The sequence below is a fragment of the Parasteatoda tepidariorum genome, chromosome 12, assembly GCF_982258835.1.
Source record: "Parasteatoda tepidariorum strain Cologne lab strain chromosome 12, Ptep-v5.0, whole genome shotgun sequence".
NCBI lineage: Eukaryota > Metazoa > Arthropoda > Arachnida > Araneae > Theridiidae > Parasteatoda > Parasteatoda tepidariorum.
In genome coordinates this window covers 25,311,955-25,888,670 of record NC_141766.1, presented here as the reverse complement: position 1 = coordinate 25,888,670, position 576,716 = coordinate 25,311,955, and the positions used below count along the sequence as shown (strand labels likewise).

Here is a 576,716-nt window from a genome sequence, read left to right as displayed (position 1 = left end):
TTAAACGAACATCCTAAGAAATTGTAAAGGGATTAGTATTTTAAAGAATTGTGTCAGAAATTGTATTTCTAGTCATTACAAGTAAAATTTTTTTACAGTTGCTTTCATTTATTTAATCAAGATGGGAAAATGACAAACAAAACACTCAATTTTTCTACGCTTATTCATGGTTAAAAGATGCATTCATAATTAAAAATGTGTCTAGATTTCGTCTTTTAAATTTTTTAAATAAAAAATATATCTTTCAATGTTATTTTGAAAAAGCACAATGTATAAATCCTAAAAGTCTAAGCAATAGATTAAGCTTGAGTTTCCAAATGAAGATCTAGTTAAAGACGTACATCGGATTACACGCTATAAATATTTATATGAATTCAAAAACGTTTTGCGTATAAAAAAAATTAAAAAAAATAACTCATTTAAACTTAGATATTTATAAAAAAATTGCGTTTTTACTAACAAATAATGATTAATAAATTCTTAAATAACTTATGTTTAAATTTCAACTGATCGTGCAATATTTTTTGGAATAGTCAACAGGACATTTTTAAGTTATCATAGAATTGACACTTGTCATATAACTAAATAACTTTATTTTGATTTATATTCTCGCATATTAGTTCTGTCAGAACTTTAATATAAATTAAATATTTCAAAGTAAAAAAGAAATTATGGATAGAAGTAACAGATAAACATATTGTCAGAGAAAAAATTTTTTTTTATCGATTCTCTTATAATGCCTGCATAGAGTATTTGAATTATTCATATTTATCTAAGCATTTGACACTTCTCGTATTTATATTTAATACTTGGAAGGAAAACGTCGAAATTTATTTTTATTATTACGATGCTTAAAGATTTAAATTTAAAAGTCAAAGTGCAAAATTTTTTATGTTAGTTGAAATATAAATATGACTAAACAAATATAAATAAAGTTATTAACTCGTCATTTGCGCTCTAGAGAGTGCATAGCTATGCTTTTAAATTTTATAAAATATTAGAACCACTCAATTTTATTTGCTCTTTTCGTATACTGAGCTTAATTATTCTTGACTTCATTAGTTTGACTAGACTTTTTACGGTATTGCACAAAAAAAGAATACTACATTGCGAAAAAAACTGTTTTATTTACAGAAAAAACTGTCAGCGTGTGGGCCAGCACAAAACGGTTTATTTCACAAAAAATACTGTTATTTAAAAATGGACATCTGTTTTTTTAAGCATATTAGTACTGTTTTTTGAACAAACTCTTTTATTTTAACAAAGAGGAACTATAAAATTATTATGCCAGCATCGTTGTCGCTGCGCGAAAGGAGTAGTCTTTGCCTGCTCACGCAATCACAATCCGAATCGGGGGCACCTCTTTGGGGGGTGAAGAGCTCTGTCCCCTGAGCAATGACAGTAGTTGTATATGGTTACGAAAAAAAGTCTTTAACTGTTTTTCTCTAAAAAGTCGATATTAAAATCATATTTAAGTGTAAAAACGTTTAAAACTATATTGGCTCATTATTATAATATGTCTGGTAATTTAACTTACCGAAAAATTACATCTAAAAATACATAATAATCAGGTAGAGTATCAATTCAACTATGAAAACGAATCTCAATTTTGTTTATACGATGCAGGGGTGAAAGCGAGACGGAAAAGAGGATAGGCTGGTAGTAAAACCATTTCAGTTATAGCTAGTTTTGGGGAGGAGTTTACTTATTCTTTTTTTAAATTTTTCAACGTTATCTACTTTATCTTGGAAAAGAAGCAGTTTTATATATATACCAGAATTATAAAAGAAATCTTGATAGTTACAGATATTTCATTTTTTTCGAAAAAAATGCTGGAATGAAATGTTTTAAATACCAGGTTTTTCTCTTTTCCGTCTTGCTATATAAGGACTTTCACCCATGATACGATGTTCAAAACCATTACATAAGTTTTGAAAATAAAGAGCAAGTGCAGAAAATATTTTCAAAATAATTTGAAAAAAAAAATAAAGTTATCTTGCTTTAATCAAAACTGCGTGACGAAAATTAGAATATAAATTGACAGTCTTAATGCGATGATCATTTGGGCAAAAAACAGAGAAATATAAAGAGAAAGTTTGAAAAAAAATTGGGATTTTTCAGCAGTGTGTGGTTTACCATTAAAGACAGAAGTAATCAGTATTTATCTTTAAAATGCATACCTGCCAACTTTTACGCAATTGGCGTAAAATTTTATTCTTATATTTAAAGTGGTAGTAAATCTATACTATTTTTCTCCTTTATAAACTTAATTTTTAAATGATTTTAATCACCACTATTCCTAAGAAAATTAAACATATATATTAATATGTGTTACTATCATGATTGTCAGCTTACGCTTTTTCAAATACAACGTATTTTTTTGCTTAAAATTGAAATTTTAATTCCATTTTAATACCACTGGGAAAAACCATAATGGAAGGGATTAAGAGTTGGCAGGTATGAAAATGTGTTTTTATTAATAATATATCTTTCCGTAGAATTCGCAGTATTTTTTTTTTTTTACAGTGTATTATTAGAAAAGGACTAAAAGCACTCAGTCGTACTTTGAATTGGGTATATTATTCGAAGGGCAACTAGATAGTTAAATTTGGCGACGCAAAACGTAATTAACCAAGCCACGCAGTTCTGGTTTTCAATGCAGTCACCGCAGCAGTCAATGCCCTTATTGCAGCGTGTAATAAATTTTTCAATTCAATGTTATACTCTTTTTGCCACAAAAGCATTGGTCCACAATAACACATCTTGTTCAAGGTTTTCATTGTATGTCAAGACTTTATCCATTCAAACTTGTCTTCTGTATGAAGCATAAGAGAAAATAATTTAGTGCCAAGTCAGGACTCCTTAATTTTGATTTAAATTTTTGCTCTGCTCTTAACTCAATAAGACAAGTGATGGCATCCCACCAATTTTAGCCAAATGAGTTATGTTGGTCTGAAAACTTAGAATTGCTGAACTTGTCGTTTCTTATTATTCGACTCATAAATTGTCTTATATTTTTTAATTGAAAAATTTAATCTCAGATATAAGATATTGGAATAGTTTTTTGATTTATAAGGTTTTTAATAAATCAAATTTTATTCAAAGTATAATTTAATGAAAACTGCAGGCAGCAAAAATTTCCATTTTTTAATGACAATAAAAAAATAGTTTGAAAAAAGTATTACAGAAATTGAAAAGTAATGGTAAAAACGACTTTAGGTTTACTGTATTTAAATATCAAACTAGCTACTAAGAAATATTCCATCTCATACATCATATTTAAAGAATTAACATCGATAATGATATTTATTCAAAGTATAATTCTCAGTGGAAATATTCTCGTTTTGTAATATCAGTGAAAAAATAGTTTAAAAAAAATATCACAGAACGTAAAAAGAAATGGGAAAAATGACTTCAGGTGAACTTTATTTCAGCATAAGACTATTTACTGAATTTTTTAATGCCAAAAAATATTCAATCACACTCATATTAATGAGAAAACATTCATTTTTATTTATTCAAACTATACTTTAATCAGAACTGCATTATTCATTGAAAAATTTCCTGTTTTTAACTACACGAAAAAATTATAAAAAAAAATATAACAGAAATTGAAAAGTAATAGAATAAAACGACTTTAGGTTAACTGTATTTCAGCATCAAACTAACTACTAAATGTGTTGACCCTTGAAGAATTTGTTGAAGCATCACATGCACCATAATAGAAATAATAGAAAACATCTATCGTATCATTCAAAATATAATACAATCAGTACTGCAGACATTCCAGTAAATATTTCCTTTTCTAAAGACGTTGAGAAAATTGTTAAAAATTGTTAGATTATAGAAATGGAAAAGTAATGGAAAAAATGACTATATGTTAACTTTATTTCAGCATAAAACTATCTAATAGGAGCTTGAGACGTATTCCATCACATGCATCATATTTAAAAGAAACATGCATCGTATTAATAAATAAAAGTATGATTTCATCAGAGCTGCAGACATCCATAGTGAAAATTCCTGTTTCAAATGACAATTATGAAATAGTTTTGGAAGAACTATTATAGAAATTGAAAAGTAATAGAAAAAAGACTTTAGGTTAACTTGATTTTAACATATAACGAGTTACTAAATTCTTTGATGCTTGAGAAACATTTCACCATATTCATCCTATTAATAAAAAACTCTTATCATATTAATTATTCAAAATATAATTTAATCAGAACTGCAGATGTTCTCAGTAAAATTTAGTGTTTTTTAATGACAATAAAAGATTGTTGAAAATAGCATTGGAAAAATTAAAAAGTAATGTGAAAAAATGACTTTAGGTTAACTTTATTTCAGCATAAATCTAGCAACTAAAGTTGTTGAAGCTTGGAAAATATTTCATCACATGCATCATAAATAATAGAAAACATTCTTCATCATTAATGCATCACAATAATCAGAAACATCCATCACATTAATTATTCAAAGTATAATTTAATCAGAACTACAGATAATCATAGAAAAAAATTCTCATCTTTTAATAACAATGAAAAAAGAATAGTTAATTTAAATTATCTCAGAAATTGAAAAGTAATGCAATAAAAGACATTAACTTTTTTTCAGTATTATACCGTCTACCATGTTTTTTAATGCTTGAGAAATATTCCATGACATGTATCATATTAAAAGGAAACATCCGTTTATCAATTATTCAAAGTACAATTTATTCAGAACTACAGATATTCATAGCAAAATGTCTTGTTCTTAATAACATGAAAAAATAGGTTACAAAATGTAACAGAAATTGAAAAGTAATGGGGAAAATTGACTTCAGGTTAAATTTATTTGAACATCAGGCTACTAAATTTGTTGACATTTGAGAAGTTTGTTGACGCCTTAGATGTATAATAATAATAGAAAACATCTATTTTATCAATCATTCAAAATATAATTTAATCAGAAGAACAGACATTCATAGTGAAAATTCCAGCGTTGAATAACAATAAAAAATGGTTTAAAAAAGTATTTCCGAACTTAAAAAAAAATTAGAAAAGATGACTTAAGCTTAACTTTACTTCAGTATGAAATTATCTACTATATTTGTTAACGCATGAGAAATATTCCATCACATGTATCATCTTAATTGAAAACATCTATAATATTAATTTAAAACATTTATCATATTAATTGAAAACATCTATAATATTAATTTAAAACATTTATCATATTAATTGAAAACATCTATAATATTAATTTAAAACATTTATCATATTTATTGTAAACATCTATAATATTAATTTAAAACATTTATCACATTAATTGAAAACATCTATAATATTAATTTAAAACATTTATCATATTAATTGAAAACATCTATAATATTAATTTAAAACATTTATCATATTAATTGAAAACATCTGTAATACCATTTTAAAACATTTATTATATTAATTTAAAAAAACTATAATATTAATTGTTGAAAGTATAATTTAATTGGAATTGCAGACATTCATATTAAAATTTCTGCTTTAAATGGCAGTGAAAAAAAAGTTTTAAAAAATGTATTACAGAAGTTGAAAGGTAATGAAAAAAAAGCGACTATAAGTCAAATTAATTTCAACATATAACTATCTAAAAAATTTGTTGACTCTTGAGAAAAATGTCCATCTCGTGCGTCATATTAATTTAAACATACATTATATTAATTATTCAAAGTATAAATTAATAAGAATTGCAGTCATTCATTGTAAAAATACCTGTTTTTTATGACAACGAAAAATTTAAGAAAAGTTCTTCACAAATTGAAAAGTACCAGAAAATTTATTTTTATTAACCTCATTAGAACATCAAACTATCTCTTAAGTTTCTTAACAATTGAGAAATATTTCATATCAGGCATACTATTAACAGAAAATAGGAGCAAAATTCTAAAATATGGAGGGAAAAAAAAGAAATGGACAAAACGAAAACATTCAATCAATGTACACTGAAAACAAAAGCTTGAATTCCACGAAAATTCAAATCGGTCTAGTTTTTTTGCAAATTAAAAGGCAAAAATAACAAACATAGCTCCATTGCTGTTTAGTTTCCTAATCTTTATAGCTTTTACTAATCCGTTAATCTCATTAAATACCGTTGTTAGCATCCAACCAATTTGATTATATTTTAGTTATTGAGTTTATTAACTAAATTGACTTAAAGTTAAGTTCTTAATAGATTAAAATAATTTCTCAAAATTCAATTTTTTCTTGAAATTAATCTTTCTATATACTGTTATCTATTTATCGGTCGAAAAATATTTAAAAAATTCATGATAATCAATGTCTGTCTTTTGAATAGCCTAAGAAATGGAAGAAACTGCCGGACTCTGACTGTTCAGTCAGAAGAAATGTTACTAGATCAATAGTTGAATTATTACTCATTTATTTGATCTAATTAGTAACATAACATGTTATAACATATATTATATTTAATATTTAACACGTTGAGCTCCGCGTCAGCCATCGCTGGCTGACACTTGACTTTCCATATAGGCCGCGCCAACCACCGGTGGCTGACACTGAAATTACATTTAGGCCACATCAACCACCTGTGGCTGACACTGAAATTACATTTAGGCTGCGTCAACCACCGGTGGCTGACACTGAAATTACATTTAGGCTGCATCTGCCACCGCTTTTTGACACTGACCTTTCACATAGGCCGCGAAAAACAGCTGGCTGACAGCTTATAGCATGATATGGAACTATAAAATTTACACTCTTTCATGGAATTGCAGAAAATTAATTCAAAATTTACTTAATTATTGTGATTCTTGGTTTAATAAATTTAATTTAGTAGATTTTTATCCACCACTATTTTTAAGCAATTCGTAGTCATATATAATTCACCACTTTTTTCAGTTATGCCATGCTAAACCTTTTACAAACTTGCAAAATCTGTCTATATTTGCAAATTTAGTTTGTAGTTATTTACCGTGCTGCCAGACGAGCAAGCCATGTAAAATTAGCGTGGCGTTCAACGTGTTGTAAAATAAAAAGAGTAAAAATAATAATAAAATTAGTTTATAGAAAAATACGGAACTGAAGTAATTTAATGAAGAAATTCAACAACAAAGCAATAATTTAGATAAAATATCTTAAAAATTATGTTGCTTTCCTTTATTTATACGTTTTATTATAACAAGAAACTCAAATATTGTTACTTCACTGTCACTCATAGTGTGTTTTGAATAGTTTGCAGTTCTATGTGTATGGTATAGCAATGATATGCAAGCATGTATATACTGGTTGTATTGATAGTGATTGACACGTAAACATTTCCAAAACTAGACTTCAAAGACCATATCTGATTAATCAAATGGTGCTTGCAAGCTTCCTTGACATTATGCACCATATATTTATGTTAAACTGATATTAATGCGAGCATAGGTGAAACATGTTTCATTGATAAGGAAATTTAATGGGTTGAATTTGAATTATTAAGCACATAATTTTCATTCGGCAACCCATTATTGAATAATGTTCCTTTATACAAAATGTAAAGGGAGCGGTGTTTTATTTTTTACACGAATTAAAATAAATTGGTTCTACTCTCAAAAATTAGTAATTTCGATGATTGAAATTTCTAATGCCATATTATTTAGCAAAGACTTTTATGATATAATGATAATTATAAAATGAAAACTCTGGTAATAAACATCAAAATTAGCAGTATTTTATAATTTATTTCACAATTTTTCTGATTGTTATGGTAATATTTTATAATGCATTCTGGTTTTGAATATTCGTATGACACACACATTAAATGAAAATATAAAATTTTGAAAAAAATTCAACAGAAAAAAAAATCTTCATGTCATCTTTAAGCTTCATGGGACAAAAATACTAAGATTTTGAACGTACCACTTATTTTACTATTTATTTGGCATTTTTAAGAGTTTGATGGGGAAGATGGTCATTTACGTATTAGAATAATAGATCTTTTCCGTTCTGTTTATCTTGCTATGTACAGTCTCTGCTAAATTATTAGACACCCTATAAGATTGCATGTAAAATCTTATTTATCAGGTGATAGTACAGCTTTATTGTTTTTATGTGACACAAACTGGTTTGCACTTGCTTACGTTAATGTATCAATTGGTTAAATTAGACGATAAATAATATGAGTTTGACGATAGGATAAATTAGACAATATATTATATAAATGTAGAATATTTAATATATCAGGTATTACAATACAGTAAATCAATACAGTTGTATAGTATTACCTGATAATTATTATTTTAAATAGAATCTTATAATGCGTCCAATAATATGGCCAGTAACTATAGTATGGTTAAATTAAAAGAGTGATAGTGGCAATGCGCTGAGAAACCAAGATTTAGAAACTACACCTGAAATGATACCTTGGAGCATGACATTAAAATCCTTTCTACGGTAGAATTTACTTTTCAATTTTGAACTTTTGTACTAAATTTATTGGAATAAGAAATATAATTTTAAGCAGAATTTCTGATACACCGTTACAATATGAGCGGAAAATTTACAAAATGAATGGTTTAAATACATGTATTTTGGGTTGAATCAGAATTATGTTAATTTTTTACCAAGAAGAGTTATATTTCTTTTTATTGCATTAATTGCACTGTAAAAAGTTCTGGATCAAAGAACGGTAAAAATTTCTGTCATTCAGAGGGCCAGTATTTTTACCGTAACGTTATAGGAAAGAAATTATCTAATATACCGTAATTTTTACAGTAATATTTGCGGTAAAATCACTGAAATTAAGTAAATATTACTATAATTAAGAAAATATTACTGTAAAAATTATGTACAGTAATATATTTGCAGTAATATTTGTGGTAAAATCACTGTATTGAAGTAAATATTAGTGTAAAAATTATGGTATAAATTTTCATAGTAAACAGGGATCTTACGGTAAAATTGATTGATGGTGAACTTAGGGTGTGAGTACTTTTTACCGTTATTTGATCTGCAATTTTTACAGTGTACCCAGGGACCATTTTTTTCAGACTCCAAATTATAATACAAATTTAAATGCGAGTAAGAAAATGTCTGTTTTTTTGTAATTAGAATTTCAGAAAAAGTCTCAAGTAATTTGTTTATAATTTCACTCAAGGCTAAGAAAAATATCAAACACAATAGAATATTAATGAATGACTTTTTTTTCGTTAAAAATACGTTTTCTTTCAAATTATGTTCTTCCAATAGTGCTTTTATTGCAATAATTTTTAATATTGTCCAAACTTGATCAGAAATGAAACTCAATTTAGCACCTTATTGAGATTGTAATATGGTTGCTATATAGTATTGCTCAACGTCAATCAAATTTTCCTGAAAAAAAAATCATTCATAACGCCAATATACTAAAATATTCAGGATCAAATTACCGGCATTTTGAGAGCATCATTCGTGAAATCCATTTTTACCGTAAAATATTATAACTTACTTTGTACAGTAGAGTTTACAGTAATTATTGCTGTAAAAATTCCGGTATATGAGATTTCTTGATTCGTCACATATTTCTGTAAAAATGGATTTAACTTTAAGACAACGGGCATTCCGAGAACCGATTCTTTATACATAATTTCATGAAAACTTCTTTTTTATATTGTAGACTGTTTTGCTTAAAATGAAATAAAAATTTAAAAAAATAAAAAAAATTGCTTAGGTAAAAACTTTCAGCAAATTCTATTTGTAGCATATATTTAACAGAGAGAAAAAAAAATAACGAGTAAAATATTTTAGAAATATTTTGTACATTTCGAAACGCCAATTTAAAATTTTGCTGTTTAAATTCATTCTAACTGAATTCTCAAAAAACTACCTTCTTTTACATTTCATAGAATTAAATCTTGTCTAAATTCTAATAGAATAATTGCTCATCTCATCAAGAATTAAAAACGATAATTGAATTACAAAAAAAGATGAAATAAATGTTTTGAGCAAGTGTGAAGTTTTAATTTAAAAAAGCTACAAGGGATGTTTTTCCAACGCTTGCATAGTAAATAAATAGTTAACTTTCCGATAGTTAGGAAAAAAATTAATTATCGCCGCTGTGAAATAAGGTAGAAAATAAATCATTTCATACAAGATTGCATTTAAAAACGAAAAAAAATGCGTGAAACTACCATCACACGGTATTTATTAATGTACTAGATAAAAGTGCAAGAAATATTTTATTTTTGCTTTTTTTAAATAACATTTTCTTATCGCCTCGCAAAAATGGTGACAACTTAGGAAGAATTTATTCAAGATAATTAGCATTTTAATTGAGTTTTTCGTGAAAGTAATTTTTAGTGCAGAAGTTTAAAGTTGTTTTGGATTAAAGAAACTGGGTTTTTTAAAAAAGAAAATGTTTCTATGCTTACAAAAAAGTAATTTGTGTCTTTATTATTTGGAATAATTACCGTACACTTTTAAATTTGATCATTTTGATAACTAAATGAATCAATGCATTTATAAGATTAAAATTCTGAGAAATTATTATTGTCTTAGATTATTCAAGCAAACAATATCTAATCAATTCTTCTTAGTATGAATAATAAAAATTTCTTTTGATTGTAAGAAGTAAAGAAAATAGTATATTTTTGTAAGCAAAGAAATAATTTCTATTGATTGGGTCTGAGTAATTTAAAACAAAAGGCTTGTTTTTTTGTTTGTTTTTTTCTTGTTTTGTTTACAAATTAAGTTTTAGAATGCTATTGTATTTCAAAGATTTGTTTATTTTTCATGACAGCTTAACCATATGCTTATAATGAAAGGAATTTCCTAAAATTGAGGGAAAATATATGAAAATAGTTTTGAAACAAGTATAGTTGAATTTAAAAAACCTAATGTACTATTTTTTGAGAAGAGTAACATACTCAAAACAGCATATACTCATTTTTAGGCTTTGTTCACTCTCGTTCGAAAACAAATTACTCAAAATGAGTACAGGTGTCATTTTAGTCACTATGTTTTTTGCCAAAAATGAGTTTATGCTATTTTGAGAATGTCACTGTTCTCAAATGTACATTTGCTCGATTTTAACGCTTTTCTACAGTGTGATGATGGTGTTTAAAATGCTTTTTTAATTTTTTAGAAACCTTATATTTCACTTCGCATCTCTTAAAGAGACTTTAATAGATGTAATTGAAAATTATTAGTAACTCAAAAAGGAGTTTATGCTGCTTTCAGCGTCTCATTTTACTCAATATTGTGTACATGAGATTTATCAAATTTAACTATTAATTTCGAAGCTATCTTGAAACTAAAACAGTAACAATAAAAAATTATTAGCTGTGAGATAAATTATTTTTTAACTGCGTACTATTGCCTGATATTCTGTACTATTGCCTGATATTCGCGACAATTAAATAATAATATACGAGAATAAATGAAAACTAAATACATTTAATTCACAACGTAGTAATATAGTATTTCAGAAACAGAGCCAACTTCAAACGTTATATATCATTAGTTGCCAGGGAAATTTATTTCATGCTTATGTTAACCTTGAAAATAATAATCTCAAAATAAGTGTAACTACGAGCTGAGAGAGCTTATCAGTAAATTTCATTATCGACTGAACGGGGGTTCGAATCCCAGAGTAGACATTACAATATTTCTTCAATCCCTGAAAAGTTTTCTGTGTCTTGCTTTCCCGAATTGGTGATACTGAATCGTTGTAATACGAAACTCTCATTCATAGATCCAGAGCGACAACGAGATAAACAAATTGAGTCATATTTCACGCTTCATTTGACCAGACACAACTCAACTACGATCTGACAAGCTCAAGCAAGAAGAAGAAGAAACTCAAATGTCCATATTCTAACTCCAATGTCTGACTGAGCTTCAATTTTTATGATTTTGAATTCTTGTTTATCGGAAATGGCTAAAAAATAGTATAATTTTGCATTTACGATTACTTAGACATGCCAGTTATAAACGGTTTCAAAACCGTAAAGTTAAAAAATTGCTTTTAAACTTTAACTTTACTGTTAAATGGATAGACACACTGCTGATGATTATTTTACCGCAATCTTAGAATCGATATTTTAACAGTATATAAGACGTTTGTTTATGCAGAAATTTTTTTATAATTATTTACTATTTCTATATTATTTATTTCACAATTATTATCAAATTTTGTTATACACATTCAAAGATAGATAAATATCAATAACAAATTGGCTTCTGCGTCTTACTCCTAAAAAGGCAAATTTCATTTCCTGTTTGTGATAAAGTTTAATAAGCGCTTATACTACCAAATAATATACAGATTTATAACTGTATGCAAAATGATTTTAATTAATAATACCTAATGATTAACATTTTGCTTATTATTAAGCATTTCAAATTGTTTAACTACTATGCAAAAGATATTACGCTTCACTCTATTTCTTGAAATAAATATATGTGCATGCGTAAAATCCTGACTTCAAACCTCAAAGGAGTTAATGGTTCATTGCTTCCAGGTAACATATTTTGACACCTTCTGGTTGTTTAACTACACCAACCTAAATTACGATCGTAATACATTCCAAAAGGGAATGTTATTTACGCCACAACCTCTTTTAGTATAGCTTTAGTACATATGCTTTCTGGTGACACCGATAATGCGTCTTAGATATATTGAATCAGAATTGGAAATGGTGTGATACTGTATTAACAGTTGTTAAAAAGTGATACATACTTAGGAAACCCTATATATCATTTTTAAAAGATAATAAAATATATAAATTTTATACAATTTTGTCTATTTTCCTTTTATTTAAGCATAAATTTATCGATTTCATACCAATTTAAAATAAATTTGTATTAGTATTTACATTTTGCAAGCATTATAACGTTATTTATATATATATATATATATATATATATATATATATATATATATATATATATATATATATATATATATATATATATATATATATATATATATATATATATATATATATATATATATATAATATATATATATATATATATATATATATATATATATATATATATATATATATATATAAATATATATATATATATATATATTTATAAAATGCCTTCAGAGGCTAGATAATTCTAGAGGCTTTGGCTAATTCAAAAAATAGGCATCTTATTAATTAATATTAAGGTGCCATATCATTGTTGCTGACGTATTATGCCTGTTTCGGCAGAAGGGTGCGATTGTTATTGTTTTCCGTGGGAAAACTTAACGGCACAATCTTTGGCCCAGAATTTGACTTCTGCCACACCCATACGACACACCCGTTTATAGGGCGGACCCATGCATCCATTCATTCCTTCATCAACAGATCGTAATTTTGACCAGAATCAGAGAACGATCGATCTCCAAACCAATACCCAAAGAGGTATTGATTTGGTATGAGAACATGGAGGAATTTGCGACTGGACAGAGTTAACTTGCATCAGTCACCATTTACTACACGAGGAGTCTTCGGCCGGTGGGGTTCGAACCCATGAACTCTCGAACATGGGCCCAGAGCCCTTCCGACCAGACTATCCCGGCCCTTGATGTTATATAATTAATAATATAATATATGATTACAAATTATAATTATATAGATATATATTAATATATATAATTATATTTAAATTTAACAGATTACATTAGATTTTGCCATGGATGACAATAATTTTTTTCATTGTAGGAATCTTGGGATTAGGCAAATATTTATTTATCGAAGAAAATATGAAAAAGCCACGCATTTTCGACTGTTTCTGCTATTTAACCAGGGATTCTGAAAGCGAATTGGTTGCAAGAATATCCTTTAACTTGATGAAACGTTATTCACGTGGGAAAACTTAAGAGATTTTGATATGTTCCAAAGCATGACACCCTTCAGACGATAGGAAATTTTTAGGATTTTCTTAATGAGTATTTGTCTAAGAATTATTACCCACTAAATTCAGAAAATAATCTTTTAATTGACATTTTGACTTTTTATGGCTGTCTGTAAAAAATCGACTTCTAATTCTTAAAATTGATAAGATAAATATATTTTAATCTTATGATTTAATATAGAAAAACTCGTATCAAACATTATGTAGGTATATATATAGAGTATATATATATATATATATATATATATATATATATATATATATATATATATATATATATATATATATATATATATATATATATATATATATATATATATATATATATATATCTATATATATATATATATATATATATATGTATATATATATATATATATATATATATATATATATATATAATATATATATATATATATATATATATATATATATATATATATATATATATATATAGAGAGAGAGAGAGAGAGAGAGAGAGTATATATATATATATATATATATATATATATATATATATATATATATATATATATATATATATATATATATATATATATATATATATATATATATATATATACTCTATATACAAAAGACAACACTCATGATTTCGGTATTTTTAATTACGATCTAACGTTTTACGTTAGAAATAAATTTCATGGATGTTGTAGACGTGGTGTCAGTACTTTTTACCGTAATTTGAATTGGAGCTTTTTACACAGCTGTATACTTTCGAATAAAAAGAGTTTTTGTTTGCCAAGAGCCCCATCTTTCGTAAAATTAGTTTGCGTTAAGCCTTCTTGAAAATTGTAAAACAATTTGGAAAAAAATATGTTTCTCTGATTTACTTAAACATTTTTTACCATTCTAGTTTTAGAATATACAGGTATATTAAAGCATTAATTTTATTATTTTTTGGTGAGAATATCTATTAATATCTTAAAATTCTTAAACATATATAAATATACGTAAATAATTAATATATTCAATACAATGTCTGCTTATGTATTTGCACGGAAGAAAATTTGAATTCAAATAAAAAGAGTATAAAGTAAAAAATTAATATTGATTTGTTTAAAGCGTTTCAAAAGAGAATCGCCTGAAAATAATTATACATTATTAGCATACATTGTATACTCATACATACATAGTTAACAGTGTGTATATTGTGAATATGCATTGTATACTGATGTATGCATTGTGAATATTGTGTACATTGTGAACTTACATTTTATACTGTTTTCAGTAAGCACACATTGTATACTGGAAACATTTCATACGTTTTAAAAGCATTTTTTGTGTCTAAATCTTAAAAGAAATAATTTTTTTAATGATTTTTTAATGAAGGTTGAAGAACTAGTTCTAAATAATTTAATTTTTAGATATCCTTGAAGCTGTAAAAAAGAAGCTTACGATCTTAAAATTTTAATTCACAAAACTATGAGTATTAAAATGTGTAAATCTTGAGAAAGGTCTTGAAATTTTTCTTACTTTTTTTAACTTTAAAAAATATGCCTTTTTTAAGTTTCATATAAAGCAAATATGTGTTCTTCACGAATATTTAAGGTAGATTAACCTATTGATGTTAAAATAGCATGTGTGCTAATATTTTGTATATTAATGTATAACATTGGAATATTAACTGGATGTGATGTTAAAAAATACTAATACTACCAAAATTTAAAGCTATGTGACATTTAAAATGTGTGGGTTTCATAATTTTAATTTTGAAAATAATTTATTCTTTTAAATAGTTAAAAAAAACATCTAAAGAAATTCCACTCGTTTATGTAAGTTGTGAAAAAAATTTTTTTGTCAGATTTTAAAATAAAAATAGGTATTTTAGTAAAATTTATAATTAATGTTGCTAATGATGCTATTCCAACGAGAACAATATCTGGAAATAATTTAACAGTTATTTATTTTAAAAATTGAGCTAATAACCTTAAAGCTCAGGTTTTATTCTAAGAAATGTTCCAGTAATAAAACGGGAGCAATATTAGGATTCATTTTAAAGACTTATTTTTTTAATGATGCTTAACTTAAAAAAATATTAAGTTTCTTAAAAAATATTTCGTTTCTCAAAAAATATTAGGTTTATTAAAAAAAAAAATTTATAAAAGGGCTAAGAAACAGATTGTTAATATTTAATCAAGGAAGATAAAATTTCACGTTTTATTTATAACTCTTATCTCTATCGTTAAATATATAAAATTCCAACTTATACTATCTTTATAAATAAGTAAATATTTTTCTCAAATATGACAAATTTTATATTATTTTGCAGGAAAGGATCATGTGTATCACAAAATAAAAGACTCTAAAATTTTTCATTTGAATCAATAGTATATCATAGTCAGCATGCAAATTTGGAATTTAATGAAAATATAAATTATTCATCTTCTTGGAAAAGTAACTTCTAGGAATCCGGCTAGTTACTCTTTTCAACTAGCAAGTATAACCACATCTCTCATTTAAGAGATTCATAAAAAAATTTCTAAATTGTGTACTACGCTTCACACATTGAAGGAAATGGATACTCAAATTTCCCGAAGCTTTCCACTTTTTTGACGAAATCGTTTCCTGGTATATGCTCCGAGAGAACATTTCCTCGCAGTGACGAAGTAACTATCGTCCCTTCTTCGAGGAAACGAATTTCGTCAATTGTAAATAAATATTTCGTCGTTCTTCTTTTCCGGAACAAAAAGTCCTTCATAGTACCTTATGCATTTAACTTTTCTAATAATCACCTTAACATTGGTAATGTACAGCTGGGTCAATGTCACCTTAATTCGCTAATTTACCTTAATTCGCTAACCACTTCATCAAAGACAAATTGAAAATAAAAATAAATTATGCCCATGCCCGAAGCGGGATAATAACAGGGTTATTCTATGCACGAGGTCATCTCCTTGACCATCATACAATACTATCGGCTAGATTTGGCCTTTATTTTCGATCGTCAAGACTTCGTCCTAGTTTGATCATTCTACTTAACAATGACCTACATTGCACCACGGCGAGATTCTGAATTTAAGAAGAGTTTTTGTCATAGATTTGAGAGCTCCCGTTTCGTCACAAATCCCGGATTTTATGACGAAATAATTCCCAAAAATAACGAAATATAGCTCAAAGATTGCTAAAACATCAAAAATTAGAGATTTATTTTTGAGAGTGTATTCGGCTCTTGAAAGTTTTGAACATCTTACTCTCACTTTTTTCAGATCAGTTAATACGTTTTGTAAATTCGAAATTTCTAAAAGTATCTTTTATAAAAAAAAACAATTTGCTTTGCATTTTAATATTAGTTATATTAAAATCAAGAATTTTTAGTTACTCCCTTAATATTATTTCGATTACAAATTTTTATTTATAAGAAAATTCTGCAATAGTATCCTTTGTATCTAATTTTAATCGAAACTGTCAGAATTAGAAAACTGAACAAAGCATAAAATCAAATAGAAAAGAGAAAAATCGGAAAGAGGGAATGTAGAAACAAACTGCCTTACATGACGAATCGCTGATTTTAAATGACGAATTGTTTCGGGAAAAACAAGATAATAACTTCTCTAAAGAAATTTTCAATTCTAAGATCACAAAATAAATATTATGTTGTATGTCTTGTGTATCTGAAATTTTCAATTGAAAAATCAGTCATTTAATGCGGTGAGAGAGCTGAAAATATTAGCTTATTATTGACTCATATCAAATTATATATTCCCCAAGAAAAAGAATAATTTTGTACCCCTCCTTCAGTTTTTTTTTATTCTACGTATCATAAATATTCTATTACAGCAGAAATATGTAGTCTGAAAGTATATTTGATCTGCTCTAACTACATCAGAGTAAATTTATCTGTATGACTGAATATAATAATATTGGAATTTGATATTCTATTTCACCCAGATTACATTGATATAACCAATAATATTTGCACTCAGTGTTTTATTTCATGTTTATATCACTGAAAATATAACTTTGTTTGTACGTCAAAACATGATGATAAGCAGGTAAAATATATATATATTTATTGAATATTTCTGATAAAATTTTGTTTCATATTTTTTTTATCTAAATGTAAATGTACTGTCTAATAACCAATATTTTTGGCAGTATTAAAAGGAATGATAAAACCGAGACATAAGTGTCTGATTTATATAACCATATTGCATTTTTATTTGTTAATCTAGTACCCGCAACCAGGATGTTTTTTTAATTAAATTTTTAAAAACTAAAATATCAATGTTAAACAAATATGGAATAGCGGTATTTTTTTGTTAAGACTGGTATACAAAAAATGAGCTAAAATATAAGAAATTAACTAATTTAGAGCACATTACTGCATGTCATTTACACTTCAATATTTTAAAATATTTCGAACTATTTTATAACACCCATTTAGGAGATTTAAACGCTCCTATCAATCTTAAAAATATTGCATTCCATTCATGAATATAATTAATAAGCTAGGCCTCCGTGATGAAAGAAAATATGAATTAAGGATAAATTCTATACACAGCTCTTTATGAATTTAAGAAGGCTCTGGCATATAGAGAGTCACCCTATAAAAGAAAGAAAGCCTGTAAAAAGGTAAATCTCTAACTTGCGTTTATATGTAGCGCCTTACAAGTGCTATCAATACGAATGTTTTTTTAAATGATATATTAAAACAAAATGGTTCAAAAAAATTATATTTTTTTAGCATATCTTGTTCATTGTTAGATCAGTCTACCTAATTTTATAGCATATTTTTTTCTTTTACTTCACTTTGGTAAGTTTGTATTTCTTCTTTCATCTTAAACTCATTTAAAATGACTTTATTTTCTGTTTTTTTTTAGGCATAAACGCATTCTTTTATTCTAGTGTAGCTATTCTTTATTTTCAAATGTATTTCGTAAGGGAATATATGAATATAACCTGAATATGAACTCCCGAATATTTTCTTCAAAATCATTTATTGTATATTTCTCCAATATATATATATATATATATATATATATATATATATATATATATATATATATATATATATATATATATATATATATATATATATATATATATATATATATATATATATATATTTATATATATATATATATATATATATATATATATATATATATATATATATATATATATATATATATATATATATATATATATATATATATATATATATATATATATATATATATATATATATATATATATATATATATATATATATATATATATATATATATATATATATATATATATATATATATATATATATATATATATACAGGGTGAGCCAGTCAAACCTGCATTTTTGAAAAGGGTGGGAGAGCCGTGAGAGTGGGTGAAGCAAGTTACCGAGGTTACCATTGTGTCCCCCACAACTAAGCATTTCAATCGCCATGGAGCAGTGGTCTAAACAACAACGTTCGTTCGCTGTGAAAGCGTTTTACCAAAGTGGTAGTTATGCAGCAGCTCAGCGTCGTTTCCGGACGAATTTTCAAATTAATCGAAATAGGCCAGTGCCGTCTGTTAATTCAATCAAATTGTGGGTGAAAAACTTTGAAGCAATTGGTGAAACGAGAAGCAGAAGGGCTGGCAGTGCAAGATCAGTGCGAACTCCAGCGAATATTGACGGCGTGAGAGTTGCTGTGGAAGGAAGCCCTCGGAGATCGGCGCGTCTGCACCATCTTACTGGCGTTATTTTTAAACAGTGAATATTGCTTCTTACATGCTTTTTAATGTAGATTAAGATAGTAACAATAAAATTTTTAAATACCCATCCGTTTATTTTTTACAGTCATTTCAAAAATGCAGGTTTGACTGGCTCACCCTGTATATATATATATATATATATATATATATATATATATATATATATATATATATATATATATATATATATATATATATATATATATATATATATATATATATATATATATATATATATATATATATATATATATATATATATATATATATATATATATATATATATATATATATATATATATATATATATATATATATATATATATATATATATATATATATATATATATATATATATTTATATATATATATATATATATAAATATATGTAGATATATATATATTACATACGATTAGATCTGCAAAAAGGAATGCTTTCTAATATTGTATCAATATAGCCGAAGCAAAATATATCAATACGATATTGTGAGGAGTATTAAAAAAAAATTTAAACTAAATAGAATAGAACTCATTGAGTAATAAATACTCCGAAAAAACAAAAAATAAGATTTAATGAAAAAACAGAACAATAAATAAAATTAAATCCATAAAGCGAGTAGCGAATTAAAGTAAACTTACATGAAAGGGAAAATTTTCAATAATGATTTAAAATATTTTTGTAAAAAGATTGCCAAATTACGAAATAAGAAAACAGAAGCGCAAAGTGAGGTAAAAGCTTAATTAGAGGGATTTTGTTTTATAGTGATTTTATAATTTGTTTTATAGATATATAATTTCATAGTTTTTTCACTTTTTTTCTTTTTGTCCTTTTGGTATTTATTTATTGTATTTATTTATTATTATATATATAAATCGTGTGCAATGATTTAATTAAATAATATGCTCGCCTCTAATGCTCGCTATGGACTAAACATGCTCTTGACCATCTTCTTACTAATAAGCTCAAATGTCACTTGTTTATAAACGATGTGATATCTAATGAAATGGCAACTTTGAAAAAACATTGAAAATAGATGTATACTCTAAAGAATATGCATATAAAAACATGCAATCAACAAATACAGAAAAAAATATTTTCTTGAAGTGAAAGAAATAAAATTCTCGATTTTATCTGAAAATAACTAAAATATCATAAAAAGGAGTGAAGGGGGGGGGGAAGGTGGAAATAATTAAAATACGAAATAAATACATTTCTCATGTTTTGTTAGCGAAAGATATTAAGCAAATTAAAATTTAAAATTTGACGCTCCGTATGAGATGGAATTTAATTTTTCAATTTCTTATAGAATATTTTTATCGTCATTTTTATTTATTCAAATTTACAACTAAAATTTTTCCACAGTTTAAAAAACATTTCAATATGCATAAAAAGAAACGAAAAAATAAAAGTAGATTTGCAGAATTTTAGTCGATGTTCAATAAAATTATTTTAATTTAAGGCAGTTTTTAAATTAAAAAAATGTTTTTATTATGCAAGGTGAAACTTTTATGAAAAAAAGTATTTCACATAAGTTGTATTATTATTAAAAGTGCTTTTAAAGTATTAAAAAATATCATTATAGGACGTATTCCAATTCCAAAGCAATCTGAATTTAATATTCGACGCATGAGCATTCATCTAAAAAATATTTATTAAAAATTTTTTATGGAGTTAGTAAAGTCACTTCGCTCTAAAGTATTACTTTAACACTACTTATATTCGGAAAAAATACTATTCGAATGCTAATTAATATTTTAAAATATTCTTTTTGAAAAATATTAATTCAACTTACTTCTTTAAAGAGAAGACAATTTTTTTTTATCAAATATGATGAGATAAAAATGAAAACGCAATTGGTTTTAATTTTCTTCTGCAACTAGATATTTGATTAATTTTAAAACAAATGAGAATCGAAGGGTATAAAAAAATAGTAATAAAAATAATTATCTCTTAATAGCAAACTTTAAAACTTTTCTTACTATTTTTATTAAATTTAGAAGATTGTTCTTTATCAAGTATTATCCAATATTCTGAAAGCTTTTTTCATCGGAAAAGCAATTAACTGATTTGCGTTTACAATATGCTGTCCTCGTGATTTTTCTTAACATTCTTTTTAAAGATTTATTTTTTATAATGGAAAGCTAAACTGTAAAAATCCCGGGTAAAATAACAGTAAAAAACACCAGCACATAAAGTACCGGTACTTTTTATAATGAGATAAATTTTTACTGTGAAATTTTACGGAACAAAGAATGTGATATTCAGCAATTTTTACAGTAGTTTTATTATAAAATCACAGAATGACAGTAAATATATAATAATTATTATTAAAACCACGATCCAATATTTGACGTTAAAATCATTTTACGGATGATGCACCTAAAGTGCCGGTAAATTTTCTGTAAATTTATCCACAATTTTTTTTACGGTGGAAAACATTTTAAAAAAAATAAACATGCATTAAAAAATTAAAGTAGAAAATATACTTGTCTTAACTCAAGTTATTTTATTCAATTTGTATTTCAGTGGAACTGTTTATAATTGATCCTATCTGTACGAAGTGCTATTTATAATTGATCCTATCAGTACGAAGTGCTATTTACTTACCTAACTGATTCATATAAGGTGTTCAATTATCCTCTATCTTAAAACATTTAAAAAAATAAACATGCATTAAAAAATTCAAATAGGAAATAAACTTGTCTTAACTCAAGTTATTTTATTCAATTTGTATTTCAGTGGAACTGTTTATAATTGATTATATCTGTACGAAGTGCTATTTATAATTGATCCCATCAGTACGAAGTGCTATCTACTTACATATCTGATTCATATAAGGTGTTCAATTTTATCCTCTAGCTCAATATATAATTTTTGAATAATTTTCAATAACGTGGGAAAATGTATTCACATAAGGTAACGCAAAGTACTAAATACATTAACGAAAGACAAAAAATAATAAAAAAATCTATCATAATATGATATACACACACTGTAAGAAATCCCGGATCAAATTACGTTATAAAGTAACGACACTTTGGGAGCATCATTCATAAACTCCATTTTTACCGTTAAATATTATACCGTAATTTTTACTGAGATATTTATTTAATTAGAGTGATTCAGTGATTATACGGTAATTATTGCTTTAAAAATTGGAACATATCAGATTTTCGAGATTTACAATATTTAAAGATTCCATAACATGTTCCGGTAAAATTGAATTCTACGGAAAGAAGTACCAGCAACCTCAGTGCCGTTACTTTTTACTGTACTTTGATCCAGAATTTAATACAGTGCAGAGACAAAAAGGAACGAGGAATTAAAATTATAAAAATCTGTTTGTATTATTGCAACAAAAAACTGTAAGGAAGTGAGAGGCGATTATTAGATCAGTTTCAAGTTTCATTCAATAATTAAATTGTTTTAATTTTTACAATCCTACTTCCTCAATAATTATATTTTTAATGTATGCTCTCATAATCATCAATATGAGAATACTTATGAATATTTTTTTAAAATTTTTTTTTTTTGATAATTGTTCAAAAATATGTAAAAGATATTTTTTTCAGAAGCCTTGTATTTAAAAAGTCCATTGTCATACATTGAATGAAGTAGCTGGATCTGTTGGCGTTTCGATGCGGACTTCCCAACATTCTACAAGCAGTGTTGTAATACACGTGGTCACGAAAGACGATGTCAGAATTGTGGTCGGAAAAAGATCCTGCATGAAAGAGACCAGCGACGTGCTTCCCGACTTGCCAATCAAAATCACTTTCAAACCCGACAGGAATTGCTTCAATTAGTGAATGAAGGCCCATCCCAACCTGTTAGTGAGAGAACATTGCGACGAAAGCTGCATGCAATGAACATTTGGTGTCGAACACCTCTTAAGAGGCCATTGCTCACGCAGGCCCATAAAGCTGCGCGACTTCATTGGGCGAGAAGTCTCCGAACGTGGACTGCTGCTGACTTTTGGAATGCAAGTTGGCTTGACGAATCACGTTTTTGCCTTTATTCAAATGACGCACATCGTCGAGCACACTGAAGACCCGGTGAAGCATTTTGTCCTGCAGTGTGCAAGGTCAGGTTCAAATCGGAGGAGGGTCTGTCATGTTTTGGGGGTGTTTTTCCTATTTTGGATTAGGCTCTTTCACTGAGGTGGCCATTAGCCTGATTTAACATGGTAATTTGAACATTTTGGATGATCTTACGCAGCCTGTCAGTCAACATCTTCATGAAGAGTATGATGTCGATACTCCAATTTTTCAAGAGGACAACAAAGTCCATCAGGCTGGAGGAATATGTGACTGGTTTTATGAACACTTAGACACTTAATTACATCTCGACTGACCTGCGAAATCACCTGACTTGAACCCTATTGAAAATTTGCGATACATGAGCAACGGGTAAATCGGCGAAATCATCGTCCTCGCAATTTGGTGCATTTGCGCGATTAAATCCTCAGCGAGTGACTAAATCCTCAAATCCTTAAATTCTCAGGTGGTTATCAAATCCAGAGGCTGTATTAAACGTTATTAAATTATGTTTTTTATGATTTATCTAAGAGTGAAAATTTCTTTTGTCCGGTATGCTTATTATTTATCTCATTCATCTAATGTTTATTAGTCATCTCTCTTAGGGCAAAACTTGGGAATTTCGCTACTGAACGGTGACCATTTGTTGCATTTTTAAGTGTAGCTTCTTTTTGAAATATGTAAAAACATTTCTAAGAATTTAAAATTTTTACCGATTTAAAAAAAACTGCTGATATTTTTAATGTGAGATTTTATTAATGTGAGATTGATATTACTAATGTGAGTAAGTTAAACTCTACAAAATTTCCTTCTAAAATAAATATAATATTATTTTCAAACTATTATAACATATATTCATAAATATTCCATATTTATTAAGAAAACAATAATAATAAAACGCACATTCTATGCTTTTTCAAATAAAGAAGGGTCCATCAGATGGTGGGTAGTAGAAAAACTTTAGTAGCCATTTGATGTATTTGGTAACCCTGTGGTCGATGTTGACCGTTAATCTTACCCTATACCAAGTAGAAGAAAAAGTTGACTAACTAAAAATACTAATCGATAAACTGCAAATGCATTGAATTAAACTCGTAATGATCAGCCAAGTGACAGCTTCTGTTTCATTATAGTTTAGAATAGTAAAAGCAAATAACTTAATAAAATTTTAAAAAAAAACAGTTACTTTTCCAGGCAATGCAAAAATCTTACTAATCATTGATTTACACATTATTAAAATTTGTTTTAAAAGTTTATTTATATAAAAAAAATTTATCGCGGATAAGTATAAAAATTATTTCGGGACTTACAGAAGCATTTTTGAAATTTTAAAAATAAAATAATTTACCTATTGAAGTACACGAAAAAAGAATTGGAATCTAGTACTAGTATTTACAAAGCATGCCATATTTATTTTTTTTCTTTAATATTTTTGCTGTAAAAAATACTAATCTTCATAGTTTTATCTCAATTAAAACTTGTATAAGTAAACAATAACATTGAATTTTCCGCAATTTTACCTCAAGGTTGCTGTTTTATTTATTAAAATTATCCATTAATTCTTAAAATTGCTGAAGCTTTAGTGAAAAGAAGAAATAAGCTTAATGTATCTGTCTCAACTGAAGCAGACGTAAGTTTAAATTAAATTATTGCAAATAAATATTTCATTGACTCGAGTTAAATAGCATACATATTATTTTTAAATTACTTTACTTTAAAAGGTATAAAACAAAAATAAAGAAAAGATGATTTGTTAAGAGCAAAAGAAAATTTTATTTTTATGGCTAACTCAGAGAGATGAAATTAAACTCATTTATAAAAACCAGATTTTATGAAATATTCATCATAACAAGCATTATTTAATTTGATTTATTTCATAAATTTTAATGTCGTTTTGACAAATAGAAATTTATATCTATCAAGATAAATTGAATCCATTACTTTTGAATAAAATGATTTATTTTGGGAAAGAGTTTGTTTCGGTTTTCATCTATATCAAATGATTTCCTTAAAGAGTTCGTAAAAAATAAATGAACCTATACTATTAATTATTATAATGTTCAAATATATGTTTTATGTAGTGTAATGTTTACTGTTTTAATAGAAAAAAAAATTTCAAATTTGCATACAAAAGCAAATAAATTTTAACTTTGCTTTTAAATATTGCTTATTTTATAAAGCAAAAATAGTTTAAGAAATTAAAAGTTGCAAAGAAATATATTTGCAGCTTTTGAAATTTTAGAAATTTTCTGATAAAATTATTTTTTAAACTATCATATCTATGGGGGCCGGTACTTTTAATTATAAAATACATTTTCTGGTAAGAGTTTGCGAGAAAAAATCCCATTCACCGTAATTTTGTACAGGAATATTTTTAAAGCCATGATGGGTTAGTGGATAAGACTCTGTACCGTCATTGATAAGAAATGGGGTTCGATCCCGGTCAGCTTGAAGCCCACTCAGCTTTGGATAAATGGGTACCAGCTTGTATGGAAAGTAAAGCCAGCGCAATGCAGAACACAATGCCACAATCATACTGTTGGTCCCAAAATTATGACCTCTTAACTTCCATGACCCAACTAACCTACAGCAGGCTGTTGCACGAATGCTTTAGTTTTAATTTACTGAATGACTTTAATTAAACAAAAGTAACTGTTAAATTATGATATCAAATTTTACGGTAAAAATAGAGTTTACTGTAAACAAAGTAACTTCACTCAGAATAGCAGTATTTTTTTCCATAAATTTATCAGGAGTTTTTTTATTTTGTGCTATAATATACCACTAAAATAATTGATGGAATGATGAGCATAGCTAGAAATGTTATCACTTTTTAAAAAATATATCAAATAGTGAACCTGACTGAATGATATCTGTACATTTATGGGTGATTCTCTGGAAATATGACAATTCACTGTCTCTTGCTCCAAGATCTAATACTTTAATACTAAAAGAACTTCAAAAAAAATAATGAATAGCATCGCTGTTAGCATTTTAAAATGACTTTGTACTAGCATTGATTGTTTTGTATAGTTAAAAAATTTAATTGAACTTCAAAATGTCATTTTCCTGGTCCCCAACAATGTTTCCAATAATAACTAGCTTCAAAACGTCCCATAAATTTTTCAATATCTATTTTTTTTTATCTCAATCGGTGTAAGCATTTCTAGAAAGTACGCAGAGGGTATTTTTTACTAAAACTTCGTTTAAAATAATTTTTTCTGTCAATAATTTGTTTGTCGCCAGAAAATATGTAATTTTCCTGGCTACTTTTATTTAGTAGTTTATAACCGAAATAGATAGAACCAGCATTCAATATCTTATGTTAATAGATTGATTAGATGCCCTCCTATATGAACATGTCTTGCTGCATGAATAAAAAACCAATTTTCTGGTTCAAAATCTATTTCAAAAAATTTTTCAAGGTGAGTAGGTTTTTGTGTTGTCATTTTCCTGGCTTCTTGAAATCGTTAATAACTTAAACTACATAGATTTATCTGAGTAATTTTAAGATATCCTGTTGTTTTCCGCAGAATATAAACGTCTTAGGCCGAAATATTAATTTAAAGTTAAGTTATATGCTATAAAATGGTGAATTTATCATTATCCAGGCTGTCATTTTCCTGGCTTATGAATGCCAGAACATTGAAGTGTTACCAGAATTTTTTAACTGCTAATACTGTAAGGAGGGAAAGCAAATATTAACCAAATACCAAGTTTATGTTTGATTGTAATATGCTTGAGTGTAATCAAAGTTATTTATTCATCTAATGATTGATTATTATACACAATTTTATTCTGTACATATCAGAAACAAAAAAATTTTGATTCTTCCTACAGTGGATAAAAAGAATTAATTTAAGAAATTTATGGTCCTTCTAACATAAAGGCCTAAGTTGAGTTACTTACTATTAACTTAAAATGACTGTTTTTTAAACTTCTAAGCTAATATGTCATTTTCCTGGCTTTCAAGATTTGGTGAATTTCTATTTATTTTTTTTCTCAAGCAAATGTTAATAAACTGCACTGCTGCCAGAAAGATATTAATAAGTGTAACTAAGGAAGTATGCAACAAAAATTTAGATTATTTTGAACACTTTAAATTTGAAGAAATTTTTTGGTCCGAATTGTCATGTTTAGAAAGAATCACCCTTATGTCAAATTGTTTAAAAAGAAATTAACTCATATACTTAACAAATTTAGATATAAAAGTATTTTAATTGTCTTTAATAGATGAGAGTAGGGCATACTATGGTGAAGATAGGAAATTCCAAATTACAACTTTAAAAATTGTGACCTTGATTTTCAGCACATAATTATGGAACTAATAAATACAACAGGTTTTTTGTTACATCCCCCTTTTTCTTGTTGTCTTTTTATAAAAGTAGATTTTTTTTTTTTTCAGTTACTGTGTCAGATCAAATATAAAGAAGCACTTCACTGTCATTGTCGACATAGCAGTGATTGGAAGCTTCATTTAATAAATTTTAATCCCTCAAAGTTTCTTCCTGGAGATCAAAGTACGCTTACGACAGCAGCATATTTATGGCAAAGGCTCGAGCACTTTGTGTCCGACCTTTTTTTTACAAGTTGAAGAAGGTGACAAAAAATGCGTTAGCACAGTCCAAGATAATAATTTTATTTAAAACTCCGGATATTAGGGTTTTTTGGTGCAAAATAAAAGTATCAAATTCCATGCACGCATATTTTGTACAATATTTTTTTTCACAAGAAAATCTTATTTTTATCATTTTCAATACAGGCAAATATGGCATTTCAATGTGTGTCACAGTAATAAAGAAACTTATTTTGGGGAAACTGACACTAACCATCATACCCCTATTGCATCATGCTTATCTTCCACAAACGGTATTTTTGTATGCATAGCATCAAGAATAGCAATTTAAAAGCACACGCACCTGATTTAAGCTTCACACAACATTTAGAGTATTGAGTTAATCTCTTAACTATACCTTATCTAATATCAATTTTTTTTTCAAAATTGAGGCTCACTGGAAGTGACCATTTGCCGTCTCTAAAGATTTCTTTTTTCCTTAGTGATTAGAGCCTGTACAACTTAAATTATTTTTCTTGATCCATATGTTTCCATCTAATATGTCAAAAACAAATTATGACTTTACGTACATTCCCTCCTTTTGACATACCTATCATACCCGATTCACCCTGTAAGAATAATATTAATAGTATTTTCCCTCGATTCCTTCAGCTACTCTTTTGTATGAACATGATATACGTACTTTTTCCTCGGTAGATGAGAGACAGAAACACCATATGATTCTGCTGGACATCATGCTTCAATCTAAGACAAATTATATAAATAAATGTTTCAATATGATAAATATAAGTTGAGTCAAACAACTCTTGTGGTCAAACATCACATTTTCATCTCCATTGACGTATCTGAACATAAAAACTAAGCGCACTAAATTATTTTTGCCATAAATCTGACATTATTTGTATTTAAGTATTCATTTGCAATAAATGTTTGTACAATCTAGTTGTCAGTATCAAGTTCTTATCCTGTAAAAAATTCGGGATCGAATTACTGTAAAAAGTACCGGTAATGAGGGTGCCGGTATTTTACCGTAAAATCCATTTTTACCGGAGCATGTTGTAGAACAAAAAATCTGATTAATCGTAAATTTTACAGTAATAATTATTAAATATTACAGTAAAAATTACGGTATAATATTTTACTGTAAAAATAGATTTTTACGGATGATAAAGCGATAGTATATACCGTAATTTGATCCAAATTTTTTTAACAGTGTAGTTGTTAATATGCGTTAAGCTATTAGACTTTAAAATTATTTTTAAGTTATACAGTTGTATGAAAATTCTTTTGGAGTCTCATATAATTTAAAATTTTGGTGATTTACGATATTTTAAACTTCTTCAACTGAAGCAAAAAAAAGGTAATAGTTTCTAATTTGTTTCAGATTTATGTATATTTTTCGAAATCAGTGTACTCAAAAAATTATTAAAACGATTCACTTTGAGCATAAAAATTTTAAAATACGATTTTTAGTCTTTTATATTTCAAGTAATTAAAATTCTAGAAAAAAATGCTTTTCAAATTACGTCCCTAACTTTAAGATATTTTATAAATTTTTTTCACAATACAAAAAATTCGACCAAACTTTTTATTTGTTTCTAGTTTATTTCACAAAATTAAATATTAATATTGAAATACTGCAACTTGAAAATAAAACTATTAAAATGCATTATAACCGTTACATAAGCTAAGCATTTTTTTTCATTTTTAAATTCTTTTTCATACATCTTCAGAGTTTCAAAAAAGAAGTACATCATTTCCTCATCAAATTTATTTAAGCTTTCCAAAATCCCAAAGTCGACCAAAATGCATTCATTTCTTGAACAAAGACTTACATAACAGTATTATTCGGCTGCAAAAGCGCAATAAAGTAGTAAAAGAAATATCTACGGAGTTCCAACAGCCATCAATGCAGTATTTTATTTTCTTGTTAGAACTTGGCAAACGTTTCAAAAAGCTATCAACCGAATACGAAGCTGACTTTAAAATGATCAAAAAGTCATTTTCTTCTCCTTTAAACCATGATATATGACACTGATGCACAAGCAACAGTCCACTTTAGATTTAGAAACATCTATGCTCAGATCCTTCATCTTACAGCGAGATATTATTTTCGATTTCTCGTCCTTAACTTAAACTCTATTTCTTTTCATTCACTTTACCATTTATTTAACTGTCTTATATATCTATGAACTCTACATGTAGTTACTACATATTTTGCATATAATGCATCATATTTCAAGTAACAGCTGAGCGTTTTGTAATTCATTGAGTGAAATCTGATTCATTATTTTGCATTTCAATAGTTTTGAGTCAACGTTATTTTGCACTTTTAGCCATTTCACTTATATGTATTAAATATTCTTAAATGTATTTTACATAATACACAGTCGAAGTTTTTCTCAATGTTTCAATATTGCTTCATAATAAAAAAATAAGTTTTAAAAGCAAAGACAGTATAGGCTTTTTTTTATAAATTTATAGGTTAAAAATACATTATCAATATTTCACATTTCAATAGTTTTGAGTCAACGTTATTTTGCACTTTTAGCCATTTCACTTATATGTATTAAATATAATAATATTCTTAAATGTATTTCTCATATTAAACGGACAAAGTTTTCTTCAATGTTTCAATATTGTTTTATAATAAAAAAATTAATTTTTAAAGCAAAGGCAATATGCTTTTTTTATAATCTTATAGGTTAAAAATATATTTAATCTATAAATTTATCGAGGCATTTTCCTGATTGTACAGCAGTGATGGGATCAATTTGACCCATATTATATACACCTGAAATACAGGGTGTCTCAGTAAACTTCTAAGAGGGGTAGGGGGTATCCTGACGACTCGAAATCATATAGCAATATGGGGTCGGAAATGCTTTCCTGAAGCGGTGACGTACACAGAAGCACCATAAAGAAAGGAGACCGTAAGTGAAAAATCGCTATAATAATACATTGAAAAAATTATATGGCCTCCTCGGTCACCCGACCTATCATGTTTTGACTTCTGGTGTCAAATGAAAACACTGGTTTATGACACCCCTGTTGATAATGCTGGTTGCAAGAATCGCAGTAGCTGCCTGCGAGATATGCCTGGAGTATTGCAGAATGTTCAAATGTCCATGCGCCGGAGATGTGAGGTGTACATTGTAGCCGGGGGCAGAAACTTCGAACACTTACTTTGGCCCATGTACCATATAATTTTTTCAATGTATTATTATAGCGATTTTTCACTTACGGTCTCCTTTCTTTATGGTGCTTCTGTGTACGTCACCGCTTCAAGGAAGCATTTCCGACCCCATATTGCTATATGATTTCGAGTCGTCAGGATACCCCCTACCCCTCTTAAAAGTTCTGAAACGCTTAACTGAGACACCCTGTATAGGCATATAATGCACCATATTTCAAGTAGCATCTGACCGTTTTGTAATTTATTGACAGAATTTGGATTCACTATTTAAATTTCAATAGGTTTGAGTCAACATAATTTTATATCTTTTCACTGTAGATTCCAAAATGTATTTCGCATGTTACACTATGGAGATTTTTCACACATGCTTCAATTTTTTTCTTTTAAAAAATGCAAAACTAGAATAGCAGAAAGAAAATAGCAGCTTTTTTAGAAACTTTAAAATTTAAAATATATTTAATATTTAGGTTTATTGATATAAGCTTTTTCGTGTAAGTATAGTCTCCAAAATGCCATGATGGAGTCAAGTTGACTCCACATGATATATAATTGAAATATAGGCTTATAATGCATCATATTTTATGCAACAGCTGAGCATTTTGGAACTTATTAATCAAATTCTGATTCAATATTTAAAATTTCAATAGGTTTGAGTCTACAATAACTTATACTTTTACCCATTTCCATATATGAGTTTCACGTATTACACAATAAAGACTTTTCTCTATGTTTCAATTTTGTTTTATAAGTAAAAAAATAACTTTGTAATGCAAAGAAAATCAATATCGACTTTATAAGCTTATAGATTAAAAATATATGTAATATTCAAATTTATCAATATAGATTTTAATAAGAGGCCAAGTTTGCGATGGGATATTCATTTCATCATATTGAGATATTCATCCAAGCAGAATTCAATTCTAAGTATTCTTTCCTTATCATGTATTAATCTTATTATTGCAATTTTAAATACAGTACATTTTTTTCTTTATTTCATTAAATAGTAACTAGGATCAAATTGATCCAATAATGGATCACTCCTGCTATAATCCTGATAAATTGTTGTACGTACTATAAGTACATTTCTAATTGGAAAGTTTTATTTTAAACAAATTTCTAACAGCTATTCTCAAACAAAAACACATATTTGACTTCTCGCAACAAATAATTTACTTATATGTATAACTGCAAAGTTTGAATTAAATAAATCATCGAGTAAAAAAAATAGTAAATAAATGCGTCACCTATTTGTTCAATAATAAATATTAAATAATTATTCTGATTAAAAAAACCAATAAATTAAAACAGCTATGTCATTCTGTAATTATTACAGTAAAAATTACGATATATCAGCTTCAATTTTCCATAAAACTTTACGGTGAAAATAGATTTTAAAGTAAAAAGTACTGTCACACTATTTTTTTCAACAATAAATATTAAATAATTATTCTGATTAAAACAAACCAATAAACTAAAACAGCTATGTCATTCTTTAATTATTACAGTAAAAATTACGATATATCAGCTTCAATTTATATTTGATATATATTTGATTGCAAAGTCTTATTGATTTCAGAGGAAAATTTATAGTCACTGTAATTACATAAATATTACTGTAAAAATTATGATGTATCAGCTTCATTGTCCCAGAAAACTTCATTTTAACAATAGATTTGACGGTATAAAGTAACATCACCCAGAGCGGCCGGTAATTTTCACCGTAATTTGATACGCAATTTTTACAGTGTATATAATTACAAGGTCAGAATGAAATATTTATTTAAGATTTTTTTATTATTCCGCTTTCCGAAAATCGCTCTTCCATTTTTGTCCTCAATAAGGATTTATTAACTATTCTAAGAATTGCAATTGTGTCCACTTTATACATAACTACAAGCTCTAAATAAAATCGCATGAATGTTTTCTCCAACAATTAATTCTTACTAATTATTCTGATAGTTACAGATATTTCGCTTCTATACATAATTGCGAGCTATAAATGAAATATTTTTCATTTTGGAAAATATTAAATGCATAAGTTTCTTCAGTTATTTTTTTTCACTAATCATTCTGATAATTATAGATATGTCTCTTCTATACGTAACTGCAAGCTCGCCAAGAAATCTTTTATTATGAAAAGCATCAAACACAAATTTTCTTTCAACAATTATTTTTCACGAAACTAATCTCAGAGGTGCAACAGCCCATAGAGGGCCAAGGCCTACTGTGCCCATCTCAGTTTTCTTGACCATGGGCTCAGGGGTGCAGCAGCAGATGTTCCGGTTAGGTGGTCAGCCGAACGCGAAAACCCCAGTGTTTAGCTCCCAAGCATGCTTGGTACTCATTTATCAACCCACTGAAGGAATGAAAGGCTGAGTCAACCTTGCCCGGCCCGAGGATCGAACCCAGGACATGTGGCAAGGGAGCGCAAAGGGCTGCCACTCAGCCACCAAGCGTCATTATTTTTTTCTAAATATCAGGATTGTTATAGATTTGTCACTTCTATACATAATTGAAAGCTATAAATAAAATATTTTATTGTGATAAACACAAATTTTTTCCTATGTTATGTTTGTAAGCAGTTAATTTTTACTAATTATTCTATCAATAGCAAATATGTCACTTCTGAACATAATTTTAAGCTCTTAATAAATTCATTAATCGCGAAAAAGTTCTAATAAACCAGCACCCTATTAAACTTGTGGGATGAAATCCATTAAATTAGAAAGGCCTAAACTCATAAGATTTTTTAGCTATAAATTAAAGATTTTTTTTTATTTTGGAAAATATCAAATACATAAGTTTTTCAGCAATAGTTTTTTACTAATTATTCTCATAATTATAGATATGCGTCTTCTATGCATAATTGCATGCTCTGTATGAAATCTTTTATCATGAAAAACATGAAACACAAAATTTTTTTTCGACCATTAATTTTTACTAGTTATCAGGATTGATATAGATATATCACTTCTATTCATAATTGAAAGCAGTAAATGAAATATTTTATTGTGATAAACACAATTTTCTTCATATTCTACGCTTTTAAGCAGTCAATTTTTACTAATTATTCAGTCAATTGTAAATATGTCACTTCTGAACATAATTTTAAGCTTTTGATAAATTCATTCATCGCGAAAAAGTTCTAATAAACCAGCACCCTATTAAACTTGAGAGATGAAATCTATTAAATCAGAAAGGCCTAAACTCATAAGAATTTTTAGTTATAAATTAAATATTTTTTTTTAATTTTGGAAAATATCAAATACATAAGTTTTTTCAGTAATTTTTTTTACTAATTATTTTGATAATTATAGATACGTGTCTTCTATACATAATTGCAAACTCTCTATGAAATCTTTTATTATGAAAAACATCAAACATAAACATTTTTTTTCAACAATTAAGTTATACTAAGTATCTGGATTGTTAGAGATATATCACTTCTAATCATAATTGAAAGCTGTAAATGAAATATTTTTTTGTGATAAACACAAGTTTTTTTCCTATTCAATGTTTTTAAGCAGTTAATTTTTACTAATTATTCAGTCAATTGCAAATATGTCACATCTGAACATAATTTTAAGATCTTAATAAATTTATTCATCGTGAAAAAGTTCTAATAAACCAGCACCCTATTAAACTTGAGGGATGAAATCTATTAAATTAGAAAGGCCTAAACTCATAAGAATTTTTAATGCAATTTCAATTATACGAAGAATTTTATAATGGCTTTTACTTTTCCCACTTTAGGCATGCCCGGAGATCAGAAGCTCATCGAGGAATATTTAATCTGTAGACAGAGGTCGAACAATCTTTTGTAAATTGATCGATTATGCCCCACGACGATGGAAATTTGGTGCGTTGTCGAGACAAAGGTCTGACAGCACCTAGATAGATTGGCAAACATTCTCGCAGAAGCACTTCAAATTTTCCATCATAGAACATGATTTTTTTTAATAGAAAAAAAGTGTTTTCAAGGTACTTGTCGGACATGTCTGAACTAGTTACAAAGAACTTTTTTTTAATAATTCTGCGTCTTGTGAATTCGATTAAATCATGTTTGTACAAGTTTTTTTATTAAAAAAATATTAATTTTAAATTATGGCTTGGATAATTAAAAAATAACAATGATTCTCTTTAATTACCTATCTATATAGGTATAAAAAATAGCATTTTTAATTTAGAGCTTCGTTCCGAAAAATAGTGGTAAGAAAAGCCTATGCAAATTCTAATTTTAAACTGCCGAAATATTTAATTGATTACTTTACACTGATACAGTATCTTGAGGGTCATAATGTTAAAATAGAACGCGTAAAAATGCTTGATATTTCTTGCAGCAGAATTAAAAACTGAGTAGAATATTGCTACAACTTTTCTGATGTTAAATTTAAAGGAAAACAGCAGTAATTTTTAATTATTAGCTGTCTTTTCCATTAGAGAATTTAATTACCATAATAAACTTAGGTGTTAGAAACTAAAATCAAGTTTTTTTATGTTTTCATAGTGATGTGAAATATATTATACAAATTTTTATAATTATTAGACTTATGTTATAGTGTATACATGAATGGTAGAATCTTTGGAAGATTGATAGCAGCTTGTTGCATAACTTATGGTGCGAGAAAATCTTTCTTGAAGAAATTAGTTTTAAAAATATGCTCATTATTTATATTTAACGAAAATTTTAACTGAAATGTTCTATAAGGGTTACTATAATTTATAATAAAAAATGGCGGAATATATAAATATTTATCCATAACCCAAAATATGGATACTTTTTTTGTCTAAAATGCATAACCCTTTTTAATAATTTCATCTTTTTCACGTGTCAAATACTCAACTTACTTTCAAATTTAAATATATTTTAGGAGGAATAATTTTTATAGAAATAAGTGATTATTAGAATTGTTTAAACATTTAGATCCATTCAAAAAACTACAAGGAGCAAAAAAATTGTGGTAACGTTACCATACTGAATAGTAATAACATTCCTAGTAAAAGAAAAAAACATTATTCGGGTAATAAAATAAATATATAAGATTACATTAATTTTATGCTTTTTTTCCTTTCATATAGTAATATTTTAACAAAATTTCTGGTTTTTGAAAGTTCTGGTTCATTACCACTCATTAAGTAAAAACTACAAAACTGGAAAGTAAATTTAGCCGAATAAATGGTTTTTACGCCGTGCTACGTTATCATGATAAAATTACCAAATTTTTACTCATTTTCCAAATTTCATCACTTATAATAAAACCATATGTTTAATGTTAATTTTTTCAAAACCCATACCAAAGCACTTCTGTTAAATCTACCGAGCTTCTTGGTGTTTCCATAGAACAAGAAACACGGTAAATTTTATCATATTCCGGTAGTTATAACCATACTTTTTTTTCTCCGTGCCTTAATGTGTATCAAGGGAAAAAAGACGGTTTGCAGAAAAGAGTTTTCAAATAGTTACATGAAGAAGATTTCAAATTGTTTATTAAAATGCTTTTATTAAATTTAATTTTTTGAATGAATGTAACATTTGATGGGGGATATTACAATCAAGCTGGTTAAAACTATATGATCATTAGTTTTCTTGCACAAAAATAAATCTAACTTGCTACAGAAACTTTTACTTTATGTAAGATAAAACAGATTATGTATGCCCCTATTATTTATTCAAATAAGTTTGTTCAGATAAAAAATCTAAATAATTTGAATCGTGACTAAGAGAAATAGAACCCCGATAAATATTTCACTGAAATGAAAAAAGAAAATAACAAAAGTAATCATTTAAAACATGTTTTGAAAATGCATATTTATCTACGCCCTCTTTAAATGAATTTTCCGCTTAAAAAAACTATTCCCATAACATTTTATAATAGTTTGTAGCTATTTTATCAGTTGAATCAGTAACTGCTAGTTTTATTTTTCTTAGAACTAGTTAACCCCTTTGTTTAAAAACTTTTCCCCGATTTTATCACACGCATTTCTCAAATTTGTATTTCTGAAAAAGATTATCATTATTTCACCATAAAACTTGTTTGTTAAAACATTCGGAATTTCTTAAGAATTTGGAGCAGTTTAATACTTATGAGTTTTAAAATAAATTAAAGAAATCAATGCGATTTGAAAAAAATGAAAAAAAGATAGAAACTTCTTAAACTACCTAAATTACAAATTCCAATCATTCCGTATCGATTGCATTCAGGGAAATATTTGAAAAGAAATATTTCTTTGTTCTTTAACACATCTTTAGGTTTAAAAGTAATGAAAGTATTCAATGGAATGCATTTAAAAGAAGAAAAAAATGAAACTTGAGCTGTGACATAAAATAAATGTCACGATAAATTCGTATTTAATTTTGGAAGCTCTTTTAATTTCTTTTGCTATTAACTCGCATTTGAAATTGAAACTAATAAATCTACTTTAATTAAACGTTTTCTGAAATAAGTGAAACAAATTGTTTTGTTATTTTTTTGTTTCGCGAAGATATACAAATGAACAACACTATTCTTTTTAAAAAACATCTTTAATTATAATGGTAAATTTATCAAATGAAATGGAAACATATGTTGAGAAAAACGACACATCCTTGCAATTGACTAATATTTCATTTAGAAATTAATCCAATTTATTTCAAACAAATGTTATTAAAGGCTTTGACTTTATAAATTAAATATTTATTTAACTAATAAAATATTTTTGATTTGACATTTTAAAAATTATTGTTATTTTTACCGATCTGAAAGGACTTTAATGGATTTCTGATCACGAACCTGGTTTTCTTACCCCTGAAACTAGGCTTAGCTATTATTTTTATCATAATGTCTATAGACGCTCTCAATTTTTTTCGATTATTCCAAATCGTTTTCATCATAGAAAAAAAAACCTGTTCCTATACCATTTATATTAACCAGTTTCCAAATGTTTACACTGTTAAGCGAAGTTGGGTTTTGCTTACTAGGCGCCTTCAGCTGTCAGCTGATCCAATTCCACAGACTCACAGCTTTATGGTTCCACATTTTACGTGTGTGCACTAATTTATGCCTTGCTTCTTCAGTAACATTGCTATAAACTGTAGGCATTATCATATGAAGTGCAAATCAGGGCGGTATAAATCACCTTGTAACTCCCTAAAATCTTATTTAGACAGAATGAGCATAGAAAGAATCAAAATGAAGCAAAAACTTGCCACCTTGCACCTTCTAAAACAGCATATGAAAGCGCAAATCTGCTAGCATACATAAAATCATCGCTCCGTGGCTTGATCTAAACCCTGGTGTCTTAGCCAGTATTGCGCTGATTCCCTCTCTGAATCCCCCCTCTGAGAAAATTTGAAGAAAAAGAAAGAGGTTTTGCTTATTATTTTACCAAAAACGAAAATATCGTTTTGAAATAAAAGTGCAAAACTTAAGATATGAAAATAAATAAATAAAACAGAAGTATCCCAAAAAATAACGATACAAGTCAAAGAAACATTCTTCAGTTTATAAACTAAACCAAAACTTGAAAACCAGGCTTTCAGGGGCAACCTAGCTGGTAGCCGAATACATTCGTGATGTATTTTGCATTAATTTATGATACGTATAAAGTTCATAAATATACGGAAGTATATATATAAAAGTATATATACTTATAAATATATAAAAGTATACGGAATAAAGTTCGGCTAAAGTTTCTATGGACAACATCGCCAAGGATCAAGAAGTGAACATTCATTTTGTGGAATGATAGTGCTAGAATTCTTGTCACCTTGGGCTATCAACATGTTCTTCAAGTCAGATATTGGATTAGCAATACAAATAGCTTATAAACATTATTTATTAATAATCGCAAAAACTATTTTCCAATTTGTATGATGTGTCAGCTCAATATAAAATAAAGAGAAGTGATTAGATAAGGGTTAACATTCTTGAACACCAATAATCAATCTGATAAGAGGAACACTGAAGATCAGAAAACATGAAATGCATTTCCTCATCGCACTGTAAAGTCCTATTAACCCCCCAAAAAATTTGTCAAACCCCACTTATTTTTATTACTTTTTTATCACATATCACAAACTATTTTTTGTTGATGGGGAGCTAGAATTTAGAGTATGGTAAGCGTATACTGCGCTAACATATACTTAATAATACTTCTTACGCTATTAAATTATAATCTGGCTCCGTATTCATTAATTGCAAAATTCAACTTTATAAGCATATCGCTATTTTTAAAAGGTAAATTAAATATTACATTGATTATAAGTTAAAGACGATTTAGAAAATGAATTCAAACTGAACAGATCAAGTTTGTAGATAAAAGTCTTCAAATATGGCCCTCATTTCTAGCCCCTACATTCAATACGACAAAATACTAAAGTCTTAATATCTGCATATGAAACGCAATATTGCTACTTTCTGACAGTTTCAATCCCGAAATCCCCATCATTTGTATCCTATAATTTAAAACTGACTCACGTATACATGATATCCTAGTCAAATTATAAATCTAGCATTTAATAAAATAAAATAAATGAATAATAAAAAATAAAAAAATATACGTGAAAATAACGCTGAACCTATGTGTTGTACGATCATATACTGTTTCATTGATAATATTAAAAAGGAGGAAGAAGATAGTTTAATGAATGGTTTGGGAACTGACAATCAGTTAGATGAGTTCTCAGATTGTATGCAAAGTGGGAATAGAGTTTCAGCCATGCTTTGGACTGAGATGCTCCGAAAGATTAGCTTGAGATGGTCTCTGTTAACCCATTGTCAATTACCACTAAGAAATTAAAGGGTTCAATAATACCTACAGCACAATCAGTATTACGACGTTTTCCGATATTGATATAGCAATGTCTTTGATGTATCACTATAGTAATGCATTAATTATAGTAAAACATGATTCATATTTCATTTAGTTGAGATTTTAGCAATTAGAGATTATTACATTGATAATTGAATCATTATTGATATTTGTGGGTAAAGTTCTGACAATTGACTTAAAAATTATGTCTGTCAATTCCTCAAAAATAATGATATAAGTCTTTTAGCTTTTGCGGGAATTCTCATCTAGAATGATACAATTGTTACTTACAATAATAATGGAAAATATAGCTATAATAAATCATCCTAGGTGTCTCAAAAGAGGTGGATAGTTTAAAATAAAATCTACGAAAACAAAAAAAAGAACAAAAAAAAGCGGAAGGAAATAAAAATGTTTGGTAAAAATGTAAAAATGCAGTCTGCTTAGGAAACGAAAAAACAATTACAAGTTTTAAATTTGTTGTAAAGTTCATCAATAGATTAGGGGAGAGTGGGGTCAATTGTAGCAATTTTTACTTAACTATTTTTAACTAACAAAAAATCCAATATATTATTAGCATTAATTGACAGACGAGTAAAGTAAACTATCCTCTACTAGAAAAAAAATACCTTATTTTAAATGTTATTATATTAGTTATTAACAATGTTTGACAATCGTGCACTTGTTACAATTGTCCCCACTTACGGGGTCAATTGTAACAGTTCATAAATTCAACTAAAACATAGTTAATTATATATACATATTATCACAGTTGGGATATATTTTTTTATTGATCAAATTAGTAGTGATATTTTAGGAGTAAAAATAATAATGAGCAGAGACCTAAAGGGTTAAACTTTTAACTTTAAGGAGTTAAAAATTTTAATTAATGCTGTGAAAATGAGAAATGAAATAATGCACATGCAGCATAATTTAAATGATATAGGAAACTATCGGTGGTTCTTAAAGAGTTAAGTAATGGTTTGTAAACATAAGATTATTTATTTTCAGCTCTTACAATCGTCCCTTCACTTATTGTTACAATCGTCCCCAAGACGCCATTTCAACTTCATTTGTTAAAAACAATGCTAGTTAATCAACAAAACTAATTTTTTTATTGAAATGTTAATTAAGGTGTCCACTTACATATTCGATTAATAATTTTTATTTGTTTAAGCAAAATTAATTTGTTACAATATAATATTCCAATACCAAAAAAAGAACTTACATAGCGTGAAAATATCTTTTGTGATGTAACTCTTTCAAAAGTACATAAAAATGGTTGCCAGCAGGGTGTACATATAGATTTATTAAATACACCTTGTGCACCACCTACGAACCTAATCTAGAACCCGGTACTCGAAATTTTTGCTCTGTTACAATCGTACCCTGTTACAATTGACCCCACTCTCCCCTACACTGCAAGTAAATAATACGATAAAATTACGCTTTCAAAATTATCGATATATTTGAGCCAACGACACCATGCAGTTTAAAGACAAAGTTAGCAAATGCCTTTGTGTATATTTCTGTTTGATTGGTGTGAAATAAAGTTGAAAGCATAGGTTTACCGGTAAACCGCGCTGTTATCAAACTGTTTAACCTTTTTTTTAAAATTCGGTGAGCAAGCATTTTTTCAAAGAAGTTTAAAGCAGATGAAACATTTTAATCTTTAAATATTTTTCTATAGCTGCTTTCATAAGTCGTCATTAATTTTGTCGACATTGGGTACATACAGAGTACACACTAAACCAAAAAGCTCTATTTTTCATGCATTCTATCAATCAAATTCGTGTTTTTTTTTTTTTTTTGTCAGACTGTAGTTTATTGTCCTATTTGTATGTTTTTTTATTAATTCCCGTTAAATATATTTCGAATAAGGAAATAAAGGTAATACATAGTTATATTATATTGAGCCTTATTCCAATTCTACAGTTCTCAATCCTTCCGTGTGGTAACTAATTTGAACAAATGTGTCAGATTATATAGTCGCAGATGTTTAATATATTACATTGTTCCCCGAATTTTGAATTCATACAATGCATGTTTACTTAAGCAAATTTTGGCAATCTGCAAAACTGAAAATATTTATCAAAATACAATCATATTCTAACTGAGACATTACAATTTTGAAAATAGTATAGGAATTGTTAAAAAAAATAGCTTAAAATAATGCCATCTGAAATGTAGTCCTTGATTGTAATAGTTAACAATTAGTTTAAAGAATAAAATATTACATGAATTGAAAATGTGTTTTGATAGTAGCAATTTTCAACAATGAATAAGTCATTGGGAGCAGTTTTTATTTTTGTGTTCAGTATCATAAGATTTTTTGACGGATCTTGGATTTTAAGCATTTTTAGTCTATTTTTTGACTAAATAAACAAGTTTAAAAGCATTATACACCAAAGAGCCATTACATTATGACCACCCTCCATCTATAACAATGGGCTCTCCCAGGTTTTCATAGTTTCTCGCCCAGGAACAATGTTTTCATGGGGCACATTAGGACCCATAAACCTCATAGAACAATCCCTGACGTCTGTTAGCTACTTGAACATAGTTGTAGACCAGATTCACCCATTAATGACAACAGTTTTTCCTGCGGGGGATGGTGTTTTACCAACAGGATAATGCACCATGTCATAAGGGTCGATCGTCGAGGAACATTCCAGTGACTTTCAAGTCATATCTTGGCCCCCAAATTCACCTGACCTATAATCCAATACAGCATCTGTGGTCCTACTTGAAAACCAAATTCGTGCTGCCACGCTACCCACTCGCAGGGAATGAAACAGGGTAAGGGAATTGCAGGACCAGTTGGTGAGCGCTTGGTACCAAATACCTTAGACTACCTATCACCACCTAGTGGAATCGGCGGGTGCTAGCAGTTTTGAGGGCTGAAAGTGGTCCTACATATAATTGGCAGGGTGGTCATAATGTAATGGCTCTTCGGTGTATATGACAAGCAAAGAGTTGAGTTGATGAAGACTTTTTTAAATTCCTTTTTTAGCTTTTATTGAGAAAAAAGATTTTAAAAAAATTACTTTTCACGCATATAAACTCATGTTAAGCATATATTATTCATATGATGATTGTTAAACACTTGCAATTGTCATGCACATTAATCGAAATTTAAATATATAAAATATCAACAATATTAAAACTTTCTACATTCTGCAGTTATTATACATAAGTGTCTATATAACATTACGTACAATCTTTTATAGAAGGTTCAGAAAAGCAACAGAATACCTTCTGGAATGTATATAGATAGGTCGTAAAATCGTCTTTTATGTCTGGGTTGTTTATTACCCAGCTGCGTTAGTGGTCAGTAAAGACTTTTAAAGAAATTATTTACTACGAACCATTCACTAAAACAACTAACTTAAGGCTTTCAAGGTAAAATAGTGTTCCTAACTCCTCATTTAATTCAATTTGTGTGTATGAAGTTTCTATATTTCGAAAGCAGTATTATTCTTTTTCTTTTTTTTCCGTCTTGGTGTGTTTAAAAAATATTGAATACTTTCGTGTTTCGACCTTAAAAAAGCGCATTTCTCTGTGTATTTTGAAATTCTCTGATTGAGATTAACTTCTCAAGAAGTTAACCTTATGACTGGTTTTCCAATTACAAGTATTCCAAGTATTATTTTTAATTTTCCTCTCCATCGAGTGCTTAAAAATATTGAATACTTTCCGCCATAGAATAGCCTATTTTGCTATATATTTTAAAATTCTCTGATTGAGACTTACTTCTCATCAAGTTGATGTTATTACTGACTTTCCAATTACAAGTATCTCAAGTATTATTCTAAATTTTACTTGTTGTGAAGTGTTTCGATAATATAAGTGTGATGTGTATGAAAAATATTGAATACTCTCTACCGTATAAAACCTGTTTTGCTGTTTATTTCGAAATTCTCAGATTGAGACTTATTTCTCATCAAGTTGACGTTACGACTTGTTTTCCAATTCCAAATATTCCAAGTATTATTCTTAATTTTTTTCGTCGTGGAGTTTTTAAATAATATTGAATTCTTTCGACCATAGAAAAGCATATTTTGCTGTGTATTTCGAAATTCTTCGATTGAGACTTACTTCTCACCAAGTTAAGGTTACGACTGGTTTTCCAATTACTTAGATCAGTCTCTTAACTGTCCTGACGGACTCTAATTTGACATTTGAAGTTATGGGATATATGCCTTCATGTTCGTACATAAATTAAATGAGAATTATCTACTTTTAGCATCTCATCTGGTTAAAAACATAACAATTGCTTGATCTAAAAAACGGATATATAGTTTCATATTTTTAATACATTTTGGTGAATATAAATATTCAGTTTTTCCTATATCAATGTTAAGAAAAAAATTAGTTTCTTGTCTTTAAATTTGTGAACAAGAAGCCTGTTCTATGAATAGAACATTCAATTTTAAACGGTTAAGGGATCTAGGTGATTTTGATTTCATCAAGAAAACATCCATTTATAAATAAAACCTTCTATAAGTTTTTAAAAATATAACTTAGGATTTCAAATCTTTTACAGTGAATTAACATAAGCCCAGGTGTTATTTAAATTAAAAAAAATTTAACAATACCGAAGAACTTTTGTAATTTAAATTCATTTATAGCTCAAATTTGAAGAAAAAAAATAATATGCTGTTTGCGAGCACGATTAAAGTCATAAAAAATGTTAATGACTTAGAATAATTTAGTGGGTCGGCAATCGTGTTCTTAAAACCATACTAGTTTACCGAAATTGAAAAATTAAGGGTATAAATATGTAACACATTTTTTCATATGCCCAGAGAAGTACTTAAGGAATCATTTTATAAATTTAGAAGTGTTAAGATCATGCAATTTCTCATGCTTATCAATACAGTGTGAAGCTTTTAGAGTTTTGGGGGACTTACGATAAACTACAATCGAAAAACAGTGTTCTTAACACCCTGTACCGAAGAATGTAAAAATAAATTTTTAATTTGCAGCAATTATTTTGGTTAATCTATGTGATAACTAAAGTTTCGTAAGCCTAGCTCAATATTGTAAGAAAATATGGACATTTTTTTTAAAAACTTGTTTTTTGAAATGTTTTACTATAACTTTAAAACATTCAATAAAAATAAACACAATTTTTCGTAAAATTTAAAATTAAAAACAAAATTTTTCTTTAAAATTTGAAGAACAAAAATATGAAAAAAAAAATATTTAAAAATTCTGCAATATGTAAGTAATTGAAATAGTTATTTTATAATGCGCATGCACGGAAAAAATTTAAATTTTTTTCTCATAATTTTGTAATGAATCGTATTTGGCAACTAATGAAAAAAAACCGATTTGAATATCTTCAAAATTTAAAATTTTCAAGCAGTTTTCCAAGTAATTTTTATACTTTTTAAAATGAACTCAAAAGTGTAATGGGTTTTCTACAAATATGCTGTACCATAAGAAAAAAGTCCTCCATGAAGGCAAATATCTCCCGATACTTGGTCCAGGAGTATCCTTGTCTTCTGGATTTGGTTCAAAGTCTCAAGGCTACGGAGTTGAACAATAGCAGCCGTAAACCCGAAAATTGGGTCGGCTGTTCAGCGACGCTCATAAAAAAAAATAAAGTGTTTTTATAAATTAGTAGCGAATTAAATGGTAAGACTTGTAGAATAAAAATTATTGCACACACTATAAAAGTTTTACCACGAGATAACTACAATAAAGTTGCATTTCTTATAGAGATACCTACTTGATCCGCTTTGCAAAAAAATATTTTCTAGTGGTAACGAAATTTTAGATATTTTTAGCTGAGTAATTTTCCGCCACTTCCATATCTAAAATCATATGAATATATGTTTCATATGAAATTCAACTTTATTTCAGTTATCTCGTAGTGACATTTACAAAGTGCAGGCGTAATTATCCTTATTCTATAAGTTTCAGAATTTAATTCGCAACCAATTTATTAAAACTTTTGCGGAAAGCTGAGAAGTTTGCATCCCTGATCATATGTTATTTCGAGTTTTATATCTGAAGTGTTGGAAAAATAACTTAATGAAAAATTCTAAACAATAAATAACTGATATTTCATTTCCACTGGAATATAATTTTTTTTTGCAAAGCGGAGCAAGTTGGAATCTCTAATTATTCTCAAATCCTCCTGTCAGGACATGCGAATTTTGATTATAAAGGTAAACAGTTATTCTTCGTATTAGTTGAGCAAAATTAGTTAAGTAAATAATTTGCATTTACCATTAAGCACTTATGATAAAATATTTTATATGGATAGGAAATTGTAAAAATTGGTCGTCCATCAATTATGTCTTTCATTTTTCAAAAATCAATTATCGTACTTATCAAATCATGTTTTATCTTTATTTTTAATTTATGTCTACAATCAATATTTCTAATGTTATGTAAAAACGTCAATTTGTCATATTGAATTTTTTTCATTGTTTTATTATTTCACAAGCAAACGGCTTGATTTTTTTTATGGCTACCACAATGTTTGCCAAATCAATGTATTTTGCCTTACTGTAAGTAATTTAATGATGAGTGGGATAGGGGCCAATTCAAGTCCCTGTTGCCCGGTTTCTTTAAATAAAGAAAGAAACGTCTACAATAAGCTTACTTGGAAGGACCACGTTTCCACCATTAAAAGCAAGGTTGCTGTGGCAGCAAGTAAACTGCAAGCCTTATTCAATCAGCAGCACTTAAATCTTCCAATGAAAAAGCTTCTTTACATATCAATGATACGACCTATCATGACATACGTATCACCTGCATGGTGTAATGCCTCAAAAAATGACTTAAAAACCCTTACTGTGTTACAGAATAAAACCATACGTAGACTAACCGGTACCAGGTGGTTTATCAGAAATGATGCCAACTATAGGGGTTTAAAAATTGATAAATTTGATCAGTATTTTATTAAGCTGATCAGAAATGTCTTTGACAAGGCTTTAATTTGTGACGCCGCTGAGTTTAACTAAATTTTTGACTGCATCATCCTAGTTGAAGATGCTAATATCAGAATTTTAGCTCACTTTTTTACTTCTGATGTTATTCTCATACTTAAAAACATGCACTGAGTAAAAGCACACAGATTTTCAAAACCCTGTGAAAGAGTAACCCCCTGTGGGTCTAATCAGGACGAGATTAATCCGAGTAGTTTTTAGTGTATAGAACAACCCGACACGAGTGGTTATAACCAGGACGGTCGGGTCTCTACTTCAACAATGGTACACTTTTTTGTTAACGAAGTTTTTTATGATCCTAACGTTATTCATTATGAATATTTGTTAATTCTTTCCATTTTTCGTAAATATTTTTCCTTCGTTTAATTTTCGTTTCCCTACTTGTAAATATGTCTGGAACTTTTCTATACATTTAATTATTTGTTACTTTTTACCATGGCAAAGTGCCATTCTTTTTTCCCTACCTTAACAGGTGCCATTATTTGTTGCATTTTATGTAATCCGCCAATTGTTTTTGCTTATGTTCTCATTACAGGATGAATGGTAAAGGGGCCATTATGGGCCTCAGGAGACCAGTTAGAACAAACAGACCAGACCAGACTAGAATTGTTCGATATTCTTATCTCGTTTCTTACCGGTAGTATACTTCTAAACATGTAACCACTTTCATAATGCGAATATTGTCACGTGATTTCAGTACTGAAACATATTTTATTATTATTTTATATTAAAAACTTTGAAAAACAAACTAACTTTGATAACTTATGCTTATTTGCAAAATATTCTCCTTAAATAGTATGTTAATGTGTGTTTTATTAAACTACTGAAAAAAAAATTGTAAACTAAGTCTCAAAAATGGCGTGTACTTGCTTTCAGAGTCGAAAATTTTCATTGCTTAGAATAATAATTTATATAAATATATAATACATATTACTTCACAATTATCATTTCAAAGCTAAACTCAAACAAACTAAAATTTTGTAAATAAGTAATTCGTAAATAGAGTTATTCACGTTTGGTTTATTTATAAATTGTATTTACATGTTCCAACAAAATTTTGTTAAAAATATTGAATAAGGCTAATCAGCTAAAAGTTTCCCATGAGATTGCTTTCATTTTTTTTATTAACTCTATTCTCTCTATCTTCCGAGCAAGAATATTCTAAAATTACCCAAAATATAGCTTTTATGCGAACGTAATTATACTTTCTTTGCTCTCTTTTAATTTGTGTTTTTATTACTATTACTCAAAATATTGCCTACACACACTTATTTCCACAAAGAGATAACGTGTCACACTAATTTAAAAATGACCATCATTACAACACTAATGATATTACATTTGTAATTTCTCTAGAGATAAATTCGCTTCCTTAATGACATAAATTAAAATTAATTATAAAGGAGAAGAGAGACAATGAAAAGAAAACATAAACGTAAATTATGTGGGTATTTTTTTTTCTAAAAATCCCTGAAGGGATTAATTTCGTGATGCATACAAATCCTGCCATCTATCGGATAAAGCTTGACATTGTTTTTCGTTTCAAGTACTTAACATCAAGTAATTTTAATTAGTGTATTATTTGAATTAATTGGTTTTTTCAAGTATATTTCAAAGAAATTTGAAATTTAAGAGGAGCCTCAAAAAAATTTTGTTATCACGGAGTAATATTATTTTTTTCCCTGATGAGTAACAAAAGAATATGTTTCTTTTGGAAACAAAAATAATTTTTAATGAATTTTGCTTAGTAATAAATATAGAACTTTCATTTGAAATACATTAAATGGCATCATTCGGTTTCTTTTTCTTCTTTTGTTTCACAGAATAAGTTAACGCTTTTCCATGTGCCATGTTCCAAGCATGCGCGTTTATTTTCTTTAAAAAGTTGCCGAAATAAAATTCTCGAAACAAAATAATCTAAATAAACATGTACCAAAAAGAATATTGCTATATTTTTATTCCTTTACTCTAGTTTTGATAGGTATTTTAACATTAAAAACGTATTTTTAATTATTTATTTATTTTAACTCCAATCTACATTGGTGGGTTTTTCAAATGCATTTTATGTTTTGTTGCTAAACATTTTAGAACAGTGATCTGTTTATAGAGGGGGGAGGGGCTAAAAATATTAAATAGTCAAATGCAATAGCAAAGATGCAAACGAGGATCGACGTAAACTCTTCACAATATATAAAATGCTAGTAAAATAGAAATTAAGGTAAACGTAATTTTTTAAACCTCTTAAAACATAAATTACACAATTAATTATACAACCACAACATTTAATTGCAACAAATTATAACTTGGGAATATTAAAGAATGGTGACTCACTTTTCTCAAAATTGCTTAGAATTTTGTTTTTAAAGTTTAGTTACTAGTAGTTAATCAGTAATTTTTCAATTTTTTTTAAACGATATAAAAATAGGTTTAGTTGAAACGAATACATTAAAGCCCGTTTTTTTAAGTTTAGTTTAAAAACTGTATTAAACAATTTTCTGGTGCTTAGTCTAAGTATATCAGGACTGAAAAAATTATTTGCAGCCTCAACCTCATTGAATCAATGCATAGATCGTGATGAATGGATATTGGGTCGCAGGCACACTCAGGCACCCATATATTCTGATACAGTTATTCTTATTCATTTAAAAATGTATAATTAATACACACACTTTGTCAGTTCATTAAAGTAAAATTTAGATGTTGAAAATATATTTATTATATTTTTATTTAAAACATGAAAACATAGAAAATTGATTCAGATTGACTTAATGATATGCAAAATTATTTTGACGCTTTGAAAAAGTAGAGAAATATTTCATTTACCATATGATAGGAAAAAAAATACTGTTTTTAGCGTTAAACAGAATAGGAGACAGTGATGAGCTGACACATTGTTAACCACACAATGGTTAAAGTGTATAGCATTAATACATATGATTGATAAATTTGCAAATGGTTGTAATCAAATTCCTCTTAAATTAAATTTATAAAAAATACAATAACTAAAGAGATATTTATAAAATTGTACTACTTGAAGTTCAAAAATAAATACTACGTAAAAATAAATACTACCAGGGATGCCAACTGCTCCGCTTTCTGGAATAGTTTTAATAAAGTGGTAGCAAATTATATAGTGAAATTCGTTAGAGAAGGATAGTTACGCCCACTTTTTAATATAGTATCCAGCAGAATGATGCTGCAACGTTGTATTTCATATCATACTTATAATTTTTGATATTTAGTGGTGAAAAAATTACTTAAACTGAAAAATACTAAACTAAAAGTAACTTAAATTTCGCTACCTCTAGAAAATACTATTTTACAAAGCGGAGCAAGTTGGCATCCCTGTACTACGCAGCAGGCCTGAAAGCGAGACGGAAAAGAAAAAATACTGGTAGGAGAATTAGTTCAATATTAGATAATATTCGGGAGGAGTTAATCTATTCTCTACAATAAACAATTCACTGATATTAATTTTTTCTCGGTCAAGAAGCAGTTCAATATAAAAATTATATCCGTTAAAAAGACAATTGGTATTTATGGATCTTAACTATTGCCAAAAAAGAAGCAAAAACATGAAATTTATTTGTTATCAGTTTTTACTCTTTTCCATCTTGATATATATGGACTTTCAGCCCTGCTACGCAGTGGTGGACACAAGCTTGTCACAGGGGACTAACAATGCTAAATTTTATTAAAATAAAATAACGTTAGCTGCTTTTTATAGCATTCATTTTCAGTTTATCATTAAAAGGGACTGCGAAGAATTATTTGCTATAGATATGACTAATTTAATATGTAAGTCCTAGAGTAAGTTACGAGAGTAAGTATATATATATATATACATGGGTCGGATAAAATAATGGAAACACTTATAGAATCAATTTATAAATTTAGTAATTTTTAGATCCTGCTATTTATCTTACATATCAATGGAGTTAAAGGCATTTTGAGGCTTAAGGGATAGTCAATAAATTAAAAACAGAGAAAAAATTAACTCCCTGTGCAAAAAATTGCAGTAGTAAATTTGTAACTTAAAACTATTATTTAGGTTATTTTATTTAATAATTACGCTGAATTTCGTAAACCCAGCTTAAATATTTCTCAAGATATGTACATTTTAGTAAAAAATGAATTTTATTTGTCTTGCGTTTTTCTGCTATAATTTTGAAAATATTCAATAAAATTTAACAAAACTCTTGTAGCAAGTAAAAATTAATCACAAAAATATTGCTTTGAAATTTGCTTAAAACTCGTTAAAAACTGCGCAAGATATGAGAAATTAATCTAATTTTTTTATGCTGCACGTGTGGGGAAAGAATTTTAAAAAAAAAATCTTAATTTCGTAGTAAATCGTATTTGGCAACTAATAAAAAAAAGTCCTATTTGATTATCTCAAAAAGTTGAGAAGTTTCAAGGAATTTCCTAAGTAGCATTTTTTTTTTCGAAGCAATTTCCTACTTTTTGAAAAGAAGTTCAATATTATAAGGGTTTTTTCACTAATTTCATTTTGTACTATTAAACAAGATTTATTATTAAATTGTAATACCCTATTCATGATGATCCGCACAACAAAGTGTGATGGTATTAGGAAGCAAAACATACAAAAGACAATAAAATTTTATAAAGGAAGTCCCCAACAATGTCAGTGTCATTTTTAATAAATCTTATTTAATAGCACAAAATGAAATTTGCGGAAAACCACTTATAATTTTGGAGCTTTCTTTCAAAAAGTAAGATAACTACTTAGAAAATTGCTTGAAACTTTTTAAATTTTTAGATATTCAAATCGGATATTTTTTTAGTTGCCAAATGCGTTTCACTACAAAATTAATAAAACAACGTTCTTTTGATTTTTTCCACGCATGCACAGTATTAAAAAATAAATACTTCAATTACTCATATCATGAGCGATTTTTAATAAATTTTTCTCAAATTTTAAAGCAATAATTTTAAGATGAATTTTTAATTGATCCAAAAGTGTTCTTAAATTTTATTGAATATTTTCAAAATAGTAATATAGCAAAGATAGCAAAAAAAAGTAACACAAAAAAAAAACGTTTTTTATAAAAATGTCCCTATCTCCATAAATATTTTAGCTAGATTTACGAAATTTTGCGCAATTATTGCATGTAATATCCAGAATAATAGCTGTAGGCTCTAAATTTATTACTCATACCTGCCAACTCTTCCGGATTTTCCGGAAGATTTTATTTTCATATTTAAAGTGGTAGTAAATATATACTATTTTTTCGTTCATAAATTTAATTTTTAAATGATTTTGATCACCACTATTCATACAAAAATTAAACACATATATTAATATGCGTTACTATCATGGTTGTCAACTTAAGTTTTCTCAAATACAACGTATTTGTTTGCTTAAACTTGAAGTTTTAATTCCATTTTAATACCACTGGGAAAAATTATAATGGAAAGAATTAAAAGTTGACAGGTATGATTACTCCTTTTTTATGCGTTGCTTTTTCAAAAACATTTCTTTTCCATTTTTAAGTTAATGACGGTGCCTGAAAACTGGAAAATCTTTAAACTTCTGTGATATGTATGAGAAGTTGCATGATCTAAACACTTCTAAATTTGCATATATATATTGTTTCATTATTTATTATTTTTCACATCTTAGAATATCTTTAAACTTTGCATAATAAACGAATTTTACTTAGTTTAGCCAGTGCTTAGTACCTGTGTTTAGTTGATACCATTTTTAATTTTGCTTCAATTTTTATTGGCTCACAAAAAATAAGAATTATTAAAACCATGAATTTTTTCATTTCACTGCTACAAAATATTTTTTTTTTAAATATTACATTTTAAACAGATAAAGTTTCAATTAATGAATTTTAGGGACTTTCTTTTAGTTGCACCTCTAATGCATTGTAGTACCAATTGAAATTTTTACCTTTTTAAACTTTCAGATCAACAGAGCGAACACAACTATTTGAACGCCTGCTCTGCAGATAATATTAGGAATTTACCATGATGTTGAGGGTCAATATATAATTTATTGCTACCAGACGGTTCTAGATCAGTGGTCGGAAAACTAAATTTTCTTTATAGTTAACTATAACTACTTTATTACAAATGTAGTTAAATACAACTACTTTTTTTTATCTAGCGACTACAAACTACTTTCGAAATGTAGTCACTACTTTTAGAAGACTAACTTAACTGGGGAACTTAATTTTCACCAATATTCAAAATGATTTTAATTAAAAAATTGGCTTGGTTAAATATCAAGAGTTATTAAGAAGTTTTAATTCATGTTTATATGGAATAATTTTTTATTTTAAATCATTTTAAACGAATTTGTTCTTTTAAACTTCAAACTCTATGCTTTTCTCGACAGTGGAAATTTAATTTTATTTAATGATAGTAAATTATCAAATGTTAGTGATTTAAGTGATAGATGCTTTTTTACAAGTACAGAAAAAAAAGGACCTTGATCTAATGATCGGATCTTCACGTTCTAGGACTCAATCTTAATGGTTTGAGAGGGTGAACTCAAATATGTTAATTGACTAATGCAGACGATATTTTAAATTACGAAAGAAGACACACAAGTATATTTTATAGCTCCTGAGGTATCGAATTTTAAATAAGTCAGATATTTAAAATTCGTTTTCTCAATCACAATTCGACGGATTTCGCGCCGATTTTTTCGAGTATCACCCGTAGATCTGATTAACGCTCGGCCACTGAGACATTTTCATTGCGTGCGCTGACGGGCTCACATAGGATTTTCAATGTATATATATATATATATATATATATATATATATATATATATATATATATATATATATATATATATATATATATATATATATATATATATATATATATATATATATATATATATATATATATATATATATATATATATATATATATACATATACATATATATATATATATATATATATATATATATATATATATATATATATATATATATATATATATATATATATATATATATATATATATATATATATATATATATATATATATATATATATATATATATATATATATATATATATATATTTGCTGTTCTTGGATATTTAGGATGTCAAAAGGCAAGAATATAAAAATTTTTAATTACTTTGAGAAAAAATCACGACCTGAACTTAGAGAGGTGACAGCATCTAGTTTTTCTGTTGTACAGAAATGTGATACTTCCGTTGAAGAAAATGTTTCTAGCATGACAAAATCAGATGAATGTGAAAGTGGCCCTCAAAGTGTTACTTCCCCACCCATATGACATTGGACTTTTTTCAGAAGATATTACATTATGTTCTTTAACTTAAAAAATCAAATCAAAATTTATCTAAACAATGTTGTTTAAATAAACAGTCAAAATTGTCTAGCTGTCTAAATTAGGGAAATACTAGCGCTTTATTACCCCCCTTGAAAAAATTCTGCGTTCGCCACTGTATATATATATATATATATATAAATATATATATATATATATATATATATATTTCTTTACTTTCTTAGTGTTTTCTTGTATTTATTAATTTATATATATATATATATATATATATATATATATATATATATATATATATATATATATATATATATATATATATATATATATATATATATATACCTGTCAACTGTTACTCATTTGGCGTAAAATTTTATTTCTATTTCTAAAGTAGTAGTAAAATGTATGTTTTCTATATATTCCTTGCATTTATAATCCTCTTTTAATCACCACTATTTTTAAAAAAGTAAAGTATATATATAAATATGGAATAATGTTGTGATAGTTCGCAGAGTCCTTCTCAAAATACAACGTATTGCCTAAAACTGTGATTTACATTCCATTTTACTACCACTGGAGAAAATTATTCTCGACAGGATTAAAAGTTGACAGGTATGTTTTTGTCTTTATAATATAAGTAAGTTTTCCGAAAATGAATTTTCCATGTGGTAGTAAAACAATTACCGAAAAAAAAAATCTTACTCAAAAATATAGTTTTATTTTGACCAGGTTGAAAGTCGATATCGTACAGACTAAGGCTTCATTACTATCAGAGCTGACCTATCAAGCAATATTGGAGCAAACAAGTTTGCAAGTTAACGTCATTTTAGTATTCGTTATGTTATTACAGAGATGACAGCTGCTGCGGACAAGCCAAAATAATTAAAAAAACGGTAAATAACTACAAAGTAAATTTTGCAAATGGTTGACAATATTTGCTTGCTTTTAAAAATGCGAAGCATGTAAGAAGTACTATAAAGTGGTGAATCATATAAACCTACGCATTGTTTAGAAGTAGTGGTGGATTAAAATCTACTAAATGGAACTTATTAAACCAAGAATTACAATTAATAAACTACCACTTGAAAATATTTATTCGCTGCGCTTATGTTAGCTCTTTGCTCCAACAATAAATGATAAGTCGGCCTGTCTAATTCAGGGGCTCTAGTACAGACTATTAATTTTATATATTTGTTGTAATTATTCATGTGTAGTAGTGGTCAAACATTTAGAAATATCATTATAATTCGAAAAGTTTAATGGAATGAGTTTCTCTACCACTTTAAAGTATGCACTTAGAGTATGCAGCTATATAGGGTAAACTAAAGCCCCTGAATTCGACAGGCCGACTTATCATTTATTGTTGGAGCAAAGAGCTAACATGAGCACAGCGAATAAATATTTTCAAGTGGTAGTTTATTAATTGTAATTCTTGGTTTCATAAGTTCGATTTAGTATATTTTAATACACCACTATTTCTAAACAATGCGTAGGCTTATATAATTCACCATTTTATTGTACTTATTACATGCTTTACTTTTTTAAAAAGCAAGCAAATAGTGTCAACTATTTGCAAAATTTACTTTGTAGTTATTTACCGTTTTTTAAATTATTTTGGCGTGTCCGCAGCAGTTGGCATCTCTGTAATAACGTAACGAATACTAAAATAACGTTAACTTGCGAACTTGTTTGCTCCAATATTGCTTGATAGGTCAGCTCTGATAGTGTAGGAGCCTTAGGGTAAACCAACCAGTGAAGGAACATTTCATATAGGGTAAGCCAACCAGTGAAGGAACACTACCCAGGGAAGGAACATTTCATATATATTGATTAAAAATAAGAATTTGAAAGTTTTTCTTTAGATTGATTGGTAACAATAGCTTACTGTCAAACAATTGGGAGTCATCTAGCAATGTTTTCGATTACCTGGTCAAATAGACTTCTCAGGAAAAATTTTTGAATTTATTATTATCTCTGCAACACCTTGTTTCGTTGAAAACATTATAAGGTGGGTGTTTGTATTGATATGTTTGAAGTGGAATTAATTGCATGTAATAGTCTTATTTTTTCTCACTGTCTAAAAGAGAATTCAAAATATAGTTATTGAAGTTACGTTTTATTTTTTTTAAAGCACCATAGCATAATCAAGTACTGAGATAAGGGGGTGTTTATTCACTGGATCACCAAACGATGAAAAACCAGTGAAGGAAGAAGTGTTCCTTTACTGGTTTTTTTTCCCAATTAATGAAAATAAAATAAATTTTTGAATTTTCTTGTACTTTTAGTCACATTATACATCAAAATTCTGTTTAAAAGACAAAAAACAACCTCTAACCAGTGAAGGAACAGGCATGTTCCTTCACTGGATCACCAAACGATGAAGAACCAGCGAAGGAACAAGTGTTTTTTTACTAGTTTTTTTTTTCCCAGTAAATGAAAATAAAATAAATTTTTTAATTTTCTTGCACTTTTAGTCATATTATGCATTAAAATTCTGTTTAAAAGACAAAAAACAACTTCTAACCAGTGAAGAAACAAGCATGTTCCTTCACTGGGAATACTTCCAGTGAATGAACAGTAATGTGTGAAATATGATTTTACATGACTCTAGGATAAGTACTTCTGCTATATAGAGGACAACCGAAATTTTTTTAAAAATTGTATGAATAATTCCTGAAATAATTTCAGTTCAAAATATTAATTTAATCGCATAATTTATGTAAAAATTATAATTTATATTTGTTAACGGGCTGTGTAGTTACATCAAATGTTAGGCAACTTAATAAACTATGTTTACAAATCGAAAACTAATTAAATATAATCATAAAAATTTGAATAGAACATTTTTTTGCTGGCTTTTGCACCAGGAACTGATAATAAGTTATCATTATAGGATAGCAACGTGATTATATAATTTATAAAAACTACTTTACTATGTTAGATTTTAGAAGCAAGCTCCTCAACAAAAAACAGAGTTAAGCAGAAACGATACTCAATTTCTTCAGAAGCTTGAGAGGGAAATCCCTCAAGATATGTTGAAAACTTTTCACGCAGCATTGACTGAAGAGTCTAATATCGAAAATGTCCTAGAGCCTGTACTTTTTTCAATATGGAAGAAGTACGTATTAAAAAAAGACCACTTGGTTAAGTCAAACTTAGGAACTGAAGCTAGTATTGATAATGAATGCATCTTAGATATCGAATTTGAAATGAGTCCTCATGCTGATCCTCTCTTAGTTGAAAAAAGAAATGATTCTATAAATAAAATCAGTACTTCTAAAGATCCTCTAGATACAAGTCAACAAGAGATGGATTTTCCTCAAACTTCAAGACACCTTTCCACGTCTATTTTCGAGAAAGGCATTGTAGAAATGTTGCTGAAAAATCAGAAGAAGTTTGGAAGAACCATTGGCCAAATATTGATGATAAAAAGAAAGGTCAAATAAGAAGAAAAATTAATAAATTACCCTTTGCACTAACTTCAGAGAAATGGCAAAAATTTCAAGAGGCTGAAAGATCTAAAAAAAAGTTAAAACAAGAGAATATGGAGAAGAAAAAGAAAGAAAAAATACTTAAAAAAGAAAAAAAGCTTCAAGAAATAAGAGGAAAAAGAATAAACAAAAAGGTGATAAAATAATAATGATAATAAACAGCATCGGATGACACAATGATTCAGATTTGACTGTCAAATTATAAGAAAGAATGATTTTTTAAAATTTATTTTGTATTTAACATCACTTTAATTTCTAGTTCATGATTACAGAATAAAGTTAGCATTTTACAAGTACTTGCATGTTATAATTTCTTAAATAGGCTTGCTTTTATATATTTGTACGGCTAATGAATTCATAAGGAGCATTAAAATATAATCAAAATTAAGTGTTCCTTTACTGGGCAATTTTGTGTTCCTTCACTGGTAAGAGGTGTTCCTTCACTGTGTCTTCTTACTACTTGTTATTTGAACGTCCAAAACTTTAAAACAATATTATGTAAGTTCTCTACAATTTTTTTACATAATTTGCAATTAGTAACAAATATGTTGACACTGTCATTTAACTAAAATTACGAATTTTGAAATTAATATGATTTTTTAAGAGGCAAGCGAAGCTTAAGTGTTCCTTCACTGGTTAGTTTACCCTATACACCTTCGCATTTCCGTAAAAAGAGGATAGCACTTTCACGAAGGCAACTTTCCGGTAGACGCAATATTTCACTTCCGTCCCACTGTAGAAATTTCCGAATACGCCTAATCTTCACTTCTTAATTTACGCACAGTTAGTTTCGAGAAACCTACTGCACTTAACAGCATAAGAAATCTGAAGTGCTTCTATCATACATCGCGCAAGTACAAAGTTTCAGGGCTTTATTAGCTATTATTAATAAATTAAACTGGTAATTAAATATTTTTTTGTAATTTCAATATTTTATATGCGTCGTTCAGATGTAAAAGCCTATTGACTGCATATTTATATGCATATCTGCCAACCCTTCCGGTTTTCCCGGAAGATTTCTTTTTCGTATTTAAAGTGCTTGCAAAATTCATGTTATTTCACTAAACTTTTTAGAATTATATTAATAATTATAAATGAGTTTGACCACCACTACATATAAATAATTACAACAAATTTATAAAAAGCATGACGCCCGATGGCTGAGTGGTAGCGTTTCGCGCTGCCGTGCCACAGGTCCAGGGTTCGATCCTCGGGCCGGGCAAGGTTGACTCAGCCTTTTCCCCCTCCAGTGGGTCGATGAATAAGTAGCAAGCATGCTTGGAAACTAAACACTGGGGGTTCCGCGTTCGGCTGACCACCTAACTGGAACGTCTGCTCCTAAACCCAAGGTCAAGAATACTGAGATGGGCACAGTAGGCCTTGGCCCTCTATGGGCCATGGCTGAAAGCCTTTATATAGCAAGACGGAAAAGATGAAAAACTGGTACGCAACACATTTCATTATAGCATTTTTTCCGAGAAAAATAAAATATCTGTAACTACCAAGATTTCTTTAAGATTTTAACATATATATATAAATCTGCTTCATTGCCAAGACAATATAGTCCCGCAGTGGATTGATCGTTAAGACACGGTTCCCAGCAGATCACCGAAGTCAAGCATCACTGGCTGCTGTCAGTGTGCGGGTGGGTGACCACTTGGATCAATCTGCGTAGGGACCGAGGGTGTGCGGTATTGGTCCTCTTTAAACTGTGCTGCCGTAAAGTGCTCGACTTCGCGCGCAGGTCGTCGGGCTACCGAAGCGGGGGTGCCATCCCCTCCGCAGAGGGTCAAAATTGCGATGGCATGTCTTCGGATCATCCTCCGGGATGTTTCCCAGACCGTCGCCAATAGCCCATTGTGCAGCTCTAGTGCGACGTAAATTAACAACAATAACAATAATAACAATAGCCAAGACAATATAGGTATTGTTAAATAGTTTAAAAAAAGAATAAGTTAACTCCTCCCAAAAACTAGCAATAACTGAAATGGTTTTACTACCTGCCTTTTCTCTTTTCCGTCTCGCTTTCACCCCTGCTATGGGCTCTATGTCTTGGCCCTCTATGAGTTTAGTTTCTTATATAAAAAGCATATTAGTCCTCACGATAGCGAATTTCAACCTGGTTAAAATATCTTTTTGAGTAAAACTGTTTTTCGGTAATTGTAATACTATCACTTGGAAAATCCATTCTCGAAAAGAATGAATGTTGGCAGGTATACATACACACACACACACATATATATATTATATATTTATATATATATATATATATATATATATATATATATATATATATATATATATATATATATATATATATATATATATATATATATATATATATATATATATATATATATATATTGGACTGTGGTAATAACATACCTGCCAACTCTTCCGGATTATCCGGAAGATTTTCTTTTCATATTTAAAGTGGTAGCAGTACTCAGGTTATTCCAATTAACTTTTTGAATTATAATGATAATTATAAATGAGTTTGACCACCACTACATACAAATAATTACAATAAATATATGAAAGCATAATAATCCTTGCGCAAGCGAATTTCCACGGGATCAAAATATAAATATATTTTTGAGTCAGATTGTTTTTCGTTTATTGTTTTACAACCACTCTGAAAATCCATTCTCGGAAAAAGTGAAAGTTGGCAGGTATGTAATAAACATTTGTGAATTGGAGAATTGGATCAACGCGAGCGTACATTGTTGCTCACGAAATTAAAAATATAATAGTTTTACTACCACTTTTTTTTCCGTCTTAATTCCAGCCCTGGTAGCCCTGGTCCTACACCTTGTAAGGATGTGTCCAATCCTAGCAATTTCAGACCAATCCATCTCTTACCGACTATTTCAAAAATATTTGGAAAAAAAATCAACAGTAGAATGAAAAAATATCTTGATGTTCTACCACAGCAACAATATGGTTTTAGACTCAATCTCTCGACTACCAAACAGATCATTAATATCCTGGAGTATATTAGCAACGGAAAATTTAAAAATGAAACGATTGCCCTTATCCTACTCGATGTCGCGAAAGCGTTCGATCGAGTATGGCATAAGGGTCAAGCTCAGTAATTTGAACTTCCCAACTAATATCTTAAGACTTCTTTACTCTTACCTTATCAATAGAGAATTCAGAATTAAATTGAATAATACCTATTCTAGCTACAGCAAAATCAGTGCAGGAGTCCCTCAAGGTTCTATCTTAGGCCCACTCCTATATACCGCTGATTTTCCACTAAATAATAACAAAAACGAATTTGTTGCACTAAATGCCGATGACACGGTGATAGTGACTAAGTTAATGGACACTAATAGAGCTATCAGCCTATTACAACATAAACTCCATGAAGTGGAAATTTGGTGCGCAAAATGGAGAATCAAGCTTCATCCTGATAAGAGCAATTTAATCATTATTAATGGCAAGAAGCACAAAAATAAGATACCAACAATCGAATTATTTAACTATAAAATCACCCCAGTTAGACAAGCTAAGTATCTTGGCATTACAATTTCGAACAATCTCAACTGAAGTGCTCACATCAATGAGTCCATTAGAAAAGCACTTTTAAATAAAAATTCAAAGCTAAACCTAGCAAATAAAAGAACAATATACCTACAAGCCATCCGACCTATTCTTACCTTCGCTAGCCCCGCCCTAACCACTATCAGTGATAATTTAAAGAAAAAATTGTCATACACACATTCCTGCCAACTCTTCCGGATTTTCCGGAAGATTTTATTTTCATATTTAAAGTGGTAGTAAGTATATACAATTTTTTCTTTTATAAACTTAATTTTTAGATGATTTTGATCACCACTATTCTTACAAAAATTAAGCATATATATTACTATGCGTTACTAACATGGTTGTCAACTTAAGTTTTCTCAAATACAACGTATTTGCTTGCTTAAAATTGAAGTTTTAATTCCATTTTAATACCACTGGGAAAAATGATAATGGAAGGGGTTAAAAGTTGGCAGGTATGTACACAGAAGGAAAATTTTTAAGATACGTGACTGGTGCCCCAAGAGCTATCTGCATACCCTCCAACTGCTACGGAATTTCCGTAGTTTCAGAAATCTTCTTTTCAGACGGTAGCAAAATTAATGTCTTAATATTTAAAAAAAATTTATTTTAGCGTAACTTGTCCACTATTACTTATAAAAGTGCAGGCCATATGGCTAGATTCTTAAGTTCTGATAAAAGTTTTATGAGAGATCCATTTGCTTTAAAAATTTCCACTTTGGTTCGCTACCACTAGAAAGAATTATTTTCAAAATCCTCATAAGTTGGAGGGTATGTATCTGCAACAGACTGCTAAGGAAGGATCTAGACATACAAGAAATTAACTGCTTCATTGCCAAACTCAACTGTAAATTCTATAGCGTCGCTAGAAGCTGTACGACCTCGAACTTCTATCATTTGCTAGACATCATCTTAATAGACGACAACAATAAATATAGCTCAGTAACCGCATTCCTCATGTCAGATTGTATCATATCAAAATATTACAAATAATAATACCATTGTCTTTTTTTTTACCAGTATAAGCTTATTTTTTCATGACTTATAAGCACAGAACAAACCAGTATAAAATGAATGGGTTGGTGGTGCTTCGCGGCAAATACCGAGGTACCCTACATATCCAGCATCCTGCCTGGTCATACACTAAGAAAGACAGCAGTGTAGTGGCTGAAAGAAATGCAAATTTGATTCGGAAAAGTGGTTTTGAGCAGATAATGTTCATCCTATTACATTATTGATGCGGTTTTTGTATTAATCTGAAATGCGATTTTTTAAACTAGTATATACATTAGTGTTCCTAGTACCAGAATACATTCTTAGTTTAGACTCAAATATCACTTTTTTATAAAGTCAGTTATATGGTCATTACAATAGAATGCATGTAATTCACCACTTTATAGTACTTATGTTATGCTATACTTATTGCGTAAAACGCAAGCAAAAATAGTTAAATGTTTGCAAAATTTACTTCATAGTTATTTACCGTTTTTTTAAAATTATTTTGGCATGTCCGGAGCCTGAATATAGCCTTTTTCCATGGAACAAAAGCGCAATATATCAAATTTTTCCACCAAAAGAAAAGACAATGTTCTAAAGTGTGTTTTGTTTCATTAAGAAAAAAAATTTTTTTGGCCGTTTTCTTCAAAAAATCTGTGCGTTGAGGGGTTAATCATTGAAACGATCTCAATTGATTTGGCATTTCCCTACCACTAGGAAAACACTTTTTTGAAAAGTATAAAGTATGGCAGGTATGTAATTGTTTACTGCCAGTCAAGTAGAGTCGGTTATGTGGTATTTATCGTTGAGAAATGTCAATCAATAAAATAAATTTTTTTAGCAAAAATTTTAGCCTTTTACCCTTTTGCGCCGACGGTCACAAATACGTGACAGCATAAAACCGTATCAAAAAGGGTAAAAAGATAAAACTGGTAATCAAAGTAGTTCCTTTGCAGTTAATTTGTGAGCGGAGTTATAATTGTTTGATTTATTTCATTCTGCATTACTTTGCTCAAAATAAAACTATTAAGTTATACTTTGAATTAACATTGATTATATATATGATTAAACAAACAATAGTTAAAGTAAAAGCAAAATAGGTCTGTCAAATTAGAAACGTCTACATTTAAGTTACAGTTTTTTACTTAATTACATCCTGATTCTGATTTTGTACGAATGCTTTTCTGAATCACCCGTTCCCAAGGGGTTAAAATTTACAACAAGTGTCTTTTCATTGATTTATTTATTGCTCTCGAGAGATAATATTTTATTTTTAATAATAATATTTTTAATAATATAAAATAGTTAGATGGTAATATACATTTTGCTGAAACTCGTTCTGTTATATTGACATAAACTGTAGGGAAGAATTTCGTCTCGCGCTGGTGCGGTGAAAGTGTTGATTAGAAGATCAAAGTTGTCTTAGAAAATTAAGGAAATGGTTCCATAAGCTCAAACCAGCCAATTCTTCCGGAAAATCGGGAAGAATTTGTTTTTATATTTAATGTGGCAGCAATGTTTTTGCATTCAAGGGGGCCAAGAGGGTTTCAACTCTTGACCCCTAGGAAATCTCGCAAATTAAGCAGTGCATCGTGCATTTAAATATTATTTTTTTCTCCCCTTAATGGGTACAAATACTTGTTACACGCCATCTTGAATCTACTTGAATTGATAAATTAATTGCTAAGGTTGTATTTTTAAATTGAATGTATTAACTGATATTTTTCACTAACTAGAAAATATAGCCAAATAAATGAATACATAAAAAAATATTATAAAGCACTAGAACTCGTTGATTTTCTTTTGTGTACAAGCCATATTTAATTTCCAAAATTTAAATAAAATATGCTATTTATTAAATTTAGTGTGTTTCAAAATTTAAATGTTGCTATAAATGTAAACTTTTGTTTGAAATTGAATTTGCTCGCAAAAATTTCTGATTCTCATTTGTAGAATTATTGTTGCAAAATACAAAGGAAAACAAATATGCATGATTTAAGAAATATATTTGAATGCATATTTTTCAGGTTGTATCCCGGTCAGACAGTTCTTACTTGTGCTCTTGATTAAAAGTTATCTACTACAATTATCTTTTTCTATATTACAAACAGTCAAGTATTATGCATTAACTGTACTAGGTCTTGTACTAGGTCAGATATATTTTATTCTCCCTAAAAAGAACCATCTATAAACTGATTTTACTACTAGTTCTTTCTCCTTTCCGGGACACGAATGCCAGAATTATTCTTTCAAAATAAACTTCCAATTTGTTTAATCTATCATGACAAAAATTTAAGTGTCATTTTAACTATTCACGAATCTTTCAATTCAAATGCAATAGATGGCGACACATAACATTGATGATATTCCGTCTTGGCATAAATTTAAATTTTTGTGAAACAATTGAACACCATAGAATTGAAAACTAAAAATGAAATATTCAGTTAATTGTAAACGGGTTGTAGAAGATAAAAAGATGCAGAACACAATCATAATCCATATTGATATTCATACTGAAAACAAACTATAAATCATAACTCCTTAAGACAGTAATTTTTAAAGCTATTGCGGCAAGAGCAATAAATAAAGAAGAACCTGCTTTATAGAGGAAAAGTGAGAAATGTACAAAGTTTACGAATAAAGCGCCTTACGAAGCATAATATTTTTTTTCCCTTAAAAATACAAACGTTTCAGAAAATTAAAAGAAGAAAGTGTATTTTTTTATCGTTTTAAAAAAAAAATTTCCGAAGTGGTAGCAATATGTAAATTGAAAATTCAATTACAGATAAACATATTTCAAAAATGCTACAGGGGCCTAAAATTGTAAAAAAAAAAGTAATTAATAAATAGACAAAGTGCATTAGCTTTTTTAGCACATTTCACTCGTTTATTACTGAAAATGAGTAAACTACGTTTTATGTTAAATATGAATACTTTGCTATGCAAATCATAGTGTTTGCTGCTATTGGACAATTCAAATAGATTATACATAAACTTATTAGAGTTTCTACCACTTCTGACACTTTTAGACGCCTGTGACGTCTTTGCTTTATATAAAAAACCAGGGAAATAAACTAATAGATATATGGTTATCCCACATTTATATATATGATTGTTCCATACATCTGTAGTGGTAGTTAAAGTTAATAAGTAAAAATTTCAGTATAACTTTAACACGTTCACGCCGGGAAAAGTGAAAATACTGGTACGGGAAAAGAGAAAATACTAGTAGAAGAACTATTTCACTATTACATACCTGCCAACTCTTCCGGATTTTCCGGAAGATTTTATTTTCATATTTAAACTGGTAGCAATGCTCAGGTTATTCCAATTAACTTTTTGAATTATAATGATAATTATAAATGAGTCTGACCACCACTACATATAAATAATTACAATAAATATATGATCTCAAAGGGACCAAAATATAAATATATTTTTGAATCAGATTGATTTTCGGTTATTGTTTTACAACCACTTTGAAAATCCATTCTCGGAAGGAGTGAAAGTTGGCAGGTATGCTATTGGATAATATTCTCAACAATAACAATACACTGTAAGGAAATTTATCACGGCGAAGAAGCAATTCAATATAAAAATTGCATCCGTTAAAAACAATAGGTAGTTATAGATTTTTATTATTCCCGGAAAATAACTAAATAATGAAATTTATTGTTACCAGTTTTTACTCCGGTGCGCTGTCAAGATGAAACAATCTAGCGTGACCCACTGGTGGGTCAACCCGGCGTGAACGTGTCTAATATGTAAATGAAACTTCTGACAATTTTAGACGCCTGTAACGTCTTTGATTTACATAGAAATTCAAAAATTTTTTAACTCGTATACGTTTGGTTATCCCACTTTTATATATATGATTGTTCTATACATCTACAGTGGTAGTTAAAGTTAATAAGTAAAAATTTCAGTTTCACATTAAATATGAAAATGAAACCTTCCGATAATTCCGGAAGAATTGTCAGCTTTGCAAATGTATTTCACATGCTGATTTTATTTATTCATGTATTTTTTCTATTGCGACTTGCTGTTGTTTTTGAACAACAAAACTTCTTTTTAGAGAAAATGATGCGTTTTTGAATTATTTAAAAATGATTGAAGCAACCCTGAATGCAAAACGGAAAAAATAAAATATTGGTAATAGAATTATTTCAATAACAGATCATTATCGGGAGGAGTAAATCTATTCTTAACAATAAACAATTCACGACTATTAATTTTTTCTCGGAGAAGAAGCAGAGATGCCAACTTGCTCCGGAAAGCAAATATATATTTTAAAGTGATAGTTTATCAATTGTGATTCTTGGTTCAAAAAATTCAATTTAGTAGATTTTTATCCACCACCATTTCTAAATATTTCGTAGGCTTACATAATTCACCACTTTCAGAGATGTCAACTGCTCCGGACACACCAACATAATTTAAAAAACGGTAAATAACTACAAACTAAAATTTGCAAATATTTTAATAATTTTGCTTGCTTTTTAAGAGGCTTGACATGACATAAATATTTTAAAGTGGTGAATATATTAGACTACGAATTAGTTAGAAATAGTTGTGAATAACAATCTAATAAATTGAATTTAGTAAACAAAGCATCATAATTAATAAACTACCACTCGAAAATATTTATTCGCTGTCCGGAGCAAGTTGGCATCTCTGCACTTTATAGTACTTAAGTATCACATATTAAGTGTGTATATCATGTTTTCTTATCTAATCATGGCTATTTTCAATTTTCTTTGCAATTCATGTAAATCTTCGATCTAGTTGTATTTTCTAATCATGGCAATATTATTATGCGACCATTACCAACTTTTACACAGTTTGAGTAAAATTTTATTTTTATATTTAAAGTGGTAGTAAATAAACATTATTTTTTATTTTATAAACTTAATTTTTGAATCACTTTGATCACCACAATTCTTAAAAAAATTAGGCATATATATAAATATGTGTTACTGTCGTTGTTGTCACTTTGAGCTTTTTCAAATACAACTTTTTTTTTTGTTACTTAAATCGAAATTTTAATTCCATTTTGACACTACTGTGAAGAAGCATAACGCAAAGCTGCCAACTCTTCCGATTTTCCCGGAAGATTTTATTTCAATATTTAAAGTGGTAGCGAAATTCATGCTATTCCGCTGAAATTTTTGAATTATAATAATAATTATAAATTAGTTTGGCTACCACTACATGTAAATAATTACAACAAATATATAAAAGCATATTAGTTTTTACGATAGCGAATTTAAACCTGTTTAAAATATAAATATAATTTTGAGGAAGGTAGTTTTTCGGTAATTGTCTTACTACCACTTGGAAAATCTATTCTCGAAAAAAGTGAATGTTGACAGGTATGTTAACATACCCTCCAACTGCTACGGAATTTCCGTAGTTTCAGAAATCTTCTTTTCAGACGGTAGCAAAATTAAGGTCTTAATATTTAAAAAAATTAATTTTAGCGTAACTTGTCCACTATTACTTATAAAAGTGCAGGCCATATGGCAAGATTCTTAAGTTCTGATAAAAGTTTTATGAGAGATCCATTTGCTTTAAAAATTTCTACTTTGGTTCGCTACAACTAGAAAGAATTATTTTCAAAACCCTCATAAGTTGAAGGGCATGTGATAATGGAAGCAATTAAAAGTTCGCAGGTATGCAGTTGGCATCTTTGGAAGAAGTAATTCATAATATAAATTTTATACGTTAAAATAATTTGGTAGTTATGGATATTTTATTATTCCCGGAAAAAATCTAAGAATCAAATTTATTTTTTACCAGTTTCTACTCTTTTCCGTCTTGTTATATATATACTTTCAGCCCTGGATTTAAGGGCTACGCCACTTCTAATAAGTTTACTGATGCTCTATTACTAGAGCGGTATGTTAACAGTAGGTTTAAGGGACACGTCATTATGACGGATTTCGACTTTTGTAAGGAAAATTATAAAACCGGTTTGAATTTTTATTTTATCTCTTGAAATGACTTTTAACCATTGATCGAAGTAAATATATATTAAATGCTATTTACCTCAAAAGCGTTGAAATATTGAAATTCTCTATGTGGTATACCTATTTCTACGGATATACGTCAATTTGACGCTATCATAATTTAGACAAAAGTTTAAGTAAACAAGCAATTATCACATCAATAATAAATAGGAATGTACCGACAATACTTCGATTCGTTATCTCAAATAAAACAAGTGATAATCTCCTGTTGCCGATAAGCAATAATAGAAAAAACAAACGCAGAATGTCAATTGATGTCAGAGTGTCAGATTTTGAAGGTTTTAGTTGCTTAATTCGAGTATTGAAACATAAAATACTAGAATATTTCATAAATATATATCGCATATCTTCATTTTTTTTCTTATAGTATACATGTACATTGGCTTCTAAGTGCAGAGATGCCAACTGCTCCGGACACGCGAAAATAATTAAAGAAATGGTAAATAACATCAAAGTAAATTTTGAAATATTTGACTAATTTTGCCTGCGTTTTAAAAGGAATAGCATGGCATTAGTACTATAAAGTGCTGAATTATATAGGTCTACGAATTATTTAGAAATAGTGGTGGATAAAAATCTACTAAATTGAATTTATTAAATTAAGAATCACAATTCTTTCATAAGTCAAATTGACGTGTGTCCGTAGAGATAGGTATATAAGAAACGTCCGTAAATCTAGTGCTAATAAAGTGACAATCTCGTGCTAGTGAGGGATCGGCGAAAGTCACATTAACCCGTTTTGTCCCGAATTTATATATTGAAATGTTACAAAAAGTGGTTTTATGGAAAAAGTGGTAAAATACATTATCGAAATTAATTGGTTTTTCTACAGTTAGAGCATTCAAAATGTCTTTGATAGATCAAAAAGTACTTGCTCCTTATAATTCTTGATCTAATCAGAAATAACTAAATCATTGTGGTATCTGAGAATCTTTTAATTCACCCAGATAAGTGAAAATACTGAAAAAAATTTCCCACCACAATGAATGTCTTTGAAAAAGGGAACTGCCCTAAATATATGGAGCTGGGCGTTAACCGGTTAATACATTGCTGACCGCTCAAGAGTTAACTCGTGTTTTCGTGCCCAAGCATTTTAAAATAGTCTCGTGGTAACTATTTTAAAAGTAATAGTGTAATTTTCCTTACATTTCACGTTATACTATTTAATTCTCTTCCAATTTATTATAACTTTACGAAACCAGATATATTTGCAAAATTTGTGGTGTACCATTACACGTAGGTCTTTATTATACTTTTTATCATACGAAAAAGAAATATTAAGAGTTGAATAATAAATAAAAATTCCTAAAGTTTATTTATATTGTTTTACTTCCACATCCGCTTTCATAAGCAATATCCGGTCACATGGGAACATTTTCAGAATAGCTGCCGTATAGTTCAGAATAGCTTAAAAAGTGCTCTGTAAAAAAAGAGGTATCAACTATTTCCTACTACTCTACATGAAAAATGGTTGCAACTACCTTATACGTTTGTAGCATTCAAAATAAAGATAAACGATCAAATTTCATAAAAAGACAAACAAACGCTAGATATCTTCAAAATAATTTATAATGAATGATTTTAATGAATTTATAATATTTATCAACACTTAATCTCCTCCCTTATTTAAATTGTATTTGAAAATCAATACGACGCAAAGTTATTTATTTTCTCCAGTTTATAGATGGCAGCACTAAGCTTATTTTACTTCCCCCTTTTTTAAATTAAAAAAAAAAGGAGGAAAAAAATAGAAGAAATTGCTGTTACAATTTGAAGCTATATATGTGTAAATTAAACAATGCAAAAAATCGTCTTTCTATATCTTTTAACATAGTTTAATTAAAAAGAAGCATTTTAAAACATTTTAATAAAAATAAAACTGAAAAGAAATTATTTATATATTAATTGAAAGTAGTATTAAGGATTAATTATTATCTGCAGTTTAGAATAATAATAATCTGTGTATGTTTAAATCTGGGAAACCAATTCAGATTTTTTCAAAGCCTCGATTTCTTTTCCTTTAGAAGAATAAGTGATATAATAAATAAATTTTGACTGTAAAACTGAATCGTATGTGCTCGATAAGATGCATGCAGATTTTGAATGGAATTTTTAAATATAAATAAAATTTGAAGAATAAACTTTAGCACTTCGTTGGCGCACCTCTGACATGACTTTTTGAAATTAAAAATTTTTGAAAAAATCAATTTAATTTCTTTACCACAATATATATATGACTCTTTGAAATTAAAAATTGTCGAAAACATTAATTTAATTTCGTTACCACAATATATACATGACTCTTTGAAATTAAAAATTTTCGAAAACATTAAATTAATTTCGTTACCACAATATATATTTAATTATTAATTGTTACATAGCAAAACTACATAATTTTTTTTTAAAACGAATTAGTGCTTAAAGTCATTTAAATAATATTTCAAAGTACTCAGAGCTCGAAATGCTAAATGTTTAAAAGTACCGTACAGATGAGACAGATGTGACCCAAGAAGCACATACTATTATATGAAATCAGAAAATCTAGCGCTATTTTCATAGCTTTCGAATATTAGAAAGATACAAGAAATCGCTATTTTCTCTTAATTATGTAACGTCAGAGATGCCAACTGCTCCGGACATGCCAAAATAATTAAAAAAAATGGTAAATAACTAGAAAGTAAATTTTGCAAATATTTGACTAATTTTGCTTGCGTTTTAAAAGGAATAGCATGGCATTAGTACTATAAAGTGGTGAATTATATAAGCCTGCGAATTATTCAGAAATAGTGGTAGATTAAAATCTACTAAATTGAATTTATTAAACCAAGAATCACAACTGATGAACTTCCACTATAAAATATGTATTTGCTGTCCGGAGCAAGTTGGCATCTATGTAACGTTAGATTATATACAAACTAATATTATCTAGTGTTCACCTAATATTCTTTTACATTGGTTTCGATGACATATAATATTATTTTCTAAATTTTCTCTTATTATCTACCATTCCGTTTTATTTTTGGAATACGAAAAAGAAATAATTGGTTGTCAATAGAATAATTCAGCGATATAATTTAACTTTATTATCTGTATTGTTTTAAGGTGGTAATATATAGTAAAATTGTTTTATAAAGGCATTCAATGCATTATTTACTTTGTTGGAAATTTAGAAATATCAAATAAAATTATATTATTAAATTATACTATAATCCTTCTTTCTCTCTCTTATTCCAAATTGTATTTTGTGTCCAGCTAATTTTTTTGAATGAAGTTTTTAAGTTTAACAAAGAAATAATACTTGAGTAGCTTAACTGTGGATATTTTTTATACCAAGAGTTCTCTGATAAATTATAAGTCATAAAGCATTTTAAATGAATATTTTTCATTTTAAATGTATTCTCATTTTTTTCTCTTTTTTTTATAAATGAGCAAATTTTATCAAAATTTTAATTTAACTTGTTTGTTTATAATACATATTGTATAAAATCATTGCTCGAGTCACATTTCATTTTACTTTAAGTCATTTCTAATTTTACAACTATCATTATTCACTTAATCAAATTATGCAATGAAAGCCATACTATATAGTTGTAAAGTTATATATTTATTTGAATTGATAGGGTATTTTAGCTTTAAAGAATATTTCTTTCTTACAATCTTAAAAAAATAGCTATATGCCATTATTTATTTCCATAAAGTAAAATTGCAGCTTTGTTTAACCCTTTCGCGCCGACTGTCACAAATACGTGACAGCAAAAAACCGTATCAATCAGGGTAAGAAGATAAAACTGGTAATCAAAGTATTTCTTTAGCAGTTTATTTGTGGGCGGAGTTATAATTTTTTGATTTATTTAATTCACCATTACTTTGTTCAAAATAAAACTATTTAGTTATACTTTGAATTATCATTGATTGTATATATGATAAAACTAACAATAATTAAAATAAAAGCAAAGTAAGTCTGTAAAATTAGTAACGACTACATTTAAGTTACCGTTTTTTATTTAATTGCAACTTGATTCTGATTTTGTACGAATGCTTTTCTGAATCACCCGTCCCCAAGGGGTTAAAGATTTATTCAAGCTTAAAATAAAATTATTGTTTGAATTCTTAAAGTGTCATGGTTTGTAATAATTATGATAATAAAGGTAAATAATTAAAAATTTAACCTAATTATTTACTCCCATACCATACATTTTCATATACCTTCTTTCATTGAAAATAAATAGAGAAATACTTACAAAACGTTTTTAGTTCCTGAAACTTTTTAACAAAAAATCTGAACAAAAATTTAAAACAACCATAGACTTTTTTTCAGAAGGTGAAACCTGTCAATAATGATTTAAGGATTATAATGAAAATTGTCAATTCTTTTTTTTTATTGTAAAAATAATTTTGGCACATCATATTTTTTGAAGGATTCTAATTTTGTTTAAAACTACTATATACAGAAAACAACAATCTTTGCAAAAAAAGGGACAAAACATTTCAATAAAAAATTAAAAAATATTTGTTTAATTAAATTTGCACAAACATACAACTGCATACAAGAATGAGACGAAAAGACATGCATTTCTTACATCAACTTTTAAAAGCTTCTTTTAGTATTAATGATTGAAATTTAACTGCCATCAGTCACATTTTTAAGAACGCTGCTATCACGAAATTTATTTTTGTTTTAAACAGTTCCATAGCTTGCATTTCGCTAATATGGGATTATGAATTACAAACATAGTAAATAGGTTTTCCATAAAATACTAGGTGCTGTGTGTAAATTTTTTTAAGCAGGGCTTTGCAAATAAACAAAATTTAAGCAGAGGCTGGGGCAACGCCTCCCATACCTGAAATCGTCCACGCGGTTTCTAATAGGTAGACTCAGACCACTAATCAGACCACTATGAAAGTAAACCAGTTTACGAAAGAGCCATTCCATAGGAAATCTAGTAAAAATAAGAAAGTGGTAGCAAATATATGTCTAAATTTCATTTTTCATTTATGAGTTTCATTGATTTGTCCTTTTTACTTGTCAACCACTACAGATTCAATTCTCAAATATATATGAAAAATTTCTTTCACCTGGTTTTAAAATAGAATTTGGGTTCATGTGCCCAACTCGTTCAATTTTTATATAGTTTGCACAGACTACTTATTCATACCCTCCAACTGCTACGGAATTTCCGTAGTTTCAGAAATCTTCTTTTCCGACGGTAGCAAAATTAATGTCTTAATATTTAAAAAAAAATTAATTTTAGCGTAACTTGTCCACTATTACTTATAAAAGTGCAGGGCATATGGCTAGATTCTTAAGTTCTGATAAAAGTTTTATGAGAGATCCATTTGCTTTAAAAATTTCTACTTTGGTTCGCTACCACTAGAAATAATTATTTTCAAAATCCTCATAAGTTGGAGGGTATGCTTATTAAAAAGTGTGGAGGCTGGAGTCGACTCTATGGTATTCATGAATTTGTAAGAAAAGACAAACCATAATATGCATTTACAAAACATGTTTCCGCTAATAATATGCGGAAACTTTCAAATGAAACTTAAAAATTATTAAAATGACTTCAAATGATTCTTTTTTTTACGTTGATTTTATTTTTTTAATCATAATGTTTATGTTCATGATCGTTGCCTATAGTTAGAACATTAAGTCAATCAGAGAAATTTTTTACTCTTAATAGAATTGTTCCATTATATTATTTAATACAAAAAGTAAATAAAAAGAAAATACTTTAAACGAATAAATAAAAATTAAAGCACTAAGCACAGTGCTGCTGCTGCTAATGTATATAGTCACAAGCTTGAGTAAGTGTATAACGTCAGTATTAAAATAAAGTTGCTCCCGATATTATATCCTTACATGTTGACGTAATTATCATTTGTGCTAAAATTCAACTGTGTTTAACACAGAGGTTTACAAACCAAAGTTTGATTTACAAGGTTACCAATTTTTAGTTCGAAGGCAAAGATAAAAAAAAAATTAAATATGTTTATTTAAAAATTACTGTGTCTAGATTATTGTTATAAAGAAATTTTGTTATTGCATTAGCATTATTTTAATCATTTACTAAACTAAATGAACGCAGTTTTACATGCATATTCTGAATTACCCTCAAATCAAGTGTATAAGCATAATGTTTTTATGGATAATAATTAAGGAAATTTGTGAATATGAAGGAATATTGAATCATTAAAATTCCTCGTGCTATAATCGAATTAAACGTGGAACGATTTTTTACGAGAGTAACTGTAAACACATACAGGAAAAACGTAATTGTAAATACTGTCAAGCATTTATAAATTTTATAAAGTGGAAGTTAATAAATGATATCCTTAGTATATTTTTATGATTATTTTCAGTCGAATAGTTTTATTTTAAAATATTACAAGATTTTAATTTTTAATACCAATTTGCTTATTGAGGATATTATTAGGGAAGATTGGATTAATTAATGTAATGTAAAAATTTTAGAGAGTTATCATTTTAATGGTATTATTTTTATAAGCAAATTCATTATTTCGATGGGAAATTCTTCGATGGGATGGGATTTTGATGAGATGGTATTCTTCAATTATTTCGATGGGAAATTGTTATTCCAGTATTTTTGCTAATATTTATTTGCATTTTTACGAAAAAATTTTTTACACCATAATTTATTTATAAGGTTAAGATTTATATTTTGATTTGATTATTTTTGATTGCACTTGTTCGGATTGTGTGGTTATTGACTTGTGTGAATTTAGATGTGATTGTATTTTTCTGGATTGAATCTAATTTTTGTATAATTGTGCTATTCCAATTTTGCCTTTCATTATGGGAACTCGTGGCACAGTCAGTTTTTGGTTGAAGAACTTACTGCAAAAAGGCTCCAGCATATTAGCAGGACAGTGTGCCCCCTGAAAAATTATTATTTATGCTGACATGCTTATTTTTGAAATTTCATTTCGTTTATATAATTTCTCCCATATTTATTTAAATTAAGATTATAATTACCTTTGAAGTGTTGAAAAGTGGCCTGCGAGGCTTAAGATTTCGATGTAATTGGTAATCTAAACAACAATTGATAAAAAAGTTTTTCCAGTTAGTTCGCGAACCAAATTAGTTTTCAATAATGTTATCTTGCGTTTTCTGGTCTTTTTTTAAAAAAAAAAAAAAAAAAAAAAAAAAAAAAAAAAAAAAAACAGTTATTTTGTGGAATGTTTCAATTTATTATTTTTTTCATCAATAAATATCAATTTATTAATAATATGAGGTGCCTTTCCCAAAAAAGTGGCAACGAACCGAAAGTAATAAAATAGATGACAGTTTTAAAAGTTCAACGTTATATTAAATGCTATCTAATCTATTATATATAATTCTCTTACGCAGCTCCCAAATTTTGGCTGTATTTCCTTTCCGCTGATGGCAACAGTTTTCATTTTTAAAGAAGTACTTTGTACAACTAAATAAGATTTTTTCTCAATGCTTAAATATTTACTTTATTTTCTTCATTTATAGAGAAAACAGTCGGCAAAAAATTCTGTTAGGTTAAAAAACATTTCGCTAAAAAAATTACGAATTCTAAAAGAAATAAAAATAAACCACTTAAAAAATAAAAATGCTGTTGCCAGCTATAGAATTTTTTGAAAGTTAACTTAGCAACATAAATCAAAATGACGTAGAAGCGCAACTAGATCAAAAGTATGATACCTGAGCGCCTGACGTAACAAATCCTTCAATTCTATAAGTGTTGTATCGCCAAATGCCCAGATTAAAAATTGTGTTTTTAAAGAAATTCTATAAAAAGTTTCAAATAAAAAACTTCTATCCAGCTACTTCTACAACTGCTTCTTAAAGAACTTGGCTCATTGATTAAAAATATTGTTTTAATTTTACAGTACTAACTTTACTTCTACTTACATTATTGCTATGACCCTCTTTCATTACATTTTACAACTTCATGCTAAATTTGAGGACTTCAAGTTGTTTTGTGGTTGAATCCTGGCATTTAGAAATGTGTACATAAAAAAATAATATTTAGAGGTTAAGAGTTGCCTCAGAAATTTAATTAAATTGATGCAATTAAATTTTCGTGGAAAATTGAATTGCATTGCTGACATCAAAACTAAAAATATTGTGTTTCAACATAACAATACTACCTTAATTTTTACTTATATAATTACTATGATCCCTTTTTTACACATATATGTATATACATATGCATTTTAGAACTTCATATTAAATTTCTGTTGTGTGTCTGAATGCTGACATTTAGAACAAAATTAAGGTTTAGAATTGCTTCGGAGAAATTTGAATTGTTTACAATGAATTAAACAAAAAGTTATATTTTAACTGACAAATACTATATTATAATTTTAACTTTTTCTATGACTATACTCATTTTCTTACTCTTTTCTATGTTTTTTATACATTTTATATTTTTGTGATAAAATAAAAAAACTTATAGTTGTTCTGCTTCTGAACACTGATGAAAATACTAAATGATGAGCTTCATCAACAATCAAAATTATATGCATTTATTTTACAAATTCCATATTATTAGGGTGGCGCCCATCAGAGAATTAAAAATACAAAATTATCTTCATCGAAGCCGATGCTTTACATCCGGCGTTCAGTGGCAGACTACTATTTCATATTGTTTTACAACACATGGCTTTAGCCCTCTGGTGGGAAAGACTTTAAAACAAAACTTACAACAGTTACTTTTCTCAACAACTGAAATTTAGAATAGTGTGATTAAGCAAAATATGTGAACTGTTTGCAATTTCAAATTAATATTGAAATGTACAGGTTTAGAATTTTCTACAGTGAAAAGTTTTCGGAACATCAGTATTCAAAAAAGTATACAAAAGCTAGACGTTAAGACCGTATGCAATGAGCGAGCAATGCGAGCATTGGATTGCGAAGCAATCCGAAATGAACTGCGAAAGCAGTTCCGGGGTTGGCGAGCGCCAGCGAGTAGGGGGCAAAGCCTCCTAGTCTTATATAATATTATTAGATGATAGGCTTTTTCTAGCACGGCATCATTATGTTGCATCTATATATCTGATCTTAAATGTTATCATTTTGCAACCTGGGTACATTTGTTTCTATAATTTAAATGTAGTAGTGGGGAAAAAAATTTAATTTTAATTTATGGAAATATTAATACATAATTTTTTCACCACTAAGAAAATATATTTTTGTAAAAACGGAAGAAATTCTGTAGTTGCTATTGGGTTTGCAACCAGGTTAAATATATATATATTTTATATATATATAAATGATAGTTTTACACTTAATTAAAATAATGTATAATTTTTAATTTCATGTGTATATGTTGCTTATATTTCAATATAAGATGGGAGATTGAAATAAACAAAATTAATCCTTAGTTAGGGGCAAAAGATTTTAGTCTATGCCATTAATATAAAAATTATGTAAAATATAGTCTTATTGTTTGTGTGGAAAGCAAGAAATAACTATTAACTAAAATGGAGAAGGAAATGCGTGAACTACAGTATGTTTCTGAAAAGTGCATAGTGCTGCCATCTAGCAAAGAATTGATGCTATTTGACGATTTTATGACTCTCATTTTGTTTTAGATAATAATGTAGTGCTGCCATCTATCATCTTGGAATTTGTAATATAATTTAACATCGATACAAAAATTTTCATGAATTAAATATTTTATTGATTGTGAATACAAGTGATTTGATAAACCATAAATTGTGTGAATAATTAAATCAAGTTAAAGTCACTATTTTCTTTTTCTCCTGCCCTAAAAAAAACCTAGGCAATATAACTGATCTTGTAAAATCTTTAAAATATAACGAAATCTAGAAAAATATACCATAAATAAAATCTTTAAGAATATAAGGAAGCGTTAAAAATTTAAAAATTAATCTTTACACTTTCTATACGCAACAAATTGCCATCAAATCCCGAATTTTCACAATGCGATGATATGGAACATGCTATTATAAAAGGAGTGACAGAATATTTGTGTGTATATTAAGTATTTACCCTTTAATGGGCCCCTTATTTCTAGTAAAGGTAAATTAAAGTATTTTTGGAATTGAAATTGTTTATTAAATGGTCAATTGAACAGTAATTGATATTAAAAGAAAAAACTTATTTAGTTTATAAAAATGCCATTTTTTTGGTGGTAAATATATTTAACATGACTTATTAGGAACTTACCGCTTTTATTTTTCTTTATTTATAAAATAAATTCCTTTAACCCCTTGGGGACGGGTGATTCAGAAAAGCATTCGTACAAAATCAGAATCAAGTTGCAATTAAATAAAAAACGGTAACTTAAATGTAGTCGTTACTAATTTGACAGACTTACTTTGCTTTTACTTTAATTATTGTTAGTTTAATCATATATATAATCAATGTTAATTCAAAGTATAACTAAATAGTTTTATTTTGAACAAAGTAATGGTGAATTAAATAAATCAAAAAATTATAACTCCGCCCACAAATAAACTGCTAAAGAAATACTTTGATTACCAGTTTTATCTTCTTACCCTGATTGATACGGTTGTTTGCTGTCACGTATTTGTGACAGTCGGCGCGAAAGGGTTAATGCTACAAACTTCAAAAGGAATTATGTATTTTATAACTTTTATACGTTTTTTAAAAGTGACAATTGGTTACCAATTTTATTCAAACTCACTTTTGTAGTGGTAAGAATATTTTTTTTAGTGGTAAGTAAGTATATTTAGTGGTTAGTATACATAAAATACTGGTAGTAAGAACATGCCATTTCTTCCTTTCTTCTGCAATAGTATCTTTTCATAACCCCCACTTCTTTTTCCTAACTCCATTCCTCCATTTCTTTTCTGGCTGTACAATTAGAAGCAAAGTGAAAGTTTAGAATCAAAGTTTTTATTTGTACACAGAGTTATGAAAGCTTGCTTTTATATTTAAACCGCTATTACGGTTCAAAAATTTGTTAGTCTTATGTTACTTTATTACTTTAATGTGTAAAATTTCTGGTCAAATCTTTTGAAGCTTTCTTTTATATTAAAATATTAATTTCACTCATAGCTTTTATGATTAGGAGTGGAAGCAAATGTCCAACATAATAAGGCATTTAAAAAAATAAATAACTTAATATCGAATTACTTAATAACGAAAAACAAATTTTTCTGATGGTCAAAAAATTTATTTCATTTAATTTTCAGTTTTTTTTTTAAAACCTCAAACTATTTTTTCAAGTCGTTTGGTTATTTAAAAATGGCTTAAAACTTAATTTGAAAAATTAATATATAAATGGTCATGATATGATACTCAATTTTGGAATTATATCTCCAAATTACTCTATTTTATTTCATTTTATAACCATCGTTGATCAGACGACCTAAATTTTCAATTTACGACTATTAATATTCAACTCCATAGACTTGTAATTTTGAACTCAATCCAGAAAACAAAGAACTTCTGAATCAGATATTGGGAATATAATATAACATTGGAATCTGGATGAAATATCGCGGGCGTCCTTTTGATGGAACTAACCCAAATTTATGTTGCATGAAGAGGAAAACCACGAAACTTTCTCACTCTTAGCCAGATTACAAGGGAACTTTAACCAATAATCGATCTACCATTAAGAAAATTTTACGTTAGCTGTGGTTGGGGCGACCCAGGAGCAGAACTCGTTTCGACCAGCCACCACTGAAATTCGCAGCCCACGGCTGAAAGTCCTTATATAGCAGAACTCGTTTCGACCAGCCACCACTGAAATTCGCACCCCACGGCTGAAAGTCCTTATATAGCAAGACGGAAAAGAGTAAAAACTGGAATGAAAGACATTTCATTCTAGTATTTCTTTCGACAAAAATTAAATATCTGTAACTATCAATATTTCTTTTATAATTTGAGCATATATATATATATCTGCTAATTTTCTAGGATTAAGTAGAAATTGTTGCGTAGTTTGAAGAAAGAATAAGTAAACTCCTCCCGAAAACTAGTAATAACTTAAATGGTTTTACTACCAGCCTTTCCTCTTTTCCGTCTCGCTTTCACCCCTGTCACAACCGGGTCAAATCAACGCCTCCTATAACTGAAAGCCTCCACACAGTTTTTTATTGGTAGTCCGATCAGACCACTGTGAAAGATATCCACTTACCGAACTAACTAATCAACTTTTTTCAGAGTACCTATCCATGTATGGATATCTGCTCTTTCATCTAAATTGGATAATATGTGGTGGAAGGGAAGGGAGGTGCTGCGTTAACATTAAGTTAAATCTCAGAATGAAAGCTTACCGAACGAGTCGTTTAATACAGAATATAGTTAAAATAAGAAAGTGGTAGCAAATATATGACTTAAAATTTATTTTATTTACGAATATTATTGGTTTGCCTTATGTTGTTGTTGCTAATTCCCATCTGGTCTGACGGGGTCAGACCAGATCAATGAATCCGTTGACATTGAGAAAATCCGAAACCAGAATGGGAGAGGAATGAATATCGTTCCAGTCCAGCCCTAAACAGATCAAGATGTGCTCAGGTGATGCCTGGTTTTGTTGGCATTTAGGGCAAAGAGGAAAGATCTTTTGATTTGCAGAAAATGTGAGACTTTTCAGGTGTCCACTGGCCAGTCGGGATAGGCAGGTGTTGGTTTGCCTGTCACCAGGGAGAGATAGAGAGAGTCCTGGTCTTTTTGCCTTATACCAGTAGTGAATAGGTGGAAGCAGCCACTTTTGTTTGTTCTGGGCCTCTTGCCTTGCAAAAAGTTCAAGGTATGTAAGCTCTGAGGTGGAGGGGACTGGATGGTCTAGTCCCTTCTTTGCAAGAGTGTCAGCCAACTCGTTGCCGTGGATATCGACGTGGTTTGCCTTATTCACTTGTCAACCACTACAGATTCAGTTCTCAAATATATAAGATCAATTTCTCTCAATTACAGACCTGCCAACTTTTAATCCCTTCCATTATCATTTTTCCCAGTGGTATTAAAATGGAATTAAAACTTCAATTTTAAGCAAACAAATGCGTTGTATTTGAGAAAAATTAAGTTGACAACCATGATAGTAACGCATATTATTATATAAGCTTAATTTTTGTAAGAATAGTGGTGATCAAAATCATTTAAAAATTAAATTTATAAAAGAAAAAATAGTATGTATTTACTACCACTTTAAATATGAAAATAAAATCTCCCGCAAAATGCGGGAGAGTTGGCAGGTATGCAATTACTTTTATAAAAGGTTTTGGGTGCATGCGCAAAACTGGTTCACTTTTTAAACAGTCTGCGTGGACTACTTATAAAAGACCGTGTGGAGGCTTCTTGATGTAGGAGGTGATGGTCAAATCCGCGGGGGGCGAGCGCACTATTCCCCGAGGCACAAAGGCTCGAGGCACAAAATTTACTAGGCCTACGAATACCCTATGGTTGCCAAATTGCGTTGGTTGATCACTGGCTAAAGGAGCAGGATCGCCACAAGTGACTATTCATGCAAAAGTGGTAATAAAAGAGAGTTAAGTTAAAAACTTTTTCCAGCATATTTTGTTTCAGTTTAACTAGTGAAAGTAATTTCAAGGAATGTTTCTGCTTAAAGTATGAATGCGTTGAACTAACAGTACTAGTATCTGTAATATCAGGTAAGCATAATTAAAGTGATAATAAGTAAAATTGAAATGAGTTTCTACCACTTCTAACAATTATAGTCGCATGTGTTATACTTAAAATAGGTATGCACTTCGTCGACGCAAATATAGTATGTGGTTGTCGATTTAACCCTTTGACGGTTATGAACGAGTTCAGCTCGCAATCGAATCGTGCTTCATAATGCGCGCAAACGAGTTCCGCTCGTTAGCAAGATTTCGAAAGTAATGGTTAGTAACGAGCACTACTCGCGTAATGAAATTTCTCCTCAATGCACGCTGACGAGCTGAGCTCGTTCGCCTTTATTAATATGCATTAACTACGTTAAAAACGAATCCTACTCTCGAAACGTAGTTAGTTTTACTGCCTACAGATGGCAGTACGGGCTCCGTGAATTTCTTTTCATAATGAAGGGGGAATTAATTTTTTTACCTTCTTCTTTTAATGCGTATTTTGGCTCGTTTCTTAGGGTATTTGTAAAGTAAATAGGGTGAAAAGTGAAAGTTAGATAATTATGATGATGATTATGATTGTGATACAGAAAGCATATCAAGTTTTGAGTCTGATGTAGACTTTGTTCAGAGTATTTAGGTAATTACTGTATTTAAATGCTGCGTAAAGTTTTACATTAAATGTATTTACTTAGTCCTTTCAATTTAATATTTGTCTTATATTTATAATAAACTATTATTTATACAATTGATTATAATCATTTATAATTTACTATTAATATTAATTTAAAATTTTAAAGTACGTAAAAACTGTTATTTATGTAATACAAATACTTTAAGAAATTTTTAAAACGCGTGAGGTGAGCTATCTACAGCACCGCTTTGTAAAATACTATTTTCTAGAGGTAGCGAAATTCAAGTTATTAGTCTAGATTTTTTTTTCTTTTAAGTAATTTTTTCACCACTAAATATCAAAAATTATAAGTATCATATAATATGCAAAGCTACAATCTACTGGTTACTCAATTAAAAAAATTGGCGTAATTGTCCTTCTTCAACGAATTTTACTACATAATTTGCTACCACTTTATTATAACAATTCCAGAAAGCGGAGCAGTTGACCTCGCCTGAGAAGGGTGACATTTTCGGAAGAACGGCGGGGTAAAACAGCTGCCGCTTTCGACTACTGTTTGCTCGTAATACTGCGCGAATTAATGAAACGAAAACTGCTCATTTCCCTGACCGTCAAAGGGTTAAATTTATGAATCAAAAAAATTTTAAAAACAAATCACAGGATGAAATGAAATACTACGGACCACAAAATTTCATCGGAATAGAATACTGCGGACAAACTGCATAGTTGTTGACAGATATGTATCACTACTTAAATCCTACGGCCTATGAGAACTCAATCTAAAAACTTTTTATTGCCATTTAGCGTGTTTCTGAGTAGAACGACTCATGGAAAGGGAAAACATATTCAAAACATATTTTCCGACCCTAACATTTTCATCTAAATAAGTCTAAGAAGAACCATATTGAATTAATTTAGTGATCAGAGAAATTTCTAAACATGAGTTTCACTCCAATTAACCCGTTTTGTCCCAACTGTATATATTAAAATGATACAAAAAGTGGTTTTATGGAAAAAGTGGTATTATATATTATCGAAATTAATTGGTTTTTTCTACTGTTAGGGCATTCAAAAAGTCATTGATAGATCAAAAAGTACTTGCTCCTTATAATTCTAGATCTAATCAGAAACAACTAAATCATTGTGGTATCTGAGAATCTTTTAATTCACCCAGATAAATGAAAATGCTGAAAAAAGTTTCCCACCACAATGAATGTCTTTGAAAAAAGGAACTGTCCTATATATATGACGCTGGGAGTTAACTGGTTAACCTGTTTTGTCCCAAATTTATATATTAAAATGATACAAAAAGTGGTTTTAAGGAAAAAGTGGTATTATATATTATCGAAATTAATTGGTTTTTTTCTACTGTTAGGGCATTCAAAAAGTCATTGATAGATCACAAAGTACTTGCTCCTTGTAATTCTAGATCTAATCAAAAATAACTAAATCATTGTGGTATCTGAGAATCTTTTAATTCACCCAGATAAATGAAAATGCTGAAAAAAGTTTCCCGCCACAATGGATGTCTTAGAAAAAAGGAACTGTCCTAAATATATGACGCTTGGCGTTAACCAGCAAATATCGCCAACTTTTTAGAAGACTTAACACGGCTCAATTGCTGGGATGCTATTTCTCCGCTTTCTACAAAATTTAAAAATAAACTGGTAGTAAAATAAAGAGTAAAACTTGCAAAGGATAATTACTAACCGCGTAATTTTGAATCGTTGCAGTAATCTTACAGAAATACATAGAGTGAATCACAAGGGAGTTAAATTGTCGCATTTACAGTATTGCCGAATGATTTTCTCTGAGAAGGCATGTAAAAAAAAGATGAAAAAAAATTTCAAGCATTATAAGTTTTCTTCACAATCACTAGGGTTCTTATAAACTCCCGCTTATTACATTTCATACCTGCCAACTTTCACTGTTCCTGAGAATGGATCTTCTGAGTAGTTGTAACACAATTAGCGAAAAACAATCTGACTCAAAAATATATTTACATTTTGATCCCGTTGAAATTCACTTGCGCAAGGATTATTATGCTTTTATATATTTATTGTAATTATTTATATGTAGTGCTGGTCAAACTCATTTATCATTATAATTCAAAAAGTTAATTGGAGGATCATGAGTATAGCTACCACAGACCTGCCAACTTTTAATCCCTTCCATTATCATTTTTCCCAGTGGTATTAAAATGGAATTAAATCTTCAATTTTAAGCAAATAAATACGTTGTATTTGAAAAAAATTAAGTTGACTACCATGATAGTAACGCATATTAATATATAAGCTTAATCATTTAAAAATTAAATTTATAAAAGAAAAAATAGTATATATTTACTACCACTTTAAATATGAAAATAAAATCTCCCGCAAAATCCGGGAGAGTTGGTAGGTATGGCTACCACTTTAAATATGAAAGTAAAATCTTTCGGAAAATCCGGAAGAGTTGGCAGGTATGAGTCATTGTAATCTCCTTTACTTTAAACGTCTGGTAGCAGTTACCACCATTCCAGAAACGCCTATTTCATAGACTTCGCAACGTAGTTAAAATTTACTAAACTATAAAGAAGTATTTCTAAGAAAATAAGTGGTGATTTTAAAATTTTTCTTTTCCCAAAGGAATTTCACCGTAAAAATGCAGTCTACATAAGCAATAATATGTTCGAATTGAACTTTTTGATAAATGGGTAAATTCTTAATTCATAACACAAAAGTGGTGGGTTTCGAATATTGTGTTAATACGTTGAATGCTATGGGGTCACCAGTGACCGGCGAAGTCACGATTATTAGAAACACATAATTCGAGTAATTTTTTATTATTATTATTATTATCATTACTTAAATGATATAAAAAAATTAATGCAACATATAAGACACAAAAATAGTTTTATTTATATACACAGAGATGCCAACTTGCTCCGAGCAGCGAATAAATATTTTCAAGTGGTAATTAAGTTTAGTAGATTTTTATCCAATGCAATTTTTAAACGATTCATAAGCTTATATAATTCAACACTTTTTTTCAGATATGTGATGCTAAACATTTTATAGAACTAGATATATCTGTCTAACATTTGCAAATCTAGCCAAATAAAACTAACATGGCATTGCATACCTGCCAACTTTTAATCCCTTCCATTATGATTTTTCCCAGTGGTATTGAAATGGAATTAAAATTTCAATTTTAAGCAAAAAAATACGCTGTATTTGAAAAAGCTTAAGCTGACGACCCTGTCATTCATTCATTTATTAACAGAAAATTGGGTACCTGGGCCGCGCAGCGGCCCCTATCCCATACATCATGAATTAAAAACATTGTGTGATAACATTTTGATTTTGCAACATTATGGTATGCAATGATAAAAATAAAAAAAAAGAGAAAAATTAACATAGATATTAAAAATTGATTATTTACATTATGTGAAATTATGATTGTGATTTTTATTTACATAGTGATATAATTTGTAGCAGGATATTTCTATTGATTTATTATATTATATTATTTTTAGTGTTCTATAGAGTTCATAGTTTATATTTTTGATTTTTCACAGATGATTTGGATGAGCTGCAGAATGGCTATGGTTGATGAAGTTCAGGTTGCTTTGAGGATGTTGGTGATTTTTTCTGACGTCGATGATTTTATTCACTGCGATGATTCTGCTGATCTGGTGTAATTTTGGAAGAAAGGATGATTCTGAAGCTGTTTGGAATTCTGAAGCTGTTTGGAAAAAGTGACATCTGTTGGGGTAGAACCAGCGATCTTTGTGGTGGTAGTCGGGTGTTCTATCCGTTCGGCTATAGTTTGCTTGATTTTATTTTCGTTGATGGTGATGAAAAGATGCATCGGAAGTGTAAAAAGCTGCTATTGGTCGGAGGCGAGATTCTTTGCTGTAGTTTTCATATGAGAGGTTTTGATTAAAATTTGCTGCTTTGCATTTTTCTGCTTTTCTGTAAAAATCGGCATTTAGTTTATTGATGAATTCTGATAAGGTAGGAATTTTGAGGTCGATGTGAATATTTTTGTTTCTAATGAACCAACGGGCGCGGGTGATTTTTCTTAGAATTTTATTTTGGCACTGATTTAGTTTTTTCATTAGGTGGTTTGGTATTGTTGCCCAGGCCGGTGATGCATATGTTAAAATCGGTCTTATCATGCTGGTATATAGTAGTTTGCGGTTTAGTAAGGAGACATTTGGATTATAGATAAGTGGCTGGATACTGTTTGTTGCTGCTATTGCTTTCTGTGTGATGTGTTTAACGTGATCTGCCCAGGAGAGTTTATTATTTATTATTAGACCGAGATATGTCGCTTTTTTTACTATTGGTATTGGTGTATTGAATAATTTCGGTTTGCAGTTTTGCTGGATTTTCTTTCTTCTTTTCTGTATTATCAGGATTTGTGATTTATCTGCATTTACAGCTGTTTTCCATTTTAGGCACCAGTTTTCTATTTCTATTAGTTGTTCCTGCAGTTTGATGAGCGCTAGATTTGGGTTGCGTGATTTAATGATGATTCCTGTGTCGTCTGCGTAGTATGCTGTTATGCTATTATAATCTTCTTTATTTATTGGGAAATCATGTGTGTATAGTATGTAGAGTATCGGACCCAGTATGCTGCCCTGAGGAACTCCCGCTGTGATGTTTCTTTTTGATGATTTGAGGTTTTGCAGGCTGACTTGGAAGGTTCTATTGCTTAGGTAACATGAGAGAAGTTTTATGATTCCAGGGGGGAAGTTGAGTTGCATTAATTTAAATGTTATGCCGGTGAGACAGACCTTGTCGAAGGCTTTGGAGATATCAATCATTAGAAAAATTATGGCTTCTTTATTAATTAGTGCTCTGCCTGTAGCTGACGACCCTGGTAGTAACACATATTAATATATATGCTCAATTTTTTTACAAATAGTGGTGATCAAAATCATTTAAAAATTAAGTTTATAAAAGTAAAGAAAATATATATTTACTACCACTTTAAATATAAAAATAAAATTTTACGCCAAATGCGTAAAAGTTGGCAGGTATGGCATTGAACGTATTGAACCATTACATCCTACATCAAAAAGCCTCCACACGGTCTTTTATAAGTAGTCCGCGCAGACTGTTTAAAAAGTGAACCTGTTGTGCGCATGAACCCAAAACCTTTTATAAAAGTAATTGAGAGAAATTTATCATATATATTTGAGAATTAAATCTGTAGTGGTTGACAAGTGAATAATTCAAACCAATAATATTCATAAATAAAACAAATTTTTAGTCACATATTTGCTACCACTTTCTTATTTTAACTAAATTTTGTATTAAATGACTCGTTCGAATAGTGGATATCCTTCAGAGAAAATTGAACCGACCAACACGGAAGAAGTTATAAACCACATCAAAAAACTAAAATTAAAAACAGCTTCTGGTTGTGATAATATCAAAAACAAGATGATCAAGCTACTACCAAAACTGTATATAAAACTAATAGTTCATATCTACAATGCTTGCTTTACCTTAAACTACTTCCCTGATGCCTGGAAAAACGCAAACGTCATACTTTTCCTTAAACCCAGCAAAGATCCTACTTTACCTGAAAGTTACAGACCCATCAGTCTTTTGTGCAACTTAGGAAAGCTCATGGAAAAAATCATCTACACAAAGATCAAGCCTCACCTTACTTCCCTACCAGATGAGCAGTATGGCTTTCGGAAGCATCTTGACACAACCAAACAGCTCCTCAGAATTGTCGACTATATAGGTCGTGGACTCCATAACAAACAGAGTTCAGCACTACTGATGCTAGATATTGCAAAGGCTTTCGACCGAGTTTGGCATCAGGGTCTCATCTTCAAGCTTATACAACTGAAATTCCCAACTGGTATCATTAAAATAATACAGGCCTACTTACATAATAGAACCTTTCAAGTTAATTTTAAAAATATGAAATCAACAAACAGAAAAATAACAGCAGGAGTACCTCAAGGAAGCATCCTTGGGCCCATACTATTCATATTATTTACCTACGACTTTCCCATCGACAGACAAGACTTTAACAGCATCACAGCACTTTTCGCAGATGATACAGGAATTGTCGTGAAGTCCAAAAATCCCAACATTGCCTTACAAAAACTCCAAGAAAAGATCACAGAAATAGAAACCTGGTGCCTAGACTGGAAGTTTCAAGTAAACGGCCAAAAATCGAAACTACTAATCATTCAACATAAAAGAAAAACGATCCTCCCCAAAAATCAAGTTGTACTCTTTAACGAAACGATACCCATAGTCAAAACAGCAAAATATCTTGGTCTGGTCATAAACAGCAAATTTAATTGGAAAGATCACGTCAAAACAGTCATCAACAAAGCACAAACAGCCTGCCACAGATTACAAATCCTTCTTCAGAACCCTAAAATGGAACTCAGACTTAAACGTTTACTTTACATCTCGATGATCCGTCCCATCCTGACTTATGCATCTCCAGCTTGGTGCAACATCTCTACATCACTCCTTAAAAAACTCAAAATATGCCAGAACAAAATCCTCAGGAAAATAACAAAAGCAAGATGGTTTATCCGCAATAAAAACATACATAGCGACCTCAACATAGATTTTTTAGATCATCACATTGCAAAGCAAAACTTCAGATTTTTTGAAAAGACCATATATTGTGACACCGCAGGATTCAACGAAATTTTTACTTTCGAAAACTTAAGAGAAGACATAAACCTCAGGCCGATTGCAGCTCATTTTTGTAGTGACATAATTTTAACTAAAATACAAAATATTTGATTTCCTTTTATTCCAATTACCAGAAAGAACCACCTTAAAGATTAAATACAAGATGAATGGGAAAAAGGCCGCTAACGGCCCCAGGCGCCCAGTTATATTTCGATGATGAAGTGGATATCCTTCACAGTGGTCTGATCGGACTACCTATAAAAAACCTTGAGGAGGCTTTCAGTTAGAGCCCCTGAATTAGACAAGCCGACTTATCATTTATTGTTGGAGCAAAGAGCTAACATAAGTAATTTTCAAGTGGTAGTAATAATATTAATATTTTAATATTATTACTACCATAATATTATCAAGTGGTAGTTTATTAATCGTGATTCGTGGTTTAATAAATTAAATTTAGTACATTTTTATCCACCACTATTTCTAAACAATGCGTAGGCTTATATAATTCGCCACTTTATAGTACTTATTACATGCTTTCCATTTTTAAAAGCAAGCAAATATTGTCAACTATTTGCAAAATTTACTTTGTAGTTATTTGCCGTTTTTAAAATTATTTTGGCGTGTCCGGCGCAGTTGGCATCTCTGTAATAACATAACTAATACTAACATAACGTTAACTTGCGAATTTGTTTGCTCTAATATTGCTTGATAGGTCAGCTCTGATAGTATATGAGCCTCAGAACCAGTGATTGACAAACTTAGCCCTTTTTAAGGCCATGGTAATTATACTTACCACCACGTTTTACCACTTTTAATTTAGATTTCCATTTTTCAATTACTTCAGCTTTCTTGAAGTGAATTTGAATAAAATTGGTAACCATTTGTCAATTTTAAAGAACGCACAAAAGTTATAAAATACATAATTCCTTTTGAAGTTTGTAGCATTTAAGGAATTTATTTTATAAATAAAGAAAAATAAAAGTCAGTAAGTTCCTAATAGGTCATGTTAAATATATTTACCACCAAAAAAATGGCATTTTTATAAACGAAATGAGTTTTTTTCTTTTATATCAATTACTGTTCTTAAAACAATTTCAATTCCAAAAATACTTTAATTTGCCTTTACTAGAAATAAAGGGCCCGTTAAAGGGTTAACTCTTCCCCTCTTTGATTCCCAAACTGTAAATACTGTAAATATATTTATATTCTCATGGTATAGTGTTATTTTTTCATTGCACTTCAATTTCACCTTTTTTCATGAACTTTTTTATTACTTGTAATTTTGTTATTACTTTAAAATGGCAAAGTGCCATTTTTTTTCTCCCACGAACTCCATTTTACTAACCAAACTTTATTTTTGTCATGTATGTTTCTTAGTCTAATTTCAGGATGAATGGGAAAATGGTCGTAATGGCCTCAGAAGCCCAGTCCCACTAGAACAAAAGAACGAACGGTACAAAATTATTAACACCAGTTTCAGCTACAAATCTCAATTCAAATTCTGAAACTTAATTTCTTTTGAATTGTTTTTTTCGTTAGAGTATATCGCTAAAAATGTAACACGCGTCTAAAGATTTTTACTTGTCAACCACTAGTTTAAGCAGATATGCACTACTTTTTAATGCAAAAGCCATTTTTCGAGGGTGGGCAATAACTGGTTAACACGTTGAGCTCCGCGTCAGTCATCGGTGGCTAACACTGGACTTTCCCTTTAGGCCGCGTCAACCACCGGTGGCTGACACTGAAATTGCATTTAGGCTGCGTCAACCACCGGTGGTTGACACTGAAATTACATTTAGGCTGCGTCTACCACCGGTGGCTGGCACTGAAATTACATTTAGGCTGCGTCTGCCACCGCTTGCTGACACTGACCTTTCACATAAGCAGCGAAAAACGGCTGGCTGACTGCGTATAACATGATATAGAACTATAAAATTTACATTCTTTTACGGAATTGCAGAAAATTTATTCAAAATTTACTTAATTATTGTGATTCTTGGTTTAATAAATTCAGTTTATTGATTTTTATCCAAAACTATTTTTGAACAATTCGTAGGCATATGTAATTCACCACTGTCTTCAAATATGTCATGCTAAACCTTTTAAAAAACTAGCGAAATCTGTTCAATATTTGCAAATTTAGTTTGTAGCTATTTACCGTGTGGCCAGATGGGCAAGCCATGTAAAATTAGCACGGGATTCAACGTGGTAAAGAGATATGCACTATCTCTTTTTCGTATATGCATGTCGCAAAAATATAACACTTGTCTAAAGATTTGAGTTTGTCAACCGATGGATTAAGGAGCATGTCCTACGTGTTTTTTTTTTCTTTTCATTTATGACTTTTTAATGCGTAAACCATTTTTAGTGACTGGGCATTAATTGGTTAAACAAACTGGTTTTCCAGAATAACTCTTTTTGCTTGCTAAGTTAATGAGATCGCACTTGTAAAAATTTTTATCCACTCAATGATTTACATATCTAATATTTACTGAGATTTTACAGAAAAGCAAAACAAATTGATTTTGAAAGCAGAACATTAAAAAAAAATAGTATAAATTCAAACATTATAAAATAACGGAAGAAGAAACGGATGTACGCTTAATTGTATTTTAAGCTAAAACGAAAAAAATCCAGTTAGGGCATAATGCTAATGTTGGATCATTACATACTGCCATCAACCGAATACTTGAGGTTGATATATGCAGATTTCTAGTCATTACTAGTTTCTTACTTGGTAAATCCCCGACCTCAAGGACTTCATTATGGGAAATGCTTCTTTTTAAAGTGTTAGCAAAATGCTGATCACTTCAGAATAAGAACCACTGGATTAAATCTCAATAAGAAGCAAGAAAAGACTCTATGTCTTTGGAAAGAGGTAATCTCCATTCTGACCGCATTAGAGATGTGTTGAGCGTAGAAAATTGTTCGGCACTGAATGGTTCTTAAGTGAACTTTCACTGCATTTTAAGCTAATGAGAATAGAAAAGTAATGGGGAATTTGAAAAAAAATAATACAAGCTAAGTGCTGAGGAAGAAATTCTAATCTGTATGCCTTGTTGTGTGTATGGATCAGAGACTATGTATTGCCACATTTAAAAGAAATTAGTAGTTTATTTTTAAATAAAAAGATTAAAGTTACGAAATGTAATTTAGAGAGTATTTGGAAAGAATTTTAACCTTTAGAAAATATGGAATAAATATGACTGAAGTTCATAGATACAAGATCTAAATTTGGCAAATAGTTGTTAAAATTAAACGACATTAAATACACGAAGTTAGGATCTAAAATACCATTACATCGTTAGTGAGCTTTTTATCCTGAACACATCATGAAATGCGTGTTTAAGTAAACGGATACAGCTGGAAATGCGTGTTTGAGGAAACGAACACAACTTGAAATGCGTGTTTAAGGAAACGAACACAGCTTGAAATGCGTGTTAAAGGAAACGGACACACTTTAAATGAGCGTATAAGGAAACGGACGCATTTTGGAATGCATGTTTAAGGAAACGAACACAGCTTGAAATGCGTGTTTAACAAAATCACCACAGCTTAGAATACGTGCAAATGGGCCTAATATATAATTAATTTTTTTAGACTCATTTAGTCAATATTCTTCTATTAACCCCTTGGGGACGGGTGATTCAGAAAAGCATTCGTACAAAATCAGAATCAAGTTGTAATTAAATAAAAAACGGTAACTTAAATGTAGTCGTTGCCAATTTAACAGACTTACTTTGCTTTTACTTTAATTATTGTTTGTTTAATCATATATATAATCAATGTTTATTCAAAGTATAACTAAATAGTTTAATTTTGAACAAAGTATTGGTGAATTAAATAAATCAAGCAATTATAACTCCGCTCACAAATAAACTGCTAAAGAAATACTTTGATTACCAATTTTATCTTTTTACTCTGATTAATACGGTTTTATGATGGCACGTATTTGTGACAGTCAGCGCGAAAGGGTTAATCCACTCATAACTGGCGTCTTTTTTATAAAACGGTACTATTTTCATCCAAAAAAATTGGTAACACAAGTGTTTCGTAATTAGAATTTAGAAACATGAAATTTCTATTCACAACCATATATTCATCTTCTTTAATTTACTGAGCCTTACACCCAGGGCTAAAGAGAATAGAAGGGCTGGTTCACTCCTTTGAAGTATCTCTTGCCGCGCCGATCCTCCGACGTCACTCTAGTGACGTCACTTTGGCGCAAAGCTCGCACTTTTACTTCAAAAACGGAGCGTTTGGCCTTACTAGCTCTAACTAATATTGGATCATTTCTTTTTGCGAGATATTCTAAGACATTTGTTATTTTCTTTAATGACTTTCCTCAGTTTTTGCAGTGAATTTACAAGAATTTAAAACTATTATCGAAATGCCAGTTTGCGCGATTACAACTTGCAGAAATTCTGATATAAAAACAAAAGGAAAAAGTATAATTTTTCGCGTGTTCCCTAAAGTAAACGAGCAACTATGTAAAGAAAGGATTCCGAAATGACACAGTTAATATAAATCCGCAATACGTTTATTCTGTCGTAACGAACTTTTATAAAAATTCATTATCTAAATAGAAACCGCCTCGCTACTTCATAAAGAAAGGCAGGTGAAAAGAATTAAAAAATAGATAAAGTCAAAGAAATTTAAAATGTAAGTAAAAAGTATAAATAAAATATATAGTATATAGTTGAAATTTTCCTAATTTCATAACATATTTTTTAATGTAGTTATTCTAAATATTTATGATTTTTTTTAAAAATTATATTCTCTTCAACTTAAATATCTATATATTATATCATCATAAATTTAAATGCTTATAAACAATTGTAAAATTTCTGATGTCATTATGAACATAAATTATTATTTTGTTGCAGTAATTAGCGTTTAAGGTTGATGTTTCCTAATGATTAAGTATGAACAAATTGCTATTAACGACATATTTTAAAATCAGGGATTCTAAATTTAACTTAACTTATCGTTATAAAAGAATATGTAGATAAAAAAAAGTGTCGATATATGCCTTCATTTTTCTTAATAGTTAAAGTTAAAACTGAACTTTTTAAAATAAAGTATTTATCGTGTCATTTTCACCAACTAGCAAAACATTTTTATAAGTTTAAAATGGTATTTTTTTAATATAATAACCAAGAAAGTTTTTTTTGAACTATGTTTATGAACGGAAATAATGTGTTAATTACGTAAAGTTTGAAGGCTAATAACCAGAAAAAGTCTAACTTATTTTTACAAAGAGAAAGATGCAAAGTTATCATATCTTTGCTTGCGATCTCCGAGATCTGTAGACATAGTGACGTCATGAGGAGGGAAATCGTAGCTTCAGCTCTAAGAGCGGAGTGAACTAGCCCTTGTATTCTCTTTAGCCCTGCTTACACCTGGGCCGCGCAGTGGCATCACCTCCTACATCAGAAAGCCTCCACACGGTCTTTTATAAGTAGTCCGCGCAGACTAGTTAGAAAGTGAACCAGTTGCGCGCATGAACCCAAAACCTTTTATAAAAGTAATTAAGAGAAATTAATCTTATATATTTGAGAATTGAATCTGTAGAGGTTGACAAGTGAATGAGACAAACCAAGAATACTCAAAAATAAAACAAATGTTCAGTCATATATTTGCTACCACTTTCTTATTTTAACTAGATTTTGTATTAAATGACTCGTTCGGAAAGTGGATATCCTTCATAATGCTCCATACCTGCCTACTTTTAATCCTTTCGACGAGGATTTTTTCTAGTGGTAGTAAAATGGAATTTAAATTACAATTTTACGCAAAAAACATACGCTGTAACTTTGAGAAGTTTATGCGGCATACAACAATTGATTGATTGATTGATTGATATGAGTGGAATCTCGGTGTTAAGCGCGAAGCGCTTCTAACCGATTCATCTATACTGTTTTGGCATTTAGTCCAGAGGTCATATACAGTTCATAGTTCTAAGTTAGGATCAGATAATAAGTCCATGATGAGGTGAGGCATGAGTTGATTCAGTAGTACATCAGTTGTATGGGGAATTCCCCTGGATTAAAGTTGTGAGAAGATGCAGTACGTCTTGGTCCTTCAGCAAGTCTTTAAGTTCACTGATGAGGCTAACAAGTCTGTGGGCTGTAGAAGTAGTCGTGTCCTTGGTCGTTTTTCTCTTTCGACTGGGACGGGCCTCGCACCCAGTGAAATTTGAGGTGTGGTTTTGCATGCAGTTGCAGCATTTAGCTGGGGAGTCTCGGCTCTTTCTGCACTGGAATGAATAGTGCCCTTCGGCACATTTCATACATCTCGGGCTGGAGGAGCAGGAACGTTGGGTGTGGCCGAAACTCTGACATCGAAAACACTGCAGCGGCCGCCGGCCGCCGTGGTATTTCTCTATGCTGATCGGGATCTGCTTGATGCTCTCAATATGGTAGATCATCTCGTGATTGGCTAGCATTGGCATAACGATGAGGTACAGGGGGAGGGGCCTAAAGGCTTCACCCACTTTCTTCTTAAACTGGACTATTTTCAGGATTTCAATGTTCCGCTTCCCTAATTCAAGGGATATTTCATCTGTACTAAAATCATCAGGAAGGCCACGGATGAGGACTTTAGCATTTTCGGCATACAACAGAAGTATTATATTAATATATATGCTTAATTTTTTGAAAAATAGTGGTGGTCAAAAAGATTATAAATCAAGTTTTTAAATGCAAAGAATATATAGAAAGCATACATTTTACTACCACTTTAAATATCGAAATAAAATTTTACGCTAAACGCGTAAAAGTTGGCAGGTATGGTGGTCTGATCGGACTACCTATAAAAAACAGTGCGGAGGCTTTCAGTTATAGGAGCCGTTTGCAGTTGCCCCTATCCTATATATACTCATAATATAAATTTATAATATAGATATAATTTTTTTTACAAATAAAGCTGTGGATAACAAATATTTACTATAAGTTTTTTATGCAAAAATTATTTTTTGTCAACGGCATTAGTGAGATAAATACAGAGATGCCAACTTGCTCCGGACAGCAAATATATATTGTAAAGTGGTAGTTTATCAATTGTGATTCTTGGTTTAGTAAATTAAATTTAGTAGATTTTTATCCACCACTATTTCTAAATAATTCGTAGGCTTATATAATTCACCACTTCGCAGTGCTTTTATGCTGTACCTTTTAAAAAGCAAGCAAAAATATTCAAATATTTACAAAATTTATTTTGTTCTTTTTTACCTTTTTTATTTTAAATTATTTTGGCGCGTCAGGGATCAGTTGGCATCTGTGTATTTGACTAATTTTGTTTACTTTTTAAACAGTGTAGATTGAGTTACCTGTAATAAAGTTGTGAATTATTTAAGCCTTCGAACTGTTTAGAGGTAGTGGTGGATCAAAACCTAATAAATTGAATTTATTAAACCAAGAATCGCACATTAATAAAGTAGCACTCGAAAATATTTATTTACTCATCGGAGCAAGTTGGCATATCTGTAAATATAATATCTTGCAAATCAAGGAAAATCAACCATACATTAATACTTACTTTGAGATGCTTTATAACTAGGAAATTTAACTAATTTATAATTCGCAAAATACTTCTTTCATATTATTTTGCACAACAAATATTTTTTTTAAAAAAAAAGCGTGTACGTTCAAGATTAATTCTACTGATAAATCTGGATCGATACACTTAACTCTGAAAAGATTGAACATCGCTGTATACATAGAAAGTCTGAAGGGGCCAGTGTGGGCCCTTCAAAAATCATTTGAGTGTCAAATCTTCAAATAAAATCATAATTAATATAATTAACAATACATTAGAGATTTGATCTTCAAAATTATCTTTTATTTTATTTGACTCGGAATGAATGATGATACATGAATGATTAAATTAGCACTTAATATGGATTAAATTGTGAAGAGTCAGAAATACTCGATATTTGAAAAACAGAGCAGCAAAAATCGAGAGGAGCCAAGCAGTCCGCTTCCGTCTTTCTAGTGTTGAGTCTCAATAATCTTTGCGATGTTCAAGATCGATATCGCAATTTAACTAAATGCTAATTAAACGGAAATATTTATTTATTGCATTTAGGCAATTGCTTGTTCTTGTCTAATTGGAATGAGGAGAAAATCTAAAATTAACTTGCTTCGAAAGCTACAGATTATTTTAAATTATATTTCTTTAGTTTTGTTTCAATGTATAGGTTTGTAAAAAACGTATTAGTTTTTATATTATATTTATAAAGTACATATTCGTTTTTGCTCTTTCCTTCGTAAATTACACTTACGACAAAAAAAAAATATCTGGTCTAAATGGAAGACATCCTTAAATGAAGTGTATATCTCATCCTTTTTACTACTCCCAACGTAGGAAAGAAGTGGGGGCACGTAGCATTTATTCGAAAGACTTTTAAAAATTCCTGACTCCTTAATAATTCGAGGAATATATTATTAAATTGAAATATAACAGAAGATTGTATATAGAAATTGATTGCAAATGATCTGCTCAAAAATCCTTTATTATTTAACGCTAAAATTTCGCAATCGAGTCCATGGAAAATGTATAAAAATCGAGGACGATTTAATGTACTTGTATGGTCTCATAATTTCGTACAGCCTATAATTGTAAAATTAGTTCAAATTTTATTACAATTGTTCTTCAGAGTTTAACGGAACTTCATTAAAAATATATAAACACCGCATACGAATTGATATATATATTGCTCAGATAAATTCAGAGAATGTCTATATAATTGACTCAATTCCTATTGCGCTCAAAGCGATGCTATCTAAAATAAACTTAGCACTTAGTCAACAATGAATTATACACCTCTATGCTAAACTAGCGAATACGTTGTTAAGATAATCGAATTGGATACGTGCCTGCGATATATTAATAAATAATTTCAATTAATTAAATTAATTTCTATTTCATGAAATCGCAAATTTGACGTTTCGACACACTTAAAATTATGTTGCATCACAGTTGCTTAGAACGGACAGTTTTCAAAACTTCCCCGATAAATTAAATTAATCTGATGAGAGTATCAGAATAATAATTTCTAAGAGGAATCATTGTAATTTTTCAAATTATATTCTTAGCGGAGCTGTTTGGAAGCAACCGTAGTAAGTTGTTTCGTATATTTACTAAAAATTATTTAATAAAAATATCACTAGAAAGCATACTTTTTAAATTTGATTCCATTACCTTTAAAATTCAGTAATTAGTAGCTATTATTTCGTGAAGAACATAGGAGTAAATTACAGTTGCACGTAGTAAAATGGTTGCCACTGGCAACTATACATGCAAAATGTACTGACTTGCAAAATTCACAATTTTAATAAATAAAAGTAAAATTAGCAAATTTTTACCACATATTTTTCTCATTTTAAAATTGGAACTGCATTAATCTACGGGGGCCTACACAATTATGCTTATCCCTGCATTTTAAAATTGAAAGTAAATGTTTTTGCCCTAAATATGAATAATTAGAAATGTTAGTCATAGTGGTAATTATGGTTGAATAATTAAAATTATAATAAGCAAAATAAAAATTGAGTTTCTATCACATTTTACATTTAGTAGCCAGTGGCATTCCTGTTGTACAAATAGTGAAATAATTATTTGTCTTCGAATTTGGTAGCAAAATATTTTTTAGGAATTTTTCATACGTGTACCAGATCTACCAAGTTTAAATGCTTTTGAGGAAGTGTGATGCCACAATTGGCATTACATATTTATTTTCTATCCTTTTAAAATATCTTTCATTACTTAAGCTGTTTTTTATTAATAGAATTATATTTCAAATAAATCAAAGACTTAATCTTTTAAAACGAACACAAGTTATTTATTCTTCTCTTATAGATCAATGTAACGGATATTTTTATTTCATTACTAATGCAAACTTATTAATTCACTGTCGCCTCTAATCGAAAACAAAAATCTATTAATACCTTTTTATTCTAAATTTCTAACCGTTAAATGCTTCGGTTGCATGGTTGTAATAATTCTCATAAATTTGATGGCTACTCGTGATCGCTAAGATGTTCTTTTAAACCCAATATTGATATGCTGGTTGGCTTTGTTTTGGCTATGTTATATTTTGATAATTCGCCAATTTTGGATCTCCTACAGATACTTTCTCTGTCCGTTAGGAATGAATATATTCACTTTTAATTTCAAATTTGTGGAGACTGGGAGTGCCCTTACGGGCCTCCACAGTCTCAATTTCCAACCGTCAGAAATGATATTCTGGCTGTGTAATCTCTTTGTATGAGAATATTGGATTTGATCCCTTTAGGAGATTTCCTTTTTTTTTTGGATGATGATAGAGTGCACATTCTATATCACTAATTAAGCTTAATAAAATCTAAATTTCACTAAACAATTTGTATATTCTTTCTTGGAGACTGTTAATTGTTTAATCAATTCATTAATGGCCAAAATGAACAATCATGATGTTTTTTTTCCACTATACGAATATTGGCGGCTACTGATGGAGAACAACCTCCACCATAGGAAGTATTTCCCTAATGGTAGTAAAAGACTAATTGAAATGTAATTCGAGATATAATTTACTTTCCAAATTCATATCTGCCAACATTTATTCTTTCGAGGATGATTTCTATCAGTGGTAGTAAAACGGAAATTGAACTGCAATTTTAAGCAGAAATATACGCCATATTTTGTAAAAGATTAAGAAGACAACCACGTGAACTTGAACTGAATTCGTATACAGCGTACCTGTCCGCGACGCGGACACTTCACACTTTCATCTGTAGTTGTGCCCGTGGGCACCTGGAATAATGGCGTTGTTTGTGGATAAAGGCGGTGAATTGCAGAGGCAGTGGTCAGACAAAATCTACATTTAATCTTCGCGAAAAAAAATCTGAAGTTAAGGTGTTGGTCACTTCTGGGTCCGGGATCACCCTTTTGATCCCTTCCCTGTAGTGACCTACTTATATCTGAAGTAGCATACAGCCACTAACTAACTAATCAAGTTTTTCAGAGTACCTATCCAGGAATGGATATCTGCTCTTTCATCTAAATTGTGGAAAAGTTGATCAACTATCCACGATAGTATGCATACTGATATATATGCTTAATTTTCTTTTAAAAACAGTGGTGGTCAAAATCATTTTAAATGAAGTTTATAAAGGCAAGGAATATATAGAAAGCATAAATTTTTCTACCATTTCAAATATAGAAATAAAATTTTACGCAAAATGCGTAAAAGTTGGTAGGTATGCATTTTAAATATTAAAATTAAGTTCTGAGGACAACCGGTAGTTGTTGCCTGCTATGCATGCACGTTTACCTGCCAGCCCTTTCGGATTTTTTTGGAAAATTTTGTTTTGCAATTTTGTATTTTATTTTTTAACCGTCGTTGAACAACCTACCCAATTTTATGGATTTACGACTACTAATGTTCAACTCCGTAGCCCTGTAATTTTGAACAAAGTCCAGAAGACAAGGCAACTCCTGGATCGTGTATTGGGAGAAATTTGCCTTCGTGGAGGGTTTTTTGATGGAGCTAACCCGCATTTGTGTTACATGGAGAGGTAGACCACGAGAACCTCCCATAGTTAGTCTGACGGTAAGGGGGCTCTAACCGTCTACCACTGAGGATATTTCAAGTCAGCACTGCTGTCAATGCAAGCTAAATGCGGAATTCGTATCGACTGGGATTCGAACCCGGCTCGCCCTATTGGATGGCGAAAGCTCTATCCTCTGAGCCATCGTGGATCTGTTCTTGCAATTTATCTGATTTCCACATTTATTCATTTGAACTTTATTCTTGTTTTGAAAAAATAGATTTAAAATGATTTTAGCTACTGTTACGATTAGCCAATTGAAACACACATATTGAAGATTTACTACACATCGTTAGTTCCCTGTAACAGAAATATGAATGCCAAGTATGCTTACAATGTTAACTTGGATTTGATATTACTACCGATAGGTAGAAGTTTCTTTGAAGAAAGTAATGGTTGGCAGGTATGATATACGCAGAGCTGCCAACTCTTACGCAATTTTACGTAAAAGTTTATTTTTACATTTAAATTGATAATAAAACTTAAACTATTCATTTCTTGGAGTTTGAAATTTAAATTTAAATGTTTTCCCGCCTCTTCATATATATGGATTTATATTTATAAATTGCATAATATTTATACCATGTTATTTTTGAACTGTAAACACCCCAAATAAATGAAATACATCGGTATATAATTGTAAATCAGTTTTTATACCTCCACTTACTCTGAAATTCATTCTCGGAAAAATGCTGTTGGAATTAGAAGCTTTTAAGATATACAGTGCTCAAAATCAAAAATCGGAGAATAACTTTTGATCTAATGATCAGATTTTCATATTCTCTCACTTAATAGTTCGATTAGGTTACCTCAATGCTAATTAATTAGTATACTCTATATTTTAAGTTACAAAAGCGGACTCAAAAATTTATTTTCTCTGAATAAACATACCTCTTTTTTGAATGGATTTGGGTTTCGGGCCCCAAAAATAAGGAGAGATAGCCTCAATCTTTGAAGTATGTGACCCCTTTATGTAAGTTTCACTTTTTGCGTATTTCGCTATATCTCGAGAACTTTTTAAGCGAAATGAAAAAGTTGTTGTACTTTCTAATACCACTTATCATTACCAACAAGCTTACGAATTCTGGCAGAGGGTGCGTTTCTTGTTTTATTCACTGGCGCCATCTATGGTCAAGAATATGACTTCAGTCTCACACGTTACGGGCCGTTTATAGGGCACACCAATTTATACATCCATTTATTCATCCGAAGATCGTAATTTGGACCCGATTTAGAGAGCTATTAATCTCCTATTCAGTGCCCCCAGAGGTATTAATTTGTTATAGAAACATAGAGAACTTCGTAACTCGATATATTTACCGTGCACAAGTCGCCATTTACCACACGGAGTGTCTTCAGCCGGCAGGAGATGAACTCACGACCTTTCGGACATGAGCCCAATGCCCTTCCAACTAGGGTATTTCGGTCCTACAAAAATTCTTAAGCACAATTAAAATATTTGTTTATCCAAAAAATAATTCGAAGTACAAATAAATTTTAGTAAATGTTTATTATTTTTCATTATTTTATTTAATAACAGTCGAAAAATTTTTAAATTTTGCGGTATACATTTTTTATACCATTATAAAGTTTTTAATCCAAAAACCCAAATTTGAGCATAATCGGTTGATTACTTCCTGAGAAATTGAATATTACATATATTTCAGACACATATTTACATATACTTATTATTAATATATATTTATTATTACATATATTCACTAATATTACAGACTTGCTTAAAACACAATTTTTCAGAAACTCTTCAACCGATTTTGCTAAAATTTTGCATTTTGCCAAAATTATGCAAAAAGTTGCGTACCTTACAACTTTATTTTTTTACTATTATTAAATAAAATAAAAAAAATAATAAATATTTGCTAAAATTTATTTTTTGAATGGAATTATGTTTGGAAAAACGAATTCTATGATTGTGTTCAAAAAATTTTCGATTCAATTTAAAATTTACCGAGACATTATTAAATACGCAAAAAGTAAAATTACCATTAAGAGGTTCAAACTCTGGATAGAAATCCTGACCAAACTATGGGGGCTATTTTTTTCCAGATTGTGTCTATATCCTATATTTTTTTAGGGATCTGAAACCCGAATCAGTTGGAAAAAATATATACCTATTCAAAGAAAGTACACTTTTGTGTCTGATTTTGTAACTTAACATATATTCTGCGCTAATTAATTAGCTTATATGAGATCATCCTCTTGAGCCATTAAGAGTGAGTCCCAGAATATGATAATCCGTTCATTCGATCAAAAGTATTATAGGGTGGTATGTTTTTTTTTCTTTGATGCACTGTATATTAGTGAGTCTTATATGATCCAAATATAATTGTTTATTATCTATCAAATTATTATGATTTACGGAGCTATCTTTTACTAAAAAAAAACTTAATATCTTTTACTTATCTAAGAAGCAATTTATAATTACTTATCTAAAAACTTTTTTCAATATTTTGTAGTTTTAATTGCATTTTGTATTGTGTTTCCAGATTTCTTTTTTTTTATTTAAAAGCACCACATTATTCTTCGTGTTGTTTTAAATTTTCTTGTTAGTTTAAAGCTTAATACTTTTTACTTTAAAAAAATGTTGGCTTTTAAAAGAAAATTCTGCTGGTTTTTACATTCGCATGTTGCTTTTTCAAAATCAATACTCATATATGGTTGAGACGATCAAATGTATCCAATAAATTCAGTATTTTATTTCTAAAATATTCGTTTGAGAAATCGATAGTGTCTAAGCAAAGTTTTGAGGCTTGAAGGAAATTTACTATTTGTTGATGAAGACAGTATTGGTGGAATATTATCCTGAAGAGGATGATTAACATTAATTGAAGGATGTTGATGAATCATTGTCATGCGTTCGTTGAAATAGTTTTCGCCAAAGAATGTTAAGGACTCCACGTATTGGCTATTAAGTGATTACATTAGAAGATGATGATTAACATTAGTTGAAGGATGTTGATGAATCATTGTCATGCGTTCATTGAAATAGTCTTCGCAAAGGAAGGTTAAGGACTCCACGTATTGGCTATTAATTGATTACATTAGAAGATGATGATTAACATTAGTTGAAGGATGTTGATGAATCATTGTTATGCGTTCGTTGAAATAGTTTTCGCCATGGAAGGTTAAGGACTCCACGTATTGGCTATTAATTGATTACATTAGAAAATGATGATTAACATTAGTTGAAGGATGTTAATGAATCACTGTAGGCAATTACCATTATCCACTCATCCAATTGTTTTACTGTCCAGAGTGGGAATATATTAAACCAATAGGAACTGCTTTAATGAAGAATTTAATTCGATAAATGATAAAAGTATTGTATTTTAGAAATATGAAATCATATGGAACTCCAAAGTAAAAAAAAAGATAAATTTGTGAGTACATATAAATTAATAAATTTAGTAAAAGGACCGGAGGGTGTGGCTACAGTTCCAAGGCCCACAAGGCACCCCCGTTCATCAAGATATCAAAAATGCAAGTGTCATGCGCTCGTTGAAATAATTGTCGCCAAGGAAATTTAAGGACTTCACGTATTGGCTATTAATTGATTATATTTATTGCCAAGGGTCGATTTACGCATTCAAATGTGTTTATGGATTAGAAATCGATAGAAATAATAACAAATTTTAATGAAAACAAAACATTTGGCAATCATGTAACGGTTTTCAAATTCTATGTCAATGCTTAAAGCAGCTGATGAGGGAATCTCTAAAAATAAATTTTATTCTGCATTCAACTCAAGGTAGTGGTATAATAAAATTACAGATTATATTAATGATTTTTATTAGTCGAAAAAGTATTAAATAAGATAATAATCTGGTTTTTAAATATCAGAAGATATGCTATACATATTTCAGCATGACATACAGTTTTAGATTTTTAAATCTTTGCTACATAGAGAAAATTTGTCAGAGAGTTGATAGAAAATTTGAAAAAAAAAAAAAAAACGCATAAGCTGCTTTGAACTAGAGAAATACGGGGAAACGGACGCTACAAATGGCTTCTTTGAAACGCTGCCAAGTTTACAGAAGTTAGAGATGTATTTTTTTGATCAGTTAGCAATTTTGAAGATACTAATTCAAATTCTGACTTCAAAGGGAATTTAGTTAGACGAAATTATTTTTTGCTGTGATATTTAATTCGGGATATCTAATATCATAACTAACATAATTAGATTAGGAAATAGTGCTTGCTGATGATTTAAAATCAACTAATATTTGATCAGAAATATTTGTTTTCACTAGTTAATAACTTGTAGATAGGAAATAATTCATGTATATTTAATATTCATCAAATAATCAGTTGCTGGAAAAATTAAACTTAAACTATCATTTTTTTCTGTAAAATAAGCTGATATTCAAAAAATTATCACAAAATTTGCATGTTTTCTCCTAAAGAAAAAAACGCATTTTTTAATTAAATCTTACCCAAATATTATTTTCCATTCTACCTGTAAAGAATGAAAGCTATTAGTAACTGCAATCCTGATTTTAAATGTTCAAGAGTCAACATTAGTTTCACCTTTCCATAAATTAAAAAAAAAAATTTGATAAAAAACGCTTGTCTAAAAATATAAAAACCAATTTTAACTCCATTTGTTTAAAAAATTAAAAATTAATACGTGGGGCAAAATTTTTATTTTTGTTCGTTTACCTCAAAATAAGATGACCGAGGTTCGAATCCCAGAGGTGGTTGGTCTCAGAGAGGTATAATCATGGGTCAAAATTCCCTTGTCGTTATGTAAACTGTAGGAGAATTTCGTGGTTTTTTCTCTCCACAAGACCCAAATGCGGTTAGTTCCATTAATAAGTCTTCCAGGAAGGCTACTTTGTTGCAATGCTTGATGCAGGAGTTCACTTGTCTCCTGGGTTGGGTTTAAAATTACTAGAACATGGATTAGAATATTGATAATTGAAAACTCAGAATTGGGCCAGCAGTTCAACACCGGCTTAAAAATAAAATAAAATGTGCTTCGGAATTTGAATTTTCTATCTTTCTCATTTATTAGTAAAATATTATTTAACGATAAATTTGAATTATTATAAACGGGTGCATAAAAAACATTTTTTTTATTCGAAGATATGCATTACATGTCCATTGGGCAACAAAATTAAAATTTCCAAATTTTAAATTAATAATTGGTTTTAAATTAGAATTCATCATGTATCACAATAAAAGAGCTATGTAAATAAGTAAACATGTAATATGCATTGAACTTTTCGTGAATGAATTTATTTGTAAATACACTCTTATACACTGTAAATGTAAGTTGCAGCAATACGAATGAACTTTTCATGAATGAATTTTAATGTACTACTGTAAATACACTTTTAATGTACTACTGTAACTGCAAGTTGTAGCAATGTAAATAAATTTATATAGATGGTAAATTATATGTATGGGAAAAGGGGTAAGGAAAAACAAATTCTAATAATTAGCCGAACAAGAATATTGTTATTAATTTAAACATGTCTACATTTTTTCATTAAAAGCTTCACAGAAAGCCTATTTTAACTTGGAATGATAAGCAAGCTAATTTGGATGTAGGAGTTTTTTTTTAAAATTTTGAACTCCAAATGGGCTTCATATGTCCATGTAACTCTTACTCTATAATGCACACAACATTAAGACAGATTTTATCACAGAACACATACAACGTTTATTCACTAAAAGCATAAGTTGCTCAGATAAGAGTATGAAATATATATCGCAAATACAAATATTTGGATAGTGCTAAAATATTAGGCATAAAATGTTGATATATATAATCCTTTTTATTGCATTACTTTTGAACGCTCTATCCCGGAAACATCACGGGCATGAGGAATAGAAGGCAGAAGCTTATCCCTTGATTTTGGGGGAGAAAGGGGTTAATCTAATTTAGTGAACTAATTTCAATGTTTACAATAAGAACTTGCTATGGTCTAGAATTCTTTTATTAATAAGAATATTCAGTAAAAAAATATATTGACAGCTGAACTTTTTTGCATCTTGAATGTTTATGTGAAAGCTTTGATAAGACTTGGTTACAACTTTGTAAATTTTTTACTTCTTGCTAGTGTTAATACATCCAATTTTGAATTCATTCTATAGGATTGTAATATTTATATCAGAATGCGTTTTTATTCACGATGGTATTGAGAAAGTTTCGAAGCTCTTAGCTTCCCACACTCATTTTGGTCGATGCAAATTTTGTATGGGAAAATAAGACCCCACTTCTGAAAGCTTCAAGCTTGATCTTTCTAATTCGCCAGTTATGATCTGGAAAACCCCCTACAAAAATTTAAAGTATCTTTGAGGTTTTTTTTAGTTTTTTTTTGAGGTTTGAGGTTTTTCGAGTATCTTTGAGGTTTTTGAGGTTGAGGTTCAAGGTATCTTTGAGGTACCTTGAGGTTGTTTTGAGGTTTGAGGTTTTTTTTTAGTACCTTTGAGGTTGTTTTGAGGTGTCAAGATTGATTTGATCCTCCTAAGATCATCCTCCTAAGGGGTATAATAAAGATGTATGAAGCTGTTTTATTCACACTTGAGGTTGTTTTAAGTTTGATGGAAATCTACTTTCGAGCAAGTAGCATACGGAGGTTGTTTCTAAGGTGTACGGAATATTTTTCATTAATCTACACTACTTCACCTTATCACTTTCATTCTCTACTCTTTACTTCAAGCAAATAGTACCTGCCTACTTTTACGTAAAATTTTATTTCTATATTTAAAGTAATAGTAAAATGTATGCTTTCTATATATTCCTTGCATTTATAAACTCAATTTATGATCTTTTTGACTACCACAATTTTCTAGAAAAAATAAGTATATATATTAATATGTAATACTGTCGTGGTTGCCGAATAAGCTTTTCCAAAATACAGATATGTTTCTGACTAAAATTGTAATTTAAATTCCATTTCCTACCACTGGGGAACACCATCCTCGGAGGGATTGAAAGTTGGCAGTTATTTAATACCTATATTCCAGGTGTGAATAAATTCATCCGACTTAAACTAAAATTATTTCTGAGTTATACATGAAGTTGATTTTGTAGGGTTTAAATGAGGTTATTTTTGGTGCAAAACTTAACCACATTTTCGACCTCAGGTGTATTTTTAACATCTGTCAGCCTTAAAAACAACCTCTGAAACACGTTATTTTTTGTAAGGGATTTTCCAAACATTTGGTGCTATAAAAGTATTTTGATATTTTTGTCCTATGCCCATAATACCTGGCGACAACTAAAGAAAGTGGCTACTAAACATGAAAATGAAAAATTTCTGCTTTTCGAATCGTAGGTATACCATAGGTGGAAATGGAGTCTGAGTGTAAAGTGTTTATAAAATAGTTATTAAAGTATGAATAGAATATTTTAAAATTATTGATAAACTCGACTTTTATTAATTTTTGAAAATAAATTGCTAGGAATTGTCCAGAAATGTGGAAAACCTTTATTCATCACATAATACCGAAATTGAAGTGACAAATCGAAATTTTTATCAGATTAGGGGAAAAAACCTGATTACATATGTCCATGAATTATTTGTCAGTATGTTATCTCTTAAAAAAAATGTGAGCTATGATTTAATTATTCATGTAAACTTGCATAAAAAGTCAAGGAAAATAATGAATGTTGTCAGAAAATATCACATTTCCTCTTAAAAAGGAAACATTACTCCACCATACTTGTCTAAATCATCATCATTGATAAAGTATGAAATGAAGGATAACTATGGAAGAAAGCGCATTTCAATCTAATGCATCGCATAACCCTTGATTGATTACCCAATGGGTGATGAATTTTACCCCCGTTCAATGAATGTGAATTTTCTGACAGCTGGGATAGATTATTGTTTACACCTAAAAGAGCAGAGTTATTAATGAAGAATATTTTTCGTTGAAGGAGTGTATAACGTATCAGAGGCATTTACAAAGGATATATCTTTGTGATTGTTCAGAATTAATGTTTCTGGGAATGAATTATACTGATATATTTCTTTAATATATAGTTTGAAAATAATTACACTGGGGAGCAAAAAAATTTTTTTTTGAGGAATAAATTTTGCTTAACCGGATTATACTGAAACTACGTTTTATCAATTTGAAAATGATCACACTTATCATCAACCAACTCCGATGCATCTTTCAATGATTAAGAATAAAGACCAGATTGAGCAGTTTTAAAAAGCCATGTTTTAAAATTTGACAGAATTAAACAAAAATATTTATAATTTTTTTTGGTACATATAGATATGCAGGCTAGTGTGCACATTACAAAGAAAGGCTTACAAAGTCATTGTTAAGTTGAAGGACTAATAGCACAAGTTAGAAAAATACGCCAAGTTCAGACGGTTACAGCTCAAGTTCATAGAGTAACCCCCCTAATAGCAAATATTGAGTAAGAGCAGTTCTATAAAAAGTATATTTTAAATAATAAATGGGTAGTCCAGTGGCTCAGAGGATGGACTGTTCACCGTCTAATGAGGTGACATAGGTTCAAACTTCAGCGATGGCGGATTGATTCAAACTCTGCACCCGGCTCGCCTCGACCTCCATGCTGAAGAATGTAAAATGTCTTCAGTGGTAGCCGGATTGGTGTTTATAGACCCCTTTGCCGTCTGGTTAACCGTGGGGCGTTTTCGTGATTTTCTGCCTCCACGTAACGCGCATGCATGTTAGTTTCATCAAAAAGTCCTCTACAGATGCACGTTTTTCACAATACTTGATCAAGGAGTTCCCTTGTCTTCTTTATAGTGCTCAAAATTACAATGCTACAGAGTTGTACTTCGGTAGCCGTAAATTGAGAATTGGGCCGACTGTTCAACGCCAGTTATGAAAAAATAATTAAAAAATAATAGTTTATAAAAAAATAATATATTTACGGTCAAAGTAAATATAATGTTTTTCTTTGAAAGTTCATCTGAAATTAAAATTCACACGAAACATGAAAAATTCAAAAGAATACAGCCCTTTCACATTTCTTTTAGTAAGTAACGAAATAAATTAATTTTTTTTTATATAATTGGTATTTTTCTCATGAATTTTGCAAAAATTAAATCAAAATTGCATTGAACATATGTTAATCAAAATTATGTCGAATATTTACACCCGCCTTCATATAGTCTTTTAAAAAGAAGATTTCACGGTTGATTGATAGTGGGAATCGGATCTTAGATCATTGAAGTCAAGCATCACTGGCACTAGTCATTCAGTGGTAGCTGATCATTTTTATCCGCCTATGAAGGGACCGAGGACGCGCGGCATCTGTTCTCCTCAAACTTTCTTTCGCTGCGGAACATTCCTTAACACGTTCACGCCGGGGTGACCCACCGGTGGGTCACGCTAGATTGTATCAACGGGCGGCGCACCGGAGTAAAAACTGGTAACAAATAAATTTCATTTTTTTTTTTTTTTTTTTTTTTAGGGAATAATAAAAATCCATAACTACCAATTGTTTTTAACGGATGCAATTTTTATATTGAATTGCTTCTTCGTCGTGATAAATTTCCTTACAGTGAATTGTTATTGTTGAGAATAGATTAACTCCTCCCGAATATTATCTGATACTGAAATAGTTCTTCTACCAGTATTTTCTCTTTTCCGTCCCGCTTTCAGGCTCAGCACCCGGCGTGGACGTGTTGACTCCTTAAACTTTCCTAGGCTACGATTTTGCGTGCAGATTGTCACACTACTACCTCACTAACAGGCTATTATCTACCGTCGCTAATACCTCATTGTTCAACTCCAGGGGTGAAAGCGAGACGGAAAAGAGAAAAGGCTGGTAGTAAAACCATTTCAGAAATTGCTAATTTTTGGGAGGAGTTTACTTATTCTTTTTTTAAACTATTCAGCAATTTCGATTTTATCTTTGAAAAGAAGCAGATTTATATATATATGTTAAAATCTTAAAGAAATCTTGGTAGTTACAGAAATTTTATTTTTTTTCGAAAAAATGCTATAATAAAATGTCTTTCGTACCAGTTTGTCATCTTTTCCGTCTTGCTATATAAGGGCTTTCAGCCATGTTCAACTCTAGTGCTACGTAATTAAATTGCTACTATTACATACCCTCCAACTGCTACGGAATTTCCGTAGTTTCAGAAATCTTCTTTTCTGACGGTAGCAAAATTAATGTCTTAATATTTAAAACAAATTAACTTTAGCGTAACCTGTCCACTATTACTTACAAAAGTGCAGGCCATATGGCTAGATTCTTAAGTTCTGATAAAAGTTTTATGAGAGATCCATTTGCTTTAAAAATTTCTACTCTGGTTCGCTACCACTAGAAAGAATTATTTTCAAAATCCTCATAAGTTGGAGGGTATGCTATTAGAAAGAAGCCGTAACTCTAAAAATAAAGTTTTTTGGCTATTTCTTATTAAGTTTATCACGTTTATTTTAAAATCGTAAGTTTACTCGAAAGATTTTTGCAAAGAGTTTGTACTACTTTTAATCCTTTTGAGGGCCGTGATAAGTATACTTACCACCACGTTTTACCACTTTTAATTTCGGTTTCTATTTTTAAATAACTTCAGCTTTCTTGAAGTGAGTTTGAATAAAATTGGTAGCCATTTGTCACTTTTAAAACACGTATAAAAGTCATAAAATACATAATTCCTTTTGAAGTTTGTAGCATTTAAGAAATTTATTTTAAAAATTAAAAAAAATAAAAGTCAGTAAGTTCTTAATAGGTCATGTTAATATATTTACCACCAAAAAAATCTCATTTTTATAAATTAAATATTTTTTTTTATATCAATTACTGTTCTTAAAACAATTTCAATTCCAAAAATACTTTAATTTACCTTTACTAGAAATAAAGGGCCCATTAAAGGGTTAAGACTAGCTAATATTCCATCTTTAACTACGACAATTGCATATGTTAGAATTACTCGAGATTTTTGCTGCTCATTTTGAGAAAATCATTGATTTTAATTTTTATTTCACCTGAGTTTGATCAAATTCTCATCTGATTTGATTTCAATTGTTTTTAATTGATTGTAATTGTTAAAATATACTGATGAGGTATTAGAAATTCATTTCCAGGGATGGTCCGAAGCTATATATGTTCATTGTTCTACCACAATTTATACCTTTGAAGAAATTATAATAATAATCACCCTGTCTCCAATACCCGCTTGCCAACCTCCTGTTTCAACACTATATGGAATTAAATTTGATATTCAAAATGCTAGCAATTCATTATTATATATATATTTGTAATATACCTCGAAATATTTTGAATTGATGTTTACTATAAATATTCATCTGTTTTTTTTTTTTTACCACAAATCGTTTCTACACAAATTTAAGCGTTTAATATTTTATTTTACTTGCAACAGAAGACCCAATTCTGAATTTAGGACTTTCAATGTTAAACCTCGTAGTCTTGTACTTTTGAGCCCAACCTAGATTTCAAGAGAACTCCTGGATCAAGCATTGAGATGAATTAGCCTTTGAGGTGGACTTTTTGATGGAATTAACCTGTATTTGCGTTATATGGAGAGGGGAAACTCGAAAATCTTCCACGATTAGCCCGACGACAAGGGGACTCTAAACCATGATCTGTCTCCCACTGTAGATATCTTAGGTCAGCACTGTGGTCGGTGCGAGTTGAATTCGTATCAACCTGTCACTAATGAGATTCGAACCTTGGCCACCTTATTGGAATGCTCTATCCACGATGGCTAGAGTATATTATTTTATTTCCGCCGTTGAACAACCTACCCAATTTTGGGGTTACGGCAACTAATATCCAACTTCGTAGCCTTTTAATTTTGAACCCAATTCAGAGGAGAAGTAAACTCCTGAAACAAGTATTGGGAGAAAATTTGCATTCGTGGAGGACTGTTTAATGAAACTAACACACATTTGCGTTACATGGTGAGGAGAACCATGTAAACCTTTTATGGTTAACCAGACGGCTAGGGGTGAGGATACCACTGAAGATACTTTTAAGTCAACACTGGGGTTTGTGCGACCCGGGAGCGGGATTCGTATCGACAAGAAATCGTCACTTCATTGGAAGTCAAATGCTCTATCCCCTGAGCCACCAAGGCTCAGAGTTTATTATTATAGTGTTCTGCACATCATAACACTGAAATAGTTAATTAAATTTTCACAAAAAATTTCAAAGTTGCTGTTAATTAAAAATTATATGCCTTATTATCTAGAAGGTGAAAGCACTTACGTATAGAGAGATTTAAAAGTGCTATAGAGAGGAAAAGTCCTAGAAAGTTATTCCAAAAGATATTTTTCCTCTCCTGAGAGACTTTACTCTCGTGGGAGAGAAGAAAATACTGTAAGAGCAAAAAAAATAGCCTTCCCTCTAGACCAAAAATGTGTTTAGCAGTAAAAAAAGCTAAAGTGCTATCGTCCTAAAATGCCTCAAATAGATAAGGTCCTTTTCGGCAAAGGGAAAACTATTCACTGTGAAGGGAAAATGGTGAAGATTTTACATCTGTAAGAAGTAAATATAATCGAATTTATAAAGAAAAAGAACATCTAGTAGCGAAGATGAGAATGGAAAAAAAAACTTCTGAAAAAGCTGTTTAACGGGAGAGATATTTGTCGTGCTCTGTTACATCAAAACGGTGTTGATGTTTTGTCGGAATAGCGAATAAAGCGAAAATATTTATATTTTATTTAATGAAGTTTGAAAAGTTAATAGTAATTTTTATTTAAGTCATTGATTAGAATATATGACTTAATTTTAAAGATTTTGCTAAATGTAATTTTTTTTAAGTGCTTTTGCAATGCTGAGGTAATCTGAGGTAAACTAAGCACATTTTTAACTGTAGGGGAGAGTGGGGTCAATTGTAACAGGGTACGATTGTAACAGAGCAAAAATTTCATGTGTCGAGTTATAGATTTGGTTCCTAGGTGGCGCACAAGGTGTATTTAATAAATCTACATGTACACCCCTGCTGGCAACCATTTTTATGTACTTTTGAAAGAGTTACATCACAAAAGATATTTTTACGCTACGTAAGTACTTTTTTTGGTATTAGAATATTATATTGTAACAAAGCAATTTTGTTTAAACAAATAAAAATTATTAACCGAATATGTAAGTGAATTAACATTTATTAACATTTCAAAAAAAAAGATTAGTTTTGTTAATTAACTAACATTGTTTTTAACAAATGAAGCTGAAATGGCGTCTTGGGGACTATTGTAACAATAAGTAAAGGGACGATTGTAACAGCTGAAAATAAATAATCTTATGTTTACAAACCATTACTTAACTCTTTAAGAAGCACCAATAGTTTCCTATATCATTTATATTATGTTGCATGTGCATTATTTTATTTGTCACCTTTCACAGCATAAATTAAAATTTTTAACCCCTTAAAGTTAAAAGTTTAACCCTTTAGGTCTCTACTCATTATTATTTTTGCTCCTAAAATATCACTACTATTTTGATCAATGAAATAATATGTCACAACTATGATAATATGTATAATTAACTACGTTTTAGTTGAATTTATGAACTGTTACAATTGACCTCGTAAGTGGGGACAATTGCAACAAGTGCACGACTGTCAAAAATTGCTGATAACTAATATAATGACGTTTAAAATAAGGTATTTATTTTTTTTCTAGCAGTGGATAGTCTACTTTACTCGTCTGTCAATTAATACTTATAATATATTAGATCTTTCGTTAGTTGAAAATAGTTAAGTAAAAAATGCTACAATTGACCCCACTCTCCCCTAGTCAAGGTATGTAATATTTTATAAAATTGTCAAAATAACAATTGTTTGGAAGAATGAGGACATATATATTACAAAAAATGATCTTGTTTTTTAAACGTAATGTTTATACCATATGATGCCATGAAACTACACTGGTTATCATAAATTAAGGAAAAATCACAAAAATAGCGATAACTCTTTCAAAAGTAAGCCAAACCGTGCAAAATTTGCATATGTTGTCCACTAAGAGTAGCTGAGTAAAATTGCAATATGCAAATTAGTGGCGCTGCACTCGGCTTACGTCATCTGCCTGGAGCATAAAAGTCCAAGTTTGAGAGAAAGCACACAAATTTTACTGTGATTGCGACATTGAAAATCTGAGATAGCCAATTCGTAATAATGACCTCTAGGCATCATTTGCCTGAAGAACTACGATGGAGAGCCATCGGGAGACTAGAGGCAGGGCAGAGTCAATCAGAAGTGGCCAGATGGCTAAATGTGAGTCCATCTGTGGTTCATAGACTTTGGAGGCAATTTCAAACCACAGATTCGGCATCTAGGAGGTTCAGTCAAGGACGGCCAACTGTTACGACCAGTGCCGATGACCGATATTTGACATTAAGTGCACGCAGGAATAGAACCGCTACTCCGACACATCTTAGATCCTCTCTTGCTGCAGCCACCGGAAGGTTGGTGTCAACGTCAACTGTGCGCAGAAGGCTCCACGGTATGCGAGACGACCAGCCATTTGCGTGCCGCTCACATCACGCCATAGGAGAGACCGTTTGCAGTGGGCCCGACAACATGTCCACTGGACGTCAGATCAATGGAGGCCTGTTCTCTTTACGGATGAGTCCAGGTTTAGTCTAGAAAGTGACAGTAGACGTTATTTGATATGGAGAGAACCTGGGACCCGTTATCATCCATCAAACATCCGTGAAAGAGATGCATACGGAAGAGGCAGTGTCTGTGTTTGGGGAGGCATATCCTTAGGAGGGCGCACATACCTCCATGTCTTTCCAAGGGGAACCGTGAATGCTCAGGTTTATCGAGACAACATCCTTGATGCTTATGTGCGCCCATATGCCGGGGCAATTGGTGATTGCTTCCTGTTACAGGACGATAATGCAAGACCACACAGAGCTCGCATTGTTGATGATTATCTTCAACAGGAAACAATTACTCGCATGGAGTGGCCAGCTCGATCCCCGGACTTGAATCCTATCGAGCACGTTTGGGATGCTCTAGGGAGGCGTGTATCTGCCATCAATCCGCCCCCTCAGACCCTTGCCACGCTTGCAACTGCTTTACAAGAGCAATGGCTCTCACTTCCTATTGAACTGATAGACCGCATAATTGAAAGCATCACACATCGCTGTTTGTGCTGTATTGCTTCTAGAGGCAATCATATTCCATATTAAAGGTACTTTTTCTATTGCAAACCGATACTTCCAATTTGTTTATTTTATACATGTGCTAATTTCTATACTACTATTAATGTCTGATAATTTCTTTTTATGTTGTTTAATACCTTACTATGTGTTGTATATTGTGGGTAAGTTTCATAAAATTCCATGTGTAATTTCTTGAGTTATCGCGATTTTTGTGAATTTTCCTTAATTTATGATAACCAGTGTAATTCTAACAAGCATGAAAACATATGATTTAAATGTAAGTAAAAAGACAAATGAATAAATAAATAAATAAAAACAATTGAAAAGGAAAAATAAACAAAAAATGCGACGGCGTGAGCTGGAAAAAATGTTAGCCTACCTCAAGATCAAAATTGGTGGCATCTGCACACCATTTTTTTTTTACAGTATAGACATTTTGAAATCTATATTCACATGAACATTTATTCGAATACGGAGATGCCAACTTGCTCCGGACGGCAAATGTATGCTTTAAAATGGTAGTTTATCAATTGTAATTCGTGATTTATTCGTAGCCTTATATAATTCACCACTTTATAGTACTTTAGTCATGCTATACCTTTCAAAAAGCAAGCAAAAATAGTCAAATATTTGCAAAATTTAATTTGCAGTTATTTACCGTAGTTATTTATTTTAGTGTGTCCGGAGCAACTGGCATTTCTGCGAGTATAATTTAAAATCTTTTCTTATCTTAATAATGCGTGCAAGTAATTAATAATTCTTTAATTAAAAATAATTCCAAAGCTTTATTGACTGCTGCTATTATGATTAAATTATCTGATCCTATAGCCTTGTTACTACTATCAGCTTAGATAGCTGATGCACCATAAGAACATCTGAAATAACTAATCTGTAAAGGAAATAATACATTTCAGAGAGATTTATGCAAAAATAACTGTAAAATGCTCGAACAATTGCTCTTGAAAGTGCATTACTTATTTTAAGGATTAAAAAATTTTTAAATCTTCTGTGTCGAATAATTATAAATTCCAATCGCTCTTAGACAAATAATAATTTCATGTTATGTATAAACCCAGTTATAAACAACCATTAATTTTACCCTATAACAAATCCTTAACGATAAGCTGTTTATTCATATTTTTATTTTTCAAAAACTTTCAATATGAAAAGAAATAGAGTTAGTCTTCAAAATTCCAGTCCAAAAAAGCAAACAGTAATCCATTATAAATAAATTATCAGGAAAGTATTGCCGGGACTTATGTGGAATGGAATTTACTCCAAAAATGCAAAAGACAATTGAGTTGCAACATGTCTTCAGTTTCAAATGCTAAAAAGAAAACAGCCGCTATGCAAAACAAAACGAAATTTTTAACTTAATCCCCAAGAAATTGGATAGGGCACGCTCTTTTGTAATCCGGAGAAGAAGCATTGCTAGAAAGCTTTGTGAAATCGGATTTGTGTCGAAGTGAATCAAACTCTGTTTAGAACGCAAATATAGACCATAAAGACATAGTCGAATTGAAAGGTGGTGACTAGTTTCGCTGCCTAATAATATTTTCTCGTCTAGGTTTACAAGCCTCCGACTTAGCAAATCTTGTCAACAAGGCTCTGTAGAATATATTCTCCCATTTTGCTATCAGGTTTCGTGATAACTGCATTTTCCTTACAAATAATAATCTTTTATTATTTTTTTCGGAAAATTCGAGAATGGGTAATAAATATTTTGAATTATAAATGAATCTAGCAAGGACATTATATTTTGGAAATTGGATTTGATATGAATATTTTAAGTTAGAGAAATATTGAAATGTTTTTTGTTTTATATATTTAAACGAATTCTAAGTATTGCAGCTACAATAGTTTTTTCACTTTTTTCAAAAAAAAAAGAGTTTTCATTTTTTCTTGCTTATAGATATCAGATTATAATAATTTTTTTTTGTTGTAATGTAAATAAAGTATTTAACTGGTCTTAACCATCACCTCCTACATCAAAAAGCCTGAACGCGGGATTTTATAAAGTAGTCTGCGCAGATTATTTAAAATGCGAATCAGTTGAGCGCATGAATCCAAATTCTATTCAAAAGTACTTGAGAGAAATTTGTCATATATATATTTGAGAATTGAATGTTAAATTTAAAAAAAATTTAGACATATATTTGCTACCACTTTCTAATTTGTAAAAGTTTTTCAATTATATGGCTCTTTCATAAATTGGTTTATCTTCATAGTGGTCTGATTGGACAACCTGTAAAAAAACCGCGAGGAGGCTTTCAGTTATAGGAGGCATCGGTTATACTCACCAATTAAATTACATTTTCATAACTTAGTCAGATTTTAAATTTTAATGATTTTAAATTAACAGCATCTATAGATTCTGAATCTTTTAACAGGAAAGTTCAAAGAGATATGCATATTTTTTTTCGATTTATTTCACAATTTTCTAGTAAGGATATAATTTTAAAAATTTTGGTTAGGTTCTTTACACACAAGATTAAAAGTTGTCCGATTTGTAACATTTTTTCTATCTATATTGTTTTGATCGAATTTTAATGGTTCTAAACTATATTGACTTTATTCTAGTTACTGCTGCGAACCTAGTTGTAAAATAACTCATTTGCTACTCTCTCATTGATGGCAAAACTAAAAATGTAATAGTTACAATTACAATTGTTGTCATTGAATAGTATAAGGAGAAACTGATTTGAGTTGAAAGATACAGTCAGCTAAAGTACTGTAAAGGCTAGACCAATGGTCAACAAAAACATAATAAGCATAGTAAGCCTCTGTTTAGACTAAAAATATAGATTTTGAGGACATGGTTGAATCAAAGGGGTGGTGAGTAGTTTTGCTGCTTACAAATATTTTCTCGTCTAGATTTACAAGCCTCCGACTTAGTAAATCTTGCCAACATAGCTCTGCAGAATATATTCTCCTATTTTGTTGTCAGTTACTGAAATTTCCTTACAGATAATAAATTTATATTATTGTTATCAGACATTTTAAGAATGGATAATAAATATTTTGAATTATAAATTAATAAAACATGAACTTTATATTCTGGAAATTAGATTTGATATGAATATTTTAAGTTCGAAAAATATTGAAATGTTTTGTTTCAAGTGTTTAAAGGAATTCGTATTTATTTAGAAATATGAAAGAATACATATATTTTTTAAATTTTATTTCAAAAACAAAATAAGGGCAATATTTTTTCTAATAACAGATATTAGATTAAAATGAACTTTATTATAGCTCGGAAATAAAATTATACGATTATTATAATTATACGCTGTCAGATTTTCAGATCTAATCTAGAAAAAAATATCAAGATATAAAAAATGTAGCTCTTTTTCTTAAAACAAATCAAAAAAATAACTTTGTTTTGAACTTTTTCATTTAAAGACTGCATCTAGTAAATGAAAAGAACTCATTTTGTTTGTGCATAAAAGTTTTACTACTTATTTTCAATAAATATAATAACTGCAAAACTCCCTATCAACAAGAAATTTGTCAAATAAATTATTTACCTAACCCATTATGAACCCATTTTTAATCAAAAACATTACTTTTCAAGTCGTATCACATTTCCGATGTCAATATATTCATTTAGATTTTTTGAATTTTTAAATAAGTAAGTATTATTTTATTAACTAATTCTCAATATATTTCAAAGACAAAATGTTACTCATTTTTTTCCCGTTATAGTCGGATTTAAGGACTTGTGTATAGTGAGGTACTTAACAATTCATTCAAAAAGCCGAGCAAAAATTATTATTCTTGAAATAAATATATTTTTAAAAGAAATATTAAAATAATAATATTTTTTGTTATCAAGTTTTTTAAACAAGATCAAATGAAGCATGCTAAGCTCAAACTGAAATTCTAAAATTCACAATATTGGTTTTATTGAATTTTCGATTAAGTGAAATGTTACAGATTTTGTAAATATAATGGCTTCTGTTGGATGATTTTGGGTTTTCTATAAACATACGTTATACGTTATATGGATAGTCAATAAAAGTCTAGACTTTGCTTATTTTTCCTTTTTTCTAATGGGAATTAGCAGTACTAAATTGATATAATAGTTGGATATAATTTATTCGGCATAAATAAGATTTTCTATTATATATTATAATCACTAAAAGTGAGATGAATATGACTCTGCTAATTGATCTAGTTCGATATTTGTGGAAGCTTTTAAAATTGATTAAAAATATTTCGTTTAGAAATTTTTATTCCGAATGGTCAATATATATATATTGGGTTGTTCGGAAAGTAATTTCGTTTCTTTTGGGGAAAATTAAAGAAAGTTTCCGTATAATGAATAAATATTTTATTAAATAATATATTGGCCATTCTGATCCAGCAACTTTTGCCATCTTTCTGGTAGTAACATGAACCCATGATCATAAAATTTTTGGTCTTTGTTGGTAAAAAACTGATTCAGGTGATTTTTGACCTCTTCATTTAAAGTAAAGGGCTTACAGTGCAAAAAATTTTGCAGTGAACGGAGCAAATTATACTCTGGAATCTCCAGATCTGGAGAATATGGTGGGTGAGGCAATATATCCATTCACGCAGAAAAAGATTTTGACGAGAGACCAAACTTGTATGAGGTCTAGCATTATGTTGGTGAAGCACTATACATTTTCTGTTGATTAATTCTGGCCTTTTCTGTTGAAGTGCATCGATCAGTTTGTCCAGCCGACGACAGTAGACTTGTTGTGTTATCCGGTAAAAGCTCAACAGAAAAAACTATTCCTCTAAAATCTCACCAAACAGACAGCATCAACTTTTTTGGATGGATATTGGCTTTCGAAATGCTTTGAGCCGGTTCATTTTTTTTTGCTCCATGATCTCTTGCGCTTGACATTGTTATAGACAACCCATTTCTCGCCCCCAGTAATATTGCGCTGCAAAAATTGATCATTTTGAGGAAACGAGTCACAAACGCCAACGCGATGACACAAATTTCTCTTCGTGAGAACATGGGGAACCCACTTATCGAGCTTGAAGATTAAACCCAGGCCTTTCAAGTGGTCATAAGCAGTTGAATTCGATAGATTTAATCTCTCACCGATCTCACGTGTTGTTATTCGCCTATTTGCATCAACTAATGCCTTTATCGCGCCTTTATCAGCTTCAACCGGCCTTCCAGAACGCGGTGCATCTTCGACATAAAAATTTTTGAATCGAAATTTTGCAAACCTATTCTGGCACTGGCGTACTGTCAACACATCTTCTCCAAACACATCGGTTAATTTCTCTCTGGTATGAACAGCATTTTTACCTTTTCAATAGTAAAAAGTAAAATATGACGAAAATGCTGCTTATTGCTCTCCCTATTTAACAGGGCACCAACCAAAAAAAACTGCGTAGAATTAATTAATCTTTTTCACACACTAGCCTTGCTACATCAGCTCTCAAAACATATAATGATAATGCGGCTTTAGTGTGAACTTGGGTTCGAAATAATACAATTAAATCCTCTGTCGGAAAGACGAAATTACTTTTCGTCTTTCCCTCATTTTCTTATATTCCTCAAGAAGCACATTTTGAATCATTGCATAATTTCAGAAGTGTTTAGATCAAGCGATTTCTCACACTTATCAATAAAGTTTAAAACTTTCAGAAGCTTGAGGGGTCGACATTGAGATACGAACGGAAAATATATATTTCTTCGAATATCCTATGTCCAAAATTGCAGCAATAAATTTTTACCCAGCAACAATTATTTTGGTTATTATATGCAATGATTGCACGGAATTTTATAAGTCTAGCATAAACATTTAAGGAGAAATTGACATTTTTAGTATAAGGGATTTTTTTTTTGTATTATGTTTTTCTGCTATAACTTTAAAAATATTCAATAATATCAAGCAAAATTTTGAGAAAAAATTTAAATTATCGCAGAATTTTTGCTTCAAAATTTGAAAAAAGAAATTCATTGAGAACTGTGCAATATATAAATCATTAAAGTCGTTATTTTATACTGCGCATGAGTTTAAAAATTTAAAAAAAGAATTTTTTTTCGTATTGAACCGTATTTGGCAACTAATTAAAAGAAGACCAATTTTAAGGTTTTAAAAATTCGAAAAGTTTCAACTTTTTCGTACTTTTTAAAAGAAACTCAAAACAATAAGGGATTTTCAGCAAATATTATTTTGTATCATAAGACAAAATTAAAGAACAAAGAATAATACCTTTCAATAAGCGTTCAAACACCGAAATTTGATATATGAGGAAAGAAAACACGGGAAAGAAATGATACTTTCATGGGGAATAATTCCCAACAATGCCGTATAATTTTTTATAAACTGCTGTTTGTAGAAAATGCAACACCATGAAGGAATCATCAGAATCAAATGAAATTCGCAGCAAATGTCAATTATAGGATATTATGCAAATTAATAAAGTTTCAGAGCCATCGCGCGTGCGTGGCGCGCGCAGCGCCCTCTGAATTGATGCTGAAAGCGTATAAATAAAGTGCTATAGCGGGACGTTGAAAATAGTCTATGATTATTTGTTAGTGGCAAACGTTTAGTGAGACCTGAGTATGCCTCCACGACGGAAGAATAAGAAATTCAAGCAACTTACGGAGTTTGAACGAGGGAGGATAATCGGCCTTCGAGAAGGAGGATTTTCCTATCGCGCAATAGCAGCTCGTATGCAGCGGAACAGTTCCACAGTGATGCGAGTTTGGAAGCAGTGGACCGACGAGCACCGAACAACTCGAAAAACAGGCACTGGACGACAGAAGGTGACGTCAGAGCGCGATGATCGACACCTGCTCCGCATGGCGGTGAATGATCGCACAGCTTCCTCCAGGCAGCTGGCAGCACATTGGTCTACTGCTACAGGTGTACAATTGTCGGCTTCGTCAATTCGTCGTCGTCTGCTGCGCCGTGGATTGCGTGCAAGGGTGCCATTATACAGGATTCCCCTCACGGCGGATCATCGACGGCTGCGTCGGCAGTGGGCTCTTGAGCACAGAGACTGGCGAGCTGATTGGCACCAAGTTGTCTTTTCAGATGAATCACGCTTCAATTTGTGGACCCATGATGGCCGTGTTCGTGTTAGACGTTATGCCGGTCAACGCTGCCTTCCTGAGTGTATTATTGAACGACATAGTGGTCGAACACCCGGAGTTATGGTCTGGGGTGCGATTTCGTATCATGGACGATCCAATTTGATACGAATTGAGGGTAATCTCAATAGCAACAGATACGTCCGTGAAGTGCTACAGCCCGAAGTCGTTCCTTTCCTTCAAGGCATCCCTGGAGCTATCTTTCAGCAGGATAATGCACGCCCACATGTTGCGCGGACTGTTAGAGACTTCTGTTCAGCACAACGCATGCAACTTCTTCCTTGGCCTGCTTATTCGCCGGATATGTCGCCTATTGAGCACGTGTGGGATATGGTTGGTCGGCGTCTCACTCGTGATCCGCGTCCTGCAGTTTCCAAAGACGAACTTTGGTTGCGCATACAAGCGATATGGAATTCTCTTCCTCAAGCAGATATTCAACATCTGTTTGACTCCATGCCACGTCGTATAGCAGCACTTATTGCAGCGCGTGGTGGCTGCACCAAATACTGATTTCGGACGCTTAATTTGTTTCTTTTGTTTTGAAAATTTCATCATTTATTTGTATCAGTACAAGTCGTTTCTGCATTAAATTTCATTTGATTCTGATGATTCTTTCATGGTGTTGCATTTTCTACAAACAGCAGTTTAGATCTTGTTCAACAGTACAAAATGAAATGAGTGTTAAAATTCCTTATAATTTTCAACATGCACGTTCACGCCGGGTGTTGCGCCTGAAAGCGGGACGGAAAAGAGAAAATACTGGTAGAAGAACTATTTCAATATTAGATAATATTCGGGAGGAGTTAATCTATTCTCAACAATAACAATTCACTGTAAGGAAATTTATCACGGCGAAGAAGCAATTTAATATAAAAATTGCATCCGCTAAAAACAATTGGTAGATATGGATTCTGATTATTCCCGAAAAAAAACTAAAAAATGAAATTTATTTGATACCAGTTTATACTCCGGTGCGCCGCCCGATGAGACAATCTCGCGTGATCCACCGGTGGGTCACCCCGGTATGAACGTGCTAAACTACTCTGCTTCTAACTAAATCAGACTTTTTTTTTATCAATTTTAAATTATGATTCACTACGAAAATAAAAAAAATTAAAATTTTTCCCGCTAATGAGGTCCTATCTTGTGCAATTTTTGACAAATTTTTCTCAAGATTTTAAGCAATAAGTTTGTAATGAATTTCAAATTACTTCAAGTTTTTTTTTGTAATCTCATTGAATATTTCTAAAATTATCGCAAAAAAACGCAAGACAAAAAAAAAATGGTTTTTCTTTTTTTATACAAATGTCCTTATCTACACTGACATTTCAGATAGGTTTATAAAATTTGTGCAATTATCACATATATTAACAAATATAATTTCTACAAGTTGCAAATCTACTGCTACAATTTTTGGCATAGGGTGCTGCGAAACACTTATTTCAGTTTGTTATTTATTTTCGGTCTCCCCAACCTCTAAAAGCTTTTAACTTCATCGATAAGTATTAGAAATCGCATATCCTAACCACATCTTAATTTGCAAAGTGATTCTCTAATTCTCTTTAATATATATTTATATAAGTTCAAAATGTAGAGAAAACATGAGAAAAATTACGGAACAATTTAAAAAGAGAAAAAGAAGAAGAAATAATAAAAAATAATAAAAAATAATTAAAAAAATAACAAAAAGGTTTTTTCTTTTCTTCTTTTCGCTTTGTCCGCTTTGTACTTATTTATTTTGTTATATATATATGTATATATATATATATATATATATATATATATATATATATATATATATATATATATATATATATATATATATATATATATATATATATATATATATATATATATATATATATATATATATATATATATATATATATATATATATATATATATATATATATATATATATATATATTAATTTTAAGTCTTTAATATCTATAGATTATTGCAAATACAACTGAAGCAACTTAACAATTAAGTATTTTAATTTTGTTTCGTTATAGAATTAAAGAATGTGGTATTGAAGTTAAGCTTGATAAAACGTAAAAGTATTCCTTTTTCTTATAAAAAAGAAAAAGCTGTTAAATTTCTATAATTCATAAACAAATTTGTCTGATTATAAATATGAGTAATCCAAGAAGAGCGGAAGTTGAAGTAAAGTTTTTATTACAAAAAAATGCGTGTGAAACAAAATACTATTAAATATTAAATGCCATATATGATACAAAGCATATAGCATAGTAGACTGCATATAGCAAAGCAGGTGCAAAACAATCCGATCTGATGAGCTTAATGTTCATGTTAGCGTTAATAACCGACTTTGAAATCATTATTGAGCCTATTAAACCTCCCCTTTAAGATCCTAATTTGATCTACTTAGGATCACTACTTGAGGGCAGATGATTGTTTTCCCAGTTTAAGTGAAATACGCAGTAGACCAAACTCCCCATTTTCGATTTCAATACTAAGTTAAGTAAATGATTAGACTCACATCCAATTTTAGGCTATATAGGCCTCAAATTAGCAGTTCAACCGTTAGTCTAACATTTTATAAATTTACGTTAAGGCAAACATTTATTGGAAATGAGTTCAAATGAGTTATAGTTTTAGTCAAATTCAAACATATTATTACTGAAGACCTAAATACATTTACTATTAAAATCTTAAAGGAAATTTCATTTTTTGACTGCTGTCTAATGTCCTTCTGTGTCAAAATTTGTACTTATTTAAACTGATACTGTACCTATTTGAAATCAGTTTTTGCAATAATTAATAGAAAACAATATGATATAACAATATTATATAACAAACAAATTTATATTATTTATATATATTTATATCTATCACTCTCTCCCTCTATATATATATATATATATATATATATATATATATATATATATATATATATATATATATATATATATATATATATGTTACGGTGAAACACGAAAATCTGGAGAATGTCGACATTCACCGGTGAATGTCAATATGCTCGGTATACCCTACAATGATGTTTTTTTAAGGTTAAGTGCCTCTGCCCGTTATACATTTACCCGGTATACCCTCCACTGATGTTTTTTTAAGGCGAAGTGCCACTGCCCGGAATACATTTGCCCGGTATACCCTGAACAGATGTTTTTTTACGGTTAAGTGCCACTGCCCGGTATACATTTGCCCGGTTTACCTTACACTGATGTTTTTTTTAAGGTCAAGTGCCATTGCCCGGTATATATTTGCCCGATATTCCAAACACTGATGTTTCTTTTAATCGATCGTAAGTAAGCATTAAAATATGGAATAAATATAAATATATAGAATAAATATAAATATATCAAATGAATATAATAATATCAACGAATAAATTTATATAAAATTGGATATAACAAAAATATCGGACGTTCACCAAAGCGACTATGTGATTGTTGACATACACCGGTGAGGGTCCAAATGTACAAGAATGTAATGAAATATTCGATCTTTCACCGACGTATTTGGTGTTTGTCGACATTCACCGGTGAAAGTCAACAACCACCGATTTCGGTCATTCGCCGTAACATATATATAATATCGGTTGTAAACAACCGATAAATGATTTCCATGGTTCCGATACACGACTTCCCATGGTTTTCTCAATGTTCAGGTTATATCGCTGACTAGATGGCCGAGCGGTCAGCGTGCCTGACTGTGAAACCAGTGGCTGCGGGTTCGAATCAAATCCTGTTCAGTGCATGGATGTTTCTCTCTCTGTTGTGCGTTCTTCTGCTGTGTGATGTGGTGACACCACTCTATGAAGGGGTATCTGCGGCAGTGTGGAGTGGGTAACATTGCTCACCTCCGTGATGTAGGCTCACAGGTACCCACTGGGTAACGTTAAATGAGCAAAACTTTCAGCATCTTCCGAGGAAAGAAAGTTCAGTGCCTGCCGTTCAAAAAAGAACGAAAAATTGTTCCGTATATATTACTTTTATATATGAAATAATTTTAAAATTTTTGCTTTAATTCGTGTATGATTCCTTGTAATATGCATGTGTGCGTAATCTGCTTGTTATGTATGCTTTAATGCGAATTCCAGCAATAATTTCTCAGCTGTAACTTGAAAAAATTGGTAGTTAATACTTTCTTTAGAACCCGTATGCAACAAGTAGATCATGTGTTAAAATAATTTTTCGAAATATTCTATTCTTAATCAGTTTTAATCAGTTGAATTGTTTCACGATTTTTATTGAAAAATGTTACATTTCCTCAAAAATTTTATTCTCAATTTTTTTTCAACATAGCGGAAGGCTAACGTGTTAAACAAGACGAAAAACTGAGAAAGGAATTATTTCCTTGGGTTTGAACAGGTTTCTGCTATGGTTGATAGCAAGCTGAGAGCCTGACACCAGGGACCAAGAACTACACCAGGGAAATTGTTTCTCTGGTCTGAACTGGTTCATACCATTCAGGTAAGTGCAATTCTTGTTTAACATGCTGTTAGCCTGACATGTTAAACAAGATGCAGAACTACGTTAGGAATTCATTTCTTGCGTCCTAACTGGATTATGCAATTCAGAAAAGCAAAATTTCAAGTAACGGATAAATCTGTTCAAACTGGATGTATCCATTTCGCAAAGAAAATGAATATTTACAGATATATTAGTTTAGTTGATTCCCTCTCTATTTCGATAGGATGAAAGTTTTTTAAATTTTTTACTTATTACACCATACATCTAAACACCAAAAAAAACAAATAAAAACTAATTGTTTTAAGTTAAAATAACCATCTTCTTCCTTTTGCAAAATGATAGGGCAGCACCACAAAATATTTTATTAATTTATTGGTTAAGCAAGTTTCTTTTCAGAATGAAAAAAAAAACATCTGCCATTTCTAATATGAGGATGTGGAAATTGAAAAATAGTATTCTTTTTTTAAATTGCAAATGGATTTACGTTTAAAACTTTTCCGCAAAATATATTGTACCTAGTATAAATGTGAGTCTTATCGTAGTTTGCAATTTTCAATATTTTCGAAAATTTAATCAAAACATATATCTGTCTGTCTATCTTTGCATGGATTTTTTTATTCTTTATTTATTTTTTTGTCACGGCATCACTTGAGAAACATTATTGATTCACTTTGTTTAAAGAAATGAAATAAGAAGATCAATATTTCAAAATAAAAGACCCACAATAAATTGGAATAAGATATTAAATTGAAATCTTTAGTGTTCGCACTACTTGACTTTTGACTGAAAATGCTAAAGTGTTTTGAAGATGAGCAATTTAAGATTAAATAGAATTTTTACTGCACGCTGGGAGTTTATTTTCTAATTTCCTCTTGCTTCTGAATCTAGATTCAAAATATTTTTATTTAATCCCATAAGATTTTTTTCACCCGTAACAGAAACATTTTCGATGTTGATCTTCAGCAACCATTTTTCTCGATAACTTTCATTTTACTATTCCCAAATTATTAAGCTTAAAAAAAAACATTTAATTTAACTTTAATTTGTGCAGGTATTATTGTGCAGGTGTTAAGAAATCTCATACTTAAAAGCTTTCCTGTGTTTAGTGATAAAATAAAAACAACATAAATGAATTACGCATATAATAAGGCTTTCATTTTATCTTTGAATAAAAGAGAACATTTGTTAATTTATAATTAAAAAAATCTTTTTGCACTGTTGTTATTTGCTTTAAACATTCAGCAGCTTTTGAAATTTCTTTCAAAAGCACATACTATTCCCCATAATACCTAAAATTTCTGTTTATTTCTTTTAATGAGTTATAGATTTATATTTTTGGAATAAATATAATTATTCCAGATGCATATTTTTTAATATATGTGTTTTTTTAAGAAAAAAAAAGAAACTCTTTTAACTCCTGAATAAAAACAGGAATTATAAACAAGACTTGCAAATTAAGTAATGACTTTATTTATTATAGTGGTTCATATCCTATATACACTTAGATACCAACTGCACCGCATTTTACAAACGTATAATAAATTGGTAGCATATTAAAATTTTCGTATATTAAATCACTACCAATTTATTATAAATAATAAATAGTTAGTGAATTAAATAGTAAAACTTGTATAATAAGGATAATTATGCCAATTTTTTAAAAGAGTAACCACGATATAAATGTTTTAAAGTAGCATGTCATATGATACTTCGATATTTTGATAAGTGGTTGTGGAAAAAAACACTTGCAATGAAAAATACTAAACTAAAAATAGCTTAAATTTTGTTACCACTGGAAAATACTTAGTGGGGCAAGTTTGCCACTCTATCCTCAAACTACTTATTTTTTATTGCCTGGAGCTTAGCAACTAAGGCATCAGCCAAGTATTCTTCAGTAGCCATTTTTCTCGATAACTTACAATTTACTATTCCCAAATTATTAAGTTAAAAAAAAGACATTTAATTTAACTTTAATTTGTGCAGGTATTTACTTTTTTGCTGGCAGGTATTATTATACAGGTGTTAAGAAATCTTATACTTAAAAGCTTTCCTATGTTTAGTGATAAAATAAAAACAACATAAATGAATTACGTATATAATACGGTTTTAATTTTGTCTTTGAATAAAAGAGAAGAAGTCAGATTCTACGTATTTCTTTTATAAGAGAGTTCAAAGAGTAGAATGCAGTGTATGTGTCTAAATGTTCAAAATGAGCAGTGGTGGCTCAGTGAATAGAGTGTTTACCTCCCAATAGTGTGACCTGTGTAGGAATTCTGCACCCAGCTCGCACCGACCTTAGGCCTGTCTTAAAATATCCTCAGTGGTAGATGGATCATGGGTTAGAATTCCCTTGCCGTCAACCAACAGTGGAAGGTTTTCCTTATTTCCTTCTCCATGTAAAGCAAATGTAGGTTAGTTTCATCAAAAAGTCCTCCATTAAGGCAAATTTCTCCCAATACGTGATCCAGGAGTTCCCTTGTATTCTGCGTTGGGCTCAAAATTAAGAGGCTACGGAAATTGAACATTGGCAGTCATAAACTTTCAATTGGGCAGGCTGTTCAACGATTGTTAGAAAATATAATGTTCCCAGTACACAAGTTGTCTAAAGTTACATGAAATATAATTAGGAATCACTTTAAATGAGTGAGGTATAAGACAGTCATGCGCAGTACACAAACTATACGTTATTTAAACTGAAGTTAATGATGTTCACAGACGCGATTGTTGTTTTAAGCTGTCAGTAAACGATGGAAACTTGTTTCGCCCTCCAACGAAAAGCATCAGAAATAGTTACAATTTCCTGCCGGAAATTGACCAAAATTTGAATCAATGATACATTTTTTTAGCGGTACCAGGGGGAAAAATTCCAATTTGTAGTGATCAGAAAATTAATTCAGTATTATCGTCAGACACCGAGAGGTTGACCATAAATTCTGCCTGTTGTTATTAGGACATAATTTAAACTGTATTTTTACCTGTATCAGACGTGCAGGTGAAGTTTTAGCCAGGTCCAATTTCGATTGAAATTTCAGATTATGGATTCGATTGTCAAGCACACGAAAAGAAGCATCCCTGTTTCAATATTTATCTCCGGAACTGAAGTAATTTTGATTATTGAAATCGCTTTTTGAGAAATGCTACAAGGTTCATACGCATGAGGAAAAAAATAGTTATAATATCAATATAAATTCTTTTTGTACAATTATGTTTGTAGCTACCAGAATATTTTATTTTCTCTAAGTAAATACATATAGATCAATAAGATATAGATCCTCTTTAACACCTTGGGGAAGGGTGATTCAGAAAAGCATTCGTGCAAAATCAGAATCAAGTTGTAATTAAATAAAGACAGTAACTTCAATGTTGTCGTATTTTAAATGCGGTCAAAACGGTATTTTAAATTCAGTCGTTTCTAATTTGACAGACTTGCTTTATTTTTACTTTAATTATTGTTAGCTTAATCTTATATATAATCAATGTTAATTCACAGTATAACTAAATAGTTTTATTTTGAACAAAGTAGTGGTGAATTAAATAAATCAAACAATTATAACTCCGCCCACAAATAAACTGCTAAAGAAATACTTTGATTACCAGTTTTATCTTTTTACCCTGATTGATACGGTTTTATGCTGTCACGTGTTTGTGACAGTCGGCACGAAAGGGTTAAAGGGCCGTAAATCCTTAAACTCCCAGTTCCACTACAACGAACGAATAGAACCGCTTTGTTAGAAAGTATATTTTAGTTTAATATTTTTCATTTTAAGTTGTTTTTCCCCCATTACATATTAAATATTTTAAGTATCATAAATTCATGTTAGTGAAAATTGCAACACCATGAAGGAATCGTCGTAATTGAATGAAATTTAATACACAGTTGAATGGCAGTGGTACAAATAAATGATTAAACTTTCAAAGCAAGCAAACGATAACAAGAGATCCAAATCAGTATTTTGTGTAGCCACCAAGCGCGGCAATAAGTGCTGCTGCACGATGTGGCATGGAGTCAAGCAAACTTTGAAAGTCTGTTTGAGGAAGAGCATTCCATATTGCTTGCATGCGTACCCAAAGTTCGTCTATGGAAGCAACAGGACGAGGATCACGAGCGCGATGCCGACCAACGAAATCCAACACATTTTCAATCGGTGACATATCCGGGGAATACGCTGGCCAAGGAAGAAGCTGTACCTACCGCGATGCAAGGAAGGATTGAACAGTCCTAGCAATATGAGGGTGGGCATTGTCTTGTTGAAATACAGCGCCTGGCAAGGCTTGAAGGAAGGGAACAGCTTGGGGCTGTAGAACTTCCCTGACGTACCGGTTGCTGTTCAGATTACCCACAATTCGTATCAATTGAGATAGTCCGTGATATGCTATGTCATCGCAGACCATAACCACGGGTGTTCGTCCACTGTGGCGTTCGATAACGCACTATTAATGGGGATGATGGCGTTCGCCGGCATAGTGTCTGACACGAGTGCGGCCATCATGGTCCCACAAATTAAAGCGGGATTTGTCAGAAAACACGACACGCTGCCAATAAGCCAGCCAGTCACTATGCTGATTGGTCCGTTGTAGCCGTAGGCGGCGATGGTTTAGCGTGAGGGTGATCCTGTATAAAAGGAGTCCTTGCTCGCAGTCTACGCTGCAGCAGACGTCTAGGAATTGATGAAGCACGCAATGAAACACCTGTAGCTATTGATCACTGTGTCAGTTGTCTAGAGGGAGCCGTACGGTTCGTCAGCCCCATGCGGACCAGGTGTCTGTCATCGCCAGCTGACGTGACATTTCGGGGTCCACTCTCGGATTTTTCGAGTTGTCCGACACTCGTCCGTCCACTGCTTCCAAACACTCATCACTGTGCTGCTGTTACGCTGCACACGAGCGGCTACTATACGATAAGACAATCCAGCTTCACGAAGGCCGATGATTCTCCCCCGTTCAAACTCCGTAAACTGTTGAACTGTTACTAGAAAGTTGGCAAGAGTTCATTGAACTGAATTGAATATATTTGACTTATTAATTGAAAAATTGAGCATTATTTCACCTTAAAACATCGACATGACTTTTTTCCCACTCAATATGTTACATCTATACTAAGATTTTAGCTGACAAAATTATTTTGTTGTTTAAAAACGTTGTGCAATAACCTCTTAATAACATAAATTCATTTTTGTAAATTTCGCTACAGCTTTATTTTTTTGATCTTTTATTTTTTGGTGAATCACTGAGAAGCTGGGAGCTTCATTTTACACTAGATTCAGAGATGCCAACTTGCTCCGAACAGCAAATATTTATTTTAAAGTGGTAGTTTATGAATTGTGATCCTTGGTTTAATAAATTCAATTTAGTAGATTTTTATTCACCACTATTTCTAAATAATACGTAGGCTTATATAATTCACCACTTTATAGCATTATGTTATCCTATAACTCTTAAAAAGCTAACAAAAACAGTCTAATGTATGCAAATTTACTTCGCAGATGTTTACCGTTTCTTTTAATTATTATGGCTTGTCCGGACATCACCTCCTACATCAAGAAGCCTCCACACGGTCTTTCATAAGTAGTCCGCGCTGACTGCTTAAAAAGCAAACCAGTTGTGCGCATGAACCCAAAACCTTTTGTAAAAGTAATTGAGAGAAATGTATCTTATATATTTGAGAATTGAATCTGTAGTGGTTGACAAATGAATATGGCAAACCAATAATATTCAAAAAATAAAATAAATTTTTAGTCATATATTTGCTACCACTTTCTTATTTTAACTATATTCTGTATTAAATGACTCGTTCGGTAAGTGGATATCCTTCACAGTGGTCAGACCGGACTACCTGTAAAAGACAGTGTGGAGGCTTTCAGTTGACATCTCTGTAGATTATTTTAAATATCTGTCTGTTATGGTAGTTACATTTAATTTGAAACAAAATGTATTAATAAAAAAAAGAAAAACAAATTAATATAATATTTGGCGTCCACTTTAACAAAGGAAAAAACTATCAGTGTAAAAACAGCTTTTTTGAATCGCTGACTTAAAAATGTATAAAAACTAAGATAAAGTTGAAGAAGTTAGTAGATGAGCAGGTAGGTGACACATTCAGGAATACGTATCTGGGTTAATACGAGTGGACGCATCAATATATGTATGTTTAGTGATACAGAATTGCGTTACATGGAGAGGAAAACCACGAAAACCTTACACAACTATCCCGAAACTATTCAAATTGACTCTAACCCATGATCTGCTTACCACTGGAGATATTTTTCGTCATCACTCTGGGCAGTGTGTGCCGAATGAAGAATTCATGCCGATCAACAATCGTTGGATCACTTCATTGGGAGAGTAGTGCTCCATCCCCACTCCAAATTAGGTGTTGGTAAATAAAATAAAGAAAATAACTAATCCCTCGCTGTCTAAAAAATTTATAATAATGCGAAAACCACCATTTATCTTCTCACCCTTATTACAGCCACTCTGAAAAGGTCACTTGCCTTGTTCATCCACCCAGATTTTCCATTGTGTCACTAGATAATTCTTTTTGGGAAATTCATCTATCTGGTGTGATTAATATGTAAATAAAAATTTAGATGCCTCTTATAAAGTTCAACGATTTATATCCCCCTCAAATCCAGCTAGCTCCCTCACCGTGGCGAGGGTGTGCTACTGGGCGGAATGGGCGAAGTACGTCGGGAGCTTAGCTCCTGGTAGGGCCACCCTAGGCGTGAAGGCCATTCCATTATGCCCAGCTAATGCTAGCAGGTGAAACTATGGAGCTAAATCAGTCTTCTACCTTTGGTGCTCCAGGTCACTTTCGGCCAACAGGAGCTGTAACACTTTCCCCTGTACCATGAGTCTAGTTCAATCCAGTTCTCATACTGCATCGCCTGTCGCGCAGGTTAATCAGAGGCGCGTTCCTGGTTTAAGCAGAGGGCCAGGTTCGACAAGTATACTACAGTCTCTATCTTCTAAGGGAAAATCTCTTAAGATTATTCAATGTAATATTAACGGCCTAACTACTGTTGCCATGAGAGTGAAGCTGAACCAGATTCTGGACTTGGCTGAATCCCATGATGCGCAGATTATTGCCTTGCAGGAGACAAAGCTTCGAGAGTCTTCTCAACTGAATATCAGGGGATTTCACATCTACCGATGTGATAGGCCCAATAGAGGCGGAGGTGGTCTAGCACTGTTAATTAGAAATTTGAACTACAGCCATATAGATATCTCTTCAATGAATTCTGATCTTGAGATGCAGGGTATTCTGATTAATTGGCACAACAGAAATTTGAAAATTTTTAATCTTTACCAGCCACCGAACACAAATTGTCTGCCTGATATTTTCCTGGATCAACATCCTGTCAACTCCGTATCTTTTTGGGAGACATTAACGCTAAACAAACTCAATGGGGGTACTCAGCTAATAATAGCAGAGGAAATGATCTCCTAGAAGCAGTGGATGACAGATCCTTTTTGTTTCTTAATGATGACTCTTGTACACATTACTCATTCAGCTATAACTCTGCTGAAGCTCTCGATATCTATATTGTTAGTGCTGAGTTGTATGCATCGTGCCTATGGACTGTAAAATAGTGTGGGCAGTGATCATCTGCCAATCTTGATTCAATTTAACGACAAACTTTCAACTCCAACTGTTAGAGAGAACTTTTGGAATTTTCGTAAAGCTGACTGGAATGCTTTTACTGAGTTGACCAAACGGAAATTTTGTGATGAGAGCCTTAGTGATGACCTTGAATCTAACTGGAATTCGTTCAAAAACTCTATTATCCATGCTGCTAAACAAAGTATACCAAGGGGAAACTTCAAACGACCCAGAACCTTACACTCTTTTAATATTCCTACGATTACTGCCTTATTTGAAAAAAGGAACTCGTTGATTCGGGATCTTAAAAACTCTAAAACCTGAACTAAGAATTGACCTTAAGAAAACTAATGCTGAGATTAAACGAGCCTATGCTCACAATAAGAGGAAAACTTGGATTGATATGTGCTGTAAAATTGATGCTAGAACTCCCAGCACGAAGCTGTGGAAACTTGCCAAGGCTCTGGGTAATCAGCATCCTCAAATAGAAAAATGTAATACAATTGTGAGCCAGGTCAATCACGTTCCCCTCAACGATAAGGCTGCTGCAGACTGTTTGGGTGATTACTACACGCAAGTGAGTAAATTGTCATTCAATGAAAATGATAAACCAATTGAAACAAATGCGAGAAATAAGGTTCATAAATGTCGCAGTTCAAACTTTGGAGACTCGGTCTTTATTACTGCTTTTAGTATGCATGAACTTGACTTTGTTTTGAGTGATGTCAATCCAAGGAAATCCTCTGGTCCCGGTAATATACATGCTCATATGATTCTGCATCTTGGACTAAATGGCAAACTCAGGTTATTGGATATTATTAATCAGTCATGGAAAAGAGGTCGTATACCACTTGACTGGAAAAAGGCGATTGTCATCCCAATAAGGAAGATGGACAAAGATGCTGGATCTCCTGAGAGTTATCGTCCCGTCCCCTTGACTAGCATCCCGTTTAAAATAATGGAGAAAATGGTATTAATTAGGCTTATTTTTTTATCTCGAAGCAAACGACCTGCTCCCAAAAGAGCAGTACGGTTTTAGAAAAGGCTATAGTACGATTGACCAAATCTTATATTTTTGCCAGAGTGTAAGAGACGCTCAGAATATGCGGCCCACTAATCATACTGTGGCTACATTCTTGGATTTAACAAAGGCTTTTGACAGAATGTGGCGAAATAAGCTAATAATCAAACTTTTTGATGACTTTAAAACTAGAGGTAATGCTCTCCCCTGGATATCTGATTATTTAAGGGCCAGAACCATCAGAGTTAAATTCAGTAAGACCCTCTCAAGAAATTTTTGACTCGGCCAGGGAGTCCCCCTGGGTTCCGTCTTGGGACCTCTGCTCTTCTGCCTATTTTTTGCTGGCATCGAAAAGGTGATATCTAAGTGATGTAATGTTGGTATTTTTGCAGATGGTTTCATCCTCTGGCACTCTGACGCTGACATTAAGACTATTGAAGACAATATCAACCTCACTCTAAAAGATGTGAGTGACTTTGCTCAAAAACACAAACTGGTTTTTAACTCATCTAAATCTGTTGTTAGTTTTTATACTACAAATAGGCACATATACAATTATAAACCTACTATTTGTTTCAACGGTCAAAATTTGCCTTATGAAAAGAATGCAAAATAGTTGGGTTTTATTATGAACCAGGAGATTCTTGGCAATAAGCACATAGAACTGCTGGAATCGAGGTGTAGAAAGAGGTTAAATATCCTAAAATATATTTCTGGGCAAGAATGGGGAGCAGATGCTACAACTTTGAAATTAACTTATACTGCACTTATTAGCCCCATACTGGAATATGGGGCACCTATTTATTCCTGCGCTTCAGAGACAAACCTAAATAGATTGGAAAAAGTTCAAATTAGTGCTGCAAAAATTATTACAGGTTTGAGGCGTAGCTGTTCAGATGAAATTGTTTTGTTTGAATCTGACCTCCAGCCGTTATACATGAGGAGGAACTCCAGTCTCAAGAAATACTACAATAAGCTCATCAGTTTTGGTGACCAGAACAGAACCTCTCACTATCTCAAAAATTGGAAAAATAACCATAGACTGAAGAGAAACAGTCCCTTCTCTTTGGCTGTTTCAATTCACCTTGTAGACTTGCAATATCCCTGCCGAATTGAACCTCATTCCTTGAGGTCATGTTTTAGCCCTGTTACTGATTTTTCTGGTATCCATTTCCATACAGAGCTGTTGCACCCGGCCCATAAAAGCAAAGGCAACCCAGAATTTATGAGACAAATGGCTCTTGGAACTTTTAGCCAAATACCAACAGATGCTTTTACAACTATACACAGATGGTAGCAAGAGCGAAGAAGGTCATTCAGGTAGTGGGGTTTTTATTCAAACACCCACGTACACATTGAGTCTCAAAGTTAGAAATTCTGAATTTTGCTCGGTTTTCAGATCTGAGCTTATTGCGATTGAAAATGGCATAAGACATGTTGAGAATATTGCTGAGCCTGACTTTAAGCATATATGGATACTGACGCATAGCAAATCTTCAATCCAACACCTTAGCAACTGGATGAATGTTGGAGACAGGGCTGCGGCTTCAATTTTGGGGATGCTCCTCAGGCTCTCAGCGGACTTTGGGATACACTTCCAATGGATTCCATCACACGTTGGAATCAAAGGTAACGAGATGGCGGACTCACTGGCTAAAGATGCTTCTTTAGAACCTTTACAGCCAGATTTACCTTCCACTTTCAATGAGGTCTTTGCAGAGTGCAAAAAAATGTTTAAGGACCTCTGGAGGGTTCCTCCTCCGCTTAATTGGTATTTCAGAAAACGACCTGGAAGTGCCTTGCTTTTGGGGGACCTAGAAGCCAGCAGACTTGTTTATTTCGCTTTGCAAGTGGTCACTTGAGGTGTCTCTCATATATTCAGGGGCAAAAGACTTTTGGACTTTGCACTAAATGTAAGACTGCTCAGGCTTCGCCCGAGCATATTCTAAACTCCATCGATTTTAAGATCGACGAGGTTTTTTCAAAACCTCATCTGTTTTTAGACTTCCTGAACTGGACTTATGGAATTGGTCTAATTAGGATGGACCTCTTGGGGATTAGAAACAGCAACATAACACGATTTATATTTAAGTCTTCAATTAACATATTACCAAATATGGTTATTAACCTTGATTTAATTTTTAGGATGAGCGAATGAAGTATCTATTACAAGTGTCTCCTTAAAGACTTAATTCAAGAAATTTATCTTTGTATCTTTATTATTTATCTATTACAGCCACTTTGAAAAGGTCACTTGCCTCGTTCATCCACCCAGCTTTCCAATTGTGTCACTAGGTAGCACTTTTTGGGAAATTCATCTATCTGGTGTGATTTATATGTAAATAAAAATTTAGTTGCTCCTTATAAAATTCGACAATTTATATTTAAGTCTTCAGTTAACATATTACCAAATATGTTTATTAACCTCGATTTAATTTTTAAGATGAGCGAATGAAGTATCTATTACAAGTGTCTCCTTAAAGACTTAATTCAGGAAATTTATCTTTCATCTAAGTTTCAAAACTTATTAGAATACCTCATTTAGTTAACGCCTCTACTAAGATTCTCATTTTATCCATTAATTTCTTTAAGTACCTTTATGTATGACTCGATTTTCTTTTTCAATCTCCTAAAATATTCTTTTCGAACATTTTGTGATATCATCTTAGAGTAATAGCGCAGCCTTCTCTAATAATGCGAAGCAAATCAATACCAATAATGCGAATAATTTTCCACTCTTTGGATCATAATTCGATTGAATAAATAAATAAGAAATATGTATTGAATAACCAAACTATTTCCCCATAAAAAGAAATCGTTCAATATCTTCTTTAAATAGCTCGGAGAATTTGTCATAAATTTTGCTTTATTGGCATTCTGAGGAGATGACTTTATATCGTATGCCACACAATCTTACATCTTGGTAATTTAAGTTACAAAATATGTAATGACGGTAGGAGCTATTCAGTTTAAAGGATTTTCAAGAACTATGATTTATTTTCTGAAATGAATTTGTGTCGTTTCATAAGTGATAGTTAATAAATGATATCTAGAAGAAAAATGTGTTGATTTGACCTGTTACATAACAGAAGTAAAGGAAAACTTTCAAAATTATTTTTGATCTGTTATGAGAGTTCTGCATAAATGGTGTTTAATGTTTTTTTTACCAAAATAATTTTTTTTTTCTAAAATTAATTCATGAAAAAATTTAAATTTTTTAAGAAGAGGAGAAAAAGGGCTAAGTGGCATTTGTTCCAGATTTTTCTCTTCTTCTTTCTTTTTTCATACCTACAGCATACTCAGATTGATTGAATGTAGGGTTTAATGGCGCAAAGTCCAGAGAAGGACATGATGCGCCTACAGCATACTCAGAGTTGCCTATTTTTAATACTTTTGTCAAAATTTATTCCAGTGGTAACTATGTTTGTGCTTTAATATATTTTTTATTCATTTAAACTTTTTTTTCCCTACCACTACATATAAATGATTTAAAAGTTCATATGAAACGCCACTTTGGTTAAGAATTTTCATGGTGAGGCTTTTAAAACTCTGACTAAAGTATCAAAAATTCTGAAAGCATTGGTTTTTAAATGCTAACCACTCTATTCAGCAAAATGGTAGCTGCTGGTAGGTTTGCATGCTTAAACCGTTTGACTCTAGAAATTTAAAATTCTACGTTTAATATAGATATATACATAGTTCTAGAACCTTTCCAACTTACCCATCATTCATCAGAAAGACACAGCTCAGTTTTTGATAAGTAATCTGCTCAGACTATTGAAAAAAAGAACCAATTGTGCGCATGAACCCTAATTCTATTATACAAGTACCGGAGAGAAATTTATCATATATATTTGAGAATTGAAACTGTAGTGGTTGACAAGTAAATATGACAAACCAATCATATTCATAAATTTAACAAATTTTTAGACATATATTTGCTACCACTTCCTAATTTTTGCTAGATTTTCTACTAAAGGGCTCTTTCGTAAACTGGCTAAACTTCACAGTGGTCTGATCGGACTACTTGTAAAAAACCGTGTGGAGGCTTTCAGTTGTAGCAAGTGTTGGATAAGTGGGCATAGCATAGTATTTTCATGAAATAAGCGGACGATATCATTAGTATTATTGCGATATCACAGGTAATCTATTTTTTTACAGGGCTCCCGCTGGCCTTGTAAACTTTAAAAAGTGGTAACGAAAATTAAACAAATGTAGATAATTTACTTTCTGTGTAACCATCACTAAAAATTGTTTTCCTAAGAAAGTATAGCTGCATGAAAATTCCAGCTTCTAAACCAACTAATTAACAAAGTGGTATATTAAAATTAAGAAGATCTTCTAGTATTAACCTTAGGTTACCACTACCACTACTAAAATTTTTCAAGGACCAGGCGAACCCTGTTTCAAATTAAATGGTAATGTATCCTTTAGGTCAACGATTCAACATTCAAATCAGTTATCAAATCTTTCACTCTGAAACTGGAAAGAGATCTTCATAGTTTGTATTAGAGAAATTAAATAGCATTTTGCACTTTGCAGTTTCGATAAAAAAATTTATAGATTTTAAAAAATAAGGATTCTTATCCGTGAAAAATATATAATCAATTACTGTCTGCTCAAAAGTCAATGTTCATAAAAAAATAAATAAATAGAGCTTTGCGTATCCCATGAAATTTTACTCAGGTATTTAATCTTATTTTACGTTGCTTCTATTAGGTTATTAAAGTTACATCACGAAACTTCAGATTGTTTTTAAATTGTTAAAGAATAAAAATTTAAAATTTGTTCATTAAAATTAAAACGTTTTGTGATTTTTAAATTTCAATGAGTGGAAAAATTGATTAAAAGTCTTGTTTCACATTCTAATGAAAATCAAAACTTAGCCCATGTCCTATTTTGTACGAAAATCAAATACATCATTTTTATGTAATAAAAAATATCATTAAATGTTTAACCTTTTTTTTTTGCTTTAGAACACTTTAATTAAAATCTCTTTTAGATAATTTTACGGTTATTTTAGAATTAAATATCAAACGGAATCATTTGGACATCAAATAAAAATAAAAGAATTTCATTAAAACACTGCTGAAATTTTGTGAGCATTTTTGATATCATTTAATGTTTTGTCGCAACTAATTTAATTACATATTCATATTTTTACAAATTGACAAAGAAAACTACACAATACGTCTTATTTCTTTGCTTAGTACTTTTGGAAAAAAATATTGTTTTATATTTTTTTTTTATTTTCAAACAACTAACAACCTCATTTAATAAAGAAACGTTTTAACAATAGAAAATGAAGAGCAGTCTTTAAATTAGATAGAAGTAGTATTAAAGAAGAAAATGCAGCTCTTTCCACCAGAGAGCGCTACTTGTCTTTTCGAACTATAATGAAGGTTTCCCCTACAGCGCCAGTTTATACAAAGTTTTTTTTTTATTAACCATACTTATAATTAGAATCAAAATGAAGACAGATTTGCTTTCAGATAGTGGAGAGTTTATGTTTTCGAAAAATTTGAAAGGCTCTATATTCTCTCGTCTCCTAATTAATCTGATTTAAAAACCTATAGAAATTAAATGCACGTATAATTCATGATTTTTTGTTAAAAAATGTTGTATGAGAATTTGACAAAGTTTCTTAGCTAATCTTTTAAATAATTAGTTACTGAAAATTGACTATTATAACGAGTTAAAAATATATCAACTTGCTTTTGTTAGGATTTATTTTCTCAAAAATTTGTTAGAAAATTTATATTTATGCTCATGATTTTTATTGTTATGATTAATGTATCGATTAATGTATCTTTTACCTTGGTAATACAAATCTGAAGTTCGGTAACTTTAAAACGTTTTGCAGTTTTTCCTCGTTGATATTTAACAATATATAGGAATTGTAATAATTTAAATACATATAGAATTTTTTTTTACTTTTTTATAATTCTAAAGATGCTTACATCGTTGAATCTGTAATTGGAAATGCAATTAATTGGTAGACAACACGTTTAACCCTTTCGCGCCGACTGTCACAAATGAGTGCCAGCATAAAACCGTATCAACCAGGATAAAAAGATAAAACTGGTAATCAAAGTAATTCTTTAGCAGTTTATTTGTGGGTGGAGTTATAATTGTTTGATTATAATTGTTTGACTCACCATTACTTTGTTCACAATAAAACTATTTTATTATACTTTGAATAAACATTGATTATATATATGATTAAACTAACAATAATTAAAGTTAAAGCAAAGTAAGTCTGTCAAATTAGTAACGACTACATTTAAGTTACCGTTTTTTATTAAATTACAACTTGATTCTGATTTTGTACGAATGCTTTTCAGAATCACTCGTCCCCAAGGAGTTAACCAAAGACCCCAACAACTACTACGGATTCTCTGTAGTTTTGAATTCTTTAGTGGCTATGATCTGAAACAGAATTCTTTATAACTAACAAATATATATATTTTTTTAATTAATTCGAACTTAAGAACTTAGGCATTCGTCTATGAGATTTTATAAGTATTTGTTAAAATTACTTGTGTTTAGCTTTGGACAAAATTCATGTAATTATAATCCCATACCTGAAAACTCTTCCGGATTTTCCGGAAGATTTTATTTTCATATTTAAAGTGGTAGTAATTAGATACTATTTTTCTTTTATAATCTTAATTTTTAAATTATATTGATCACCACTATTCTTACAAAAATTAAGCACAGATATTAATATGCGTTACTATCATGGTTGTCAACTTAATTTTTCTCAAATACAACGTATTTGTTTGCTTAAAATTGAAGTTTTAATTCCATTTTAATACCACTGGGAAAAATAATAATGGATCCCTTAAAATGCAATTACATTACTCATGCCACCACTGGGAAATATTTCTTTCTGAAACTTCTGAAAATCAGCAGTAGTTGAAATTTCTGCTCTACTATAACCTGACCACCACTATTTGACTATTTGCTTCGCTAGCGTAAGAATTGTAAAAACAATTTTAGTTCATTAGATCATAGCTCAAATCTCAGTGCGCTGCTGCTAAGCGGGATTAATTGATTTGTCGGATTTTTGAGATTTATTATGGGGAAATGCATGAACTGGGAGTAGAATTGAGGGGAGAGGAGGTGTCAAGCACCAAATAGTAAAATCATGAGTGAGAAACCAGTCTGTTGAACATATGATGAATTCAATTCGAAATTAAACTTAATTGAGATTGAACTAGATTAGAATATGATGTCAAATTTTTATATAGTTAAGTTGTCTATATATGAAAACGCTTTCATGAAAAAAAGGCAGTACATATTATTTACGTGAAGTAGATATTCTTTTGTTATTTACTTTATCTTTATAAAAACAGCGTACTTCAACTTCAGATCAATTTATAAATAAATATATTATTAATATATTATGGTAGGGAAAATTATCTTGTTTATGCAAAATAAATATTAATAATAAAAAAAATTGCCAGATTATGTAGTGATTGTGAAAGAAAATCTTGATAATTATGAATATTTTACTCTTACCGAGACCAAGCTATGATAACATGATTTTTTTTACCAGTTTTTTGCTGGTTTCAGCCTTGATCAAGCTTTCTGCCCTAAATAAAATCCACTCTATGTATACTGAAAATTCATATCACACTTTTAGAAATTTCAATTCAAAATCAAAACTTGTATTGTGTAGTAACGAAGTAATATCGGCAACTATGTAATTTAATAGCACAGTAATTGAGATGCGTAGTACTGTAGCCGGCTTCATACAATCTTTCACAAACTTAAAAAATTAAAAAAACAGTTGTGAAAGTAAGAAAATAAGGTGCATTTTTATAAGATCTTATTAACCACAATGCTTAGCATGACCAACATTGACCAAGAAATAAAATTTTGCACTTGACGATAAAAATAATGTGACTTGATTAGGACTAAAGAGTTGAATCTTTATTCCAAATCCCAACTAATCCTTTGACACTTTTTTGCTGGCAAGAAGATCTCCTTAGCAAGTACAAGAAGATTAGAAGGTACAAAAAAATCTGAAAAAAAGGATAAAAAATGTGTAAAAAAATATCGTTTTCTTACACAATGGAAATCAGACTAAATTTTTATTATGGTGATAAGCAAGCAAATTTTCACTGAATGCACGCTTTTTAGCTTATATTGATTAAATTATTTTATTTGTTCTTTTTTTTTTAAAAAAAAGGGCAAATGTTTGTTTATTTCTTAATTATTTTTCGATTTGAAATATGTTCCAGGCATTAACTTAGAAATTCATATACGCATTTATTCTTCAAAAGTATGACAAGTCATGTAAGATCAGTGCTTTTCAGATTGTTCACAAAAAGCAGATCATTATTTTTTTAAAATTTTGATACCATTTAAAAACATAAACATGTTTAATCATATGTATGCAGGATAATGCACTCCTCACAAAATTAACATGTAAATAATAAATATCTTTACGAATAAACATCCTAAATGCATAAATAGAAAACAGGTCATTTTTTTAATTTTAGTTTTGTCACCAATTAAAAAATTAAAATTTTTTCATTATGACACCTTAATGTGCGGGAATTTGTGTTCATTATAAAAGTAACAGATGAACACTAAATAATTGTACTAGGCTGCCAACTATAAATTACTTTGGAAGATAATATTATTTTAATGGTTTTACCATGTTTAATATCTAGCAAAAAAAATCCAAACATGCTCTATTTTTTGTCTTATATACATAGCTTGGCTAGTGTACTCATCTCAAAATTTAAATGCTTGTACTAAATATCTGTATACATGAACTTAACATATCTATGCAAAAAAAGCAGGTCATTTTCTTTGCATTTCGATAAGAACTATAATCATTAACATGATTTTTTCATTGTTGCACATGAATATATAGGCAAATTGGCTACTTACAAAACTAACATATTGATACATACTGTACCGGGATGTCAACGTAAATTACTGTGAATTAAACATTTCCAATTTTAAATTTTTGACACCCATTAAAATTATTAACATGTAATATATATATATATATATATATATATATATATATATATATATATATATATATATATATATATATATATATATATATATATATATATATATATATATATATATATATATATATATATATATATATATATAAGCTAGTATGCTCAGTAAAAAGCTAGCATGTTAATACTAAATACCTGTAATGTATATAAAAACATTAACATGTCTTATTATAGTTACACTAAACTATGTAGGCTTGTGTACTCTTTTAAAAATTAACATATTAATACTAAATAGGTTTACATGGCTGCCCCATTAGAAATATATAGGAGGATAATATATTGGGATTCTCAAGCTCTAAAATAAACGTGAATTACATGAATTACCAATAGCGCTTAATGTAAACACTGAGAGGGATGAAACAGTATAACGATGTCAAGTTAACTTGACAGCAAACTGTAAAATTAACGTTTGTAAAATCAACAAGAAATTTAAAATTTTAAGTCTTCCTACAGTCTCATGAAACATTTGTCATCACTATTCAAAGTATTCCAGATAGTGGTCACCACCCACACCACTGAGCAGCCTACTCTCTACCTTATGTAGGAAAATTTCGTCAAGTGGTAACACATTTTGAGTTTTAATGTATTATTCTTTGTTATGTAAACTTTACTTAAAGTTATTTTCTTTATCCCTACATGTGATTCATTTAAAAGTTCGCATGAAATGCCACTTTGCCTGATAATATATTTTAGCGGAAGAATATTTTCAAATGGTAGTCTTTTAATGTATGATTCTTGGCTTGGTAAATCAGATTTATAGGTTTTTTACTCACCAATACTTCTGAATACTTCAAAGGCTTAAGTGGTACACCATTGTCAGAGATGCCAACTTGCTCCGGACAGCAAATATATATTTTAAAGTGTTAGTTTATCAATTGTGATTCTTGGTTTAATAAATTCAACTTTGTAGATTTTAATCCGCCACTATTTCTAAAAAATTCGTAGGCTCATATAATTCATCACTTTATAGTACTTATTTCATGCTGTACCTTTTAAAAGGCAGGCAAAAATAATAAAAAAATTGTAAAATTTAATTTAGTTATTTACCGTTTTTTTTTAATTATTTTGGCGTGTATTTTAATTATTGTGGAGCAGTTGGCATCTCCGCATTGTGTTATCATACCTGCCAACTTTTAATCCTTTCCATTATAATTTTTCCCCGTGGTATTAAAATGGAATTAAAACTTCAATTTTAAGCAAACAAATACGTTGTATTTGAGAAAACTTAAGTTGACAACCATGATAGTAACGCATATTAATATATGTGCTTAATTTTTGTAAGAATAGTGGTGATCAAAATCATTTAAAAATTAAATTTAAAAAAGAAAAAAATGGTATATATTTACTACCACTTTAAATATGAAAATAAAATCTTCCGGAAAATCCGGAAGAGTTGGCAGGTATGTGCTATCGTTAAGTCGTCACTTCATTTGCATTCTACAACCTCATCGAAGCACCACAAAGATCACGCTGAAGATGAATGGGGAAAATGCCGCAAGCGGCCTCAGATGCCCAGATATTTTATACAGTTTAAGTTTATGGTTAAATCGTATTGAGTCTTTTAAAAAATTAGCACATTTTAGTTGTTATCTACCGTCTTTTAAAAATGTTTTATTGAAAGTGGAACAGTTGGCATCCCTGGTAATAAAAATGTCAAGTTAAATTCTGAAATCTTTAATTTTTAATTACATACCACTCAATAAAATAATTTGCAAAAAGTGTGGTCAGCCCAGTAAACGTCCACTTCTCTATTTTTATAAATATCCAGAACCCTTTTCCAAGGTAGACTCGACCCTTAAAAATTTGATGGCGAAAACAAATTTGGATAAAAATTCACAGGAATTGCGCTTTTTCTTATACTGCTCCATCATTGAGAGACTTATGGAGGTAAATTTATAGAAGAGACACATTTTCATTAAAAAATGAAAGTAGAGGACTCCCCAAAATGCAAAAATATCTATGTTTGTCTTCTTTCTGTTATCAAATGCGACTCTTTAATGTCCAAAATTTGGATAAGAAAAAAAAGTTTTTTTTTAATTGAAATTTAGGCTTCAGTGGTACAAAATATTTTAAGTTTCATCAACTCTGAAGTTCCTCTTAGTTTTGTTTTTCTAATTTTTTAATGTGCTACTCGTACTGCTTTAGATGTAGTATTGTATTTATTTTTTGCATACACTAAGTTGAGCAATTTTTCAAAATAGTTGTTGGTATTTTTAAATAATTAAAAATCTTATAACCCTTTTTTTTTACAATTCTAAGTTTTAAAAGGAAAAGTTTGAGGGTAAATAGCTGAGACAAAAGAATCGAAAAATATATTTCAACAATTTTAAAAACATAAAAATTTTCTGCTTCATTTGATTTTCTTTTTGCATTTCTTCTTCTTTTCTATTGAATCTCTCCCTTGGTCTAATATTATACAAACCGAGCATCTCGGTAGCAGCTGGGATTTGCAGTCCAAGTTACTGATATTATATAATATGCGAGAATCGTTCTTCTGAAAAAGTATTGGAAAGTATGCGTGAATAAGATGAAATAAAAAAATCTTCTTTTTATACATGTCTTTAGATATTGGGTTAAGAAAGAAGAGTAAACTATAATGATTTGGGGTGAATTGTTTTATAAAATTTGTGGTGTATATTTTATGAATTTCTCTAGAGAAATATAAATGCTGTATAGGTTTTGGAAGGGAATATTACAAGAAATCTGTTTGAAAAATAAATATTTCGTGTTAGACTTCGCTGCCTTTTTTCAGATATTGTTCTTCAAATTTCGCAAGTTGAATATAAATTAAATATTTTCGAATTTTAATGGAAGGTTTCTTTTAAAATTTAATCTATGTGTTTTTTCTTTTAACTTATTTATATTTAGTTGCACAATATTTTTGGTCAAAGGTTACAGTTTCAATCTGGTTATATATATATATATATATATATATATATATATATATATATATATATATATATATATATATCCATTTTAAATTTAATTAAGAAAGATAATAACAAAGGATCTAGTTATTACGTCCTGATTTACTTCTATAACATTTAAAAGCAGTACGATTGCTTGTACCAAGAAAGTCAGAAAAAATATTGTAGACTTTCAAGATTAGCAACCACTTAACCCGTTTTGTCCCGAATTAATATATTGAAATGATACTAAAAGTGGTTTTATGGAAAAAGTGGTATAATATATTATCGAAATTAATTGGTTTTTCTACTGTTAAAGCTTTCAAAAAGTCCTTGATAGGTCAAAAAGCACTTGCTCCTTATAATTCCCGATCTAATCAGAAATAACTAAATCATCATGGTATCTAAGAATCTTTTAATTCACCCATATAAAGGAAAATACTGAAAAAAGTTTCCCACCTCAATAAATGTTTTCGAAAAAAGGAACTGTCCTAAATGTATGACGCTGGGCGTTAACCGGTTAAGGCTAATAACTAAATTGTTGTTCTTAACCTAAATCTGCAACTAATACAAAAGCGCTTATTTTTTCAGTGGTATAACGAGTACCGTCATACACTACTGGAAATTAAAAATTTTACTCCATGAAGGTAAACAAATAACAGTTATTATGCAATTATATTATAGTGAAAAAGAGGAAGTGTTTAAATTTACAAGAAATTAGGATGCATAGATCCTGAGAACTTAGTAATAAAGCATAATAAATAGCAGTTGTTCCCCTAGATAGGGAGTCAAACTGAAATTGTATACATTTTCTGGGACCTTAGTCTATTCATCTGAAAGGCTGTGCCACATTTTTTTATAGCGGTAACTTTTGAATGGTGGCGTCAGTCACTTAGCAACAATTTACTGTGTGTTTTAAGTTGTTCTAAGATCAGGAGAGCGTTTTGACCACGGTGACTGTCAGTCTCATTTTTTATCAAGGAATTTCCAGACTGACTGAATAACCAACGTAATCTAGTAGAAAAGTAGTAGTGTAGCACGGGTTTTAACATGTTTGAAATGTAACGGGTGGCGTTCAAAATGCAGAGATGAGGTGATTGACTCACGTATCAAATAACTTTAAATCTAAGTAATGAGACTGATGAACCCGTATGGTGATGTCAAATGCAAGTTGACTGAGCTTGATCTCCAAAATGTCACTAAACAAGAAAGTATTTCATCAGGTTTATATATATAGCCGCGAAATTTATATGAAAAGATAATGTATCATTAGTAATGTGCCCAGGTAGGTCATTGATTACTCCAATCATTGGCAATTTTGCTTTTGTTTTTGATGTCGCTTCATTAATTGATGCCTTAATTGCCACGCTGATGGCTCATTGCAACAAATGTTGTCGAGATGTTTAAACACAAAATTTTTGTCACTCTATTAATTATATTTTCATATTCAGGTTTGATATTATGGCTGCGCGACTCCTTGTGTTCATGTAGAAAATATAACTGCTTTTCCTGCTGTCTATAGTGGGAATCCACTGAAATCTTGCATGACGTTATGTATGACCGTTATGAGCCTTCGATTTCATATTCTGGGTGCGTTCATAATTAGACTTATTTATTATTTTTCTAGACTTGGCTACCACTTTAGCTTCAAAATATACTAATGGCAGAATTTCTGATTACAAAATGGTGTTTAAATAGTTTATAATATACCTTGAATATAAATATTTCTTTTCAGGAAGTAAAATTTCAATAATGAAATAATTCAGTTAAAATTGTTAATCGTTTCGAAAATAAGTTGTTGAAACACTGTCTCCAAATGATTTTAACCACACATATTTTGCATGCTACCAGCATTAGAAATAGGATACGGCTTCTATATGCGCAGCCACATGACAGCCTTATTAAAAAGCGAATGGTGCCTATTGGGCTCTCAACTCGATATTAAACTCGAAGTCATCTTTAGACTTAAAATGCAAGCGCACTGTCTATCTAATGGCAACTAGGCCAATTCTAACTTATGCCTGCCCCGCCATTAACACTCTAAGTGATCACTTAAAAAATAAACTCTCTATGGCAGAAGGGAAGATTATAAGAAGACTCGTCGGCGCCCCTAAACGCATTAGCAATAATAGTATAAAAAGGAATCTTAAAATTGATGACATCAACGTCTATATAAAACATTTAAACCAAAATTTCTACGATGAAGCAGAAACCTGTACCACCAGCAATTTTAACTCACTCCTAGATATTGAATTAATTGACGACAACACTAAATTTAGCCCAATCACTGCCTTTTTCCTTAGGGATATGACGTTGCCCTAGCACACGAAATACACTCTCGATTTTTGGTGCTAAGCACCACCTCTTCCCCCCATCTCCATTCCACCTCACTACTTCTCATCATCAAATTACTACTACAGATGAATCGGTTAATGCCGCTTCGCGGCAGCGCACCGAGATTTATATGATTTCTACCATTCTACCATTCAGCCTTATTAATACGAGAAGCTATGCTTCAGATATGCATGCGAACAAATCTAGCCTAATCAAACTGCAGGAGTAAGTTAATCGAATTAAAAAAGATCAGAATATATAAAATTACTCTCTTTGTATATCAGACTACATAGTTTGTACGCACCTACGCACCTGAAAGAAACAAAAAAGTGATATCAATTTAGTTTTGTAGAAGATGAAAATTTATTAGCATTAGCTTCCACCTAAAAATTTAGAAAAAAATAATTATCTGTCTTAGACACTAGATATACTTCTTTAAATCTAGTAAAATATTTTAGTATTCACAATTATAACTCATTTTGTCGCCGTAATATTCACGAAAAAAAAATATAATTTTTTCCGCATGCATTTACTAGAACCTTTACAAGAACAGTGATCTTCAAACTGTGGATTTCAAAACACAAGTGATACTAGGTGAGTACAAAAAGTAAGTACTGCTTTGAAAAATTTACACGAAGTATGGTTTTTCAAAATGAAATTTATTTTTATATTGAACAACAATACGGAAAAAAATTTCCTTCAAAATTTCCACCATGGTTCAAATATTTGACCTAGCACGAAACCAACTTGTCTTTGAATTATTAGAAATATGATACTATTTAACCCCTTGGGGACGGTTGATTCAGAAAAGCATTCGTACAAAATCAGAATCAAGTTGTAATTAAATAAAAAACGGTAATTTAAATTTCGCCGTTGCTGATTTGATAGACTTACTTTGCTTTTACTTTAATTATTGTTAGTTTAATCATATATATTGTTCTATACAGGAGGCGTCACTACTTCCAAAAATGAATAAAGGTAAGGTATCACTTACTTTGCTGTGTTCTGAATGATGGAAGCAGTAAGACCAACCTTACTCTTTTGTTTCCGGGCTTGGCAATATAATATATTTAACAACAAATATCTATAATGATCATCGATTTGAACTATAAAACATTTATTGGATTGATTAACAAAACATGATGATGATGTATTTACATTAATGGAATATGATAGATAATAGCTAATAAGAAGTTTTTAGTGAGATAGTTCGACAAGGCGCGTTCCTCGTTTTCTTTCCAGTACTACTACTACTACTACTGCTACTGTTCTTTTTTTGAAAAACTCTCTCGTCCTCTCCGTGTTCAGCCGCTAGGGTGCTCAAGCTGCAACATATATAATCAATGTAAATTCAAAGTATAACCAAATAGTTTTATTTTGAACAAAGTAATGGGGAATCAAATAAATCAAACAATTATAACTGCGTCCACAAATAAACTGCTAAAGAATTACTTTGATTTCCAGTTTTATCTTTTTATCCTGTTTGATACGGTTTTATGTTGGCACGTATTTGTGACAGTCGGCGAGAAAGGGTTAAGATAGCAACTGCTAAACAAACATCGCTTCTAGTTTAAGATCAAGGGATAGCCTGTATGTGAAAAGTCGTGACTGTAAGGCGGTTGGTCGAAATGCTCCAAACTGAAACATTGAGTAAGGTTTTCAGTGACACAAGTAGAAATAAGGACGTGCTTTGTCATGAAAATGTGTGCGTCCATCATTGAATTATCGTACCCACTTCTTCACCATTCCATCAAAAATGTTCACCATAACCCTTACGAAAAAAATCGAGGTATAAATGAGGTATTTTCTTAAGGTAAAAAGGAGGTTGTTATTTAAATACGTCGTTAGGTTGAAAAGGGTCCAAATGAATAGCACAAAATTAACCTTAAATATACCTCCCGAGGTATATATGTATCAACCTAGGATGTTTAATTTTGCATCTGTTGAGAGGTAGATATTTACAACTTCAAGGTATTCATTTTCAACTTTAGGTTATTACTTATCAATCTGAAGTAGATTTTTTAGCATTTGTGGAAGGATTTACTCAACAACCTATGGTGTTTCATTTAACCCTTCAGGTTATTATAAATCTACTTGAGGTGTTTTGTGTACGCCCTCAAGTAATTATTTTTCAAACTCGTGTATCAGCTCAGGTACGCTTGTTGCAAGGCTGAAAGCCCTTATATAACAAGACGGAAAAGAGTAAAAACTGGTACGAAAGACTTTTCTTTCTACCATTTTTTTCGAGAAAAATAAAATATCTGTAACTATCATGATTTATTTTTTAGTTTTATCATGCATATAAAACTGTTTCATTTCCAAGATAAAGTAGATATTGTTGAATAGTTTGAAAAAAAGAATTAGTAAACTCCTCCCAAAAATTAGCTATAATTGAAATGAATTTACACAAAGTATGGTTTTTCAAAATGAAATTTATTTTTATATTGAAACAACATTACGGAAAATATTTTCCTACAAAATTACCACCATGGTTCAAATATTTGACATAGCACGGAACAAACTTTGTGAAACTGAAACCTTTATGTAAATGTTTTACCTGAAACCTTTGAACCCCTGGCTTGTTGAAGTATTTATTTATCAAAATATGATGCGTCGTTTTACACTTTAGGTTATAAGTCTACCTCAGGTGTATTTTTCAACCGTTTAATAGCTTGATTTTTATGAACGTGAGGTGTTCTATGTTCTACTTTAGGTTATTATTTATCATCCTCAGATATAGATTTATATAGTTGTGGAGGTATTTTTTTATCTACCTAAGGTGTGCCATTTTTCACTTCTGGTTATTATAAATTAACCTCAAGTTAATTTTTGACACTTGGAAAGGTTATTTTTTATTAACGTGAGGTGTTCCATGTCTTACCTTAGGTTATCATTTCATTACCATAAGTATATATTTTTTGCATTTTTAGAAGTATTAATTTATCTACCTAAGATGCGACATTTTACACTTCAGGCTTATATAGCTCTACCTAAAGCTGTTTTTTTTTTAATATTTACGAAGGTGATAAACAGTTAGTCAGCTGAAATTCAAATTACTTTTATTTAAAACAAAAATGTCATTTTTTCACAAACTAACAGAATTATTTTAATAATCTTTTTGTTTTCCTGTGCATCTGGCATCATTATGGTACTTGTAAGTTTGATAATTAGATTTTCTTTCCTTTTTTCTTACAAATCTTTAAACTCAATAATCCTAGTCTATATTTTTAAACTTTTTGTCAGAGTTCATTAAACTAATAACTTTTTTTCTAAATCTTTGACACTGACTGTAAAAAGGACTTCCGATAGTGTCAATCACATCAGAGTTTCTTAAAAAATAATTATTTTAATAGTTTTTAATTAATGTAATCAGGAATCAACAATCGTTTAATAAATTAAAATTTTAAAGTTATGTAAAGATTTTTATGCATTTTTTTACACACAATCAAATAAAACTAATCACAAGCTGATAAGGAGCATTTGTTTCAAAGTTGTGAGCAATTTCATGAGAAGAAAATGCTTAGGATAGAAAGATTTGAAATAATACTTTTGAAAGAAATTGAGTAAAATATATCCTATATAACTTATAATACCGAGCAGAATAAAAGTAATTGTAAGTTGCTACAAACATTTGTTTAAATATAAAATCATATCCTATGGGATGAAATCCAAAAAATGCATATAACTTTCAAACAATAAATGTTTTTATTTGCAATTGATTTTTATTCAATTCTGCATTAAAATTGTAAAATAAACAATACAGACGTATTTTTGAAATATTTAGGATTTTCAAAATTCGCTATTTTCTGAAGTAGTGAACCATAAACAGCTGCATAAAAAAGCTCATAACCTTGAAACAATTCAGCATATAAACTTGAAATTGGGTTTATTTAATTCTGTAATATGTTATAACAATCTGCTTAATAAATAATTAACATGGGTAAAGTGCTAAAAAATAACTTGTAGTGAAAAATAACAGTTCTGTGATCATACATGAAAAAGTGAGCTAGTACAGTCTCTAGTTTTCAATTATCAAATATCTGGCCAACAAGTGTTATCAACGATTACATAGCTGCCAACTCTTCCGGTTTCCCCGAAGATTTTAATTTCGTATTTGAAGTGGTACTGAAACTCATGACCCATTATACTTTTTGAATTATAATAATAATTATAAATGAGTTTGACCACCACTACATAAAAATAATTACAACGAATATATAAAAGCATAATAATCTATATGAAAGTGGGTTTTTACCGAGTCCAAATATAAAAATATTTTTGAGTAAGATTGTTTTTCGGTGATTGTTTTGCTACCACTTGAAAAATCCATTCTCAGAACGAGTAAAAGTTGGCAGGTATGCGATTACATCCAGAGATGCCAACTTGCTCCGGACAGCAAATATATATTTTACAGTGGTAGTTTATCAGTTGTGATTCTTGGTTTAATAAATTCAAATTAGTAAATTTTTATCCACCACTATTTCTAAATAATTCGTAGGCTTATATAATTTACCACATTATAGCATACCTGCCAACTCTTCCGGATTTTCCGGAAGATTTTATTTTCATATTTAAAGTGGTAGTAAGTATATACAGTTTTTCCCTTTATAAACTTAATTTTTGGATGATTTTGATCACCACTATTCTTACAAAAATTAAGCACATATATTAATATGCGTTACTATCATGGTTGTCAACTTAAGTTTTCCCAAATGCAACGTATTTGTTTGCTTAAAATTGAAGTTTTAATTCCATTTTAATACCACTGGGAAAAATGATAATGGAAGGGTTTTAAAGTTGGCAGGTATGTTATAGTACTTATGTCATGCTATACCTTTTAAAAAACAAGTAAACATAGTCAAATATTGCAAAATTTGCTTTGTAGTTATTTACCGTTTTTTTAATTATTTTGGCGCTTCCGGTGCAGTTGGCATCTCTGTACATCATGGCTGAAAGCCCTTACATAGCAAGACGGAAAAGTGCAAAAAGTGGTAAGAGAGACATTCCATTATAGCATTTTTTTTTCGAGAAAAATAAAATATCTGAAACTATCAAGATTTCTTTTATAATTTTAGTCTATATATAAAACTGCCTGTATTTCAATGATAAAGTAGATATTGTTGAATAGTTTTAAAAATAATAAGTTAACTCCTCCCGAAAACTAGTTATAACTGAAATGGTTTTACTACCAGCCTTTCCTCTTTTCAATCTCGCTTTCACCCCTGGATTACATAAATTTTGTAGTTTATTATGAGAGATTACTTCTTATCTCAGATTAAGCACGTATTTCATGGATATCCATCTAATCATGACTGTGTTCATTTTTCAATGGCAATTAATGTAAATCTCCGATCAAGTTTGTACATACTTCTAATCATAGTTACTTTATTATAATGTTACCACATTGTTACATAATTCAAAATGTTTTATTCACTGTACATAATTTTCATGATGAATGGGGTAGGGGACGCTGCACGGCCTAGGCACCCAGTTTTGTTTAAATAAAGAAAAGAACGAGAGATTACTTCTTCCCTTTGGCAAGAATTCAGATATCTTTCCCAGGGAAGGGCTGAGCAGTAGCTTGCCGCTTCTTTGCCACTGGCTGAGCAGTAGTTAGCCACTTCTTTGTTGTTGCACATGTGCTATTTACAGCCTAGGTCATCTCAGCAATATCAGGGAACTACTTGTGGATGAACTCTGTATATATATATATATATATATATATATATATATATATATATATATATATATATATATATATATATATATATATATATATATATATATATATATATATATATATATATATATATATATATATATATATATATATATATATATATATATATATAATTCATAATCAATAGTTAGTAGAGCCTCCACGAGCTCCAATTACAGCGTGAACCCTCCGGGGCATACTTTCCACAAGTCCTTGTGTGACAGCTAGTGGTATTTTCTTCCACTCGTCTTGGAAAAGAAATGTAAGTTCCTTCACCGATTTTGAACCGGTAGTACACCCCTTAATTCAGCGGTCCAACTCATCCCAAAGATTCTCGATAGGGTTCAGGTCTGGGCTCTGGTCAGGCCAGTCCATTCGATTAACCCCATTGGCACCATACCAAGCCTTGGTGACCCTCGCCACATGAAAGCTGGCATTGTCGTCCTGGAAGTTACAGGGGTCCACCCCGTAAAACTGTCACAACGTAGGAAGCAAGAAATTATACATTGGCATACGAAAAGCATAAAATTAATCTTAAAATGAGTTTAATTAAAATTAGTCCATCTAAAATTATATTTCCCAAGTGAAAAATAATTAAATATAACAATATAAGTTGTAAAAATTCAACGAATTTTAGTTGTCCTCTATAGAGGACGATATTAAAATACGGGCTAAACAACGTCAAAATAAGCTTAAGTATAACTAAAATGACTTCATACATCTCAATAAATACCTGACTCTCATAAGTTGAAATGACGTGACATTTTTATGCCTCATAAATACCTCTTTTGTGACAAGTTTTCTACCTTAGAAATCACTTTCTCAGTCTGGTTGGTATGGAGTGAATTTAAAACCTCAAAATAAGTTTAGGTATAAATAAAATGACTTCATAAGTCTCTATAAATACCTCACTCCTTTTAACTAAAATAAGATAAATTTTCTTATACCTCATAAATACCTCTTTTGTTAGCATCAGAAAAGCAACATTTATACATTGAAAATCAAATCATCAGCCTTGTTGATTTGAAGTGAAATCCAAACAGCCTCAAAATGAGCTAAAGTGTGTGCAAAACAACTTCGTACACCTGAATTACAACCTTTACCAGGTAGAATTTTCTTGGTTGTTTTCTCAGCAACCCTAAATATACCTCATATATACCTCAAAACAATCTCGATACTTCAGAAATACCTCAAATCAACCTCAAATATACCTTAAATTTTAGAAAGGGAATTTTTTACAAGTTGATGATGAATTTTCACTTGTTTTACTTTCTTCGAGTTCAAAAATTTCAATACCGGAAGAATTTTACGGTTCGCGCGAAAGGCAATCGCATTAACCATTGTGAACGTTTATTAAAACACAACACAATTTAGTTGTCATTACGTCACAGAATAGACAATTTACCAGAGACAAACATGCACACATTCTCCGTACTATGACACAACCACTTCGGTGACAGTACCTATAATGAAACAGTACCTATTTTCCAGGCACACCTCGTGTTTTTGCCATTCGAAGACAGCTTGTACTTGAATTAAATGGGGTTCTAGCAAAGTTTTGAGGCAAAATTTGACGTCCAATGAACTAGAACTGCATCCTTGGCTGTATGTGTCTTTAATATATTTGTGTCTCTTTATATTTGTTGCTTTTTCATATGGCTGAGCGTTATAGATTCAAATTCAATATAATAAGTTAAAATCACATTAATATAAAGCATACTTTTTGTTACCAATGGCAAATCTATTCGTCAAATATAGTAAAAGTTTAGCAGCTTAGCCTTTTATTTCCAACGGAAATGAAATAACACTATGCCATTCGCATTCTCGACATTTAAATTTCCATCCATTGCATTTTAGAATATTTAATAATTCAACGATTCTGCTCGATGTATAACTTAGTTTAAATTCAATGTTCATTTTGAATTTATTTAAAACTTTAATTTACTAATAACTTTGTTGACAGTGACCATCAGTATATATTCCGAAACATTGCTATTCCATTGCATTACAATAATTTGTCAAAATTAACTTCGTTGCAAAGCTATGAGATAAAACTTTTAAATAATATGAAATATTTAGCAGCGGCAGTTAAGCTGCATCTGAATTTCTGAGCATTAATCGTAGCAGTAGTACATTAATAATAAGATTTATAGAGGAAGATTAATTTTAATTGCATTTGATGAGTGACGTAAACATACCGGAACTGGATACAACTTCCTGTTTTATAGGAAGATGATTTTACACCTCTTGGTGTTTTAGCACCCATTTACTCCTAGGCTAAAGGTCTTTATTAGAAAAGCACGCGCTCAACCCTATCATGAGAAGTTAAGCTGACATTTTCAAGTTGTGAAAATTTTGGCAGTTGGTCGGGGTTAATGAGCTAGTCATTTGTCAAAATATATATTCCTGACACAATGTGACTTTGGAGCTGTAGAATGTGTCAAATTGTTGAACAATGTGTTCCGTTAAAATATTCTAAAGTAAAGATAACCTAATTCGAGAGGAAGTTTTCCAGAAATACTGAAATATATGTTAATACACTGCTACAAGTGTTAGAGAGTAAATTAAATAAGCTTTTACCCTGTATATCGTATAACAGATAGTAACTTATAAAGCATACATTTTAATATTCGGGACATTTCCTGCAAAATATATTATTTCGTTGTATATGAACTTTTTGAGACAATAAACTTTTATTAAATTTATGTGTGGGAAAATAAAAATAGGATATATTCATAATATTATCAAAGTAGCTTAATTTTTACAATGAATAATTTGCAGAAATACTGAAATATATGTCAATATACTGCTACAAGTGCTAGAAAGTAAATTAAATAAGCTTTCACCCCAGTATATCGTATAACCGATAGTAACTTATAAAGCATACATTTTAATATTCGGGACATTTCGTGCAAAATTATATTACTTCGTTGCATATGAACGTTTTGAGAAAATAATCTTTTATTAAATTTATAAGTAGGAAAATAAAAATAGGAAATATTGATGATATTATAAAAGTAGCTAAATTTTTACAGCGAAAGCTTTGACTGTGACACTACTAAGTAAAAAATATTTATATTTTAATCCTTTACAATCCAGAAATGACTCTCAGACACCATTGCCAACTGTGAAGTAACTATGACTCAAAAACTTTCAATTTTTCTTTCTTGGTTATCACCTCCTGCATCAGAAAGCCTACACACAGTTTTTTATAAGTAGTCTGTTCAGACTATTTAAAGAGTGAACCAGTGGTGTGCATGAAACCAAATTCTATTTTAAAAGTAAATGAGAGAAAGTTGGCATATATATTTGAGAATTGAATCTTTGATGGTGGACAAATAGATAAGACAAACCGATTATATTCATGAATTAAAAATGTTTTTAGACGTATATTTGCTATCAATTTCTTATTTTTACTAGATATTCTAATGAATGGCTCTTTCGTAAACTAGTTTACTTTCATTGTGGTCTGATCAAACTACCTCTAAGAAGCCATGAGGAGGCTTTCAGTTATAGGAGGCGTTGGTTTGAAGCATATATATTTTTTCTAATATGCAGTCTTTAGGTTTTGTATCTGAACGATGCATATAAAATATTGAAATAAAAAAAACATCTAATTACCAGTTTAATTTATTAATAATAGCTAATAAAACTCTGAAACTTTATACTTGCGTGATTTTTGAGAGATTAAAATTCGCTTTTCTTATGCTGTTATGCGCAGTAGTTTTCTCAAAACTAACTGAGCGTAATAATAATAAGAAGTAAAGATTAGAAGTATTCGGAAATATTTACAATGTGACTGAAGTGAAATATTAGGTCTACCGGAAGGATCCGCTTGTGAAAGTGCAATCCTCTTTTTACGGAAATGCGAAAGTATAAATATAGCTGCATACTCTTCCGGTTTTCTCGAAAGATTTTATTTTCACATTTCAAGTGGTAGTGAAACTCATTCCATTAAACTTTTCGAATTATAATAATAATTCTTAAAGTTTGACCAACACTACACATGAATAATTAAAACAAATATATAAAGGCAATAGTCTTTACAATATCGACTTTCAACCTGGTCAAAATAAAAATATATTTTTTGGGTAAGATTTTTTTTTTCGGTGATTGCTTTACTAATACTTGGAAAATTCATTCTCGGAAAGCCCACATATATATATATATATATATACAGATGCCAATTATACACAGCAATAATACACAGATGCCATAATAATATAAAAAACGGTAAACTACTACAAACTAAAATTTGAAAATATTTGACTAATTTTGCTAACTTTTTAAACTGTGTAATATGACTTGACTGTTCGTTCGTTCGTTTATAGTAGAACTCAGTATCTGAGGTCTAAATGGCCCTTATCCCATTTATTAAGAAATGTCCCTAAGTGACATACATAGGAAAATTGTATTGGTGGTTCGGAAAAGAACCTGAAATGAGATAAAATAATAAAAGGCTTCAGGTAAGATGTAGCAGGCTTGATGGTGAGGCTCCTCATCCGCCGCTTTAATTTTAATCAATTTATACATTAGCACGTTGAATGCCACGCTAATTTTACACGGCTTGCACGACTGGCCACAACGGTAGACGGCTACAAACTAAATTTGCAAACATTAGACAGATTGTGCTTGGTTTTTAAAATGTTTAGCATGACATATCTTAAGAAATTGGTGACTTATGTCAGACTATGAATTGTTTGGTAATGGTGGATAAATATCTACTGAATTGAATATATTAAGTCAAGAATCACAATTAATAAACTACCACTTCAAAATTTTTTTTCGCTGTCCGGGACAAGTTGGCATCTCTGTGTATATTAATAAAACTATTTTTGTGTGTTCTATATTGCATTAATTTCTTCAAACCAATTTAGTAACGATAAAAATATAAGAAAAAATAAAAATTTACTCGAATTATGTGTTTCTAATAATCTTGGCATCACCGGGCACCGGTGACCCCCATGGTATTCAACGTGTTAATATGCTATCATTTCTTTTCTATATCACTTTTTATATTACCGCAATGGAAAAAAAAGGCTTTAGTATGTACTATTATTAGAAGATAGAGATTTTTATTTCCAGAATTCGACTGACTCGTTGCTGGCTAATCATCCTTTCAAGAATTTTTTTTTTTATTTATACTAGTGGCATTAACAAGATTTCCTTATTCCCAATTTTTTTTGGTGAAACAAATCATTTGTATTCACCATAAAATATGTCTAATACAAACTTTTATACGTATAAGGAATGGCGCGCAGATTTTTTTAAACTAAAAGTTGACGCTAATGATCATTTAGTTAAATGTAAATAAATAACTTCTTTTATAATGGGAGCGTTTTTTTACGTGTCTTCAGTGTTGAAATTCGTGCGCTAATGTGCGAAATAGGAATTTTTTAACAGTAATTTAACCCTTTAATATGCCATTTATTCTCAGTAAAGGCAAATAAAATAATTTTTGATTTTGAAATTGATAAAAGGAAGAAAAAACTTTCATTTGTCTTATTAGATAAAATTTATTTAAATTTTAGAGCCCTTTTTTATGGTTAGTACTACGGCTCATTATATGTTATAAAAATGTAAGAAACTTACTGGCTTTTCCATTTATAAAATTAATTTTATTATTACTTTAAACTGTAAAAAGAATTTTGCGTATAATAAGTTTTCATGCGTTTTTGTTTTAAAATCAAACTCACATATTGTTACCAATTTTATTCAGACGTGCTTTATCAGAGCTGAATTATTAACAAATGGAAACCAAAATTTAAAATGGTAAAATAGTTTGTCATGGACTTTTAAAATTGGGGGTAATTATTATTACCAACTCCTTAAAAAGAGTTCAGTTACATAATTTGAATAAAAAAATATTGCAATTGCTGACTTCTCTCATTTTTCTCGGAAGGTATTAAAATAGATTATAAATGTGAATTTAATTTCTATGGGTGTAATTTTTTTGCATAAATTTATTAATTTTGAGATTAATTATATAAAAGTCTTTCTACAGAAGTTTAAAACTCTCATAATTCTCCCGAAACATACAAATTTTAAATTTAAAGCATTAATACGAAATATATCGCGAGATGCGTTGATGTTTATTCAAATGACAGACATGCCAACTGCTCCGGACGAGCCATACATATTAAAAAAAAACGGTAAACAGCTACAAACTAAAATTTGAAAATAATTCTCTAATTTTGCTTATTTTTTAGACGGTATAATAAAAATAGGACGTCTACAGTAACACAAAGTGCAGAGATGCCAACTTGCTCCGGACAGCGAATAAATATCATCGAGTGGTAGTGTATTAATTGTGATTCTTTGTTTAATAAATTCAATTTATCAGATTGTTATCTACCACTGTTTCAAATAATTTGTAGGCTTATATATTCACCACTTTATCATAGTAAATCATGTTAAAACGTAAGCAAAATTATTCAAATATTTGCAAATTATAGTTTGCAGTTACTTACGGTTTATAAAATTATTCTGGCGTACCCGGAGCAGTTAGAATCTCTGAAAGTGGCGAATAATATTAGCTTTCGAATTATTTAAAAATAGTGGTGGTAAGAAACCTAATAAATTGAACTCTTTAAACCAAGAATCATACATTAATAAATTACCACTCGAAAATATTTGTCCGGAGCAAGTTGGCATCTCTGAAATGAGGTTTAGATTTTTAAATTGTTTTCTTGTAAAAGTGGTAGATTCAGAATTTTATTTTTATTATATGAAAAACTCTAAATATTTTCTAAAATTGCACAAAATTTTCCTTCTAATTTTACGCATGATGTAAATACTAAAGGAAATTTACAATGAATACATTACCGTGAATATTCCCTATATTGTTCCTCGAAAGAATGTTTTTCAAACGATAGCAGCATTTTACTTCCTTTTGAAATTATTAAACATATTTACAAAAAATTATACTCAAGATAATTGTCTTTGCTGTCTCACAGCAGAAAATTAAATGCAGTAAAGTTTGCAGTGTTTTACGTGAAGGAACCAATTACTCTAAAAAGTTTTACTTTGTGATATCATTTGTATACTGCTGCCTAGTTATGGACATACAACCATTTCTTCAGAATTGGAGCCTTTAGCTATAATTTCGCAATGATAATGAAAAATGCACTTTTTGGTGCTTTCTCAAGAAAAACGTAACATCTGTTAAACATCAGCGCCTCAAGATTTCTTTTTTTTTTTTTTTTTTTTTTTTTTTTTACAGAGTGTGAAATTTCACAATTAGGACGAACTCTGCACACGAAGTTTGTTGTTTTCTGCCTAGTTAAGTAGTTGCAGTCGTTTCCAAGGGGTATTTGAGTTTTTCTGTAATATATCTCTCAATGTCTGTGAAAAATGCAGTTCTTGGAGTCTTCTGCCTGAAAAATAATAGTTAAAATTTAGCACATTACTATTTTTTACAACAAAATATGAAAGTACACTATTAGGACAAACTGAGTGACCTAACAATTTGTTTCATTATTGTAATTTTTAGCTGATATTAATAAAGAAAATTAGCATCTTAAGATATTGTTTTTTATAGAATATAAAAGTATATAGTCGAAATTTGTTGGGTTCCAACTAAAGAAACCAATCATATTCTAAAGTTTTGCTTTGCTATATTATTTGAGTATTGCTGACTATTTAAGAAGATGCGTTCGTTATACAGGGTACTGGAGCCTTACAAAGTTATGATTTCTGATTTTTTTGTGAAAAATGCAGTTTTTGGAGTCCACTGCCGGAAAATGTTTGGTTAAAAATTAGCACCTTAAGACTGTTTTTACAGAACATGAAAGTTTACTATCAGGATAAACTCAGTGACTAAACAATTCGTTAGATTATTGTTATTTTTAGCTGATCTAACCCATAAAACTTTAAAAAAAAGTGAAATCCACAGCTTTTCATTTCGGTATATTTAAAAATACCTTTGATTATACCTTTGAAGGAGTTACCCAGTTTAAGTATCTGGGTACGTGAGTTACCAGCTAAAATGAGATAAGGGTTGAAGTTAGTAACAGACTTTTGATGGCTAATAAGTGCAACTTTGGTCTAAGGAACCAATTAAAATCGAAATTCCTCAAGATATAAATGTTTAAAGAGAGGCGCAACTCTTTAATTTATGTTGCAACGCAAATGACGTAGAGTTTGAAATACTACAATTTAGAGCCTTGGTGGCTCAGAAGATAGTGCTCGCGTCTCCCGAAGAGTTGACCCGGCTTCGAATCAGAGAGATGGCTGGTCGAAACGAACTCGGTAATCGTCTCGGCCCAACTACAGTGCTGACGTAAAATATCCTCAGTGGTAGACTGATCATGGACAAGTCTCCCTTGTTGTCAGGCTAATCGCAAAAGGTTTTTGTGGTTATCCCCTCTATTTAAAGCAAATGTTGGCTAGCTGCATCAAAAAGCCCTTCTCAAAAGCAAATTTCCGCTAATACATGATCCAGGATTTCTCTTGAATTTTCGATTGGGTTTAAAATTACAAAGCTATGGGATGGAATATCGGTAGTCGTAAACTAAAAATTGGGTCGGTTGTTCAGTGACGATAATTAAATAAAATAAAGCCTATAATGTTACAGTCTGTAAATTATCATTTATTATTTATTCATTTTTTATGAAACATTGTTATAGTCTTAAAGTCAAGTTCAGAGATAGACTAAAAACCTGGCATTCATTAAGAGGCATTTTTTAAACACAAGATTTTTTCAATCTTGCTGTTGAAATCAAACTTGAAGTAAAATATATTAACTAGTTAATCAATTTAATTAAATACAAAATTTAAAAAAAAACACTTTAAAATCAAAAATCCTCAATCATTACACATTTAAATTATTTTACGATAAAATTTCTTATTTTTTAACATTTGCTCTAACATTTGCAATACAGTATTACAAAACGTTACTCATTTAGATTTTATTCTTCCTGGCACTGACTCCAGAAAATATTTTCGTTTCCTGAATTAAACACCTTTAAATGCCGACTTAGAATGTTACTTTCCGCTCTGAAGCGCTAATGAGGAGACAGGCAATCGGGAATGGTAAGGATTTCTATCTTAGGAGTAGTAGTACTCTTGCCCCCTTCCAGAGAAACAGATTCATGGATTTAAAATAGGGAAGAAATCTTTCTGTAAGTCTAAAGTATTATGAAGGGAAAATAAGTTCTTGTTGTACGAAAGGAATCAGATACTGCTTGGTATTATCTGTCTGATGCGCTGATGGTAAACAAAATGATTCAGTGTGTGTGTGCATGGATCTGAGAAGCTTCTTATCTTAACTCGAAACTACATTAAACTTTACTGAAAGTTTTATTCGTTTTTATTTCCTTATTATATTTATATTTTTAATATAAAATTTCTTTTTTGATTTAATGTAAATAAGAGATTATACCGATCTTAGCCCATTTGTGACTAAGGATGTTAAGTAAAACTTTAGTGGTTTTTGCAAACTATTTCATAGTGTGGAACAGATTTTTATCCTAGGAGTAGAAGTACTCTTGCTCTTTTCCAGAGAAATAGATTTATGGATTTAAAATAGGGACGAAATCTTACTGTAAGTCTGAAGTATTATGAAGGGAAAATAAATTCTTGTTGTACGAAAAGAATCAGATACTGCTTGGTATTATCTGTCTGATGCGCTTATGGTAAACAAAATGATTCCATGTGCGTGTGCATGTGAGAAGCTTCTTATCTTAACTTGAAATTACATTAAATTTTACTGAAAGTATTATTCTATTTTATTTCTTTATTGTATTTATATTTTTAATATAAAATTTCTTTTTTGATTTAGTGTAAATAAGAGATTAGAACGATTTTTGCCCATTTGTGACTCGGGATGTTAAGTAGAACTTTAGCGGTTTTTGCAAACTAGTTTAGTGTGGAACAGATTTTTATCCTGGGAGTAGAAGTACTCTTACTCTTTTCCAGAGAAATAGATTTATGGATTTAAAATAGGGTAGAAATCATCCTGTAAGTCAAAATTATTGTGAAGGTATAATAAGTACTTGTATGAAAGATATTAGATACTGCTTGGTGCTATCAGTCTTATCAGCTGATGGTAAACAAAAGGATTCAGCGCGTTTGAGAAGCTTGCTGAACTGAACTTGAAACTCCATTGAGCTTTGCTGATAATATTATATTTTTTATTTCTTTATTATATTTATATTTTCTTATATAGCATTTCTTTTTTGTGGATTGTAACTAAACAATTAGAGCGATCGGGATGTTAAGCTTTACTTCTGCGGGTTTTGCCAAATTTTTTATAGCGTGGAAAAGATTTCTATACTAGTACTCTTCTCTTCTATACTAGTTTCTATACTAGTCCTTCTATTTCTATACTAGTCCCTCTTCTAAAGAAACAGATTCATGGATTTAAAACAAGAAAGAAATCTTTCAGTAAGTCCGAAGTATTATGAAGGGATAATAAGTATTTACTGTATAAAAGGAATCAGATACTTCTTAATGTAATTTGCCTTATGCTGTCATGTTAAACAAACTGGTTGGATGCTTGCTAATCTGATATTGAAACTACATTAAACTTTGCTAATGCTTTATTCATTTTTTTGTTCAGATATAAATAAAGCATTAAACTTATCTTAACCATCGCCTCCCACCTCAGAAAGCCTCCACATGGTATTTTATAAGTAATCTGCGCAGACTGTACTCATTGAGTCCTTTTTCCTTCCTTCACCATGCTTTCAAAATATACATTTTAATTGTACATTAATTTCATTTCTTTTTAGATTTATTTCCTATTTTTTATTTTGACGAATTCCATATATATAACACACATATATTTTTTAAAATTTCTTATTGCTGTTTCTATCTCTAACTATCCATTAATTCTAAAAACAAGAATCAAATTTAATAAGTTTTAAAATATTTAGTTGTATTGGTTTTTAAAACTTTTTGACCAGTTTCAGCTGAAACAAAATCTAGAGATAATATGAACCCGTACTTACTGCGTTCTTTTTCCTTCCCTTGCAATGCTTGCAAAATATACGTTTTAATCGTGCTTTATTTACATTTCTCTTTACGTAACTTTCGAGATATTTTTCATACTGACGTATTTCATGTCAAGGTAAAAAAATATATTTATATATTTCACTACATTTTCTAGGGACGATTTCTCATGCTCCAGACCAAAATCTGGAGCAAATATTTGAATGTCAGCAATGAAAATAAACAGATCTTTCTATTCATATAATAAACGACCGCCTAGTGGGTATAAATGGCGGATATTTTTGTTGTGAATCTTCATATTTGACAGCTTATTTCACGTCCTTCACAAGGTATGATGCTCCAAAAATGAGAAGCTTCATCGTATGGCATGAAAAGATGATTGATTAGACTGCGTTATACCCAAACATTGCAATCTAATCATTCAGTAAGACATGTTTTCCGGTTGTTAAGCTTGAAGCAACGGAAAGGTTTGGGCTCTTGGTTTCAGGTCGTCTGTTACATTGGATATACTTATCTAATATATTTGTTCTTTCTAAGTCCTGGAGTCACGAAAGTGTCCCATCAGTGTATTCCTCAAATTGTGTCAGATGAATTGATGCTTATACCACAAATTTTCGAAAACAAAGTTTTATAAGATATCTTCATTTTACTAGGTATAATATTACAAAAGTTTTCTCTTACGTTAGAGGTGATAGTAATTCTCTATTTAATTATTGGATCTTTGAAGAAATTAAATTAGTGTTGTTAAAAGTAAATAACATAAAATAAATATTTAATTATTGGATCTTTGGGAAAATGAAGTTAGTGTTGTTAAAAGAAAATGGCATAAAATAAATATTTAATTATTGGATCTTTGTGAAAATGAAATTAGTGCTGTTAAAAGTAAATAGCATAAAATAAATATATATTTCTTAAATCAAATTTTTAAAAATCAACCATGGCGAGGGATCAAATCACGTACCCTCGAGACTAGTAGGTATAGCAATAGTTATATTATTGCTTAGCTGGAATTATAATAGAAGAACTGATGAACTGAGAACCCCTATAAAATTTTCGACAATACTATGCGTTTTTAAAATTTCCTCTTTTTTTATTCTATTTTTTAATAATCAAATAAAAAAATATTTATAAAAATGGAGACACTCGATTTATATGAAAGTGGTTAATTTTTGAATGAAATAAATTAAAGCTATACGTAAAATTACGTATGACATTTTCTTAAAAATGATGGAACTTTTCTAAACTATTATATGTATAGTATCTTTTGAAGGATCTAAACAAATCATAAGTTTATAACAAATACGATTAACTTTATTTATCAACATGTACAATTGTCCTTTTAACATTGTTAAGTATATTAAAACATGTTTGGAAGTTCCTATTAAACTCCTACAAATTACAGTTTTAGGTATAGTTATGTATTTTCTTTTAAATGTTAGAGCTCTTCCAAAACCATTTATATGTACAATATCTTCAGAAGGATATAAATAAATAATAAGATTTTAAGAAAATACTAAAAATTTTATAAATCGCTATGTAGTACAATCCTTAAAATTAGTAAATATTTTTAGAATGTTTAGGAGTTCCTGTCAAACTCCTATAAATTACAGAATTCTATCATTACGAAGAAAAATAAAGATTAAAACACTGAGTATTTATCTTTTAATTTTTACTACTTTCTCTAAAACATTCTAAGAAGAATATTCTAAATTTTCTAAATTAATTTCATCTTGAACAATTCATATACTACTAAACACTAAAATTTTATTTTCGTGAAGAAAAATAACGACTCAGTTACTTTAAATGCTACATCAAATCTTCTAGCATTTATGTACTTGTAGCGTGCTTATAAACTTGTTATTGAGCGCAATTGTTCAATACTTTCATTCTTTTAATGGAGCATCTTTTAAATAACGCACTGAAATATTGCATCAGTTCTTTTGAAATAACAACGAAAATTAATTAAATCTATTTCTTAGGTCTGTGTTAATGAATAAAGTTAGTGGTAATGAAGTTAAATGCTAATTAAATGGCCCCTCGATAAAATATGTTCCAACAACATCTGCGAAGAGCATTAAAATCAATCTAAAATATAACGTTTTCTGCTCGAGTAAAAATCAATATTGCTTTCGGACTTTTCAAGCGTCTGATATTTTCTGTTTAACGAATAACAAAATGTATACAGCGTCTTGGAATAGGGCGAGAGATAATCATTGGAAACCAGGTGGATTATGCAGCAACATTAAACAGGCCGAAATAATTATCGATTAAAATTTCTACATTTGCTTGGGAGTAATTTAGTTTTTCTTAGATAAACTAAGCTAATTATTTTGTACCTTGTTTTAAGTATTTATTGATAAAAAATTCGTTATGGCGTGGATTATTTTTTTTAAAGTCTTAAGTGGGTAATGATGCAACATTTAGATTTTCAATGAATTTTCAGTTTTCTATTTCTATTTTTTCTCAAACTATGTTGTGTTATAACATATTAAAATTACATAGACAAATATTTTTTGCATTATAAGAAAATATTTGTTTTGTTCATTATTAAAATATGTATAAAAAATATAGATTACAATTTTATAAAATTTAAGCATTATCTGTAAAATATGCAAACTATATATCATTCAATCAAAAATTATAATTTTTTTGTAGAATAGGTTGCTCACAACAAAAATCCAGATTGCTTTTAGATTTTTTTTATATTTTATGTGCAAAGAAGAACAAAATGCTTTCATTATTTTGAAATATTGCTATTGTTATTTTTTTAATCCTGGTGGAATATGCTGAAACATTATTAAAAATTATATATTACAATTTTATAAAATTAACGCATTACCTGAAAAATATACAAACTATATATCATTCAAACAATAATCATAATTTTTTGTTGAATATGTTGCTCACAACAAAAATTCAGATTGCTTTTAGACTTTTTTTAATATTTTATGTGCAAAGAAGAGCAAAATGCTTTCATTATTTTGAAATATTGCTATTGTTATTTTTTTAATCCTGGTGGAATATGCTGAAACATTAACAGGCCTAAATAATTATAGATTAAAATTTCTACATTTGCTTAGGGGTAATTTAGTTTTTTCTTAAAGAAACTAAGCTAATTATTTTATAGCTTGTCTTAAGTACTTATTGATAAAAAATCCGTTAAGGCGAGGATTATTTTTTTATATGTCTTAAGAGATTAATGATGTAACACAAAATATTTAGAGTTTTAATGAAATTTCAGTTTAATATTTTTGATTTCTTTTTCTCAAACTGTATTGCGATACAAGATAAAATAACTGTTTTTTTTTAATGTGGAAAAAAACCATATTTGTTATTTTAATTGTTAAAGCACGTATTAAAATTATTTTATAATTCGATGAAATTTAATCACTATCTGAAAAATATACGTATTACAAATTATTTAATCTAGAATTCTAAATTTTTGTCGAATGCTTTGCTTACGGGAAAAATTAATATTGATTTCAGACTTTTCAGGCATCAGATATTTTCTGGTTAACGAATAATAAAATGTATTCAGCATCTTGGAATAGGGAGAGAGATAATCATTGGAAATCAGGTGAATTATGTAGAAAGACTGAACAGACCGAAATAATTATCAATTATAATTTCTGCATTTACTTGGGAGTAATTTACTTTTTCCTAGATAAACTAAGATAATTACTCTTTCAATTTATTGGTTATACTTAAAGCAGCCGACATATGCATAATATCTTGTACTTAATTTAAGCACAAACGAATTTTCATAAAATAAGTAAAAAATATCCTTTATAAACTAAATTATTTAGAAAAATCTCTATAAATGCTTACAACAATATCGCTAAATTCAATAAGTTTGTTGAAAAAGATATTGCAATAGGTAAATATTTATAACTTAAAGTCCAGTGAAAATTATTAATAATTATCAGCTTCTTATCACGAGAAAAATTAATATTGCTTTCGGACTTTTCAGGCATCTGATATTTTCTGGTTAACGAATAATAAAATGTATTCAGCATCTTGGAATAGGGAGAGAGATAATCATTGGAAATCAGGTGACTTATGTGGAAACACTAAACAGACCGAAATAATTATCGATTAAAATTTCTGCATTTACTTGGGAGTAATTTACTTTTTCTTAGATGAACTAAGATAATTACATTGTACCTTGTTTTTAGTATTTATTGATAAGAAATCCGTTAAAGAGGGGAATAATTTTTAATTGATGTAACATGAAACTTTTAGAGTTTTAATGAATTTTCAGCTTTTTATTTGTGTGTTGCGATGTAAAATAATCAAAATTGAATTAAAAATGCTTTTTTTACAACATGAAGTACGTATATTTGTTATGTTAATTACTGAAGTATATATGGGTCATTCTCACGAAAACTGTCATTTTTCAGTTCATAAAATCCCAAAAAAGGTAAAGTGAATAAAAAGCTCTGAACCTTTTTATATTAATAGAAATATATAATGGCAATATGAAGAAAGTATATATCCTATAAATTACACTTAATATTTAAATTAATCAAATTTTTAAATAATTAATTTATAATAATTAATAATTAATTAATTAATTTAATAAATAAACTAATTAATTTAATAAATTAATTTATTAATTTTTTAATTTATTTTTCAAAAATAACTAATAAGTAGATTAATTATTTTCACTATTTAAAAAGTGAGGGAATGACACTAATAGTGAGGGAATGATATTTTATTTTAATACATGTTTTTATCGAAGTTACATCTACCTAAAGTTTGAAAATGATAACATACTAAGTATATCTAATATATATTATAATTTAGTCTTTTATATTTAATAGTATTTACAGGTTTGGGAAATAAAATTGGCTGGCATGATTGAACAAAAAAAAATTTAATAATATACTCATCTTGAATCATTCCCTCACTTCAGCGTCATTCCCTCACTCGAATTCAGCTACGACGAATTCAATAAAATTCAAAAATAACGGTTAGGCCTAATTAATTTCTGAAGTCAATCAGATACAATTATATTCATACAAGAAAGCAATATATAATTATCCACTTTCTCGATGAAGTTGTATTTTATTTTACTCTAAAAAATGACATGAGGGAATGACAAATGTAAAAAAATTTACCTGGTTTGATTCATTCAAATTTATTCCACAGCAAAGCTTCTTTAAGTTGAAGATGGAAACATACTGCAATTTTGTTCTATGATGCCAGTTGTTAACTTCTGAAGTTTTCATTAAAATATTTTTATTCTAAGAAGATTGCAGGTGATAAGAACATTGTTGAGAGGGAATGACGCGAAACACTGGGGACAAAGTTTAAAATAGTGCTGTGTTAATATTTTTATCAGAAATTAAATTTAAAATTGATTTTCTGAATTCTATATTTCAGTATTCTGAAATAAAAAACACAAATTTGTAAAAAAAAAATTATATTTCAGAAACAATTTTTATCTTTTTTTAAATCAGCAGTGGGGACAAGTGAGGGAATGACATATTGGTATATTTTAATTACCTAAAATAAATAAAAAATAAAGAATGATAATTTTATTTTTATTCTTTTGTTAGCTTGCATTCTGAAGGACACTTTCCCCGAATTTTTTTTTCGTAAGCTGTAAAACAAACATAAAATATACTGGGGACATGAGAGTGACTGTTTTTGTAAGAATGACCCATATATTAAATTTATGTTTAAATTTTATGAAGTAAAATCATTGTCTGAAAAATATACGCACTTCTAATCATTTAATCAAGAATTATAATTTTTTGTAGTATGGGTTGATCAGTGCTCACAGTAAAAATAGATATTGCTTTCTGTCTTTTCTAAGATTTTCTTTGATTAAATTTATCGTCTTGGAATTGGGTGAGAGATAAGCATTGGGAAACAGGTGGATTATACAGAAACATTAAACAGGCCGAAATAATAATCGATTAAAATTTCTGCATTTGTTTGGGAGTTATTGAATTTTTCTTAGATAAACTAAGACAATTATTTCTCTTATATAAACCAAGATAATTATTTTTCTTAGAAAAGTTAAGATAATTATTTTTCCCTTATTTTAAGTATTTATTGATTAAAAAAAACACCGTTATGAGCTGTGTAATGATGTAACATAAAATTTTGATTCACATTGAATTTTTAGTTTTTTAATTAAAATTTTTTCTCAAGCTGTGTAATGGTACGAGATATTAAAGTCGAATAAAAAAATATCTTTTTAACGATATGAAAAAGCAGTAGTTTTTTGCATTAGTAAATAATAAATATAAATTTTTTTATGTAATGTACACACCATAAAAACAACTTAGAGTAATTCTTTTTTGTAGAAGGGAAAAAATTCTACTGATCATGAAAATCAATGTTGGTTACGGACTTTTCAAGTATCTGGTATTTTTTTGGTTAAATAATAACAAATGTATTTAGCGTCATTGTAAAGGGCAAGAAGCAGTAATTGTAAATCCAAATAGATTGAAGTGAATTATTAAAAAGGTTTCGATTAAAATTTACTCATTCTGGAACATGATTTAAATACTCATTGATAAACAAATGCATTGAAAGCCCTAATTAGTTATTTATCACGGCAGCAAGGGACTGATTATGTAACAGTAAACATACAAAGTTTCAAAGATTTCAGTTTTTTTTTTTTTTTTGTTACTTTTTTTCTTTCTTTTTTTGTATTTTTTTATTGAAATGTTCTCTGATATAAGCTATTTAAATTGCATTTTTGCACACTATTAAAGGATACATATTTGTATGTTACTCAATAGAGTGTATATAAAAGCTAAATGTTACAATTTTATGTAACTCTAATTTCACATGAAAAATTTGTGTTTTAATACACATTGATATTTTAATCTCATTACAACTTTAACCTAAAATTATATTTTCAGTTGAATATAAAGAATACTAGGGGAGAGTGGGGTCAATTGTAACAGGGTACGATTGTAACGGAGCAAAAATTTCGAGTGTCGGGTTCTAGATTTGGATCCCAGGTGGCGCACAACGTGTATTTAATAAATCTACATGTACACCCCTGCTGGCAACCATTTTCATCTACTTTTGAAAGAGACGACTTTCACAGACGATATTTTCACTCTACGTACGTACGTTTTTTGGAATTAGAATATTATATTGTAACAGAGTAATTTGTTAAAACAAATAAAAATTATTAACTGAATATGTAAGTGGACACATTAATTGACATTTCAAAAAAAAAAGGATTAGTTTTGTTAATTAACTAGCATTGTTTTTAACAAATGAAGCTGAAATGGCGTCTTGGGGACGATTGTAACAATAAGTAAAGGGACGATTGTAACAGCTGAAAATTAATAATCTTATGTTTACACGCCATTACTTAACTCTTTAAGAACCACCAATAGTTTCCTATATCATTTATATTATGTTGCATGTGCATTATTTTATTAGTCACCTTTCACAGCATAAATTAAATTTTTTAACCCCTTAAAGTTAAAAGTTTAACCCTTTAGGTCTCTGATCATTATTATTTTTACTCCTAAAATGTCACTACTATTTTGATCAATAAAAAAATATATTACAACTATTATAATATGTATAATTAACTATGTTTTAGTTGAATTTATGAACTGTTACAATTGACCCCGCAAGTGGGGACAGTTGTAACAAGTGCACGACTGTCAAAAATTGTTAATAACTAATATAATAACATTTAAAATAAGGTATTTATTTTTTTTCTAGTAGAGGATAGTAAACTTTACTCGTCTGTCAATTAATACTAATAATATATCGGATACTTTGTTAGTTAAAAATCGTTAAGTAAAAATGTTACAATTGACCCCACTCTCCCCTACAGTACAAAACACGTTAAATAATTTTAATAACAGGAAATAAAAAAAAATATTTCAACTTTATTAATGAGAAGATTTATAAATTCTTAAGAAAATGAAGAGACAAATGAAGATCAAGGGGGATATACAGTTTATATCCATGAAAGCTGATTCTAAGAGAAAAGTACGCTTCAAGGCGTACATTTCCACCCCATCTTCAATGCGTAATAACTCTCGAGGAGAACCTATTTTTTACGTCAATGATATTGTCTTAACTTCATAATCTTCAAAATATAATAGATAGCGGTCCATGTGCCATTTTCGGAAAAATCTATATCAACCGTTTTCCCCCTTGATTATTTAAATTAGTTAAATCTGAAATTTATTTTTTGATTAATAAAATTTTTTTCCAAGTTTTGATACGTTCGATTTATATCGTTTTTAAGGTATTATAGGTATCTAAGAAAATGAAGGAGACTTATAAATTTGAAGTATCAATCTCGTCTAATTATATTAATTGACAAAAAAAATGAAGTATACTTCATTCACCCTAAGATAAAATGTGACAGCCTGTGACTTTCACAAAACCTTGTTCTATCCCCTTTTAATGCTTGTTAGCGTTTCCTATGTCCACCCATTTTGTGATTGATTAGCAGCTGGATTGCCTAGTACATGACCTATGACAGAACTTTGGATAGGGTGATCAGTCAGTTTACGATAAACGAAAATTTTCACACGTGTAGACTATGCTTCTTATCAAACTGGGTGTGATTTATATCATCTATTTTAACATTGAAGAATTGAGAGTTGGAGATTTAAATAAACATTTTAGAGTTTTAAATGAATATGATAATTCGAATTACATAGTTAGTTATGAATATTACATCAATAATCATAGTATTGGTAAACATATGTTGCCAGCAATTTACTTATATATTATGTAGTAATTAATTTTTTTTTAAAAAAAATGGGACATCATGCAAAAGGGGCATTTTTCAGACTCCTCCTGTTTACCAAGATATTTATGATCTAATAAATTTCGTGCATTGAAGAAAAGTGTGATTGTGGGGGGGGGGGGGTAAAATAGCTTAAAACCCTATAAGGGAAATAAATTGAATAAAGCAAATATGTCAATTTTTCAAGAGTATAGACAATATATAATGTCTTTTGCCCATGAAAAATCTATTTCAACTGACTGCAATTGTCTCTGCATTTCGAAACTTTACATAATGCACCGATATATAATATTTACTCAAACTTTACTCTATCACAGTAACATTTTATTTTCTGCTATTTCTTATTTTGAATCACATGATGAAGAATCACATCTGGATTGCCAAATATAAACTAAGCTTGTTATGGCGACATTAAGCGTAATAGATTATTGTTGCATACGTTTATTAATCGTATTTCTTGAATGTATTATTTTTTTTTTCAGTTTGTAATTTGGCTATTGACTTTAAAGATATAGCTATAAATTTGGGTGATTTTCCATAGTGCATAAGAAAATATGTAATAATATTTTTATTGCACATTAAGTTCAGTGTGGGTGAAAAATCTTTTTTTTCTTCCTATAATCGCACCTCTATAAATTGTAGCATTATTACATTCTTACATTTATTACATCATTGCATTATAACATATTATTTTGAGGAAATTTCTAATGCTTTTAAACCTTTTCTAATGATTTTCCGATGCGGTGGTATTTTTCGAAAAAGTGGTAGATTTGTTTTTTTAACACATTGCATTTAAAAGAAAGATAAAGAAGAATCACTGTGCTTTTAATAGGATCCAAATAGAAATATTTTTATTGTTAATATGTTATGGCGCACAGAGAATCATGTTTCTGCGTTTCCCCTTTTTCACATTCATGAAAAAGTAATAAAATAAAAAGGAAATAAGGCGTAAAGGGTTAACTTTGAATTCTCAAAATATTGTTTAGAGTGGTAAGCGATTAAAAACTAAAGTTTTTGATTTTTTAGTAATTTTGCCAACATTTTTAAAGTATAGTAACGTTTCATATAATTTTTTTTTATAATTTACAAGTAGTGGCGAGAAAAAAAAAATAAACCAAATTTACTCAACAAAGATTGATGTATTAAAACCAAAAGTTAACTACCACTGTAATAAATTTTCCCTGAAAAAGTAGAATATTGAGAGCCTTGCACCTTTTGTGGATCATTCACATTTTTCTTTAAATGAAGAACTGCAAAGACTGTCATTAATGTGTCAAAAATAAATTTTAAAAATATTATATGTAACTAAAAGAATAAATTTTTTGCTCTACTGTGGTATAATTGAAAACAAAAATTTGTCACTTCGTAAAACAAACCAATTTATAGCATTAAATTAAATTACTGACAATTACCCAATCAAAGAATACTACTTTCCTCCGACAAGATTACCACAAGTCTTATTTCAGAAAAGTTTCAATTTCGTTATCACTAATAACGATAAACAACCTTCGAGATTATTGGAAAATTAAAAATCCAGAAGAATAACAAAATATTGTTAAGCTTGCAAGAAACTACCACAACCATAATCATGATTGTACCAGGGACCTTCTAATATGCTAAAACATAATTAAAGCATCGAGAGTGAATACTGTCCCTGTCTTGTTTAATCTAGATTAATTTCCCTCCATCCTATTCTTCACGCTTTAATCACCCAGCGACTGTCGAAACCTCTACTTATTCCTTTGAAGATAATTAGCTCTATATGGTGGATGCTAAATGCACAACAGAAACTCTGATTATCCCTAGAGACTTGTCACTACGTCCCTGTCTAAGGGATACATTTTCAATTAAGATCATTTTCGTTAACAATGGGTGATTACTTCTCAAGGTATGCATCTAGGTCTTGTCTTGAATTCTTTCTTGAAGAAAATATGCAGAATTCGTTATGGGTAACATGACGAATGATCAAAACTAAAGCTATTTTGTTTCATTAAAAATTGTAGCTATTTAAATGGTTTTGCTTAAAGAGTTTTCAATTAATTCCTCATCTTCTTGTTTCTAAAGAAAGTATAATGCTGCCGGAGATTGGGATGATGTTTGAAATTAAGAATTATGTGGTAATTGTTCAGAGTGATTTTGACATGGGATGTTTTAAGATCAATAATTAAATTAAGATGGATTTTTCAAATTAAGAGATTTATATATTTTGCTGATTTGTGTAACTGTATTTAAAAGCTGATTGTGTGAAGAATCTAGGTTGTTTTAATTGAAAAACAACCATTTTTACCACAATTAGAACATGCCACATGACATATTTGCATGAGTGCTGCTCTGCTAATTTAGTTTTCACACTACACCACGTGGTTCCTGCGAGCGACGGTTGCTTTCAAAATACTGATTTCTTGTTTTTCACTGTAAGCAGCGTCATCTGTTGAGGATCCTTGTAATTAAGTTTGAAATTTGTCTGGAAAGAAAACACAGGTTCCTAAACAGGATGCAGCTAATCGTCCATGTATATTACCTTCCTCTTTTTTTAATTTTTTTTCCTTCAAATTATTGGTTATACTTAAAACAGCCGATATATGCATAATATCTTGTACTTAATTTAAGCACAAACGAATTTTGATAAAATAAGTAAAAAATATCCTTTATAAGCTAAATTATTTTAAAAAAAACTCTCTAAATGCTTGCAACAATATCACAAAATTCAATAAGTTTGTTGAAAACGATATTGCAAAAGGTAAATATTTATAACTTTAAGTCCAGTGAAAATTATTAATAATATCAGCGTCTTTTTTCGCAAAATGAGAACATTGAACTGTATTTAAGCATTAAATAACTTTATAAAGAAACAAATTTTGATTTAAAATAAATTTCAGATTAGTTTTCTCTTAATATTATTCTTAATGTATAACTCTTAAAAATCTTCATTCAATTAGTTTTTCTTTACTGTTTGAAGCGTATCTTTTTAGAATCAGGAATAATAAATGAATTTTCGTTTGAAATTCTACTTTATAAAGCTTTGTGATTTGCTTTAAACTTTTAAATATTACAGGGTTTTTCATGATTTTTATTTATCTCTGCATTTGTATCTAAATAACATGCTTCTTCCCAACTAAAGGAGACAAATGTGTAGCAATGTGTATTTCTTAAGTAGCAATATAAAGTAAAAAATATTTGATCATTTTTTTCTTTAAGTTTTAGCTAAATAAATAATCTATAGAAATTAATAGAATTGTTTAGAGAAGAATTGAGGAAATACATAATATATTATGAATAAAAGAAATGATATTTCTCTTAGGATAAAATTTATTTTCTTTATTATTTAAAACACTTTTTAAAAAATATTCTCTTCTTGATAAATTTCGTTTAAAACTCTTAAGAAACGTTAATTAATCAGAATTTTTTAAACTTAATCTTGGTTTTCCTTTACCAGGCGTGATTAATGTGTTTAAGCTCCGAATTATATATTCTAAAGCTTAATGATGTGCTTAAAACTTATAATTACAACTGGGTTACTCGTATCGTTCGTATGTTTCCTATGTATCTATACCTAAATAAATCACTTTGAACAAGTTATCTCCAGAATTAAAATTTAAAAAAAATCTATGGTGAAGTATCCTCTTTTACATCATCATTACATTTATTTAAAATGTCTCAGTATTTCTCACAATCTTAAGGAGATCAATAACTTTTACTTCTTAAGACATTTAAAATATTACAGCTTGTTGATATGTATAACAATAGCAAAAAAATCAATATGTTTGATGAAAAATTCTACTTTATTAATAGCAATAAACGAAAATTTACATTTTGAAATTCAATATAATTTTATCAATATAAAATCAATATATTATGATATAAAAGTTCATCTCCTTTTCAGTAAAGAAAACAATAATTAGCTGAAGCTATAAAACATTTTCATAGTGATATATCTTGTTTAAAACTCTGAAGAAACTTCATTTAATTCTATTTTTCTTACAACACATGGCTAATACATTTGAGTTTTGAATTGAACTTAATAAAGCTTAATATTAGGCTTAAGACTTATAATTACAACTGGGCTTAAGATTTATGATCTATATTTAAATAAATCTCTATGAAAAAGTTATCTCTAAAATCATAATTTAAAAGAAATCGATGGTAAATTATCATATATTACTTCATTACTTCCTTCATTTAAAATTCTACAATATTTTCCTCAATCTTTAAGAGACAAAAAACTTTTACTTGCCAAAGGAATTTAAATGTTATAACTTGTTTATATGGATTATAATAGCATAAAACTCAATATGTTAGCTAAAATCATCGACTATATTAATAGAAATATGCAACAATTTATATTTTAAAATTCATTATAGTTTATCAATATAATATCAATAAATAATTAATTATAATATTCACTATAATTAAACATCTATCATCAATAGCTAAAATTCATTTATTTTTTGTTTAAAATAAAAATAATAAGCTTGAGCTAAGGAAAAAAAATTCGTGATGATATATCTAGTTTAAAACTCTTAAGAAACTTCATATAATTCGATTTTTTGACTGAATCTTAGTTTTTTCCTAAATGACATGATTAAGTTTTGGTTACCACTTTATAAAATCTTTATGATATTCTTCAAACTTATGATTACAAATGGGCTATTCATGTCCTTTATGTTAACCCTTTGTCTGTATCTAAATAATTCATTTTGGACAAGTTACCTACAAAATTAAATTTAAAAAAAAAAAAAAAGAAAACATCATCCGTAAATTATCTTCGTTTACTTCCTTCATTTAAAATTCTTCAGTATTTTTGTACAAATTTTAAGGGTTTGTACAATTTTTAAGAGACGAACAACTTTTACTTGCCTAAATATTTAAAATACTATGGCTTGTTCATTTCTAAAGCAATTGCATAAAGCTCAGTATATTTGCTGAAAAAGTTAGCTTTATTAATAGTAATGTTAAAAAATTTACAATTTAAATTTACAATATAATGGTCATCTGTTTTTTCTGTAAAATAAGAATAATAAGCTGAAAGGAAAGAAAAAAAAATCATAATAATATATCTTGCTCAAAACTCTTAAGAAACTTCATTTAATTACAATTTTTGACTGTTTTCTTTTACGAGACGTGATTAATGCACTTAAGTTTTGAATCCCACTTTATAAAGCTTAATGCTATGCTTAAAACTTATAATTACAACTAGGTTATTCGTACCTTTTATTTTATCCCTATATCTGTCTCTAAATAAATCATCCTGAACAAGTTATCTCCGGAATTAAAATTAAAAAAAGTCGTGGCAAATCCTCTTTTTACTTCGTTACTTCCTTTCTTTTAAATTTCCTAGTATTATCCGCAATTTTTGAGTGAGTGCTTTGAATCTAACAGCATCTGACAATGACTAATGTTGGAAACTTTTTTTATCCTAGTTATTTTTCTCGCATCCGTGCATGAAGAGAAAGAAACAGGATGGAGCCTTAGGATAAAAAAAATAGTACGTATCGATCTGTCATTATTTCTCATTTGCTTCGTTCCTTTTCTCCTTTACTAGTACTCGACAGAAATGTTAGATGGTACATAGCCACTACGTGGAGTTAATTAACCCTGTCTGGCTCGAAAAAGTGATGCCGTTAATATATTTCACAAGGCATGATTTTCTTACCCTTTTGCATGTGGTCACATACAAATATTGGTTTTTCCTGCTTTTTTTTAATCGAAAATAAGGAGTAGTTTCGTTTCGTTTTATATGTTGAGAGAAAGAACAAATTTGAAATATTAACCGAAACTTCGAGTATTTATTTCCGCTGTTATTTGATGGTTGCTTGAAATAAATCGAGCTGCAATTATTACTGCAGTTTTCGTTTGGATTTCCGTGTTCAACTTTGAGAAAGAACTTTTAAGCCTAGATTTAATGAAAATATATTTTTTTTACAAACTTTATCAGTTATATTTAAATTTGGAGTGGTGATAGTAAAAAAAAATAAAGTACGTCTAAAATGTCAGAGCTCATCAAACGTTTTTTATGCTGATACTTTCAATTTTGTTGTACAGTTGGCAAAAAAATATCACCCTGAATAACTTTCGTTTTGATGATCGGATTTTCACGTACTAAGTGTCAATCTTAATGGTTCTTGGAGGTGACTTTAAATATGCAAATTATTTAGCGCTAACTATTAATTAAGTTTCAAAATCGGACATAAAAATGTACTTTCTATGAATAAATTTTTTTTTACGTATTTGGATTCTTAACCTTCGAAATATAGGAAGTTTAGTTGGTCAACTTCAGGATCCTTTGTAATAATTTCACTTTTTTCGTTTTTAGTCATATTCTTAAAACTAATTAAGTAATTCAAAAAAAAATTGCACCCACTTATAAAACCCATTTACCCAAAGATTATTTCAAGCAAAAAGTAATTTTTAAAAATATTTTATTATTTTTTATCATTTAATTTAATTGAAGATGAAAAGAAGTTGAATTATAAGGTCTGGATTTTTTTATACCATATTAATCTACAAATTTTTATGTTTAAAAAAAATCTAAAGTTTAAACTGTTTTTATTTAGTAGAAGCTGAGAAAAATTCAAATTAAATATTTTACGAACGTATCCTGAAATTTCATCCATAGTTTTTTCGCTCATAAGCGATTGCTAATCATAGTTTTTTTTTAATTTTAAAATACGACGTTTCTTTTTAAGTCGTCTGAATATGTAATCTTAATTTCGTAAAGAAATTTGAATAAACCTTTTATTCAATGAACGTCGAGTTTTATAAAAGCATTCTTCGGATAGAATATGATTATACATCAGATTGTGCCATATTTAATGAGATTATATTTTATTGTTTAGTTAGTTTTTTTTTAATAATTGATGCAATTTCAGTAATATACATACGTATGCATAGATTTGGAATTATATATTTATCAAATTCATCAATATATATTTCATAATTAATAATACGTAGTCAACGTAGCGTCTCAAAATTTATCAACATCTTATATATCGTCTTAATCTTAAAATAAATTTTTTAATCACTTGCGCGTGTTTCGAAGAACTATTTCTCCAACTATTTAATTAAATTTTAACATTTTCAAAAATATTATTCTGTGCGCTACCACGTAGGGGAGAGTCGGGTAGCCCCGCCTACTTAAGGAATATTGCTTATATTTCTGTATAATATTGAGTAATAATTAATATTTTTTTATGTTTCTATTGTTTTATCAGAATAAACCAGAAAAGAATAGTTTAACTTAAAAAAATAGAAATTTAAAAAAACATGTTTTTCAGCTCTTTTCAAAATGTGTCGGGTAGCCTCACCCAGTTGCAAAAATTGTTTTTTGACTGTTTTTTTTCAGGTTTAAATAAAAATGACCAATGTATTGACAATAGATAAACCTCATTTATCATTTCTATCACAAAATTATTTTATTTATTACATATTTATTTACTTTTAGTGAATTCTATCATTTAATAACAATCATTTAATAACAACAATATTTGTTGTTAAAAATGCATATAGCATTCAAATTTGTATAAATAATAAATTAATAATCTTTACAACCGTACATTTATCGACGAAATAAAATTGGGCGGTAATACCTGACATTCATGTGAGCGGGGCAACCCGAAATCTAATTGTTTTGTAAATTTGTAATTATCGAACAATTTTGCACAGATAAACTTCTTTCTTTGTGCAAATTAAACTTAAGACTACATACTTTAATGCTGTATGTATAGAAAAAAAATGTTTTTAGTATTAAAATGAAGTTTAATTGAAACATTTAATCAATTTTTCTTAATTTCATGACTACTGTATTCAACATATTTTTAAAACTATTGTTTACCATGTTACCAGCTGCATAAATGCTTGAAACTTTGAAAATAATCTTTTTTCAATATAAAAATTAATGTCCGATGGCCCATTGACTTGAAAAAATTTTCTATACGTATGAAATTGACAGTGGGAGTTGGTACCCGACACTCCCCTATATTATTTATTTCATTAATATACTAATAATTTTTTTTAGTACTTTAATTTATGTTTTCATTTAAATTAAAGTTCCTTTTTAAATTATTGTCAAGTTTTGCTTAAAAGAAAACTTCTATTCTTTCTTCTAAACTTTTATTCATACTGCCAGCTAAGAATAAAATCTTGTTTAGAAATGAAAAACATTCTGTTGTTTAAAATTTTTTTATGCAAAATAGCTGCCTATTTACTAAGCATACTATATCAGAGATGCCAACTTGCTCCGGACAGCAAATATATATATTTTAAAGTGGTAGTTTATCAATTGTGTTTCTTGGTTTAATAACTTCTATTTAGTAGATTTTTATCCACCACTATTTATAAATAATTTGTAGGCTTATATAATTCACAACTTTATAGAAAAAATTCTTCACTTCAAATCATGTTCGTATTCTTGTAAGTGTTATCACAATGTCACAAAAACAAAATGTTTTATTCACTGCATGATTTTCATGATGTATGGGGTAGGCATACCCTCCAGCTGCTACGGAATTTCCGTAGTTTCAGAAATCTTCTTTTCAGACAGCAGCAAAATTAATGTCTTAATACTTAAAAAAAATTAATTTTAGCGTAACTTGTCCACTATTACTTATAAAAGTGCAGGTCATATGGCTAGATTCTTAAGTTCTGATAAAAGTTTTATGAGAGATCCATTTGCTTTAAAAATTTCTACTTTGGTTCGCTAACACTAAAAAGAATTATTTTCAAAATCCTCATAAGTTGGAGGGTATGGGGGTAGGAGCCGCTGCGCGGCCTAGGTACCCAGTTTGTTTTAAAGATAGAAAAAAAAGAAATAAGAAAACTTCAGCTGGTATACCAGTATAAAACCGTGTATTTTACAGCTACAGCTAGCAATACTTCTATTTAGAAAAGGAAGCCTTTTTCTTAAGTATACTCTGCTATTTTAACAAAAACAACCGGAATTCGAACCCAGGTGCCCTTATCGGAAAGCGAAAGCTCTGTCCCCTGAGTTACGGCAGTTCTAGAGGCTGGTTAATAAGAAAAATCTTAAACTGTCTTTATCTTATAAATCTTATGGAAATCATATTTAAGTGTAAAAATGTTTAAAAATAAAGTGGTCCAAATTATGAAAATGTTTGATTTATTAGTCGTTTCGAAAAGTTAAATCTAACAACAAGTATAATCAGGTTGGGTATCAAGCCGACAATGAAGTTGAATCACAATTCTATTAATACGGTTTTCAAAAATGTAAAACAATTGCTGAAAAGTAAAAGCAAGTATCGAATAAAATCTTAAAATTATTTAAAAAAAGATTAAGTTATCTTACGGTAAACAAAACTGCAAGGCAAAATCTAGAATTCGTATTGACAGTTTTAATCCGTTTAGAAGTAGAGCGAAAAACAGAGAAAAGTTGTTTGGTGAAAAACAGCTTTAAACCATCGGAATATACGAAAAGAGTCTGGAAAACGGTAACGTAGCACGCGGTGAAAAACAGAAAAAAAAACAATCTATTTTTTTCTAGTAAAATTTACATATTTTAAAAGAAGAATCCATTTTGGATTTAGGGATTTCAAGTCTAAAATTAGCTTTGTTCTGAAAGCTACTTTTTTTTTCTCCCAAATGATATGTTTAGTTTTGTTTCTTTTTTGTCTGAATGCGAAAGTTTATAAAAAATGTATGCATATATGTATAGATATACACTTATCTGCTCCTTTGAAAATAACACATAAGTACCATAAGTAAAAAAAATATGCTCAGTATTATCTACTAAAAATTTATAAGGAATATTTAATATAAATGAAGCATAAATTCAGTTTATAAAGACAATTTTTTTAATGATTCGCAAGCTTATTGTTGCTCATCCTACATATGCAAAATTGAAAGGAAGTGACCAGATACAGCTTTCAATAGGAAGCTTAAGGTGAGAAAAGTTACCTTTGCAGTCAAGATAACTTTGCCTACCAGGTTTCTTGAAATTTTTATTAACTGAAAGAAAAGGTGATGAAAATATACTTCATACCATAAACCAATTCTAGAAATTATTTCCTCTTGCAAGTTTAGAATTTAGTTTTCATCTTTTCCAACTATTGAGTCGTACAAACGAGTATTCATAGCAAATAAAAATTTGGAAGGCAAAATAATGATGTGGGTGGTGTATCGATAAAGTGAAAAATTTAAAAGAAATTAAAATTTATAAGTTTAATTAGCATTTGAAAATGGATGATTTAACCCGTTTTGTCCCGAATTTATATATGGAAATGATACAAAAAGTGAATTTTTGGAAAAAGTGGTTTAATATATTATCGAAATTAATTGGTTTTTCCACTGTTATGGCATTCAAAAAGACTTTGATAGATCAAAAAGTACTTGTTCCTTATAATTCTAGATCTAATCAGAAATAACTAAATCATTGTGGTATTTGAGAATCTTTTAATTCACCCAGATAAATGAAAATGCTGAAAAAAGTTTCCCACCACAATGAATGTCTTTGAAAAAAGGAACTGTCCTAAATATATGACGCTGGGCGTTAACCGGTTAATTATAAAAGAATAAAACAATTTATTTAAGATATCAAAAGGAACATTTACTTAAAATTGAACTATTTAATATTTTCAGTATATGCTGACCGGCCTGTGCAGAGGGCAGGGAACTGTCCTTGCATCAGAAAGGTTCTTGGTCCGAATTCCGGGCATGGATGTTCTTTCCCTCTCTGTCCATACAGTGGGAGCGACGTTGGCCAATCTAATATGGTCCCCCTGTAAGACAGGTCAATAAGAATCCCCCGTAGATGCCTAAATTGACGGATGTTATCACAGGCTGGCATTAGAAGAAAAAAATAATAATAATATTTTTAGTGTTCGAATTGTAAGGGATTATATTGAACGTTGGTCGCATGTCAATTAGAAAAAATCACAATCACGGAAAATAATTATTTTTAATTACGTTTGCGAAATAACTTTATTTAAATATCCTCGAAAATATTTAAATTATAAAAAAGAAGATATTTGAAAATATAAACTGAAATCGGAGAAGGGGCGGATTCTGCACTTTACATTTAAAATATTCGAATTAAAACTAACTATATTAGATTTTGCTGTTAACAAGACGATAAAGATAAGACTAAAAATTAAAAGCTACGAAAATTAATAATTTTGATTAAAATTTAAGAATTATTTAATTATCAAGACTTTATTTATAGTGGAGAAATGGACAACTATTAAAAAATACGCACTTAATATTTTAAATATTCGAATAACAAATGATTACATTAGATATTCTAGTGCTTTTTAGTGTTTAAAACGTAATTTAATCGAAAAAACTTCGCACTTGAGTGTATATATGCGTTTTTACGGCATATTGATGAATCAATAATTTTTTCGCGGCATGAATAAATTATGAATAAATGAATATTTTATTTCAACTACTTTCGCCGCTAATTTAATAATGATAGCCATTTGCAATTCTTTTCCAGCTACTTACAAATATCTCAAAATATTCTTTAAACTAGGTCGACTTTTTTCCTCATTATAGGTATGAAAAAAGTATTTTGGACTTAAGCAGAACAGGTTTTCAAACTTAGCTTACTAAAGATTAAAACATTAAACGTGGAATAATGCATCGATTTATTGATAGTTCTAGATAATTTATTTTATCTTTGCTGGCAAAATGAACTCGCTTACTGATTGCATTTAATATCAATTGATTTTTCGTTCAATAACTAAAGGCCAAAGCAGTACGCAAGCATATTTTTGGCGAACAATCAAATGCGCCGCGAGAAATATGTTATAATGAAAGAGCTAATATAAATAGTGCATTAAAAATCGCGCTGATTCTTTTATCATTTTGTTAATGAAATATCCAATACAAAGTACTAGTTTTCTACAGTACTTCATCGAAATTACTTTTATTTCTTAGGCTTCGTGTAATGCTGTTTATTAAATCTTGTATTTTATACTTAATTCTTTATGAAGCGGGGTATACAAAATATTCTTTTATTTTATGAAAATAAACTTAAGCTTGCTTCAGGGCATCTTTCTGCTTTGTTTTTAAAGCTCATTGTTTGCGAAAAAATTCGAAATTTGTTGATAGAAGGATTTAAAAAGCGAATATAATTGTTTATTTTTCATTTTCTCTTTTCTTTCACTATGTTTGTATTACTGCATTAGCTTAATTACATATGCCTAAAGGGATTTAAGCTTTTAATACAATATTTCACTCTCATTACTTTGTTTTATTAAAAGCTGTTTGTATATTCGAAAGAAATATTATCAAAATGAAAGTGATTTAATAATTTACAATATGCATAATATTTTTTTATTTCTTGGTACTAAAAATGTATGCCCAAGATTATAAAATAGTTAGCGGAAGAAAATATAAATATAAATAGTTAATGGGTGTAAAATAAAAATTTTAATAGTTAAAATACCGTTAAATAAATCTGATTTAATTAGCCTTTTAGAAAAATAAAAGTAAAATTTTATTTAAAACTTAATAAATTTTACAACTTGGTTTATTAGCTTCAATTAAATGACTAAGAATTTAAAAAAATATATATATTATGCTTTTAAAAAGTAACACTATGTATTAAGGAGTTTATTGGATTTTAATATCATTAAGTAGAAAATTTAAATAAATTTCACTACACAAAAATATTGAAATTTAAAAAATTGCTATAAATTTAGTAATTTATATTTATATGTTTACATTAGGAAATAACAAGTTTAACGACAAATTTTTATATAAAAAGAATCAAAATACACAAAATTGATTTGAATTTTGTTAAAATGTATTTAAATTCTGAATTTATTTTAATATAAAAATATTATTCACTGCTTTACTTTTCAAATTTAATATTTTGAGAATAGAATTTACTGACTGATATTATTTAGAAAATTTTTTTTTTTCTTAATAATTTAGAAGTTAAAAAGCAAGGATGCAGTGTGTGGGATTAATTAATTAAACACTTAATAAGTTTTTTTTTAAAATTTTTATCAGATATGGTAAATATATTAAATCTTAATAATTTATAGGAATTTGACTCAAAAATTTTATCTTTGTTTTTTTCCTGTATATAATTAACAAAAGTACACATATATGTACAGTTAATGTTCAAAATGGTATTTTTATTTAAATACATTCTTGAATATGTAATTTAACATTCCGTTTAAGCATGTAAGAAAATACATAAATTTTTAAAATTCTTACATCTTCCAGATGGCCAAATTGTATGAAATTATTTCCCTTATAAATTTTTATCTTTATTTCGCGGGCATAAATATGGATGTTATTTTCTTTTCTGAATCGCTTTTGTTTTTCGATTTTTTTTGGCTGCTTGAATTCATAGTAAAATCAATCAACCATGTATAAAAAAAAACTTTTTTTTTCTTACAATAAAATCTTACGGAATATCTACCCTATGGAGAATAGTTATTTTCCGTTTGAATTTTAATCAGCTCGATGCAGCTGGAATAAAAAACAAATACCTTTTTTCCATTTATATAATTTTTTATTTGAATTTTAAATATTAGGCTTTCATTTTTTTCAAATTTTAACTTAACAGTCAGATATTTAAGTAGTTAGTATATTAGTTTGAATTTAATTCCCAGAATTTTAACTGCTCCCTCTTACTTTTGTTGATTGGAGGTTTTTTTTTTACTTAAAATTAATATATTTTGAAAAAGTATATGGTATTAACAATTAAATTGTGCTTTGAATTATGCAATTCTGCCACTAATTTTTTCAGACAATAAATCCTATACTACTACACTGTTAGAACTTGCACACAAATGATTTAGTGGTAGTAAGTCCATTCGAATGACCATATATTTTACTGTTAGAAACAATTATTTACTTTTAAGGTTTTGAAAATTTATTATCCATTTACATTAGGATGGATTCAAAATTATAAAAATTAAATATGATTGGGCATCGGCCGACATTGGTGGTTGAGTTGTGTTTTGTCAAATGAACTGTGGAATGTGGCTTAATGAGTTTATCTGGTGGCGTCATCAATCATTGGAAATGAGGAATACGGAAATTTTTTGGGTTTAGCAGCTTCGTGTTAGTGCCAACACATTGCATGAACCCAAAGTTCCTATTCCGATAGTCTAGGGTCACCAACTGATGAACCGAAGAAACTAGAAACTCTTTATGTGTTTAAAGAATGAAAGAAATATTATGGTGTCAACGATTTGGTTTGTATATCCTTCAGCCGGTGATGAGATTAGCCCTCTCTGTCAAAGTTGTAAGGAAGTAAGTGGCTTCATAAGGTGGGCCCAGTTGATGCATATAAAATTTTGATTGTTTAAAGATAATGAGAGATCACTGTCAGTAAATGACTTTTTTCACAGTTAGAAGTTTAAAAAAATTTATTATTATTTGATTGCTTTGGTTACGTATGATAAATTAGCAATTTACCCTCCAAGATTTAAATCTTTGCTAAAAATTTTTTAGAAATGTACGTGCTATGCCCTAAACCATGGATTTTTTTTCGTCCAGTAAAGCTTGCAGCTAAAAGTTAACAGGGCAAACACTCAGAATGTTAAATACAATTTTATGTAACCTTTTCTGGAGAAATTTCGAACAGTAAATTTACGCAGAATCACAACAGCTTTCTCTCATTTTTGTGGTCATTTTCTTAAAGTAATAATGTTTAAAAAAATATGTTATTAACATGAATAATGCGCTCTCAATTATGCAATTTCGGCACTAACTGTTAGAGGCAATAACTGCTATACTACTACGAGCAGTTTAACTTTCAAAACTTTTCAATTCAAAGCAATAATCAAGTTTATTTAAAGAATCCCTACTGATGATTTTAACTTATACCCTTTTGCCAGGAAACACGTCTCTCTATCGATTTATCGATACTTGCCACTAATTCATTTTGTCATCCCCTTTTGAAACTCACCGCTTGACTTACATGGTGTGAGTCTCAATAGCTGGTAAAGAGCAATTGTAGATTGCATATTTGCAAGCACAAAACACTTTCTCCCAAGGGTCCACGGGCGTTGCTTTTAAATTAAGATATTCAAGAAGAATTAACTCAAGGACACTATTTTATATGCAAGACAGGAAAGCAAGATCTTGGAGATTTGGGGGTAGTAATTTCAGCATTGAATACTGAATCAGTTTAAATAAACCAGCACGATTAAAAGTAGTTGGAGCAAAAGCATTAAATGATTTGGTGCAATTAAGCTTGAAGGGGTATTTATTTAGCAGGCATGAATAAAAATTGCTTTCATTTGGTGAAAATGAAAGCATTACATAATAATTAAATATTCATAGCGACTAATTACTAGCAGATAAATATATTGTAAAATAATAACTATTTATTTTACTATGCTTCTATTCATTTAAGTTTTATTATGAATATCAAATTCACTACTTTAAGAACTTTAGAAATGTCGAAGTTTGGAGTTTCATTGAAAACGGTTTAAATTTGCACAATAATATTGGCATCTTTAAACACACGTTATACAACGCAAATTTGTAGAAACATTAATAAAGTATATAATTCTAAACTGTATCAGTACAAGTTGAACTATAGCATTGTTCAGTTTGTAAATTGAATATGTTTTCCACTGTTCAATTGAGCTAAAAGAAAAACTTTACTTTTTTCCTAGATAATTCCAGAAATACATTTTGAAAAAAAAAATATCCATAAACTCTCTATCATCTTTAGCTTGAAATTATTAACTATTTATTTAAAAAAATAAAATCTAAAATAACATTCAAGTCTTAAATAACTTTTTGTTTTTGTAGATTTTATCTTTTCATAATTTGTTTAGGGATAAAACTAAACTTATTATATCACATTTAATTTAGATATAACGAGAAATGTCACATTATAATTAATGAAATTTTCAATAAAGCTACAGCTAAGAATAAAGATTACTAACAAACGTTTTAGGCGAGAAAGGGTTCACTAAGATGAAAGTAACTTTTTTTAAATTTGAAATGATAAACCTTACCGAATCCAGTTTTTTCTATACTTATCGATCAATCAAGTTTAAAAATCAAATATGAATGTGGCAGAAATAGTTTAGGAGTATTCGGGTGGCAGATTCAGCTACAAAATCTATTCATATGCATAAGGAAAAAAACATACAATATAGAGCAATGATTGCGTTTCAAAATTTCTAAGTAACATAGCAAAAATAATATTTGTCAAAAAAATATTTTCATAGCAAAAATTAATTAAATATTAGAGCTAATACTACATCATTAAAAATATTTTCTTAGACATTGTAGATTTGGGAGGGCTATTTCTATTTATAGATCAATCAAGCGTAAAAGAGTATATGAGAAGTTAGACTTGTGAGAAAGAGGAGCGGCATAACTAGATTCGAGCAATACTACTACAAATAACAGCTTCTACAAGAAATCCTTTTCATAGACATGAAGAAAATAATAGAAGACATAGATCAATGAGTGTGCTCCAAAAATTAATAAATAGCAATAAGAGGCATTGAAAAACATAGTTTGTAAAAGCAAATATTCCATTATCCTTAATACGAAACTAATCAAACACTTGAGCCTTTTCTTGAGTCTGCTCGTTAGAATCGTGAGAAAGAGGAGCGGCATAACTAGATTCGAGCAATACTACTACAAATAACAGCATCTACAAGAAATCCTTTTCATAGACATGAAGAAAATAACAGAAGACATGTGTGTGATCTACAAATTAATAAATAGCAATAAGTGGCATTGTAAAACGTAGTTTGTAAAAACAAATATTACATTATCTTTAATATGAAACTAATAGCACTTGAGCCTTCTCTTGAACCTGCTCGTTTTACGTTGCAAATCGTTCATACAAGAAGTTAGATCTATTCGTTTATTTGAAAAGGATAAGCGGTATAAATAGATGCAATACTACGATAGATCACAAGACATCTACAGATTTCTTTTTCATAGACATGAAGAAAATACTGAGGACATAGACCAGTATGTATGCTCAAAGAATTAATAAGTAAATTTAAGTAGTATTGGAAAAATCATAATTTGAGAAAAAAAATGATTGCGAAACTGCTCAAACACTTAAACTTCTGCTTAAACTTGCTCGTTTTTCGCATAAAGTCAAAATATTAAAAAATTAAGCTATTCAACCACTTAAGCTTTTACCAAAACATTTTTTGATGCACAAAAAATATTCAATAAAGCATTCTTAAAGCATAATGGATTTCAGAAACTATATTTATTTTAAAATAAAATGGAAAGAAATAATGACACTAATGAACTAATTAAATGCCAAAAAAAATTAAAAACAAACATGTAACAATAAAAGAAGACAAATTAATCTATTTGAATTAAACTTAACTCAACTGATGCTAATCTAATCAGCAGAAACTTTAATTGTTTTTGAAAATGGCTATTAGCATCTACTTAAGCAAATTCGCTTTGCTTCTTTTATGTTTTAAGAACTAATTATATAAAACTATAAAAACATTGTGTAAATAAAATTTCATTCTTCAAAAGCCCCAGCACTAAATTACATCATTGGAAAAAGAGTTATCATATTTATCAAGCAAAATAGCCATGAAGTGTGGAAAATTCGAGAAAATAAAGTGGATGATCAGAATAAAGTAAAGAAAAGGTACACCTCGGGATAGAGTACCCTTTCTTTGTCCCTCAGATCGTCAAGCTTATCTCCGGTACGACTAGGAAGCCCCTGGCAGCAATTTCCGCCTAAATGTAATGTCTTTTTAAGTCAGTGGGAACTTATTACAAGTATAGTGTGATAGGATCGCTCCGTTCACACTTGCTCGACTAGGGCATTTTTTTCGTACCTTTTATTCGGTCATAACTCGTATTTGCTGCAGGGAACTGTTATCTTTGACTCTTTTCCTATGTTAAACATCTTTGAATCATACTCTGGCAGAATGACATAGAACTTTTCATTTATGGAAACAATTTCCTCTTCTGTAGCAGGATGGAAGGCATAAAAAGAGATTATTGCTTAGGTTCAACAGAGGGAATTTTAAAGTATCGAATGGCACTCATGCGTGATTTATGAATTTCTTAAGGCTTTTTATTAAGATTCTTACCTAGTTTATGAAAAAAAAAATTGAAGAACTAAACTATTTTAAAGAGTTTAATGTCGTAATGAAATTAATTCAAGGGCATAATGCAATTTATAGTATAAAAATATTAAGTTAGCATGGCATGGATGATTTTATGTTGACTTATCTATGGTAATCGATAATAATAGTAGTATCATTGTAATGCATATAAATAACTATGTAAGAAAGTCCTACACGATATTGGCTTATTACAGTTATTATACTAAAGCATTATCAAATATTGTTGCATTTCGAAAAAAAAATTAAGAGTATTAACGTTAGAAAGTTTGGTAATTTCTATATTGTTTGTGTGTATATTAAATAGACATAAAATAATATTGAAATATAATCATGCTAATTTAATAAAAACATATTATAAATTTAATCATCTGAATGTTATGGTATTTTAATCGATTTGATTAACGGAAATATTTGATTAAATGGAGCACTGATTTTTTTAATTATACTTATACATTAGTTTCGTAGATAACTGAGCTTCATTTTCTTTACAACTAATAATTGAAATTAATTTGAAATAGTATTGAAAGTATCAAATGGCACTCATGCATGATTTATGAATTTCTTAAGGCTTTTTATTAAGATTCTTACCTAGTTTGTAAAAAAAAATTGAAGAACTAAACTATTTTTAAGAATTTAATGTCGTAATAAAATTAATTCAAGGGCATAATGTAATGTATTGTATAAAAATATTAAGTTAGTATGACATGGATGATTTAATGTTGACTTATCTATGGTAATCGATAATAATATTAGTAACATTGTAATACATATAATTACTATGTAAGAAAACCCTACACTATATTGGTTTATTACAGTTATTGTACTAAAGCATGGTCAGATATTGTTGCAGTTCGAAAGAAAACTAAGAGTATTAACATTAGAAAGTTTGGTAATTCCTATATTGCTTGTGTGTATATTAAATAGACATAAAGTAATATTGAAATATAATCATGCTAATTTAATATAAAACATATTAAAGACTTGATCATTTGAATGCTATGGTATTTTACTCGATTTGATCAACGGAAATATTTGATAAAACGGAGCACTGATTTTTTTAATTATACTTATACATTAGTTTCTTAGATAATTGAGTTTCATTTTCTCTGCAAATAATAATTGAAATTAATTTGATGTCTTCCTTTTTATAGTCTTTTTTTGTAATAAAAATGAGGTACTTTTTACCTACTGATTTGTATTTTATACCCAAAACTACGTTAGGTTATGGGATAACTACTAAAATACATAAGGGGCCATTTTGGAAATTCCCGTCATTCGAGGTTTAAAGTTTTATCGATACGATTCTATAAGACTTACACATGAATAATTAAATAAGTACTTGAATTTAATGAAATTATTAAAATTCAGAAGCATCCAACACTTTTTTTAAGTTATATTTTGATTTACAGAGCAACAAGAAAAAGAGAGGCGCCAAATTGTCCACCTACGTCTTTCTAGTGTTAAAGCTTTAAATTATCTTTTGGAATTTTAGATAGTTTTATATTATGTATAATGTTGCTTAGAGAACTGAGAAGTTGTTGGCTCTAAATGACATTCCAAGAAAATGATTAAAATATTTTTGAAGCTTATACGCAACTATTTTTTATGGATGTTAAGTTTCTTCAGTTTCATTTTTTTTGGCAAATTTGTTTACAACTGTTGTAAATTTTTTGGCAAATAGATAATTTTTTTTTAATCACGAGCTCTCATTATCAACGTTTTGATATGTAGCTAAGAAGAAAATTTTTTATAGAAGTAGTGGATAATTTGTTGCAAAATATACTTGGAACATTCTCTTATGGCAAATACACTTAAAGAATCTCGCTTGGATTTTTCCACTGAGATAATCAAAATTTAATGATTTGGTAATTTGAATTAATGTTATGTAGATAAATTAATATAAGGATAAATTTATAAGATATAAGGATAAATTGTTGATAGTTATAAGGATAAAATATATTTTCTGTTTCAATCATGTTTTTGGGCTTTATCCTCTACTCTCTTAGCTCTAAACGCATTACTTTAAGTAAAACTTTTCAACATAAAAGTAATTTTCACAGAATACATATATTATTGATTAAAATGTAACTGTTCTGTTACTGCTTTCATTTATTTTTTTGCAAATAAATTTCACTTGTATTTAGAAAACTAGATTAAAACATTTCAGAAATTAATTTTTTATTGACAAAACATAAAATCTATAATTTTTCAAACATTGTAAATTGCATTGTATATTCTAGATTTTATTGCACAGTATTTAGATAAATATAAATTGCAAAATAATAATTTAAAATATTAGTATTTTAAAATATGCACCAAAAAAATTAAAAGGTTCCCTGCTGTTCGAAGTACATTCACCTAAAATAGATTGGAAACACAAGAATTTTTGTTAATCCATTTTATTTATAGATGTATCATAACATGAATATTTTGATTCAACATTTACAAAAAAAAACTTTTTATGTCCATTCAATGCACGATTCCATCCTCCAAATTAAAAATACCTTATTCCCAAAGCTACTACAGAATTCAATCTTTTATAAAGCGAAAAATATTTAGGATGTAGAAAGAATATATATTTGACTTTCTCCTTGATTTTCGCCGTCCAATACTTCCCCTAAGGATGGTGAACACAAAGACCTAAGGAACAGTGGAAAACTTTCTTATCGAAGAGAACCGCAGAGTCGCTCTGTTTGAACAGTTGCAGATGTGCCTCGGGAGCTAAAGCATCTCTGCCTTAGTTGTTGACACTGTCCTCTCCAAATTAAGCCTGAATACCATCAACCAGCACGAAGTCCAATGGTAAATAAATGCAATATACGTTGACGCCAATCAATGCCAGTCGCTTATTTCTTAGATGAAGATGAGCAATAAGGTTTTACAGAATAAACGTCCAAGTAATAAACTTTCCAGTTTCTCATAATTAAGGTTCTTATAAGCTTAAGGTTTACTTATAGTAGTGGATAAAATGTATATGGTAACTAAGAAAGATTATATTTCAGTGAGATTCCTATTTAGTATCTTTATGTATTATATTGGTAAATGTTTTTTTCCTGTATAAAAACAACTCATTAAAAAAAGATATTTATGAATTATTAATAGATTTTAACAATTTAGATAGAGAATATTATCTACAAATGTCATATTTCTTTTAAGAAGAAACAGATCCCTCCAGAATCTTTGTTTTTCAGAATATTTTAATTTATAAACCTTTAAAGAAACTTTTTTACTTGTTTTAATATGAATTTATTTAGAACAAAAAATTAATTTTTTTTAAAATAAAACTTAAATAATATCTATAAGCTTCTCTCGTTGCAAAGAACTACAGACCAGAAATTATTTTGAGCAAAATTGTGTTTTTTAACAGTGTTAGACTCTATCAAACAAAGCTATTCAACTTTTAAATTTCAATTTTATTTTCAGATACTTTTTCAGATTACATGGTAACTCTCCTTGCTAGTATAATTATTTTTCTAACATAATTATTTTACTAGCATAATTTAATTAATTGTATAATTAAATTACTTGTATCAAAGCACAAAATTGTTCTGAACTGTTGCGGATGTGCCTAAAAGCATCTCTGCCTTAGTTGCTGACGCTGTCCTCTCCAATTTAAGCCTGAGTACCGACAAGAAGTACGCAGTACAATGGTAAATAAATAGTATATACGTTGACTCCAATAAATGCCAAATACTTCTTTCTTAGATGAAAAAGAGCAATAGGTTTTACAGAATAAAAGTCCAAGTAATAAACTTTCCAGTTTATCATCTTTAAATTTCTTATAAGGTTTCTAACTTTCGTTTATAGTTGTGGATAAAAGGAATATGGTTGATAGAAAGAATCAATTCATTGAATCTAGTATTTTTATGCTTTATGTTTTTTTTTTGCTTCTTGTATAAAAACAACACTTTGTTATTGAAATCGTATTTATGGATTCTAAATGGATGTCAATAACTTAATTAGAGATAAATACCTGCAAATGCCAGATTTCTTCAAGAAGAAAATCATTCACGAATTATTTTTCCTCTAAATACTTTTATTTCATAAACCTAATCAAAAGCTTTTATTTTTTTAAGTGTTTGATATTTATTTATTTAGAAAAAAGTCTTTTTTAAGACGAAAACTTTATCAATGTCTGTATGTACGCTTGTGCCGTTTCAAAACACTGTAAGTAAAAAAGTATTTTTTTTTCTTTGCAAAACTGTATTTTTAAACAGTGTTAGCCGCTTGAAATTAAGATTATACAACTTTTGAACTTCAATTTTATTTTCAGATAATTTTTCATATGGCACCATTACTTTTCTTACTAGTATGAATAGTTAAGATAAAAAGGTAGATTCGATATTATTGTGTAAATGCTGCGGCGCAGATGGGATGCCGGTTGTTCTTTTATATATATATTTATATTTTCTGAAGCTTTAATTACAAGTAAAAATATATGGTATGTTTTTATTTTCTTAATTTAAAAAAAAAAATCAATTTGCAGATACTAAAATTTCTGTTAGATTGTCGGACTCATATTTGTTCTAAAATATAAAATCCGAAAGAAGTAGTTTTTTTCTTCATTTATATTAGAAAAAAATTAAAATTTAATTTTATAAATTAAAAAAAAAAACTCTGAATTACGGTTTCTCTTGAATCTAAATAACAGCTGATAACTTTCAATTTGAAAATCTATTTTGAAGTTTGCAGTGTTTCGAAAATTTTACCTTTAACGCAAAAAGAGACACCAGTTTCTAATGCTGTATTTCATAAAAAGGAAAAAAAAAACTATTAAAATGCTTAATATAATATTTTTCACTTCTTTTTGACTTAAATTAATATAATTTAATGAAAAATCTATGAAAAGGATGTTTTATTGAAATTCTGCACCTTGGTATATGCTCCGAGCCAACATCTCGTGAAATTTGATAAATTTATCTCAAGTACATTTAAAATAGAATTTGGGTTCGGGCGCACAAGTGGGTCGTTTTTTAAATAATCTGCGCAAACTACTTATAAAAAACCGTGTGGAGGCTTTCTGATGCAGGAGGTGATGGCCAAGCTCTTAACCATCATACAGAACGGTCAGATTATTACGAGTCTTTATTTCGATCGCCTAGTTTTTCTTAAACTTCCGTCATTCAGTTGAGCATTTCCCACAATGCACTACGATGAGGTAGCGAGTTGAGGAAACATTTTCTTCATATATTTGAGAGTTCGCTTTTCTTCGCAATCACGTGATTTCGTGATGAAATTATTCTAAATCGTATCCTAACGACATACAACCCAAGAATTGTTAAATCGTCAAAAGTGTTTTATATAGTGAGAATATGGATACATTTAAGTTCAGTTTCGTATTTTTTGTTTCTTCACTGGAAGAAATTCATCCATAAAAATACAAACAATGTCAAGCAGAAGTAAATCACAGCTAATATTTGAAAATAAATAAATGAAAATAATAAATAAATAAGTCAAGAATAGAGCTAATTATTAAACATTAAGACAATCTTTGATTGAAGAAATGAAGACTAAAACGAAACAGACCATCTCGTGCCGTCCGAAATTAAATCTTAGAACCAAGCGTCTCGAATTAGCATCATCTTAGTACAATAAAGTAAAGGCGACTTACGAAAGCGTTGAAAATGATAACTTTATTGCCAACCATGAGTATAATAACCTTCAGCACGCATATCAAAATAGTGGCGAATGCACATATATATATTTTTTTTTTCATTTTTTGCCATTACAAATAACACGCAATGTCGTGCAGTTCTAAGTAGGTATATAAAAGAATTCCAAAATTTCATATTAATAAAGCACTTGTTCTTTTATTAAAATACTTTCATAAAAGGCAGAGACAAATGAAATTGCTTCAATATGTTTTTTTTTCACTAATATTTTAAATAACTATGCTTTATTTGATATTAACATGTATATTATTCAGTTTAAATGAGAAGTCTAGAAGGAGAGTGGCTTTAAAATGCAGAAAATTAAATTTTTATCATTCACAAATTAGTCATAAATATTCATTATTATTACATCAATGGAGAAGTAAATGGAAACCGAAGAGAAACTTTATTAGTGACAAACCATTGTCTAACAATTGGATTCAAAATTATAAAAATTAGTCAATTTTTTTTAAATATTTAATGCATTGCAATATTTTGAAGTATTTCAAGTAACTATCCTTTATTTAACATTAACATATATATTGTTCATTGTGAATATTTCTCTTCGGTAGAGAGTGGCTTTAAAATATGCAATAACTACGTCTGAATATATTTATAAAATTAAATTTTTATCATGCGCTAAGTCATAAATATTCCTATTATTTGTTTTCCTTACTTGAATAGAGAATCAAAAGCAAACGAAAAAGAGACTTCATTAGCAAAAACCCCTTGTCTAAAAATCGGATTCAAAATAATAAAAATTACAAATTTTTTTATATTGCATCTCAAAAATTTGAAAACGATTTTATGTTACTTCACACTATTTAAATGTGTTTTCAACGTCTACTTAATCTACCATTTTATTGATTACCACTGTTTAAGCAATTTAAGAGATTAAATAATAAAATATATTGTTTTTAAATAGCGCTGTTTTATGACAATTAAGTACTGTAATACTTTAAGATCTTTACTATACTAAAGAGCTTATACCTATCAGAAATATTTCATGTTGTTTATTTACAATTTCATTTGTAAAAAGTTTAAATTCAATTCAGTTGTTTTTTTTATTAAAATACTTTTGTAAAAGGTAGTGAGAAATTAAATTGCCTTAATATGTTTTCTACTTATATTTTAAATTATTATGCTTAGTTGAACATTAAAATTTATATTATTTATTGCAAATATTTCTCCTGGGTAAGGAGTGGCTGAAAAATATACAAGAATTACAGTTATGAAAATAAATTTTTTATTATCTATTGCTTAATCATAAATATTCCTATTATTTTTTTATTCTTATATGAATGAAATTCTTATATGAATGAATATTCTTATATCAGAAATATTTCATGTTGTTTATTTACAATTTTATTTGTAAAAAGTTTAAATTCAATTCACTTGTTTTTTTTATTAAAATACTTTTGAAAAAGGTAGTGACAAATTAAATTGCCTTAATATGTTTTCTACTTATATTTTAAATTACTATGCTTAGTTGAACATTAAAATTTATATTATTTATTGTAAATATTTCTCCTGGGTAAGGAGTGGCTGAAAAATATACAAGAATTACAGTTATGAAAATAAATTTGTTATTATCTATTGCTTAATCATAAATATTCCTATTATTTTTTTATTCTTATATGAATGAAGAAGAAAATTTAAACAAAAAAGGAACTTCATTAGTGACTAACCATTCGCTAACAATTGGATAGAAAATAATAAAAATTAGTCGGTTTTTTTTAAACACTTAATGCATTTCAAAACTTTGATAGCATTTTTTATGGTACTTCAAGCTAGTGAAAAGTATTTTCAACTCCTCTTATACTTAATCGACCACTTTATTTATTTTCATTGTCTTGATCAATTTGAGAAATAAAACAGTAAAAAGTATTGTTGTTTAATGATGATGTTTTATGTCTCTTAAGGTTTGTAAGATATTTAGTATGAATAAGGATTTACAACTACTTAACACGTTTCATGTTGTTTATTTATACTTTTATTTGTAAAATGTTCAAAGAAAATTTTGTTTTGTTTACATGTTTTTTCCTCAAAACCTCAAAAATTGCTCATTTCAGAACATTACATTACAACCTTGCTTGAGCTTTTTGTTTCAATTTAGCATCAATTTGTTGCCTAGTTTTTTCGGCAAACGGATTTTTCCTTGATACACTTATTTAAAAGTCTTAAAGTAAATTTAAAAAAAAACTCATACATTTATTCATTTCGATTTGCCTTAAGAAAAACTGTACAATTTATTTCAATAGTTATTATATTTTTTTACAGCAAAGAAGATGGATTATGCAGATGTTATGGGATTATATTTCATTGAGGAAAACAAGCTCTAGTAAGATAAGCAACGTAACTGATAAAATATCCACATTCAGTCTACTTAAAAAAAAAACAATGATATTTTATTGTTACGGCAAAACTTTTGAAATTACCTATATAAGAATGAAAACAAATTATGTCATTTATAATTAATTATATCTAGTTATCTAGGTAAATATTATTTAAGAACAGGGCTCAAAAGTGTATGTTACCTGAAATATGCCCGTTACTTGTTACCGTAAAATCAATTTTCTCCGTAAATGTTTATTAAAAAAAACCTGGTATACCATAATTTTTACTCTAATACTTACAGTAAGCAAATAGAAATGAAATAAGAATTAGAGTAAAAAAATAAAGATTACTGCAAAAAATAAAGATTACTGTAAAAATTAAGGTATAAAATTTTGTGGTAAAAAGGGATTTTACACTGTAAAAATTTACAGGGAAATAAACTGTTAGCTGTAAAGCTATTTATTTCGCAGAAAGGAGCCAGTATTTAAATAATTCATTATTTTAACAACAAACTGTGTTGTTTTAACCAAAAAAAAGCATTATAAAGCATCCATGTCAGCGAGAAATTTCACTAGTTCAAGTGACGAGACGAGAGCAGAATTCGTACGGCTAGTCGGTGCTGGGATTCGATCTTGGGTATTCTCATTGAGATGCGAACACGCTATCCCTTGAGTAGACAGCTCTAGTCTAGCCACTGCCTATATCTTAAAAATATTACTTATTGAAATCAAATTTAAGCATAGGATCTTTTATAACTATAGTCATATAATTTTCCGTTCTTACAATCCTTATAAAAATGTCTGGCTGCTTTACTTACCAAAAAATTATATCTAAAGACAGATAATAATCAGGTAGAATATTTACTTGATAAGAAAGTCGAATCATAACTTTATTTCTACTGTGTTCAATAAATTTAAAATAAATGCTGAAAAGTAAAATCACTCAAAGAAAGTAACTTTAAAATTACTTGGAAAAAAGGAAAAGTTATTTTATGGCAAGCGAAAACCAGAATGTGATTTGACGGTTTAAATCTGTTTATGGTTAGGGTGAAAAACAGGGAAAAACCGTTTTGTAAACAAAACAGCTTTAAATTGTCAAATACAAGCTGGAAGTCCTTAACTATAAAAACGGGATTTTTTTTTACATTTCATGAATGTCGACCAAAAAACAGAAGAAACAATTTTTTCTAACCTTTTTATTTTGTTTTCTGTAAAATTTGCAGTTATTTTTTACAATGTGTTACCTTGTTCTCTATACAAAAATGATTTTGCGATGTAGTAGTGAGATGTAAATAAGAATATCAATTATAGACAAATACTTTTTCTATCAATTTAAACTTCAATTTTCGAAAAATATATCTATTAAAGACAAATACTTAATACTTTTTTACTAGTAAAATACAAAATTTCGATTTATGTTTTCATTAAATGTGTAAATGAATTATAACACTGTTGTTAATTTTTTGACACATTGGAAATAGGTTTATCCATTTGTTTTCATTAATTTGTACATGGAAGACTTGTATATGTGTATTTAAATAAATTAATAATTTGTATTCGGGCAAGGAGAGTAAAAAAATAAGATGCATTAAGCCTTGTTCGATGCATCTTCGATAATATTTTTTTTTAAATCAGATAAGTGTAAAAATGTAGCAGTTACGATAGCACCATTTTTTGATGTCTAATAAACAGCAAGGGCAATTTTTCCACTCTTGTCTGCATATGATTTGAACAAATGGAAAAAAATGCTGATCTATAAAATTATGTTTATTAAATATTTTGCATTCAAACTTTTTAATTAACACTGAAGTATTTCACAAATTACAATGTTTAATTAATGAGAATAAGCATTAACTTTATTGACTATTACTATTTATATAGCATTTACTATTTTTAGCACTTAATTTGATATAAAATTCATATATGTTAATATCATAAAATTTATAGGCGCGCAGAAAAAAGTTTGCAAAGAAACCGAAGAACTCAGTGCAAACTGTTATGTTATTAAGATTTCAAAAGTAAAAAAAAAAGTTAGGACAAGCTTGTTTTAATGCACTATTTTCGTTGATATTAAAAAAAACGGAAGTATAGAATTTTCATATTTCTAACTTGAATTGCATCTCATTTAAAAAACATTCTCCAAAAACTGCCATTTATTTAAATCACTCTTTTTCCAGTATGATGGAGACACTGAATAAAATCTCATTTTATATTCGAAGAAACCGTTTTTTATTTTCGCCTAGAAACTTAAGCTTATCTCGGAAAAATAGAGTATTTTTAAACATGTAGAAAAGTCCCAATGAAATAATTGCTTTTGAATGGGTGATGCGGACATTTTAAACCCACCTCTTTTAGAGTCCATTGTTCTTTTTAAAGTTCGAAGAAATAAAATTCAAATATACCTAATGACATAAAGAAAATTAAATTTAAGTCAATTTTTGTATTTTTAAGACTTATCACTGATATATTATGAGCGGTGATACTTGGTACTTTTAAGCATAACGCTGCTATAATTGTTTCGTTTCCGAAGCCCTATCAAACTTTAATATCCAAATAATGAGACTCTTTTTTTCTACTTTTTAAAATGGAGCGTTCAAGATAACTCTTTCTCCCTCTCTTTTCAGTGTATTTATCAAGGAGAAGAAAAAAAACTGAAACCAGGAAAAAAATGAAATGAACTTTCTTGTTCTGTTAAGCTAGACCACATGTATAGATATCATCTCAAGCATGGGGTTCTCAAGATCTCCTTTATTTTTACAATTTTGATAAAAAATATTTTTGATATGAAAAAATTACCGTGTTTTACATGACAGATTTTAAATTTTTCGAATTTAGTATGATATAAATAAGCATTGAGGTTTACTAACTATATACAATACCAAATAAAAAATACACTAAAATTTAACTCATTAAGATTTTTTTTATTTAGATTAAAAGATGTTTTTTAAAGACAAAATTGTTTTTTTAGCAAAAATTTAATATTATTTTAAAAAATTTCTCAGCTGCATTTCCCATATTCAAACAAGAATTAGAATTCCAACGTTTCGAAATATTTTCTGAAAATAATGCGATTTTGTTTTTAATAGCCAATTTTTTAACAGTCAGGCATATTTGATATATTTGTCATTATTAAAATTTCAAAGTTATTTTCTTATGTAAAACTTTTAGACCTGTACTGTTTTTTTTATTTTTGGAAAAGAAAATTCCCTTGAAATTGTGCAAAATTTCAATTTATTTCATTTCAATTTTAGGGTCAATTTTCAGGTCACATCAAATGTATATTCCACATATCTTTATTTTTTTTCAGATACTTCTTATTAGAAGGTATCTATTGAAATATATATCAGTGAAGTTCTTCTTTAGTACAAATTGATTTTGATGGTCAAAATATAAAAAATTAGCTTTATTTCGAAATTTTTTGCTTAACCTTCGATCTCCGAGCAGATTCATTATAAGTATGTTGTCTTAATAGTAATTGTATGAATAGTAGAATATAAAATAACCAATAACGTGGATTAATCAATTCACAAAAAAGCATGGCCACGTGAAAAAAGATGTTTATTTTCCTTGGAATTTCAGAGAATCTTCAGGTCTGATCGTCAGAAAATTTTAAATAAAAGTTTTTTTCTTTGCAGAAATGAAACAACTAAACGTTTCTAGCATTTTTACACAATTAATATACCCTGAAATTTTACTAAAATCTAAAAAACGTATAGAGCCTAATACGTATTCTACTCTGCCTGATTTGCCCGATTTTTTTCAAACGATTGGTTTTTAAGCACTATAAAATTCTTACAGATTCGGAATTTTGTGTAAAACTTCTTTGTTAAATATTAGGAACAGCTCAATTGTTTTCAAAATAAATGACTTTTTCAAATTCAAGAGCTCGAAATATCCCAGAAAAGTTTTATTTGATATCAAAACCTTCAGTTTCATTTGATGTAATTTCTTTGTAAGTGGTATCCCTGTATACGTTTTTGCACATGAGTTAGCGGTTTATGCAAAAATATGATTACGGCTAGTCAAAATGTAATTTTCAACGTGCGTGACTAGCCAGAGAATTTTATAAATTCATTATAGAATAGTGAGCATTTCACAACTTGGTGGAGTATGTTTAACATGAAAGCAACAACAACGAGCTTCATTTAAATACTAAAAGTATTTGATTTACGCAATAATCAAAAACATCTTAGGTAATTTTAAACTATTCGATATGCCAAAAAAATAAGAATAATTTTTCCCTTGAATACAGTAGAGAAAGAAAAATAAAGTGGAAAATATGAGCAACGTCTATTTCAATGAAGTTTCCAAACAAACAACCATCAAACACGAAACAAAGCGTGAGGAACTCCTTAACCCTATTCATTATAAATTTTTATCTCAAATAAGATATAAAGGAAAGTTTCAAAAGTTCTCGAAAATTTGAAGAATCAGAAATTTATCAGTGAAAAATAAGTTTTCAGCTTTTATTTGTTTATGCGAAATTTACATTTAATGATACTTCATGAGTTACTGAATAAATTATAATAATTAATGATTTAACTAATCATCTCTTTAATAAAACTTTTAGTATATTCAAGTTTTCTTTTTCTTTTGACAAAGTTAAAAGTTTACAAGTTATTTTCAATAAGCTATTTTCAGAAACAAAATGTAAGTGGATAATTGAAAGATTTGTTAAGTTTTATTAAAAGCTTATTAAAGGTAAGGAGGTTGAAACTTTGAATAAATAAAATATAGTTAATAAGTATTACTGAAATGGTTTCTTATACCTTAAATGAGATTAATAGAATTCAAAATAATATGTTGCATTTGCTGTTCTATTTACACTGTAAGAAATGGATACTTAAACATCGAGAAACTTTCTCTGTTTTTGACGAAACCATTTCCTGCTTATACGAATTTTTAGTCAAAGTAACGAAACAACTATCGTCAATTCTAAAAGGTAAAGAATTCCATCAAAATTAACGAAATGTTTCGTCACTATATTTCCATATAGATATAGATTTATTCCGGTCGAAAATGCACAATTATAAACCAATCATTACAAACATGATATCATGAAATGATGTAGACTCAATGTCAAGAACAGAAAAATGTGCACATAGAAACATATTAAGATTTTAAAAAAGTGGGCAAGGACTGGGAGACTTTTGGTCTGCAGGGAAAAGACTAAATGCGTTATTATGGACAGAGAAAATGAATCTACCGCGAGTGCAGTAAATACTGAACATGGTTATGAGAGAGTGACAAAATTTGATTAATACTGAAAAAGGAATTAAACCCAGAAATGAAGGCTGACTGGCAGCTGGGAAGAAATGTTACTTTTTGATGCATAAGTAGTTTAAATCTTTCGAGAAAATTGAAACTACAATTATCTAAAAAAATATTTCGGCCCATAGTCACATAAGCAGCAAGATTCTCAGGAAAATATATGGGCCAATCAAGGATCTAAATTTGGAGAAATAAGTAATTTAGAGTTAAGCAAACTATATAAAGAAGAATACATAGTAAATTTAATAAAACCATAAAGAATACAATAGTTCGGACATCTGGAGCGAATGAGGGAAGAGAGAGTAACAAAGAAAATCTATAAAGGAAAACTAAAAGGAAAGAGAAAGGTCGGATGCTCTAGAAAAAGATGTCTTGATGAGGAAGAAATAGAGATGAAAAGAATGAAAATCTTAAATTGGAGGATAAAGTCCAAGGACTAGAAAAAGTGGTGCTGAGTAGTAAAGGAGGACAAGGATCTTCCTGGACTGTACAGCTGAGGAGTATATAAGTATTTCCTCTCTAAAAAATACCTGAAGTATCTAACTTTTCTAATTGTCATTTTATCGTGGGCGCCATATAACTGGATCAATATCATAACACAAGAAGTCAGACAAAACAGAGAGACAAAATACATGGAGATCGAAGAGGGATTTGAATCAGGGATCTTCTAGTACAGTACAACCATATAAGCTAGTCGGCTTACTTCGTCACTTTATTTCGATCGTCCAATTTTTCATTTCAGTTTTGTAATTTTACTCAACTAATCTCCCATAATGTACTTCAACCAGGGTTTATGTAGAGGAAACATTTTCGTCATATACTTCAAAGTTCGCGTTTTGTCACAAATCCTGTGATTTCGTGACAAAATTACTCTGCAAATTAACGAAATATAGTTTAAGGGTAGCAGAATCGTCAAAAGTAAGAGTTTTATTTTTGAGAGTGTGGAGAAATTCTTATCATGTTCATTCTAAGACTGTGTGATAAATTGAAACGTTAGATAAATTAAAAGTTGATATTCTAAGATAAACCGAAAACAACTTTAAATCCTCTGGAAAATATTGGAATGAGTTAATCCTAGTAACCATAGTCCAAATGTTTATTTCAACATTTCACTATGATAAAATAATTTGATACATAAATTGGACGTGATAACAATTGATTCGAACTAGGATAATCGCAGAAAAGTTTTAAATATGAATGAATACTCTTATAATATACCTGTATATGAATCCTTAATATAGCATAAACTTATCGACTAGAGCATATATTTATAGATAAGCATATAGGGGAGAGTCGGGTAGCCCCGTTCACTTAAGTAGTAGTGCTTATATTTCTGTATAATAATGAGTAATAATCAATATTTTTGTATGTTTTTATTGTTTTATCATCTAATTAAATAATGCAAAAAGAATGAACCAAAAAAATAATAGTTTAACTTAAAAAATAGAAATTTAAAAAACATGTTTTTCAGCTCTTTTCAAAATGTGTCGGGTAGCCCCGCCCAGTTACAAAAATTATGTTTTTTGATTGTTTTTTCAGATGTAAATGAAAATGACCAATGTACCGATAATAGGTTAACCTCGTTTATCATTTTTATCACAAAATTATTTTGTTTATTACATATTTATATACTTTTAATGAATTCTATCATTTAATAACAATAATTTTTATAACAACAATATTTGTTGTTAAAAATGCATATAACATTCAAATTTGAAGCAATAAAATAATAATCTTTGCAACCGTTCATTTATCGACGAAATAAAATTGGTCGTTGATACCCGACGTTCATGTGAGCGGGGCTACCCGAAATCAAATATTTGTTTTTGTAAATTTGTAATTACTCGAACAATTTTTCACATATAGACTTCTTTCTTTGTGCAAATTAAACTTAAGACAACATACTTTAATGCTGTATGTATAGAAAAAATTATTTTTTTAGTATTCAAATGAAGTTTAATCGAAACATTCAACCAATTTTTCTTAATTTCATGACTACTGTACTCAGCATATTTTCAAAACTATTGTTTATCGTGTTAACAGCTGCATAAATACTTTAAACTTTGAAAATAATCTTTTTTTTTTAATATAACAATTAATGTCCCATGGCTCATTGACTTGAAAAAATATTCTATACATATGAAATTGACAGTGGGCGGGGGTACCCGCTGGGCGGGGCTACCCGACTCTCCCCTATTCATAAACCAAATTTCTGAAAAAGATATTAATAATTATTATTATTATTTGCAATTTGGGAAAGCTAAATATTTGTATCGCAAACCTTTCTAACGTCGTAGCTATACAAGCATTATACTTAATGACTGATTATTCGCGATAATTTGTTTGTTTAATTCTATACTTCTATAGTATATTTTGAAAATAATTCTGAAAAACAACTTTTGGAATCAAATTTATCGGACCATAAATATATTTGAGTTTACATTCATCATTTTGTATGAATTAAGTATTGAACAATAATATCGTTTCGGTGCATTTGTTATTTGTTATCAAGTTTTTTTTAAATCAAAAATGAATTAACTCCCGTTTGCAACAACCTTTCATTGTCGGATCAAAAATGAATCGAAATTGATTGAAAAAAAATGAATGGGTTTCTAAGACTAACAATCCAAACCTTCCAAAATACGGTAAAAATTAGTTCCTAGCTCTTTGTGAACACCAAAATGCTTGGTAATTTTTGCTGAAGTGAGTGCTTTAATAATGATTTTGATAAAATTAAGAATGAAATGTGGTTTGATAAGTGCAAAATTCGTTAAATTTATCAAGAAAACATAGAGCGTGTAATTTTCAGTTTCGTATTTTTTTCTAAATGTGTGGTAATAAAAATTATAATTTTGAAAACCAAAAATTTTAACACACCGTCGCCGAGCGGAAAATTACCAAATAAATGGTTCAAATTCTTAACTTTGTTTTATGAACGAGAATTATGTGTTTTTTGCCAGAAACTTCATTATAGTGCGGTAATTTTACCAGATATATTTTCTACGTGCATTAAATTACAAAATAATTTTAATCTTGAAAAACAGCGTGAATATGAATAATATCTAAGTAAATATTTACCAAAAAAAACTGTTAGAATATATATTTATTCGCTTTGATATAAATAAATAAGTTTAAAGCAAAATTTTTCAAGCATTTTATAAATTAAATCTTAAATTTTGTAAAAATTACATCATTCAACATTACTTGCTTGCCAGATATATTGAAATATAAATTTTTCTATTTAATTTTACTTTTCGAAATTTAATTTTTCCTTTTGTAAATTTAACTTTTTTGTAAAAAAATCTCCTTCACTGTGTGCGTATTTAAAAAATATTTTATCTTCTATAAGGTAAGAAAAAGCAGATTTTTCGAAAAAAATCTGAATACCAACTAAGTAAAATAAGCTATGCCCTAAAACGCCTCGCTTAACTTTACTTTTTGATTAGGGTGCACTAAAAGCAATTTTAAACTTGGTTTAACTTTCGCAAAAAGTTTTTGAATAAAAAGTGGAGGTAATTATCATAACCCATTAAAGTTTCCATTACTGTAAATTAGAATTCCTTATTTTCAAATTAGTACTAGGAAGCGCTAGACAAAAGAACAGAAGCTGTAAATTATAGTTATGAGACGGTTGTTGTTATAATTGAAAGCGCTTTTGCGTTGGCGGTAATGGCTGGTACTTTAGAAGTGATAGGTTTCCCTTGATTCTTCTGTTTCTTTTATAGCGATCATTATATTAATTGTCTTTCCATTTCTAAGCAGAAATATTACTGTTTGGATCTTGTAGCTAAATATGTTATACATATGGTTACAATCTCTTTTACCGACAAAGCAATGTAAAATGTATGCTCTTTTTTTCGTCATTAGAAAGAAATATGATTTATTTTCTTGTAAATAAAAAGAAATATTGATATAGTATGGAAATTTTATGAATATAAAATGTTGTAACATATAGTATTTTAATTTAAAATAGGAGTAGTCCAATTTTTATGTATTTCAAATTGTTTGTGTTCAATAATAACTGCTAATGAAACCTTTTCAGAATCTTTGAAAGAGTAAGGTAAAAGAATAAAATTCACATTATTATAATAGCTATTATATAAAGGAAGAATACAAGAAAAAAGAACTTTCAAATAACCACACACTATTATCAAGGTCAGAAAAGAGAAGTCAAGAATGCTTAAAATTTAGAAAGAAGCTTAAAAGCAATATCTTAGCAAAGACAACCACATTTGATAATTTCAAGTAAAACAAACAGCTTTTTGATTATTTCAAGCACTCTTTTATACTGATTAGTCACTAAGTCCTTTTATATGCTATTGATAAAAATTTTTGTGACTTGAATTTTTAAATTTTACATTAAAATGAAAACGGCGAAAAAATTCGTGTAAAATTACCGTGATGTATGGTAATGAAATTTCTGAAAAAAAAATAGTTCTGGTTGATAAAACTAAAATATAAGGCACTTAAACCATTAGTTTGGTAATTTTTCCGTTCATATGATAACCGTTTACCGAAAATGCTCTTTTTGAAATTCTAGTTCTTATTACAACACGTTTAGCATAAAGTACAAAACTGTAAAGTAAATTTTTCCAAATAAATAGTTTTATGTCATACCCTAAGGTATCATTATAAAATTACTAAATTTTAATCCATTTTCAAAATTTTATCGCATATTTTAAAACATATTTAATTTTTAATTTTACCAAAATGCTTTGGTAAAAATAACGGAGTTTTTTGGTGTTCTCGTATACCCGGAAACTTAGTAAATGTTACCATATTTAGATAGTTTTTCTAATACTTATTTTTTCAGTGTACTTAGCCAATTTTCTAAGACATGAAGATTCTAAAAATAAATATTATGGTATGGATTGGTATTATTAAATATTATAATACCATTCATAAATATTTCAGAATTACCATGTGTACACGCCTATGTTAGTTTTAACTTAAAGTCCACATGAATAACTTTTATATAGGGAATTGGGAAAATTTATCAAAAGCTCAAAATTGTACAGACAAAATTTGAAAGGAAAAGTATGGTTTATTTATGTTACTAGCAATATGTTTTATGTTGCTAGAATATAAAAGAATCCAATTGTTCATTACTTAATTAATTTCTTTATTTAATTTTTATAAATAGGTAGATTGATTGAAGCACGAATTAAAAAAAACAAAACAATATTCCTTCTCATTCTGTGGTAATGAAGGCTTAAAGCTACCGAACCCGTCTGTCAGGTCCCTTTAGCTCATGTTGTCTTCTTAACGTCAATTTTTTGCCTTTTCTTTCAAATCGTCAATTATTTTGCAACAATTGGAACCCCACTTTTATTATATACTAAAAAAATAATGATTTTATTAATTTAAAATTAATTTTGAGTTTTTCTTATGACATTCTTTGCATTTTTCATGAAAAAACTGCATTTTAATGATTTCAGCAAATGCCAGCACAAATGAACAAATGTGTTCAAATTTGTATTGCTATATGTATCCTTGGGCATAAATTTTATATTTAAGAAAAAAAGAAATTATTCGTAAAATATTATGGTGCTATGATATCTTGTTTACTACATCCTTCCACGTTTCTACGTGTACTATATAGAAATGTATGTAATAAATGTAATCGATGTTGCATATTTTCAACACTTTGAGCCAATACAGACTAAAGGAGAAAATATAAATTTGTATTCAGATTAGATAAAATTATGAAATTAATTTATATTTTTGAATTATTTTTTGTAAAAAAAAATTTTTTATTAAAGAAATGAATTGCAAAAAATGTGTTAGCTACAAGCTGCTTTTATTATTCATACTAAAAAAATAAATCATTATGTAAACTCGGTAATTTATCAATATTTATTTTATCCTTTATAAGGACTCGAGAAATAGTCTTCCTGACAACTTCATAAATTTTGTATGAGCTGATGGGTTGACATGAAATATTCTCTGTGGTAGATAGATCGTGGGTAATAATCCCCTTGACCTCGGGTTAAAAATAGGAGGTTTTCGTTGTTTTCCTCTCCATGTAATGCCAAATGCGGCTAGTTCCATCCAAAAGTCCTCCGCTAAAGACTAGTCTGACCCAAACGCTTGATCTAGAAGTTCCTTGTTCTTTCGGGTAGGGTTCAAAATTAAAGGACTACGGGGTTGAAAATTCATAGTCGCTAACTCAGAATTGCGTCTGCTATTCGATACCGGTTAAAAAACAAAATCAAGCTCAATGGGAAACTATTTTCAAACCTTTGATTTGTGCGGTCATCCGCTGTAAGCTTTGGAAAATAGTAAACAAAACTAGTAATGAAGGACTTAAGTTTCCACTTGCGTAACTATAAAGGTAAACATAGGGCCAAGAATAGAGGCTTATATTCCGTAGCTATTGTCGCGCCTCTACATTATAAGTTCATTTATTTCATCATTACTCATACAGTTTGCTTGTAGTTATAAACACAACATTTAAAAATTCTGATACTTACAAACAAAGAAGATGAAATTTGCTGCCATTTCTTTACAGAAGGTTAATTTTTGAAAATTCCTTACTCTTATTCCCTCCATAAAATGGCCTTAAAAATTAAATCAATTTTATATGATAAGCTATATGAATTTCTCTTTATATATATATATAATATATATTTAAGAAATATATTTCAATATATTTCTCTTTATATATATATATATATATATATATATATATATATATATATATATATATATATATATATATATATATATATATATATATATATATATATATATATATATATATATATATATATATATATATATATATATATATATATATATATATATAGATATAGATATAGATATATATATATATCATAAATATATAAAATCATCATTTCTCTTCATAAGTCAAGTCCAAAATTATAGTAAAAATACATTCGTCGAAAAAAGTAAACCTATTACGGATAAATTAAAATTACTCCTTCTTCATACAGTACAAATAAAAAAAGTGTCAATTTAATTGCTTAAATAAATGCAAAAACCTTAATTATTAATACTTTTACTTAAATTAAATAGTTTAATCTTTGATATCTCCTTCAAATTTTTAAGATGACATTTTCTATGCAGAGAACTTGTATACTTTACAATATCTCACGAGAGTCTTTTCCTTCAAATGTTTAAAGGAAATATGGAAAAATTAAATTATTTTTAATTATTAAAATGAGTTCAAAATCATAATTATTAACACTTTCAGTCTCTATACATGTCATTTTAATTCAATTCCATGAATAGCTAACACTTTTATTTCTCCTTTTAACTTTCAAAATTTTTTTTTCTAAACCAGAACTTTTTCCATCTCACGATATCTCTCGAGAGTGGTTGTCTTTGCCTAAAGCCTTGCTTGTTTAAAAGAAATATATGTAAATTAAATTATTAGTTTTCCTCGAAAGTGAGTGCAAAAACCATAATTTGTAGCACTTCTACTTTAGTTAATCGTCAGTTTCATTCAGTTCCTTACATAGTTTAATTTTTTATTTCTCCCTCAAGCTTTTAAAATGTCCTTTTCTGTACTAGGGACTTTTGTATGTTACAATATGTCGCGAGTGTGGCCACCTCTGTCTTAAAATATATAAATCAAATGTATACAAAGATAATTATTTTGTATCATCAAAAATGATGGCAAAAGCCGTAATTTGCAGCCATTTTATTGCAATCAAACGTCAGTTAAATTAAATTTTTCACATACTAATTTAATCTTTAACTTCGCCTTCAAGATTTAAAAATGTCCTTTTGTATACCAGGGACTTCTCCATCTTACAATATCTCACACGAGCGTCCGCCTTTGTCTTTAAATGTGTAAATTAAATATATGAAATATATATATATATATTTTGTATTATCAAAATGAGTGCAAAAATGTAAATTGTTAGTACTTTTCCTCTAAATAAATTTCTCCCAGATAGCGAAATAAGGTTTATTTTAACTCAGCAAAAACCTTTTAATGTAAACCTAAAAATGTTGTTATGTGGTTTACGTGTGAACCTTCTAACCTGAAAACGAGATCTGGGACAATCTGCTCTATTCTACTCACATACCCTAATCCAAAACCTTGGAAAACAACCTTCTTTATATAAACCGTAAATTGAGGTTGACTTAGTGTTTTCAAGAGTGAAAAAATCGTTTAGTGAAGTTAGTCTCAAGATGAAAAATAATCCTTAATCTAGGCAATTTTAAAGTTTCTTTTTGCAAAGTCTTATATGCTCAGCTAAAATCCACCTTGTATTGAAATTTTAATGAACAAATCAATTTGATCCTATCGCTAGTGTGTTGTTAGCTAAAACATCATTATGAACCAGAGTGACCATTCTATCTAAGTGACAATACTTTTTAAAAAGCTTTAAAAAATAATTTTTAATTCTTTCAGGATGAAAGGTTTGAAACTGCAATACTTTTGCTTTATTTGAGAAAAGCTTTTAAGTACAAACATTTTCGTGACCATAAAAAAAAAATTCCGACACAAGATGGCATTAAGGTAGCATGCTTTCTTTGTCAGCTTAATTCAATTGACTAAATAGCTTACGCTTTTATTTCTTCTTCAAACTCTTAAGATGTCCTTTGCTTTATGAGGGACATCTCTATTTTACAGTATCGGACGGGAGTCTCTGGTTTCAAATATTTAAAGAAAATATATCTAAATTAAATTATTATTAATCATCAAAATGAGTACAAAAACAGTACTTATTAGTACTTTTAGAATATATATATACGTCATTTTAATTAGCTTATATTTTAATATATTGCTTATGCTTCTATTTCTCCTTTAAACTTTCAAAACGTTTTTTCTTCTATACTTGGGGACTTTTCTATCTTACATATCGCACGAGAGTGTTCATCTTTGACATCAAATGTTTAGAAGAAAGATATGCAAATTAAACTACTTTTTATCACAGAAAGTTCGTGCCAAAAATCTCAATTGTTAGTTTTAGTCTAATTAAACGTCAGTTTAATTCAATTCCTTACATAGTTTAATGTTTTCCTTATTCAAGCTTTCAAAATGTCCTTTTCTGTACTAGGGACTTCTGTATATTAGAATATCTTGCGTGAGTGGCCGCCTTTGCCTTCAAATGCATAAATGAAATATATGTAAATAGAACTATTTTTTATCACCGAAAGTGAGTAAAAAAATCTTAATTGTTAGTAATTTTAGTCTAATAAACGTCAGTTTAATTCAATTCCTTACATAGCTTGCTATTTAATTCTCAACGTTTTTAAATTATCAGTAAGGTAAGCATATTATACATTACATCATACATCATTATACATTAGAAAGCAAAGAACTTTGCCTTCTAATGCTTAATAAAATATATGTTAATATAATTAATTTGTTTAATCAGAAATGAGTGCAAAAACCTTAATTGTTAGTATTTTAACTCTAAATAAACGTCAGTTTAATTCAATTAACTGCATACCTTACTCTTTCATTTCTTCTTAAGACTTTCAATTTTATTTTTTTATGCTAGGTCAATACTTACCTTCTAATGTTAAGGGACTTTTCTATCTTACAATATCTCACGAGATTGGTCGCCTTTGCCTTCAAATGTTTAAAAGAAATATACGTAAATTAAACTATTTTTTATCACCGAAAGTTAGTGCCAAAAATCTTAATTGTTTGTACTTCTAGTCTAGGTAAACGTCAGTTTAATTCAATTCCTTTCATAGTTTACTATATAATTCTCCTTCAAACTTTAAATTTATCAGCAGGGCAAACATATTATGCATTACAATACATAAAAGGCAAGGGTCTTTGCCTTCTAATGCTTAATAAAATATATGTTAATATAATTAATTTGTATAATTAGAAATGAGTGCAAAAACTTTAATTGCTAGTATTATTACTCTAAATAAATGTCAGTTTAATTCAATTGACTGCATGGCTTGCTCTTTTATTTCTCCTTCAAACTTTCAAGATGTCCTTTTCTTTACCAAGAACTTGTCTATCATGCAATATCTCACGAGAGCGGCCGTCTCTAAATATGAGGCTAATTCTAAACCCGAACCACTGCAATTCGTCCTCATGGGAAATTGATGATGAATGCGGGCGTCAGAAAAGCTTATTTTCTCGCATTGCGTGAAATGATTTCTGTATTCTCTTGTTGGAGGAACATAAAAGAGAATCAATAACTCTCTGACTACTAAAAAGATTGCATTCAGGAACTGCAAAACTAGAGACAGATGTCTTTTTTAGAACTAGATGGTAGAAATAAGGAAAAATCTGGCTTTGTTGCAGGCAGCGTGAAGGGAATTATATTTACGCAAAGCGAATTTTAATCAGATTATGAAATTCTTTGTCAGGTCTTACGCAGAGTTTATAATTGTTGGCGACTGTTTGATTTTTAGAGTTATTTTGTAAGTAATAGTAATATTTTGTGAAATATATTATATTAGATAGAAAAAAATCGTATGCTATGCAATATGTAAAGTAATTCCTATTTAAAAAAATAAGAATAAAATGCTCTCAAGTATTTTTTGACAAATATATAATAGTTTGATAAAGATAATACTAATTCATTCATGATATACTCACATTACTGTATTATTTTATTTAGTTTTAAAATTGGTGTTGAACAGCTGACCCAATTTTGTGCTTGTGACTATTAATGCTCAACTCCATAGCCTTTTTATTTTGAAATCAACCCAGAAGACAAGGGAACTAATGGATCAAGCATTGGGACGAACTAGAAATAAAGGAAGTATTTTTTGATAGAACTAGCAACCATTTTAGTTTCATGGAGATGAAAACTACTATAACATCCCTCAGATAGCCAGTCGGCAAAGGGGATTCTAGCAAAAATCTCCCAGAAGGGAGAATGCCTTAGAACTGATCAATTTAGTAGTGTGATGAAATGAACATAAACTGAACAGGGGAACAAATAAGAAAGGCAAGGGACTGATCGGAATACTAAGCTGCTCAGTGGGGGAAACACGAATGATGTAATTACGTTTGAAGTACAAAATGATAATTTTTTTTTATGATAACCCGAGCTGAGACCTTATCTCTTCTAGGAAGTATTGTTCTAACCTATGATTCGTCCTCCACTGCTGATAATTTTCGTCAGCACTGTAATTGGTGGAAAATATTCTCAAAATTAACAAAATGAAGCTCAAGCAATGCTGAATCCTCAAAAGTGATTGTTTTAGTTCTGAGAGGAGCTAACTATGATATACAAAGAGCAATGACTACGCATGTTTTTTATAAAGGAATACTTTTACTTCTTTTATAAAAGAATACTTTTACTTTTTTTATAAAGGAATCTTACTAAATACACTATAAAAAAATTTTGCTCTATAGTTGCTACTTTCTTTTATGAAGTCTACTAAATATATTTTTAAGAACAGAATTGTTGTTTTCGAGCAAAATATAATATAAAATTGACAAAATGAGAAACGTTTGAACGAATTGGAGCAAATATATTTTTAAAAAATTGCTCTGATTTTTAAAAAATGAAATTATTTTTAATGGAGCAATTCAATTTATTCTAGCATGCATGAAATTACTTGTTGTCAGTAAACAAGCAAACAAACAAAAAATTCATATATAAAACTATAACAGTGATATATAAAGAAAAAATTTGACTACATGCAGCATAAAAAATTTAGCTTCTCTAACATAAGAATGGTGGCAACTATATACCAAAATTTATTCTTAAGGATGTCCATCATTTTTAATAGTCGGAAGAATATCACACTAATTATGTAAATAAAGAAAGAAGTCTTCAAAAAAAATTTTTTTTTTGCTAACGATTATAAATATCTCATTTATCTATAATTAAAAGTTACGTTTTTGACACATATAACGATCAAATATAAAAAATACTAAATTGCTGCTTTGAAAACTTTAAAGAATTAAAAAATATTCAAAGCACGTCAAACTGTGTAAATTTTAATAACATATATAAATTATAATCATCCTTTAAAATTTTTTAAAGCAAAGCATTTTTATTCTTTCCATAATATTTATGGGTACAGTTTTAATGAATAAAATACTGAAATAGTCTAATATGTAAGAGTTTGAATAAGTAGCTTAAATGTAGCTATATTTCAAATATTTCATTACATTTTAATTTTTATATTCATTTTCTTTGTGGGTTTGATGGTTTTCCTTAAGCTTTTTCCTCGACCAAATAATTTTCTGTGATCCTTAGTGTGCATAAAATTTGTTTTATTTCAGCCGAGGATATTAAAAATATATATTAAGGATGACGGTTACGAAATTTCTTTTTTGAATTCCCAATTCCCTCTTCGCCGATTTCCATGCTTAAATAGATCTTTAAAATAAATCTGACTGACATTTTTGCTTTATTTGATGCTAAAAACTTAACGAAAATAATAATTATATAGTATAAAATGAAAATAACTTTGCTTATAGACCACTAATTAATTTTCAGTAAAATAAACTCTCGTAAAAAAGTTAATTATTTTGGTACAAAATCACAGTTAACACTGTTGCACTGTTGATTAATTACCAACCAATTTTCTCACAAAAAATTGGAGAGAAAGTCAAATAACTCGTCGCTCTTATACTATGGGGCAGGAAAATGTATGTACATTTTTTTAAGTATTACTTTTTACTGGCAATAACAAAAGGTAAACAATAAAAATATGTTTATAGTTGAAGCATGCATCTGTTAAATATAAAAAGAAAACACAACAACTTAATTAAACAATCCCCTGGATAAATTTTTAAAAAATAATAAAAAAATTATTTGATAATTTTTTTTTAATGATTCTCTTCGTCTGTCAAAATTTATGTACATTACCTGATATTGTATCAAACTAATATGTTGCTTAAAATTGTAAAAAAGGCTTAATTTATTTACAAATAAACTGATACAATTTAATATGTTAGCAATTCAAATTTATTAACTAAGGCTCTTCTCAACAATTCACAAAAAATATTTAATTCCGTATAGTACGTTAAGTCGTTAAATTCTATTGATTTCAACTTTAACTGGTATTTTATTCTGGTTAAGCATAATAGATCTCATTTTACAGTTACATTGTTAAAATACTTAATTAACATTTTTAGTAGTTTGTACCGATTATTAAAAAGGATTGCAGCATTCGAAACAATTAATATACTTCAAGCTTAGTAATTTTTATTGTTCAAATTCACTCCCATTTTTTTATTTAACAGAAATACTTTGCATTTAAATAGAAATATTTTGCATTTTTAGGCAAGTAGCTAGTATTTAATAATTTACGAATAAATTTGTAATGATATTTAATTTATAACTTATAAATAATAGGAGGTAGGAGTATTTGATAAAGCTTGATTTGATTGTCAAATCCGTTATGACTTTACCTGCCATTGGTTTGGTCTCAGGGTAATATATAGGATATTATTTGCTAATTTTTATTAAATTATTTTTTTTTCTTTTGCTTTGGAATAGACACATTTAGAAAAGTAAAATCAAATTTTCTACGTAGAACAACCTAAAAAATAAAAGTGAATAAATGAAATAAAATAAAAAAACTACACTTTAAGAAGTCCGGGATAAATTTACGGTACAAAGTACCGCCACTCAGGATGCCGGCACTTTTTACCGTAAAACGCATTTTTAATGTAAAATGGTATAGAATAGAAAAATTGATATACCGTAATTTTTACAATAATATTTTGCCGTAAAATCCCAGAAATCCCACACGCCATGTGCCGGTACTATATTCATTCGGAATTTTTACCAGTGTGCACTAATACACTAAAAAAATGTATGGTCACAATTACCGAAATATGACAAAATTTGCCGTCTTTCTGTTTTGATGGGATCCCCAAACAGTTAGGTGACTCTTAATTGAAGCACTTTGGTAATGCTAATTCAAAAATCAGCAATAAAATATGTTTTATAATTGGTAATAAAATTTGATAAATATGGATTTTATCATGATACCTTTACCTAAAAACCTTTTTTTCGGTTATATTTATTTTCAGTCTTTTTTTCATTTTTTATTAAATGTGCGGTAATACGCAATATATGATTTTGGAAACTAGACTTTTCAATTTTAACCGTTAATGTTAGATCGGAAAACTTACACGATGAATGGTTTAAAAATCGTATTTTTTTGTTAACCAGAATTATTTTTTTTTACTAAACATTACCGTACGGTAGTTTTATCAGAATTATTTTTCGCCTTGTAGGGTGAAATGACCAATATATAATTAAAGTTTTCTTAAAAATCTGTTCTTGTATCTTTATTAGTTTTAGAGAGGCATATTGTATAAATTTATTCAGTTGATATTTTAATAATTGTATTTGTAAGCAAACTTTATTTTAAAGTGTTAAATATTTTTTTATTTATTTTATAGAAAAATCTTTCATTTTGTATTTTCAGTTTTTGCAAAAGTAAACAAATTATTTTTTTTTCTACAGGTTTCTGGCAGTAATTTTTCTGTTGAGTTAAAAGGATTTAATGTTTATACACGAAATATTATTGAAAAATTTCTAACTAATCTTCAATCGGTTAATACAGTAAAAAAATTCTGCGGAACCTAACTTTTATACAAATACTTTCTCATAATTGTAAATATTTTGTAAAATTATTGTTTGTTGTTATCATTTAATTCAGAAAATTTTTTATTTTGTATTTTTAAACGCATTTTCAGTCTTTCATCCTTTTAGTGGGGGGATAATTGAGTATCAAGCATGCTTGGGAACTAAACACTGGGGGTTCTGAGTTCGGCTGACCACCTGACCGGAACATCTGCTTCTGCTCCCCAGAGTCCAAGGTCAAAAAAACTGAGATGGGCGCAGTAGGCCTTGACCCTCAGTGAGCTGTCACGCCACTGAGTTTAGTATTTTTAGACGCATTTAATATATGTACTTTAAATGCTTTCAATAATGAAAATCAAAACCCTCATGATTAAAATGCTTTTGCTTTGTGCAACTTCACTAATTTCAACTTAATAATCAACATTTTTCAAAAATCAATTTTTCAAACTTATAAAAAATAAAGCCTCATTAATTATTTGTCAAAACAAACGCAATTCGTAACTGAAAACAACAACGACAAAACAAAATTTAAGCTAAAAAAAAGCATTTTAGTTACTTAGCATGAATTTTTAACGTGAAACTTCTTAAGTTCAAAGAACATTTTTATTCTTTTTTTTACAAAAAAGGGATGGAAAAAAACAGATTCCTTAAATTCTCAAGATCAGCATGCTTATCTGTAACGAAAGGCAATCTTCTGCAGTAGACAGTAATTGAGGGTTCTCTCAGTTCCCATCAATAGACTTGTGATGCCTATTTTTGTCTGTTTCTTTCTGATGCCTGGTATTAAAGGCATTTGCAATGTATTAAAAGAGAAGGTAAGTAGAGGGTTTTTGCGTAAGTAGTTTTCTTTCATTGTAAATCAAAGTAGAAAAAGACCCCATCATTCACATCTGTCATGAACTTCTACGATTTCTGAAACTTTTATTTTGATATTTAATGCAAATTCTTTAGTTATTTACTACATTTATTTAACTTTGATGTCAAGAACAAGATTTGTATTTAATAATCAAATCGATGAATACATAATGCATTAAATTTCTCATAAGCAGAGATTTTTTAAATAATAAAAAGGAATAAAATTGCGACATATATATTTTAGTAAACATTTTTAAAATATATACTTATTAAAGCAAAGAACTGAGTGAATAAAGTACAAATAAATTACATACTACACTGTTGGAATTTTCATTCTAAAATTGTAGTAAAATAACTGGAAGCAGTCTGTCCTTACCAATTATCGGTTGAGTTCAAGTTAAAGAATATTTTGTCCTTAACAGTTTGTTTTGAAACAGTAAAACTGTGCAGTTTTTGACCATTTACAACTAGCATGGTTTCAATACCGTAAAAAAGAAATTTAACTGAACATTGGAACTTTTCGTCAGGTAATGAACATTGGAGTTAGGTTATGATTGAATTGCTACTTACATTTATTGTCGTGTTTTAAATTATATTTTAAATATTATATTTTTAAATTAATTTACTGCTCACGAATCGATTTTTTCTATCTCGTTTATAAAAATGTTAAAAATATTATGCAAATATACGTTGTGAGAATTTTCCGTATAAAATTACGGTTAAGTAACCGTTAGCAGTCTCTCTATCCAACTTACCGTAAACAGTTTGATTTCCTTATTTATTTACGGTTATTTGACTGTTTTGCTTGAATATTCTAAAATAAGAAGTAAATAAGTTGCTATTTGACCACCTTTCATGAGAAATTTCTAAAAGTGTATACTTTTAGTTCCAGTTTTCTCCATTTATGCACTATATTTTTGCATTATACACGTTGTTTTTTTTTCTTTAGTCTACATAGCACGAAGTAAACCCTATCCTATGTTGGATATACTTATTAACTAAAATCGATATAATAAGTTGAAAGTGAATGAATCCATTTGGACTGAAAATCGTTCTTTTTTTCATCATTTTAGTCTATAATTATCATTTTTAAATTTCAAAGTCAAATCAAATTTCAGTGTTAAATACGAACGCTCAAATAAATAAAAATGTCCATAATTTTAAATTATTTCAAGCGCTATCCCTTTAATATAACGTTATAAAAAATAGACTCGTTTTATTTTTAAAAATTGAAGTAAAATAAAAAAATAATGCATGTTAATTCTTATAAAGTTCAAGTGCAAAGGAGCAGTTCGTTTTAATGCACAATGTATACTACAATAGTGTTTCTATTTCTTTTTTATTGAAAGCATAATTTGAGACCACTGACCAGAATCCTTTTTTTTTCTTCCCGTGGGGTTAATTTATTTTCGTTAAGATTTTAAGGAAATTTATGTCATGGATGACCTTGTGAGTATGGGAAGAATAAACTTTTAACAAACATAATTTGAATTAGCTTTTCATTTTTATCGAAAAGTATTAGTTCTTTTCAAATGATAGTTTAAGAATAAATTGCATACAAGAGAATCCATTGGTACACCGTTTAATTGTGCACACAATGGCCAATAAATTAGAAACCTTAAATTAACATTTTATTGAACCTCTTTCTGCAAGGTAACAGTCCATATTCATGAGGGTATCGATTCCACAAGCTTCTGCACCGCATTTATATCCCGAAAATACCATGCTTCGCCAACGCAGATTTTAAGATACTATAAATTAGAGGGAAGAGTAGATTTCGGCTGGGCGAGCTTACCCAACGTGTCTCAAACATTTCCTAGTGAGTTACAACCCGGGCATTGCGATGACCAGAAAAAGGTGTAGACAGTCAGACTGACGTTCTTTGGAGTAAAATTATAATATTGCAGGATGCACTTTATTTGTCAATATACCCGTATATTGCAAGGCTTTCTGTATACCCAGGAGCAACACTTCCATACCAGAATAACAATACACACATCATGTAATAGCTTCAGACTCTTGCACGATGAGAACAAATGAAGATAAATTTATTTATTGCGGGGCTCTCACTGAGTTCAGCATCGTTCGTCAGGGCAAAATGTTGTGTAGCGTGATGTGTAACGTGTCCACATAATCCATTCTAGATCCTCAAATGCCTGGTGTCGTCTTTCCAGACACAGCTGCAAAAGAATTCTAGTATTTTGGGAAGAAATAAAAAGCTTTCTCACAGGCATGGGACTATGTATTCTCATCCTTTGCAATTCTCTGCGCATAGATCACGTCGAATTCGATTGGGACAGAACATAGTTAAAGATTTTTGATTTAATTGAAGGATGTACAGTAGAGTACCTTTTCTGCTATTCAATTCGTTGATCCGATCACGGTTTTGGTAAGTTCTTTCGAACCATCCTGACAGAATGTTCACTCTAATATTACGGTAAAACACCCGGCAGTAGTCTGTCCATCCAATTAACCGTAAAGTTCACTGCAAAGAGCATTTTTAAAGCTTTACGGTTTGGAAACCATTTACAACTATTAAGGTTAAAAAATCATACAGTTTGTGATGATGGTTTCTTAACCATTTATAAGAAGCATGGTTTCGAAACCGTAAAATAGAAATTTACTAAACATTGAAGCTAAGATGTGATTGTGTTGTATTTTATGAAATGAATAGCGGAATGGAGTTTAATTGCTTTATTTCTTGAATCATATATCTCAAGAGATGGGGAATACTAGACTTTTTTTTGTTAAGCAGCCTTATGGTGCCATCTAATTGTGAATGAGAATATTAGTCCAGGGTCACAAATTGGATGTGCAGGACATTAAAAACTCCTCATTTTTTCTAGAGAACAGAGGAAATATTGTGCTGTCAAAGCGGGGACTTGAACCCCAGTTATATCAGTCATGAAATTGACAGATTAGCCCTCTCGTCTATAATATGTACCCGTCTGTACGGAACTGAGTGGCTTCATTTGGTGGGCTTAGTGTTTGCGATAAAATTCTAGCTGCTTTACCGTATTAGGGGAGAACAGCTAATAATTTTTTTTCACAAAGTTAGCAGTTTGAATACCATTTTATTTATAACTATATGACTGCTTTGTTTAAATGTGGTAATATAACAACTAAAAAATATTATTTAAATATTTTTGCGAGAAATTTCTATCAGTGCACAGTCGCGACTTCGGGAAAATAACTATAGGTTCTGTTTCCAACTTTTGAAAAACTTTGATATAGCTGCTTTTGAGAACCAAGTCATCATAATCGTGGATTTTATAAAAGGGGACCAACAATACGTACATTATAAACTATCGGTCATTCTTCCTATGTTCTCCATTTTTCGAGGAATGCAACCAACAGACCTCATTAATACTAATATTCTGATGCAGTTTCGCCGATGTCATAAACATGTTTACTAGAAAATCTCACTGGTTTCTCATTCATTGGCTAGTGTGCGTATATCGTTTAGCTAGAAAAGCTTTTATGATATAGCTTACTTTAATATACTTAACTAACGAATATAGTTACGTGCATAAATATACCGCAGTTACTTAAACTTTTAAGTTAATTTTTCATTTATTTTTTAAACAAAAACTTTTATCTGACTGTTTTTAAACAAAAATTTTTTATGTGAGAAAAGTATTTAATGATATAGCTTACTTTAATATACATAACTAACGAATATAGTTACGTGCAGAAATATACCGCAATTATTTAAACTTCAAAGCTAATTTTTCATTTATTTTCTAAACAAAAACTTTTTATATACATTTTTGAGCAAATTTCCTTTGTGAGAAAAGTATATTTCTACCTTAATGTAAAAGGAAACAAATTTAAATACGCTTATGGATGTTGTTCAGTATGATTTCACTAAAATGATCCAATTTAAATTCTTTATTTAAATGTAACTAGTGCTATCTAAAATATCAGAAACCGAGCATTTAATTGCCTTTTTGAATAAAGATGCGACATCTTTCTACTAAAAAGCAACTAAATGTTCGTTCAAAATTCAATCATAACTTCACTTTGGCAAATATAACGGTGTTGTCAAGAGTAAGATATTTAGCTCAGCTGAAAAAATCTTTCAACGGTAAGGCATTTATCAAGATTGGCTTTTAAAATTTAGGATCTATAAACTAATTTAGTTTTAATCTAATTTCAATCTCAAACATTTCAAATCGAATGCACGGGACTAAATTCATGACAGATAAATTATAAGACAATGCATAAATAACTAGAAAATATTAAAACTATAGTAAAAGATGGATAAAAGTAGAACCCTTGGAACGCAAATGTTTCACAAATGGAACATTCGGATCTTAACTTATATTTTGACCATCCATTTTTAACTTATATTTTGATCATCCATTATATCCATTTCTGGAACATCGTAATGCAGTTCCAGTTTTTATAGTGAGATATATATGTAATATACATTATTTTTGATGGAGAGTTTAAAAAATAAGAACTAACTGTTTAAAGCTATAATTATTATTCTTTCATGTGCTTAAAAGTATATTACAGAATAAATATATTTTATAAAAAAAAAATATGACAATGACGTATGACACATGAAAAATTAAGACTGATTATTCACCCTCTAAATATATTTCCCGTAAAAATCCGTAAAAAAATTAACGGCATAAAAAATTCCCTTTGAAAAAAGCTCAAAGTTCTTATAGTATTTGATTAACGTATTTTAAATACACGATTAGCATGAAAAAATTCTAAACCCTTACGTGACCAACTATAAAAGCTTAAAACACACATCTAACTTTATAGTTCTCCTTTGATCAACAATACTGCACGAATAACTGTTTTCTCTCTTGGCCTCAATTACGCTGAGTGCATTCTTGTATCTAAAAAAGAAAGAGTTACTTTATTTTTCTATTCAGTTAACGACCAAAAGGAAACTAACTACTACTTAAGTACTACTGAAAACAGCAAAATACTGACACTTAAAATGATGATGGGTGTTTTAGCTTCTCAATGTAACACTGTTTGTCTTCAATTATAATACAGAAGTCTGTAAACCAGTTTTATTTGCTCGTAAATCAAGCTGACAATTCACTTTCTCAAAAGAATGAATTAGTAAGTGTTAACTGTCTAATTACATATCTTGATAAAATATTGCTTCTTTTATTCATTTATGGTTGATGTCTCAGGGTTGTTGATGTTTAACCAACATCAAAATATTTGATTATTCTCAGATATGATAAAGCTGGTTTTAAAATACTATTTGAACCAAGAATTGTTTTGCCATGCATAATATCTATAGGATGCTCAACTATAGTTACATTTTTTAAAATAGCTCGAATTTAATTATTTCGCATTGATCGAAATTTTAAAAATATCATCATTTTTTTAAATGGAATGACAGTTTTCCCGTGATAAAAGGTAGAAAAATTATTAAAATTTTTTAAACCTACTTCGAAATTCATATATTTTTACTATATCTTCAATTAATAAATTGGTGGGAATGAAGATTTGGTTGATACAAATTAGAAGAAATCTAAAAGAGCTGTAGCAAAAAAATATGTTTCGAAATAAAAGATGCCAATAAATGTACTAAGGCAGTTTTTATTTTATTTTTTCTGTAACGTGAATTTTACAACTATTCTTATGAATAAACTCTGTAATTCTTTTCCCTCTCCTCTTTTAACAAAATTATACATAATATTTATACAAAATATTAAATAGTGTGTACATTGCTAAAAGTAATGCTTAAATGTAAGGTATTTGTCAAAATTATGTATTGCTCATATGTGATTAAAATTATATATCTTTATACGTATATATCAATAAGTCATTCTTTATAATACGTCTGTATCACTAAAGAATAAAAAAACATGGAATTGAAAATGAGTTTAAACTGAAAAAAGAAAAGCGACACAAAAAGGAAAAACACATATCAAGCAAAAAAAAAAAAAAAATAGATTTATTTCTTTAGATATGTAGGTCAACAAAAACAGCACTTCATCAAATCTGTTTTATTTTTACAAAGAAATTAAAATCTATTAATTTTACCAATCAAAATATTCTTATTTTTTCAGCATAAGTCGGAAATAAAATGTGTTAAACCAATAACATTAAACTTAAAAGCTTTTCTCTTATCGTATAATGCATTTACATATTTTTTGTTATGAAGTTTAATATCCAGATCTGAAAGAAAAAATTAGCAGCTTTATCATTTGAATTCGTCTTTATTAAGCAAAGTTATTTAGGATAAACAACTTTATTTGAATTGTTACAATAAAAAATAATTAAATCATCAATAAATCAAAACACAATTAATAAATTATGTTGAAAAAATTAATTTTCATTAAAATGTAAGAAAATATTAGCAAATGCACTTGAATAATAATTTCTTATTGACATACCTTGAATTTCTCTGTAAAAACAAATATCATTAAATAGACATTCTTCGAAAAAGTTCACAATAAATAAATTAATTCAATCTTCCCTAATAATGTTTTCATTATTCAAATAATTATCAAGAAAAAAGACAAATAATCCTTAAATTATTGTGTGGTATGCTTGTAAATAAATTTTCAAAATCGCATGTATAAATACTATTAACTTTATTGTAATTTAAATATTTAATAACGCCTTGGCTGCTATTTATAATAAAATGCTTATCATTAGAAATAATTTTATTTGAAATGATGCTTAAATATTTAAAGAAAAAAAATCATAAACAGAATTATAACATCCAGTACTGTAAGTAACAAATCTAAATTTAACTGGTTTTTTGTGGAATTTAATTGTTGGGAGAAAATAAGGTGAATTAATGCTATTGATTTTTATATTTGTTTTCTTGGAAAAAGCTAAAATTCTCTTGTTAATTTATTTTTTAGAATTATTAATTTCGACAAAGTTATTATTGTTTTCCTATTCTTTACTCATTAAATGTCTGAAAAATGTGCAAATAAAGCAAAATTATTAGATCATTTATCAACAACACAAATAATAGAGATAAATAAATATTAAAAAAATATTTTTAAAGATTTGGACATTTATTTTGTTATTTTATTTTGATTTGGTTATTCTAACTGTAGCTTTATCTTTATTTATTTTTCTTAAATATGAATGTTTCATCATTAGTTTTCTCTCTATGTACTTTTGACTTGTGTTTTGGTATCATTAAATCTTCATTGCATTTTCCTTCAAAATTTGCAAAATTGCTTTTTTATATTTAATTTATCCATTATGAGGCCTCAGGTCACAGTCAGTTCTTAGAATTACCACTGACGACAGAAAGACTCCTATGTGAAAGCAGACAGTGTGTCCCCTGATGAAGTGCTGTTTTTGTTAACCTACACATCTTTAGAAATTCTTCTTTTCTAAATTGTTTATATAAGACAAATTTGGTTTTGGCTGCTTTCAGAGCTTTTCCATTCTGAGTAATCATTAATTTAAATATTATTTTCTTTTTTAATTTGACTTTTTCTTAATTTACTTAAATCAGTTTCATTATTTGTTTGAATATGCATATATATATATATATATATATATATATATATATATATATATATATATATATATCCGTCGATATACATACAGAACGAAAACTATTTTAACTGCCTAATATGGTTTGAAAAATCAATAAATAAAAACAAAAACTCTTTTCCACAGTAACTGTTTCTTGCAAATATTTTTTTTTATTTTCTTTTTCATTCAGTATTTTTATTATTTTTAACAGTATTATTTTCGACCTAAGAATTAAAATAGCTTAGAATTAAAAATTAAGATATATATATATATATATATATATATATATATATATATATATATATATATATATATATATATATATATATATATATATATATATATATATATATATATATATATATATATATATATATATATATATATATATATATATATATATATAGATAGATATATATATATAGATAGATATATATATATATATATATAATAAATTCTACACGGAATCAAGCTCACAATTATTTAATTAATAATAATTCTCCAAAATTATATTGTTTCTATCCTAAGATTTGAAAAAAAAATCTTTTTTCAATCTGCTTTAAAGATTTTCCTCTTTATTACAGGATTCACATGGCGCTTAAAGGATTACGCAAAACTGACAAGCACAAGTAGTAAATTTATAATCAAAATAGAAAAATAGAAATTGCTAGCAAAACAGAAAAGCTAGCCCAAGCTGTAAATTTGATATGGCTTTCACTTTCAAATAAAAAATTTACAAGAACTTGCGAGGATGTTTGTACACCTGGAATCATTTTAGTATTATACAGGTTTTAATTCAGCATAGGTTCATTCCAGAAGAATTTTTAAAATTGGGTGAAGACGATTCGACAAAACACAATGTATTAACTAATTATTTTCGGCCGAAAATGTTTTTGAATTAAATGCGTGTATTGATCAAGCGAAATACTAAAATTGACTTGAAATTAGAACCGATAAAAATTACTGTAATCACATAAACCGCTTGTCACCACTTTTAAATTTTCCTAGACTTGCAATTACCATGCAAATATTAATTTTAATTATGAAATTTCAAATTATTTTACCTAACATGTCAAATCAATAATCTATATAACTTTGCTGACATATTGGTTCTCTGGAGGGCATGCCGTTAAAAGAAAAGAAATAAATTTTTTTACATCACTGTAATTATTTAATTTATAAATGTACTCAGAAATATATGCTCATAAGAATTACGTAATGAACAAAGCTGTAGCGGTTAAAATTATTTACTGTAAAAAATTTATACTTAAATTAACGAATTCTTTCTATGTTTTTTTACAGAACTGTTTCCTAGTATTTGCTTCGAGCGAATATTTCATCAAAGTTACGAAATAACTATCGTCATTTCCTTGAGGAAATGAATTTTGTCAATAGTAAGGAATTATTTCGTCCTTTTATTAGAAAAAACGTAACACCTAATGTATCTAACTTTTCTAAATCCGCAACATATAGCTAGGTCAATGTCACTTTAATAACACTAGAGAGACATATAGAGTAGGGAGATAAATTACACCTTTGCCCAAAGCGGGATTTGAACCCAGAATCTTCCTGGTACAAAGCCAACTCCTCCATTGCCATATTGCCCGGTAAGCTTATTTAATCACTTTATTTTTGATCACCTAAACTCCATCGCAAATTCGTCATTCTAGTTAACAATCTCCCATAATGCACTTTGATGAGGTTTCGAGTTGAAGAAACATTTTCTTCATATTATTGGGAGCTCCCGTTTCATCACAAAAACACGGATTTCGTGATGAAATAATTCGAAAAATTAACGAAATATAGCTCAAGGATTTCTGTATTTCTGAGATTTCATTGACAAAATTTCGAAATTTCAATATATCAACATCCACTTCTTGAATAGCAGCGTACTCATCACGGTGAAAAACTTAAAATGGTGTTGGGACTATATTTTTATCAGAAATAACTATCAGAAATAATTGAACAGTCAAATAGCTTGGCTTTTGCTATTTGACTGTTCAATATAACGGTATGCTCCCCAGAAGGTCATATTTCGTCAATATTATTTATTAGTAATTAAATATACTAATAAGTGTTAACGAAGAAGCGTTTTTAGAAAGTTTTAAATAATTTAAAAACTACTACCGATTTGTAAAATCTCATCCCGACTAAAGTACAAGTTGACAATGACGGTTCTAAAATTGATGTTGCAAAAGATTTCTCGCTTCTTTTAAATTCGGCTACCACTTTATAAGCTTCTTAAATAGCGCAGAAACCTGTTGCAGCCCATAAATTTTGTCTAGTTTATATGATTTCCTTCTTTTTTTTTTAATTTATCAACCTAATTAAAATAGACTAAAATTTTATTTCATTGTTTTCTAAATTTTTGTCTTTTTTATGTCAATGAGTTTTCTTTCAAAATTCTTTTATATATTAATATCACCATTAACTCTACCAAACTGATTTGCTTGTAAAAATATTATGTGTTTAAGAAAATCTTTGTCGTAACTGGATTTAAAATCTGACTCAACATAGATTAATAAAACCTCGTTTAATACCTTACTTGACAGAATTTACTGTATTATAACCATTGAATTGGTAACTTTTACGTTCATATGATATCGGTTTACCGGAATTTCTGGTTTTCAAAATTATAGTTCTTATTTCTCACATAGGATAAAAATTACAAAACTGAAAATAAATTTAATTAAACTAATGTTTTCCTTGAAATGTCACAATTAACTATTCCAAACATACGTATTTGCATGTGAAAATGCATTATGTTTTACCTATTTTATAAAAATAATTATCGAAAAAATGAGGCGTAAAATAAGCAAACAAAAAAACTAATTATATACATAAGGTAGATAAAAAATATGCATACTAAGTTCAAATTTCTTACGCAGTTGTATTAAATTATACAAAATGTTTACGAGACTTAAATGCTTCCAAAATTGTTTGAAAAGAAGAAAATTTTCGAAATTCTAAAATGGGTAAGAAACTCTCATTTTTGCACCTCGATTATTTCAGAAATAATATTACATTGCCGCAAATTCTTCTATTTCCACCACCAGTAATGATTTGCCCAGGTAACAATGTTAGAACTCGAGAATACACTTAATTTAATGTAGCGTCAATTATGTATACTGCTCGTACAGAATATCGAGGAAAAAAGGAAAGTTGTTAGAATACTTTCCTTCTAGAGTATAGTTGCTCAGAGCAAAGCTTAGAGCATGTTTCCTTTCGTGTTTAAGGAACCTAGGTAATCGTTGTCTTGATTACAGTTACATTCATTAGGTACTTAAGATTTGCTTTCGAACCAAACTAGTTTTGATAAGTTTATGCCGAAAATTGTTGAGATAAAGTAAGAAATTATTAATATGTTCTACGCTTGGTTTTTGTAGTTCATTTTATTATAATTATTTTTATTAATATTTGCAGAATCGTATAAGAATAAAGTAAATGGAGAAAATAGTTCTAGTAAAACTATGATACTGTAGAGTAGAAATATTTCTAGTAAAAATAAATATAATTCTGGTTAGTAAAACCAGAATTTACAGTATTAAAACAATTCATTTGGTAATTTTCCCATTAATATGACTACGATTAAACAGAAATTCTGGTTTTCTGAATTATAGTTATTCTTACCACACATTTAGTTGTTTTTAATTCTGGTATGATAAAATCTATGGTAATACCATTTCTGGAAAGAAAAACCTTAATTCTGGTATAATAAAATCTATGGTAATACCATTTCTGGAAAGAAAAACCTTAATTCTGGTTAATAAAACCAAAAATACGCTACCATTCATTTTTAATTTTCTGTCTATATGGAAACGGTTTACAGGAAGTTCTGGTTTTTAAAATTACAGTTCTTATTATTACCCATGTAGTAAGAAATACAAAAATGAAAAGCAAGTTTAACCGAATTAATGTCGCTTATGCAATGCTCAAAGGTATCATGATAAAATTACTTCATTTTGACCACATTTACCAAATTTTATCACATATTGTAAAACTATATTTTATTGTTAATTTTACCAAAATCATTACCATAGTGCTTCGGTAAAAATTACCAAACTCTTTTACGCTCTTTATAGAGGTACACGGAAAAGTTTACGGTACGTACGGTGAAGTGCACGGTAAGCACTGCAAAGTTTACAATATTCTGGTGGTTTTGACCATACCACTTTTTCCTTGCTTATACAGGGTCATTCCTTAGATCAGAGGAAAACTGCCCCATTAATCTGTTTACCATCAAGGAGCCAGGTCACAGTAGAAAATGGGGACGACTTCCACTAAAATATCAGAAAGATTTGAAAACACAAAAGATAAGTAATTCGAAACATCGTGCAACTGAGAGAGTCGGATAAAAAAAATTAAAATAAATTTTTTTTCATAAAAAACCTTGTTGGAACAACATTGGCTTCATTTGAACTGTAGCACAAAAACAAGACGAAAGACTAAGATTTCCACAAGAAGCGATTTTTATGTAGAAAATGGACTTTTAATTAAAAACTGTTATATATATCTATGAATTTACGAAATCTACTTTATAGAGCTATGTATGGATCATCATACTGGCTAAATAGCTTCCACAGTTTTTATAGCTCATACCCTTTCTTTAGTTGAAATTTTTAATGATTTTTCAGTATAAACGTAACAGAAATTTCCTTTACACGCACTCAATTTCTAACACTAGCCCCATTCAATTTTCATTGGGAGCTTAATGAGGCTGGTATGGGCATGACACACTATTCCTATAACACCATGTGTCTACAAAAGCCTCCAAAGGTATGTGGCTGTTTTTGCTTAATAATGTAGATTAATTGAAACAATACAGAGTAAAACTTAATATAAAAAATCGGTAAGAAGCCAATATATTTTATAAAAAAAACTAGCACTTTTTGTTGAAATTCTTAAAATAAAATATTATAATAAAAATGTAAAAAAAAAATTTAAAAACCTTCTGCATATTTCAAAAGAATATTTGCAGTGTGTTTATACAACTGCACATGGAAGTGTATATTAGCGTTGCAAATCTTGTACGTTATCTCACAGCGAAAATTTGATCTAAAATTAATAGTTATTCAGGATTTCCATTTCAGCCCCATGTCTACACTTGCCTCCTTCTCTGCTACCTTCTTTCACACGGACTTCGTTTAAACAATAGTTAACATTCGGTTGGTATGGTGATTTTCATATTTTTAAGAAATATGATAAACAGTGAATAAGGTTGCACATGCTGCAATAGCTATAAAAGAAAATGGAAGTTTTCCAAAAAAATAAAGCTAATCTAATTCTTCTTCCACAAATCTTCCTGCAATCTTCTCCAGCGAATTTTTAAAACCGTTACTCCCCATTTATACATGACGTCACAAGATGAAAGAAAACCTGATTTTTTCCCTTTCAATTCTTCTAGCCTGGACAGGAAGTTTTAAATTTTTACCGGTCTTAGGAAACTTGCTATTGCTTACCATCAGTCAGCCACCGTTATTAAAAGTAAATACAGTTATTCTTAGATATTAGGCTTTAAATATTGTTAGGCTTGAATTTTACAAAAAAATGCATTTTAAATTAAAAAAAAAGCAGTTCTCTTTCATGGATAAACATTCAGCTGATGTTACTCGTACCATATAACTTTGAATCTATCAGACAGATATTTAATTAAATAAATGAGTAATACAATAAATATGAATTAATACATTAATATTTATTTAAAATTTATTAATGTATTAATTCATATTAAATCTTAAATGCATTAATGTGTTAATTCATATTAATTCATAAATGTATCATAATTAATGTATTAATTCATAAATCAATTAATACAAATTAATAAAATACTGTTTTGGGTAGGAAAATAGTAAAGGGAGATTTTTTTTCATTTCTATGACGATAAATTTTGCGTTGCGTAAGTGATTGGAACTTTTATTGCATTACATACTATTTGTCTCTATTGGGACAGAAAATGTTGATTTTTTTACACATTTTGAATATTGAAATTTTTTTTTATCCTAACCAGTAACATTAATTAAAAACCAAACCCAAAAAAGCAAATAAACGTCTGAATAATCAATAAATAAAAAAAGATAAAAATATAAGCATACTGAGTGCTCTTTGACACGTACTTAGACGCATTCTTTTAATGGTTCTAGGTCAGAAGGAAAAAACTTCAAAATGCTAATTAATTAAGAAGACACTAAATTGGAAGAAAAATTCGAAATGAGTCAGAATAAAAAACTACGAAAACAGACACAAAAACTGCTCCTCTGAATAAATATGTCTTGAAAATTTATCTCAAAACAATTATAATTAAACTATATATTTTTGAGAAATATTGACAAAAAAATCAATTTATGTTTAAAGTTGGAAAAATGTTTGATACAACAGGTTTTGTTTATATTTGCGAAACAAATACTTACTTAATTACTAAAAACATTTTACAGTAAATATCAAGGATCAATGATTTTATCAAGTAGTAAGCAAGGAGTTTCTCAATTAAAACACAATTATGTTATGCACATGTGTTTCTCCCGTAAATAATTCAGCTATAATTACCAGCAATAAATCTTATTAACCAAGTCTCAAAGTTATAATGAATGAATAATAGGTAAAAGCTGACAAGGTTGTTTACAATACTTACCAAAAAACCACGACAATTCATGTACGTGGTTAAAATAGAGAGCTTAATGAAAAATCCATAAAGAACTATATCAAGAGTGTAGTAATTAGGTTCAAATTCTAAATGTCAAACATGCTTACGACTAATATGATCTTGTTCTACACGAATCTAAATCACTCTAATCTGTTGGGAATATTCATTCCCACCTAAAATGTTCCCTACAATTTAATGGGCTTAATTGATACTTAGTTGCAATATAAAATCCCATTAAATGTTTGGGAAGATTATATGAAAGAATCTGATACAGTTATGCGTATAGTGCCATTTTCATATTAAAATTGAATCATATTGTTATTGCTAAAAATAAATGTACAGATTTATAATCTTTTGTTAATGCATCGTAATTAAATTCATCAGGATTAATCCTTAGGAATGATGTTTAGATTTCAGCAGAAAGATAAATTATAGATTTCTCAAAGTTTTAAAATGGATTTTTACTAAATTATATCTTTGTGTGCTATTTAAAAGTTTCATTATTAAGCAATTTATAAGCAAAATCTTATGTATAATGAAAGAAATATCCAATTAAACTTTATATTCTAACTAAAAACTTGTCAATTGTCTTCGTATACAAGTAACAATACTATTAAAATATATTGCATTAAAATCCAGATTTGTACGGGGAGAGAAAATTGAAAAAAATTGTATAGTTTAATTCATTTTATGTTTTTATTTTTAATCCCAAAAAGTTTTTTTTTTCGTTTAAATAAATCTTAATAAATCTTTAATAAATCTTAATTTTTTGCTTAATTTCGTTAAATAAATCTTAATTAAATCTTACTAAGACCATAATCCGACCAGAGCACAAGTACTTGCCTATCAAATTATTTTTAACCTAGACACAAAAAGCAAACGTGATAGCAATTAAGTAAATTCCATTGTACCGTAAAATATTATACCGTAATTCTTTGGGTGATATTTATTTACTTAGGGTGATTCAGTAATTTTACGGTAATTATTATTGCAAAAATTACGGTATAACAGATTTCTGGTTTCGAACATGCACCGGTAAATTAGATGCTACGGTTAAAAGTACCATAATATTGTACAGTGTAGTTACCAGAAGAACATTTCACCAGAAGAATTCTTTTTTGTTAAATGAACCAGAATTAATTTCCTTCATAACCTATACCAGCAGACCTGTTTTCTCGGAAAAATCTGTATTTTGAATCGTAATAAAATTCGCATTTGATACACATAAGCATACCTCTGTTTAAACGTTACTAATGTATTATGTAATGAAACTCAAGAATATTCAAGGTATAATATAATAAAAGTATGACAATGCTAGTAGTAGGCTCCATTAGAGAAAAAAAATATGATAAAAATTGCTACAATATGATTAGCTTACCATGTTTATGTCTTATGGGAACTCCAAAAAGCTAGATAGTTTTTACCGAAGCGCTTTGGTAGTGATTTTGATTAAATTAAGAATAAAGTTTGATTTTACACTGAGATAAATTTAGAAAATGCGGTAAAATTTGTTAATTTTGTCATGGTACTTCAGAGCATGGTATAAAAAATTTTATTCGGTTAAATGTAATTTTCAGTTGTATGTTTCACTAAATGTGTAATAATAAGAACTATGATTTTGAAAATCAGAATTTCGTGTAAACTGCTACCATATAGACAGAAATTTAAAAATGAATGGTTTAAATAGCTTATATTTTGGTTTTATTGACCAGAATTAGGGTTTCTCTTGCCGAAAATAATATTACCATAGATTTTATTTTACCAGAATTTGCTTCTCCGTGTTCATATACAAATGTATAGCCATTTAGCATTTTATATTCTAGCTTACGATATTAATTTTAGATAAAATAGGGCCATTTTTGGTTTTAACAATTGGATTATTTTTTTAAAAAAAATTATTATCAAATTAATTTCCTCAAACTAAAGTTAGTAAATACTATAATCAGTAAGTACTATAATCAGTTTATAGTTAGAAACGAATAAAAAAAAACTCTTTTTTTTTTTCAAAATCCGTTTAGAAGTTAGTAAAAATTTATTGGATAAAATGATTTAATTTTGAACAAAATTTACGTACACCTATGCATAAAATACTGAGCATAAAAAGTAGGTTTTCATTTAATTTTCAAAAGCATTATTTCTAATTGAATAGTATTTTTCATAAATATTTCTTTATTACCACTTTTTTCTCTTTATGTATAGAAAAGATTGAATAGCTAAAATAATTTTTTTCCCGTTCTTCTGACGTAATGAATACACTGATCATATTAAAAGACATATTCATAAAAATTAAAATGAAAATCATTTAATGAAATCCTCTGGCTCATCTGGTTGAAAGGAAATCATCAATCTTTAATATTATAAAGCTTATTCTCCGTTGGGAAAATTTTTCAAGCTATTAAAACATGATTAAATCATTAACTTTATACCATACGAAGAATAGCTAATCACATTACATTTACTATTAGATTTATTCACATGAGCAACTATAACAATAAAAAAATGAACGATGAGTACTTATGGCTACTCACAATGGTTCTTTAGTTCATCTGTCATAATTGCTACTTCTTTTACGCAAATTTGGCTGCTGTTTCGATTTGGCATTTAATTACGGTGAGTGAAATGTATCTTGTCAGAATTTCACTTGAATAAAACATCAATCATGGTCCAATGCTTCGTCCGGCGACACATGACGAGAGACAAACACGCAGCAAGAATAACAATTACCGGATTCGCTACGATTTAATTGCTTCCTCTTACTGGCATCCCTCCTACTTCTAGGGGAAACTGTAATAACTTAACATCATCCGCTTTTACCTAAAATTATAATATGAAAGGAAACACTGCCAAAGAATCACTGATAGCCCTTTATTTTAGACTCATTACGCAATTTAATATACACCATTTAACTTTTAAATAAATAAATAAATATTTTAAACTGAAGGTATTTTCCTTGTTTTCAATTTATCGTAGCCCCATTTCCAGTAAATGTTATTTTACACCTGAAATGTAGGTTTTTAATTAATGAAATAATTAAAAATGTAAATTCAACTTCATATGAATAATTTTTGCCGGGTAAACTGCAATTAGATATGGAAATTGATACCCAGTTAGGATTTAAAGTTATAGAAAAAAAACTATGTTTCAATATTTCTTATTATTTATGAAGCATCAGTAATTTATCAGTTTTTTATATACAGTACGCAAAATTAAAAACTGACCACCCTGACTAATGTTTCATTCTAATGTTGAGATTTTCAAGTTTTAGGACTCTGTCATAAGGGTTCAAGTGGGTGACCCTAAATATGCTAATTCATTACTGCAGACGATGTTTTAAGTTACGAAATCAAACGCAATGTGCTTTCACTGAATAAATCCATCTTTTTTTCGTCAGATCCGGATTTCTGACCCTTAAAATATGTACCCACCGTCTGGGAAATATGGTCCCTATAGTTCGGTCAAGAGAGCGGTCAATGTTTGGACCATTTGCGGAATTCATCATATTAAAGCGAATGGAAAAATGTTTGCACACAATTATAAAATCCGTTTATTCAAAGGCAATTCCAGGCAAAATATAATTTGTAGTAAATATAATTTCTTTATTATTCTATTTAATAATTGTCGAAAATATGAATTGAAGAAATGATGAAAAAAGCAGTGATGGTATAATTTTTTTAAATAATGAAGTTTTAAATAACAAAATGCAAAATTTGAGTGACTTACTAATTACACCGACAAATTATAAGAAATGTGAGAAGTTTGATTCGAATTACCTTTAAGACTAGTTTGTGACTGTTTCATTTGTGTCTATTAGATTTTGCTTAATAATTAAATCGTAAAAATATACTCTATGAAAGTTTCAATTTTATCATTTGAAATCAATATTTTAAGATTATTTTCTGATTATACGTCTTTAAAAACGATCTGCAATGCAAAAATATAATTGATTCAATACTCATTGGTTGGAATTTTTAATTACAGTGGTAAATAATAAGAAATGTGAGAAATTTGATTCTAGTAACCTTTAGAACTGTTTTGCGGATATTTCAATTGAGTTTATTAGATTTTGTTTGATAATCAAAACGTGAAAAATACATTATAAATTTATAATTTATCACTTAAAAATAATATTTTATGATTTTTTTCTGTTTAAGTATCCTTAGAAAACAATTATCCATAAGAATATAATTGATTTTACCCACATTGGTCGGAATTTTTAGTTACAGTAATAAATAATAGGAAATGTGAGATGTTTGATTCGAGTAACCTATAGGACTGTTTCATGACTACCTCATTTGTGTCTATTAGATTTTGTTTATTAATGAAAATGTAAAAAAAAATGTACGAAAATAATATTCTGCAGTATGTAAAAAAAATAAAGTACGTTTAAATTCATCTTATTTCATACAATAATTAAAACAAGCATTTAAGTTCAATTAATTGATTTCTTAAAAAAACTTTTATAAGTAAAAAAAGCATTTAAAAAAATAAGAAAAAGAGCTTTAAAATTTATAAGGAGCTTACTTTCGCTTAATCTACTTATTATTTTTATGCAAAAATCGCATTGTTGAGATGATCTAAAGCTCGGGTATGGGGGGAATTGAAAAAACTCCTCACAATTATAAATAAATTCTAGTTTATAAATAATGGAAATATTTAACTGTTATAAGTAGTTATCCTTTAATGAAACTTATGAGATTATTTATTTAACTAATTAATAATAAACTTCATTACTTAAGAATTCGTTTAAAATAATATGAAACACTTCAAACTAAGTAATATGTTAAGAAAATAATGAGCTTTATCACAAACTGAGTTGCGAATTTTGATTCAATGTTGGCATTCTACTTACCGTCTGCAATGAGTACTGATAACCAAACTAATGAGAAATTTGAACATTAATCATCAAATATTTTAAGTAATACTTAGCAAATGGAGTTAAGATTTGAGACTTGATTTATATTACGATTTTCAATTAAGTCAATCTCAGTTGAAAGAAATGAGTATTGAATTTAAACCTTCATATCATAATGAATTAGTCTAGTACCCTAATTAAGAATTATTCTGCCGAAGGAATTTAATAGTTTATTTTATTCATTTAAATATTCTCTCTCATATTTACGTGAATATTTTGTTAATAAATATGCGTTTCTATCCTGAGTGCTGAGTAACACACATAAATTCTTAAAATTTCGCAAACTTTCAGTGTAATTTAAGTTTATTAATGAATTCAATTATACTTAAGACTGTCAATAATTAAATCAATAAAGTTAACAATATATTTAATTCCATTTATGTAAGTAACATTTTAGTTATAATATCTAAAGAATTACAAAAGATTTTTCTAATAGAATATAAACTATGAATTTAATTTTTAAGTTAGCGAACAACATAAGATGCACAGAATCTCTGCAGTAAAAGCAATGATAATGGAAGATCAAATATTGGGACGTATATCATACCATAATGTATATACTTGTATATAATGAATATCATAATATAATAAGCCTGTTTTTCTACTTATTTTTAGTTGCGTATAATATATCATTTCTGAAAAGTCATTAATGTTCTGCCTTTTTAATAAATGATTTTCTTTTCTAGAAGAAGTCCAATCCTCTGGTTTTATTCCATTAGAGGGGTAGGATCGAATACACATATTATTCTACAGAAAATTTAGAAGTACTAGAATTTCAGTTCTATGAAATGAAGAAAAAAAATGAGACTAGTTTTCAGAAACTGTAATGTTTTTTTTCGTTCTACATAAAACTGGTCCTTACCGACGAAACAAATGGTAAAATACCCGTAAAAGATTGTTTTCTTTTTCATGATAAAAATTTGTATGTCCTTTTTTTTGGTGTTTGTTAAAATATGAAATTAATTTTATACATGAGAATATGTCACGGATATTTATTATTAGAAAGAGAAAGAAAGGAAAAATAAAGACAACGTATTAAAAGTAATGGAGTTTAGTACCAATTAGTTTTCAACTCTACACCTTTATGAGAAGGTACTTGATGCTTTACTCCTATTTTACCACCCTATATCCGAAAAACGCGAAATTAATAGTTAGCACAACAAATAAGACTTTGAAAATATTCTATAGATGCCTGTTTCAGCACAAATAAGAAATGCATGGGACAAAGCAGTGATATGCAGCACTTTTTATACATATGACAGTTTCGCATCAAACTGTTCCTTAGCATTGTTTCCAGGTGTACTTTTCGAAATGACAGAAATTTAATTGAATGAGGACATCATTTCATGTAGGAATACATACACCGATAACCTAATCTCTCCCTCTCCCTTGAAACTTACTGACTGTTTTGAAAAATATAACATATCATTACACTGCCCTAATCTTTTTAATCACACTAAGGGAGTGCCTTTTATATCTTAATACGTTTTTAATTAATTTTGACAAAGAACTTTAAAGCCTCAAGTCAATTGCTAATGTTTGTTCTCAATAATGCTAACTTATTAATTTATGATTTTCCAAGAAAACACTTTAATGCGCATAAAAATAGTGTTGGAGGAAAATTTATGTTCGGCAAACGATGCATAAACATGAAGAAAACACTGTCAGTTAAATTTAAGCAAAGTTTGAAGAGTTATACTATATAAATATCCTATTCATTATATGGCATTGTAGTGGTCTGTTAGTAGAATTTACGGTACGCTACGGTACACGGAGAAAGGAAATTCTGGTTTAATTACTACGTGGGAGGGATATTTTTGGTAAAAACTAATAATAATGATATTTTTGTAATTAAACCAAATATGCACGGTATTTAAACCATTTATTCGAAGATTTTTTCATTTATATGGTTCTGCTGTACCGGAAATTCTAGTTATAAGTAATGGTTCAAAATTATAGTTCTTATTAACACACATTTAGAATAAATGTTACTGAATAAATGTTTTTTAAGCCATGCTCTAAAGTATCGTAATAAAATTACCATATTTGACAAATTTTGACCCTTAACATAAAACAATATTTCATATCGTAATAATTTTAATTTCTAAAACGAAATTTCATAGTATGCAAAATGTAAGTAATGTTGTTAAAATGTAAGTTAAGTTTTACAATTTGTTATGATAGTATGTAAATTTTTTTTTAAATAATATTTCTACTTCTCTATATATTTTGTTTCACTTTTTAACGTGGATTTATAGAATTTTCGATCACATAAACTGTTAGCTTATAAATTTCCCTATACCATAAAAATCTCATTCATCACCAACAATTTCACAAAAATAAAAGATCACAAACGAACATGATTTTCAGATTGTTGATATTTTAAGAAATCATTCTTTCATTTTATATATAAAGAAGAAAAAAAACGTATAATGTAACCCAAAATATGTATCGGTCTTTTGACTTATAATTTTTTTTTATTTAAGTAACTTAGAGACATTTTAATGCTGTTCTACTTGATGGGAAAAAATTCAGAATTTAAAAAAGTCATCATCGATCAAAGGTGATTTGAATAACGGTTTTATAGTTTTTATGTCATTCCATGTATAAGGATGAGAAATGAAACGCCAATTCTTATGCAAATCATATCTGAAAAATACGAATTTTTCGCTTGAAAGCACACATTAAAATACGGCAGACCAGGAACTTACTATTTTTAAATTTATTTCTTGCACAAGGGATTAGAAAAAAATATGCTTGCTATAACATAACCGATTGAAAGTAAATTTACTTTTTAAGAGTTTTTTTTATTTATTTATTCTCTAAAAATGATAATATTAAATGCAAGAATATTGTTTTTGCATAAAAATGAAAATAAGATATTACATTTAGTTCATAAATACTATTTATTTTGAAAACTAATGCCAACTTTACACTAGAAATGCTATTTTCTCTTGCGAAGTAAAATAATAAGTATTCACTAATAGGTAAATTTTTTTGTTAGAAAACTGGTGTGAATAATTTCTCATTACAGATTACAAGCATATATTTAACTTAGAAATTTTTCTATACCACTGAAAACACTATAAATCGTTGACAATTTCACTAAAATAAAAGAATATAAACTAACATGATTTTCGGAGTGTTGATACTTTCTGAAAACAATTTTATTTTACACCTTATATATATATATATATATATATATATATATATATATATATATATATATATATATATATATATATATATATATATATATATATATATATATATATATATATATATATATATATATATATATATATATATATATATATATGTATATATATGTATATATATATATATATATATGTATATATATGTATATATATATATGTATGTATATATATATATGTATATATTTATATGTATATATATATATATATATATATATATATATTTATATATATATATATATATATATATATATATTTATATATATATATATATATATATATATATATATATATATATATATATATATATATATATATATATATATATATATATATATATATATATATATATATATTTATATATATATATATATATATATATATATTTATATATATATATATATATATATATATATATATATATATATATATATATATATATATATATTTATATATATATATATATATATATATATATATATATATATATATATATATATATATATATATATATATATTTATATATATATATTTATATATATATATATAAACATATAATGGGGAATTCAGAACATGCATTAGTCTTGTCTTCCTTTTTTTTATTTTAGTCACTTAGAGAATGTTTAATGTTGTCCTGGTTGATCGGTAAAAATTCAGAATTTAAGTCACAATCGATCATAGGAGATATGACTAACGGTTTTATAGTTTTCATGTCATTTCATATACAAGGATGAGAAATGAAACGCCAATTCTTATGCAAATCATATCTGAAAAATAAGATTTTTTCGCTAGAAAACAAACATTAAATATACGGCAAACCTTTACTATTTTTAAATTTATTTCCTGGAATGGGAATTATTAAATTTTATGCTTCATGTAACATAACCGGTTTAAAATACACTCAGTTTTTAATTTTTTTTCTAACAATATTAAAATGCAAAAGATTAAAATAAAATTTTTGATTTAAATCATAAAAACAATTTCTTTTTAAACTGCATGCCAGCTTTACACTACAAGTTCTATTTTTATTTACTAAGTAAATGAAATTATTTACAATATGTATGTTGTGAAAAGCTCAGTGTGTATAATTTTTATAAATTTTTCAAAAGACATTGCAAATATATACTTATATTAGAAATTTCTCTCATAACACAAAAATTGCTACTAATTCTTAGGAATTTCGTGCAAATAAAAGAACACAAACTAACATCATTTTTATATTTTAACACATAAATTTTTCATTTCATGAAGAAAAAAAATTAGTGGAACTCAGAACATGTACCGGTCTTTTCCCCCATTATATTTAATTTTTTTTTTACTATTAATATAATTTAATTTTTTTGACACTTAGTGACCATTTAAATCTGTTCTGCTAGAAGCGAGAAAAATCAGAATTTAAAAAAGTCCTCATCGATCATAAAAGATCTGAATGAATAATGCCTTAATAGTTTTTATGTCATTCCATGTATAAGGATGAGACATGAAACTCCAATTCTTATGCAAATCATATCTTAAAAATAAGAATTTTCCGCTTGAAAGCGCACATTAAATAAACGGCAGACCAAGAACTTACTATTTTTAAATTTATTTCTTGCACATGGGATTAGAAAAAAGATGCTCGCCATGACATAACCAGTTTAAAGTAAATTTATTAAAGTGTTTTAATTTTGTAAAGAAATGAAAATAAATACAGGAATTTTAACTTTCTGTAAAAAAAAAAAAAATAAATAAATAAAAAAAAAATTGCATTTCAGTCTTAAAAACTATTTCTTTTTAAAATTATGCCACCTACTCTGTGCCACTTTAGGGTTAAGGTAAGCTAAACATTTTTGCAGTACATGTAGTCATTTTTCTTCATTTTTATAGATTCATTTATATATTTAAAACTTTTTTGACTCGTTTGCTTACAGAAAACATGTATTTTCGGGAGCATTAGAATCAATTTAATGGCTTTATTTCAAAATCATTTTGTTTAAAAAAACACATTTTTAGTAATACATTCGCAATAATTCTTTCAAACCATTATTGCTTCGGTAATTTAGTAAACTTGGTTTTGCAGGAAAACTAAGAATCTGTATTTAAAAGCGTATTAAAAGCTATGATTTACAATAAACCACATTAACAATTTTTCTATCGTATTTTAGCAAGTTAAATTTACGTCTTTGATGATTTGCTATACTCCTACCGGACTTCTTAGGGATCAAGGAACTGGCCTTGCACCAGAAAGATTCTTAGTTCGAGTCTCGGACAAGGCATTGATGTTCCCTGTACTGTCTGTCCTTACTGTGGGAGCAGCGTTGGCCCACCTTATATGGGGCACTTGAAAGAGTGGAGAACAAACCTGCCCTTACACGCCTAAATTGACGAAATTTCAATGCGGTATTTTAATTTCCCAGTACTAACTTTATTGTCCTTTCAAATTCAAATTAAATAAACTAGTAATCCATCTATTTAAAACTTGCACAAAACTACAAATTTCATTTTATCACTTTTATTTTATACCCATTCAAAACTAATTCACACATTTCTAAAAATTGCAATATTTACTACGTTAAGAAATGTACCACTAAAAATATAATACTTGATTCAAGACAATTATTATATTAAAATTTAGCAAATCTATTAGAAATTCCTCCTTAAAAGTTATGATTTTAAAAAAAGCCACTTAACGAACTGCCTTTCGTATTTTAGCTAGTTAAATTTATGCCTTTGATTATATACTATACTCATTAGTATGATTTGAATTCTCTAAAGACTAATAGAATTAATTTTATTCTATTTTTAAATTCAAATCAAACCAAACTAATAATCTATTTATTTAACACTGACACAAAAATACAAATTTCCTTTTATCAGTTTAAGAAAAAATTATTTTATTTGCTTTAAAAACTATTTCACACATTCCTCTGAATTGAAATATTTTGCGGATGTAAAAAAACAAGCTGTTAAAGAAACGTTAATATATGATTTGGAACATTTATTATTTTAAAGTTTTGCATATTTATTTGAAATCCCCTCATAAAAAAATATGACTTAAACTGAGGCACATTAACGAACTTTCTTTCGTACTTGAGGAAGTTAAATTTACGCATCAGATGCTTTACTATTGGCGTCTTTTTTTAAATAAAAATAAATAATAAAAAATGCAAAAATATGTAAGTCAAAATAAAATCTCGCTCTAGGAGTAAAATGTAAATTCCTCTACAAGCGAATGATAAAGTGAACCGAAGTCTTGCTTAATTGTATTTCATAACGGTTGTTTAAAATCGCGCTTTGCGTGGTAATGAAGCTGAGAAAAAGTAGAGAAATTCTTTTATAGATTCGAGGCACGCGCTGGAATATCTCTTTTTCGTCAGGAAGGGAAAAAAGATTTTCAACGTCGAAAAAAAAAAGGAAAAAAATATTATTTTTCCCTCCTTATCTAAGTAACCAGTTATACATTAGCGATGCGCTAGTGAAACAATATTTAACAGGGGTTAAAGTGTAAGAGATACTTGGCTTGGAGTACTTGAAATCAACACTGTGTCACGAAGATAAGTGAAATTTTAGTATAGAAGCATCAGTCAAAAATTGTCATTAATCCTTGTCTAGAGCTCATTTTTATCTATTAAACATGTACATTGTTGATAAAAGTTACAAGTGCTGTGCATTTAGTAAGTTTTTTTTCTTCAAATGATTGAACAGGTTATGTGTATTTAAAAGTAATTTAGACAGAAATAACAAGAAAACTCAGATGAAAATAAACTAAAGTGAGATTTTTGCTCATTTTAAATTTTTTGTTGTTGTTATATACACCTATGAGCCATTACATTATGACCTCAGTGCTAATAACATGCAGGACCACCTTTAGCCCTCAAAACTGCTAGCACCCGCAGTGGCATTGATTACACAAGATGCTGATAGGTAGTCTGGGTATCTGGTACCAAGCACACACCAACTGGTCATATAATTCCCTCACACTGCGGGGGGGGGGGTAGCGTGGCAGCACGAATTTGGTTTTCCAAGTAGGACCTAAAATGCTCTATTGGATTAAGGTCAGGTGAATTTGGGGGCCAAGACATGACTAGAAAGTCACTGGAATGTTCCTCGAACCAATCTATGATGATTCGATCCTTATGACATGGTGCATTATCCTGTTGGTCAACACCATGCCCCGCAGGAAAAACTGTTGCCATGAATGGGTGAACCTGGTCTGCAACTATGTTCAAGTAGCTTCCAGACGTCAGGGATTGCTCTACGAGGATTATGGTTCCTAATGTGCCCCATGAAAGCATTGTTCCTTGGCGAGAAACTATAGAAACCTAGGAGAGCCCATTGGTATACATGAAGGGTGGTCATAATGTAATGGCTCTTCGGTGTATATATATATATATATATATATATATATATATATATATATATATATATATATATATATATATATATATATATAAATATATATTATATATATATATATACAAATATTATATATATATAATTTTTGTTGGACCATTGAAAAACACCATCAAACTATGTTGCTTTTGTCTATGTTGGCCTTACATAAATTTGTTGCAATTCCTAACATGGGGTGATGGTCAGACTTATTGGTTCCATCAGGAATTGCGATCGCTTTTGATGGAATATAAGTGAGAAACCAACCACTTATGTTGGTTCCTGATGAATTTTCTTTTGTTGGACCATCAAACCATCTTGGTTCTAGATGGAAAGTTATGATGGTAATCTTTTTAACCACGCTAAGGGAGTACCTTTTAAATCTTAATACGTTTTTATTCACTTTTAACAAAGAAATTTAAAGCCTCTGAACAGTTACTTATGTTATATATATATATATATATATATATATATATATATATATATATATATATATATATATATATATATATATATATATATATATATATATATATATATATATATATATATATATATATATATATATATATATATAGTTATATATATATATATATATATAGTTATATATATATATATATATATATATATATATATATATATATATATATATATATATATATATATATATGTGGGAATCCAACCCCCACTACAGCAGCGCCACCCCACTTATGTCAGATTCCAGCTAAACGCTCAGACGGAGCGGTTGTGTTATTTCGATTGTTGTTATTTTTTTCATTAAATTTGTTGTTACAAAAGCGTAGTTATTTCAGCTATGCCTGACGCCAACTTCCACATGGGGGCTCGGCCGTTTGATAAAATATAATTAACATAGACGGTGTTGATTAACCAACGATAATTGATAATTAAACACAGACGGTGTTTGCTGTTTACTTGACTTACCAGACGGGTGAGTTTAAATTTGAACTGCTTCTCTGGCCTTGACCTTGGTTTTTGTGAAAGATAATTAACACAGACGGTGTTAGTTAACCGAAAGATAACTAAGCACAAACCGTGTTTACCTAACTTACCAGACGGGTAAGTACAGCTTTCGATTTGAACTATCTCTCTTAAACTGTATTAATTATTATACAATGACATCTCTTAACGATATTGAGTCAATTGCAAATTTCCTAAAATCAGGAAATATGAAAACTGTGAAATTGCTGAATAGAATTATATTTAACGATGTGTTTGATCGTAACTCACGAAAGAAATTGCGATCCTTTTCTTCTTTTCCCCCGGACATAAATATTGAGGAAAGGAAAAAGTTAATATCTGATACTTGTTCCGAACACGAATTAATATGTGTATTAAACCTGCTTAATTTGGATGTTGAAGGAAAAAAACCAGAACTAATAGATAGAATTTATAAATCTCTAATGAACTTAAAAGAATTACAAGCCTTGAACACACAATTGAGCGAAGAAGATGAATTCGAAAGTGAAACTGAAGTACACGTACATGACATTGAAACCCCACCCAAGTGTATATCGAGTAGTAACAAAACAAAGAATGCAGAATTTGATTCTTCGAATTACTTTCTTTTAAAAGAAATATCATCTTCAATGAGACGATTTAATGCTTCTGATTCATATGGGATACATTTGTTTTTTAACGATGTTGAGGACGCGTTTAATTTTAGTCCGGATTTAAGTGATACGCAGAAAATAATATTTTGTAAAACTTTACTTGACGGTCAAGCTAAAACTTTTATTTTCACACAACGTAATTTAACATCGTGGTTTTTGTTTAAGAATGCTTTATTAAATGAGTTTAGTCATCAATTAAATGCCGCCGAAATTCATCGTCAATTAAGTTATCGTAAAAAAAATCCACACGAATCTTTTATGGAATATTTTTTTGCCGTACGGGAACTCGCGTGTAATTGTAAAAACCCAATAGACGATTTTTCTTTATTTGATTATACTATAGACGGTATTCTCGATTCCCCCGCTAATAAATCCATTTTGTATGGCGCGAAATCTATTTCTGAATTTAAAGATAAATTGCGTATTTATGAAAAAATAGTTAATGATAGAAACAAAAAATCTTTTTTCCGTACAAATCCTCGCTTTTCCCCTGAATTTCCCAAACGTGAGCGCAGTAATTTAGTACGTGACAATGTACGAGGATATGATTTTCAAAATGATATTAAGTTTGATAAACAGAAATCATGTTATAATTGTGGTGTGACGGGGCATATTTCACGTTTGTGTCCTGATAAACAACGAGGTTTGAAATGTAATTTATGTAAGAAATTTGGACATATTGCTTCTAAGTGTAATAATAAATCTACTAACCAAACTGATAACACTGTAAGCGCAATTACACATTCACCTTCTTTGATGTATAAAACTGTTAATGTCAATAATACTTCATTTAATGCTCTTATTGATACTGGAGCTATGAAAACAATTTTGCGGGAACAAACTTATCATAAAATAGGCTCACCTCCATTAACTTCTTTTTATGGTACACTAGCAGCGTTTGGTAACGGACATATTAAACCAATAGGTAGTTGTACTCATGAATTTGTAATAGATGATCAAGAGTTTAAAACAAATTTTTGTATAGTTAGAGATAATATTATGTCATATGATGCTATAATTGGCATGGATATTTTAACACAGGCAGAAATAAAAATTAATACCGCTGGCATCACTTTAACAAAAATCGAAGATAGTAGAACGGAACCCGTAGAGCAATTTTCTATTTCAAATATTTCCATTAAAAATGATTTCGAATTAGAAATCGGATCTCGTGTTAGTCAAACACAAAAAGAAACTCTTCAAAATATGGTTTCAAATTATAAACCTACCAAAACTAAAACTTGCGAAATTCAAATGTCAATAAATTTAAAAAATGAAACGCCAATAACTCATAGACCACGTCGATTACCTTTTACAGAACGTAAAATTGTTGATGACCAAGTGACAAAATGGTTGGCTGACGGTATTGTTGAACCATGTTCATCCGAATATTCCAGTCAGGTTGTAGTGGTAAAAAAGAAAGACGGAACCCCAAGAGTTTGTATTGACTATAGAGCGTTAAATAAAAATGTAGTTAAAGATAATTACCCTTTACCACTTATTGATGATATATTAGAAAATCTTCAAGGAGCAACTACGTTTAGAAAAATTGATTTGCGTAATGCATTTTTTCATTTGGAAATAGAACCGAACAGTCGTAAATATACGTCTTTCGTCACTCATAATGGTCAATTTCAATTCTTACGCGCACCATTTGGCCTTTGCAAATCACCCGCAGCTTTTCAGCGTTATATTAACACTATTTTTAAGGATATGATAATTAAAGGTCATATTATTATTTTTATGGATGATATGACTATACCATCGAAAAATGAAGAAGAAGGTCTCGAGAGGCTTGCATCGGTATTTTCACTCGCTTCTGCTTATGGGTCAGAGATAAATTTTTCAAAATGTACATTTTTAACTAGAAAAATAGAATTTCTCGGACATGTAATTGAAAATGGTAAAATGTACCCATCACCACAAAAAATTAAAGCTGTACTTAATTTTCCCGAACCCAAAAATAGGAAGGATTTACAATCATTTCTTGGTCTAGCTAGCTATTTTCGAAAATTCATATTTAATTTCTCGATTATTGCGCACCCTTTAACTGAACTTTTGAAGAAAAATCGCGAATTTAAATTTACCGAGAATGAAATACAAGCATTTAGTAGTTTAAAACATAATTTGTCTTCTCCACCCGTTCTTAGTATTTACAATCAAAACGCGGATACTGAAATACATTGCGACGCTAGTATTCATGGTTACGGATGTATTTTAATGCAAAAGTCCATAGAGGATAATGCTTTTCACCCGGTATATTTTATGAGTAAGAAAACGTCTGATGCCGAAGCGAAATACAGCAGTTATGAGCTTGAAGTCTTAGCCATTGTACAGGCTTTGAAAAAATTTAGAGTTTACTTGCTAGGGAAACATTTTAAAATCGTGACCGATTGTAATGCGTTTGCGATGACATTAAATAAAAAGGATTTGTGTACTCGCATAGCGCGCTGGGCATTATTGCTACAGGATTTCGATTATATCATTGAACACCGTTCCGGTTCTAAAATGTATCACGTTGACGCGCTAAGTAGATATCCCATTATGATAGTACACGATAGTCTCATTACGAAAATTAGAAAAGCTCAGGAAGAAGATAGTGAAATCCAAACGGTTAAAGAACTTTTGAAAATTAAACCTTATTGTCAGGATCCTGATTCCTCTCCCACGCATTTGATTGACCCCTTGACCTGAGGGTCAGAGGGTGAAGGACACTGCAGGTGTCGTCCCCTACATTTGGGGGTGGAGCAAAGGACTGTTTCTTATGGGAAAGAGGATTTTTTAGAGATCAGTTTTCAAGGCAGGAGAGATTAGCCTGGAACGCAGAAGAGTTGAGTTTCGAGTTGAACTATGCTAGAGAAAGTATGAGAGAGAAGGGAGCAGCAGCGCTCCGGAATATTATATTCTCCAATTCATGTATCATTTTGTAAATAATTCTATAATCAAGAATTTAGTAATAAATAAGTTAAAATTGAAATAATCCGTGGTCATCCTTAGTGAGTAGTCTTTAAAAACGAACCAAGAGACTGAAAGGTCTCACAAATGTCGCAGCCTGTCAGGATGGAAGGAGGACTGCTATGCTAAGGAAAAGAATTATCGCCGATGCACACTATGAGAAATGCCCAGAAAAGAGTGTTGCCTCATGGAGTCAATCTTGATAGAAGGATGCCTACGGAAATGCCTAGTGAAAAAGATTGCCTGAAGGAAAGGGTGACGGTGGACTGACAACATCGACGGGACTATTATCGCCGGAGGCGATAGGCAGCCAGTGCTACCCCCCGTGACCGGTGACCATAGAGTGTGGTTTCAACATCGACTCTCTGACAAAGAGGACAATTGAAAAGATAATAAAGGGAGGTAAGCTTTATCTCATGCATGAAAAGATAAATTACACGCTCACATTTCTGGGTAGAAGTTTAAAAAAGGATAGTTAGTTAAGGGGATAAGTTTATTTTGTTTTGGTTTAAAGTCAACCTGATGTGTTATTTTATTTGAGCTTAAGGGATTGGCCAGTTAGCTATAGTATTGTTTGTGTGATTAATGAGTATGATTATTATTGATAAATATAATAAGTAATGATTTGATGTTTTTTTTTAAGTAACTTAGTGGTTGGTTTGTTAAGAGTGTAATTTTTTTTTATTGCTTTATTAAGAGTATGTATGAAAGAAGAAGAGTATTGATTTAATTACTTGTAAAAAGTGTAGGATTATTTAAAGATTGTGTTTTTATATGTCAATAGCGAGCTGAGTAAACAAGGCTCTTGGTTTATTATTATTTAATAGTGATTATTATTTATAATGCAGTCTGTTAAAATAATTTTGGACGGAAAAAAAAAAAAAAGGTCAAGGAAGGGGTTTGCTTTTGTTTAAATGATGAAATGGTTAATTATTATGACTGTAGAATCTATTAAATTTAAGAGTTTTAATTTTGGGGAAAGTTTAGGTGTATATTTTAGGGGTACCAAAAGAGTACAAAATTTTAGTATTTTGCAATGAAAGTTGAAAAGAGTAACTTGTATTTATGTGTATTAAGAAGTAATGTTTGAATAGTGCATGTTTTGAATATTGCATGATACAAATTGTATTGTATATGTTATGGTTACATGTGAAGGGTTAAATTTCATAATAGAAGGTCGGTGTATGAGAATGAGGGAAAGTGTTGCTAAGTTTTATTTTTTTAAGGTTCATTTTTAAATAGGGGTATATTTTTTTTGTGGTTAAGAAATTAAATTTATATCGTCAGCATGAGTTTTCTTGCAAGAGCAAAAAAGGAAGATCTGATAGTGCTAGCTAAGGAGGAGTTTGGGATAACGGTTCCTGAGAACGCCAAACTTATTGAGATAAGGGCGTTGATCACCGAGTGTTCAGGTTACGATGAGCAATTTACTAAAGATGTTTTGAGTAGGATTAAAGAGGAGCGGGAACGGAAGGAGGAACAGAAACAGGAACGGGAGCGAGAGGATCGGGAACGGGAGCGAGAGGATCAGGAACGGGAACGGGAACGAGAGGAGCGGAAGCAGGAACGGGAGCATGAGTTAAAAAATGAAAGAATTAGAGGTGAGGGGTGCAAATAAGGAGAAAGAGCTTCAGGAGAAGGACAATAGTACAAACCAAGACAACACTTTTCATAGACACTTAAACACTTTGACTAAGGCTTTAGGGGAACCTCCGACAAAGGCGGAGGAATGGGGCTTTTATTTTAGAGACGCGGAGTATTTGCTGAATTTCTATAAGGTGCCCGAGGAATATAGAGGGAGAATAATGGTGGTAGCTTTAAGGGGCAAAGTAAGGGGGCTGAGCGCAAATCTAGCGGAAGAGGATTTGGAAAGTTTTGAAAAAATTAAAGAAATCACACTGAAAGAATTTAGAATAACTCCCCTTCAGCATAAAAACAATTTTGATAACTGCTACAGAAGGATTAACGAGTCTTATACTCAATTCGGGGTTAAAATTAAGGACTCCTTAGAGATCTATATGGAGTCGAGGGGGGTCACGACATTAGAACAATTGAAGGAATTGGTAGTGGCAGATAGGATAAAAGATAGTTTACCTCAGGAGCTGAAATCCCACATATATTTGAAGGAGTCAGAGGGATGGTTGGGAGTGTCAGATTTAGGGCAAGAGTTAGATAATGTAGTGGCGGCAAGATCCCATAACCTTGACGTAGGATTCCGAAATAGGGGAGGGAAAATGGGTGAAAAGCGGGCTCCGGAATACAGAGGTCACGAGACAAGTAGAAGGATTTTCCAAGCCGAAACAATAAGTAGGAATAAAAACAATTTAACGGAACAATTTAGGAAGGGAGTCCCAGAAATACCAGCAAGAAATAGTGGAAATGGGGGAGGATGGACCCCAAAATGTTTTAATTGTAACGAAGAAGGGCATTTAAAGAGGGCTTGTCCGAAAATATATCGGATGAGCATCTGTCGAGAAAATATGAATAGATTGGAAAGGAGAGGATTGAACCCAATGGCAGGGGGAGTGGCTGGATTAAATTTGGAGGATGCAAGGACGAAGGGAGAGGTAGATCTAACAAGAGCAGATTTCGCAATTGACAATGTTTGTTTTTCAGGTGTTATAGATAGTGGGGCGGAGATCAGTGTTGTGAAGCAGTCCTTCATTCCTGAGAAATATTTACAATCAGGGGGGACGCTCTTTCTAAGACCAGCTGTGGGACCAGCCGTGAAAGCAAAGCTGGTAACTGTGCCTATAAGGAGAGGGGGGAGAGAAAAAGAGATAAAGTCATATGTCGAAATCCCAGTAGCGGTGGTAGAGGAGTTGAATGAAACGGCTGCTCTGATTACCCCAAAAGTATTTCGGTTACTAAATGAGCAGTCTTTGAGGGACAGCGGAGGGAAGAGTCAAGAGGAGGGGGGCGATAGAAGTATTCTAGCTATGGGAAAAGAAATGGAAAGGGGAGAAGACGAAGAAGCGCGGAGTACCCCAGTGGATCCGGGGGCGGTCAGCGAAGGAATAGAAATAGGGGAAGGAATTATAAACCCTAGCGAAAAAATCCCAGTAGTGGTCAGAAGTGAAAACGAGACGACAGTGATAAGGTCAAGGGAGTTTAAAATATTAGAGGAGCAGGCTTTTGAAAACGCAGGAGATGAACGGTGGGGAGAAGAGTGGGAGAAAAAGACGATCTGTTCTGAGGGAAAAGAACAAGGAGGGAACAAGGGGATTGAGACTAAGGACACTGACCTTGCTTGCGAGAATTCGGACGGGAGAGGAGTGCGAATCACTCCGGGGGGTCTCGAGGTGTTGGAGAGAAAGTCAAGTGGGGGTGAGGACAAAGATCCACCATGTATTTTAATGAACCCCGAGCGTGGGGTGAAAGAATTTGAAGAAATGTTAGAGGAAGTGAGGGAGGATGGTCAGCGAGGGGTTGAAGTGAAGGTTAAAAGTCCAATTAACGCGTTGAGGAGGGTGGGTTTGTCCTGTGAGAAAAGAAAGGGAGATAGCGACGGCGCGATGGAATCTAAACTTATGTGGTTTGAGGGGAGACAAAAATTATTTAAGTATCCTAAGAAGGAGTTGTACACAGCGGCAAATTCAAACACTCCCGATATCAGAATTAAACCCCGTAAGGTGCGGATGAAAATAAGGGTTTGTTTTCAGAAAGGGTGGTCGGAAAGAAAAAGTAGAGCAAAAGAGTCAGCTAGTCACTTAAGAGGAAGTGGTATGGAAAGAGATATGTTCCAGGGGATTAGGTCAATGAACTTGAAAGAGTGGACATTTGGGCAATTTGGACGGTTAATTTTGTATGCTAATTATTATTATTTGTTAGGCAGGAATTTTGGACATGACTTTAAGGATTTTATTTTGATGGAATTTTATAAATGGATTTTGGCATGGATATTTTATTTTTGGCCTGATAAAAGTGATTTTAAGGTTTTGATTGTAAAAATATTAGGTTCTTTTATGCTATGTTTTGATTTTGTATTTATTAGTTTGTCAAGTGTCCTAGGTGTAATTTTATGTTTAATAAGGTATAATGCGGCCAATCTCTTTTGCGCACGGGAATGTGTGCGTGTAATTGTTCTTTTTGTGCAGGGATGGGCTTGCATTGTTTTTAGGTTTCACTTGTACGACCAGGGAAAAAGGTCGAACTAGATGAAACCGGGGGGGAGGTGTCAGGATCCTGATTCCTCTCCCACGCATTTGATTGACCCCTTGACCTGAGGGTCAGAGGGTGAGGGACACTGCAGGTGTCGTCCCCTACATTTGGGGGTGGAGCAAAGGACTGTTTCTTATGGGAAAGAGGATTTTTTAGAGATCAGTTTTGAAGGCAGGAGAGATTAGCCTGGAACGCAGAAGAGTTGAGTTTCGAGTTGAACTATGCTAGAGAAAGTATGAGAGAGAAGGGAGCAGCAGCGCTCCGGAATATTATATTCTCCAATTCATGTATCATTTTGTAAATAATTCTATAATCAAGAATTTAGTAATAAATAAGTTAAAATTGAAATAATCCGTGGTCATCCTTAGTGAGTAGTCTTTAAAAACGAACCAAGAGACTGAAAGGTCTCACACTTATGATGACTTTTTTCTTAAATCTGGCATACTATACAAATTTGTTGATGGTGAAGAACTTCTTGTCGTTCCTGAAAGTATGCAGAATGATATTATACGAAATGCTCATGATCGCGGACATTATGCCTCTAAGCGTACTGAAGAATCATTGAAACATCAATTCCATATCCCTAAAGTGAAAGAAAAAATAGAATGTTTTATTAAAAACTGTGTTCCTTGCATTTTAATAAATCGAAAGTGTGGAAAACAAGAAGGACTGTTACATCCGATCGAAAAAGAATCCATTCCTCTGCACACTTATCATATCGATCATTTAGGACCACTGCCTACCACAAACAAGAATTATAAATACATTTTTGCAGTTATAGACGCTTTCACAAAATTTTGCTGGTTATACCCAACTAAATCTACTGATGCTACTGAAGTTATTTCTAAATTAGACTCTCAAAAATATGTTTTTGGCAATCCATCACGAATTATTTCTGATCGTGGATCTGCATTTACTTCCAAACAGTTCCTTGAGTATTGCACTGCTGAAAAAATTGAACATTTTCCTGTAACTACTGGTTTACCGAGAGCAAATGGACAAATAGAAAATTTAAATTCTACCATAATTTCTGTAATCTCCAAATTATCAATAGAAGATCCTAACAAATGGTATACTTATGTAAAAGACGTTCAGAAAGTCATTAATTCTACTTTTCAACGAAGCATTAACACTACCCCTTTTCAACTGTTATTTGGTACTGCTATTAAATCAAAACAAGATCTGAAAATTACAAATATGCTGAATGAGGAAATTCAAGCCATCTTCGTTAACAGCCGTGACGAGTTACGGAAACAAGCCAAACTACAAATACAGAAAGTTCAAGATGAAAACAAACGAACTTACAATCTTCGGCGAAAACCATCTGCATCCTTCAAAATTAACGATCTAATGGCAATAAAACGCACACAATTTGGACCAGGATTGAAACTGAAACCGAAATACATAGGACCTTATACGATAACAAAAATCAAACCTAATGATACTTTTGATGTCGAAAAATGTTTTTTTTTTGATGGACCTTCTAAGACCAGTACATGTGCAGAATACATCAAACATTGGTCTGATGATATTGCTTAAAATGACATTCTCTTCAGAACTCTTTAGAACATTTTTATTTTTCCCCGAGATTTTTTTTTATCTTGAAAAATATTTTAATATTTTGATTATTAATATGTCTTTTGAAATCTTTTTCAGATGATGTATAGGTATTTAGAATATAAGATATTTAGCTATTATGTAAGTATTTTTCGAAATTTTTTTTTGATATGCCCACCTGAGGGCAGGTGCTTCTTGTCGGATGGCCAATGTGGGAATCCAACCCCCACTACAGCAGCGCCACCCCACTTATGTCAGATTCCAGCTTAACGCTCAGACGGAGCGGTTGTGTTATTTCGATTGTTGTTATTTTTTTCATTAAATTTGTTGTTACAAAAGCGTAGTTATTTCAGCTATACCTGACGCCAACCTCCACATATATATATATATATATAAACTGCTGTTTGTAGAAAATGCAACACCATGAAAGAATCATCAGAATCAAATGAAATTTAATGCAGAAACGACTTGTACTGATACAAATAAATGATGAAATTTTCAAAACAAAAGAAACAAATTAAGCGTCCGAAATCAGTATTTGGTGCAGCCACCACGCGCTGCAATAAGTGCTGCTATACGACGTGGCATGGAGTCAAACAGATGTTGAATATCTGCTTGAGGAAGAGAATTCCATATCGCTTGTATGCGCAACCAAAGTTCGTCTTTGGAAACTGCAGGACGCGGATCACGAGTGAGACGCCGACCAACCATATCCCACACGTGCTCAATAGGCGACATATCCGGCGAATAAGCAGGCCAAGGAAGAAGTTGCATGCGTTGTGCTGAACAGAAGTCTCTAACAGTCCGCGCAACATGTGGGCGTGCATTATCCTGCTGAAAGATAGCTCCAGGGATGCCTTGAAGGAAAGGAACGACTTCGGGCTGTAGCACTTCACGGACGTATCTGTTGCTATTGAGATTACCCTCAATTCGTATCAAATTGGATCGTCCATGATACGAAATCGCACCCCAGACCATAACTCCGGGTGTTCGACCACTATGTCGTTCAATAATACACTCAGGAAGGCAGCGTTGACCGGCATAACGTCTAACACGAACACGGCCATCATGGGTCCACAAATTGAAGCGTGATTCATCTGAAAAGACAACTTGGTGCCAATCAGCTCGCCAGTCTCTGTGCTCAAGAGCCCACTGCCGACGCAGCCGTCGATGATCCGCCGTGAGGGGAATCCTGTATAATGGCACCCTTGCACGCAATCCACGGCGCAGCAGACGACGACGAATTGACGAAGCCGACAATTGTACACCTGTAGCAGTAGACCAATGTGCTGCCAGCTGCCTGGAGGAAGCTGTGCGATCATTCACCGCCATGCGGAGCAGGTGTCGATCATCGCGCTCTGACGTCACCTTCTGTCGTCCAGTGCCTGTTTTTCGAGTTGTTCGGTGCTCGTCGGTCCACTGCTTCCAAACTCGCATCACTGTGGAACTGTTCCGCTGCATACGAGCTGCTATTGCGCGATAGGAAAATCCTCCTTCTCGAAGGCCGATTATCCTCCCTCGTTCAAACTCCGTAAGTTGCTTGAATTTCTTATTATTCCGTCGTGGAGGCATACTCAGGTCTCACTAAACGTTTGCCACTAACAAATAATCATAGACTATTTTCAACGTCCCGCTACAGCACTTTATTTATACGCTTTCAGCATCAATTCAGAAGGCGCTGCGCGCGCCACGCACGCGCGATGGCTCTGAAACTTTATTAATTTGCATAATATCCTATAATTGACATTTGCTGCGAATTTCATTTGATTCTGATGATTCCTTCATGGTGTTGCATTTTCTACAAACAGCAGTTTATATATATATATATATATATATATATATATATATTCAAATTGACTTTCAAATAAATTAAATAAATTAAATATTAAGGGTAATCAAATTTATTCATTTCAAAGGCTGCTGAAAATATAGTACTTGAACGAAAATTATTTCATTCAGAAATCACCTGCGGGCCGCGAAGGAATAGGAGGCCTTCTTTTTAACCTCTTTCCTAGTTTTCTTAACTTTCTCTTCTAGTATGGTTGAAATACATAATTAAAGAGTTTCTTCGTTTTTTGGAGGTTGCACTCGCCTTTCATTTGTATATTCCTACATATATATATAGATAGATGAAAGACTTGACGTCATATGGTTTAATATTAAAACTGTATTTAAATCTTTTTATTTCAAATTTAAACCTCATATAATAATATTTTTATTTTTATTCGTATAGATAAAAAAAATTATGAAAAAAACAAAATAAGATTTAGAACATGATATAAAGCACATGTATAAATTTAAGTCTTTTCCCTCAAAATGATTAAGAAAAATGATAACATATACATTTATATCCACGTTTTCAGTAACGATGTATCATTGAACGACGAGCTATCTTAAATCTATTTCTCTTATTTTAAAGAATAGTTAATGCTTTATCATTCCTAACGTCTTCTATTTTATTGCGAAAATAGACATTTTTCAAAAATTTTAGAATATTTAAATCGAAAATTATCTCGAACGAAAAAGTTAGTCTCTGAAACATGATTATAATGGCCTTGTCGAATAAAAGCGTGGGTTCGCCCACGGGCATTTATATTGATCATCTTTGAAGGAAATAGTAATAAATTAATAACTTTCAATAGAAGGATATTTCATAGGAATCAAATGGCATCTATTTAGAAGTAAGACATTTCAAATTTCTCCAAATGAGTAAGTGCGATTTTATTTTCCTTTTATTATTTTAACTCGAATAAATGAATTTCATTTAATTTTTATTTGAATACCATTTTTAATAAATTGTATAAACAATTATATTTAGTATATTAATGCTTATATATTTGCAATGGTGTATAAAGTGTCTTCTCAAAACAAGTAGCAGATTATATGTTTAAAATATTTAAATCACTATTTTTATCAATTACCTGCTATTTTATTTGTGAAAGGCACTGTGCTTCAGTTGTGAATTTAAGTATTATAACTTTTTTATTCAACCAACTGTATCTAGATAAAACTTCTAAGTAAAATTGCATTATTATATGTACGTTTAATTTAAACATAATCCGAGCCAATATGCCAATAAAATATGAAACAGTTAATATATCAACCACATTCATGATGGAAGAAATAAAGAAGAAATATGCTATTTTTATGCGTGTAGTTATTTCACAAAAAATGATAGCGAAAGATAGGCATTAATAATATGAAGTTGGATATTTATATCCTAAGCAGTGGTCTCAACGTCCAATTAAAAGTCGGGACTGGAAAATCAGTATATTTTTCTGCTATTTTTGATTGTACGTGGTGTTTCATTTACCATGACATTTTAAAAATTATTGTATTTGGTTCAGAAAATAATAAATTATTTTGTTTTTAAACCAAATTATAAACTTAGTGGCCAATATTTGACTATCTGTGTTCCATATTGTACAAGGCCTGTCTAAAAAGTATCCGACCTTTGGCCAGAAAAAATATTTCGAATATCTGTCGGAGTTGCGACCCTAATCCTCTTCAAAGTAGGCCCCTTGTGCTTCCACACACTTAGCCCACCGATCCTTCCACTGCTGGAAACACCTTTGGAAGTCTTCTTTTGGAATGGTGTTCAGCTCCGTCGTCGCGTTCCGCATTATCTCTTCTTTACTCTCAAAACGGGATCCTTTCAGTGGCGTCTTCAATTTTGGAAACAACCAGAAGTCGCTAGGAGCCAGGTCTGAAGAGTAGGTAGGTTGGCGAACGGTTGTAATTCCATGTTTGGTTAAGAAAGTGTGGGTCAGTTGGGATGAACGTTGCATGATGCAAGTGCCAGTTGTTCGCCGTCCACAAGTCTGATCTTTTGCGCCGAACTGCCTCATGGAGTCGCCGGAGAACATCTTGATAGTACTCCTTTGTCACTGTTTGTCCTTAATGTGCGTATTCGCGATGCACAATTCCACGGACATCAAAGAAAACAGTCAAAATCACCTTGATTTTGCTTCGCACCTGCCGCGCTTTCTTCGGCTTTGGAGAATCGGGATGCTTCCATTGCGACGACTGTCTTTTTGTTTTTAGGTCGTACCCGTACACCCATGACTCATCTCCAGTTTTCACGGTAGTCAGAAACCCAGGATCAGTGTTGGCGGTGTCCAGAAGGTCCTGTGCAACGTCAAAACGGAGGTCTTTTTGTTCCGGGGACAACAACTTAGGTATGAATTTCGCAGCTACTCGGTTCATGTTCAAATCTTCACACAAAATTGCTTGAACAGAATCTCTACTCACTCCAACCTCTTCTGCAATCTCCCGCACTGTCAAACGACGTCACCAAATTTCGCACCCTCTCAGCATTAGCTGTACTCCGAGCTGTTTGGGGCCTGCCACAACGCTACTCACCATTTGTGCGGCCATCTTTGAATCGGATGAACCACACCTTAATTTGTGTTACACCCATCGCTTCGTCTCCAAACACCTGCTGAATCTTACGAATTGTTTGGCTTTGAGAATCACCAAGCTTTTGACAGAATTTAATGCAATATCTTTGCTCAATTTGTTCAGTCATCTTACGAGAAAACTAAATCCGACGAACACTACGAACAGCACCTTACTTGGCGACCACCAGCCAGTGACTGGCACAACCGAACGCAGTGAAAAAAATTCAAGCATGTGCATTAAGGTTCCTCCTTCCACCGTGCGCGATGGTGCCGCCTTAGAATCATTACTTTGCGCGAGAAAAATTAAGGTCGGATACTTTTTAGAAAGGCCTCATATATCTATATAAAATTTAAAAATTGTACGGAATCATTTAACGTTTAAAAACAAACTAGAATGCTTAATTTATTGGATGTCAAAGAGTTTGCTATATATGAATACAATGTTTTAGTTATTTACCCGTTTTTTTAAAAAAATAAACGTTTATATCAATTGTCTAACTAGTCAATTTATTGCTAAAGTATGATTTTTCAGAAATAAAAACGAAGTTACTAAGGAAATTTCTAAGAAAATGACATAAGTTAAAAATCTTTTTTTATACATGCAAATAATAAACTTTGATTTCTCTTTTGTTTTCTGTATATTTTCAATGTTATCTGTTTAAATGAATTTTGAAACATTTCCAAACATTTTAAAGTATTTTACATTTAAATTGAAATTTAATACACTTTAAACTAAAAATTTTATATTTGTTCCAACATTTTATTATGACATTTATGATTATTTTGAGTTTTGGATTTTCTCAATTTATGCTTTCAAATCACTATTTCTTCGTTTTGTACTTTAACATTTATTTGCAAAATTTACCCGCTTCTTTTCAAAATCAAAGATATTTACTTTTTTACTTTTAGCTTTTAATTAAATTACTTGTACTTGTACAAGTTACTTTCTAAAAGTAGCATTTCCTCGTGCGCTTCAGCCGCAGTGGCTTAAGGGACAGGGTGCATGCTTCTCCATGAAGTCACCTAGGTTCGAATATCAGAGATGGATGGTCATTGCACACTCTGCTGATCTAGAATAATCATATCAGGTGAGAGTGCAGAGTTACTCTGTAACTTTCACAGGGAAAAATTGCTCCCATTTAGAAAAAGTCTGCTGAGTTCTTTGTAAAAACTTGTTTTGTTACGGTAAAAACCAGTCTGATTACGGACTTTTTTCATACTCTTTGCAGAAAAAACACTATTTTGTATAGTTAAAAACCATTGAGGATACAGATTTAACTCGTAAGTGTTATGATTTTACGATTTTTCCCACCCAACCCTGCAGCGGGTTTAAAACAGTAATTTTTCTTTTTGATTTCAGAGTGTAGTATTCATTTTAAAAATGTAGCTACAGAAAAGATTAGAAATTTTTCAAATACTTATAAAATACGATATTTAAGCAAAAATACGTCTTGCTAATTAGTTTAGGATTACACAAAATTTTCAGTACAAATATTTTTTATGCTTCTTTTGTAACAGAATCATTTTAATTATGCAAAATAAATATATTTTTAATTTAATCAATGCATTTTCTAACACTTACCAGTAAAAAAAAGAACTTTTTTGAAAACATTTATTCTGTAACTTAACAAATAACTAAATAATACTTTTTCTAAAACGAAGAAATGTTAGAAAAATTTATTTCTCTACAAAGTGATAAATTGTTGAACGGAGTATTTAAACCAATAGAAGTTGAATAAAACAATTCTTTTCAATTTGTATTCTTTTCAATTTGTCTACGCGTTAAATAAAATTTCCTTTTATTATGAAAATTGCTAATTTATTATTTATATCCTTTCATAATTCATTATTTCAATGTAAAACAAAACACATATTTATTGGTTTCTTTTGAATTTGCATAACAGTTCAGAATATTTGCGTGACAATATTTGCGTTTCGTTTATGTAATAAATTATCCTTTAATTTGCGAGTAATGATATTTTCCTTAAAATTTTAATTCAATAAAATCTGAGCTTTTTTCATTATCGCTACGCACAGATTTACGCTCAATAACAATCTCAGTTGTTATATATTACTTTTATTTATTAAATTATTCCTTAATCTGCATGTAATAACATTGTTTCTTTTAAATTTTAATTCAATGGAACTGTGATTTTTTAAATATCGCTTCGCATAGCTTTGGACTCAATAACAGTATTTTTTTTTCTGTTTTTATTGCAAATTTAAAGTATTTATGTAACCGATTAAACCATGACTTTTTATGATTGCAAAGCTTTGAAGAGTACCGTTTCGAAAAGAATTGCATTTCATTAGTTTTCACATGGTGTAAACATTTTATTAATTTAGTTACCACTTACATACATTTTTTTCAAAATTACTATTATATGATAATTGTTTCACATTCTTGTGGGGAACGAGCTTTAAACACTGTCTACCGTCTTCTTTCAAGAAGTTCCCAGAGATAGAATCGATGTAGCCTTATATGCTAGTGAATTGGTATTCAAAAATTGTAATGGTAGACACGCTACATTACTCCCCCAACATAATTTAATCTGTGATAGAATTCGATGAACGGACACATACTACTTAGTTGATCCATTGCTATTTTCTCGGGAACTGTATTAAGATCACGGTCGGGAGAACTGTATTAAGATCACGGTTGTGTGCGTACCTGCCTCTGTATTTATATTAGCTGTCGAGTGTGGATGGGCTTCGTTGGGAGTGATCGAGACTGAGAAGCAACAGCGCGAAGAGGAAAACGTCGCAGTCTCGTATAGCAAGTCAATTGTCCGATTTAGACCATTCATCGAAGTAGGCGTGTTCTAGTCGTTAGGTCTAGTTCTAGTCTAGTAGGGGGTTAGTGTCAAGATTGGCGCAAGCAGATCTTGTCTGAAGGTCACCATTGTGAGGAAAGAGGTATTAATGCTCCCATTATCAGTTAGTCCCATAATAAAACAAACCTTGATGAAAGGTGCATGCTAAATCTTTCGGGTTACAAAGTCTGCCAAGTTTCCATAACAAATCAATACTTCTGAGGGTAGTACTGAATTGGAGATTGATCGTTTTCTGATTGGGTTAAAAATAATGATTTGTGGATGGATAAATGGATCCGCCCTCTATATCGGGTTGTGAAGTCGTATTCTTGAGCATAGATTACCCCACTGAAAAACTAGAACCCCACCCTCTGCCTTAATTTTGCTTGTTTCCAAAAGGCAGGCTTGTTATTATTGGCAAGTAGTGTTAGAAACAAAAGCAACAAATATTTGGACTTGAAAGCACAGTTTTTCTTTAAAGCTACAGCGGTAGAAAATAAAAAAAAATATATATATATATCCACTTGGTGTAAGCGCTTATTTAGTACCTCTTTTTTCGGGTGTATTTTTTTATTTTTTACCTTTATGTAGCTTACCTTTTTCCGCGGCAAATCATTAACAATATAAGAAACAGAGCTTCAAAAATGCAAGTTTTTATAATATTTAAAAATTATGAGAAAATATATGAAAAGTTATTTTTATTAATTGTATTGAAAATCAAAATCCACAGACAATCCACAATTAGAAAAACCGGTTTTATTAACTTTCTCTACGTTTGAAAGTATTTTCGAAAAAAGGCACACATTAATAAAATTCGAAAAAAAATAATTAAGAAAAAAAAATATTTTATTTACATAAGTTACGCTCATATGCTTATTGACGAATATTTTAAATGGAAATTTTGAATAAGTTAACGTGAATGGTAGCGACAAGTTTACATTTCGTTACGAACTTCAAAGTTCTTTTCACTGAATTAAAAAAAGAAAATATTCAAATGCTTTGTTTCTTTCCGAATCATTATTCAAGAAAAGATTTTTCTCAAAGCACTGAGCTCTGACTCGAAATCTTGAAAAGTAATATGAGTAACAGAAGCAAAGAAACACAGTTCTACTTGGTACAGGTGCATTTTGGGTCCACCCTCCCGTGGCGCTACGAGTCGACTAGCCCGGGCATCAGATCAAAACTGTCATGCGCTCACCGTTCTGCAGTTGTGATTGTAACCCGGGCATAGACGAAACGCAAGACTTACACATTTCTTTTCCCTTAATCGACGAACTTAACTCGAATGTCTTGATTGAGAAACTCCTGACAGTTCAGTTTTTTCTCGATTTTCGCGTGCATTCGGAATAAAGAATCGAAACTAAATTATTTTATCTAAAGTGTATTTTACGAACAGAAAAATAAAAAAAAAGTTTGAGAAGATAAATAATTATTAGACTTGAGTTTTAAGTTATAATAGAAAGTTTTATTTGGTTCACATTAATAACGAAAGTGAATACATAATTTTTTCGCTAAATTGATTTTAAAATTTTTATTGGTTTAACATAAATATTTTTACCATTTTCTCTGGAGAATAAAAGGGATTCTGTATTGATGATATTTTCAAAAAACTTTTCAACTTGGCGATTTTAAAAGAGACTTTGAAAGAAAGTGTTTTGACGATGTTATTGTGAAAATAATAAGGTATGTACATTTAAAAATAAATAAAAAAAATTATCAGTTATGAGAATATTGGAAAAAAAAAGAAATAAAAATGATAATAAACAGTTATGTTGATAAATACATACTTTTTTTTATAGTAGCTAGCAATTTTTGATAAAATTTAGATTTTGATTAAGATGATGTTTTTATCTTATTATTAATGTTTTATACAATTCAGAACATTTTTATGATATATGACGTAACAACAAACGAGATTCCTTTCTACAAATAAATTAGCAAGTTTAATTATTTTGTTTACCTTTACGTCCTCATTAAGAAAATTCCCGACTCTTACAGATGAATAAATTAATGCTACAGTCTGAATTATTTACTTTTTAAGCGATTTATATGATCATACCAAGAATAAATATTAATTTAATAACTCACGAGTTATTTAGTTTACGCTTAATAGAGTTATTTTTGGTATTGCTTTTATCTAGATGAAATCATGAAACCACATTTTTATCCCTTCATTCATGCTTGGAAACCCAATTCAACTTCGTGATTAAAAAATGATTTTATGTCAGTATTAATAAAAACTGACTTATCGCCATATTTTGTTTCAGATTAAGACCCTCATTTATCATTCTGATTAAAATCATCATCCAATCCAACATTAATGACACCATTTAAAATTTCATATTACCTTATTATTACATATTATTATAATATTTACAATAAATGTTTAATATTAATCAGCTATGTCATTACTCAGCGTCTTAGTGAATAAGTTACCAAATCTGCTTAAACTTGTAATGGGTATTTTTTTAGTAGTAGTGAAATAACAATTACAGTACACGCTTAAAAAAACATGGTGAAAATTACTGAAATGCAACAAAATTTACCGACTTTCTGACTCTAGGGGAACACCAAAAAGCTAAATAGTTTTTACCAAAGTAGTTCGGAAATGATTTTGCTGAAATTAAAAATAAAATATGATTTCAAAGTGTGCGGTAAAATTTAGTAAATTTATCAAGATACCTTAGAGCATGACATAAAAATAATTTATTCGAAAAAAAAATTTCTTAAGTTTTCTACTTTTTACTAAATGTGTGGTAAAAAAACTATGATTTTGAAAACTAGAATTTTTGGTAAGACATTACCATATTAATAGAAATACTACAGAATGGATGGTTTAAATACTGCATAATTTGGTTTTGTAAACCAAAGTTATTAGCCATTTTATTTTTATTTTTATTTATTTATTTTTTGACCGAAATGCTATTAACTCTTGGTATCGCATTTTATCATGAATTTTTTTCTCCGAGTGCATATACTTAGCAATATTTATTATCAATATAGGATCTGAATTGTGATAACATGTCTTCGGATCATCCTCAGGGATGCTTTCCTGACCGTCGCCAATAGCCCATTGATCAGTTCTAGTGTGACGTAAATAAGTTACAACAATACAATGCTCACTAGTGCTTTGAAATAGACAAAATGCCACTAAGAATTTTATGCATATATTTAACTATTGGTATACTATAATAGTCAACATTATTGAAAACGAAGTTTAATAAATGAATAATAAAATACTAAATTAAAAATTTTGCAACCAGTTTAAATAAAAAAATAAAATATTTCAGGAAAATCGAAAGAGATTGTAACTATGTTTATGACTACCAGTGTCTTGACTAAAATAAAGAAAATGGCTACTAATAAATGTAGCATAACTTGAAGTATATTCGAAAACTATTCGCCTTGCTTTTTCATTTTACTTTTAATCGAGACATTTTTCTATCGCTCTAAAAAATCAAGCGTTAATTTAATCATGGCAATCAGATCAAAAATTTCTAACTGTAATGATTTTTTTAACTGTAAACTGAAGGGAGCGATTTTAATTTTTTGTCTAAAGTCATTGCTAACACTTAACAACTTCTGTTTAACTAATAATAAAAATAAAATTATTATTTGTAAGTTCAGCAACAATATCATAAATAAGATGTTAAATAAGAATATACTAAACTAAGTATAGTTAAGTTCTTCTCATGCATATTAAATAAAATGATGGTGTATATCTCATGTATAATAAAAATCTTCAAATGTATAATAAATGAAATATCAATATTAGAAAAATTAGAGGTAATTATTTTAAGAAATAATGAAAAAAAATGTTAGTTCTGTTTCTGTAGTTATGTATTTTTATTTTTGAAGAACTTTGTTTTTAGAATTTTGAAATTTATTTTTTCATTCTTTTAGATTTTACTACTTTCCTTTAAAAAATTTTTATAAATAAGAATGTTATAAATAGAGATTATAAAATTTTATAACGCTTTTCAAAAGCAGTTTTCTAACTTTTCACAAAATTGTATTAATTTTGACAATTTTATAAGTCTTCTTCCACGATTTGTTTAAAATTTTATATGTTTTGAAAATGTATCTTTCATAGATGATGCAGTTTCAGTAATTGATAAAAGGAAGATATTTATCTTATCAGAAATATGTAGCGGAGATGCTTAAAATGCCTGGGTTTAACACGTTTGCCTTATAACATGTATATTTGCAATAACATGTTGTTTTTTATGTCTTTTTAACTATTTTTATTCTAGGAAATTGTGTAATATTGATTAAACGATCAGGAAAACTTTTATGACATCAGGGTAATAGAGCATCAATTTAAATTTTGTTTTGATTTTAGTTTCAATTTTTAAAGAAATACGTTTCGCCCAACTCGATTTATAATTTTAAATAACTTTTATTTTTAGGTAAAAATGTGTCTTATCATGTATATTTATTTAAAAAAAAAGTTTTTATTCTTTGAAACACTTTTACTATAAATCTACTAAATTGCTGTTCATTTCAGCGTGAATCAAGATGATGCATAAACTGTTATCGTATGATTTCAATATCAATGATTACTGTGAACCTACATAATTAGAATATATTAATGTTTAAGCGAAACTCCTATTAATTTTACTGAATTGCAATTATTTTTGAAATTTACTCAGATTCATTTCGCTGCAGTCTTTACTTGAATTAATATCGCTGCGGTATATAAATACTGAAGCAAATTTTTCTCTCCAAGCTCATTTATTTGCTTATTTATCTTTTTTTTTGAATAAGTTTCATTGAAATCAAGCTTAAAATGCTTTAATCTACATTTCAGAACTTCATGATCTGTTTCAATTGCTCTAGAAATTTAGCAGTGATTGATGTTTAAATGGTAAACTTTCCTTCCAAACCTTCGTATTTCTAATGTTAAACTTTATTAAGTAATCCCATTGTTAATTTATAAACATATCTGACAAAGCCCCACGAAAGAAAATGATGTTGAAAAATATATGTATATAAAAAAATTCTAGTTTTGCTCTAATAAAACATGTCTGAAATCTCAGTTATCGATAAAAACATAAAAATAATTTTTAAAAAATATATGAATAAAAAATACATGTCTACACAAAGATAGGTCTTACTTAGCGATACACAGATTAAATTGTAAAACAACGTGATTAAAAATAAATCAAGTTCAGAAAAGTAAATACTATAGCTTCTGTTCTCTAAACAAGAACCTTCTTCAGTGTCTAAATACCAAATGTTTAATTTTTTTCTAGACATTTGGTTGTTTCATTTCTGCATTTGGTGTTAATACATTTGGTGTTTAGGCGTTTGATGTTTACATTTGGTGTTTAAAAACTGTGGAAAGTTTTTGTTTAGAGAACCGAAACTGTAGTATGCCCATTTCTGTACATGATGTTTGAATTAATCATGTTGCTTTTTACTTTAATTTGCGTTCCACAACGCGGCGTATTCTTTTGGTTATGCGTATTTATTATTCATATATTTTTTTTTTCAAATAATCTTTATGTTTTCTAAATAACTGAATTTTAAAACTTATTTTATTATAGCAAAACTACATTTTTCTTTTAAATACATATAGTATTTTTCAAAATTATTTTTTATTCAAGGTGCATCATCAGATTTGTTCATTAATAAATAATGAGATTTATCAAAACAGTTTAACACACGTCACTCTCCTTCCACAATCTAAAATTGCTGCTTACAGACCTTTAAAATTAGATTATCTATAAATAAAAAATGTATTTTAGAAAACCCGATTGATTAAAAAATATCGTCTTCATGGACTAAATGTTTGTCCATGTATTAAGAAAAGTATTAAATAATTGCATGAAGCCGTGTAGGTAATTGTAAGAAGTACTCCTACTCCACCAAGCAGGTGTAGAAGTATTTTGTAGGGTAACACTTCGGTGAAGTATGGAGAAAAGAAACAAAAGTTAGATTGTATGTAGACTACGTAGGTACGTAGAAAGGGAAAAACAACGTGATTAAAACACGAACCAAGTTCAAAAATGGACTTGCTATAGTTTAGGTTATCTAAACAAGAACCTACCTCAGCTTCTAAACATCGAATATTTAGGTTTTTTTCTAAACATTTGGTGTTTAGAGACTAGGAATTATTTTTTTAAGTGAACCGGAACAATAGAATTCCCATTTCTGTATTTAATTTACGTATTAATCACGTTGTTTTACAATTTAGTCTACGTACAGCTAAGTATAACCTTCCTTTTGGTTATACACATTTTTTATTTACAAATTTTTAATTATATGCTTATATAAACAACTGAGTTCTAAAACATGTTTATTATAGCATAGCAACATTATTCTTTTACAAATAGATATTTTTCAAAAGCATTTTTCTTCACGGTGCTTCATCAGAAATGTTCATAAATAAATAATGGGATTACTCAAAACAGTTTAACCCACGTCACTCTTCTACAATCTAAAGCTGCTGCTTACGTACCTTTCAAATTAGATTATTTCTAAATAAAAAATGTCTTTTAGAGAAACCGGTTAAATAAAAAATTGCTTTTTTATGAACTCAATGTTTTTCCATGAGTGAAGAAAAGTATAAAATAATTACGTGAAGCAGAGGAGGTAATTGTAAGAAGTACGCCTTCTCTCCTCCTCCAAGCAGGTGTAAAAGTGTTTCGTCGGGTAACACTTTTGTAAAGCACGGAGAAATGGAAAACAAGTTAGATTTAACCGCGGAAAACCTTTTCGTTATTTAACGAAATTACCCTCCTAACACTATGACCTTTGAAGTGTAAAAATTTAGTTTGCTGCTCTTTTTGCTTTACCTGACCTGAATATTAATAAGCAAAAATAAACCTGGAAAAAAATAGAGCAAAGAAAAAAATTACCACTTTTTCTAAAAGCTATTCTTCTTGTATTAGGATATTTTTTTTTACCCGAGGGTATCTTTGATATGAATGCTTAGTATAAAGATTTTTATGTAGAATTTTTTCCAAGTAGGTAATTTTATGTCGTAGAATGTATGTAAAGTCATTTCGGCATTTATTTAGTGAACAGATTAATTTTATTTCAAAGGCATTTAAGAATTAATCAAGGCTAAGAGCAACAGAAAAATATAGAATGTTTATATGTTAGATGGTTTTTAGTTTGAGAAGTGCTGGCAGTGCCATATTAAAAATAAAAAAAAATGGTAAGAGAATTTCGATTTTTTGGCCAATTTTAAGTTGAAATGAGATGTTTAATTACCAGGGTATGCTAACAATTTAAGTCATTGCATTAAATTTTGAAACTGTTGCTCATGTTGTTTTTAGCTAAAATCTATAGAGGAAATATTTTGCTAACTTTTTATTAAGGGAATTTTTTGATAGTTTAAAGGAAATAGGCTACTACTTACTGTGTTTATATATTTTGGTGGGAAAATATGAATGGAGATTTTGTGATTGTAGGAGTTTGACTAAAATAATTGATAATTCGGCTTTAATTTAATTGCCTATCAACAAATATTGCCATGGTGCCTAACGAACTTTCGTTAAAAAAAGCAGAGGTACATGTTAGTTCATATAAAGTGGCTACTTTTTTCAATTTCATAACACTTTAGTACTGGAGTATATAGATCTGATACAGATGCAAATACTTCAGATACAAATATGTATATTTATATCATCACTATATCACTGTAAAGAGAAAAACATCCTCCAACCTAGATATTGATAAATATTTTCCGATCCTAGACATTTCTTATGAAAAAAAGGAGTGTAGAAACTAATCAATATAATAGACTTCTGCATATAAGTAGACATATAAGTATATATATATTTTTAATATGTAACAGTAATGAGCAAAACATCTTCAAACCTAGATATTGATAAGTAAAAAAATTGTATCAATATTTTTTCTTCCGAAAAAAGTGAGTCAAAACGAATCTATTTCTGCGTATAAAGAGACTGATTTTTTTCAATTTCCTTCCACTTTAGCATTGAAGGTATTTAACTTCTTATCCAAATATATGTATTTATATCATTAATAAGTCACGGTAAAGAGAAAAACATCCTCCTACCTAAATATTGATAAATGAAACTTTGTTTTTGAACCTTTACTACCACTTTAGCATTATCAGATCCAAAGGTATTTAACTTCATATTCAAAAATGCACATATTTACATTATCAATACTCTCTATTCAATTTTTTAGTATCAAATGGCTAATCAATTTTTTAGTATCAAATGGCTACTTTTTTCGTTCGTTAGCCTACCACTTTATCTATGAAGGTATTTAACATTTAACTTCCAGATCCAAATATATATATATATATATATATATATATATATATATATATATATATATATATATATATATATATATATATATATATATATATATATATATATATATAATATATATATATATATATATATATATATATATATATATATATATATATATATATATATATATATATATATATATATATATATATATATATATATATATATATATATATATATATATATATTATATCACAGAAAAGTGTAAAACATCCTCCAACCTAGATATTGATAAATAAAATTGTCGCAATGTTATTTTTTGTTCAAAAAAATGCATTGTCTAAACTAATCAATTTTTGCTTAATTGAATTTTGATTGCATTGCATTTTGTTCAAAGATAATGGAATTAAATTCCGAACCTATACCAAGGACTATCTCATTTTCAGACCTTATTTTAGTTTTATGGCTTTTTATTATGACCTGAGGACTACGTCTTTAGCTACTATACTAACGAATAAAAACCATAAATTATGCTTTCAATGTATCATCCGACATTTATTACATGGAACGGAAGATTAATCTCGCTATTAATGCTTGTTGTAAAACTTTTGGTAAATCCGATTAGTGTGCAAAAGGAATTCAAAATGCATTTCCAACAAATTGCACTACTATCTAAAGCAAGTGAAGTTCTTTCAAACAATTTGTAATACAATTTCTGGGAACAGATTAAAACATTTTGTCAACGTGATTCTAAAATTACTTTCGTAACTTGGTCTTATAAAATCTATTTAAAGAGATCAGAGAATATTGAATTTCATTTTAAAAACTGGTGGTTAAATTTCTATGAAGATTATTTGTATATCAGCTATTTAAAAGTCATAAGCAACTGTCTAAACGAGATTTAAGAAAGTTCAGTGAAATATTTTAAATTTTTAAAACTTTATTTGCGGTTGACAATTTGTGTAACGTGTTGTATTCCGCTAGAACGAATTGTTTTTCTTTTAAAACTAATTGATTTGAAAATGTGTTAATTATTTTTTTTTAACCACGTCGCAATAATGTCACATAAAGAAATACAATGTTAAAGTTCATTGAAAATCCAATTTACATCTTCTTTAAAATTTAAATTAATTATTTTGCTAGACTTATTTTTGGACTGTTTAAAACAGACACAACTTCAACTTATCTATATTAAAATTTGCATGTTTATTAATTTTAAAATTTTATGATTTTCCAGTCTCCGCATATGTATGCTTCAAAATGAAACTGTTTGAACTATAATGTTTTGCGATCAATTTATTAATTTTTATCTCCAATTAAAGTATAGGGTATTCAACTGCTATACCTGCTTCTTTAGTACATATTTAATATTGCTGATTAACTGCCATAATTAAATTAACGCTTGATTTTTGAGAGTGATAGAAAAATGTCTTGATTAAAATTTGATGTGATTAAAGTTAAGCAATTAAGAATTATGCTATGAGCCTAATGAGAGATGAAATTTAACATAAAATTAATTCTTATTCCATACTTTAATTATTCCGCTAAAGATTGAAATAAAGGAATCTTAAACTGAAATAAAATAAACTTCCACTGAAGTCAAAACCAAAAATTGTTATATATTTATATTCACTTGTTATATTCTATTATTAAATATCAAGAGAAAAACTGAATTTTGAATATATAATTAATACTAAAATTTTTATTATTGCTGATTAACTGCCATGATTAAATTAACGCTTGATTTTTCAGAGTGATAGAAAAATGTCTTGAATAAAATTTGATGTGATTAAAGTTAAGCATTTGAGAATTATGCGATGAACTTAATGAGTGATAAAATTTATCATAAAATTAATTCTTATTCCCTATTTTGATTAATCCGCTAAATATAGAAGTGAAAGAGTATTCAATTGAAATTAAAGAATCTTCCGCTTAAGTCAGAACCAAAAATTACTATATATTTATATTCACTTGCTTTATTCTATTATTAAATATCAAGAGAAAAACTCAATTTAGAATATATAATTGATACTAAAAGTATTATTATTGCTGATTAACTGCCGTGATTAAATTAACGCTTGATTTTTCAGAGTGATAGAAAAATGTCTTGATTAAAATTTGATGTGATTAAAGTTAAACAATTAAGAATTATGGTATGAACTTAATGAGTGATGAAATTTAACATGAAATTAATTCTTATTCCATGTTTTGATTATTCCGCAGAGATAGAAATAAAAGAATCTTCAACTGAAATAAAAAAAATCTTCCACTGAAATCAAAACCAAAACTTACTATATATTTATATTCACTTGCTATATTCTATTATTAAATATCAAGAGAAAAACTCAATTTTGAATGTATGGGCAGATCTCTAATACCTTTAACTTTTGATAATAAAAAAAAACAATAAAAATAATCGGCACACTATTCTTACACCTCCAGAATTGTTTGAAAATGTATAAAATATCAGAAAATAATCGTGAGCATCGAAAATTTTGATGTCCTTATAAACAAAAAATTAAAATTTTTGAGCCAATTTTTCTAGGTTTATATACATTTCATTAAAAATGATAAAAGTGACAAAAGTATCATTTATTTAATAAACATATAATCTTATTGAACCTATTTTTCTTTTAGTGAGCAATTTTTTCTTGTTAATAATTTCATCCATATTTACCCTTTATTTTTCTTCAAAAATTATTAGTATCATAAATGAATTGAAAAATTTTACGATCAAGTTAAATTGTTATAAAATGTATAAAAAAGCTTACTTTAATTATTTTCAGTCAAAAAATATCTTCAATTAGTAAAACATAGGGAAAAAAAACTAAGTTCTGATATGTTATATTCAATTAATTAATCCTTAGGTTACGTTTTGACTGAGTTACGGTCTGGACAACCTAGAGAATAGATCGAAAACTTTACTCAGATGCAACGCAATGCTATGCACACAACACAGAAAATAAATTAGGCAATGACAAACGTGTGATCAAAATTTTGATTGATTTTAACATTTACTTTTTAGATCTGCGTCTGATTACGGTCTTCACATCGTAACTGTAACCTCACCGAATGACAGTTTGTGATTATAAACCTAGAAAAATTAGTTCAAAAATTTTAATTTTTTTTATACTTATAAGGGCATCAACATTTTCAATGTTCACGATTATTTTCTGATATTTTATGTATTTTATTTTCAAACAATTCTGGAGATGTAAAAATAGTGTGCCTATTATTTTTTATTGCTTTTTTTATTATCAAAAATTAAAGGTTTTCGAGATCTGCCCTTATATTCACTGGTTATGTTCTATTATTAAATATCAAGAGAAAAACTCAATTTTGAATATATAATTGATACAAAAATAAACTTTGAATTAATATTTTTATCGCCGTTACTGCATCATTTTTATTAGCAACATTTTAGATACCCTTTAAAGTATTTTTGAAACCCTTCAATTCATTCTACCCCAGATGCTCTTTTTAGCAAACCAATTTTTAGGAACAAATAATTCGATTCTAGTTTCAGAATTACATGCCCATACGTCAATTGCAAGGTTAATGGGTACTATTATGTTACGTTATAAATTTTTGAACAACTCCAAATGTATTTTTCAAACCAATTTCCTTATTATATGATGAAGATTGGCCAAATGAGTGTATTGAAAAGTAATACTTAATTTTAATGCAGTAATCAGAATGAATATATTGAGCTTTTATTACCTGATGATAATAATGATGCAAATTTAACTCGATATGAATTGGTTGCCAATATTAATGGTATTTTTTTACTCTAGTACAGCTACGTTTCTTTTTTTTTTAGGTTGTTTTGGGTGTCTTCCACTTCTTTTATTCTTTCGATTCATTTTGTAAATGCTTTGCCAGTAATAAAAAGTAAAAGTGGATATTTTTGTAAATAGTTGTAAAATATGTTTTAAATATTTTTTTTTTCAATTAAAAAATATAAATTTGTTTCAATTTGACATTTCTATTTTCTGGGTCTTCGAAAACGTCGAATAATTTGATTGGGTACAATTATCATATCAGTATAGTATTATTAATAACTGTAAGAAACTAAAGTTTTCAGTTAGCATACAATCTTCATAAATAAAAAATAATTTAATAAATTTAGATGAAAACGTTAAAATTTATCTTGCTTGGTTAGCAGTACTTAAGAGCATTGTTAAACTTAACTTATTTTTGTAAGGAGATAAGAATTATTTTAAAATTACCTTACTGGTGTGGGAGTGAAATTTCCGATTCAAAAAAAAAAGAAAAAAAAAACTAATTTCGTCAACAAAACCGAAATTTGGGTATTTAAACAATTCGTTAGGTAATTTTTCCCTCCATATGGTAAAGGTTTACTGATAATTCTGGTTCTCAAAAGTTCTTATTACCACAAATGTAAGAAAGAACTACAAAACTGAAAAAATAAATTTAACTGTATAAATTGTTTGCATGCCAGGCTTCAAAGTATCATGATAAAATTATTGAATTTTATTACACATTATGAAACCATATTTCGCTGTTAATTTTTTCAAAGTCATTCCCAAAGCGCTTCGGAAAAAATTTCCGAGCTTTCTTGTTTCCCTGAAACCGGTAAATTTCACAATATCCTAGTAGGGTTGACTATATTTTTTCTCAGCATATGGAAGATTAGCTGAATGCTTTCACTTACACATAAAATATACTATTAATTTCAGTAAAAAAATTTCAGATTTTCAAAGATTTATGTCTTTTTTTTTCCTCTCTATATTTCAGAACCGTAGCTACATCTTATGACTATACAGAAGACTTTTTATATAGTGTTTCATAAAAGTATTTCTTAATATTTAATTTTAATAGCAAAAATTAATTTAAGGTAAATAATTTAAGACCACCATGATATGATAACTGGTACAAGTTGAAAAAAAAAACTTATTTTTAAAATTAAGGAAATAATGTTTAAAATTTATGATTAAATTAAAAACACAGCAAATCTGTTAATTTCGTAATTTAAAGTAACGTAATTATCTGTTTACAAATGAAAAAAAAATCCACAAAAAGTATAACCTTTGTCAATTACTTCAAGACCCCTAAATTATTAGTTCTTTATCATGACTGAATATCGAGACAAAATTTAGAATAAACCATAAATTAGGAACTTAATTGTCATCATTTCTAAATCAATCTCATTATCAGCATTTTAAAACCTATTTTCCAACATTACCATTTTAAAACAAATTCCTATTCAAAAGTGTGACTAGCTGAAAATTATTATTCGAAGGTATAATGTAATTATTAAATGGAGGAGTGGTTCCTATGAATATTTATGCTTAGATTTGGATCCGCCTTATACAAGTAATCCATCAAAAACCGTTACTTTTGCATCCGCGTACAAAGCAGCTCGCTTGGTACATTATTTTCCCAAGAAATGCACTAATTACTTTTCATTCGCTCGCAAAGAATTTAATTAGGATCGTAAAATACTATAGGAGCCCCTCCAATTTCTGTTTGCAATCCCTTACACTTAACTTAGTCTAGGTGGAGAAAATAAATCGCGTGATTGCTGACTCTTCGCGTGTATTTAACTCCCCCGCCCAAAAAATATACATTACTTCGAAATAGTTGATATAATATAAAATATAAATCGATAAATTTCGTATGTCTTTTCTTTGAAGCTTAGCTTTGTTATATTCATATGGGAATTGATTTAAAAAATTGCAGAGATTTGTGTAATATTTAAATGCGATGTTATAATGCAGTTATGAAATAAATTGCTTATGAGAGAGATTTCGGAAAATTGTTTTTTTTAAATGCATGCTTTATTTCTAAAATTTGGTTATGGAAATTAAAACAAAATTTTCATTTAATTACTTCATTTTTCCTTTAAAAAGGTATTAGAAGAATTTAACATGTGCGTAATATTCTAGATTATGCATGAAATAAAAAAGCAAATAAAATTTTTTGAGGTATAATAAGGTTTTAATTCATTATACATTTTTTTATAATGCTTGTGTATTACAAAATTTCATTTACATGGGTGTTGTTTTCGTTATTTTGAATAAGTTATTATGTATATTTTGAAGACATTATGTATTTTTCATACATTACTCTGAAGAGACTATATATTTTTCATATATTATATTGAAGAAATTATAAATTATATATTTTATTGACTTTCAGCAAATAAGTTGAAATCCGGGTTATTTTGCTTTTATGACCATTTAGTGTAATTTTTAATTTTAAATGCATAGTTTATTTTGATTTTGTGATTAGGAGAAATTTTAGAACCTTTGTTCCTCTGAATTTAGTTACTTAATTCCCTTTTTAATATAAAATACGGCATAGATTTATCACAAGTGAAAAGTTTTATTCAAGTCACATGAACTAGACTATATTAAAAATAAACTTAGAATATATACTTTAGCTTAAATAAGATCTGCATGCATTATTATCTTTCACTACGCTTACATCATTTATAATTTAATTCACATTCATTTTACATATGGTAGCCTCGCTGTTGAAGTAAACTGATGCTTTAAATTTTAATAATGACTTGCAATGAATTGTTTGAGTTCTGGGATATTTTATTTCCGACTGACATTTAAAAGTAATAGGTATTCTTTTGAATGTATATTTTATTACAATGTTATAACTAAGCTGATTTTAGGGATTAATATTTTTCGGAATTTAATTGGTTTATTTTTCACTTGATATGAAATTTAGACTAAATTTATCACGAAAGATAAGTTAGATTCTAGTCATACAATCTAGGTTATATTTTATTACTGGGTTATTTTATTTTTAACGACGTTTTCATGCCTTGTGAATTTGATCTTCTACTATTCTTACATTATATTCAATTTAATTCAGATGAAATTTATTCTTCCGAATAAGTTTACTAATATATGGAGACACTTCCGAATAAGTAAACTAATTTACATTTCACTAATGACTTTGAACAAAATAATTTAGCAATAATTTTTTTTAATTATTAATACATGGAGATAAACATTCAGGCTAAATAGCCGTGCCGTATACTAAATATTGTTAATAAACTACAATATATGCGGTATTCAAACCAGGCAACTGATAATTTTTCCGTTCATATGTTAATGGCTTATGGAAAATTCTGTTTTTCATATAACCACACATTTAGTAAATAATGCAAAATTTTAAAATAAATTTAACCGTATACATGGTTTTCATTGTCTAAGATGTCATGAAAAAATTACCAAATTTACCACATTTACAAAAATTTATCATATAAAATGAAACCTAATGTTATTGTTAATTTTGCACAAATCATTACCAAAACGGTTTGGGAAAAAGTACCGAGATTTTGATGTTCCCATATAGCCAGAAAAAAGGTACATTTTACCGTATTCTGCTTGTTTTGATCATACTTTTTTTACCAGTGTAGGTTCATGTCGTTGGTAAGCTGAAACATGATTATGTGTGCAAGTTTAAAGTTTAAATTAAATTAAACAAAACATATTCCCAGAGATGTAAGGAACAGTTAAAATATGAATACAATATTAGATACAGAAAAAAAAAGAAAATTTTAAAGAAAACAAATTGTTCTAGAGGGCTTAGATCGAAGCATTGAAATGATAAGCATGATCTAATAATAATAACTTTTTATCAAATGTTACTCTGAGAATTGCTTGAAACCTAAATATTATTAGGTCTACAAAATTACGTCATAGCATTGTAATTAAATACTTTAAACAATTCATTTTACTAACTGTAATTACCAAGTATGACTTAAAACATAATCATGAATAAATTTAATACTAGTGCCAAAAGGTATTTAAGTGACTTTAACCGTTTCGTATTATAAATTTTTTTCGATTGTCACAAAACATAAAGCTGTAAATAATTTTTAACGAACGCTATTCCTGTGTATTCTAAATGAAATGTGCTTTCAATTATTTTTAGCACACAAAATATTAGTAATAACCTTAATATCGAAGTAGGAAATTATTTAGTTGATTTCAAGATTCAAAAAATATTAAATTGATTTAAAATATTTTAGTGGAGTAATTATTTTGTTATACCTTTGTTACTATAATTTTAAAAAACAAAAAGCATTGAAAAAACGCAATTTTTCTTTATTGTTAATATTGAAATGATAATTGTTTCTGATTTTCTTAAGATGAGATAATCTACCCTCTTTTGAGAAAAAAATACCTTAGAGAAACAGTATCATCATCATACTTTACCGTTTTTTTAAATAACATACTTATCATTTGTAATGCTTATATTTTTTTTAAATCAATCTAGTTTAATATTTCTAAATGTGCTTAATTTAAAGTAATTCTTGAAATTTTGCTTGCTTGTTGTTATTGTATTTGCATACATATTATTTTAACTGATTGATTACCATGCTCTAAATACTTATGGTATAGGATACAAAGTAGTAAAGTACATATACCTCTCCATTAACATACGATAATTACATATAACTAATTTTCTGTTTGCATTTATTATTTTTACAATGCCTGATAATATGTTTAGGTAATTACACCACCACATTTACGTAACTGGATAACAAACTTGTTCTTCAACTGATTTTGAATCTTTAGATTCTAAATATTTTTACCTTAGAAAAATTTTGTCTAACCTAATATGCTGTATTTTACTATATTTACTTTAAAGTTAAATATTTAAGTATTATACCTTTTAAAATATTTTGATTTTTTAATTTTTCGAATTACTATTATAATTATTTTCTTTTAAATAAAAAATCAATGCATACAGATATTAAATAAAATTAACATCTGTTCGATGTTAGAGATTTTTTCTACAATAAAACTTCATCACATTATTCAGAATATTGCTCTTCGTTATAAAATTGAATAATAAAGTTATACAAAACATTGAAGCATTTTATTCCTTTACCTGTTATCCTAAATTATTCAAATAATTCTGTAATTTTTCATTCTTATATCTAAAAATATAACGAAAAGTATAAGTAGCATTAGTGTGTCAATTCTGGCAACAATATCTGGCAACATACATGATTGAACTAGTGAATTTAAATTGACTAAAGATTACATTTATTAACTTGTTTTGTAATACTCTAGTCACGTCATATAGAAAGTTATTTGAATTGCTCATAATCGCTCTTTCTTTGCCGTGCATTTTTTTGAAATATTTATCATATATTTATATAAGAATTTTATCAAATGTACATCATAAAAAAGTGTCAAACATTCGAAGTTAGACCGTTTATGGAACCAAATGAAGGTTAAATTATTTATGACGAACCAATTTTATATATTTGACATTTTTACAAATTGATAAGTTTGAAAACCTGGTTATATTTTTCAATTATGTTTATGAATTCAGAGCTGCAAATTCTTCTTAATTTTTCTGAACATTTTATTTTTACACCGTAGTATTTTATGTAATAATACTAATTATATAATTAATAGTAACAAAACTCATTTTTTGAATATTGATTTTCAATCAAATTAATTTGATTTGATTTGAATACCATAACAAATAAATATTGTAGTTATGTAGATATAAGACACAGTAATTAATTTGAAATGATGTGTATTGCAGGTAAACTATAATATCTGATTTTTGTTATTTCTATACCATTTTCACAATGACAAGGAATATTTTTAACAAAGAAAGCTATGGGCATTATAAATGAATGAATATTTTCAGCTTTGAATGTGTTACAGACACCTAAGCAAAATGAGGAAATAAAAAACTTATAAGTAAGAAAAAATGTGAGTCCAATGCAATAAAAATTTTTAATTTTTAAATAATAATTTAAAATGACAGTAATAAATAACTCCATAATAACTCCACAATAACTCTGGTAATTATAGAGTAATAAACAAAGGAATATCTTAACTTTCCCAGTTACAATTATGTTCCAAAACAAATTCAGGCTTACAAAAATAAGGAGATAAAACGGAATGATTTAAAAAAAATGTGGGGTATATTTCTTATATAATTCAATATAACAAGTTTTTTCACTTTTCCATAAAACTTAAAGATCTCGGTGAAAAGTAATTTCAGAATTCAAAACGAGTACAATTTGTAGTAAAGGTTTTATAAACAAAGATATATTCTATCGTTCTCAATTTAATTAATGTTCCGAAAACGGAATCAACCTTATAAAAATGAGGGAATAAAAAAAATAATTAAGGAAGTTCTATGATGTTCCAAAGTTTATTTGATGTTCTAAAACTAGGTTAATCTAACAAAACTGAGGGGATAAAAATTAAGGAAAAAATAGTTGTACATTCCTTATATAGTTCAATGTAGCTAGTTTTTTCACTACTCTAAAATACTTAAACATACCCGCTAAAAGTCATTTCAGAACGTCACAAATTTGTAGATTTGGTATTATAAGCAAATGTTTATTCTATATTTCCCAAATTAATTAGTGTTCCGAAAGTTCATTTGGTGATATAAAACTAAGTTAATCTAACAAAAAAGAGGGATTAAAATTATCAAGAAAGAAGGATGGGCATTCCTTATATTGTCCAATGAAACAAGCCTTTTTACTATTCTGAAATGCTTAAGAATTCCAGCAATAAGCCATTCCGGAGCGAGTACAAATCTGTAGACATGGTATTATAAAGAAATGCTTATTCTATCTTTCCCACTTTAATTAATGTTCCAAAAGCTAAATCTACCTAATTAAAATGAGGGAATAAAAAAGAATAATTAAGAAAAAAAGTCGGGCATATCCGTTATATAGTTCAACGCAACAAGCATTTTCGCGTTTCTATAATAATTTAAAAATCCTCATAATAAATTACTCCGCAATGTTACTACACCCTTCGTGTTGTGTTCCAGAACTCAGCAACATCGAATGAAACTTTTCTTATACAAGAGTAGAATTTTAAACTAGATTTGCTGCACAAAATGTACCAAGATTACAAAATTCTAGAGCGTGAGAAGAAGGCGCTAAATCAAATGAATCTAAGAAGTTGCATTTTGATATTTTTACTAAACTAGAAAGTACGAATCATTCAAACGGTCAAATCCCCATGAGATTTCATTGGTCATTAAATTGTCAGAGGGTGTGGCCCTAATTCTATTTATAGAGAACCTTTATAAGTTCAGTATTGTAAGCTTTTGGGTTAGCAGTTAAAAATGTTGTTTTTAAACATATTTAAACGTTTGAATTATTTGAATTTAATTTCTCTATATAGTGCACATTTTAATTTTTAGTAATAAATGCTATTAAAGTTTTCCTGACAAAATATTATTTGATATTTTTTATAAATTAAGAATCGGAACAAAATTATTTTGAAATGTTTAAATAATGATTTGATTTATTTCAACATAAGTTCTGTTTACGATTTCTGTTGACATACTTAACATCGACTCATAGAGAAATCCATTGAAATAATGAAGTCTAGAAATTTGCAGTCACTCATGTTCATTAATTTATCTTATAAGCTATGACATTACAATTATGCATATATCTCAGTTTTAGATTTCAGTTAGGGTTCAGTTTCAATTTAATATACATTTCATTTTATGATATCTTTCAACATTTTTAATGTTAATAGAGTGTATTTACTATTTCAAATAATTTCATCACCAAATTTCTAGCCATGCATGCATTATTTTGTAGTTTACATCGTTATGATGTTACAGATCAGTTTAAATTAGTTGCAATCTGATTTTGCTACAATTATTTTACAATGGTACAAACGGAAAGAAATTAAGACAAATAATACTATTAATAACAATAAGTTTAATGTATTGATTATTAAATAAATGTAAAAAAACATATTAAGAATAATTTCAGCATAAATTAATATTCACTTATAAACGGTCGAAATTACTAAGTCTAGTTTGAAAACACTTAACCACAAAAATATATGCCAGCCCTGATACGAATCATATTAAATAATCCTTACAACTCTGTAAAAGTAACTTTAAAACTTATGGTATATTCCATCGATTTAAAATAAATATATAAAATCAAGATTTCGAAAAATCGTTAAAAGTAATGGAGAATAAAAGAGAAAACTGAAAAGACTCAGTAACAATTTCTTTTTTCATGAATGCCTAAAAATGCATTGTCACTGGCATTTTTCTGTAAATCTGACTTTTTATTTTAAATTTAAATTAAATTAAAACAAAAATAAGGTTAAACATTTACTACGAATAACATATTATTCACAAAAGTATTTCGATGCAAAAAAGCGAAAAGTATTATAAATATTTTTAATTACTTTTAACATATCGTCAAAAATAAGCAGTATAATCTTTTGCGAATAAACTATATAATCTGTCTGCTGAAATAACTGTATAATCTGGGTTTGCCGCGGCTTGGTATTAAATGATTTACATTTTCATAAACTCTGCTTCGAACAAAAATGAAATATATATTTATTGTGAATTATTTTTACTTTATTTCGCTTATATCAATGCTGCTTTTATTCCATATAGCAAGCATTTTATACTTATGCAATAGTAGATACAAAATGGTGTGTTCTAATACTTTGATAACTAGATAATCCTATTTAAGTAGACATTTTCAAAATAATTCTTTATAGAAAATGAAAATCTGATTTCATTTTAAAGTTAAGTTTGATGACTTAATGACGACATTTTGGTTAAGAGGGAAAATATTATATATATATATATATAAATATATATATATATATATATATATATATATATATATATATATATATATATATATATATATATATATATATATATATATATATATATATATATATATATATATATATATATATATATATATATATATATATATATATATATATATATATATATATATATATATATATATATATATATATATATATATATATATATATATATATATATATATATATATATATATATATATATATATATATATATATATATATATATATATATATATATATATATATATATATATATATATATATATATATATATATATATATATATATATATATATATATATATATATATAATATTTTCCCTCTTAACCAAAATGTTTCGTCGATTGTGAGAACTAATTTCGAAACCGTGCAGGCCTCAATTACTTTTGGTAAGTTACTTTCTTGATGGTTAAATAATACGAAAGTACATGTTTATAAATATAATATTTATTTAGGCGTGATTAATTAAATATTTCTGCTTAATGCTGTTACTATTAGGAATTTTAAGTATGCTGTCAGAAAAAAATCAAGCATTTTTTTTTCTTTTTCTTAAACTGTAAAATATCTTAAATGCTTTTCTGTCCTATTACATTCATAAACTATAACTTAGAAAACATAACACCTCAAAAAATAATTTTCTCAAAATTGAAAAAGTGGCACAGATTTTTTATACTAACGAAAAAGCCATTCGTTTTGCTTCGAACGCTTCTTTCATTAAATTTTCGAAAAATGCTTTGAAATTTAGGAATTATGAAAGTAAATATATCGCACAAAATGTGTTTGAAATTTTCTGAAGTGAAAAATAAATTGTGATGTTAATAAAAAAGAAAAACTTATTTAAGGGCGTAATCGCAGAAGGGAAAAAAACGAGAGAAAAAATGAAATAAACAAGGAAAGAGTGCAAAAAAGAACTTTTTCTCATTTTAAGCGCATTCCAATTCTTTGCAACTACGCAAATGTTAATAATTTAATTAACTTTGAGTTACAGAAAAAAAGCAACACAGTATATATTTTTCTTAGTAAATGATATTCAGAAATCAGAATTACCTTATTTAATGGTTGATGCACCAAAAGTTGTAAAAAGTAAACAAATACAACATTAATGAATGGAGTAAGTTCTGTTTATAATGTTAAAAAACTATTTGCATTTCATAGCTTTATACACAATACTTTAAAAATTGTCGTAGTTAAATAGCGATGTTGCTCTCTGAAATGCTACACTCTTAGAAATTTCTCAGAAAAAATAGTTACATAACAATTTATTTAATTGTTATTTTACCATATTCATAAAAAACAGTCAAATAACCAAAAATGAAATGTTATTTAATACCTTGCATAATGGAAAATATTATGAATGGAGTAAGTTTTGTTTATAATATTAAAAAGCTATTTGCATTTCATATCTTTATATGCAATACTTTAAGAATTGTCGCAGATAAATAGCGATGTCGCTCTCTGAAATGCTACACTCTGAGAAATTTCTCAGAAAAAATAGTTACATAACAATTTATTTAATTGTTATTTTACCATATTCATACAAAACAGTCAAATAACCAAAAATAAAATTTTATTTAATATCTTGCAGCAGGGAAAGTATTATACCCGAGAGGGCTAATCTCAAAATCAACAGAACGGGCATTCGTGTGTCAGCGTTGACACCACAATATTCACTCCATTCTCTTCTGCACAGGGAGAGTTTTCAGTGTGCTGCACTTGCCAATTTGTCACCCTGGACTATTAGGTTACTATATTCTCAGTCGCGCATAGATAGCGGCTCCATAAAATTGTTTAGCGCAAAAAAGGTATTCATGAATAAGAAACTTTACGAGTTTCAAACCATGCTAGTAGTAAGCCGTAAAGGTAAAATATGTTCTGTACCCAGAAATTTACGGTTTATTGAACGGGATACACCCGGTTATTTTACCGTAATTTTAGAATGAAAATTTTAACAGTGTAAAAATTTTATGATGAACATTTCGAAAAGTATCTTATTTGTTTGCTTAATTATAACTTTTAAGAAATTTGTTTATGGAAATTCAATTTTCCAAATTGAAAATCAATTCCTCAAAAAACAGTACTTAAATATTGGAAATGCCGTTATTGTATCTGAATTTTGAATTAGCTGCTGTTCGTCTAATATAACATTGATATAGAAATGATGAAAATCCGTTTTTGTTTTCAGTAAATCTTTCTCTTCACCCCTTAATAAGGCTAAATACTCCGTTGACTATTTTTCATATTATTTTGCTACTTTTACATCTATTTTATAGCAACAAAAACTTGCATTTTAGTCCCGAAGAATGTAAGAAAGAGAGTTACATAATAAAAAAATTTTATCCAACTAAATAAATAAATAAAAATAACGAAAAAATAACATTTATTTTTGACAATTACTGTAAAATTAAATTATTTAGATTAAAAATATTACAACAATTTTTAAGACTATACCAGTAGTTTTAAATGAAATTGCATGATAAAATTACTTATTTTCTTCAATTTTTATTCTAGTTTTGTCCCATTTTAAAAGTTTTATTTTTGAACCGTTAAATAGTTCACGCGAAAGTACCGATGTAACTAAATCATATTTTTTGTGGTAAATTGTTTTTAAAATGTCTACACATTGATTTTAAAATGTCTAGAATTAATTTAGAAGGATTTATACCTTAGCTAAACTGAAGTAAATTGTATATTATCATCTTTATTGATAAAAATTACCACACTGTAAACATATTTCTTTAGCACTATATCTAACTTTTTCTCAGTATCATTCTTTCGACTGTGCAAATAATTGCTAAAATTTTAAATTCGCGATCGAATCAGGCATAAAGAAATATTGGTTTACACTCATTTTTTCATAAACTTATCATAAAATGTGAGTCTTTTTCTCTTATTACACTCTAAAAATGATTATTTAAAAGATCTTTTATTAAATCTTTAACGTAATAAAGCGTATATTTAATTGGTGATTTTTTGTAAACACTATAGATTTTAGGACTTATACCTTTTGGCAGCTGAAAAAGATAAGAAATTTGTCTTCTAGTATAAACGAACTTCGATTTTTCTCAATCATCACTAGATGCAGTGACTAATAGAAAATAAACTGTTGGATTATTTCAAAAATTGTTTTTTACTTCAAAACTAAAGTGGCACTTTTCTTTGTCTTAGGAAATGAAAAAAAAAAAATTAAAAAAATAAAAAATACCACATTTTAAAAAAATACTACGAAAAATACCATACCCCTTTTTTGGTGAAAAAATACTACCGTTGTATTAAAAATACTACGTCTGGCAACCCTGGTTACTATGAATTTCTTGTTTTTCAGTGTTACCAACAAATATCGAAAGAAGAAGAAGAATTTAATTTTTATTTCAAAAATTATGTAAAAAAATATTGATAAAAGGTGGACTTATTCACAATGGCTTCTGAAATTATTATATAATATATTCAGAAGCTATTAAAAAAATTGCTGTCTAACCTAGAAATAAAGTAACCAACGAGTAAATACTTTAATAACTAAGAAGATTATTCTTTATTTCATCAAAATTTCCAAAAATCAGAAAATATCAAAAAATGGACTTAACCGCATTGGCTTCTGAGCGGCTCATGTGTATATATATATATATATATATATATATATATATATATATATATATATATATATATATATATATATATATATATATATATATATATATATATATATATATATATATATATATATATATATATATATATATATATATATATATATATATATATATATATATATATATATATATATAGTCTCAGTGGATGGCCTCATTAAACGATTTTCGTTAATTATATTTCCCAATACAAATATGGAGCAAGTGATTTAAGCTTTATTCTAGACGAGCATATTATAGACTTTATAACTAACGAGATAAATCAATAAATGAATATTATTTCTCAAACACTTATCGCAAACTGGAAATAAATTATTATAATTTACTCTCATTAATTGAATTAAAGGACGTAGTAGCATGAATATCTTAAGAGTATATATTCCTGCAGAAAGCCATTAAATCACTATCAGTACTCCCATCTTTCTGTATGACAAGTACTTCCTTCATTACCTGCTAACATTCCCCTCAAATAACCCCTCCCAACCTTTCACAAAATTGAATATTCACTTGCTGAAATAAATGAGGCGAGGTTCTATCACTGGTCTTTAATTGCTCGACAATCTCCATACTAACGATTTGTCATTGAACAATGGCCCCAAAGATGCACTTAAGCATTGACTCTAAGAGAATTTCGGCAACTAGAAAGAAGATCTAATGACTACAGAGAACTTCTAAAATTCTTCCTAATGATGACATCTCAAAGTAATTTAGAATGTAATTTGAGAATTAACATTTGTAAGACATTTATTTTGTTGACTTAGTATTTGGGGTTGATTTGCAATTGAATGATTTTGACCACAAAAAATAGCGTTGGAGTTATATTATGCATAATGAACTAGGGTTAAACGATGAAAATGTAAGTTTTTTTAACAGATTAAGTAGTCTTGGGTGCAAAAATTTTACCAAATTATTGGCCTGTTAAAGATTAAAATTTTTTTTATTAAAGCTCTTTAAAATGGCTTAAAAACCACATTTGTATGTTGCTTAGAACCCGAGATAGGAAAATATTTCTTTTTTTCCTTTATTTAACTTTAAGTTAAGCTACGGTTTTGAATGCGTCGTTACCTTTGATTATATTTTTCCATTTTATTATTTTTATTTTCTATAATTTTAAAACTACTTATTTTAAAACTGAGAAAAATAACGTAATGAAACTTGGAATTTGTATATGTTCAGATGGTTGTTTGTTTTTTAGGAAATCTATTTTTTGAAAAAAATATTTATATAACTTTTATTTTTAATTTTAAGTCCAAATAAAAAAAAATAATCAAAAGAAAAGTAGGTGTTTTGGTTTGAGAATTTTCTTTTAAGGAAATGTAAATGCTAGTTTCAAACAAACTTGCCAGCAATAGAAAGAAGAATTAAATAAATTATTAATATTGGAGAATATTTATTGTCTCAAATAAACTATTAAAACGGAACAAAGTGTTTTTAAATACAGCACAAATTAAATTTGTCAATTTAAAAATACTTTTTAAATATGTTCATAATTTTTTTAATACTTGTTTGATGATTCACTAGCACAAAAAAATTTAAAAAATTAGTTAAGTTTACTCAAAAAAAAATAGAAAAATCATCTCAGATTTCATTAAAATTGGGACCGATTAACTTTCTCAGAATTTTCGATTATAAATTTAGAAGTAAATAAACACTGAAATTTTACTTAGTTTCAGATCAAAATAGTTTGATTTGAATATGGGCTGGTTAAGGGATACCTTTTGTTCTCTAATTGATTACAATATCTCGCATAATTTCATATTCATCTTATTATGATTTAATAATGATATAATTGAGCATTAAGGAATGATGTTTAATTATATTTTTACAGTAATATTTTACTAAATTTTCATTTTAATTATAATAATAAATATAAATAATTAGATTATAAAATATAATTATTTATATTTTAATTATATATTATGTTCTTGTTACAATGGAATAAATTGGACAAAAGCTAATTGTTAAAAAATTACTGTAATTGTTTTATTTTTTTCCGCTTATTGTCTTAAAAACATAAAACAAATAAATTTGAAAACAAAAATCTGGTTAGATGGTGTTGTGAAAATATTATATAATTCTTTTTCAAACTGTATGCGTTGTTTATTTGTTTTCTGACAACATTGAAATTGATATTAAAATAGGCACAAACTCGAAGATTACAAAAAATTACAGTAATTATATCTTTTTTTTAGAAAATTATTGAAACTACCATATTTATTGTATAACTTTGTACTTCCTTACTAAAATTATTTAAACTAAGAATTATTTGTGTATATGCTTTCAAATTGTCTACAATTGTTTTACACTTCAAGCATATCAGAAAACCTTTCAAGTCGAAACTATTTTGGCCACTGAAACATGTGGAAAAAATCATTTACATACATTATTTAAATCATTTACATTTCTCTTCTCGCAAGATGGTTCTTCTTTTTTTTAAAAAAAAATATGCTTTTGAAATTTATTTAAAAATAGAAAACTTTAATGTTTGTTATATGCTTAGAAATCTTTAAATATATGTTGCATATTTTATTTCCACTGTCTATTAATCTGATTCAAAACGTTTACTTGCAATATTTTGTACTTGTTTCCTTTTACCCGTTACTTTTTCAGAAGTTATTGTTTAACCGATACCGTAATTTATTAAAACATTTTAAAGTGATTTCATCTTCTAAAATTATCGTTTCATGGTATTATGCGATGTATTATTACAAATCTAAATTTGTGAGTACCCAATGTTAATTTTTTTCAATAAAATATTTTCGGTAATATAATTATCGCATTAAATAGATTTTATTGGTCTTTAGAATGCTCAGGGGTGAAATTTGTTGAAACGGATTAAAAGATTAAAAACAATTTGGTGAAGCGTGTAGTTAGGAATGTAATTTAAGAACTGATTCTGAGAAGATTTTCTTCCAACACCTGAGATTCTGAAAAACGTAATTAGCTGCCTTGTCCTTAGGACAAATCGCAAACTCCTCAACTATTGATTTTCAGAACATAGTAAATATTTTTTCTCCCTATGGACGAAGCAGGTGTGTTTCATTTTTGTTTTCGGAATAGAATGGATCAATTAGTTTTGGTGATAAGTTCCCTTTATGCTCAAGATTCTTTATCTTCTTTTGATTATTTTGTGTTATTTTCTTTTGTTATTTACAAACAATGCATACTATATTGTGCGTGATCTTACGACGTTTGCAAAGTAAATAAATTAAGGCTTATTGATTTAGCAGGCACTAAGCATATTTTTCTTCCTTGAGTTTAATTGAATGCATAGATGAAAATGAGAAAAACTTGTTTTCTTATTACACAGTAGGCGAAATGATTATATTATTCTTTGTTTTTAAATTTTTATGTAGTGCTTTAATTTTTTATTTATTTTTTTTTTTTTTTTTTTTTTTTTTTTTTGAATTAGGAGTATCTTAAACTGTTTGATTCTTCGGTCTGTTTATTGTATTACTCTTTCTGAATATTTTAATTTGATAAAATCATTGATAGAATATAATTACGGATATAATTTATTTTACTTAAATTTTATGATGCCTCCCAAATGTATAAACTAAAAAAACTTTAATGCAGCATATCTCCTTATTTATTAAGTAAATGCGTCATAATAAAATTAATATTTGCCGATATAAATTCGCTAAAACGCATAATGATAAACAATATTTGAAATGTTTTTTTGTCAGTCACTTACATGTTTAAACTCGCAATTTATTCATTAAAACTTACCTAGGACTTTGAACAAAACTTTCAAACTGAATTAAGAAATTGGTAGTTTGCAGACCAAGTAAAATGTCTGAGAACATATTTTTAAAACGCAAAATTTTTCTTTCATGTTTGAATCAGTTATTAAAAATTATCAGTTATTGCATTTTGTAAATAATAATAATAATATGTCATTCTAAGATTAAGGCTTTATTTATTTAACTATATTTTATTATCATTTATGGCTTTTGTGATAACACAGATGTGAAAAAAAGTAGATGCTGATTATAAAGAAATCGCAGAATTACAAGTAAGTAAATTTTTATGAATTTTATTACTTAACTTTTAGTTCTTGGAATATATTTAGGTAAGTAATTTTAAAGTATTTGTTTTAGCTCTCTTATTTAATCTTGCAATTGAAACTATCAGTCTGGAGGAAAACTTTGGAAAAAATATACGTATGATTTCTTTCAATAGCAGGCATTTTGTCAAGAAAACTTTTCAAGAAATTGATGTTTTAAACAAGGTAAGTATAATTTAATTTTTCAGTTAATTAGCTCTGTATGAATTTTGAATACTAATACAGCATACTAGATTAAGAACTTTACTGATAATTAGCTCGAACTCTTATATTAAGTAAGTTTTGTTCTTGTTAGCAGTGTAATTCGATACTGAGAATGATGCATTTGGATATAAGAACAAATATCTGCAATATGACTATTTCATTTGAATGAATTATTTATTTGTCAAATTATATCTGATGAACTCGAAAACAAAGCTTTCATTTTTCTTTATTTATACAATTCCTTATTACAGAAGTATATCAGTAAATTTGAGTTATAATTTTTTCATAATCAGTAATTTTTAATCAGTAATACTGATAACGTCATATTCTCAGGAACTATTTAGCTTAATATTTAGCTTAACTTTTGTATTTTGCCTTTTGTGAATACATTGTTTAAAATGATGTAATATCAATGTATCTTACAATTCAAGAATTTTTTTTTATTATTATTAAATAAATAATAAAAAACTAATAAATATTGTTTTAAATTATATTTTGCATGGTATTTTCCTTTATGAATGAATTTTATTTTATAAAACCAATAAACTTAAAACCAATTCTCTTAAAAAAAAATTCTTGTCAGAAATGATATATACTCAAAATTCAAATTATCATTATGCGATCCGCACTTTTGAGGGCTCTCTTGTTCAAACTATCGGGACACAAGATATTCCCAAGATTACCGCAACCCCCTATATTTTGGGGGTCGAAAATCCTAATCCGTCGAAAAAAAGTATGTTTATTCAGAGAAAGTACGTTTTTGAGTTCGTTTTTGAGTACGTTTCGTAGCTTGAAATACCTTCTGCACTTATCAATTTGCATATTTGAGATCACCCTTTTGAGCCGTTAAGATTATGTAATTGAACGTGAAAATCCAATCATTAAATCACAAGGTTTGTTTAATTATTTATTTTTGTTCACTCTACATCAATAGTTTCCTATTAAAGAAATAAATAAAATTGTCTTACTATCGAAAATAATTTTCAAACCTCATTAAATTGACACTACTAACAGTTAACATAAATTCTACTACAACATTTTTTAAATTCTTCTGTTAATTTAAACACTACAGATAAATCCCAGTTAAAATAAAATAGAAATAATATTATTTTTATTAATGTATGAAGAAACTTCATTCATGAAAATCATTACATGCTATGAAATACTGAGAAATCAAATATATCTTTGATATTTTATCAAATTTGCATATCACATACTTTGCGTGGGGAAATGTTTCAATTTTGCAGTCTAGAGAAAATATTAAAACAATTTTAATGAATATAAATGAGAAATACGTTTTTTTTTCGAATAAAAACGACTAAGAAAAATTTATTCTTATTGTTTGCATAGAATATCTCTCTTTATTTGCATCGCTCTTTATTTCCAATTCTCTTATATTTCTTGTTCCCTCTTATTTTGAATAAAATATGAAAACGAAACAATTCTACAATAATTTTCAAATATATACCATAATAAAGTTTTTTTTATTGCCTATACTTACTGAAACAATACGGTGAGGGAATTGAAGCATTTTATGTAGAGTTTTATGAAGTTTGATAAAAATTAAGAATTTGTTACAATATTTGCTGAAATTAATACGTCAGATTTCCTTTTAAAAAATACAGCCAGCTATTAATTATTTTAAATTTATTAACTGTCAGCCATTAATTAATTAAAATTTATTAACTGTCAGCTATTAATTAAATTATTTATTACTTTGCGGAATTTGAGTCATATTCATGTTATAAAAAAAGCCAAGAACACGCACATAAGAAATTAACGATATCCGAAAATGATACTGAAAATAATCCATACTGAATTTTACATTTTTAGTTCCGTGCTTGAACAGAAGACCCAAATTTGGTTTACGACTACTAATGTTCAACTCCGTATTCTTGAAATTTTAAACCCAATAAAAAAGTAAATTGAACTCACGAGTTAAATATCGGGAGAAATTTCCCTTTCGAGGAGGACTTATTTTGATCGAGCTAACCCGCATTTGCGTTACATGGAAAGGAAAACCACCGAATCCTCCCACAGTTAGCCTGACGGCAAACCAACTCATATCCTTTATCCATCTACCACTGATGATATCTTTACGTCCACACTGTGGTCGGTTTGAAATGGGTTTGGAATTCGTGTCGACCAACCTTCGCTGGGATACGAACCTGGCTAGAAGGCGTACGCTGAATAACATGAGTCACCATTTCTCAATACTGAGTATTTTTTTATATCCGTTGTGGAACAACCGATCCAATTTTGGGACGACTACTAATGTTCAACTCCGTTGCCTTGTAATTTTGAACTAATCCAGAAGACAAGGAAACTCCTGGATCAGTACCCTCAGAGGTTTTGATTTGTTATTGGAACATGGAGAACTTTGTCATATTTAACTTGCATCAGTAACCATTTTACTACACGGGGAGTCTTCGGCCGGCGGTGATCGAACCCATGAACCCTTGGAAATAGGCCCAGCAACCAGGCTAGCCCAGCCTAATATTGGGTATTTGTGCTTAAGAAATTTTACTGAAAGTATCAAATCACCCGCGAAATCTGCAAGGCTTTATAAATTAAACGGTATTTTTTTTCATTTACATATATAATGATTTCAAATAATTAATTCAGATTTAGGAAACATTCCTGAGTTAATAATCTAATTATTTTACTCATTTTACTTTAGAATACATATTTAACTTATTTGTGAATAATTTTACTTACTTACGTTTTTACTTAAGCTATATTTAAAAACAACATTTGGTGAATATACGCTACCCTACAGTAAAAGAGAAACTTACATTTTTTGACATTTCTCAAGAAATACTCAGAGGATTATTTCGCAACTTTAGAATTGTTTAATTCATGGGATTTTTTATACTACTTTACAATAAGGTTTAAAGATTTCAGAGGCTGACAATAAATTACGAAAGAAAACTAGTATTTTTATGCACCCTATACAAAATATCAAGCAATAAACTTGTAACTTATATCAATTGCTTCAGAATTCCGGCAGAACTTTCGTGATTCCAACTTAATTATTTATAGAGATGTTTAGATTTTAATAAAAATAACTAATATTTTCACATTACTTTTTTTTTGGTATAACTTTAAAAATATTCAGTAAAATTAAAAAAAAAAAAAAATAAAGCAATTTAAAACTAAATACAATAATTTTTTTCAACAATTTGCAATTTGCCACTGCGCTGACGTGAAATATCCTCAGTGGTACACGGATCATGGGTATAAGTCCCCTTGCAGTCAAGCTAACCCTGAGAAGTTTTCGTGGTTTTCCCCTCCATTTAACGCAAATGTGGGTTATTTCCATCAAAAAGTCCTCCACGAAGGCAAATTTCCCCCAATACCTGATCCAGAAGTTCCCATAATACCAAAATTGACATTATATTCTACTTGCTTATTAGCTTTACTTATTTGCTGGAATACATGTAATCATACATATTTAACTTATTTTTAAGCTATGTTTGAAAAGAAAAATATATAGTCAAAATGTCTATTAAAGTAAATTTACAAAAAGTAAATCGGAATGTTTTATTTTATTTAAACTCTTGTGGAATATGAAAAAAACAAGTTTCACTTCCGGGAAGGAAGGCATTTCTAGGAAAAATTATGAAAAGCTGCTACTCTGTGGAGTTTATGCTCTAGTGGATGATTTAGAGTGTTGTGAAAAACCATTTTTCATTTGGCCGCAGGCTTGCTAGGAATAAACTCTCTGACAGTAGACGTTTACAGTGAATGATGATCACTGAAATTTCTCCACCATGTGCTCTGGAAATTCACCATTTGTAAAGCCTCTCCTTCACCAAAACTTTCATTATTTGAAAAAAATATATGTATATTTGAATGAGAAATTAAATTTGAACTTATCTAGATCAACAATGCTCCAATATCAAGATTTTTTTAACTTAAAAACTCCTCTTGAATAGAAAACAAAATCGTGTTTTTTTCGCAACATTCCCACATATTTCATTGTAATAAATCTGAATATTTACTGGAATGCAAAATGTGTTTACATTATTCTTAACATATTTTTCCTGTAAATCCTTCTTTATGAAATCTTGTTTAAAAGCCTCGTTGTAAGCCCTTTATTGTTGGAAATATATTACGAAAATGAATCGAAATACGGATTAAAATTACTTTTCAAAGTTTAATAGTGAGCAATTTTGACTGCAATGTCGAACTATCAAAAATACTAGGGATGCTAGGAAATAAAAACTTTTTATCCTTAATACCTCTTTATTTTTTTATTGTTATTTGATTATTTATTTTTTTCGTTTCATAAACAACCATCAATGAAACTCATAAATAAGAAAAAAAGTGAAATTGAAAGGCAGTGACTTATAAGTTTTTTTTTAAAGCTATTTTTATTTTCCATCCATCTTCCATCCTTCCAATTTCCAACCTTATCTGCACAAAAAAAAATAAAAATAAGTAAATAAATTCGTAATTAAATCCAATAAAATTATTTTGTAAAGATGATACAATATTTCACTTAAAAAATTGAAAAACTATAGTATATTGGCTCTTTAAACTGAAAGTTTGTTCCTATTGATTCAGTACTAGGAAAACTAAAGGTGTATAAAAAATTATCTTATAAGTATAATTTTCCGGTTTTCATTCAAAACACTAGTAATTTTATGTTGCAAAAGCAATGTTGTAAATTTATAAATTACGAGTTTATATTATTTCGAAATTATATGAAGGAATAAAAAATTTATTAATTCATAAAAAAAATTATGAAAGGAAAAGAAAACTGTTGCATCGTATGCGTTTCCGCATAAATTTTAATATGTGAAGTAAAAGTTTAACTAAAATGAATTAATGTTCCATATTTAAAAGCAAAGAAACCACAGAATACATATTTATATAGATAGTTATCTTACAAATGTTAACAAATATAACTTATATTACAAATAAGTAAAAGGCATTTTAGTGAGCCCTAGTTTAACGTTGATTTTTAAATCAGATTGAAATCGCTAGCTGAAATATACATCTATTTTTAATAATATGATGACTGATGTTATAGTAATCACTTTTAGATTCATTAATGGATGTAAGATAATATTCCAAAATTAAAAAGACCCTTTTTTATGAAGAATTTACAAGTTAGTTATTTAAATTCAAAGATATTATATTTGCCGCTCTTGTATGCTATTTTCCTTAGATTTGAGTACATTTATACATTGCTTATAATGTAAATTTGAACAGTTACTTTAAAAACTCAGAATTATAAAGCTAGTATTACTAGTAGTTATGATGGGGTAAGTTGAGTTCTCAGACGTTAAATATCACAAGCAAAAAAAACTTAAAAGCGTTCATGAAAAAAAAAAGAGTTATAGCCCTTTTCTTGCAATTAAATACTGATATGAAACAAACTCTTTCTCTCCACATGTCTTTTTGTATGTTTGTGTTACTATCATCAATCAGATTTGATAACTTCTATTATTAGTTAAACTAAGAAGTAATGTGATATTACCCCATTTAAATATCAGTATATTTATGTTTTTTGAAGGATAAGTAAGAGCGAATTGAATTATTAAACAACCATACGAACTGAAATATAATTATGACGATATATAAACTTCAAACAGAGATAAGTTCTTAGATAGAAAATTTTGCTGCATTCAAAGTTTTCAATGCTATTTTTCTAATGTTTTATAGACTGGAAAATAATTACTTTCTTTTTTAAATTTTATTTTCTACTCCTTATTTATTTCAAAAACCTTTCTCACTGTATACTCTTTAGTAAGCAGAAAATAAAAATTTTGATTTAAACAAAACATGTATACGATTCAAAACATTTTCACTAATACAAAGACCATTTCAATTTAAGAAACGAAACAAACTTTTAGTTTCAAAACTTAAGGAAAAGATCTTTTAAACTAAGAAAAATTGTGCTATTACCCTATTTAAGTATCAGTACTGGCTGTGCTTATCCTTACAAATGACGCACTTTTTTCGCAATGTGGCAAAAATGCTGTATTCCTCATCAAATCTTCGAAAAAAAGCGTGAACTACCGTGTTTAATGATTCAAAGAAGGCGTCTTGCGTGCGGTTTACACTAGTATACTTACAACTTTTCACACGGAATCGTCCGGGTATTTAGTGTAGCTCTTTCTTAAATACACTTAATTGCTTGCAGAGAGATAATTAAAGAAGAATCCGTTCGTAAAGTAGTTGAGTATAATCTGCTTTTTTTTCTTTATTTGGACAAAGGTGTGGTATTATGTGTTCTCATCTAATGATATTTATTCCTTTAGTTTTTGTGTTTTTGTGTTTTTATTTTTTTATAAAAAGTTGAAAACAAGATTATAACTAAAAAAAAAATAAATTAAGTTTAAGGTCTTCGCCTCGTTTTGCACTAAAACGAGAATTATATTATTATTAGGGGATTTTTTATTTGGTAACTGATAGAATCTAATTAGTTGTTTATTTTAATCTGGAATTTGTATCATAATTATGGCTAATTATGCTTGTAATTACTAGGATTCCGCGTAGCAATTAAAGAAATGCTTAGCTTTTTCTTTTTAATTTTAATGAAATAAAATAAACATAAATAATGCAATTTGATTAAAGTTTTTTAATTAAAAAAACAGCTATGTATTGATAAAGGGAAGATAGAACCTCGTAAAACAACATAAATATTTTTGATAAAAATTTATCTGATTTAACTAGGTTAAAATGGATCCACAAAACACTGAATATAACAAAGATAATGTATAATAATGAGTAGTTAAAATATGAAATTGTTTTTAATTCTTTTAAAGTATCTAAGTTGTTAATAGCAGTTTAAATCATTATTAAAAAATTATTTAATTCTATATTCAAGTAACAAATAATTGTTCAACAATACAATGAAATTTCTTTCGATAGCAGTTTAATTCCTATATAACACAATAATATTTTGTCATTAAAATAAAATAAAAACTTGAAACCAGCACTTTCTTGGGTCAAATATTATTTTTTAATTCCGTTACAATTTAATAATTAATAACTAAATTTCAATTAATTTAAAAATTAATAAAATAATTCTAATTTAATCTAAGCCTGCATATAAGACAAAATGGAGCGATAATTTTATACCATGCTCACATTTCAAATAAATTAACATTTGGTAATGCGAAAGTGGATAAAAAATACATTTATGGAGAGGCAAAAAAACCTCTTTTTGTAAATATAATGAACTCACTTTTATTTTGCTTTTTAAGTTATATTGTATTTTTTATTTCCTAATTAGCTGTAATATGAGAAACAGCGCTCTAGATACAAACATATATTTTTTACAAAGCATAAGATTACCTAAAACAGGCCATTCGTATTTTTTTTTTCAAAATTTGCTTATCTCCCTCTATTTAAGAACTATTTACGTGAATTTTTACTAACTCTGGTATCTTGATGTGTGTTTTTATTATTATTATTATTATAATACTAGATCGTCGATCTGATTCCCTATACCAGTGTATGCAAGGTACTGAATACAAAAATAAGGTTTTATCGAAAGAGTTCGACTTAAAGCCGACATGACTATTTTTTTTATTTTTATTATGATTTCCGCTTTGTGAAGTTATTCAAATATTCAAATAACGTTCAAATATTGTTTGTATATTTTCCCTCCTTATTCAAAAAATATATTTTCCTCTGCATTCAAATTTAAATCGAGTATTCAGCAGAAAAATATTATTCATTTTTTTATTGCATCTATCGTCCAGTATACATTCTATGCTTTCAAAAAATTTTACACTAATTTTTCATGTGGAATTAAGTGTTTTATCGTTTTCGGCTTGTGCAATAAGAGAACAGAAGTGAAAGGCTTCAACATAATATATTGTTAGAATTTTAATTCTAAAATAATGGTAAAATAAACGGCAGCAATCTGTTCATCCAACTAACCGTAAAGCTTATGGTAAACAGCCTTTTGAACTTAGTGGCTTTTAAAATACTTACAACTGATAGGTTAAAAAAACGCGAATACAAAACTATGCTGGTTTTTAACCATTTACTAATGGTATGGTTTTAAAACCTTAAAAATAATAGAACATTGGAGATAGTTAAGAAGCTGTATGGTGCTGCCATCTATGCGGGAAGGATAACACCGTATTTTAACAGCCCAGGGTCAGAATTTGGGAAGTGCAGGACAATTCGAACTCTTCAGGTGCTACAGGGAATGGAAGAAATATTGTAGAGTCAACGCTGGGACTTAATCCCTAGTTCTGTCAGCCATGTGGTTGAGAGATTAGCATTCTCGGATATAATATCTACCCTCCTGAAAAAACTAAGTGGCTTCATTAGGTGTGCCTAACTGGTGCGATAGAATTCTGGTTGCTTTACCGTATTGAGGGAACACACTTAGTACGGTTTTTCTCTTGCACAATAGTAATGAACAGATTACTATTAAATAAAACACTTATATGTTCGTAAAGTTTTAAATAACATGATATTATTAAAACTACAAGAATAATACTAGTGCAATTCAGGCATGTATACAAATGATATAAGATATATTAATTTTGCAAAATGTTCTAAACATATTAATAACTAAACTATTATTTAAATTTGCTACATTAACATGGACAGATAACAATAAACAATACATCATTAAAGCATTAAAATGTAACTAGTAAAATTAATATTTATAATTTAAAATAAATGCCACAATGAAATATTCAAAGTGTAACTGTTACATAAAATGCGTTTCGTCTATTCCGTATTCAATTCATTTTATAAGGTTGATATAAATATTAAACTGCTTGGAAAATCGTATTTTTTTAAACTTAACTACTATTATTAGTTCCATCAATAATTAAAATCAACAGGTTTGCATGCTTTAACCAGGTTTTTTTATTATTTAAAGCATGTGGTATAAATTGTAGGACAGCACGGTACTGTAAACGAACATTGTTAATTAAATATTATTAAAAAATTTATGGAAAAAAACAAGTACTAGGGCATAAGCAGGTAAAAATTGTCAATACACCATTAAAACATCAAAAAACAGCCAGTGAAATGGATATTTATATTTTAAAATAAATTGACTTTAAAAATGTATATACAGAGCACTGTTTACATAAAATGTGTTTCGTTTGCTCTCTATTCTTCTTGTTTTATGCGGTAGAAAGAAATACTTAACTGTTCAGAAAATCGTAATTGTTTTAGACTTAACTATCATTATTAAAAGATTTTTAACAAAATATTGTTAAAATAAGTAATAAGACATTTACATATAACAAGGCACAAAACGTCATTAAAATATAATAAATAAATAAATATATATATATATATATATATATATATATATATATATATATATATATATATATATATATATATATATATATATATATATATATATATATATATATATATATATATATGTTTTGGTTACTGCAAACAAACCTTTCTAACCAAATATTATTAAAAATGGCTTCAAGGACATAAACAGGTAACGGTTTCAATAAAAATTAACATTTTAATAATATATATAATATAATATAATATAATATAATATAATATAATATAATATAATATAATATAATACAATATAATATAGTATAGTATAGTATAGTATAATATAATATAATATAATATGATATAATATGATGTAATATAATATAATATAATAAAATATATTATAATATAATATATGATATGATATAATAGTATATAATATAATATAGTAAAACAATACGTTCTTAGATCCTTTTAAAAATATTATTTAAACTAGTATAACGGACATTTATAATTTAAAATAAATTCACTTAAAATAAAAGTTTATATACTGCATGTTTTACATAAAAAGTGTTTCATTTGTTCTGTATTCTATTTATTTACATGGCTGGTGGAAATATTAAACAGTTCAGAAAATTGTATTTGCTTTAGACCTAACTACTATTATTATTTCTATCAATGATTAAATTCAAATGGTTCACGTACTTTAACCTATCCCTCTTTATTATTCAAAGCATATGCTATAAATTGTAGGATATCACGTTACTGTTTGTAGCTATGCCAGAAACATGTTAAATGGAAGGCTAGCTTCATTTTCTGCCCTTAAAAGAAATTTTATGATTCTCGCTACAGCATACTTAGTCCAAACATAATAATTTGAGGACATCAAAGATTCTGTGACTCTATCTTAAACACTACTTTCCATTTAAAAATTTATGCTTAAAATATTTTTGAAAGTATAGAATGAGTTCTGCGCTTTGTAATTTATTACCTTCGTTATGAAATTATTATATTGGTTCCCGCTATTTAATACTATATTAAGAAAAAGTTTTGTAATAGAATATGTTTTATAGCTTTTATCACGAATGTATTCATTTCTTTTAAAAAATAAATTTGTATTTTTTTAGAAAAAGCTTAATGGAATATAGAATTACTCCCATAAATTATATTTTTTGCTGTTATTTTTATTATATCTAAATAGCTATTGATCCAAGATTAATTTCTTTTCATGTTTTGGAAGTTATTTTTTATTTCAAGTAAATTTCGTAAAAAATAAAATAAACTTGTAAGATTATCATGACTCAAAAAATCTCAAAATATGAACAAGCTCTATCGAGTTGGTTAGTTTGCGAAATACACGGCGGAAAGAAATTTTAACATGCCCAAACTTATTTTTCGAATCATTTATAACAAAACATATGAATTTAGCTAATTCGAATAATTTATAATAAAACATATGAATTTTGCTACTATAAATCAATCAACTAATAATATTATAAACCTACACCAACTTTCATTTTAAGTTTATTTCTGAAGTATTAAGTGAAAGAAAAATTAGGCATTATTTTTAAACAATAGTATTCACAATTAAGCTTTGATGGAAATATTTTTTAGTTCTTTTTTTCTAGTGAATAAGCTTTGATTTAATAAATAAAAGCAAAAAAAGTACCGCTTATTCAACGCATGCATAACGTTTAACATTTTATACTAAAATTTCGTGAAACGCTTAAAATGTATTTTGCATTATCTGATAAAGTTCTTGCTTTTCCAGGACTATAACACAAGCAAAAAGGAAATATATATTGTTTTTTTTATAGCATTTACAATGATTACGTGACAATTACGTGACAATGATTACAATATTTTAAGATGAGCATTAAAAAGTTTTGTCCGAAAAGGTTTAATATTTTTGACATTGTTTAATAGTTTCAGTATTTTTTTTCGGTTGAAATAACATTATGTACCTGCGCCAACACTTTTATTTTAATTATAAGTCAGAAGTATTCAGTTAAAAAATAGGTGTTATTTACGAACAAATATTATTCCCAAATAAGTGCTGCTGAAAATGTTTTGTAACATTTAATGTTTTTTTTTCATTTATGATTAAGCATTGATTGAAAAAAATAACGGACATTATTATCAATAAAAAAGCACAATTTTTCCACTGCATTCAAAAATTTTGACAAAAAATGATTTAAAGTCTAAAAACAAGTATTAAATTAAAAAGACACTATGCATCATTTAAAAACAAATATTTTTTTACACATAAACACTGCTGGAAATATTTCGCTTTTCTTATTGTATTTTTTCTTTCTTTTTAATGTGAATAAGCATTGATTGAGTAAATAAAGGACACTAATATCAACAAAAAAAGCAATGTCTATCCATTATATTCAATATTTTTGCCAATTTTTGCTAAGATTTTGCGAGATGTTTAAAATGCATTTTATGTCATCTGATTAAATATTTAGATACCTGGTCAGGCATGCATTGGAACAAAATGCATGCTTAATCAACCTTTTTACATGCCTCAGACTACAGCACCAACAAAAATACCTAATGTGATTTCCAATGATTACATTGAAATATTCATAATATTTTGAGAAGAACATTGAAAAATTCTTACTCTGTTAATAAAAAATAATGCTGTTAATATTTCACAAATTATTCTAAGTATTACTCTAAGTATATTTCACATATTATTCTAAGTATCTATTGTTCTTTATTTTCCTCTATTTCTCGAAATTTGAAAATAAGCTTAGAACATAAAATCTTATTTTTGTCTATAACTATTTAACAATTAATTTTTAACATTTAATATTCATCTGACATTTGCAATTGACAGCTATTTTAAAGTTTTTCATCTCTTTTTCAGGAACAAAACGAAGTTTTACAATGAAGAAACAATGAAATGACAGATGAATAAAAAAATAATTAAAAGAATATTCCTTCTATTGTTTCAAGTCTTCTACTGTCTTTAATTCAAAAATGTTATTTTATGAAGAATAAAGATCATTTTCTAAATATGATAGACTTGTTCAAAACATTTAAGGATATCTATTTCAAGGATTATTTTGAAAAGTATTTACCAAGCCTCCACGATGCCGGTTAATCTTTTATGTTTCTTAAAGTTCTGAGCAATAATGAAGGTGGGTAATTTAATTTTTATATTGAAAGTTGAATAAATTATTTCTTGTTTATGAATAAATATATTCCTAAAACCAAACAAATAACAAAGTTATTAAAAAATCTATAAATTATTTTACATATATTCTCCAAACAGTGAAAAAACATGGTCAAGACTAACAGAACATGGTAAAATGTTCCACGTTTCTGGCTCTATGGAAACAACAATACGATTGATAATTTTTGCTGAAGTGTTTGGTAATTATTTTGGTAATATTAATACCAGAATATCATTTTATAATATGTGATTAAATTTTGAAAATATAGTAAAATGTATTAATTTTATAATTATACTTAAAGCATGACTTGAAAATCATTTTTTCCGCTAAATATATTTTTTAGTTTTGAATTTTTCACTAAATGCCTGGTATTAAGAACTACAAATTTAAAAACCATAATTTCTTTTAAACCATATATGTACGGTAAAATTACCAAATAAATGGTTTATAATAACCGTATAATTTGTTTTGTTTTTTTTACCAGAATTACTGTTTTTTAACCAAAACTGCATACAGACCAGTGACTTTCCCAAATCAGTTTTTCCATATTTACATCTTTTTTTCAATATGAACCAGGGTTTATATAGAAAAATAAAAACAACCAAGTTAAAAACTTAATTATTTCTTATCATAAAAAAACAATATGCTTCCTTTTATTTCAAATAGTTCACAGTTGAAATACATTTTAAAATGAGAATATATAAGCAGAGCCAAACTTCTTGTCAAACTTATTTGTATAGATTTTGGTTTAAATATTTTAAATAGTATTTTTATCTAAGAAATATTTTGTTTTCTCCTGAAAAATAATGCTTATGAACTTAAATAGTGGCATTTAACTCTGATTAATTACGCACTTGCACTACGGTACCGTAGTGACCAACAACTAACACTTAGTTTTCATGAATATGTTGCACCATAAATTATTAAAACAAAACATAAATATAAAAAAACAATTTAGCCAGAAATTACTAACATAAAACATTAATACTAAACTCAGTAGCACCATAAGTTATTAATGCCAAACAAAAAAAAATAAATAAAAACTTATTTTAACATGAATTACAAATACTAAACATAATTGCACCATAAATTGCTAACTCACAATTTACATTGCTGAAATTAAATTTATATTATCGAACCTATTTTAGCCCATATAACCATAAAAATATTTTTTTTAATATTCATCTAAGTATAAACACATTGCGTGTGAACATAAACAAAGAGTTGCGTTTGCCAACTTGTTTCTAAGAATATGCAAATTAAGAGAATTACAATTTAAAACTGAAATCCGTATTCCTACAATACATTTCTCCTTCTTGCGGAGGCAATTATCTATTATTTTATTGCTTTATTTTTTCACGTATGATAGGCTCAAAAAATGCAAAACTCAAAAGAAAACTGAAAGGAATGCTTTCTCTTATTGATTTTTCTTAACCTTTTTAGTGTTCTAGTTTCGCCAATAACAATTTGGTTTCATGCAAACCTTCTAAGCAGACTTTCCTAAAGACAGTCCTCTTCAACTAGGTCATTATTGATTGACTCTGAGTGGCATTACAACCGTTTAATGGTGACGTAATAACTACTACTTATCTTGGAGAATTTTTGGACATGAAAACGCTTTTTTCATTTTGATATATATATATATAAAGAAAACATGCCAAAAATATAAAGATATTTAACGGAAAAAATATATTAAAATAAAGAATAAATAATATAGAATAAATAATATAGAAATAATAAAGAATAAATAATATAAAATAAAATAAAAAAATTTAAAATCACTGCAACAAAATAAGGAAAAGAAATAATTTCGTTATCAGCTGACACGATTATATCCGCAAAAGAGCTTTCTAATATTGTATTAATAAAAACAAGGCAAAATATTTCAATATATATGTGTGAGGAACACCACAGCAAATTTCTAAACAATAATAGAACAAATTAAGTAAAAAATGCAAAATAAAACATATCAAGCAAAAAATAAAATCTCAAGAAAATATAATGCAAAAAGCGCTATAAAGCCTTTAGATAAAAAAATTATTTTTCGTGTATATATATATATATATATATATATATATATATATATAAATGCGGAAAATTAATGCTCATAGTGTATACGATGTGAAAAATATTTCAATACTTTTTTTCTGTAAATTCAATATTCACCGTGGAAGTTTTTGATAGAAAAAACATAGAAAAAAATTTAAAAAATTAAGGATAACTCAGCCATCGACGTGATTTACGCCGAGGCTTAGAAACTCTACGGATTAACTCGCGTGTAATTTTGCCACTAAATTTGGGAAGTTTCAAAATGCTATAAACAAGAATGAAGCTGGTCCTAATAATATGCTGATGAAATTGACCAGAAACTTTGATATTAATTTAAATTACAATTAATATTAATCTCCTTACAATGATTATCTTCTTGTTTACTATAAACGCTAAATAATGCTGTAAACATGAATATTTCTGCATTTGGTAATGGAAAGTATTACAGCGGCCTAGGCCAATGGGCACAATCGCCGAATACAATGGAACATCAATTTTTTAATTTAACAGCAAGTAGATAGAAATAAAATGTTAAAAATTTTACATGAACAACGATGGCAACAAGCCTCGAAAACATTGAAATACATCAAAAAGAAGGTCAACGGACCCTTATAATTTAACATATCGTTCAAAAATTTAACATTACTGAATTTTGTAATAACAACTATCTCAAAAGTTTCCAGAACTTTTGAATCAAATTAATATGAATCGGTGAAATCCAATTATGAATAAGCGTTACTTACGCAATTTACATTTATAGACTTAAACTATACTCTTTTACCTTCCTACTTTGTTTGGTATATTTTGTTGCATTTAAGTGTAGTTAAAATCAAAAATCGATATTGTAAATCAAAGAACAGTAAATATCAAACTGTTTTCTTTACCAAAATACTTTTTATAGAATACAAACATTTTTTTAATATTTGATGGAAAAATGTCTCAGAACATTTCAGAATTCATTCATTTTGTTATGCTATAAATAAAACACTCAACAGTATTATTTAGTATAGAGAATCACCAAAATGAAATGTTTCTAAATCATTTAGGAATTTTATCTAAAGCTAATCAAATAACTTTGATTTCTTATTTTCATAAGAATATTTATAAGCCGAATCCAAATTCAAGATTATTTAAAAGTGAAATGAAATAAAAATCCCTGTCAAACAACGTTTCTGACATTTGATAAAAAATATATTATGACATTTTAGAAATATTTAATTTTTTTATACCGAAAATATTCAAAACTTTTATTTAGTTAAGAGATTTACCACAATGAATTGCCTTTAAATATTTCAAGAATCATGTCTAAAGCTATTAAATAGCTTTGTTTTATTGTTTCTAAAAGAAGAATTATAAACCAAATCTTAAATCTAATTCTTTTTTATATCTGATTAAAATAAAAATCTTCGTGTAATATATGTCGATTGTTTGATGAAAACTTTTTACAGTTCTTTTAAGAAATTATTATTTTGTTATGTTATGCTATAAGTAAAATTCTCAAAAGTTTTATTTAGTATAGAGGCTTATCAAAATGAATTATCCCAAAATCATTTAGAAATCTTATCTAAAGCTATGCAAATAACTTAGTTTTCTTTCTCATTTTTAAAAAAAATTATTATAATCCTAATCCAAAATCCAAATGTTTAAAATCGAAATAAAATAAAAATTTCTGTCAAACACCGTTTTTCACGTTTGATAAAACAAAAACCTCTTGGAATATTTAAGAAATCTCTTATTTCTTTATACTGTAACTAAAACACTCAAAAACTTTTAGTGAAAGGTTCTTGAAAATGAATTGTCTTTAAATCATATAGGAATCATAACTAAATTCAATGAAATATTTCATTTTCTTGTTTTTAAAAGAATAATTATAAGCTGAATCGGAAGTCTAAATTTTTGAAATCGGTATAAAACAAAAATTCATATCAAACCGTGCCCCCTAACATTTAATAAAAAAATATCTTAGAGCATTTAAGAAATATTTTATTTCTTCATACTATAACTAAAACACTCAAAACTTTTATTTAGTTTAGAGGTTCACCTTAATGAATTGCCTCTAATTCATTTAGGAATCCTGTCTAAAGCTAAGCAAATAACTTCGTTTTCTTGTTTTTAAAAGAATAACTTATCCATGCATAAATGATCATATTTATGAGATAAATATATTTTGCGCCAGAAAGTACGAAGTTTTCGGAATTTGGGCCACATTATACTAATGGTTGCTAATGAGCTTCCATCTTGCATAACTTATTTCTGTCTCTAATAAGGTATGTTAATATTTATATTCGAAAGAAGTGTGGGAGGTAAAATTAAATCAGTTATATCAAGAATAAAGCTAGTATGACCTATTTATCTTCTCCCATTAAGTGATGAAATTTGCAAATAAAAAGGAAATTTAACATTGCGAATGTAATTGTTAAAAACAATAAGAAAACTTGAGTAATTTGTGATTCTTTTATGTTTATTGGAGAAATGACATGAGTGGAGTTATTTTTTGCATTGAGAAGAAATTAATTTTAGACAAATATAAACCAAGCTTTTTACCTGCAGAAAAAATAGTAGTAGTTTTATCAGAATGAGGCAAGTTCAAAATAAATAAACTTATTAATAATATGTCAATATTTATATTCGAAAGAAGTATGGGGCGTAAAATTAAATCCTTTATATCAAGAATAAAGCTAATATGAACTATTTATCTTCTCCCATTAAGCGCTGAAATTTGCAAATAAAAAGGAAATATAACATTGTGAATGTAATTGTTAAAAACAATAAGAAAAATTGAGTAATTCGTGATTCTCTTATGCTTATCGTAGAAATTACATAAGTGTAATTGCTTATTCATTGAGTAGAATTAATTTTAGACTTTTTTATGAGCAAAATCAACCGTATACTGTTAGGAATTTCTCGGAAAATTGGTTAAAAAAAATTTTTTTAATTGTTTTTTTTTACAATATTCGAGCAAAACTGTCAAATAGTCTGAAATAAGATTTTAAGTAAATTGTTAACTGTGTGAAGAATCGTTTATTAATTGCCTTCACTTAATACAGTTAAGCAACCTGAATTTTATTACACTAACTAAGCCCACCAATGAAGCCACTTAGTTTCTTGCAACTGCATTCATATTATAGCTAAAAGAGTTAATCTCTGAGTCTCACAACCGTTAGAACTGGGGTTCGAGTCCAGGCTTTGACACCGCAATATTTCCTTCTTTCTCTTCAACACATGAAGAATTTCCAGTGTCCTGTACTTGTCCTTCACAATTCCCATTACCTAATAAAAAGCCTAGCTCCTATGTTCAGTTAAATTCCTTTTCTACGGTTTTGAAACCGTGCTGGTTGTAAATGGTTTCAACATACCATAAAGGTAAGAATTTTGTCTACCGTAAACTTAACGTTTTATCGGATGGGCAGACTGATGCCGGTTATTTTCTATAATTTCACAACGCAAATTCTAACAATATAGTTCGGAAGTTTTATCGGAATGAGACAAGTATGAAAAAAAAGCTAATAAGTATTTAAATTGCATTAAAAATAAATATTTTTCTCTTGCTGATTATACTTAATAACCGGTGTTCACTACCCGAGCATTATTTTTAGTTTACCTCGATCAAAGTTCACCTCCGTAGTCTTGTAATTTTCAAGCATTGGATCAAACATTGGGACAAGCTAGTCTACAAAAGTCTTCATGGTGGATTTTTACATGGAGCTAATCTACATTTGCGGTACGCAGAGGCCACGAAAACTATGTAGCAGGGTAGCTAGGTAGCAGGGGGGTGGGGACTCTAACACATGATCCGCTTACAATTAAAGATGTTTCACATCAGCACTGCTGTCGGTGTGAACCGGAAGTAGAATTCGCAACTACCATCAATCTATGGGATTCGATCTTGGGCTATCTCATTGCAGGGCAAGCGATCTTTTTCCTGGACCACCGAGGTTTTTTTAAAAAATATGATGTTATATTTTAAGAAATTAAAAAAACACAAAATAGCGAGCATATTTTGTTTAATAAGCTTATTTAAAACTGTTTGAAACATTTTATTTGTATATTATTATTGGATTAAATTATTATTACTTTATTATTATCTGAAAGAGTTAATAATACTATACATAAAATAATACTATACATAAAATAATTAAAAAAACACAAAATAGCGAGCATATTTTGTAGAAATAAGCTTATTTAAAACTGTTTAAAACATTTTATTTGAATATTATTATTGGATTAAATAATTATTATTTTATTATTATCTGAAAGAGTTAATAATACTATACATAAAAGAATTATTTCAAGACAATGCATGATACCGAAACAATCGAACTCAACAATTTAAATATAGCTTAGATATAAATGAAACTTTCTTTCCCTACCCCAAGTCTCTAGAATAAAAATAACTAAGAAATTATAGGAATAATAATACCTTCCCAAAGAATACAAAAGGATTGCGTGTTCTGTCAAAGAAAGGCGAAGTTTGACTTATTATTCATCTTTAAGCAGTTAAGGAGTAGTTTTCCGATGGGCATAACTAAGGAATATTCAACCTTATGCCCTTGAATAAATAATAAAATTTAGATTTAACATGGAAAGGTTTGAAAGCTTGTTTCAAGCTCAAACTTTTTCTCATTTTTTTTCCAAATATATTTCTGGAAAGAATGTTTCTGTATTAATAAAATATTAACTTTTATTTTTGCTTAAAAAAATATTAAATATTGCTAAGCTTAAACTGCTTTTAAAATTCATCACTTCTTATCTAAATGTAACCATTACTATTTGACCGAAACTTTAGTTAACATAAATTTGTATTGCACTTAGTTAAAATCGATTCAATAAATTTGAACTTCCTAATTATGTTGCCGAATTATTTTTTGGGTCATTATGAAAGTTAAAAGTAAGGCACGAAAGCCCTACAAAAATAATCATAAGGAAAGACACAGCAATCCAAGTAATCTCAACTGTTATATATGTAAAATGACTTTTTTAAAAAAAATTGACGCATGCACAAATAGAGTCTGAGACAGATTATATAGAGTTTCTTTATAATATATATATATATATATATATATATATATATATATATATATATATATATATATATATATATATATATATATATATATATATATATATATATATATATATATATATATATATATATATATATATATATATATATATATATATTGTTAGACCATGAAACTATTTTTTAATTTTGAATAAATGTGTTCAGACTTATATTCAAAGCGTTCACAAGGTAAAGTTTTTATTATTTTGTATGTAAAATTTTTGTAAATTAATGTTTATCAGCATTCTATGATAATTAAACATCTATCTTATTATGATATGATTTATGTCTAGCCACGTAAGAAAGTCAAAAATTAAAGCAATGAAGACGTAACAAAACTCTCTTAAATATTTCATAATTAAAGAAAAATTTATTATTTTCAACATTACTCATTACTGATGGTTAAGTTTTAAAAATCCTTATTATTATTATTGAAAAATATTATATAGGATTAATTAGCCAATATAACATCTATGTTTGCTTGTCAAAAAGTCTCAGTGCTTATTAACAAAATATTATTGAGTTACAGTATAAAATAGTATGTTTTTCGTTTTAATTAAAATAAATAACTCTCTTAAATATCATGTTAAAAAGTATTTAGCTTTTAGAAAACTTACCGCTTTCTCCATTATATCTTCTTATTATTTTCTTAATGAAGTCTGCTTTGCAAAGTTTGATATATTGTATATATAATGTTCTATATTTTTTCTTTTTCTAAGAGATGTAACTTTTTCTTTAAAATGAAACTTTTAAGAAAATAAACTGAATAGATTAATTAATACACAATTTTTTTATCTGTAAATTTATCATTTTATATAAATTTTCAAAGATAATTAGCTATTACGTTCTGGAAAGATGTTCATCTCGCTCCCGATTGTCATTATTCAGACATTTAAAAAAACCTTATTCCTTTTTTTGAGAATTGAAATTAAAAATGATTAACAAAGAAAACTACTGAAAACTATTATGATTTTATTTTAATGATGTTGCAGTAGGCGGTGGTAACATATGCTGTTTAATTATTAATTATTTTAAAAAATATATTTACATGGATAATTAGTTAACTAAGAAGTATACAAAATAGTTAGTGAGTTAATTATAAGATTTCATAATATTTGAGTTTTTTCATTATTTGAGCTTTTCATAACTTTAACTTCCAATATTTGTCAAATAAAAAGTGGGAAAATTATTTTTAATTTAAACGATTCGAAAAATTAGCTAACGTACTGCAAATAAAAAAAATGTGAAGAAAGGAAAAAGTAACATGAATAAAGCACAAATAAAAGTACTGAAATGGACAATATTTGTGCTTTATTCACTTTATTTTTCCTTTTTTTTTGCTTTATATTGTTGTATAGGGGTGTGATATATATACTTCATTTTCCTATTCACTATTAGTTTATTCTTTATTTAAAATAATTTTTCTGTATAATTATGTGTACAATTATATTTTTTGTGTATTCTGTATTAATTCTGCCTGCTAAGCTCCACATTTGTAAAGTTTTAGATTAAAAAAGTTTTGTATACGCGAAGCTATGGATATACGAAGTTATAGCCGCGAAGCTCTAGCATGTCTCTTTTGTTAAGCGAAGATTTGACTGTGGAGTTTTGTCCCGAAACGGCCTAGTAAATCTGTAAGCCTTAAAGCGGTTTCTGAAAAAAAAAAGAAGTTTGAAACTACTACATTTAAAGCTACTAAAGCATGTGGGAACAATGGTCAGAGATCAGACAGTTCCACAAGAAAATCTAGTAGTAAAAATTTATTGCATAATGTACACAGAAAAAAAAGCATGGTCAGAAATTTACATGGAGTTCATAGTACCTATAGATTAATGTTTACGGTTCTATGGGAGCAACAGAAAGCTCGGTTATTTTTACCGCAGCATTTTTGTAATGATTTTGGAAAATTTAACAATCATTTTGCAATTTTAATATTTTGTTTCTAACGTTTATTAGTGTTTATATTTCCTTTAAAAAGAGGTTATTATTCCACGTAGGACCTAAAACTTCTCTAACGTGAAATTTGAGTTCAAATAAACTTTTCTTTTTCATTCGCAAGGAAAATGTAATATTTTTAAGGTAGTGGAAGAAAATTTATATATTAAATTAGTAAAAATAATTTCAAATCTTATTTGCAACAAAAACACTAAAATAAATATTTTTTGTTAATTCTTAGGTATACACGAAGAAACAAAATTATGAAAAATGATGCAATTTCCCGTGTTTCTTTCTCTATGGGAGCGCCAAAAAGCACCGTAATTTTTACCACAGCGATTTCAATAACGATTTTTAAAAAAAATAACAAGAATTTTTTTCTTTCTAATACGTGATAAATTTTGGTAAATGTGATAAAATTAGATAGTTTTATCCTCATACCTTAAAATATGTCATAAAAACTTTTCATTTGGCTAACTTTACTCCTCAGATTTGTATTTTTTTACCAAATGTGGAGTCACAAGAATTAAAATTTTGAAAACCAGAAGGTAAACCGTTATCGTATGAATGGAATAAGTTATAAATTGATAGTTGAAATTCCGCATATTTAAGTTTTATTAACTGAAATCACTTTTCTTTTAGTATTGTCATTACTATACTATACGATAATTTTGACAGATTTGTTTTTCTCCGTGTAGGGAAACTTATTTTTAAAAATCCACCTTATAACGTTTCAAATAACCACAACAATTATGCAAATGAAATTCGTGTTTTGAAATCAGAGTAGAATTAAATGCACTAAGTATAGAACTAAGTACTAGAAAGTACTGAGTATGAAGTATTGAAAGTTACTTACATTTAAGCTCTTGCTATACTGGATAAATTTCAACTTGGTTTTTTGATTAGTTTATTATCACTTAGAAAATTCTAGCAGCCACTGGGAGCCTTTCCTTTGCGAATCCAAGTCTGTTTACAAACTGGTTTGCATATACGTTTTATACAGTACTATTACCTTTAACGTATGTTCGTGTGTTTTTTGTTTGCTAAATCTTAAAGAAAATATTTCTACTCCAGGAAATAAGTAGTTTAATAGATAAAAGTATTATATTTTTAGTCTATCTCCGTTTGCCTGGTTCTATAAGATAAATTTAAATGATTAAAAGCATACAGCTACTACAATAAATATTTTTAAATAGGCAACTTGTGTTGAAACGTGTATCCATAACCAAACACAATCGTTACATAAATTTAAAAACATTTCTGGAAGATACAAAACCCAACTGGGTGAATGAAAAAAGGTGAATTTAAGTACTTTTCCTGAATTCATTTGGCAAATACATTCGAAACAAAAGTATCAAGTTGTTTACAATATATCATTAACAATGCTTAAAAAAGAAAAAAAAAGAGTCTAATTAATAAAGCGCAAATTTCATTAACTTCAGTAGATATTTTCTAAACCCATAAGTGCATTTCTCATTTTCACCAATCTTAACCTTATCCTGTTGTCGTTGAAGTCCATAACCAAACAAAATCGTTACATAAACTTAAAAATATTTTTAAAAGATACAAAAACCAACTGGGTGAATGACAAAAGGTGAATTTAAGTACGTTTCCTGAATTCATTTGGCAAATACATTCGAAACAAAAGTATCAAGTTGTTTACAATATATCATTAACAATCCTTAAAAAAGAAAAAAAAAGAGTCTAATTAATAAAGCGCAAATTTCATTAACTTCAGTAGATATTTTCTAAACCCTAGAAGTGTATTTCTCATTCTCACCAATCTTAACCTTATCCTGTTGTCGTTGAAGTGGTTCATTTATTAAAAAGAAGTCTGTAATTAATTTCTTTCAAGATAAAACTCTTGAAGAAGGATATCATCAGTAAAGATATTCAGCAGTTGGAAAAACTAAACAACAGATAAAAGCATAGAAAATGGGTCAGAAGAATATTGTCATACATAATGTTTCCTCACTAGCATTTGTTTTCCGTCTGTTAGATTTATGCTGATGGTGGAACGATTTCACCCCTCCACCGGCCTGGAAACATGCCAGTTTTCCAGATTTATTATGCCAAAGTCAGAATGCAGGAAAATCGGGATGGCGCCATACTTACCGGTGACTGTTACTTTCAGAAATTGGTCCTGGCTGTTCTGTTATGCTTCCGTTATGAACTTACATAAATTATAGTATCTGTGTATTGATTTAAATGATAAAAGTTTGAAATATCGGTTTTATCTTTTGACATTTTTTTTTCTAAAACAAGGATTTGACTAAGCTTAAATTTGAAGTAAAACGTAAAGCATAAATTAAAATAATTATTATCATACTAAATATATATTCTTTATATTTAACATTTCACTGAAAGCTTTAAACATTTTAAAGTAACTATATTTATAATTTTTTTTTTGAAAAAAAAATATAATAATGTCTTGAAATATAATCGGTGAGGATTATATTTCAGAGGGAGAATTCGAAATGCCATGAAATTTATATGTGAATATTTTGGTTTTATAGCAACGATTAAAATTAATAAAGGATATTGTAATCTTTTTTGCATGTAAACTAAAGAAAACAAAACGTGAATAAAGCACAAAATTAATAACGTGCATAAACGGACCTACTATAGTTTCAGTTGTATAAGCAAGAACCATCCTTAGTGTCTAAACGTCAAATGAAGGTAAGGAATTAAAGGGACGAACTAATACGAAACTCAAAGAATTTAAGAGTTAATGTTTTTTTTTTAATTCTCACGTTACAAAAGTGATTAAAGAGAGATTGAGGAAGGTTCTTGTTTACAGAACTGAACCTGTTGAACGCCCAGTCTTGTACTTCCATTCGTGATTTATTCACGATGTATTTTGCTTTAGAATAAAATTAAATTTCGGAAGATTGTTGCCCGAAACTATGGATATATAAGTTTTTGAAAAAAGATTTCTGGGTATGCAAGAAGTAACCATCTTAAATATCCCAGTATTTTAAATGTCGTAATAACATCGTAATTGTGAAATAAAATTTTTAATTCTCTGACGCGAGGCTAATTATTTCATTATATTTTTTTACTCTTTATTTATGCTAACACGTAGGTACCAAATTTTTTAGATTTTCCGATAATATTCTCAACTACTTTGTTTAACTTCATTAATACTTTAAGTTTTTCCGTAAATTAACTCTCGTTTTAATAAAGTGTTGAGTTTTTTTCTTAAATTTTTGGAAATTTCTTTTTAAGTTTCAGAACTACAAGCTGTTAGCTGATAAGAATTTAAGAACATTTTCTATGTTAAAATTAATGCGGTGCAAAACGGACTGATTGTAATAAAAAAGTGCATCCTTTTCTCTAAGATCCTGTGCAAATTCCTTTTTTATTTATTTGATTTTTTCTTATTTGATTGGTTTGCAAAAAGTAAATACATATTAGTGCAACTCAAGAAACCACAACTGTTTCCTTTGTTTTTAAATGAACAAATTCGAACAGCAATTTTATTTTGATGTTTAAACTTATATACTACACAGTTAACTTAAAGAAAGCTTTTCTTTTAAAAAAAGATGTTGAAGCAATTTACTTATGTCAAAATTATTTTTTAACTTTAGAACAATTCTCAAGATATTATTATAGCTTAATTTGTTATTAGGAAAATGCCTTATTTTGTTAAACAGCAAGTACTGAAAATTGAAAATTGTAAAAAGATTCCGAAGGCATGCCAATTTTAGAATAATCATCTGATTTAAAAAATTTAATAAAATATAGGCAATTTTGAGCTTATTTTAATAAAAAAAATACCCTGCTCGAAAGTTAACAAACTTTTCGCAGAAACTGTAAATACCAATTTTTCCTATCTTCGTCATAAAAGGATAAGAATGATATTGTTCCATAGAACCAACTAAATGATATCGTTACTTCCAGAATTGAAATCACCTTAGACGAAACATACCATTCCTCGATAGCTTAAACAAGAAAAAAGTACTATTTTTATTTATCTAAGCTTACTCCATTAATTTAATGATAGCGCTATCAAGATTAAGGATATGCGATGGAAGCGCCGTTTCCTGTTAACTATAAAAACGTTGAATCATATAGCTTGAATAATTGATTTTAAGCAAATTATTTAATATTTTTAAGCAAATAAGGGTGTAAAAATAAACTCGGTCGACGTACGCCTAAAGTATGCCCTGAAGTGTTAGTAAAATAAACCTTGGAATTAATAAATAAAAAATGCACTTTTAAACAACTTCGTGTAGGACGGACATGCTAACTTGTTTGAAATAAATGTCCTTTTAACTATTTAATTTTCATTCCTGGTGCTAGGGAACATACTTTCACTTTCGACTTATGAAATTTTGATTGTAAACGGAATTTTTTTTATGTCCTTAAAAGTCTACTTTGATCATGCTACTAACTTACTACTAACAAAACTACTTACTGCTTAAAAGCTTAATAGGCTAGCAGTAAAAAAAAATTGCACTGCATTGATTTTTTTAGAATGTAGAGCTTAATTATTATTTTTTCAATCTAAGAACCTATACATTTATCTTACGTAAAACTTATTTGAATATAGCATGAAATAAATTAATATAATGTGATTATATTGGGTCTAAATGAATAATCCCGCGAAACTGAATCCAAATGATAAAAACTTCATTGATTTAAAAATTAATAGATGATAATAAAAGTTGGACATGTTTTGTGAGTCCATCACTTGTTATTATTCACGCCTGACGAGTCTTGAGAATGGGAGCTTATATTTGAACGCTTGAAAAATGTAAACTTTTATTTGAACTTGAAGCCAATGAAATTTTTATCGTCAATTATGCTGTTTTTCATTTGGGTCTTGATCATTAGTTTGTTAATCGTAAAAGTAAACATATGCTTTTTTATATTTGACAGGATTCATGTGGTCTTTAAAAATGTAAGAGAGCCGTAGTATCAATATTGGAACTTTGAAGTTATCTTTAACTTCAAAATTAAAATTGTGAGGCCAAATACTTTGAGTTAATGAAATTGAATATTTTAATATTTAAGTTTCTGTGCCACTATTTCAGTATCTTAAGGACTTTATGAACCCTGTTTAAAAGAAGAGTATCGTATCAGATGTATATATATAATAAAACAAATAAATTATATTAGAGGGTATTTGGTGGTAAGTGACTCGTTTCGTATTTGAAGAATATGCGGTGCGACCTTTTATGGTGAATTTGTGAAAATAAGTTTCAGAATTTATCTAAACATGAGGATGCTATTTGGATTTCCAAATTACCCTTAGATAATAACTGGGAATTTTGGTATTCGATATATATTTTTAAGTCATTTTCATGTAAGTGTTACAATCTTCATTATTTTATTAGTTTTAATATCTTTGTGGCGGGACATGTGTTAAGAGGTTAAAAATAAAACTACATTTTGTGCGTTATTCTGTTATCTATTAAAATTTTATTTTCTATTTTTGATTGATTTTTTTTGTTGCATTTATTGTTTCATTTCGCCTTTTTTTACTCAATATGTTATGTTTTCGTTACAATGCTTAGTGTTCCTCCCATTATTGTATTGATATATTTTGCTTTGGCAGTAGTAATTCAATATGAGAAAGCACTCCTTTTCGGATCTAATTCTGTGAGCTGATAACGTGATTATGTATATTCCTTATTCAGTTCTTCAGTTATTTTATTTTGATGTCACCCATTCTAATCATTAAGAATGCGTCCTTCAAGTGAAGATCTGATCATTAGATTAAAAGTCATTAAGAGTTGTCCGTTACCTTACAAAATATAAGGTGTTTTTGAGGTTGACAGAGCTAAAAAAAGTTACATATGATGTAGAAATCGAGGTCATGTTTTCAACCAAAAATAACCACGGTAATAAAATACAACTTACACCTTAATCATCTTCAATTGACATTTACACCTCTAACAATTAACATCATATACATCTCAGAAATAGTTTAGTTCAGATCTGGTGAAATTATTCTCATCTCAAATATACGTATTTGTTTGAAGTGTAGAAAAAATAATCCATACATCCAACGCCTCTTACAACTGAAAACCTCCACACGGTTTTCATAGATAGTCCGATCTGACCACTATGAAGGTAAATCAGTTTACGAAAGAGCCCTTTAATATAAAATCTAGTAAAATTAAGAAAGTGGTAGCAAATATACGTCTAAAAATTTGCTTAATTTATGAATATAATTAATTTGTCTTATTTACTTGTCTACCACTAGAGATTAATTTTTCAAATATATATGATAAATTCCTCTCAATCACTTTTAAAATAGAATTTGGTTTCATGCTCTCAAACTGTTCACTTTTTAAATAGTCTGCCCAGACTACTTAAAAGAAACTGTGGGGAGGCTTTCTGATGTCGGAGGTCACACAGTCTTTTATAAGTAGTCCGCGCAGCCAGTTTAAAAAGTGAACCTGTTGTGCGCATGATCCCAAAACCTTTTATAAAAGTAATTGAAAGAAATTTATCATACATACTTGAGAATTGAATCTGTAGTGGTTGACAAGTGAATAAGGCAAACCAATAATATTCATAAATAAAACAAATTTTTAGTCATATATTTGCTACCACTTTCCTATTTTAACTAAATTTTGTATTAAATGACTCGTTCGGTAAGTGGATATCCTTCACAGTGGTCAGATTGGACTACCTGTAAAGAACCAAGAGGAGGCCTTTAGTTATAGGAGGCGTTAACTGTACATGACATCTTTTTTATTTCCTATTATAAACTCTTTTCGCGCTTTATTTAGAATTTTTTCTAAAATTTCTGTGTTGTTTTTGCTTGATTAAGGTTTGTTGATTATTCACTAACGGATTTTAGAGCTCCTCACATTGGTGTATTGATATATTTTGCTCTGGATATATTAAAACAGAATCATAAAGTGAATATTTGCTGACGAAATCATGGGAGTTGAGGGTTGATAAACAGAATATTTTTCCTTCTTATCTTTTCAGTTTATATATATATATATATATATATATATATATATATATATATATATATATATATATATATATATATATATATATATATATATATATATATATATATATATATATATATATATATATATATATATATTAATATTTAAAACTATTTTTCAATTTTCTGTGGTTTAAATTTTTTCAAAAAATTCATCTTTTTTAAAAAATTCAAAAAATTCTTCAATTTTTTACATTCTTTTCTGCTATTATTTTTTGTATTATTATCACGTCTAAGTACTTGCAGCTTTTGCGCATTAAATAGTTCGCCAAAACTTCCTGCTTTTCTGTTCTTTCTGTTCTTTGTTTTTCGTCTAAAAAATGCATTCTATAGTAACAAAATACGCTTATAAAATATATATTTTATCATTAAGTAAATAGTTTGTTCAAATACTTTTCTTTCTAAATACGTTTCTTAAATTACAAAATGCTAAAGTAAAATGTCAAAAACGCTTACTCTTTAAAGATATTTGTTAAAAAGCTAAAATGTCAGTACCGTATTGGCTAGCGAAGATAAGAACTTAAAAGTTTTACTCTAGTAAATGAGTTTAAAGATATGTTCAAGTAACAAAATGTTCCTTGCTGAGTTATGTGCTAAGAGAAATAGGAAGATAAATCTATTTTTCTAGATAGAGGATAAAAGTTACTTACTTTAAGAAATATGTGTAGTTGTCAAGGTCAAATATATTGGTCCTAGCTGAATACCTCACGGAAAGGAAAAAAATCATTTTTATTGATCGCCCTATGATATACACTTGATATTTAGTTCTTGCCTTTGGAACCTAAACTCAATGTTGAGTATCGAAATCGTAAGAGGTATATATATCTTCTGCTTTTTTTATTACACACTTTAAGAGCTTGGATTGAAAATTTAGTTTAAGAAATTTATTTGAAAAAAACTGGTTGAGAAGATTTTTGAACTTTTTTCGATTTTATTTTGAACAGATAGTCAGGTAGTAAAGCATTTATTTTAATTTTTTTCTAGTATTACTCCGTTGGACAATTGCCAATATCATAAAAAGTAGCGCAAACTGCCTATAGTATTGCTATATTTCAACTCTTTTTTATAAATAAAACTTTCGCTTTTGACGATTCAGCAATCCTTGAGCAGTATTTCGTTAATTTAGAGATGAAATGACGTGATTTGAGACTAAACGTGAACTCTCTAATATTTGATGAAAATGTCGTCTGGTTTCAAAATTTTGTGTCGTGCAATGTGGGAGGATTCACCATTAACTGTAATGACGAAACTGGGATGAAGACTAGACGATCGAAAATAAATTGACGAAATTAGCCGAATAGCTGTTTGGTGGCCAAGAAGTTGGCTGTGCGGATCAAGAGGTCGAATCCCGCCTTGAGCATTGTTATAATTTATGACTCCGTTTTATTAGTCCTTTTTGTTGCATTAAGATCACAATGATCTACCTATATGGTGTCCTAGATAAAGTCCTTATTTGGAAAGGTAAATACATTAGGTACTTTTTTTGGTTAAAAATAGAGAAGTTAAATATTCATTTAATTTTGACAAAATTTGTTTCCAGGAATAAATGATGATTTATTTTGTCACTTTGACGAAAAATTTGCTAAGAGCATATACCAGGAAATGGTTTGTAAAAAATGAAGAAAGTTTCGTTGTTATGTGGGATTATTATCAAATTATTAGTTAATTTATTATGATAATTTAAATTAAATAATTTATTTAAAGCTAAATAAATTAAAACTTTTTAGTGCTAGAGCTTTATTAAAATGAATTTATAAAATGCTTATAAATTCAAAAATATATTCAGATTTAAATAAGATGATTATAGGAATCCTTTCAAGCAGCAAAAATGACACTTTTAAATATCAACTTTTAAAATTTTTAAGCATCAAGAGTTGTTTTTCCATAAATTTAGACTCCTAATGATTAAATAAATTTTTACTTCTAATATTTCAGAGAATTTTTTTTCCAAAAATATTTTTTATTTCTCTTTAAAAAAAATAATGCTTTAATAAAACCATATATTTTGAAAAAATTATGCTACGTCACTAAAAACATGATATCATTAATGTTTTATATTATAATTTTGAAAGATTCTTGCTCGTGTTTTTGATTTTGAATTAGTAATTAAATTTTTTAGTAATTTAAATTAGTAATTTAAATTTTTTACAGATATTGTTAGAGTATCTAGTTTAATAATTACTAAAAATGGTGATGCTTTAGTAATTATTTTTTTCTTTCAATTAACAATTTATTTTTCTTTGAGTACAAATTTAAAATTTTATTATAATTTTTTTTCCGTTGTGAATAAGTTATATTCAAACCTATTTAATTTTTGTTTATTGAAGACTTAGCTCTCGAAACCAAACATTCGGACATAACTCATTTTCTAAACAACACTCGTGTTTCAATATTACTCATTTAAATAACTGCAAGTCAGTCTGAGTAGTGACTTCATTCTGAAGTCTTTATTACTGATGAATTGAGAGACCAGACCAGTAGGTCATCACGTCACTATATCAAGTTAATTAAAGTAGCGAGCTGTAATTCACCTAGACATTTCAAATTACATTTTAATTTCAATTTCATTTTCTAATCAAAGTGATTTGTAATTCACTTTAAATTTACTTTGGTGGTAAAATATAGGAGCTTGCTTAATCATGTATGATGGGAAACCTTTACCTCTTGTGCAGGAAAGACGCGTCATGCAGGCAAGATGGTTTTGTCACAATATCTTCCAGGGCGTAAAGTAAACGTTGTCAGGCAATTATCATAGAAATAGAAAATAATGTTTCGATTCCTATGAGGCATCGAACACATACGTCTCACCGTGAGATACAGTCACCTGTTTGGATAAGTGCATCTACAAAAGTAATATTGATTATAAATTACGATATATATATATATATATATATATATATATATATATATATATATATATATATATATATATATATATATATATATATATATATATATATATATATATATATATATATATATATATATATATATATATATATATATATATATATATATATATATATATATATATATATATATATATATATATATATATATATATATATATATATATATATATATATATATATATATATATATATATATATATATGTGTGTGTGTGTGTGTTGAGATTATCTGCAGCACTTTGTTTAGTTTGCATGTCTGTTTATTGACAAAATGTGCAAAAGACAAATCTGTCCATGCTATTAACGATAGAAAATACCCAACTGAGGCAATTTAATCATTTAAATATATTTTAGTTTTTATATTGCATTTCGTTGCTATAATCTCCACTCCTTTTATATACCTCCTTCTATTGTATCAAAAGTTTCTAATGATTTAAATAAAGTTTTGAATAAATTAAAAATGAAACATAAAATATGTTTATTTTGGATAATTCACATACAGTTCGACTAAATTTAAACTATACATCATTTGCGAAAGTAAGTTATTCAGTGAGTAACTATTTGCGCATTAAATTCATTAACTATTATTAATTACTCATCAAATCGAATTAATAACTCATCAAACAAGTTTTACAAGCATTATTTTTCTAGAATTCATAAATTTTATCTGTAGGATTTTTTAAATATACATAAATCTTATTATTTATGTGCATAAAGACATAGCAAACTCTTTAGGTCTTCGAACCAAATAGAATTTTTATAAAAATAGTATAACTATAAAAATAATGATAATGAAAGAAAAACGAAATATCTATATAATATCCATAATTTTAAAAACTTTTAAATAAAGCAAAATACGCCTTTTATAAAATAATTCATTTGCCTACTTTTATTTATCATAGTTAAGCATTTACACAAAAACAAAATATCCGTAACAAAATAATATAATTACGCCAAAATGTGTGTCTATTTTTTTTCCAAAAGAACACCTATAATTAAATTGTGTCTTACTTGCAGTAATGATCTCTTCCGAATTATATTATTTTAATGTGGAGTTGATTTATATTTTTAATTATTTTTCCTTATATAATCAAGGCTAAAAAATGCTTCACATCAAAAAAGTAATTATGATACGAACTTTAATTAAATAGAATATATTTCTTCTTCTTTCGTCAAACATGGAGTTAATTAAATTGTGTGATTAGTGAACATATTATCAGATAAACTGCGTTTCAGTTTTAATTATAAATTTGCCCATCACTTCATATTATTTTTTTCTAATTCTAGCCTTGCTCTTGATGTATTATTTATATTAGAAAAATGTCAAATATTTAATGATAAAAATTTCTTTAAAAAATATTTTAGTGCAAATATTCATCTAATCAACACTTATACTCAGTAAGAATTCTCATTCTAAGAGTACGGAGAATTAACAGTGCGTCCATGTAATTAACCGTTGTGTTTTTACGGTAAAGATGATATTTTTTCATTTACGGTTTTGAAACTATTTACTGTTAGCAAAAATAAAATACACTGATTACCAAACTATACCGTTTTTTTAAACCATTTCCAAATAGTATGGTTCAAAATCAAAAATAAAAATACTAATTTAAAGGGACATTGGAGCTAGGTTTTTGCATAGGTAATGGGCATTGTAGTTAAGCTGTGGTTGTGTTGTGTTATATCAAATAAACCGTGGAATGTGGTTTACTTAGTTTATCTGATTATTACGCCTATCGTATGAGAGGAAACAACCACACATATTTTTTGTTGTTTTAAGCAGCTTTATAGTGTTGCATCTATGCGTGAATGAGAGTATTCTAATTGTCCTAGGTCACAAATTGGAGAATGCAGGACACTGGAAACTCTTCATGTGAAGGGAATGAAGAAAATATTCAGGTGCCAACGTTGAGATTTGAAACCCCGTTCTTCTGCCGTAATATTAGATCACCAGATTAGTCCCCTCGGTGATTATATGTACCCAGTTGTAAAGAACTAAATGACTTCATTAGGTGGGATTAGTTGGAGCGATAAAATTCAGGTTGTTAAACCGTATTAAGTTAAAGCAGTTAATGAATAGTTTTCTCATGGTAAACAGTTTGAATATCATTTTATTTACGGCTATTTGACTGTTTTGTTGAAACATAATAAAATGACAATTAAATTTATTGTTTTTTAGCTATTTTCCATGAAATTTCTAACAGTATGCATAGAATAAAATATTAAAAATTTTGGATCATGACGTTTTGAAACACCATCATTTATGGCGATTGACGTCATGATCATCACGATTAACGTTTACGCCGCATAATTTTAAGCAAATGAAAAAAAAATCTTTACGAATCATAGTTTCATAATTGGGATTTAATAGAAACGCCTTTTTATTTTTGGAGAATTAAACAGTTTTTTATTTATGATTTACTTGACAATTCCTAATTTTAAACATATAACAGAATGACAAGAAATAACCTGAACAAGACTTCTTCATAATTTTAATATTTTTAATAGTACTCAAACTAAACTATTAAATAAGCATGAAAACCTTATTATCCCTTAGACATTTCCAAAGCAATTTCAAACATACTAATTTCATCATCTCGCAAAGCTTTTACTATAGCCCACAGCGCACTTACTAATATTTTGTTCCATTCCTTTGCACAAAGAAGTACAAAACCTTGTCTAAAAAAAAATCCCAATGAAAAATAAATGGCTATTGGATAAGGTAGCCATTTTAAAGTACTACACGGAGATAAAAATTCGGGTAAAATTACAGAACTGTATGTTTATCTCATTTCCGGTAAAAAAAAAACGTATTTCAGGTTTAAAAAAATTCTTCTGTTTTAAAATTTATAATTCGGTGATTTTTCCAATCAAATGGAAACCGTTTAACAAAAATGTCTAGTTTTCAAAATTGTAGTTCTCACTACTACACATATAGTAAAAAAATACAAAACTGAAAAGTGAGTTTAACCGAATAAATGGCTTCTCTACCACACTCTAAGGGTCTAAGGTATTATGATAAATTTACAAAATTTTAATCACATTTACCAAAATATATCACACAGTACTAAATCATGTTTTATTGTTAATTTTACGAAACAGTTATCAAAGTGCTTCGGTAAAAATTACCGGGTACTTTTCGTGTTCCCATAGATTATCCAAATATATTAGATTTTGCCATATTCTGATAGTTTTAACCATACTTTGTTTCTCAGTGTAATAAAGTCAGGAATATGTGCCTTGCACTATTTTTGACTGATTGCATTACTAATTAGCATTACTAATGTGTTTTGTACTAATGCACCGTTATGAATGAGATAAGTAACTGTCATACACTTGTTTGAATAGCATGCTTTGAAAATTTGGTGGTGCTTAGAAGGTAATCGGCACCAAGCTATGTCTAAGTCAGTCTTTGTCAGTCTGCACATCTCTTACTAAATAGTTAAGTGACGTGGCATATTGAATAGTTAACTACTAAGTAGTTAAGTGACATATTAACAGGGTATATTTTACTGAGGGGATTTAAAGTGAAAACTCTTTAAAAATTGTTTTATATGACAATATCAGTCCTACCTGTCTGAAAATATTTCAGAGCAGTAAGACTTTTTTTTTTCACTTTCAGAAAAATAGATGAAAGAGTAAGCAATATTAGGATTCAGCATGGTTCAAAAATTTTTGCCAATAATAATATCTTTGTCTTAGCAAGAGTTGCATGTATTTATATCTCAGACGTTGTATCGTTCAATCATGCGACTAACTATTTATTTACTAAAAGTAATTATTACAACATGTTATACAATTAGCATTACTAATGTGAAAGGTACTATCTTTTTCATATATAATTTAGAACTAAAGACAATTAGGGAACACTCGCGACCAAAAAGAAAAAAAGTCTCTAGCAGTTTAGTTCACATTTTTCTTTTAAATAAATGTTCATTTTATATTTAAAGTTAAAAAAGTATAAATTTCAAAAACTACTGCTATTTCCTTTATATAATTGACTTATAATGTGGTTAATTACATTTGAATTTAAGAAATAAAACTTCTTTGAAATTAAAAATTTACTAAATATATAGTCAAATCATTTATGTTAAGAGAAATAATAATTTATTTTTCACTCAAAATTGCTATGTAATTTGAAATCGCATAGTCTGTGTAATATCGATGTTATAAAAATCAATAATGAAGATAAGTAAAGCAAGTTTAAGCTAAAAAAGCACAGTATAGGCAAGAAAATTATTTATTAACATATTTCACAAAAAAGACAGAAAAAAAACATTTTAAGTTAGTGATATGGTGATAGTTTCTTTTCAAAAAAGTGAATAATTGAAAAATATGTTCAAAAACGCCTTCATCCCCCTTCATATATTGATCCCATAAAACATATAGCATGTTTAGATATTTTTACATGCGTTCAGATAAGAATCATTTTTCTCCATGAACAAGTTTAATCAGTTTTTGATGCAAAAAAACCACAAAGCGTAAAAAAGCCGAGATTAGCTCCTTAGAGTCTTTTAATTTCAAAATTCAAATTTAAATATTAAATATTTTTACTTTGTATAGAATTTCCATACGAAGCATTTACAACATTTAAAAAAACGATCTGATGAAATCATTTGAAAATTTAACAAGTTTAAACTAATGTTTTTCTTAATTTTAAACAACAACAAAGAAAAAAACATTTAGGTTCAATAACCTGGTAGACGAAAATTGCAAATATATTTAAATATTGTCTGGACTAGATGAACAGCAGCATAATTCCTAGTTAAATATTTAGTATTGATAATCATTTTATGTCAAAGCCTTTTCAGGACGATACTAGTCAATTAATCTTACCGTTTAAACATGCTACTATTTTTGGGAAAAAATGCTCAGTTTCTTTTATATCGCTGCCAAAATTCTATCGAATTCCTTTATCATGACGGTTAAAAGAGTATATTCATCACTAAATTTCGTTAGTTGAAGTATATGATGAAATTTTATTATCATCAATCTCCATTTTTCCCAATAATCTCTTAAAGGAGTAAATGACATTTCAATGAACTCGATAGCTTCTATTTCTATAAAGAAAAACTATAACTTAATAGTCTAATGTCGTGCCGTAGATCATAGTTGGCTTAGTTGCAGATAGGTGTAACTGGTCACGAATTGCGCAGAGCTGAGTTTCGTGGTTAAAATTCATCAATGACATTTGCATAGTTGAACATGGCGCTGCTCGTTTTGGTGTATGTATTTGAGCTATATGAATGTTGCTCTAGCGTGCCTCAAACATTGACAAGCATCTGCGAAAAAAGTTTTTCTGAAAATTTTAAAATCATTCTTATGTTTAGATTGCAATTGCAGATCGTTGGCAATAAAATGCATGCTATTTTCAAAAACTATTATGTATTGTTTTAATGATAGTTGCTCTGTTTAAATCAAAGTAGAATACATTTTGGGGCAGATGATGATGAAAATTTGTATACACGTTCTGCAAATCACAGAGGGAAAAAAAGGGAAAAACGAGTGAATAAATGGCGCTTGCAAGGAAAAAAATGGAAACACAAAATATTTTTGTTTCCCAGCATATCCTTTGTCCATTTTAACAAAGTGCTTTATCACGTGTTTGCACAGAGTTTCTTGATCTATTGCATGAACATAACATTGGTTTTCTTTCATTAAGTAACTAAGCAATTTTACCTGATAGACTCATTCTTTCCTGAATAATGCCGTGGCATTACGGAAGTGACTTATGGCTTTTAAAAACTGCACCAAATTGCATAAATTCTATCTCATTTTTTAATGAGACATGTTTTGATAGAAATTCGAATTTTTTTTTTTTTTTTCGTCTGTGCATCTGGCGTCTGTACATGTCTCATCGATATTTCAAACAACCAAAGAAGATTCTATATCGGTCTGAACAGGGTAACTTTAATTATAATTATCATGTGTGTATAGCACGACCAAGTAATAAATCACGTTATTGTTAAAATCCACCAAGACTTTCGATAAATCAGACATTAAATGCATATTGATTATGCTAACTGGTCAATGCTAATATTTAATGAATGAAGATTAATAATTGACAAACTATCATATACTATGCACTTGTTTGGTTATTATTAATAATCTCCGGTGTTGTAAATAATAACTGAAAAATCGCACTTGCGTTTAGACCCATATGCAAGCGAAGAAAAAAAGCCTGAATTTGAAGGACAGCATTTATGTTCGTCATATGAATAAATGTAAAGTTGTTGAAATTTATTACATTAAACTAACTTTATTAGTATTTATTAAGAGCAATAGGTCTCTGGGATTAATCATCGAAAATTAAAAAACGTTGAAGTAGAATATTTGATTCTAATTAACAACTTTAACCTAATTAACAAACTATTATGAATAATTACAGATGACTCAGATTGACCGAAGCATTATCAAACAAGTTTAAAAATTTAGCAAAATAACTTTCTTGTTGTAAGGATATATAAAAACCTTGTTCTATTCAATTACTAAGATAAGATGTGTGTGTAAAAATGAATTGAAAACAATTGCAGAAATACATATAGTTGCATATTTGTAATTGTTTTTAATTTTTATACTCAAAAGAAAATTTTTAAAATTTAGTTCAAATTAAATATATCAACGAAACAAAAAATATATTAAAGGATTATAACTTTGTTCCCCCTTTATAAATATTCATTTCACTTAAATGTCACAATAAATTTGTAACGATTACAACTAGAAATTCTATAATAAAAATAATTTATTAAAATGTTCGTTACGGGAAAATTCTTGCAAACAAAGTATGATTTAAACATTCTATTTTACCTAATGAGAATGTTGTATTTCGTAATCAGGCAAGGTTAATCATTGGATTTTTAGAAATCTTTCCCCGGAAATAGAATCTATTTTATTACCTTGTGCTGAAAATGATACCATTTAAGTACCACGTTTAATCTCAACTTACCACATACGCTTATTAAAGCAACAATAGTGAGCACGCATTCAAAAATGCATTCAATATCGTCTCAGCAAGTAATTAAGCAAAAATTAAAAAGAAGAAAGGCTTTCAACATCTCAGATAAACACTCGCTTACTAAATATACAGCTGAGCTTATCAAACAGCAACACATTTCTTGGAAGTGGAAACCTTTTGAAATATAATTAGTTTTCTCAGTTTTGGTTTGTAAGAAGTTCGCTTTCTACTGCATTTGTTTTTGCCTGAAATACATCATAAGCAAGACTCGGAGAGAAGTAAAAGCTGGAAATTAATACTCTAAGGCACTTAAATACAAGTTAATAAAATGATGTTAAAAACAAAGGCGATTAATGAAAAGAATTATCTTTTGGAGTTATTATCATAAATATTGTAACATTGCTGTAAATATAATAGGAGTATAATTATTCATCCTTTAATTAATGAAGTGAATATATAATAAATGTTTCATTTTAAGTAACATGGACATTTCCTGTTATTTTGCCAAGTAGTTTGCTTATGTAAGTAGTATAAATATATTGATTTTTTATAGTTATTTTTAAATTTAAAAAATTTAAATCTATCAATTGTTAAAAGATAAATACAATGCTTGAATGCATATTGTTTTCTACAATGCTTCATCTTAAACAAGAATGATTTTCTTCCTTTCAAAATCATTACATAATTACTTGATTAAGAACTTCATTCGTTGTAAAATTACACGAATTGTAAATAAGTGTTGACATGTTTCAAGCGCTCAAAACATGCACCCATTTTCAAGACTTGATAGACATAGTTGAGAAGAATAAAAAGGGATTGAAAGTACAAAACGCAAATTTTCTATCCAAAAATTGAAAAAATAAAGGTGTTAAACAAAACTTGAGAAGCTGCCAAGAGAAAATTCAATTTTGTTTCTCACCTTTGTTTTTTCCGTTTTTCGGTGACAACATTACGTTTGATATGACAGAAAATAATTGTAAAAAAGTATAATGTTTGTAAACTACATCGCTCTCAATAACTCATTAATTAGGATTATTTAATAAATGTTTTATTTTAAATAAATATTAGAAGATTGTGACAAATTTATTTTGTTATAAAAATACTTATATATAATATTTTTAACAAAAATATAATATTTTTAACGTAAAAAAAATCAGTGTAAAAAAATTGTACCGTATTTTTTTTTCTTGATGAAAACATCAGCTGCTGATCAAAATCGAATTGAGTAGACGAAAAAGTTCAGTGTACATAGATGGAAAAAATCGCATCTGGTAAACCAACATGAAGCTATAAGAAACGAAGCAGCAGTACCGGCGAATGAGATTGTTTTCAATACACACATGTGTTTGCCCTACGGTCATCCTTTTTCTTTGTCACGCTCACAACGATATATTGCATTCCCTGGGCAATAGCAGAGGAGATACAATATGTTTATTGTACCCTAGGTTGTCCTTTGCCCATCAGTGAGAGTTCGACAACTACAAAAAATTTCTCTCTCTTTCTTCTTTTATCTTTTTCTTTCTTGAAATGAAGACAGAAACTTTGTGCTAAGAAAACTGGGAGATTCTTCAGGAGTGATTACATATTTTTGTTTCTAGATTTAGACAGGCACTACGTTTTTTTTTATCATTATGAAAAAAATCACTTTTTTATCCTTATGATTTATATATTTTTAATCATTATGGGAAAATCATTATTTTCTTAGCATAATGGTTTATTTATATTATTTTAACCATTACGAGAGAAATGTCCATTAATTTTGAAGGCGCCATTTATGATTTTTCGACAAACTTGTGTTATTTATGAGTGTTAACTACTGATAATTGTTTTCTGCTATGCTTTTTGAAATCACATATTCATTCTTTTTTTTTTTTAAAGAATTTATTTAAAATAATATTTTACACAAAAAGACCCTTGTTTGACATACATAACAAATCGTGTTTTATGAAGAATTCTTCTTCTTTAGCTTTTTCTTTCCTGGAATGAAGACAGGAACTTTGTGCTAAAAAAACTGAGAGATTCCAGTTCTTCAAGAGTGATTACATATTTTTGTTTCCAGATTTCATTGAGAAAACAGGAAATATGCATTTTTAATCATTATGGCAAAATCATGTTTTTTCTTATCATAAGGGTTGATTCATATTACTTTTATTATTATGAGAAAAAATATCCATTAATTTTGTTGGTGCCATTTATGCTTTATCGACTAGTATATGCCATTCATGAGTGTTAACTATTTTTAATGGTTTTCTGTTATGATTTTTAAAATTCCATACTCTTTTTTTTCTTATTTATTAAATTTATATAAAATAAATAATTTTATAAAAGAACGCTTGTCTTACATGCATAAAATATCGTGTTCTACAAAGAATTCTTCCTCATTATCTTTCTCGATTCTCGAAATGAAAGCCGAAATTCCTTGCTAAGAAAACTGAGAGATTCGAGTTCTTCTTCGGAAGTGATTACATATTTTCCTTCTTAGATTTCCTTTCAAAACCAGGAACTATGTATTTTTTTTATCATTATGGAAAGATTAATTTTTATCCTTAATGTTTATATATTTTTAATCAAGTTAGCAAAATCATTTTTAATGACAATCATTGATTTATATTTTTTTATCATTACGAAAAATAAAACATCCATTAGTTTTTTAGGTGCCATTTATTATTTTGCTAACTTTTAACTGTCATTTATGAGTGTAGACAATGGGTAATAGTTTTTTGTTATTTTTTTAAGCATTTAACCGAATAACCATTGTGTATCATACATAAAAACTCGTTATTTACGAAAAATTCGTGTTCTTGCAAATGTGGAAATTGGAACATATTTGAATAATTCATTTGGTTTTAAGGGAATTCATATTATATATAATATAATGTTTTAAATTTTGAAAGCTATACAAAAGTCAACACTGAAATTGCATAAGCATTTATGATAGAAAAATTAGAGAATTACGTTATATTATTATTTTTTAAATGAAGCATTTAGAAAACCGAAGCGTTAAAAAAACGATGAGTTTAAAAATTGAAGATAATGAAAAAATACGACAAATGTTTAACTAAATCAAAGTGAAATAAGAAAAATAAACGAAATGAAATAAGAAAAACAAACAAAATAAAACAAAATGAAATAAGTATAATAAACAAAATGAAATAAGTATAATAAACAAAATGAAATAAGTATAATAAACAAAATGAAATAAGTATAATAAACAAAATGAAATAAGTTATTATAATTGGAGTCTAAAAATAAAGTGGATAGATTTTATCCTTTTATCCCTTCGTCACGGAAAGGGCTAAGCATCCTTTGCTCATGCATGTTTCTTAAACTAAATTATCAAATGAAAATTCCAGAAAATTTTTTTAATTTGTAATTGATTTGAATGACTTAAAATAATTTAAATAAGAGTGAACTGTATACCAGAAAATATTACCCATCCTAATTTTAAATCAAACATGCTTACCTTTTTAATATTATTAAAAAGGTAACGGTATATATTAAAAAAGGAACAAAAATTTGTTCCTTTTTTTCCCCTTTTCCCTCTTTATTTTGTTGCATTAGATTTTTTTGACGGATTTTGTATATTCTTACGCCACTGATTTCAAATCAGTAAGCGATCTCCCTCTGCAAGCGGCACTTTTTTTTCTATAATTTTATAAATGACATGTTTAGTGAATTTCTTGTCGAAGTCTGCAAATATAGAAACCTTTTATATAATTGGGGTCGCATAACTTCTGCGATGCTTTGTCGCACAATGTTGCGACTAACTTCTAGGACAGTTAGGATTAAAATTGCATAGGAACTTATTCCTAGAAATACCATTGTATGCGGTTAGGGGTACCACTTCATTATTATGACCTATTCAGAAGCACACGAAAACACAGTTCATAAAGGAGGAAGCCCCCCTAACGTTATATTACGACATTTTTGAGCATGAGTTTGTCGTAATATATACACGACCCCTGTTTTGCCGTGAATCAACGTCAGTGACAAAAAACTCAAAATTGAGATTCTTAAATATTTGGCATCTTTCTATGATAAGCTACATATTGTGGAAAAACAATTTTAAAAATAAATTTATCAGTTTTTTTTTAAATTATGTTTTAGCGTTCATAACATTTGCAATAGAAGGAGAAAAAGTTGTCAAGATACTTTTTCCGGAATCAATTGGGAAGCACTTACGTTGTTTTTTCAATTTCACGGCAGTGTTGGCAGTGTTTCACGGCACGTATAATGTTTTTAAACTTATAAATTTCGACAAAAATAAACCAAGAAAAAATAAATAAATAAAAAAACATGTAGCTTTAAGAGCAAAACTAACTTCAGATCTGAAATCTACAATCCCAAATTAGTCAATATCAAGTATTTCCCCGTGTAATCTTTCACGTAAGCATATACTAAACTTTCACTATTTTGAAATGTTGTTACGAGAGTGTGAACGTAAGCTTGTATTTGTATAAACATTTCATTGACTGAGAAAAGTATCAACTTCTTTTTAGTTTCCATAAGTTTGCTTTTAGGAAAGCCAGCAATAGCGTGACATGAAAGACAATTTAAATATTGCTTGCATAATATGCGTCAGATAGTGTTTCGTTTTCCCCGAAAAACATGCGCAAGTATTCAGACAAGCATCTCGAAGTGCGAGCAAAAGCCTAAAAAAATTAACAGACAATTTTCATCACCAAGTAATCCATAAAACTAAACTGAACGTGATATCTTAGTGTATATTTTGAAAAGACGCATAAATTTTTATTTCAAAATAAATGTATCACGTTTTTTTTTACGATCGTGAAATCATCTTTTGAGATCTGTATTTTTGTCACGTTGAATTTCAAATCCATGAATGTCTTCACAAAATATCTCGAGGTTAGATGCATCTATGTTTCATTCAATTTCGAGGTATAAAGTTGTTACCAACCATTTACGTTAGATGAATGAAAAATACAAATAATTGTAATATGATCTTTCAGGGATGAGTTTTGAGAATTGTTGTTCGTACAAATGCATAAACGTGAGCATTTAAAACATATTAAAGAGTTGAGCTATCAAAATTGAGTAGTTTAAATAATCTGTGAGAAACAGATTTATGTTTTTTGTGGATCACGATATATACTGATTATTTTTCAAGTTTTATTTTTTTAAATGCTGATTTAAGCTATAACATTTTAAAACAGTACTGAATACGAAATGCATAGTTGCACTATAATGTTTTCTTTTTTAATTCAACATCAAGAATAGATCTAATTTTTTAAACTTTGAAAAATATCTCCCTTAATTAATTTCAGCCACGTTCCGTTTTGAAATGTGGAATTATAAATTATCTTAGCTTAATTGCCTTAGAAAAAAAAAATTTTACTGGAGAATATAAGGAAAGCAAATTTTCTTTTAAAATTTGAACAGTAGTAACCCTTTAACACGTTGAGCGCCACGATTATTTTACATGACTTGCCCTTCTGGCCACGGTAAATACCTACAAACTGAATTTGCAAAAATTAGACGAATTTTGCTATTTTTTGGATGGTTTATCTCGACATATCTGACAAAAGTGGTGAATTATATAAGCCTACGAATTGTTTAAAAATAGTGGTGGATAAAAATCTACTAATTTGAACTTATTAAACCAAGAATCACAATAATTAAGTAAATTTTGAATACATTTTCTGCAATTCCATAAAAGAATGTCAATTTTATAGTTCTATATCCTGTTATACGCTGTCTGCCAGCTGTTTTTCGCGGCCTATGTGAAAGGTCAGTGTCAGCAAGCGGTGGCAGACGCAGCCTAAATGTAATTTCAGTGTCAGCCACCGGTGGCTGACGCGGACTAAGTGGAAAGTCCAGTGTCAGCCACCGATAGCTGAGGCGGTGCTCAACGTGTTAATACAGAATTTTTATTAAACATATTTTTCATACTTTTTTAAGTATTTTGTATTAATTTAGGTCAAAATAAGTGAATCATTTTATATTAAGCATCTTACTAATTTATGGTTATGAAATACAACATGAAACAGTGGCGTCCTTATCTGCGCTAAATGTAAAACACTCCAGACACGGCTCACTTCAAAAATTTTCTTTTAATTCACACATATTTGCAATTATTTAGATCTAAGAGAAAATGTATCAGTCAGGGAATTTTTGTTAATATGCAAAATCAATTACTGATGCATTTTTGAATATGAATGAAAATAAATCATTAGCTTAGTAGAAAAATAATAACTAAATAATCCAATAGATTATTTAGTGACTGTTAGACTGTTTTTTCCTAATTAAAAAAAGACGAAATATATTTTTGCTCTCAATTAGAACATCAAAAAAATATATATAAATGGGTCGCTGGTGTATCATCTGCGTAAAATAGTTTTAAAAAAAATTATTGTCACTTTGAAATTTTAAATTACGAATTAATTTAGGTTGATTTTTCACGAGAAGAAAAACACAGTTGCATGAAGATTTTAAAGAAACAAACTCGCGTGCAAAATCATATCATCATTTAAATTCGTTAATTGGGATAAGGCAATATTGAAAATTGATTTTCCGTTCTGCCTCCTTATGCTTCTAATCTATTACTTAAAATCTTCCTCTAATATTTCTTTTTTTTTTTTTTTACTTTCAGATGAGACAATTCCAATCAACTTTAAAAAATAACATTGGTATATTGACCCATAATCTTGAGCAATTGTGCTACAACCATAATACAATATTAGATTGTAAAATATTTTTGTTCAGGTTGAACCATATTTTGATTTTATAAAGTTCAAGAAAGACTCCTTTGCCCGATAATGCAGTTCAACTTGGCACCATATTTGAAATGCAACAAATTTAAATTTTATTATGATATAACTTGGTGAAAAATTTTAAATAGGGTTTGAAATTAACAGCAAAAGATATAAGAAAAAAATCAACAAAACTATTTAACTTTATGTATTGTTGAATTAGATAAAAGTATAGTTAATATTCTTGAAGCAATACCATAAGTAACATAAATCAAATGTCCTCGTGTTTCACAAATTTTGCTTCAGGGAAAAAAAATCGAATAATTAACTTTTTTTCGCTACACTAATTGATCTAAAAACATATCATAAATATTGTCCATACATTTACTTATTATAATGGTAATGGATACAATTAATTAAAAACTCCCTCCCTTTAATTATAGCTAACTAAACAAACATTCATTAAGAAAGTATAATCTAAAAAAGGAAAGTCTAGAATGTTACATCTGTGGTAATATTGTTAAAAAAAACTGAAATATATTTAGTTAAAAAGATTATTTGATCCTCCAAGTATTTACTACAACTAATTACACTTGTCAGTATAGCTTTAAGAAAAATATCAAATTTTTATCACTTCTCAGCGATCTCAAACTGCCTCTAACAAGTCCAATATTGGAGAATTAAATAGTCATTAGAGTGTGGCAATTAAATTTAGCAATTACGGTAATAGCGACGGAGTAAATATTGCTTAAAAAAGCTTTTCAGTTGAAATTTTTAGTTTTATCTCTTTAACTACTAGCACGAAAATGATCACATTATATTCAGTATAAGCACTCTTAAGGAAATTAAACTTATTAATTATGCATTTTTTTATTTATTTTTTAAAGGAATCATTAAATTAACTCGAGATAAATAAAATATAGTCTGAATATATAAAGTTTGTAATTTTTATATTATTTTATTTAAAATATATTATATATATATGTACATAAATATATATATATATATAAATATATATGTACATATATATATATATATATATATATATATATATATATATATATATATATATATATATATATAATATATATATATATATATATATATATATATATATTTTTATTTATATATATATATATATATATATATATATATATATATATATATATATATATATATATATATATATATATATATATGTATATGAACGAGTAGTATGTAACCACTAACTTGAAATTCGTTGTTATCAGGATAAAGTAATTAATTTACATGCAAAGTTAAATTAAATGTAATGAACTGTAATCTTTTTTTAGAACTAAAAATGCAATTATATTTATCTTGAATATTGAGTATCCTGATTTATTCAAAAACTCACGTACTTCAATAATTCGAAAGATCATGACTTTTAAAACTCAGATTTTTCTCTTGACATCTCTGGTCGCATAATTTTGAAGAAAACGGTCATAAAAGAGTGCATTTTGTGTTAAGAAAATTATCTACAACTTAGTGTATATACAGTATACGAACTCATTTTTAATTTTTCGGTTGATATTTGATGTTTGATGTTCGGTTGATGATTGATGTTTGATGAGTGCTGACATCTAGTTGAAAACAAATTATCTCTACATACGTGACTAATAGTCTGACTCTGCCATCGGATGTATAGCTTGAGAAATAAACATCATTCTGGATATAAGAAATAAATTGCTTTAATCTTTTCGCCTTGTTACTTTTGAACCCACCAACACAGAAATATCACGGGCACGGGAAATAGAGAGCGAATTTCCCCCCTTCATTTTGACTGGAGAGAAACGGAAGGGGTTAAATATTCCGCTTTGAATACTTCCAAATGTTATTAAAATGCGAGATGATATACGTGATTATAATACGTAGTTATCAGTAACCATAAACTAATGTGGTAACTGAAGATAAGTATATGAAAAATTAAATTTTGAAGTGATGTCATTTGCTTTCCTGTCAGAGGTGACAATGGAGTAGTAAGACTAAGGGCTAACTAATACTTTAAGTATTTCAAACTAGACTATGACCGTTATTTTAGTTTTATTTCTCATGATTAGCTTCAATAGTTTTCTATCAATTATTAAGAAAAAATCACTTGCTTGAAACATATTTCAAAAGTTACTTAGAAAGTAAGTGAGATGAGACTAGACAGGATTTATTTCATTATTTTGAAGAAAAATCACATAGACATAGTGAATTTCCGCTAACATTATATCTATAAAGTAAAGTGTTAACAACAAAATGGGGTTAAAAAACCCGAACTACAATTGTCTATATAACTTTATTAAAAAGAAATAAACTAACAAAATAAAACAAACAATAAAAAGAGTATACTTTTACTAAAAATTTATTTAATTGGTTTCAAAGAGCAAACGCTTATTGAAAATTTCACTTTTATTTTACCTTCAATTTGAATGTTTTACCTTTTACTTTTCACCAAGTCTTCTCCCTTTAGTCAGTCTCATTCCTCCAGAAGTGATTGCTTTAGAGAGTGCAAACTTTTGTGTGGTTTAGTGTAGGTCCCATATTCCAAAATGGACCATACACGGTGATACCATGTGATTGAGATCAGGCAAGTAGGGTGGTCATTTATCAGATGAATAATGTCCGGAAAATGAGCTTTGCTTTCTCTCTTGTGTCTGGTCGCTCTCACTCTGTAACATTCTTCTGGCTTTTTGGCCTTTTGAACTAGTCAGGTATCTTCTGGAATCATCCAGTTTACATTGCCAAAGTTCTTTTTGGCGCGCAGAACTTCAAAAACTTTTAGAATGTCCCGTTAGCAAACTTTTTAATTTACTTTAACGCCCTCAGCCAAAAAAATGTCGTCTGTTCAAATGTCGTCCCAGACCATGACTGACTTGGATTTTATAGATGTTCAACAATTACAATGGTGCTTGGAGCGTCTGCAGACTATTTCTTATTGTTCTGAGACTTGTTGGGCGATTGCCAAGTTCGTTTTTTGTGATTCGTCACACTGATTGGTCACTTACTCCTATTGCACGAGTGTTCTTTCTCGTTGAACTCGCTCTTTGATGACTTAATGATTTCTGGAAGTATTTACCGTATGTATCCGTCCTCTTCCTGAACTTCGACCATGATTTCCAATCTTTTTAAAATAGCAGATTACATCATACACTGTTTGTCGAGGCATGTTAACCAAGCAAATAATTTCCTACTGTCATTTTTCATGTTTAAAAAGGTCTAAAATAACAGACATTTTAATTGACAAAGCGAAATAAAAACTAAGGATATATTTTAAAATTATAAGTAAATATTTTGACAAATAATAAGAAATGCACATATAAATTAAAAACAAATTAGTTAACTTATTTTTCGTGACGAAATAACTTTATTCAAATTTTTTGCACACTGTGTGAATTCTTAGCTCTCACGGTTGCCTCAGTCTAGAAGTTATTAGGATATCTTGAAAACATAGCCAACATATTTTTTACAATATTTGTGAAGGCCAAAACAATAAATGCTTAAATCAGTCTTAATTTAATCAAAATAGTTAATAATAATAATAATAATAATAATCAGGTTTGATTATTCGAATTCGAAATTCCTTTGACTTTACAATTTAGTACCAAAGAGTTCGATGAACAAAAAAAAAATACATAAATTTTTCTATGCTTTGCCAGCTTTCTACGCTTTGTGGAATATTTCTTTTAATGGTAGAAAAAGCGTATGTATTAACACTTTTTGATACTTTCTTGATTAAACTTATTAATAAATTTTATTTAGCACCATTTTTCACACCACTTCAAGCAGAGATGCCAACTTGCTCCAAATTGAGGTTAAGTATTTCTAGTGTGTATATTAATATCTAGTGTTTAAATATTTCTTAATATAAGATTCTTGTTTTTAATAAATTTCAATTTATAGGATTTTTATCCGCCAATACTGTTAAATAATTCATAGGCTTATATAAAACACCCATTTGTTGCATTATATCGTGTTGAACAATTTAAGAAGGGGATAAAGTAATTCCCTAATTGTCGAATATGTATCGTTTTACGAAATATTTTGTAGAATCCGAAGCACTTGGCATCACTGCCACTTGTGAGTGATTTAAAAATTCGTAGCAAAACTGCTCTTTTTTAATTCTCTCGAGGGGAAGAGTTTAAAAAATTGACAAAACTAGTCAAAATCCTGAAAATGGTAAATTCCGATTGTCTTATATTCTATAAAATATTTCCCAAAAAGCATAGTAGCTGGCAGTTTGGACTATTACACGTTGATTTTAAGAATAAGACTATTTTTACGTTCCATCGGGATGTAAATTTGTAAAATATTTTTGAAGGTGTGGTCCCCTTTTTACCTAAACAAAATCTCTTTTTTTTCGAAAGTGTATTCTTCTAAGCGGAAGAATAGACTAACTCAAAAAAATAATCGTAGAAAAAAACAATCTCGTATAGACTAATGACTTTTAAATATATACCCTACCTCTCAGCCATTTTCGAGAATTCAATAGGATTTATTATGATAATAGGGTGCAGTAAGTTTAAATTCATGACTACATTTGTCTCTTAAAAATACTGTTATTCGCGGTTTTCCTCAAATTGAAGTAATAAATTTTCAAAAAGTCTACTTCTATGCAATAAAAAGGTATATCTTCCGTCTCTTTTGCTTGGCATGCATTTTCTTTTTGAAAAACAGAGAATACGTCATGTAACTAATTTGAACATTATTTTCTCAGAAACGTTTCTTTTCATGACTATTTATCTTAACTAAAGTTGATTGTAAAGACAAACAATTTAGTATTTAAGTAACCATTGCAAAGAGAAAAAAAATAGTTATATGTATTCCTTATGATAATTGTCTATATAATACAAAAAATTCAATATGTGCAGTGAAAAAAGCAGAGATATAATAAATATTAATGTAAAATTTTATATTTAGATTTAGCACGTTTAGATAGTTAAAAGAATTTTGATTAATACGACATTTAAGTAGTTTAAACATCTTTACAAACAGGGTTGCCACGTTCGACTAAAAATGCAAAAAGTGATGACAAATAAAATTCAAAATTTCATTTAACCCTTTGCTTATGACAAGTACAATAAGTGGGCCAGAATGACTTCATACATAGCACCGTAAGCAAAAGTTAAAGAGTTTGATATTAGCATCTTTGTATGGCATATTTTCTTCAGTTTACAATTGAAAGTGAATGCAACGAATGTTTTAAAGAATACTAACTGCTCCACTTTCTGCAAAAAGTTAGAAGTGAATTAACAGTAAAACATGAAGAATTTTGTGAAGAATTTGCTACAGCTAAATGAACTATCTGCTTTCATTATCATTTCTTCAATTTGAATTTCTTGTCCCCGTTGTAAAAATTCTCTGAAAGGTTTAAAAAATATCAGGTTTAATTTTTTCAAAGAGACCGTCCTGACAGTTTCATCGCCTACTACAACTGAAATCCCCCATATGGTTTTTTATAAGTAGTCCGATCAGACCACTATGAAGATAAACCAGTTAGCAAAAGAGCCCTTTAATAGAAAATCCAGTAAAAATAAGAAAGTGGTAGCAAATATATGTCTAATTTTTTTTTTAAAATTGATGAACATGATAGGTTTGTCTAATTTACTTGTCTACCACTACAGATTCAATTCTCAAGTACATTTAAGTTAGAATTTGGGTTCATGCACACAACCTAGCCCAATACAATGTTATAACTGCCAGAATTTCGGCCACACACAACGAATGTGCAAATCTCAACCAAGATGTCTAAAATGTGCCGCCGACCACCGTTCCTATCAGTGCCATAAGGATAAAACTTCACCACCTAAATGTTGCAACTGCGGAGAAGCACATACTGCAAATTACACAGGTTGCAGCAACCGTCCCCCCAGGAGAGGCCTTCGCGCAACTTCTGATAAAATCCCATCAAGAACGATAGGTCAAGCCCATAGACTTGCATCAATTATCAAAGAACTTAAAGAACTCTTAAAAAACCGAGATGTATTTCAACTGCTGCAAACAATTATGAGGGAGACTACTCCGGAATAATTTCACTTTAGGACTAAAAGTGAACTCTTCTCTGACTTTAAATATGCATCTCTATAAATTACAATTTAGTAATCTTGAATGCTTCACACTAGATTACGCCACTAAGGCTTCGCAAAATTTTTAATTTCTTCCTGATTCTGATTACCGATTTTGTATATTCTTTGCTATCATCAACTCTGATTCCTGGCTCTGTAAATATTTATGCTTTCATCAATTTGTCTCCCGATTTTATATATACTTACGCTATCATCAACATTAAACACTCAGTTTCAAATTTCTACTGATCATCAATGTAAATATCACAGATTAAGTTTGTATATCATGTTTTCATATCTAATCATGGCTATTTTCAATTTTCTTTGCAATTCATGTAAACCTTCGATCTAGTTGTACTTTCTAGTCATGGCAATATTATTATGTAACCATACTATCATATAACTCAAAATGACTATATACACTGTATTATTTTCATGATGGATGGGTTAGAGGCCGCTGCGCGGCCTAGGTACCCAATTTATTTTAAATAAAGTAAGTAAGTAATGCACACAACCTACTTATGAAAAACCGTGAGGAGGCTTTTTGGTGTAGAAGGTGATAACTGGGGGGAGGGAAGTGTACTGGCCTTGCATCAGAAAAGTTTTAGGTTTGAATCCAGGGCAAGGCAAGTATGTTCTTTCATTTTCTGTACTATTTGTCCTTATTGTGGAAGCAACGTTGGCCCGTCAAATATGGTGCCTCTGAAAGAGTGGCAAATAAATCTTCCCTGTAAATGCCTGAATTGACGAAATGTTAACATAGGAGGGTATTAGAAATAAAATTTTAAAAAAAATTAAAGAAGTCTAACTTTTACGAAATAAGATGAAACTCATAATCTTTTATTCTTCTAAATTGATTTAAAGGGAAAATTTTCAAAAGAAGGGAAAAAATATTTCATTTTTTGAAATTTATCTTTTCTAGGTTTTTTTATCAATATATGGAATTGATTTTCGTAAAAAAAGTTTAAGTTGCAGCATAATGTGTCTAGCGTGGCGTTTATAATACAAATAAGTGCAATTTCTGCTTTATGAAAAAACAACGAATTGTAATAAATATTGATGTTAAATATTTTAATTAGTTCTCGCAGGTTCAGGGGGTTAGTTAAAAGTTTATTGATTACTGCTACCTTTAAACAGTTCAAAAATATATAGCTAAGGCCTACTATCTTCTCTTTTTTCTAATTATTTGTTAAAGCTAAATGAAATATTTCCTTCCATTGTAAGATCTATTGGCATTTCTTGTCACTGGGATAAAACTTCTATGAAAGGCTTAAAAAATATCAGGTTTAATTTGCTGATAAAATGTCATTTCGGAAATAAGAACGAAACTCATAATCTTTTATTCTTTTAAATCGATTTGAGGGGGAACATTTAAAAAAATGAACAAAAAATCGCGTTTTTGATAGTTTATACTTTCAGAACTATTGTATCAATATATTGAATTGATTATAGCAAAAATATATTAGTTACATCATAATCTTTCGAGCATGGCGCGTGACGCAGGATGCGCTGTCACATATGTGAACAAGTGCACTTTTGCTCTTGTTGATTAATTGATTTGCGCACTCTCATTGAAACATTTTAGTAAAATACCCTTATTTTTAACTATTTAATAAAAATAATTTGTCTAAATTATGTTAGAAAAAAATTATACTTTCAATATGAAAAATTGAAATTGCAACTTATTTAACTGCAATAAGTTTTTATGAAGGTTGCAAAGGGTCATTGACAGTTATGGAACAATTAGAAATAAATGTTGGCCCAGCAGTCAAAGTATATGTTTAAAATAAAGATGACCGCAGAATTTTGGCTGCACTCTACGTGGCTGTACCAGTCTCCATTTATTGCACTATATGGGGCGTCGCATAAGGGTAGATCGACAATAATAAAGGCTAGACTAGCAGTTGAGATTGCTGAAAATGATGGAAGATAAGAATCGTTTGGATCTGGTTGTTGTTGTCATCGGCCATTAATGCAGAGGGGGTGCGATTGTTCTTGTTTTCCAGTGGCGCCATCTGTGGTCAAGAATTCCACTTCCGCCACACCCATACGTCACACCCGTTTATATGGTGGATCCATTCATTCGTCTGCAGATCGTAATTTCGACCTGAACCAGAGAATAATTAATTTTTAATTAAGCACCCCTAGAGGCATTGGTCTGTTACGGGAACATGGAGGACTTCGTGACCCGACAGATTTAACGCGCACCAGTCACCATTTACTACACGGGGAATCTTCGACCGACAGGATTCGAACTCCTGTTCTCACGAGCGGGAGTCCAGCGCCTTGCCAACCAGGGGCTATCCCGGCGTAATGGACCTGGTATTGAAGCAATATTGTTAGTTGTAAATTTATATATTCATATGGATCACAAAACTTGAAGCCCAATTTTTCTAGAGACTATGTTTCCCTTACTTGCTGCATCTCTAACTAGTTCAATTTTCAATCAATTTACTTCAAATTTCCACTCAAAGTTTACAATAAATTTGGTTTTTGTGGCACATAGGTTATTTTTAATTGGGCTGACTGGTTTTGAGCAATCCACATAAATGTAACTTACTTTATATCATTGTTTATTTTTCTTCCTCAAAACATCGCCGATTCGTGAAGGAAAATTTAAAATCCTGCAAACTAAATACATTCAAGCAATTTATCAAAATCAAAATTGAATCGAATTTGGATGATCTTTTCTTCTTTCAAGTTATGAATAAATTAAAAACTAAGTTATTAACATTGAATTCTATAATCAGTATTTTTTAAATTTTTTATTTATTTATAACATGATAAAATGAAGATTAAAATATTTAAGTAAGAAAAAAAATCTATTAATTTACTTTTATCCCAATCGCTTTAAAATTCCTTAAAAATTGTTTCTCTTTCTTCACAGGCTTCTACTCCCTTGTTCCCTTTTAAGTCCTCAATTTCTAAACGAATATTTTTAAACGGTGTGAAAGTGTGGTTAATGGCTGATTAATCTAATTCTGATAAAGTTTAAACCCCAATGAAATTAGCCAGCAAACTATCTAAGGAAACGTGATGCTACCTTTTTAGCCTAGTTCTCAAATAGCCTGCATCAGCAGCATTTTTTTTTCTTTTGATCAATTACATTACACTGTTCTTATCGTGTTTACAAGATACATAAAACCTAAGAAACATAGATGCTTGCAATGAAGCGTTTAGTTTCCCAAGAGTATAGCACTATTCTTTTTTTTAAATAGTGCTAAAAATATACCTCATTAGAGTCTTGATAATTATTAAATGTCCAGTTACTATTTGAATGTATTTTTAATAATTCGAATAATAAATTTAATGCATATTATTCGAATAATTTTTATAAAATTCCATTTTAAAATGTAACTAGCATACCTGCCAACTTTTAATCCCTTCCATTATCATTTTTCCCAGTGGTATAAAAATGGAATTAAACCTTCAATTTTAAGCAAACAAATACATTGTATTTGAGAAAACTTAAGATGACATCCATGATAGTAACGCAAATTAATATATGTGCTTAATTTTTGTAAGAATAGTGGTGATCAAAATCATTTAAAAATTAAGTTTATAATAGAAAAAATAGTATATATTTACTACCACTTTAAATATGAAAATAAAATCTTCCGAAAAATCCGGAAGAGCTGGCAGGTATGAACTAGTATCACTAAAAATATAAGGTTTTTCAGACTATTATGTCCAAGAGAATACTCGTCCTACTGTAAAGTGTGGGGAAAATTATCTTTTTTAAAAAGAAATAAAATGGCATGGCCAATGGCATTTTGCCACCACTTTATATATAAGGAGAGAATTGCTAAGTAAATTTTGAAGGAATTGGCCATCTCGAAAATTGTATGAATGTTATTATTTGCCTATTTGTGGGCTATTACAGAAAGATTTTACGACAGCTGTAGAAGTAAACAGCTCAGTATCTGATTATTCCAGGAGTTGAAGCGCAGGTTAGAAACTGTTAAGCATTGGTTATGATTATTGGCATGCTGTTATGGTCAGCATTATTTTAACACATTCATAACGAAAATTGAGTATTTTTATTTTTTTGATAGAGCAAAATATTATATTGTATTTTTAAAGTTTAATGGTTTATTTTAAATGAAACTGACAGTACTTTGATTTGTGTTTATTTTTCCTGATTTGTTTTGTTTTTCGGTGCCTCTTACCATCCAAAAATAGAAATAAGGTATTTAAAATGTCTAATTTTTTATTAAAAGTTTAAATTTTATTATTAAAAATTAAAATTGTTACGTAGGAGCTTAGTGATATCCAATTCAAGTAAAATAGTTAGCATGCGTAGTCCAAATTTCATGCAAAACACATTAATAAATTTAAATATATATATTGTTTCAAAGATGTAAAAAAAATACCTGAAAAGTGGACTTGGTGGAAAAGAGTTTTCACATTTTCTACATCTTTAACAGATCAATGTAAAGTGAAACAGAAAACTAAGGCCGATCTCTCCATCTAATTGAAATAAAGCAATTTTTTTTACACTAGTCTAACAGAAAACTAAGGCCAATCTCTCCATCTAATTGAAATAAAGCAATTTTTTTACACTAGTCTAACAGAAAACTAAGTCCGATATCTCCATCCAATTGAAATAAAGCATTTTTTTTATACAAGACGCGGTTTCAAACAAAACAAAATAAAAAAAAAAATCAATTGGGAAAGTTCTTTTTTGTTGCTTTCTGTAGCATGTGATATTTTAACATATCTTACATACTTTCGAATTGCTGATTTCTAATCTGCAGTTGGTTTCTCTCCCTTGGTATCATTTTTATGTCATGTGCAGTCTATTTTTGTTGAAATGTACAAGTTTAAAAACATTACATATAACAGGGGGTCGCTCAAATGCTATGACAAATTTGTAAGAGAGTTATGGCACATCATGAGGATTAAAATTACATAGGAACCCATGAGCAGAAATTTCAACGTAGCAACTCATCGTCTGAAACTAACCTAATTGCGCTTCCCAATTATAAACTGCTTTTTCCTATGCTTTATATTTGTTGTAATGAAGAAGCGCCTAAGACAGCATGCATAGGAAGTGCATAGACATCAATTGAATATGAGCCCTTCCAGGTATAGGTCCCTATGCAAATTTAGTCCTGATGATATGCCCTAACTATCCTACAAGTTGGTCAAAGCTTAAGAGACCATTTTTTAATATAACATTTTTAAACTTGTATATTTAACGAAATCTGCGGACGGGACTGTGCAGGGGTTAGAGAACTAGCTTAGCATCAGGAAGGCACTGAGTTCGAATCCCGGGCAAGGCATGGATGATCTTTCTTTCTCTTTACTGTATGTCTTTACAATGGAAGCAATTTTGGCCCCACCTAATATGATGCTCTTGGAAGCGTGGCCAACAAATCTACCCTTCGAATGCCTGTATTAACGAAAGGTCATTCCCCTGGTAGGCATTGGAAGAAATATTTAACAAAATATAGATTAAAAATATTTCAGATTTAAATTTCAGGTATTTGCATAAATGCAGATCTTTTACATAAAATTTCTATAAAATATCAGGTTTTTCTATAAATGCAGCAAAAATCTGTTCCGCAGTGTAATTAATTGCATTAATTTTATCAATAAAATGATTGTTTCCCCGATCCTCTACTGAAGCGCTCAGCTAAAGAATATAAATATTTATTTTTAATTAAATGCGCATTAAATACAAATTAAATATACGAAATTTTCTAAACAAATTAAATCGAGTGCGAAGAAAAATATGATATCTAACAGATCTTTATAACCACTCCACATTGATTATACGCAATGCATTTTTACGATTAAAAAAGACAGAATAGAATTGAGATGAAACAATTTTGCGACATCAACTTATTCAATAAGTGGGCTAGACAAGTGTACTTCGCATTTTATTGCCAATGATTTTTGTCTCCGTTTTTGAGTCTGTCCCTAGCTTATTGTGGAAGTGGTTATAAAATACGGGAAAGGAAATATGCTGTGTCTTTTATAGACCTATTATGACTTGGGAGGTTCTGTTACGCCTAGGACGAACAATTCAGTTTGCTCATGGCGCATATAATAAGTTGTCATCGTGGGAAGGGTGCAAATTCTTTTATTCTTTGAGTCCAAGCTAGATTTTACTACAGCTCGTAAACAGGAATTTTCATTCCCTCATTGAAGCGATGGGAAGCCTTGAAACGGTCAAGATATGGATCGGCAGAAATGTTGAACGCAATTTTGTCTGATTTATGTTCTTTTTATCGTGTGCGGCAGTGATTTGAATTCTTTGTAAGAGATTTATTTGCTATGTTTGGCATAATTTTTATCAAGATTTCTTTGTTTTATTGTGAGAGTAATGAAGTGAATTTTTATTTGTTTTGAACTTGAGTTTTGATTTAGAAGACATGAACGTCAAACACTTAATCCAATAGCTGCTGGTTTGAAAGATTGCGATGATGTAAAAAGAGTGCTTGCAAGAAAAAGAAATGCAATACATGTGTGTATAAACGTAAATGGCATTTTCTTCATTTGCCTTCCACTTTAGATTGGGAAAAGAGCCTTAAGTTATGTTTATATCCAAGAATTTTTAATATTAATATTTAAAGACAATGATAAAACGTGGTCCTAAACGTATAAAAATGATGACCTATAAAAAGCAGCAATCAGAAAAAAGAGTTAACAATTAAAACGAACAATTCAGTCTGTTCATGGTGTGTATAATAAACTACCATCTGGGAAAGGGTACAAAATCTATCATTTTTTTTGTTTTTGTTTAAGCTAGATTTTTATGTAGCTCATGATCGTTAATTTTAATTCCCTCATTGAGGTGATGTAAAACCTTGAAACCCTCAAGATATGGATCAACAGATATGTTAAGCACATTTTTGTCTGATTTATGAGCTTTCCATTATAAGCTGCAGCGATTTGAATTCTATTTAAAATATTTATTTGCCATATTTGGCATAGTTTTTATCAATATTTCTTTGCTTTATTACGAGAGTAATGAAGTGAATCTTTCTTTCGTTTGAACACAAGTTTTTAATTAAGAGATATGTTCATAAAATTAAATACGATGATGCATAAAGTGTATTTACGAAAAAAAATTGCTACATCTGCGTTTGAACAAATTACGTATTTTCTTCTAATACCTACCCTTTAAGTTTTGATGTAAAGCATAATTTTTAGATCCAGTAATATTATTTATATTATTTATCATTTTATATTTAATAAAATAAATACATCCTTCTATTTATATTGCCAGAGTGTGATAAGAAAATCAATATTTCAAAACAAGAATTATCCGATAAGCTTCTCAAGAATACTTAGTGACGTCATTTAACATTCAATCAAATAACCATTAATCATGTGGTATTAGCTAGAAGGAAGAAATTTCAAAGGCTAATATCATAATTTGATTACCTTTTATCTTGAGTTAATATGCGTTGACCAAATTGCATTGTTGATTAATGGCCACCGGGGGAGTTAGAAATGAAAGCGATGACAAGGAAAATGCATGCTTAAATGTGGTGTTACGCTCAACAATATTTAAAAATTTGCATATACTGGCCTCTGTTACTGAAATATTTGAATGTGAGTACAGTTAAGTTGTTTTCTTTTAAAAACTGAAAACTCATACTTATTTTTACATGTATAAATTTATATGTTTAATGTTTCTTACGTTATTATTTCTTCGGAAATATTATTGGTACGACCAAAGTGATAATTTTGATTAAAAAAAACGCAATTCTAACTTTTACTTATTTAAGTTTTTTCTAAAGAATGCCAAACTAAGTCAATTTTTGTTTCACACGATAAATAAAATTTTACTCAAATCAGTACAGTTCCTTATCCTATCATTACTAACGTGAATTCACTCTCGTTGTAATAATTAATTATATCATTAGCGAAAAACAGTTACATACCTCCCAACTTTTACGCATTTGGCGTAAAATTTTATTTTTATATTTAAAGTGGTAGTAAAATGTATGATTTCTATATATTCCTTGCATTTATAAACAAAATTTATAAATTCTTTGATCATCACTATTCTTTAAAAAAATTAAGTATATCTATTAATATGGAAGACTCCTGTAGTAGTCCACAGCTTGGTGCAACATCTCCATACCTGCCAACTTTTACGCATTTGGCGTAAAATTTCATTTTTATATTTAAAGTGGTAGTAAATATATACTATTTTTTCTTTCATAAACTAAATTTTTAAATGATTTTCATCACCACTATTCTTAAAAAAGTTAAGCATATACTATTTTAATATGTGTTACCAACATGGTAGGCAGCTTAAGCTTTTTCATATACAACGTATTTTTTTGCTTAAAATTGAAATTTTTATTCCATTTTAATACCACTGGGAAAAATCATAATGGAAGTGATTAAAAGTTGGCAGGTATGCATCTCCACATCACTCCTTGAAAAACTCAAAACATGCCAGAACAAAATCCTCAGGATAATAACAAAAGCAAGATGGTTTATCAGAAATAAAAACATACATCACGACCTCAACATAGATTCCTTAGATCATCACATTGCGAAGCTAAATTTCAGATTTTTAAAAAAAACCTTAAATTGTGACACCGCAGGATTCAACGAAATTTTTACTTTTGAAAACTTAAGAGAAGACATAAACCTCAGGCCGATGGCAGCTTACTTTTGTAGTGCCGTAATTTTATCTAAAATTCAAAATATTTAAATTCCTTTTACTTCAATTGCATTCCAATTACCAGAAAGAACCACCCTAAAGTTCACAATTCAAGACGAATGGGAAAAAGGTCTCTAACGGCCCCAGGAGCCCAGATAAATATTGATGATGATGACGATGATGTAGTTGTCCACAGAAGTTACGTTTCCGCCTAAAATTGTAATTTACGTACCATTTTACTTCCACTGGAGAAAATCAATCTCGAAAAGAATAAAAGTTGTCAGGTATGGAATTATACAACATATTTCGATAACGGTAAATATTTATAACTACGATAAGTTCGATAAGTTCTAATCAAATTTGCTAAGACACAAAAAGAAACACAAGTTACCATTTAAGTATGTGTAATAATTTATATATATCTACATTGTTTTTTGCATCAGTCTACATTGCACTAAGTTTTACACTTTTCTTTCTTGAATTATATAACATATTTCTATAACAGTAAATATTTATAATTACTACACAGATTCATCAAGTTGAAAAACTCAGTTAGTACAAGCCAAACTTAAAAACAAAATATTACTTAATCTTTAAATTATCGTGATAAATTTATAAAAGAAATCGTAACTGTTTTTAAAAATTTATTTTCAGCTATTGCAATGTAAATTAAATAAGTTTCTTTTGAGCATGAACTTTAAATAATTAAAATTTATGTATTACGGAGGCACAAAACTCTTTTCTTTTTTCATTTTTTTCTCGTTTGATAAAGAACTGCAGGCACTTTTTGGCAGGAATTCAAGAAGCTATAGTAATTTTGTTTAAAGCTATGGATTTCTATTCTTCGCCAAAATCTCCAAATAAAATGTTTAGGTTCAATACTAATGTTCCTTGATTCACTTTTAAGGATCCTAAAGGATATACTAAAAATAGTTATTTAGCAATCATGAAGTATTATCCGTTCCACTGGTATAGATTTTTCTTGACTGCTTGAAAGTGATGTTTTCGGATTGGATCTTGTTAAAGCCGAAATTGTTTTTTTTTTCAATAAAAATACCACTCTGACTAGTAAATTTGCAATAAATGCTGTTTAAACTCTTGCAGAAAAAAATACATATATATATATTTATTTATTTTATATATATATATATATATATATATATATATATATATATATATATATATATATATATATATATATATATATATATATATATATATATATATATATATATATATATATATATATATATATATATTTATTTATATATATACTTATATATTTATATATATATATATATATATATATATATATATATATATATTTATATATATATATATATATATATATATATATATTTATATATATATATATATATATATATATATATATATATATATATATATATATATATATATATATATATATATATATATATATATACCTGCCAACTCTCCCGGATTTTGCGGGAAATTTTATTTTCATATTTAAAGTGGTAGTAAATATATACTATTTTTTCTTTTATAAATTTAATTTTTAAATGATTTTGATCACCACTATTCTTACAGAAATTAAGCTTATATATTAATATGCGATCATGGTTGTCAACTTAATTTTTTTCAACTACAACGTATTTGTTTGCTTAAAATTGAAGTTGTAATTCCATTTTTAATACCACTGGGAAAAATGATAATGGAAGGGATTAAAAGTTGGCAGGTCTATATATATATCTATATATATAAAAATCTCTTGTCACAGTTTTAGTGGTTAAACTCCTCCTAAACGGCTTGACCGATTTTGATGAAATTTTATATGTATATTCAGTAGGTCTGAGAATAGGTTTATAACTAATTTTTTTTCATTTTTTGGACAGATTTAACGTATATTTTAAATATATCTTTATTTAATCGTATTCGGATCCAAACTAGACGTAGAAACATAACAATTAAAAAACAATATTCAAGCACGTTGCAACAAGTCATATTAAACTCTAATACTTATGCACGCCCTTAAAGGAAGAGCATCAAATATATTTGCAAGTATGTGTATAAAGGCAGTGATATAGCAGTATTTCGAGTTGAAAATACCAATGTGACAGCTCTTCCAGTGAATTGGGTATAATATAAAAAAAAAAACACAACTACTTCCACTTAGTAGGAATAACATTTACCATGACGCAATGCTAAATTCTATGCCACTATCCACATAAATCAATTATTAATCAAAAATCGAATATCAATTACTTTTCTTTATAATGCAATAAAATCTGTCGAGCAGTTATTTAAACGATCAAACACTTCGTTTGTTTATTTGTGGCTTGAAGTTAGGCTCGCAGAAAATGCCGTTCATGGGTTAAATTTAGTAGGAATAACACAACATGTGACGTAGGCTATAGTATACCCAATAACAACGACGAAAAAACGCTGTACCAAATAGACCGGTTCATCAGCTCCAATGAAGCTGTTTGGCGTATCTTTGGATTCCCAATTAATGAACGGGATCCAACCGTTAGTCATTTTAGCCGTTCATCTTGAAAACGGTCAGAGCGTATATTTCACGAACGAGACAGCGATTGACCGAGCTACAAATCCACCGAAAACTACACTCGCCAAATTTTTTGAATTGGATAATCGTACGGATGCTTTTGGTGCCGTTGCACAGACATTACTCTACTCAGAAGTACCACCCTATTTCACACGGGTTCAAAAAAATGGATAATTCGCAAGCAAGGCACACCGGTTGATGCATGTCCCGGTTTACTCAAATCAAACGCCTTGGGGAGAATATTTACAGTCAATTCAAGGCAGACTAAGTGCTTTTATTTTCGACTGTTGTTGGTTAATGTCACCGGCTCATTGTCATTTCAAGATATACGTAAAGTCGATGGACATCAGCATCCAACGTATAAAGATGCATGCCTTGCACTCATCTTGCTGGAAGACGACAACCAGTGGGAATGTATGCTTGCTGAAACAGCATTGAACTGTACTGCAAAGCAAATTCGTCTACTATTCGCTATAGTATTAACTACATGTTTCCCGGCCTGTATAGAAACGTTATGGGATAATCACAAAGATTCGATGACTGATGATATACGGTATCAACATCGCACACGTTGCAACGATCTAACGATAACATTCAGCGATGCCATGTACAATGAAGCACTGATTGCTATTGGGGATCTTTGCATTATTATTGCCAACTTGCCACTCAGTCATTTCGGTATGCCTTCGCCAAATCGAAGTGCATCTGATTTATTAAACACTGACATGAATCGTGAACTTCAATGCAATACGATAGAAATAGCAGCGATCGTTACTCGCAATGTTCCACTAATGATTGAGGAACAAAGGAACATTTATGACCGCATTATGTTCGCAGTTTCGGCAGGACAAGGTGGATTTTTTTTCCTGATGCACCAGGTGGAACTGGCAAAACATTAATTATTTCGCTAATTCTCGGTGAAACACAATCAAATAATGGCATCGCGTTGGCCGTTGCATCATCTGGCATTGCTGCAACATTATTGAACGAACCAACGAATTGAATCTGTAGATGCAACAGTTATTGCCAGGTAACTTGGTGACATATAAATCCGTTGATGCAGTTTGCGATCCCATTGAAGCTGCAAATTTTCCAACAGAGCTTTTAAACTCATTGGATTTACCTGGCATATCACCGCATAATTTAGTACTCAAAGTTGGATCTCCAGTTATTTTGCTTCGTAATTTGAACCCACCACGGCTGTGCAACGGCACGCGATTTGCCGTTAAAAAATTTATGAACAACGTCATCGAAGTCATTATTTTAAATGACAAATTCCGGGATGAAAGTATATTACTTCCACGAATCCCTATGATACCCACAGATGTGCCAATTCAATTTAAACGCATTCACTTCCATATAAGACTGACATTTGCAATGACAAGGCCAAACAATGTCAGTTTGTGTCTTAGATTTGAGCACACCATGTTTTTCACACAGACAATTATACGTGGCATGTTCTCGAGAGGGCAAACCACCCAGTTTAATTGTGTTAGCTAAAGATGGAATGACAAAAAATATTGTATACTCCATTGCACTAAGAGATTAATATTGTTGACTAATATTTTCAGAATTCGTTGTATATATAATTTATAAAAAAAAGTTACAATAAATTAAAAAAAATATTATTTGGTGTGTTGTTATTTTCACATTCCGTCATCGTTCATAGCGCTCCATGCCTCTTCCACTCAAATACCACATACGCACACACTTACAATAAATAAGATATATTTTCATACTATAGAAATAATTCATGTGGCAAAACAACGTTTGCCGGGTCAGCTAGTATATATATATATATATATATATATATATATATATATATATATATATATATATATATATATATATATATATATATATATATATATATATATATATATATATAACATTTTGCATAAACGCTATTAACGAGTATAAATTAATTTAACTAAGAATGAAAAAAAATGCACTGAACACATCAACCACGCAAGAATCTGCTGAACAAAATCTGCAGAGCAAAAGGAAAGACACTGAGGGTCATCCCATAAACCCAGTAGCTGCTAAAATGTGTATTATGGGGGGTGGGTGTCGGAAATACTTTCTAGTTATTCAAAAAAGACAGATAAAGTTGGAAAACTCAGCCATTAATGAAAAAGGGATGAAGAGTTTACTAGTTTTCTAAGAATAAGAACTTCTGGAATGCATGGGGTCATAAAATGACCCCTTTGCTACCTGTCGGGTAAATATATTTTATCGAGAATAAATGCTCGTAGCTCATGGAAATAAAATAAAGAAGAAAATATCCAGTTTTTATCTTTTTGAAAAAAATGAATCTAAGAGCGACAACCAGGGTTTTGGTGGTTCAGGTGTATAACTATGATATTCAGATTCGATTCTAGAAAGTAAATTCGTTTCTTATTGACATACTATGATTCCTACTACTTACTGAGCCCAGAAATAAGAAAGACAACTGTAGTTACAGTATTTCATTTACAGTTTGCTTTTGGAAGAAACAGAATATTTTTCCCGGCAAGAAACATTCTTTTATGCAGTTTAATTGGTTCTGGTATGACGAATTTTTCATTCTCTGCGAAAGGTAGAAATTAAAGTTTAAATCTGGTAAAAATTGGGTAAATAATTTCTGCTGCTCCAAAGGGGCACCAAGAGGAAATGGATTTTATATGAACATTTGAATTACTCACATGGAAGGGTTTATGAAACAATTTTAAATCAAATTTGTAAAATCAAGAATCAATTATTCGAAAATAAGTTATGCTATTGCTATAAAAATTTTCCCACAAAGCGTACTTGACATCTTTCCCAATTAAGAAGACTCCATACCAGGGAATCCTTTAGTCACAAATTACATTTCCCTTCCCTGACTAATTTAACTCAAAAGAAATAAAAAGTGAGTTCAAGTAAAATTAAAGTAAGCCATCAAGTTTCAATCGCAGAAAAAAAATTCAAATTATCAAAATGCAATCAAATTATTGGAAGAGAAATTCTCTTCCAATAATTGTAATGCTAATTGTAATGCTATTGCGTAATGCTAAGTTATCTTCACATAATTTAATTTTATTCGGATATTTTAAAATTTTCTTTTCAATATTTAAAATGTCTTGTTTTACTCTAGGATTGTTTGAACTCATGTTTTCTATGCTTTAAATTTTAAACTGTTTATGAAAGTTCTGATTATTATAAAAAAGGTTTTTTTCTTCTTTTTTTTAGATTTTCATTGAGAGGATTTCCCGTGACGGTAAGATAATACTAAGATTTTTTACTCAAATGTTTAAGGTTTTAAATAATTTTTTTAACTAGTCGACATAGATCAAAGCCTTACATGGATGATAGATTTCAGTTGAAAAATCTGGTGACAATCCTCATCTTGATTCCGTTTTTTTGTTCATTGAAAGTCAAAATTTTTCAACGTTTGATGACTTTGGTAATCAGTGGTCCTTGATGAATTTATCTAATAAAAAATTATGGACATTAGGGAGGGTTATAAATCATTGCATGACTATTAATTAGCTTTTTATTCAGTAGTTATCTCAGAATAATGTATTCATTTCTGTCAGCTCCTAAAAATACAAAATTTGTTCTTTTGGAAAATTGAGGTAATTACAAGAAAATCTTTCCAGCTTGAGCTATAACAAACTCATACGCACGTGGGACGAAATAAAAGCTTTGCAAAAAACACAACCAACTCTTTTCTGACTAAAAATAATTTCGAAAATGAGAAGATAACTTTTAGTCGTTACTTATGATTGATGATGACTTAAATTGCCTTTAGTAATGTCTAATGAGGCAATACTTTTCTTTTTAACAAATAAGTCGGATAAAAAAAAAGTCAGAGCCCTTGGGGACAGCTCTTGGAAGATATTATATTCAAGTGAGTGATTAAAAAGAGCAATTGCTTTTCGTCATTAATGGCTAAAGTGTCACTTTCGTAATAAGATCATTGCTGGCTTCCGAAAATTAATGATCGCTTAGACGAGTTGAGAAACTTGTCTCTTCTTCCATCGAAGTAAATGATTTTTGTTTAACTAAATACATACATCTATGAAACTAAAAAGAAACTTTAATTAAGGGAGATAATTAATTTTAAGTGGATGCTTACCAAAATGCAATAAGGAATAAGTGAAGAATTACCTTGCTAACGTCCATTGACTTTATGATCAAATAACAAGCATCCACTTAGTCATTTTAAATCTTATTTGCACGAAATAATACAATAATAGGATTAATTTTGAGGAACAATAAAAATATTTATTTTTTAAGGGTGTAAATATGCAGTGCTATTTCGAATTCAGTTCAAATATTTAACATTTATAAATAGAAAACATTAGATTAATTTATTTGAAGAAAAAAAAATTCTCAGTCGCAATGATATGCTTTCCCAGTTTCTTTTTCGTTTTTTGTTGCAACAGTATAACTGACCTATTAACGATCTATAATGTTCAGTTAAAAAAAAAGCTATTGAAATACTATTGTTGAGAAATAAATATTATTTATTATTTAAACATTCTACATGAACAATAAATATTTAACTTGAAATTTAAAGAAATTATATATGATGACGATTCATGAAATAATTTCAAAATGCCATAAAACATTAGACTCTTACGAAAATCAGAAATAATTATTACGAAAAGGCATTAAAATGCATGTTATGCATTGATTAATGCATGCTATGCATTAGCTAATTCATGTTATGCATTAACTAATGTATGAGCATGTTTTTCAAGAGAAATAAAATAAATGTATTAAATTACGCTACCAACATGACTGTATGCGTTAAACATTATGATTATATGCTCAGAAAAAAGTGAACTCTATAATTGTGTCTATTTAGTTCGTTAAGCAAACTAATGAAAACTGTAAAAGTGTTACTAAATATTTAAAACATTTAAAAAAAGTCTCCAAATATTTTAATCAAGTTAAATTTAGTTCTACCAAACCTAGCATTTTAGAACCCTACAATATTTCACCCTTTGAACTTAAAGGTGACTCTCCTTACCATAAATTACCTACCATTAAATTATGACATTTTTGTGCTTCAATGTTTAGTAACAATTTTATTTAATGGTATCTATGCGTTATATGGTTATTGCGTAAATTGCTGGTTTTGCCTTGTAAACTCTTAGTTGTTGCATTTTTTTTTATTTGGAGAAAGACAAGCAACAATTAAAGTGCTGCTTACACACATCACATTTAACAAACATTTCAGGACTCCATGCTACCGTTTTGTATAATTTCTTCCAGTTAATTTTAAGCGTTGCTCCATTTTTTTTCAGAAATACATCTTCTCCTGATGACTGTGCTAAAATTTTGTCCAAGGGCACTCCGTGGAAAATAAACAAGCAACAGTTAAAGTACCTATTATTTGAAGCGCAGCTTGCAGGTTGTCCCGTTAACGTTGTGACAAACAGATAGGGGATGTAGCTGGGTTTGCATGATTTAAATCATTTGTTTTAAAGCATGATTTAAATCTACGATTTAAATTTTAAACTGTGATTTTTTATAAGAAAATCTGTGATTTCAGCGAACTGATTTTTTTTAAAGTAAATCATTATGTATAAAATATTTTTATAAGGATATTCTTTCGAGTGTGATTCTTTTTAAATTCTGATTTCATTGATATTGAAAGTATTATTCAAAGAAATAACGAAAGGGTAAAATATTATAATTCAAAATAGAATGATGCTTAAATAAAATCAGAGACTAAAGTGGAAAAGGATAATGCTAAGCTGTTAAATTTTAATTTTTCATTAGCAATATGCAAAATCTATAGCTGGCAATAAACATATTTCAATTGCATCCATTAAGTTTTATGGTTGTTTGAGTACTTTGGGTGCTCTTAACGTATTAAATGCATAGTTAGTGCTTACCAGTACTGAGGAATACCACTAATACTGACTTTTTTTGTCCATTGAAGATAACCCTTGAAGGTAAGTGTCATGATGCTATCACAATACCCTCAGTTTTTAACCTTTTGACATTCGCTTAAATTTATAATATCATTTTTGTGACTGCGCCTTTCACCTAGTTTTTTTACTGTGACCGTGAGCCTTCCTAAGCCAGTTGCCCGGATGAAAGCTCATATTTTATTTGTGCTGCTGTAAGAGCTAGGTGAGCTCAATCTTCAAGATTTGATTTCCTTCTCTGCATGCTCAGGAGATAAAGTTAATTCTATAAAATTTGATTATTTATGTGTTTCTAAATCTTGCATTTATGCAATTTTAGTAATTCGGATATATATACCACTTTTCAATCATTATTTTTGAGATAACGTCAGAGAATGCAGAGAAGAAGACACGTGTTCCCTTCGAAGCTCAAGATTTATGTTCCAGTTCCTCTTCATGAATTTATTATAGTGCCTCTTGTGATGTGAAGACTTGTTAAAATAAAAAGAATCAATCCAGAACATGGTCTCCTTTTTTTCCTGATCAGTGAATCTGGGGTTGTATTCCACTGCCTAAAGCAGCCATACGTCATTAAGGCATCATGAGGCATTTTTAAAAACTTCCCAAACAGCCCTCTTTATCTTAACTTCTCTTGAAAAATGCAACAGTTATGACAGAATGTTTTTACCTCCTATATACACGTATTAAATACTTAAATAAATCTATTTGTATTGGAAGTAAGAGACATTTTTTAACCTAATAAAATTAAATATATTAAAATATCCACTTAGTTTAGACGGATTGACAACTTTTTGTGATAGTTTCATCGAGTGGTAGCCGAGTGAATGTTTTAATTAATCTTTCTTTGTTTTGCAGTTTTTATTTAAAGTTGTTTTTCTCACCACTACATGCAATGATTCAATTCAATGTATTAAAATATCCGCTTAGTTTATCAGGATTGACAACTTTTTGTGAAAATTTCATCGAGTGGTAGCTGAGTGAATGTTTTAATTAATCATTCTTTGTTTAGCAGTTCTTATTTAAAGTTATTTTTCTCACCAGTACATGCGAATGATTAAATTAAATGTATTAAAATATCCACTTAGTTTAGTAGGGTTGACATCTTTTTGTGAAAGTTTCATCGAGTGGTAGCTAAGTGAATATTTCAAATTATCATTCTTTGTTTTGAAGATAATATTTAAAGTTATTTTTCTCACCACAGCATACGAATGATTCAAAAGTTTACATTGTTGGATTAAATGATCTCTAAAGTTGCGTGTTTGCAACCAGGAAATGGGGGTTTTTGAGAACTGAAACTCTCATGTCATGTGACTCTCATCACATGTATCTTTTCAAGGTCTAAATATTAATTGAATATAAATGTTATATTTTATGTTTTATTACTCTTCGCTTTTTCAAACTTTGGTCTGCTCTCCTGACCGGACTATAGATAAAAATAACGGTAAATAACCGCAAAATAAATTTTGCAAATATTTGACTATTTTTGCTTGCTTTTTAAAAGGTATAGCATGAGTAAGATATATATAAAGTGGTGAATTATGTAAGCCTACGAATTATTTAGAAATAGTGGTGGATAAAAATCTGCTAAGTTGAATTTATTAAACCAAGAATCACAATTCGTAAACTTCCACTTTAAAATATATATTTGCTGTCCGGAGCAAGTTGGCATCTCTGCTACGGGGACCATATTTCCCAGATTGCGGCTACCTCCTATATTTTTGGAAGAAATCCAAATCTGCTGAAAATATGGTATGTTTATTCAGAAAAAGTACGTTTCTGTGTCTGATTTCGTAACTTAAAATATCGTCTGCACTATTTAATTCGCATATGTAAGGTCACCCAGTGGAAGCATTAAAATGGTGTCCTAGAATGTTAAGATCCGATCATGAGATCAAAAGTTATTCAGGGTTGTTCATTATTGATTTTGACCACTGTACACTGTGTTTACGTTTCTAAAAGATAGTAGTTCAGTAAATAAAAAAATATCATTGAGCAATCTGGTTCTGCGAAATTTGCGAATATAAATTTATATGGTTAAAACCTCAATTGTATATAAAAAATTTCCTTTCATTTGTTTTTATCAATTTTTTAACTAGTGTTTTAATGCATAAAGTATAAGAAAACAAAGATTTTAGTACACTCAAAAAAGGAAAAGAAAACTTAAAAATTTGCAGTAGGTTATACTTGAATTTCATCATATTTTTTTAATAATTATTACCATTTAAAACTTGCTATTTAAGTTTTTTTTTATTTTTTATTTCAAGATTGTGAATGTATAGTAATTTAAATTAGTAATTAAAAAAATCAGAGTTATTTATTTATTTGAGACAAATGTTGTTTATTTCTGTAAAACATTCCTTTATTCCATCAAATGAATTGGCTTAAAAATCTTCGTAACATCTAACATGTTTATTGTCTTTTACCAGAAAGAAAAACATAAAGGGAGTGCGTGTGTTCATTGGGACACTTTTGTTTTGTTTCATTTATTGTTTGGAATTATTTCTTTCCCGAATAAACATCGACGTTACTCAATTATTTATTTTTTATTCTGATCTCTCTAAGCGAAAAGAAATCTCAAAGAAACAAAACAAAATAATTTAACGGTAAAATTCCCCAGTAATGCAGCGTATTTTCCCTATCCCTCCTTCATTTATCCCTTCGCTAATTAAAATCTACATCGATGTCTGAAGAAAAAATCCCTTTTCTGATAAGTATCAAGAAAACAATATTGAAATTAAGCGGCAAATTGAACCCAATGTAATGCATGTCTTGCGAGACAGTTTATGTATTCTAAAGAAAAAAAACTCCTAATCATCGTTGTTCCGTTATAACATTATACGGTCTACTAATTTCAGAAAGATAAAATAAAAGCGAAAGGAAATATCAAGCATTCTGAATTCCTAAGCTCTTAGAGATAACAAAATTAAAATGACAAATTTTTAGTTTTTAAATTGAATACTTTAATCTTACTTTAATATTTTTTTTCAACTAACAATGCACCTATAATGATGAGTGTTGAAGAAAAAAAATCATAAATCTTCAGTTTCAAGCGATAATTATTTAAAAGGATTTTAAAAGAAGACCCAAAATTCTCTGTGAAAATTTTTATATTTTTTATATTCTGTCCTATTTTACTCTTTAACGTAGTTTATTAAAGAACTAGTACCCCTTTCTTCTTTTAATAAATAGCTCCAAAGGCTCTTGAGGAAATGTTAATTACGTGTTTTCTTCTGAAAAATATATTATGTGTCCTAAAATTAAGCAAAAATAAATTAGTAAACCTCACTTTTTTATTTTTTTAACTACGCAGAGAAAAAGGTCAAAACAAGAGGCTTTTGTGATGTTAGATAAGCAAACTGCTGTGTTATTAATTACTTCATTTCACAATATAAAAAGTATAAAAATGCGCGTTAATAAGGAAGGCGTAAACTTAAAAAGGAGTAAAACTTTTTTTCTCCTTCCGCAATTATCTCAAACTTAAGTAAAGAAGCTCAAATTTCCTTTTCTTAGCTTACAAAAATATTCGACGCAAAAGAAGTCATAAAACTTGTCAAACACACTTATTATTACGTAAAAGTATATTATTTCAAAGCTTTAGGTAAAATTTTATATGTAGTGATTTTAATAAAACAAAATAATTTATAAGCAAAAGTACATGATAATTCTTCTAGGGAATAGAAAAAAGCAGAGTAATTTTGATTATGCTCATTGTAAAAAAATCACAAATCTTCAATTTCAAGCTATAATTATTTCAAAGAATATAAAAAATTCCACAATTTTCTTTCAATTTTTATTATTTTTCTATATGTTCTATTTTACTCTGTAACCTAGTTTTGTAAGGACGTAATATAATTTTATTTGTTTTATAAATATGTCCAAGGCTCTGGAAAAAGTGTCAATTACGTGTTCTTATTTGAAAATTATATTATGCTACAAAAAACATAATAAACCATCCTTTTTTAAGTATGTAGAAAAAAAAAGGATCAAAGCAAAAGGATTTTGTGATATTAGATTGACAAACTGCTGTGTTACTAATTACTTTATCTCACAAAAAATCTTAAAATGCATGTTAATAATTAAGGCGTATGCTTAAAAAGGAGTAACGCTTATTTTTTCCTTTGTATTTCGTTTAAACTGACGTAAAGCAGCTAAAATGTCCTTTTCTTAGCTGAAACAAATAATTGAAACAAAAAGAAATCGCAAAACTTGTCAAACATATTTGATATTGAATATAACTGCATTATTCCAAATTTCTATGAAAATTTCATACATAGTGATTTTAATGAAACAAAATTATTTATAATCAAAATATAATCAAATATGTGATGGCAATTGTTCCGGGAAATAGAAATTCAAATGCTCTTTTGTTTATGTTCAATATCTTTAGTTTCAAGCTATAAATTATTCAGTAATTATCACAAATCTTTAGTTTCAAGCTATAATTATTCAATAATTATCACAAATCTTTAGTTTCAAGGTATAATTATTTCAAAGCATGTAAAAAAAGTACAGAATTTTCTGAAATTTTTTTAAAATATTTCATTCTGTTCCATTTTACTCTTTAACGCAGTTTAGTAAAGAAATAATATCATTTTCTTTGTTTAATAAATATGTCCAAAGGACCTTAAGAAAATGACAAGTACGTGTTCCTATCTGAAAATTACATTATGCGTCATAAAACTAAACAAAAATACATAATAAATCTAGTTTTTTTTTTACTTTGCGGAAAAAAAAGATGAAAACAAGAGGCTTTTGTGATGTTAGATCGACGAATTTCTGTGTTATTAATTACTTTAGCTCACAATGTAAAAAATCTGATAATGCACGTTAATAATTAAGGCGTACGCTTAAAAAGGAATAACACTTCTTTTTATTCTTTTGTAATTATCTCAAACTGAAGTAAAGCAGTTAAAATTTCCTTTTCTTTGTTGACAAAAATATTTGAAGCAAAAAGAAATAAAATTTGGAAATAAACACTTGTTAAAATTTGATTGTGTTTTCTAATAAAGCTTCTTGTTAAAGGATATATATGATATTTTTAACGAGGTTAGAATTATTTAACATCTAAATGTGTTCAAAAATAGTTCATTGTTATGCTTCACCGAAATAATTGTTGAATATACCCTTTTCGGTTGATCTAAATCAGCTGCCTTATGTATATAATTTGTCTGTAAGACAGTAAAACCTGAATAAAAATAACAGTAAAGTGATACAGATTTGTCAGGCCTGTATCGCTATGCAGTAATTAAAATTTTGAAAGGAAATTAAGGTGAATACCTGATCATAGGAGAAAAGCGTATAATACATCATACTAAAACGCGCATTTTTATTTAGGAGTTAGATCTATATTGGGTAGAGCGCTGTCGAAAGCTTCGAGGAAGTGTTTTTGCGATATATATATATATATATATATATATAATACAGTAAACCGGGGCGAGTCTACCCATTTTTTCAGTTTGTCAACTTTCAAGTGATCAAATTTTTGTAAATATTAAAGAAAAAAGGCTTTTAATAGGTGTTTTGGAATCGCTATTTATCCTTTTTTAAAGCTGTGAAATCGATTTTAGAAAATATTAACAGTTACGCTGTTACTGTATATTTTTATAGAACTGCTAACATATCTCTCATTTAGGGCGAGTCTACCCATTCTACTAAAATGAATGTTAACATTGTAAATAATCAAATTTTACTATTAAATTGTTATTTTAGTTGTTATATAGGATATTTATGAAATAAAATTCATAACTTAATTATATATTCCAGTTTTTTATTCATAAAATAACACAAATTGTGTATTTGATCGATTATCACATTTTGATCACAGTTTTGTTTTTATAATCATTAACATTATAAAGTACCATTTTTTTCTGATTATTGTTGATAAAAATAAATTAAAATTAATATGAATTTACAATTAAATAATTAATAATTAATAATAATTAAGGATTATTAACAAAATCATGGCATTTTTTTGCAACATTTAAATCTATATGTTTTGCGAATACAATTTCGAACCATCTGTAATAATTAATAATAATTTATTTAACTTGCATTAAATAAAAAAAGTTAATTTTGTAATATGAAAATTGAAAAAATAGGTAAAATAAACATATTTTATATTTACAATTATATTTAACCTATAAATTTTCTTATTAATGATAAATTTATCAATGCAGAATTAAAATAATATTCTCAAATTCATTTAAAATGACTTAAGTTAATATAAACAAAGTTCTAAATTATATTTTTATGCTTTATTAAAACTAAATAGGAATGGGTAGACTCGCCCTGCAAATTCTGGCTTTTTGTTTACAACAGCAAAACTTACATTCTTTTTGTTTTTTTTTCATATAAAATTAATGTAATCTTAGTCTTAGATAAGTTTATCACTTAACTAAAGTGAAAATAGTAATAATAATAATAATATACTTACGGAGCACCAACTAAAAGTTTGCTGATTTTCATTACAAATCTCTCAAAAGACGTTTGAACAGGTCGGTTAAAAAGACACCAAATAAATAAAAACGGATCAAACTACTACAGCGCCATCTTCCTTAGAGTCTGAACTAAGTCCTCCGTCGGTAAAAATTTTTTTATTTGCAATTTAAAATAGTGAAAATTAAATAAAACTAAAATGGGTAGACTCGCCCCTGGATGGGTAGACGCGCACCGGTTTACGGTATATATATTTATATATATATACTTATATATCGGCTGTTAGTGATGTGTGGTAGCTTAAATCTTGCATGGCGTTCCATTTGACCGTCATGAACCCATCGATTTCATATTCTGCTAACAGTCGTGGGATCTCGACCAACGCGAGAAGCAAAACTTCGGTACGATAAACCACGAGCCCTGTAGGCCACAATTCGACCTCGATCAAACACAGACACGTGCTGGTAGGCATTTCTCCTTCTTACACGAGGCATAACAAAGACGTTTTTACCCTGGAACAACGCCCAAATTCAATGTCTGTATGAGAAACTTACGGTCAAATCTCTTCTTTTATACACATTGTAGGTGTCGCTACTGCTGCCTGCTTTGTATGAATGCGCTGATAAACTAATCATTTGCATACCACAACATGCTTTTTCCGTCCTGTGAATTTCACGTTAGTGGTGTGTCGCCTTCCTGGTGCAGCCGATTTTAATGGCCAATAGCGTTTATACTTAAAATTCGAATATAATGACTTTGGCCAACATAACATATAACTTAATTAAATAATCATATTAAATCAATACTTAAAAAAAACATCCAGCTTTTAAAAACAAACATATTAAATTGTTATATCGCACTAAAAAAGCTAAACATTACGAGTAATAAATAGTACTAGAAATAGAAAAAGAAATCTGATAAAACGACCGTATTAACATTTCTGGTAAAAATATTCTAATAAAAAAAATTTAAAAAAATATTTGTTACATAAGAACATAGTAGCAAGGATTAGCAAACTAAAATATACCGCTTTTAATTCCTACATTTGGTTTACCGAAAATTCGACTTTTCATCATTATAATTTTTAGCCACGTAATTCATTAAGAAATACGAATCGGGAAACTAAATTTAACTGATTAGATGGCTTATGGACTAAAGTATTATTACACAATTACCAAATTTTATCACTTACTTTGAAACCATATTTTATTGTTAATTTTGCCAAAATCATATTTTGTCGTGTAAGGTGTGCCCATGAATGAGAAACTTTCAAAACAAAATGATTGGTTAAGTAAAAATCCGGTGTACTTATTAGTTTAATGTGTCTTACAAAATATATAGTACCTATAAAAATTTTCACAGTGTTTTAGTACGGATGTTTGTTCTACAATTATGTATATTGTGAAGCTGCGTTACTTAGTTAAAATTTCCTGGCTAGTTTAAAAAAAAATCACTTTTCATACTCTTGATATGCATTGGAGATAAAAAAAAAAAGAATTAAATATACATTGTTACGTTAAAAACAAGAAGAAAAAAAAGAAAAACGCGAGGTGCATCACGTAATTAAAAAAACAAGTATGTTTTAAAAAGACTTAAAAGGATAAAGCAATTTCTCTCTTTTTACACCTGAACAAAAAAAAGAGAGAGAAAAAATGGGTTTATCGATTTTTTAACACAATAAATTTTGCACGTGTCTCGCATTTCTTATAAAATATAATATAATATATGAATTTTGCATAAAATATAATATCAAAAGCAGTTTGAATTGATGAATCTGCTTGAAATAACTTTACCAAGTATAACACATAACAATAGACTTATATAAATCGAAAAGAATTCCAGTCTACATAACAAATTGTAATTTATGATTGTCCCGTATGCAAACTAGATTCGTTTCAAATCTAGTTTATCTAAATGCTGAATTTCTCTAAAGCTATTTATCTGAATATTTTACTAAATTTATCTAAATCAACCTTTTTAGCCAGTATATTTTTTTTCGGATTACAATGATTCGAGTTAAATTTTTTGAATACAATCAATGCAGCAGTTCAATGCAGGTTGAATGTAAAGCGAATATTTCATTTAATGAAGAGTTATATACACACAGATATAGTTTTATTTCAATTTATATAAAGAATATGCAAAAAACAATTTATAATTCCTGACTGTCTTGCACAGCATCCAAAATTATCGTAGCACTGATAGTTTGATCTTGAGTGTTCAAAAATGATTTAAATTAATTGTAAGAAAAATCCCACTTTTTTAGTCAATATTTCATGTTAAGTTTACACTAATCTGACATGTCTCTAGTTGATGCAAACAGTACCACTCGGATGAAGTATACTGTTAGAAAATTCTCTAAAAAAATGGTTAAATAACAATTTGTTTAATTGATATTTTACAATATTCAAATAAAACAGTCAAATAACCGTAAATATGATGGTATTCAAACAACAAACTGAGAGAAAACTGTCTATTAACTGCTTGCCCTTAGTATGGTTAAACAACCTGAATTTTATCGAAAAGCCTATCTCCTATGTCCTGTTAAATTTCTTCTTTACAGTTTTTAAACCATGCTCATTGTAAATGGTTAAAAAGGAATAGTTTTGTCTTCATGGTTTCCTTAACCATACCAGCTGTAAACGGATTTTAAATCAGCAAATTTTAAAAATCGCCGTAAACTTTGCGGTAAATTAGATCGACAGACTGCTGCCGATTGCTTTATCATATTTTTAGAATTTTAACAGTGTAGGTGATAGTAACGGGGATATTTCAAATGATGAAGAATTATGAATAAATATAATAAATAGCAGCATTATTCTTGTTCATAAAAAAATACAAAATGCGTAAAAACTTTATTATTTCAAATCAACGAGCACGTCATTATGATTCGGACAAAATCATATTTATTTGGAACTAATAGATCGGTTGACGGTTTTGATTGTATTTAAAATATGAGTGAAAATCGCTTTTTAAAAGCCAGTGATAATGTTTAATTACATTTAATAAACTAAAGTCTCTTAAATTTAAACGGTACCTCAAGATTTATGCTAAAGGATTGTGAAAGAAATTTTAAAATAATCAAAAGTTATGACTATTACTACAGTGAGAAAAAAGATAAGGTCAAAACTACCAGAATATGGTAAAATTTACCACGGTTTTCTCGCAATTGAACACATGTACATGTTTCGTCTCTAAAGTAAATGAGCGATGATTTAAGTCTCTGACTACAAAGCACCTACAATTTTGAGTTGCATTTCTTATTAATACATCTATTAAATGTTTTCAGAACATTTTATCAAGGTCTTTTACCTGGTTGCTCCCTAACTCTGAAAAAAAAAAATGTTTAGTCGAAATTACCTGAAAGTGGTAAGATTTACCGTGTTTTTAGCTCAATGGAGACGGCAAAAAGACCAATAATTTTTACGAAGGGCTTCGGTAATGATTTGGTAAAATTAACAATAAAATACGGTTTTATAATACGTGATTAAAGTTGGTGAATTTTGGTAATTTTATCATAATACCTAAGAGCATGGCATAAAAACCATTTTTTTCGGTAAAATTGTCTTTTTAGTTTTGTAATTTTTTAATAAATATGTGTAAATAAAAATTCTAATTTTGAAAACCAGATATACCGAAGCGAAAAATTTACCAAATGAATATTTCAAATATCGTATATTTAGGTTTTATTAACCAGAATTTTTATTATAAGTACTAGTAATGGTAATTTTAAACATCATGTCAGCATGGTAATTTTACCAGAAATTTTTCTGTGTATAAGCTTTAAAACTGCGTAAAAAGTACCATTTTTTTCAGAAAAATAAACGTTTATCACCTATTAAAAATAACTAATTATTCGCCTTCGCAAATGAAATAATGTTTTTAGTGTAACTTCAAAACATATATTTTGAATATAAAAAGTTGTATACAATTTTTTTGCACAGTTTCTTGAAAGTGCTTTGAATTCGCCAAATACATTTGGATTTCCTAAAATGTAATTTGGAAGTACTCCCAATTTTTTTAAAGAATATTTTCCTTTTTTTGCTTTTACTTTAGCTTAAAGTTTTAAGGAAATAAGAGTCTGGTAAAAATAGGCTAATAAAAATATCAAGAGTATGTTATTCACTATTTATAAGCACGATTCTATAAAAGAAAAAAATACTAAACTTGGAACTGAGTTTTAAAATTATTTTTACAAACACAAAGTCTACCTTTATAGAAGAATTCTTTTTCGATTTCTAGTAAACAACATTCCTTCTGATTTATTTAGGTTTCTTCTTTTTCACTAAAACGAATCCAGAACAATGCTTTCAAGCATTCGCCGCCCTTTTATTGGAATTTATTTATTTTTATTTTCTAACAAACAGAAATAGGTACTTGGTAAAAATATATATCCTTTATATTATTTTGCCTTAGCAAAAGTTGAGATTTTACAATAAAACTTAATTATAAATCCTTTGAATAGACATAAGTTCTTTCTGCTATTTTCAGTTAACTATTTTATTGGGGAATTTCAAATTCCAAAACAACTGTTGTATAATGAGAAGTGTATGATTAAGTATTCACTTATAAGTAGAGAGATGAAAGATTTTTTTTTCAGTTTTAGACAATAAAAAAATAGAGAAAAATCTAACAATATTAGCTTTTAGAATTTAAGAATTTAAGAAAGATTCTTAGAAAATAATGTGCAGTGCACAAAATAAAAAAAACGGACCACCCTGAATAACTTTTGGTGTAATAATTGGATCTTCAAGCTCTAGGACTCAATCTTGATGACCTCAAGCCTCAAATGTGCCTCAAATGAGGACCTCAAATGTGCCAATTAATTGGTGCAGACAATATTTTAAGTTACAAAATCAGACGAACAAACGTACTTTTTTCTAAATAAACATACCTTCTTTTAAACAGATTTGGATTTTTGGACACTGAAATATAGGGGTAACAGTAATCTGGAAAATATGGTCCCTAAAGTTTGGTCAGGCGAGCGATCCAAAGGTTGGGCTCCCCAATGATAATTTAATTTTTTTAAGTATTTCGCCATATCCCGAGAACTTTTTAAGCGAATTGAAAAGTCTTAAAGACTTTTTATTCATAAAAGTCGTATATTTAAAATAGATTTCTCAGGAATTCCGATTTTAACGATATACCGATTTTACTAAAACTTTTCATTTTGTCATGTAAAATTAGATACTTTAAAATTATGTAAAAAATTATATACCTTCCAATTCAAAAGTTTCACGACTGTTATTAAATAAAATGGTAAAAAATAGAAAATACTTAGTAAAATTATACTTTTTCATGATTTTGCCTTTGGATAAACGAACTTTATAATTGTGCGCTTCAATTTGCTTTAAAAGTTCGCAAGGAATGAGAGAATAGGCAAAATTAAAATTAACGTTAGGGGGTTCAAACTTTAGATCGCTCTCCTAACCAAATTATGAGGACCATATTTCCCAGATTGCTACTACCCCTCATAATTTGGTGGCAGGAAATCAGAATCCGTCCGAAAAAATTTATGTTATTTAGAGAGAAAACGTTTTTACTTCTGATTTCGTAACTTTAGAATATCGTGTACTTTTATTTATAATCATATTTGAGGTGACCCCTTCGAGCCATTGCGCCCTAGGCTTCGTTTACGCCCTAGGACGTGAAGATCCGATCATTAGATCAAAAGTTATTAACCCTTTCGCGCCGACTGTCACAAATACGTGCCAGCATAAAACCGTATCAATCAGGGTCAAAAGATGAAACTGGTAATCAAAGTATTTCTTCAGCAGTTTATTTGTTGGCGCAGTTATAATTGTTTGATTTATTTAATTCATCATTACTTTGTTCAAAATAAAACTATTCAGTTATACATTGAATTAACATTGATTATATATATGATTAAACTAACAATAATTATAGTAAAAGCAAAGTAAGTCTGTCAAATTAGCAACGACTACGTTTAAGTTACCGTTTTTTATTTATTTACAACATGATTCTGATTTTGCACGAATGCTTTTCTGATTCACCCGCCCCCAAGGGGTTAAGGGTGTTCTGTTCTTTTTTTTTTTTTTGTTTTGTTTTTTTTGACGCACTGTACGTCCGTTGGATAAGAACGCTGATTATATATATATATATATATATATATATATATATATATATATATATATATATATATATAAATATAATCATATATTTCTACCAAGAAAAGAATTCCAACTGTTATGCTGTTGTCAAATGATTTTATGTAAAGTGACAGCAAATACAAGTTTAAAATATGCAAAAATATTTGTTAATTTTGTATAATTTTAATTGTTAATTTGGTTCTTCTTTTCTTTTTTTTGAGAAAAGAGAAAAAAGTGGAATGAGATATAAACTTTTGAATCACTTATGCGTAAAGGTTTGTAAATCATTCTTGAAAAATAAATATTTTTATTAATATGATGAAAAATTCTCGTTGAGCAAGTTGGAATCACTGCACTGCATTTAATTTAAGTACAACATAATCCATTTCCTGAATGATATTTATTTTAACCGTTTACTTCCAGCAAATTTTCGTAATTCATCAAAATTCAAGTAGCACTTTTCTGATAAATTATTATCTTAATAAAAATACAATAAAAGACGCCAAGTCTAAACCATATATAGAACACACTTCGCCATTTGGCATCATTGCTAAATGCCTATTTTCAAGAATGATAGCAACCTAAAGAAATCTTTTGTGTGGAAACAAGATTTTCAAGTATCACATATAATTTTTTCCGATTTATTTATTTATTTATTTATTTTTGGTTCTTTTATTTATTTTTTATGCATTTTCCTATCTTTCCTTTCCCTTAAAATAAAACAGAAAAAAGTGATTTCATTTTTTTTTCTATTTAAAAAATATAATCTTTCATTATTTTTAAAAATTTTAATTTCAATTTCGACATTTACTGATTTTATCAAACCTGATACTATAGTTCTCCTTAACTAAAAATAATTATAATTTAAAATAGTTTCCATTTCTAACGATATCAGTTTGGAATAAGTTTGAATATTGAGATAGCTATATTTTGAATCACAAAGCATACTTCCGCAAACATAAATTTCAACTGCTCTAGAATAACTCGTTCCTTAAATCGATCTTTTGATTCAAAAGTTTCGATCGATTTTCTACTTTTCAAAAGGAGATCACACTGAGTTACTACACATATTCAACTACGGATCTATAAAATTGAATATTGTGTCACAGCTGAAATTCTGTTGAACTTCTATTTCACATATTTTTATCATTCCAAGCATTTTATTGATAACGCGTCAATCAAACTGGGTCATAAAAACATACTTATTATTTAGTTCGTTGATGCTTCATATTTTTGAAATTTTCTGAATGCATAGGACACAGAAGTGGTGGCTGAGATAGTTTAATATTTAAAAAAAAATCTTTAAAATTATTACCAAGTCTTTTGAAATGCAAAAATATGTACTACGATGCGATACAGGAATTCCCCCTGATCCTCTAAAGTATCTACAAATTTTTTATATTTAAGATGAGCGTATGGAGATGTGACTGTTGCTCATTATAACGAAGTAAAATTCTTATATTTAAATTCATAAATGATTAAGAATTACACATATGAAAAAATGAAAATTTAATCTTATTAATAGAAAGAGTAAAGGTCTAAGTTCTGGATTGAAATTATTTTAACCAAAATGGTTACTTAAAATCTTTTCGATACTATTGTGAACAATAACATCAAGTTTCCCACAGATAACAATTCAGCAATTTATCTTATTTTTTTAAAGTTCGAATATTTTGAGAGATCTATTGGGGGTTGTAATATTACACAACTTTAGTTTAGGAAAGTTTTGTTGAAATCAAAGTATTTGCATGTCCTAAAGTCTAGTTATTTTTCTATCTTTTATAATGTTTGTCACTTTATTAAAACTGTATATATCTTTTAACTATAACCTTGTTATAAAATGTAAAGATGAATATACTTCTAACAAATGTTTATAATCAATCCAAAGGTTTTGTATGTAAATAATGTTCGAGTCTAGAATCTACACATTTAAAAAATACACAGCATAACTTTAACCTATTTTATACTAGTTTCACACATGAAATAATGCTTTTTATAGTGAAAGCAAATATCTTATTGTATGATTCTTTGTTTTGTAAGTTTGATTTATAGTTTTCTTCCACACCATTAAAAGTAAATGATTCAAAAATTTATATAGAAAGTTACTTTGCTTAAATTCATTATTGGTGCAGATTTTTTAAATGTTGGCAAAATTAACCGAAATACAGGAAGTTTTAATTTTTATTGTCTACCACTCTGTAAAATGTTTAGCAAATAACGTAGTAGTCGGCAGTCCAAGAATAGTTGGGCAGATTTGTTGCCCCCTCTTTTAAGGGGACCATATTAGGAGAGCCACCGTTGTTTCCACAGTAAGGACAGATAGTACAGAGACTGAAAAATACCCGCGCCTTGTCCAGAATTTGAACCTAGGACCTTTCTGATGCAAGGTCAGCTCCCTAACCACTACACAATCTGGTCGGAAAAACATACTCTATTTGAAGTATAATTATTTCTGTCGAGTAAATTAAAAAAAACACTCTGACAAAGTTGAAATCTTATACTCCAATAACTGAGTTCTCATAATAATTTTTAAGCTGATTTCTGCAAGAGTACTAATGGATTGCTTTTCTTTTTCAGGTTTGAAATCCATCAACTTTCTTCTGTTAGCAACAGTTGTGCAACCACCATTTTATCAACCTACATGAAAGATAAAAACAGTGCAAGCCGCTTGATCGAAGACAGCACTGCCGTGAGATTGCGGGTGACGGCAGTTATTGAAGCGTAGATTTACTTATAAGATGCATGAAGTCCAGAACCCCGTGATTGTCAACATATTATTTCTTATCCTCTTTGGAATAACCATCTCGCAAATTGATTCTCTCAAAGATGCATGTTTAAGTGAATGCAATTGCAAGTGGAAAAATGGAAAACAAACGGTAGAGTGTATTGGTGTCAACTTAGTAGGAATTCCAGATGGACTAAGTAGTGAGACTCAAGTTTTAGACCTTACTGGTAATCTGCTTCAACTACTTCCTAGTCGAGCTTTTTATAGAGTCAGTTTAGTTAACTTACAGAAAGTGTTTGCACCAAGATGCGGACTATTGAGCATTGCTGATGATGCTTTCTATCAACTAAGTAACTTGATTGAGTTAGATATAAGCAACAATTTTCTTACGTGGATTCCAAGTGTTGCGCTAAGAGATACTCCGTTGCTAAGACGTTTACTATTAAGTTTTAATCCGATCCAAAGAGTTGAAAACGACTCGTTTTCGTTACAGTCACATCTGACTGTACTAGAACTAAGTAGCTGTCAAATAGAAGCAATTGAGCCTCGAGCATTTGACGGGCTAAAGAGCTTGGAATACCTCAAACTGGATGGAAACAAGCTAAGGACGTTACCGCCGGAAATGGTTAAACCATTTTCTACGTTGTATGCATTGGAACTGCATCAGAATCCCTGGCAATGTGATTGTCATATAAGAAGCGTCCGAAAATGGATGCTAAGACACAACATACCAATTAGCAGTCCTCCACAATGCTTTGAACCACCAAGGTTGCGCGAGTTTACATGGGATACAGTAAGTATTGATGAGTTTGCTTGTAAGCCTGAAGTAACCGTAGTTGAATCTTCTGTGACATACATAGAAGGGGATAATGCAACTCTTGGTTGCCGTGTGCAGGCAGTTCCAGAAGGAACTGTAAACTGGATTTGGAGGGGAAGGGTAATTAGCAACCTTACACTTATGTCGTTCGGACGACAAATGTATTTAATTAGAGAAGTGGGAACAACACTCAAAGTTAACTCATTGACAATATTTAATGTGATGCTCAAAGACAGTGGTAGGTATCTTTGTGTTGCGTCTAACCCTGCTGGAAGAATATCTGCAAACATTACTCTTAACGTTGTACCAAGAGACACCAATTCTGACAATCTGAGTGGTGAAGAAATAGCTGGAATTGTTATTGGTGTACTTTTCGTGATATTTGCACTGTTCTTTGTTTTTAGTTTTTTCATGATGAGACATCAAAGATTGTTTCAAAATAGGAACAAAAGTAACAGTTTTCCTTTCTACAAAAACTTTTTCTCATTTAACAACAATCACGTTGGTGTTGTGGTGAAAAATTCAACGGGTGTTGATTTAAGTATGAATGCAAACGGTAGTAATTTGGTAGATGGTAAATGCAACGCCTCACCTCTTTCTCCTTGTAGTGGATCAGAAGCAAGTGTTTATAGTGGAAATAAAGTAAATAATTTACCATTTGAACAGTATAGTGTGCATGAGAGTAACAGCCCTAACACACAACCATCACCTAATTCTGAAAAATGGTATCCTTCTACCCTAAACAGACATTCTATTAGGGAAACGGAAACAGGTATAGAAATGTGTGTGATATCAAAAAACGAAAATGTAAATCCTGATGATAAATCTTTTAAACCAAATATAGATAGTTTAGAAACTGCTGAGCGAACGGAATATAGACGCCCGATAACAACTGACGAGAAAGATGATGATTTAGAAAGCGCGGGACCAATGATGTATGATATCCAGCAGCCTATAAACGATTATTATATGGATCATGACTTACCATCTCACAAATGCTCTATTTGGCCATTATCTGAAGGTTCCTTTAAAGACGAAAGCTACCATAGTTATAATAGTCCTTCCCAGTCTAGCTGGAAGAGAAGTTCTGTAATTATCCCTCAACAAATACATCATATATTTTCACCTGATGCTAGAGATTCACCTGATGAAGGTTTGGGAGATGAAAGAGAATATGAAACAGATATACTTGATTGAAAAAGGGTGAAAGAATCCTTACATTAAATTTAAGGTATTTTTTGAGGTTTACGCGAGGTTGTTTTGAGGTGTCAAAGTTGATTTAATATTTATTCGAAATTGATTTTAGAGACAACCTTAAAAGATCAACCTCCCAAGGTTTGTTGTCAGGGTGGATGAAGTCGTTTTATTAACACATGAGGTTGATTTGAGGTTAAATGAAATCTGCTTTATAGCAACCAAATTAGGGAGGTTGTTTTTGAGTTTTGAGGTGCATGAATTATTTTATCTGCATTTCAAGGAAATACCTATATATGATGTGTGAATAATTTCACCCAATCTAAACTGAGGATGAAATTGAGGTTTATTAATGAGGCTATTTTTGGTGCAAAACCTAACCTAATTTTCTACCTCATTTGTATTTTTTACATCTGTCAAACTCAAAATAACCTCAAAAACACCTTATCTTTCGTAAGTGATAAAGAGATAGTTTAAAGCGTTGATGGAATGAATGGTTTAGTATTTTTCTCGCGCACAAGTTTATCATGAACTGGAGAAACTAAATCAATTTATACAAACAATTTTAATTTTAAACAAATATTGCTTTTCTAAAAGAGACATTTTGAGCAATGTTATATTTATTTTCCTTAAAGTTGTAAAAAAATATATTTTAAAACATTTAATTTTAAGAACAACTCGATCCATTTTCAGAAATTTTGCAGAATTGATATTTAAGATATTTTGCAATGACATTGAAATCCAAGTCAAAAATAAAATGCCAATGTTTGTGTAAGAAAAAATACCAAAACATTATTGATACTTGGCAAATTATTTTGGAGGAAGAAGAGATTAAAATCTAAACTAGATCAAAGACTGTAAAATTGTTAGTAGGAAAAAAAATAAATGCTGAATTTATTTTTAGAAACGCCTTCTTGTTTTAGAAACGCCTTTAAGTCAGTTATGGATCAAAAAGTTTTATTATGTGTTATTCAGTAGTTCTCTTTATTCATAACGTTGTTATTTTTTCTTAGCATAAATATTAATTTTTGATCTGTAATAACTACGATATTGACTTTTTGTTCTCAGTAAGCTAACACATCACAAAAAGAGAGATAAAAGCTGTTTTTGACAAGAAATACCCTAAGTGCTTGTAAAAATTGCCATATATGTAACCCCATCTTTCTTGCCAACGGCAAAGGGGAAATTTCACTCACTTTTACTTGTGCGCATGACTTTCCTGGCTGAATTGCTCAAAAGTAACACAAGAACTAATCCAAAAATTAAAAATGAATGTATGTATAGAACAAACACTTAGTTTTATAAAATTTCCTTGGATAAAAATTATTAACTATTTTACCCAATTTTTTGTTCAAAATTAAGCGACAATTACGCGGTTAAAGAAGATTGAGGTAAGCTCACTTTGAAAATATAGTTTGGATCGATTTGTTTTTACTTAAAAAAAAGTCAAACTGAAGGTTTATTTAACAGTTTAGACAGTAAATACATCAAATTTGAAAGGTTTATGGTATGTTATAGAAGTGTTTAAACTAAATATATTGAGAGGAATTATAAGAAACGGTATGCATCGAGATTATAAAAATAAGGTGATAAAAGATTTGTCATTAAAATTTGAGATATAAAGAAAAGTTACAAATATATATCTATAAATAAAGTTGGTTGTTACTGTACAGAACTTCGTTATTGAACTCAAAAATGAATTTTTAATAAATAAAGGTATATATATCTTGAATTGCTGTATTGTAACGCGCGAGCTTTTTTAATGTATCATATGTGTCTTCCTATTGCAAAATAAACTACTGAAAATTACATTTAATTTTAATGAATTGTGCACAAAAATTTCGAACTGAAATGCTATATAAGCTATGGAGAGAGGTTATACTAATAGAATAACACTGGCAGCTATTTACCATAGCCTCCTTATAAGTATAATTAGAATTTTGGAAATGAAAAGATGATTTAAGTAAATAATTAAATAATACAAACGTATTTTTTGTTTATTTCAGAAATTAGCAAAGATAAAATCGATAATTTTAGGAGAAGGTGTGTAATTGGAGTATATTACTTATTATTATAATATTCTAAGCTTACAAAACAATTTACTTGATCTACGGTGCTCGCCAAACTGTATCTTGTTCTCGGCTTTTTCTGAAATCATATTAAACAATTGCATAATTTGATGACAAATATAGCGTACAAAACTACAATTATTGTACCGTATTTCCTTTATATATTAATATCTGCGTTTGCAATTAAAATATTATTTAAAATATGACGATTATGATAAATCTGGTAAAAATAGTTATTTTGTTTTACAATAAAGAGTATCGAGATAAATGAAAAGTCTATGTCAGAAATCTTTTAATGAGAAAGATTTTTTTCTTAAATTGGAAGGTAAAGTAGTAAGCTTTCAAATTAGAAACCTTTCAATGCGTTCCTTAAGTAATTTTACAAATAGTTTTTTTAGTTTTCTCAGAATGCTGCTTTGAGAAAGAAAATCGGCAAGAAATCCATACATGTAAGCTTAAATAAAATTAAAAAAATCAAATTATACTGGAACTGTTAAAATCCCGAACTAAAGTTAAATCCCCAACTTAAAATTACCAAATTTTATCACTTCCACAATCAAACACCCGGTATAAGATAAAAAAATAATAAAAATAAAATCGCGAGAAAACACGGCGAATTTCACATATCCTAGTAGTTTTTACCTTACTGTTTTTTTTTTCATTCAGTTTGATTAACTTAAATTCACGTCAATAACTTAATTTTAATTAAACTTCCGTAAAATAATCTATGGCTATAACAAGAGGCTTTAGTTCCATGTTTAAGTAATAAATGCAGGGCTTCACTAGCGAGAAAAATGTGGTTATTCGCTACTAAAACCAAAGGCAGGCAACTAAGGTTATTTTTTTCGCATAAGCAACTAAAAAGCAACAGCTTTCAGAAAAGAAACATAATAAATTAATAGATGACTACTTGAGAAAAAAGTGTTTCGTATGAAAACTAATTATTAGAATTCGTATTACCATATTGGAATTTAAAAATCAAAAGTCAAAAATGGTCAAAAAGTGATAAATAACGCGAAAACTTTATAGGAAAACAACGTGAATTTTCAACGCAATAATCGCTATCCGAGTGTGTCAAAAATAAAAACCCGTATTCAAAACCACTCCGAGTGGTTTGAGTGGTCCGATTACTACGAGTGACTCGTAGTAATAATATCCTAAACAAATTATCAAAATTTGAAACAAATAACAAGTGTAAATTGCTTTAATATGATAAATACAGGGTGAATAAATTAACAGAAAAAATAATGAATAGTTGTGACGCAATACTTATAAGGCATAATGCATCAGAAAGTGATTACTCTAATTCAAATTTTAAGTGCCCTTATATGAGATTAAAAATACCGAAATTTGGAGAACCAATGCTGAAATGATTGAAAAACGATAAATAACTATCAAAAAGTAACGTAGTTTAAAATAGATTGTCGCAAATTAAACACAAAATATATTCAAAATTCGTGTGTTGTTATAACACCAGTTAAGAAAAAATATTACATCACCTTCTCCTTTTAATTTTTACTTTAAAATGATAACTAAGAGTTTATTTAAATTTCAAGATTGTTTTTAAAAGTAAAAAAAAATTAATCTTGGTACATTAAAGCTGACATAGAAAGCGCATTGAAGAATTCTTTTTTATTGATGAAATGCATTGAACTCATTTATAAAAATTTCACTCCGTTATTCAACATTGTAAAATGCTTTTAAATGTTCACTTTGCTCATAATAAAATTGTAATAGAAAACCAGAATCGTAAATTAGATTTATTTTTTTTAAATTTAATAATTAGAAAAATTAAAATTATAAATAGGAAGATTGTTACTTTTATACTCTATATTGTTGTTTGCATGGTTTTGTGACAGCTAATTATTTTAATTGTGATTAAAAACACATATTTTGAGTCATATAATTTGTATATTGCACACAAGAGTTTATCTTGATAATCTAAGATCAAGGCTAAATGTCAACTTGTAAGGCACAAGTATATGCTAATTATGTAAAATATAAATATAAGTGTATATGAAGATCATTTTCTTTTTCCCATTGAATGACTTTTTTTAAGGTAACTGGACACAATACATTGTGTTCAAAATACACAAACAGACTTAAATTATTTGTTTTCTGAAATAATACAACTTGACCTCCCAGAAGAAGAGTTGTTGTAAATGCGTTGTCGTTAAATAAAAAAATAAAGAAAAATAGTTGTATAAATTGTTGTTTATTCCTTTTTCATTTGTACTTATTAAATAAATGAACACAATGCATAGGGGACAGTGGGGTCAATTGTAACAGGGTACAATTGTAACAGAGCAAAAATTTCGAGTGTCTAGTTCTAGATTTGGATCCTTGATGGCGTGCAAGGTGTATTTAATAAATCTACATGTACACCCCTGCTGGCAACCAATTTTATGTACTTTTGTAAGAGTTACATCCCAAAAGTAATTTTGTTTAAACAAATAAAAATTATTAACCGAATATGTAAGTGGACACCTTAATTAACATTTAAAAAAAATAGTTTTGTTAATTAACTAGCATTGTTTTTAACAAATGAAGCTGAAATGGAGTCTTGAGGACAATTGTAACAATAAGTAAAGGGATGATTGTAACAGCTGAAAGTAAATAATCTTATGTTTACAAACCATTACTTAACTCATTAAGTGTCACTTTCACAAGATAAATTAAAATTTTTAACCCCTTAAAGTTTAAAGTTTAACGCTTTGGTCTCAGATCATTATTATTTTTACTCCTAAAATATCACTACTATTTTGATCAATAAAAAAATATATCACAACTATGATAATATATATAATTAACTATGTTTTAGTTGAATTTATGAACTGTTACATTGACCACGTAAGTGGGGACAATTGTAACAAGTGCACGACTGTCAAAAATTGTTAATAACTAATATAATAGCATTCAAAATAAAGTTATTATTTTTTTTTCTAGTAGAGGATAGTCTACTTTACTCGTCTGTCAATTAATACTAATAATATATTGGATTTTTTGTTAGTTAAAAGTAGTTAAGTAAAAAATTTTACAATTGAACCCACTCTCCTTTACCCTTACATTTTACTACAGATCATTCGTAATGCAATACTTTAAACATAAACCATATTTCAACTGGTTTTTAATTTACCCAGAAAAAAAATGGAAATAAATCAATTTCCTTTCTTATTTGTTTTAGGAAAGATTATCCGAACAAATTATATTCATCCATAAAATAACCAAACAAATAATGTCCATATTAAATTAAAAACGAATTAGAAACAGTTATAACACACATTAACATCTTAAAAATTGTTATTTAGGAATAAATATTTTTAAAAAAAATAAGGTAGTCAATGTAAATGACCAATATTTACCTTTACCGAAAAAATTTTAATCAAATATTTCTTCATATAGTTTTTTTTTTTTTTTGGATCAGTAACAGTGATGTATCATAAGAGTTACGTATCATGTTTTAACTGAGACGTGCAAAAAATAAATGTATTTACACAGAATACGAATCAGGATTAAAGAAAATGTTGCTTCGAAAGAAATTCGGATTAGCCAAGTTAACAAGCCATCAGCCTTGTGAATTAAGTCAGGAATGTGCGCCTTTCATTTGATAAGAGAGCACCGCAAGAATGAAAGTATATCTTGGCTCAGAACCTCACGAATAGGTGGCAGCACCACTCATTTGTGAGGCCACTCAATTTAGACATAGATCTAGCGGAGTAAGAAATTTTCTTATAATCTCTGCACCGATGGTAGTGCTCAGCAACCGATCATAAGACTTTCGATTCCACAGATTTCACGAACACGTATATCGCATGCACTTATTGAGTCTTAACGGAGCCTAGGCTTAAATCCCGGTCCCTCCGGATTGGAGTGCTATACTCTATCAACTGGGCTACCACAGCCTTTGAAAAAAATAAAAAAGCGTTAGCTTAAATGCGAACATGGCTTGTTTGACAGATATATTTTTGCTTTCAATTTAATACTTACATATTCAATCAATGTCATTTCAAAGTGTAACTAAATAATTTCTATTTAGAAATAAGCATCTGTGAATGAAATAAATTAAATTATTTTCCCGCCCACAATTAAACTACTGAAGTAATAGTTTGGTCAACAGTTTTATCTTATTTACCCAGATTGTCGCACCTTAGAATGCGTATGTGACTCGCCTCTCAAAGTAGTCCGTGGGCCAAACTCATTTATCGTTCAAGTTCGTTCCGATACTTTGGGGGCAATTTTTTATTTTGACAAAACGATTCAGAATGTTTTAGTATTTTTAATTTTATAAAGTTCCCCAAATATTATTTCGTCATAATTTAATAACAATCGATTTTATGACGCACTCTTTTTCTGTATGCTTTCGTACTCTCATCCAGTGAAATTGTCAAATTATTTTTTCCTCCGCCAAGCTAACCAATCACGCATTGTCTCCTCACAGTCGCTTACAGCAATGTTTGTAAGCAAATCGCTGGTTGCATTGATGATAATTTTCTCGATTTCATTTTAATCCTTTGAATTTTTTTTAAAATTTAAATAAAGGTCTCTTTTTAGAGCCAACTATATATTGATAACGCTTCATTTTCCCGCTTTACTGTTAAATATTTGATTTTCATTCCGAAATTCGAATTGTGCAGGCGGTCGCATTGCAATGCCTCTCTGACCTAATCAAGAATTCGTTTCCGATTTTAAGATACAAAAATATATACTTAGCTTAAAAATGAGAAGGAATTATTTGTCCTATTTTAATTTTAATAACATTTGCTGAGTTACAAATTTAAAGGGGATATTTATATATAGATCCCACCGAAGAAATGAAAGTATTGTAGTTATGTTGATGAAATGTTAAAAAAAAAATTTTAAAAAATTCTCATTACTTTATGAAGATAAAATATTAGTTCCAAAATGTTTAAAAAATCTACATACTAACGTAAATGATCCATTATTCTTAAAAAAAATATTATTTTTGTTTCACTAACAAAGGTGCTATGGTAAGTATTGTTTCAAAAGATGGTTGTTTTGATGGCTTATTTATCCAATATCTGTGATATTAAACATTTTTGTAGAGTCAAGCGCACATCTTATATTGCTTGCATTTTAATTTTACTTAAATATTACTTCTTTTTGAACTCTGAATGGCGTATAAATTTAAAATTTTTTATTAAGATGTGCTTACTCGGAAAAAAGAAAACAAAACTTTTTATGTTTTTATTTTTATTTTTTGCTCTTACAAAAAAGCTATAAAAAATACTCCTCTTAAATAAATACTACTCTTAAGCTATAAAAAGACTGTTAACTAATCTAAACTAAAAATAAATCATGAAATTTAAGGAAATTTATGTATGTTTTCTCTGTAGGATCAGCAACAAGAAATTTGACAATTTTGTATTTAATCATTGAATTTTTTTTTTGAATTGAATTTGAAAACAATAGTGTAGATTCAAAACAGGATTTAAACATTTAACTTCAGATATTGGTTTAAAAAATGTGTTTAATCAATTTTCCAACTGGCACTATTTCGAAAAATAGTTAAAGAATGTCTCTACACTTAAATGTAAATAAATTATTGAATATCAAACCATAATGAAATTTCCAAATATATTAATGTCTGGTATTATATTCTCTTGCTAAATAAAAATATATTCAACAATACCTGTCTAAGGTTTTTTGGAACACTCTGTATTTGTCTTTTGCTACACTTGCAAGAACTATTTGAAATAACACTTGAAAACATTTTTTTTCAATTAAAATTCTACATTCTAAATATATTTTCTCTAAATCAATATTATTATTTTCAAAATTAATGCTGAACCAAAACATTAAAATTTTAAATAATGAAAAACCAAACTTTGTTAAATTGTTCAAATAAATTATGTATCAAGATAGTTCATTGCGTAAAATATCCGGTTTTTATATAGTAAAGAAAGTTTTAAAGCTTCAGTAAAAGACAGTGTACCAAGCAACAAATTTAAAAAAAAAATCAATTCAAATTTATTGAAAATTTTACACAAATAAAATTTTTTATTTTTATGTCAAACTGAATTTCAAAATATTCATTTGTATAAAATGGTTTTTTAGCTTACTAAAATAAGTATCGTTTTAAAAAATAAGGGAGAAATATCTCCAGATTTTTGAAGAAAATCAGATTATTTTCTGTAGGGTAGCAGTTCTTAAAAAGTTGATGCAAATTTAAATTTTCACAGAGTGGAGGAAAGATTTATATATTCTATAGAATTCAAGCATAAATATTTTTACAAAAATAATAAATAAAAAAAACCTGAAAAATAATCGCAGATACAGTATTATAACCCTTCATATTACAACTATAACTGCCATAGTCTATGTTTTACCTTTTAATAGTGAATTATCAAATAATCATGATTTAAAATGAAAAAAAAGATTTTGAGATCTTGAAGTAACTATAATTGTATAAAAATTTTGAAGTAGATACTTATAAAAAACTGTTAAGTGTTTTAGCGCAAAAGAAGCGTGAACGAACGGGAAGCTATCGTAGTATGCAGACAACTGCTTTTGTTCTGATTGGTCCATTCATTTCCAAGTGACGTCAAATTACGCTTCTCTTCAGATATTCTTGGGCAAAATACTGAATTCGAGAAAACAAAATAGTTCCTCATTGTTTTGATAACTATCAATTAATAGCCAGTCAGATTTTGGAGAACTTTATGAATTTATGTTTCTCAGCCAAGATTGTGTTCTATTTTGGTAGAATAAAATTGCCCCTCAAATGTCGGAACGAAAATTAGTTTAGAGCTACTTTTGAGACTTCGGCCCACGGACTAAAGAGGTTAAGATGTTTGTTTCGTTATTATCACACATAAATCAAACACCCAGCAAAAATAGATATTAAGCATGAAAATGTATACTTATGTTTCAAAATTTATTTCAACCATGTTAGGGCAGTTCGTATTACAGTACTGCGAATATGATGGAATTTAGCTAAAACTTTCAAAATATATTTTGCTGATGAAAGATTTCATAAATGAAAGAGAGGAATATCCAGAAATACAGAAATATTTAAAGCTTGATTCAGAATAAAATATATAAACATAAATTGTGCTACCACTGAAAATAAGTTTCACAAATAAAAGCAAGTTTGCGACTATGCCTTGTTAGTCATGAAACTCAGTATTGTTTTTGAAAATAAATTAAAAGTCTATATATTTTGAAAAGAAAGTTTTCAAACTTGGAACTGTGATTTTTTTCTTAAGGACTTGACTACAAGTTGATCTGCAGGATTTTCCTGATGACGTATAAAATCATATTTACCCTTTTTTTTCAAATGTTATCCTACTGAAGGTCAACTTTCTAATGTATATATATATATATTAACATTTAAGGATAAAATACTCGATTAATTTATAAAATTTTAAGATTTGAACTCTAAATTAAAGAATGAAATCAAAGAAACATGAATGCAAAATGGAGGATTTTTTTCGGGGGGGGGGAAAGCACTGTATTAATTCATATGGTAGCTTTTCTGTAAATATAGTTTCCCTAAAACAAAAGTGCTCTTCCTGCCTTGAAGCGCCAATAGGAAAAAAGAGAATGAAAAAATATTCATTAAATTCAAGTAATACAAAACAGTTTTAAGCAAAATTTGCCAGAAGTATGCAAGCAAAAATCTTATTTAATTCACTAGAAAAAAAAACATATCAAAGCTTATTTAAAATTGAAGTAGAAAACGTGTCAAATTATCATTTATATACTACCGTTGCCAGCAGAAAGGAGAACTCGAGAAATTTGCATCACCAGTTCAGAATAATAAATTTATGTGGAACCAACCAATCATTAGATGCGCCAGCTACTAAACAAATTTGATTGAAGGAAATTGCAAAGACTTAAATAAGAAATTGAAAAAAAAGCATTTTCATGAAATAGGTCAGATTACTTGGTCTTAAATATTGAACTAATTTGAATAATCCACCAAGACAAGTTTAATCAATAATTTAAGATAGCAGATATGAATTGAGAAATTAACATTTACCAAGTTAAATTCAAACTTTTGAAAGCATTATTAATCTCTGCTTTATTTGTAAATGCAATTTTAATTCTTTAACACTACTTATAAAAAAATCCAGAAAGTTTTAAATATAAATAAGAATTAAAAATAGTAATTGTAAAAACATTAAAATCATAATTTTTCTTTATCAAATAAACCTATTTATCCATCATCATTAATGATTTTTATATCTAAATTAATACAAAATTAGCTTAATTATTGTTATTACTCGTTTGGAATAAATTTATTTTCTCAAGATAAAACATTCTTCACTTTAACAGTATCCGTAAAAGCTAGAATAATCAACTTGTTGATGTATCTGCATTCTTTTATCCAATTTTAAGAAATAAATCTTTAAATTCATATTAATGTAAAAGAAAAAAAAATCAAGAATACTAAAATAATTCTATATAATAAATCAAACAAAACTAAAATTCTAAAATAATACAAAAAATACTAAAATCAAAAATACTAAATTAAAAATTAAAAATAATACAACAAAAATATAAAAATTAAAGAATTTATCAAAGCTATTCACCCGAAACTGCTATCGTCCAAACAAATTTCCTTGCAAAAATTCTAGTGTTTATAGTATGTAGACATTTTCTTTATATCTAAATCAAAAGTTCAATTTTGCAAAAAGATTCTTCAAAAATTTTACAAAATATGAAATTAAGGCTCTTTATGACTAGGAAAAGTACCAAAAATTAACTTTGTCTTAAATAAAAAGGTATCAAAAATAAACTTGGTTTGCACATTAAACCTTTGCCAAGCATCTTGTAGCTGTTTTCTTACTCCCCCGCAGTTTTTTATGGAATGAAACTCAAGTGTGAGAGGGGGAAAGGGGGCACCGGAACGGGTAGTACCCAATCTTAACCTGCGATCGAAGTTTATTGAGGCTGAACGGAACACTACTACCATAAGGCAAAATCCTTAATATTTACTAGAGTATGAATCTTTAATATACATATAAGAAGCTGGATTAAAAATAATTTTACTAACTGTAATGACCAATAAGTAAGTATAGCTTAAAAGCAAGAGAACATTTGAGAGAAGACATAGTAGAACAAGCTTATCTGCACAGAGGCCTTGAATTAATCAAGAACATTACGCCGTACTTCTTTTAGACTTGAAGATTTAAATTCAGAGAGTTTTTTCTCTAGAAATAAAAATCAGAACTAACTATGCCACCATCGAGGTACTCGGTTTCACCCCAGTTCCTCCCCCCCCCTCTCTCTCTCTCTGTGTATATATATATATATATATATATATATATATATATATATATATATATATATATATATATATATATATATAAATGTATTCAATTGAGGGCATTTAGTAGCATCTAATATTCTTTTAAGCAAATATTAATTCAATAATAAGTAGGACAAAATTGTTCCGCAAGAAACTACACTCGTCAACTTCAAATTTTTGAAGAGTTGCAGTTCCATAAGGTAAGATTTAGTGGAAGATAAAGCGCGCTTGGCATAAACTTATAGATTCATGAAAATGAATCAATCGCTCTGTTTCACACTCTTGAATTATTTCTAAATAGTCTATAGTAAAAAAATCAAAATTTGGATTTTGTGGTCAAAAAAATATCTTCCCTAAAATGATAAAAAAAAGCAACAAAAAGGTGTCACCTAACCTATTTAAAATATATACTTTCACTCCTGAACCTGAAATTTGTTCTTGAACCAGAAGTTTAAAATTCAAAAATTTAGCAAAAATGAATACCATTTTCACATATTTATTAAGTATGCCTTTTGCTGAAAGAATTCTAATGAATCAACTCTAATCAGAATAAAACTTACAATACTTAATTTTAGAAGAATTTCCAATTGAGTTTAAAAAAATATTTTGCAAAAGAATTTTTAAAAGGAATTAAATATTTAGTCGTATTCTTTTGTTAAGTCATTTCAAATGCTGCATGCTACTTTTACAAATGTTCAAAAAGAATTTTCGAAATTCCATTTAGCGTATAGCGAAAACTAATTTCGGAATATCAGCAGGGATAAATTGTAAAGGGTGCTAAAATGTCACAAGTTTATTAGCAACAATGAATCAACAAACCAGTTCTAAAAGGCATCAGTGTTGGGAATTCAGCCTACTATGTAAGTTAACAAAGGAATGCGAATAATTTTCTCAATTCTTCCCAACTTCGATTTGTTGCAGCTTCTGAAATGGCTTAGAGCTAAAATGTTTGAAGACATGAGTATAAATTTTCTTTGCATTGCAAATTCAAGGCTTTATTTGCGTTTCAAAGAATAACAGAGCTGTAATAATGTGCTTGATAATATTCTGTGCATTATTAAGGCACACTATTCGAAATTACAATGTGAGATTAATATAAAATTAGGGAACATATCAAGATAAATAATTTTTGGAATGTTTTAATAATTGTAATTACTCGATTTAATTGATCAGATTTAAATTTGAGATAATTCACAATACAAAATAATTACTTTTGTTTGCAATCTTGCTGAAATATTTTTTATCCATTACAAAGAAATTCTTGTTAAATTCATTTTTCGAAGGTTCTGTTGCAGCATGATATTATACATTTTTGCAAATCTTTAACTGTTGTGAGTTTGTTGCAATTAATGATGACGATCAGTTCAAGTTCAGTCTATCTATAGGCATAAGGCTCCTATACTATCAGAGCTGACCTATCAATTGGAGAAAACAAGTTCGCAAGTTAACGTTATGTTAGTAGTTATGTTATTACAGAGATGCCAACTGCTCTGGACACAACAAATAATTTAAAAAACGGTAAATAACTACAAAGTAAATTTTCCAAATAGTTGACAATATTTGCTTGCTTTTAAAAATGTAAAGCATGTCCTAAGTATCATAAAGTGGTGAATTATACAAGCCTACGCATTGTTTAGAAATAGTGGTGGATTAAAATCTACTAAATCGAACTTATTAAACCAAGAATTAAAATTAATAAACTACTACTTGAAAATATTTATTCGCTGCGCTTATGTTAGCTCGTTGCTCCAACAATAAATGATAAGTCGGCCTGTCTAATTCAGGGGCTCTATTTCGGCAGTGTCCTTACTCTAATTCTGAAAATAACGCAAAACATCTATAGAGAAGAGCCACATTTTGGAAAAGCCGCGATTGAGAAAAGCCACGTATGAAGAAGCTTTGGCGAAGCACATATGGCGAAAAGCCACAGCCATTTACGGTCTATTGAAAAGCTTATTATCTAAGGAACCTTAAATTATTTTTGGTACTTTTTGATAGATGAAGGCTTACATCGTCAGCAGCCACGTTCGTGATCTTCGAACGTGATTTGTCTGAGCACGCCTATTTGAACACGCCTACTTAGATTGATGGTACTCATTGAACAGTTGACTTGCTATCTGCGACAGCGACATTGTTGTCCTCACACTGCAGCTACTCAGTCTCGATCACACTTCACTGAAGCTTGTGCAAACTCGACTGTTAATAGCAACACATAAGCGCACAACGGTGAACTTCATTCAGCTCTCACGACTTGAGCTCTAAATCCTTCGAATTTTATATATCTCATCAACAGGGCTCAAAATCCGGTGAACATAATAACGTTCTCCCGGTAATCCACAAAACAGCAATGAATGAACTAGTGATATTCATTTATCGAATTCTATCCCAATTAAAATTCTGGTCGGAGAATAATGTAGTGGGCAGACCACTACAATATTGCAATTCCAATTCACAGGCATATAAGACGTGCTAACTCGATTCTATCTTAGGTTAACTTTTGACAGATGAAAGTTGACATCGTCGGGCCCCCCTCCCCACAATTATAATTATATAAAAAAAAATCCTTTCATATATATATATATATATATATATATATATATATATATATATATATATATGTAATACATGGTTTCAGTATCGGTTCCATACTCTTACATTTAAGAAAAACATGACTGTTAATACTAAATCACGCTAAGATGGATAATAGAGTTTTATGAAACATGCTATAATATATACTTTTTTTACGCTAAGAAAGAACACATTTAATAAAAAGTAAGCATGAAACCTCTTATTAGGCAGCTTCTACAAACTCTTACGAAGTACATATCAGTATATAAATGGAAATTTCCTCTTATGATAAAATTTTTTCTGAACGTGCTGTTTTAATCCTTATTCCCTACATTCAGGTCAAAATGGCTTAGGTATACAGTATAACTGGTTGTACAGCTAGATAACTATTAAGGATTTTTTAATCACTCTGAGGATTAAAATAGAAATTCCATCTTATGATTTGCTGTATTATGATGCTGTTTTATTCGTTAATCACTAATTTCGGATCTAAATGGTTTGGGTATACATGATAACTGCGTTATGGCTGGATAGTTAATAAGGACTTATTGAATTAACTACTTAAAGTCCTGTCCCGATGATTAAGGATATAAGTGACTTTATTGATATTAAAATATACAATTTTATCACTGAAAAAGTGGAGAAAATGCTTAAATCGATAGCATTTTAACTATGTGGACTATGTCTAACTGGATAGTTTTTGCATTTTATTTATGCATTTTGTTTTACTTTTTTATTTGTAAATGTTGTTGTGCATTACGTATTCTTTTTTCAAAAAATACCCGGATTCCATCAGAACAAAGATGTCTCCCTTCATAAAAGAAAAGAAAAGCTAGTGGTAAAAGCTGGCTTTTCAATATCCTGAATTAAAGTATAATCACGAAATAATTAATTCGAATATTATATATATATATATATATACATACATATATATATATATATATATATATATATATATATATATATATATATATATATATATATATATATATATATATATATATATATATATATATATATATATATATATATATATATATATATATATATATATATATATATATATATATATATATATATATATATATATATATATATATTGGATGTAAATAGACAGAAGACGTGTGTGTTATAAACCAATTTTAATTTGTTCGTGATCTCTGAAACATTTTATAAAATTTAAGATTCCTACAGCTCGATGCAGATAGGGAAATTTCGAATTCAGTACATTCGACTCTCTTCAATTTCAAATATTCATTGGAGCCATTTTTGAGTTCGTGGATTTAAAAAAAAATTTTTTTATTCATTGAAAAATACTATTTTCAAAACTGGGTTAAGCGATTTCTGAAATAGCATGACACACAAAATTTAAACTATTTTTCCTAGCGTTTTTTTAATAGGACGGCATCAATGAAGAAAGAAGTATTTTCCTTTTGGGATTTATTTTGTAGAAATATATATGGTCATGTTTACTGTAATATATTAATAATAGGAATATTAAGAAGTTTAAACTATTTTTCGTAGTGTTTCTTTAATAGGACGGTATCAAAAAACTTAAGAAGTATTTTCTTTTATGGGTTTATTTTTAGAAAAATAGAGTCTTGTTTATTGTAATATATTAATAGTACTAAAATTTATATTTGCATTTGAATTTTAAGCATGGCATTTTTTTAAAAAGCAATTCAAATAGTAAGAAACAGAAAGACATATCCACTTGTTATATACAATTAGATACTAGAGCCCACGGGTGACTGATAATGTAAAAAGTGGAAGAAACCCAATACAATTTTATTTATTCATTATCTATTTAATTATTCAATCGTAACTACATTATGTCATGTATTTCAAATTATTCATAAATAAAGTATCTTTGCATTCACTTTCAAATGTAAACTGAAAAATATGCTATAAAAATTGCTAATTTTAAACTCTTTTAATAAAATATCGAATTTCTTTAGGCAGCACTTTTTTCATTTTTAGTCGCCCGTGGCAAACTATGTAAGTACTATTACTTTTTTCATATATGTGATTATTTTTTATATAGACCACTTTTATGGCCGGGCATAAACAAGCTTTTAGTACTAATTCATAAAAAAATTGTTTTCTTTCATTGAGGTTTCGGAAATAATGGCAGCTTTAAATCTTAATTAGAAACAAGATTAATTGTTAATTGTTTATACAATAAAATTTTTTTATGATTTCACTATTTTTGTATGTTAATGATTAATTTGAAAGAAAAAATATTTTATCGATTATCTCATGTTTCAGAAAAAAATATTTTATTTCGCAATTCAATTTTGTGACATTATCATTGACTTTCTAACAATAAATAGAAATATATATTCGTTTGGATGGTATGCAAAATATTTGCAAGTGGAAAGTAATTAAAAAGTCAATGATTTTTTTAATTTTATTTAATCGTAAATGATTTCAAAACTTTTTGTTAAAGAAATTAAAGTAAAGAATGTTAGACGGAAAATTAACTTTAAATGAAGAAAAAAATCCAAAAAAATATTCCAAGTGCTTAAATCAATAAAAAAAATGTTTCCTCATTGTCGAACTAATTAAACATTCTTTACATGCAACAATTCCCGATCTCTGGTGACATCTAAAAACAGCAAGTTAAAAAGTTTTTTTTTTTGTAATGATTACTCCTTAAATTACCATAAAAAGAAAAGAATTTAATAAATGGTGATATGTACACAATTTTTTGTAAAAAGGAAGAAAAAAAAAGATTAGTTTGTTTTTGATGCAAAAAATTGTTCGGTAAATTGATTTCTTTATCCTAATTAGTTAATGAGAAGAATAGTTACTCCCAAAGATTTATAAAATTAATTGTCATGCTTAAGAGTTTATTTTTGCATTTGATACATTCTAGTTATCATTTGTAATTGAGGAAGAAAGGAAATGAAAAATTCAACGCACAATCAGGCGGTATTAACATGTGCATTCTTTATTTAAAAGTAAATAATATTATTCTCTTTTTTGATTAGTTGGTGGCTTGAAAATACCGAGACTTTAAGTTTTTATAATTTGAGTATATATTTCTTCTTCTTTGTAATTTAACTCCTTTATTTAAATACCATACATTTTTCAATTAAACTAAGAGCATTAAAATAATTTTTTAAGAATTTGTAATCACAGTCACTATAACAGTCTTGCTATAAGGAATATTTCTAGATCGTTGCATAGTACTTGTTATGCCTTACTAGAAGCAATATCTCTATATCATGACTTACTCAACTGTGGCTAACTATAAGCAATATCTCATTTTGGTTCACAATGAGCAGTATCTCCATATAGTGGCTTACTATAAGCAATATCTCTATATCGTAGTTTACTATAATAAATGTCACTATATCGTTGCTTACTCTGTAGGGTTTACTATAAGCAATATCTTTATATCGGGGTTTACAATAAGTAATGTCTCTATATCATTGTTTACTATAAGGAATACCTTTATATCGTGGCTTACTAAAAGCAATATATCTTTATCGTGACTTACTTCAAACAGTATCTCTATATAGTGGATTACTGTAAGCAATATCTCTATATCGTTGCTTACTATAAAAAATATAAATCGTGGCTTACTCTGTTGGGGCATACTGTTAGGAATCTCTCTATATCAGGACTTACAATAAGCAATGTCTCTATATTGAGGCTTACTGTAAGCAGTATCTCTATACTAGGTCTTACGATAAGGAATATCTCCAGATGGTGGCTAATTATAAGCAATATTTCTATATCATGAGTTGCTCTATTAAATACTTACTTTTCTCTAAATCGATATCTGCAAGCAAAATTCTACATACAAAATTAGATATTTATAAGCAATTATAAAAATAAACAAAACCTAAAATGTTATTTTTTAAGGTCTTAACGGTGAGTGTTAAATACAATTCCTAAGATATAAATTAGAAAAAAAAAATTTTTCCATGGAAAGTAAATTTTAAATTTTTATTTACCTTTATAGTTACAATAAAATTTTTTGGGATGAAAACCTCTTTTGAAATGATAATTGCGTAAGTAAATTAAAAAAATTGCTGTTGATTAGATATTAAAACTTAACTCTATTATCCGCATTTTAGATAAAATGGTAATGATATTGAAACCAATGTAAGAGAGTAATTGTTATAGTATTGTATAGTAAAATTAATTACCACGTGTGATATCGAATTTTTGTTTTGTTCAAACGTGCAGTTGAAAGTGAAGAGTAATACACAATTACCTGTATCAACAGATTAAAGTAATATGTTTCTTAGATCTTCTAAAATTTCTTTCTAAGAACTTATTAGAACTCATTAGAAATCTGTAATGAGCAAGGACAAAAACAATTCTTTTAAAATTACCGTATTGTACAGTAAGGAAATTTCAGGTAAGAAAAATGAAAAAAAAACTGTAACAACATAATTTTGGTTAATAAAAACAAAATATTCGATATTTAATCATTCATTTGGAAATTTTTTCGTTCATATGGTAATATGGTGTAAATGAAATTCTGGTATTCAAAATTATAGTTATCAATTCTACACATTTAGTAAAAAATGCAAAAATGAAAAGTAAATTTAAAATTCATGTTGTGCTTTTACACATCATGAAAGAATTACCACATATTATGAAACCATATTTTATTGTTAATTTTATCAAAGTGTTAGGAAAAATTTACCAAGTTTTTTTCCCATTAAACTAGAAACAGATAATCTTTACAATATTCAAATAGTTTTGACCACACGTTTCTTTTTCGTAGTTTGGAATACAAAAAAAAGAAAAATATGCAGAACACATTAAGTAACTTCTAATCTAATTCCACATACTAGGAATCAATCTCAACCCATTGCAGTCTCTTTTTTTCGTCAAGGAAATTTACCAGTTTTTCCGAAAACATAAAAATTGGGGGAAAAATTATTAATTCTCAGTTTTTTCTAGGAGAAACGAAACAATTCAATCCCCGGTGACATTTTGGGATCTACAATTTTAATTTTAATTCAATTTACAGATTTTTCAGTATGAAAAGAAGGAAAAAAAACAGACATACATGGTTTATCCAGTTTTCAATAATTCGAATTCACCACTATTCTTAAAAATTCCACATAAATGTATCTGGTCACGAAATCGGCTGTAGGGAACTTTTGAAATTTAAGGTGAAAACTATTAAAAAGAAATTCATTTTTTAAAAAATAATATTATTAATGAGACTTTTAAATTTTCTAAGGGTTGTTAGAACCCTGGGAACCCTGGGCTAGCGTAAAAAATTCCTCGCTTAAGAGAAATATTAATGAAAAACCACTCTTTTTTATTGTACTTTTTTCGATTGTTGTAATAAAAAAGACAAGCATTAATTTGCTAATGGTCCGTGTAATTAAACTTAAATAAACCAATTAGTATGTGCGCATGGTATAGCAGAAGTAACGAAATCATACTCAAAAACGTATTTTCACAAGAAATCATTTTTTTAACAAATTTGAAATTTTAATCTATAAATGGAAGGGGAGTAGCTGCAATCTGGAAAATATGGTCCTCATAGTTTGATTCAAAGAGTGTTTGAAATATTGGATCGTTTTACTTCATACGTATTTCGAAAAAACTTTTTTCTTCTTCTTTTTACAAAATGTGTCTATAATCAGTGTGAACGAAAAAGGCCTAAGACGTTTTAAAATTCTCTACTGACCTGACTTTAATTTTCCCAGTAAATCTTTCTGCTAAAATGTTTGTTTTTTTCCTAGATATAATTAGATTAGTTAAAAAAAAACTATTTTTGAAGACCTAGTCACACTATTAAACTAAAAATGAGCTATTTGGTAGAATGATATTTATAAATATTTTATTATTTATTTATATTAAGATCTTAATCAAGCAAGTATTAAGTAACAACAGAAACAGATATTTCAAGAAGTCACCTTATTTTCGTGTATATTTTAAAGATAACTACTCGCCTGCGCTCTTATCTAGCATTTTTATCATTTTCCACTAAGATCATCAAAATTTAGTGACATAGCAAAATCACTCAGTGCTGTAAAGTTAAATTAAAACATAGCTGCCAGCTAACACAATTTTTACAAATGGTATACCCCAGTTGTAGCCAATTTTATGCTTTAATACATTACGCTGGGTTTGAAAAATTTGATTAAAATTATTTTAACCAACACAACATAAAGAATTTGAAAACAAATATAAAAAACCTTAAAATTACGTTTTTTTTCCGTAAAAGCAAGACACAATTTAGAAAGAAGTGTTAATAACTTAAATTCTTCTACCTCGTTTTAAACTACAACCATGTAACATGTTTAGCAAAAATCGCAAACGTTGACAGCTATGTTCGAGAATTCAGCTTGATTGATTTTGTCATGACAATAAATTTTGAAGATCTTAGTTGAATAGGAAATGAAATGAGAGTAGATTTAAGTAATGCTATTTTGTCATCTTTGAAATATGCCATCATTTTAAATTATGTAATCCCTTTGAAAAATGATGATAAAATTTATCAGAACAAAACTTGTAGCCCATGAAATAAATAATCGCAAGAAACTGAAGAGGTAATATATTACCTGATTGAAAACTACATTCACTTCAAAATTATGTAAAGAGGAAAATAGTAGTCAACATGTTTCAAGTGCCTCAAAAATAGGCTCCCATTTTCAAGACTTGCCGAACTTGAATGTTAAAAAAAAGAAAATTAGCCAACGAAAAATAGAAAATTAAAGGTGTGAAGCAAAAACTAGAAAATCTAAAGAATTCGAGAGAGAAAAAAATCAAATTAAAGTCTCTTAAAGATCCTATTAACTTTGATAATAACTGGGACATTCACCACATTTTTTGTCAATGAGACCTTGGCTACATCGAGCAAACTAAACGCACTTTGAATGACTTAAGGAGCACGATAGTTCGTTATCTCGATGTCTAGAATTCGTGCAATCTTGCTTCACATTGTTGGAATCTTGGGCATAAAATAAATTTCGACAATGCTGAAATTATTTCAACTCCAGCTAAATCGTGAGGACGTGGAATATTGTCATATTCATTTGAATTCTGATTCCCTTGTTAACAGCATTAGTTCCACCCGACCTCTCCGTAACTCCTGGAAATACATTTTACCCTGTTTTAACTGCCAGCCACTGGGATTTCTTCTTGATCTGCTTTTGCAATCGCCAATAGCCCATTTCGCAGCTCTAGAGCGACGTAAATAAAGCACCTGTCTACCTGTTTTTTCATATTTTTTTTCTCTCGGTTCTGCGGCTATTCTATTTTTATTTCTCACCTTTGTTTTCCCAGTTTTGGTTTGAAACTTTATGTTTTTTACTTTAAATCATTTTCGCTTCCTTACATTTACGTTTGGCAAGTATTAAAAATGGGTACATATATTTGAAGCTCTCTTTATATGCTTAAAACTGTTATTTCATATTTGTATATTTTTGAAGGGAAGGAAGTTTACATTCAGGTAAGGTGTAAATCATTCACCAGGAGTTGGCACTTGGCTCCGCCTCCTCGGACGCAGAGTTTATTACAGCGAGGGAGTAAGTAGAGAAACACCTCCGCTCTTGAAAGTGTAACCCTTAATGCGCGCCAACACAAGCAGTGAATTATTTTTCAGTCACTTCACTTTATCATCTGCTATTATACCTTTCGGCTTTGTAGCTAATTAAATATATTTTAAATTCAAAAACTGCTGTTTTCCCTGCAAAATGTCTCAAAAAGGACCAACTATTCTCCAAAAGGGAAAAAAATCATACAAAATGGTGCGAAATATCATCAAATTTATAAAATATTTAATGTTAAAAAAGTGCATGCAAAGTTTGCGAAATAAATATTTTTCTTCATACAATCGCCAAATAGCAATCTTGATCAGGCCAAAAATTGCGAAATAGTATCGTCGCATACCACGTGACAAGGGCGGAGCCAAGTGCCAACTCTTGGTGAACGAACTAACCCATATTTGCAATCCTTAGATGGATTGAAGATTGAAATGGGATGAATAGATAGATTGAAATGGGATATTTCCTTAAGCAATTTAAGGACATTGAAAACAATTTATTCTGTTTTAAAACAATATTTTAAAAACAATATAATTTGCTAATGCAATAACAAGGTTGAGACTCTTATTTTTTTTTTGTGTGTGTCAGAGTTTCATGTCTGATCATGTTCATAAACTTTACGGTGAGCAAAAAAACAAAAGCAAAATATTCATTTTTATTTGTTCTTAAAAAACATGATTGACTATAATGATGATTATTTTAATTTCTCATTATATTTAAATGCATAGATGGAAAAATAAGTTGGATGTTTGGTTTTTTACGAATACGATTTGTTGCCTCGTTTTTTAGATGCATACGATAAAGTATCAAGTTTTTTTTATACATTTTCGTTAAAAGTTAATGACGTTTATTAAATCAAAAAAATACTATAATGAGTAATTTTTTTGCTAGTGGCATTTAGATGATTATGCATAAAAATATTTCGAGTCTTTACATTTTTTTTATTATTATATTTCAAGCATTCATACATATTTACAAATTATTTTTGCCAAGTACTATGGTTTTGTTTTAAGTTTCGTCAATACAAAACCAATTGATTACACAGTTATTTCATAAGCATTGTTAGTAAGAATATAAAACCGTAGATTCATGGAATTGAAAGGTTAAATATTTTTCTAATAAGGATTTATAAGTTTATCTGCTAACAGAGAACTCCATAAGTAAAATGTGTATGAAGTGCAAATTTCATAAAAGTTAAATACGTTAAATTAGTCTATAAAGACTGAAAATAGAAAATATTTACTTAGAGTTTTAGCACTTATCCGTGTTGTTTTGGTGACTTCATTCCATAAGTTCTATAAAAAAATATATGATTTTTCTAAACGATATAGCATTGAAAGTTTACAGTTACTTTCTTAAACACAAGAAAAGAAGCCTGAAAAGCAAGTTAGACTTCGAAACAATTTCAAGAACAATTTCATAATGAAAGCTATTGAGCCTTTATAAATGAAAAAATTTACAACTTTAGTACTTATCATGTTTTTATGACTGGACAGTAAAAATTCTCAGTTATGTCCTTTTTAAGAATTGCATGTCCTATTGTTTCTATGGAAAAAATTTTACGATATTTTTATGAAGATCTATTAAAATACTCGAATTTTTATTTCGCATGATTTCGAGAAATGTTGTCATTTTATTATTCAATTAAATTTTAAATTTTTTTCATCTGTCGAGCATTCATGGCAAATAGCGCTTTTTTTATAGCATTCTTTGTATTTAGTAAATAATTTATATTTTAATATAAATTATTTACTAAATTCATCATTTTACAACATACTGAGATGGGAAAGTTTAATGTGAGTAAATGCCTTAACGTATTTTTATAATTTTTTATTAAATAAAACTAAATGTTGAACCAATTGTGCCCAGAACCAGAAAAGAATACTGTACAATAAAAACACCCATGCAAAAAATAAGTGGTAGGACAGAGTTGTCAATACGAACTAGATATTACCTTAAACTTTACTTAAGCACTGTGCTTTGACTATGCACAATGCTTAAGATTTAAAGCTAGGTGGCATCACAAGGGTTCTTCAGATTTGCATAGCAACCCATGGTTGAAAACATCTTCGTTCGCTGTAGGTGGCTGTTCACATCAGCATTGAAGGAAACAGACTAGCATTGCCTGAGTCATTTGCGTTCTCATGGCGCTCTCAGAGGAATACGCAACATTTTACAAACACCAAGTTGGCAGTTATGCACTTCATTAACGAACTGGCAGAGGAAATGCATGGTCAGCAGGTATCCACAGAGAGCTGAACCGGACCATCGGATATTTATTAATTTGCCCGATAATGTGTGTAAATTTGGATGATTACAAAAAAATAGGCACAGTGAGGGCGGATCACGAGTGACTCGAACTCTCAATATCGAACACAAGGTGTTGGATGCTTTTCGAAGGAATCCGAGTAATGTAGGAGGATTTCGGTTCATCATGTTTAGATACATGAACTCTTCCACCAAAACTGTCTTCAATGAGTACCGTCACTGCTCCCCATAGATCTTAAGGTGTGTGTACGTTCTGTATTTGCGGATGAGGTATGGTGTGTTCAAAAACCACAATGAGCATTTGTGGGCTGAAAAGAATCCTCATGGCGTGACATCATATGCTGCGCAGCAATGCTTTCCGGTGAGTGTAGTGAGGTCAGCAACCTCTTAGTCGGCCTTAATTGCTGCCATCACCTCTTACATCTGCAAATTGTCTCATTATTTTGCAAAAGCTGATACCAAGATTACTTGATCTCGAGCCACAACATGTTACATGCCAAAAGGGTTTTTTAAAATGATGGGTACCTTCCTATTGCGGCACATTTTTTCGTCAATATTTGAATAAGATATTTGGTTTCAGATGGATAGGGAGTGGTGAAGCAGTTTACTGGTCACCACGCTCACCGGATTCTACCAGTACGGATTTTAGATAGATATAGCACAAAAAAGATAAAAAGAAGGAGAGAGAGAATAACGAGGAAAATTAACCATGAGCTGCGAGTATATAGAACTAATAAAAATAAGTTGAAAATATAGAGAAAACATGGATGAAAAATATGATAAAGATTAATGAAAGGAGAAGAAGAAAAATTCCTAAAATAATTTTTTTTTTAAATATTTAAAAAAATTATTTAAAAAAAAAATAAAAAGTCAGGAAATAAAATGATGAAATGATATAATCTTGTCATCAGTTTGTACGATTATATCCTCTAAAAGGATGCGCATGAATTTTTTTGTAATAGATAAATATATCAATACAACAGTGTGATTAGCTCCCAAAAATACTTAAACTTTCAGAAATATATGTATATATATATATATATATGTATATATATATATATATATATATATATATATATATATATATATATATATATATATATATATATATATATATATATATATATGTATATATCTTTCAAGCATTTTGCATCTGACAAGTTCCTTCTTTTTCAATAGACTGTTGAAGTATGATAAAATATAATATCTTATAATTCTGCAAAAATTTCGATTTTTTTCGTGTAAAACTGATTAAAATGAATAATTTAATTATTAATAAAAGAAATAATGATTATAAGACTATTATTGCGTAGACTAGTATTACGTGAAATGCAAACATATTTTTAATATTACGTAAATCTTTTTTCATTCATATTTTTTATACTTTCTTTACAAAAGGTCTCATTTCAACCCAACTCCTGGTAACATAATTAAATGCACTGGATGAAAACCTCACACAAAAACTTCTTTAAAGAGTAAGTAAAATAATTTCACATTTGAATCTGTACCGCATAATAAATGACTTTATGTTCCTCAACTAAGTTAAATTCTTTTATCAATGAGAGTTTATTCTATCTTGAATGTGCAGAAAATAATTCTTTTATCCTTTTTTTAGCTTATTCATTTAATATCTTTCAGTGCTGAAAAAAGCTATTTCTCTTCATTATTCATTACTGGAGTTTAACAGTTATTCAAGCTTTGACTTTTTCATCTTAAGACTGTTGAAGCATTTTTTTAAGAAAAGTATGCGAATAACTTTAATGCGATTTGTAATTTATGGTTTCGTGCTTCTTATGGTGATAGTGTTTTATTTTTTTACAAAGCGTAAAATTAATTTTAAAAGTGTATATTTTGTAAAAAAATAGTTTTAATGAAATTAGTTTAAGCATAGTTTTTTTACCATTGACTACATTAGATTTGCTTTTGAAATAGGATATTTTTTAATTTACATTTTAGTTAGCATTATGTATGAAAGAATTATTGTGAGATAAAGCTAAGCTATGAAAAGGAAGAAAAAAAGAATATTAAATCATAAGAAATTGCATTAACTTTGTTAAAATCATGCTAAAAATTTATCATATTAAAGTTATAGATATTCTACGATAAATATTTAATATCTTTGCAGGGAAATGCAACTATTTTTATTTCTTATTTTTCTACGTTACATAAAATTATTAAAAAATGTTGATAGCCACATTTATGTGAAATTGTGTCTAGCCTCATTTTTAGCCTGTATGACAAAAAGATTAAAATAAATTCTTAAAGTGCACATATGTAAGTGATAAAATTATTTTTTAAAAAAATATTTTGAACATAGTTTTTTTACGATATACTTACATTGGATTTACTTTTGAAATTGGATATTTCATTAATTTACATATATTGCTAGTATTATGTATGAAAGAGTTATTGTGAGATAAGGATAAACTACAAAAAGTAAAGAAAAAGAATATACAATTACAATAACTTTGATAAAATTATGCTAAAAGTATCAGATCAAAGTTGTATATATTCTACGAAAAATATTTTATACCTTTCCTTTGCTAAGAAATGCAATTGTTTTTATTTCTTAAGTTACATAAAATTATTAAAAGGATCGTCTAGCCACATTCTTAGCCTACACCATACAAAGTGTAAAATTAATTTTCAAAGTGTATACTATGTAAAAATAATTTCGATTAAATAAGTTTAACCACAGTTTTTTATCATTGACTACATTAGAATTGCTTTAGAAATTGGATATATTTTTGAATTTATATTTTCAGGTAGAATGCATGAATGAATTATTGAGAAATAAGGATAAGCTACATAGAGGAAAAAAATAAGTATAAGGAATTATAAGAAATTATAACAATTTTATTAATGTTATGCTGAAAAAATATCTCATAAAATTCATGTATATTCCGTGTTAAATATTTTATGTCTTTCCTTTGCTGGAAGTGCAATTATTTTTATTATTTATGTTAAGCGAAATATTAAGATGTAGCTAGACACAATTTTTAATAATTGCGTCGAACAATATTTATTGAAAAAAATTAGCAAAGTTTTTAGCCTGCAATACAAAATGTAAAATAAAGATTGAAAGTGTGCATTTTGTAATAAATAGTTTTAATGAAAATTGCTTAATTATTGTTTTTTAATATTAACTACATTATATTTTTTTAACTTACATTTTCAGTTTGAATTATGCATGAAAGAACTATTGTGAGATAAGGTTAAATTTCAAAAAGGAAAAAATACAAATATGAAATTGTAAAGAAAAATATAATAAGTATGCTAAAATTATGCTAAAAATATCACATGGAAGTTATATATCTTCTACGATAAATATATTACATCTTTCATTTGCTGGGAAATGCAATTGATTTTACTTCTTATTTTTAAGTTACATAAAACTGTTAAAAAAAACTAACTATATACAATTTTCCAATATACTCTTCCCGTTTATGCAGGAAAGTTAAAATTAGTGGAAAATAAATCATTTGGATAAATTTATTTTGTTAGAAAAGTTCATATATTGGGAATCTTATTCATTTAATTTAAACCTTATTTTGAGGAAACTATTCGTACCCAGTTAAATTTATTTATAAATATCTTTATTTAACTTTGAAATTCAAAAGATTTTATTTTTATAAGCCAATTAAAATGTCTCAGAAAGTAAAGAGAGAGTGATATATTTTAGTTTTTCTTTTTTTGAATCTTACGATCGCTAACCCCATATCTTATGATCGTTTTTATCGTGAATAAATAAAGCTCATTTATAGCATCGACTACAGGAGTTCTAAGACTAGTACTACTGAGATCGCAACAATGCGAATTAAATCTGGAATAGCCCGAATACTCTGCCAGTTCAGCTATCTATAAAGATTCATGGAACCTCTTATGGAAGGAATAAATAACCCTAATGTTTTAAGCCACTCAACTGAAGTACCTTAATTTTGTATTAGACGTTTATGTGATGATTTTCTTGCTAAGAGTTTTAGTTATAAAACATTATTTGTTACGTGATTTCTGCTTAGTTTGTATACAAAGAAAAATAGTAAACATTGATGCTGAGAAAACAGATTTAACCATTTAAACTTAAATGTCCCATTGCTGGAACATTTAGTTCTTTTTTTTTTGGATAATCGAGACATTCGTTTCCAGAAAAAACATTTTAGAAACAATGCAGTGCTATAATTTAAAAGCAATAAAAATGCTTAACCAAACCTAAAATAGCGCATTTAACTTAATCTAACATACGCCTTAATTTATAAAGGCGTAATTCTAGTTACTGCTGTGTCTGGTAGTAACCAGACTTCTTTTCTGGTAGTAACCAGACATTCAGTCTTCTTTTTTTTCGAATGATCGAGACATTCGTTTCCAGAAAAAAAATTTCAGAAAAAATGCAGTTCTCTAATTTAAAAGCAATATATACGCTTAACCAAACCTAAAATACACATATAACATAATCTAACATAGGCCTTAATTTATAAAGGCGTAATTCTAGTTACTGCTGTCTGGTAGTAACCAGTCAGAAATAACTGTAACTGTAAGTAACTATATACTGTCTGAAAGTAACTATGACTGTAGCCTGTAATGTTTTACTACGAAATTGTTTGAGGCATCTGAAAGTTGTTTTACAGTAATACTTACCTTTTATGCATTGTATGTAGTTTTAAATAAGCATTTTCAAGAAAATATACCACTAATTTATTTAACTTAATTTATTTGACTTAATATTTGCAATTACTGATTTATTTTACTTAATAATAAATTTAACTTGATTAAAAATAAAAAAGCTTCTGCGATACTTTTAAAATGTGTATTTCTATTAAGAATAATTAATAAAATCGCAGTAAGTCTCATTAATAGAATTAATTATACATTTAAAATCTGTAGAATTGCGCTTAGAATTACATAAATAGAATTACGCATTTTAATTTATTTGTATGTATTAAACATGGAAAGATAAATTGTGTGCACGTTATAGTAGAAAATCTAAAATACATATGTTTTGATACAACGTTAAAAAAATATAAAATAAAATTTTAAAGCCAGCTCAAAATAAAATTTAAATTTAAATTTATGTTTCGCTGCTTAATCATCTTCCCCTTAAACCACATCCAAAAATGTAAGTTTTAGCCCGAAAAAGTCAAATAAATATACGTAAACTAACATAATACCGGGTATTTACTCATCAATTTACATAATGAGAAAATAATGCAACATAAAAAGAAGGGAAGACTAGAAGAAAACTTTTTTACTTGCTTTTTTATCTATGCATAAAAAAATTCATTCTGATAAAAAATGTATACAATAATAAAGGTTTTTATTTTATGAAACCAACACATAAGCCATTATTTTCTTATCACTTGATTTTCTTCACTATAGAACGGATGCGATTTAAAATGCATTCAAACCCAGTTGTCTTCTTTTGAAAAGGGTAGTTGAAAACATCTTGTGCATTGTACGATAATTTAAAAGATATGATAGTACTGTAATTTCATGAACAAATAAAACCTGTTTACTTTTAAATAATGTACTTGGATGTGCTATTAATGAATTGTTTTCATCTATTTTCGTTAAACAAATAAAATGTTTGCAGCAGTTTTTTAATGTATTAGTTGTAAGTAGGATATTAAATTTAATTATTGTTTGCTCGTAGCTTAATGTATCAAAACATTATTTTAATGACAAAAATAATGTTCATCTTGTGCTGGGAAAAATAATATAAAACTCTCCAGTAATACATCTTTGTAAAAAATTACATCATTTCATTGTTAATTTGTTCGTTTATTTATTTTTTATTTATTTTTTAATTAGTTACTCTTATTTTTATTTTTCATCTTACTTTTATTCAAAATCATTCAGAATAAATTTCGTGTTTTCAACTTAATTTTATTTTATGATATTAATAATATTTTATGAATTTAATCATGATATTAATAATATCAACTTAATTTTATATATATATATATATATATATATATATATATATATATATATATATATATATATATATATATATATATATATATATATATATATATATATATATATATATATATATATATATATATATACAGTGCAACCTGTAAAAGTGACCACCTGGGTAAAGTGAGAATCTGAGTAAAGTGACCATTTTCTGCAAGTTTTATTTAAAGAGTCCTTTTTAAAGACTCTTCATAAAGTGACCACCTCTATATAGTGACCATTTGACTTGGTCCCGAGGGTGGTCAATTTAGACAGGTTCCACTGTATATATATATATATGTATATATACTAATAGAACCATTTAGTATTGTATTTGCGGTTTTTTTTACCAGACTAATTGAAAACGATTTCAAAACCGTAAAGGTAAAAAAAAAATTATTTACCGTAAACTTTACAGTTAATTGGGTGGACAGACTAATGCCTGTTATTTCACCGTAATTTTATAATGAAAATTCTAACCGTGTGCATTAAACAGTTTGTGGAAATGCTTTGGCTAAGTTGGTGTCCTGCACAACTTCAGGCATAAAAATTAAGAAATAAATAAACAAATGGAAACAACCTTGTAAGAGACCATAAATTTCTCAGCTTGGAAAAAAAAAGTTTCAAAAGACATTATCGTTGTTTCAGAAAAAGGCTACTTTACATCAGTCCCGAAGCAGTTGAATAATGATAGTATTTCTGAATAAAATGCCGAAAACTTGTGACTCAGACGCAATATCAATTGTTGAAATTATGGAATCCAGTAATGATGAGGACTGTGAATCTTCACATACACTAACATCATTTAATGAAGAATTATCCCTGAAAATGTTCTTCTAAGACTTAAAATTTTCCAACAAGTTTGAAATTTTCTTCCCAAAATCTTTGAAAACTTTCTTCCAAAGACATGACGAACAAGAGAGAAAAATTGATGTTTCGGAATAGTTAGAAAATTCACTGTTTACTTTAAGACAAAAAATGGGTAAACAAACAACATTGTCAAAATTTTTACATTAAAATAATGTTAATTATTCCTCATCACTAAATAAAATATATTCAAATTGTACTTAATTATTTTTCCGAAATAATAATTAAATTCGTATGCATTTAAATTTTAGTTTTCATGGGAACATGTCCCCGATATAACGATGACCCTTTATTTACAGAATTTTAGCCCAGTTAAATATATAGCACTATTAGCGAAAAGACGTGAAGTAATAAAAATAAATCTCAACTGTACACAAAATTTGCAGTTTTGCAGTTGGAACGTAAGAAATTGATTTTATAAATTCGTCTACTTTACAATTGACTGATACATTATTTTACGGCTATTCAGATCATATTTTTAAGCCATAAGTAACCAAAATGTTCATTCAAAGATAAAAGTAAATGTTTAGTACTGAGAAACGTAATTACATTTTTAAGACATCAAAATAAACACTCTTCCATGTATTTACTTATTACACAGTTTTCCAATATCATTTTAGATTACTCTAGTTTTACCCAATAAATGGAAAAATATTTCGAGGTCATTCTAATATCTGTTCCTATAAGTTCTTCTATATTGGTTCAGACAAAAGAGTAAGAACATTTCTCCTGCCACTAATTGGTCGTTTTTTCATCTTTATTTGGTCTGTGGTTCTATTTGGACTCACTGCACCATTAAGGTTTTGTTTTCTGACATAGTTTCTTCTTGTTTGCGATGAAAGATCTACTTTTTTTCAGTTTTTTTGGACATATCGATATTTCTTGTAAGTATGAAGGCCGTTAATGCTCCGAATAATGCTATATATATATTTTATACTTTTTCATCATAATCTCTTGTCAAAGTCTGGGAAACTCAGTAATGCGTTGATTTTTTTTTAAAACTATGTTCCTTTTCTTTATTATTTCCGATTTATTGTGGTACTTTAGAAGATTCAAGAACATTTGCTGCATTGAAACTATCGTTACGATTTATAGAAAAATGGATTTTGACAATCAGTTTACAAAATAAACTATAATACCCCTTTAAACAAAAGTAATTGTAAGTTTGTTTTGCAAATGTTATTAAAAATCATTTTAAAATGAATAGTAAGTAGAAGGTTTAAGACATTATTTTAAACAGTGGTGATTTTTAATTATGAAATTTCTTTTATAAATGTAACAGATTACGGATTTTTTTTAACTTTCTGCATGAATTAGTTTTTCTACTTCCAACGTTTGTATGTGACTCCAGACCATTTTTAAATGATTTCGATACAGAGTACATATATAGCAGGCTTCAAACAGGCTCAAACTAAAAAACTCTAATTCAAAGGAATCTAGAGAAGAAGTCTGTGGTAGATTTAAACAAATTGGTTTAACTTTTATAATTGTAAGCATAACTAAACTGAAATTTAATATCCTTTAACAATATGAATACATTTAATTCAATGAAGTTAATGCAGCGAGAAAAAATTACAAAACAAAAAACGGCCAGAAGATCAAATTGCACACTTCGTGCTCTCCTTATGTATCAGTAGAGAATATCCCAAGCATATGCAACTCCGTATGATATAAAATGTAGACTGACTAAATTCCTGGGAAACTGAGTCCAGTTTCCTATTTCATGAGTTACTTACCTAGTTCATTAGTTAACAGTTCTTCTGTTCTTGAGGATCTTACATAACCGTTAAAGATATTCCAACCGTACGAAACTCCTTGTGATATATAATGCAGACTGAATACAATCCTGGGAAACTGAGTCTAGTTTCCTATTTCGTGAATTGCTATATCAGTTACCTAGCTCATTAATTAACATTTCTTCATCCTCGTGAGAATCTTGCATATCCATGGAGGATATTCCAAGCAAACGCAATTCCTCATGATATATAATGCAGACTGATTACAATCCTGGGAAACTGAGTCTAGCTTCCTATTTCATGAATTACTATCAGTTACATAGTTCATTAGTTAACATTTCTTCAGCTCGTGAAGACCTTATATATGAATGGAGGATATTCCAAGCATACGCATCTCTTGCTGATATATAGTGCAGATTAATTACAATCTTGGGAAGTTGAGTCTAGTTTCCTATTTAATGAGTTACTATCAGTTACTTAGTTCATTAGTTAACAGTTTCTCAGTTAGTGAGTAAGGTCGCTCTTTGAGGTGAGAGGTTATTTTCCAGCTCCAATATTCTAGATAAACAAGGCGGTTCGAGACATTGTATAAAATCTCTTTTTAATATTAATAATTTTAATTTTAGTATATCCTATTGCAATTTGTACTTAACTTTACCTTCTAAACATCCCGCAGTGAACTGATCGCAGAAATACGTTTACCAATAGAACACCGAAGTCAAGTACCACATTAAATCTTGTCTGATTTGTAAACTATATTTGATTTGCTTGTTTAGTTGAAATCAGAACATTTCGCATTATCCTTAACTTGGTTACATATTTTTAGCGATGTCTTTGAAATATGGCAAAAGCACTTCACAGTATGAAAATCCAACCATTAATCCAAAAGTTATAAGAGTGATCTATTCGTTTTCTTTTTTTTCTATTAACCTTGTTTGCTGACTCTTCATCCCTCTTGTTTAAAACCGGAAGCTAGCCAATTGTCGATGTTTGAATAGTTTACTCCAATGAATTTTCTAATTTGGTTACAAATCGCTACAAAATTTTGACAAGGTATTCCTTTAAGGGATTTCCTCCCATTCTTGGCTTTCGATTTAAAAATATGCTGGCAATGAAGAAAATTGGCGGAATAGTTACAATTTATAAGGATAAAACATTGCAAAAGCCATTTAAAACGTTTTCAACTTCGATGAATTTATTCCAGACAGTCTAAGAATAAAATGTCTAAAGCTAGAACATATATCTTTTCCCATAAAATTCTTTTGAGAAAAATTTTTAACAACTTTAATTATTGAAAAACTTTTATAATGAAACATCAAAATAACATAATTCTTTATTTTTAAATTACATTAACTATGCTTTGAGTATTCTTTGATGACACCTTACTAAGTTCAAATATTGGAACGCAATTTTAAGTGTGATTTGAACACAGTATATCGTAGCGGAAAAATCTACTGTTTTTTGAAGAAAAAAATTCCCTCGCTATAAAAACAGCATGAAATATGATAATTAGAAACTGTTTTAATGATATCATGATCTGATATACTATAAATGAAATTTTTGTTTGATTTTTAATTAATTTTTTTTTGGATTCTCTTCATAAATTAACTAAATATTTGATTATATATCAATTTCTGAAATTTTTTCGGCTAGTTTGTGAAACTAGAATGTCGCTTTGAATAATTCTGGAGAACTAATACTAGAAATTATTTTTTTAAATTCTGTAATTGCAACTATTTGACTAAATGCTTTAAATAACTGTCTCATTTATAGTATTTATTTAAACAAATGCTTTATAAGGAAGTTATTATTAAAGGAATTTAAAAAAAAATATTTTTAAAATAAACTGTATTTGAAAATAAAAATATTATAATGTAATTGGGCTGAGGGAATAAGGTTAATTACTTTTATTTTTACTACCAGCAAAAGTATGGATTAAAATGCTAAAAAAAGGAAAATAAATCTAAAGAAAAATCTTTCCTATCATTCGCAAGCAATACATTCTTATTTTCAGTAAAATAACATTCCATCTTTAAATTTTCAGATTTTTATCTTTTAGTCTATCGTCGAATGAAACTTTCAAATCACTTAAAATTTATAAACGAAGTTTAATACTCTCATCTTTGAGGCCCTCAATTTTGATTTATACCATATTTCCATAATAATATACAAAAAAAATGAAATATCAGAGCATGATTCATAGTGTGCAGTTACAGCTCCTCTTTATCAAAATATTTTTCAAGCTTTCAGTCAAGAGTGGATTGAGAAAACAAAGTCTATCCGACCACACAAAATTTATTTTCGAAATAGATATTTTGACCGAATAATCTGAAAGAAAAACGTATCACGTGTCCTGGGGCGGAATCATCCCTAGTGTAACATCTAGGTCAACAATAGCATGTGCACTGCCTCATCGAATCAAAAAGAAGAAAAATAAACGATAAAGAAAAAAAAATCGAAAGAAAATAAAACATTATAGAAAATTTTTCCCTCCCTGTTCTCAACCTTACATTGAAGAATTCCTCCAAAGGAGCCATCCATTCTAACACTGAGACTTAACATTTACCAAACACTTAGCTTACAACTTCTTGAAAGTTATCCTGGGGGAAAGAAGATATATTGGTCATAAAATGGGAAGAAATATGTTAATATGACAAATTTGAATTCTTCTAAAACTTTTAAAGACGTGAATATTTGAAATATGATTTCTAAGTATATGCATATATATATATATATATATATATATATATATATATATATATATATATATATATATATATATATATATATATATATATATATATATATATATATATATATATATATATATATATATATATATATATATATATATATATATATAAAGGTTAAAAATATAGAGAAAACATGGAAAATATGAAGGATTAATGAAAGAGATGAAGAAAAATAATACAATTTTAAGATGATTAAAAAAAAATAGTCCCGCTGTGGACTGATCGTTAAGACACGGTTTCCAGCAGGTCACCAAAGTCAAGCGTCACTGGCTGCAGTCAGCGTGAGGTGGGTGACCACTTGGGTCAGTCTGCGTAGGTATCGAGGGTGTGCGGTATCGGTCCTCGTAAAACTGTTCTACCGTAAAGTGCTCGACTTCGCGTGCGGGACGTCAGGCTACCGAAGCGGGGGTGCCATCCCCTCTGCTGAAGATCAAAATTGAGATGACATGTCTTCGGATCAACCTCAGGGATGTCTCCGAAACCGACGCCATTAGCTCATTGTGCAGCTCTAGTGCGACGTAAATGAACTACTACTACTACTACTTCCAAAAAAATATCAAAAAAAAATTTATCAAATATTAAAAAGCCGGGAAACAAAATAAGAAAAACATATAATATCTTCATCAGCTCACACGATTATACCAGCTAAAAGGAGTGATTTCTGATATTGTATCATTATAGCAAAAGCAAATTATATCAATACAACAGTGTAAGGAGCTATAAAAAAATTTAAACGAAAATAGAACACATTAAGGAGAAATTATTTACGAAATAAAACATATCAAGCAAAAAACAGAAAATAAAATGTAAAGAAAAGTCTGAACAAAACACAAAATGAAATCAATAAAGTGAGTAGCGAACTAAAATTAAATTTACCCGTACCGAAATATTTCAAGAGTGATTTAAAATAATTTCGTGATAATATTGCCAGATTACAAGATATGAAAACAGAAGAGCATAGCGTAAATAGAGGGATCTCTTATGGCACGCTCTTACTGCAGTACAGATGAAGTTTGATTTGTTAGTAACCTTGGATTGTCCCAAATATGGATGCGTTTGAGGAAATTTAAAGTTTATAATTAATAAAGTTGATATTTGACTAAACAATTTTAAAAATCTTTGAAGATTAGCGTTTATTAAAAAAAGAAAGAAAGAAAAAAGAATTATGATTTAACTATTCAAATCCTTAAAAATAGGCTCAAAGAGTGACGTCAAAAACTTACAAATTAGAAAAACAAATTAAAAACGGAAACAAAATGAATACAAAGGGGTAGTTAATAGTAGATAATATTAAGCTCTGAAGCTGCATTAAATATGACCACTAAAACATAGCACAAAAAGGACAAAAAGGAAAAAGTTTTCGAGAGAAAAAACGAAGACATTTAAGAAAATTAATAATTTTTATTTACTGCGCAATACAAGCTAATAGAACTAATTTTTTAGTGATCATCGCACTGTTTTAGTGACATATTTTGCTTTGGATACGTTGATACGATATTAGAAAGCACTCATTTTTGCGCATATAATCGTGTGAGCTGATGAGGAGATTATATATTTTTATTATTTTGTTTTCCAGATTTTTAATGTTCGTTATTGATTAAAGCTTTTTAATTTTTGGTATTTTCTAATATTTTTGCTTAAATATTTCGAAAATTTAATTATTTTTCTTCATCTCTTTAATTAATCTTTATTATTTTCTAAGTTTTCTCTATATTTTTAACTTATTTTATGAGTTCTATATGCCTGCAGCTTATACGCAGTAAATAAAATTTATTCATTTTATCTATATATATGCACTCTATAACAAAAAAATCGACGCACCAAGAAGGAGCTGTCCGATTGAAACGAAAATTAGTGAATAGGAAGACAATGTACAGAATAGTAAATGATTAAAATATCAGAGCAATTGAATAATTTATTGCAGAGTTACAGTAACAAGTTCAATAAGGTGTTGATCCTCCTCTAGCCTGGATACAAGCTGCCACATGGCGTGGCATAGACCGATAAAGCTCCCGGATGGTCTCTTGCGGTATTTCCTGCCAAATTCGATCCAGTTGTCGAACGAGGTCATCAACATTCCGTGCCAGATGCAATCGCCTTCCCATCATATCCCAGACATACTCGATGGGAGAGAGATCTGATGATCTGGCAGGACAAGGAAGAGTTTGTCAAGCTTGCAGACAGTTCATAGCAACACGTGCCGTATGTGGTCTGGCATTGTCCTGCTGAAAAACCAGCCCAGGGAGCTGCAAAAGGAACGGTAACAAAACAGGTCTTAGGATGTCGTCGACGTACCGCTGTGCAGTAAGTGTACCTCTAATGACGACCAAAGGGGTCCGGCTGTCAAAGGAAATGCACCCCAGACCATAATACCTTGTTGAGGGTCGGTGTGGCGTGCAGTAGTGAAGGCAGGATCCCCCCTCTGCCCTGTGCGTCTCCAAACACGTCTTCGATGATCGTCAGGACACAGTTGGAAGCGGGATTCGTCGCTAAAGACTATACGTCCCCAGTCGGCATCATTCCAGCCATATCTGTTCAAATGTTCAAAACATTCGTGCATACGAAATTTCAAAGCAATCGGATGATTGCTTTTTGGTGCGTCGATTTTTTTGTTATAGAGTGTATATATATATATATATATATATATATATATATATATATATATATATATATATATATATATATATATATATATATATATATATATATATATATATATATATATATATATATATATATATATATATATATATATATATATATATATATATATATATATATATATATATATATATATATATATATATATATATATATACGGAATGAAATATATCTGCATAAAAGGAATAAAGTTAAACCTAGGGAGATAAATCTCCGAGGTCCTGCCTAATCAAAAGCCGAATAATGTAGCATTTAATCAACGCTTTGTAGTAGAGACGAAATCCATTATAGGCGCGTTGTCGAAAAAGGACGCCGCCAAAAGTAAAGCCAATTCAGCCAACCAATATCTAATGTGAATATTTAACTAATTTAGCTGAAGATTTTATACCAAAACATTCGTTGGAAATCAAAGTAAACCTAGTAACGTATATGCTAATGTTTAATGAGGGTGAAAAGAGAAAAGTTGAAAATAGATATTGATGCCAAATTGTCGTGACAATGAATAATAATTAGTTAGAAACTTGTAGTGATTTAAGAAGTTACCGGTTACATTTATTAAAAAAAGACATAATTTCATTCGTTCTTCATAAAATATAATTAACTCATTTATTTATTTAACGAGGGAATAGGAATGATTAAATTTAACAAATAAAATAAATGTAAAAGCTTTAGAATTTATAGCTATATATATATATATATATATATATATATATATATATATATATATATATATATATATATATATATATATATATATATATATATATATATATATATATATATATATATATATATATATATATATATATATATATATATATATATATTATTTACTATTGAAAATCAATAAAAAATATAATTTTAGATGTTTAGGTGAGAAAATATAAGTTTAACCATTACCTTAAATTACTGACGCGCGTCAATTAGAAATTAAAAGATTTTGTCTAGACGTCCCAACTATCCATGCATATGATAATATAGAAAAAAATTCATTAATTATCTTCCACAAAGCTAAATGAAAAATTATAGGAATTTTACTAGAGTAGTTATGTCAGATAATGAATAATGATTATAATGAATAATAAAACATCTATAAGTTCGTTGATTAGAGAAAATATTGATTATTTGGACAGTAATTGAAAGCATAAACAACGAATGTATAAATTTTAATTTTAATGAAAGCTTATTATTTCCTAATGCAACATTAAATGTACAAAAGAGTTAGTTTCTTTTATGTTTTAAATGAAATTTTATTAAAAATGTCTGTTTGATTGAGTAAAAAAGTCTATTTCTGTTTTTAAATTTATAAGCGAAGATCTTTTTTTTTTTTTTTAACAATTAAAAAAAATTCCCCATCAATATTTTAAATAAATATACTCGGAGAATAATGTCTTATTTGAAATGGTTTTTGTCAAGGAAAAGTAATGGTTATGATTAAACATAAAACAAACAAGAACAAAAATTATTTTCGGAAAAAATGTATTTCGTTTTCATACTCAAAATATCATTAACTTTCATAAAGGTTGGAGATATATTATTTTTATTTCTTTATTATGAGTTAGAGTGATTTTGCACAAAATTTTATACTTGCTTTATTTATTCTTTTCTTACATTTTTACAGAAAGCTTTAAAATAGCAATTTATGCCACAGTTTCATTTATTAGTTGTTCGCTAAGGTGACATTTTTAATTCTTTTAAAGTTTCTGAGTGTCTACTCATTTCTTTGGAAAATATAAATTTCTTAGTTTTTCTTCCTTTTCTAGACATAAATGAGAACCGTTTATATAATTTAAAAATTTTCTTTTGCATTACTTATTTCTAATAGTAAGTTTATAATTCGATATTTAATTCTTGCGGTAGAGTTTCTTTTTTTTATTTTATGATCACTACATTTTACTTTTGAAATTATTATTTTTTTCTCCAGAGTATATAAAGAAAATATGTAAAAGTTTTGTTTTACCATTGGAGCTGGAGCAATATTCAGAATTTATTTTTATTTTGATTATTCATAAAAAAGTTTAAACAAAAGATGTGTTATTCTAGAGGTGCCAATTTTTTCCCTTTCTGTAAAATATCTTATAAAGTTCTAAGGAAGCTTACCGAATCCGAATATAAAGGGTATGTTTCGTACTGCATACACTAAAGTGAACAACAATGTGAATAAAGCACCACTTGAGTACAGAATTAACCGTACTATAGTTTCGGTTTAAAAAAATAACACCAAATCTAAAGAGAAAAGCATAGAGATAAGCTCTTGTGGAGTGGTTAAATCTATCACAACAGATGAACAAGTTTGATCAATATAATAAAAATAAGTTTGATAAGAATACAGGTGTAAGGGTGTTTACGGGATTCCCACCCTGGATTAAATGAGAATTATTTTCCAAACATTGGGAAAGGTTGAGTTACTAGAAAAATCATTAACTAAACTATTAGAATTTTTCTTTTCGAAATATGAAGTGATTCCCTAAAATCAAGTTCGGTAGGTGAAGAATAGTGTTGACTGATTTTGGCAGAAGAAAACTCCAACCTATGATCAGAGTCAAAACGGAATTGATGAAAGATCGTTTAACATCCAGATTTCGCAAAATCATTTATGTTCTTTAAGTCGAAGTTTAAGGGAACGCTTTGTTTGTCCAATATATGACAGATAACACTGAAATCAAATTTGATAAATTCTCTTATAAGTAATGGTTTAAGGAGTTATTATTAACAATTACAAATGAATTTCAAAGCATTTAGCTAAATGTACCAAATGCGCATGCGTAATAATATTTTTGAGTGCAAATAGCTTGACAATGTCAGTTGCGTACTTTCGATGCTCTTTTTGTACGTTGTTCATTTTTTAAGGGTGCAATTTGGGGTAGGTATGCGCAGAATACACCTGGCAAATATATACTGGGAATTGGCACTTGATCATCGAAAAATATGTGTAGGTAATATACCGGGAAATTGCGTATAGGGCAAGGGCAATTAACTTTAAAAAGCATCAGTGAAGTTTATACCGGAAAAATGTGTACAGAGCAATAGCATTTGATCATCAAAAAAAAAAAAAAAGAAAGAAAGGAACACCAATGTAGGTTATAACTTCCGAATGCATACCGGTCAGTGTAACCTAACCTTAAAAAGATCAGCTTAGGGTAAATCGGTAAATGGCCCTAACTCCTCTATATTATTCGATTATTGAAAATAGTAAACATTGATTATAAATAACATATCAGATATACTTCATAGTCTAATATTTTCATTAATCTTTTGTAACGATATCATGTTTTATGAGTTCAAGATATCAAAAATTATCATTCATCAAGAGATATCATGATCTAAAAACAAATTGAAATTTTAAAACTATTATTTTAACTAAAACATAGGCAAAAATCGGTATTTCACGTAGTCTTCTAATTTTGTGTTCTACTGATCTACAACGACTAACATCACAACATATTAAGTTCAGTTAAAGTTAGAGCAGAAGATAAAAATTACAATAAGGTTTGTAAGAATTGTGCCTAATTAATCACATTATCCAATTATAATCATAATTATTATTCTAACCGTAACATATGTATAAATATATATAAATATATATGGGTGATTTTATTTTAACATGACAATTCGGACCAAAAAATTTCTTCAAATTTAAAGTCTTCAAAACAATCTAAATTTTTTTTGTATACTTCTTTAGTTACACTTATTAATATGTTACAGACACCAGTGTAGTTTATTGACATTTGCTCGAGAAAAAAAAATAAATAAAATAGAAATTCACCAAATCTTGAATACCAGGAAGATGACATATTAGCTTAGAAGTTTAAAAAACAGTCATTTTAAGTTAATAGTAAGTAACTCAACTTAAGCCTTTATGCTAGATGGACCATAAATTGCTTAAATTAATTCTTTTTACCCTCTGTGGAAAGAATCGAAGAAATTTTTGTTGCTGATATTTACAAAATAAAATTGTGTATAATAATCAATCATTAAATAAATAAATAGCTTTGATTACATCCAACCATATTACTTTTCCTCCTTACAGTATTTGCCGTTAAAAAATTTTCGGTATATATATATATATATATATATATATATATATATATATATATATATATATATATATATATATATATATATATATATATATATATATATATATATATATATATATATATATATATATATATATATATATATATATATATATATATATATATATATATATATATACCTGTTTCGGAATATGACCCTAGTTATGAAGCACTAGGATTTAAAAATGAGGTACTGCATTTCACCAGGAAAACAGCAGAGCTACCAAGTGAAAAACGCATCGGTTGAAGAGGTCAAGTACTTAAATGGGGTAAGTGAAGTATATGCCTCCCTGCAAATGGGGAAAAAAGTAATTAAGTCTTTGTCAAAATTTAAGAAACTCTTATTCATTTAAAAAAAAAAAAATTGAGTTTTGTCGTGATCATTCTTTTTTTATGATGCTTATACTTTAATTAATTTTGTCTGTTACGTAAAGAAAAATCATATTATAATCAATTATTTTCCGTAATCTTTTAAGTGGATACTTTTCATTTAGCTATTTAACTTTTTATACTGTTTTTTTTTAATTCATTAAACGAATAAACGAAAAAAAATATTTGTAAAAAAAAGTAAATAAAATCAACCTCAGAAATGATTAAAGTGATAGCAAACTCGTAATATTATAAATTCATCGATAATTTTTTTATAGTTAATTATTGTTATTGATCAATATCTGATTAATTTATTTCAATTTGGACTTTCCCGAGAGTAACTAAACTATTAATCAAATTTTAAAATTTTCGAAATACTCGTAATAAAAATAATAACCTTGCTTAAATATTGCTTTAATATTTTTAAATGACTTAAAGCTTTTGATGTAATTATTTTTAACTTAACACGTTTACTTAAAGAAAAGGAAAATTTATTCAAATGTTGTTGCGGAACGTGTTTCAGCAAATAATAAATAAAACAAAATTATAAACATATTTTCTAGCTCTTCTTATAATAAGCGTTTTATTATTTTGTGACCAGAAATATACCATAGTGACCGTAGACTATTTTACGTATTTTCCGGGTTGCCAACAATTACGCTTCTTGCAAATTTTTTTTAGCGTAAAAGAGAATTAAAAACTAAAGCTCTTAGAATTTTTAGTAATTTAGACTGGATTTAAAAAGCCCTACCCCGACTGAACAAGAGCAGAGGAGGCATTCAATCAACTTTTTAATCATTTACATTTAGTAGTGTGCAAAATAACTTAAATCAGAGTCACAAAACAAAGAATAATATTATGCACTAATACAAAGGACTAGCAACACTGGACGAAATTTTCTAAAAAATTGAAGAAAAATTGGCCGCCCATAATTTTCTTTTTCAATTAATAATTCTCTCTTTATCAAATATTTTTTTTTATTTCATCAAAGATAGAACAAATGTTTTCTTCTTCTTTTTTTTACATATACCACGCACGTCCACATTACTGCCAAAAGCTCGACATGGTTAAAAACTTTTTCTTTAAACAAATTTCTCATTTTTCGAAACAATATAGATTAAATAAAAAAAAATCTTTCCATTTCAGAAAGTTTTAAAGAGTTTAAATGTCAGTTAATGTTAAAATAAAATGTTTTAATTACAAATTTAAGATTTACATTTAAGATTTGCTATTTCAAGAGCTATGAAAAACTTAACTTTTCACTACAAAAAATACGATTTATTCGGAAAGTGTAATAAAAGTGTTAAATTTTAAGGTTATTGGAAATGCATAGGATGTTGATTGTATTAACATTATAATATTCTTACATTGTACTCCCGCAACCTTTCAATTTACTTTTCACAACTATAAATCCTGCAAAATTGACCATTAAAGGCAACATGAAGTATAAAATTGGAATGAATAATTTGTTAGTCTCTCTTTATTCTTAATATTCAGGTGAAATACATTAAATTTTCAGATTACTGGTTAAATTCTTTGGTATCCAAATCAGCTTAAACAGAAAAATATTTTCATTAGTTATCATTAAGTCTCAGTCTTTATTTCACTTTTAAAGATAATTTTATTTCGCATAAATAAATCCATCTGAGAACTAAGTTGGAAAAAAACACATTTTTATAATATTGGTAGTCGTGAAGTCAAAATAGGACCATCTGTTCAACGACGGTTATAAAATAAAATTAGGTTATAAAGCTTAACTAGCTATATACAGAATACTATTTTGTCAATGCTGTTCCTTCTAAATTACATTTTAAATGTTTTTTATCCCCTTAATCGGCTTAATAATCAATTTATTTATCAAAAAAATAGTGTTTCTAATGTTTATTTTGCGATGGAGTTTATACTAGGATTTAAATAGTTCAACCATTTTTATTTAATAAAAATATAATCTTTATTAATCGTGTTTTAGGCTTTTATGAATGCCCTGCTACATTTAAAGTGTTTGCGAGAGATATTTTCTTGTGGTTGTGCATTTGAGCAGAATTTCTTTTTCAAATAAATAGAAATGTTTTAAAAATTTGACAAATACATAAAGACAAGACATGAACATCTGTCTAACTGACTAAGTGTATATATATAAATATATATATATATATATATATATGCTTTAAATACTTTTATTTATTATGTATTAAGATACCATACCTGCCAACTCTAACGTTCATCCAAAAAGTTTTTTTTTCCCTGTTTTTATTCCAGTAGGCAAATACTTAACTCTCTTTTTGCCATCAGTTAAAACACAAAAAGATAACTACCACGTCTTCGTATTGTATTTTTAAATTAATAAAAAACAAAAATAGTTAAAATTATACTGAATCGAACTCTGTAAAACAGGAATAAAGTTTGAATGCAAAACGTTTGCTACCACATTAAGTATAAAAATAAAATCGTCCCGAAAATCGGGAGGATTTCGCTGGTATGAAAGTAATACATTACTTTTGCTACCACTAGAAGAATTATTTTCGAAAAATGTGGAAATTCTGCAGTAATTGAAAAGTATGAACTTAATGACATACTTTAAAAAAAACCTCATACATAAAACGGTTTTTGGAAAAGAGATCAAAAACTGGTTGTAAAACCATTTTTTTTTACCTTTTCACGGAAGAAGAAAATGTCCCTGGTTATCAAGATTTATTTACAATTATTTTCAAAAACGAAACAGCCTGATAATTACATTTTAATTTTCAATAAGTCTTGCATTTTTCCGAAAGCAAGCTATTTATGATATGGTTTTACAACTAGCTTTTTCTGACACACACACAGTTGTGGTTTAGTTATATTCAGAACAATCATCAATTTAATAATAATTTAAGGCAATCCATGGATTACTATATACACGAATCTTGAATAGATTTTGATATTTAGGTAATATGTAAATGTCTCACCAAACTCTAGAGTGTATTAATCATGTATTTGATTCTATATTTTGAATAATATTACATATTCTGACAGCAAGCCAGTAATCCAAAACTTTATGAAGATTAACATCATTCTAGTTTATTATGACACCTATATGGCGGATATCGCTGTTGTATGGTTAAAACTACATTGTTATGCCATGTCAACACTGCACGCAATATTAGGCAATGCTTTAAAATGATGTATTATGGTAAATCGTAATACCTAAAATTTCATAAACTTATATAAAAGCTCAAATCAGATGTTACTGTAAATTATTTATAGCTTAAATTATTTCTTTTTAATTTTTTTTATTATGAAAAAATATTATCCTGCCTCAAAAGTGAATATTTGTATAATGTTATATTTAAAAAAATAATTTAAACGTTTCTTTGAGTTCAAAATTATAAAGTTTTTTATAAATATCAAAAAAATGCTCAATTTAATTGATTTTAATCAATTTTAGAGAGAAGTAATTGTTTATAAGACTAAACAAAACATTGAATATATTAAAAAGTGTACATCATGTTTAAGAATGTTTCATGAAATTAAAAAGACGTAAAAATGTGGAATTTTTATTTTTGTTTGGAAAAAAATATGAGAAGCAGTGCTAATTTACCGTACCATTGAAAGAGAATCTTGTTAGTGATTCTCATCAAATTTTTGCACCACGGTATGAGAAAAATTCTTTTACCATATATTTAAAAATTAGCATTCTAAGTAGTTAGAGTACGAAATTACAGATGAGTAAAATTTCATCATCATCAATAACTCTACAGCCCAGGCTGGGCCATGGCCTTCTCAAGAAGTTTTTTCCAGGCAAACATTTCTCCTGCTAGTGTTTTCTAGTTTAAATTTAATAATTTAAAAGACAAATATTGTTGTTACAAGATGTTTCTGATGCTGCATTTAGTATCACTTTAAAAATTTTAAAAATTATTACATTTTAATACCAATAATGGAATAATTAACATTTCTGAACCAATCGTAGAATTGACGTTGTATTTAGTATCACTTGCATTCAGACAGAACTTTAACATTTTTGAAACATTATTACATTTTGATGTATTTCGGAACCAACAATTAAATAATATAGATCTTTCACGAAGTACTAAGTTTCAATTTACTGACTTTTGGAACTTAAAAGCAAATATTTTGAGTTTATTCGATTTCGGAGTTTCTGCGTACGAAAGCCACCTCTTCCTCATATTCTTCAGTTCCCTAAATTTATCTATGCGGAAAGACTCAAATCCCCGGATGTGTGAGTAAAGCACATTCCCTGCTCACTTTCTATTTATTTTTGTCCAAAACCCAGATGTTTCGCTCGATTTCCAGTCGCCGAGTTTCGACTTTCTTCTTCTCAAGGGTGTCTTCCGTTAAGTAAAGAAGGGAATTTCAATAGGGGTTGCGAAGATCACGAACGAGAATGGAAAATTCACTACTGGGGCGACTTTAGTCCTCCTTCATGCGAAATCCATTTCTTTTTAGATTCATCTTAGGCATTCCTTTGCTGTGGATTAAATAATAAGAGGAAATTATGTGTTTGTTTGAGAGACTAAAAATATTAAAGAGGAAATAATATAGCTTGGAAAACGTTTCATGCTTACTGAATTAATGATTTTTAAATATCTTAATATTCTTATCTTATATATATGGTATATATATATATATATATATATATATATATATATATATATATATATATATATATATATATATATATATATATATATATATATATATATATATATATATATATATATATATATATATACCATATATATATATATACCATATATATATATATATATACCATATATATATATATATACCATATATATATATATACCATATATATATATATATATACCATATATATATATATATACCATATATATATATATATATACCATTTAACGTATGTTAGAACATGGCATTTTTACGAATGATATTCTCTATTAACAGCTAATTTTATGTTTTAATTGCATTATTCTGGGTAAAAAAATTAGAATTATTTTAACCATCACAGCATAAAAATTTTAAAATAATGAAAAAACGTACACAATTTCTGAAATTCATATCTTTTTGATGGAAAACTCTGGCAAACTTTAAGCCAAACTTAAATATACAATTCGTAGAAACTATTCAACAGACAATCCATTTAAAAATGATCAAATCAATTTGGATTAGCATACGTTGATCAATTAACACTTTCATTTTAGATAATTGGGAGAATCCCTTTTATTAAAAGTGTTGGTAGTAGGTAAATATTTTGCTATAATTTGATAAAAACATATTCCTTGGGTTATGAGTTTAGAACCAAGTATGAAGTTTATTGAAATATCTTTGTATATACGCCTGTCTTGACAGTCCAAAAATGCTAACAAAGAAATACTTTGTTTACCCACCCATTATTGCTTTCTTTTTTTAAAGAAAAAAGCGAAGTCATGTTCCAAATAATTTGATATTTGTTTTTAAAGGGTTAACGTATGTTAGAACATGATTAAAATTCTACGGTTTTACTGCTACTGTGAGAGCTACGGAAACTGATCGCGGAAAGAAACTTTGAACAATTTCTCTGATTCATGTTCCTCTATAGTTTGTATATTTATTATTAATAAGTATACGGAATAACCTTCTTTTTCTTCGTGATGTTTCAGCAAGGAGTGTACATAGGGGAAGATGACTAGCTTCCGTAGGCATAATGTAAACCAGTCCCCTAAGGTTAGGTGCGGTTTCTTGTGTATAAGGGAAAAACCCATTATTTAAAGGCACACAGCTGAATGCTCAACCCCCCTCTTCAACTGGGATTGGGGAAAAGAAGAAAATTTTTCTCTTTTAATTTATTTTAGTTTATTCTGCATTTCTACTCTCTTGATAAACTGTACTGCACTGTTAATAAAGATATTTCTTTGAGACAGTATTAATATTATCTATGGGGATTAAATCTGCTAACAAATTTTGACATAGAAAGAAAGAATATAATGGCGGTACGGATAGTAGCGTACGCTACCATACATGTAGGGTTGCCCAACAACCGGTACGCTTGTGACGTTCCTCCTGCCAATCACTTTGATTCCAGTGCGCATGCGCTGGATCTTAGTACATATGATGTTCTGTTAAATCTGAGTATGTTGCTCATTCTGTAAGTTGTTTTTCTAGTATAGCATGACGAACAGAGCAGTTCTTCGCGTTTGTTACGTATTCTAAGAGCTGGACTTCTTCTCCTTTCTATATTTTTTGATTTCAGCTTTCCCCACTGTTTTAGAAAAACATTCCCCTCTCAGAATATTTGATACGTTTAGCTGAGACACCAAATTTACTAACATAATATAAAAATTTTAGAGAGCATTGAGCTGCAATATCTAGCAATTTATTTGTAATCTTTACAGTTTAGCAACTGTGATTATGCTATCGTGGAAATTAAGCATAAATAATCGATACCGTGGTTCACTTTTAATAAAAAGAGAGTTTAATTTAACTACCACTTATGCTTACAGTAACGAAAGAAGAAAGTATATATGATTCAAGGTAGCAATATCAGTTAGTAGATCGATTTTTTTTCAAGTTGTAGATTTATAGTAATATGAATCATTCGTTATAATTTTTTCTCTTTATTTAAAAAAAGCATCAAAAAATGACTTTGAAAACGAAACAGTGTAAATCATTGAAAGAAAATAAATTGTTTGAATTTATAATGAATTTACTATTTTCTATTATTAAACTTCCTTCAATTTGCCTCTGTTTTTTTAATATTGCATTCTTGGTAGAAAAATATAAAAAAAGAACTTAATATTCATTAAGGTAAGGATATATCAAAGAAAAACTAATTTACTTATATACCAAAAATATAATTATTTCAAATAATTTAAAGATGAAACAGTGTAAAGTAATGAAAGAAAGTACATTTTTTCAATTAACTATTTTTGATGAATATTTAAATTACTTCAATTTGCTTTTTTTTAAGTGTTGTATACCTTATAAACGAAAAGAGAGAGAGAGATTTGATGTAATTAGTTATAATGTTTTAGGTATATTAGTAAAATTGGTTATAGTGTTCGAGAGGTCCAAGAAATAAGCTCTATTTCACTCTGTTATATTTCCTTTTTTGCAAAGAGAAATTAACTGCAAAACTTTAAAAAAAAATAAAATTAAATTGAAGTAATTTTAAAATTCCTCAAAAATAATTAAAACAATTTATTTTTTCCCCATTACTTTCATCTTAAATTTATTTAGAATTAATTATAATATTTTAGGTATATTACTAAATTGGGTATTAGTTAATAAACCCTAACCATAATTAATATTGGCCGGAATAGCCTGGTTGGCAGGGCGATGGACTCGAGTTTGTGAGAACGGGAGTTCGAATCCAGCGGGTATAGTAAACGGTGACTGGTTCATGCTAACTATGTCGGGTCACAATGTCCTCCATGTTCCCATAACAAATCAGTATCTCTGGGGGTACTGAATTGGAGATTGATCGTTCTTTGGTTCAGATCAAAATTACAATCTGCGGACGTATGAATGAGTCTCTCTTATAAACGGGTGTGACGTATTGGTGAGGTAGATGTCAACTTCTTGGCAATAGATGGCGCCACTGGAAAACAAGAACAATCGCACCGCCTCTGCCTTAATGGCCGACTACAACAACATAATTAATATTAAAGATCCTTTTTTCTATTTTTGTGCCATGAAACCATAAAAACGATTTTCCCTAGTTAAAACAATTTATAGTTCAACAATCGAAAATGCATGCAGTTTGCTTCAATTAAATTATTTATAAAAAAACAAAATCTGACAGGTGAAAATATATTACTCTCAAATCTTTATAACTATAAACGTTATTCCTAAAATTCGCTAACGGTAAACTATTAGTATTGTTACATTATCTATAAAAGCTATAACAAAGATCCACCGATGGTAAATAAAGTTTCGTGCAGAAGTCTAGCTTCAGGAATCCGTTGTGCATGCGGGTTTCTCTGATGAGATTGATAGCATCTATTCTCATGTAACAGTTGGCGATAATCAACGTCGAGCGACTCTGGAAGCTATGTCCTTTCTCGACATTTATAATGCAAATGAATGCGACAAGGAATGCATAGCAATGTGGGTCGAACATTCGGAACTTTGAAACACAGTTACAGTATTTTATCTAATGAATTAAATTGTAAAGCTCTAGAAGTAGAAAATGTTTTTGGTCGTGTTAAAAACCGATTTCTTTAAAGTTGCTTAAATGTTAGTTGCAAGTTTATTTTATTCGAATATCAGAATGGAATATTAGAATCCTGCATTGTAGATAATCTAACATTTTTTAAAATTCTTGTGAAATTCCAGATAATTCTTGTAGATGATGGTGGTTTTTATAATCTAAATGTGTAATTACAATCAAAATATATGTAAATTATTAACTAAGTGTGTAATAATAAATTACTCCATAACAAGTTTAGATTTTTTTTAAGCAATAGATTTATTGAGTTTGTAATTTTTGCTTTTCAATTTTTAAAACAGAACATAATAATTGTAAAATTAGTTTAATTACGTGATAGTCTTCTTATATATAAATTGGGGACTAAGAAAGTGATGGAATTTTTTTCACATTTACAATATTGATTTAAGTATTTATTACTTCTCTGTCAACCAAATAGAATCGTTTTTTTCGTGAAGAACGTGTTTTTTCTGCAATCCTGTTGGTTAATAAATTTATTAAAGAGATATTTCGTTTTTAAAGTTTTATGGTAAATAAAAGACGAAAATTATACGTAAGGATAGGTATTCAATTTTGGCTTACTATCTACGATATTATTTCTCTATATTGAAGTGATATTTGAAATGAAATACTATAATATATGCAGATCAAGATATATGTTGAAATTTTAAATTTGTTTTTTCAATTTAGTCATAATACTTTCTCAATGATTAGTTTTGTAGATAAAAATGATCCGTACTCAGCTTCATCTTGTGATCATTAGTTTCATTTTTCAACGAAGTGAATAGGGACAACGCAATTGTAAAATTTATATGGAAGAAAAAGTATATTCCTTGCTGCTGCAGTACATTGAAAGTATATGTAGATAATGAATTTTCGATAATATACTTATATTTTTGATTTTCTTATAATTAAGTAGTTATTAAGACAACAGTTTAGCTGTTAAATTTAATAACGAATTACAATCCTACATAATTAAGTAGTTATAACCCATAATTAAGTAGTATCCCTCATAATTAAGTAACAGTTGTCCCTCATAAGTATGTAGTTATCTTTGTGCAATGGATTATGCGTTAACTTATGCAATTACATTTAAACGAGTTAATAACTAAAAACAAATACCCGAAATAACTCATAGAAAACAATTCCATTGCTGAAATTAGATGAACTCAATGAAATTTAACAATTAACGTTTATTGGCGTCAAACAAAACCGAGCCATAAAAGATCACTTTAGAGGATTATGAGATGCCGGTGTAGTTATTTAAAATTTATTTGGTATGAATTTTAAACAATACAGAGGTACCTCCAAAATGTTTAATCCGTAATTGCAATCACGTCATTCCATTTTTCAAGCCCATGAGACTAGGCTCAGCTTATATTAATCCGTAAGTAGACCAATCAAGGTAGAACGCTAGCGTTCCATACTTTCATCACTATAGACGACAATAGTACAATATTATGGGTGCTATCGAAAATAGTACCGAATGGAGTAGCGAAAATGGGAAATAACACCGAATGGGACGAGAGCCTCGACAAAAAAAAACGGCTAAGTCCACTGGAGAGCATTAAGAAGACCCTCACGGTCAGCTCAGCTTTAAATCAGCAAACAACCGTGCTCAATTGGTTCTCTCAAACCCACTGCTAAACCCTATAAACTGCTTACTGAAAACACTGTTACCGTCCTATATCCAGTTTAAAGTTTCAAATAAAGCCAGGAATTATTATCATAAGACAGTAATCATTCACTCCTATGCCAGGGGAGATTACTCTGTGTTCAGAACAATGGAAAAAAAGAGGTTGGCCAAATACAATTATTCAAGATCGCCAATTTATTTTTTGCAAATATTACTTCTTCTCTATATTTTAGAATCAAAACTTTTTATTTCTTCTTGAAATAATTTTTCTCTTCTGATATTCTACTTATTAGTTAAGAATATTCCCTCCTAATATTTGTGCTTACAACAATGTCACAAAATTATCATTTAAAATAAAATATTGTTAACGATTTGATTTATAGCTATTATCCATAACTATCTCTCTACCAGAATACGTAATCTCTGTTACTCTGTAAAAACAATTGCACTAAAAAGCTTACTTGATTTTGTTATAACTGTTGCATTAAATTAAAAGCATTACGAGTAAATGGATATAAAAATTCATCTAACACAAGCACAGTCAGCATTATTCAAGGATAGCTTAGAAAAAATAGTATTTGGAGCTTTTTTTTTTTTTAATTATTTCGTTGAATTGTGTGCAAACTCTCCTTGTTTTACAGTATGATAATTAAATAAAATTACTGGTTAATTCTTAGTGATTTTTGAAGCAGATATTCACCTGTAACATACAAAGAGTTAAACGTCTTGATTTTTATTCATTACTTTTTGACCATGAGTATTTAATATTATTCTTTTGTTGAAATGTGCGAAAACTCTATTTGCTTTACATAATGGTAATTAAGTAATAAAACGTCAATTCTTAGTGATTATTATCGTCTAGAATGGTGTGCAAACTCTCTTTGTTTTACATTATGGTAATTGAATAAAAAAAAATTCAATTCTTAGTGATTTTTGAAGCAGATATTTTCCTGTAACGTTTAAAGTTAAATATCTCGATTTCAATTCGGTGTTACTTTTGACTGTGAGAATTTCTGAATATTATTTTGCTGAATTGCTTGCAAACTCTTTTTGTTTCACATTATGGAAATTGAACAAAAAAATTCCCTTCTTAGTGATTTTTGAAGCAGAATTTTCCCTGTAGCTTATAAAGAGTCCATTGTCTTAATTTCAGTTCAATGTTATTTATGATCATTAGATTTTTTATTATTATTTTGTTGAATTGTGAGCAAACTCATTTTGAATTACGTTATGGTAATTGAATGAAATAAACCAATTCTTAATAATTTTTGAAGCAGATATTTCCCAGTAGCATATGAAGAGTTAAATGTCTCAATTTCAATTCTGCCTTCCATCTGATCATTACTCAATTATTGGTCTTGAATATCATACGGATTTAATCATATAAAGCTTATGTTACCTTTACAAATGATTGATTAATGGACCATTCGATTAAAGGGCGTTTTAAACGATGACATTGCTATAACGCTAGATATTATGACATATAGTTGTACTTAGTAGAACACATCGAGTAAATATTCATATATGCTACGCATGGCACATCTGATTCTTGCAACCCACACAACATTTAGATGCGCCCTTTGTAATTACACTTCAGAGAATGTCTGCAGGTTTATGGAAACGTGATCTATATTAACTAACTAAAGATGCCGAGTATTTAACATAGCATGTTACATTTGGAAAACGTGCAATGCTAATGCACTTTATAGCTGCGTTAGTATTTTGCAATTTTTTCATACGTAAAATTATATGTTTGAAAAGTGATGTACAAAAGAATAAGCTAATGAATTACCAATCTTTTAAAAGTTGATTATCCATATTTTCCATCTTTTCAGGTTTTGCTAAAAGGTTTTTTTATTTTATTGGAGGGAGAGAATTGAAGCGAAAAGAAGGAAAAAAGGAATTGAAACTGAATGGAATTTTTATAAATTCGTAATAATAACTTCAGAACATGTCAATTTATACATAAAATTGTTGTATGTTTGGTGAAGTTGTGAATATGCAATGTTTTTGGTAAATGCATTGTAATGTTTGAATGTTTGTGGTTTTAATAAGACAGATTCTTTTGCTTTAAAAAAAACACCAATTGATTGTTTTCACTACGACCAGGAAATCTATTTAATGAAACTAAGAAAAATGTATGAGTTAATGGGGATCTGAAGCAAGAAGTGATTTCTATAGATTATTAATCCGTTAATTCCAAAATCAAATTAATGAATGAAGTAAAATATGCCTTTACATAAAGTTGTATTTTTAACCAAATGGGTCTTTCTTCCTCAATTCTATCACTTTGATGATGAAATGATTCAAATATAAATATTTTTATTATCATTATGGTATAATTACTTATCTTATATCTACAAGAAAAAGGAAAAAAATAAGTGGAATGTTTTGACCACAATTTTTACTTTTTTAAGGAATAACGTGTTTTTTTTTAAATGGCAAGAGGGACAAACTGTTTAAATTCCACCATTGGAATGCTTTTAGAACATGTTTTATAGCAAGCATTTAAATTCTAAATCAGTGAAATTAACAACAGTGACTTAACATAAACTTTAGGAAAGGAAAATTTGCTTACAGAAGAATAACAAATCAGTGGCGATGCATAGGAACCTTTAAATCATTTATGTGTAGTGGTTTGGAAACTAAGTTTAAATGAATAAAAGATAATAAATTAAAATATTAACTTAGCGACCACTAGAATAAATTTTACAAAAAAAGTAGAAAGTTGGCAGCCCTGCAGCTCTCTCCTGGCAAAGCTTTTAAAATTTTGGCAAAATTACTTAATCTGTAAAATAATTTGCAAAAATCATAGCAGTTGGCAGGCATGAACTACTTGTAAATGTTTCAAAAGCTTAAATGAAACGCTACTTTGCTCTAGTTTTCTTCAGGTAGTCTAGTCAGGTAGGTCTAGTTTTCTTCACAATTGTTCAAAAAGTCTCGAAAATTCCTATTTTCAATTTGACTACCACTCTGTAGAATAGTAAGTGGTATCTTCGAAGGTAATTAATTAAGGTAATATAACATAAAGTGATCCCATCAATATGAACGTGTTTCATGCAGCAGACTTGTTTTTGTTTTAACTTTAATTTTGACATAGCTAATCTTTATAAGCTTGGGATACGCTTTGCAGAATTTTTGCTGCAAATTAGGTAGCCGCATAGTGGCAAGTTATGTAAAGCAAAGATTTAATAACTCACGGTAATAAGATTTAATAAAAATGGTAATTGTTTTACTACTACTTGGAAAATCCATTCTCGAAAAGTGTGAATGTTGGCAGTTTTTCGGTAATTGTTTTTTCTACCACTTGGAAAATCCATTCTCGAAAAGAGTGAATGTTGGCAGGTATATATGCTGCTTAATTCAATAAACATTGAACGCATCGAAAAAGTATTAAATGAATTAACTCTGATAACATAATATGAATAAGTATTCATGAAATATGCAAGAACAATGACGAAGACAATAAATTTTCGGAGAAGAATAAATAAAAACAAAATAAAAATAAATGTTTTATTGTAATATTTAATTTTTAATATCTTGTTTTGTAAACTTAACTTTTTAATAACTGTTTAATTTTTTGACTTTTTTTAATTGCTTAAGTTTTATAAAATAATTACTAATTTTTTTAAACTAATAGATTTAATTTAGAAAAGGAATTTAAAAAAAAACAGCGTTTTAGCAACAAAAAAAATTTATTTTTTGATTGATTGATTTTTTTCCCTTTCCGGAAATATTCCTGATTTCGTCTGAAAATTCAAATAAATATTTATTTTACATAAATAACTTTTTCCGAAGCAGCAATCGCACACTTCCTTTTTCCTGTTTATGAGGTTCTATTTCGCATCGTCTCCACATTTCGAAGCTTTTGGAAAGCATCTATTAAGAGAGCTATACTAGCATAACAGGCTTGATGCTGCGTACCTATTTTCATCGAAATAGAAAAAAAAAATATTTAGAAATTTATTTTTGCGCTGAGCCTTGCATTCAAAACTGAAGTGAAGTCAGTTTATTCCAGGTAAATGAAGCAAGAACTTTTGGAAAATATATAAGTTTTCATGGTAAAAGGCCTTCGGCGTGGCATCAAAGCCATTTTCCACCTAAAGCGCAGAAATTACCGGAGAATGTTTTGTTGATAAAATACGGAGCTCATAAAGGTAGTTTAAACGTTGCTGCTGCATTAAACTTTTGCAAAATTCAATCAGGAAAATATATGACTAGATTTAAAAATGATGTAAAATAATTTTTAGTATCTTGTGACCGTGGCCTGATGGAATAATTTAAACATTATACGCTTAATGTGTTAGAAACGAAATATTTTCCTCAAATTTCTATTAATTTATAAATTTATTTTCTTTTTAATCATTCCCAATCCTTTTTTGTTGCTTTATTTTGTTTTGTGTCTAAAATATTTTATTAATCTCTATTTAAATTTATGTAGAAAGGATTTTATTATTTTTATCCCCTCCCCTTCTCAATTAATGTTACATAAAAGATATTAGTTGCGATAGTATGTTGTTTATTTCAAGCTAGTAGAACAGGGCCGGAATAGCCTGGTTGGTAGGGGGCTAGGACCTGTTCAAAAGGCCGTGAGTTCGATTCTCGCTGGCAGAAGACTCCCCGTGTAGTAAATGTGGACTGATGCACGCTAAATCTGTCGTGTCACAAAGTCCTCCATGTTCCCATTGCAAGTCAATACCTCTGGGGGATTCAAAAGTTTCTTTGTCTTCAGGATTGCTTCAAAATTACAAGGCTACGAAGTTGAATATTAATAGTCGTAAACCCAAAATTTGGTCAACTGTTTAACGACGATTATAAAATAAAAAAATAATATTAAAAAAAGTTAGTGGAACAATTAACTCTTAATCAATGCCACAAAAACCAGTTATCAAAAATCAGGAAGTCAAATTATTCGAGCAATAATTTGCGTGATATTTATCAAATTTCAAAGATTTTCGAGTATTTTTTACTTGTTTGATGCTTTAAGTACAATTTTTTTAAACAACATCACACGAATTAATTAATATATATTCAAGATTAGATCCTCGAACCCTTACGTTTGAGTTCTAGTAGATGATAATCATTGGATCAAAAGTTATTCAAACTACTTACTTTGTAATATTTTGCGCACGATTAATCTCTGTTCCTTCAAGGTATTATATGGTAATAAAAAAAGCATGCGTTTTAATGTGACCGTTTTAAATAAAATCAAACTTTGAACGATTTTCAATTAAAATATATCTTTATTTTTGCTTTAAAAATAACTTTCTATATACTCCGTTTTTCAAATACTATGAGATCTTTTCGCAAAATTAGATCCTCAAATCATTTTCTGCTTAATGTATATAACCCTTAATTCGGTACGACTAAGGTAAATCCCTACACGTCACGAAAAAGTAATTTTTGTGGAAAGCAGATTTTAGTATCTTTCACCTCTAGAGAAAGTTGAACATGATGTTTTTTTTTTAAAAAAAATTGCCTAATTTCGCCATTTATTATTACGAGGTATTTTGATACATGATAAATACCACAAGATAGAATAAAAAATCTACAACAAGGTATTTCTTATGTTCATGATACAGAATTAACATTTAACTTAACATTTTCAATATTTTGTATTAAGACAGATATTCAGTTGAACATCATAAATAATTTAATCATGATACTATTTATAATGCTTAATTAAAGCATGATACTTTTATGCAAAAATTGACCCTCAAAGAGAGCATAAAAATTGTAAAATATGGTATTTTTCTTATATAATATTAAAAACAACTCTTAGACACTATTGGATTTTTAAATTATTTTTTTTTATCTACACTATAATACTGTGGCATCTAGATTACATTAAATTAGTTTAAGCACAAATGCAAATCAACAAACCACTTTTTCCATAAAGGTATTTTTTACATAGCTAAAAATGTCCAACAAATGCCATCAATGTTCAACAAAAATTGTCAAAATTAATGCCTTAATATTAGTTTACTGGCATATCACAAATTTTTAATAACCATTTTCAATATATTTTCCTTTAAAAATAACCTCCCGGCAATTTATAAATACGTATAATTTTTTTTCGATAATATTCAAACTAATTGTTTGTACTGATACATTATCTGCAATTTGATAAAAATTATTTTTTCTGGTGCAAATAGCTCAAAACGTAAAAATATTGGGAAAGATATTTTGTTATTAACACTCTTCTAAAAAATTAAAGATAATTTATACGCACTGGCATTATTATTTTTTAAGTATAATTTTATCTTAGTAATGGGCAATTTTAATATTAAAATGACAGCGTTTAAAGAAGAAAACTTTTACTCAGTTTAAATATTCTAAAATAAATATATCACTACTATACACATATTAGGTTAATATCTAACCCGAGTAATCGTGCAGCCTGTGTCTTAAAGGGTTATCGAGCTTTAATACTGCATTTGAAAACTAATATTACAGCTGCCATTGTTTACTGTAGATGGGGAAGATTTCAGAAAGTGGTGGAAAATATTACTTAATGTAAAAATTAAATATTTTCACGCAACCCTAAATGCATAACTGAGAACCCTAACACATTCACGCCGGGAAAAGTGAAAATACTGGTACGGGAAAAGAGAAAATACTAGTAGAACTATTTCAATATTAGATAATAAGCGGGAGGAGTTAATCTATTGTCAACAATAACAATTCACTGTAAGGAAATTTTTCGCGGCGAAGAAGTAATTCAATATAAACCTTGCACCCGTTAAAAACAATTGGTAGTTATGGATTTTATTATTCCCAGAAAAAAACTAAAAAATGAAATTTATTGTTACCAGTTTTTACTCCGGTGCGCTGCCAAGATGAGACAATCTAGCGTGACCCACCGGTGGGTCACCCCGGCGTGAACGTGTTAAATGCATATATGAACTAATGAATCTTATATTTATATATTTGAACCACATTGTATTGTACTTGTAGTTAATTTCTTTTTAGTGAAAATTAAATTTCAGGATTTATTCAATTAAACATAAATATTGATACGAATAAGAACAATTCATCTACGCAACCATAAAATTTAGCAATTAAATACTAATCTAAGTGCATATCGAATTTTTGATGAAAATGGTCTATAGAAAATTATTATGAATTAGATCCTAATTATAACGTTACATCTGTTGATTAAATTACTTATCTGTCTGTTTTATTTGCTTAATTTGGCAAAAAAGACCTTCTTAAGAGAATCTAACACACAATTGAGTGTGAATTTATTAGGACATCCAACTATCCTCAAAAGTAATTAAAGAGTTAGCAAAATTTATGTCCGGAAATATGTTTCCTGGTTTCATATTTTATCCAACAATATTCTTGATTTTTATGCTTTTTTGCCTCAAATTCAATTTGACAAGAACATTGTAAAAAAATGATACTGAAATCTTACGAAACTTTCTTCTTTTTCGACGAAATCTTTCCTGGTATATGCTCCTGTTAAAATTTCGCCAAAATGACGAAATAACTATTGTTGCTTTTTCGAGGATACTAATTTCATGAAAAATAAAAATTTAATAAAAAAAAAATACTTCATAATTTCGTGCCATTAAAATTATTTGAAATTTCCAGTAATCGCATTCTCTTAGGCTGTCACTCCAACAACAAACGAAGGACATACAGACAGACAAATTGACTAACAGAGAGACAAATTACACCCATGCCCACGGAGTAGGATTTGGCACTTTATTTTTGTCTAGTCATTATTCTGATTACAAAATCTCTCACAATGCACTATGATAAGGTTTCGAGTTGAGGAAAAATTTTCGTCATAGATTTAAGACTTAGCTATTCGTCATAAATCATGTGATTTATGACAAAATTAATCACAAAATTTACAAATTGCTGGTCAAGAGCGACTGAATCGTCAGAAGTATGAGATTTATTACCGAGGGTGTGGGGAGTTGAAATTATTTGGTTTCAAATTGTAAATTACGGAAATTATCATGTAATTTCAAGATACGAAAATAAGTCGATATCATTTTTTAGTATTATCATATAAATAAGAAACTTTTTTTACATTTTGTTGAAACATTACATACGGATCCAGAAACGGTCTTTCAGTTCCACCACGTAACGCATTTCTCATGCAACGTGTTTCTCCGGAACATACTACTTGAAATACAAGAACTCATAAGAGTTTAAATAAAATCAAATTTATACATTCGTAAAAGTTCAAACTTGTGCAATACTTAACAAACATAACCATTTCTCCGAAGCATAATCTCCTTGAAACAAGTTCAATGTCGTTACACAAAAAAGAGGGAATGTTCAACAATCGATTTCGTTGAGATCTTCAATGGAACATATCTTATTTACTCTAGAAATAAACTTAGAAAAAAAATAAGATAAAAGATTACATTTTGGGAAGAAGGATCGAATACAAAAGAATATTGCCTTGGAAATAATGGTGTGCCTGTCACTATTGCTACATCCTTAGAAACGTCTGTTGAATCTGAATAACACCAAAAGTAGGCAACAGTAAACGTACAACACTAGGGGTAGTCTTATTTTATTTTTGTTATTGGGTTCATCCTTAAAAGAACATCGTTGAACTGTTGTATGTGATCTCTTAGATAGAATTTTCCAAACTTTGTAATGCTTTCTAGAGTCTTATCGATAAATGTTTTATACAAATCTAACTTAAAAAAAATCAAGCAAGGTGATTTTTACAAAGATGTAGAAAACTGTATTTCGCTACTTTCATTCGAATCTTTTTATGTTATTTCCGTCGAAGTTTTTTATCTGCTTTTATTATTATTATATTGCGTGTCGTGTTATCCTTGTTTCAAAGGTTTTCTTAAAAAATGACGATGCACGTGTTTTTTTTTTAAGGATGGATTCACATTTATTTACTATTTTTTTCGAGAAATAGTAATACTTTAGAAGATTAATGCATATATATTTAAGAAGATGCCAATATTTTGTGTATATTGGTATCTTCTTAATATAATATATTATGTATTAATTAATTTGAAATTACATTTGATTGAAAAGAACACGTGTGATTGATAAGAAAAGCAAACTTTATTCATAATCCATAGTTGATAGAGCCTCCACGAAAGGCAATTACAGCGTGAACACTCCGGTGCACGCTTTCCACAACTCCTTGTGTGACAGCTAGTGGTAGTTTCTTCCACTCGGCTTGGAGAACACTTGCAAGTTCTTTTACCGATTTTGGACTGGTAGTACACCCCTTAATTCGGCGATCCAACTCGTCCCAGAGGTACTGGATAGGGTTCAGGTCTGGGCTTTGGGCAGGCCTCTCCATTCGATTGACCCCATTGGCACCATACCAAGCCTTGAGTTGCAAGGGCTCAGGGGACAGAGCGTTCGCCTTCCAAAGCAGCGAACCGGGTTCGAATCCCAGTCGATACGAATTACGCATCCTCCTTGCATCGACCGCAGTGCTGACGTGAAATATCCTCTGTGGTAGATGGATCATGGGTTAGAGTCCCCTTGCCGTCAGGCTAACCGTGTAAGGCTCTCGTGGTCTTCCTCTCCATGTAACGCGAATGCGGGTTAGCTCCATCAAAAAGTCCTCCACGAAGGCAAAATTTCTCCCAATTCTCGATCCAGGAGTTCCCTTGTCTTCTGGGTTGGATCCAAAATTACAACGCTACGCTGTTAAACATTAGTAGCCGTAAATCCATAAAACTGGGTCGGCTGTTCAGCAACGGTTATAAAATTAAAAATACCAAGCCTTGGTGACCCTCTCAACATGACATTTGGCATCCTGGAAGTAACAGGGGTTCACCCCGTAAAACTGCCACAACGTAGGAATCATCACATTGTCTTCCAAAATAGTGAGGTAGTCATCTTGCATGGGACTAATGCCGATGTTGTTCCCTACACGACTTATACCGGCGGTGGGCGTGACGTAAGTCAGGACAGCAGATATAGTCATTTGCATTGGTGTATAAATACTTATTGGTAGATAGTGTATATATATATATATATATATATATATATATATATATATATATATATATATATATATATATATATATATATATATATATATATATATATATATATATATATATATATATATATATATATATATATATATATATATATATATATTTCATAAAAGCTAGGGCAAACTTGTCTCTATATCTACCGCTTCAATTTAAAAAAAATTACGACGAGCTATTGTAGTACAGATTACATGTATGCTGAATCATTAACCCTTGTGGACGGGTGATTCATAAAAGCATTCGTACAAATTCAGAATCAGGATGTAAATAAATAAAAAGGCGGTAACTTAAATGTAGGCATTGTTAATTTGACAGACTTACTTTCCCTTTACCTTCTTAAGTACTGTCAGTTTAATCATAGATATAATAAATGTTAGTTCAAGATTTAACCCTTTCGCGCCGACTGTCACAAATACGTGACAGTATAAAATCGTATCAACTAGGGTAAAAATATAAAACTGGTAATCAAAGTATTTCTTTAACAGTTTATTTGTGGGCGGAGTTATAATTCTTTGATTTATCTAATTCACCAATACTTTGTTCAAAATAAAACTATTTAGTTATACTTTGAATTAACATTGATTATACATATATTTAAGCTAACAATAATTAAAGTAAAAGCAAAGTAAGTCAGTCAAATTAGCAACGATTGCATTTAAGTTACCGTTTTTTATTTAATTACAACTTGATTCTGATTTTGTGCGAATGCTTTTCTGAATCACCTGTCCCCAAGGGGTTAACTAAATAATTTTATTTTGAACTAAGTAATGATGAATTAAATAAATCAAACAATTATGAACCCGCCCACAAATAAATTGCTAAAGATCTACTTTGGTTTCCAGTTTTATTTTTTTGCCCTGATAGATACGGTTTTATGCTGGCACGTATTTGTGACAGTCGGCGTGAAAGGTTTAATGTTTGTAATAATCAAGAAAAAAAAAATTTTTTTGAAGAACACAGCGGGAACAAAGCAGTTTTGCTACCACTTTTGAATGGATTGCAAATATTTCAAAAACGTATTTTTACGTGACCCGCTAGCAATGTGTTAAGCACTTTTAAATTTTATTCTGGTTTATATCACCATGGGGATATATTTCACTGTTAGCTACAACTTAGGCTGCTTTCTCTTTAATTCATTTCTGTATCAGGTGGGGAAAACAATTTTGCATTATAAATATATTATGATGATTAAAAATATCTATTAAATAGTAGTTTAACATTATATATTAATCCAAGTTTTTCATATGCTCTTTTTTTGTGTCATTTAAAAATAAAACGTCGGAAAAATGTAGAAATAGAATTTTTAAAAATTTTGAAGAAAGACAGAATCTCACGTTGCCTGGAGAGTCAAAAATTGTACCAATGCACGATTTATTAAAAGTAAAATTTTCTTGTTAATAATATACATTCAATCAATTATTGACAATAAAAAAATGTAAGGACTTCAAATAAGTATAGTATTGTTCATTTAAAGCATTTTGATTCGAGAAACGGTATCACAAACAACCTACAGTGAAGATAATGCTTAAGTGTCTTTATTAAATAAGTTTTTTTTACTTTATCTCACTAATATGAAACCATTTTTTTTTTCATTTTGAAAGAAAGTAAGTAAACACGAAACATTAATTTCAACATAACATGCTACGCTTTTTTGTGTTTCAAGTATCATTTCTTTTTCGATCACAATTCGAAATAAACATCTGCGTGATTCAAAATAGTGTCTAAGTAATTTAAAAATCATTTTTGCCCGTTAGTAACTCTGAAGTAAAGTAAGAAACTAAAGACACTCCACGAAATAAAATAAAAAAAAACAAGAGCTTAAAAAGAAAACAAACATCGTGAAACACCCAATTTAATCATGCGAGTAAATAAAAAAAGATCCCCAGCACGTTGTCATAGAAACTGGGAAAAATATTCCTTGTGATATAACCTCTTTTTCTTAGAAAAAGGGGTCGTTATAGAAGGTAGCTCGCTTGCGTTAGCTGGTTTGGTGCTTCTGCGTTGACTTAACAATAGACCTTTTTGACTGAAAACTAAAGGGAAAAGAAACAACAATAAACCTTGAAATGCTGCCCATCGAGGCGGATTCAATATCAGTCGATATGGTTTCTTTCAAAGGATAAAATTTATATCTTTCCCCGTTATCCAAAGAGCAAAATTCCATATCTGATGCTTTAGAACCATTTCTCCGTAGAACGTTCCAGAATGTATGTTCATTTACTGATGGTAGCATTGAGTTTTATGGCTTCCATTGAAAACAGGAAGGAAAATGGAAGTCATGTGAAGTCACATGAATCCAAAAACAACCTCAACATTTTTTTAAATAAAAATACTAAAATGCAACTTTGAGATTTGTTCTATGGTATGTGGCTTAAGAGAGTATTTTTATGGTTTCTAAAGGGCAATATGATTTTCTTTGTGAGTATTTTATTTTTATACCAATATAAAGAACTCGAAAAAAATATCATTAGTAAAATAATAGAAGTTGTTTTTTTTAACTAAGCAAGTGAAAATCATGATTTTTTTTAAAGCAACATGCCTAATTTTTCGTGTAAAAAATCAAATTAAATAAAAATATATGCAAAGTTTTGAACAAAAAGAAAAAAAAATATATCAGAAGGCTAATGTGAACAAAAAAGGTTCATAAGGTTAAGGAAAAGGTTAAGACACTTTAAATAAAGACATAATTTTTATCTTCCTTTTTAATTGTAAGAATATTCGGGTATGTGTTTTTAATCTTACTTTTTCTTAAATAAATATTTTGACCACATCAGCCCATGCAAGCTTATGTGAGCAATTAATACAATTTTGTCCCTCAAGAAAAAACAAGCAAAATCAAAATAAAACTAATTTTAGCCAAAATAATGCATTCTTACATAAATACTCCTAACTATGCTTACTTTAGCTAGTATAATAATAATTATTAGTCCTTAATTAAAAATTAAACTATTTTCAAATTGTGTAAAAACTTTGTTTCAAAGACAAACTACTACAATAGAAATTCCGTTATTCTTAATAATTAAGATAATTATTATTCTATTAATTAAATTGCATTTGAAAGTCTGAGGAAATTTTTATTTGCTGTCAGTAGAAAAGAATGCTTCATTAATTGTGTGATTAAACTAATAAAAATAATTAGGAAGAACGCATTTTCTAGCTGCTACAAATTAGAAAATTTCGTTGGTAATCAACATTTTCAGTAGTGAAAGTAAGAGTGTGTGATGTTAAAACTTCTTAAACTTTTCGCCAAAGAAAATCAGTGAATCGCATGTATTAAATACAATTCAACAAAGATAAAAACATGTAAGTTAATTACTTTACGAAATTAATCTAATGTAAAAATTAATTTGGTTATTACTAAAAAAAGATTTATTAGTCACTCTTGAAGAATTTACGTGAATAATTAAACCACTTTACTTTCACAAACAGTTCAGTATTGGCTTGTTTTCAGTAGTCCCACAACCATGTGCAAAGGCTTGCCCATTACATATGCATTAAAATCTATAAATGCTGAGTTAAAAAAAAAGATAAAAAGAGAATGAAATCGTAGAATAGGTAACAGATATATTGATCTAAAGCATTCTATAACTTAATATTTAAAACAATAAATAAAAATAGTCTAAAGTATCAATTATTAAGCAAATTAAGAATTTCTTCTTCTTCATCTTAGGCACAACATCCGGTCTCTGTCCAAGACCTCTCACTCAGTTTACCACATCTAGATCTATTCGATGCTATATTTCTCCTTCTACGAACTCTCAAGTCCTTTAACCACTTCTCTACTCTATATAACCATTTTGTAGGTCTTCTTGTTTTTCGTTTTCCATCTAGTGTTTGGGAGGTTATTTTTATAATTGGATTTTCGTCGCTATATCGAGAGGCATGTCTTAGCCACCTTATTTGAGAAACCTTGATAATTTTTAATATGTTAGGTTCTTTGTATTCTTATTGTAATTCATAGTTGTAATGTATTCTCCAGGTTTCGTTTCTTCTTACTGCACCAAAATTTTTTCTTAATATTTTCCTCTTGAAAGTTATCAGTTTCCTTTTGTAATTTTTGTTGATTGCCCAACAACGGCCGCCATGCTTTTTTAAGAATTTAACACCATAAGAGCATTATTTTAGAATTTTTTGCTTCACTATCAAATGATTTATAATAGATTTGAACGCATACGGGTAAAATAATTGTGTCAAAATTTGCAGCAAAATATTGACTGGATAAAAAATTAATTGAGACAAATGTCTACATTGGACTTATTTTCAGAACAAACTCCTTTCTCATCTTAATTTTATGGATTTAAAAATATTTAATAAAATTTTTTGTAAGGTGTAATATTTCCTTAAACTATTATATGAATCATAATATTTTTCAACTACAAAATATTTGCATTGAAATCCTAAGTAGGGTTGTTATTGAAGTCGAGCTAATCGTAGGCCGTCTCCCAAGTTTTTTTTTTCAATTTTCTTCGATTTAACTCTCAGGGTTATTCTTTTAAAAAAAATTTTCTGGAGTGCGTGTTTGTTCTTTTACTAAGAATTTTCCATGTCTTCTGAGAATTTTCCTGTCTTCTGAGTTTTGTCAATGTTTCAATAAAAGAAAATAAACATTAAAAGCTGACTATTCGATAAATAAAACTGTTTTCCAATACCGGTAAGAAGGCTGAGACAACAGCAGTCTTATTTTATCTACAAAAAACAAAAGTTGAAATCTGATTCTGAACCACTAGGATGATTCTGAACCACTAAGAGGACATTTAGTGTTTAACCCGTAAAGCCGTAAGGACAAGAGGTGGTTAATTTATGTACCCATGCATTCTATGAGTTCTGATTTCTAAAACAACTAGACACCTGTTCATCACTAAACCATGTGCATCTTCAGTTTGTTCAACAAATCATTATATTCCTCGTTTCCGACGAGGATAAATATATTATTTTTCTTTCAAATTAAAACGATTTCTGCTTGTTTACGATATTTATGAAAGTTATGTCCAAGAACTGTTCTTCTATCTAGCAGAAATCCACTAAATGTTTATAAAAACTGAGTAAGTTGCTAATTTTGTTTGAAAATAAAAGCCCTTGCTGTGCCACTTTTAAGTAATCAACGCTATCAAACAAGCGGTAGATTTGCCTTTGAATCAAGAACTACAAATTCAGTTATTAGTAAGCTTTTGCCTTGAATCATCAAAATATAAATTAAAAAAAGTCCTTAAAAGAAAGTTTTGCTCATATAACTAAAATGACGATTTGAGCTCATTTTCTTTCTTCCTCCACGTAACATATAACTTTTGTGTGTATCCTCCGATAAAACAAAATAAAACTAAATATTATTATATGCAGCCGTGAGGCCGGGATAGACCGGTTGGTAGGACGCTGGGCCCATGTCCGAGAGTTCGTTGGTTTGAACCCGCTGACTGAAACATCCCCGTGTAGTAAATGGTGACTGATGCGCGTTAAATCTGTCGAGTCGTAAAGTCCTCCATGTTCCCATAGCAAATCAGTATATCTAGGGGTACTGGATTGCAGATCGATCATTCTCTGATTCAGGTCAAAATTACGATATGTGGATGAATGAATGGATGTATGAATGGGTCCGCCCTATAAGCGGGTTTGACGTATGGGTGTGGCAGATGTCGAATTCTTGACCACAGATGGCACCACTGGAAAACAAGAATAATCGCACACGTCGGCCTAAACAGGCATACGTCAACAACAACAACATATACAGCCGTGCCTAAATTAAAATAATCGTATTATGCATAGTATAATAATTTATATACTAATTATCCGAGAGCTCAATATTATCATGTTCTTTCAAATTTTATCCTAAAAAGAATAGTAGAAAGCGTAAATAGTTAAGTAATAAACATTCAATGGGTAAGTATCAAAAGTGTTATATCTCTAACAAAAGTTATAACGTTGTTTCGCAGCGTATTAATGAATTTCATTTGGTGTTGATCATCAGTTTGCGCTCCTTTTCCCGGGATAACATAGCATAATTTTATAACATGAAGATTATACAACAAGGATATTTTTAGGAAATTAATTAAAATAATTCCCACTCTAGTTCAGAAAATAAACAGAGAAAAAGTCCCCTAGAAAAAATTAGGAAACCAAATCTTGTAAAAAATGTACAAACATTGCAATTGAATAAGGATCATATAAGGAGAATTTTTCTTTTTTAATACAAACTCTAAATAGATATTATTGAATAAAAAATTATACTAAAAGTAAAGACGCTAAGTATAAAGGAAGTATCTTTGAATTTGCTTTAAGACAAATATAAACATCATGCAATTAAAGTAACATAGTTTCCAAAGAGTTTTAAATTAAAAATAAATGTTTGCAAACTCTACATTGCATATACCTTTAATTATTTTTTCAATTATATTTATCAAAATGTGTTAAAATAAATAAATGATACAGTTTTCATTTAGGTTGACAAATGCCATTTTTTCTCTGAACTTATAAACTACTATCCCATATAATTAAATATTTATTTTCCAGATTTTAACAAACTAGTTTGTCCTTTTTTTCACACTCCTTGTAGTGAGTATATTTACTTTTCGCTTCTTTGTTTAGCAAAATCGAAAGTTAAAACCATTTTTTTTTATGGTTTATACCTCTAATTGTTTCAACTTCAATAGTCTTTTGAGAACTTAAAATGCAGGAAGTTGCTTTGTATATTTTTCAATGTAAATAACAGAAACATAAAGAGCACAACATCCTGCTTTCTTGAAAACGAAATTGCTCTGATCATTAGTGGAAATAAGTTCTCTCATAAGAATTTATTTCCAAACCATTTCTATTGAATCCAAAAGTGCCATTTGCATCGTGTGGGTCTTTTAACATAGTTCAGCCAAATCAAGAGCTTCTTATCGATTTGGGAAAAACGCATACTCATTACCAACCATCTAAGTTACCGAATATCTAGAGGGGAATAGAATTAATTAAGCCTGTATTTGAAACTGTGTCAAGTCCCATCTGGGCCATTTCTTTATTTTCTGAAGAATTTAGAATAGTCTTATCTCGTATTATTAAGAACTTTTCTAATTTTTCTGATTATTCCTTTAAAAAAATAAAATGTTATTCACATTTTTATTTAAATTTAGAATGATATAGACTACAAAAAAAGTCAATTTCAAAAATAAAACAGAAATTCAGGATTATTTTTTTCACTATTGGCTAATCCAAGCAATTTAGAAATATTAAGAAATTGAAATGTGGCGAGTTTTTCAATAAGTTTTTTATTAGATAAAGTTTTTATTTCACCATTTGTTCTTATATCTACGAAAGATGGGTCAGATTTAGGCCGTAATTATACTGGCTATAGCCAGTAAACACATAAAACCAAATGAGCAAAAAAATAACATTGCGAAAAAATTAAGGAATATCAAGAAACTAAAATGTAACTATTGAAACTATGAGCAAGTTAAATGAACAAATGAAACTATTTAGCAAGTGTTTTATTGTATAAATTTTTCATTTCACTATTTGTTCTTTTGTTTACTACCAAACTAGGGTCAGATTCAGATTGTCATTGTTTGTAAACCAAATTGATTTCTGTAGTCAGTAACCACATTAAACCAAATATACTCGTAAAAAATAATAGTGCAAAACAGTTTAGAAACATCAAGAAACTAAAATGCAACTTTATTTAGCAAGTTTTTTGAAAAGGGTTTTTTAATGGATAAATTTTTTATTTTAACACTTGTTCTTTTGTCTCCTACCAAAGAAGGGATATTTTATGACGTTTTTTGTTAACCAAATTGTTTTCTATAGTTAATAATCACATAAAACCAAATGACCATTAAAAATATTTGTGCATTAAATCTAGGAGTATAATAAAATTGACCCCTCTAAGATATTAAATTATGAATTAATTTCAGGAAAAAAAGAATTTTCATAAATTTTCAATCACTGCACGAATTTTAAATTATTTACTCTAATTCTTTATAAGCCATTCGCACTGCTTGAGTTTGTAATAAAATTTCAGCCGCATCAAAATCTTATCATCATTATTATATTATAATAGTGTCTCTATCTCATTTTATAGTGCAAACAGCACACCTCTTGACAACTTTGTGTTTGCAGATATTGAAGACTAGATTTAAAAAAAGTAATAAAAATAAGAAAAACAACCGTTATCATAGATTGATTGTTGTGAAAGACAAGCAATCATAATCATAAATTTAAAATAATTTACATGACATGAAAATGCAGTGTAATGTGAAAGCATTTTATTTTAGAAAACAATATTCCATTATCGGTGTTGAACAGCAGACCTGATTTTGCATATGCGACTATCAATTTTCTACTCCATAGACATGCAAATTGAACCTGACGCAGAAGACAAAAAAACTCTTGCATCATGCACCAGGAGAAAATAACCTTCAAGGATGACATTTTGACGAAAATAACCCGAATTTGCATCACACGGAAACAACGAAAACTTCTCACAATTAGCTCGTTAGCAAGGGGACTCTAACCCATGATCCGTCTATCACTGAAGAAGTTTTAGTTTTACGTTAACTAGTGATCGGTGCGAGCCTGGAGCAGAATTCGCACCTACCAGTCATCACTAGGATTCGAACCTGAGTCATCTAATTGGGAGACAAGCCGTCTTTCCTCTGGGCCACCAAATTAAGATGACAAAAAAATCTCAAAAATGGATCAAAGCATTAAAAAAATGCTTCACTATTTTTATATGGTACTTATGATACGTTATCTACCACACCCCCAGTTCTTGCAAGTAACAGGAAGTTTAATAAGTATTAATACTCTAGGAGGTGTATTAACTTTATCAGACATATTATATTTAAATAAACAGCTCATTGGGTGAATATGTAACAGAGAAACAGATTTTACACTTGAAATTTTCTTACTTTTTCACCATGAAATTTTTTTTATTTATTTGTTAAATAATTATTTAGTGTTTTATCTTGAAAATACATTAAGAAGCGCTACACAGTTTTGCTAATCTGTCAAAATTTGCAGAGATTTTGTCAGCGATAAATAATATAAATATTATGTTTGTTTACACTTGTCCTCTCTTCTTTATAAATGTATCTTGAATAATAGAAATGCTTAAGCGTAGCTTATGGATCAAATTATGTATCAAGTTCTAATAAATACTTCACAGTAATAATAATGATTTTTTTTCTGAGATCCCGTCGTCTCAACTCGAATCATTATATTTTATTACACAATTCATTCAGCAGGTTTTATATAGAAAAACAGACTCTACATTTGAAATTGTAATTTGATATGTAAAATAAGATTAAAAAATATCTAAAATGTAGAACACATTACAAAGATAACATAACGTAAATATAGATCTAAAATTCACTAAACAGGGGGAAAGCTGTGACGTGTATTTAAAATGAGCAAACCGACTAAATTTAAAATCAATTTTAAATATCAACCAGGATTCTAATAATAGCATTGTAGGTAGCGTTTATAGGCTATTTATGGTAATACAATCAAACGTATATTTCACTCCTTTACAATTGAAAAGTAAATTTATAACATTATATTACTCATTTCGTATTTTAATAAAATTTATTTCGTTGAAGCACTTTTATAAAATGCGTATTTCTGCTTTTTTTCATATTATTATGTAAATTTATTACTTCCTGTCTGTATACACTCATATAGAATATTGTTGTTTCAGTCATTGAAATACTTTTTAACTCAAAAAACATTTTTTTTAAATGCAACTAGCTACTTTCGTTATAGATTTCTAAAGCTAAATTTCGGCTTATCCATGAAACAATATATTTGAATCAAAATATATTGCTTACATTAAAGTTAGTTCCTTTAGAAAATAAAACTTGCATTCGGTTCATGTTCTTGATAAATATTACTTTTAAACATATTTCTTATCAATTATTAGAACTCTCTTGTGAAAAGAACTAGACTTTATTTTTTTCTTGCTATTGAAATAACTAGAAAAGGAAATTGTCAGTACTCAAATGTTATTACATTTTAACGCACAGATTTGCATTTTATTTAGCAAAATAAATTTGGTTATGACATTTAATAAAAGTCCTGTCTTACACAACACATTTGAATAAGTTTTTTTTAAAAAAAGTAACAATATATAGTTTTTAATTTAAATGTATCAACATTTTATAAAAAGAATTTTAAAATAAATTTTATGCAGTATATTATACTTGCTATTATTCACACCATCAAGCAAAAAAACGTCAAAAGTGGAAGAAAAAAAATCTTATGCTAAAAAGTAGAGTCAAATATCCAAATTAGATGCCACTCGATCACAGAATGACGTCAAAAATGCACAAAGTTATGTCGCGTAAAATTTGAATTGCCAACGGCAAAAAATTCTGTTCAATAAGGTAGAATATTTTGAAAGCGTGAATTTGAAAAACTAATCGAAGTTCCGACAAAGATCAATACCTATTTCTCCCTAGGTTCAAAGAAATAAAATAAAAAATACTCCGAATAGACAAACTCTTCTGAATAGTGGCTTAGAATGTAGTGAGGAAAAAAATTCTAAGAGAAGCGATAATAGCTGATTTGGTGAATACAACTATCTTGGAAAGAAAAATCTCTGTAACGAATACCATCCTAACAGCGATAACATCTTTGAGAAGTTATGGCCCTAAGACGAAAATATGTAGTAATCTACCATTAAATCCATGAGACCATCTTTTTGGTATCCAAATCTGAATGCTTCGTTTTATGACTTGAGGGTATCAGCAAGATTTTTTCCTTAAATATTTCTTCTCCCTCAATCGTCCTGTTTCCATCATTAAAATATACGAGGAAGATTTTGACTTTTCGGAGTGAAATATATGCATCTTGAGAAGTTTACTTAATATTCAAATGCAACTTTTAAATGACATGTATTTCTTTTGTAAAGTGAGACGAAATGCTTGCCTTCCAATCTTGAGGTAATTTATTTTTAAAGGCATGAAGCGAAATAAGAATGGGTCTTAGAACAAAAGTTTTTTTTTTTTGTGAGATGGGAAAATTATCTTTTACTTTAAGTTTTATTCAAAGACAAGTTAATGAGAAATGCACTTATTTTGAGGGAAATTTCTTTTGTTAAAGTGCATTTTATTTAAATTAGTAAGATTTAAACGTTGTTGTTTAAGTAGCGATTTAGGTGTATTTTCTTAACAAATGATCTTTTCCTCGAATAAATTTGTTCGTTAAAAGTTTAATGCGGTGATTTATTTTAAACATGTTAATTTTTTATTTTTGCAAAGTAGATTATCATCTGACAAATGAACTTAAAGTTGATTAAAACAATATGGATAAAATGTTAGTTCAAATCCTATCCATTAAACCTGATTACATGTTAAAAAAGACGACTATTTTTTTATATGTATAAATGAAACCAGAGGGATTGCAAAGTGTCTTTCATGATTTAGTCAAACTAAACGTGGCCAGTTATACTATCTATCATTCTCCAACGAGAGAAAAATGAAAAAAAATTGAAATATATCTATTGCATTTATAACTTTTAGCATATATGTAGGTTAAATAGTTTAAAAAAATACATATGTTTTGCCTTATATCAAATTGTGAACAATAAAGAAAAAAATGAAAAATATAATAATGACAACCGAAGCTGACGTCGTCATTGGGTTCCAGCCCCGGAAGTCATAAAAATAGTACGGAACCTTTTCTATCGAGAGCTGAACAAATGTCTAAAATTTGCTCTCTCTGTACCGAAAAAGACTTTGCAAGAAGTCCCAGAAAAAAATGAGAATACAAAATACTAAATCAAAATACAAAAGTAAAATGAATGCAAAATACATGAACTAGTTTCAAAAGGAAAAATAATTTACATAAAAACTGCTTAAAATATATTCCTTTGTCAAAATCAAAAGCACAATGCATTCAGAAAGTCATAAAATAAACTGGAAATCATAAGCATCATGCCCCTACTTAATGCGTCCGGCAGTGGACTGATCGTAAGGACACGGTTCCGAGTAGAACACAAAAGTCAACCATCACTGGCTGAGGTCAGTAAGCGGGTTGGTGACTACTTTGATCAGCCTGCGTAAGGACCGAGGGAACACGATATCGGTCCTCGTCAAACTGTTCTACCGTAGTGTGCTCGACTTTGCATGCAGTTCATCGTGCTTTTAAAACAGGGGAGCCACCCCCTCTGTAGAGGATCAAAATTGTGATGGCATGTCTTCGGATCATCATGAGGGATGTTTCCCAGACCCTCGCCAATTGCCCATTGTGAAGCTCTAGTGCGAAGTAAAAAAAAACACCTACCTTCCTACTTAATGTGCAGAAAGAAGAAATAAAGAAAAGAAAGAAATTTGGCACCTTCTGATAGTAGAAAAGCTTATCTTGGGCAACTCCGTTAAGCCTCGATCGTATTGGTTATCATTACTTCCCCTATACTTGGTTTCCATGTACGTGCAATATGATCCTTTACTTTCAAGTTCACTTAAAAGTAATACTAGTAGCTTCTTGAAAATATTCAATATTATTGCAAATTTTATTAATAGACAGTTGAGAAAAAACTAAATTTTTGAAAATATTACTGCGCAAATTAGTTCCAAAATTACAGAAAAAATAACCCCAAAAATGAAAGCCTTCATTTTATCATAAACACCAATTTTAATTTGATTATTAGAAATATTAATTTTAATATCTAAATATTCAACATTTAAGTACACTCATGTCCATAAATTAAGGATAATTCAGAATCACGCGGAAATCAAACTCTAAAATTAAAATTTCACCTGTGGAATTATCACACACATCCTGAAGAATAATATCCAAACTACAGGAAACCACTAGATGACGCTGGTAGTACGTCACAATGACGAGAGTGTAAGAGAGGGATAAGGAATGGTGGCAAGGAAGTAAAATTGTTCACAAGCGCTTTAAAAGCCTTTCAGTGCAATAACCGCATAGTTATGGCACAAAGGAAGCATTTGGATGATTTTTTACGTGGCAGAATCATCGGACGACTGGAATGTGGACGCATCCAGCTGGAAGTATCAGAAAAACTTGGAATCACCCAGAGTGTCATCTCCAGGCTTTGCCAACGATTCCAAGATGATGGTAATGTGAGTAGACGTTACAGCACAGGTCGCCCCCGAGTTACAACGCCGAATGAAGATCGGTATTTGGCAGTTACTGCCAAAAGAAACAGACGGAGCACAGCATCAGACCTGTCTCGTCAGCTCTCTTCAGCTACCGGTACGACAGTTTCAAGGCAGACCGTGTACAGACTCTTAGGGCACATTGGTCTATATGCTCGTAGGCCTGTCAGATGTGTTCCACTTACCGCAACTCACTATCGCCTGCGATTAGCCTGGAGGAGAGAGCATGCATTGTGGACACCGCAACAGTGGTTTTGTGTGATGTTTTCCGACGAGTCCAGGTTTAGTTTGCAGTCTGATTCTCGCCGGACTTTCATATGGAGAGCGCCTGGTACCCGTTACCACCAAAACAACACCATTGAACGACACCGTTACGGTGGTGCAAGATGGCTCGTTTGGGGAGGAATTATTCTTGGTTCCAGAACTGACCTGCATGTTCAGAGTGTAACGATGACAGGCCACATCTATAGGGATGTCATTCTAGAACAACATACACGTTTGTTTCGGGACGCCATGGGTGCTGAATTTCTGTTTATGGACGACAACGCCCGTCCTCACCGTGCAAACATTGTAGACAAAAGCCTTCAATCAGAGGATATCACCCAGTATGGATTGGCCAGCATACTCACCGGACTTGAATCCAATAGAGCATGTGTGGGACATGCTTGGCCGACGAATTACAGCCCGTCAACCCCCTCCCACCTGTCTACCGGACTTTCGGAGGGCATTGCTTGATGAGTGGCGTAATATTCCCCAAGATCAGATTGATAATTTGATACTCATCATGCCTAGGCGTTGTACAGCCTGTATTGCATCGTCCGGGAGCCATACTCCGTATTAACCATCATACTAACCATGTTATACTGTTTTTTGTAAATAGGTTCTTTTTTGAAATTTGCTCCAGGGAGTAAAAATCGCAATTTTTATTAATTATGTCAAACATATAGCATCTTTTTTGCTCTTTACCTTTTGTTTAATACATAGACTTTACAAATAAGTCAAATTTGTTTAGCTTCTGTCTCTTTCTGTGCCTGAACTTCATTATCCTTAATTTATGGACATGAGTGTAATTATCATTAGGTTTCCTTAAAACCAAATCTTCAGAATGAACATTAAAATTAAAATCATAATTTTCACAATTAAATAAAATTATATCATCAGTATATCTAAAAGCATTAAAATCATTAAACTCAAGAAACTTTGCTTCAAAGAAATGCATAAAAATATTAGTAAAAGCTCCAGAAACATATTTTCCTTGTGGTATCCCTATTTTTTGCTTGTAAAATTCAATGCCACAGAAAAAACATTTTGAAAAAAAATAATTTTACAATTATCTATCCAATAATTTTTATCAATATTCTCATTAATTCAAATATTTATCATAAATGTAACATGCATCAAGTATTTGAGAATGAGGTATTCTGGTATAAAGATTTTCAAAGTCAAATATATTATTATTAAAAATCTCTTTTTTTCAATAAAGTTCAAAACATGAGTACTACTAACAACAATATTTTTCTCACTTTTAATTTTAAGCAAAATAACTTTAAGAATATTAAAGAATTTTTTGCTAATAATATAATAATAACTCTTAGTACCGAGCTATAAATCAGAATTTAAGTGGATTCTTATGAAATTTCTCAATTGGAAATAAAAAAGGATATGTAATTCTATTCAATTTAAATTTTATTTTTTTACTAAAAGCAATAATTCTTTTTCCTATAACTTTTTTATCCTTCTTGAATTTAAGATAAGTATTATTATTACATTCCTTAATGATCAATTTTAAAAAAAATATAGTAAATACAAAAGATGTAAGAAGCTTTATCAACAACTGTAATAATTAATTTATATTTGAGTTTTTTAATTTTCTCAAACATATTATAATCAATAACTGTACCACTATTATAAGAACAAAAATTTATGTTTGTTTAACTTATTTTTCACGCTTTTAACAATCCTGCTCTTCCATTCTGTTAAACCTTCGATGAGCAAAAGATATTTCCAAGAAGTCTAAGTAAGAAAGCAATTTAAAACTCTTTTAACTGATAAAATAAAATCCTCATTTCTAACATTGTTCTAAATTTAGATCCTCTTCTCAAAATTTTAATCAAATCTTGATCTCCAACAATATCTAAATTCCCGGTAATACTATGATCATTCTCTTTATAAATAAACGGAGGAAATCCACCAGAATAACAATGAGATACAACATTTCTATGAACATATTATATTTCCTGAAAATAATATTAACTTTTTCACTTAAGAAAAAATATATAATAAAAATTATATTTAAAATATATAACATTAAAACCATAAACAACCATTTCTAACTTTTTAAAGTGGTATATGAATTAAAAATAAAATATTTATTTTCGTTTATTTACTGCTGTCAAAAAGACAGCAATGGTCGCTCTAGGTAAATAAAAATATCGATTGTTCTAGTGTTGAAATTTAAAAAAAACAAACAAAAAAACACATTTAAACACCGTGGAAAATTTATTCCGGTGAAAGTATAATTTAATGTCAAAAAGCCCCCAAAGTTTATTTATACAAATTTCATTCTCCTTTTTATTGCAAAATTTCTTCTCTATTACAAACGCATTTTTTTTTCTTCTTTTTATACTGATATTTGAATTCAAAATTCAAATATTTATTTCCGTTTTCATACTTTAGTCAAGATGATCAAAATGGTCGTTCTAGGTACATAAAAATGTCGATCGTTCTAGTGTCAAAGCAAGACCATAAAAAAAGAAACATTTTTAAGCATTATAGAAAATTTATTCAGGTGAAAGTATAATTTAATGTCAAAAAGCTGCCAAAGTTTATTTAGACAAATTTTATTCTCCTTTTTATAACAAATTTTCTTCTCTATTACAAACATATTTTTTTTCTTCTTTTTACAGTGATATTTGAATTCAAAATTCAAATATTTATTTCCGTTTTCATACTTTAGTCAAGATGATCAAAATGGTCGTTCTAGGTACATAAAAATGTCGATCGTTCTAGTGTCAAAGCAAGACCATAAAAAAAGAAAAATTTTTAAGCACTATAGAAAATTTATTCAGGTGAAAGTATAATTTAATGTCAAAAAGCTGCCAAAGTTTATTTAGACAAATTTTATTCTCCTTTTTATAACAAAATTTCTTCTCTATAACAAACATATTTTTTCTTCTTCTTTTTATAGTGATATTTGAATTCAAAATTCAAATATTTATTTCCGTTTCCGTACCTTAGTCAAGATGATCAAAATGGTTGTTCTAGGTACATAAAAATGTCGATCGTTCTAGTGTCAAAACAAGACCATAAAAAAAGAAACATTTTTAAGCACTATAGAAAATTTATTCAGGTGAAAGTATAGTTTAATGTCAAAAAGCTGCCAAAGTTTATTTAGACAAATTTTATTCTCCTTTTTATAACAAAATTTCTTCTCTATAACAAACATATTTTTTCTTCTTCTTTTTATAGTGATATTTGAATTCAAAATTCAAATATTTATTTCCGTTTCCGTACTTTAGTCAAGATGATCAAAATGGTTGTTCTAGGTACATAAAAATGTCGATCGTTCTAGTGTCAAAACAAGACCATAAAAAAAGAAACATTTTTAAGCACTATAGAAAATTTATTCAGGTGAAAGTATAGTTTAATGTCAAAAAGCTGCCAAAGTTTATTTAGACAAATTTTATTCTCCTTTTTATAACAAAATTTCTTCTCTATAACAAACATATTTTTTCTTCTTCTTTTTATAGTGATATTTGAATTCAAAATTCAAATATTTATTTCCGTTTCCGTACTTTAGTCAAGATGATCAAAATGGTTGTTCTAGGTACATAAAAATGCCGATCGTTCTAGTGTCAAAACAAGACCATAAAAAAAGAAACATTTTTAAGCACTATAGAAAATTTATTCAGGTGAAAGTATAATTTAATGTCAAAAAGCCACCAAAGTTATTTTACACAAATTTCATTCTCTTCTTTATTACAAAAGTAGCTAACTTAGAAATGATGTTTGGTCTTATAATGTAGTATGGATAACACAGTGATTAATGAAAAACTGTCTGCTTTTATCGATAATTTCTTGTGCCAAGAGAAAAAAAAAGCATGCACTATTCATGATTTCTTAACAGGAACAAGCTTATCTCTTATGACCATGTAAGAAAATGATCCATGTGAAATAAATCACCATGGAAATGAGACTCCCATTTCCCCCGTCATTAAAACTTTATGATGAGAAAGGTTCGAAAGACGCGGAAATACTTTACTATTTTCTTTTTATTTTTATTTTCACCTACGTTTTTTTAAGGCTCAGGAAAAAATTTAGAATAGTATACTCCCTTTCCTTTAAACGGCGCATAGCTTCTCGGTGATCAAGAAAAGCTAAGCCTTGCTTTCATTTTAGTAACATCATTGCTTTAGATTTTAATGGCTCTGAAGAAAGTCAAGAAAGGATCTTGTAATTACTAGCATGATTTTAGATAGAAGTAGATTCTTAGCAAAAATTTAAGAGAGTAGTTTTTGTTCACCGTTATATAAATAAGGAAATATTAAAATAAAGCAAAATTAAATTTTTAAAATTCCAAATATTTAAAATATCAAGTAATCATTTTTAACATTAAAAAAGTAAGAAATGAAAAAAAAAACCGATCATTCTTTTTAATAGAATAGACAACGATGGCTCTAACATCGACTTTATAATACATATCTGGCAAGAAAATCTAGTAAAATTAGTAAAAAACAACTCACTTTTACTTACCGCATGGAAAAAAGAAAATGAAGAACACCAATTAGGTGACTTGGCTTGATGAAGAAGGACTTGTATAGTAAATATGGGTATATATATATAAATATAAATATGGGTATATAAACTAAATTAAACTCATCGGCGCGACAGCCCTAGAGGGCCAAGGCCTACTGTGCCCATCTCAGTTTTCTTGACCTTGGGCTCTGGGGAGCAGAAGCAGATGTTCCGGTCAGGTGGTCAGCCGAACGCGGAACCCCCAGAGTTTAGTTCCCAAGCATGCTTGGTACTCATTTATTGACCGACTGAACACTCATTTATCGACCCACTAAAAGGCTGAGTCAATCTTGCCCGGCCCGAGGATTGAACCAGGGACCTGCGGCACGACAGCGCGTAGCGCTACCGCTCAGCCACCGGGCGCCAAATATGGGTATATATATATATATATATATATATATATATATATATATATATATATATATATATATATATATATATATATATATATATATATATATATATATATATATATATATATATATATATATATATATATATATATATATATATATATATATATATATATATATATATATATATATACATTTTTTTCTTCTTCTTCGATCAAATGTTTTTTTTTTTTTAATTTTATTATATTCGATTCAAGCTATAAGCAATATTTTACATCTTCGCGATTTTTGTTAACTGTTTTATTATTGTACTTTTAAACCTAAACCGCGTTTTAATTCACGCCGGTAAGTTTGATTTCCTTTCACATTTTTCTTTTATTTCATGATTTTTTACAACATAGGTTTTTTGCGATATCGACACATATAAAGAATAATTTTTATCTTAGGATAATTATTCTTTATTCAGAAATATCGCATTATTTATGGCAATTAGATGTGTCTTGACAACGACTATTTGCTTTTACCATTCTTATTTCTCTACCATTTAGTTTTTTATTTTATTCATGTTTTTCATGTTAATTTGTGTGTATATATATATATATATATATATATATATATATATATATATATATATATATATATATATATATATATATATATATATATATATATATATATATATATATATATATATATATATATATATATATATATAAATATATATCCTTAAAAGAAGGAAGAAGATAATTACAAGTTGACACCAACTATACAAGTTTAGTGTTTAGAAAATTAGGGTTCGAACAATAAAGAAAAAGCCATATTTTCATTCAAAAACAGTTGATATATTTTACGAAAAAAGTTTCTGCTTATTATTTATAGATAGTTATTTTTAAGGTTTTTCATAGGTAAAAATCACAGATATATTTTATTGCCTACTCGGATGTCATGCTTTGTTTTCGTTTAAATAATATCATTGCTTTTAATTTGATTGACTTTAAAGAAATGCAGTTATGGTTTTTGTAATTACTATATTGCTCATTGTAATATAAACTAATTTAAAAGAAAAATAATAAATGTTCTAGTTCTTTGAAACACTGCGTAATATTGCTTTGATATTTAATCTGTACTAAATATCTAGAATAACAAATATCATTTTTTTCTCTTTGAAAAAGGAATTGATTGAAAAAAAGTATATTTTTTTAAAGATAAAATCTCAAGGTGACCCCAATTGTTAGCTGCAAACCACGATTTAGGAAAATTTAGGTTTTGATTTAGGTTTCGGTTAACATGATTTAGGTTTTGGACAACAAAGAAAAAACCACGCATATTTTCAGGTAGTTTCCTGAAAACGTTTTCTGGCTTTTTTTTAAACTTTGTTTTTTTAAGAAAAAAATCATATAATGAATTTTATTGCCTACATGATTTTTTTCCCAAAATCAGATTTGAATACGCTCTAATGTGCAATTTGAAATTGTGGCGTATCATTATATTGCTCGAAGTTCCTCAAATTAAGCATTTTCGCATTGTTCCTAACTGAGAACTACAAAACTGCAGTTTTGGAGGGGACAGGAGTAGTAAGGAGCCAAAATGGTGATTCTTTGTACACTTGAATACTAGCATAAAAGTGTACAATGTACAAGCGTACAATAGTATACAAGTGAAATGAATACTGGTATACTTTCCTAAAACTGAGCAAAAATACATCAGAATAGCTCCGAAACAATTAATAGTCAAATTTGAAAACCCCATGTATTCAAAATGTCAGAGAGATGTTCTTTGGCTGCCGGCGAGCATTGAACCAAAGACCTCCGTGTTCGCAGTAGGGTGATCTAACGCTTATGGTTGCTTACATCAGTCCAGGAAGAGACAGGAAGCTTTATATCGTAGCAATGACACTTTATGACATACTTATTTCTGATTCCAGTGGGGTAAAGGGTAAAAATTGGGAAAACAGATTTAATTTCACTCTTAAAAGGAACTCTTCCTATCGGAAAATAGATTTTTATTTTACTCTTTTATTTATTCATTTCACTATATCTTAGAAACTTTTAAGGGAATAGGATGTATGTTATGATGTACCAATTCCACATATACTACATAATGCGTATTGACTTGAAGTGCACATGGGATATTCAAATTCAACTACAGTTTATTTGGGAATTATTTTTTTTTGCAATTTTGCTCAATTTTGAGAACCATTTGCTTAAAAAATATGTAATTTAAGTTGTCTTTGGCCGTATTTCGTAAATATCAAATACATGCGGCAGAAAGCATACCAGCATATCACTATTGAAAAAAAGAGTTCTTTTGAAAGTTTCTAAGTATTGTTTTCCACTCTTAAATAACAATTATGGAAAAATCTTTGAATTGAAAAAACGTGATTGCCATGATTGTATAAAACCTACACCTCATCTTATCTAGCGAAAAACTTATTCTGAAGTAATGCGAATACCAAAAATATAATACAATTATTTAAGGTCGATTCTAAAATAAATTATTTTAGTTCTAACCCTCTACTGTATTGTGCATAGAAATGTGTACAGCACTAATACACTATCTAGCCATTAATGACCGGACACCCCTTGAAAGGCAGGTAGACTCGTCCTGGCGGAATAAATACGCAACCTGTGGTGGGGGAAGGACCATTCGCGAGCAGACGACGGCCATACGAGCGTTAACAGTGAAAATGAGTGGACAGCGAGAGCTGAATGAGGCGGAAAAGGACATGCTCCCACCGATTTGGTCATTCCATACGTGCCATCTCCGACAAGTTTCAAATACATCGGTCAACAGTTGGTGACGTCGTGTTGAAATGGGAGCGAGAGGAAGTGATAAAACCGCAGTCCCGACCCAGCAAGCCCAAAATAATTTCCGACAGGGATCGACGATCTCTTCGACTTGTAGTGAAGGCAAACCGACAAATGTCGTTGAACACTGTCGCTACCAGCATCCCGGCTGCATCTGGCAGTGTTGCCAGTACACGTACCATTCGTCGGGAGCTGATTGCGCAAGGATTCCATGGACGAGCAGCAGCACATAAGCCAAACATCTGTCCATCAAACGCCCGCCACCGATTTCAGTGTTGCAGAGCACGTCGCCAGTGGACAGTAGAGCAATGGAAAAGCGTTATGTGGAGTGATGAGTCACGCTACATGTTGTGGCACTCTGATGGACGGGTGTGGACCTGGCGAATGCTCGGAGAACGGTACCTACAGGAGTGCATTGTCACCACTGTGAAGTTCAGCGGTGGAGGAATTATGGTGTGGTCCTGTTTCTCATGGTTTGGCTTTGAACCCTTGGTGTTAGTGCGTGGAACCCAGAACGCAGAAGGGTATAGAGACATTCTGGACAATTCGGCGCTTCCCACACTGTGGCAACAGTTCGGTAATGCCCCGTTTGTGTTTCAACACAATAACGCTGCCATTCATAAAGCACATGCCATCATCACGGACTGGTTTGATGAAATGGGGGTGCAAGAACTTGACTGGCCATCCCAAAGTCCCGACATCAATCCAATTGAGCATCTCTTGGATGAGTTGGAGCGGCGGTTGAGGGCCAGACTACAACGCCCCAAAACCACCACTCAACTCTTCGCCATGTTACAGGAGGAATGACGGGCAATACCTGCCGCCGTGTACCAATACCTAGTGGATAGCCTTCCTAGAAGGGTTAAAGCTGTGATTCGGGCGCGTAGCGGCCCTACGCCCTACTGACTTGATACTAGCACCTCATGTATCCGAAATGAGAGTCGTCCGGTCATTAATGGCCAGATAGTGTATATCTATCTTCTAACGATATCATTGTCTCCTTGAATACGGTGGTTTCACTTGTTTTCACAATTTTACTCTTTCACCTTTTCAGTTACTTATGAGTTTCTTGGATATAAAATGTTCCTACGCATTTCCTCATACCGTGTTTCATTCTGTTGTCCTAGTGAAAAGCGTCGTGTTTATTAATTGCAAATAACTCAGAATTTCTTAATCCCCCCTGTGAAGCAACAATTTTTTATTTATTTTTGTTTTAAAATCTGTTTGTGTCTCAAGTTTCTAACCTAAGTATATCTTCCTTAATATTGCAACATTTACCAAATATTTTAAATGAATCTTGTAATACAATTTAAATTATCCTTGATGCAGATAAAAAAATATATAAAAGAAAACTTATCTCGATTTGTAAAAATGTAACAAATCATTATTATGAAACAAAGTTCAAATGAAAGAATGATGCAAAAACAGAAACAAAATAAAACCAAACTTATTGGATGACCACATCTGAAACGAATTTCTTTTTAGGAGAGCATTTTAAATTGCTTCGAAATGCAATTAATTTCAAATAGGAGATTGATATTCGCATTTTTATTTCCCAACCAATGGCATTTTTCAGACATCATGATTAAATCAAATTAATTTAAATGGTGTTCCTGGAAAGTGGAGGCAGGACTCGCAGAAAATAAGGCTGAAAAAAGAAATTTAATAGCTCCATGTCAATCCAGAGTTAAAATTAATTGCTTACAAAGGTAATTTATACAACTTTTACTCATATTTTTTTGAAAAAAAAAATTATCGTTTCAACTTTACCGTTATTGGATGAGTTTTGAAGGAAAGAAGTATTACAGAAAAAGTTTCGAGGAACTGTTTTAATCTATCTAAACATTTAAAAAAGTTTTTTTTTTCGTTAAAAAGAGAAAAGACGATTCTATGCAAATATTGATTTCAAACAAACAATTTCTTGTTTCTCTTTCCAAAATCAAGCTCTTTTTTAATATTTGAAAGTGCTTAAATTATATAACTATTTCGTTTTTAGTGCTTAAATTATTGCTAGTTCATAAATCAATCGTTTTCAAAATGTTTTACTTGCTTTGTAATACAAACATTAGTACAAATATGATAAAAACGAAATTCTTTTTTAAATTTTGATATAATCCTGTTGTTAGTGAATAAAGTTGCTTAATTGTCGCGTTTTCATACATATAATTTAGTTTAATTAAAATATAAAATTCACTATTTTAAATTAATTGCAGATTTTTTTGAAAATAGTTTTAGTCGTTTTTCCAAACAGTTTTGAACGATTGAGTCAATAAATTGAGTTTGCAACGATTATTTTGTCAACTACAACATTTAATATAATTAAAAATATATGTGTAACTTTAAAATATATGCGTTAAAAATATATGTGTAACTTTAAAATATATGTGTTAAAAATATATGTGTAAAATTTTAAAAACAATTATCTTTAACAATATTTTTTCTGTACCACTTCAAATGTTATGTGTAGTCAAAAAAGTAGTAGAGAACAGATATTGTAAATTTCCAGTTGATAGGATCCTGTTGATTTGTTATCCTGTTATCAGGATTAAATTATCCTGGCATCAGAGTTTAAGCGTTGGAAAATTTTAAAAGCAATTATCTACCACATTTTTTTCTCTCTACCACTTCAAATGTTATGGGTAGTCAAAAAATTGGCAGATCACATATATTGTAGCTAAGAAACGTAGGTTTGTTTGGCATCCTAACAACAGGTTACCAAATTAATCTGGAAATTTGGTATCCTGTTGTTAGTATCCTGCTGATTTGGTATCCTGTTGTTAGGATCCTGTTGATTTGGTATCCTACTATCAGGATAAATTATTATCCTGACATCAGGTTTTAAGCGTTAGCAAAAATTTAAAAAACAATTATTTACTACAATATTTTTTCTCTACCACTTTAAATGTTATGGGTAGTCAAAAAAGTAGTAGAGCTCAGATACTGCAGCTAAGAAACATAGGTTTGTTTGGTATCCAATGTAACATCATAAATGTCAAAACAAAGGATGCATATAGTAATTAATAAAATTAAGCAAAAACGACACAGATGAAATCTAATAATGCAATTAATGGCAGAAGACTTTCGTTTTGATACTTTAACAATTACTATTTTAATTGCGATTGATTGTGATAGTTTTACAATATCCAAAGCGAACTTGGCAAAAACTTTAGTTAATGGAAATAGACTTTTCTATGAGGCACTTTGACACATAATATCACCAGAGCCCATACGCATTTTAATTTTTAGCATTCATGTTGATATTTGTTATAATTACCAAAGCAAACTTCTCAAAAAGGTAGTTAATGGAAATAGACTTTGGTACTTTAGTACTACTTCAGTAGTACTTTAACAAATACTATTATCAGTGGCTCTATAAATTTTAAGTTATGACATTGACATTGTATTATAAAAAATAAAATTTTTTATTACCCAAATCAAACTTCACAAAAAAATGAAGTTAGTAGTCGAGCTATAATAATGCACTAATAGTAAAGAAAATATAAAAACTTATCTTTGACATATGGTCAATTAATATAATGAGGAAAAAAAAAACAATATAAAAAGAAGAAAATGAAAAATTCAAATCTTAAACTTCTCTACACAGAGAAAAATATATGGTCAAAACAATCAGAATATAGTAAAATCTGCCTTGTTTCCGGCACTATGGGAACACCAAAATTTCGTTCATTTTTAACGAAATGCTTCGATAATGATTTTAGTAAAATTTCAAATTTACATACAAATATACATATTTATATATATAAATATATATATATATATATTGTTCTTCATTACAATATAAATGATTTTTAACATATCTTTGGTAGTGAATGAGGTAAAACTTGATAACATGTGGTAATTTTACCATGAAGCATTTACCTTAAAGCATGGCATAAAAACCTTTTATTCGTTTAAATTTTCTTCTCAGTTTTATAATTATCACTAAATGTCTGGCAATGCGTCGTAGTGGCGCCACCTGTTGGAAGAGTAAAGAAAATCACTGAATTCAAATTGAATCGATGCGATTTTTTTTCCTTCGGGAAATCAAGTAAAAATGCAGAGAAGGAAATACATTAATCGAATTATGTAAGTTATGATTTTCCAGTTTTAATACATTTTTACAGTGAGAAATCGGTAGTGATAAAACTCTTGAACTATAATTTTGAAATCTAAAATTTTCGATGAATTCTTGCCATAGGAATTGAAAAAATTATAAAATGAATGGTTTCAATGAACTGCATATTAGTCTTATTAACTAAAATTATAACTAGAAATTTCATTACTAAGTAGTACATTAATTTTAAAGGATTTTTACTTTGCATGGAAACAAACTTTCATTTCGGTACTTTATCAAGCGCGATCATCAGTGCCAAGGCACATTCAAAGTTTCGTCATTGATGAATACATTTCTTACAGTGCCCAAAACAAACTGTGCAAAAAACTGCAATTTTTAAACTAATATAAATAAACAAATAAATAAAATTTTGAATTAAAAGCAATATTTTCATTAACAAATATTTTTTATTAATTTCTGATCAAATATAAATACTTTTCAATGTTAAATACATAAATATCTGTCAGTATTAAATAAAGAAATAATATTGCAATAAAAACTTCGTTAGATCGCAATTATGAGATAATTACGATCCAACAATTCAAAGGAAAAAAATAAATGATCATCAACAGAATGAGTGCTTTATTATAACCTTAATGGTCAATATCTTTGGATGCTCGGTAAGCTATTGGTTCCGGATATGTCTTGTCTAATAAATAGGACCTAAGATATTGTATAAAGCAACACTTTCCTAATAAACAATGCGGAGCTATCTGCAGGAATATTGTCAGGAGGTATTTTATCGTACTTCCCTTCCTTATCACTCTTTATCTCCGCACATCTTTGGTTATCCTGTATCTGGGTGTCGTATTCTGATATATTACTTCCTCTGGAGAATAAAATAAAGGTGTTAAACTTCTTTATTACCACGCTATGTAATTTTAGAAAGTTTAGTCTTCTGTGTCTATAAGAATGCACTATGAAATAACACAAAGCAAAGTTAGTATCCATTTAAAATAAGCTGTTGGTATTTTTTAAAAAGGAAAAAAAAGTAATTAATTACGTATTATATATAAATGAATTTATTTCTGTAGTAATGCGTATGTTTTGAATTGTATTGGTAATTGTAAACAAAGAAGATAAGTTAAACAAAATGTATATCTAGCCAATAAAACAAATTTCTAATTTAATTAATTAATATGTATGATCAATTAATCCTTTTTTATGAAATTACGCTGCAGCGAAAACATCTTAAATTTAAATGCAATTTACTCAAAAAATTAATAACTTGTATATAATGTTGAAGCCTTTTCCATCAAATATAGTTAAAGATGTAGTCGTTGCTCATAAACTTTAAAAAAATATTATCCATTTTAAGTAGTAAATAATGCATTAATTGTGATGTAGTATAGCTGTGAAACATGTAGTTCCGTTGCATGTAGTGAAATTAAACGTGATGTAATATATATATATATTTATATATATATATATATATATATATATATATATATATATATATATATATATATATATATATATATATATATATATATATATATATATATATATATATATATATATATATATATATATATATATATATATATATATATATATATATATATATATAAGCGATGAAATTTTTTTTAAAACCGGAAAATAAGAATTTAAATTTAATCTTTTTTTTTCTTTTTTAATCAGTTGTTTGTTTATTTCTTTCATTATTATTCCCCCCCCCCTTTTGCACTTTTGCATATGTCTATAATTTTCCTTTGTTTTTTCTTCATTTTGAACATATCTAATGAGTTCTGTTTACTTACAGCTTATGCGCAATAAATGAAACTTATTGTTTTTCTTAACTTTCTTCTTTTTTTCTTGTATTTATTTATTTTGTTATATACAGGGTGGTCCCGAATTCATGGTACAAACTTTAATGGTAGGTACAGGACATTGTAACAGTGATTTATTGTATAGGAATGTATAGTCGCAAGTGACGCGGTGAGGCGTAAACAGGGGAAATAAAAGGAAAGAGAAATGGAGTGATCGGTTGGTATCATTGCCGGTAGAGGGCAGTAGATGTCCAGCCGCCGTTGAAAATGATGCATCGCAGTAGGGAAAAGCGCCATTCACAATTGTGCTGCCGTAGACGATGGGTGACTTTACGTATGCAGAAAAAGCAGACATGCATTACATGTACGGCCGGGCAAATGGTAACGGCAGAGCTGCGTTACGAATGTATCGCGTGGAGTATCCTGATCAACGAATGCCGGATCATAGAATTTTTCAACGGTTACATCATCAACTTTGTGAAACAGGTGCGTTCGACGTCAACAGACATGACGCTGGTCGATTAAGAGCTGTACGCACTCCAAGGCTGGAAGAAAGCATCTAGAACATTGTGGCTGATAGACCCGAGTCAAGCACAAGAACTGTTGCCCGTGACGTAGGTGTGAGTCATCAGACTGTATGCAGAGTGTTAAACAAAAATCTCTTACACCCCTTCCATTTTCAGAAAGTACAAGCATTGAATCCGGCAGATTATCCTCTCCGCGTGAACTTCTGCCTGTGGGTGAAGCAGCAATGTGCGTTGCAGCCGGATTTCGTAGATGATGTGCTATTTACAGATGAAGCGACATTTTCACGCGAGGGTGTCTTTAATGCGCACAATTCCCATGTGTGGGCAAGCGATAGTCCACATGTAACGCGTCCACATGCGTTTCAACAACGTTTCTGTATTAATGTGTGGGCTGGTATTGTGAACGACTTTTTGATTGGCCCATACTTATTACCCACGCGACTCAGTGGCGGAAGCTATCTTATTTTTCTGAAAGAAGTGTTACCACAACTGCTACATGATGTTCCGATCGCCATTCGTAACCGCATGTGGTTTCAGCACGATGGGGCGCCAGCACACTTCAGCATTGATGTACGGAATTACCTGAATGCCACGTTTGATGCTCGATGGATTGGACGTGGTGGACCAATCCCTTGGCCACCCCGATCTCCCGATTTATCGAGCCTCGATTACTTTTTATGGGGACATCTAAAGCATCTTGTTTATGAGACTCCAGTTGACTCAGATGAGGATCTCGTCGCTCGCATATCTGTAGCTGCTGCAGGTGTACGTGAAATACCAGGCATCTTTGAACGTGTACGCCAATCGCTCCACCGACTCTGTCAAGCATATATCGCTTCTGGTGGACGCAATTTTGAACATTTACTGTAAACATGACACTTGTCAACAACGCTTTCAATAAAATCTTTGTTTTTCCTTTCGGCCGTTATTTCTGCTGTTTACGCCTCACCGCGTCACTTGAAACTATACATTCCTATACAATAAATCATTGTTACAATGTCCTGTACCTACCATTAAAGTTTGTACCATGAATTCGGGACCACTCTGTATATATATATACATATATATATAAAAATTCTTTAAGTTGTATCTTTTGAACAAAAAAAGTATATGCAGTGCTTATTTGCGTATTAAAAATAAACAGGAAAAGCAGTTGCTTGCATGGATAAAACATTTAGTTTCTAAGAATCTTTAGGATATTTTCCCGAGTGTCTTTTTATCAAATTAGAATTCCTCTGTTAATTTGTTTCAAGAATAAGGTGTAACATTAGTAGTGATTTCTTAAAATCAAACCAAACAATACACGAATGTTAAGGCATTTGACAGACTGATTTATTTCTTCACATTAGCAACAGTCAGGGAATTCTGATTCCGATAATGGAAAGCGGTATATTCTGATCGGTAAATGTTGCCCCTTTCAGTTTCATTTAATGTAATTTGTTGTTTGAATATATATGAGGTATAATTTAGTTAATTTGCGCCAATTAGTCGCTAAGAAGATCCATTCATTCACCAAGGATTAATTAGAAAACGCAGTCGCGTTCTTAAAAGATAGCGAAATAAACATAGTATTTAAGAATGGAAAGTCTTAAAGCTTTGAAAGTATTAAAAGTCATTAGTAGTAATATTAATGGGAAACAGGCTCCCACGAACCATAAAAAAACTTTACAGTGGTAACTTAAAACTTTAGTGAATTTAAATTAAAATAAATAGAAATAATATTTATAAGAACATTTATTGAAATTAATATTTATAGAAACACTTTAACAGTAAGAGTTACTAGGTACAAACTTTTGGTGTATAGTTGATGCCATTTTTGGCGTGGGGGTTAACTAAATACCAAACTGTAGTTATCATGAGAAAAATTAAATAACATTTAATAAGTAGCAATTGCTTAAAGGAAGAAGTGCAAATATATTGCTAAAAATATGGTAAGTTTTAAAACGAATTGTTTTTGCAATTAAACCATAAATCGATTCTAATGCGATTGAGAATATATATTATCATTAAAAAAAATAGCAAAAAATGAATCATCAAATAATTAAAACTATAACACTGAAGAAGTAAATAAAAAATGTGACTACATGCACTGTAAAAATATTTTAGTTTACCGTAATACCAAAAATGGGTGAAAAATACACACAAATTTTTTACTGTGTATTGTAATGAAGAATTATTAGACAGATGTATTTTTTAAAGGTGTATATATTTGAGGCCACATGTGCATTAAATGATCGAGGCTCGTCTTCATATTGGTACCACTTTTAAAAACTTTTAGACTAATGGATATCTCAGAGAAAAAAAGGCATTTATACAACATTGCGACTATAAAAAAAATGTTTGCTGCAATTTAACCCTTTGACGGTTATGAACGAGTTCAGCTCGCAATCGAATCGGGCTTCATAATGCGCGCAAACGAGTTCCGCTCGGGAGCAAGATTTCGACCTTAAGGGTGTCTTGGAGTCAGGAAAAACTTCGATGAGACACTCGGACAAAAATAACCAGGTGCTTTTCTTTCCCCCAAGTAGTACAGTTAAGTCGTCAATCATGTCAAACCCCCATTTCACACTCTTTTTACACTGTTTGGGAGGTCTGACAACTCCATGGGTCTGACCACTGCGGTCATGCCTTACTTCAGAAAAGGACTAAGTAAAAGCACGAATTTCTTATTTTCCTGGTGAATGAAATAAGCAAGTTTTTCTTTTTATAACAAATAAATTATACTTCGTGAAATCTTATCAATTTAATTATTTAAAATTTTAATAAAAAAATTTCTTAGAGATATTTCTTTTACTTCATTATTCACTTTTTAAATTTTATACATAATGTTACATGCATAGCGTTTTAAATTCCAAACGTGGTTCTACTATTCACTGTTACTTTTTTCCGATTTTTTAAATTTAGATAATTTCAGTGTTTTTAAGCTTGAACTCTAAGAAAATTCATAAAGCCTATATGTATTTTGTGTTCTTTCTACAATTCTAAGTAAAGCGTAATATTTTAGTTATCATTTTCATTTTAAAGTTCTCATAGTTACTTTCTTTTCCTTCGTTAGTTTATTATCATCTCAACCAAGATAATTTGAAGTTCAAATCAAACGACGATTATATATATATATATATATATATATATATATATATATATATATATATATATATATATATATATATATATATATATATATATATATATATATATATATATATATATATATATATATATATATATATATGATTGTTGAATTCCGTGCCAATTGAAACCAGTAGTGAATTTTTAAAGTTTAAGCAATATCATTGTATTTGGTATCATTTTTAAGTAAATTTGTTGAAATTTATAAATTCAAAAGTTATTTATTTATTTTTTGAGTTCTGCATGATCAATGCATGACAATTTATCATCTATATAAATCTATATAAATTTATTTATCACTTCTGCATGAAAATTTATCATAGAGGGCATTCATGATTTTGACTAATTCTACCAAACAAACTCTTTTTTAAAGAAGAATCCGTTATTAAAAATAAAACGATTTTACGTATAGTTTGATTTATATTGTTAAATAAATTGTTCCTGTTTAATTATGCAGTAATTACTGTCAAAAAAAATTTTCTTATATTTTAAGTCAAAAATTATCTCAAATATATAGTGTCTCCTATCTATATTTCATGCGTAGGTAAAACACCATATAAAATGTGTATGTGCTATTGACGAAAATGTGAATTTTCTATTAAAATCACGGTTATTTGCCTAATAAATACATAGAATTACTAAATATAGCGACTTGCGACAATCACTCGATTGACTTTTTATTTTATAACCGTCGTTGAACAGCAGACCCAAATTTTAGCTTGCGGCTACCAATGTTCAACTCCGTAGCCTCATAATTTTGAATCAAATCCAAAAGACAAGGCAACACATCGATCAGTACCCCCAGAGGCATAGATTTGTTTAGGAACTTGGTGGACTTAGGGATCCGACATATTTAATGTATGCCAGTCACCATTTAAAACACTGGGAATCTTTTGATGTTGCTATAGATAGTTTCGCAAGTGTAAAAAGTTCTTGGAAAAAAATCGGTAGTTAATTTTGTTGCCCGAAAAGCTGAAATTGAGAAAGAAACAAAGGATGCACTTTTTTTCTTTCTTTTTAAACAGAGTCTGGTAAAACAAAAACTTTCAAATATAACTACAAAGATGTAGTACGGGTTTCAATTATAGTAATGCTGCCAACTCCAATTTTAAATAACCGAAGAGTCACATTTAATAGTGATATTTCCCTTTAACTTTCAGTCAAATTTGTAAGACGTCCCCTCTGTTACATTCCATATCCTTTCTGTCTTATAATAATTTATTTTTCCTCGAAATGTGATAATTTATAAAAAAATAATAAAACACAGATAATGTTTCGGATGGTCTAAATCACAGAATTTAGCTTAAATAAGAGTGCTATAATAATATGGGATTTAATAAAGATAATGATATGGGATTAGATAAAAATATGGGATTTTATTTGTCCCCTCTGTTAAAACTACATTTAATCAATTTATTCATGAGGTTCTTTTATTATTTTATGCCAATTAATTAAACATTGCACCCTAAAGTAGCATATCCTAATAGAATTTTTGTTTTCAAAAATATTAAATATATTTTTTAGAATAAAATATTTGGGTGATTTCCCCTCTGTTACGCTTGAAATCTCTCTCTATCTATCTATCTATCTATCTATCTATCTATCTATCTATATATCTATCTATATATCTATATATATATATATATATATATATATATATATATATATATATATATATATATATATATATATATATATATATATATATATATATATATATATATATATATATATATATATATATATATATATATATATATATATATATATATATATTTTATTAATTACATTTTCAATAAAATAAGAGAGCCATGCATAGAAATAAATCTTTCCTTTATTTCTTCACAAAATCAATTGTCTCACTGATAGTTTTCGAAAAGAAAAATGTATTCTGTAAATGTCATGACAAATAAAGAAACATTGATTTAAATTTGATGGATATCAATCTTTTTACTGATTATCACTCGATATTAGATAATTTGTAATTGATTAGTAATTTTCTGCTCACTTAATAGTACTTTTTCATTGAATTGTGTATAGAATGTTCCGTAAATACTACCTCCTCGATAAATGTCTAGAATTCTTATCGCAAATGAGATAAAAAAAAAAAAAGGATCACAAAATAACACTTTAGGGAAGAAAAAAAAATTAAAACCTGATCATTCATCAATTGAGAAGGTGAGATCAAAAATGTATGTTTAGATTCCGAAGAAACATAGAGGAATTGAAAGACACTTATTTGAGACACTTCAAACTAAATTCAGCAATCAAACTGTTTTTAAAGTTTTAATTCCGTTTATCTTAATAGTGATTCTGACGATTTTCTTATCGTTTTCTCCCGCTCTTAAATTATATTTTGCGATTCCTAATTTGTATATTTTTTTAAACTTAATTCTTAAAGAAGATTCTAAAATTATATATGAGGATGTAGATTACGGAACACTCTCCATCATAGAAACAAGATGTTTCAGTTTTCATAATTAGATATTGAATGTTAGTAAAAGATATTGATTTGATTGTGAAATATAATTTTCTTCTGTTTAATGTCATGTTTTTGTCATATATTAGAAAAAGTTATTTTTATCAATCCATGCGTGTATTTCGGTTTATATTATATATATATATATATATATATATATATATATATATATATATATATATATATATATATATATATATATATATATATATATATATATATATATATATATATATATATATATATATATATATATATATATATATATATATATATACATAAATTTTATCTGACGACGTCAATGCAGCCTTTTTTTTAATTTTAAAAGTAATGTCCCATATTAGCAATCTACGATAATCTATAACAAACGCTCCTCCACAAAATCTAAGCATGAAATACAAACAGAAATGCATGAGGATGCACATAAGAAAAGGTGGTAGGGAGAGTCATAAATCACAGTGAAAGCTGGTTTCAGCCTCCTGCGGTGCAAAGGGTAATTTTCGCTGTGGGTAATTATGTTGAAAAGGGTTTTAGAAGGGGAAGGAAATTTTGAGTCTGATGATTGAAATTATTGAAACTAATTTACGATTTACGTAATATGTATAAAACCTAGAATTAAAATATTAATCTTAAGTTATAGAGAGTGTCTTAAGCTTTAAATCTGTCTTAAAATTTTTCCAAAAATGTTAAAAATAAACTTGTAATTAAAGTTTATCTCCTAAATTTCAGTCTTTCGAAGAACATGTTAGTTTCAAAAAAGTTTTAAAAATATTTAAAATCTTCCAACTGAAAATTTTGTAAGATAGTTTAATAGTAGACATTTCAAAGCATACAATGAGGCAAAAGAAATTCCAAAATGTTAATTAGTGACTATATAATGAGTAGGCTAAGAATCATATACTTCTCCATAGACTAACATGGAGAACGACGAAAGTAGAATCTCTCTCCAAGACACCCTTAATGGTTAGTAACGAGCACTACTCGCGTAGTGAAATTTTTCCCCAATGCGCGCTGACGAGCTGAGCTGGCTCGCCATTATTATTCTGCATTGACTATGTTAAAAACGAAAAGTACGCAAAAACTGTTATTTATGTACTACGAATACTTTAAGAAATTTTTAAAACGCGTGAGACGAGCTATCTACCGCATCCAGAGATGCTAACTTGCTCCGCTTTGTAAAATAGTATTTCCCTGTGATAGCGAAAGTCAAGTTACTTTCAGTTTAGTATTTTACCTTTTAAGTAATTTTTTCACCACTAAATATCAAAAACTATAAGTATCATATAAAATGCAAAGTTAAAGCAACAGTCTTCTAGTTACTCTATTAAAAAGTAGGCGTAACTATCCTTCTCCAACGAAATTTACTGCATAATTTGCTACCACTTTATTATAACAATTCCAGGAAACGGAGCAGTTGACATTTAGGCAGAGAAGGTTGACATTTTCGGAAGAACGGCGGTGGAAAACAGCTGCCACTTTCGACTACTGTTTGCTCGTAATACTGCGCGAATTAATGAAACGAAAACTGCTCATTTCCCTGACCGTCAAAGGGTTAAACAGAGTGTCTACCATTGACAAGAATCTCAAACAAATATTTCTTTTGGTAGTATTGCAATTTACCACTTCGTATTAATAACTGATTCCTCTTCCCCAATATCAGTTTCATGGGCGAAATTGTACTTCCAAAAATCTTTAAGTATGACTGATGGTCGCAAGAGTTTTGGTCTTCGCAGGTACTCTGTTTTACTTGTAATTGCTCAACTATAAAAATTTGACATATAAATGAAAAACACCTGTAGGAAAAAAGTGGTAGTATCTTTTTTACTAAGTTAATACCTCTTTAAGTTACTAACAGCTTCATCTAAAAATAAGCTTTGTGCTTTTGACTTGATATATGTTGGTACGGAGTCTCTTTCCGCCTATTCCTTCATCGAGTTGTGTCCTAGGGCGACAGTTTTATTTGATGTATAAACAGTGAAGGAGTGGAGGCAATTGGCGATAAGAGTAGCATTCAGTAGTAACTGGTCAAATCGTGAGATTAGTATAAAAAAATTCGTGTAGATTAAAAAAAAATATCGAGGATCTATGATTAAAGCTAAATTGAAAATATATGGCTTATAATTAGGAGTTCATTTTGTAGGTAACAATTAAGTAAAATTCTAAGAGTGGTATACACCATAGACGAGAATCACAACTGTTCATTTCAACTTCTCAGGAGCATCTATGCATAAGTATAGGAGAGACTATTTATTGAAAACTATGCATCGAATGTTATTAAGATTAATTATTTTATCAATATACAGAAGCTCTATTTTAAAAATCTATTGCTTAAATTAAATTGTTGCGAACAAATATATAGATATATGACTCTGGTTCATTTCCTCTCCGCGGGAGCATCCATGTCATACCTGCCAACTCTTCCGGATTTTCCGGAAGATTTTGTTTTCATATTTGAAGTGGTAGTAAATATATACTATTTTTTCTTTTATAAACTTAATTTTTAAATGATTTTGATCACCACTATTCTTACAAAAATTAAACACATATATTAATATGCGTTACTATCATGGTTGTCAACTTAAGTTTGCTCATATACAACGTACTTGTTTGCTTAAAATTGAAGTTTTAATTCCATTTTAATACCACTAGGAAAAATGATAATGGAAGGGATTAAAAGTTGGCAGGTATGCCATGTGGTTTGATTTCAAGGTAGTCTCCTATCGAACATTTCGATAAGCATTGATTTCAAATACAAATATAAGCTCTTCTATTATTAAAATAATGTGGTAGATTGAACAAAATAGTTTCTGAGAAATGAATCATAGCATTACAATGCTTTTGCTACCATATTTTGCTAATCTTTTTTGTAAGAAGCAATCCTTTTAAAGGTATGTTCAGCACTCCTGCTTAACCCAATTTTGTCTAGCGTCTTACAGTTGCTTTTTTCCAAAAGTGGTAGTACAAGCGGTTCATTGAGATAATTATTTTTGCAGAAATAAGGCAGTTTTGTCTATTATAATACATTAATAATATAAACTTTTATAATTGTATCAGAAGTGAAGGGTATTACTTTTTGAAGGTGAAGTGGTAGGAAACAGACAGAATTATGAACTACCATTTTTAGACAGTAGTTTTTCATATATAAACCCTGTTTTGAGCATGGGCATAACTGAACTAAGAATTGAAGGAAGAGAAAAAAACTTTAAACATGCATGTAAATTAGTGAAAAAAACTTTTTTTTTTATAATATGAAGCTCATATTTTTGCTTTATTTAATAAACCTAATTTATACATAACTTTCTCTATAAAAAAGGCTAAAGATTTACATTTGTTTCACATTCAAAATTTTATGAACACAACACATCATCTGAGCCAAAATGTGCAAAGATGTACTTATATAAATTTTGCAAACCAAATTCTCAACAGGTTCTGTCCAAAAGTGTACACAGTTTGCATTCGTATTAAGAGTTGTCTTGCTAAAAATATATCTCCATTTGTAATTGGTTTGTAACGAATTAAAGAGAAAAAATAAAGTATGAAAATATCTCTAACTAACATTAGGTATTCGCTTAATATGAAATTTTAAAATTTAAGCGTCGACTAAAATAAAAAGCTACCCAGTTCACATTAATCTTCATTTTTCAGCACTTTAAAGTTATTTTTTGGGTTTTTAATTTTAGTTTCTTAGCGTTTAAAAAAATTCATAAAATATTGTAAACCATAATTCTTTTCAAAATGAATGTTAGCATTAAGCCTTTTATAACGTAGGAAACACTAGACATTTTTTCCAGAAAAATCAAGCAAAAGGAATTGTTTAATTTAAGTTTCGACGCCATAAATAAAATAAATCCATCCCGCTAATTTATTCCAATAAATACAAAAATACTAAAACATAAAATATTCCATCCATTTTTATGAATAGATGCAAAGGTAATATGAATGTGTTAGGCAGCAAAAAATTCCCAAGTCTAGTCAATTATTCGTCAAAGAAAAGTGATGCATTCAATAAGAAACATAAGTACAAGGATTTATTTTCTTATCTTAGGAAAATTCTTGCAATGCGTCCTTCAGCGTTTGTCAGGAAAAAGGGAAATGCAATTCCAATGCTGAAAATGCCAAGAGAATTATTTTGACAAGCAAAAGCCATGTAGTTCAGAACAAATGCAACTTTCGATTGAGCAAATGTTCAGTAAAAAAAGAAAGTTTTCCGATATTTTATTCCAGTAATCCCGTTTATGCAAATATGATGCACCGATTATTCTCCGTTCAAAACTCCGTTATTTTCTTCATTTCCTCATTTTATGCTGGCTGCAAAAATGTTGTTTGTTTCCATACATGCATTTTAAGTCTTAGAGATGAGTTTTTTATTATTTGAAAACATTCTATCTCAAAACACACTTATTTCTATAAATTCGTACACTTTTAAGAAACACTAACACTAAGTTTAAGCAATAAATTTAAAAGGGCAACTTAATTATTTCATTTTTAGCAATTATATTCTAAAGATAAGACGCATGCCGTTTTCTTACGAAGTTTGCAATTTTGCAAATTTTAGACTACAATGTTGTGATAAATAAGTTCAACCTGAAGTCCTAGTTTTCCAGAATACTTAAAGCAGCAGCCAAATTACAATTTAAGTTAAACTTAATTTGCTTAAATCCATTATCTGTCGGCGTCGCATGTTATAGGTTCGGCGTTTTTGCTAGTGTATAGTTGGTGTCGCATGCCATGCGACGAAGAGAATTACATCATTAAAATTTAATTCGTCGCTACTTATACGTCGCTCTAAATCACACGATTATTTTTTTATTTCTAAATATTGCTAAGAGATGGCGCAAGGAGTCCCACTTTCGTCACAATTTCCAGAGTGAGTTTTCCTGTCTTGAATTGAAATCAAAATCATTTTTTTGCTTAATGTAATTTCGCTTTTATTAGCTCTACTGTTACATGTCAAACTTGTTATGATGTATTCGAAGAATAAGTCCAAAGACAGTGAATTTATTATCTATCAGTCTGAAGGTGAAAGTTCGAACTTATGCTGTTTTAATGCTAAGTTTGAAAAATTTTTTTTTACCTAATTTTAATAATTATTTTAATCAGATATTTATCTTAAGCACCTTATAGTAATATAATTAATAACTATGTATTCACAGTGTACTTTATTAGGATAAAACTTGGCTGCATTGCAGGAAGAACTGGAGATCAGTGAACATGAAATCACATATCAATAAGTCATGCAAAAGACTGCTTGCAGACAAAAATATTTTGCTTTTTCAAATTTATAATAGAACATATAATAAATTTCAGCAATAAAAAAAGTAAAAAAATATGAAAGAAATATGTATGAATGAAATATGAAGTGGGTCGGAAATATGAAAGAAATCTGACAGAAAAAGTGTTAATTTTCTCCCACTTCAAAATTTCTCTATGCAATTATTACGTGTTATATTTAGGTTCAAATTGTTTGCATGTGGAGGTGAGGATTATAATTCTAAATTTTATTCTTTAAATCAATCACAAGTTGTTTAATCATGAAGTTTACTGCCTCTCTAAATATTCAAATTGCAAGTAGATGATTTATACTTAACTATTATTATAGTTACATTTTAACACTCTGAAAACATTGAGAATCAATCTCTTAAACTAAAGATGGTAGTTTGTAGCATAAAATATACACTTTTTTTAAAAGTAAAATTGCTGTTCTATCACCACTACAACATGTTACTTTACAAATCTGAATTAAAACAATATTGACCATTGTCTTACTTTCTTTTAATATTAAATGTTTCTTCCCTTAAAAAGAGAGAAAAAAAATGCAGTAGCATTTGCTTTGATGATAAATCGGAAATCCAACCCTCTCCTAAATTGAAACAAAATATAAGATTTTAACTTTGAAAATTAGTTCAATAAATTTGATTTAAAGTAATTTTGAAAAACGTCTTATTTTCTTTTAATATTAAAAGTTTTCTTTTTCTTTCAAAAGAAAACGCAAGTATGGTAGTATTTACAGAGATTCTAACTTGCTCCGATCAACGGATAAATATTATTTAATAGTAGACATTTGAGTTTGATTCCCTTTTTAGTAAATTCAATATTATGTAAATGAAATATATAGACGTTTATTTTATAGACGAGCACTTAGAAAACAAAATAAGCTGGTCCTATACACGCATGTTTAAATATAACAGTAACCAAAATCCCTTCAAATCAATCATATTAAAATAAGAATTAAGTATGAATGTAAAAAACACGCTACCACATTAAATATGTAAATAAAATTATCCGAATAACCCAGCAGAGTTGGCATGTACGCAGCAACATAAAGTGGTAGTGATAAAAGCAATCAAAGTTATGCTTAACTTATTCTTTCTTTCTTTATATAAATAAACTGGGCACCTGGGCCGCGATGTTGCCTCTATCCAATGCCTCCTAAAATTGAAAGCCTCCATACGGATTTTTATAGGTAGTCCGATGAGACCACTGTGAAGGGTACCCACTTTCCGAACGAGTCAGTTAATACAAAATCTAGTTAAAAAAGAAAGTGGTAGCAAATATATGACTAAAAATTTGTTTTATTCATGAATATTATTAGTTTGCCTCATTCACTTGTCAACCACTACAGATTCAATTCTCAAATAAATATGATAAATTTCTCTCAATTACTTTTTTAAAAGGTTTTGGGTTCATGCGCACGACAGGCTCACTTTTTAAGTAGTCTGCGCGGACTAATTATAAAAGACCGTGTGGAGGCTTTCTGATGTAGGAGGTGATGCCCTATCCCATTTATCGTTAAATTACATACAGTAAGGTAAAATGCATTGATTTGGCAAACATTGTGGTAACCATAAAAAATACAGCCGTTTACTTGAGAAATAATAAAACAATGAAAAAATTCAATATGACAAATTGACGCTTTTACATAGCATTAGAAATATTGATTGCAGACTTAAATTAAAAATAAAGATAAAACAAGATTTGATATGAAGAATAATTGATTCTTGAAAAATGAAAGACATAATTGATGAATAAATCATTCCTTGATACATGATAAAATAACATATTTGGAGAAAATGCAGTAAATATATTTTATCAGAGAAATATTGTTCATTAAATACAATAGAATTTGCAAAAGAATTTAACTTGCATATGTTGATAAATATATATGCATAGATTGGCCATATTTTCAGAAAATAATTTTTAATGTGATTTAATTTGACAAATGTCTGCTGTGAAAAGTTCAGTGAATTTAACTTATAGGAGTCTTGAAAATAAAAATAGAACTCGCTGGGATCATCGGGGATCATCGAAGCTCTTCTTCATTTTTTAGTAATTCCTGAAATTCTTTTATTAATGACACTAATCGGAGAGCAAGTTTAGGTGTCGAATTTGATGTTGCTCGAAGGCTCCTTCTGCTGGGACGGGTCTCGCACCCAGTTTAGTTGGCAGTGTGATTTTTGTAACAGTTACAGCATTTTGGAGATGTTATTCTGTCTTTGATGTATTCACGAGACCTGGGATTTCAGCGCATTTTACACACCTGCTGACTTGCCAACTTGCTCCGGACAGCAAATATATATTTTAAAGTGGTAGTTTATCAATTGTGATTCCTGGTTTCATAAATTCAATTGAGTAGGATTTTCATCCACCACTATTTCTAAATAATTCGTAGGCTTATATAATTCACCACCTTATAGTTGTTACATCAGTTGTTATACCTTTTAAAATGCTTCAAAAATAGTCAAATATTTGCTAAATTTACTTTGTAGTTATCTACCGTTTTGTTAGTTATTTCAGATTGTCCGGAGCAGTTGGCATCTCTGCACCTGCTTAACTTATTCAACTTCTCTCTTTTATAAATATGTGTCTCAAATGTTTAGACATTGTGGTAACAATGGAATTGACGAGTATTCAATAAAATTTAGGGGCACTTAAATGATAAAGCATAAAATCCCCTACTACTCTAAATATTTAGGAAAAATATCATATTAAAAGCTAAAGAAAGGGATAGGTTCGTATTTTAAAATTTGCTTACTTTCTTGCTCTTTTAAATATATAAATATTGCCGTATTCTAATCAATATTTCATTGTTTTTAGCTTAGTCATTTTAAAAGTATTTATTCTGTTCCAACTTACTGGCATGTATAAAGTATAAAAAATGGAATTAAAAAAATGAAGATTAAAATTTAAATACAATAATAAATTCAAAATTGAAGAACTCTAAAAGCTACTCTTTCTATAAAATGAAGCTCTGATCTCCTTAAAATGAAAATTGCCTTTAGTGTACAGTTTAAATAAATATGGTAGAACAGAAATAAAAACAAAATGAAATTACGAAAATAAGCATGTCAGCAAAAACAGTACTTTTTCAGGGGACACACAGCCCTGTTTACTTGTATGAGCCATTCTGTTATCAGTTGTTCAACCAAACAGTGACTGTGCCCCGAGGCTCAATAATGGGAAACAAAATAAGAATAAATACACAATACCTCAAGAATTCAAAGATTAATATAAATAGGAAAATACCGAGAAACACAATTATATCTAAAAACACATAAACCAAAAGTTCTCAGAAAAACCCTTCAGCAAATGAAATCTATAAATAGAAGGTTACAGTTAAAAAATAACTCCCCTAAAAATAAATTACCAGATCTTTAAAACATCAAAGCGAAATTAAATCATCCAAGTACTGTCCTCTATAGTAAAACATTTCAATGCTGTATTCTGTGGATTCAAAATTAAAATGTAAATGAATCAAGCCAAACTCCCGAATCATGAAACATTTTTTTTTTTCAAAAATATTTTAAATAAGTTTCCTTTTTCTCTTTTCATTAAACTTTAATATTTTCCATGTTTTTCCATATTTCTATATTTTTAAGCCATATGTGATATATATATATATATATATATATATATATATATATATATATATATATATATATATATATATATATATATATATATATATATATTAATTAGGTTATTTGTTAAAGAGATATTTTTCTTCCAAATTTTGTATATTTTTTTATATAATTTTTTGGTCCCCTGCTGATTCAGGTTAGCACCCTGCAAATCTCTCGTCAGTGCTAATTCTTCTTTAAATTTCCCTCTTTGAAAGGCTACCAACTGTATTTATAAAATTAAATGTTTAATTTGTGATGTTATATATATTGGACAAACCTCCCAACCCCTTCACAAAAGAATTAATTTACATAGGTCTTTAACAAATAAGTTTAACTGTAATAATAACAATAGCCTTGAAATTAAACATTTTTCTGAACACTGGTTTAAAAATATTTCAATAGAGGTTCTGGATTTCGTAAAAAACCCTAAAAAACGTCTTGAGGCTGAAAATAAATATATGATTATCAATGAATCTATTTTTCCATACGGTCTAAATACTAACTTCAATTTTAAATCTTTTGATAATAATGAGTGTATTTATAATATTTTCAAACTTTTTAAAAATTACAATAATAATAATAGAGGAAAAAGAGGTAACAGTAAAAATAAAAATAAAATTAAATATAACTTAAAAGATTTTGTTAATGATTGCATTAATTGTTATGATGAACCTAATGCTATTAAATCTATTAAAACTAAAATTCTAGGGGTTAAACTTAATTTTCACAGCAAACTTTTAAATTTTTTAAAGTTAGATCAAGTAAAAATTAATTCAAATCAATATTTTTCTAATTTTTTAAACTTAGTTGAAGATCTAGCTAGATATAGGTTTAAGAATAATTATAAGCACAAGGATTTACCCAAACCAGATTATTTTGTTTTAGATTTTACCAATAAAATTTTTAATAATCTTAACATAAATGCCATTATAGGTAAAAATAAAAACCTTCTTCCTATCCAACTTAATTGCAAACCAACTTTCAGATACACTAAGAGTCTAAAAAATTTAATCTGTAATTATAGGAATATAGCTACAGATAATTTCAACTATGTATGTAATTGTGATGATTTTAAAGATACTCCTTTTTTTGATAACTTCCATAAACACGTTATTACAGGGGATTTAGATATTTTTGACAACGATAATATTAAAAAATTTATGTCTTTAGGTTCAAAATTTAGACCATCTTTTCCAACTTCAAAAAACAAAGTTATTTCCATTTTTATTAAAAATCTCGATGATTTTATTTTAAAATTATCTTACAAACATAATTTCCCAATTGAAGGTTTCTTTGAATGGAGAGAGAATATCATTAAAGATTTTAAAATCAATATTAAAAGGGACAAATTAGTTTTTCAAAAGGATTTAATTTTTAACTCTGTTTTAAGACAAGATATTAAAAATATTCAAAATAAATTTTGTATAACCACTGTTGATAAAGCTAGTAATAATTTTGCAATTATTTGAAAATTTTTTTACAAACAACTTCTTTCCAATGAACTTAATAGCAATATTACCTACAAAAAACTTAACACCAACAGTGATATTATTATTAATAAAATTAATGCTATCTATAAAAGACTTAAAATTAAACCAAATAATATTAATAATTTTCCTTTTCTTTTTGCCAATCCAAAATTCCATAAGACTCCAACCAAATTCAGGTTTATTGCGAGTGGCGTTAATAGTAACATGAAAAAAATCGGTATTTACTTTGAGAACATTCTTAAAAAGTTTATAACAAAATTAATAAACTTACTAAAAATAATAACTATTTAAATTGTAATATTAAAAATAGCATTCAGGTTTTAAATACACTAAAAACTTTAAAAAATGTAGATTCAATTCACTGTTTTGATTTCGAAAACCTCTATACTTCCCTTCCAACTAATAAAATTCATGATGACCTTCTTCAAATTCATAGCATATTTAATCTCAGTGATATTATTAATGAAGATAACTGGAACTTTCTAGTACTTATTAACCTTAACAACAATTATATTCTTTTCAATGACCACCTTTTTCAACAAATTAATGGTATTTCCATGGGAAATAATTTCAGTACTAACATCTGCAATATTTTTCTTTTTCTACAAGAATATAGATTTGTAAAATCACATGTTAATCTTCCAATTGATTCTCTCTTTCTCAGATTCATTGATGATCTATTAGTTATTAATTTTAATGATTTCGATATTCTAGCAAAACATATTTATCCAAATGAATTAATTCTTAATAAAACAAATAATAGTAATTCTTCAGCAAATTTTTTAGATTTGACTCTTAATATTAATGCAGATAAGAATATTACATTTAAACTTTTTGACAAAAGAAATGAATTTAAATTTCCAGTTAAAAAATGCATAGATTTCAACTCTAACTTAGCCAATAAGGTTTTTTCTAATATTATTGCCAATCAAATTCATAGATTTTACAGGAATAATTCTAACTATAACGAGTTTTTATTAGATACTGATATATATAAAAACGATTTAATTAATAGCCATTTTCCTAGTTCATTTCTTAATTTCTATTTTAAAAAAATCTTAAAAAACTTGGTACATTAATTTTTAATTTTTATTTAATTTTTCTGTTTTAAGAATAAGCTCTGATTTTTTCAAGGTAGGAACTAACTATGATAAGCTATTCCTAAAGCCACTGGACGGAATAGTTTGGATGTATGACCTTTTATACTGGATTAGTTAAATATTTTTTAGTTACTTTTTAATATTTGTAGCCTCTTAAAATTAATTTAATTTTAATTGTCCAGTATAATAAACAGCTTATTTATTTATTTATTTATTTAATTATTTTTATTTTTGTATAAGTGGAATGGGCTCTGGTTCGTAAAGAACCACCCCAAATGAATGCAGGTGATACGTGTATACTTTAAAATTATGTAAGGTTGTATGAATGAAGAATAAAACCTATAAACGGTTTTCTATTCCTGTATGCAGGCTCTGATTTTTAAATAAGTCACCCTATGAAAGATGGATATGTGTATTCTGTAAAATTATGTTAGATTTTATGAATGAAGGATAAGTCTATAAACGGCTTTCTATCCTGACAGACTGACTTTTAAATTAATTTCCCTATTAATGATTTTTTTTTTTCTTAGACTGCTAATTTATTCAATCCGTTAAACATTTTTATTATTATTTCAATTTTATTACCTTTTTACTAATTGTTTCTCATAGATGGCAGCACTAATATTTTACCTAAACATTTTTTTTCTTCTTCTTCGATCAAATGTTTTTTTAATTTTATTATATTCGATTCAAGCTATAAGCAATATTTTACATCTTCGCGATTTTTGTTAACTGTTTTATTATTGTACTTTTAAACCTAAACCGCGTTTTAATTCACGCCGGTAAGTTTATTTCCTTTTACATTTTTCTTTTATTTCATGATTTTTTACAACAATAGGTTTTTTGCGATATCGACACATATAAAGAATAATTTTTATCTTAGGATAATTATTCTTTATTCAGAAATATCGCATTATTTATGGCAATTAGATGTGTCTTGACAACGACTATTTGCTTTTACCATTCTTGTTTCTCTACCATTTAGTTTTTTATTTTTATTTTATTCATGTTTTTCATGTTAATTTGTGTTTATATATAGATATATATATATATATATATATATATATATATATATATATATATATATATATATATATATATATATATATATATATATATATATATATAGATATATATATATATATATATATATATATATATATATATATATATATATATATATATATATATATATATATATATATATATATATATATATATATATGTAACATAAAAAGCTTCTATTAATCTTTTTACGTTAGTTTCTTTGCTATAAAACTTCATCCTAATTAATTATTCTAAACGAAATACTTTCTCACACTTTTAAAAGCCACATCCTGTTCTTAAATCTATTTTTGGCTCAACTATGCATTTAATTAAGAGCAGGACATATTTCCCTTGCTTTGTGTGGGAACGCGCGATTTCTTTCATAAACCAATAGTAATCCTTATCACTTCCCTTTTCCCCTCAAATATAACAAAATAGAGGGAAATTCCTTTGCTACTTTCCCTAAGATAAAAACTTAAGCACACAGTTTTTGAGTGCGAATTGGAGCTCCGCCTTTGCTAGAAAATGTCTTAAATATACTATGTGAAGCTAATAAAATATTTTTTGCCTTCCAACTGCTATCTGCGTGGCCTAACATCACTCACCATGACTGCTACCCTTTCAAGCCTAGCAGGATAAATTTTGCAGTTGGTTTGGCACTTTTTTTTTTCCACTGGCTCCATTAAAAAAAAAAAAATGCTTTTTTCAAATAAGAAAAAAATATATAAATATAAAAGGAGAGAAAATAATCGAATGAAGTTTTAGGAGATGCCGGCGTTGCTCGTGAAACAGATATCCTGACTAAAAGAATGAGAATTTCGGGACTTTCCTTCATAATGGATCCAGACGTTGCCTCTACACCGTTGTACCGGAATCGCCGTTAAAGAATTGATGTCTTGGCTGTTTTGGTTTCGTTTTCGCCTACCGTGTGTTACCATCAACAATTAGCTTCTTGCGGATTTACAGCAAGTGCTTGCTGTGTTGCCCTACTTGCTTGCTGCTTGTCGGTCTCATTGAGGATTGATAAAGGTTCATCATATGATCGAATTGATTTCGTTTTCTGGCGATTTTCTCGAGTGTTCTGTGTTTCCTTGAACGGAAGATGACCAAAAATGTGATCTCAAATGGTAGCTATGATTCCGCTCGCGTGTGCGCGTGATTCATCAAATATTAGAAGTGATTTATTGGTGATTAATTACAGATGTGATTGGTATTTACTCTCAAAAGTTTAAGTTTTTAAACGTGAATACTTTTGAATCATTTACGCTCATATTTTGAAATAGGAACATATAATTTTATGTTTATTGTTCCAAATATTTATTCCGGTAATATTATATTTATCTATTAATATTTATATTTTGATAATAGTTCCATTTATTGATGCTATTATTCAATGGTTTATAATATTATTTGTTTAAATTAATTAATGATATTAAAATTTAGTGCTATCACATATTTTTTTTTCCACTTATGATTCAGTATGATTATAGTTTTAATTATTATTTAAGGAATCACTTTTTATATTGCATTATATATCACAGTGTATATTATATTGATTGTAGAAGTAAAATTTAAATTTTTATTTTATTATGGTGTTTAAAAAAGCAAAATATGTGCTATTCATAAATTTAACTTTTTTTCTTTTAAATGTTATATTTAGTTAATGAAATTTATTTTGGTTATTTGAATGCCCTTACGGAGTGGCAAAAACTACAATTTTAACATGGATGAAAACGCTAAAAGCAATACAGATAATTCTGAAAAAGAATTGAGTGATAATTTACAAAAATTAAGTATGGATCAAAATGTACAAGATAAACCAGACATACTAATCTTTGAGCCTGACATTGGTGTTCAATTCACAGCCTGGCTCAAACATTTCGAAAAACTAACTATCGAGGCTAAATTAAATGACGATTGGAAATTTAAAAATTTTCAAAAATTCATTAAAGGTTCAGCTTTGAAATTGTATATTAATAACTGCCTTAATTGTAATTCATATCAGGAAATAGTTGAAATTTTTCAAGAACATTATTTTTCACCTCTCTTTGGCTTAAACGATTTTCAAAATTTAAAATTTTCTGGCCAAGCTAAAGACCTTAACTCATATTTTACTGAAAAGGTAGAGTTAGGTAGAAAGATAGGTTTAAGTAATGAACATATAATTGAGGGTCTATCTATAGATTTGCCTCCCCAAATTAGGACACTTTTGGTTTTAAAAGAACCCAAAACCCCGATTGAATGGCTCACAATTGTTTCGAAAATAATTCATGATGTACCTACGGTCTTACCCCAAACTGGAACTAAACAAAAATTACCAGAATCCAAATTTAATGGGTATGGACCACAATATCAAGGCTGGGTACCAAGGCGGCCATTCTTTAACAACTCGGGTAATCCAAATTATAATCCTCAACAAAATCAAAATTTTTCCCGGCCTAGTCAAAGTTATAACCAACAATCCCAATTTAGACCTACAATTCGAAATGAAAAGTTTCATATAAATGAACAACAAACAAGTCATTTCGCCCAGGCTTCCCAGGAGTTGCCTCCTAAGCCATGTAAATACTGTGATAAGCTTGGTATAACCAATGCTTATCATTGTGGCCAAAATTGTATAAACAAACCTAATATTTTTACGGTTGAGAATCAAACTCAGCCTAAACAAGAAAGTGACCAACAACAAAATTGTCAATTAATAGTAACTGGATATTTACAAAATAAAAATGAAAACAATATAAGTGACAAAAACCCAATTTTGACAAATAAAACTATCCTGTTAAACATTGATACAGGAAGTACTTTAAATATAATTCCGGCTAAGCTTTTTGAAAAACTTAATGTCCTAAAAGAAAGAAAAGACTTTGTTAATGTAAAACAAACAAAAGGTATTTTGCAACTTAACCACACTTGTACTTTAAATTTAAAAATTGGAGATATAGCTAGGTCAGTGAAATTTTATATTTTAAATACTGATCTACCTTATGCCATACTGGGTTTAAAAGAATGTAATGGGTTTAAATTAATGATAGATTGTGTTGAACGAGTTGTAATGCAAAATCAGAAGAAGCTGATAGTTTTTTCGGATTATAAAAGCAACTTGTCTTTACACATTTCTCCTGAAATCCAGGTTAATGATTGCAACAAAAATATCAATAAAGAAAATAAAGCTAAGAATAAAAATAAGGAAAGTAGAAATGAAAGAAACAATGTTAAATCAATTAAAAATAAACAAAATGAAATGATTATGGAAAATAAAAGTTTGGACATAAAAGTAAACAAAAATAAAAATGTAAACAAAGAGAATTTAAAGAAGAATAAAAGAAAAAATAGACTTAAAAATAAAGATTTAAATAGCAAAACTGAAAATAATCTTGAGTTTTCAAATGTTCTTGAGACTAAATGTGATAATGGTGCGCAACATTGTCAAAATCATGTTGACGGAATTATGCAAATTCATGATGATGAAAAAAATTCCCAACTTCAGGAAATTTTAGAAGATTTTTCAGATATTTTTGCTAAAGATAAATATGATGTAGGGACAATAAGAGTTGAACCTCAAAGGGTAAAATAACCATCAAATTTACCAGTGTCAATTTTGTTTTGTTTCATGAAAATAAAATTAAATACCAAATATGACAATAATACACATAGTTCAATGGAACATGTGGACCCCTTTTTTTTTCTTAAACTTCAGATTAAAGACTAAGTGTCAAACTTTTTATTCTCTCATTGAAATAAAAATACTGAAGTCTTAAACATCAGATTAAAGACCATTGTGTCAAAATTTTTTTACATTTTATATTGAAAATTTTTTTTGATAAAAAGTGTCAATTTGTATTTTTATATCTCATATCACTTGCATTTTCATATTTTTGTATCTTTCTTGTTATTGAATATGAATATTTACATCTTTTAGGAAATTTTTATAGATTTTCTTATCTTAAGTGAAAAGTTTATTTTAATTGTGTTAGTATGAGGAATAACTTTATTTACTGTGATTATAAAAAAGGACTGAAAAAACTTAATCACAAAAAAATTTTGAAAATGGAGATCTAACACTTCATTTCGATAGTAGCGCTACTTCAAATTTTTTTTCTTCCTCTAACACTGTATGAAAATTTTTTTTACATAGTGTGCAAGTGTGTTTTTTTTATAATTCATGTTACTTTATATCTTGTTGATTTTACAAATATTATTATTATTTTAATTGTGTCATCATAAGGAAAGTTTTGCAAAGGGATAATTTTAAAAAATTTTTTTGATGTTAGTTAAAATTTTTCGGCGAGGGGGGATGTAACATAAAAAGCTTCTATTAATCTTTTTACGTTAGTTTCTTTGCTATAAAACTTCATCCTAATTAATTATTCTAAACGAAATACTTTCTCACACTTTTAAAAGCCACATCCTGTTCTTAAATCTATTTTTGGCTCAACTATGCATTTAATTAAGAGCAGGACATATTTCCCTTGCTTTGTGTGGGAACGCGCGATTTCTTTCATAAACCAATAGTAATCCTTATCACTTCCCTTTTCCCCTCAAATATAACAAAATAGAGGGAAATTCCTTTGCTACTTTCCCTAAGATAAAAACTTAAGCACACAGTTTTTGAGTGCGAATTGGAGCTCCGCCTTTGCTAGAAAATGTCTTAAATATACTATGTGAAGCTAATAAAATATTTTTTGCCTTCCAACTGCTATCTGCGTGGCCTAACATCACTCACCATGACTGCTACCCTTTCATATATATATATATATATATATATATATATATATATATATATATATATATAATATTTTAATGTCTGAAACAAAGTAAAATTATGTGAAGCACATTCCCAATCTTTACATTAATAATATTCAAATCTAGTCTTCATCTTTTAATATTCGTCGCGTCTACGAAGCATCAGAAGGAAATTATTCGTGTGAAAAAGATAGAAAGCACACTTTAAACCTTCATTGAATACGCATCAAGCCAAAATGGGTAGCATTGTTTACAAGCGAACAGCATTTTATTCAATAAATGAATATTTTTACATTCAGTTCCTTTTTTTTTATGTTTTACTTCATTTTTATGATATTTTTGCAAATACTTTCAACACCAATTCATCATTTTCTCCTTTCTGGTAGCTTTTTTTCTACTTTTCAAAAGTTTTTTTTATTTTGTAAAGAAGAGTAAAATCATTTTCTGCTAAAGGGGAAAGCTCCTTTACATTTATGTGTGTTACATTACATATATGTTAGTTCACTATTTTTTTAAATTTGCATTTTGCGTGAATAATTAAATTATTTTTTTAGAAGTCTATTTATTACAAAAACATGAATATGTTATACTACGTTGTAATCGATTCACTTCCTGCCAAACAAAAGTAGAAATGGAAAGTACATAATTTGAAAGAATGAACTTTTTCTATATAAGTAGCTATAATTTTTAAAAATTTTTATCTTATCACTTTTTTTTATTAAGAATAAGGAACATTTTTTAAAGGATGGCAGACTAAAAAAATACGTTAAAGAAGGCGTCAGCAGCAGATTAATTTAATCACAAATGTGCTGTAACCTAAAAAAAAGGAGAAAAAAACAGTTAAAAATTACGAGTTCAAAGAGTAAATGGGTAAAACTTTATTAACAAGGAAATTGATAAATAGCATTTTAATCATAGAACCTGTCTTTATTTTTTTAAATATCATCTTACAAAAATCTAAATACCTTAGTATATTCTTTAAAACTCTCGGCTAAAATTTGAAATATTATTTTTTTTCATACAGGAGTTTTTCACAGACAGCAAAAACACGGGTAATTTAACGGAAAAGGAGATGTGAAAAGCTAGATAGAACAGTCTTAAAAAGCAACTGTCAAACCAAGCTGAAAGAAGTCGAAAAGAGTTAGGATCTGTATTCGTTGAAAGAAAACTAATTCACTGAGCTTTAAAAATTGCTCAGACATTACGCTTATTTTGCAAGCAGTGTTGTGATAAACAATGCTCCCTCTAAGGTTTATTTATGCACTCATAACCACGATTGGTGCAAAGATTTCTATTCCACAAAATCGATTATGCATTTTCTCTATCTTCTTTCTTGTTTTTGCTTCGAGAGAAAAAATAGGGAAAATAATACAGGACGCTTTCTACCCTGATTATATTTTCGTTTGACTTTCTTTTATATAAAAAATTGTATCTTTCGGAAAAAAAAGATAAGAAAACATTTTTAAATTTCTTGTTGAGTTAGCAAATCCCTCAATAGTTTTAGCCATTGGTTTGTAGTTGATCTAGCTTAGCAATACATGCAAAAAAATGAAAAGCGTTTTTTTTGGAAAATAGGTTTAAAAAAAAACATTTTTTTCTTGATTTATTTTTAAAGTTTTAGTAAAAAAGATAGGATTACAATAATATAATTTTTTTTATTGTGGGCAGTTTCGATACACTCTTAGGAAGGGATAAAAAAACAGAAATGTTTTATATTTATCGACATTAAACTTTATCTTTTAAGCGGGTGACCACGTTCCAGAAAAATTTAAAAGCTGATAGAAAAAAAATCAAGGAAACAAAAAACTTTAACTAATTACTATCAACGAAAATTGCTTTTAAATTTAAATTCTGGGTAGAAAATGATCAACTAAATCTTTAAAATTGAAGCGAAATTAAAACCTAAAAAATTTACGAAAAGATCATAAAAATAATTTCACCACTTTATAAATTTTTCCAGATAGTGATAGAAGAATCCATTAAAATTTATAAAACATGATCCAAAAGAATTTAATTTTAATTTTAACCCTTTTGAAGGGCGTGGTAAGTATACTTACCACCACGTTTTATCACTTTTAACTTAGGTTTCCATTTTTTAATAACTTCAGCTTTCTTGAAGTGAGCTTGAATAAAATTGGTAACCATTTGTTACTTTTAAAAAACGTATAAAAGTTATGAAATACATAATTCCTTTTGAAGTTTGCAGCATTTAAGGAATTTATTTTATAAATAAAGACAAATCAAAGTCAGTAAGTTCCTAATAGGTCATGTTAAATATGTTTACCACCAAATAAATGGCATTTTTATAAACTAAATGAGTTTTTTATTTTAATATTAATTGCTGTTCTTAAAACAATTTCAATTCCAAAAATACTTTAATTTACCTTTACTAGAAATAAAGTGCCCAATAAAGGGTAAAAATATTTAAAATTTACCCTTAAATTGCATTCATAATGTTAATATATGTTTCTTAAGAGCTTTTAAATGTTGAAATAATAAGAAGACGAATCTCCATCATTGAATATAATTGTGATCACTATCGCAAATTATTTTTCGAATAAAATATACCTTAACAAAAGTAAAATCCCACCAGACGACGCAATTTTAAATTTGTATCCTAAAAAAGAGAGCCCTATTAGCTTCTCAACTACTATTTTACTATTTCATACCACAGTTAAAATATTAAGACCCAACGCATTGCTTCCAATTCTTGAAGATTATATTAACTAATAGTAAAACTCTTTCTTTCTATTTAATTCTAAATAAAATTTTGAATTATTTTAACCACCACTACACGTGCATGAATTAAATCATATATATTAATAAATGAATAACGCACGAATGTGTGTTTAATAGGTGACAAAATATATAAGTATTTTTGCAAGCAATTGATTTTCGAATCGCATTCACTTACTACTTGGGAAAGTTATTCTTAAGAAATATACCTTGGGAACCTTTACATCTTTGGGAACCCTTATATCTTTGGGAACCCAGTGAGAGTAAGTTATATTTTATTAACACAAGCATATCAGCAAAACTAATTGAAAACTGCTTTATATTTGATGTGACAGCTTCGTATTATAAAATGCATGGGGGTATTGATCCTTTAATGGGCCCTTTGTTTCTAGTAAAGGCAAATTAAAGTATTTTTGGAATTGAAATTGTTTTAAGAACAGTAGTTTTTTTTTAAAAAAAACTCATTTAGTTTATAAAAACGCCATTTTTTTGGTGGTAAATATATTTAACATGACCTATTAGAAACTTACTGACTTTTTATTTTCTTTATTTATAAAATAAATTCCTTAAATGCTACAAACTTCAAAAGGAATTATGTGTTTTATAACTTTTATACGTTTTTTAAAAGTGACAAATGGTTACCAATTTTATTCAAACTCACTTCAAGAAAGCTGAAGTTAATGAAAAATGGAAACCTAAATTAAAAGTGATAAAACGTGGTGGTAAGTATACTTACCAAGGCCTTCGAAAGGGTTAGATAATCTAACATCTATATTGAAATATTCCATACCATAATGTGGTACGTTTTTTATACATTTAATAAATATGTTTAACATAAGTGAAAATTAAAATACTCAAACAAATGACCATTTTAAAAACATAGACTTTATAAAAGTATAAGATGAAAAGATAATATTTTTAGACTTTTTAAAGGTGCAATGCTTTTTATTAAAAGAGTTTTGCATAAAAAACACGCAAACAAAACATTTATGTAAAGAAAAAAATGCATATATAGCATTTCCACTCGAAACATGGCACCGGTTTTAACCCGACGCGTAGTGAACTTTATTTTTAAGAAAACTGCACTTTGCTTTTAAAATGTATTGCATTCCTTCTAAAATAGAGTCCCAAAGAAAATAACTCAGTGTATTTCTAGGAATGGAAAACAACTTTTTGTTTGCCATGTTTTGTGGCGCATAGAAAGTCTTTATAAAAGTATATTTTTGGAATCAATTTTCACATTTGGATCTGGTTCAAAATATGCACCTCACGTATAAAACGGAAACTCTTCGTTGTAAATTGCGCTGAAATACTTTCTAGAATAATAAGATTTGCTTGTAATTCTACACAGAATTTTTAAAGCCTTTTTGATAAAGTTTTCATCAACAATTAAGCTTTTAATATGCTCTAAAAATAAAAGTTATTTTCAATATGAGATATAAAATGTCAATATCACTGAAAATGTCAAAGAAATTAAAAAGTAGCTTCTCTTAATTTTAAAATAATAATAACTTTTAATATTAAAAATAAAATGAGCTTATTTATGAGAAATAATAAATTTAAGTGGTAAACAGTAATTTCTCTTAAATCAAAGTATTGATTATTTACTCATAAGAAAAATGACAAAATGTCTTTTTCACTAATAATTTAAAAACAGGTTTTTCTACATATCTCATTAATTTCGTGCGGGTCATCGGCTACCAGAACAGGTGAACCATCCTATCTGCAGAGCATCAAAATTGCGATGACAAGTCTTCTGATCACCCTCAGGGATGCTTCCCAGACCGTCGCCAATAGCCCATTGTGCAATTCTAGTGACCCGCAAATAAAGTAACTACCTGCCCATTTGTGCCCAGCATCCATTTAAAAAAGAGTGCTCCTTTTTTTCAATAATAATAATAATAATAACTTTAGTGTTTCAATTATAGGATTTACTAAAACAAAAAAAATAGCAATGACTACCATAATATTTTAATTACACAGATATTTGCATATAGATATTAAATCCATGTTTTTTAACGATAAAGCGATAGGTAACATGAAGAAAAATTTAATTTACATGCTAATGAAATTAAAACAAAAATAATATAATAATAATCATTGTATAATAATAATAATAAAAGTATCTAAAAATATAGGGGCCAGTTGGGTAATACCAAACAGATAAAATTCAAGGGAATGTTTGAGCTAAATTGTTCCACCTAGAATCTATCAGATCTAGTCAAGATATTCATTGTTTAGTTGAGTAAAATTGAAGTCATTGTTAAAAAGTCATTGATATGCTACTTTCTTTATCAATGAATTTTTTCTAGCAAAAGTGAAATCAACCCATCCTCCCCCAGCAATAGAGTAAAATCTGCATTGGTAAAACTATAATGGAAAATTTTTAAATACTAAAATTTCTATTTTATATGAAATTTTAAGAAAATTATACGTGCAATTTAAATGTGATATTATCAAAGCCGTACTCGATAAGTAGAAAAAAAGGAACAATTGTGATAGTACCCGGGACGGATGACGGATATATATATATATATAGCATATATATATATGCATAATAAGAAAATAAGAAAGACTAAAAACTCGAAAAGCAGAATGAGGAAATAATCCAAACAGTTTCTAAAACTTCACAAAAGAAATAGCACAAAAATGGAAGCGTAAGTGTTGGCTCTGAAAGACTTGGCAGCGTCTTGGGATTAGCGTATTAAAATGTCATCAGTGAGGGAGCAGTTACTGCAGAATGCTTTAAAATACCACAAACAACAATATCGCCCATTGCACCCAAGAAATATAAGTTCAAAGGCGAAAGCAACTGTAATGGCCCTGATAACGCGATCATACCTGTCAGTGTCTCCTTTTTAATTTCCATTTTTTTCCTATATCATTTGTGCTTTTCTATCTTCGTTATCTGATCCTACTTTATCTGTAAAAAGACGAGCAAATCTCAGTGTGATATTCATGATAAAATTAGAATTTTATTGCAAGTTTTTTTTCTATTGTGTTAATGGAATGAAGCTTCGAATACAGAAACATACTAATATCGTCACAAAAGTAAATAAATAAATGTATAAAATAAGCATTATGCTTGTGCGTTTTTAATTTTTCCGTTCGAAAACATACATTTTTCTATAAAAAATTTCTTCTCCAGAAAATACTCTTAAAAAACAAATCTTAGACTGGATCAATCAGTTTTTTCTTGAAATAACTATACTTTAAAAAAATTCGTTTTATCTTTTTTTTTTGTTTTTTTGCAAGGAACAAAAAACTTCCCGTCACGAAGGAAAATTTAATTTCCTTTTGTGCTACCATGGCTATTTTTTTAAAGTCTTATCAGTTGTAATCACTCATATACACAACAATTTCTTTTCTTTCCTGTCATAATGTGTTTAATTTTTGTTTTATTTAAAGAAAATGATGCTTTTGCAGAAATAAATTAACTAAAGCGTTGGTTTTTGCTAGTGAAATATTCAATAATATCTTAAAGTTACTATAAAAATACTTTAAGAATTTCTTTATGTCAAAAAAGATGAATTGTGCTAAATGCTTCAATTTAAATAGAACTCTTTATCATAGCAATACTATTTTTTTTCTTTTAATAAACCTACCCTGCATAAATTCAGTACGATATCAATGCTTTAAATAATTTTAAGAAGATTTGGTAATTATATTTCTACTTTTCATATACTATTTTTCTTATAAATATGTTTAAAGAGTGATTTTCAATAAAGAAAGTAATGATGTGCAGAAACACATTTGAAGTAGTAAGAAAGGACTAAGCATTTTAAGTATTATTTAACAATTGGATATTACTTATATATCATTATTAAGTAACTTTGAATAATCTTTGAATAATAATTGGATATATTTATTTATAATGAAATCTCTTTAAAACGATAAATGGTTAATTATTAACACGTTGAATGCCACGCCAATTTCACGTGGCTTGCCTGTCTGGCCAAACGGTAAATAACTTCAAACTAAATTTGCAAATATTAGACATATTTTGATTGTTTTTTAAAAGGTTTAGCATGACATATCTGAAAAAAGTGGTGAATAATATAAGCCTACGAATTGTTTAGAAGCAGTGGTGGATATAAAAATCTATTAAATTGAATTTATTAAACCAAGAATCACAATTAATAAACTACCACTTGAAAATATTTATTCGTTGTCCGGTGCAAGTTGGCATCTCAGTGTATATAAATATAACTATTTTTGTGTGTGCTATATAGCATTAATTTCTTCAAACCATTTTAGTTACGATAATAATATTAAAAAATAAAAGTTTACTCGAATTATGTGTTTCTAATAACCTTGGCTTTGCCTGTCTCCGGTGACCTCCGTGGCACAACGAACAAACTCTGTACCGGTCACCGGTGACCCCCATGGCATTCACCGTATTAATTACATGAGAACGCATGGAAATCTATAAAAGCATTTTTTTCCAGCCAAGCACTTTTATTCATTGAACTTTTCCAGGTGCAGCGTAGCCAGTCAGGAAACACTAATTCAAATTCAATGAAAACTAGAAATGCAGTACTGATTGATTTTAAATGTTCAGCAACCACTATACTTTAAACACCAAAGATCAAAGGAATGCTGCTTAACTTAAAATGTACTGTATAAGGGTGAATTTGCTATTGTACTGCTTAAGTATAGTTTTTAATCAAAATTTTGCTTTCTCGGAAAGAGTTGAATAACATATCGGCAGAAAAACCGGTTCGCTATGTATGAGCTTTAATATTAGTATTCAATATTAATGTGTTATTTTTATTATATTTTTTAAACTTACTCCTCCACTAAAGTGCATCTTTTGGGAAGACTATCCAAAGTGTAATTTTTTTATTTGTAAATATTTCCTCTTAAAGCGTGTCAAATGATTCTGATATACAGATTGGTAATCGATTTGATTATAAAAAATTCCTTTTAAATCTGTGATGCATTGAAATTTAAAACTTGTTTTTTCGCAAAATGTAAGATTTTATCAAGAATTTTTATGCCAAGAATAAATACTTGTCCTTTTTAAATCTATACAGTAATTTTAAAGTAGGTTGAATTTCATCACTAGTAAAAGTTTATTCATTAAAACTTCAAGCTCCCCAGACGCTAAAATGTTTTATTTAACTTTCAACTCAGAGCATAGCAAAAGTTTTTTTTTAGTTCTTTTTTTACAGCGTTTTTGTAAAAGCTTTTGGTTTTTGGTTCAAAATAGTTTGTCGTATGAGGAATAAAGTAAGAAACAAAATTCACTAGAAATTATGTTTTTGTTGAAAGCTATTTTAAATACTACGCCTGCTGGCAATGGTCTTAAAATTTAATTTCTGATTACTATCCATACATTTATGCTTTAAGATTGTATATTATAGATTGATTATACATAGTTTAGTTAAATCGCACATTAAAAGATTGAAAACAAATTTGAGCATTAGGCTGATTTGAAAACCTGTCAAGAAATCTTTTAAATTTTATTTGTTAGTCTAAAAATTTAATGTAATACACAGTAAAACCAAATCTATTAATCAGATTTTGCTTTTTGATAGATAAGTTTCAATTTCGTTAAATTTAAAAAAAAAAGCATTTTAAAATTTCTTAAACTGAAAAATTTTTCCTTTACGCCGACGCGATTGATAATGGATTAATGGTGAATTAAGCATTAATAAGGCGCTGATTAACTGTGAATTATACAAAGAATTTAATCCTGTAATTCTAATAAAACTTTTTATTATATAAACTATAATACAATCTCTTCTACAACTTATATTTTCCTTTTCATGAGATATTCCCTTTTTTTTTTTTTTTTTTTTTTTTGCTTGCGCAATCGCTTGTGCTGTGTAGAGAAAATGAAAGTTTCAAATAATCTGTAAGGTATTCCATGTAGTGCAAAAGTCTAGATATCATTAGGTAACACCTAAATTTTAAAAAAAAATGAATGAATAAATAAAACCGCTCTCTCGAAGATAAAACTCTCTTTTTTGACAATTCAGCAATCCTTGGGCAGTGTTCCGTTAATTTCGAGATTAATTTTGTTACAAAATTAAGTGATTTGTTATTAAATGGTTAAATTTCAAGCATATGCTGTAGGAGATATGTCGTGCTGGGTAAAGGCGATCCCTGTTCTAAGAATCAGCTTTCATGGACGTATATCGTTCGTCCTCCCTGTCCTTCATATGTCTAGTATCAAAGGCTCAAGATATGGATTTAAAAATTTCAAGGAATTCTTTTCAAATTTTATTTTTGAGAGATGATGTTAGTTTGTCGATGGTGATCAAATAAAATACATTTTCCAAAAGAACTGAAATAAATTCGAACATGAAGCTTTTAGTTCTAACCCAAGAGACCCAGGTTAATACTTCAGAGTTGGTTTAAAAATGTATAATTAGCTCGACCCCATGAACTGCAGTTATATAAAATGTCCTCAGTGGTAAACAAACCAGTGTTAGAATTATATCCGTTTATCTCTCTCTTCTGAGAATGTCTATTAATTTCTCTGGTATAGACTTCTGTCAAGTCAAAATTGTTCTGACGCTATCTTAAGTCAAGTTCGAACAGACTTCGAACATTACAAATCTTAATGGCCATAATGAAGTTGCTACAGGCAATGGTTACGGCACTATAAACAGTGTAAATCACTGCCCTGTCAATTTAAATAGCCGGCAGATCCTGCCATCACCTCCTATATCAAAAAGCCTCCACACAGGTTTTAATAAGTTGTCCGCGCTTATTATTTAAAAAGCGAACCAATTGAGAGCATGTACCCAAATTCCACTTTGAAAGTCCTAGTCCTAGTGTTTTTATTGGACACCTGGGCCGCGAAGCGCCCCCTGTCCTATTAATCGTGGAACTTAAGCATTTTAAAAGTAATTAAGAGAAATGTATCATATATATTTGAGAATTGAATTTGCGGTCATATTCATAAATTGAAAAAAAAATTGGATATATATTTGCTGCAACTTTCTACTTTTTAATAGATTTTCTATTAAATGGCTCTTTCGTAAACTGGTTTACTTTCATAGTGGTCTTATTGGACTACTTATAAAAAACCTTGTGGAGGCTTTCAGTTGTAACAGGCGTCGATCCAGCTTAAGATCGATACTTACTGGCTATCTTAGAAAGTAAAATTGACCATCAAGCAAATATGACCAAATTACTTTCAGCATGTCTTTGGTCTCATAGTAATGAAGCTTAAATCACCATGATTCCTTTGGTTGATTACTGACTGTATCAGTGAAGCGTTTTTACTATATTCTTTCTAATAGTGCTATAAATTCCTTTAAAGTACTATACAATTCCTAAACCACATATTATTTATTATGTTTTCTCATTTAACTATGCATCCAAAAAAGGGAATAATCCATCACAGAATCCTTGAAGTAAACCAATAGTTATTTATTTCTAGTTCATTAAATTTTTGTTTAACTTTAAAAAATAAGCTCAAAACTGCAGATTGATGTAGATCGTGGAGCATAATTTAAAACAAGTAGAGTTTCTATAATGAAGAACCATGGAATAGTATCAAGAGAAATAGTCCATTCACTTTGTTTATATACATTAAGTATATTGATAGAGGTCGTTTGCAGCTTTTTTCCACTCAAAAGAAAGTATCATTTAATATCGATCACTTCATTTTGAAGAGTTTTGTTTTTTGACCACTGCTATTCAATCTAGCGAAGAGACATGATTGCGAAAAAAAGAAACTTTCTTTATTTACATGATGTACCCCGAGGAAGGATTTTTTTTCCTATCACAAGAATAGATCCATCACATATTCTCACCGTATGCTAATGGAACTGACAAAAAATCCAATCTTTCATGTTTTGAAAAGCTTTTTAAGAGTAGATGGATATTAACATTTATTCAAGAGATCTTTTATCGACGTTTAGTTAAGTGGTCACTAAAAACAATGGTTAATGGCATTTGCAAAATATGGCACTTATGAACTAGTTAAAGTTCATAATATATTTTTAAATTGCTGGGAACTAGTTGTGAATTAGTACTACTTCATTTTTTCATCGAAGATACTTTTAAATTTAAGGTTCACTATAAACTTCCAAAGAGTATCTGATAAATACACTTTATTGTTTGGAAAAATTACTAATTGCAAACTATGAATTGCAATGAGTTCTAAAATAGATTTTTATACTATTTTTTTATGAAAAAATATAACGAATGCAGGTATAGTAATAGGAATTGTATAACTGTGTTGCTGAAAATTGTGGTATATCAATATATAAGAGATTGAATTGTTTTTGAGAACTAAGCACATTTCATTAATTTAAAAGAGCTTTTTTTAAAAATTCGAATTAAATTTTTTTATATGTATTTAGCGACGTAATGTAAGTATGTTAGTAAATAACATGAAAAAAATCAATATATATTTTATGGATTTCTTTTAATAAAAGTTTTTTTTAATTTACATAGTTAGATCCGCAGATTCTTTAAGACGCAGTTTCCAGTAGAACGCCGAGGGCGCCGTATTAGTTCTCGTGAAACTGTTCCTCGTGAAAAAAATCCTCGTGAAAACCAAAACGAAGCATCCTCCACTTTCGTAGTCCTGTTTGGTAGTACCGTGACAAATTAATATTATTATTTTGGATATATAGATAAATGCGAAAACATAATAATATGTGGTTTAGAAATTGTATAATACTATATAGGAATGTATAGCATTGTTAGAAATAATATAGTAAAAAAGCATTACTGATGCACTCAGTTGTCAGTCAAAGGAATAGATTTAGGCTTCCTAACTATGAGAGCAATGGCATGCTGAAAGCAAAGTGATCATAATTGAGTTGAGCCAAATTTTCTTCTCAAGTTTGTTTTGATCTTAAGCTGGATCCGCTGACTATTTAAATTGACAAGTCAGTGATTTACACTGACTATAGCGCCGTAAACATTGACTGTAGCAACTTCACTATAGCCATGGTCTTTTCAAACTCTACTTGAAACTGGCGTCATTACCATTTTCACTTGATAGAGGTCTATTTGAGATGAACTAATATACATTTCCAGGAAAGTAAGGTAAGCCGATAAGATTTTAACCCTGATTTGTCTACCACAGAAGATATTTTGTATAACCGTAGTTATAAGGGTCGAGTTAATTATCTGCATTTTTAAGCCAACTCTGGGAACATGAACCGGTCTCTTTTGTTAAAACTAAATGTTTCATGTTCTAATTTGTTTAAGTTATTTAGGAAAATTAAATTTATTCGATCACTATAGAATAGCATCATATCTCAAAAAAAGATTTAAAGCTATTGGGTCCACATCTGTATCCTTGAAATTGTTAAGTCAAACTCTTGAACTTTTGATGTTTTATTTTATTCTATATCCGTCGTTGAACAGTCGACCCAATTTTTGGGTTTACGTCTACAAATGTTCAACACCGAAGCCTTTTAATTTTTAACCAATCCAGAAGACAAGGAAATTCCTGGATCAGTACCCCCAGAGGTACTGATTTGTTATGGGAACATGGAGGACTTTTGCGACTCGACAGATTTAACGTGTATCAGCCACCATTAACTACACGGGGAGTCTTCGGTCGGTGAGTATCGAAACCACAAACTCCTGGATATGGGCCCAGAGCTCTACCAACCAGGCTAACCCGGCCTGAACTTTTGATATTAGACATATGAAGGGTAAGAGAAAGAAATGGTTTACTTCCATGAAAGCTAATTCTCAGAAACACGGGCAGGAGCCGCCTTTACCCAGCTCAAGCCCCATTCACTGTGAAAGGCTGATTAGGATTAAACAAGTTTTTTATTGTAAAATTATGATTGCCTCACCAATTAACAGTTTTACCTGGTATAAATTACGGAAAGTGAAATCTTTTTAAAATTTGAATGCAGTAGCATTATTAATGTAGAAAAAAAGCGCTTTATTATACATGTTACTAGATTTGTAATGAAGACGTTTGGAGTACGTATATATTTAAAAAAAAAACATAATTTAAAGAAAATGCCATTTGAAATATCAATGAATATCTACCAGTTTCTATTTTGTAAAATTCTCTATTAGATGGAGATTTTACTTAAGAAAAATTCAGGATTCGAAAAGATTGACCGGAGTGTATGATATTCTGTTTCACAGAGGACTTCGAGCAAGTTGCTGCCTGAGAATAGGTTGTGCGATTAAAATTGTCTTGTAATAGATTCAAAGTTTCCTTTAAAGGTAAGATCGTTTTGAATTGTCTTTCCGATATCAACTAAGGCACGAGTCGGTGTCATGTCTTCGGGGTAGACACGGAAATTAGTGCGACTCAACTGATGGCATCTAATAGCATTTCTGATCCTACAAAGATCAATTTAACCACGGAATGGGAAGATCTTATGGATTCTATATCCGATCAGGATAGGATTAATGCAAAAAAAGTTCCTTTTAAGGGCCAGAAACCAATTTCATCGAATACACATGGAAATTCGGATGAAAATCAAATAGAGCAAATAACCCTAAACGTGGATAACAATACCGAACTTATCCTAGTTCCCCCAGACGAAAATAACGATTTATCGAAAATTAGAGATAGTGTAAATAACATTAAAAATGTCTTTGCACCAACTATTCAGAATGAGATACACCAAACAGTTATCTCAATTTTAACAGGATATATTGAAACCCTACTTAACTCTACAACAGAGATGGGTAATCGAGTAGCAAATCTTGAACAGCATATTCAAAAGTTAAACGATCAAATTCTCGAAAATGGTTCTAAAAAACCAAAATTGATCAAGATTAAACAAACTAGGGATAACCCCCCAGCTCCTTTCCCAATAAAAAGATCCGGTCGTAAAACTAATATTGCCAAAGTAAATTTCATTAGCGAAAATAAATTCTCTGCACTAGAAGAATTAAATACGGATAAAAACGAAAATTGTAACCCAGGAGAAAAAACTGAGGATTACCCAGAACTCTCAATTATAACCAATCCGAGCAAAAGGAAGAAAATAGCTATTTCAGATAATTCAGATGTTTCAGACAACGAAACTAACAAAATAGAAGAAAACAAAAATTCTAATGACATGGAAATTGATAGTAATAAAAAAGCTAATAATTTCAGAAAACCGAGAAAAACAGCAACCAACCCACCGATAGTCATTATAGACCCTAACTTTGACTGGAAAAATTTTCTCGCAAAAATGAAAGAAATGAACGTAAGTGAATTTACAGGTAAAACTGTAGGGGACAGAATGAATATTAAAACTAGGACCCCTGATGCACACAGGGCCATAGTCCAAGTCCTGGAAAATTCAAATATTAAATATCACAGTTACTCCTTACCAGAGGATAGACTAATAAAAATCGTCATTCGTGGAGTACCGAAAGAAATAGGCTCTGAAGAAGTTAATTTAGCATTAAGAAATGAGCATGATATCACACCAGAGAATGTAGTCCAATTAACAAAAAGGGTTAATGGTGACAGAATAAACATACCTCTCTACTTAGTCACACTCAAAAAATGCGAAAAAAGCAAAGAAATCTGGCAAATAGAATATTTACTAAATTGTGGAGTTAAAATCGAAAAATACAGAGGAAGAGGCCAAGGGCCCACGCAGTGCCATCGCTGCCAACTTTTTTAACATTCTCAGAATGGCTGCAGGCATGACCCAAAGTGCGTCAAATGCGCGGAACAACACCTTACTAAAGATTGTAATAAAACAAAGGAAGACTCTCCAAAATGTGCAAACTGTCAGGGCAACCATGTTGCAAGTTTTAGGCAATGCCCGACATACTTAGCCATCTCAAATAACAAAAATAAAAATAAACAACCTCCGATCAGGAAGGCAGTTTTCGAAAGCAAAACGTACGCGGCCGCGGTACTAAAAGAGCAAACTACCAATTCCATCTCCGCAGCCGAAGAAAAAATTAAAGAGGCTAAAGAAGTAGCGGACAAGCTAACAGCATTAACCATCATAGCAAAAGAAATAGCTGACTCCCTAACAAAACTAGATATCAAATATGGATCTAAATAAAAATAAATTCATTCCACTGAAGATCGCATTCTGGAATGCACATAGCCTAAATAACAAACTAGAAGAAACAAAAAATTTTATTTATAAGTATGATCTGGACATTCTAGCTATAAATGAAACCCACCTAAATAAATTTAATAAATGTAAAATCGCTAATTATAACCTTTTTAGATGTGACCGTACAACAAGCAGAGGCGGAGGTACTGCTTTATGTGTTAAAAGATGCTACAACTCACACTATTCAGTCAGAACAATTTAAATGGCTATGAAAAAGTCTCTATTGTAATCACACTTCAAAATAGCAGAAAAATTAAAATCACGAGCATGCACAACCCCCCCCCCCGGACACCCTATACAGGAAGACACTATAAAGGACTTATTTCCAATAAATTTCGAATCTATTGTGGTTGGAGATCTTAACTCAAAACATATAAATTGGGGATGTGCGAAAACAAATGATAGTGGCAGGAAGCTAAGCATTCTAATCAATAAATTCAACTTAAATTTATTCGCTCCAGACGAACCAACCTAATATTCTAAAAATAGCTCAATTTTAGATATTTTAATCACAAACTCCAATACCCCCATTTTATTAGAGGTACTCCACGAATTAAGCAGTGATCACTATCCAGTAATTGCTACTACCTGTTTTAATAAGGAAGAAAAAATCATCACTAGGAAGAAAACAGACTGGCTTCTGTACAAAAATATTCTAAACTTATCATATTTTAAGAAAAACCTAAATAACAAAGCCGATATTGAAGAAGATATTAAAAACCTAACTACTGACTTATACAATGCGTACACAGAAGCTACAGAAGAGACAAAAGTCAGAGCCGATTATAAAATTATACCAAATTTTATTAAGGAACAAATTAGAACTAAAAATCGACTAAGAAAAGAATATCAGCAAACAAATAACCCTATCGTTAAAACAGAAATTAACAGACTTCAAAAAACAATTAATAAACAACTTACCGAATACAGACAAGATGTTTGGAACGAAAAAATCATTGGCATGAATACAAGCGATAATTCCGTATGGAAAATGGTTAAATCCCTCAAAGCAAATAAAACGATAAACATGCCTCTAAACAGTGGTAATGGAAAAATTTATGCAGACAAAGACAAGACAGAAATATTTGCAAACTCAATCGAAGAACAATTTTCTCCAAATAAAGAACCAAATGATAAATCCTCAGATCAACAAATTATATCTACCTATAATACCTACTTCAGTAAAAATCAAATTAATAACTCAATGAGTTATACGGATAATGACGAAATCAAAAACATCATCAAAAAACTAAATAAGAAGAAAGCCCCCGGCTACGATAACATCACCAATATCATGATTAAAAATTTATCCCCCTTAAGACTGAACCAACTCACTAACATAATCAACGCAAGCATCAAACTGTGTTATTTTCCAAATCACTGGAAGCATGCTACTATCATCTTATTCCCAAAACCAGGGAAAAATCATTTAAACGCAGAAAATTACAGACCGATTAGTCTTTTATCTTCACTATCTAAAATCATGGAAAGAATTTTATTAAATCGAATTTACCCACTATTAAGCTTTCTCTCGAACGAACAATTCGGTTTTCGGAAAAACCTCTCCACAACTAAACAGTTGATTCGAATACTTGAATTTATTAGTGAAGGATTCTTCAAAAAACAAGCCACTGCCTTTCTCATGTTGGACATCGCTAAAGCGTTCGACAGAGTATGGCATACTGTTCTTATATATAAAATGATACAGCAAAATATTCCTGATGATCTTGTTCATATTATTAATAATTATTTAATCAATAGAACATTTCAAATTAAAATTAATGACCATTTCTCTACAAGGAGAAAAATACAAGCAGGGGTACCACAAGGCTCTATTCTGGGGCCCATTCTCTTCCTAATATACTGCTCAGACTTCCCAGTTAACAGGGGAGATATAAATATTCAAACAGCCTTCTATGCGGATGATACCGCGATACTCAGCCGATCCTTAAATGTAAATAATGCAATTAAAATACTACAAAACAATGTAAAAGATATTGAAGCCTGGTGCAGCAGGTGGAAGGTTAAAATCAATAGCTCCAAATCAAACCTTCTCATTATTCGCAAAACATATAAAAAGAGAATTATAAACTACGAATAAATCTTATTATTCGACGAAGAAGATCCCAAAGTCTCTAAAGCAAACTATTTGGGTATCACTATAAACTGCACTCTAAATTGGAAATATCACGTCTCTAATATACTTAAAAAAGCTGAAGCTGCTTATCAAGCTTTGAAACCCATTTTAAATAGCAATAGCAAAATGGCTTTAAACACGAAAAGGCACATTTATCTAATGTGCATAAGACCAATCCTCAGCTATGCATCCCCGGCATGGGGGACGCTTACAAATACACAAAGAAAGAGACTCAGAGTCTTCGAACACAAAACCCTAAGACGAATCACTGGGGCTCCCTGGTTTGTCAGAAATAACACCCTCTATAATGACCTCAAAATCGAGAAAATAGACGAGTGCCTTTTTAAACTCAATGCATCCTTTTTTAAAGGTGCCAAAAATTGTTCAACATGTAAATTCAATAAGTTATTAGACATTGATTTCATAGATGACAATAAAAATTTCAGCCCGATAACCGCTTTTTTCTTAAGCGACTGTGTTCTCTCTAAGCATTTCGGATAATCATGACTATCCCCACTACCCTAGACAAACTGTGTTCTCTGCACCAATGAAGCCCGGCTATACCGGTGGGAGGCGAGAGAGTGCACAGGGAGTCTCCCCCCTTTTGTAAATAGTGTAAATATTCTTCCTTTATCTTCATCTTCAATTTGTTTCCTTTATTATGTATCAACTTGCGACTTATTTTTATGTATGACTCAGACTTGATTTTATCAATTATTGTTCATTCTGAGATTTAACTTAATGTTAACGCAGCACCTCCCTTCCCTTCCACCACATATTATCCAATTTAGATGAAAGAGCAGATATCCATACATGGATAGGTACTCTGAAAAAAGTTGAACAACAACAAGAAAAATTCAGGAAAATGACTTAAAAACCCTTATTGTACTACAGAATAAAACCCTATGTAGACTAACTGGTGCATACCCTCCAACTGCTACGGAATTTCCGTAGTTTCAGAAATCTTCTTTTCAGACGGTAGCAAAATTAATGTCTTAATATTTAAAAAAAATTAATTTTAGCATAACTTTTCTACTATTACTTATAAAAGTGCAGGCCATATGACTAGATTCTTAAGTTCTGATAAAAGTTTTATGAGAGATCCATTTGCTTTAAAAATTTCTACTTTGGTTCGCTACCACTAGAAAGAATTATTTTCAAAATCCTCATAAGTTGGAGGGTATGCCGGTGTCATGTGGCTTATCAGAAATGATGTCATCCATAGGGATTTAAAAATTGACAAATTTGATCAGTATTTTATTAAACTGAACAGAAATTTCTTTGACAAGGCATTAATTTGTGATGCCGCCGATTTCAACAAAATTTTTGACTGCATCAACCTAGTTGAAGATGCTAATATCAGATCTTTGGCTCACTTTTTTACTTCTGATGTTAATCTCACACTTAAAAACATGCACTGAGTAAAAACACGCAGATTGTCGAAACCCTGTGAAAGAGCAGCCCCTTGTGGGTCTGATCAGGGCGAGATAAATCCGAGTAATTTTTAGTGTAGAGAGCACCCTGACACGAGTGATAATAACCAGGACGGTCGGGTCTCTACTTTAACAGAGGTACACTTTTTTGTTAATGATATTTTTTATGATCTTGTCGTTTTTCAACTTGAATTTTGCTAACTCTTCTCATATTTCGCAAATAGTTATTCTACTTGTAAATATTGTTCTCCTACTTGTAAATATGTATTGCAATTTTCTATACATTCAATTATTTGTTTCTTATTACCATGGCAAAATGCCATTCTTTTTTCTCTACCTTAACATGTGCCATTTAACTGTTGCATCTCATGTAATCTGTCTATTGTTTTTTGCTTAAATTCTCATTACAGGATAAATGGGAAAAGGGCCCTTATTGGGCTCAGGAGCCCAGCTAGACTAAACAGACCAGACCAGACTAGAAAAATTCAAGAATAAATTATTAAGAAAATGCATAATTTTTTCATTTATAAGTTTACACGATTGACAAGCTATTTGGACCACTTAACTTCAATTTTACTTTTTGCATATTTCACCATTTCTCGAAAAATCTTTAAGGAAATTAAAAACTTTTTGCACACAATTATTAAATTCATTTATCCAAGAAAAATTCCATTCAGAAATAAATTTTGGTAAATACTTATTACTATCAATTCTTTGATTTTATCATCATATCATGGCATTCAATTATCCACTATATACTTGACTTAGAATACCATATTCGTTGTTAGTGTCAATTAAATACATTCACTCCATCTATAAAATATTTAACTTACAGTCTCTGGCAAATTATTCGACGCACTATAAGATTTTATGAAAAATCCTAGATATCAAGTGATACTATACAGCTTTATTGCTTTTGCACGGCTGAAATAGGTTTGCATTTGATTACTTCCATGTATAAATTGGTCAACATTTCAATGCAATAAGTTAAAATAAATACAAATAGGAAGTATATGAAAAATCTGAATAAAAACCCATTACATGTATGTTTAACACGCTGAGCGCCGCCTCAGCTTCCGGTGGCTGACACTGGACTCTTCATTTAGGCTGCGTCAACCACCGGTGGCTGACAGTGAAATTACATTTAGGCCGCGTCAACCACCGGTGGCTGACACTGGAATTACATTTAGGCCGCGTCAACCACCGGTGGCTGACACTGGAATTACATTTAGGCCGCGTCAACCACCGGTGGCTGACACTGAAATTACATTTAGGCCTGCCACCGCTTTCAGACACTGACCTTTCACATGGTCCACGAAAAACAGTTGGCTGACAGCGTATAGCATGATATAGAACTATAAATTTAAACTCTTTTATGGAATTGCAGAAAATTTATTCAAAATTTACTTCATTATTGTGATTCTTTGGTTTAATACATTCAATTTAGTAGATTTTTATCCGCCACTATTTTTAAACAATTCGTAGTTTTATATAATTCACAACTTTTTTCATATATGTCATGCTAAACCTTTTAAAACTAGCAAAATCTGTCTAATATTTGCAATTTTAGTTTGTAGTTAATTACAGTTTGGCTAGACGTGCAAGCCATGTAAAATTAGCGTGTCGTTCAATGTGTTAAATATAAAATTATTGCTTACAAACTCGTGCAAAACATGTAATTACTAAAGCATTGCAGTGCATTTGATAATTTGGTTCAATTCACTAAGATAATACCTTATATAATAAATATTCTATATTCATATAATATATCGTCTAATTTATACAATCGTCGAATTTAGGGCCGGGATAGCCTGGTCGGTAGGGCGCTGGGCCCATATACAATAGGTCGTGGGTTCGATCCTCGCCGGCCGAAGACTCCCCGTGTAGTAAATGGTGACTGATGCACGTTAAATCTGTCGAGTCTCAAAGTCCTCCATGTTCCCACAACAAATCAATACCTCTGGGGGTTCTGATCCAGGAGTTTCCTTGTCTTCTGGATTGGTTCAAAATTACAAGGCTACGGAGTTGAGCGTAAGTAGTCGTAAACCCATGAAATTGGGTCGGCTGTTCAACGACGGTTATAAAATAAAATAAAAAATCGTCGAATTTAGGCCGGGATAGCCTGGTCAGTAGGGCGCTGGGCCCATATCCAAGAGGTCGTGGGTTCGATCCTCGCCGGCCGAAGACTCCCCGTGTAGTAAACGGTGACTGATGCACGTTAAATCTGTCGAGTCTCAAAGTCCTCCATGTTCCCACAACAAATCAATACCTCTGGGGGTACTGATCCAGGAGTTTCCTTGTCTTCTGGATTGGTTGAAAATTACAAGGCTACGGAGTTGAACGTAAGTAGCAGTAAACCCATGAAATTGGGTCGGCTGTTCAACGACGGTTATAAAATAAAATAAAAATAAAATCGTCGAATTTACATTATATATCGTCTACTGTGACCAATTGATACACGAGCGTAAGCAAGTGCAAACCGGTTTCAGTCACATAAAACAATAAAGCCGTATAGTATCACCTGATAATTAAGATTTCGCATAGAATCTTTTAAGGTGTCTAATAATTTGTCCAAGGACCGTACATGTATTTTTAAATGTTAAATAAATAATCACCAGGAATACTTGCAAGTTACAGGATAAAAAAATACACTTTAAAAGTTAACAGAACTTTTCCAAACACAAATCAAAAAATACTGTTTTTTGAACCTTATCAGAGAAATGCACGAAAATATCAAATTGAATGGCCTAGACTTTTATCTCTCTTTCTAAATCTTCTGTGTACTCAAATATAATTCATACGTGTCGCCAAAGAACTCTTACATTCACTTATCCAAGAAAGATAAAGTGGTTTTCTTTTTTTGCCGGAATCGGACAGAGAATTCAAGCTTTCAGCGAAATTGATTAAAACACGTTCACGATAACTTTGTCTTCAATAAGAAAAATCGCAGCACGAATTTCTCTTTGCGTTTCCATTTTATAATGTATATAATTTTGTGGTCTTCTTAGTGTTTGTTAGAGAATTTAATTTAAAGTATATCGGAGATTAATTTACAAAATTAAGGCTTACTAGCAGAAATCATTTATATCCTTTTTTTTATTAAAACACGTTCACGATAACTTTGCCTTCAGTTAGAAAAAATCGCAGAGCGAACTTCTTTCCGCGATTAAATTTCATATTGTATACGGTTTTGTGGCTTTCTAACTGTTTGTTAGAGATTGTATTTTGTCTCAGATATTAATTGATAAAATGAAGGTTTGAAATCAGAAGTTATTTATTTACTTTTTGCTAAATTACGCTCATGATAACTTTGACTTAAATAAAAAGAAAGTTACAGCATGAACTTTATTTTCGCGTTACAGTTTTATTGAGTTCATCATTTTGTGCGTCCTTTTAACATTTGTAAGCGATTGTAATTGAAATATTTTGGCAATTATGTAATTATCAAATTTAAGGTTCAACTAAGCAGCAGATGTTGTTCATTTTCTTCTTATGACATTTTCTATAAAGATTTTAGCAATCAAGAAAACGTTTGCAACAAAAACTTCTTCTTTTGTTTGATTTTTATGTTTTAGGAAGTTCTGTGAATTTTTACCTTTTTTCAGACATTATATTTTGAAATATTTAGAGATGATTAAAAATACTGTTTTAATTTAATAGCAAAAGCTCATAAGTTAATGCAAATAAAATATGTAAAAATAATTTTTTGGTCATAACACATTTTATTGTTAACACTTTAATGCTGTTTATGTTTGTTGATTTTCTTTCCTCTATCGAAATTTTAACTAAACATTTGTTGGTGGAAGCGGAGAGAGGAAGAACCGTCCTAGGCCTGCACGCTCTGAGTTTATTCGTTCTATAAAGTATTGAAATCGTGTCCGCGTGATCTTGGGCAGCTAGAATCAGAAAGTCTAATTTAATCTATGATACAGTGAGTGGATACGCATGATCACAGTCTTCAAGAGGTTATGGTTGAATAAATATATATATATATATATTGAGTTTAACGATAGAACTAATCAATAGTTTTATTGTTCAATGGTAAAGATTAAACTGCCCAGTTTACTTCAAACAACAGTGATGGATAATTGTAGTTAAAGCTCTAAGCTTTCAATGTATAGGGAAGTGGTTCTATCCTCGATGGTGAGTTGAAGACTGCCAGCTTTGTAATATCGATTGCTATCTTGTCTTATAAATAAGGGCTGTAGATGCACAAAAAGAGACGCATGACGTAGATTTTGATTTTGTGAAACTAGAACCATCATGGCCACCTTACCCGACAACTGGATGTTACGGATGTACTTTATTTTTTCATATTAACTAATTAACGTATCACAATATATTGATTTTATTCCATTTTATTGTGTATTTCAGCTTTTCCATGGAATTACCTTCATTCTATTTGAATTTTTTGGAGAGAGAAACCGCAGCGAGGAATAAGCAGGTATTCCTCAACTGCAGAAAACATCATTTTATATCTGAATCACTAAAATTTGTATATAAGGATTGCTCCAGATGAGAATGAATAAGTATAAAAAAATAAGAAATTTTATTCGTGTGCGGAGAAACAATTTCTGGTAAAATTACCGTACTGTTTGGTAATGTCATTTCTAGTAAAAAAAAAAAAAAAAAAAAAAAAAAAAAAAAAAAAAAAAAAAAAACATAATTCTGGTTAATTGGATCAAAATGTAAGTAATATAAGCCATTTAATTGGCAAATTTTTCCATTTGTATGGCTATAGTTTACCGAAAATTCTGGTCTTAAAATTATAATTTTACATCTTCATACAATGATGACCATCAATGTATTAAAGTTAAAATACATTAAGACGGGAATGTAATAATTTGCATACTTGAATTTCTTTATTTTTTGAAGTGGGTTTTTGGCTCTTTCGTCAAAAAATAAGAAAAACAATATCAATATCATACAATTTAATTTACATTCAGTGATTTTTGTTTATCTTCCTACACGTGGTAAAGTCACGATATATACTGCTCTAAACAATTAAAAGATATTGAGGATGCGGATTGATCTTGAACCTAGAGAACTATTAGAAAGATGATTGATCCATTATCGACAGGCGTAGTAGGCTATATGAGATAAAAATGACATTTGTTTGGCAGAAAAAAAGCTTTATTGAGCATTTGATTACAAAAGGAAGAAAAAACACAATTTGTGCCTTTGAGAAAAACAAATCAAAGAAAGGTGTCTCCTTAAAATAAAAGTTTTTTTACTAGGGGGCATGATTCCCCGGACCGCCAGCATCGTTGAACACCTTTGAGGCATCGAGTCAATGAGGTTATTAATGAGGGGTTGGGGTATTCCGTCCTACTCCTCCTGAAGAACTCTTTCCAGATTTTGAAGAATTTGTGGGGGTTGAGTTAAGCAATTCGTCTGCCTAGAATGTCTCAAACATGCTCGATTGTGTTCACGTCCGGAGAGCACGCTTGCCTATCCATTCGTTTGTTCCTTTCCTCCAAAGGGTATTAATTCACCAAGTTAGCATGATGTGGAATGTAATTGTCGTCCATTAACAGGAAGTCCTCTCCAATTGCTGCAGTGTAAAGGGCCACAACAGGTCTCAGGATCTCATTTCAATAACACTCCCCCTCGGCCAAATCGTACACTTTCTTGCATTAAAGCAGGATTGTTTCCAGTCCCACGTTCCCTCCAGATAAAAATACGCCTGTTATCAGTATGAACAGAAAATGGGACTCGTCAGAGAAAAGAATATTACGACATTCATTTCTCCTCCAGTTCACATGTTCTTTTGTCCAATGCCAACGAGCGCCACAATGCCTTGCTATTAGTGTGACGCATCCCCTTGGTCGGCTAGCATACAGCCCTACAGCGTGAAGGCGGTTTCCAACAGTTTGAGTCGAAACTGTTGTGCCAGTTGTTAAGCGAAGGTGTTGTGAAGAAGCGTGGCATTCATATTTTAGTGTCTTCAAGGCGTTAGCGTTAAATAACGGTCTTCACTGGGCGTTGTTGTACGTCTACGCCCTTGCACTGAACTTCGGCCCGCATTTCCAGTCTCTAAAAAACGGTGGTTCCAGATCCTGGAAATCACACTTAGTGAAACTCAAATGGCTTCTACTTCAGCTTGTATTTGGCCCCCCTCTAATCGACCAACAACTCTCCAAGCTTCTGATTCGGTTAAATGACTTCGTTGAGGCATCGCACTCATCGAAACAACGCGCTTCCTGAATGCCGATCAATTTTTTTCCGCTTTGTCTAACATTAAGTTGAAAGTAAGATCAAATTCGCTGCGCTAAAACGTCATCTTCGATGACAAACTCAAAATTTGCATACTGCAAAGTTTGAAAATAAGAAAAATTTGCATTTCTGACTTTCTTCTTCCATTTTATGCAGAAGAAGAAAAATTGTTTATGCTGTTATTTTATACAAGGCTTACAATATCCTTTAATTGCTTTGAGCAGTTTATTATCTTATATTTAGTAATAATTGCTAAACTGATAAGTGAATTCATATCATTCGAAAAGTCATTTTACACCATGTTCTAAAGTAGTAAGCGAATATTATCAAATTTTACCTCATTTATTAACAAGCATACGATAAAAAAACCATTCATATTGTAAAAAAAAAGAATAATAATATTACAAAAACTATTAACGAAGCACTTAGGATTAAAAAAAAAAATGACTGAAATTTTGGTGTTCCAATTGAGTCAGAAAGATTGCAGATTTTACAATATTCTGATAATTTTAACCATACTTTTTTTCTCGTTGTAAAAAAGTTTCAAAACAGAATTTTTCATTTTATTTTTTTTTTCATTGTATTAATTGACCACAATATCTCTGAGATGCGTCTTTATATTTTCACAATTATTAGTGCATTAACTACATCATTACTACTGGACTAACTACTACTAACTATAGTTTTTGTGAAATTTGCTTCGGATAATAACAAATTTTATTTGTTATAATACATTTTGTCAATGCCAAAACTTAAAATTTGTATGGGCGCTGATAATAGCATTTGTTGAAGTCTATTTACAATAACTACATTTTTGTGAAGTTTGCTTTAGTAATTATGTCATCATCAATGCTAAAAACTTAGAATGTATCAGGACTCTAATGTTATTATTTATTATACGATGATACTATAATATTAGGATACAATTACCCAATGCAAGCAAATTTCACCTCATTTACTACCGAACATATTTTAAGAAGAAAAAAAATTATATGGTTAAAAAAACATATTTTATTCTTACCAAAGTGTTAAAACATTACCAAAGTGTTTCGGTAAAATTATCGAAATTTTGGTGCCACTATAGAGTCACAAACACATTAAATTTTACTATAATTCGGCAATTTTGGTCTAATTTGTTTTTCTCAATATACCTTTATCATGTTGTTTATTAACATAAAACTTCATTATTGATTGAAAAAACCAACACTTTCCTCATAAACTATATCTGAAATCTAAAATACTTATTTAATTGAAACTGTTACGAAATGGAAAGTGACATTATTTTCTAATTTAAAATTACTTGTTGATGTACATATCTTAATATATTTGTCTTTTTTATTAGCTCATGTCTGTAACAAGGAAATAATTGGTGAAATCTAATTCAGATAAATGCAATAAAACTGAGGTAACTTGGTAAAAATAAAAATGAGCTATAAATTTCATCTAGATATTTATTTACTTTATGACAGGAAAATTGACTTTAAAGAAAATTTGTCAAATTCTCAGACGATCGTAAAACATAGACTGACATTTCTTAAACAAACCAACGAAAGTCTAACTATCTATAATCTGCAACACTGTAAAAATATCTGGATCAAATTACAGTAAAAAGTACCGGCAACCTAAGTGTCCGCACTTTTTACGGTACTTGTTTCCAGACGCATTTTAAATATTAACATTGATGATGATATTGTTATAATTACCAAAGCAAACTTCACAAAAATGTAGTTAGAGGAAATTGACTTTTGTAAGTAGTACTTTAACAAATACTATCATCAGTTCCCATGTACATTTTAAGTTTTGACATTGACAATGTATTATAACAACAAAAAAAAATTTAAAACTGTTATTACCCAAAACACACTTCACAAAAACTGTTGTTATTAGTCGTGTAGTAATAATGTAGTTATTGCACTAAAATTAAGAAAATATAACAAAATATGCTATGTTTCTGGCTCAATGGGAACACCAAAATTTTCGTCAATCCCTCCGAAGTGCCCCCCAATGAGATTTGTTAAATTAAAAAACGTTTTTTTTTATATTATAAATGGTAATTTATTATATGTTTGGTAGTAAATGAGGTAAATATTGGAAACATTTGTTAATTTTATCATGATACCTTAGAGTATGGCATTAAAACACTTGTTCGGTTAAATTCGCTTCTCAGTTTTGTAATTATCATTAAATGTGTGGTGATGTGGCAAGGTGGTGCCATCTGTTGGAATAGAAAAAAAATTCTCTTTATGCGAATTAAACTGATTGATACTGACTTTTTATCTTATTATCTTTCGATAAATTAACCGAAAACACTGAGTTGAAAGTAAAGAAATTGAAGTATGAAAATTTTTACATTCATACTTAATGTATTTTTTCTATGGTAAATTGTTGACCCTGAGAAAAACCCAGAGCTATAAATTTTAAACCCAGAATTTTTGGTTAACTGTAACTGCACAAATGGAAAAAATTTCCAATTGAATGGTTTAAATTTACTTCCATTTTGATTTGAATAATTAAAATTACGTTTTTTTATTAATTTATTTTTCACCAGAAATGTCATTACCAAACAGTACGGTAATTTTACCAGATACTTTTTCTTCATACAAGAATAAAATTACTAATTTTGTTATTTTTATCCATTCTCTACTGGAGGATTCCTTACATACAAATTATATTGCTCCAGATATAAAAAACATTATCTGCAGTTGAGGTATCCGCAATGTGATAAGTGTAGACGCTCAGGGTACCAGTACTTTTTACCGTAAATTTAATTTTTACCGGATCATGTAACGGAGCAAAAATAATCTGATAAACCGTACTTTTTACAGTAATAATTACCATAAAATCCCTGAATCACTTTAATTAAATAAATAGCTCTGTGAAAATTACGGTACAATATTTGACGGTAAAAATGGATTTTACGGGTGATGGATCGAAGTTGCCTGTATTTTTTACAGTGTATCTCTTAAAACTATCTCTCAAATTATTCATTTTATAAAAACATACGAGAATGGAAAATGATAATAATTTCACATCGCAAAATGTATAATTTTTGCCCAATTTCGACTATTTCTATTTCTCCGCTTAGTACTGTTCTGTAAAACGAAACCAATTGATTAAATTTCTTATAGCCAATTTCAGTGACAGTGATGTAACCTAGCAACATTATCAACTATAAATTTCCACCGGACATTTCCGCTACCACTCTTATAAATTGTAAATTACTTTGAAATAAGTCTTGCCAATCTCATAGAAGATTGAAAAACTATTACTTCCCAAATAAACTACCTTCGAAAAGTAAACTATAACTACTTCACTATGTCTGCTAACTATCTCTCCAACAAACTTGTTTAATCAAAGCATTTACAAATAGGAAAATGATCAAATCTTCTAATTTAAAACGTCATATTTTTATACGGCTTCGGCCTTGTCTGTCTATTCCAGTTAGTACTGTTCTTTTACAAGAAACTAATTGATGAAAACTATTACAGACAAACACAGTAGCACTGACGTTACCTGGCAACATAATCAGCAAGAAATTTCTCCTGACATTTTCTTTGCCTTTCTTATAAAATGAAAATTGCTTTGAAAGAAAGCTTGCCAATCTCAGATAGGGTCAGTTTTATTTGTTGAAGGTAATGGTACTGTTACAATAAAAAGCCATTCTTGTTTTCCTTCTTCCTTTTTGGATGAAATTGAAATTGATGAACCCTTAAAGACTGTTGTATTTGAGTTTCGAAACGGAACTAAAGCCCTATAATGAGTAAGACATTTTCTGTTATCTAAAAATTCCACAGCCATTTTAACAACTTAATAAATTTTTCAGACTCGAATGTTTTCTTTTTATTGAACTTTCTATACCGTTCTTAGCATACGTGTTTTTGCCATAATAGTCTGTTTGTCTACTTTCAAGCTTTATGTTTTTATTCAAGATATATTTGGAGTTTAATTTCATTATAATAGTGAATTTTAAAGCAGCTTAAGTATCAAAATTGATCAGTAAGAGACTGATATTGTTTTTTAGTATTTAATAACTATGCATACTAGTAATAAGGTAAGAGGTATATGTTTAATTACAACAATCTGTGTATAGTTTCATGTAATTTTAAAAAGATTGTTTATTAGTAAGATTGTTTATTAATAAGATTTTGATTATTTTTAAAGAGTTTGGAAGCAGAAATGAAGTTTTATAATGAGTGAGGCATTTTTTGTTATCTAAAAATTTCACAGCCATTTTAACATTTCAATAATTTTCTTAGATTAGAATGTTTTTCTTTTATCGTCTACTTTAAACCTTAATATTTTTATTCCTGATATATTTGTAGTTTGATTTCATTATGATAGTGAGTTTTAAAACAGCTTAACTATCAAAACTGATCAGTAAGAGACTGATGTTGTTTTTTTAATATTTAATAACTATGCATATTATTTAAAAGGTAAGAGCCACATGTTTAACTTCAGCAATGTGTGTATAGCTTCATTTTTTGGTCAATTTTTCAATATTCTACAAGATATATAATTTTAAAGAAAATTGTTAATTAATATGATTTTGATTATTTTTATTGAGTTTGGAAGCAGAAGTGAAGTTTTATAATTTTCTGTAAGACATTTTCTGTCATCTGAAAATTTCATAGCCATTTAGAAAAAATTTTCAGACTGAAATGTTTTTGTTTCGTTGAGCATTCTATAGCGTTCTTAGTAACCTTGTTTTTGCAATGACAGTGTGCTTGTCTACTTTAAACCGTAATGTTTTTATTAAAGATATATTTGTAGTTTAATTTCAATTATGTATTTTAAAACAGTTTAACTATCAAAATTGCTCAGTAAAAATCTGATATTGCTTTCAAATAATTTAACTTCCTATTGGTTTCTAGTCTTTTAAACGTTTTATAGCCGTTGAATTTTTTAAAAGAAAGTGCATTACTTATGGTTAATCATATTCCATATTTATCAAAAATACAAATTTGGTCAAAATGCGGAATAGAAAGACTTTAAATTATAATGATACATTAATAAATATGCATACTAGTTAAATGTGGGATGCATACGTTTAAATACAACGATCTGTGTACAATTTTATTTCTTCGCATAGTTTAATACAGTTTTAAAGACGATAAGAAGATTGTTCGCTAATAAGATTCTGATTATTTTTAAGGAGTTTGGAAGCCAGAAATGCGAAACATTTTACCATATTCTTGTAGTTTTGATCCTATTTTTTTCTTAATGTAGAATTCAAAACTCGCAAATACTATTTGTAGTAGAAATAAGATAGTAAAAAATGAATAAAGTCTACATTCTTGTAAGACTCATCATGCAAAACCATGAAGACCACTAATCATAAATACTACCAAATATGAAATGAGTTATGGATTGACTTTTTAAGATTTTATATTCAAAATGCAAATTTACATTTCGAACTTCATCCACAAATATTTAACTCATAATTGAATAAAATACCACAAAATGCAAACAGTTATAGTAAAATGGGCAGCATGGGGCCACTATGATCAGTCGAAAAGATAATATCATGGCCTTTTTCAGTGCTTAATAGATAAATAAATAAATAGAATAATAAAATTGATGTCATAATCAGTTATTATGATAATTTACAAAGATTGGTAGCATGTGGCTACTATCATCAGTCCGAAAGATAAAATCATGGACTTTCTCAGCGATTAAAAATAAATAGAAAAAAAAAATAAATAAGATAATAAAAATGAAGTCGTTATATGTTGTCATGTTAATTTGCAAAGATTGGTAGCGTGTCTACTATGATGAGTCCGAAAGATAAAATCATGGTTTTCAGCGATTAAAAATAAATATAAACAGGATAATAAAAACGAAATCGTAATAAGTTGTCACGTTAATTTGCAAGGGATTAGTAAATATTCCTAAACCTTAGAGTATAAAATAATGAAATAAACAATGATGAAAAGGAGAAATAAGAATAAAAGTTTAACGTATGTCTTAGAACTTGTCTAAAGTTAAATTGCGATAAGATTGCAGAAAAGTAACTTACCAAAACCAAACAGCTTCTATTTCTTAAAACTTGAAAATTAATACAAGTTTATCAAAAACTTCTATACTGACAATTTCGAGAAAATCCGATATCTTTTTAGATGTCAAAAATAAACTACTTCACAGGAACGGATGATTGCATGTCGTCAAATGTACAAAGTTATAAAAAAATCCGGATATCGGCTATCTAAGATTGCGACAAGAGATGAACATTGACCATAGAAAAAGCTTGGTAATGCGTTGTCAGAAATGCTTTAGCGGGGCAGAAAATTGAATCGGGTATTTTTTTGTTTTTACCATGGTTTTATCTTCCATAGCTTCAATCTTTCTCAAGTGGTTTCAATGGCTCTTTGTGAAATACTAAAGGCAAGTGGACAATTGAAATTTTGTGTTTATTTAAAGGGCAAAGGAATAGCTTGAGTAAAAATTTAAGAGATTGTCAAATATAATACTTACTCCATAAATAGCATTATTTCAAGATTAAAAAAGAATACTTTGCTCTAAAGAATATTTGAAAGAAATATTTTTAACAAATGTATTTAAATATAAAAGTATTCCTTTTAACTGTAAAGAAAATTATTCAAGAGAATAATAAAGTTTATGTAATTTACTTAACTTTATTTAGGTAAATTCGAAGAGATTTTTCTACTTAATACTCTTTTTAGTAAAATCTTGCTTTATGGTTAAGATATTTAAATTTATATCGATGTTGTGACATTCCTAAATAAGTTCTCGTGTTTAATTTTTGAATTTTGTGCGCAATTTGTTTGAAATTACATCAGTGTTTGTGTATTTATTGTTAATTTTCATTTTGCATCATTCATATTATAAACTTAGCAATAATTAAATACGAGCGACTTAATATAGGAACTTACTTGAATGTAAGTGACTTTTTAGCAGTCAAATAAACAAATATTCCATTCTAAATAAATAGCTTTCACAGGAAAATTTCAGCACTTATTAAAATTACTTAAACATAAAGAATTTCGGTGAAAAGTAGCAGTGCCCTGAGTGCCTATATTTTTTTCTGAAAAATCCCTTTTTTCACTTTAAATTTTACAGAGCGAACAAAAACTGGTATACGGTAATTTTAGCAGTAATATTTATTGATTAACTGTAATTAAATAAATATAACTTAAAACGTTACGGTATATCAGGCATTTTGTTCTAGGTAAATATTAATTTCACGGTAAAATATACTGGTTCTCAGGTACTATCACTTTTTACTGGAGTTTTATCCTTAATTTTTCAGTTGGTGCTTATTTAAATAAATTAACCACTACTATCAAGCACAGGATTTTTCTTCTAAATGATACTTCTTTAAAAAGTGTATTTGTTTTGAATAGTATTCCAGAATTTTGTCCAGAATGTTTTATAGTTGAACTTGAAAAGCTGTAAGCGGAGCAAATTCACAAAACTGTTAACTTTTATGTTAACTTATATAATTTAATGTTAACTAATGCAATACAATATTAACTAATATATTATAATGTTAACTAATATAGAAGTTTAACTAGTTTAATATTAACTAATTTATAAAAATAAGTAGTTTTTAATTTATTTAATTAAAAGCTGCGGTGTATCAGATTTCTTGTTCTGGAAAATTTAAGGTGAAAATTAATTTTACTGTAAAAAGTACCGGTAAAAAGCTCGCCAGTCCTTTTTACCGGAATTTTATCCGGGATCTTTCAGTTGGTGAAAACTTGAATAAGTTAAACACTAATATCAAACACTGCATTTTCTTGTAAATGATATTTCTTTAGAATAGTATCTCTGTTTTGAATAATATTCCTGAATTTTTTGCAGTTCAACTTACAGAGCTATAAGCGTGACACATTTAAGTGCATCAAGGATAAAATTTTTATGGAGATGCAGAAAAAGTTGCCATATTTAGATCATGAATGTTGACTAAAAATGCGTGTCCTTGAAAAGTATTTAATGCTCTAAAAAGATACCATGGTAAAATGACACTAGAAATGATCGTTTTTGGACTATACGTGAGCATTGATACATAATGAAAAAATTTCAGTGGCGGAGTAGTATATATATTATAAAAAAATAAATGATAAAATAAATGATAAATGATAATAAATAATGATTCTTCAAATTATTTTATCCAAATCTTATCAAAATTCAAGACTTTTAAATAATTTCCACTGGTTTTGGGATAACGTTCAAATACTCTGCATTGGTCAAATGAGATTGTTAAACTGAATGGAAATGTACTTGATTATGCTAAAACTGTAGGCGTCATTAATTTAATAGAAAACTGGAACTTAAAAGGATATATATACACTACTGGCCATTAAAATTGCTACACCAGGAAGGAATGCAGATAAATAAATGATATTTATTGGGCACATACATTATAGTTGGAGGAACAAGTGGTAAAATTTTTAGGATATTTGGATGTATAGATCCAGAGGAATCAGTACTCAGAGCAGCCTCCAATGGCAGAAATGACATCAGCTATTCTCCTTGGCATCGAGTCGAACAGAGATTGGATAGCATGAACGGGGGCAGCATTCCGCGCAGCTTCAACATTATGCCAAAATTCATTGGCCGTAGTGACTGACGAGTGTTGGCGTGCCTGTCGTTCAGCAACCATTACCCAGATGTTTCTAACAGGCGAAAATGTTCTGCGTCAAGGAGGGTCAGGACAGTGCGAGCAATGTGTGGTCATGCATTGCTTTCTGAAACTTAGCGTTATTCAAGCCTTGAAGAAAAGGCAGGACAACTGGCCCTAACACATCAGAAATGTAATGGCTGCAGCTCGAAGTGCCGGCAATGCGAACAAGAGGTGATCGTGACGAGCTTCCAATGGCATCCCATTTACTCCAGGAGTTGGGCCAATATGGCGATGTCGAATGCAAGCTGCAAATGGGCGTTTTCCACGATGTCGCCAAACACGGATGCACTCATCATGATGCTGTTTACAGAACCTGGATTCGTCTGAAAAGACGACGTCATGCCATTTCTGCGTCCGGGTTCGTCGTACGAGGTGCTCCTGCCTGGGATGCAGCGTCAATGGTATCCGAAGCCTTGGTCACCGTTCTGTCAGTCCATGCTGCTGCAAATGCCGTCGAACTGTTCGTGTAGACACTTGTTGTCTTGCAAATGACCCCATTTGCTGACTCAGGGTTCGTGACGTAGCAGCACGATCCCTTAAGGCCAAGTGGATAACATGACTGTCTTCACGGCTGTTAGCGACGAGGGGCCGCTGCGATCCTGCACGGCGTTCCATATGACCGTCATGAACCCATCGATTCCATATTCTGCTATCAGTCATGGGATCTCGACTAACGCGAGTATCAATACTTCGGTTTGATAAACCGCAATCCCGTCAGGCCCCAATTTGACCTCGATCAAACTCAGACGCGTGCTGGTAGGCATTTCTCCTTCTAACACCAGGCATAACAAAAACCTTTTTAAAGGAACAACGTTCAAATTCAATTTCTGTATTTGAAACTTACTGTCAAATCGCTTCTCTTATACACATTGTAGGTGTCGCTACTGCCGCTTGCTTTGCATGAATGCGCTGATAAGCTGATCACATGCATAATACAGCATAACTTATCCATCCTGCAAATTTCACGTTCGTGATGCCTCGCCTTCCTGGTGCAGCAGTTTTAATGGCCAGTAGTGCACTTTTTTAAAGTTTTACCTTTTTTTAAATAAACGTAAATGTAATGTAAATCATCGGAATTAAATATTTAATATCTCTCAAAAGAATGAAATGCACTTAAATTATTCCTCAAAACATTTATTATTCTTTTAAGACAAATTTATATGTATATAAAAGTACAAAAATAATTATAATTACTACATGAAGGCTTTTATAACTCTAAAGAGCGTTTAGTTGGAGAAAAATCATTTTTTTTTAAATCTGCACTTTTTGAGAACATTAGTTTACATAAAAAATTATAATAAAGTTGTACTTACTAAATTAATTTTGTACCAATTTGGAAAGTAACACAGTGTTTCTTTATTTTGTAAAGTGTTTCGTTGCTATATGAAATACGTTTAAGACATAATTTAAATATTAAATTGCTCTTCATAAATATTTTGGATACCTGCGCTGTAAAAAATGGATACTCAAATATCATGAAACTTTCATCGTTCATGACGAAACCATTTCTTGGTGCATGCTCCGAACGAATATTTCATCAAAGTGACGAAATAATTATCGTAACTTAATTAATAAAGCGAATTTAGTCGAAATTAAAGAAACATTTTGCAATTCTATTTTTTTCAAAAAAAATTTAAAAAGAAAAAAACCTCGTACTGTCTATTGCATCGAACTTTTCCAATGGAGACTTCAGCATAGGTTAGATATAGATGGCACAAAAAACAGATATACAAAGAAATAAGAGACAAATTACACTCGTGCCCGAATCGGGATTCGAACTCCTTAACTTTCTGGAACGAGGTGCACTCCTTTATCAATGTACAGCGCAGCAGTATTAATTCAATACTTCATTTTACATTGCATAGTTTTTATTCTAATTTCATCATTTTAGTTGGCAATCTCCCACAACGCAATACGAGGAAATTTCGAATTGAGGAAACATTTTCCTCATATCTTAGAGAAATCACGCTGGGTCACAAATGACGTAATTTAGTGACGAAATGACTCTCAAATTTGAGGAAAAGCTGTTAAACATTTCTGAATTCTCAAAAGTGAGAGTGCTATTTCTGAAAAAAATAGTCTCGATAAAAATAATTCTAAACGAAATCGTTTTTGGAAATAGTTGCGTAAAAAGCTTTGGAAACACAGTTAACTTCAATTTGATTGTTGTAGTAGTTCATTTACGTCGCACTAGAGCTGCACAATGGGCTATTGGCGACGGTCTGGGATGCATCCCTGAGGATGATCCGAAGACATGCCATCACAATTTTGATCCTCTGCAGAGGGGATGGCACCCCCTCCTCGATAGCTAAACGATCTGCGCGCGAAGTCGAGCACTTTACGGTAGCACAGTTTAACGAGGACCAATACCGCACACCCTCGGTCCCTGCGCAGACTGATCCAAGTGGGTCACCCACCCGCACACTGACCGCAGCTAGTGATGCTTGACTTCGGTGATCTGCTGGGAACCGGGTCTTAATGATCAGTCCACTGTGGGACAACTACAATTTGAAAAAAAAAATAACCAAATGAAAAAAAAAAATACCTTCTTATGATATACAAGTACATTTGTTTCATAAATGTGTGTAATTGCATTGAGATCATAACTTTAAAATACATAAATCAACAACGCACTGGAATTTCAAAATAATTTCGTGAAATATTATGTTATATTTACAATATTAGTTTTGTAGCTGTTCAAAAAATGATTCTTTTTTTTGGCGAGAAATGTCTCCTGTTGGTAATAAGAGTTAAATTTATGAATGTACTTTAAAAATTAAAATGTTTTTGGCAAAACTTAATGGGTCTCTTGTTAGTTTCTATAAAAACATCGGAAAAACAAATCTTAGCATCATTAGTTATAAACGTTTGAAAAACTATACATTAAGAAATAATATTTTAGAAAGCCGAGCAAACAGCCTTAAAAATACAGACGAATCCCAGAAAATGTTAAAAGAAAAATCCTGTTCCCAAAAGAAAGATTAAGACAATTTTCTTTCTGTAAGAATTCTTGAAGTTTAACAAAGTAAACAGAATTAAAGTAAGAAAACAACAGATGGTTTCATTTCTTGGTTTGTATCATAACAGAGTTTTGTTCTTTATGGCGTATTATGATGTTGTATTTCTCTGAAGTATATCTATGGACGAGTCGTTTGTTTCCCTTTTTATCACAAATAATCAATATCAAAGGCTTTTATATAACGTGTTTGCTACGAAATACATCATAATTATTCCCGAAATTTTATGAAGAAAACTCATTTTTCTCACAATTGCAAAGTAGTCTTGCTAATAATATTTTAAGCTTTATCAGATATTTCTTGCTACTTTGCTTTATAAAACATTATAATTATTTGCTTTATAAAGTAAACAAAAGTAAACAAAGTTACAAAGTATACAAAGTTGCAAAGTAAACAAAATTAAAATAAAAGAACAATAGATGGTTTATTTCTTAGTTTGTATCATTTGTTCTCCGCGATGTATTGTGGTGTAATATTTCTCTGAAATATATCTATGGACAACTCATGTTCTCTCCTTTTATCACAAATAATCAATATCAAAAACTTTTACACAATATTTTTGCTAAGGAATACGTCATAAGTAATCCCGAAATTTTATGTAAAAATTCAATTTTCCCTAAATTGCATAGTATTTCTATTAATAATATTTTTATGCTTTATCTTATATTCCTTGCTATTTTGCATTATAATATGTAGTTTACCAAAATCTTTTGCAAGAATTCTTGAAGTTTATCAAAATAAACAAATTTAAGGCGAGAAAGTAACCGATGGTATTACTTCTTAATTTGTATCATTACAGAGTTTTCTTGATTGCGGAAAATTATGTTATATTTCTCCGAATCAAATACATGGACTTTACCTCTTACCTTTTTTTTCGTTACATTTTTCCTTCGTATTTACCATTTTGTCACAAGTAATCAATATCTAAAGGCTTTTGATGAATTAAATTTTCCAATGGGCATATCATAGTTATTCCTGATACCTATTGAATAATATTTTTTCCCTAAATCTCCAAGAATTTTTACTTAATTATATTATAGGTTTTATCACATATTATTTAATAATTTTCTGAATTACACTTAGTAATAATTATAATAGGTAGCTTCCTATATAATATTACTGCTACTAAATAATAGTTTGTTTTATTATTATGACTAAATACTGTAAAAAAATATAGTTTTACTTTTTCCCCTATTGTTTCGAATAAATATATCTCCGAAATCTATATAAATCGTTCAAACAATGAAGTAAGCATATTAATATTTTTCGATTTACCAATTGGTGTAACTGGAGTATTTTTTTATTAAGTTATTGGAAGCAAATAAACGTAATAATTTTTTTTTCTATTATCCTCTTTCAACAGAGTCTTATTCCTTGTAGTATACTATGATGTAGCATACTACCAAACAAAAATACAGATAGCACTATATACAGAAAGACAACACGAGCATATACATAGGGATATGGTGGGATTTTAACCCACTACCTCTATACTACAATAGATGCATCTTGTATTTCTTTAATTTATTCTATTTGTTATTCAGCTTGAGAACAGCTTATGTTACTAAACTAGCTATTTATTAAATTATTATATTAAGTATTAAAGTACTTATTATAGACTAAGTTGCATTTTTTAATATACTTTTGAATAACTCAAACAAATACACTTCAGTCTTTTTTATTTAGATTTTGCATTATGTTTTTCGAATTTTTCAAAAATATATTTTGAAACAAGATATTTTTAAATATGTAAAAACATTTTACTTTTCATATCATTTATACTGAATAGCACTGAATAATGTAACTTATTATTGAATAACATAAAAGTAAATAATTAAGTTTAGTAGATTCGGTTCTCTCTTTTTGCGCTAAACTTCCTTTCTTATTTATATTATTTATTGCCTTAACCATATCTAGTTAAATGTTTAAATATTTCATAATTTTTAAATTTTTTTAAGTCATTTTATTTGTGGCAGTGACAGGCAAGTCTTTGAAAAAATCAAAAGAGTTCATGATGTTAAAAAAAATAATATTAAAATGATGGTGAAAGTAGAAAAATGACAATAAACGAAACAATAAATTCATAATGAGTTGATATACTACTAAAAAATTTGTATTTATTTTTTTTTTAAATAGCTGCAAGCTATCTTGAGAACAAAATATGATGAACACTTACTTTGTTTAAATTATTCTGAATAGATAGTGAAAAAAACTTTTTTTTAAATTATTGATTTGAAAATTAAGTAAATTATAAAAGTTAACAGCTAATTCTATCTAATGTACTCTGTAAAAAATTCTGGATCAAATTATGTTATAAGGTACCAGGACTTTAGGTACATCATCCGCAGAACCCCTTTTACCGCAATTTTTACAGTATTATTTTTTTTTGCATTAATTCAGTGAAATTACGATTATTATTACTGTAAAAATTACGATATATCAGACTTTCGATTCCGGTTAAAAATTTTAAAGGAATACCGGCACACTGAGTACCAGTATTCATTTAAAATTTCTGTAAATTCATCTGGAATTTCTTGCAGTGAACTTTAGATATATACATGCCTCTGAAATTTTTTTGGAAGTATTTAACAGACACTGACAGATTTTTCTTTAAATTCGAATCACACAATTACTCTACTTTGTCAGTAAATAATGCTTAAAGAACCAATTAAACAATAAAAAATAAGTACATTAAATAATAAGTATTAAAAAAAATTTATATTATTTTAGCAAAAAGACATAAATTATTTTTTTATAAAATAATACAATTTTTACATTCTAAGATGCATACTTAATGGATGAATAAGCAAAATTTACTGATTTGTGTAACCGTTTAGCTTACGGTCAAACTAATCTCATTTAGTTTAAACTCTGTTTTAAGTTATTGAATCAGGTTAGTTACGATAAGTTACGAAAAAGGTTAACTTCGTGGAAGAGTTATTTTAAATTACAAGTGATATCACGTATTTTCTTTACGCACTCATAACATTTATTAAACAGAATTTAAAATTTTAAAATTTGATGAGTGAGATGGATGAAATTTTTTTAACAATTCAGTCAGAAGTAAGCTTGCAGATTTTACGGTATTTTTTGCCGAAGTGCTTCGGGATAATTATTTCGATAAAATTAACATAAATATATTGCTTTATAATGCGTGATAAAATTTGGTAAATATAAAATTTGGTAATTTTAATATTATACCTTAAAAGATGGTGTAAAAACTATTTATTTGATTAAATTTACTTTTTAGGTTTGCATATGATACTAAATATGCGGTAATAAGATCTATAATAGTGATAACCGGAATTTTTGGTAAGTCGTTGCCATATGAACGGAAAAATCAAAAGATGAATAGTTTAAACAATGTATATATTTTACCATGAATTTCTTAACTATACGGTAGGACGATTTAACCAGAATTTTTGTTTTCGTATTTTCTGAGTAGTTTCACGAAAAAAATATATTTTAAATATTTATCATTAATTAATATTTCCATTTTATAAAATGGATTGAAATAATTTTTAACTTCATAGTAAAACTTTTAATTAAAAGTAAAAAAAATCAGAAATTTGTAAGAAATTTATTGAATATGTAATTCAATCACAATAAATTAAAAACAGGACCTAATTTTTTGTCTAATTGTTGAAATTGCCCCATTCTATAGTAATAATATTTCTTGTTAGAAAGAAGAACATAATTTTGGTGGTAAAAACCAAATTATACGGCTGAACCATTCATTTGGTAATTTTTCCAATCATATGGTAGCGGTTAATCAGAATTTCAGGTTTTTAAAATTATAGTTCTTATTACCACCCATTTGGGAAAAAAGAAAAAGTTAAAAAAAAAAAAATTATGAAACCGAACAATAAATTTTACCAAATAAATGGCTTTTGTGCCATATTCTAAAGTATGATGATAAAATTAGCAAATTTAACCACATTTGCCAAATTTATCACATATTGTAAAACCATTTTTATTGTTAACTTTACAAAATCGATATTAAAACTCTTCGCTAAAAATTACCGAGTTTTTTATTCTCCCATAGAGCTTGAAACACGGTAAAGTTTACTATATTCTAGTCATTCTTACCATACTTTCTTTCCCAGAGAAGAAGAATATATTTTCTGCTTCATTTTTCGGCTTTGATATTCAATATTAAAAAGGTTTGTTTTCAAACTTGTTCAAAGCCTCTTTATAACTAAAAACTTTAACTTAAGTGACTTGATTGTTTGTAGCTTTAGACATAAAGAAAGTTAGTTTGTATAAGATGTTATTGATTTGCTCTCTTAAAGTGTATTTTCTCCCGTTAACTATTCTGAAAATCGGAACAGTTAATGCTTTTATTGGGACATTCCGTGAAATTCTCGAGGGTAAGTTAAAAGGAAAGAAAACAATTTCATTACAGTTTCCGCATTCACTACATAAAACTTTAAAAACTATCCACGTACAACTTTACTTTATCTATAGTATACATGACTTTCTGTTTTACACTATTTCTGAGAAGTTCTAACGTAATTGTAAACATATTTTATGCATTCTTCTTAAAAAAATCATTTTAAGAATGTTTTTAAAGCCAACAAATTTTGCTTTGATGTATTTTCATTTCATTTTTAATTCAGCATTTTATTGGTTTACTTGTTCTTTGCCGTTTGATAATATAAGTAGATAGCATGCGTAAGAAAGGATTTGCTATAAATTTCTTTGAACATGCTTTTATATATATTCCGAAATCGATAAGTCAAAAATACTCTTACCTTGAGGAAAAAGCATGCAGCAATAACATCATAATAAGATGCTACCATATTATACGTATAGACCATTTTTACTAGAAAACTTCAAAGGATTTGTAAACTATGCTAGTTAAAAAAGATCATTATACATTTGATTGTGGACACTCAGAAATAAAACTTCCACTTTAAAAAAAAAAAAAACTTTTCCTCGCGAAATCACGTTATTTGTGACGAAATATATCGAATGTCGAAATATTATGTCGAAATATTAACTCAAAACGTCGTTGTAGTGCATTGTGGTAGATTGTTAAGCATAATGACGAAACTGGAAAAAATACTAGACAATCAAAAATATATCAATGAATTAAGCTGACCGATAATTATGGTATCAAGATATGGTGGTCAAGGAGTTGAACTCGTAACAGAAAGATTCGGGGGTCGAATCCCGTTTCGGGCATGGGTACAATCTGTCTATCTGCTCAATATGTTCTTGTGCAGTACAAATACCACCTAAAAGAGAGAAGGTCTCAGCACGGGTTACCATAAACAAGAAATTTGATCCTTTAGTAGTCCAAACTTTAGGACATGCTTGGTATTTCCCCCACTGCGCACCTTAGTAGCCTGAGCATACTGGCATATTTATTATTTATTCTCCACTGCGCAGTTTGCGTTCGTCATGTCGGACTACTGAATTGATTCGTGATGAAGCCTTCTCTTTTCTAGGAGGTGTAGGTTGTACTACTTATACAAAGGGTTGTAAATTAAATAGTGGCAACTTAACTTTGAAACTCACAGAAGGGCGGGCATGCGCAAATAGGATATGGGAGCGGTGAGGTGGCGCTGTTGTCGATGTGTAGAGTGCAAAAAACAGTCGATTTGCTTTGAAGGGTAGTTGTTGCGTGGCGTTAAAGTAAGGAGTTTCGTTTCCATCGCTCTAAAGCATGTTTTCAAAAGATGATCAGCGGTCGTGGCTTAAAATCGAGGTAGTCCGTGGCAAAAATGCAACAGAATGCTATCGTGGATTAGTGGAAGCCTGTGGCGCAAATGCTTTACCGTATAGGACAGTAGCACGATGGGTCCAAGCATCTCTTTTTTTTTTCGTCATTAAGCCTTTTGACAACATGCTTTAGAGCGATGGAAACGAAGCTCCTCACTTTACTCGCTCCTCACGCAACAACTACCCTTCTAAGCAAATCGACTGTTTTTTGCACTCTACGCATCGACAACAGCGCCACCTCACCGCACCCATTGCGCATGCCCGCCTTTCTGTGAGTTTCAAGGTTAAGTTGCCACTATTTAATTTACAACCCTCGTATATAGCGCCTACGTTAAAGTGATTATGGGAAAAGTTACAAACATTAGCCACTGCGAATGACCAAATATATATATATATATATATATATATATATATATATATATATAATTTGGACGAAATTCTTATAGAAATCGTCGAAATTCGTTTAATTTTGACGAAGTGTTTGCTTGGAACAAATACCTGGAAATGGTTTCATCAAAAACAGAGAAAGCTTCTTAATATTTGAATATTCATTTCTATGGTGCTCCTTTTAAAAGCAGCAGTGACCAATTTTACTGCTTTCATAAATATTTCACAATCTTTTACTGCAAAGAAACTTTAACATCTAAAGTAAATAATTAAAATAATGAAGCTAAAAAACTTCTCTTATTTGTTATTTAATTACGCTGAGCCCCACAAATAGTTTATTAAAATAACTGAAATTAAAAAAATAAAAAAAATAAATATTATTACAATATTTTAATTGAAATCAACAAATAGCCATCTACCACAAAAAATGTATTAAAATTGTCCTTACATTTACTTGATCATTATTGACTATAAATTAAAATTAATTGCAAAGATAATCGTTTGAAGAATTGCAAGAAAAGAAATTATATTGTTTTAATATAAATGTAAAATGAAAATTCTTTCGCAAATATGCGTAATTAAACTCTATTTTCTTCTCCAACAGTTTTGTCGCTCAAAAAATACATTCGAACTGCGCTCCACTAATAAAACTTTCTATTAGTCAAAAATGAGGCTATTCAATGGATCTAATTAAATATTCCAATTAGTTTTCCAATTTGAGAAAAGTGATTTGAGTTGAGAAGGAAAATAATAAAGGAAAATCCGCTCAATATGATTGAAACATTATTAAAAGTTAAGTTTGACAGTGGGAAATGCTAATTGCGATTATCGCTTGTAATGGTGAGTAATAATTAATTTGTTTGTCAAATTTAATACTTATACTTTTGGTATATTGATAAATTTGACATGCTTGGAATATTTTGAAAGAGATAACTACTGAATTGATTGTCAATATTTTGGCAAGCATCTATCCTGCTTTTTTATTTAACTTTTTATTTAATTACTATAAATTATTTTTTATAATATTTTGTTTGGAGCTATAGTTCTCTCATAATGGTAATACTGGCAATTGATACAATATAGTTTTAAAGTAGTAATAATTTATTAATTTTGTATTAATAAAGTTGTAATTGATTTTTATGTAATATATGAACTGAACTTGTGAATATGCGATGTGAACTGAAAAATATAGTTAATATTCTCCCATATTATATGTCAATATTATATGAATTCTTTATTTTTTTGAAACTTACTTTTTTTCAATCATTTAAATTTTCATGCACATTTTATCCATTGTATATACACGGTTATTCCATGTCAAAATTATCGCGCCTAAACTTTAAAAAATTTCGGGTATTTTTAAGAAGCATCAAGTAATAAAATTATTTGTGTATTGATTAAATTACAAAAACTATTATATAATAATAAACTGTAAACGTAACTGCATAATATTTGCCTTATACAAGGTAAAAATATATGTGTATTATTTAAATTGTAAAGATATATATATTTTGTAAACTTTAATAAAACTTGAAGAATGTTATATGTACTGTAAAGGTTTCTTACTTTAAAGGACGCGTGAGTTGTAAGGTATACAAATTTTACATCATTTTAAGTATGTATGTAATTTTTCATGGTAAAATACAAAATTTAAGCGAAATTGGTTGAATAGCTCCTGAGAAGTCTAATTGTAAATATACGACTATTTTTAAAATTAAATTTTTCAGGAACCACTCGGTAACTACCAGTTGGCTAAAAAACAAATCTGAAATAAAAAGTGCTTAAAACTATAATTTTGCTGGAACAAATCTATTTATAGATGTTTTAGTGGTTTATTGGCCTGCAACAGTCCGTAGAGCTTCAAAAGAAGAATTTTCTGGTGGATACATTAGAAATGCTGCTTCCAAAAAAATAATTATTTAATTAATATCAAATAAAAACAATTAAAAACCAAATAAATTTTTCTTTGCATTATATTTTAAACATACTGATGTATGACAGCACAATTCTTCGAACGAATTTTTCAAAAGATATATAGAGTCATTATATGTGGTGCTAAATACCCTATAATCTTATCAACTTACACTAGAATAATCATATCAATTCAACCGTCTAAATCAAGTATCTTATATCAGATAAATGGTTTAACTCACTTTACACTGAGCTTTAAAGATGTTGTTTAGGTGCTTTGGAGAAAGGCTAAAAAATTTCGCCTACCAAAGCGCCTATAACTTAAAATCCGTAACTATTAAATTCTTCTGCCAACTCCTTTTGAGATCAGATAGTGGTTGTTGGCCAGATTTATGATGTCAAATCTTAGAAAGAATACAGATTGTTTCTTCCAAAGAAGAAAATAAGGCAGAAGACAATAAAATACGAGAGAATCTGTCGGAAAGATATTAAACTGCGATTTTCAGAAAAGAACCATTAAGGACCTTTAGTTAGATCAAAAGTCCTTTTGTTTGAGGCTACAGGAGAGAAGATTGAATCACATCTAATGTCATTAAGTCACAGAAACAATTTATATAGCCAGATAAAAAAAATTGGTAAAAATAAATTTAGTTTTATCATTGTATAGTAAGTAATAGAAGTTTAGCTTGACATGAGTGGTACCATTTTGGTTAAATTGTAACAGACGATTACGTTTTTCTTTGAAAAGGGAAGTTATGTCAACTATTTTCCCCCAAATTATCCCTTCTAGATATTATTACATCTGTTTCCTTCATTGTTTTGTGTTTTTTTGCTGAATAAATTAAACTATAAAACATGTAACATGTGGTTTAAAGCATTAAGCAATACAATTTTCTTTGCGTAGTTCAAGAGGTGTCAGTATTGCTACAGATGGAGCAACACTAACTTATACAATTTGATAGACAAAGATTTGATAATTGAGTGAAGTAAATATTGGAAAGCATTTTATTTTCGGGGTCAAAATGAATTTAACGTTATTTAATTGTATTTGAAAAACATGTTTTATTGATTATTAAGTATTAATACAAACAAATTATTTTCTTTACAAACATTTATTTTTTTATATTTTCTAAAAAATGGTTTGTGGAACTTTATTGGATATATATAATAGAAAACAGGACAAAAAAACATGCATTTCAATTAATGAATTTATGACAAAAATCTACATTTAATGGTCTACAACAATTTTCTGCATCTGAACATTTATGAAAAGCTACGGAGATTCACAATAAATTTCAATATGGTTGCAGAGATACCTCAAGTTGTTATAAAGAACACATGTCGAGTTTCTGAAAGCCGTTCGTTGTAAAAACACAATACAGACCTTCCACGGTTTTAAAAGTGATTCTAAAGCTGTATAAGATCACCTTTATGTCAAACATTAGAAGGCAGCCTTTGAAAAACAGCTGCTTCAGCTCCTCATACACCGAGAAGAAAAGTGTGGACAAAGCTTCAAGAATATGGAAACATTTACCGTTCTCCAACTCTATGGAAACACCAAAAATATATGCAATTTTGAAGCGCTATGGTTATGATTTTTGATAAAATTAATAATAAAATATGGTTTTATATTGTGCGATTAATTAGGTAATTTTATCATGATACCTTACAGCATGGCATAAAAACTATTTATCCTTTTAAATTTCCATTTCAGTTCTGAATTTTTCGCTGAATGGTTGATAATAAAAGTAAAGTTGTGAAAACTAGAATTACCGGTAAACTATGAACATATGAACGGAAAAATTACCAAATGAATTGTTTAAATACAGTGTATTTTAGTTAGTTTTACTGACCAGAATTTTGTTTATATATATATATATATATATATACAACAAAATAAATAAATACAAGAAAACACGAAGAAAGTTAAGAAAACCAATAAGTTTCATTTATTGCGCATAAGCTACAAGTAAACAGAACTCATTCGATAAGTTCAAAAAGAAGATAAAACAAAGGAAAATTATAGACATATGCAAAACGGGGGGGGGGGATAATAATGAAAAAAAGCAAACTAATTTAAAAAAAGAAGAAAAAAAAGGATGACATTTTTTTAAAAAAACTGGAAAATAAAATAAAAGATATAATCTTTTCATCAGCCCACAGTTTTTAAGAAATTTCATCCCCTTTTTTTCAGATTAATTTGTTATTTTTTTCATTAATATTCCCCCCCTTTTGCATATGTCTATAATTTTCCTTTGTTTTATCTTCTTTTTGAACTATATGATTTTGAACTTGATATATATATATATATATTTTTTTTTTTTTCATTGTTTTATATTTTGTCAGAAAAAGTCTGAACATAAACTAGCATTGTTTAAAATTTCTCAGAGGATAAAACATATGCCTCCAAATAAAGTGACCCAGGTTCTATCCCATCATTCGCAGTTTTCCTCTACATGTAACGCAAAATGCAGATTAGTTCAAAAAGCTCTCCACAAAGCTACGATAGTTTGCCCTAATGAGTGATCCAGGAGTACACTTACCTTCTGCGTCGGGTTCAAAATTATAAGGCTTCGGAGTTGAATATTTATAGTCGTTATCTCAAAATTGGGTTGTTCAACACCCGTTACAAAGAAAAATAAAATAAAATTGTGAATTTTTTGAAGCAGCATGATGGATTTGAAATAGTATTAGTGCAAAGTCACTACGTTTTTCAAATTTTTGCATTGTTATTAATCTATGTTTTGTTGTTAACTAAAATGTACAGTAAATTTTTAAAACAAGAGAAGCTATCATTTTAATAAAGCATATATAAGAAAATGAAAATAAATAATAAAACCAAGTAAAGGAATTGTAAAGATTCGTAGTGATTATTTCCCTGATTCACAAACTAAGAGCAGAGATGCCAACTGCTCCGGACACGCGAAAGTAATTAGAAAAACTGTAATTACTACTAAGTAAATTTAGCAATTATTTTGACTATTTTTGCTTGCTTTTTAAAAGGTATGCCATGACACGATTACCATAAAGTGCTGAATTATATAAGCCAACGCATTATTTAAACATAGTGGTGGATAAAAATCTACTAAATTGAATTTATTAAACCAAGAATCACAATTAATAAACTACCACTTTAAAATATATATTTGCTGTCCGGAGCAAGTTGGCATCTCTGTAAGAGCACTAAAATAATTTTAATATCTAAAATTTCTGTTATGGTTGTTTTCTTGTAATAGTTTGGAGTTTTATAAATCCAGGAAAGAAAGTTAGTCAAGTTATCATTGTTTTGATACCATGCTGATGAAAATACTTGATACAATACTATTATTTTTTATATTTAAATCTAATGTTGAACAAAATCAAATAACTTAAATTATTTTTTATTCGTTGAATAAAAAATAATTAATTATTTAACCTTATGGTGTTTAAGTAAAAGGGCAAGATTAGGAGAATGTTTCACTTTAGTATACTATTTCCCTATCTAAAAACACGAAAAACCGATTTTGCTATGACGGTTAATAACCGGTTTTGTTATGACGGTTAATAACCGGTTTTGCTATGCAGAAATGACTACATGCTAAAATATGAATTTTGCCGAGCAGAACAGTTAGTGTGTTAAAATAAATGCTCTAACATTTTCTTAATTTTAAGCCTATTCATTAAATTTACCAGAAATTTCCAAATTAATACTATTTTAACCAAAATATACCCGAATTATAAACTCATTAAAAAATACAGTTTACACAATCTAGGATAATGTACACCGCAAGCGAATAATGAAATTAAGTTAGATTTAAATTTAACATTCCTTTAAACATGAGATATTTTCGTAAACAAAGCTTTTGTGTCTGAAAAATTTTACAATTCAAAATTGTTTCTATTTTTTGGTAATTTACTTCAACATCCGAATGCGTGTAATTAAATAGAATTACGGAGAAGACCACGTTTCTATTTTAATTTATTCTCTAGAGTATTTTTAATTTACTTTTCGATTATATAAGATTGATTTCCATTAACTCTAATTAATTTAATCAGCAGAGAGGACGTTTCACCAGTGAAACAGAGTCAAAGAATGACTCTGCAGATAGTTTCTAGAGAAATTTGTTACTTCATTGCTTCAACTGAACATTTTCCAAATATTTAAAATCGTGAAATATATTATCAACAAAAGGACGATTCCCATAATTATTTTTAAATTACTTTTGATTCAGAGATACGTGTTTAATCTCTTTCTTCTAATGATTACGTGTTTAACTTGAATTTTTTGTATAAGTAAATGAACTATTTTTTTTTTTTACAACAAGCAAACTTCCAATTTCTGAAGTTTTAATTATTAATTATTTTTAATTATTTTTTAATTAATTTATGCTTAACACGTTCACGCCGGGAAAAGTGAAAATGCTGGTACGGGGAAGGAGAAAATACTGGTAGAAGAACTATTTCAATATTAGATAATATTCGGGAGGAGTTAATCTATTCTCAACAATAACAATTCACTGTAAGGAAATTTATCACGGCAAAGAAGCAATTCAATATAAAAATTGCATCCGCTTAAAACAATTGGCAGTTATGGATTTTTGTTATTCCCGGAAAAAAACTAAAAAATGAAATGTATTGTTACCAGTTTTTTCTCCGGTGCGCTGCCAAGATGAGACAATCTAGCGTGACCCACCGGTGTGTCACCCCGGCGTGAACGTGTTAAATGAAAAAGTGCTTCAAATGCATGAAATGAAATGTTATTGTTTATGTTTTCCAGCTTCGATGTACCCATTTTTTTTATCCTCTAAAGTAACTCTCAGATTTATCAACTGTAACCCATTTGCAACTTGCATCCTTTGAAACGAAAAGTTTTTCTTAAATTTTTTATAAAAGAGTAACGACCGAAGCATTTTATCACTAGGGTGCAAACAGGATATTATAATATACTAATAATTTAAACGACACCCGGTGGCTGAGTGGTAGCGCTTTGCGCTCCCGTGCCACAGGTCCTGTGTTCGATCCTCGGCCCGGGCAAGGTTGACTCAGCCTTTCATCCCTTCAGTGATCCGATAAATGAGTACCAAGCATACTTGGGAATTAAACACTAAGGGTTTCGCATTCGGTTGACCACCTAACCGGAACATCTGCTCCTGCGCCCCAGAGCCCAAGGTCAAGAAAACTGAGATGGGTGCAGTAGGCCTTGGCCCTCTATGAGCTGTCGCGCAACTGAGTTTAGTTTAGTTTAATAATGTAAACAATTAAAAAGCTTTGGGGAAGGAAGTAGGTGAGTAACATTTTGATAGGTCAATCAGGAAAAATAACAAAATGTGGTCGTGTCACTACGGGTACATATAACGCCTCCTATAACTGAAAGCCTCCACACGGTTTTTTGTAGGTAGTCCGATCAGACCACTATGAAGGTAAACCTATTAGTGAAAGAACCATTTAATATGAAATCTATTAAAAATTAGAAAGTGGTAGCAAATATATGTCTAAATATTTTTTTATTATATGAATATAATTGGTTTGTTTTAGTTACTTGTCAACCACTAAAGATTCAATTCTCAAATATATATGATAAATTTCTCTCAAGTAGTTTTAAAATAGAATTTGGGTTCATGCGCCCAAGTGGTTCGCTTTTTAAATTATCTGCGCAGACTACTTATAAGAAACCGTGTGGAGGCTTTCTGATGTAGGAGATGATGGTACATGTGAAGCATAATTGTTTTTGATTTTATTTTAATTTCAACATAAATCGCCCACATTTATGCTGAGTAAGCTTGCATAATTCTTATTTCAAATTTGATCAAATAAGACAAAGAATTATTAGTCCCGGCTTCTAATAAATCTCTAATAAAATAGCTCGGATAACACATTCTTTCGGATTCTTTTCACCCTGATTATTTCCACTCTGAAAATGTCTTATACCTGGTTCTTCCACAAGGCTCTTCAATTATGCAAATATTTTGATTGGAAGATTCAGAAGTCTAAACACAGAACTATTTTAAAGCTAAGGTTTAACGGAACGAGAAGGTTGAAATCCAAAGATTAGAATCTTAAAATCCATCGTATATACTGAAAATGTTTATACCCGTTTGTCTTAACAACAAGTTCCATTACAAACACTGAAATATTTCATTACAAATTTAATCACAAATACTGAAATATTAAATTACGAATTTACTTACAAATATAAAAAAAAAATCTTTCCAACTTACTATGTTTGCAAAATAGAGAAGCTGCTTAAGATGGAATGTACTTATTTGAGAATTGAGAAAATGAAATATATGATCAAGAAAAAGTAAACTGAAAACGTTAACGGTTTCGTATTAGCAATAGTGAAGTAAATGTATGCAGTTTCATTAATTTGTTGATTTTCTTATGATAGCCAGTTAAAATTCCACATTACAATAATATTTTTTGAATACCTTTAATATACCTCTCCAGCTTTTAAGCCAGAAAGCAGTTTTATAAATCAACGATAAGACTTGTTAATAAGACGAGAATTTTTGCCGAAAGTTCAAGATGATAGTAAACAAAAGCCTTCGATTTATTTTTCTCTCAAAAAGGAAAGGAGGAAATCTTCTAGACAACTGTGCTTTGTATGGGCACGCTTTTTTCTTTTACTTTCAGTTTCAAAAAAAATGTTTATTCTTTGTTAATTTTCTAGCAATCGCTACCCTCAGAATAAATAAATGGATACAAAATGTGAATTTTCAAGAGTATAAATGTTAAAACCACATAGAAATTAGCTTAAGGAACATAATATAATAAATTTTATTATATTTACTTATTTTTTACTTGGAAAGACGGAAGTCAGGAATGAAAATACAAATCGAAATTCGTAATGCACCTCTTGAGCTTTCTATTCTCAAATTTTACAGTGCATTTCTCAAATACTCGTGCCTACTGGTAGGTTTAGTAAACTTTCAAAAGATATGCCCTACTTTTTGTTATGAAATTGACAGATTAAAACACATATAGAGGAACTAATTTACTTTTAATAACTAATCCTATTATAAATTCCATTCAATTTAAAAATCTATTAAATCTTATAAATCGATAAAGAATACAATTTATGAAAACAAATGATAAAATATTTTGAGGCTTCTCCAGAATAGAAGTCCGATCGAATGGGAACAAAAACAGTGAGAAAAAACTCCGAATAAGTCGTTTAAACTTTTTTCTTCGGAAAACTACAACTTATGTTTTAGAATTTTACTTTATATTTTCTTATTGAATTATACTAACTATATTCTGCAATCAGCATTTTGTGAAATTTAATTTAGTATTACAAATATGTCTTTTTTAAAATTTTTGTTGAATATTTCTGACAGAAACATAATTTAAGTTAGGAGATTTATTCAGTGTTCTTCTGAATCAAATTCAAATCATTCTTAACAATAATAAAAATTCTAAAAAAGGGAACCAAATGTAAAGTATTGAATTACGTACCAAAAATTAATAATTGTATAATTTTGCTTTTTTTTAAAATGTTGCCAAAAATTTTATAGATTTTTAAAATCCCTCTTCACTTGGAGAAAAAAAAAGTATAGGGGAATTACAGTGTTATAGTAATGAAATTTCTAATAAAAAATATTCTGGTTAATAAAACCAATCTATTTAAATTATTTATTTTTAATTTTCCTGTTCATTTAGTAAAGATTTATCGGAAACTTTGGTTTTCAAAACTTTAATTCTTTTTTCCACACATTCAGTGAAAAACAGAAAACTGAAAAGCAAATTTTACCGAGAAAATGTTTTCTACGCGATGGTATATGGTATTACTTGTTACTGTAATAACACTGTATGGTAATTACAGTGTTATAGTAATGAAATTTCTAATAAAAAATATTCTGGTTAATAAAACCAATCTATTTAAATTATTTATTTTTAATTTTCCTGTTCATTTAGTAAAGATTTATCGGAAACTTTGGTTTTCAAAACTTTAATTCTTTTTTCCACACATTCAGTGAAAAACAGAAAACTGAAAAGCAAATTTTACCGAAAAAATGGATACAAAATATTTTTATGTTATTCCAATCTATTTAAACCAATCTATTTAAATTATTTATTTTTAATTTTCCTGTTCATTTAGTAAAGATTTATCGGAAACTTTGGTTTTCAAAACTTTAATTCTTTTTTCCACACATTCAGTGAAATACAGAAAACTGAAAAGCAAATTTTACCGAGAAAATGTTTTCTACGCGATGGTATATGGTATTACGATAAAATGACCAAATTTACCCCCATTTACCATAAAATCATATTTTATTGTTAATCTTACCAAAATCATTACCAAAGCACATCGGTAAAAATTACTGAGCTTTTTGGTGTTCCCAGAGCTAGAAACAAGGTAAATTTACAGCAATATGGTAGCCTCATCGAACATAATCTAATAAAACGGCGTTATTTTTTGTTCACATTTCTAAGGCATTGTGTTGTCACATGATACTCTATCCTCAACAATTTGTTTATGACGAAAAAAAAAACAGAAGAAATCGAGAAACAAAAATTTAACCTAAATTCCAAGATGGCGTGGTGGAGAGACCACTTAAATAAAACAACTCGCAGACGACGAAAACTAACACAAAACCAGAGACCTGAAAATGTCATATTAATAACAATTTCAGGTCTGACGAAATACTAAAATCAAGATTTGCTAGATTTATACGTGTATGTGGATGACACTCAAAATAGGTTGAAACTTAAGTCACTTTATCATCCACATGCATGAGAGACCATCCTTGTCCATGCCATAGATAGAAGTATATGGTGTCTAGCTGAAGCTTTGTTTGACGATAAATCTCTACTTTATGCGGTTGAGGTAAATTTGAAGCGCTGCGTGTAAATTCCCACGCCACTTCATCATTATTTCAGTTGTCTGAAAAGAGCTTCATAGATATTCTAAACAATTCACACGAAATGAAAGAAGCCTTAATGAAAGGGTGAAATTAATGGTTGGTATAATTAAACATATGCTAAGATTATTAAAATTTGACAATGTAAAAATAGAATGTGCTTCTTCATACATAGTAGGAAGCTTTGAAGCGTGTCAAAGCGTAAGAATAATTCAAATTTGCTGCATCCTTAATCCAACGTTGAACCTAGTTATCGTGTTTCCTGAACTTGGTGGCTAGATAATATGGTTCTATTTGTTCGGAAGCATAGCTAAAATTTAACACCTTATTTAGGATCAGGAAAATTTAACTATTTTATGTATTTTATATTTTATAAATATTTGGTTGAATCCTGTTAACTTATTACATAATTTCGTAGTTCAACTTAAACAGAACACCTTATTAATATTTAGATAAATATATTAATAGTTAATATTTAGAAAATAATTGCACCATATTTGATTTCAAGGCATAAATATTATTGTTCATAGTACCTTAGATAATACCGTAGTTTAACTCTTATTTATCTTCGATAAATATACTGTAAAAATAATGCCTTATAGATAGAAGGCAGAAAACATGTTTATTGCAATTGAAAATTCGGCAACATTTTCTTCCGTTTCTAAAATCATAAGTTTAAAAAGAAGCCTCGCATCAATGAAAGGTTTTTAGACTGCAAAAATACTTTAAATAACAATGGCTGGAGATTCAAAGTAAATAAAAAACTATAACATTTGTTAAACATTACTCTCTCAATCTAATTTAATGTTCCATCATTAAAATATTGCATGAAATTAATCTACATCGTTTTAATTCTGAACTCGAAGTAATGATTTCACTAGTCTTCCTAGTTATTATCAAGTTGTTTTGATATTAATCTAGACGCTTAGTTTTTATCTACTCTGTAAAAAATTCAGCATTAAATTATGGTAAAAAGTACCGTAATTTGATCCATAATTTCATTTAATTTTTATTGCAATTATGTTATATTGTATAAAAACCTAATGAAATTTGTAATCACTCGTTTTGCGTCTATATTTGCGTATTATCACTAAATGAACAAAAAAAGTTATATTTTCCTTGAAATTTGAACTGCTTTAAACTATTGTATATACTATAAAATAATCCGGAATAAAATATGGTAAAAAGTACCGACTCTCAGGGTGTCGGTACTTTTTACCACAAAATCTCTTTTAACCGGAACATGTTACGAAATTAAGAAATATATACCACAACGTTTTAAGTAATAATTACCGTAAAATCATAAATTATTCTAAGTAAAAATTGTGCTATAATATTTTACGGAAAAAATACTCTTTATGGTAAAATGTATTTTATAAATGATGCACATAAAGTGCCGGTACATTATACCGTTATATAGTATCATTATACACAATAACATTATAAATTAGTATCATTATACACATTTTTATTCTTATCATAAATAACTTTCACATTCTAGATCTTATTAAAATTGATTTTTTTTATTTATATCCCTGATCTCAAAACATATTGAGGAAGAAATTGAAATGCAATCATTGAATAGCTTAGAAAGAGCTCATAGATTCTGAATAATCATGCTCCTCGGAATAGTAAGTATGCTTTGCCATCAATGTGTGAGTCGTAAATTGACGAAAACGATCGAGACCTGAGTAAAGCTATTTCACTAGTAATCCTAACTTGACACCACCATCAGGAGATCCACCTATATCTACAGTTGCAGTTCACCTATGTCGCATTCCAAAGATCTTTGGGGAATGTTATTGGAAATCACCTATCATTTCGTAACCTCTACGCCTCCCCAGGCTTTTAGAAGTAGCATTTTCGATCGCTTCTAGCTCCTCTAGGTTCAAAATAATACAACAATCATATCTAATTAAACAAAAAAATTACATCAGAATCTACTTTAAAGAAAGAAGATTCTATAGTTGCATCTTTTGATTAGGATTGATTGAATAGCTTTTTCATTCAAAATAAAATCAATTAAATTTGCAAAATGTAAATAAGGAGACACACCACAATTTTTTAAAGATTTTTTGAACTTTTCCCTATATTTTTTTCATTTAAAAAATCAACATGTTTCCAAAAATCTTCTGTGGGACATATAAAAAAAAAAATACGGATTTCTTTTAAAACAAATACGAATCAAATTATGGTGAAAAGTTCAGTCACTCAGGGTGCAGGTAACTTTTAGAGTGAAAAAACTTTTTTACTGGAATATTTTACTGAACAAAAAATCTGATCTTCCATAATTTTAACAGTAATAATTGCTGTAAAATCACTGAATCAATCTAAGTAAATAAAAGTTGCTGTAAAAATTTTAGGGTAATATTTCACTATAAAAATGGATTTTACTGTAAAATAGATTTTAAGGACATTGCACCTTAATTGTCAGTACTTGATACCGTAATTTGATCCGGATCTGGTCAGTATTTATACCGCATTTTTATCAAGCTGATTTGATTTTTACAAAGTTGCCTGATTTTTAGAATTGTTACATTGAATTTTACCTCGTTTAAGGCTATTTCAAAAGAATTTAGCATTATTATTTATATTATTTTTCTCCCGGTTAAATAACGCTTTCATATTTTAGTTCTCTTATGAAATAAATTTGTTTATTTATATTCTTGAGCACGAAACATATTGAAGAAGAAATTGAAATGCAATCATTGAATAGTTTGGAAAGAGCTCATAGATTCCGAATAATCATGCTCCTCGGAATACTAAGTATGCCTTCCCTTCAAAGTGTGACTCGTAAATCGGCGAAAACGATCGAGACCTGAGTAAAGCTATTTCACTAGTAATCCTAACTTGACATCACCATCAGGAGATTCACCTATATCTACAGTTGCAGATTCGCCTATGTCGCATTCCAAAGATCTTTAGGGAATGTTATTCGAAATCACCTATCATTTGGTAACTTCTACGCCTCACCAGGCCTTTAGAAGTAGAATTTTCGATCGTTTTCAATACTGACCTTCTTGCTCTTATTGGTTCAAAAGAATGTCGACAATCCTTTCTAATTCAACAAAATATCTATCAGATTCTACTTTTAAGAAATAATAGTTTAAAGTTTGCTTTTCCATATTAGGCTTGATTAAATTACTTTATTATTCTACGAAGCATCAGTTATATTTTTGACATTCATTTAAAATTGCTGGGTGCAGATTTTTTCAAAAATTTTTAAGCGGACATGTATTTTTAAACTTTTCCCGACATTTTAATATTTAATAAAAAATATCCAGCATGTTCTTATAACTCTTCCGCGAGACATTGAAGAATATGCTAAAGAATTTAAGAATTTTACTTATTGATAAATTATTTTGTTTTATATAATAGAAACATCCATTTTTAAACTTATGTTTTGATTTTTTTTTCTTATAGGATAAAACCCTCTTTACATAAAATTATACCCTTTTTTTAATTTTTTTATTTTTAATTTTCAAAAAATTTTAAAATATTATAATTTTAATTTCTTGGTGTTAATTTCTCGCTAACAAATATTCAAAGTAAAATATTTAATGTGTAAGAGTAATTCATATTCTATGCAGTTGTATTTTAAAGTTCGTTTTCTTTAAAATCGGAAAAAAATGAAAAATGATCAAAAAGAGAAAAAAAAACCCAGCAAACTTTAAAGTTCAATAGGATTAAAATATGGTTCGAAAATAATAAACCCTAATTTTACGTTACATTAGTAAAACGTCATGAAAACCTAAATTTCCCTTAATTCAACGAGACTGAGTAACAGTGCATATTTGAATACAAATAAGAATTCCTTGATTTTTTTTTTCCTTAGACTTTAATCTTAATTTTATTCCATGCGGACAATAAATAGTATATATAAGTTTGTGAAATAAATGATGTTATAAAAGTTTAAGTTAGAAAGAGGGCTTATTCGAAAGAGTTTTTGCTCTTGTTTATGCTTAGTATTTTGCTCAAAATTTAGATCCCTACTTAGCATTTTTTTTTCTTTTTTTTTATAATTTAATCATCAACTACTTTTTTTATACTTATGGAAAGTCAGTCACATTAGTTGTTTCTTTACTTTCTCACTGTAAGATGCTTAATATGAATTAATGAAAAACCCTTTTAAAATTTTAAGACACTGCTGAAATTAGCGATGTTATTTTTTTCCATTCTGAAATTTTTTTAGAGAAATTACGGAAACTGCTACACAATTTTTTTTCATGTACAATGCACATAAATTCCAGAAGAACAGAAAAAAGATTATTGGGTTAAAAAAAAACTGATAGGTAGGGGGCTGGACTCGTGTTCGTGAGTTCCCGAGTTCAAATCCTGTTGGCCGAAGAATAAAAGTGTATTTAATGGTGACCGGTGCACGTTAGATCTGTCGGGGTCATAAAGTGCTCCAAGTTCCCATAGCAAATCAATTCCTCTGGGGGTACTGAATTTGAAATTTATTGTTCTCTGGTTCAGGTCAAAATTTCGATCTATGTATGAAGAAATGGAGTATGATTGGGCCCACCTTGTAAAAAAGTCTTTGATGCGTGTGTGGCTGAAATCGTATTCTTGGCCACAGATGGCACCACTGAAGAAACAAAAAAAAGCACCCTCTGCTTTAAGAATTCGCATGATTCCCAAGCAGGCTTGTTGATATTGGCACGTGACTTAAGTAATAGAAAGATAGATTTTTTTTTAAATTATAGATACATATTATTTAATTTAAATTGCTACGGAGATTTAATATAAAAATTTAATCATATGTGAGATATTTCTTTATAACTCCAATACCAAACAAAAAAAATGTATGTAATAAATTTTCATTGTTATCATAAAATGTTTGAAGGCAAAGGAAAATCTTGTATGCTTTAGTTCTTCTTATTAATTTAAATAATTAAGATCAGTTAAGAAAGTATATTTTGTTATAACTAATTTTGAAAAAAAAATTTTGTAAGTATCGGAAAAGTGATTATTATTCAAAATAGGTAAAATATTTTTTTAAAGTCTTGAATTTTGAAGCAGCCAAATTAAACATTTCATTTATGTAAATATTTGATTTTAGTATTTTTGTATTTTCTACTTTCAAAAACAGTTGCTACATAATATTTGCTATATAGGAATTAGATGAAGTTGCAAAAAAATGAACCATTAAAAAAATAAATAAAATAATACTTAGAAAATTATTTTCTAATAAATTGTAAAAAAAAATAAATTAGCCAAATCAGCTAAAATATTTCGTTTAAACTTCAAAATTTAGTACCATTTTTCATGAATACCTGCACCACTGTTAAAAAGTTTTAAATTCATAGTTGAACATTTCTACATAAAAAATATTAATAAACATAAAAAAATATGGTTTAAATTTCTACTTTCACGAAGAATATAGATCAATTTGCTGAACTATTGAACAATTTAAAAAAAATAAAAAAATAATACCTACAAAAATATTTTCTAATAACTTTAAAAGAAGTATTAACTAAAATCAGCTGAAATGTTTCGTTAAAACTTCGAAATTTAGCACTGATTTTTTTGAATGCCTGCACTGATATTGAACATTTTGAAAGTCATAATTCGAAATTTTTTACATAAATTGAGAAAAAAAGAGCAATTTTGAAATTTCCACTTTCAGAAGCTATGTAAGAAGAATCAGGTGAATTTGTTGAAAAATCGAAGCTATAAAAATCTAAATAAAATTATATTTCGTTAATTATTTCCTAATAAATTAAAAAAAATATTTACTAAATTAGCTAAAATATTTCCTTAAAACTTCAAAATTTAGCACTATTGTTTAATATTGCCTTCCCAGACATTGAAGATTTTCATATTCATATTTTGAAATTTTCTTCATAAATCCTAAAAAACCACTGTTGAAATTGCTAAAAAACCGAACCGAAACAACACAAACTCAACCAAGTGTGTATTTGAGAAATCGTTGTAAAACAGTAAAAAGATAGAGAAAAGAACCTTTTTCTCGGATACCAAACAAAAAAGAGAAAATGCTATTCTAAGAAAAGACTGTTTACGCCATCAGTTTGAACTCTCGTCTTCGTTTTTCTTTCATGTTTTTCCTTTCAGAAAGCCATTTTAAGGTACTTTAACTTATCGGCACAATGAATGCACATGAAAACAAAAGCAGACTTTTTTGTACCTTCTCTATTCTCTTTTCAAAAGAAAGCCGTCGACCGTGGACCATGCATTAAAAGGCAGACCCGTCAGTAAATTTCCCATAGGGAGGTGCACGGTAATTGTAAAACCTAAAAACATTTTTACATCCACACTTTGAGTAAGTTAGGGGGGTTGAAAAAGAGTAAAAGAAGTTTTTCTCAACTTTTAGTATTCTTAAAAGCGGTACTTTGCTCATCATTATGTTGAAAGATTGAGAACAATGCAAAAAAGCGTTTCCATTTGGATATAGATCTTTAGAAAGAGGATCAATAAGGACTTGCGTAACCTTTCCGATAGATGGCGACACTACTAAATCGGTTGAAGGTTGAATTTCATCCATCTTTATGTTCCACGCTATTATTTTTCTGCGAGAATTTCGATTTATATCTGAATCTTAGTATCGTTAGCAGCAATGGAGTTGTACCTATACTTCGTTTTTCGCTTATTTTCTTTGTTTGAAATTCAGTTGAGTTAAGGTTGTTGGATTTATTGTTTAGCTACCTACGTTACAGGTTTTTAAACATAAATATAAAGTTTAATTTGTATAGCATATTTAAACAGCAGATTAATAAATTCTTCAGAATATATTATTAAATAAACAGGAATAAAGTAATTCATAAAAAATATTTATCTGGTTCTTATAAAAATGTTTTATAAATAAGAATAAGATCATAGATAAAACATATTTCGTCTGTTTATTTGAAAATATTTAATTTTTTCTTTGTAATGTCTTACATATCGCGGAAAGATGGCGTAATGCCGGGTAGCTAAGATTCGGAAGCCTGTTAGAGCTAAACTGTTCGGCCTGGAAACTGTCAGATTTAATCAAAGTATTTATTGTTTAGTCGCGCATAATATATCATATATCAAGTTATAAATGTACTTCTTCATTTACAAATGATTATTCCTTTTTCTAGAAAAATTCTGATCACCAGCTCTTATCCCACAATTGGGTACACGAGTAATCACCTTGGGAAATTTAGAAATTCTAAAATTTCAGTGGAAAAGCAGCTGAAGTTTAGACTTTATATGACAATTAAGAAAATGTAATTTTTATTGGATGAAGTCAAGGCCAAACTCAAAGGGCGGTTAGGAAACAAAGGGGTGATATGCCCGCTCCCAGAGCTACTTACAGTCCGACCAAAGTTACTTACAAAAATATAGTTTTTTTTTCTTTTTGTTTTTGAAAAAAAAGAAAGAATTAGAGAATTTCTTTATATCTATACAGAAACTGCAATTATATATAAAAGGTCATTTAAAAATTTTTAAAATATTAAAAAAAGGCTTTTTTGCTTTGGAAGGGTTCCAGAAATAAATTTTGTCCCGTGGACCATAAAATCTTTGATCTATATTTTTCCTCCGTTGCACTACAGCCTTCATGGGCCCAGCATAGACTCAACTCAAGGGGTGTACAGAACCAGGTAGTTTCCGGCTATACCCTGTGAGCAGAGGTTATATAAACAAAACGGAACAGTAGTACTTTTGAACTTAATACCAAATGTTAGGGTAGGAATATTCAACGAACATGTAATAAACTGGACTGACAGCATTTTTTTTAAACAATAATGACCAATAAATGATGATACCTTTAAAACAAAAAATCATTAGAGTATTGACACAGTAAAATAAACTTATGGACACAGAGAACAATACGACAATTAGCAGCAATCTGTAGGTCATTCTTCTTGGTTACTAATTCAGAGTTTATTCGCTTGAAAACATAATTAATTTCCACACAATCAAGGTACTCAGTTTTGCCCCACTCTGTCCTATATAACCAATTTACAGTTTGATAAACTTAGAAAAATGCTTGGATATCTTTGATAATTTTCTTTCCAATAAAATCATTTTTCGTCCAGTAGCTAGATTAATAAAATTGCTTACATATTTATAAGAATTATAAATTGACTCTTCGATATAAAAATAAATAATATTTAATAAGCAACAACTAAGTGTTGAAGAATAAATTAAACTAATTGTTGGAGAGATATAATATTTTATTCATCCTGATTGGATAAAACCTGGTATATTTTGTAGTATGTAATAAAAAAAAAATTTTTTTTTTCCTTTCTGAAACGTTTATTTACATCAATAAGTTAATGCAATTACATTTATACCTATATGCACTTGATAGATAAAACCTCTTATATTTTGCAGTATCAATAAAGTGTGTAATAAAATGTAAAGCACGGAATAAAATTGAATTTTTCTTTCTGAAATGTTTATTTGCTTCAATAAATTAATACAATAACTTTTCTACATTGAGAAGCGTATAGGAGCTTAAGATTAAAGAAATATAAGTAATATTAAAGTGAATACTTTTAAAACATTTTGTAAATTAAGTTAGTTGATCCGATTTAAGAGCTAGAAACGAAAATAAAACTTCGTTCAGAAATAAAATACAGGCTTCTAACATTTCTGGGAAAAGGAGTGAAATTTGTTTTAATAAATATCGCTTTGGTCATTTCCCATGTCGTGCTAACGATAAATCTTCAAATATTGAATTTGCAATTTCTCTCTCAGGTTTCAATTAAATTAATTTAATCAAAAAGCCTTAAAATTTTATTTTAAGGTCTTAAATTATTATTTAAGGTCTTGAAATTTTATTTTAAGGACTTAATAATTTCTTGATAAAGTTTTTCCTCTCTGGTAGTTTGGTTTTCTTCTTCTTTTTAAGCTACACTTCTATTCTATAAGATGAGAAAGTTAGAATAAATCATAAGCGATCTTCTCCTAGGCTTCTAAACTCTTTTGTTTTCATTCCCAGTGTCCCTAGTCAGGTATGAAGTCCAGGCACTTCTCTTACGTAACAAACTCTGCTTGTTTAAGTTTGAGGAAGAAAATAGCGTAGAAGGCGGTTTCTTTTGATGTTGAATGTGCGCGAGGCTAATATTTTCATTTTGGCTATAAAGTGAATTCGTTAACTTTGCTTCGAAACAAAATTGTATTTTATAAAATTTGCCATTATCATATTTCAAAAAAATAAATAAATAAATACTTTAAAGTGTAGTTTTTCTCACTAAATTAAATTCGTTCTGGGATTAAGAGACCAATTAATGTATCAATATAAAATCACGCGATCATATTTACCTAAGGAAAAAAAAACACGAACAGTTAAGTTCCGGTTGTGATTTTCTCAGCTAGTTGGTTTAATAGCCCTCTCATCTGTTAGGCATTTTTTTAAATAAAGAAAAACGTGATTGCAATTTTTTCTTAGTTCATGTACAAATTTCAAAAGAAATAAAAATTTGCATTATCATTGCGATAGAATTTTTTAAAAAAAAAGGTGAGTCGTTAAAAGCCGCTGGAATGTAAATTAGTGACCCAATTTGGTCTATTTTTCCCCTACATACGTATTTTTTCCAATGATTGTACATCCAAGAAAACAGGCTTGCAATCATGTCGCTACAGAAATATCACTTCCAGCATTCGACCCTCTGTCATTATATAGACAAGGTTTTATTTGTGTTTTTCATTTTAAATTAATTAATTATTAACCTTTGTTAATAAGTATATCTTCTCAATTGAAACAAACAGGAGTTTAATATAATTCTTAAAAATCCAGTCATTACTTTCAAAATTATGTACTTATCTATCGAATTTATGTATTGAACTTTAGGGTTTTGAATCATAATTAAATAGCTTAAATCAGTATTCTGAAAATAATTATGTTTAATTGTAAAAACTGATTAATACCCCGATAGCCCGATAGATGATTAAATGACTTTTATTAATGCTCCGATAATGATGACTCATTATTACTCCGATAAATGAGTATCTGAAATAATCATTAAGGCTCTAATAAGCGATAAATACTCTAAATTATTGCATTTATTTGTTATTTTAGCTTGTTACCTAAGATATGGGAGCGATAAATTTCCGAGTAAATTGGAATGAGTGTTTGTCTTATCTAAAAACTGAACATTATATTACTACGCATAGCTCCACTAAATATGTATTGGATAAAAAAAATATAAATGGAAAAACATATTTATCCTACCGAAAACTTTTTAAGATTTGCAACTATTTACAATTTATTTACTTTAGAAATTATAATTTAACGACATTTTTTGGTACGACGATTTTTTGTTAGGCTCCATTTAAAACCTTGTAAAATTCAATAAAAAATTCGAAATAGTAATGTTATGAAATGCAATTTTAAATTTCAAAATTGCTTCATAAAGATTTAAACGGGTTTTAAAAGGTTAGATTCCAAAACTATTTTCGCAGTATCTAAGTAAGATGTAAAAGCATAAATTGAGGAACAGCTTTTGAGCTGTCTACATTTATATAAAAGATGCAATAAATTGAATTAACGAAGCGTATAATTATAGTTCGCAGAAATATAACTTCTTTATTTCCCACAAAGTTTTTGTCCTCTATGGATATATGTATATTAATCATTTGCTTTACTATCAGCGCGTTAACTATATCTTGAATTCAAGTAATAATGGTTAGAAGCTTTTCTAAATAGTAAATTACTACCTTCCTAGACATATAACTCGCTGCATTATCATAAAGTATTAAGTCAGCTCCAAATTAAAGTTTCTATTTGCTTGAATTGTTTCGAAGAATATTTTGGGTGAGAAAGGAAATCAAACTATAATTTATGAACATTCATATATTAATAGGTGTTCTATATATCATCCAAATAATTATTTATAAAACAAGTTTCTAACTATATCATTAATTGTTTTTACTGTATTAAGGGTTATAATATAGTATCTCAATAATATAATTATCCAATCTCAATAATATATATTATGCATAATATAATAATCCTATGAGCGTTTTAGTGAATATTGCTTTCGTATATAATTTGAATAAATCGTGTAATCATTTATAGTTAACTTTTTGTCCCATGTGTGGGAAATTTGAAAGTTCCGTTTAATGTCTATAATTATATGTGTAACAGAGATAAAATTTTAAAATTCATTTACGGTACACCATTATAGTTTCAAATTGAAATTAAATACGAAAAAATGGCTGATTTGTAATTGTGAACAGGAAAAGTAACAGGAAAAGTGAGGAAATTCCAGTAAGGCGAAAATTGCTTTTTTTCAGGGAAGTATTAAAAATGAGAATTACATGTATTTTACTAAGCAATTTTTACATAATGTAAAAATTGCTTTATCATTTTAACATCATTATCTTTATTCAATAAAACAAACTGTTTATGGAATACAATCTTTAATTTAACTGGCTTTTTTTTTGTTTTTATGATATACTCAATAACAGTCCTTATGTGTTTTTAAGATTTATTTGAGGTTGTTTTGAGGTGTTAAGGTTAAATTGAGGTGTATTTGAAGATGAATTCAAACAAAATTTTGCAAAAACAAATTGACCGACTAAAGTTTATGATAAAAGTGAATGAAGTTGCTTTATTCCCACTTGAAGTTGCTAGAAATTTACAATAGAGCAAACAGCTAACAGAGATTGTTTTTAAGGTGCAGTGGTTACTTTTTCTACACTTCAATCAATAAAATATATTTGATGTGTGAATAATTTCACGAGATTTTAACTAAAAGTATTGTGGAGCTATATATGAGGTTTATCTTATGAGGTGTAAGTGAGGTTGAAATTAAAGTTTATTGATTGGGTTACTTTTGGAGCAAGCATACTCTTATCTTCAACCTTAAGTTTATTTTTTTACATCTGTCAAACTCAAATACACTTTTTTTTTGTAAGAGCTTATTTCAGTAAAGTATAAGTGCAGAAAATACAGGTAACTGACTGATAATAATATGATAAATAAAAAAAACTAAATCAAATAAGTAAAATAAATTGAATAGTAGATAAGTAAAAAAAAATAATATAAAAAGTAAACCATCTTGTTGTACCAAGCTTCTTTAAAATCTATGAGCTATCTTAAACAGTTATATTTATCGGGTCCTATTACAATATTAGAAAGCACTCTTTTTTGCAAACATAATCGTGTGAGTTGACGACGAGAATATATCTCTCCCTTATTTTGTTTCCCGACTATTTATTAAATTTTTAAAAACTTTTTTAAAAAGTATTTTTATAATTTTTTCTTCTACTCTTTTAAAAAAATTTCATATTTTTTCCATGATTTCTCCATACTTTTAACTTTTTGCACGTATATATCTATCTATATAGTTCATATGATTGTTTCTAGAATAAAGATATTTAAAACTAAGAAGGAATTTGTTTTTAATCCTATTATTTTTATTCATAGACAATATGATATCCAGTATTATAACAACGTATTACTAAAAATTGCAATATTAAATTTCCTAGCAATAACCTCATTTAATACAGGTTACTTAAAACTAACATTGTTTGTAAACAGAACTCAAGAATTTCAAAATTTTAATTTAACACCAAAGTGTCTCTGAAATATTTTGATAAGTACCACCAGCCTTTATACAATGCTTTAAATATGAAACACTTAAAATTCAGTGAATCCTGTCCCTGAATTTGTGGGTCACTGTGTTTGATTTGGCTATCTCTTTCACGGCACTAGTCTTGCTTAGTTATTCTGAGCACGAGACGAAATTTTGATCTAATGACAGAAAATCGATTGCTTTAAACATGAGTTTTGATGGCCGAAATAGTTGAGTATTATACTAAAGCTGCGTTGGATCGAAGGGTAGTTTTATCATAAATCTAACTTGTTGGTTAATGGAATTGGAATGATTTTTGAAAGAAAATTCCTTTGCGAAAAAAGTAACAATTTGCTTATATATAGATTTTATTTTCCTCTTGCTTTTTTTGTATTTTTTTTAAAAAAGTTTTTGTACCTGAATAAAGTGAATTTTCACTTTGTATTTTTTAAAAGTTTTCTCTAGACAGTGGTCGTAAAATCATGTTAAAAATAAAAGAGTGGTAGAATAATTATGAGAATTTTCGCTTATTTTTTGATGAAAGAATTTATTTCAACTACCATAGTGTTATGTAAGCAATAATAAGTATGTGAGTTATAATAAGTATATAAGTAATAATTATAAGTATGTAAGTATGTGAGTTATAATAAGTATATAAGTAATAATTATAAGTATGTAAGTATGTGAGTAATAATTATAAGTACGTAAATATGTGAGGAATAATTATAAGTATGTAAATATGTGAGTAATAATTATAAGTATGTAAGTATGTCAGTAATAATTACAAGTATGCAAGTAATAGTTATAAGTATGTAAGTAATGATAATGTAAAGTATATAAATATGTAAGTTGTAATATTTTTAGTTCTAAAGCTTCAGTGTCATTTTAAAATAAAGTTACAACTATGAATTACATATTTGTTAATTTAAAATGAAGCAAAAATATTTAACATCACAGAAATAGTCACTTGGTTGAGCGGGGCCCTTATGTCCCATGTTGGCCTTTCACCTCTTCATCTTATAATACTTAGTCTTTCAGTAGCTTTAATCAGGAATTAAAAGACAATTAAAGATCATATCCAATTATTTATATTTATATTGTTGATGCATCTCGGTAGCGTGATACAATTTTCAGTAAAATAAATAAAATGAGGAAACACGTGTTCTGCATCATTTTTTGCTTTTTTTTAAACAAAAAATGAAGCATTCTTTTAATATACTGGGCATACATGAATTAACAGCTTCCCTTACTAATTTTTTAGAGAAAAAAAATGCGAAAAAATCAATAGATTTTTTTTTTATTTCCTTAATAAATACAACAAAGTAAAACAAAACCAATACGCAAGCTTTAAGTTCAAATTTTGTTTTCTTGTAAGTAAATAGCGCTTAATTTACTATCAGTTTGCTATCCCGAGTTATCTCATCCAAATGAAAAAAGTTTAATATTTGTCTTTGTATGATAGTTTTAAAAATAATTAACAACACGAACCAGTGAATATATACGCCATTCTCTTACTCTTTTAATGCAATCCAACTACAAATATCCCAAACAAAACTTGGCAAACTTCCAATCACAGCAGATTATTATTATTATTATTATTATTATTATTATTATTATTATTATTATTATTATTATTATTATTATTATTATTATTATTGTATTATTATTATATTAGTTTTTATTATTATTATTATTATTATTGTATTATTATATTAGTTATTATTATTATTATTATTATTGTATTATTATTATATTATTATTATATTATTATTATATTATTATTATTGTATTATTATTATATTATTATTATATTATTATTAGTAAATTAGTAAAAACGTGAAAAAACAAAACGTACTGACAAATTCTGCTACGCCCGAGTTTTCTCGGGATAATAAATATTTGCAATGTATGCATACCCGAGTTATCTCGGGATAATCAGTGGTTGTTGTATTTCATTTACGTCGCACTAGAGCTGCACAATGGGCAATTGGCGATGGACTGGGAAACATCCCTTAGGATGATTCGAAGGCATGCCATCAAACTTTTTATGCTCTGAAGAGGGGATGACACTCCCGCTTCGACAGCCTGATGCACGCGAAGTCGAGACCTTTAGGGTAGAACAGTTTAAAGAGGACCAATACAGCACACCCTCGGTCCTTACGCAGACTGATTCAAGTGGTTACCCCCTCCCCCGCACACTGACAGCAGCCAGTGATGCTTGACTTCGGTGGCATTCTCTATAGGTATAGATATGCCAACAGCTCCGGATTAAACAAAATATTTTTAAAAACCGGTTTCTATAATATTTACTCAATAAATGTGTTTTATATATTCTAAATTTTTGGTAGATTTTACATGAAGCAGAGCTTTTATTCAACTTACATGATCTGATTAACCTTGCTTACAATTGTTACAAAAATTGTTTGCAACTCCTTATGAAAATATCTAACTTTATTTTAACTGAAATTGTAAAAATATATTTTAAGGCATGCAACTTGCATCAAAATGGATTACTTTGCATCAAGAACATCTATCTGATTGATATAAGGTTATTCAAACAAGTTTTAAGCATTATGTGTCCATTTAAACGACATGGTGTCATAAGTACTTTTATAGGAGAGCACACATGATCAAAAAAATATATATATTTGAAGAGCTTATTGAGTGCCTGACTTTCCTTAGAGCATTATTTTACTTACCGATACATAATTTAAAATAACAATCATGCAAGCATAATCAAAACTAACTTGGATTAAGCAAGGAAAAAAAAGAAAAATAATAATAATAAATGTCGCAAGTTTTCCTCATTATAACTATTTTCCTTATAAAAACAGAAAACTTAATAAATATTTTAAATGTAGCCATTTTAGTAAACACGTATTTCAAGATCTATCTAGATTTAAAAACTCACCGATGTGCAGATTCTTTTACTCCTTAAAAAAGCCAGCTACAAATAAAATGGTTTCGTTAAAACTTTTTCTCCTTTCATGTCTCTCATTCAGCTCTGCTTCAAAAGTGATAATAAGATAGCTTTTGTATCGAATTTTTGGAAGTCTTGTATTTAATTCAAGAATTTCTAAGACTCAGCCACGCAGAGTAAAGGGCTGGTATTAACCCTGGTAAGGGTTTACGTAAATCAACGCTCGTAAATCAACACAACGCTTCCAAATCGCAGCTTAGGTATATAATTGATAATTTTTAATAACTAAAGAAATTAGTAATTAGCAAATAAATAGCCAATGGTATTTTTTTATATATAACAAGACGAGTAAAAACGTCATACAAGATAGATTTGACCTGACATGCATATCCATCAAATATGCTTAAGTGTAATATTAGTTAATAACTAGTAAAAACTAAAATGTTAATAAAGAAAAGATTGGCCAGAAAGATAAAGATTTGTTCGTAAATCGATGTTTCGTGAATATGTGCTAAGCGTCCATTCAAAAAGACTATTATTTTTTTTTATCAAAACAGTAAAAACTGTTTTATTATTAAGATTTATTCGGCAGATCAATCATTTTTTAAAGTAGTAGACAGCAGAAAGAGTTATCAGTTTGGTTAGAAAAATTATATTTTGCAACTTTCTTCATATGTATGTTTATCATACATTTACTACTTTTTATCGCTGGGCATTAACAGTAACCAATTTATCTAAGAACGTTTCAAAACCTTTTAAGTTTAATTATTTAACGAATGTAATCAAACAATTAAAGCGACAATGGAATAAATTACAATCATCAAAATTCGAATGCTGCATTCTTAACTGCAATCAAGTAAAAAAAATTAACTGCTGTAAAACAGTTTCTCAAGAACTTAAAACAAATTCCCTTTAACGTTTGGGACGATCCTGCAAAATTACAGAGGTGAACAAATTTCATACGAGCTGTACCCTTGACGTTCGTATAGCAAGCTTACCTGCAAAGTAAATATTATTGATTATTGTGGTGAAACTATTTTACGGAAACTAAATCAAAAAAAAAAATTTATCAGCTCAGTCAGTACCAGAGCTGTAAGAAAGTTTTACAGATTTATTTATGATATTTACTGTCTTAGTTATTTTTTCATTTTTATTTTTTTATTGCAAGGGCAATTTATATATATATATATATATATATATATATATATATATATATATATATATATATAGCACAATGAAAAGAAAGAGAAAAACGGGGAAAATTAATAAGTTTTAATAACTACGCATAATCTGCAAGAATATAGAACTCATAAAATCAGCTAAAATATAGAGAAAATATGAAAAATAATAAAAAATAATGACAAGAGAATAAAATTATTAAAAATATTTTTCAAAAGTGTTTAAAGAAATATAATTTTGATAACTAAAAAAAAAATAAAAATCGGGAAAACAAAATTACGAATTAAAATGAACTTGCGCTTACCGGAATCTTTCAAGAATGATTTAAAATATTTTCGTAATAAGATTGCCTGATTACAAAATATGAAAACAGAAGCTTAAATAAAGTGATATCTTATGGCACATTTTTACTGCTATACAAAGCGCGTCTAATTTGTTAGTTAACTTGAAAGGGCCCGAAAATGGATGTGCGCAAGGTAATAATATTATACAAGATAATTTAAAGTTTGTAATTAAAAAGTTTGAGAGTTAAAATAATTTTGGAAACATAATAATTATTTCAAAAAAAAAAAAAAAAGCAAAACAAAAAAAACAGGATTTGCTCACTTTAAATTGACTTTTAGCAGGCACCAAATTGTTATTACTGCTGAAATCCAAAAATTAGTCTCAAAGAGCAATGCCCTAAACACACGAAATTAGAAAACTGAACTAAAAGAGGAAACAAAAAGAAAACGAAAGTAAGTTAATAGTAGATAATATCAAGCGCTAAAGCTGCTTTGAAAAAGTCGCTTTGCTAAGGGTATAATTTACAGATTACGGTTCGCACAGCTAGCACTTATTTCATGGTTCCTATGAGCTGAGCATTTAAACATTTAAATACTAATTCAATGACTAAATGTATTTGAATATTGTTTTTGTCAGCTTTTTCTCCAGATAATACATTTTATAGGGATTTAGGGAACATTAATTGAGTAATTAAACATATTTGCTCATGAATGATGTAGAAAATGACATAGTGAGCTCATTTAAAAGTTAAAAGACAGGATACTGTACAAGAAATAGCATGAACAAGTACTTCCATTAGCTTAAAACACTTAAAACTTGGTTTTTATAATACTTTAATGATTTTGTACCATAACTACGGTTTAATACTGCACGAGATTGTATGTCAAACTGATAAGTAGCAATTTAATTTGGTTAATATGGAATATTTTTTTAAGAATAAATAACAACGGTAAATTACAATGTTCTTTGACATTAAATACATTTAGCATACATGCTTCCACATTACATTGTTTTATGAATCATCCTTCTCATTCGTGTCTTTAATTTTTTATTTGCATTCCTGAATTATGTTCTTCTGAATATTTTAATTCCATTAAAATCTAAATTTGCATAATGTTTTGAAAAATAAATAATCAAAAAATATTTATGGTCACTTAATAAATATCTTAACATAGATAGTCCAATTTAATGTAACAAACAGGAATAAGTTTCTGATGCTTTTTAGTTACAACTTACACGTCCGTATAGTAAATAATTCGCCGAGTAAAATAAATGAATTGGTTTTTCACTTATCAGTTGTTTTATAGGCTTTTACCATCACCTACGAAAAGATGTAGTAAAACTGTCACTTTCCCTTTTCATTGCTAGCGCCATCTGGTGATCAACACTGGAAAAAATTAGCTCCATATATTTCCCTGGAGTTGTCGACCTTGTTGAAGCTTGTGATTTTGCGCATTCTATTTCCCAGCAGGGGAATACTTCAGAAATATATATTTGTCAGAATACTGTTTTTCTAAATGGCCAGAAATAAGTACCTAAAAATGAAAATAAATGCTTTAACTTTATTTCGCATACAATGATGAAATTTAATTTAACCTATTTAAGAAGAGAATTTAAGAATCGGATTTAAGTGAATTGTAATAATATATTAAGTAAGTTTAAATCATTATTTTACACGAATATGTAAAATGAATAATGTAATGAATAGTAAAATGAATAAAAATGTACAAGTCTTTGGAATAAAAATATGAAATTCTTACAAAAATTGTATAAGGTTAGTTTGTTTAAAAGACAACATTAGCATAAAACAATATATAACCTACAAGATCTTTTATTTATATAGCCAGTGTAATTTAATAGAAAATATTTTAATCTGTTTTTGAGCTTAAATACACTTTACTAATGATTGTTTTTAATACCCTTAGAATTCCTTAAAATACTTTATATACTCATTATAATTTAAGCATTTAAAAATCTTTCTTATTTATTGATAACGATATTAAAAATTATTTAATGGCATTTGAAAAACTTTAGACATATTCGAATATACTGACCTTAACTATGTAACTTAATATATAGTAAACGTAAACTTAACATTAATTATATAACGCACGTGGCCTAAATTTTAACAGTGCTATAAACTAAGCCTGATGCAAAATATGTGAAATATTACGACGGTACCAATGGTTATAGAAAACATTTCCAGGATTCATTTATACGCCGTTATGTTGAAAAATATAATATGGTACACATGCTTGATTTTTGTTAATTTTTTGAATCAATCTCTACAGTTATCTGAGTATAACACTGAGAGACATTGCTTGATATTGGATTCTAAATCCAGTGCTTTGTTTGTAGTTTAAAATCAGATTAATTTTAATAGAAACACAAATTAAAATAGAGGGTTAATTTTAAGACAACGATACAAAATTTTTGGAGCCTCAAGATTTTTTAAAAGATATCAAAAAGAAATCTCTATATTTCTTCATTTATAAGCAGTTCCTCCAGAATTAAAGGTACGCCATATTTTATTATACATAATGATAATATTTTATTATGAAATGAACATAAGAATGCATATTATAATATATTTATATTCCAAGATATGGTGCTGATACGAATAATTATTAGATACGGATGCATGCAAAAACAGGCATGCTGACAACTGTACTCCGTGCAAAAGTTCTATAATGTGATAAAAGAAGTGCTATGTGGTTTGGAAAAAAAGTAAAATTAGGTATAAATACTTCACCATAGTGCCAATCAAAAATTATGGTTCTAGTGTAGAGAGAAAACAACTTTTCTTAAAAACAGTATTTAAAAAACTATTCATCCATATTAATTAATCTGTAAATTCAAACTGAAGATAAACTTTCATATTGTAGCGAAAAAAAATATAAGGCACATTCAAAAAAAGTTTAGGCGTATTTAATAAAGCTGTTCATACTTTTCCCTTCATCCACATACCACGAATAAAACTTTATGTTATGTATTTTATTTTAATTAGTTATTTTTCTTTTTAAAAAATAAATTGATATTTAGCAAACACCATTAAACAGATGTAAGGGTTAACGACATATAATAGTAAAGATAAATATATTAAAATATAATTCAAGAAAATTGGATGCTGAAATGTTCCTTAGTCGCTGTGTTTATCTGAATGTTCAATTCGATGTTTTTACAATGGATTTTAAGGAGGGTATTGTTAAAAATAATTAGAAATTTGCTTCCATGCATTTATTGATTATGGATTATTTTAATGATAAAGTACGTTCAGGCTGTTACAGTTTCTCATAAAAGCCAGTTGTTCGGAATGTCGAGTTATTATTTGGGAAAAATAATTCCCAATTTCGTTAATTACTTTCTGAAATATTAAAAGATTGTTTTTTGCATGTTTTCCGGGAGCTCGTAAAAGCGTAGGAATGTGTTAAATTGCTAATGTTAATTAAAATATTTCTGATGTTGCTTTCGACCACGGAAAGGGGAAAAAATGAAGGTTAAGTTAATAAAGGTTACCTTTGTTAGTTGTAACAAATGTAATGTTAAATATTTACTTGTAAATTAATTCATTATATTTAAATTGGCAGTGAGTATCATGCTTTTTTTTAATTTGGGCTGAGATAATATTTTTCTTGTTTACTGAAACATAGAAATTGAAACTAATTATATAGATGTCTTAATTAAATGTGTAATAAAGTTGAACTAAGTTGATTCAAAAACTATTGACTCATTTGACTCAATGATAATTATATATCTCAAAAATATTCTAAAGACTCCATACTTTGTTTTTTTTTTTTTTGCATGTTTTCGTTCAAAAGCTTGATAAAAAAGATTTAAGTTATAAGTTTTAGGGCTAATAATTCTCCTTTCGTTGTTTGTAGATAGAAGTTTATTATAAAAAGTAAAACAAAAAAAATTACCTCGTTGAATTACTGCAGTTGTAAACTAAATAATGTATAAATCCATAATTTGCATAATGTTTTTGTGCCTAAACATAGTCAGTTTGCTGCATTGCTGAAAGAAAGCGCTTATAATTCTCTTTCTGTAATTTTTGGATTCAAATTTGTCAAATAAAATTTTAAAAAATGCTTAAATAGAATTGCTGCAACTATAAACTGAAAAAATTAAAAATCCTAAATATTTTTTGATGTTTTAGTGCTCAAACATTGTCAGTAACGAAGTATGTTGCGGTGTTGAAAAAAATCGCTTATAATCCTCTTTTTTGTAGTTTTAAGATACAAATTTGCCAAGGAAAATAATTAAAAAAAATGCTTAAATATAATTGCTGCAACTGTAAATCAAAAAATTTAAAATCTAAAATTTTTATAATGTTTTAGTGCTCAAACATTGTCAGTAACGAAGTATGTTGCATTGTTGAAAAAATCGTTTATAATTCTCTTTTTGTATTTTTTCGATACAAATTTGTCAACGATAATATAAAAAAAATTTTTTTGAAGAGAATTGCTTTTCCTTCCACCTTATAATTTTGCTTTTACTTAAATGTTTTTTTCTATTTCAGTATTTTATCTAGAAAATTTTGTTTAAGTGTAATTTTCCGTTTAGAAAATCGAATGCAATCATTTTAAATGTATTTTGTCCCTTTCTTTTTTCAATGCTTTAAAAATTATCATGCTTCTTAAAATTTACAATATACATTTTTATGTTAAAAGAAAAATCTAAGAAAAATCTTATTCAATCTATTACATCATTAAAATGATTTATATACCAGATGGTTATGACAGAATTCACGAGTAGTTAGTCACCAACTCTTTACAAGAAACGAAATTAAATGCAGTAACTAAAGAATATTTCTTATATCTTGATTGATTATTCTAAGTTATATTTGAAGAAAATATTGCATTGCGTTAGGCTTTTAAGAGTGGAAGGCTTAGGAAGATCGTAAATTATTATTATAGGAATTCCAGTAAAGTTAACGCTAGAAACTTGCAGCTGTTATTTATATAATAAAAAGAGTTTTAATCTTTTTTTCGAGTTATTTGTTAAGACGCAGTTGAAATATTTCTTCTCTAAATAACTTACAGCTGCCTATATTATATGAGCACAAATGTAACTAAAACTTACTTATTGTTAGTTAAAATATTTTTATTTATATTTAGTTTTCTTTTTAGATTTCGGATTTTTTGAAACTCGTACTCCATTTTAGCTTGAAAATATAACTTTTGCCATGAAACGATTTAACTGATTAGGGCTTAAAAATCTATTTATTTATTATGAATCAAATATTTAAAGAATATTAAATAACTATCGCTATAATTAAATCTTAATCAAGAATATTGCAAAATTAAATGTTTCGTACACATATTTAAAAATTTTAACTTTTACATTGCTAAAAATTCAGTCACAAATTAGCAAGAAATTACAAGTCAGAACATTTATTTGATTTTTATAAAGTGCCTTCTAAGATAGTCACCTCATCTTTAGATCATGAAATGTATAATCAGATTTTTATGCTCTTTAAAAAAGTTTTTTTCAGAACTTCTTTCATAGTCTTTAAAATATTCTGTGCGCAAAAATATAATAAGTGAGACGCACAAAGAAGATATAAGACAAAGATGAAATTGTATAGAGAATATTTAAAATATAAAGTCTCAAACGAAAAATTTTTTAACAATCTTCATTTTTCATATTATTCCAGTCATATGACTTTTTTTTCAACTTATGTATAAAGAAAAGGACAAAAAGTAAAACTTCATATGAAATCTAATCATTTTATATTCTTTTTAAGAAACCTTTTCAATATAGTTCTTCTAGTGTATGGTAATCTTTATTTTCAAATTCTATCTTCTTATATTTCGTTTGCATTTTATTTAAAAAAAATATATTTAATGAAAAGGATAATATATCTATAAATTTTCGATCATATCTTTTTATAGAACATTTTCGATATTCCTCTTGAAATATATCGTATTCCTCCATAGAGCTTCTGAATTTGCGTATTAAAAAAAGAATAATTAGCAAAAATCTCTCCTTTTTATATCTTAATTCGCTTGCCAAACATTTAAAATTGTTTTCATAAAATATAGGAAATGATTATTTTTAATTTATTCCTTTTTCTGAAATTTTGTATTAAAATAAGGATTATTCACTTTTTTTCATTTTCACATACATTGTTACAGGCTTTGTTTAGATAATCTTTATTTTTCATAATTATATGATTTATTCAACATTGATATAATTAATAATACACGAAATAAATCTATCTATGCATATTCAATTTTGTTTTCTGAACTTTTGTGCTGTAACTTATTGAAAAAAGGGTAATTAACAAAACGCGTAGTAAAAATATCTACATATATCACATTTTGCTTTGATGAACATTTTGGTAGTGTTTTTGAACTGCATGAAAAACCTTAGTTTTCTCCATTTTGATTTATGCCTTTCGAACTTATGTGATATAAAAAAAAATTAGATAAAAAATAATTAGTGGCAAAACATATAATTGATCTGTCAATTTTTTATCCTATTTTTTCCCAGCATTTTAAATAGTCTATGTAAAGTGTATGACAATTTTTATTCTTCATATTTAATCCATTAGTTTGGTCTATTTAACTTGCATTTACGATAAAATAATTAATGAAATATATATATATATATATATATATATATATATATATATATATATATATATATATATATATATATATATATATATATATATATATATATATATATATATATATATATATATATATATATATATATATATATATATATATATATATATATATATATACACTGGTTATCATAAATTAAGGAAAAATCACAAAAATAGCGATAACTCTTTCAAAAGTAAGCCAAACCGTGCAAAATTTGCATATGTTGTCCACTAAGAGTAGCTGAGTAAAATTGCAATATGCAAATTAGTGGCGCTGCACTCGGCTTACGTCATCTGCCTGGAGCATAAAAGTCCAAGTTTGAGAGAAAGCACACAAATTTTACTGTGATTGCGACATTGAAAATCTGAGATAGCCAATTCGTAATAATGACCTCTAGGCATCATTTGCCTGAAGAACTACGATGGAGAGCCATCGGGAGACTAGAGGCAGGGCAGAGTCAATCAGAAGTGGCCAGATGGCTAAATGTGAGTCCATCTGTGGTTCATAGACTTTGGAGGCAATTTCAAACCACAGATTCGGCATCTAGGAGGTTCAGTCAAGGACGGCCAACTGTTACGACCAGTGCCGATGACCGATATTTGACATTAAGTGCACGCAGGAATAGAACCGCTACTCCGACACATCTTAGATCCTCTCTTGCTGCAGCCACCGGAAGGTTGGTGTCAACGTCAACTGTGCGCAGAAGGCTCCACGAAGGTGGTCTGTATGCGAGACGACCAGCCATTTGCGTGCCGCTCACATCACGCCATAGGAGAGACCGTTTGCAGTGGGCCCGACAACATGTCCACTGGACGTCAGATCAATGGAGGCCTGTTCTCTTTACGGATGAGTCCAGGTTTAGTCTAGAAAGTGACAGTAGACGTTATTTGATATGGAGAGAACCTGGGACCCGTTATCATCCATCAAACATCCGTGAAAGAGATGCATACGGAAGAGGCAGTGTCTGTGTTTGGGGAGGCATATCCTTAGGAGGGCGCACATACCTCCATGTCTTTCCAAGGGGAACCGTGAATGCTCAGGTTTATCGAGACAACATCCTTGATGCTTATGTGCGCCCATATGCCGGGGCAATTGGTGATTGCTTCCTGTTACAGGACGATAATGCAAGACCACACAGAGCTCGCATTGTTGATGATTATCTTCAACAGGAAACAATTACTCGCATGGAGTGGCCAGCTCGATCCCCGGACTTGAATCCTATCGAGCACGTTTGGGATGCTCTAGGGAGGCGTGTATCTGCCATCAATCCGCCCCCTCAGACCCTTGCCACGCTTGCAACTGCTTTACAAGAGCAATGGCTCTCACTTCCTATTGAACTGATAGACCGCATAATTGAAAGCATCACACATCGCTGTTTGTGCTGTATTGCTTCTAGAGGCAATCATATTCCATATTAAAGGTACTTTTTCTATTGCAAACCGATACTTCCAATTTGTTTATTTTATACATGTGCTAATTTCTATACTACTATTAATGTCTGATAATTTCTTTTTATGTTGTTTAATACCTTACTATGTGTTGTATATTGTGGGTAAGTTTCATAAAATTCCATGTGTAATTTCTTGAGTTATCGCGATTTTTGTGAATTTTCCTTAATTTATGATAACCAGTGTATATATATATATATATATATATATATATATATATATATTTTTTTTTTTTTTTTTCAAGAATGATTTAAAATATTTTCGTTGTTTTATAGTGACCTTGATTTGTTAGTTACCAAGCATGGGCCCGAAAATGGATGTGCGCAAGGTAATATTATACTGGTTCATTTAAAGAAGTTGACAATTAATAATTGTAGACAATTACCTTTTATTTAAACGAAAAATAAAATAAAATGGAAAACAGAAAGAAACATGAACTGCCTGTTTTGCGCGTAATTTCCGTCATGGATTTGCCCGAAATGGATTTGCACTTGATGAAAATTATGTAAATTAACAAAGAAGTTTTTTAGTAAATTTATTTACTATAATATACAATTAACTCAATGATTTTTTATAGAATTTGATTACTTTAATTGGGTATCCACTGTTTTTATCAAATTTTGAGGATTTTTTCTATTTGTTTTTTGTATAAATAAACATGACTACATATTATTTTAATTCAATTCATGTGATTAAAAATGGTATTTAAATGGATGTTATTAGAACATAAGAATTCCAAGTAATTAGTTAATTTATATTAAAATTAAAGTCATTTCTTATATCGTATAAGTGAACAAAGCAGATATTTTCAACTTTTATAATACCCAAATCCAAAAGAATTGTAATTAATGTTTTCATCAAGATTACAAAGCAAGATTAATTCCTCGGGGTAAATATTATTTAATAAAATAGTAAAATCTTAAAAATTTGCGATAATTATCATTAATAATTCTAAAAACAAATTTAATATTAAGAGTATAATTTTTTTCATAATAATGCAAAAATAAGTTTTCTAAGAGAGATGAAAAATTAGATCCTTGTAGTATTCCGTCAATTTGAAGAAAAATGTCTTCTCCATTGGAAAGATAATGATTAAAAAGACAAAAATTAAATAGAATTTCCCAATAATCAAACTCGTAATAGAATTAATTTTATTATGCATAATAAATTCTAAAATCGGATGTTAATTAGTTATAATCCAAGAAAAACCTTATTTAACAATATTGCTAATAATTTTATTTAAGTAGTTTGAGAAAATGGTACCAGGTGTAGTTAGGTAGCATATATATATATGTATATTGATTTTTTTCTGAATATTTTAGAAAGGCTTCTTAAAATGCATGAATTTCTTTTTCTTTTTTTGTATTCAATCTTGTGCTATGTCTTTCGAACTTGCTCATTATAAAAACGATAATTGACAAATCGTTAATTGAATCCGTTTTATATTATAATTTTTTCTGAGGATATTAGAAAACCTTTGTAAATTGTATGACAATTTTTATTTTTATCTTCAATCCTTTACTAAACCTTATATACATACGTATTTCAAATAAGACAATTAGCGAAATGCATAATGAATCTATCAATTCCTAACATTCCAGATATTCTTCCAGAAATGTAAGTTTCTAACAAAAAGTTCTTCAGAGATCATTTTTCATCTTCACCTCTTTCATATGTCTTTCAGGTTTATGTATTAAAAAGAAGCAGCAGACCTTGGATATCAGAAATATTACAAGTTTAAGCAAGAGACTGCTTATCGATAAATCGGAAACGTAGATACTTGCCGACTGTGGGTGAAATAAAGAGAATAAGCAATGAGTGTTATCTAAAGGTTGAAGATACTATAGATGCTGTTCTGTCTCTAACATCTGTGTTATAATGAAGTATAGTAGCAGAAAGACAGCTACTCGGAACGTCTGGATCAGACATCTGATGGATCGACTGGGTCTTTCAACTTTTGATTTACTTCATGTTAAATTGAATAAAAAATACAACTCTGTAAATATAAGTAGTCAGTTTCACAGCTAGTCATGTAATATTGAAAGAGTTTCCTTTTAAAAAATAAAAATGTAGTTCAAAACTTTAAAATATTTATTGCATTTTAGTTTCTTATTCCTACATATATGAGGTTCTTAAATTAAAATTTTATTCTTCAGATATCGTTGTAGAGTTAATTTTAATGTTTCAACAACCTTTATTACATTTAATTAAAATTACTCCACATATAGCTTTGTAAGGCTGATTTTAATGTTTCTGAAACCTTTATCAATTTTCGTCTAATTAAAAGCACTCCATATATAGCTTTGTAAGGCTTATTTTAATGCTTCAGAAACCTTTATAAATTTTTCGACTAATTAAAATCACTCCATATATAGCTTTGTAAGGCTGATTTTATTGTTTCTGAAACCTTTATCAATTTTTCGACTGATTAAAATCACTCCATATATAGCTTTGTAAGGCTGATTTTAATGTTTCTGAAACCTTTATCAATTTTTCGACTAATTAAAATCACTCCATATATATCTTTGTAAGGCTAATTTTAATGTTTCAGAAACCTTTAGAAATTTTTCGACTGAGTATTTTAACTTTTGATTTATTTCATACTAAATCGAATAAAAAAATAACACTGGGTAAATATAAATAGTCAGTTTCAAGGTCATTCATGTAATATTGAATGAGTTTCTTTCTACGAAATAAAATTTAAGTTCAAAACTTTAAAATATTTGTTTCGTTTAAGTTTCCAATCCATGCGTATATGAGTTTTTTTAAATTAAAACTACTCTCCTGCTATCCTTGTAAAGTTAACTGTAATGTTTCAGTCTACCTTTATTGTACTTAAATAAAATTACTCCAAAGAGAGCATTTTAAGGTTGACAGATTTTAATGTATCAACAACCATTATCAATTTCTTGACTGGATCTTTTAACTTTTGATTAACTTCATGTTAAATAGAATAGAAATTAAAACTGTGCAAATTTAAGTAGTCAGTGTCACAGTTATTCATTAAATATTGAAAGAGTTTTCTTTTTAAAAAAATAGAAATCTAGTTCAAAACTTTAAAATATTTATTGAGTTTTAGACGTTTTATCCGAGAATATATGAGCTTAATATGTATAATCTACTCCCAAGATAAGTTGATTTCAATGTATCAGTAACCTTTATCTCAAAACCAAAACAAGGTTTATAAGTGATTAGCAAATAATCCACGCAAGCTAGAAATAATGTTAAATTTTACTCAGTTAGTTTACGCGAAATGAGGTTTGCATTAAGCTTGCATAAACAACTCTTTTACATTGAGATAGAATAAAAAAAAACAACACCCATGATCACAAAAAAAATGTTGAGAAGTAGAACCTTAGCAAACAAAGAAAAAAAAAGTTCAAATGCAAGGTTTGCAATAAGAGCTACGAAATTATATCTTTTGTGAAGGTTTATCCAGTTTTTAGAATCCTCAAAAAATAATATTGACATTGTGACATTTCTATTTTGCAGGAATCAACCGGTAAACCGTATTGTGTCTCTCAAAAGATACCGCAAATACAGCGTTTGGAAAATAGTTGCTTGCTATCTGAGATTATTTTCGATTTATAAAGCAAAATAAAATTATAAATTAGTAATGCTTAAATAAAAATGATAGAAAAAATTATTTTAAAGTTATGTAAGTAGAGTTTATTTTATTACAAGAATAAATAGTTATTAAACTATTATTATATTAATATTATCATTTTTAAATGTAAAAATGTCATTATTTTACTTAAATTATACATATTTGATCAACGATCTGGTACACTAAACAGCTCAAAATTGAGCAATGTTAAAGATATATTTCTAGAAAATTGCGCTTAAAACTCTTTAACTATTTTTAGTAATGTCATTAAAAATGTATGAATCTCTTAAACTGAATAAGCCTTAATAAATTTATTAAATTAATAAAATCAATTCAAAAAAATAACTTGAAAGTAATTGAAAAATTAAATTTCAAATTAATTAAAAATTTAAACTTCAAATTAATAAAAATAATTTAAATTTTAAATTAAAATTAATTAAGAAATTAAATTTCAAATTATATAAGAATTTAAATTTCAAATTAAAGAAAAATTCAAGTTTTAAATTAAAATATAAAATTAATTAAAAATTAATAAAGAATTAATTTTAATTAAACTTAAATTTTTTACAGTACATTTTTTATTACAACAGTTGTTGGTGGTTGTGCCAACTGACGTCATTTCACAGCCTCTAACAATTTAAAAACAATTATTGAATCACTTTGAAAATGCCTGTACATCCTCCGGTATGTCCGCAGGAGTCACTCTATCTATAAAGCCTGCTTGCTTTTTCCCCCTGATTGTAGTTTGTGACCCCATGTCCCATGCTAATTTATCAATCAGACAACAAATCACTCAACTTGTAATTAAGGTTTCGGTCACAGAGTGGCGCTATATACATTAGAGCAAGAAGCATTACCTTTTTTTTTAGGGTTTTGAAGAATATGCACCACTTCCTCATTAGATTAAAATTTATTAGATTTTTATCTCATAATGCTTAAAATGATCAAGCAATATTTTAAATGAAATATACTTTTATAAATGATAATCTGCATGGTTTGTTGGGCATCATTGGTATCCCATATTTACATCTAAAAAAACACTGTTTTCTTTATTATATATTTTAGCAAAATTAAAATTGTACTGTAAGTTGTTTCAGGTTTTAAACAATGAAAATCAACTGAATCGCGAATTCAAAATTTGTACTCACATTAAAAAACTGAAATCATTATGTTTTAAATAACAACTTTTCATCATCTATGATTTAAAATACCAAAATCGTCAGTTTACATTGACTCAGTTTTAAAAGTACTTAAAATTAAAAAAAAAATGCAGTTTTAAGCAAAAGTGCACGCCTAATTAGGAACGCAAGAATAAAAGAAAAAAATTCAACGTGTATATTAAAGTTCCAATATCCAGTGAAAGATTGAAGATTTAAACTTGTTTTTACATTTTTATTTTGTTTTTATCACCATCTTGTACGGAATTGGTATCTGTTTTAGAAAAACTGGGGCTGAAATAGTACTGAGTTTGGGAGCAGCAGTGTTTCCAGTGAAACGCATTAACGCTCTACTGGATTCGACCAATCAACGCGGTTGTTGTTTAGCTCCCCTAACATTAAAGTGAGAAACTTTAAACTCAGTCAAAAAATGAAATAAAAGACATGAAAATAAAGTTTCTCATTTCGTTTTCTATCTTTAAAAGTTTTTTCTTGTAAGACCAGCTATTTCATCATTTTTCTCAGAAGAAAGAAATTTAAAATATGATCATAAAAAACATTTGTTTCTTTCGGCGTTTTAAAACAGCGCATTCTTATATATTTTCTTTGGGTAAAATTTTATA

At 28.9% G+C, this 576,716-nt stretch overlaps 3 protein-coding genes and 2 long non-coding RNA genes across 12 annotated transcripts; 3 read left to right on the top strand and 2 right to left on the bottom strand.

The window, feature by feature from the left end:
- Positions 1-135,601: 135,601 nt before the first annotated feature.
- LOC107449174 (uncharacterized) lies at positions 135,602-138,403 on the top strand. Its single transcript, XM_016064629.3, has 6 exons — positions 135,602-136,168; positions 136,281-136,413; positions 136,612-136,739; positions 136,857-137,382; positions 137,474-137,928; positions 138,365-138,403. The coding sequence occupies exons 1-6, from the start codon at positions 135,602-135,604 to the stop codon at positions 138,401-138,403; spliced, it is 1,848 nt and encodes a 615-aa protein (XP_015920115.3).
- A 5,240-nt stretch (positions 138,404-143,643) lies between these two features.
- Positions 143,644-239,483, bottom strand: LOC139427210 (uncharacterized). 3 transcript variants are annotated; one of them, XR_015430722.1, is made up of 5 exons: positions 239,275-239,483; positions 227,355-227,474; positions 213,727-213,813; positions 160,515-163,607; positions 143,644-144,249 (listed from the first exon to the last, which is right to left on the bottom strand). It is a non-coding gene; the product is annotated as an uncharacterized LOC139427210 (long non-coding RNA). The 3 variants fall into 3 exon arrangements; XR_015430721.1 differs by lacking the exon at positions 227,355-227,474 and having other exon boundaries at positions 239,275-239,472; XR_011638347.2 differs by lacking the exons at positions 143,644-144,249; positions 227,355-227,474 and having other exon boundaries at positions 158,950-163,607; positions 239,275-239,472.
- Positions 231,528-385,281, top strand: LOC107441841 (leucine-rich repeat, immunoglobulin-like domain and transmembrane domain-containing protein 2). Of its 5 annotated transcripts, none has more exons than XM_071188127.2 (5): positions 231,528-231,713; positions 242,348-242,534; positions 307,675-307,948; positions 361,040-361,067; positions 378,858-385,281. In XM_071188127.2, exon 5 carries the CDS (start codon positions 379,019-379,021, stop codon positions 381,017-381,019), a length of 2,001 nt encoding a protein of 666 aa, XP_071044228.1. In that variant the 5' UTR covers positions 231,528-231,713; positions 242,348-242,534; positions 307,675-307,948; positions 361,040-361,067; positions 378,858-379,018; the 3' UTR covers positions 381,020-385,281. The 5 variants fall into 5 exon arrangements, with proteins under 5 accessions (XP_071044228.1, XP_071044226.1, XP_071044230.1 ...); XM_071188125.2 differs by having other exon boundaries at positions 242,345-242,534; XM_071188129.2 differs by lacking the exons at positions 231,528-231,713; positions 242,348-242,534 and adding an exon at positions 267,957-268,444.
- LOC147800987 (protein GVQW3-like) lies at positions 263,446-264,076 on the bottom strand. Its single transcript, XM_087155714.1, has 2 exons — positions 263,911-264,076; positions 263,446-263,825 (listed from the first exon to the last, which is right to left on the bottom strand). Exons 1-2 carry the CDS (start codon positions 264,074-264,076, stop codon positions 263,446-263,448), a joined length of 546 nt encoding a protein of 181 aa, XP_087011840.1.
- A 26,918-nt stretch (positions 385,282-412,199) lies between the features above and the next one.
- LOC122271401 (uncharacterized) lies at positions 412,200-573,419 on the top strand. Of its 2 annotated transcripts, XR_011638371.2 has the most exons (3): positions 412,206-412,430; positions 571,605-571,657; positions 573,014-573,419. It is a non-coding gene; the product is annotated as an uncharacterized LOC122271401 (long non-coding RNA). The 2 variants fall into 2 exon arrangements; XR_006226352.3 differs by lacking the exons at positions 571,605-571,657; positions 573,014-573,419 and adding an exon at positions 434,780-434,811 and having other exon boundaries at positions 412,200-412,430.
- The last annotated feature ends 3,297 nt before the right edge of the window (positions 573,420-576,716 follow it).

Coding starts and splice junctions, on each gene's coding strand:
- LOC107449174 (XM_016064629.3), top strand. CDS start 135,602: ATGTGCTGTAAAATTGATGCTAGAACTCCCAGCACGAAGCTGTGGAAA. Junction 136,414..136,611: donor TGATGACTTTAAAACTAGAG/GTAATGCTCTCC, acceptor GTATTTTTGCAG/ATGGTTTCATCCTCTGGCAC. Junction 137,383..137,473: donor CCCTGTTACTGATTTTTCTG/GTATCCATTTCC, acceptor TGGAACTTTTAG/CCAAATACCAACAGATGCTT.
- LOC107441841 (XM_071188127.2), top strand. CDS start 379,019: ATGCATGAAGTCCAGAACCCCGTGATTGTCAACATATTATTTCTTATC.
- LOC147800987 (XM_087155714.1), bottom strand. CDS start 264,076: ATGACTGAACAAATTGAGCAAAGATATTGCATTAAATTCTGTCAAAAG. Junction 263,826..263,910: donor CAAAGATGGCCGCACAAATG/GTGAGTAGCGTT, acceptor GTCGTTTGACAG/TGCGGGAGATTGCAGAAGAG.